Source organism: Dendrobates tinctorius, unplaced genomic scaffold (assembly GCF_039654945.1).
Source record: "Dendrobates tinctorius isolate UK_male_01 unplaced genomic scaffold, ASM3965494v1 ptg000203l, whole genome shotgun sequence".
Lineage (NCBI taxonomy): Eukaryota > Metazoa > Chordata > Amphibia > Anura > Dendrobatidae > Dendrobates > Dendrobates tinctorius.
Genome location: NW_027361870.1, coordinates 24,077,854 through 24,654,569, shown reverse-complemented (window position 1 = coordinate 24,654,569; position 576,716 = coordinate 24,077,854). Strand labels below are relative to the sequence as shown.

General features: G+C 43.7%; 3 protein-coding genes across 12 annotated transcripts; 1 reads left to right on the top strand and 2 right to left on the bottom strand.

Moving 5' to 3' along the window:
• Positions 1-203,961: 203,961 nt before the first annotated feature.
• On the bottom strand, positions 203,962-232,572 carry GZF1 (GDNF inducible zinc finger protein 1). 3 transcript variants are annotated; one of them, XM_073553897.1, is made up of 6 exons: positions 232,518-232,572; positions 226,097-227,435; positions 213,890-213,984; positions 211,447-211,614; positions 209,555-209,712; positions 203,962-204,513 (listed from the first exon to the last, which is right to left on the bottom strand). In XM_073553897.1, exons 2-6 carry the CDS (start codon positions 227,416-227,418, stop codon positions 204,181-204,183), a joined length of 2,076 nt encoding a protein of 691 aa, XP_073409998.1. In that variant the 5' UTR covers positions 227,419-227,435; positions 232,518-232,572; the 3' UTR covers positions 203,962-204,180. The 3 variants fall into 3 exon arrangements, with proteins under 3 accessions (XP_073409998.1, XP_073409997.1, XP_073409999.1); XM_073553896.1 differs by having other exon boundaries at positions 232,445-232,570; XM_073553898.1 differs by lacking the exon at positions 232,518-232,572 and adding an exon at positions 229,313-229,366.
• Positions 232,573-238,189: 5,617 nt separating this feature from the next.
• On the top strand, positions 238,190-241,742 carry LOC141057330 (prolyl-tRNA synthetase associated domain-containing protein 1-like). The gene is made up of 2 exons (XM_073553895.1): positions 238,190-238,316; positions 241,175-241,742. Exons 1-2 carry the CDS (start codon positions 238,239-238,241, stop codon positions 241,604-241,606), a joined length of 510 nt encoding a protein of 169 aa, XP_073409996.1. The 5' UTR covers positions 238,190-238,238; the 3' UTR covers positions 241,607-241,742.
• Positions 241,743-268,637: 26,895 nt separating this feature from the next.
• CCDC88A (coiled-coil domain containing 88A) lies at positions 268,638-545,017 on the bottom strand. 8 transcript variants are annotated; one of them, XM_073553890.1, is made up of 33 exons: positions 543,822-544,326; positions 543,633-543,733; positions 457,914-458,022; positions 422,048-422,117; positions 409,161-409,219; positions 394,862-394,945; positions 380,441-380,581; positions 376,751-376,920; positions 364,108-364,189; positions 359,714-359,872; positions 357,054-357,200; positions 354,122-354,266; positions 350,845-351,029; positions 350,148-350,285; positions 347,438-348,508; positions 335,237-335,364; positions 323,359-323,500; positions 322,266-322,442; positions 321,094-321,255; positions 319,250-319,527; positions 313,100-313,243; positions 302,631-302,817; positions 301,813-301,958; positions 299,850-299,942; positions 298,240-298,454; positions 294,902-294,979; positions 291,047-291,250; positions 288,328-288,399; positions 285,862-285,942; positions 284,893-285,167; positions 283,095-283,530; positions 275,257-275,354; positions 268,638-270,513 (listed from the first exon to the last, which is right to left on the bottom strand). In XM_073553890.1, the coding sequence occupies exons 1-32, from the start codon at positions 543,882-543,884 to the stop codon at positions 275,290-275,292; spliced, it is 5,607 nt and encodes a 1,868-aa protein (XP_073409991.1). In that variant the 5' UTR covers positions 543,885-544,326; the 3' UTR covers positions 268,638-270,513; positions 275,257-275,289. The 8 variants fall into 8 exon arrangements, with proteins under 8 accessions (XP_073409991.1, XP_073409994.1, XP_073409988.1 ...); XM_073553893.1 differs by lacking the exon at positions 275,257-275,354 and having other exon boundaries at positions 543,822-544,327; XM_073553887.1 differs by lacking the exons at positions 268,638-270,513; positions 275,257-275,354 and adding an exon at positions 545,000-545,017 and having other exon boundaries at positions 282,495-283,530; positions 543,822-543,911.
• Positions 545,018-576,716: the final 31,699 nt, after the last annotated feature.

Below are 576,716 nucleotides of genomic sequence, written 5' to 3'. Positions count from 1 at the left end.
ATAATTCTAAACAATATGGCTTCCAGGCGTTCTGTACCCTGGGGAGAGCCTGAGGTTCGATTCTTGATCCAGGAAATCGACGCAAGGGACTATGATTGCACCACACATGTCCGGCCCATGCTTCATAAGAAGAGGGTGTTGAAAAAAATTAAAAGAGGCCTCATGCGCAGGTTTGGGGTCGAGCGCAGTACGACGCAGATACGAAAAAAACTCGCAGATCTGCGCTACCGCTCCAGCCAGCGCATAGCAAATATCAGGTCCGACAACCAAATTGAAGAGGGTGAGTGTTTTTGACAGAATATGAGAAAAATTTCTTTTAAGTTGTATGTTGTCTATTAACGTGTGCGTTAACGCTTCATATCTCAGATTGCACGTTCAGCATTCGCTAACTGTTCAGTTGTTAACAGTTTGCAAAATGCCATGTGGTTATGCTGGGACATAGCAATGTGTTGAAGTGAAAGTGAAAGTGAAATGAATTTTGAATAATATTTTCCTTTATTTTTACAAAATAAACATGAGCTTGCACTGTGGAGAATAACATAAATTATTGTTATTATTCAAGTGTTCTTATTCAAATAACGGCTGACGATGTAGCATCTCGCAGAACAATATCCTTTTTTTTTTTGGTTTCAATTAAAAACAGCATTTAACATGCAGATATCCATGGATTGTTTTCCATATCTGTAGAACCACCATTACCATCAAGCCCGCCATCGCAGGATGATCCAACAGCCCCAGCATCAACGATGGATCAAACAGAGTCACCACCTACCCCTTTGCCCGCTTCAAGCCCATCTCCGGCATCACTCCAGGATATAGATGTGGCCTCTCCATCCGGTAAGTAAAGACATTTATTTTTAAAAATGAAATAACAAAAAAAGGGGTTCTTAAACTTTTGTCTCTGGAAAGGAGGAAGTGTTGCCGTGTAAAATTTCTGTTTTTTTTTCTCATAGCCATTGGTGCAAGTGCTTTAGGGTGGGCTATTAGCCCCTCCCCAGAAAGAACTGTTCCGACCCAATACCGTAAGGATAAAAACAAAAGCCATGTACCTTTTATTTCTACTGTCTCTATAGTTGCCAGGTTTACATTTTACATTCTTTTCATCCACAGAAATACCCACAGCACAGGCACTGCTGGCTTCTCACCGGCGGATGAGAGCAGCTATGGCTGTCACTCTGGCAGCCATGGACGTTCACGGAGTGATGCTGGAGAGGTTCTTGGCGGGTGTACAAGAGGGTGGCAGTAGCCAGTAATTTTTTTATTTTTTTTTTAGGTTTATTTATGTTTTTTTGTTAAACACCCTTGTTTCTGATGTTGTAAAAGATGTTAAAAAAAAGAGTTTCTAAATATATCAGAAATAAAAATTTAAATATTTTCTGATTATATACGTGGCTGGATATTACTTTTAGTAAAAGATGTTCATGTGCACAGCCATCTTTTAAGTGTTGTTAACATCAATGTTCTAATACGAAACAAAGGCAAGTAAACGACACCACAATTCATGTAAAATATTACGTTTTTATTTAAAAAAAAAAATAAAACAATTTGAAAAATTAAAAATATGTAAAACTATATACAAAACAACATTTTCTAAAAAACAAATTGGCACAACTACAATTGTAAAAAATATGGATCTTTTTCATTTACACGGTGCCTAGGCGGAGTTAAATAATAAGGTGCAGGAACATGGCCTTGGTTTGGCGGATGCTCCCTCCACATTGTAGGCTCTGGAGTCTCAGGATTCTGCGGCCAAGTGTTTTGGGGGTACTGACGTCTGTCCATGAAAGCTATTGTGTCTGTAAGTTTCCCCATTGAGGCTTCACTCAAAACTTGTAGCATAAGCCTTTCTGCATGGAGACGCTGAACTGGGTCTAGTGTTGGCAGCTTTTCATTTGCATAGAACGCAAAGCCGGTCAGGTTCTGAGGTGTAGTTAAAACTTTTTTTGCCAGTTCAATAAATTGTGGTGTCTCCGAGGTGGGGGCCTTCCTTTTGCGCCCGGAAAATGTCAGTTGCCTCGGCACAGAGGCGGATGGTGCAGATGGAGATGGTGTCTCTGTTTCCTCCTCTTGTGTCGTAGATGCGAAGCTGTGTTGCTCTGGCGTGATTATGGGTGTAGAAATGCCAGTCTCTTCTGTGTCCTATGGGAACAGAAAATACATGTTACATCACAAGCAAAAGAAATATACCTTCACAACAGCCAAATACAGCTACAAGATGAATAAAGGGGGTTGTATCAATGGTTTTTAATTTGTCCTTCAACGGTATGTCAAATAGGTAGGCATCTAGCGTAAAGCTAGATCAATTATCATTACGTTACGGGATAATGTCTGCTATTGTGTCAATGTTTCCTTAATTATTCATAAATTCTATTCCTAATGGCCACGTACATTACTATGAGTTGTAAAATCAAGGTACTTACATCACTGACAGGGGAGTCATGCTGGATCAATGGGTCTGGGGCCAAGATAGATGCCATTTTTCTCGGAACTTCTTGGTCCCTTGTGAAAGAGAGAAGTTTGAAGTACCAAAGTTTCGGCACATAAACATCCTCCGACCCCGCTCCCGACTTGGTTGAATTCTCGACTTTGTTCACTTCTTTTCAGTACACTGTGCGTATGGCCTGAATCCTTTTTTTAACCGATGCTTCATCCGCTGGCTCACTGGGGTAATGTTGTTTTGTAAGCTCAACAAGTTTTTGGTAGGCCTCCTTCTTTTTAAGTCGGTTACTATAATCAGCCGACTTTATTCTCCATAAGCAAGGCATCGTGCGGTAAATCTCTATGAAGTCCCGCAGGAATTCGTGCTTATCAGCCATCTGTAATAATGAAAGGATAATGTTAAAATGGCACAATACTAATAGAAACATTTGTTTTATTAAAAAATAGGATAAATAAAAATGCGTACATTACCAACAACTTATAACACACCTAGGATCATAAAATGGCGGAGATGGGCACGGCTGAAACTAAAATGGCTGCCTGCCACCCAAAAAAAAAATTAGATGGACAACAACAGTTTACACAGCTGCAGAAAAAGGCAGTGGTGGGCGCAGCAGAAAAAAAATTTGCTGCACCAAAAAATCACAGAGATAGACGACAAGTAAAAAAGCTGACAAGAAATTGACGAGGCAGAAAAAACATGGCTGGCCCCAAAAAAAAATTACAGTGATAGCCAACAACACAGTAATGGTGGGCGCGGCAGAAAAAAAAAGGTCCGAGATAGATATGTGATAGCGGATTGCGGTGGAAGGAAAACTACCAAGGCTGCTAAACAAACATGTAATTCAAAAATGTTAATGACACGAAAAAATGTTAAAATAAAAAAATTATAAAAATAAGTGCCTACCTTACAAGACTGTATGGAGATCCTGATGGAATCAATGAATCGAGGGCGAACGCAGCAGCGCCACACAATGGATCTCAGGTCTTGAATCACAGAAGGCGGGCAGGACGCATTAAGGTAACCACAGTGCTCGAGAACAATGAAAGGGAGCGCTATTGCGGCGTCCTTTATTACTCTGTCGTCCAATCACAAAGCGAGAGCTGTGACAGCAACAGTCATGCCATACCGTGCCATATAGTGATGACCAATCTGGGTTGAGGGGAGTGGAAAATGATGCGCTCAATCATGCCTATCTAGGTCTGGGTCTTTAACAATACATGCTGTGTGACAGGTCCCAACGACCCCCGAGGTCGTTATACAGATCGCTGATCGCAGATGTGTCGTTTATGAGATCTTCCTGTTTGGAAGCTAACTAACGATCATATAGCGATGTTCTAACGATCTCTCCCAGGTCGTGTCGTTGTCGTGATCGCTGGTGCGATCATTTAGTGTGACAGTACCTTTAGACTCCAGAACGCAAGGCTGCACCTGTATAACACTGATTACCATAGACTTGGCTGGAGAGCCAGCAGTAACTCAACGTATACTATGTGCCTGAGCTAGATGCTGGGACCGATGACTTTGCTGCGCAGCAACTGCAGCGGCTAGGCCCGAATGGGGGAACATAGTACCCAATAACGCTTGGGATCTATCCCGCGCAGTGGTAGAATCCCGACGCCTAAACCGAGGAGGGCAAGTTAATACCTCTCTGTCCTAATTTTGTATTTGTGTTAAAGGGAACCTGTAACCCCTCCCAGGCGTTTTTAAGTAAAAGAGCCACCTTGTGCAGCACTAACGCTGCATTCTGTCAAGGTGGCTCTTTTATTTAGAGTCCCTTCCACCGCCGAAATAATCGTGTTTAAAATTGGTCAGACATACCTGATATTTGACAAGGGGGCAGGTCTTTCCCCCCCTGGACACAGACGCCTCACATATGTCAGTCATGTCCAGCTTTTGAATTTTTGGCACTCAACTTTTGCAATATGTGAAGAATTTTATTTGCAGTCACAAATATTAGGCGTTTTGGCTACATCAGTACACTGCAAATTTAACAAAAATATACATGCAAACAAATCAGACACTACTTGTAGTACAGAAATTCAAATTTTAACAATAGTAATCCAAAGAAAGAAACTATAATCAGTGCTCAAGTGATTAGGGAGGACGGGTTTAAGGTATTGGAAGGAGGAGTTTCAAAAATAAAGAAAAAGCAAAAAAGTAATAAGGGAAAATGCAGACCTACCAAGACTGCTCATGTTCAACAAATCTCAGAATATCTAGGATAAGATAAGAGTGTCCGAGTATAAGTTGCTGCTGTAGTCATGGTAAAAAAAATCGTAAATAGAATCAATCTGGACTAGATCCATATAACTCACTTTAATGAAGCACCACTGATAGGAAAAGTATGGGCCAAATTGTCCACAATACGTGAAAAAAGTCTGGAGATCTAAATATAAATAGTGTATCATTAGGTATACAAACTGATTTGATATATATTATCTGAGTTCAATAGGTGCTAAACTGACCTGGACAAGAATTAGGAGAAGGGACATAAGTATAGTATCCTCAGTAGAGTTGAGCGACTTTTGCTTTTTTAGGGTCGCGTTTCGTTTCGTGAAACCCAACTTTTCCAAAAGTCGGGTCGAGCAAGATTGTCCGATTATAGGGAAAAGTCGGGGTCGTCCCGAAACACGAAACCCAATGTAAGTCAATGGGGAATAAAAGTCGGCAGTGAGAGGAGGACAGGAAACACACCTACAGTGCCCATTTGAATGCCAAAAGCATCAATTCTTCTTACTTAAGCTTGTCAACCTTAATTAACTTCATCATACAAGTTACGCACTGAAAAATGGGGGTTATTTGGCTAAATTTGTGGGGGGGGAGGGCTGGCTGCAGGTTTTCATGTGCCCTGGGCGAAAGAGCGCCCCTTTAACACATACCACAACTCATCATGCTCCGATACGGCAGAGAAATAGCGGTATAGTACAATGAAAAATACCTCACTTTTTACATCTCATGACGAGGCCCATCTATTTCTCCATACAAAATCATTGGTCCCATATAATGTTTGAAACAGTATATGATGAGCTCCACATAATGCTACAGTATATGTTGGTCCCCATGGATGAAGCTCCACTGTCTTATGGGCCCAAATAATGCTCCAAACATAATGGGCCCCATTTCTACTGCTCTAGTGTATAATGGGCCCTGTAAATGCTGCTCCAGTGTCTGATGTCCACCTTTGGAATGTTCCAGTGTATGGTGGGCCCCATCTATCATTCTCCAGAGTATAGTGCTCCCCAAAAATTGCTGTCCCAACATAGAAAACAATCAAATAAGTCTCCTCGCTAGGGAATCCCTGTACTTGTCTGGACAGGTGCTGTAGCTTGCTTAACAGCTCGCCAGCCGTTCTCACGCCCAGTATGGATTGCACGTGATTGCACAAAGGTTAGAAAGGGTACCGTATCCCTGGATAACATGTATGGATAGCGTACACATTCAAAATATATGTCTATACAGCATGAGGCAGGCTCAGACGGTGTTAGGCCCAGTATGGATTGCACGTCATTGCACAAAGGTTAGAAGGGGTACCGTATCCCCGGATAACATGTATGGATAGCGTACACATTCAAAATATATGTCTATACAGCATGAGGCAGGCTCAGACGGTGTTAGGCCCAGTATGGATTGCACGTCATTGCACAAAGGTTAGAAGGGGTACCGCATCCCCGGATAACATGTATGGATAGTGTACACATTCAAAATATATGTCTATACAGCATGAGGCAGGCTCAGACGGTGTTAGGCCCAGTATGGATTGCACGTCATTGCACAAAGGTTAGAAGGGGTACCGTATCCCCGGATAACATGTATGGATAGTGTACACATTCAAAATATATGTCTATACAGCATGAGGCAGGCTCAGACGGTGTTAGGCCCAGTATGGATTGCACGTCATTGCACAAAGGTTAGAAAGGGTACCGTATCCCTGGATAACATGTATGGATAGCGTACACATTCAAAATATATGTCTATACAGCATGAGGCAGGCTCAGACGGTGTTAGGCCCAGTATGGATTGCACGTCATTGCACAAAGGTTAGAAGGGGTACCGTATCCCCGGATAACATGTATGGATAGCGTACACATTCAAAATATATGTCTATACAGCATGAGGCAGGCTCAGACGGTGTTAGGCCCAGTATGGATTGCACGTCATTGCACAAAGGTTAGAAGGGGTACCGTATCCCCGGATAACATGTATGGATAGTGTACACATTCAAAATATATGTCTATACAGCATGAGGCAGGCTCAGACGGTGTTAGGCCCAGTATGGATTGCACATCATTGCACAAAGGTTAGAAAGGGTACCGTATCCCTGGATAACATGTATGGATAGCGTACACATTCAAAATATATGTCTATACAGCATGAGGCAGGCTCAGACGGTGTTAGGCCCAGTATGGATTGCACGTCATTGCACAAAGGTTAGAAGGGGTACCGTATCCCCGGATAACATGTATGGATAGCGTACACATTCAAAATATATGTCTATACAGCATGAGGCAGGCTCAGACGGTGTTAGGCCCAGTATGGATTGCACGTCATTGCACAAAGGTTAGAAAGGGTACCGTATCCCCGGATAACATGTATGGATAGCGTACACATTCAAAATATATGTCTATACAGCATGAGGCAGGCTCAGACAGTGTTAGGCCCAGTATGGATTGCACGTGATTGCACAAAGGTTAGAAAGGGTACCGTATCCCTGGATAACATGTATGGATAGCGTACACATTCAAAATATATGTCTATACAGCATGAGGCAGGCTCAGACGGTGTTAGGCCCAGTATGGATTGCACGTCATTGCACAAAGGTTAGAAGGGGTACCGTATCCCCGGATAACATGTATGGATAGCGTACACATTCAAAATATATGTCTATACAGCATGAGGCAGGCTCAGACGGTGTTAGGCCCAGTATGGATTGCACGTCATTGCACAAAGGTTAGAAGGGGTACCGTATCCCCGGATAACATGTATGGATAGCGTACACATTCAAAATATATGTCTATACAGCATGAGGCAGGCTCAGACGGTGTTAGGCCCAGTATGGATTGCACGTCATTGCACAAAGGTTAGAAGGGGTACCGTATCCCCGGATAACATGTATGGATAGCGTACACATTCAAAATATATGTCTATACAGCATAAGGCAGGCTCAGACAGTGTTAGGCCCAGTATGGATTGCACGTCATTGCACAAAGGTTAGAAGGGGTACCGTATCCCCGGATAACATGTATGGATAGCGTACACATTCAAAATATATGTCTATACAGCATGAGGCAGGCTCAGACGGTGTTAGGCCCAGTATGGATTGCACGTCATTGCACAAAGGTTAGAAGGGGTACCGTATCCCCGGATAACATGTATGGATAGCGTACACATTCAAAATATATGTCTATACAGCATAAGGCAGGCTCAGACAGTGTTAGGCCCAGTATGGATTGCACGTCATTGCACAAAGGTTAGAAGGGGTACCGTATCCCCGGATAACATGTATGGATAGCGTACACATTCAAAATATATGTCTATACAGCATGAGGCAGGCTCAGACGGTGTTAGGCCCAGTATGGATTGCACGTCATTGCACAAAGGTTAGAAGGGGTACCGTATCCCCGGATAACATGTATGGATAGCGTACACATTCAAAATATATGTCTATACAGCATGAGGCAGGCTCAGACGGTGTTAGGCCCAGTATGGATTGCACGTGATTGCACAAAGGTTAGAAAGGGTACCGTATCCCTGGATAACATGTATGGATAGCGTACACATTCAAAATATATGTCTATACAGCATGAGGCAGGCTCAGACGGTGTTAGGCCCAGTATGGATTGCACGTCATTGCACAAAGGTTAGAAGGGGTACCGTATCCCCGGATAACATGTATGGATAGTGTACACATTCAAAATATATGTCTATACAGCATGAGGCAGGCTCAGACGGTGTTAGGCCCAGTATGGATTGCACGTCATTGCACAAAGGTTAGAAAGGGTACCGTATCCCTGGATAACATGTATGTATAGCGTACACATTCAAAATATATGTCTATACAGCATGAGGCAGGCTCAGACGGTGTTAGGCCCAGTATGGATTGCACGTCATTGCACAAAGGTTAGAAGGGGTACCGTATCCCCGGATAACATGTATGGATAGCGTACACATTCAAAATATATGTCTATACAGCATGAGGCAGGCTCAGACGGTGTTAGGCCCAGTATGGATTGCACGTCATTGCACAAAGGTTAGAAAGGGTACCGTATCCCCGGATAACATGTATGGATAGCGTACACATTCAAAATATATGTCTATACAGCATGAGGCAGGCTCAGACAGTGTTAGGCCCAGTATGGATTGCACGTGATTGCACAAAGGTTAGAAAGGGTACCGTATCCCTGGATAACATGTATGGATAGCGTACACATTCAAAATATATGTCTATACAGCATGAGGCAGGCTCAGACGGTGTTAGGCCCAGTATGGATTGCACGTCATTGCACAAAGGTTAGAAGGGGTACCGTATCCCCGGATAACATGTATGGATAGCGTACACATTCAAAATATATGTCTATACAGCATGAGGCAGGCTCAGACGGTGTTAGGCCCAGTATGGATTGCACGTCATTGCACAAAGGTTAGAAGGGGTACCGTATCCCCGGATAACATGTATGGATAGCGTACACATTCAAAATATATGTCTATACAGCATGAGGCAGGCTCAGACGGTGTTAGGCCCAGTATGGATTGCACGTCATTGCACAAAGGTTAGAAGGGGTACCGTATCCCCGGATAACATGTATGGATAGCGTACACATTCAAAATATATGTCTATACAGCATAAGGCAGGCTCAGACAGTGTTAGGCCCAGTATGGATTGCACGTCATTGCACAAAGGTTAGAAGGGGTACCGTATCCCCGGATAACATGTATGGATAGCGTACACATTCAAAATATATGTCTATACAGCATGAGGCAGGCTCAGACGGTGTTAGGCCCAGTATGGATTGCACGTCATTGCACAAAGGTTAGAAGGGGTACCGTATCCCCGGATAACATGTATGGATAGCGTACACATTCAAAATATATGTCTATACAGCATGAGGCAGGCTCAGACGGTGTTAGGCCCAGTATGGATTGCACGTCATTGCACAAAGGTTAGAAAGGGTACCGTATCCCTGGATAACATGTATGGATAGCGTACACATTCAAAATATATGTCTATACAGCATGAGGCAGGCTCAGACGGTGTTAGGCCCAGTATGGATTGCACGTCATTGCACAAAGGTTAGAAGGGGTACCGTATCCCCGGATAACATGTATGGATAGCGTACACATTCAAAATATATGTCTATACAGCATGAGGCAGGCTCAGACGGTGTTAGGCCCAGTATGGATTGCACGTCATTGCACAAAGGTTAGAAAGGGTACCGTATCCCCGGATAACATGTATGGATAGCGTACACATTCAAAATATATGTCTATACAGCATGAGGCAGGCTCAGACGGTGTTAGGCCCAGTATGGATTGCACGTCATTGCACAAAGGTTAGAAGGGGTACCGTATCCCCGGATAACATGTATGGATAGCGTACACATTCAAAATATATGTCTCAGGAGGCAGGCTCAGACGGTGTCAGGCACAGTATGGATTTGACGGCCCAGATTACACAGCGGAGGAGCAGGGAGAGGTAAAGATTGCAAATGCTGGGGCCCTGGCCAAGCAAGGGGGGCCCACTCGTGGGCGTCGGTACTGGCACTGGGCCCCTCATAGTACAGGTGTGTGTGTGACGGCGGGTGTGCACCACCGCCGTCAGAGACACTTGATTGCACTATGAGGGACCCTGTGCCAGTGCCCGCGCCCAAGAGTCGGCCTACCCACCTGTCCAGGGCAACGGCACTCGCACGGTGTCGTGCGCTGGGTGGTGACCCCGGCCATGGGGGGGGAGGCAGCACAGTTAGGGAGTTTTAGAAAGTGGCATATGTTGATGTTGGACATTCAACTGATGCAAAAGGCGAAATAGGTGAAGTACCAGGAAGAGGTGGACCAAAGCAAGCCATTTTTCTGTCACCCTATGTGTCATCAGGGGAAGGTGGGAAAAAATCCTTGGAAACCCATGCGTGGTTCATTTTAATGAAGGTTAGATCATCCACATTTTGGGTTGACAGACGGGTCCTTTTTTCTGTCAGGATTGATCCAGCTGCACTGAAGACTCTTTCCGATAGCACACTTGCAGCTGGGCAAGCGAGCTCCTGTAAGGCATATTGGGCCAATTCAGGCCAGGTGTCCAGTTTAGCGGCCCAATAGTCAAAGGGGAATGACCTGTGTGGGAGAACATCGATATGGGAGGAAAAGTAGTTTGTAACCATAGTTGACAACTGCTGTCTCCTGTCACTTTCCATCGATGCAGTATTACCAGTTGTGTGAGCGGTATTTGAAAAATCAGGCCACAACATTGTCATGAATCCCCTGTCTCCAACGCCACTTCTGCTGTGTGCACCACGAACACCTCTGCCAAGCTGCCCCCGGCCCGTACGGCTCGTGTGAGAACCATCACCACTGCTGTGTGCTGGGAATGCCTCAAGCAACCGATTTACCAGAGTTGCTTGTTTATTAGCCAATATTAGGTCAAGGTTCTCCTGTGGCATGATGTTTTGTAATTTGCCTTTATAGCGTGGATCCAGGATGCTGGCCAACCAGTAGTCGTCATCGTTCATCATTTTGGAAATGCGGGGGTCCCTTTTTAGGATCCGCAAGGCATAATCTGACATGTGGGCCAATGTTCCCGGTGTCAATGATACACTGCGAGTGCTGGGTGGAGGAGCACTTTCTGGCAAATCCACATCCCTCCAGTCACGCACAAACCCTGTACCAGACCTTGCCACGCCAACATTTTCACTTGCCCCACGAGATGCATCCTCCTCCCCTAAGTAATCATCCCCATCATCCTCCTCCTCCTCTTCTTCCTCCACCTCGTCCAGGAGAGGTCCCTGAGCAGACAATGGCTGAATGTCATCAAGGATTCCCTCCTCCTCTTCCTCCTCATCAACATTGGCTGCAGACGCCTGCTCCTTGAGGTGCGTCAAAGTTTGCATGAGCAGACGCATAAGTGGGATGCTCATGCTTAGGATGGCGTCGTCTGCGCTTACCAGCCGTGTGCATTCCTCAAAACACTGAAGGACTTTACAAAGGTCTTTCAGCTTCGACCACTGCACGCCTGTCAACTCCATGTCTGCTCTCAAAGTGCCTGGCCGTGTATCCTCCCACAAATGCATTATGGCCTGCCTCTGCTCGCACAGCCGCTCCACCATGTGCAGGGTGGAGTTCCACCTTGTTGCAATGTCGATAATGAGGCGGTGGTTGGGAAGGTGGAGCAATCGCTGCAGCTTCTGCATACGAACGGAGTGTACAGGCGACCGGCGGATGTGCGCGCACAGTCTTCGCACCTTCTGGAGCAGGGCTGTTAACTCCGGATAATTTTTGAGGAAGCACTGCACCACCAGGTTCAAGGTGTGAGCCAAGCAAGGTATGTGGCTGAGTTTTGAAAGGGCTATGGCTGCCACAAAATTACGGCTGTTATCACTAACTACCTTGCCTGCCTCAAGATGTACACTGCCCAGCCATGACTCAGTTTGTCGCTTCAAGTACTCGGCCAGCACCTCGGCGGTGTGTCTGTCGCCCAAACAGATCATCTGCAACACAGCCTGCTGACGCTTTCCACTAGCTGCTCGATAGGGGGACACATCGTGTGCAACAGTGGCAGCTGCAGATGGAGTGCTCGTACGACTGCGCTCTGTGGACGAGCTGTCGCTTCTGGAGGAGGAGGAGGAGGAGGAGGGTCGAACGCCTACAGCCAACTGTTTCCTATACCGTGGGCTAGGCAGCACTGTCCCACCACCGCTGTCCCCTGTGGACCCTGCATCCACCACATTAACCCAGTGCGCAGTGATGGACACGTAACGGCCCTGGCCATGCCGACTGGACCATGCATCAGTTGTGAGGTGCACCTTTCCGCTCACTGACTGCTTGAGTGCATGGACAATGCGGTCTTTCACATGATGGTGGAGGGCTGGGATGGCTTTGCGAGAGAAGAAGTGGCGACTGGGTAGGTCATAGCATGGTACTGCATAGGCCATGAGTTCGCGGAAAGCTGTGCTTTCCACCAACCGAAAGGGCATCATCTCAAATGAGATTAGTTTGGCAATGTGGGCGTTCAAACCCAGTGTACGCGGATGAGAGACTGAGTACTTTCTTGACCTACTCATAGTGTCTGGGAGGGTGAGCTGGACTTGAGAGCTGCATATGGTGGAAGTAGCGGTGGACAGGGCGGACTGAGAGAGGGTTGATGATGGTGATGGAGTTGGTGTTCTTTCTGATGGCCTAGAATCAGTCTTTCGTTGATATAACAGTGGGATTCCCTGACTGCTGTGGCCTTGCAACGGCACCTCAACATTTGCTGCTGTGCTAACCGGTGGGCTTACAGTGGGGGAAACAATGTAGCGTTGCTGACTACCTTCGTTGTGATCAGTTGCACATGTGGCACTTGAGGTTTGGTGTTGTGTCCACGCTTGCAAGTGCATGGTGGTTAAATGTCTAAGCATGCAACTGGTATTCAAATTTTTCAGATTTTTCCCTCGGCTAAAGGTCTTTGCGCACTTCTTACAGATAACCTTGGCCTGATCATGAGGATTTTGTTCAAAAAAGTGCCACACTGCACTCTTCCTACTTTGGCAGACATTTTGCGGCCTAGCACGCTGTGATCTTTTGACCCTCTGGACAAGCTGTCCAGCAACTCTTTTGATGTTTGAAACCTGTCTTTGGAGTGCTCCGGGCCTGCCAGATAACAGCTGTTGCGATGTCGATGTCTGCTGTGGATGCTCCTCATCTGAGCTATTGGAAGCAGCACCCTCTTCCCCCAATGGATGCCAATCTGGGTCAACAACTGGGTCATCCATCACCTCCTCTTCTATGTCATGTGCACCTTTCTCTGTGTCACCGTGTATGGTGGTATAGTGTGCGGGAAGGGGCACCTGAGTCTCATCAGGGTCAAAATCTGGCTCTGTACACTGCGAGGACAATGTAGTGCTCTGAGTGAATGTACCAGCAGAATCATCCATCAGCGGCTGTGCATCAGTGCACTCCATGTCAGATTCATCTTGGCCTGGGTAATTCACCATTTGACTTGATAATCCAGGCATGGTATGTGAAAACAGCTCCATGGAGTAATCAGTAGTATGGCCTGCGTCATCCTTCAATCTTGGTTGGGGTGAAGGACACAAGGAAAGGTGTGGTTCATGAACATGAGCCTCCAATGACGACTCAGTGCTTTTACTTTTTACAACTTCAGAAGAGGAGGCGATAGAGCTGGAGGCTGAGTCAGCAATGTAAGACAAAACTTTTTCCTGATGCTCTGCCTTTAAAAGCGGTTTGCCAACTCCTAGAAAACTAAGCGTTCGAGGCCTTATGTAGCCAGACGATGACGCAGGGTCAGCACCTCCTGCATTCGGTCCTATTTTGCTCTTGCCACTACCATCAGATCCACCACCAACACCATCATTACCAGCTGCCAACCCCCGCCCAATTCCACGGCCTCTTCCACCAGCCTTCCTCATTTTTGGTAGAAATGTAGACAAAATCCAACAAACTATATAGTAATGTAAAACAAGGTACAAGGTGTCTATAGGACAGGGGAGTTTTAGAATTTCTGCACACACTTGTGGACAGTGGACACTTGTGGATTGTGTGCGGCCCACTGATATCTGAGCGCTATGTGACACGCTCGATGGCACAGCTGCCTGTGACCAAAGTGACGAGAGGATAATGGAGATTTTGAATCTCTGCGTACACTTGTGGACAGTGGACACTTGTGGATTGTGTGCGGCCCACTGATATCTGAGCGCTATGTGACACGCTCGATGGCACAGCTGCCTGTGACCAAAGTGACGAGAGGATAATAGAGATTTTGAATCTCTGCGTACACTTGTGGACAGTGGACACTTGTGGATTGTGTGCGGCCCACTGATATCTGAGCGCTATGTGACACGCTCGATGGCACAGCTGCCTGTGACCAAAGTGACGAGAGGATAATGGAGATTTTTAATCTCTGCGTTCACTTTTGGACACTGGACACTTGTGGATTGTGTGCGGCCCACTGATATCTGAGCGCTATGTGACACGCTCGATGGCACAGCTGCCTGTGACCAAAGTGACGAGAGGATAATGGAGATTTTGAATCTCTGCGTACACTTTTGGACAGTGGACACTTGTGGATTGTGTGCGGCCCACTGATATCTGAGCGCTATGTGACACGCTCGATGGCACAGCTGCCTGTGACCAAAGTGACGAGAGGATAATGGAGATTTTGAATCTCTGCGTACACTTGTGGACAGTGGACACTTGTGGATTGTGTGCGGCCCACTGATATCTGAGCGCTATGTGACACGCTCGATGGCACAGCTGCCTGTGACCAAAGTGACGAGAGGATAATGGAGATTTTGAATCTCTGCGTACACTTGTGGACAGTGGACACTTGTGGATTGTGTGCGGCCCACTGATATCTGAGCGCTATGTGACACGCTCGATGGCACAGCTGCCTGTGACCAAAGTGACGAGAGGATAATGGAGATTTTGAATCTCTGCGTACACTTTTGGACACTGGACACTTGTGGATTGTGTGCGGCCCACTGATATGTGAGCGCTATGTGACACGCTCGATGGCACAGCTGCCTGTGACCAAAGTGACGAGAGGATAATGGAGATTTTGAATCTCTGCGTACACTTTTGGACACTGGACACTTGTGGATTGTGTGCGGCCCACTGATATCTGAGCGCTATGTGACACGCTCGATGGCACAGCTGCCTGTGACCAAAGTGACGAGAGGATAATGGAGATTTTGAATCTCTGCGTACACTTTTGGACACTGGACACTTGTGGATTGTGTGCGGCCCACTGATATCTGAGCGCTATGTGACACGCTCGATAGCACAGCTGCCTGTGACCAAAGTGAAGAGAGGATAATGGAGATTTTGAATCTCTGCGTACACTTTTGGACACTGGACACTTGTGGATTGTGTGCGGCCCACTGATATCTGAGCGCTATGTGACACGCTCGATGGCACAGCTGCCTGTGACCAAAGTGACGAGAGGATAATGGAGATTTTGAATCTCTGCGTACACTTTTGGACAGTGGACACTTGTGGATTGTGTGCGGCCCACTGATATCTGAGCGCTATGTGACACGCTCGATGGCACAGCTGCCTGTGACCAAAGTGACGAGAGGATAATGGAGATTTTGAATCTCTGCGTACACTTGTGGACAGTGGACACTTGTGGATTGTGTGCGGCCCACTGATATCTGAGCGCTATGTGACACGCTCGATGGCACAGCTGCCTGTGACCAAAGTGACGAGAGGATAATGGAGATTTTGAATCTCTGCGTACACTTTTGGACACTGGACACTTGTGGATTGTGTGCGGCCCACTGATATGTGAGCGCTATGTGACACGCTCGATGGCACAGCTGCCTGTGACCAAAGTGACGAGAGGATAATGGAGATTTTGAATCTCTGCGTACACTTTTGGACACTGGACACTTGTGGATTGTGTGCGGCCCACTGATATCTGAGCGCTATGTGACACGCTCGATGGCACAGCTGCCTGTGACCAAAGTGACGAGAGGATAATGGAGATTTTGAATCTCTGCGTACACTTGTGGACAGTGGACACTTGTGGATTGTGTGCGGCCCACTGATATCTGAGCGCTATGTGACACGCTCGATAGCACAGCTGCCTGTGACCAAAGTGACGAGAGGATAATGGAGATTTTGAATCTCTGCGTACACTTTTGGACACTGGACACTTGTGGATTGTGTGCGGCCCACTGATATCTGAGCGCTATGTGACACGCTCGATGGCACAGCTGCCTGTGACCAAAGTGACGAGAGGATAATGGAGATTTTGAATCTCTGCGTACACTTTTGGACAGTGGACACTTGTGGATTGTGTGCGGCCCACTGATATCTGAGCGCTATGTGACACGCTCGATGGCACAGCTGCCTGTGACCAAAGTGACGAGAGGATAATGGAGATTTTGAATCTCTGCGTACACTTGTGGACAGTGGACACTTGTGGATTGTGTGCGGCCCACTGATATCTGAGCGCTATGTGACACGCTCGATGGCACAGCTGCCTGTGACCAAAGTGATGAGAGGATAATGGAGATTTTGAATCTCTGCGTACACTTTTGGACACTGGACACTTGTGGATTGTGTGCGGCCCACTGATATCTGAGCGCTATGTGACACGCTCGATGGCACAGCTGCCTGTGACCAAAGTGACGAGAGGATAATGGAGATTTTGAATCTCTGCGTACACTTTTGGACACTGGACACTTGTGGATTGTGTGCGGCCCACTGATATCTGAGCGCTATGTGACACGCTCGATGGCACAGCTGCCTGTGACCAAAGTGACGAGAGGATAATGGAGATTTTGAATCTCTGCGTACACTTTTGGACACTGGTCACTTGTGGATTGTGTGCGGCCCACTGATATCTGAGCGCTATGTGACACGCTCGATGGCACAGCTGCCTGTGACCAAAGTGACGAGAGGATAAGGGAGATTGGATTGCTTTTAAAAAAGCAGTTTGCGGAGCAGTGGGTAAACAGCAATGCCAGCGTGTCAGGAAGCCTTAAAAGGCAGCCCAACAACCAACACCACTGATACACCACAATATAGCCTCCCCTTGCACTGCACACACAGTGACTTGTGTGTTGTGCAGGCCAAATCGCTAGCAGCAGAAGCAGTTTTTTTGTCTTCTTCCCTGCCTAACGCTCTCCCTACAGAATCAGCAGCAACCTCTCCCTATACTAAGATCGGCAGAAGTAAGATGGCGGTCGGCGTGCACGCCCTTTTATACCCCCTGTGACGCCCACCAAAGCAAGCCAATCACTTGCATGCCCTTCTGAAAGATGGTGGTGACCCGTGCCTATGTCATCACGTTGCCCACAGTGTCCGTGGATCCTGATTGGCTGAAAAAGAGCGCAAAACAAACTTTTGAAACGCGACTTTGGCGCGTAAGTCGCCGACCTCGTGGCCGACCTCATCCTAGGGTCGGGTTTCGTTTCATTTAACCCGACTTTGCCAAAAGTCGGCGACTTTTGAATTTTTTCGACCCGTTTCGCTCAACTCTAATCCTCAGTATATTAGTATCATAAGTAGGAATCCCTTGGAAGGTCTAGTGAAGCAAAAACATTAACACCTGCTGTACTAGCGGTGGATACCGCTTTCCTCCAGGCCACACAGCGCTACCACCCACCAACGGTAAGCTGGCTTATTTGTACCCTTATACAGGTCACAGCTTTATTAACCCCTTCGCTACTTTTACCCTTTAGACCGCTATCCATATACTCCTGAGGCCATCACCTTTCAATAGTTAATATAGATATATTAACCCCATATGTGAGATTGGTAAGTCTCATTATCATACACCTCATGGCAGACTATAGACCAATGTTTATAGTTCTTCTATTTTTGCTTCACTAGACCTTCCAAGGGATTCCTGCTTATGATTATAGTTTCTTTCTTTAGATTACTATTGTTAAAATTTGAATTTCTGTAGTACAAGTAGTGTCTGATTTGTTTGCATGTATATTTTTGTTAAATTTGCAGTGTACTGATGAAGGCTTACTGTTATAGCCGAAACATCTAATATTTGTGACTGCAAATAAAATTCTTCACATATAGCGAAAGTTGAGTGCCAAAAATTTTTTCAATTACTTATTCTGGTGTGGGAACCTTCTTTTTGTGCACCGACACAGTTGTGCCGCGATATATTAGAAACAGCTTTTGAATTTGGCTCCGCCTCCTCAGCGTTCATTTCTTCTTCTCACGCCTGCTCTGTAATATTCTTTCAGTGGTGCAGCAGGACCTGTGATGACGTCAGCACCATGTGACCAGTAGGGGTGGCACTCACCAGAGCAGTTGTGCAGCAGGACCTGTGATGATGTCAGCACCATGTGATGAGTAGGGGTGGGCTCACCAGAGCAGTGGTACAGCAGGACCTGTGATGACATCAGCACCATGTGACCCATAGGGGCGTTGCTGAGCAGGGCAGCGGTGCAGCAAGGCCTGTGGTGACGTCACAATACGCTGAGGAGGCGGCGCCAAATTCAAAAGCAGGACATGACTGACGAATGTGAGGCATCTGTGTCCAGGGGGGAAAGACCTGCCCCCCTGTCAAATATCAGGTATGTCTGACCAATTTTAAAAACGATTATTTCTGTGGTGGAAGGGACGCTAAATAAAAGAGCCACCTTGACAGAATGCAGCATTAGTGCTGCACAAGGTGGCTCTTTTACTTTAAAATGCCTGGGGGGGAGACAGCTTCCCTTTAAAGAGCTAAAAAGGGGTTAAATACAATTCTAGGAGTCCTACTGTAAGAGGCAATTGGAGGCTTTGTAATATTGAGATTTGAAGTGAATTTATTAACTGCAAATTAATTTTTTAGGAAAGTTTGACACAGCTGGAGAATTAACGCTTCAAAAGATCTGCTCATCTCTCATAATAAAAAAAATTAGGCTAAATTAAAAAGGCTGTCAACTATTTTTCCACAAGTTATTCATGTTTCCATGGTTGTTTAAAAGTAAAAAATAAACAAGATACTTCACTACTAAACCAATGCTCTTCTACCCTTCTGCTGTATCTTCTGCCTTGTGTGAACACTTTAGTTGCCATCTGAATTCCAGGTAAATTACTATTTTTCTATAACATACGCAGCGATTAGCTGTTGGTGGAGCACTTGATCAGCTGACAGCCATCTTCTGTGACTGTCCTTCACCTACTATGCATGTGTATTTAAATGGGGAGAGAGGAATAAGCCACTTACACACACATCCACCATGCCATGCCCTATCCTTCTTCTGTATATGATTAGATAACTCAAAATGGCTGAATAAAATATGAATGTATGTATGCAATTGCAAAAATTATTAATTCATGTAATTGTTCCACATAATGGCAAATAATTGTGACTGTTTATCTTGTACATTATGTATGATAGTTAGTATTTTCCGGTATCTGTGAATATCTACTGTATATACTCGCATATAAGCCGAGATTTCAGCCCATTTTTTTGGGCTGAAAGTCCCCCTCTCGGTTTATATGTGAGTCTTATACCAAGGGGTCGGTGGGAGAGGGTGGCCGGGGGTGTCCGATCATACTTACCCCCTCCTGGCGTGGTCTCTGCAGCCCCCCACTTCTCCTAAGTCTCAGGCTCCTTCCTGCAGCGGTCTCGTGGTACCGCACATAAAAGTCATGAATATGCGCATATTTATGACTTTAATGAGTGGTACCACGTGACTGCTGCAGGAAGGAGCCTGGGACCAGGAGAAGGGGCTGCACAGAGGCCATGCCAGGATGGGGTAAGTATATGTTATATTTACTGATCCCCGATCCATCGCTGTGTGCTGCTCTGCTGTCTTCCGTCCTCTGTCTGTGATGTTCAAGCAGAGGGCGCGATGACATAGTCACTGCGTGCCCTCTGCCTGAATGTCACTGACAGAGGGACCCAGCAGACACAGGGGAGCACAGCGATGGATGGAGGATCGGTAAGTATCACCAGTGCCAGTGTCCTGAGCCAGCGGTGACCCCAGCACATGGCCCCCCACAACGGGAAGGTAAGTATTTCTTTTTTTCTATTTGCTGTGGCAGCAGCAACATATGGGGGGTATACTATGGAACACCTTATGGGGCAGCATATGGGGGTATACTGTGGAGCACCTTATGCTGCAGCATATGGCGGTATACTATGGAGCACCTTATGGGGCAGCATATGGGGGTATACTATAGAGCACCTTATGGGGCAGCATATGGGGGTATACTATGGAGCATCTTATGGGGGCAGCATGTGGGGGGATTCTATGGAGCACCTTATGGGGCAGCATATGAGGGAATTCTATGGAGCACCTTATGGGGCAGGATATGGGGGTATACTATGGAGCACCGTATGGGGCAGCATATGGGGGTATACTATAGAGCACCTTTTGGGGCAGCATATGGGGGGTATACTATGGAGCACCTTATGGGGCAGCATATTGGGGAGGATTCTATGGAGGGTATACTATAGAGCACCTTATGGGGCAGCATATGGAGTCATAAACTATGGAGCAGCATATGGGGGCATAAACTTTGGGGCAGCATATGGGGCATAAACTATGGGTCATCTCATGGGGCAGCACATGGGGGCATAAACTATGGAGCAGCATATGGGGGCATATTCTATGGAGCAGCATATGGGGGCATAATCTATGGAGCATCTTATGGGGCCATAACCTTTATGGAGCAGCATATGGGGCATATTATTCTATGGAGCATCTTATGGGGCCATTATTAACCTTTGTGCAGCATTATATGGTGCGTATTTTGCATGGATCATCTTGTGGGGCCATAACCTTTATGGAGCATCTTATGGTGCCATAACCATTTATGGAGCATCTTATAGGGCATATTATTCTATGGATCATCTTATGGGGCCATAACCTTTATGGAGCAGCGTATGGGGCATGTTATTCTATGGAGCATCTTATGGAGCCATTATTAACCTTGGTGCAGTATTATATGGGGTGTATTTTGTACGGAGCATCTTATAAGCCCATTATGAACTGTATGAAGCATTATATGGGGCTCCTGATTCATATGGATATTCAAAAATAATTAACTTACTGATGTCTCAATTAATTTTACTTTTATTGCTATCTATTTTTATTTTTGAAATTTACCAGTAGCTGCTGCATTTTCCACCCTAGGCTTATATGCGAGTCAATTAGTTTTCCCAGTTTTTTTAGGCAAAATTAGAGGGGTCAGCTTATACACGGGTCGGCTTATACTTGAGTATATAAGGTACCTTTATTTTATTAAAAGTAAAAATTAATGTTGCTATATCTGGAAAAAAAATCTAAAATCTTCCCAGCAAGTGTTCACTTATTGGCAGCATTAGTGAGATGAAGGCATCCTTCTTGAGCTTCTAATATGTCCCACGGTTTCAAATCAGCTTGGCTACACTGATCGGATTTCCTTTAAAGACAAACGTCTCACTACTGCCCTTCTGTAAGCGCCCTCTCCTCAATGTGCACTTCACTTTCCTTTCTTTATGTGTCTGGAAAATGTACCGTACTTCCATTCCTATTAACAAACACTTTGAACGTTCAACACGTTCAACTTTTCCTACAAATTTCTTTACACTCTACATATTTTGATTGCATTTGCATTCTTTTTATAGTATAGCTACGAAAACATACAGTATGTTTATAGTGTATCTTCAGTTACACAGAAAAATAATTATATTACAGAAGTGTGCAGACAAGCATTTTCTTCTAAATTATGCAGTGAATAGCCTTGTTGTTGACAGATAGGCTTACTTACTTTTATCAAATGTGTGCAAGGAACCTCATATTTTACAGGAGTAGAAGTAGTAGAATTCATGTACAGATCATGTACAGTAAATAAAACACTTAACACCATCTTCTCCTGCCATACAACATAGGAGAATGTCTTGCAAATTACTGAGCCATCTGCTGTCTCTCTATTCTGCTACTAGTTGCCAGAGGTATCACACCTAATCCTGATTCACCTTGTACTGATAAATGTAATTCCACAGGCAGAAACTCTTATTATATTATTAACATTCTTTATATGTACATTCCTGTCTCCTTTAACTGTGCACTTTGGAACTCCCAGTCAGTGTGTAATAAACTCCTCTATGCTAACGACCTTTCAAATTCTCTAAACCTACTAGCTCTCACTGAAACCTGGATTCAACAATCGGACGGCATCTATGCTGCTGCTCTTTTTTATTCTGGGCAACACTTTTCTTATATATAAACCAAGGAACAGACAAGGTGGAGCTGTTGGAATTCTTTTATTTTCACAATGTTCTTTTCATGTCATACCCCAGAACCCCCACTTACTATATACGCTTTTGAGGACCACACAGTCACATTCTTCCACTTCTTCAACCCACGAGTGGTAGTTGTCTACTACCTTCCAAGCCAATCTAATAAGTTCTTGGATGAATATTTAACCGGTCTACCCCACTTTCTCTGCAGTTATATCCTCAACATGGGTGACTTAACATCCTCATTGATAATTCACTGTCATCATCTACCACTCATCTTTTATTTCTAACTTCTCATCTCGGCCTTTCACAGTTTACTAATTCTCCTACACATGAAGACAGGAATTGACTGAATATGGTATTCTGACAGCTCTGCTCAGTGTATGACTTTAGCAAGTCCCCTCTCCTGCTGTCTTAGCACAAACATATCTGATTTCCTGTTAAGATTTGTCGCCACTACACATCACACATAAATAAATTTAAATTCCATTTGCAGTCATTACAGTCTCCAGTCTCATTTCTCTCCTGTCCCAATTAAGCTCTGAAACATTACAACAAGACACTCAAAGTGCCCTGTCATGAACTCATTTTCTGCTCCACCAGTTGAGAGTTCCCCTTCCGTTCTCCCTCTGGTGGTGACAGGAGGTAGTGCGGTTGGTTTAAGTGGTAGTGATCTGCCACCTGATGAGGAAGATAACGATTGGATCTCTGGAGTATCAGACTGGATATAAGACAGCCAACGCCCTATCCGGGTGCTGGTGACTCAGTCTGCTTCTCAGGTCCTGGACTTCAGCTCTCTTCCAGTCTTCTCAAGTTAAGTTTGTTTTTTGCTATTGTTCACACTTGCACTTGTTGGTCAATTTAGTTTTTTGTGTAGTCAGCCTGCCCCTGCTGAGGCTATGCTGAAATTCCACTCCTATTAATCAGTATTTGCCAATCTGCTTTTTGTCCCTTACTAGATTGGCCTCTTTTTTGCTCTGTCTCAGAATATTTCAGAGTGCTGATATAGGTTTAGAAGTCTAGTGACTTCAGGGTTAATTTTGCTATCAGAAGTGTTGGACAATATTTTTGTAGGTTTTTTTGGCAGATTGCAGACAGTGTCTTTCCTTTTCTGTCCTTATTAGTTAGCCGGGCCCCATCGTTTGCTCAGCCTATTTTCCTGCCTTTGTTTGTATTTTCATCTTGTTTCACCGTCAATACATGTGGGGGGCTGTCTTTCCTTTGGGGTCTGCTCTGGAGCAGTTAGTTTTCCTCTTTTCCTGCTTTAGGCTTATGTAGTTCTCCGGTTGTGACGAGGCGTCTAGGACCAACGTAGGAACGCTCCACGACTGCTGCTAGTTGTGCGGTTAAGATCAGGGATCTGCAATCTGCATAGTTACCAACTTCTCTGGTTTTCTTAGACTTAGTTTGTTGTCTTTTTTTCCTCCTCGGTTTCCCATTCATAACAGAATCACCAGCCATACCGCAGATTCTAGGGTACTCAAAAGCAGGAAAGAATTGTTAGAGAAAGAAAAAAAAGTGTCAGAATTTTTTTTTTTTATTATGTATTTTTTCCTCTTTTTCTCTGGGGCTGTAGGAGGATTTTTTTTCCTAATGGAGAATACGCAACTGTCTGATCATGTGGAGCAGCTTGCTGCTGAAGTACATGGAATTTCCACCTACCTTATTCAGTCACATGCTGCTGAACCCAAGATTCCTACTACTGATGTGTTTTCTGGGGATCGGTCTAAATTTCTGAATTTTAAGAATAATTGTAAATTATTTCTTGCTTTGAAGCCTAACTCATTGGGGAGCTCTGTGCAGCAGGTTAAAATTGTCATCTCCTTGCTGCGCGGCGATCCCCAAGATTGGGCTGTTTCTCTGACACCTGAAAATCCTATTCTGACTAATGTGGATGCATTTTTTCAGGCCTTGGGGTTGTTGTATGATGAACCTAATGCCGTTGATCAAGCTGAGAGAACCCTGTTGGCATTAAACCAGGGTCAGGATCCTGCAGAGTTGTACTGTCAAAAATTCTGAAAGTGGGCGGTCCTTACTACAAGGAATGATAGTGCATTGGCAGCTCTCTTTCAGAAAGGATTGTCAGAGACCGTAAAAGATGTTATGGTGGGATTTGCTGTTCCCTCTGGTCTGGATGGTTCTATGTCATTAGCCATTCAAGTTGATCGGCGCTTATGTGAACGTAAAACTACACGGGAGGCGCTGCCATCTTTTGAACAAATGTCTGAACCTATGCAATGTGATGGGTTTTGTCTAAGGCGCAACGTCGGGAGTTTAGAAGGCATAATAAGCTGTGTTTTTTCTGTGGAGACGCCTCCCATACTATTTCTGTCTGACCTAAACGAGAGAAACATTTTGCACACACATTTGCTGTGGGCAGTATACAACCTAAGTTCCTTTTGGCAATTACTCTGATCTGCTCCTTGTCCACATTTTCCACTATGGCTTTTGTGGATTCAGGAGCAGCTCTGAATCTGATGGATTTGGACTTTGCTAAACGTTGTGGTTTGTCCATGACGCCTCTGCAGATGCCCATTCCTTTGAGGGGTATTAATGCCACTCCTTTGGCGGAGAGTAAACCTCAGTTTTGGACCCAGGTGATAATGCGAGTTGCCCCAGACCACCAAGAAAATTGTAAATTTTTGGTGCTGCATAATTTGCATGATACTATTGTCCTGGGGTTCCCCTGGTTGCAAACTCATAACCCAGTTTTGGATTGGAAATCTGTGTCTGTGGTGAGTTGGGGTTGTCAGTGTGTTCTTAGGGACGCTCCTGTTTTCTCCATCTCTCCTCAGTCTCATGATATTCCTGATTATCTGGCTGATTTCTCTGATGTTTTTAGTGAGAGTAAGTGTTGTGAGTTCATTTTCCCCTTCACTACTGAGGCCCGAGGAACTCCCTCTTCTGGTAAAGAAAGGTAGTGAGCCTGATTATCAAACACCTGAGCCTAATGATGATGACTGGCTGAGTGGAGTTATTGACTGGATATAAGGCTGCCAACGCCCTTCTTCCCTGTGGGTGATTTCTCTGTGGGATCTTTGGAGACCAGTCTGAATTCCTGCTCTTCTAAAGCTAAGTTTTCTGCTCGGCTTTTTGCATTTGTGCTTTGACTTTGTTTTGCTTTATTTTTCTGGATTTCTGCCATTCCCTGCTGGGGTGAGCTGAATTCCTTTAGCTCTGTCTTCTGAAAATACCTGAGTGCTGATTTAGTTTTTGAAGCCTAGCTGCTTCAGGGTCTTTTTCCATATCAGCTTGTTGGCTTATGTCTTTGATAGGGTTTTGGCAGATTGCAGACAGCAACCTTCCTTTCCTGTTCTGTTTAGTTAGCTTGGGCCCCATCGTTTGCTCAGCCTATCTTTCTATCTGTGTGAGCGTTTTTTCATCTTGCTTCACCGTCATTATATGTTGGGGGCTGCCTTTTACTTTGGGGTCTGCTCTGGGGCAGTTTAGATTTCCTTTTCTGTCTTTAGGCTATTTAGCTCTCCGGCTGTGATCGAGGGGTCTAGGGCACCGTAGGAACCCCCCACGGCTACTGCTAGTTGTGTTGATAGGTTCAGGGGTCTGCAATCTGATAGTTGCCAACTTCTCTGGTTTTCTGGACGTAGCTTCTATTTTTGTCTGCCTCCAACGGTGACTCAATCATAACAGAATCACCCGCCATACCGCAGATCCTAGGGTACTCAATAGCAGGAAAGAATTGTAAAAAAAAAAAAAAAAAAGTGTATATTTTTTCCTCTATATCTCTGAGGCCGTAGGGGGAATTTTTTTTTCTCTCAATGGAGATAAAGCAATTGTCTGATCGTGTGGAGCAGCTTGCTGTGGCAGTGCAGGGAATTTCCACCTACCTTGCTCATTCACATGCTGCTGAACCAAAGATCCCTACTCCTGATGTGTTTTTTGGGGATCGGTCTAAATTTTTGAATTTCAAAAATAATTGTAAATTATTTTTTGCCTTGAAGCCTAACTCGTCAGGGAGCTCCGCGCAGCAGGTTAAAATTGTCATCTCTTTGCTGCGTGGCGATCCCCAGGATTGGGCGTTTTCTTTGAAACCAGATGATCCTATTCTGTGAACGCATTTTTTCAGGCCTTGGGGTTGTTGTATGAAGAACCTAATGCCATAGATCAAGCTGAAAAGACCCTGCTGGCATTGAACCAGGGTCGAGATTCTGCAGAATTGTACTGTCAAAAATTCCAAAAGTGGGCAGTACTTACTACCTGGAATGATAATGCCTTGGCTGCTCTCTTTCGGAAGGGGTTGTCAGAAGCCATAAAAGATACTATGGTGGGATTTCCTGTTCCCTCTGGTCTTGACGATTCTATGTCATTAGCCATTCAGGTTGATCGGCGTTTGCGCGAATGCAAAGCTGCACGAGAGGTGTTGCCACCTGTTGAACAAATGTCTGAACCTATGCAATGTGATAGAGTTTCGTCCAGAGAGCAGCGTCAGGAGTTCAGAAGGCGTAATAAGTTGTGTTTTTTCTGTGGAGATGCCTCGCATATTATTTCTGTCTGTCCTAAACGAGAAAAATGCTTTGCACACACGTTTTCTGTTGGTGGTGTTCAACCTAAGCTTCTTCTGGCTATTATGCTGATCTGCTCCCTGTCCACATTTTCCGCCAAGGCTTTTGTGGATTCGGGAGCAGCCCTAAACCTAGTGGACTTGGATTTTGCTAAACGTTGTGAATTTCCGATGACACCTCTGCAGACGCCTATCCCTTTGAGGGGGATTGATGCTACTCCTTTGGCTAAAAATAAACCTCAGTTTTGGACCCAGGTGGTAATGCGGGTCGCCCCAGACCATCAAGAAAATTGCAGATTTTTGGTGTTGCATAATCTGCATGATACTATTGTTCTGGGGTTTCCCTGGTTACAAATTCATAATCCAGTTTTGGATTGGAAATCTGTGTCTGTGGTGAGTTGGGGTTGTCGGTGTGCCTTTAGTGAGGCTCCGGTGTTTTCCACCTCTCCTCAGTCGCATGATGTTCCTGATTATTTGGCGGACTTTTATGATGTATTTAGTGAGAATGAGTCTGCGTCTCTGCCTCCTCATAGGAGTTATGACTGTGCAATTGAACTGAGCCCGGGGTGTAAATTTCCCAAGGGTCGGCTCTTCAATTTATCTGTACCCGAGCACGAGGCTATGCGATCCTATATTAAGGAGGCGTTGGAGAAGGGTCATATTAGACCATCCTTGTCACCCTTAGGTGCCGGTTTTTTTTTTGTAGCCAAAAAGGATGGATCATTAAGACCTTGTATTGATTATCGTGCCCTCAACAAAATTACTGTTAAATATCAGTATCCGTTACCCCTGATTTCTGATCTATTCTCCAGAGTTAAAGGTGCTTGCTGGTTTACCAAGCTTGACCTCAGGGGGGCGTATAATCTTATTCGCATTAAGCATGGGGATGAATGGAAGACGGCGTTTAATACTCCGGAGGGACATTTTGAGGACCTGGTGATGCCTTTTGGGCTCACTAATGCCCCTTCTGTCTTCCAGTGCTTCATGAACGATATTTTCCGAGATTTCGTCGATAAATTTTTGATTATCTATCTGGATGATATTTTGATCTTCTCCAAGGATTGGGATTCTCATGTGGAACATATTCGGACTGTGTTCCGGATCTTGAGGGAGAATTCCCTGTATGTCAAAGGATCTAAATGCCTTTTTGGAGTACAGAGGATTTCTTTTTTGGGATTTATTTTGTCCCCGTCAACTATTGAAATGGACCCGGCCAAGGTACAGGCCATTTACGATTGGGTTCAGCCCACTTCTTTGAAGGCCCTGCAGAAGTTTTTGGGTTTTGCTAATTTTTATCGGAAATTTATAGCAAAATTTTCTAGTATTGCCAAGCCATTGACTGATTTGACTAAGAAGGGTGCTGATGTGTTAAATTGGTCTCCGGAGGCTGTTTCTTCCTTTCAGGAGCTGAAGCGAAGATTCACCTCCGCCCCGGTTTTGCGGCAACCTGATGTCTCACTTCCGTTCCAGGTAGAGGTGGATGCTTCTGAGATTGGTGCAGGAGCTGTTTTGCCCCAAAAGGATCCTGTAACATCTAAAATGAATCCCTGTGCTTTCTTTTCCCGAAAGTTCTCTCCATCTGAACGTAACTATGATGTGGGGAATCGGGAACTGTTGGCCATGAAATGGGCATTTGAGGAGTGGAGACATTGGTTGGAGGGAGCTAAGCATCAAGTCGTGGTCCTCACTGACCACAAGAATTTGATTTACCTAGAGTCGGCTAAGCGCTTGAACCCCAGACAGGCTAGGTGGGCCTTGTTTTTTACATGTTTTGATTTTGTGATTTCTTTTCTTCCTGGAACTAAGAATGTCAAAGCAGACGACCTCTCTAGGAGTTTCTTTGCTGATTCTCCTGTGGTGACCAAGCCTGCTACCATCTTAGGCGAAGGGGTAGTTCTTTCTGCCATCTCGCCCGATTTGAGACGTGCTCTGGAAGAGTTCCAGGAGGACAAACCTGAGCGTTGTCCCAGTGGAAAGTTGTATGTTCCTGACCAGTGGAAGAAGAGAGTGATGTCTGAAGTTCATTGCTCTGCTTTGGCTGGTCATCCAGGTATTTTTGGTACTAGAGATCTGGTGAGTCGGTCTTTTTGGTGGCCCTCCTTGTCTCGTGATGTCAGGAATTTTGTGCAGTCCTGTGGGACGTGCTCCCGGTCTAAATCGTGTTCTCGCTCTAGTGGGTTGTTGATGCCTTTGCCTGTCCCCAAGAGGCCATGGACCCATATTTCAATGGATTTCATCTCTGATATGCCTGTCTCTCAAAGGATGACTGTTATTTGGGTGATTTGTGATAGGTTCTCTAAGATGGTTCATCTTGTACCACTCCCTAAGTTGCCGTCTTCCTCTGAGTTGGTGCCCCTGTTTTTACAACAGGTGGTTCGCTTGCACGGGATTCCTGAGAACATTGTATCTGACAGAGGAGTTCAGTTTGTGTCTAGATTTTGGAGAACTTTCTGTTCCAAGCTGGGAATTCAGTTGTCCTTCTCCTCTGCTTTTCACCCTCAGACCAATGGGCAGACAGAGAGAACAAACCAGACCTTGGAGTCGTATTTGAGATGTTTTATTTCCGCTGATCAGGATGATTGGGTTTCATTTTTGCCCTTGGCCGAATTTGCTTTAAATAATAGAGCTAGTTCTGCCACTTTGATGTCACCTTTTTTTTGTAACTTTGGGTTTCATCCTCGATTTTCTTCAGGGCAGGTGGAGCCCTCTGCCTGCCCAGGTGTTGACACTGTGGTGGAGAGAATGCACCAGATCTGGGACCAAGTGGTGGATAAGTTATCTCTCTCCCAGGAAAAGGCCCAGTGGTTTTCCAACCGACATAGGACCATTGGTCCCCAGTTTAAGGTTGGTGATATGGTGTGGTTATCATCAAAAAATATTGCTATGAAGGTGGCTTCTCCTAAGTTTAAGCCTAGATTTATTGGACCTTACAAGATTTTGGAGATTATTAATCTCTTTTCGTTTGGCTCTTCCTGTCACATTTAAAATCCATAATGTGTTCCATAAATCTTTGTTGAAAAGGTTTGTTGAACCTGTTGTTCCGGGGGTGGCACCTCCAGACCCTGTATTGGTTGATGGTAACATGGAATATGAGGTAGAGAAAGTACTGGATTCCCGTCTGGCTAGATGGAGACTCCAGTATTTGGTTAAGTGGAAGGGTTATGGTCAGGAGGATAATTCCTGGGTCTCTGCCTCTGATATTCATGCCAAAAGATTGGTGCGTGCCTTTCATCGGGCTCACCCTGATCGCCCTGGTGGCGTGGTTGAGGGTTCGGTGACCCCTCCTCAAGGGGGAGGTACTGTTGTGACCTCTCCTCAGTCTCATGATATTCCTGATTATCTGGCTGATTTCTCTGATGTTTTTAGTTAGAGTAAGTGTTGTGAGTTCATTTTCCCCTTCACTACTGAGGCCCGAGGAACTCCCTCTTCTGGTAAAGAAAGGTAGTGAGCCTGATTATCAAACACCTGAGCCTAATGATGATGACTGGCTGAGTGGAGTTATTGACTGGATATAAGGCTGCCAACGCCCTTCTGCCCTGCGGGTGATTTCTCTGTGGGATCCTTGGAGACCAGTCTGAATTCCTGCTCTTCTAAAGCTAAGTTTTCTGCTCGGCTTTTTGCATTTGTGCTTTGACTTTGTTTTGCTTTGTTTTTCTGGATTTCTGCCATTCCCTGCTGGGGTGAGCTGAATTCCTTTAGCTCTGTCTTCTGAAAATACCTGAGTGCTGATTTAGTTTTTGAAGCCTAGCTGCTTCAGGGTCTTTTTCCATATCAGCTTGTTGGCTTATGTCTTTGATAGGGTTTTGGCAGATTGCAGACAGCAACCTTCCTTTCCTGTTCTGTTTAGTTAGCTTGGGCCCCATCGTTTGCTCAGCCTATCTTTCTATCTGTGTGAGCGTTTTTTCATCTTGCTTCACCGTCATTATATGTTGGGGGCTGCCTTTTACTTTGGGGTCTGCTCTGGGGCAGTTTAGATTTCCTTTTCTGTCTTTAGGCTATTTAGCTCTCCGGCTGTGATCGAGGGGTCTAGGGCACCGTAGGAACCCCCCACGGCTACTGCTAGTTGTGTTGATAGGTTCAGGGGTCTGCAATCTGATAGTTGCCAACTTCTCTGGTTTTCTGGACGTAGCTTCTATTTTTGTGTCTGCCTCCTACGGTGACTCAATCATAACAGTAAGTCTGCGTCTTTGCCTCCTCATAGGAGTTATGACTGTGCAATTGAGTTGATGCCTGGGTGTAAATTTCCCAAGGGTTGGCTTTTCAACTTATCTGTACCCGAACATGATGCTATGCGATCCTATATTAAGGAGTCATTGGAGAAGGGTCATATTAGACCATTCTCGTCACCGTTAGGCGCTGGTTTTTTTTGTGGCCAAGAAAGATGGTTCATTAAGACCGTGTATTGATTATCGTTCCCTTAACAAGATGACCGTTAAATATCAGTGCCCGTTACCTCTGATATCTGATTTATTCTCCAGAGTTAAGAGTGCCTGCTGGTTTACTAAGTTTGACCTCAGGGGGGCGTATAATCTTATTCGCATTAAGCATGGGGATGAATGGAAGACGGCGTTTAATTCTCCGGAGGGACATTTTGAGTACCTGGTGATGCCTTTTGGGCTCTCTAATGCCCCTTCTGTCTTCCAATCCTTTATGAATGATATTTTCCGAGACTTTATAGATAAGTTTTTGATCATCTATCTGGATGATATTTTGATCTTTTCTAGTGATTGGGATTCCCATTTGGAACATGTCCGGACTGTGTTCCGGATTTTGAGGGAGAAATCCCTGTTTGTTAAGGGATCGAAGTGCCTCTTTGGTGTACAGAGGATTTCATTTTTGGGATTTATCTTGTCTCCATCGTCTATTGAAATGGACCCGGCCAAGGTACAGGCCATTTATGATTGGGTTCAGCCTACTTCTTTTAAGGCTCTCCAGAAGTTTTGGGGTTTTTCTAATTTCTATCGTAAATTTATAGGTAATTTTTCTAGTATTGTCAAACCACTGACTGATCTGACCAAGAAGGGAGCTGATGTGCTGAATTGGTCTCCTGAGGCTGTCTCAGCATTTCAGGAGCTTAAGCGGAGATTTACTTCAGCTCCAGTTTTACGGCAACCTGATGTCTCACTTCCATTTCAAGTGGAGGTGGACACTTCTGAGATTGGTGCAGGAGCTGTGTTGTCCCAAAAAGACCCTGTGACTTCTAAGATGAATCCCTGTGCCTTCTTTTCTCGAAAGTTTTCCCCATCTGAACGCAACTATGACGTGGGGAATCGGGAATTGTTGGCCATGTAATGGGCATTTGAGGAGTGGAGACATTGGTTGGAGGGAGCTAGACATCAATTTGTGGTCCTCACCGATCACAAGAATCTGATTCATCTGGAGTTGGCCAAACGCTTGAATCCTAGATAGGCTAGATGGGCCTTGTTTTTCACGCGTTTTAATTTTGTGGTCTCTTTTCTTCTGGGCACTAAGAATGTTAAGGCAGATGCCCTTTCTAGGAGTTTCTTTGTTGATTCTCTTAATGTGACCGAGCCTACTACTATCCTAGATGAGGGGATAGTTCTTTCTGCCATTTCGCCCGATTTGAGACGCACCCTGGAGGAATTTCAGGAGGATAAACCCGAGCATTGCCCTTTCGGAAGATTGTATGTTCCTGACCAGTGGAAAAAGAGAGTGATGTCTGAAGTCCATTCCTCCGCATTGGCTGGTCATCCGGATATTTTTGGTACCAGAGATTTGGTGAGTCGGTTGTTTTGGTGGCCTCCCTTATCTCGTGATGTCAGGAATTTTGTACAGTCCTGGGGGACTTGTTCTCGGTCTAAACCCTGTTCTCGTTCTAGTGGGATGCTGATGCCCCTGCCGGTGCCCAAGAGGCCATGGACCCATATCTCAATGGATTTTATTTCTGATCTTCCTGTCTCTCAGAGAATGACTGACTGTTATCTGGGTGATTTGTGATAGATTTTCGAAGTTGGTTCATCTTGTACCACTCCCAAAGTTGCCATCTTCCGCTGAGTTGGTGCCCTTGTTTTAACAACAGGTGATTCGGTTACACGGTATTCCTGAGAACATTGTGTCCGATAGAGAGGTCCAGTTTGTTTCCTGTTTCTGGAAAGCCTATTGTTCCAATCTGGGAATTCAGTAATCCTTCTCCTCCGCGTTTCATCCCCAGACCAATGGACACACTGAGAGAACAAACCAGACCCTGGAGTCTTTTTTAAGATGTTTTATATCTGCTGATCAAGATGATTGGGTCTCATTTTTGCCCTTGGCCGAATTTGCGCTCAACAATAGAGCTAGTTCTGCCACTCTGATGTCACCCTTTTTCTGTAATTTTGGGTTTCATCCTCGATTCTCTTCAGGGCAAGTGAAATCTTCGTCCTGCTCAGGTGTGGACACTGTGGTTGTGAGAATGCAGCAGATATGGGACCAAGTGGTGGATAAGTTTTCACTCTCTCAGGAAAAGGCCCAGCGTTTTTCCAACTGGCATAGGACCATTGGTCCCCGGTTTAAAGTGGGTGATATAGTTTGGCTGTCGTCTAAGAATATTCCTTTGAAGGTTGCATCTCCAAAATTTAAGCTGTTGAAGAGGTTTGTTGAGCCAGTAGTTCCTGTGGCGGCACCTCCTGATCCTGTATTGGTTAAAGGCAATGTGGAATATGAGGTAGAGAAAATATTGGATTCTCATTTGGTTAGACGGAGACTCCAGTATTTGGTCAAATAGAAGGGTTATGGCCAGGAGGATAATTCTTTGGTCTCTGCCTCTGATTTTCATGCCAATAAATTGGTTTGTGCTTTTCACCGGGCCCATCCTGATCGGCCTGGTGGCATGGATGAGGGTTCGGTGACCCCTCCTCAAGGGGGGGTACTGTCATGAACTCATTTTCTGCTCCACCAGTTGAGAGTTCCCCTTCCGTTGTCCCTCTGGTGGTGACAGGAGGTAGTGCGGTTGGTTTAAGTGGTAGTGATCTGCCACCTGATGAGGAAGATAACGATTGGATCTCTGGAGTATCAGACTGGATATAAGACAGCCAACGCCCTATCCGGGTGCTGGTGACTCAGTCTGCTTCTCAGGTCCTGGACTTCAGCTCTCTTCCAGTCTTCTCAAGTTAAGTTTGTTTTTTGCTATTGTTCACACTTGCGCTTGTTGGTCAATTCAGTTTTTTGTGTAATCAGCCTGCCCCTGCTGGGGCTATGCTGAAATTCCACTCCTATTAATCAGTATTTGCCAATCTGCTTTTTGTCCCTTATTAGATTGGCCTCTTTTTTGCTCTGTCTCAGAATATTTGAGAGTGCTGATATAGGTTTAGAAGTCTAGTGACTTCAGGGTTAATTTTGCTATCAGAAGTGTTGGACAATATTTTTGTAGGTTTTTTTTTGGCAGATTACAGACAGTGTCTTTCCTTTTCTGTCCTTTTTAGTTAGCCGGGCCCCATCGTTTGCTCAGCCTATTTTCCTGCCTTTGTTTGTATTTTCATCTTGTTTCACCGTCAATACATGTGGGGGGCTGTCTTTCCTTTGGGGTCTGCTCTGGAGCAGTTAGTTTTCCTCTTTTCCTGCTTTACGCTTATGTAGTTCTCCGGTTGTGACGAGGCGTCTAGGACCAACGTAGGAATGCTCCACGACTGCTGCTAGTTGTGCGGTTAAGATCAGGGATCTGCAATCTGCATAGTTACCAACTTCTCTGGTTTTCTGAGACTTAGCTTGTTGTCTTTTTTTCCTCCTCGGTTTCCCATTCATAATAGTGCCCTGTATGAAGGACCAACCACTACAAGAAGAATACACCAACACAAATTATGACATGCATTACAAACATATTTTTTTTATTGGTGTTCTAGGAGTAAGGAAATTTGGCAGAAGTGTTGTGAGTTCATTCTCACCAGTTGTGAGTTCCCCTTCTTGACTCCCTCTGGTGGTGATGGGAGGTGGTGCGGCTGGTTTGATCGGTGGAGATCTGCCACCTGAGAATGAGGATGATGATTGGATCTCAGGATTCTCAGATTGGATTTAAGACAACCGACGCCCTATTCAGTTGCTGGTGATTCCTTCTGGCTTGTCAGCTCTTGGTTTTCAGCTCTGTTCCAGTCATCTAAAGCTAAGTTTTTCTGCTAATGTTCACACTTGATTTTGTTGGTCTATTCAGTTTTTTGTGTGGTCTGCCAGCCCCGGCTGGGGGCTGAGCTGAATTTCCACTCTTATTTATCAGTATTTTGCCAATTGGCTTTTTGTCTCTTACTAGTTCGGTCTCTTTTTGCTCTGTCTCAGAATATTCCAGAGTGCTGATATAGTGGGAGAAGTCTAGTGACTTCAGGGTTAATTTTGCTATCAGAAGTGTTGGACATTATTTTTGTGGGGCTTTTTGCAGGTTACAGACAGTGACTTGCCTTTCCTTTCCTGTCTAGTTAGTTTGGGCCCCATCATTTGCTCAGCCTATTTTCCTGCCTGTGTTTGTGCTTTCATCTTGCTTCACCATCAATACATGTGTGGGGGCTATGTATTCCTTTGGGGTCTGCTCTGGGGCAGTTAGTTTTCCCTTTTCTTGCTTTAAGCTTATGTAGTCCTCCGGCCATGACGAGGCATCTAGGAACATCGTAGGCACGCTCCACGGCTACTGCTAGTTGTGTGGTAAGATCAGGGATCTGCAATCTGCATAGTTACCAACTTCTCTGGTTTTCTGTGGCTTAGCTTGTTTTGTTTTTTTTCTCCTCGGTGACCCATTCATAACACAGAAGATTCCATCCACTATACTCTTCTGCTTAAAACATATAACTCTGCTGTTCACCTTACCTAACAAGCTTACTTCACCACCCTTATCACTTCACTACTTCACTATCCACTATCCTCCTTAGTCCTAAAAGTGCAGGGTCCTATGATCAACATCAGTGCTGACAATCTAGAAGCTTGTTTAAAAAAAAATGATAATATCTAATAGAAAATTATCTCCCAAACCCTAATTAGCATCAAACCCTTCCCTCCAGCACTTCTAATTCACTTTCCACCTTTAAACCAGTCACAGAATAAATAAGTACCTGTATCTGCTCTTCTTCCTGCTCTACTACCTGCCCCAGTGACCCTATTCCCATTCACTTCCTCCAGTCCTTCTCCCCGACTATCATTACTCACCTAAATATTTAACCTGAAATACTTGGCCAACTCTCCTCTAATTCACTATCAGTCAGAAAACTATCTTCTTGACCCTTTTACAATCCAGTTTCCATACTTTACATTCTGCAGAAACTACCCTTAGCCTAGTCCCTAATCACCTACTACCAGCTAATCATAATGGTATTACTATATTCCATTCTATCACCCTTAAAAATACTGCTCTCTTTTGGTTTTCCTCCCATATCACTGATTGATCCTTCAGTTTGTCATTTGCTGATACTTCTCCATTCTCTGTTTCCCTGAATGTCAAGATTTCATCTATTTTCTCACTACCTGTTGGACCAACTATCAGTAGATTTGTTTTCAGTACTATCTCTATGCGATGACACCCAATTATACACATCTCCTGACATCACCCCCACATTACTGCAAAATACAAGTCTCTGCTGCCGCTACCATTCTGCATTCCCGTATCTGAAACTGACTCTTTCCAAAGCTGAACTCATGTTTCCTCTCTCTACTAACCTACCTAAATCTTATGTTTCCATTTCCATATATGGTACTGCCATAACTCACAGACAGTACACAACTTTCCTGGGGTTATATTTAACTTAGATCTTTCCTTGACTTCCAATATACAATCACTCATTCATTTGCTCATGTCACCTGTCATATCTTTGAAACTTCAAAAACTCTTACTGCTGCTCTGATTCAATCTCGTCTAGATGACTGCAACTTTCTACTAATCAGTCTTCCTTTCAATATACTCTCCGATCTGTCCTGAATTCAGCAGACAGGCTCATATTATTGTCCAGCTGCTATACAGATGTCTCCACCCTGTGCCAGTTTTTGCACTGGTTGTCCATCCATTACAGAATACAGTATAAACTTATCACACACTACCCAATTCTGCACCATACTACATCTACTCTCTGATTTATGTTTACCACCGAACCTATTCTCTCCAGTATTTTAATAATCTAAGACTCACATCTAAAATACAAACCTCTCTCATTTGTCTCCAAGATTTTTCTTGTGTTGCCCCAGTCCCTCTGTAATGCACTGCCTCAGACTATCCAGACAATTTCGAATATTTCCAGTTTTAAAAATAAACAACGTTTTTACACAGACATATCACATCACTTCACTATTCTAACTGTTCTCAGTTCTTCCATCCTACATTTTTGCCCAGGATTCGGAATAGCAACGTTTTGGATGTGTATTGTAAGGGTTCCAATGGATTGTGATGAATAAGAAAATGCTCACACAAGAATTGAATTTACTAAATTGATTTACTATATAAAGTGATAAGATCAAATAATAAACAATATAAAACTATAAATACATATGCATTAATCAGAAACAGGCATTATTCATACATTACATTATTCAGATAGGGTCATCTCTGGTCTGTCACATCTCTTTCTCTGTCTCTCTCTCTCTACTCTGCTAATCAGTACCCTCCTTTTATATGTAAAAACTTCTCTAAAGCCTTTGATGTCCCAAAGTAAATGTGAGACTTAAACAGTATCTATCCTTGGATGCCAGTGAGACGACCCCCTGAGGCCAAATAGATGAGATTTCACCAGTTGACAATCCATGGGCAAAGTTAACACACCCAATCTAATTATGGCAACGAAGGTCCTTTGTTGGTAGATAAGTGTAAGCCAGTTATTTGTTCTGCTTGGACAATTTGACCATCTGGTTGAAACAAGTTTCAATGACCTTCTAGGAAGGTTCAAAGAGCTGAATATAGTATAACTGATTGAAACTATATCAATAGTTGGTATTAATTAATTGGAGTGTTGAAACCATTAAAAATAACTCATAGTATACATTCCACCCCTTGGTTTCAATCACTTTAATTAATTAACCTGCCACTAAACTATACCATTTTTTCATTATTTGGATTGCTCATTTATATATATATATTTTATTTATTTGCTACCAATAGAAAACCGCTTTGGTAAAAAATAACATCCTGGGCTTAAAACGGAAAAAATCAAAACAAAAACAACATTGGACCAACAGGTACTGAAATATCAAATGTCTGTAGAAATCTTCTTTCTTCGGATCTTCTTGACCGCAATTTTTAAATGGGTCTCTGTTGCAGGGAAAGCACGGGGATTATTATGCCCTCATCACTTTGGGGTGACTTCACTACTTTCCCTGGTTAGCAAAAGAACAGACTGGAAAGAGCAATCTGTCCCTGCCCTTCATGACATTAACCCCTTGTTTCTCCAAAGCAATGGGTGAGGGAAATGCAGATGTCCATGGCTGAGCATAAGAGTACCTTTCATCTTCTATTGCTGCAGCTGTTCAGGGCCTCACTTTATATGCCATTTGCATCAGCTGGCAGTCATGAGGATTCACCCTGGTTGACGGTTCAGCATCATCTGGGCTCAGTCTCAGCGCTCATTTGGACATCTTCAGTCTACACACAAGACACAGCCTGCACTGAGGGAAAGTGAAGTTCACAATCATACTTGAAAGTTCCAAAGTCTTGGCAGAGCTAACTCAGTCCAGAGCAACAGTCCAAAATAACTCAGTCCTGGTGGCTTGTTTTCCACCCCTTGATCAAATGAATCAAACAAAATTACCGTAGGTTTGTTGGTCCAAATTGTGCCCAGAATGACCTTTGAAATTTTCTACTGTAGCAAATATTTCTAATCTAGATAATAATACTACATAAAATATATATCATATGTGTATGGACTTATACACTGATCAAACACATCAAATTCATGTCAATCACATTTGCATAAGAACGATGATCATAATTACCAGTACAATCATGTTCATAGAGATCACAAAATAATGTTATTACTAATCAGAATCAGTACAATTACATGTTAAGGAAAACCGAACCCAAACCAATTTGCTATTAACCCAATTCTAGCAAATTATTATTTTTACATAATATACACATTACATCAACACACACTCTGGCTAAACCTATTGCACTCATTCAGTAAGCAGGAGAGATTCTCATTTATATATAGACAAACACACACTTTGGGTACCCACACATTTGCATTGCATGACTCAGGTGTAGGTGAACAAAGCTATATCAAGACATTAACAAACTAGCATTCATTGAAATCATTTAACATATATATATTCTTCAAAACCCAATTTGCACGGGAGCTCCCAAAAAATAAAAAATGTTAAAACTCAAAAATAAGTCATAAAATATAATCTTATATTAAATGGACTCCTTTTTCACTACTGCAGGAATGAACTATTTACTGTGCACTGTATTTACATGTTAATTAAATGACCAAGGTTTCTTCTTTCACTCCTGCAAACAAACAAAAGGTTAATTACACACCCAACCCCCCAATCCAACATGTAGTAGACTGAAAAGAGAAAAAACAATTCCTTTAAAAACCAAGAATGCTAAACACAGTACAATTAAAATTCAGAAAAGGAGCTCATAAAAATATACCAAATAAAAAATAAAAATTAAAAATTCCACGTGGATTTTTCTTTGGCTGTGAACCAATTTTATTCAAGGGATGTCCATGACAAATACACAAAGCACATACAGTGACAATACAACACTTAGTACAAATAAGTCATCTATTTATCTTGTCAACCCCCCAGTATATTATCAGTCATCTAACTTTAGGTCAGTCTTAAATTCATTGTCTGTACTGCCACTCCCTCTTTGCCTTGTATGTTCCTCTCACAATGGCTCCCACATACAGAATCATCTTATATCTGCTGTGGTCTTTTGCCTTTTAAAACATCAAGGTCTATTACAAACCCTCGGGTGAGGAATGCACATTTATGCATCACCAAGACCAAACCCAATTCATAGATCAGCCAGCGCATACTTCATAGTATGCTCACAGGAGTATTTCTCTAAGAAACTCTAGAATGAAAACAAACATCATTTGACATCAAAAAATGGCAAAACTGTTCAAACAACAATTTTCAGGGATATTCAATTACTTTTATAATTAGTCCAGGAGGGATCCTTGGCAGGGGGTGTAGTATGCCATGGTATTGGAAGAGTGCAAGGGGCGGTTACAGTGGGGGCTTTGCATGCCTCCATCAGGTGTCCCACCTCTATCTTTCCAACCCCCTATCTCATTTGTCGCCACCCTCTTGGGTCTGGCGAGTTGCAATTTACTTCTCCTCCTCAGATCTTGCCATCTCCTCAACAGGTCACTTGTAGAGATCCCATCTATCTCCTGGAAAGGAACTCCACTAGCTATCAGGTCACAAAACAACTCCGTCCTGCTCTTTCTAATTTGAGTATCATCCTCTTTTCTCCTTTCTTGATCTACTCTCTTTACTGTACTATTTTTTGATACTTTTGCTCTCTCTAGAGCAGATAGCTGGGAGATTAAATTGCATGCTGTGTAGACAGTAGTGGAATTTCCCATAAGTGCACTGAACATAGTGAATAATGGGGCTTTGTAAGCAGCTGGGGCACCTTCTATGAACTTATTCTTCATCAATACTGTCAATATTGCAGCATCTGGTCCCTTCCAATCCTCAACAACAGCAAAGTGATCATTCAGATCTGGGACAGGATTGCGAGTTATACCTCCTATGCATGCAATTTCTCTCAATCTCTGAACTCCATCTGCAAGAGACTCCCATCGTGTCTGTGGTATTAATTCCATGGGAGAGTCATACACTTGTGCCACAGAATCCCTTACCAAATGCAACAAAGAGAAAGTCTCTGTAGTGTCCCTTGCACGTCTCATTTTTAGACGTACCATAGGATCAGTACAAATACTACAAAGTCCTATTGCCTCAAGACGGTTCAAAATTATAGTATCGGCTCCCTGATCCCATAATCTGAGAATCCATGCTAACAAAGGTTCTCCTGCTTGCTGCCTGTACCTCGTAGCTAATTCTGTTAATTCTCCAGCTGTATAATTCCTAGTTACTTCGGTCATTGAAGCTTCTGCTCCTGTAGCTGTGTTTCCTGCATCCATCCTATCTCCACTACGCTGTGTGACTTCTCTCCTAGTTTTAGTAGTCACAATCGGTCTGGCTTGCTTTTCTTCCTCATCTGTCTCACTGTTACAGAAATCACATTCTAGCAAATCTGACCATTTCTCATGTGCAATCATGGTTCTAATCTGTGCAGTACAAATATCTGACACTGGCCGCTTTCTCCTCCTGCGCCTATTCTTATTCACATTTTTCATTACATAAGCTTCAAAATTCCTTTGCATATTGTCATGCTGTTTCAATTGGTCTCTCAAGGCTGATTGCAAGCTAATCCTTTGCTCTATAGCTGTATGCAGCTCTAAACGCAAATCATCTATCTCCATCTGTAAGCTTTGACACACTTGCACAAAAATCCATCCAACGGCTGCTGCAGCTTTCTGCTCTTTTGCATCATACCTTGAGAGATCAAATTTTGCAGCCACTTCCTGGGGATTTGATAACTGCTGTCCCTCCATATACTTGTTACATTCCTGTGCCATTGGGGTCCACTTTCCTGGTAACACCCATTCTGGCAAAGATCTGACACTACTCTCAACTGCTTTCCTACTCTTAACAAACTTATTCAATTCAAAACAATCCCACTGCTGCCACCAATTTGTATTGTAAGGGTTCCAATGGATTGTGATGAATAAGAAAATGCTCACACAAGAATTGAATTTACTAAATTGATTTACTACATAAAGTGATAAGATCAAATAATAAACAATATAAAACTATAAATACATATGCATTAATCAGAAACAGGCATTATTCATACATTACATTATTCAGTTAGGGTCATCTCTGGTCTGTCACATCTCGTTCTCTGTCTCTCTCTCTACTCTGCTAATCAGTACCCTCCTTTTATATGTAAAAACTTCTCTAAAGCCTTTTTAAGTCCCAAAGTAAATGTGAGACTTAAACAGTATCTATCCTTGGATGCCAGTGAGACGACCCCCTAAGGCCAAATAGATGAGATTTCACCAGTTGACAATCCATGGGCAAAGTTAGCACACCCAATCTAATTATGGCAACTAAGGTCCTTTGTTGGTAGATAAGTGTAAGCCAGTAATTTGTTCTGCTTGGACAATTTGACCATCTGGTTGAAACAAGTTTCAATGACCTTCTAGGAAGGTTCAAAGAGCTGAATATAGTATAACTGATTGAAACTATATCAATAGTTGGTATTAATTAATTGGAGTGTTGAAACCATTAAAAATAACTCATAGTATACATTATGCAACTCACATATGTTGCATCCAAAATGCTGCAATTTAGGTTGCAAGTGCAGTGGATGGGATTTCTGTAAATCCCATGCCCACTGTGTTTCTATTTGACGCTGCATAAATGCACCCGCAATGCGGGTTTATGAGCCGCAGCATGTCAACTGTTTGCAGTGGAGACACTAGTCTCAACCATGGTCCAATGAACACATGTGGATTTACCTTAGTGATTAGAATGCAGCATTTTGGATGTGGCAAAAATACAGTGCATCCAAAACGCTGCTATATTCTGAGTGCATAGCCTAATGCACTCTGTAGCACTTTGTATTTGGATATGTACAGATACTGTATGGTGCTTGGTTAATGTAGCTTTAAATTAATAGTCTTATTTATTAGAAAAATGACTGGGCCATGTACAACAAACGACTTTTCTTCTTTTAAGTCCCACCTATTTCTTAATAGATTGTAAGCTCTTATGGGCAGGGCCCTCAGTCTTCTTATTTGAATTGATAAATTATGTGTTATTTTTAAATGTCGGATATTGTTTGTATGTTTTCCCTCGGTATTGTAAAGTGCTACGGAATATGTTGCCCTTCATACATGTAATAATAGACATTATTTTTTTTTCAGAGTGCAAAATGGTGTTGTGTATAGTTGTACTGTAGTCACAGTATTTTGCTTATTCATTCAATATTAGAAGTAATGCTGACCAAGTTCTAATATATTTTGCAGTGTGAATTGGAGAAAGTGTCTACCGCCTAGGCCTTTTTACCCTATCTACTCATCTTCCAAGGCTGTTTCGCTCTTGCACTTTACAGATACTCCCAGCAAGGAGACATGCCACAGATGGGAAGCTAGAAGTAATCTGGCAAGACTTATCTTCTGGTTGAACAAGATTGAACATGTTAAAGAGGTAAGGGCCCCGTCACACACAGCGAGATCGCTAGCGAGATCGCTGATTTTGTGACGCATCAGTGATCTCTCCAGCGATATCTCTGTGTGTGACATCCATCAGCGACCCCCGCCCCCCGCCAGGTATCGCTGATCAAGCAGGATCATCCTGGGCCATTTTTTGATCGTTGGTCTCCCGCTGGCCAGCATGCATCGCTGCGTGCGGGAGCGGGAGACCAACGATCAGCGACGCTGCATGCTGGTATCTAGGATAAACAGCGGGTAACTAAGAGCCGCGTGGCTCTTGGATGTCTGCCTATGTGACAGCTCACCAGCGATCAGCCTATGTCCCAGCGATCCCATCCATGTCGGATCGTTGGTGGGATCGCTGGGACATCGTTGTGTGTAACGGGGCCTTGACCTTCCTTGAACAACTGCTTTTTGATAGAAAATTACACACTGATAAGGTATTCGTCCACTGTGAGGAGAACATGACAAACAGTGTTGTGGAGAGGGCACTTGCACCAATCTTTTTGCCTAGAGCCACCAATTTTGATTTGGCTCTGCTGATTTTAAAACTTAAAAACTTGCAAAGTAATATCATGTTTTATGATAAATGGTACAATGTTCAGCTTGGGCCATGGGATAGAGCAAGAGTTATTATGATATCAGCTGGAGGATAGATTACAGCTGCAGAGGACAATGGTCTCCAGAGAGTGATAAACCTTTATGGAGATTTGGGAACCAGTTACTTCCCATACAAACATCTGGCTTGAGGCAAAGGCTGGTTCGTTTTGACGAGATTTTTCAATGTGAGTCTAAAATATCCATTCAAGTAATTTCATCTTTGTCTTAAAATGCATATCCAAAAAAGCCAAACGTTATTCTGATTGCTATGAAGACTCTTACAGTTATTAGTTAACTCAATATTTTCACTACTTTTCCGCTCCAAATGACAGTAATCAATGAACATGTTTGAGTGGACAGAACATTGGTCTGTCAATGTGAAATGGCTTCTGGCAAAACTTGTATGCACTAATAAGCAATTAAACAAAAATGTAAATGCAGTATCAGAACACTGAAGTGTTACTGTACCATGGGAAAAAGTACCATAATAGCAAAGCAGAGATGTAAATGAAAATGCAAGTTCCGTTAATAACAGCAATATTTCAAACCAATTAGAGGCATTCAAATATGATTCAAAGCTGATTAAGACAAGTTTAATCTTTCCTTTTATCTGATGAAAGAATTAAACTTTACAAGCTCCAACAATATTGACAAAGAATATATACGTTATCAAATTACTTGAAAATTAAAAGGTGCAAGTTCTAAATATATTAATTAGAAAATGATAAAGTTTTGAAATTCTAATTCACCAGATTCAAAAATTTTACGATTTCCTGCAATACTGAAAATCCTTCACTTGCCTTTACAAGATGTTTGTAACACTCTGAGGTCTCCTAGGACTGTATTCAAGCCCTTTCAAGCTCTCTAACGAATAAACACAGTCCTAGTAATGTAATGTCACAGTGACCTCAGCATAGAAACTCATGGTAACCCTGTAGCATTCAACAGCCCATTCAATAACACAGTACACAGATTTTTCATGTGTTTAAAAATTTAAAAAAAAGTTCAAAAAGTATCCTTCTTAGTCATACTGTAAATGTCCAGGTAGACCATTCTGTGCAGACCAGTGACAGTGTCACTTTCAGAGGCATCATCCTGCTGTGACTGAGATGAGTGATGTACCATATATTCCATAATGTCCCCCACTTCCTACCCACTAGTATGCTTTCCGGAGGCTAATGAGGCCAACTGCAACTTACTTTTGGTAGTATTATAGCCCAGGCTGCTGATGCCAGTGGTGGTGATAGTTATTCTGTTGGTGCTAGCTGCTCCAAATTTCTTAGCCTTAGCGTGTTTTTTCTTTTACATTACCCCATCCATTGCTTCTTTATCTGTTTCATTTTGTACAACATTATAATTAACTTTTAACAGTTTTTTTTCAACCCCAATTATTCCACACTTGCCAAAAAATGTAATAAAAAATATCAGGTAGGTACATGTACAGGAACAAAATGTAGCAGCAGGCCATAATATAGGTGTGGTGTGTACAGTTATCAACTTTTGTTTAAAAAAAATTTTTGTAGCAAGTACATTTTGTGATGTAGACAGTTGCAGTTAAATGCCTGGATTTTGATGAATTTTCATTTGCATTAAAAAATATATATTTCCCCCTTTACAAAAAGTATGGGACCAGAAATGCAAAAGCTTAGTACAGTCACTTGTGACTAGCAAGTACACCACACCATCTGGTTTCTGACAATGATGTCCAATTTTTGTTTTTATATATAAAATATTGTGCTGGCTTGCTGCTTTTTAACCCCTTTCCTACAATGGATATACTATTCCGTCCATGTGACCTGGGACCTAAGTCCCAAGGACGGAATAGTATGTCTAGTGCGATCAGCTGCGCTCACGTGGTGAGCGCCGCTGATCGCGGCCGGGTGTCAGCTGATTATCACAGCTGACACCCGGCACAATGTGTCAGGGGCGGTCACGGACCGCCCCCGACACGTTAACCCCTTGCACACCGCGATCAAACACGATCGCGGTGTACCGGGGTTAAAGGGAAGCATCGGCAGGGAGGGGGCTCCCTCCGTGCTTCCCTGAGCCCCCCACAGCAGCGCAATGTGCAGCGCTGCTGCGGGGGGCTCTATCCCTGCAGGTCCCCGAATCCAAGATGGCAACGGGGACCTTCGGGAGCCTGCAGGGAGTTGACTTCCTCAGTGCCTGCAAAGCGCAGGCATGAGGAAGTCTGCGTCTATGCCTGTGACAGATCGCTGATATGTCACAGTGATCTGTGATGTGACAGATCAGCGATCTGTCACAGGACAGTGATGTCCCCCCTGGGACAACCTAACAAAGTTAAAAAAAATGTGTAAAAATAATTTTTAAAAAATCGCTAAATAAATTTTTTAAAAAAATATTCCCTAATAAATTCATTTTTTGGAAATAAAAAAAACAATAAAAGTGCACATATTTGGTATCGCCGCGTCCGTAACGACCCACCCTATAAAACTGTCACATTAGTTAACCCCTTTAGCAAACCCCTTAAAAAATAAAAATAAAAAACAAAGCAAAAAATAATGATTTATTATCATACTGCCGAACAAAAAGTGCAACAACGCACAATCAAAAAGACGCATATAAATATCCATGGTACCGCTGAAAACGTCATCTTGTCCCGCAAAAAACTAGCTGCTACACAGCATCATCAGCGAAAAAATAAAAAAGTTATAGCTTGCAGAATAAAGCGATGCAAAAATAATTATTTTTTATATAAAATTGTTTTCATTGCATAAAAGCGCTAAAACATAAAAAAAGACATACAATGCCTACAAGTAGTATTCAACCCCCTGCAGATTTAGCAGGTTTGATAAGATGCAAATAAGTTAGAGCCTTCAAACTTCACACAAGAGCAGGATTTATTAACAGATGCATAAATCTTACAAACCAAAAAGTTATGTTGCTCAGTTAAATTTTAATAAATTTTAAACATAAAAGTGTGGGTCAATTATTATTCAACCCCTAGGTTTAATATTTTGTGGAATAACCCTTGTTTGCAATTACAGCTAATAATCGTCTTTTATAAGACCTGATCAGGCCGGCACAGGTCTCTGGAGTTATCTTGGCCCACTCCTCCATGCAGAGCTTCTCCAAGTTATCTAGGTTCTTTGGGTGTCTCATGTGGACTTTAATCTTGAGCTCCTTCCACAAGTTTTCAATTGGGTTAAGGTCAGGAGACTGACTAGGCCACTGCAACATCTTGATTTTTTCCCTCTTGAACCAGCCCTTGGTTTTCTTGGCTGTGTGCTTTGGGTCGTTGTCTTGTTGGAAGAAGAAATGACGACCCATCTTAAGATCCTTAATGGAGGAGCGGAGGTTCTTGGCCAAAATCTCCAGGTAGGCCGTGCTATCCATCTTCCCATGGATGCGGACCAGATGGCCAGGCCCCTTGGCTGAGAAACAGCCCCACAGCATGATGCTGCCACCACCATGCTTGACTGTAGGGATGGTATTCTTGGGGTCGTATGCAGTGCCATCCAGTCTCCAAATGTCACGTGTGTGGTTGGCACCAAAGATCTCGATCTTTGTCTCATCAGACCAGAGAACCTTGAACCAGTCTGTCTCAGAGTCCTCCAAGTGATCATGAGCAAACTGTAGACGAGCCTTGACATGACGCTTTGAAAGTAAAGGTACATTACGGCTCGTCTGGAACGGAGACCATTGCGGTGGAGTACGTTACTTATGGTATTGACTGAAACCAATGTCCCCACTGCCATGAGATCTTCCAGGAGCTCCTTCCTTGTTGTCCTTGGGTTAGCCTTGACTCTTCGGACAAGCCTGGCCTCAGCACGGGAGGAAACTTTCAAAGGCTGTCCAGGCCGTGGAAGGCTAACAGTAAGCCTTCCACTTCCGGATGATGCTCCCAACAGACAGGTAGGCCCAACTCCTTAGAAAGGGTTTTGTACCCCTTGCCAGCCTTGTGACCCTCCACGATCTTGTCTCTGATGGCCTTGGAATGCTCCTTTGTCTATTCCATGTTGACCATGTATGAGTGCTGTTCACAAGTTTGGGGAGGGTCTTAAATAGTCAGAAAAGGCTGGAAAAAGAGATAATTAATCCAAACATGTGAAGCTCATTGTTCTTTGTGCCTGAAATACTTCTTAATACTTTAGGGGAACCAAACAGAATTCTGGTGGTTTGAGGGGTTGAATAATAAATGACCCTCTGAATAAACTTTTCACAATTTAAAAAAAAATTAAACAAAGAAATAACATTCTTTTTTGCTGCAGTGCATTTCACACTTCCAGGCTGATCTACAGTCCAAATGTCACAATGCCAAGTTAATTCCGAATGTGTAAACCTGCTAAATCTGCAGGGGGTTGAATACTACTTGTAGGCACTGTAAATGAGGTATCGCTGTAACCGTACTGACCCAAAGAATAAAACCGCTTTATCAATTTTACCGCACGCAGAACGGTGTAAACGCACCCCCCAAAAGAAATTCATGAAACGCTGGTTTTTGTTCATTCTGCGTCCCAAAAATTGGAATAAAAAGCGATAAAAAGACGTCACGTGCCCGAAAATGATACCAATAAAAACCTCAAATCGTCCTGCAAAAAATAAGACCTCACATGACTCTGTGGGTCAAAATATGGAAAAATTATAGCTCTCAATATGTGGTGATGCAAAAACTATTTTTACAATAAAAAGCGTCTTTTAGCGTGTGACAGCTGCCAAACATAAAAACCGCCATAAATAGTAAATCAAAAATTCCTGTGAAGCACCTGAAGGGTTAATAAACTTCTTGAATGTGGTTTTTAGCACCTTAAGGGGTGCAGTGTTTAGAATGGTGTCACTTTTGGGTATTTTCTATCATATAGACCCCTCAAAGAAGCTTCAAATGTGATGTGGTCCGTAAAAATAAAATGGTGTTGCAAAAATGAGAAATCGCTGGTCAACTTTTAACCCTTATAACTTCCTAACGAAAAAAAATTTTGTTCCAAAATTGTGCTGATGTAAAGTAAATATGTGGGAAATGTTACCTATTAAGTTTTTTCTGTGCCGTATCTCTGTGATTTAAGAGCATAAAAACTCAAAGTTTGAAAATTGCAAAATTTTCAAAATTTTCGCCAAATTTCTGTTTTTTCCACAAATAAACACGTTATTTGAATGAAATTTTACCACTAACATGAAGTACAATATGTCACGAGAAAACAATGTCAGAATCACCGAGATCCATGGAAGAGTTTCAGAGTTATTACCTCATAAAGGAACAGTGGTCAGAATTGTAAAAATTGGCCCGGGAGTTAACGTGCAAACCACCCTTGGTAGTGAAGGGGTTAAAGCATTGAGAGTGAAGAAAACAATGTGAAATTGTATTTCAAATGGAGCAGGACAAATGCCAGGTACGAAATATCAGTGATCAATCACACTAAGTCTTTGACTGCTGCCATCACTTCTCCTATCTTTTTCCATCTCTCAAGTGAATTTCTGTATTGTTAAAAGAGCACTGCACTCTTCTTTACTGCTGCAGTTGTGCAACATATTACTGTATGGAATATTTCTCCATAGTTTTTTGACTTTAGGCTGGAGTCACACACAACGAATAAAATATCGGTCCCATTTTAACGGTCCGAAATCGCACAAAAGTATCTTAACCAGTGATCCGTTTTTGATGCAATTTTTCTTCATTAATGCGATTTTAATAGCATGTAAGGATCCGTTTGACATCCGTCTGGCGAGATTTTCTCGCAGGATAGCTAAATGGACACATAATGGAGCCCAATGACAGGTTTCCGCACACAAAGATTTAATAGATCTAGACACATTAACCCCTTCCTGACATGAGACGTACTATCCCGTCCATGGGACCCGGGCCCCTATGCCCATGGACGGGATAGTACGTCTACCGCGATCAGCGGCGCCCACGTGGTGAGCGCCGCTGATCGCGGCCGGGTGTCAGCTGATTATCACAGCTGACACCCGGCACAATGTGTCAGGGGCGGTCACGGACCGCCCCCGACACGTTAACCCCTTGCACACCGCGATCAAACATGATCGCGGTGTACCAGGGGCTAAAGGGAAGCATCGGCAGGGAGGGGGCTCCCTCCGTGCTTCCCTGAGCCCCCCACGGCAGCGCAATGTGCAGCGCTGCTGCCGGGGGCTCCTTTCCTGCAGGCCCCCGAATCCAAGATGGCGACGGGGGCCTGCAGGAAGCTGGCTTCCTCAGTGCCTGCAAAGCGCAGGCATGAGGAAGCCTTCTGCAGTGCCTGTGACAGACTGCTGATCTGTCACAGTGATCTGTGATGTCCCACCTGGGACTATTCAATAAAGTAAAAAAAAAAATAAAAAAAGTGTTAAAATAAATTAGAAAAAATCGCCAAATAAATTAGAAAAAAAAAAAATATTCCCCCAAATAAATCCATTTTTTAGAAATAAAAAAAACAATAAAAGTACACATATTAGGTATCGCCGCGTCTGTAACGACCCGCCCTAAAAAACTGTCCCATTAGTTAACCCCTTTAGCGAACCCCTTAAAAAATAAAAATAAAAAACGAAGCAAAAAATAATGATTTATTATCATACCGCCAAACAAAAAGTGTAATAACGCGCAATCAAAAAGATGCATATAAATTTCCATGGTACTGCTGAAAACATCATCTTGTCCCGCAAAAAACGAGCCACTACACAGCATCATCCGCAAAAAAATAAAAAAGTTAGAGCTCACAGAATAAAGCGATGCAAAAATAATTATTTTTTATATAGAATAGCTTTCATTGCATAAAACCGACAAAACATAAAAAAACGACCTAAATGAGGCATCGCTGTAACCGTAATGACCCGAAGAATAAAACCGCTTTATCAATTTTATCGCACGCGGAACGGTGTAAACGCACCCCCCCAAAAGAAATTCATGAAACGCTGGTTTTTGTTCATTCTGCGTCCCAAAAATTGGAATAAAAAGCGATCAAAAAATGTCACGTGCCCGAAAATGGTACCAATAAAAACGTCAACTCGTCCTGCAAAAAATAAGACCTCACATGACTCGGTGGGTCAAAATACGGAAAAATTAGAGCTCTCAATATGTGGTGATGCAAAAACTATTTTTACAATACACGTCACACGTCTTTTAGCGTGTGACAGCCGCCAAACATAAAAACCGCCATAAATAGTAAATCAAACCCCCCGTTATCACCCCCTTAGTTAGGGAAAAATAATAAAATAAAAAAAATGTATTTATTTCCATTTTTCCATTAGGGTTAGGGCTAGGGTTAGGGTTAGGGTAGGGTTAGGGCTAGGGTTAGGGCTAGGGTTAGGGCTAGGGTTAGGGTTAGGGCTGAGATTAGGGTTAGGGGTGTGTTGGGGTTCGGGTTGGAGTTAGAATTGGGGGTTTCCACTGTTTGGGCACATAAGGGGCTCTCCAAATGCAACATGGCGTCTGATCTCAATTCCAGCCAATTCTGAGTTGAAAAAGTCAAATGGTGCTCCTTCCCTTCCAAGCTCTGCCATGCGCCCAAACAGTGTTTTACCCCCACATGTAGGGTATCAGCCTACGCAGGTCAAATTGCAAAACAATTTTTGGGGTCCAATTTCTCCTGTTACCCTTAGGAAAATAAAAAATTGGGGGCAAAAATATCATTTTTGTGGAAAAAAATGATTTTTTTATTTTCACGCCCGAGGGTTATAAACTTCTGTGAAGCACTTGGGGGTTCAAAGTGCTCACCACACATCTAGATAAGTTCCGTGGGGGGCCTAGTGTCCAAAATGGGGTCACTTGTGGGGAGTTTCAATAGTTTAGGTACATCAGGGGCTATCCAAACGCACATGATACCCGCAGACCATTCCATCAAAGTCTGCATTCCAAAATGTCACTGCTTCCCTTCCGAGCCCCGACGTGTGTACATACAGTAGTTTTCTCCCACATATGGGGTGTCAGTGTACTCATGACAAATTGGACAACAACTTTTGGGGTCCAATTTCTCCTGTTACCCTTGGGAAAATAAAAAAATTGGGGACTAATTGATCATGTTTGTGGAAAAAATACGAGTTTTTTATTTTCATGCCAGGGCATTATAAACTTCTGTGAAGCCCTTGGGGGTTCAAAGTGCTCACAACACATCTAGATAAGTTCCTTAGGGGGTCTCGTTTCCAAAATGGGGTCATTTGTGGGGGTTTCCACTGTTTAGGTACATTAGGGGATCTCCAAAGGCAACATGACACCCGCAGACCATTCCATCAAAGTCTGCATTCCAAAATGTCACTACTTCCCTTCCGAGCCCTGACGTGTGTCCATACAGTAGTTTTCTCCCACATATGGGGTGTCAGCGTACTCAGGACAAATTGGACAACAACTTTTGGGGTTCAATTTCTCATGTTACCCTTGGGAAAATAAAAAAATTGGGGACTAATTGATCATGTTTGTGGAAAAAATACGATTTTTTTTTGATTTTCATGCCCTGGCATTATAAACTTCTGTGAAGCCCTTGGGGGTTCAAAGTTCTCACCACACATCTAGATAAGTTCCTTAGGGGGTCTAGTTTCCAAAATGGTGTCATTTGTGGGGGGTTTCCACTGTTTTGGTACATCAGGGGTTTTCCAATCGCGACATGGTGTCCGATCTCAATTCCAGCCAAAAACGTCAAATGGCGCTGCTTCCCTTCCGAGCTCTGCCATGCGCCCAAATAGTGGTTTACCCCCACATGTGGGGTATCAGCGTACTCAGGACAAATTGCACAATAACTTTTAGGGTCCTGTTACCCTTGGAAAAATAAGAATTGAGGGTGAAAAGATCATTTTTGTGGAAAAAATATGATTTTTTAATTGTACGGCTGTATGTTATAAACTTCTGTGAAGCCCTTGGGGGTTCAAAGTTCTCACCACACATCTAGATAAGTTCCTTAGGGGGTCTAGTTTCCAAAATGGTGTCATTTGTGGGGGGTTTCCACTGTTTTGGTACATCAGGGGTTTTCCAATCGCGACATGATGTCCGATCTCAATTCCAGCCAAAAACGTCAAACGGCGCTGCTTCCCTTCCGAGCTCTGCCATGCGCCCAAATAGTGGTTTACCCCCACATGTGGGGTATCAGCGTACTCAGGACAAATTGCACAATAACTTTTAGGGTCCTGTTACCCTTGGGAAAATAAAAATTGGGGTGAAAAGATCATTTTTGTGGAAAAAATATGATTTTTTAATTGTACCGCTGTACGTTATAAACTTCTGTAAAGCCCTTGTGGTTCAAAGTTCTCACCACATATCTAGATAAGTTCCTTGGGGGGTCTAGTTTCCAAAATGGGGTCACTTGTAGGGGGTTTCCACTGTTTAGGTACATCAGGGACTCTCCAAACGTGACATGGCGTCCAATCTGAATTCCAGTCAATTTTGCATTGAAAAAGTCAAACGGCGCTCCTTCCATTCTGAACTCTGCCATGCGCCGAAACAGTCGTTCCCCCCCACATATCAGGTATCAGCGTACTCAGGACAAATTGCACAATAACTTTTGCAGTCCAATTTCTCCTGTTACCCTTGGTAAAATAAAAAAAATTGAACCTGAAGTATTTTTTTGTGAAAAAAAGTTAGATGTTCATTTTTTTTTAAATATTCAAAAAAATTCCTGTGACGCACCTAAAGGGTTAATAAACTTCTTGAATGTGGTTTTGAGCACCTTAAGGGGTGCAGTTTTTAGAATGGTGTCACTTTTGGGTATTTTCTATCATATAGACCCCTCAAAGTGACCTCAAATGTGATGTGGTCCTAAAAATAAAATGGTGTTGTAATAATGAGAAATCGCTGGTCAACTTTTAGCCCTTATAACTTCCTAACAAAAAAAAATTTTGGTTCCAAAATTGTGCTGATGTAAAGTAAACATGTGGGAAATGTTAGTTATCAAGTTTTTTGTGTGCTGTATCTCTGTGATTTAAGGGCATAAAAATTCAAAGTTGGAAAATTGCGAAATTTTCAAAATTTTCGCCAAATTTCCGCTTTTCTCACAAATAAACGCAAGTTATTTGAATGAAATTTTACCACTAACATGAATTACAATATGTCACGAGAAAACAGTGTCAGAATCACCGGGATCCATGGAAGCGTTTCAGAGTTATGACCTCATAAAGGTACAGTGGTCAGAATTGTAAAAATTGGCCCGGTCATGAACGTGCAAACCACCCTTGGGGGTGAAGGGGTTAAATACACACACACACATATATATATATATATATATATATATTTATTTTTTTTTATACATGTCATAGAGACACATTTATACATATATTTCTAATTCATACAGTTCTTCATTGCAGAATAGCCGCTGAAACATTAGCCGGCTTTTGTATAATCATTCTTCTGCCCGACATGAAATGACACATGGTTTACATATAGTTAACCATTTCATTTCAGGTTTTTTTTATGTCTATCACTATTAATTATATGAGGGTTTGTGGGTAAAATTTTGGAGTTGTAGGGGTTCATTTAAGGGGTTAATTCGTTGTATTAAATTGCTGGGACTCCCGCTGACGTCACTGAGGCTGCAGACAGCAGACAGCATTTATAGTGGAAGGATCCATGTTTTGAGCTTTAGCACTATGGCACTTTGCAACAAGTTAGTCCCCTGAAGATTTACTTGGATGAAACGCGTTGGGACGCTCTTCTAAGGGAAAGTGCAGGGCATGTGCAATATAGGGTGAGCTGTGGACTGCCCTTGTAAGGGCAGGAGTCTGGGGATCAGATGATGGTTAGTTTTTGAGGGATTTGACAGGGTATTGTCTTCCTATCGCTACCTCCCTGTGTGTACATAGACTCCTGGCCGTCTGCAAAAACCGGTGAGATCGTTCCTATTTTATATATCTCACCTTCTAGCATTTTGTGGCTATAAACCTCTTTTGGTTTAGCCAAACACAATAGACATATATGCATTTGGTTATGGCATTGTGTGCTAACTGTTAAATGCTGTATCCTGTTTATAAATTGTTGCCTGATATGATACATTAGCAACGTTTGATATCCTGATTGATGCGTTTGGGTGTTCCCATCTCTTCTTAGGGATTACCCATTTATTGGCATCCTTTTAATCACTATTGGTGACATTATCGTTTTGGAGCTTTTAAGTTACATATTAAAAGTTATTTTTTAACCTCACTTACTGCTGTATAGACATACATGTGAGGGGAAAACTTTTCAAGATGGGTGGTGACCATGGTGGCCATTTTGAAGTCGGCCCACCCAGATGTATCCATATAAATGGCCCACCCAGGTGTATCCCTATAAATGGCCCACACTGTATTGCTGAGCTGTGAGCTCTGACATGTTTTCGCTATTATAAATCTCCCTAAAATGACTGCTACATTCCCTGCATTGCCTTCTATACAGGCTTTGATAGATACCCTTGAATGGCTATGCTATGCCATATGAAATATTTTGCAATATGTGAAGTAGAGACAGGCAATTTGGGGTGGGGGGCAATTCGCATGAATTAAATTGAAAAATTGTTGGAATTCACTGTGACCTATGAATTTCATAAAATTCAATACAAATTCAATTTGCATCGACTCAGCTTCCTCATCTCTAATATTCATCAATTTTATCTTTAAAGGGAACCTGTCAGCAAGATTGTGCTGAATAACCTACAGACAGTGTCAGGTTGGTGCCGTTATACTGATTAAAAGGATACCTTGGTTGATGAAATCCATCTTGTGGTTGTTTAATCTTTATTTGTAGTTTTCAGTTAATGAGACTCTAGTACTCTGGGGCAAAAATGTGCAGGAAGGATGGGAAATCTTGAAAAATGAGATTCTCAAAGCACAATCGTTAGCAATTCCAAAAATAGGGAAGAACACGAAGCATTTAAGGAAACCAGGATGGATGAACACAGAACTTAAACACATGCTAATAAGGAAGAAAGAAATGTTTAGTAAATGGAAAGAGGGAGGCATATCTAAAGAAGAATATAATGTTGTCTGCATAACCTGCAGGGCATGAATCAGATTAACTAAAGCTGACAATGAATTAAGGCTTTCAAGAGACGTCAAAAGCAATAAAAAATGATTTTTGGATATGTCAAAAGTAAAAGAAAAGTCAAAGATGCTATTGGATTTTTGCAGGATGAAAATGATGAAATGTTAAGAAAGAATGTTGAGAAGGCCGTACTTTTAAATTCCTATTTTGCATCTGTTTTCTCTCAGAAAGGAAATGTAACATCAACTTATCTTCACTGTCCTATTAAAGGAATAGAAGAATGCAGGATATCTATGTACAGAAAGATAGTGAGGAAACACTTAGCTAACATAAATGAATTCAAGTCTCCAGGGCCAGTTGAATTACACCCCAGAGTACTGAAGGAGATTACAGAAGAAATTTTTGAACCACTCTCCATAATCTTTGAAAATTCTTGGAGAGCAGGAGAAGTTCCGGAAGACTGGAGAAGAGCAAATGTTTTTCCTATCTTCAAAAAGAGGAAGAAGGTGGACCCAGGGAACTATAGGCCGGAGAGTCTGACTTCTATTCCAGGAAAGATCTTTGAACAAATTTATTAAACAACATGTAAGTATCTGGATAAGAATGAAGTGATTAACCAGAGTCAGCATGGGTTTGTAACTAATAAGTCATATCAGACTAACTTAATTTCCTACTGTGACAGAATCACTGATTGGGTGTGGGTTGCCCCTCACACCCAGGGCAGCAGGGTACTTGGTACCGGGCCGGTGTCAAGGGGGGAATGTGTCACAGCAGCGGTGACCCGGTCCGTGGCCCTGGGCGCCCAATATCAATGGCGGTGATGTTAATGGTGTTAAAGTTTATTTGAATAGTTCGTGACGCCACCCGTGGTGTTTGGCAAGGGAGATGGTAAGCCAACGCTGCATACAGATCCACTGGGACTGATGGTGTGGTGCAGCAAAGATGGTGTAGCTCCCCACAGGTGGAGCTGTAGTCCCAGGGCAGTGTAGGTGCAATGGATGAGGAGAGGCGCAGAATGGTATAGATGCTGGTACCCAGATGTAGCGGTGCTGAAGGTGTTAGCAGCGAATGAATGAAGGACACCAGGGCTTGCAGTTTCAAAGCTTTCCTCACAGTTCGTGGTACCCACTGGTGCCTGCCTCCGTGCCGTGTCCTCCAGGGTAGAGACTCAATCAACCTCCTGGGCAAGTCAGAGTTCTCCTCTCCAACACTCCGCCAACATGTGCCTTTCCTGAACGACTCCTCTATTGCGCCTTTTAATGTGAAGAACTCCAGTACCGTAGTTCTCTGGAATTCCTACTGTCAGATGTTCCTAGAACCTCACTTGTATGGCAGATAGCTGTAGCCTCTATCGGGGACTCCTCTCAGAGTCCTGGCTCGCAAATCGGTTGCTGTTGTGTCCCAAGTCTTAGATGGGAGTAGTGCATTTACAGCCAACTACTCCACCGGTGTCTGCTGCAGAACCATAAGTGTCCATACAACCTTGGGGACCGGGCCCCGGCCTTGCGCTGAGAACCTATAGGCAGGGTTCCTCTTCCGACCCACAACTCCTCTCTGTTCTCTTACTCTTTTGTTCCGCGCTCTTCCTTCTCTCTCTTATGGAAGCTTAGGTTGCAGGTCTACGTCTTTCTCTTCTCTTTCCCGTGCCAGCTGGCTCAGATCACTGAGGCAGCTGCAGCACTCTCTTTCTAAACTGAACTCAAACTGAACTCAAAACTGAACTTCAGAACTGAACTTCTCTGGGACTCACCCCAGACTGACCTTCTGTCAGACTGACCTACTATCCTCTACTTTCCCCCTCTTTTATACTAACTCCACCCAACTCCCAGCACATCTCGTGTTATGAAGCAGGGTTCCACGAAGGGTGCTCTGCTACCCCCAGCCTGAAGCTGCTAGGTGGACCTACTGAACTATCCTGTGTGTGGGATGCAGGTGTTGGAGTGAGGAAAGGAGTTCCCAACGTACCCAGTTGGTGGGGCAGTACACCTTAGGAGAAGGTGCAGTACCTCTGTGGCGACTGAGCCTCAGGGGCGCCACAGGTGGATCAGGGAAATGCTGTAGATATAGTATATCTTGACTTCAGCAAAGCATTTGTCAAAGTATCTCACACCATCCTTATTGAAAAAATGACTAAGTATGGAATGGACAAGGCAACTGTTAGGTGGATTCATAACTGGCTTAGTGATCGGACCCAAAGAGTGGTCGTAAATGGCTGCACATCCAGTTGGAAGAATGTCTCAAGTGGGGTACCACAGGGTTCTGTCCTGGGCCCTGTCTTGTTCAACATCTTTATCAATGATTTAGATGAAAGAATTGAGGGTAAACTGATTAGCTATGCTAATGACACAAAGCTAGGAGGGATAGCTAATACTAGAGAACAGAGAGAGGATTCAAAAAGATATAAATAAACTGGAGCAGTGGGCAGCAACTAACAGAATGGTTTTTAAGAGGGAAAAATGCAACGTACTACATCTGGGCAATAAAAATGAAAAAGCATATACAGAATGGGAAGAATAGGGATAAGCAACAGCACATGTGAAAAAGACGGGTATACTAATAGATCATAAGCTGAACATGAGTTAACAGTGTGATGCAGCAGCAAAAAAGGCAAATGCAAGTCTGGGCTATATTAACAGAAGCATACAGTCTAGACCACATGACGTCATTATTGCCCTCTACTCCTCTTTGGTCAGACCTCATCTGGAGTACTGTGTTTTGGGTACCACATTTTAAAAAAGACAACAACAAACTGTAGCAAGTTCAGAGAAGAGCGACCAGAATGGTGACCGGTCCACAAGTCATGTCCTATGAGGAACGGTTACAGGATTTGGGAATGTCTAGCTTGCAAACAAGTAGACTGAGAGGAGACTTAATAGCTGTCTACAAATATCTCAAGAGCTGACACATTGTAGAAGGATCATCTTTATTCTCATTTGCACAAGGAAAGACTAGAAGCAATGGGATGAAACTGAATGGGAGATGACAGATTATATATTAAAACAAACTTGTTAACAGTTAGAGTGATCAATGAATGGAACAGGTTGCCACGAGAGGTGGCGAGTTCTCCTTCCATGCAAGTCTTCAGAGGCTGGACAGACATCTGTCTGAGATGATTTAGTGAATCCTGGTTTGAGTAGGGGGTTGGACCAGATGACCCTGGAGGTCCCTTCTGTCATGATCAAGGCTGGATCAGGACTGATAAAAAGCACAGGTAACCTTTTTTTCCTTAAACTGTGCTTAAATTTGGTTTTTGCCCCCAGTGGCTATTAGGATTATTGCACTTGGTGTCGTTTGTTCTAAGTTTGCCCCCGGTGGTGGTGAGCATCATTGCACTCTTGCTTCTTTAGTTAAGTGCATATGATTATAATGCAGGTGTGATTGCTGGCTCTGCTATAAAAGAGTCACAGGTGTTGCAATCAGTGTTGGTGTTAGTGTTCATTTCAATCATTCTTGGTGGAGGAAGGAGCTAGAGAGCGTTCCTTGCAGCACTGTCTTAGCCCTGGTGTGGAAGGAGTCTTAGGGATTTCCTTGTAGCTCTGACAGAGCTTGGTGGCAGCGATTCAGGAGGAGAGCTGCATTCTGGTGGTGGACTCTGTTGCCAGGAGCAAGAGCAACAGAGTAAAGCTAAGTGGTGTTTCCCTGTTTGTGTTTTTCCTTAGTGTGTATTAGTACAGCGGTGGGGCCAGTGCCTGTGCCACCCAGCTCCCTAGCAAGGGATAGTTGTAGGGTGTGCTAGGGCGACAGGTTCCTGATCGGCGCCCGGTGTGGAACCGGCATAGGGAGCGTTAGGAGCGTTAGGGACACTGACTCAGGGGAGTGCAGGAGGTCTCCACGTTCCCTTTCCCTATAGCAGGGCCCACCATTGTAACTGTTTCCCCTTTCCCCGTGTCTTGTTGTCTTAGTTACCGGCCTGCGGGCCGTGTCACACAGGACAGTATCAAGTGCCGCGTCTTGTTGTTTATATTTACCGGCCTGCGGGTCGCGTCACACAGGACGGGTCATCGTGACATTATCACCAACCAATAGCATTTTTTTCCCTGCTGAGCCATGGACCCAGGTCAGCCCTTTGCCCAAATGCTGCAGATCCTTACTAATGAGATTAGGGGGCTGCGCAGAGGGTTGGTGCGGCAGCTGCGGCTGTTGGTGGGCTCTGGGGGCTTGGTTCAGGAACAGGCTCAGCCAGAACCCAAGATATCCCTCCCTGATAGTTTTTCTGGAGGGAGAGATCAATTCTTGGTGTTTCAACAAGCCTGTAAATTGTATTTCAGGCTGCGCCCTCGTTCATCAGGGAGTGAAGAGCAACGGGTGGGAATCATTATGTCCCTTCTTAAAGGGGATCCCCAATCCTGGGCCTTCTCCCTACCGGACGATTCTCCATCATTGGTGTCCGTGGATGAGTTTTTAGCGGCTTTGGCGCTTGTGTATGGGGATCCTGATGGCGTTGCCCTGGCGGAATCTCGACTCCGTAGGTGTAAACAGGGAGCCCGGGTTGCTGAGGAGTACTGCTCAGAGTTTAGGAGGTGGGCCACTAACACTCAGTGGAATGACCCTGCACTTAGGAGTCAATTTGTACAGGGTTTGTCTCCAAAGTTGCAGGATACTCTGGTGCAGTACGCCGCCCCCAGGTCTCTGGAGGCCGCCATGTCCCTCGCCATCCGGGTGGATAGATGCCTTAGGGAAAGACATATACAAAAAGTGCCCCCTGATGTCCTTGCTAGGGAGGAGGACCCACCAGTGCGGACGGAGGAACCCAGACAGCTCGGTGTTGTTGATACAAAAAACGGGGTGTCTGCGGCTCGTCGTGGTGGGAGGGTATGCTTTTCCTGTGGGAAGCCTGGCCATTTTATGAGAGCCTGCCCACTTCATGCCAAGTCTCCTGACGAACCCATGCAAGTAGGAGAAGCTAGGATGTATTCGGAGCTGCCTACGGTTCGGGGAGTGGTGTCGGCATGTTTGTACTGTGGGCAGACTGGTCAAGTCCTGAAGGCTTGCCCATTGCGCACCAAATTATCTGTGCCATCTGAGAAGCTGCATTCCCCTGGTCGCTTGGAGGGAGGCGACCAGGGAGAATACATTTCCTCCATTTTGCACTCCCAAGATACCTTGTCAGCAGAGGTCTTGGCTGGCGGGGTACCGGAGGTGATACCGGTGCTTGTGGACAGCGGAGCAGGAGTCAGTCTGGTGGATGCTCGCTTTGTCCAGACTCATGGTCTGAGGTGTAGGACGCTAGCCCAGCCTATAAGCATCCAGGCCATAAACTCTGTTCCACTGAGCCAGGGGAGCTTGACCAAGGTCGTAGAGAATATCCATCTGCGTATAGGATATCATGAGGAGTCCTTGTCATGCTATGTCTTGGAGGGAATGCCAGTACCTATTGTTTTAGGCCTCCCTTGGCTGAAAAGAGACAACCCGGTAATAGATAGGCGGGCGAGGGAAGTGGTCAGCTGGGGGCACTCGTGTGAGGGCTGCTGCCTAGGAACTACTGTCTCTGCCGTCTCTCTTCAACGGACCCCTTCCTCTCCGGTGATATCAGCAGATGTGCTGCAGGAGAGTAGGGGCAAGTCTCAACCCTCGCCATTGGCCAACCCTGGAGGCGCAGACCTCGTGGTGGAAGAGGTTGGAGGGTGGTGTACCCCTTGGTGAAGTGCGGGGGTGTGAGTGTGGTGACACAGGGGGACGCCTCTGTTGTCAATCACAGAAAGAGTTCTCCAAGTGGTGTCAAACGAACGAGTGGTAATAAATGTTCAGGTCCGGACCTGTGTGTGAATGAGCGTGTATGAGTGGCCACCAAAAAACTTCCAGTGGAAGTGTGTTGTGGAGTGTACCAGCTCATACCAAACATATACATACACAACCCGTTCCCCAGGTCAGCGCTTCGGAGATGTGTGATGCCTCCAGAACATACGATGCCAATAGCAGTGGGCTCGTTTGTCATCACCCTGACATGCAGGTAGTTGCTGGGGTAAACTCTGGGTCTGGGCGTCCCCGCTGTAGGTGCTTCCCTGATGGGGAGCGGTCTTGAGGGTCCAGAGGCCCCTCATTAAGGGGAGGGTACTGTCATGATCAAGGCTGGATCAGGACTGATAAAAAGCACAGGTAACATTTTTTTTTTTCCTTAAGCTGTGCTTAAGTTTGGTTTTTGCTCCCGGTGGCCATTAGGATTATTGCACTGTGGTGTCGTTTGTTCTAAGTTTGCCCCGGTGGTGGTGAGCGTCATTGCACTCTTGTTTCTTTAGATAAGCGCACATGATTATAATGCAGGTGTGATTGCTGGCTCTGCTATAAAAGAGTCACAGGTGTTCCAATCAGTGTTGGTGATAGTGTTCATTTCAACCATCCTTGGTGGAGGAAGGAGCTGGAGAGCGTTCCTTGCAGCACTGTCTTAGCCCTGGTGTGGAAGGAGTCTTAGGGATTTCCTTGTAGCTCTGACAGAGCTTGGTGGCAGCGATTCAGGAGAGCTGCATTCTGGTGGTGGACTCTGTTGCCAGGAGCAAGTGCAACAGAGAAAAGCTAAGTGGTGTTTCCCTGTTTGTGTTTTTCCTTAGTGTGTATTAGTACAGCGGTGGGGCCAGTGCCTGCGCCACCCAGCTCCCTAGCAAGGCATAGTTGTAGGGTGTGCTAGGGCGACAGGTTCCTGATCGGCGCCCGGTGCAGAACCAGCATAGGGAGCGTTAGGGACACTGACTCAGGGGAGTGCAGGAGGTCTCCACGTCCCCTTTCCCTATTGCAGGGCCCACTGTTGTAACTGTTTCCCCTTTCCCCGTGTCTTGTTGTCTTAGTTACCGGCCTGCGGGCCGTGTCACACAGGACAGTATCACGTGCCGCGTCTTGTTGTTTATAGTTACCGGCCTGCTGGTCGCGTCACACAGGACGGGTCATCGTGACACCTTCCAATTCTACCATTCTATGATTCTATGATTAAGTGTTGCTCTGCTTACATATTCATCTGTATGGCTTATGACAGGTCACTGGTTATACTGTATGGAGCACTATATGGGGTCAATAATACTATATGTTGCCCATAATAATGTATGGAGGACTATGTGGTGCCCATAATACTTTATGGAGGATTATGTGGTGTCCATAATAGTGTATGTAAGACTATGTGGTACCCATGATACTGTATGGAGGATTTTGTGGTGCCCAGAATACTGTATGGAGCACTATATGGTACCTATAATACTGTATGGAGGACTATGTTGGTCCCCAATACAGTTCCTTTGACCTCATGATTTTCATTTGTTCTGACATGCTCTGTAAGCTGTGAGGTCTTATACTGACGTGTGTGCCTTTACAAATCAAGTCCTACCAGTTTAATTAAACACAGCTGGACTCCAATGAAGGAGTAGAACCATCTCAAGGAGGATCACAAGGAAATGGACATCATGTGACTTAAATATGAGTGTCTGAGGAAAAGGGTCTGAATACTTATGACCATGTGATATTTCAGTTTTTCCTTTTTAATAAATTTGCAAAAATTTCTACATTTCTGTTTTTTTTCAGTCAAGATGGGGTGAAAAGATCAGCCTCTGGCCCTCAATGCTTGTCCTACAAAGTCTGGTCTTTGGTGTATGACCTGCTAAGTCGGGACTTTGGTACATGACCTGCAAAGTCTGATCTTCGGTACTTGACCAACGATGTCTTGCCTGCTCTGGAGTCAAGTCACAATCGGGTAGTTCTGCTGCAGAGGTGGCCACAAGCTTGTCCCACTGTTCACATGTCTTCTCCTTCTCAAATCTGGCGCCATCTGATTACATTGGACAGATGCTGTTGAGTTCACCTGGAGGAACTATGATTGGATAGGTAAGTTCACTTCACAACATAATTATCTTGATAGGCTCTCTTGATAGGCAGTAATGAATCTTAAACCTACTGCTGAGAAAAAGTTCAACAACAATATATCAAATTAATAGATTATGAGAATATTGTCTACCAATATTACACTATAAAGTGGACATAACAAAAAACATCCAGCAGTTGTGGATCTTGAATCCTGGACTGTGGTGTACTAAAACAATTATGGATCCATAAAATGTTAAGCATTTGATCTCCCTCATTACTTCTCAAGACCAGTAGAAATCCATATAGTGACTAAACAAACCTTGTAGTTTTATAAATTCACTTATATTTAAATAAAAGTTAATTTTTAGTTACTCACAGATTCTTTAGTTCAGGTCTATTTGCCATTGACAGCTAACATCTGACCCACAGTTCCTTTCAAATTCTTCCCTCCAGGGAACATGCTCTCTCCATTCTTCAATTCCTACCTATCTAGTCCAACCACCAGATGGCGGCTTTATTTCCAGTTGCTGTGCGATGTTGACTGAATGCATCTTCTAATTGCCCCCCCACCCCACCCTTACACATGTAAAGGTGTAGGGGGTCGCCCTCCCAGGGCTGTGGGGTACTCAGTACCGGGCCCGATGAGCCTCAATGGGAGATGTCACGGCAGCTGGGACCTGGCCCGTGGCCCTGGGCGCCCATTGTTAAAAGGGGGAAATGTTCACTGTGCTTATGATGATTAGAATGAATGAGTCGTGACGCCACCTGTGGTGTTCGGCAATGAAGATGTTAAGCCGACGCTGCAGACAGATCCTCTGGGACAGATGGTGTGGTGTAGCAGTGATGTTATAGCCCTCCATGTTATAGCCTGTAGTCCCAGGGCAGAGTAGGTGAAGTGACACTTAGATGGTGTAGTGTCGGGCGCAGGGGATGTGGCAGTGCCGGGCAGGTTGACGCAGGAATAAGTGGAGGACACCAGGGCATGTAGTTCCAAAGCTTTACTCACAGTCTGTTGTGGCACAAGAGTCCGCATCCGTGCTGTGTCCTCCGGGTCAGGAGCTCAGCCAACTTCCAGGCAAGATGAAGTACTCCTTTCCAACACTCCGCCACCATATGTGCCCCCAAGTCTTGTGTGGGAATAAAGTGGTGACAACTTCTATTCCTCCGGTGTCTGTCGCAGGACCATTAGTATCCGTACAACCTCGGGGACCGGACCCCGGCATTGCGCTTAGAACTTGGAAAGGGTTCTCCTCTAACCCTAATCCTTAGTTCTCTTCTTCTCCTCACGTTCCGTACCAATCCTTTCCTTCTTATGGAGAGTCAGGCTTTCTATCGAAGTTCCTTTCCTGTGCCAGCGGACCCAGATCACTGAGGTCAGTGCAGCACTCCCTTCATCCATCCCGCTCCGGGGATCTTCTCTCACAGACTGACCTCGTCAGACTCCTGTGACAAACTGCCTGAATCCTAAACTCTTCCCGCTCTTTTGGTGCAAAACTAAACTCCACCCGCCTCCCAGCACGCTTCGTTTTCCAAGCAGGGAGCCACCAAAGGGTGCTTTGCTACACTACTATGTTGTGTGGGATGCAGGTGTTGGAGCATTGTCAGGTATCTCCACCTTACCTGGATGGTGGGGTACCACACCTCAGGAGGAGGTGCAGTACCTCTGTGGCGACTGAACCCTCAGGGGCGCCAAAGTAGCCATTCTTAAATTTACACACATGAAAGACATCACTGCCCAATAGCTCATTTTCAACTCTTACGACAGCAAAAGCCATTGAAATTGTATTGTTAGTTGTTGCGTTACACTTTTCTGCACCTGGACTTCTCTCTGGATCATGACATCTTTATCATTTTAATTTCAAAGAGTTCGAAACATCAAACAGACATTCGTTTAAAATAATATGTCTACAGTAAAAATTATTTCTTCCATATTGAGCTTTTTTTTTCAAGCCGGAATTACAATGGTAAAATACTGCTATTTTTATCATTTTAGCTGTATTTTAGCATTGTAATTCAGGCTTGAAAATATGGTCGAAACGTTGCCTTATCTTTTTATTGCTGTTATGCTATGTTAAAAGCTAAAATAAAATTTACATTTTCCATTTAAAAGTCTCTGCTGCCTCGGACTCTTGGAAATCTGCTGTTTTTGGACCTGATGGGAGGTCAAACCAAGTAAGTCCAAAATTCATCAATGGTGCATGAGATTCACTCACTGGACTATCATAATCATTGCAAGAATGAATCCATCTGTATATACACAAACATTCACACAAGCAGATAAACACATGGTCAAAATTGTTGGTACCCCTCGTTTAATGACAGAAAAATCCACAATGGTCACAGAAATAACTTGAATCTGGCAAAAGTATTAATAAATCAAAAATCTATGAAAATGAACAAATGAAAGTCAGACATTGCTTTTCAACCATGCTTCTACAGAATTTAAAAAAAATAAAACTCATGAAATAGGCCTGGACAGAAATGATGGTATCCTTAACTTAATATTTTGTTGCACAATCTTTTGAGGCAATCACTGCAATCAAACGATTCCTGTAACTGTCAATGAGACTTCTGCACCTCTCGACAGGTATTTTGGCCCACTCCTCAAGAGCAAACTGCCCTAGTTGTCTCATGTTTGAAGGTTGCCTTTTCCAGATTGCATGTTTCAGCTCTTTCCAAAGATGCTCAATAGGATTTAGGTCAGGAGCCAAGGACCAGTTCATGTGACCCTGACGGCGGAACCCATGGACTGCGGGTTTACTCGCCGGGTGTCAATGCATGCCCAGACTGTATGCACTGCAAATGCGTATACTGCACAAGGTCAACTCCAATTGTGCCAGGTACACGTCAAAGGGTACCAGATGGAGGCTCTCTTGGACTCAGGGAGCCTAGTGACACTTGTCCATGGATCACTGGTTTCCGGGGACAACCCCAATAATTGAAAAGTCTGGGTTTTCTGTATACATGGGGACCTCTGAGAATATCCGACAAAGAAGGTTACCTTTTCCACCCCTTGTGGGGAGGTTAAATATGTGGGGGGAGTGGTGAAGAACTTTACTTACAGGACTGTTTTGGGAAGAGACTTGGCCCTGTTCAGGTCCCTGTGGGAGAATAAAATGAACACTCCCAGGGTTAATGTGTATCTGGGTGCTAAACTCAGACAGAGTGTAAACCCGATAGGTCTCCCATAGAGGTATTGGTAGGAGAGATTGTAGAGACCTCATCAATCTCTGAGCTAGAAGTGTCCCGGGGAACAATTGGCTCCAGAATCCCACTCTGACCCAGGCACAGAAAAGGATGATAGAAATTAATGGGGTGGCTCAGCAACCGGTTGCAAAGGCAGATTTTTCAGCGCATGTAGGGTAGACAAAATCAGGGGAGAAGTAGTGGAACAGCTGGTAGTGCCCCAATCCTACCATCACAGCACTTTGGGGTCAAAAAGACGCAAGAACGTATTTTTCAACGGCCTGGAATTTACGCCAAGGTACATTATTACCTCAGCCTATTAAAGAGGTACATTTTGAGCAGATTCCTATGGATCTGGTGGGACCAATAGTAAAATCTGTCCATGACCACCAACACATATTGGTGGTCGTAGATTACACCAACCGTTACCCAGAGGTAATTCCGCTTCACCACACCTCGGCTAAACTTATAGCCCGGTAGCTGTTTGCCATGCTCTGCCACCTTGGACTACCTAAGGACAGTCTTCTGTCAAGTACTACTTAGTGCAGCCATGAGCATAATGCTGAAATACGCATTTAAGATGACCAGATGACCAGAGTGCTAGTTGGTGACCTCCCTCATTTAAGTGTTCTGTTGGTCATCTGAAACATCTGCCTTGAATCTCTGCCATATAACCCCATGCAGCTGGTTTTGAGAAGCTGGTGAGAGTCATTGGAGGATTTTAACATATGGATAAGTCATAATAACACAATCACTTATATAAAGCTTATTTGTTCGCATACAGGGCATAGCCAAATGACACAAAAAATAGCTTTATTTTTAACTTATTTCTCAAATGTTATTTCCTGTAGACCATTGAAGGAAGTGAAACCTTTAATTTAATAGATGCTCTTCATTGGAATTATGTGAATAATGCCCTTTAGCAACCAGACGCGGATTGATAATCTGGCGAACCGGGCAGATTCCCAGTGGGCCGGCGGCTCTGAACTACAAAATGAGCTGCCGGCCCTTTAAAACTTCTGACTAGGCCCTGTGTGTGCTCGCGCTCTGTTGGTGCACGTGCTGATAAGGGCCGCAGTGCCCGCGTCAGTATGTGAGCGCGGCCGCGGCCCTCATCAGTGCAGGCAAGCAAGGGAGTGCGCGCACACAGGGTCCAGGTCAGAAACTTGAAATGGCCGCTTGTGTGCGCACAGAACGCCTCTCTGCTCTCCTTCAGGGCCCAGGACGTCGCTAACGTGAAAGAACCGGGGCTCTTGCCATCAACGTTTTGACAGAGCCCTGGATGCCGCTGATTGGCCCTGGCTCCTGTTCTGTGCAGCTCGCTCTGAGGGAGCAATCAAGATGAAACATCAGCATAAGTTCAGCATAGGTGGCTGCTCCCAGGGAGAGATAAGCTCCTGTCAGCAGGTGACAGCTTCTCCCTGCTCTCATCTGCTAGCATCCCAGTAGAGAGGAGAGACTGGGGGATGTGCCGGACAGTGCTGCTGTGAGCAGGAGAAGCTGAAGAGCTGCAAGTGGACACCAGCCTCCCCTGCACCACAGAGGAGAGTGTGTGTGAGGCTGTGTGTATGTGTGTGTGAGGCTGTGTGTATGTGTGTGTGAGGCTGTGTATGTGTGTGCGAGGCTGTGTGTATGTGTGTGCGAGGCTGTGTGTATGTGTGTGTGAGGCTGTGTGTGAGATATGTGTGTGTGAGGCTGTGTGTGAGATGTGTGTGTGAGGCTGTGTGTGAGCTGTGTGATACGTGTGAGCGTGAGCTGTGTGTGAGCTGTGTGATACATGTGTGTGTGAGCTATGTGATACATTCGTGTGTGAGCTCTGTGTGCGTGAGCTGTGTGATACATGCATGTGTGATACGTGTGTGTGTGAGCTGTGTGAGCGTGAGTGAGCTGTGTGATACGTGTGAGCGTGAGCTGTGTGTGAGCTGTGTGATACGTGTGAGCTGTGTGATACATGTGTGTGTGAGCTCTGTGTGCGTAAGCTGTGTGATACATGCATGTGTGATACGTGTGTGTGTGAGCAACTTGTGTGTGAGCCGTTTGATACATGCGTGTGTGAGCTGCGTGTGTGAGCTGTGTGATACATGCTTGTGTGAGCTGCGTCTGTCAGTTGCGTGTGTGAGCATGAGCTGTGTGTGTGTGAACTGTGTGATACATGCGTGTGTGAGCGTGAGCTACTTGTGTGTGTGAGCTGTGTGTGTGAGCTACTTGTGTGTGTGAGCTGTGTGATACATGCATGTGTGTGTGAGCTGTGTGTGAGTGTGAGCTGTTTGCGTGTTAGTGTGAGCTACTTGTGTGTGAGCTGTGTGATACATGCGTGTGCTGTGTGTGAGCGTGAGCTGTGTGTGTGCGTGAGCTGTGTGTGTGCTGTGTGATACATGTGTGTGAGCTACTTGTGTGTGTGAGAGCTGTGTGATACGTGTGTGTGTGTTGTGTGTGTGTGCGAGCTGTGGGTGTGTGAGCTGTGTGTGTGAGCGTGAGCTGTTTGAAACATTTGTGTGTGTGAGCGTGAGCTACTTGTGTGTGTGATACATGCGTGTGGGAGCTGTGTGATAAGTGTGTGATACCTGTGTGATACGCGTGAGCTGTGTGTGTGAGCGTGAGCTGTGTGTGAGAGCTGTGTGATACATGCGTGTGTGTGAGCTGTGTGTGAACGTGAGCTGTGTGTGAGCGTGAGCTGTGTGATACATGCGTGTGTGAGCGTAAGCTGTGTGTGTGAGCTACTTTGTGTGATACATGCGTGTGAGCTGTGTGATACGTGTGTGTGAGCGTGAGCTGTGTGTGAGTGTGAGCTACTTGTGTGTCTATGAGCTGTGATACATGCGTGTGTGATACAGTGGGGAAAAAAAGTATTTAGTCAGTCAGCAATAGTGCAAGTTCCACCACTTAGAAAGATGAGAGGCGTCTGTAATTTACATCATTGGTAGACCTCAACTATGGAAGACAAACTGAGAAAAAAAAATCCAGAAAATCACATTGTCTGTTTTTTTTTCATTTTATTTGCATATTATGGTGGAAAATAAGTATTTGGTCAGAAACAAGCAATCAAGATTTCTGGCTCTCACAGACCTGTAACTTCTTCTTTAAGAGTCTCCTCTTTCCTCCACTCATTACCTGTAGTAATGGCACCTGTTTAAACTTGTTATCAGTATAAAAAGACACCTGTGCACACCCGCAAACAGTCTGACTCCAAACTCCACTATGGTGAAGACCAAAGAGCTGTCAAAGGACACCAGAAACAAAATTGTAGCCCTGCACCAGGCTGGGAAGACTGAATCTGCAATAGCCAACCAGCTTGGAGTGAAGAAATCAACTGTGGGAGCAATAATTAGAAAATGGAAGACATACAAGACCACTGATAATCTCCCTCGATCTGGTGCTCCACGCAAAATCCCACCCCGTGGGGTCAGAATGATCACAAGAACGGTGAGCAAAAATCCCAGAACCACGCGGGGGGACCTAGTGAATGAACTGCAGAGAGCTGGGACCAATGTAACAAGGCCTACCATAAGTAACACACTACGCCACCATGGACTCAGATCCTGCAGTGCCAGACGTGTCCCACTGCTTAAGCCTGTACATGTCCGGGCCCGTCTGAAGTTTGCTAGATAGCATTTGGATGATCCAGAGGAGTTTTGGGAGAATGTCCTATGGTCTGATGAAACCAAACTGGAACTGTTTGGTAGAAACACAACTTGTCGTGTTTGGAGGAAAAAGAATACTGAGTTGCATGCATCAAACACCATACCTACTGTAAAGCATGGTGGTGGAAACATCATGCTTTGGGGCTGTTTCTCTGCAAAGGGGCCAGGACGACTGATCCGGGTACATGAAAGAATGAATGGGGCCATGTATCGTGAGATTTTGAGTGCAAACCTCCTTCCATCAGCAAGGGCATTGAAGATGAAACGTGGCTGGGTCTTTCAACATGACAATGATCCAAAGCACACCGCCAGGGCAACGAAGGAGTGGCTTCGTAAGAAGCATTTCAAGGTCCTGGAGTGGCCTAGCCAGTCTCCAGATCTCAACCCTATAAAAAACCTTTGGAGGGAGTTGAAAGTCCGTGTTGCCAAGCGAAAAGCCAAAAACATCACTGCTCTAGAGGAGATCTGCATGGAGGAATGGGCCAACATACCAACAACAGTGTGTGGCAACCTTGTGAAGACTTACAGAAAACGTTTGACCTCTGTCATTGCCAACAAAGGATATATCACAAAGTATTGAGATGAAATTTTGTTTCTGACCAAATACTTATTTTCCTCCATAATATGCAAATAAAATGAAAAAAAAAACAGACAATGTGATTTTCTGGATTTTTTTTTCTCAGTTTGTCTCCCATAGTTGAGGTCTACCTATGATGTAAATTACAGACGCCTCTCATCTTTTTAAGTGGTAGAACTTGCACTATTGCTGACTGACTAAATACTTGTTTTCCCCACTGTATGTGTAAGCTGTGTGTGTGAGCGTGACTTGTGTGTGAGCTCCTTGTGTGTGAGCTGTGTGATACATGCGTGTGTGAGCTGTTTGTGTGTGAGCGTGAACTCTGTGTGAGCTGTGTGATACATACTTGTGTTAGTTGTGTGTGGTGTGTGTGTGAGCTGTGTGATACGCAGGGCCGGACTGGGACAAAAAAACAGCCCTGCCACACAGATCCCACCAGCCCACATACTATAACACTCCCCCCACACTCGATCAGTGGATTTTGCTATATTTTGTCGTGCCCTTCAACACTCCTTTTAAAGGCGTTATTTGAAGAGCCATGTGCGAATGCCGCTGCAGTGCACATGATCGACCTCTTCTTTAGAGCGCCGGTTCTCGGGATCATGGGGTCCCAGTGTTCGGACCCCAGAGACTATATAGGTCGCATGATAGGGGATTACTTGGCATAATCCATTTAAATGGGTTTTCCAATATATACACCATATTTTTTGGACTATAAGATGCACCTAGGTTTTAGAGGAGGAAATTAGGGGAAAAAAACTGAAGCAAGAAATGTGGTCAATTCTGTACTTAATATTCCCTATCCTGGTAAATATGGTCCCCTCATCCCCATCCTGATACACATAGCTCCCTCATCCCTGGCCTGGTATGCATGGCTTTTCATCCCTATCCTGGTAAATATGGTCCCCTCATCTCCATCCTGATACACATGGCCCCCTCATCCCTGGCCTGGTATGCATGGCTCCTCATCCCTATCCTGGTAAATATGGTCCCCTCATCCCCATCCTGATACACATGGCCCCCTCATCCCTGGCCTGGTATGCATGGCTCCTCAACCCTATCCTGGTAAATATGGTCCCCTCATCCCCATCCTGATACACATGGCCCCCTCATCCCTGGCCTGGTATGCATGCCTCCTCATCCCTATCCTGGCAGAAATGATTGCCCTCTCGTCCTAGTATGCATGGCTCCTCTTCCCTATCCTGGTAGGAATGGTCCACCTCATCCTTATCCTGGCAAGAGTTATCGCCCTCATCCCTATATTGGTATGCAGGGTCCCCATCTCGTCCAAGTATGCATGGCCCCATGCCTATCCTGGTATGCAGGGCTCCATCCTTTACCTGTTATGATTGACTCCCATCTTTATCCTGGTATGCCAGGGATGAGGAGGCATGAATACCATGATGGGGATGGGGCCATGCATACCAGGATAAGGAAAGGATCATATCAGGATAAGGATGGGGCCATGCATACCAAGAAGGGGGTGGGGGCCAATCATACCAGAATAAGGATGGGACCAATCATACCAGGAACGGGATGGGGGGCCAATCATACCGGGTTGCTAAAAATAAATGAATATTCATTGCAATCCAGGCCCATGGAGGTGGAATGCAGTGACAATGAATTTCTCTTTGGCAGCGGGCACAAGAGTTAGCCACAGCCGCTTGCTCCTGCCTCGGTAACCCACTGCTCCGCTGATGCCGCTCCCACACCTCCCCACCACAGCCGGTTCATCCGGACTATGACGCACCCCCATTTTCCTCCACATTTCAGGAGGAAAAAAGTGCGTCTTATAGTCTGAAAAATATGATATTTTTTATTTTCCCATAGTATTCCTGAAAATAATGAACCAAAATTAACCCTCCCAAAGACCAATGTCACCTCTCCAACAACAGGAAAGGAGTGGTACTGTGCAGTGTATATATACAGGACAGGAAAAGTGGTACTGAGCAGCAGAGCTGCCACTAGGAATTTTGGGGCCCCATACTGGCAAAATTTTGAGGCCTCCTTGAGACTCCGCCCAGGCTCTTCCCCAGCTCCACCTCCACCCTTCGAACCTTCCACAGTCCCACAGCTCACTCTTGGAAAAACTCAACTTCTCCACCACGTCCTCATCAATCAGATATTAACAGTTGTCATCAAACACCAGATCACACATATAGCCAGCAGATTTTGTTCTGGCCAAAAGATTTTTTAGGCCGCCACCACGACACGGTAGACTCTTTTGGCCGGACCCTACTCTATTCTAACTTATTAAATATAAATATATTTTTATGTATTTTTCTTAAAGGGAATGAGTCAAATACATTTTTTTTTAAATGACCATTAACACAACATACAAAGGACAAATACCATCACACCATGACCAGACCACGAAATACCACCACATAGTGACCTATAATACCACATACAAGGGACAAATGCCATCACACCAGGACCAGACCACATGGTGACCAAATAATACCACATACAAGGAACAAATATCACCACACTATGACCAGACCACATAGTACCACCACATAGTGACTGAATACTACAATACTGATCATTAATAAAACAAAAACACGATACTAAGTGACATTATACACAGGAATTCTGTATTTACTATCATTGTACAGGTAATACGGTGATCACCAGTGACATTATACACAGAAGCTCTGTACATAGTATACGGTGTCAGTGTACAGGTAATACAGTGATCACTGGTGACATTATACACAGGAGCTCTGTATATAGTGTACAGGTAATACAGTGATCACCAGTAACATTATACACAGGACCTCTGCATACAGTGTCAGTGTACAAATAATATAGTGATCACTGGTGACATTATACACAGGGGCTCTGTACAGAGTATACAGTGTATAGCGTTAGTGTACAGGTAACACACTGACTCACCAGTGACGTCTCTAGCTGAAGTCCTTCATCTTTGCTTTTCTTTTTCATGCAGCGCAGTCCGCCATCACTTGTTCCAGCCAGGACTCATCTCTGCATAAAATAATGCATAGTTACCTAGAGCACCGCTTCCAGAGCACATTCCCCACTTTTTTCCTTTTATCTACACTATACATCTGAAAACAGACATGCACCCACCAGTAATACATAATTGGTCATTATTCAACCCACCATTCCAAATATAAATTATAATATGCCACTGAGCCCCTTCTAGCTATACATAGCCACTTTCCCCACCTAATAAATATATTAATTAATTAGCATCTGTACTTTTTCCCCCAATTCATTACCAGTGACTGCATACTCAACGCCCACCACTATGTACCTCCTGCTCCGACTCATATTTACATGCCCCTTCCGCCCCAATTCATTGTCATTCTTCTCTCTCCCACCCCCACCATGTATTCATTATCAACAGCTCTACCCCCACATTCAATACATCATTTACTCCCTCACCCTCAAAATTCATTGTTATTTGCTCTCTCCCCAGATCATCATTTGCTCTCCCCACCCTCAATTCGATTGCTGTCCCTCTTCCCTCACTCTCAGTTCATCATTTGCAGTCTCCCATCCCCTCCCACCACATCATCATGTGCAGTCCACTTCCCCCACTTCATCATGTGCAGTCCCCTTTACCTCCACTTCATCATGTGCAGTCCCCTTTACCCCATACCATCCTTTGCAATTCCTTTCAACACCTTCCCCACATTAATATGTGCAGTCCCCCTTTAACCCCCTCTTCATCATGTGCAGTCCCCCTTTAACCCCCCACATCATCATGTGTAGTCCCCCTTTAACCCCTCTCCCCACATCATGTGCAGTCCCCTTTAATCCCCTCTCCACATCATCTTGTGCAATCCCCTTTACTCCCACTTCTTCATGTGCAGTCCCCTTTACCCCCACTTCATCATGTGCAGTCCCCTTTACCCCCACTTCATCATGTGCAGTCCCCTTTAACACCACTTCATCATGTGCAGTCCCCTTTACCCCATGTCATCCTTTGCAGTTCCTTTTAACACCTTCCCCACATTATCATGTGCAGTCCCCCTTTAACCCCACACTTCATCATGTGCTGTCCCCTTTAACCCCCCACATCATCATGTGCAGTCCTCCTTTAACCCCCTCTCCACATCATCTTGTGCAATCCCCTTTACCCACACATCATCATGTGCAGTCCCCTTTACCCCATGTCATCTTTTGCAGTTCCTTTTAACCCCCACATCATGTGCAGCCCCCCTTTAACTCCCCCTCCCCACATCAACATGTGCAGTTCCCCTTTAACCCCCCTCCCCACATCATCATGTGCAGTCCCCTGTATACACCTCATCACCCCAGCCATGCCCTGCCAGTCCCTGTATACATCTCATCACCCCAGCCCCCCCAGCCCCTGTATACACGTCATAACCCCAGTCATGCCCCCTCAACCCCTGTATACACCTCATTACCCCAGCCATGCCCCCCCAGCCCCTGTATATGCCATACACTTCATCACCCCAGCCATGCCCCCCCAGCCCCTGTATACACCTCATCACCCCAGCCATGCCCCCCAGCCCCTGTATACACCTCATCATCCCAGCCATGCCGCCCCAGCCCCTGTATACACCTTATCACCCCAGCCATGCCCTCCCAGCCCCTGTATACACCTCATCACCCCAGCCATGCTGCCCTAGCCCCTGTATACACCTCATCACCCCTGCCATGCCGCCCCAGCCCTTGTATACACCTCATCACCCCAGCCATGCCCCCCAGCCCCTGTATACACCTCATCACCCCAGCCATGCCCCCCAGCCCCTGTATACACCTCATCATCCCAGCCATGCCGCCCCAGCCCCTGTATACACCTTATCACCCCAGCCATGCCCTCCCAGCCCCTGTATACACCTCATCACCCCAGCCATGCTGCCCTAGCCCCTGTATACACCTCATCACCCCTGCCATGCCGCCCCAGCCCTTGTATACACCTCATCACCCCAGCCATGCCCCCCAGCCCCTGTATACACCTCATCACCCCAGTCATGCCGTCCCAGCCCGTGAATGGGCCTCATCACCCCAGCCATGCAACTCCAGCCCCTGTATACACCTCATCACCCCAGCCATGCCCCCAGCCCCTGTATACACCTCATCACCCCAGCCATGCCGCCCCGGCCCCTGTATACACCTCATCACCCCAGCCATGCCCCCCCAGCCCCTGTATACACCTCATCACCCCAGCCATGTCCCCCCAGCCCCTATATACACCTCATCACCCCAGCCATGCCCCCCAGCCGCTGTATACACCTCATCACCCCAGCCATGTCCCCCCAGCCCCTGTATACACCTCATCACCCCAGCCAAGCCCCTCCAGCCCCTGTATACACCTCATCACCCCAGCCATGTACCCCCAGCCCCTGTATACACATCATCACCCCAGCCATGCCCCTTCAGCCCCTGTATACACCTCATCACCCCAGCCATGTCCCCCCAGCCCCTCTATACTCCTCATCACCCCAGCCATGCCCCTCCAGCCCCTGTATACACCTCATCACCCCAGCTATGCCCCCCAGCCCCTGTATACACCTCATCACCCCAGCCATGTCCCCCCAGCCCCGGTATACACCTCATCACCCCAGCCATGCTTCCCCAGCCCCTGTATATACCTCATCACCCCAGCCATGCCCCCCAGGCCCTGTATAACTCAACCCCGGGCCCCAGCCACACCACCTTGGCATCACCGATTCTGAAATCTGAATGATTAGGAATGTACTAGTAGTACTGCTGTCTGCCGCGGTGCTGAGACAGTGCATTGAATTTGACCTTACTGGGCTGCCTGTCTCTTGTTTCAGCCTGGGCCTGTGCGCGCGTGTAGGAGAGCTCAGAGCTCCTCCACTGCCTCCAGATCTGCCTGGGTCCGTGGGTGTCGTCGTGATAGGTCAGTGACAGTGCTGCCTGCCTGCAGCCATGGACAGAAGAGCAGAGCGTGCCACGCTCTCTCCGGCTCTCCGACGATGTTCTTAACCCCTAGGGCGTCGTCCCCCCAGCACCTGTAAAACCGTCACCGTGCCCGCAGATTTAAAGGGCCGGCAGCAGGAAAAACAGGCCGCCGCTGCACCGCATCTGCTGGCAAGCAGCCAGACAGAGGAGCGGGCGCCGCCAGCCAGCGACCCACAACACAGCAGCCCAGAGGGAAAATGCCCGGTTGGGCAGGTTATCAGTCCGGGCCTGGTGATACGTGTGTGTGATACGTGTGAGCTGTGTGTGTGTGTGTGAGCATGAGCTGTGTGTGTGAGCTACTTGTGTGAGCTGTGTGATACATGTGTGTGTGATACGTGTGAACTGTGTGTGTGTGATAGGTGTGTGTGACACGTGTGTGATTTACTTGTGTGTGAGCTGTGTGATACATGCATGTGTGATACATGTGAGCGTGAGCTGTTTGTGTGAGCTACTTGTGTGAGCTGTGTGATATGTGTGTGTAAGCGTGAGCTGTGTGTGATACGTGTGAGCTGTGTATGTGTGTGAGCTGTGTGTGTGAGCTACTTGTTTGAGCTGTGTGATACGTGTGTGTGTGAGACACGAGTGTTTGAGCTAAAGGAAAAGTTGGCACAACCTGCCAGTGTTCTACGATTTGGGTGAGGACAGTCATTGTATGTGGGCTGGTGAATTTTTTTTGTCAGGGCTACTTTTTGGTCTCAGTCCGGCCCTGCCTCAAACTCCCAGGCCTCTGGTAGAGGATCAGATAATGAGGATGGAGAAAAAAAGACCACCCCCATTGGGGGGTGAGAAGGAAGATTATATATAATATTATATATGTATAATTTTAGTAGAAATGTAATTACTTGATGCTGTATAAATTTGCAATACATTTTGGTCTGTTTTTAGATGACTGTAAAGAAAACCTTATCTAATTTCCGGAGGACACACCGTGACAATTGGCAGGAGCACAAGCAGCAATTCACGGATGACCAGTTGGTGGTACTGACCGATCTCCTGGTCTCTCCGTGCTACTATGCATAACAGGTGACATATTCATTCAGTTTAGTTCCCAACCCCTCATCTTTGGGACTGCATTGACAAATAGAGGTAGATATATCCAAAGTGGGAGTTGGAAAAAGTGGAGCGTGCTTTTTAATCCCAAAGTTAAAAAAAGGACACTTGAATCTAATTCCAGTGATATTGGTTGCTGTGGGTGATTTGTTCAGAGCACATCAGTCGCTACAGCATTGTACAATATATTATGGATGTTGCTGTAGCGAATAAATATCTTTATACCTTATGACCATGCACCATATATGTGATGCCAACATACAGAGAATAATGCAACCTATGATATAATAGAAGGCTGCTCTGTGTGCGCAAATGATCCAGCTTTTTCTGCTTGTGAACAGTCTTTACTTATTTTTTTTTATTAGTACAAAGTAACAAGTAGAAATGTTTGCAAAAGAGCTAGATATAATACATTTATTTTCATAACAAAGGAAACTGGACAAAACACAATCCAGATACAGATGTGGCGAAGGTTCTCATATCTCACAAGGCCCCATCCTAATAACGTGTCACAGAAGGTTCTCGTCACACATAACGACGCTACAGCGATCCCGCTAACAATACGACCAGATAAGGATCGTTGCTGCATCGCTGTGTGATCGCTGGTGAGATGTCAAACTGACAGATCTTCCCAACGACGCAGCAACGATACAGCGACCCATAGCGATCTTTGTAACGATGTCGGCGGTCGTTGAAACCCTGTCGCACTACTTCTGTTCTGACGATGCAGATCACGATGTGGGCTGTACTCTGTGACGTTGTAGGCACCCAGGTGTGGTTTAGCGTTGCCTTTTCCACGCCCCCTTATCTCCGATTGGTGGTCACTACTGCGTTCTGATTGGCGTCGCTTCTGTTCTTTGTTCCTGACCCCGTGAACAAAGGCAACCTAGCAGCGCTTCTGTTATTTGTTCCTGCCTGCGTGTTGGTTTACAGATCGTAGTAGCGTTCTCCGGCTGCGACTCCAAACCGAATTCTATATTCTTCCACGTTATTGTTGGACACCTATACTTTGTGCATGGTAGGTATCTTTGGGGTCTCAAATGAGATGTAATTTAAAGAACAACTTCCAATTATCAGCTGTGATCGCTTGTGAGGGAGGGAGGGCGTGGCAGCTATCTGTGTCCATATGGTTTTGTATGGGCAGCCATTTTAGGTGGGCTTGTGTGCACATACCCGTGAAAGCCGAAAACTTGTGCGCTTCCAACTTTTTCTTTTTGGGGGGGTTCTAAGAGTACCGTTTGTGGCTCAAATGCATTTCCATTTCATCAATTTTATTGAACAACTACAAGTTCTTTGCTATCATTGTTCTTGAGGGAGGGGCATTTTGTCTACCTGTGGATGGGCAGCCATTTTAGGTGGACTCATGTGCACACACCCACGTTTTCACGACTACAGTAGTGCGCTTCAAACGTAATTTTTTTTTTTTTTTTTCATATTTTCCATGTATGTGTAGGGTCGGTGGCTGAGCTGGGGGGGGTCCCACTTCTTACCGTGCAGAGACAAGACAGAGACAAGATGGAGGCAAGTTCAGGGTGCAACGGGTCCAAGTTTATTCACGCTCGCCGTCCGCCTGACAGCCTCAAAAGCACACTGTACTTTCTTCAACTCACGGCCCTCCGTTTCCAGAGCCGCTTCTCACACCGTACTTTACCCTAGGGACGTGTCTGCACACACCGTCCCCTCCTCACTCGTCGATGCTCCTGACAGGTCCGTCACTGTGGCCGCCTTAGGCCCGTAAACCAACAGCGCTTCCACTGATCAGTCATCGTGTCAAATACGGTGTCTCACACCCAATGCCTCGTCCCTTCTGCGGTTCTTCCTGTCAGGACCACCCCCCTGACGTTCTCTCTCCTCAGTCCCCCTGGTTTATATTCTCCTCACAGCGCACAGACTGTCGCAGTCCTCCTGTCACTGGAGCTCCCCCTGGGGACTGGAACTTTCTGGAACCCTCCCTCAGTATTTATAGCTCTCCCGGTCCCCTGTCACTGTAACCCCGCCCCCCATGACCAACGGTTTCTAAAGCCCTAAGCTGTTGTCAAGTCCTTTACTCACACTCCTCCCTGCCATCTAATGGTCAACCCAAGGTACTGCACGTCCACTACACTTTCCTAGCTGTTTCCCCACTGTAATGACTGACACCTACCTACACTGTGCAAACCTTTCCTTCTTCACTCTGACTAGTCCGTCCGTCTGTCAGGTCACCTTCCCTACATATGCTCAGTGTATGCTTTTCTTTATTTCAAATGTCTTACAATACTGAGGAGTTTGTTCGTGAACTTATCGAACTGTATGGGTCCCTGCCCTGCCTTTGGCAAATTAAGTCAGCCGATTACAGTAATAGAATGAAAAAAAGGGAGGCAAACAAGAAAATGATTGCCCTCTTTAAGCGTTATAATCCATGCGAGAAGGTGGATGAAAGCCTTGTTCGCAAAAAAATCCAAGGTCTACGCACGGTGTATAAAAAGGAACTCAACAAGGTGGAGAAGTCAAGGAAGTCTGGTGCCGGCATGGATGAGGTTTGTGTGCCCTCGTTGTGGTACTATGACTTGCTTGGATTCACCCGTGACCAGGAGCTACCACGAGCAACGGTATCATCGGTGCGGCCGACCCTGGAAGAAGACCCAGCAATCCATAATGATCCAGACTCCCCTGTTGGAGATGTAAGCACCTTCTTTGCTTCCCAGAATATAGCAATTTACATTTGTATGTGCATTCCTATTGTTGAATTGAAAATAGTAACTAAGGTTTTACCTGTTTAATTCTGCAGTTTACAAACGTTTTCCCTTCCAGTTCAGATAAGTACACTACTATACTCTTTTTGCCTGACTCTGTTCTCATTACCTTGAGTTAACCCATGCTGGTCATGATAAATCCAGTGCCAACTAATTCTGTGTTGTGCTGCATGATGCTCAAAAATATTTAGTTGGGTTTTGCTTTAACTGTTATTTTCTTTTTCTGCAGCCCCATCAGCAAGAACTTGTGACTCCAACAACTGAGGACATCACAGGTAGTGAACACAGTATGGAGGACCCTTGTGAGGGGTATAGACAAGAGCCAGTGCCCTCCACTCTACCTTGTCGACAACAGCTTTCTCGAGAAAGAAAGGCCGCCACGCAGCCATCTCCTGATCTTCTGTGTTTGGCTAATCAAATTTTGGCTAATCAGGCCAAGACCAGCATGGACGCTTTTGCTAACTTTGCGGCTGATAGAATGGGTAAGCTGGATGCTAGACAAAGGAGCCATGCCGAAAGGGTGATATTTGAAACTTTAAGTAAAGCTGCAGCAGGTAAACTGGATTTGTCTTCAACAGTACGAAGTGTGCTCGACCGTGATCCTTCTGAGCAGTCATGGACACAAATGCCAGAGCTACTTCGGAACACGCCAGTGCGGAGGATTGGTCCTCAGCAAAACCTGATGATCCCCCCCCCCAGTATCCCGCGTTTCCACAATCTTTTTTGTCCCAAATTTCTTCTCCGCCCAGGCGAGGTTATTTGACTGAAGAAAACCAGTACCAGGACTTGTAGCACTGTTTTACTTTTTGTTTAGATTTGTATTGTAATATTGTACACTAATTGAACATTTAACAGTTTATTAACTTATGTTATTGTTGAAATAATTGTTGTATTTAAAAAAAAAATGTTTTTGTCTTATAACTTGCACTGGGCTTTGATGAATTAAGCATATGCTTTTTGCCATGACAACTTGGCGGGGTAATGGGCTTGGTGCATCTCTATTGATGCGTAGATGTTATGGATGTGAGTAGATATAATGGATGTGCTAGATCAGGGGTCTCAAACTCGGCAGAGTAAATGGGCCACACATAAAAAAAAAATTGACATGGAGGCCCCTGATCATGTGACCCCGATTCCTCCCCCTCCTGTGACGTCATCCCAGGTCTTGTGCAGAGTGTGCACACAGAACAGCCATCGCGGATCGCACGCTCCTGAATGCGCGCCTTCCTCCTGCCTCTGGGACTGAGACATGTGGTGCACCGCAGCCCACAGATGCCTGCCTCAGGGGCCGTGTTTGAGACCTCTGTGCTAGATGAAACGTAACATTTAAAAAAAAATAAAAAAAAACACAACACATCAGCAGATATGAACTATAATTCTTTTTTAATAATTGGGCTAAACAATGCACAGACATGGCAACATAAACAAAAAAGGAAAGCAAAAAAAAAAAACTTAGCTGGTGGTGCCGCCCTGTTCTTGGGCCACAATGAGCGTAGCAGCAGGGCTCTGTGTTGCTCTAAAGCTTCAATGGCTCTCCCCAGCGAAGCCACCAGGTCTTCATTAGTAGATATTTCTAAAAGGAAAGGGATTGTTAAATCTTAAATTCTATACAATGATCAAATTAACATGGAACGTGTTTGTTATTTCACACTTACGGTTTAGTGCTTCCTGGTGATCAAGACGGGATGCCGCGCCTGCTGTTGCTTCGGGTGGGGATGGGCTGACGGATTACCCCGATCTTCTGGCATCCTTGGGCTGTGGGTCGCCAGTTGAGTCCTGCTGGTGCTCTGGCTCATCATTTGCCTCCTCCTGGGGCTCTGGGTCTGCAGGTGCAGGAGGAAAGAATACCCCATTATATACAATACGATAGTAAACTAAAGGCCGAAGATTAATCTAAAGTTTAATTGATTAGATTTTTATTATTATTCATTTCTATTTAAGATGAGCGACTTTGACGTTATTAGGGTTGAATCGGGGTTTCATGAAACCCGACTTTCTCGAAATCGGCCGACTATGGGGAAAAGTCGGAGGCCCGACTGAAACACGAAACCCAATGCAAGTCAATGGGGAAGCAAAGTCGGCAGGGAGTAGAGGACAGTAAACACACCTACAGTGACCATTTCAATGCCAACAACATCAATTCTTATTACTTAAGCTTGTCAACCTTAATTTACTTTATAATAATAGTTGCGCATTGAAAAATGGGGGTTATTTGGCTAAAGTAGTGTGGGGGGTAGGGCTGGCTCCAGGTTTTCGTGTGCCCCGGGCCAAAGAGTGTCAGTGCACCCCTTAACACATACGACAATTCATGATGCTCCGATACGGCACAGAAATATAGGTATAGTACAATGAAAAATACTTAACTTCTTTCATGACATGACTGATATCTATTTTAAATTCTACAATACCTCAAAAAATGGACAGTATATAACTCCATACAGTATTATGGCCGCCACATAGTTTGCCATACAGAATAATGAGCCCCATATATTTCACCATACAGAATAATTTGTCCCATATAATGTTCCATAGATTATATGATGAGCTCCAAAGAATACTCCAGTATATGATGGGCCTCATGGATGATGCTCCAGTGTATGATGGCCCCAAATAATGCTCACTATACAATGGGCTCCATTTCTAATGCTCCAGTGTATAATGGGCCCCGTAAATGCTGCTCCAGTGTCTGATGTCCTCCATTTGGAATGTTCCAGTATATGATGGGCCTCATGGATGATGCTCCAGTGTATAATGCGCCCTGTAAATGCTGCTCCAGTGTCTGATGTCCCCCATTTGGAATGCTCCAGTATATAATGGGCCTCATGGATGATGCTCCAGTGTCTGATGGGCCAAAATAATGCTCCATAAATAATGGGCCCCATTTCTAATGCTCCAATGTATAATGCACCCCGTAAATGCTGCTCCAGTGGCTGATGTCCCCCATTTGGAATGCTCCAGTATATGATGGGCCTCATGGATGATGCTCCAGTGTACGATGGCCCCAAATAATGCTCCACATTTAATATGGCCCATTTTTAATGCTCCAGTATAGGAAGGGCCTCATGAATGATCCTCCAGTGTCTGATGGGCCCAAATAATGCTCCATATATCAGGTGGTGTGTTAAGGGGTTAACAAATGGGACAGTTTAATAGGGCGGGAAGTTATGAACGTGTCAATACTAATATGTTTTTCTGTTTTGTTTTTTTTTATTTTTCAAAGTATTATCTTATTAGGGAGGTTTTCTTTTCTTTTTTTTTATACTTGTTAAGCTTTTTTTATTTTTTACATTATTCCCATTTTTTTATTATTACATTGTCCAGGGGGGTATCGATGCCATGTATCAGATCGCCGATCTCGCACGTCACACAGCGATGTGTCAGATCAGTGATGTGACAGGTGCAGCACAAGGCCTCTGCCATTTATATCTCAGAAGTGCAGTGAGTGCTGCTGATGGAGGCGAATTTATGACGGCTATTTATAACAACACTCACCACAATGGGATGCGCTCTGTGAGCATATGCTGGCAAGGCAGTCACGCGATCTGTAACGCAGATCTGCCAGCTTTTTGCGTATCTGTGTGGTGGATCGCTGAATCCCGAATTGTGTTGCCAGGCCACGTTTAATCCTGCAAAGCACAGCCTGCTTGTGCAGAACAGGATGCTCATACTGTTCTGCACAGTGGTAATCTCGGGCATCCATTTCTTCGATGAGGTAACCCACCTCAGCCTCCCCCCACGGTGATGCACATCGCCTGGCCGCCATTTTAACGCCTCTGAAAACAGACTAGGACGCAATAGCGTTGTAAGAGACGCCCATGACGCATCAGCTCCGCCCTGTGTTAGTGACGTGCGGCGGCTCTTAGAGAACGCTAATGCGTTCCCTAAAGAATCGCCTGTGATTTCACTTTCATTTCTGCAACGCAATTGCGTCCTGAAATTGATGCTTCATCTACAGTATATACCTTCTGAGGTCATAAAATAACACTGGGATGCTGTATGAAGGTTGTCTACTGAAGAGAATGGATATATATCTTTTTCTAAATAGATATATATCCGTATGACTATATATGTATGCATACATGTATGTCTGTGAGTTTGAATGTGTATATGTGGGTGTGTGTATATGTGTGTTTGTATATCTTTATGTAGATGTGCATGTATAGGAATATGTATGTTTTTATGTATATATCGGTATACAATTGAGGATACGTTGGTTTAAGAGCAGCACGTCCACGCTGACCTTTCCTCCCATCTCTCATCTAACTTGCTCTTTGACAATCTACAATATGGTTTCCGCCCCCATCACTCCACTGAGACAGCCCTGACCAAATTGACCACTTTACAAAATTGACAGTTGACCACTGCCTCCTAATACAGATCCTCTCCTCCTTTGGCATTAAAAACCTCGCCCCTTCCAACCGCACATTCAGCGTCTCCCACTCCCACACTACCGTCTCATCCCACCCTCTCTCTCTTGGAGTCCCCCAAGGCTCTGTTCTAGGACCCCTAATATTCTCAATCTATACACTTGGCCTGGGGCGACACATAAAGTCCCACAGATTCCAGTGCCACGTTTATGCCAATGAAAATAATAATAACAAGGGCCCTTACAACAGAAACAATGAGAAACCAAGGTTTTGTTAAGTAAAAATCAAAGTTTATTAGACAAAGCATTAGAAAACTGTAAAAATACTGAAGAGAAATATAATTATCCAGAAGCAAAAAACACATTATATTATACAAATCTGTGTAAAAATGAAAGTACTGTTAACTATCTCAGTAGTATTCCACTATAAGTTCTGGTGCTGCCAATTAACAGCACCGGGACCATTAAAATAATAACAGTAATTGTCTCTGCAGGTCTTCGCATCCTGTGTGTTTCTTCCGGGTTCCAAAGGTCGAAGGCCAGCAATTGTGTGTTCATGTTCCCTCCATTCGTCGAGCTGAACTTCTCCGTTACTTTCGTTCACAGAGTCCACAAAGCCAGGAGGACAGTATGAAATAGAATTCAGCCAGTGAAGAAAATTGTGAAGCACACAACAGGTCAAAACAACAGAGTCAATAGACTCGAGTTTCATGTTAATGGGTGTGTGCAAAACCCGAAAGCGATTAGCCATGATTCCAAAGGCATTTTCGACAACACGTTGTGCCCTTGATAAACGGTAATTATGAATTCTCCTTTCCAGTGTGAGAGTTTTTTGAGGGAAAGGTTTTATAAGATTGGGATGAAGCGGGAAGGCCTCATCGCCAATAAAAACAAAGTTCAGGTTTCCTCTAGTCTCAGAGTTGGGATGCAAGTGGAGTTCTGAGTTATATAAATGCTCTCCAAAAAACGTATTCTCCAAAACTTCACCATCAGAAACCCTTCCGTTCATTCCAAGGTCGACATAAATGAATTTGTAGTTTGCATTTACAAGGGCCATCAGGATGATACTGAAATAGCCCTTGTAGTTGAAGAAATATGATCCGCTGTTAGGTGGTTGAGTTATACGGACATGTTTTCCATCCAAAGCCCCACCGCAGTTTGGGAACTGCCATAGCTGATCAAAATCGTTGGCGATCTTGCTTCATTCCGCCTCCGTGGTGGGAAACTCCATGTAGCTCCGAAAACAACTAAAAATCGCCTTACATGTTTCCAGAATGCTCAGCAGTGGCCTTGAAATGGCGGAAGAAAAGTGCAAGTCTTGCAAGGAGCGTCCGGTGGCCAGGAATCGCAGTGTGACTGCCAATCTTTCATTTGCTGGGATGGCAGCACGCATCACTGTGTCCTTGCGTTCGATTAGTGGAGTAATTTTTTCAAGTAAAAATGTGAAGGATTCCTCAGACATCCGCAGATAATTGCGGAAATCATGAGGATTTTTATCTTGAAGCTCTTTCACCAGCTGCATATGGGACAATTCGGACCTCTTCTGCAGCCATTCTCTTGTCCACTTACGACGCTTTCTTTAGGAATGCCTCTCCTGCATCCGTGACTCTTCCTGATGCCGAGCTTCCTCAACAAGCAATGCAGCAACCACTACAGCACACTCCGCATTGTTCATGATGGTGCAAACTGAAACAAAAAAAAAAGTTACAATAGTTGTTTTGTTGGGGGTTGGGTGCGTGCACACAAGACCACCTAAAATGGCTGACCAGGCATTAAACATACGCACAGGCAAAGAAACCACACCCTCCCTCCAACCAGTGAAAGCAGATAATTGGTAGCTGTCCTATAAATTTGTGAAAATGGAAATGCAGTTGAGATCCCAAATGATACCTACTGTGATCAGAACTGTTGATGAATAGAAAAATCAGTGTGGAGTCGCAGCTGGAGAATGCTACTTCGATCTGTAACCAGCAAGAAGGGACAAAGAACACAAACGCCGCTATGCTGCCTTCTTCACGGGGTCAGGAACAAAGAAGAAAAGCGCCACTGTGTTGCCTTCTTTAAGGGCAAGGACGCCCATCAGAACGCAGTAGCGACCACCAATCGGAGCTGAGGGGCGTGGAAAAGGCACCACTTAAACACGTCTATGTTTCTCGCTTCAAGTCGCTAGCGAGGTCGTTGGTTAGGTGTCAAACAGAATGATGTATGCTACCTAGTGGGGCCTCAACGACCAAAAAAATGTCCAGACTATTTCTAAACGACCAGCGATCTCACAGCGTGGGCCTGGTCGCCGCTACCTGTCACATGTAGCGGGATCGCTTGTAAGGTCGGTGTTGCGTCAAAAAACTTGTGACTCAGCAGCGATCTCGCTGTGCGTGACGGGGGCTTTAGGAGGTGTAAGATAACTGAGGTGGTTTGCTACCCTTAATCACTATTTTTGTCCTAAATTCTTAACAATAATGCCTCTAAAGATGTCCATAAGCCTTTTCTGCCAGTTTCTTTGCTTCCTGTGCGGTCACAACCATCACTTTATCTTAGGGATCCTCTGCCGCCTTATGACTGCTTCCCATCATCACTTGTGTTGGGCTGCAAGTCAGCAGTGAGCACAGAGCTGTAACTCTTCCCAAACCATTCACTCTCATCCCACAGTCACACACAACCCCAGCACCATCTCATGTACATGACATTGTTACAGGCAATAATAGCGGTAATGTACAGAGCACCAGCCCTGCCAATAAGTATTATCCCTTATGCCCCCTCACTGAAGGCTGGGGATAGAGATGTGAATGTACCTGTGTGTGTATATTATACCTGGTATAGAGCAGGCTGTGTGTACATATATACTCCATCTGTATACATGCAGATACAAGGAAAGCTCTGTAGAGAAAGTGTGGTAAGCAGCAGCATGCACATGCACAGGGACGCCATGTACTCTACTGAATGGAGTATCGCGCACCAACACAGTCAACCACAACCACCTGTCAGTTTCTAGAGCCCGGATCTCAGGGTCATGACTCCACAGGAAATCATTAGATTCTCAGCGAGAGATGCGACCAGGAGAGTAGCTCAGGTTACAGAAGGATTTGGGATAGATGTTGAGTAATGTGCTTATCTATGGCAGATAGTTCACATGAAAGGGTCTTTATAAAGAAGTGGCCAACCTCTTTACCATTGCTCAAGCTATTGACCGATGCCAAGCTAGGTGACAAACTTCACCTTATTGTGCCGGGATATCCCCATGCTGTGTTTTCTGAGTCCATGTAACCTGTGCTAGATCTGTCAATTGGTGCCCTGTGATGTCACCATGCAGTGAAATAGTTAACTTTTGTATTACTAGAACAGATTTTACTTTGAAATACATTAATTTTTTTTGTTTTTTTTTCCTCCCCCAGGGAAAAATCTGTGTGATGTGAGCGACCCAAGCCCAACGTAGAAGTTTTAATTTTGGGGCACCCAGTTGCCCATGCATGAAGCGTCGGGCGATTTTCCTGGATGGATGACACTTGTGCATGAAAAACGTTTGATTTATCAAAATACAGAAAGACATTAATAACTGGCTTTTTTTGCGACACACCACAAAGACCCAATAAGACTTAATATTATTTTTTAATTTCTTTTTTCCAGATGTGTTAAATAACTGTATAAGATGTAGAAACAGTAGTAAAACATTGTACAGGTTGCAACCTTTTACATGAAATGACAGGGTTGGCTTGTAAGGAGCTTTGCAGACAGAGATGCTAGGTTTCAGCTTTGTGTCCGGTGACATGCCATATGTTTGTGTTTTTAAATTATTTCCTTATTTTGCTCTTAGTTTAAAGCACTTGACTTTTATTAATGTATTATGTCTGTGTGTGTATATCATGTGAATATGTATTTACACACAGACATATATACAGAACACCTGCCTTTTTTTGCAGTTTTGTTTTTTTTTTGCGATATTCCTGCTGCTGATATGTTACTAGGTGACATTTTTAGCAAAGTACTTTATACGTGGAGATAATTCTCATTTTGGCAAACTCATCTTCCCTCTGTAAAGATGTGTACTGTGTTCCTTGAAGGAATGCTGTTATTTTTATTGCCTACCTGCTGAGAAAGTGACCCGGTGATACTATGAAGCACAGCAGAGACCCAGTGCCGGATTTACCAGCACTCAGCACACAGGTGTAACCACGGTATAGCGTAGTGCCAAATCCCTTCTCTCAATTGTACACTTAGTTTATTTTAAAACCCAATAAACTGATTGTTTCTAGCCTTTTGTGTTCTTTATTTGTGACTTTCCTGCATGCCGTTAAAAAGGGGACGTTTATTATTGCATTTGCTAGAAAATATTGCCACAAATTGGAACATTTCTTTGTTGTTTTCAGTGCCCAAACAAAATATATCAATAACCAGAAGAGAAAAAAGGGGTATACAGCTCCCAGCTTGTGTGTGTTGGAAGGTCTGCAGTTATAATCCCATTGTCCAGCACATGGATGCTCCTGGAACAAGGAATTAATCCAAAAAGCAGATAAAATTCCATCACCCAGTGTAAAAATGTCAATCACTTATTCAGCTGTGATTAAAATCCCATATATACATTTGCAGAGTCTACTTTTTTCGGGTATGTCTTCCCTAATTGCAGCTTTAGACAGGTTAATGCAGGGCACTAAATGACTGCCAATCTGCTTTTTACATGTCCTTTACTAGTCTATTTAGTGAATTCGCCGAGCATTCTCTGTGCACAGTACAATCGTTCTTTCGTTTGTTCTGTGCTCGTAGAACGTCATGTTGTTGGCAGCACATGTCCTATTTACACTTGGCGAAGTGCTGCTAATAACGAGACAGCTTATAAATTATTGTACTCACCATGATCATCACACTCATGCCTCGTGTCGGGCCTACAAATCGGAAGAGGCACCTGGGATGCCGGCAGAATTGGATGACAGGGTGCCTGTCCAGCGATCATAGAATACTGATATGGCCACTGGACCAGGGTCCTGTAAATAGATTCTCTTATTAGTACAACCTACTTTTTTTTTTCTGAACCACTGACCTGAATATCATGGATGGACAAAATTTTTAATGAATATATGCCATGCTTTTTTTTTTATATATATAAATGACATACCTTCATTCCAACACCATAAAAAATCCAAAAATAACAGATGTGCCAACCTTAGTGGCGCACACGCCTTGAATTCTCCACGGTGGGTACTCAAAAAGATTTGAGGAGTAAATTGTGTTGTTGAGATGTGTGGATGTGCAGGGCACAAATGCATTGTGGAGCTACTGGCAGACTGCATGCGCTCCCCTTTCTTGTGGCTGCTGTGCACGATGACAGTACATACATCGCAACTACTCTATACTCCTCAAAACTCGATGAGGCATGGAATAGTATTTGTGATATGTGACTGCAGTCTTGAGTAAAAAGTAGACAGCCATTGTGCCTACACACACCACCATATCACCGCCAACTAAGAAGCCGCTTGCACTGCTGCTCGTAAGACGTGTCCAAGTGACTTGCTGATGAAATTGTACCCTTGGAGGGAGAGTTGGCGGCTCGGAGCTGACTGCTGTATATGGTAGTGCAATAAACCCAGGAAAGTTGGGTTCATGTTTCTGCATTGATTGACTGAAGGTAATCACAGGGTTCCTCCTCCACCTAATCGATTCCTTCCTCGAGCGTGTGTCAGTGTGCTTGTACTGCATGTAGTCTCTGGCATATTGCTGTGTCAGTGTGCTTGTACTGCATGTAGTCTCTGGCATATTGCTGTGTCAGTGTGCTTGTACTGCATGTAGTCTCTGGCATATTGCTGTGTCAGTGTGCTTGTACTGCATGTAGTCTCTGGCATATTGCTGTGTCAGTGTGCTTGTACTGCATGTAGTCTCTGGCATATTGCTGTGTCAGTGTGCTTGTACTGTAGGGAAGGTGTAAAACAGCAAAAAGAGCAAAGAGGTTTACCCGTACAGGCCTCCAGACAAATGCACTATCAGGATGCAGTGGACCCATATAATTAAGATGACAACACAGGTGCAAGAATACCGATAATAACAACTGCTCGCAGCCTACCAATATATGGAGGGGGCGGTTGCCTGGTATGTTAATGCACAACAAAACACTTGTATGCGCCGCTGTTCACTCTATGGCCATGCACAGCATCCCGGCCAGCCTAGTAGTGACACCCTTCTATTAGTTCAGGCGGGCTGGCCCAGCGCTATCAAAATGCATGCCATGTGAACAGACACCGCAGTTTACAAGACTGGTGCATTTGTCTGGAGGCCTGTACGGGTAAACCTCTTTGCTCTTTTTGCTGTTTTATATTATTGGTGGACTTTCAAGTCCTCTTTCTGTGCTACTGTAGGGAAGGTGACCTGACGGACAGACTGACTGGTCAGGTTTCAAAGGGGTTTGCACTTGTCAGGCAGGATGTCAGTTATGACAGAAGGGAAACAGCTAGGAAAGTGTAGGTGACGTGCAGTACCTGGAATTGACATTAGAGGCAGGGAGGAGTGTGAGCATAGGACTTGACATCAGCTTAGGGCTAAGAAACCGTTGGTCATGGGGGGCGGAGTTACAGGGAACTGGGAAAGCTATAAATTTGACAGGAGGATTCCAGAAGATTCCAGTCCCCAGGGGGAGCTCAAGTGACGAGGAGACTGTGCCACTTGCTGCACTGTGAGGAGAAACCTAACCAGGGGACTGATGAGAAAGGAAGTCAGGGGGGTGGTCCTGACATGAAGTACCGCAGTACAGATGAGGCCCCGGGGAAACACATACCAAGTTGAAGACGATACCTGACCAGAAAAATTACTGTTGGTGTACGGGCCTAAGGCGGCCACAGTGACCGAGCTGACAGGAACATCGTTAAGCGAAAAGGGGCGGTACGTGTATTTACGTCCCTGGTGATAAGTACGGTGTGTGTGTAACGGGGCCTGGACACGGAGGGCCGTGAAAAGAATTTGCGGTGTATCGTGAGGGCCGTCAGTTGGACAGCGGGAAATAAACTTGGACCTGTTGCACCCGAAATCTGCCTCCATCTTTTGTCTGTGCGTCACTGTGTGGTATACAGAGGGACCACCCCCCCCAGCCCAGCCTACCGACCCTACAGTACTGCATGTAGTCTCTGGCATATTGCTGTGTCAGTGTGCTTGTACTGCACGTAGTCTCTGGCATATTGCTGTGTCAGTGTGCTTGTACTGCACGTAGTCTCTAGCATATTGCTGTGTCAGTGTGCTTGTACTGCACGTAGTCTCTGGCATATTGCTGTGTCAGTGTCCTTGTACTGCACGTAGTCTCTGGCATATTGCTGTGTCAGTGTGCTTGTACTGCACGTAGTCTCTGGCATATTGCTGTGTCAGTGTGCTTGTACTGCACGTAGTCTCTGGCATATTGCTGTGTCAGTGTGCTTGTACTGCACGTAGTCTCTGGCATATTGCTGTGTTAGTGTGCATGTACTGCACGTAGTCTCTGGCATATTGCTGTGTCAGTGTGCTTGTACTGCATATAGTCACTGGCATCTTTTTTTTCTTTAAAAAAATGACTTCATTGCTCACTGAAACATTGCATTGTCTATCACAGATGGCAGAAAAAGTGTTTAAGGGTTTCCTGTGAACTGTCTGTGAATTTAGAGATCATTGGCCACCCAGATCCCCAAAACAGATTCCATGTCAGCAAACTTTCATTTTACCAAATTGTTTGCAATATCTGTTTTGGTAACACTTGTTGCAAAAATTGCTTGTTATGTACAAACAGACCATTTTACTGTTAATTTGCTATATGAAAATTCATATGGTCGAATGTTTAAACACAACCAAGTTAACAGTTCTTTTATATAGTTTGGATATTTCCCGAAAACCTTGTAATTGCTTTAGGGGCTTTAAATGAGCCAATTTGCATCATTTGAGTTTATTGGGGGAGTACATGTGGCAATATATAAAGGCCTACCTTCAACACCTGCTTGACATGGGTGATTTGGCTTAATTTACCTAAGACATCAGGCAAAATTAATTGTAGACATCCACATGTCTGGTACGTTCTAGGGAGCAAATAATTGCCTGAAAGTGCCAGTGTCACGTGTTTAAAGGATTATCTGCAAGCATAAACACTGAAGGTACGTTCCAACGGTCAGTAATCAACAGCACTTTGGACGCGGTACATGTCCGCTGTGTCCAAAGCACTGCGGGCTTTTGAACACAGGTGATTACGCATGTGTTCATTGAACCGTGCGGATTCACCGATTCCAATACATTGCACGGGCAAAATTTATCTTGCGAAGACTTGCATCTCCACAAGATAGATTGACATGCTACAGTCTGGAAATCCCATCAACTATGCTGAAACATCTGGCCGCTTCGGGTTGTACGCTGTGGATGTACGCAGCGTCCAATCCGCAGCGTTTACTGACTGTGGGTACATTCCCTGAGAGCACATGGCCATCATACTGTTCACAAAGCAGACTCGTTCTGTCTCCTGCAATGTGTTTTGGTGCAAAAAAAATACAAATCCAATAACAGAAACCAATTTTGTGAAATGAACAATGACCCAAAGTATAATCCCAAGGTTGAAGCAAAATTACTTAAACAAACATATAAAGATAACAGAGTGGCGATCGTAAGAAAATTAATGGGCAGTAATGAAAAAGGGGTATACAAGCCAGGACACCTACAAACCTGACTATTACACCAGAAATTGCAGCAACTTATTGTGAGACGCTAGTGGAAGGTCACCCGAAATGAGTGACCCAAGTTAGACCATTTAAAGGCAATGCTACCACATAGTAACTGTATGTGTGTAAACTTCTGAGCCACTGGGAATGTGGTGAAAGAAACGAAAGATGAAATAAATAATTGTCTCCAGGGTTTTTCTTATAAATCACATTCTAGTAATATCATACGGACTCTAAATGAGAAGAGAGGGATGTGTACTAGGTTTAAATGTCAGAAATTAAAAAAAAAAAACTAAGGTCCCAATTAATCAAGACCGGCGCTGTTCATGCCATTCTTCAGGTGTAGTCAGTGGCGCCTGATTCATTAAGAGGAATATGCCTCATATTCAAGTAGACACAACTTAAAAGTGATGTGTGCATAACCACAAATCTTACTCTAGTTGGAGACTGCAGTAAGATTTGTGGACTGAGGAACACCATATGTCACCATGAATTACATGAGCTGTGATGTTACACCTCCGTCCTGTCCACGCTGGCTGAAACTGGCATCGAAGTGCCTAAAGTCATAATATCGTTGCACAACCTCGTGGTTTGCAAAAATTGACTTTTCAAACAACAGGGTTTTTTGGCGTAAAAGCTTTCATGAATCTCTGCCTTTATTTTAGTATATGTGGCTAAGATGTATACAAACTTTTGACTTCAACTGTAAATATACACTGTGTGTGTATGTGTGTATACAAGAGGTGTGTGATTACATGCACATTGCACACCCCTATTGTTATGGTAAAACTCCCACTTGGGTCTGAAATATTAATCATCTTTATTTTTTAACACAACACAAATGTACACCAATTTACATTTTTGCAAGAAAATATGCTTATAAGCAGCCATGTGTGCAATGACTACACAAAATAATCCCTCTTCACAATGCTATGTATATTCTGCTGTGTTATAAAGATCCATAGAGGCTCAGATACACTGCTACATATTATTCACTGACTTCATTAACTTTATTCAAGGTGTTTTATGTAAAAGTTCTCATAGAAGTAATAAAATATACTTAAAATGTGGCCCTGATGATGAAGACATGGGGCACTTGACTCACGAAGAGTCAACCTTCAGCACTCAGGAAAGGAAAAACCTCAATGGAGGAAACCTCTAGGGAACCATGGATGAAGGACCGCCTTTCCCTTAGGCTTTGGGCGTTCATTGATGAGAACAGAGACCGAGCCCGGAATCTGCCTCATTGTGCGGTAGGAAACTCAGTTATTCAGTGAGTGCGTCTAGCTGTAGAAATGTCCAGTAATGTCGTATTCAGTGTTGGAGAACAGAGACCCAGCCCGGAATCTGCCTCATTCTGCAGTAGGAAACTTACTTGTTCAGTGAGTGCATCTAGCTGCAGAAATGTCCAGTAATGTCATATCCAGTGGGGGAGAACAGAAACCGAGCCCAGAATCTGCCTCTTTTTGCTGACGTCAAGTCGTCTCCAGCTGGATCCCATGTTCATTTTGGGTTCACAGCAACACCCCGCTCTACCTGCAATATAAATGTCACAACATTAGCAAAACATTAAAGATGACTATATGGATGTGGAGACAGATTATATTGAGCAAGGCAGCTGGAAAAGTTTATATGTCATTCATTATTTCCAGATTATAATGTTTGTGGAGAACAACAAGCATAGGGAGACAGGCTAGCTTCACACTTGCGGTGTGTAGCGCTGCAAATGGCAGCCTAGTTCCTTCTTTCTTCCTCCATTAAGCCCGCCCACTGCCGCATCTCTTCCTTCAGCTCTGCCTATGTCTGAATGCGTCCTGCATACCCTATCTTTAACGTTGGGTACGCAGGCCATGCGATGTATGCTGATGCATCTGCATGCATCGTTTTGACGCTGCACCAAACGCAACAAGTTGCTTTTAGTTGTGGTCGGTGGACGCATCAAAGCGACACATATGATGCATGAGAGATGTGTGAGATTTGAGGATATAAAAAAGATGGACCAAACCACTAGTTACATCAATGTCTGGGGTTTATTCACTGACATTTTCCTTTAAGAGACGTCTTTTATAAGGATGTTTTTCCATTAAATATATGTTATAAAAGCCCTGAGTACTTACTGTCGGAGTCGTTGATCACTTTCTGACGTGCCTCGAATTTGGCGATTTTGTCCCTGATCCATTGCTTATTGATTTTGGTGTTTTTGAGGTTGTCACTTTTTTCAGCCATGGGTCCGCGAGCAGCCTCACCATTTCCAATAATTAGTTTAATCTCATGTTTTCCTGTAAAGCTGGAGTCACACATAGCGACTTACCAGCTATACCGACACCGATATCAAGGTGTCAGGATCGCTAGTAAGTCGCTATGTGATCGCTGGTGAGCTGTCACACAGACAGCTTCACCAGCGATCAGCACAGCAATGCCGAGCGCCCGGCATCGCTTGCCATCCCTGTAAAAAATAGAATTAAAATAAAAAATATTGTTATTCTCACCTTCCGACGTCCCGCGCAGCATTCCTCTCTCCACGCTCCGGTCCCAGTGATCCTTTGCGAGAATGACCGCGAGAGTCACGGTCTCGCGGGAGCGCGAAGTCTCGCGGTCATTCGTGCAAAGGATCACTGGGACCGGAGCGTGGAGAGAGGAATGCTGCGCGGGACGTCGGAAGGTGAGAATAACAATATTTTTTATTTTAATTCTATTTTTTACAGCTGATCGCTGGTCTCCCGCCTGTCACACGCAGCGATGCGTGCTGGCCAGCAGGAGACCAGCGACCAAAAAAATGTCCAGAGGTTTCTTACAGCGATCAGCGATACCGGCAGGGGGGGCCGCTCACTGATCGCTGTCACACACAGCGATCTCGCTAGTGAGATCGCTGTTACGTCACAAAAGTTGTGACTCAGCAGCGATATCGCTAGCGAGATTGCTGTGTGTGACTCCCGCTTTGCAGAAACCACAGAAATCAGTATTTTGATAATAAACACTTCTCTCTGTTTCCCATAGATTATAACTTCTATGTCTACGGATCTTTTACCGACAAGATCCTTTAAGAGACGATTTTTACAAGGTTGTTTTTCTTTTCATTGCATTTCTAATATACTTTCAGAAGGGGAGAAAATCAAACACAAAAACGGAAAACCCCAATGTCATGAAGGGATTAAAAAATGGGTTTTATTGAATCTTTCCTCACAAAATTATATACCGTATATACTCGAGTATAAGCCAACCAGAGTATAAGCCGAGGCACCTAATTTTGCCACGGAAAACTGGGACAGCTTATTGACTCAAGTATAAGCCGGGTATGCTTTGCCCCGTCCCTGTCATGCTGTGCATGGCTCCCCAGTCCCTTGTCCTGCTCTGCATGGCTCCCTGATACCTGTCCTGCTGTGCATGGCTCACCCCCCATCCTGGCGTTGTATGCATGGATCACCCTCCACTTGTCTTACCCTTCTCGCGCCGTCGTTGCATCTCCGTTGTCCCGGCGCGGCAGCTCTCCTGTGTTGAGTGGTCACGTGGTGCCACTCATTAAGGTAATTTATATGCGCTCCACGCTAATGTGAGTGTAGACATGTGCATATTCATTATCTTAATGAGCGGTACCACGCTCAGCACAGAAAGAGCTGCCAGCGCCGGAACCAAGGGAGATGCAGGGACGGAGATGTAGCAATGGCGCGAGGAGGGTGAGTATGATGTCTTCTGAAAGCCAGCGACTGCAGCTGTCACTGTGCCACAGCCGTCTGCTCCGCCACTCCCCCTCCCCCGCCGCCAATGACTCGTGTATAAGTCGGGGGGGGGTGTTTTCAGCATTAAAAAATGTGCTGAAAATCTCGGCTTATACACAAGTATATACGGTATCAATCTACTCCGCTTCATCTGCTCTATAATATGGAACCTGCATTTTAAACTATATTTTCTTGGTGACAGAATCTCTTTAAAGAAGACTATTCACCAAAAATGTTTCATGTTGAACAGGACACATATTGTAATGTTGACTGTAAAGTGGAATAAAACTTTTTTTAAAAATTTGCCTCTCAGTTAAGTAGATGTTAGTAATCAAAATACTTGTCGCTACTGAAGTAACTTTTGTGAAATCAGAGTGGGAATTGCCAGAGAGTTTTCACTAGAGGGGGGTGTACTTCTTTTCCCTCTATGATGCTGGCCACATCTAGAATATAGGATCCAGTTTTAGGCTGCACATTTAAAAAAAAGAATATTCAGAAATTAGTCAGTTCAAATGTGGGAAACTAGATTATTACATGGGATGGAAGGCCTCTCATATGATGAGAGGTCGGAAAAGTTGAGATTCTTACATGAGTGATCTCATTAACATCTATAAATGTATGTGGGGTTAATACAAAGGTCTAGCACATGACTTATTCCTTGCAAGCACCATACTTAGGACTAGTGGGCACTCATTACGGGTGGAAGAAAGGCAATTCTGGCAGCTAAATAGGAAAGAGTTCTTACAGTTAGAGCAGTCAGACTGTTGAATGGCATAAGAGCTAGTAATAACAGTAACATAGTTTTGAAGGCTGAAGGAAGACCTTATATCCATCTAGTTCAGCCTATTTTTAGTGCTGCTGTTCTGCATTGTTGATCCTGGGGAAGGCAAAAAACCCACAGATTAGAAGCCAATTTTCTCCATAGGGAAAAAAATTCCTTCCCCTAAGCTGGGTCAACCATCTACCTATAATATTATGTTATTCGTAACCTTCTATACTGTTACTCACGAGAAAAGCATCCATTCCTTTCTTAAATTCATTCAGTGAGTTGGCCATCACCATTTCCTCAGGAAGAGAATTCCAGAGCCTCACTGCTCTTACCGTGAAGAACCCTCTTCTATGCTGGTGCAGAAATTGTCTTTCCTCCAAACGAAGAGAATGCCCCCTTGTTCTTGCCACAGTCCTTGGTACAAACAGTTCATTGGAGAGATCTCTGTATTGCCCTCTGATATACTTGTACATATATATGTCTCCCCTAAGTCTTCTCTTTTCTAGAGTAAATAGACCTAATTTTGATAACCTTTCTGGGTATTGTAGTGAACCAACTCCATTTATCATTTTAGTAGCCCGCCTTTGAACCCTTTCAAGTTCAGTAATGTCTTTCTTGAGCACCAGCGTCCAAAATTGCACACAATACTCCAAGTGTGGTCTGACGAGTGATTTGTACAGAGGGAGAATTATGTATTCATCTCATGTCCCCAGACCTCTTCTAATGCATCCCATGACCCTATGGCAGACACTATAACCACTTTTAAAAAAGAGTTGAATGATTTCCTCAATACATACAACTTTGTGGGTAACAGTTAATATAGTGACAAATGCACAAATAGTGGAGAAAGGTTGAAGTTGATGGAACTAGGTCTTTTTTCAACCTATGAAAAAAAAGCAATAAGAAACATAGCAGGTAAAGAACATGACCCACAATAGCTTAGAACAGGTTTCTCAATGTGTGAGATGTGAGGTTACAGCCCTGGTCTCCTGGTCTACCCTAGTGCATGAGTCAATGTGGAGGCAGAGGCAGCAAAACTGAGCTTATCTGTGTCACATTACAAACCCTTCTATCAGCTTTCATCCTTCTTTGATAGCACAGTCACCATTTATGCTGTCCTGCCTCTTCCCCACACTGTCAGTCTAGAGATGCATCAGTCATCACACTAATGTCTGATTCAAAAATAAAAAAATTACAAAATCATTTTATTTCCCTATGCAGTGTCACATTACAAACCCTTCTATCAGCTTTCATCCTTCTTTGATAGCACAGTCACCATTTATGCTGTCCTGCCTCTTCCCCACACTGTCAGCCTAGAGATGCATCAGTCATCACACTAATGTCTGATTCATAAATAAAAAAAATTACTAAATCATTTTATTTCACTCTGCAGTTACATCATGTGACCAGCTCAACCAGAAAACTTTGGTGAAAAGTCCTCTTTAAACTGCAAATCAATGGCATATTGTTATATAAAAACCTAGTTATGAACCCGTTCAACGCCCGGGTGGCGAGCATTTTTATTGGTATATGGTCTCCCATCCTGGTATGTGCTGTCCCCCTCCTATCCTGGTGTTCATGGCCCCCCTCATCCCTATCCTTGTATGCATGGTACCCTATTCCTCATCCTGGTATCCATGGACCCCCCCAATCCTGGTAAGCATGGCACCCTATTCCTCATCCTGGTACGCATGGTCCCCTCACCCCCCAATCCTGGTATGCATGGTCCTCTCACCCCCCTATCCTGGTATGCATGGTCCTCTCACCCCCCTATCCTGGTATGCATGGTCCTCTCACCCACCTATCCTGGTATGCATGGTCCTCTCACTCCCGTATCCTGGTATGCATGGTCCTCTCACCCCCCTATCCTGGTATGCATGGTCCTCTCACCCCCCTATCCTGGTATGCATGGTCCTCTCACCCCCCAATCCTTGCATGCATGGTCCCCTCACCCCTAATCCTGGTATGCATGGTCCCCTCACCCCCCTTTTCGTGGTATGCATGGTCCCCTCACCCCCCTTTTTGTGGCAAGCATGGTCCCCTCACCCCCCTTTCGTGGTATGCATGGTCCCCTCACCCCGCCTTTCGTGGTATGCATGGTCCCCTCACCCCCCTTTCGTGGTATGCATGGTCCCCTCACCCCCCTTTCGTGGTATGCATGGTCCTCTCACCCCCCTATCCTGGTATGTATGGTCCTCTCACCCCCCCTATCCTGGTATGCATGGTCCCCTCACCCCTAATCCTGGTATGCATGGTCCCCTCACCCCCCTTTTCATGGTATACATGGTCCCCTCACCCCAATTAAACTGCACACATACAAAAAAAAATATTTCTACTCACCCTCCTTTCCTGTGCTCCAGCGTTGTCACATTCTGCTGGAGGCAAATGTGTCTTCAGTAAAATGGTGCCGGATCGCACTATGCGCATACGCGATTTCGGCCGCACTCCTGCCCCGGTCTCTGGCCGAAGAGAAGCGCCGCGGCAATGCTCCTCCCGGTCAGGTAAGTATGTAAGTATGGCGCCGAAAATAGCGGTATGCAGTGTGTACGCGTACCGCCATCTCCGACGCCATACACACTCCTCACCGCTGGATGCCTCATTCTGTCTGAAGCCAGACTGCGCAGGCGCGTCGTGCTTGCGCAGTCTATAAAGGCTTCAGACAGAGTGACGCTTAGCCCGTTATATTATAGATTTATTTTATGCAAGCAAAGAAAGTTAAAATAACAGCTCTTTTGGGGGTTTTTGGGCGGGTGATGTCAGCAATCTTTTATCAGGGTCAAGACAAAATCAACTTACTGTCAGAGGTGGTAACCATGTCCTCATCTGGGCCCATATTGATAACTTCATCAGGCATAGGGATCATGGTGCTTTTGAGGTTATCTCTCTTTTCCACCATGGGTCCGTGAGGAGCATCATCAGTCACAATTTTTGTTTTGTCCTCATGCTTTCCTGTAATGTAAACTATTGACATTAGTGTTAAAACCTTCCCAAACAAAAACTTCCATATGTTTATTGAAAAAAACATTGCAACATTAGTTCAGTGGTTAGCACTACAGACTTGCAGTACTGAGGTCCTTGGTTAAAATCCCACCAACAACATTTGCAAGGAGTTTGTGTGGATTTCCTACGGGTTCCTCCCACACTCCAAAAACATACTGATAGGGAATCTTGATTGTGAGCCCCAATGAAGACAGTGATAGCAATGTAAGTAAAGCCTTAATACTGTTTTTATCAAGCTCTTTTTTATATTAAAAGTATGTCATAAAAGCCCTGAGAACTTACTGTCAGAGGAGATGAACACATCCTTATCTGGTTCAATATTGCTGACAGCATAATCTCGGTCGGGAGTAGAGATGTTGGTGTTCTCAATGACATCTCTCTTTTTGACCATTGGTGCATCCTCATGTTTTCCTGTTAAAGAGATCAAAGAAATCATAATTTTTTTAAATAAAATATTCTCTATGTTTCTTATAGATTATTAAGTCTACTGCTCCTTTACTGACAAGATACTTTAACAGCTTCGCGACCGCCCATTGTAGATAAACGTCGATGCTTGCTGGGCTTTGTGCAGCGTCACCGTTTGTCATGACGTGGTCGGTAGTCCCGCAACACTTACGGTCCCCAGGGTCCTGCAATCACTACGATTCCATTGCAGAACGATAGCTCTGACAGGTGTCATCATCGTGACCTGATTGGATCAGGTTCCCATGATGTTAACCCTTAGTTATCTTCTAGATGCCACAATCAATAGCGATAGCGGCATTTAGAAGACTCTGAAAGGGAGAGCGATCCTTCACTTACCTCTCTGGCGCTCCCACGATGTGATCATGGGGAAGCCGAGGATTGTCATGGCATCATGTGACCGCCGGGTCTGCCGGCTCCGGTGGCCTGTTGAACTCAGTCACCAGCTGAGTCTAACAGGTGATCTGCCAGAGTAAAACTAGCAGGTCTTAGGCTATGTGCACACGCTGCGGATTCACCTGCAGGTTTTTCCGCGCGGATCCGCAGGTAAAACCGCAGGTAAAGTGTCCTGCGGTTTTCCTGCGGTTTTGCCCTGCGGTTTCACACCTCTACTATGTTAAAGGTAAGAAACCGCTGCGGAATCCGCCCAAACAATTGACATGCTGCGGTTTGTAAACCGCAGCAAAACCTCGCGGAAAAAACCGCATCGTAAGCACAGCGGTTTTGAAATGCCATAGGATATCATGGTACTGTACCATGTCTGTGGAACTGCTGCGTTTCCGCAGGGCCAAAACCGCTGTGGAAACGCAGCAGAATCCGCAATGTGTGCACATAGCCTTATGCTTTGCAATACATGTATATTGCAATGCATGAGACAAATGATCAAAAAAATAAAAATTGAAGTCCCATTTATATTTTAAACTATTAAAAAAGTCACAAAATAAATTTAAAAAATCAAAAATATTAAACCAACAAATGCGTATATTTATGTAAAAATTTAAAAAGTAAACATATTTGGCATCGCCATGGCCGAAATGGCCTGACCTATGAAATAGTCACATTAGCTAACCCCTTCAGTGCACACCGTAAAAAAAAAACACAGGGCAAAACAACTATTCTATTTCTTAATACCGCCAAACTGAAAGTGGAATAAAACAGCAACTGAAAGGTCTCTGCTCATGTAAGTCCAAGCCAAGAGTCAACACTGGGCCGGAGTTGCTGGCAGAGAGCAGTGGGGGCTTCTGGAAAGGGGCTTGGTGATGTATGAACTTTATTTTCTTTTTACATCCTCCATTTATTATGATCTGGGACTGGGAAGACCCCAGAGGATAATAGGGAACAATCAATTTGTGAAGAATAATTTTGCTGTGAATCGAATCTCTAAATAAAATCACCATGATTTGGCATTTGGGACTTCCGACCGCTGTTCCCGAATCTCATAAGGCACCGTGGCAGTGTCACTTGCACAGGCGCAGTTCGTGGCAGTATTCCCACACATGCGCAGTAACAGCCACAACTGCGCACTCTACCCGCGCATGCACGGTAACTTCGCGGCTGTTACTGCACCTGCGTGGGTAAATAGTGGTGACGTGTATGTTTCACCGCACTCCCGATGCGATAGCATCAGGTCTATTTCTAGTTAGATCAATAATAAACAGCTTGAGATTCACCACACTGGAGTCCAGACCTCGCAGGAAGGAATCCTTGCGCTAGACCGGAAATGGAAACGGTACTGGAAGGACGCATGTGCAGAAATACCCCTATCAGGAAATGAGGCAAGCTTTGTCTCAAGAGCATGCTCGCAAGATGGTACCTCAAATCTCAAACTGCGCATCCTCAAAATCAGTAGCACTATCGATGCACCACTCCAACAACAAGGAGACATCCATACACATGAAACAATCGCGCCTGCGGAGACCAAGTAAATACCTGCATAGTCTGCACCGATCTATGGGCCAAGTAGGCGCGTTCACAGTGTATTATGCGTGCACATCCCTACATGATAAAATGTTAGTGTCGACTTTGGGGAAGGGTGCAAATGTGAATCTGATGGCATTTAAAACACACTTGGATCCAATACTGCACTAGTATCGCAAGTCAATGCAGCCAGCGTGTTCGTCAATCATTTCGCGCATGCAACATAGGTCAATATCAATTAAACGGTAAAGAGATCTCTGCTTACATTGTTCTATGTATGCATAATACAAATGCCAACAAAGTATACATTGTCCATCAGATACAGTTGTGCTCAAAAGTTTACATACCCTGGCAGAATTTTTGCTTTCTTGGCCTTTGTTTAAAGAATATGAATTATAACCCCAAAACTTTTTCCCCAGTCATGGTTAGTGGTTGGGTGAAGCCATTTATTGTCAAACTACTGTTTTTTTAAATCATAATAACAGCCCAAAGCATTCATATGACCCTGATCCAAAGTTCACATACCCTGGTGATTTTGGCCTGATAAGTGATAACATGTACAGAAGTTGACACAAACGGGGTTGAAAGGCTACTAAAAGTAATCCTCACCTATGACCTGCTTGCTTGTAATCAGTGGGTGTGCATAAAAGCTGAGTGAGTTTCTGGGATCCAGAGAGGCTCTTGCATCTTTCATCCAGCCACTGACATTTCTGGATTGTGAGTCAAAATAATTGTCAACGGATCTATGGGAAAAGGTAGTTGAACTGTATAAAACAGGAAAGGGATACAAAAAAGACATCCAAGGAATTGATAATGGCAGTCAGCAAAAATTCTGCCGGGGTATGTAAACTTTTGAGCACAACTGTATATCTATGTAGATATGCTCAAGTCATATCTACTAATCCGACATTACGTATGGATGAAGTGCATAAAGAAACGCATTCACACATTGCGACCGCATGATGGAGGCTTACTACACAATAGATACTTGTTAGTTTTATATATTCAGTATATACAGTGTGGTGTATGAATGAACAAAATTAAATATAAAATTAAACCAGTTAATAATATACATCTCCTATAGTGGAGATTTAACGGAAGGTTTTAGATACTGGAAAACAGTTTCCTCTAGAGACGTCTTCACTATTCAAAGTCCCAAATCCGAAAAATGGAGGGAAAAAAAAGCTAATATAAAAAAATACACAAATTACAACTGTTTGTTATACCCAGTAAACAATAGCTCCTTATTAAGACCATGTGGGACCACTGACTATGTAGATTATGAATCCATTTAGACTCATATCGTAAAATGTTACTCGTAATACTTTCTCTCCTGATGTTAGTTTGTGTCCCTCCAGACCCATTACCTTGAATCCAGCTGTATTGCTTTTGTTTACATCTAGAAAATGCGAGATGCGAGGCAACAGATGATAAAGTTTTGTCCTTTTCTTGTTCTTTTCTGGCATTAGAGATATTTGGGGTTGGTTGCCCTGGGCCCACGCTCTGAGGGGCCTACCCAGAGCTAAGCTACTGTAACTGTATCGGCGTGCACAGCGCTCCCATACAATCACACTCTGTGGTAGAGCAATGACACTTGATCTGACTGCCCTGCCACTTGGCCGCTATGGGGCCTTTGAGCAGGAGGGGAGCAATGAGGTCAGTACATGGCACCCACTGTGCTGAGATGAGCGGGTGCTCGGAGCAGCAGGAAATGAGGAGGAGAGGTGAGTACTGTATTTTTTATGGGGCGTGCATTATACTATATGGAGGACTATGGGGAGTGTATTATACCATATGGAGGTTATTTAGGGGGCCATCATACAGTATGGTGATTATAGTGAGGGGGCCATCATACAATGTGGGAGCTAATGTGGGGTCTTTGTACAGTGTGTGGGAATCATACAGTTTTGAAGCCATCAAACACTTTGGGGACCTCTAAGGGATCAGTATACTGTGTTGGGGCATTATAGTGTGTAAGGGGAGCATCATACTGTGTATAGGGGAGCTGTAAATGGGGAAGACTTGGAACGTCATTAAATGTTAAGTGGGCACTTATTGTTATAAGGCCACTCTGGTTATTGTGACTGTCAAAATGGTACACAGAGGGTATTATTACTTTCTAGGGGGCAAAATATGGGCTCTGTTTTCTAGGGCACTTGTACAGGGCATTAATATATTCTAGAGGTTTGCTTTACCATCTAGAGGGCACACAGCGCCACACAGCAGGAGCAGTAATAGAGACTCAGCAGCAGCTGTAGCACTATCTATAACTGTGCTGCAGTACTGGTATCTACTACTACACTGCTCAAAAAAATAAAGGGAACACTTAAACAACAGAATATACTGTAACTCCAAGTAAATCAAACTTCTGTGAAATCAAACTGTCCACTTAGAAAGCAACCGTTTGACAATCAATTTCACATACTGTTGTGCAAATGGAATAGACAACAGATGGAAATTATTGGCAATTATCAAGACACCCTCAATAAAGGAGTGGTTCTGCAGGTGGGGACCACAGACCACATCTCAGTACCAATGCTTTCTGGCTGATGTTTTGGTCACTTTTGAATGAATGTTGGTTGTGATTTCACACTCGTGGTAGCATGAGACGGACTCTACAACCCACACAAGTGGCTCAGGTAGTGCATCTCATTCAGGATGGCACATCAATACGAGCTGTGGCAAGGAGGTTTGCTGTGTCTGTCAGCGTAGTGTCCAGAGGCTGGAGGCACTACCAGGAGACAGGCCAGTACACCAGGAGACGTGTAGGGTGCCGTAGGAGGGCACAAACCCAGCAGCAGGACCGCTACCTCAGCCTTTGTGCAAGGAAGAATAGGAGGAGCACTGCCAGAGCCCCCAAAATGACCTCCAGCACAGTGGCGTAACTACCGGGGTAGCAGTCGAAGCGGTTGCTTTGGGGCCCGGCCCATATAGGGGCCCGGGGCCCCGGCTCCGATCGGCGCTACCCGGTAGTGCAATGAAGTACAGCGGTGCTCCGGCGGGTGCTGTGGCCAACGGTGTCTTGGGGGCCCGCCGGCCCCCAACGCCGACTCCCCCCTCCGCCTGCCCCCCCAGCGCCGCCTGCCACCGCCGTCGCAATGATGGAGGAGAGAGCATCAGCTGACGCTCCCTCTCCCATCATTCCCCACTCTGCCTGTGACACAGCGGGTGCGCGATGACGTCATCGCGCTCTCACTGAGTGCCAGCCAGGCAGAGGAGCAGGAGACAGGAGCTGGGAGCAGCGCAGGCACGAGAAGGAGGTGAGGATAATGTTTGTTTTTTTTAATTAATATATTGTGTGTGTGCTAGACTGTGGGGCCATTCTCTGCGGGGGGGGCTATATACCATGTGCTGGGCGCTATATACCATGTGGTGCTGGGTGCTATATATATCATGTGGTACTGGGCGCTATATATACTATGTGGTGCTGGGCGCTATATATGCCAGGTGGTGCTGGGTGCTATATATACCATGTGGTGCTGGGCGCTATATACCATGTGGTGCTGGGCGCTATATACCATGTGGTGCTGGGTGCTATGTATACCAGGTGGTGCTGGGCGCTATATACCATGTGGTGCTGGGTGCTATATATATATCATATGGTGCTGGATGCTATATATATCATGTGGTGCTGGGCGCTATATACCATGTGGTGCTGGGTGCTATATACCATGTGGTGCTGGGTGCTATATACCATGTGGTGCTGGGTGCTATATACCATGTGGTGCTGGGCGCTATATACCAGGTGGTGCAGGGCACTATATATATCATGTGGTGCTGGGCACTATATATACCAGGTGGTTCTGGGCACTATATACCATGTGGTGCTGGGTGCTATATATATCATATGGTGCTGGGTGCTATATATACCATGTGGTGCTGGGTGCTATATACCATGTGGTGCTGGGTGCTATATACCATGTGGTGCTGGGCGCTATATATATCATGTGGTGCTGGGCGCTATATAACATGTGGTACTGGGCGCTATATATACCAGGTGGTGCTGGGCGCTATATACCATGTGGTGCTGGGCGCTATATATATCATGTGGTGCTGGGTGCTATATACCAGGTGGTGCTGGGCGCTATATACCATGTGGTGCTGGGCGCTATATATACCAGGTGGTGCTGGGTGCTATATATACCAGGTGGTGCTGGGCGCTATATACCATGTGGTGCTAGGTGCTATATATATCATGTGGTGCTGGGCGCTATATATGTCATGTGGTGCTGGGTACTATATATATCATGTGGTGCTGCACGCTATATATACCATGTGGTGCTGCACGCTATATATACCATGTGGTGCTGCGAGCTATATATACCATGTGGTGCTGGGTGCTATATATACCATGTGGTGCTGGGTGCTATATATACCATGTGGTGCTGGGTGCTATATACCAGGTGGTGCTGGGCACTATATACCATGTGGTGCTGGGCGCTATATAGCATGTGGTGCTGGGCGCTATATATATCATGTGGTGCTGGGTGCTATATATACCATGTGGTGCTGGGTGCTATATATATCAGGTGGTGCTGGACGCTATATACCATGTGGTGCTGGGTGCTATATACCATGTGGTGCTGGGTGCTGTATACCATGTGTGGCTGGGTTACATACTATGTGGTGCTGGGTGCTATATACCATGTGGTGCTGGGTGCTGTATACCATGTGGTGCTGGGCGCTATATACCATGTGGTGCTGGGTGCTGTATACCATGTGTGGCTGGGCTATATACCATGTGATGCTGAGTGCTGTATACCATGTGGTGCTGGGAGCTGTATACCATGTGGTGCTGGGTGCTGTATACCAGGTGGTGCTGGGTGCTGTATACCATGTGGTGCTGGGCGCTATATATACCATGTGGTGCTGGGTGCTGTATACCATGTGTGGCTGGGTCAACAACTTTAAATATAAAATTATCAATGCTTAACTAATTTGATTGTATTGACTGAGTTACAGGATTAGGAATAATTGTGTTACATTATTTCTAATTCTGTTACTTAATGTGACTCTAGTATGCATTATCGGTAAGGGAGTGTGTCTGGAAGGGGGCGTGTCTTTGAGGGGGCCCCGTTTAAAAGTTTGCTATGGGGCCCAATCAGTTCTAGTTACGCCCCTGCTCCAGCAGTTCACAAATGTGCATGTGTCTGTACAAACGGTTAGAAACCGACTCCATGAGGATGGTCTGAGTGCCCAACATCCATAGATGGGGGTTGTGCTCACAGCCCAACACCGTGCGGCCCTCCAAAGAAATGCCACCCCACACCATTACTGACCCACTGCCAAATCGGTCATGCTGAAGGATGTTGCAGGTAGCAGATCACTCTCCACGGCGTCACCAGACTCTTTCATGTCTGTCACATGTGCTCAGTATAAACATGCTTTCATCTGTAAACAGCACAGGGCACCAGTGACGAATTTGCCAATCCTGGTGTTCTGTGGCAAATGCCAAGCGTCCTGCACGGTATTGAAATTGATTGTCAATCAGTGTTGCTTCCTAAGTGGACAGTTTGATTTCACAGAAGTTTGATTTACTTGGAGTTATATTCTGTTGTTTAAGTGTTCCCTTTATTTTTTTGAGCATTGTATATCAGCCCCAGCACCTGTATATACCCAGCCCCAGCACCGGTATATACACCAGTCCTCAGCACTTGCATATACCCAGCCTCAGCACCCATATATACATCAGCCCCAGCACGTGTATATACACCAGCCCCAGCACCGTATATATCCCACAACCCTGTATATACCCCCAGCACCCATATATACATCAGCCCCCAGCACCCGTATATACACCAGCCCCAGCACCCATATATACACCAGCCCCAGCACGTGGATATACACCAGCCCCCAGCACCTGTATATACACCAGCCTCCAGCACCTGTGTATACACTATCCCCCAGCACCTTTGTATACACCAGCCCCAGCACCTGGTGTATACCACCTCCAGCACCGTATATACACCAGCTCCCAGCATCGTGCATACACCAGCCCCAGCACTTGTAAATACACCAGTCCCCAGGACCTGTGTACACCATCCCCCAGTACCGTGCATACACCAGCCCCAGCACCTGTATATACCCAGCCACCCCCCAATGATCTCTGTCAGAGGCGTATCTAGGCTTCCTGGCACCCGGGGCAAGAATTTGGTTCGGCGCCCCCCCCCATACCAAGTACATATGCGACTTGCACACTTAGCCATGTACCCACGAGCTGCTCTCCCTAATGCTCTCAATGTTCAGTAAAAAACTCAAAGCAGGAAGAGAAGCTCGTTGTCAAGTATGAAAATCGCATATGAGTGAAGTGTCCGTGTGATGACTACTGGAACCTGCAGAGCTGAATCCTGACATTACAGGCTTCTGAATTCTCACAACTAATGCACTGCACACTTTTAGGATTCTCCCTTGCCGATGTACAGTCATGTCAGCACAAGTATGTGATTTATATACTTCTGACCACATTCCGACTAGACGTGCCCGGCCTCGCTCCGTTCATTTTCATTGAGTGAGGCCACACATCTCTAGTCAGCATGTGACCGCATGTATGTAAATTACCAGCATGAGAGAATCCTGACAGCGTTCAGTGTGCACTGTGAGAATTCAGACGTCTGCAGTCACATAGAATGTCTGCAGACTCCGTACAAACCTGGACAACCCCTTTAATGTTCCTAACAAATAAAAACATGAGAATAAGTCAGTAGCACAAATAACATTTACATCCAAGTACCTTATAGATGACGTCGTCTCTGGAGTTGTTCTCCTTTTCTTCTTCTTGTCCAAACCCCATGATGAGTTTTCTCACCCACAGCCGTCTCTGCAGACTTCCATATTCTCCGGTCTTCTGCAGCAAATCTCCACATGATGCCCTTAAAGATAGAAGTGTCATTATAATGCTCCTAAATAAAAATATCTGCAATATACTGTCGCCTCAAACTATTCCCCTCCCTCCTCTAACATCCCTTTGTTCACCATACTGTCTCATCATATATTTACCCCCTCACTCTCTATACTGTCTGCTCACACATACCCCTGACTCTCTATACTGTGTCCACATACATTAACCCGTTCGCTCCCCATACTGTCTGCCCCCAACCCCCATACTGTTTCCTCACACATACTCTGTGTCCTCAAATCTCCCCACACACCTTAAATCCCCCATCCCCACTCCAAATCCCTCACACACATTAATTAACCCCCCATCCACACTCCAAATCCCTCAGACACATTAAGTACCCCCCATCCACACTCCAAATCCCTCACACACATTAAGTAACCCCCCATCCACACTCCAAATCCCCCACACTTTAAATAACCCCCACCCCCACTCCCAAATCCCCCACACACATTATGTACCTCCCACTCCAAATCCCCCACACATTAACCCCATCCCCACTCATTAACCCCATCCCCACTCCAAATCCCCCACACATTAAATAACCCCCATCCCCACTCCCAAATCCCCCCACACATTATGCACCCCCCACTCCAAATCCCCCACACATTAACCCCCATCCCCACTCATTAATTCCATCCCCACTCATTAACCCCCGTCCCTACTCCCAAATCCCCCAACACATTATGTACCCCCCACTCCAAATCCCCCCACACATTAACCCCCATCCCCACTCATTAACCCCCACACATTAATTCCATCCCCACTCATTAGCCCTCCACACATTAATTCCATCCCCACTCAATAACCCCCATCCCCACTCATTAACCCCCATCTCCACTCATTAACCCCCCACACATTAACCCCATCCCCACTCATTAACCCCCTACACATTAACCCCATCCCCACTCATTAACCCCCCACACATTAACCCCCATCCCCACTCTTTAACCCCCCCACACAGTAACCCCCATCCCCACTCATTAACCCCACTACACATTAACCTAATCCCCACTCATTAACCCCCATCCCCACACATTAACCCCATCCCCACTCATTAACCCCCTACACATTAACCCCATCCCCACTCATTAACCCCCCACACATTAACCCCATCCCCACTCTTTAACCCCCCCACACAGTAACCCCCATCCCCACTCATTAACCCCACTACACATTAACCCAATCCCCACTCATTAACCCCCATCCCCACACATTAACCCCCCCACACATTAACCCCTATCCCCACTCATTAACCCCCCACACATTAACCCCCATCCCCACTCTTTAACCCCCCCACACAGCAACCCCCATCCCCACTCATTAACCCCACTACACATTAACCCCATCCCCACTCATTAACCCCCATCCCCACACATTAACCCCCCACACATTAACCCCCATCCCCACTCATTAAGCCCCCACACATTAACCCCATCCCCACTCATTAACCCCCTGCACATTAACCCCATCCCCTTATTAACTCCCCACACATTGACCCCCATCCTCACTCTTTAACCCCCCCACACAGTAACCCCCATCCCCACTCATTAACCCCACTACACATTAACCCAATCCCCACTCATTAACCCCCATCCCCACACATTAACCCCCTATACATTAACCCCTATACCCACTCATTAATCCCCCACACATTAACCCCATCCCCACTCTTTAACCCCCCACACATTAACCCCATCCCCACTCTTTAACCCCCCCACACATTGACCTCATCCCCACTCATTAACCCCACTACACATTAACCCCATCCCCACTCATTAACCCCACTACTCATTAACCCCATCCCCACTCTTTAACCCCCCGCACATTAACCCCCATCCACACTCATTAACCCCACTACACATTAACCACATCCCCACTCTTTAACCCCCCACACATTAACCCCATCCCCACTCATTAACCCCCCACTCATTAACCCCCGTCGCCACACATTAACACCACCCCATCTCCCATCTTCAGTGGTTTCTTCAGCTCCACATTGGAGCACACTTACCACCAGCGCTGAGCGTTCGCTCTGGGTGCCGGGGAGCGACGTCAGCAGCGTGATCACATGACATGTCACACTGCTGACGTCGTTCTGGCCCGGCGGTCAGAGCTGCAATTGTACTGGCGTCTATACAGATGCCAGTACAATTGTTCCCTGGGAGTCGGCACACGCAACTTCTCTGCGCCAGTTGTCAGCTTGACAGCTGACAGAGAACCACCGACTCTCAGGCCGGAGGGGGCGGCAGAACGCAGCCGCCAGGGAGGACAATGTGGACCGCTGCATTAGGTGCGGCCTGGACTGCTCCCCCTGCTGGCTGCGCCCGGGGCAACTGCCCCGGCTGCCCCCCCTGGATACGCCCCTGATCTCTGTGTCCCCCAGCTATGTGCCCGTGTGATCTTTCTGTTACCCCCCAGTGATCTATGAGCCCCACCCGGTGATCTATGTGCCTCCCCGGCGATGCTCATCCCCCCAGTGCTGTATATCACCCTTATTTTGTTTCCTGCTCTACTCACCGTCCGAGTCAGGGACCCACTCCTGTGCACGCGCGATGATGGACGCACCTCAGCTGTTCATCGTCCCCCCATTTCAGTGACCTGGGTGAGTCCCAATATGGAACCTTTGTTTTGTGTATGTACAGCACTTGCACTATGACCTGTATGCTGTATATAGATAGCCAGGGGAGGACACTGACAGCTTGGGGCCCCTGTGCAAGAAATGTGTCTGGGCCCCCTTCCTTATAGCCACACACATGCATGTATATATATTACATAGTCTCCTTTACTATGTATATTGCTGTCCCTTATTATAATGTGCCCTCTCTTGCTATGTACAGCACCATCCCCTACATATTCGATTATATAGAGCCCTGTTTTTTATTACATACCATCCTGTCTTGTTAGCTGTATAATGCAATGATGGCTGATGGAGCATGGGAAAGCTTCTTATCTGCTGGAGGAGCTGATGGACTGGTCGTCTGATCACCGGCTCCTCCATCAGCAGTCATTTTATATCTAAAAAAAGAGGGAACTATGTAATAAAAGAGGACACTGTTAATAACAAAATTAACAAGAATACACTATTTAAGAGACAGCACTATACATAACAGGAGAGAAAGCTATATAATAAGGCAGGGGCGTATCTAGGGGGGGGCAACCGGGGCAGTTGCCCCGGGCACAGCCAGCAGGGGGCGCAGTCCGGGCCGCCTAATGCAGCGGTCTGCAGTGTCCTCCCTGGCGGCTGCGTTCTGCCGCCCCCCCGGCCTGAGAGTCGGCGGTTCTCTCTGTCAGCTGTCAAGCTGACAGCTGGCGCAGAGAAGGTGCGCGTGCCGGCTCCCAGGGAACAATTGTACTGGCATCTGTATAGACGCCAGTACAATTGCAGCTCTGACCGCCGGGCCAGAGCGACATCAGCAGCGTGATCAGGTCATGTGATCACGCTGCTGACGTCACTCCCCGGCGCCCAGAGTGAACGCTCAGCGCTGGTGGTAAGTGTGCTCTAATGTGGAGCTGAAGAAACCACCGAAGATGGGGGGTGTTAATGTGTGGGGGGGTTAATGAGTGGAGATGAGGTTAATGTGGGGATGGGGATTAATGTGTGGGGGGTTAAAGAGTGGGGATGGGGTTAAAGGATGGAGGTTAATGTGTGGGGATGGGGGTTAATGAGTGGGGGGTTAAAGAGTGGGGATGGGGGTTAATGAGTGGGGGGATTACTGTGTGGGGGGGTTAAAGAGTGGGGATGGGGGTTACTGTGTAGGGGTAAAGAGTGGGGATGGGGTTAATGTGTGGGGGGTTAATGAGTGGGGATGGGGGTTAATGTGTGGGGGGTAAATAGTGGGGATGGGGTTAATGTGTGGGGGGTTAATGAGTGGGGATGGGGGTTAATGTGTGGGGGTAAAGAGTGGGGGTGGGGTTAATGTTTGGGGGGTTAATGAGTGGGGATGGGGGTTAATGTGTGGGGGGTTAATGAGTGGAGATCGGGGTTAATGTGTGGGGGGTTAATGAGTGGGGATGGGGTTATTGAGTGGGGATGGAATTAATGTCTGGGGGGTTAATGAGTGGGGATGGGGGTTAATGTGTGGGGGGTTAATGAGTGGGGATGGGGGGTTTTGAATGGGGGATGGAATTAATTTGTGGAGGGTTAATGAGTGGGGATGGAATTGATGTCTGGGGGGTTAATCAGTGGGGATGGGGGTTAATATGTGGGAGATTTGGAGTGGGGGGTACATAATGTGTTGGGGGATTTGGGAGAATGGATGGGGGGTTAATGAGTGGGGATGGAATTAATGAGTGGGGATGGGGGTTATTGTTTGGGGGGTTAATGAGTAGGGATGGGGTTAATATGTGTGGGATTTGGAGAGGGGGGTGCATAATGTGTGGGGGGTTTGGGAGTGGGGATGGGGGTTATTTAATGTGTGGGGGATTTGGAATGGGGATGGGGTTAATGTGTGGGGGATTTGGAGTGGGGGGTACATAATGTGTGGGGGGGATTTGGGAGTGGGGATGGGTGGTTATTTAATGTGTGTGAGGGATTTGGAGTGTGGATGGGGGTTATTTAATGTGTGTGAGGGATTTGGAGTGTGGATGGGGGGTTATTTAATGTGTGAGGGATTTGGAGTGGGGATGGGGGGATTTAATGTGTGTGGGGAGATTTGAGGACACAGAGTATGTATGAGGAAACAGTATGGGGGTTGGGTGCAGACAGTATGGGGAGCGAACGGGTTAATGTATGTGGACACAGTATAGGGAGTCAGGGGTATGTGTGAGCAGACAGTATAGAGAGTGAGGGGGTAAATATATGATGAGACAGTATGGTGAACAGAGGGATGTTAGAGGAGGGAGGGGAATAGTGTGAGGCGACAGTATATTGCAGATATTTTTATTTAGGAGCATTATAATGACACTTCTATCTTTAAGGGCATCGTGTGGAGATTTGCTGCAGAAGACCGGAGAATATGGAAGTCTGCAGAGACGGCTGTGGGTGAGAAAACTCATCATGGGGTTTGGACAAGAAGAAGAAAAGGAGAACAACTCCAGAGACGACGTCATCTATAAGGTACTTGGATGTAAATGTTATTTGTGCTACTGACTTATTCTCATGTTTTTATTTGTTAGGAACATTAAAGGGGTTGTCCAGGTTTGTACGGAGTCTGCAGACATTCTATGTGACTGCAGACGTCTGAATTCTCACAGTGCACACTGAACGCTGTCAGGATTCTCTCATGCTGGTAATTTACATACATGCGGTCACATGCTGACTAGAGATGTGTGGCCTCACTCAATGAAAATGAACGGAGCGAGGCCGGCCACGTCTAGCCGGAGTGTGGCCAGAAGTAAATAACTCACATACTTGTGCTGACATGACTGTACATTGGCAAGGGAGAATCCTAAATGTGTGCAGTGCATTCATTGTGAGAATTCAGAAGCTGCAATGTCAGGATTCAGCTCTGCAGGTTCCAGTAGTCATCACACGGACACTTCACTCATATGCGATTTTCATACTTGACAACGAGCTTCTCTTCCTGCTTACAGTTTTTTACTGAACATTGAGAGCATTAGGGAGAGCAGCTCGTGGGTACATGGCTAAGAGTGCAAGTAGCATATGTACTTGGAGGGGGGCGCCAAACCAAATTCTTGCCCCGGGTGCCAGGAAGCCTAGATACGCCTCTGTAATAAGGGACGGCACCATATATAACTAGAGAGGATGGTACGTAATAAGTGTTGAATGGTGTTGTACATAATAAAAGAGGAAACTATGTAACTAAGGATGGTGTTATACAAAATTAGTGAGTACACTATATACTAAGGGATTGTGTTAGACATAATAAGTGAGTACATTATATACTAAGGGACCGTGTTAGACATAATAAGCAATAATAATGTCTTCCTCCACCTCCCCCTATTCCTAAGTCCATTATAAGTCCCCCTTCCTCCCATCGCAATCCCCCACACCCCATTGTCCTCTTCCCCCTGCATCCCATTATTGTCCTCTCCCCCATCCCATAATTTCCCTCTTTATCACCTCCATCATTGCCTTCTCCCCCAGTACTATCATTGCTTTCTCCCCTGCCACCCCATCATTACCCTTTCCACCACCTCTGTTGTGAGTTCATTTTCCCCTTCACCATTAAGGTCTGATGAACTCACTCTTCTGGTGAAGGAAGGTAGTGAGGCTGATTACAAAGCACCTGAGCAGAATGATGATGACTGGGTGACTGGAATTGCTGACTGGATATAAGGCAGCCGACACCCTTTTGCCTTGCGGGTGATTTCTCTGAGGGATTCTAGACCAGTCTGATTCCTGCTCCTCAAAAGCTAAGTTTTCTGCTCTGTTTTTTGCATTTGTGTTTTGGTTTTCTTTTGCCTTGTTTTTCTGGATTTCTGCCCTCCCCTGCTGGGTGAGCTGAATTCCTTTTTGCTCTGTCTTCAGAAAATACCTGAGTACTGATATAGTCTTTTTGAAGCCTAGCTTCTTCAGGGCTTTTTTCCCTATCAGTCTGTTGGCTCTTGTTTTTGAGAGGGTTTTGGCGGATTGCAGACAGCAGCTTTTCTATTCTGTCCTATTTAGTTAGCTTGGGCCCCATCATTTGCTCAGCCTATCTTTCTATCTGTGTGTTTTTTCATCTTGCTTCACCGTCATTATATGTTGGGGCTGCCTATTGCTTTGGGGTCTGCTCTGGGGCAGTTTAGATTTCCCTTTCTGACTTTAGGCTATGTAGTTCTCCGGCTGTGATCGAGGGGTCTAGGGCACCGTAGGAACCCCCGGGCACAGCCGGCAGGGGGCGCAGTCCGGGCCGCCTAATGCAGCGATCCGCAGTGTCCTCCCTGGCGGCTGTGTTCTGCCGCCCCCCCAGCCTGAGAGTCGGCGGTTCTCTCTGTCAGCTGTCAAGCTGACAGCTGGCGCAGAGAAGGTGCGCGTGCCGGCTCCCAGGGAACAATTGTACTGGCATCTGTATAGACGCCAGTACAATTGCAGCTCTGACCGCCGGGCCAGAGCGATGTCAGCAGCGTGATCAGGTCATGTGATCACGCTGCTGACGTCACTCCCCGGCGCCCAGAGTGAACGCTCAGCGCTGGTGGTAAGTGTGCTCTAATGTGGAGCTGAAGAAACCACCGAAGATGGGGGGTGTTAATGTGTGGGGGGGTTAATGAGTGGAGATGAGGTTAATGTGGGGATGGGGATTAATGTGTGGGGGGTTAAAGAGTGGGGATGGGGTTAATGGATGGGGGTTAATGTGTGGGGATGGGGGTTAATGAGTGGGGGGGTTAAAGAGTGGGGATGGGGGTTAATGAGGTGGGGGGATTACTGTGTGGGGGGTTAAAGAGTGGGGATGGGGGTTACTGTGTGGGGGTAAAGAGTGGGGATGGGGTTAATGTGTGGGGGGTTAATGAGTGGGGATGGGGGTTAATGTGTGGGGGGTAAAGAGTGGGGATGGGGTTAATGTGTGGGGGGTTAATGAGTGGGGATGGGGGTTTATGTGTGGGGGGTTAATGAGTGGGGATGGGGGTTAATGTGTGGGGGTAAAGAGTGGGGATGGGGTTAATGTGTGGGGGGTTAATGAGTGGGGATGGGGGTTGTGTGGGGGGTTAATGAGTGGAGAAGGGGGTTAATGTGTGGGGGGTTAATGAGTGGGGATGGGGTTATTGAGTGGGGATGGAATTAATGTCTGGGGGGTTAATGAGTGGGGATGGGGGTTAATGTGTGGGGGTTAATGAGTGGGGATGGGGGGTTTTGAATGGGGGATGGAAATAGTTTGTGGAGGGTTAATGAGTGGGGATGGAATTAATGTCTGGGGGGTTAATCAGTGGGGATGGGGGTTAATATGTGGGGGATTTGGAGTGGGGGGTACATAATGTGTTGGGGGATTTGGGAGAATGGACGGGAGTATTATTGAGTGGGGATGGAATTAATGAGTGGGGATGGGGGTTATTGTTTGGGGGGGTTAATGAGTAGGGATGGGGTTAATATGTGGGGGATTTGGAGTGGGGGGTGCATAATGTGTGGGGGGTTTGGGAGTGGGGATGGGGGTTATTTAATGTGTGGGGGATTTGGAATGGGGATGGGGTTAATGTGTGGGGGATTTGGAGTGGGGGGTACATAATGTGTGGGGGGATTTGGGAGTGGGGATGGGTGGTTATTTAATGTGTGTGAGGGATTTGGAGTGTGGATGGGGGTTATTTAATGTGTGTGAGGGATTTGGAGTGTGGATGGGGGGTTATTTAATGTGTGTGAGGGATTTGGAGTGGGGATGGGGGGATTTATTGTGTGTGGGGAGATTGAGGACACAGAGTATGTATGAGGAAACAGTATGGGGGTTGGGTGCAGACAGTATGGGGAGCGAACGGGTTAATGTATGTGGACACAGTATAGAGAGTCAGGGGTATGTGTGAGCAGACAGTATAGAGAGTGAGGGGGTAAATATATGATGAGACAGTATGGTGAACAAAGGGATGTTAGAGGAGGGAGGGGAATAGTTTGAGGCGACAGTATATTGCAGATATTTTTATTTAGGAGCATTATAATGACACTTCTATCTTTAAGGGCATCATGTGGAGATTTGCTGCAGAAGACCGGAGAATATGGAAGTCTGCAGAGACGGCTGTGGGTGAGAAAACTCATCATGGGGTTTGGACAAGAAGAAGAAAAGGAGAACAACTCCAGAGACGACGTCATCTATAAGGTACTTGGATGTAAATGTTATTTGTGCTACTGACTTATTCTCATGTTTTTATTTGTTAGGAACATTAAAGGGGTTGTCCAGGTTTGTACGGAGTCTGCAGACATTCTATGTGACTGCAGACGTCTGAATTCTCACAGTGCACACTGAACGCTGTCAGGATTCTCTCATGCTGGTAATTTACATACATGCGGTCACATGCTGACTAGAGATGTGTGGCCTCACTCAATGAAAATGAACGGAGCGAGGCCGGCCACGTCTAGTCGGAGTGTGGCCAGAAGTAAATAAATCACATACTTGTGCTGACATGACTGTACATTGGCAAGGGAGAATCCTAAATGTGTGCAGTGCATTCATTGTGAGAATTCAGAAGCTGCAATGTCAGGATTCAGCTCTGCAGGTTCCAGTAGTCATCACACGGACACTTCACTCATATGCGATTTTCATACTTGACAACGAGCTTCTCTTCCTGCTTACAGTTTTTTACTGAACATTGAGAGCATTAGGGAGAGCAGCTCGTTGGTACATGGCTAAGAGTGCAAGTAGCATATGTACTTGGAGGGGGGCGCCAAACCAAATTCTTGCCCCGGGTGCCAGGAAGCCTAGATACGCCTCTGTAATAAGGGACGGCACCATATATAACTAGAGGATGGTACGTAATAAGTGTTGAATGGTGTTGTACATAATAAAAGAGGAAACTATGTAACTAAGGATGGTGTTATACAAAATTAGTGAGTACACTATATACTAAGGGATTGTGTTAGACATAATAAGTGAGTACATTATATACTAAGGGACCGTGTTAGACATAATAAGCGATAATAATGTCTTCCTCCACCTCCCTCTATTCCTAAGTCCATTATAAGTCCCCCTTCCTCCCATCGCAATCCCCCACACCCCTCATTGTCCTCTTCCCCCTGCATCCCATTATTGTCCTCTCCCCCATCCCATCATTTCCCTCTTTACCACCTCCATCATTGCCTTCTCCCCAGTACTATCATTGCTTTCTCCCCTGCCACCCCATCATTACCCTTTCCACCACCTCTGTTGTGAGTTCATTTTCCCCTTCACCATTAAGGTCTGATGAACTCCCTCTTCTGGTGAAGGAAGGTAGTGAGGCTGATTACAAAGCACCTGAGCAGAATGATGATGACTGGGTGACTGGAATTGCTGACTGGATATAAGGCAGCCGACACCCTTTTGCCTTGCGGGTGATTTCTCTGAGGGATTCTAGGAGACCAGTCTGATTCCTGCTCCTCAAAAGCTAAGTTTTCTGCTCTGTTTTTTGCATTTGTGTTTTGGTTTTCTTTTGCCTTGTTTTTCTGGATTTCTGCCCTCCCCTGCTGGGTGAGCTGAATTCCTTTTTGCTCTGTCTTCAGAAAATACCTGAGTACTGATATAGTCTTTTTGAAGCCTAGCGTCTTCAGGGCTTTTTTCCCTATCAGTCTGTTTGCTCTTGTTTTTGAGAGGGTTTTGGCGGATTGCAGACAGCAGCTTTTCTATTCTGTCCTATTTAGTTAGCTTGGGCCCCATCATTTGCTCAGCCTATCTTTCTATCTGTGTGAGTGTTTTTTCATCTTGCTTCACCGTAATTATATGTTGGGGGCTGCCTATTGCTTTGGGGTCTGCTCTGGGGCAGTTTAGATTTCCCTTTCTGTCTTTAGGCTATGTAGTTCTCCGGCTGTGATCGAGGGGTCTAGGGCACCGTAGGAACCCCCCACGGCTACTGCTAGTTGTTGTTGTTAGGTTCAGGGGTCTGCAATCCGATAGCTGCCAACTTCTCTGGTTTTCTGGACTTAGCTAGTATTTCTGTTTTTGCATCCTACGGTGACTCATTCATAACACACCTCCATCATTGCCTTCTCCTCAACCACCCCCATCATTGCCTCCTTCCCCATCACTCCCATCATTGTCTTTTCCACTACCATTATGATTGCCTTCTCCCCCACCCCATCATTGCCCTTACCCCCACTTCCATCATTTCCTCCTCCACCAGCATCCCCATCATTGTCCTCTCTATCACCCCATCATTGCCTTCTCCCCATCACCCCCATCATTGCCTTCTCCCTATAATTGCCTTTTCCCAATCACCCTCATCATTGCCCTTTCCATCACCCCATCATGGCCTTCTCCCCATCACCCACATCATTGCCCTCTCCATCACCCCCATCATTGCCTTCTCCCCATCACCCCCATCATTGCCCTCTCCTCCACCTACATACACACAGACACACACAGCAACATTCATCTGTCTGCACATTCCCCCACAGCGCTACGTATGCATGCACACCCACAGACCACCACCCATCTCTGCAAACACAAGCCAAAACACCAACACACACACAGCACCTCTCACCTGTCTACACCGCAGGCACTCCCGCAGTATCACCGGCACGCTTCCTCTCTCTGCCACAGCCGGCAGCTGAATAATTATGACATCCATAATTATGGATTATCCTTTCTCTGTCTGTCAGAGAAAGGAAGCGCGGGCGCCGGGCAGCAAGCAGGACTGATCCTTGCAGCTCCGCTCCTGCAATTTTCTCTTGCAGGCAGTGGAGCTGCTGGGATCGCTCCCTGCCTGCCGCACATGAGGGCAATCTGGCCAGGGGCCCCCCCGGAGTCCTGGGGCCGGATACACAGGCCAGATTGCCCTCATTATTAGCCGCCCTGCATGGGCCCCCTGGAGCCACTGGACCCCGATGAAGCCGCATCGGTTGAATCGGCGGTATATCTGCCCATGTAGATAGCTGTATATACAATATATAGGTGATACTGGCTGCCAAATCTGTGTGTAATCACAGTATCACCTGTATAATGTATATACAGCAGTCCACTATATGATGTATGCAACATAATATACACTGCTCAAAAAAAATAAAGGGAACACTTAAACAACAGAATATGACTCCAAGTAAATCAAACTTCTGTGAAATCAAACTGTCCACTTAGGAAGCAACACCGATTGACAATCAATTTCACATGCTGTTGTGCAAATGGAATAGACAACAGATGGAAATTATTGGCAGTTATCAAGACACACTCATTAAAGGAGTGGTTCTGCAGGTGGGGACCACAGACCACATCTCAGCACCAATGCTTTCTGGCTGATGTTTTGATCACTTTTGAATGTTGGTTGTGCTTTCACACTCATGGTAGCATGAGACGGACTCTACAACCCACACAAGTGGCTCAGGTAGTGCAGCTCATCCAGGATGGCACATCAATGCGAGCTGTGGCAAGAAGGTTTGCTGTGTCTGTCAGTGTGGTGTCCAGAGGCTGGAGGTGCTACCAGGAGACAGGCCAATACACCATGCGATGTTGAGGGGTTCCTTAGGAGGGCAACAACCCAGAAGCAGGACCGCTACCTCTGCCTTTGTACAAGGAGGAACAGGAGGAGCACTGCCAGAGCCCTGCAAAATGACCTCCAGCAGGCCACAAATGTGCATGTGTCTGCACAAACGGTTGGAAACCGACTCCATGAGGATGGTCTGAGTGCCCGACGTCCACAAATGGGGGTTGTGCTCACAGCCCAACATCGTGCAGGACTCTTGGCATTTGCCACAGAACACCAAGATTGGCAAATTCACCACTGGTGCCCTGTGCTCTTCACAGATGAAAGCAGGTTCACACTGAGCACATGTGACAGATGTGACAGAGTCTGGAGACGCCGTGGAGAGCGATCTGCTGCCTGCAAAATCCTTCAGCATGACCGGTTTGGCAGTGGGTCAGTAATGGTGTGGGGTGGCATTTCTTTGGAGGGCCGCACAGCCCTCCATGTGCTCTCCAGAGGTAGCCTGACTGCCATTAGGTACCGAGATCAGATCCTCAGACCTCTTGTGAGACCAAATGCTGGTGCGGTTGGCCCTGGGTTCCTCCAAATGCAGGACAATGCCAGACCTCATATGGCTGGAGTGTGTCAGCAGTTCCTGCAAGATGAAGGCATTGAAGCTATGGACTGGCGTGCCCATTCCCCAGACCTGAATCCAATTGAGCACATCTGGGACATCATGTCTCGCTCCATCCACCATCATCACATTGCATCACAGACTGTCCAGGAGTTGGCGGATGCTTTAGTTAGGAGCATGCCCAGGTGTTGTAGGGAGATCATACAGGCACAGGGAGGTCATACAGGCACATGGAGGCCACACACACTGCTGAGCATCATTTTGACTTGTTTTAAGGACAGTACATTTCACTTCAATTTTGTGTGTGACTCCAAATCCAGGCCTCCATTGGTTAATAAATTTGATTTCCATTGATGATTTTTGTATGATTTTGTTGTCAGCACATTCAACTTTGTACAGAACAAAGTATTCAATGAGAATATGTCATTCATTCAGATCTAGGATTATTTTTTTGAGCAGTGTAGTATAATGCTGTCTTAATATAGTGTATAATGTAGAGTTGTGCGCATGTGTGTGTATATATATATATATATACAGTATATACACTTACAGCATATATATATAATGTACAGAAGTTCATATAGTATGTTGCTGTGTATATGGTATATAGTATGGAACCCACACTCTATACACTGGCCCATCTCTACACTATATACTTTATACACAGCTCCACTCTATATTCCTTACTACAGTATATATTGTGGAGCTGTGTATACTCCTCCTGTCCTGTAGACATGGTGTAATTTTCAGTATCTGCTCTTATTATGTGTATGTGTGTGTATGCATGTATATATATATATATATAATAATTACTCCGATGAGTTGTGGAAAAAGTGGCAGACTCTTTATTAGCCCATGTGGCAATGTTTAAGACCCATAACATAACCTTTCTCTGCTGTGGAACTGAAATGTTGCCACATGGGCTAATAAAGAGTCCACAGCACCCCCACTTGCTCAGGGCCCCAACACTTGCAATACTTACCTCTTCCCGCTCCTCCGCTGCAACGTCTTCTTACTGTGATGTCTCAGGCCAGAGGGTGCAGTGACGTCATGTCTGTGCGCCCTCTGCCTGAACAGTCACAGTGCAGAGAGCTGGAAGACACCGATGCTGAGGCGTCCAGAACAGAGCAGTGGCCAGCAAGGAGAGGTGAGGATTTGTTTTGTTTTTTTAATGTTTTGAGCAATATATGGGGCCCATTATATACTGGAGCATCATATGGGGCCAATTGTATATGGAGCATTATATGGGCCCATTCTGTTTGGAGTTTGGAGCAATATATGGGGCCCATCATATACTGTATGGAGCATTATATGGGGCCCATTCTGTTTGGAGTTTGGAGAATTATATGGGGACCATCATATTCTGTATGGAGCATTATATGGGGCCCATTCTGTATAGAGTAAGGTATGGGGTTCATTATACTGTATGGAGTATTATATGGAGCACATAATACTGTTGTGAGCATTATATGGGGTTAATTATACTGTTTGTAGCATTATATGGGGTTCATTATACTGTATGGAGCAATATATGGGGCTCATTATACTGTATGGAGCAATATATGGGGCCTATTATACAGTATATGGAGCATTATATGGGACCCATCATATACTGGAGCATTATATGGGGCCCATTCTGTATAGAGCAATATATGGGGCTCATTATTCAGTATGGAGCAATATATGGGGCATGTTATTCTGTATGGAGCGCTATGTGGTGCCCATAATACTGTATGGAGGACTATACTGTCTGATTTATGACCTATTGCAGAATGTACAATAGTTATCACTCATGTAATGTAAGGAGTGAAATCTTTGGCATTGTACTAGCCCTATATTTCTCTGCTGTATCTGTGCATTATGAATTGTGGTACGTTTTAAAGGGGCCAACTGAGACTTTCACCCTGGGCCCACAAAAACCTGGAGCTGGCCCTGTATGCACTGCACAGTATCACTTCTCCTGTCCTGTTGTCAAAGAAGCGACATTGGACTTTGAAAGTGTCAATATTGGTTTATTATTTTCAATATTACTATGGCCAAATAAAAATAAAATATTGGAAAAGCTGTTAAATGGATTATCCCAAGTAATCTTGTCTCCTCTGGATAGGGGATAACTTTCCAATTGCTGGAGATCCGACTACTGGGACCCCAATGATCCTGAAAATCAGAGCTCTGTAGAGCACCATGTAAATGCAGCTGTGGTCGATCATACGTACTGTGGCGGCATTCACATGTGGGTCTTCAAATATCTCCTTTTAGGAGAGTGTGGGGCACCACAAAGTACAGCAAATTTCACTGATCGGGGTGAGAAGTGTTATAGTATGTGAGCTGGTGGGGTTTGTGTGGCAGGGCTTCTTTTTAGTCCCAGTCCAGCCCTGTTAGCAGCCCTTGCTGCTTAGTTACATTACATGTAGTTTGTGACTTTTTGATTTAGAAATACAAATTACACCATAGCGCCAGTGTCATTTCACAGGTCAATAAGGTGAAGGATAACAACAAAGATATAATACATCATACTTAAAATGATTATTACCCTCTAAGCAGTTGTACTATACTTCTTAAAATGGGAATAAAACATGGTGATTTGATGAAAAAGCATTTAATATTCAAGTTATTAAACTAAACATAAAAAATCTGAGCTGGACTATAAGCTGATATACATGCAAAGTGTAAGAACACGTTCACACTATGGCCATTTCATAGATGAAACCCAAGAAAAAAAAAATGAGCATATATCCTGCACCAAGTAACTCAGTAAATAACAATAATACATGTAAATAACATAGGGTACTTACTTAACGTTATTTTGATCTAAGAGGCATAAAAGCCATCCCACCATATCAAGGTGTACCCATCAGGATGGGCTTAATCTGTTTCTAGCATTGAAAACTCAAAAATGGGAAAAACAAATATGGTAATCTGATGAAAATGTATTCAATATTCTAGTTATAAAACTAAACTATAGCCTTAAAGGCATTGTTTTAAAGATGTATTATATTGTATTATATTATATTATCTTATACTATGTTATATTATATTATATTAAAAAAAAATTGGCATAGTGTATTGGACCTAACAACATGTTTATCATCCAATTTAAAACTAATTGTTAATTGTTGGGTTATATTTAAATACGAGTCAGTGCCTGCATTAATAGTCTCAAATACAACCAATACATTCCCTAAGCTTTATACTGCAGCACTGCTTGATCAGATTGGATACGAATCAAATGCAAGACAGTAAGGAGCTGATCAACACTACAGTGAATTAATTATGTTAAAAACTGCATATGGCTAAATACCAGTTATAAATAAATATGATCTGGAAACTGGGGCACATATAATGAGGCAAATGAGAGTCAATAGTAGGAATCCTGGAGCCTCTTTAAATTAAACTGCATTGTGTGACAGATTCAGCTTAATCCACTCTCCGATGTACAATAACTGCTGTGCCTGAAATTTATTCTGAAATGTTCAACATCATCCTGGATAACTTGGTCCATTATGCAAAATGTTTTATTGATCCCTAGATATATAAATAAGTGCATAAATTAAATAACAGAAGGAATTGTCTAAAATACTAAATTTCAGGAAGGGGTGGGCTCCTTCAAGCAAAAAAAATGTTTATTTTTTAAGTTAAAAAAAAACACAATGAGATGTCTGTAGGTCAGTTTACTTTCTGCAAACCATGAGGGTGCGTGCACACGTTGTGGATTCTGCTGAGGATCCGCACGGATTTGGCCCTGCGGATCCGCAGCAGTTTCTGCTGCGTTGTACAGTACCATTATATTCAATGCAAAACAAAAACGCTGTGCACATGCTGCAGATTTTTCCGCGGTCTTAAATCCGCAGCATGTCAATTCTTTGTGTGGATTCTGCAGTGGTTTGACACCTGCTCTATGATCAGGTGTCAAACTGCAGGGGAAAACTGCAGGCTAATCCGCAGGTAAAACGCAGGTCTTTTTACCTGCGGATTTAGGCAAATCCGCGCAGAAAAATCCGCAGCAGATTCTGCAACGTGTGCACACATCCTGAGAGTCTTAGGGTCTGTGCACACGGTGCGGTTTCTACTGCGGATCCGCAGCGGATTTGCCGTTTCGGATCTGCAGCAGAACTGCAGGTGATGTACAGTACCATTATAGCCTATGTAAAAAAAAAAACGCTGTGCACATGCTGTGGATTTTTCCGTGCGGTTTTTATGAGGAAAAAAAAGCAGCATGTCACTTCTTTTGTGCGGTTTTGCTGCAGTTTTCCACCTGCTCCATTCTACTAATCCGCAGGTGGAAAACCGCACAAAAACGGCAGTAAAACCGCAAAAAAAAAAGGAAGACATCCGCAGGAAAAATGCAGGTCATTTGACCTGCGGATTTAATAAAATCTGCGCGGAAAAATCCGCGGGAGGATCCGTACCGTGTGCACATAGCCTAAGAGGAATCTTTAAATCATATAATTTAAGAATCAAATTATTACGTGAAAAACAGGTGATAAAAGAATAACAACAAAAATTAAATGTGATTCTAGTAAAGTTGTATCTGTCTACAGACCATGTTAGAATGAGCATAAATGATTTTTTAAGGCTTTCCCTCTTACTAAAAAGCTTATTTTAATTAGCCATTCTGACAGGGAGGTTGAAAGTAAACACATTAGACTCATTAGAACAAACCTGTTTAACCGCTTATTGCAATATTACTTACATGTACAGTTGTGGCCAAAAGTATTGACACCCCTGCAATTTTGTCAGATAATACTCAGTTTCTTCCTGAAAATGATTGCAAACACAAATTCCATAGAAGAAACTTGAGTATTATCTGACAGAATTGCAGGGGTGTCAATACTTTTGGCCACAACTGTAAGAGATTGCAGGGGAAATTTGGCCCGTGACACCGGTACTGCACTTTCAACTGATGCCGATGTAGTTGAAAACCATACGGATGGAGGAAGTGTCAGCTTATTCTCCCTACGTCATCATTCTTCCTCTGTGTCTGACATCTCAGCTCAGCAGGCAAGATAATGCCACTATTTTGCGCCCATTATGCTGAACAGTGCAGAGCTGTATGGAAGGCAATATGGGGCCATTATACTGTATGGAGGATTACGCAGGAACATTGTTCTGTATGGAAGGCAATGCGGGGTCATTATACTATATGGAGGACTATGTTGGGCCATTATATGATATGGAGGACTATGTGTGTTCATTGTGCCATATGGAAGGCAACGTGGGGATATTATACTGTATGGAGGATTATGTGGGCCATTATACTGTATGGAGAACTGTATGTGGGGCCAATATAATGTGTGAAGGTCAATGTTGGTCCCATTTCTGTATATAAGACTATGTGGAACCATTATTCTGTATGGAGGACTATGTGGTCTCATTATATTGTATGGAGGACTATGTGGGGCCATTATACTGTAGGGAAAGCAATGTGGGGCCCATTATGCTGTATAGAGGACTATTTTGGGCCCATTATACTGTGTGGAGGGCTGTGTCGGGATCACATTTTGGATCACCATAGTTTACTGGAGGGGGTACATTAGGGTCATCATACCATACTGTGTTTGGAGGCACTTTTGTGGGCACTATACTTTATTATCTGTATTATTTATTAACTCAAGGTTTTTTTATTCTTTGACATTACATATTTAAATCAGGCCATTGTGCCATATGCTTGTTACTGCTCTTACATAACAGATTATCTTATGCCAGTATGCCCCAATTGTGACTATGTGTTTATTTTGTTCTAAGATATATTAATTAAAATGTACTTTATTCAAGGGACAACCCCTTTAAGTTTGTTTCCATATAAAAAGGTTTATTGTTATATTTGATTATAGGAAAAAACTTCCTCACTTCTAGACATATTTTTAATAAATATCAAGGTTGACCCTGCAATGACGTCCAAGTTTTTAATTTTGACCCTGTGTGTATTTGAATTTGACATCCCTGCTCTAACAGCGGTAGCTGGAGATGAGCTCCAAAGCTGTTAACTATTTAAACACTGCTGTCAATCTCTAACAGCAATGTTTAAATGTATTGCAAGTCACTGTTCATGCTTACCTGCTTACATTGGCGCCCCAGGATGCAATCCTAATAGGCTACTATGTAAAGATAGAAAGTGGCACATCCAAGAATTAAGATAACAGAATTTTTTGTTTTAAATCACAAAAACGAATAAAAAACATTTGCAGTAGAAAAGGTTCACATGATAACCATGAAAGACTGATGAATTTGAAGTGCAACAATATCTCCCATAGTGCCTAGGTCAATTTTTGGCAAACATTTTTTGTTAAAAGCATACCACATCTGTCTGCAAGCATCTGTAGTGTGCTTATGCCAGGAGCTAAGGCCAAATATGAGATATGATAGCTAAAAAAGGAAGAAATAAATTGTAGAACTGGTATCTCGAGTCACGCTAGGTAGTGTGGGTGTTAGACATCAGGTTCCTTCAGCTGCACAGCGGGGATCCAGAGCCTCACATCCTGCAGTCTCCCATTCTCCATCGACCGCAGAGGAGCTTGCTCAGCAGCCCCATTGCTCTCGACGCTCTGCTCAGACCAGCTCTGTGGGTCTGGCTGTTGCTGCCACCTCTGGGCCAGCAATAGCAGCGCAGGCTGATCAGCAGCAAGTCACTTCAGAGGATAAGTCCTTCCGTCGCTCCACTGAGCATGCTCACGAGACCATCTCCCATTGGAGATCGGGAGTCACATGCCCAGGTCCTTCTCCAGATCTGATTGGTCCACCTCAGGGATCTGGAAGCTTCCAGAAGGTCCCGGCTATAAAAGGTTTGCATGGCCGCTCGGCCATGCGCTAGTATAGACTCTACTTGCTACCTGTGTGAATGATGACGGATGTATGTATCTGCGAATGACTCATTAAGATCCCCCTTCCTCTGATATTACGTGTGTGGATAGGGACTTAGTCATAGAGTCAGCGACAGTCAGTGGCACGCTACAGGCCACAGTGCATATGTCCACAGAACTAGCATCCGACAGTGCGCCCCCTCCTGGGCGTTGTCGTATAGCGGCTGTGTCAGTCGCCGCGCTGCAGTCAGCAGCACTTGTCGGCGTCCGCGGTAGCGACGCCGTACGCACAGTAGGTCTAGACGGACACTGACCCTGTGTCTTGGGCCCCAGTCCTGTGACCATATACCGTGCGTACTTTCCGCTGAGACCTGTGAGTCCAACAGGCTCGGTATTTATGTTTATTGCTTTGGCGCCTCTGTGAATCAACAGAGTACGCCCAGCGCACACCAGCTGACATTCAACACGGGTGCGATATACCGCCATATTGAGAGTCCGCCATTACCTAGCAGCAGTGTAACACCTTCTGCACAGTGGACCCCCAGGCGGCGAACGCTCTTTCTAATATTTATTATTTAGTGCGTTCCGCCGTCCCTAACATTGGGTAAGGCAGGGGAGATGGGCGGTAGGTGTGACAGACAAAAATGGCTAAGGCCTAGAGATGAGCGAGCACTAAAATGCTTAGACCCTTGTTGCTCGAACCAAGTGATTCCTAGTGCTCCTTTAAAGTAACGAGTATAATGGGAGTCAATGGGAAATCTGAACATTTTTCCGACAGGTTCGACAAGGAGGTCTGGGAATCAGATGTAGAAATGGATGGAAAAAGTGCTGAATGGAAGGGGAGAACAGGATGTGAAAGATCCATGGAAGCATCTCTGACTCCCAGATTGCTGCTAAGAGCAATGGTGTCACACTTTCACTCTACTTTAAGGACTGGTGAAAAAAACATTCAAAATTGACAAGAAATTAGAGTTTACAGGAAAAAAAATATAAAGAAACATTCTTTCCGGTATAATGACTTTTGTATAAGGCAAAATTTAAAAGGATTTTTTTTAAAAATTATAATTGAATTAAACCAAAATTGATTTTTTAGCAAAAAATTGGAAATGTCAGTGTAATTTGTGAATGAAGCAAGAACTGCCAAAAATGTGATGCAAGAAATATTAAAATACACCCTGTATTAGACATAAAGGAGAGCCTCATACACTCTCTGTTCAAATTGTCATAAAGTGGTACTCCTAAACTCATAAAGGCCATGCACTAAGTGCAATGCCTGCCAAAAATTACAAGCAGGGTTATACATACACGAAGGCACCAACTGTAGTGCCCTACTCAAATATTGTGAACTATGTATAGTTGTGATACTCCTACAGTCATAAAAGTTCTGCATAGTGCAAAGCCTGCCAATAATTACAAGCAGTGTCATTCATACAATCTTGAATGCATCAACTTTAGTACTTCATTCAAATATTGTGAACAAAGTATAGTTGTGGTACTTCTACAGTCATAAAAATTCTGCACAGAGCAAAGCCTTCCAAAAATTTCAAGCAGGGTCATCTATAAAACCTTGAAGGCATTAACTGGATGGCCTCATTAAAATATTAACAGTTTAAATGTAGCAGGCAAATTTTGTTTTTTATTTGAAACCAATGAAATTTTTACCAAAAATATTTTGTGAACTGTACCAGGCCAAGCAGTTTTTACAAATTTTAATCCACCGTAGTTTTACTCAAAGCATGTTAAACTGTATGCATGAATCAATGAATCCTTAAAAAATGTTGGAAGGCTTTCTTAAGTTTAATATATCAGCGAAATGTAGCAAGAACCGCATTACAGTGTATGAATGAATCATTGAATCCATAAACATTTTGTCAAAGTTTTTTTTTTAATTTTTATATAACACCAAAATGTAACAGAAAGCACATAATGCTGTATGGATCAGTAATTGAATCAATAAAAAAGTGTTAAATGCTGGTGTTTTATATATCATCGAAATGTAACAGAAAGCGCGGAAAACTGTATGGATGAGTTATAGATTCTCTACAATTTTCTCACTGATTTTCCTGTAGTGTTATATATATAGCACCAAATGGACCCAAGAATATGTAATACTGTATAGATGAGCAATATAACACAAAAAAAATTAAATATTTTTTTGAGTGTTAGATAGAGCCAGGTAAAGTGTCAGAATTGGCACATCTAATAGATGTGCCTTTTCTGGGCATCTGTGAGCTACTATTTTTAGGCTGGGGGGTCAATATCCATTGCCCCTTACAAACCTGAGAATACCAGCCCACAGCTGTCTGCTTTTTTTAATTTATTTATTTAAATAATGATAAAAAACAGCATGGGGACCTCTCTATTCTTGAGAACCATACTTGCTAAAGCTGACACTGAGGGTTACAGCCTCCAGCTGTCAGTTTTGCCTGACTGGTTATCAAAAATATAGGGGAACCCACGCCAGTTTTTTTTTATAATTTATTTAGAGCGTAGATGCCGCCTGATGAATAATCCATTCAGCTGCAGCCTGCGCTTGTTGTTATTAGTGGCAGCAGGCGTAGGCTGAAGGGAGTAGTGGTCCTATCAGCCTGCGTCAGTGACCAGGGGTAAACTTTTTACCTCTGATCATAGCTGTAGGCTCACGCTGTCATTTGACAGTGTGGGAACTGCAGCTCTCTGACCGATCAGATTTTAACGCCGATCAGAAGCAGTGCTTACCACTCTGTCATGCACATGACAGTGTGGCACACACTGGATGTTCAGGCCCCCCATAAAATACAATAACAGGAGATCAAAACATCATATTCATCCCAAAATGGTATAAATGAAAACGTCAGTTCAGTGCACAAAAAAAAAAGCCCTCAACCAGCCCCAGATCTCGAAAAATGGAGACACTATGGCTATGGGTCTTGTAAAATGGCAACATTTTTTTCTTACAAACTTTGGAATTTTTTTTACCAATTAAATTAAAAAAACTATATATGTTTGGTATCTGAATACTGATTCTGTATTGGAGAATTATATTGGCAGGTCAGTTTTTGCATTTAGCAGGTTTACCATAGTGAAACAATGGGGCCCTCAGTTGTGGCATGGCAAAGTAGCATATTGTTACATGATACAATGTGATGACTATTGGATAGCCATGCTTTTAGACCCACACTATTAAAGAAAAATGGGGGAATTTTTTACAGCTTCCAAAGTGGCTTACTACCAGGAAAAGCTTTTACCTTCTCTGCAAAAAAAACCTAACATTTGTTAGAATGAATCAGGCATGGATCAGTGCAGACTTTCTTGCACCAGTAGCTAAATCCAATAATTAAATCAGCCATACCATCTGTCTGCTGCATGTCCATTGCCTGTCATCTACACCATCCTGCTTCCACCAGTGCCAATGGACCACAGTCTGCCAGGCATCTATTCCCTGTACATCATGTTGTCTATATGTTAATATTGCTGCTGCCAGGGCTGCCATTGTTGACACTAAACTGCCAAGCATCTCCTTTCATGCCCCGTCTTAATGGAGCACTTAATCAGTTTTTAACCTCTTAATATGCTGCAATCATCATATTTTATAGCACTATATACTTACAATTGCTCATCTTGCCTTCCTATCCAGTTAATTCTTCTCTTTTCCGTTACATCTTTCGCATAGTGTGATTAAAAATTGACTAGCTGAAGCTGTCTAAGCTCTATGTAGAAACAGGAGGTCAATTTTCCCTGCATGAGTCACAGCAAAAGTCCCTGGTGGTGGGGAGAAGAGTGAGCAGCTGGGTCACGAGTTGAAGAGGGGGATGATAAATGAAGGTAAAAGAGACTTCCTGTTTCTACATCGAGCAAAGAAAAGAGAAGAATTTGCTGGATAGAAAGGCAAAGTGAGCAATTATATGTGCGCTATATATTAAGAACAAAAAAACTTTGATGGGAGTGCTTCTAAAACTATCGTGCTGCTCCTGACACAACCATTGCACACTACGCCAGCCACACACCTCCTAGCTGCCTTGACTGTACCACTGATGCTGAGAAACGTACTCTCATGTTTTTGTATCATCAAGAAAAAACCCTGAAAACAAAGCTAATTTTTTTAAAGGATTGATTGCAACAAGCCAGAACTTCCTCACGTTCAAAACATTGCCTCTGTGTATTCTGCAGGAATGAAGGAATCATTTTTGATAGCTTGATAAAAAGCCTAATGATTTTCTGATTAGCAAACCAGTTGAGGACCAGTTGAGGATAATTCTTTCACTTCTGTTTGAGAGGTCATTACTTCTTCACATTCAAAACAATACAGCACGCCTAATTTGACTTCCTATTAAAGGCTTTATTTTTGGACGCCTTATAAAAAAGCAACCGCTTCTTCATTTTGCAGTGTGCAAAGCTCTTTATTGTACCCCAAATAAGGATAATTGCTGCCCCCAACTGTGTGAAAATGCAACGGTTTCTTCTGTTTGCACCTCCTTTCTATAAACAACAGCAATGCATACATCTACCCATCCTCCCCAAAAATGGATAATTTTTAGACCATTTATACAATTTAGGTAGCTTAAAATGTCAGATACTGTGTTGTGAAATATGAAGTTGGTTACATCTGGTTACTATCCATTTTTCCCTAGCCTTGGAATTCATTTGGATAATGAAAAGGCTGTCCTGCATTACAAAGATTAAAACATGATCACTTGACTCCAAGGGAAACTCTCAATGTTCTAAACATAACTTCCAGGCAATTAGAGGCTTTTTAAATTATGCAATTTGCACAAATTTAGGCACCACAAATCAAATACAGTATTTTGTGGTAATTTGGAAAAGTCAGTGAACTGGAATTTCAAAAGGATGACATCTCTACTCTTACCGTTAATGACCCCATGGTTGAAGGGGAAATTATTAAATTAGGGACCATAAATTAAGAAGCCAATATTTTCACAAAATAAAGGAGAAATAAAAATGAAATCTATATTTAATTTAGCTCCTTTAACATGTGGTAGCCAGTTTAACATGTAAAAAGTCACATAAGATCCTGTTTTAACTGGTTTCTCAAAAACATTATTGGAACTTTTTTTTTTTACAAAAGTTAAATATAGATCAGAATAGAAGTAAAACATATACCAGTAGTCAGCAAGTGCTGTTAAAAAGTTGATAACAAATACAGGGTATTTAGTCGATACGTTTTTTTGCAAAGAAATGTATACCAAGTTGCTCCACCGCGTCAAGGTAACCCCTATTGAAGCAGCCCCTATCTAATGTATTTAAAACCTGAACATGTGAACAGTGTCTAAATGAACAGGATGAAGACAGGCACTTCCTGGTATGGGCACGTGGTGTAAGCCAGCTCTTTATGTGCATGTCACACAAGAGATGGGTGGGGTCTCTCAAATCATGCATACGCACGGAAAAAACTGGATTAAAAACTGGATTACCAACTTATTCATATGTGTGCATGTCACATGTGTTTTTAATAAATGCCAGAGTGCTGCTTTAATGTCCATTAAAACCACAAACAGGCAAGAACATACTGTAGCTTGAAGCTAGAAGCACAGTGGATGGAGCCTAAACTCTTGATTTATATGACAGCACTGCGGTTATAAGGTGTGTAGAGATAGCAATCACAACTGTACTCTCATGCCTGAAGGGACTCCAAAGACTCCTCTGTCATATAAGAAAATATAAGTATTATACATGTCATATGGTAGATGGGGGCCATATCACAGAATTTGAATTGGAACTTGGGCCAGATTGGCCATCGGGCAAATCTGGTAAATGCCAGACGGCCTGGTGCAGGCATGAGCAGCATTGATTGCCACTGACTCCGTGCTCCGTCACTTACTTCAGCAGGATGCAGGCCATATCTGGCCTGCGTTCTGCTAAAGGCAGAGCCATGCATGGTACATCAGGTGGCATGATGAAATAACTCCATCGCGCTGCCCACGCCAACCACTGTAAGACAAGATAAAAGAGGAAACGGAGGCTGCGATGGACAGGGACCCTGGATTGCAGATGTGTTTTTGTTTTTTTTCTTATAGTATTGTAGTATTGAACTTGGAAGGTAGATGTGGGTATATCATACTGTATGGGGGCAATAGGGGATGTAGTACGGTATGCGGTGAGATAGGGGAACATCATACTGTGTGAGGGGTTATATTTGGACTGCGATAATAGGCAACTCCTTTGAGCATTTTTGGCCCGCAACAGCCTTTATACTGTGTGAAGCCCTTTATACTGTATGCAGCACTATGTGATGCCATTATTCTGTATGGAGCACTATGTGAGACAATGACACCATTATTCTGTATGCAGCACAATGTGATGCCATTAATTATACTGTATGGAGCACTATGTGAGGCCATTATACTGTATAAAGCACTATGTGAGGCCATTATGCTGTATGAAGCACTTTGTCAGTCCGTTATGCTATGTTGGACTATTATACTATATGGAGCATTATGTGGGCTATTATACTTCATGGAGTACGTGTGAGTATGTGGGGCTTTAACAATGTATGGAGCACTGTGTGAAGCCATTATACTGAATGTAGCACTATGTCAGGCCATTATATTGTATGGAGCGCTATGTGGGGCCATTATACTGTATGTAAGGCAATGGAGGACCCTGTCATTCTGTATGGAGGACTATGTTTGGCCCATTATACTGGATGGAGCACTTTTGTGGCCATTAAACTGTAGGAAGCACTTTGTGGGGCCATTATACTGTATGGAAGGCAATGGAGGGCCTCATTATTCTGTATGGAGAAATACATCTGGCAGATTATAATGTAAGGAGCACTTTTTATGGCCATTATACTGTGGAGAGCTGTGTGTCGATTACAGTTGGAGAAACATACTGTGATGGCCTCACCATTCTTTACTGGGGTATTGAGAGAGGGAGGTACAGTAGGGTCATCAGACCATGCGTGTGGAGTGTACTGTGGAGGAATTCACTGTGTGGGGTAACTTAATGTGTTTGGGGGCACTTTTGATGGCATCATACTTTATTATATGTAGTATTCAAGGTTTTTATCCTGTTATTATATATTTAAATTAGACCATTGACCCATATGCTTTTTAATTCTTTCACATAACAGATTATTTTATTCCAATATTTTACTCTAAAAACTATTACTTCAAATGTACTCTGTTCTTTAAACAACTACTTTAAGTTTGTTTCAACATAAAAAAGTTCATCATCCTATTTGATGATAAGTAAAAACTTCCTCAATTGCAGACATTTTTTAAAATAAAAATCAAGGTTGGCCCGCAACTTTGTGCAAGCTTTTAATGTTGTCGCTCTGTATATTTGAGATTGACTTCCCTGATCTACTGTTTTCAGCTTGACTTGTCTATATGCTATCATATATGCACCGCTGTCCTGCTCCTTGCTGATCCATGTGCTGTCCATCTCTGGTGCATCATTGCCGTTAGTCCGTGCTGCTTACATTGATCTACGGCTTCTAGAAATAGTTTACAAGGTGAGCTTGTAACAATTAGGCATCACGCAATGCCACGTTGTCTCACTGTTCCAACTGAAGAAGTTCTCACGGTCATGGTCCAATTGCCACAGATTATCAAGGTGGCCACAAAACCAGGGTCCTGCAAATCTTTTTGCTCAACTCTAATAAATGTATCCCATCAGCTTTTCAATTCTCGTATAATGTATTAAATCACAGTATCTCCACTGGATTATTATTACAGGATGGAGACATTATTACAGGAAAAGGGCCAAGACAGAGGACATTATTACAGGAAAGAGGCCTAAACGGAGGACATTGTTATAGAGTTGGGGACATTGTTACAGGATGTGGGTGATTGTTACTATTTAGGTGCCAGGGTGGAGGACATTATTACAGGATGGAGGCCAGAAGACAGAGGATGTTATTGAAAAATGGGGTCCAGACTGGTGGAAATTATTACTGTATGGGGGTCATGACATGGGACATTAATACAGGATGAGGGTCAGGTCAAGGAATATTATTACAGGATAGGGGCCAAAATGAGGAACATTCTGACAAGATGGGGGACGTTATTACAGGATGGACACCAGGACTGTTGACATTATTACAGGATAGAGAGCAAGACAGAGGGCATTATTACAGGATGAGGAACATTATTACAGGATGGAGGCCATGACGGGGGACATTATTACAGGATGGGGGCCAAATCAAAGAATATTATTACAGGATAGGGGCCACAAAGAGGGAGATTCTTACAGAATGTGGGACATGATTACAGGATGTGACCAAGGTCAGCGCAGCCGTCTACCAGGAAATTTTAGAGCACTTCATGCTTCCCTCTGCCGACAAGCTTTTTGGAGATGGAAATTTCATTCTCCAGCAGGGCTTGGCACCTGTCCACATTGCCAAAAGTCCCAATACCTGGTTTAAAAACAACAGTATCACTGTGCTTGATTGGCCAGCAAACTCACCTGACCTTAACTCCATAGAGAATCTATGGGGTATTGTCAAGAGGAAGATGAGAGACACCAGACCCAACAATGCAGATGAGCTGAAGGCTGCTATCAAAGCAACCTGGGCTTCCATAACACCTCAGAAGTGCCACAGGCTGATCGCCTCCATGCCACCCTGCATTGATGCAGTAATTGATGCAAAAGGCGCCCCGACCAAGTATTGAGGGCATTTAGGCTGTGTGCACACGTAGCGATTTTTAAGCGTTTTTGCCGCGATTTTCGGCGCGAAAACACTTAAAAATCATGTACAGAACGCCCCCCATGCATTCCTATCGCATTCCGCACATGCTGTGCTAATGCTGCGCTTTTTTCCGCGGCGGAATCGCATCGCGGTGAAATCATGCGGAAAAAAACGCGCGATTTCTGGGAAGGAGTCCGGTTTTTAGTAAGCGTTTTAAAACGCTACGTGTGCACATAGCCTTACAGAACATACATTTCAGTAGGCCAACATTTCGGATTTTAAAATCATTTTTCAAGTTGGTGTTATAAAGTATTCTAATTTATTGAGATATATTGGGTTTTCATTGGCTGTAAGCCATAATCATCAACATTAACAGAAATAAACACATGAAATAGATCACTCTGTAATGACTTTATATAATATATGAGTTTCTCTTTTTGTATTGAAGAACTGAAATAAATTAACTTTTTGATGATATTCTAATTTTGTGAGATGCACCTGTACATTTACTGTTATTGTCCACTGCACATGCCTGAAACGTTCAAATGGATGATGTGATTTTTTTTTTCTCATATTCTAAGACTTTTGAATAAAGTCTTATCAGTTATCCACAGGACTGTATTTCCTACAATTTCCAACTCCTTTTCACAGATGCAGAATATTAAAAATGCTGAAATCCAAGAATTCTCTCTACAGAGCATAAAGTTATTATTCTGTATTTCAGGATTTGTAGGGAATATGGTATCTGTTTCTGTAAGTCACACTGTAATAATAAAACAGATGGTAAGAACACCTATCGATTACACAGAACTGTTGTAAGGGTTGAATGTACGTGACCTGAATAGATAGCAATTTGTTGTTTGGTAATTTTTTTTACCTTTTAATTACAAAACAGCATTTAGATTTAAAGGGATAGTCCAGGACTTACATATTGATGAACTATCCAGCATCACCACCGAAGAGTTGATTTCATCTCCAGTGAGCACAGGATGTGACTAGTTAATCATATATGTCCCCGGAAGAAGCGTGAGCGAAACGGCGTTGTGATTGGGAGGCACGGCACTTCACTTTTGTTCCCTCTGATCCTTCACACCACTATCGAAGCAATGTACCAGCTATTAACAATAATATATATTCTTAGTATGCTGATATTATAATTTTACTGCTGTACATACCATTGTTTTTGGAAAGACATATATTTATTATGTGATTATTATGAGATTATTGTCACTTGTAGGAAGCAATTACTTTATACTGACCATTGCATTAAGCACTTTATTGAGATAATAGACTTTCAATTTGCTCCAATCTGGGCACTAGATTTATGGGGATGTCACTGATCACCATTAGAGATGATGATCTTTGTTACTTAATCATTGTAATAGGGAATCTCTATTTACATTTTGCACATGCACTTTATTATTGATGTCCCATACTAATATAGGATTACCTTAGGTAACTTGGTTTGATGGATCTAGATATCACCCTGTATCATACTATGTTCAGCATACAGATTTTGTATTCTAATGCCTTTTTTACCAGATGTAACTTTTCCTTATTATGTGCTTCCCTCTATTTGGGGGCTAATACTAGCATTGCTTTTTTTTCCTTTTCTTTTTTTTTTTCTATGTATAGTTTTATTGGTTTTGTATTAATAAACATTACATTTTAATACTTAGCTACAACTCCATTTTTTCTTTGGCAATATACGTATATTGGTTGCTAGGATTAATGTGTATAGGATGTGCACAGTGTACATAGATGAAACAGTGTGATTCTGTACATTGTTTAATGGCCTCTCCTAGTACTGTACCATATCTTCTATTTAAGTGAAATTTATTTATTATTATTTATTTTGCTCACTTACATAGCGCCATTAACTCAGCAGCGCTTTACAGATATCAACATCACTGTCACCATTGGAGCTCACATTCTAAATTCCCTATCACTATGTCTTTGTAGTTGGAGGAAACTGGAGAACCCAGAGGAAACTCACACAAACACAGAGAGAACATACAAACTCCTTGCATATGTTGTTCTTGGTGGGATTTAAACCCAGGACCCCAGTCCTGCAAGGCTACAGTCAGGGGCTGGCTGGCAAATTTTGGCCTGGGGAGAAAGCACAAAGCCGTGGCCTTCGAGTTGCAGAGGCCCATCTTTAGCCTGCAAATCTCTCATTAAAGCAGCAGTTGTAGCAGGCTTTAGACATAATGATGGCTGGTACATAGATTTGTGGACAGTATGGAGCTTACTATAAAGATGCAGGAACAGAAAGAAATTATAGCACAGATATGGTGACAGAAACAAGCTTACTGCATAAATACCATAAGTGAGATCACTACAAAACTACAGGAACAGAAAAGAGCTTAATGCATAGATAAGAGAGCAGAACCAAGTTTACCTCTTAGATATGGGAACAAAAGCAAACTTACTACACAGATATAAGAACAGAACCGAGCGTAGGACATCAATATAGAAACAAAACCGCACTTACTACATAGATACAGCAGCAGAACCAAGCTTACTACATAGATATGATAACAGACAAGCTTATTGCACAAATACGGGAATAGAACTGAGCTTAATACATACAGTCATATGTAAAAGTTTGGGCACCCCTATTAATGTTAACCTTTTTTCTTTATAACAATTTTGTTTTTTGCAACAGCTATTTCAGTTTCATATATCTAATAACTGATGGGCTCAGTTATATTTCTGGATTCAAATGAGGTTTATTGTACTAACAGAAAATGTGCAATCTGCATTTAAACAAAATTTGACCGGTGCAAAAGTATGGGCACCCTTATCATTTTCTTGATTTGAACACTCCTAACTACTTTTTACTGACTTCCTGAAGCACTAAATTGGTTTTGTAACCTCATTGAGCTTTGAACTTCATAGCCAGGTGTATCAAATCATGAGAAAAGGTATTTAAAGTGGCCACTTGCAAGTAGTTCTCCTATTTGATTCTCCTATGAAGAGTGGCATCATGGGCTCCTCAAAACAACTCTCAAATGATCTGAAAACAAAGATTATTCAACATAGCTTTTCAGGGGAAGGATACAAAAAGTTTTCGCAGAGATTTAACCTATCAGTTTCCACTGTGAGGAACATAGTAAGGAAATGGAAGAACACAGGTACAGTTCTTGTTAAGCCCAGAAGTGGCAGGCCAAGAAAAATATCAGAAAGGCAGAGAAGAAGAATGGTGAGAACAGTCAAGGACAATCCACAGACCACCTCCAAAGACCTGCAGCATCATCTTGCTGCAGATGGTGTCACTGTGCATTGGTCAACAATACAGCGCATGCATAACGCCTTTTTGTATGACCAAACAACTCAATCTTTGTTTCATCAGTCCACAGGACCTTCTTCCAAAATGTAACTGGCTTGTCCAAATGTGCTTTTGCATACCTCAGGCGACTGTTTGTGGCGTGCTTGCAGAAACGGCTTCTTTCACATCACTCTACCATACAGCTTCTCCTTGTGCAAAGTGCGCTGTATTGTTGACCGATGCACAGTGACACCATCTGCAGCAAGATGATGCTGCAGGTCTTTGGAGGTGGTCTGTGGATTGTCCTTGACTGTTCTCAGCATTCTTCTTCTCTGCCTTTCTGTTATTTTTCTTGGCCTGCCACTTCTGGGCTTAACAAGAACTGTACCTGTGTTCTTCCATTTCCTTACTATGTTCCTCACAGTGGAAACTGACAGGTTAAATCTCTGAGACAACTTTTTGTATCCTTCCCCTGAAAAGCTATGTTGAATAATCTTTGTTTTCAGATCATTTGAGAGTTGTTTTGAGGAGCCCATGATGCCACTCTTCATAGGAGAATCAAATAGGAGAACTACTTGCAAGTGGCCACTTTAAATACCTTTTCTCATGATTTGATACACCTGGCTATGAAGTTCAAAGCTCAATGAGGTTACAAAACCAATTTAGTGCTTCAGGAAGTCAGTAAAAAGTAGTTAGGAGTGTTCAAATCAAGAAAATGATAAGGGTGCCCATACTTTTGCACCGGTCAAATTTTGTTTAAATGCAGATTGCGCATTTTCTGTTAGTACAATAAACCTCAATTGAATCCAGAAATATAACTGAGTTCATCAGTTATTAGATATATGAAACTGAAATACCTGTTGCAAAAACCAAAATTGTTATAAAGAAAAAAGGTTAACATTAATAGGGGTGCCCAAACTTTTACATATGACTGTAGATACAGTACCAAAACTGAGCTTACTACATAGACACAGGAGAAAAACCAAGCTTACTTCAGAGATATACTCATGGCAAATTCGCAGACACACACACAATTAAAGGTTTAGTGACGGCCTAGCTAATTAAGACATAGGCAGCCTGGTGGCCCTGCACTTCTGACGGTGGAGCGGCTAAGGGGGCATATGAGACACAGTGCTGCACAGTTAAAGGACGCAGTCCCTGGGAGCAGCCACTCAACCTCAATGGCCCATATGCACTCTCACCACGCAAGACTCCATTGCTGAACAAAAGGTGTATTTAAAGTTTGCTCAACAGCATTTAGACCAGCCTGTGAAAAACTGGGAGAATATAGTCTGATCAGATGAGAACAAAATTGAACCTTTTGGATGGAAGGTGGGAACATCATGGTGCTGGAATATTTTTCAGCATAAGGCTCTAGCATACTATTCATAATTGAAAGAAGGATGAATGGACAAATGTACCCAGACATTCTTGATAAAAACATAGAACATTAGGCTACAATGCTAAACAGCCACATTTCCAGACCTCTTGCCCTTGACTTATGGATATGGGACGGACCCCCACTCCACGTTAAAACCACCATAACTACAGTAAACCTAGGCACTAGAATAAATACACAACACATTATTTTGGTTGTCAAAATGGCCACAGCTTTATTTAAATCACAGGATTAACACAATCACAGTAGGAGTCAGGTGAAGTGCTAGTACATTGGGATTGACAAGTACTGTGATATCCCAGCTGTCTGACATACAGAACCAGGACAGACAGCCATAAAGGGGCGGCACACACTGGCTTGCCATTCAAGCAGAGCCAGTAAACTTTCAGGGCACCAATGACCCTATTATCCTCACTCCTGTGCTTAACCACTGTGCCGCCCCTGATTGACGTTACCATTACAACGTCCTTGAGGCTGGCCACCAAAGCCGAGCCTGTTCACCACCATGAGGTTTTACATCCTCTATTAGTTAAAATGAGTCCACCTTAACTTGCCAGCAACTTCCACCTGACTCCTAAACCGCAAAGCCGTGACGGGTTATAAATTCACATTTGACACCTTTTTTTTTTTTTTTTTTTTTTTTAATAAATCACTTTAGTAAACTTATAAGCTAGAAGTCCCTGCAAAAGCATTAAGGGGACTAGCTTGGCAAACCTCCGACTCACAAAGAGTCATCCTACAGCACTCAGGAGAGGAAAAAACCCCTGTGGAGGAAACCTCTAGGGAACCATGGCTGAAGGATGGCCCTTCCCTTGGGCTTAGAAGGTTAATGCTGTTAACTCTTTATAGCCATGATAAAATTGAGCCAGGAACAAGATATACGTGGTAATTTCAAAAATACAATAAAGCATTCATCATACAAGCAATAATCAAAACGTTTTAGGACAATGATTGTAAACAGGGCGGGTGGGCGGGAAATGCTTCCTCCTGTTCATCCTGTCCAAGAAAGAGGGAAGAGACACAGATTTCCTGCTCCATATAATCCTCACCCTCCTCACAGTAACCCACCAGGCACAGACATACTGGGCTTCTTACTCTGAAAGCAACATCACTCTAGCTTAAAAATCTACACTATACCAAAAAGCTGCAGGAGTAAAGGTCCACCCATCCCCAAGTCATGTCCTCCTCCGCCTATGGCTCCAGTGGTTTCTTGACTTATGGATATGGGACGGACCCCCACTCCACGTTAAAACCACCATAACTACAGTAAACCTAGGCACTAGAATAAATACACAACACATTATTTTGGTTGTCAAAATGGCCACAGCTTTATTTAAATCACAGGATTAACACAATCACAGTAGGAGTCAGGTGAAGTACTAGTACATTGGGATTGACAAGTACTGTGATATCCCAGCTGTCTGACATACAGAACCAGGCCAGACAGCCATAAAGGGGCGGCACACACTGGCTTGCCATTCAAGCAGAGCCAGTAAACTTTCAGGGCACCAATGACCCTATTATCCTCACTCCTGTGCTTAACCACTGTGCCCGCCCCTGATTGACGTTACCATTACAACGTCCTTGAGGCTGGTCACCAAAGCCGAGCCTGTTCACCACCATGAGGTTTTACATCCTCTATTAGTTAAAATGAGTCCACCTTAACTTGCCAGCAACTTCCACCTGACTCCTAAACCACCACCAGAGAGGCCATTTGACACCTTAAATGGACTCGCCCCCACCAACCATGCCTAATAAAGCCATCAACCATTTCTACATGCTATGGAAAGTCTGTGCACACAAGTAATAAAATTAAAATTCCAGAGCTCCGACAGATTAATTTTATCGATGCCATGCTACCAAGTTATAATCGATAATACGGTAACTACAGCAGAAAAGCAGTTGCTAAACATCCTGCAATGAGGATCCCATAATGGGGAATGTGGAAAGTAAGCCATAATTAAGGTCATAGCCACAATCTGAATACCTGCATAATGACATCTGTCATGCCTCAAAAAACTATTATACCGCATGTATTGTAGCCAGCTCTAATAATTCACCAAATCACAGATTTTAGTTCTAGAAACCACCATTATTTACAGTAGCTGTGCAGTAAAATGTCTTAAACCCACTTACTATCACTACCCGAAAAGTGATGAACATATCAATAGAAAGATATTATAAATAGGGAGTAATTAAAACTATACACAATATAACATCAACATTATAACCGACCATAAAATAACATTCAGAATATCTGGAAGCAGCAATTTAAATAAACCTAAAGCAGAAAAAAGTCTACAAAGGCATTATTAATAACCCGGCCACGTCATTGTTAGGCTGGTTTCACATTAGCGCTTTTGTGCGCAGCGCATCGTGCGCACCCGTGCGCATGCGCACTGCGCACCTATACTTAACATGACGTGCGCATGGTCTTGCGCATACTTGCGTTTTCGTGCGCATGCGTTTTTTTGTCTTTTGCGCCAGGCGCGCCAGACGCAACATGTTGCATTTTTGGTTCCGCCCTGTCTCGTCAAAAAAACGCATGCGCACGCTTGCGCACGGAATGCGCAAAAACACCACATTGGAGCCTATGGGAACGCATGCGTGCGCATGGTCTTGCGCACGCTTGCGTTTTTTTGCGCATGCGTTTTTGAGTTAAACAAGTCTAGAATGTTCTCTAGACAATGGAAAAAACGTCACACTTAAAAACGCATGCGCATAAAAAACGCCAACGCATGCAAAAAACGCATGTAAAACGCAAACAACGCTGCATTTTTTTTACACATCAGCGTGCGCATGACGTTAAAAAAACGCGCGTTTGTTTTGCGTTTTTCTTTGCGTTTTTTATGCGCCCGATGCGCTGCGCAAAAAAACGCTAATGTGAAACTAGCCTTAATTGTTTTTTATGCACTTGATAACATTTACTGTTGACCTCTCCAACTGGGTCAAAGGCATTGGGAATAGGCATATTGCCCTTTTTGTTAATGCACTTGATTACTTTACCCTTAGCGGCTCCCACTGGCTCAAGGGCACCGGGAGTAGGCATACTGCCCTTTGTGTTAATGTACTTCATGATACCCTTAGCCGCTCACACCAGCTCAAGGGCATCGGGAATAGGCATATCGCCCTTCATGTTAATGCACTTGATTACTTTACCCTTAGTCACTCCCACTGACTCAAGGGCACACAGATCAGGTGCAGTGCTCTTCAGTTTTGTGCACTAGATAACTGCATTGTCCAGATGACAACCTTGTTCTCTTCACCCCTCCAGCCGCCGTCCCTGGCACAGAGGAGCCAATTTCTTCTGTAGGCATGCAAAATATGATTGCCCTGACCCCAGGGACATTACCCTAACAGGGTCCTATAAAATATAAATGCTTCTGGAGACCAGGAGGCCATACCTTGATGGTCACCCCTCCATACCAGGGGGCCATACCCGAGATGGTTACCCCCTCCACACCAGGAGGCCATACACGAGATGGTTACCCTCCACACCAGGGGGCCATACCTGAGATGATTACCCCTCAAAACCAGGGTGCCATACCTGAATTTGGTTACCCTTCCAAACCCAGGGGGGGTCCGCGGCCAGTTTATTAACAAATAACATAAACATTTACAATAAGTATTAAATACACAATCATATACGACATGAGGGGAGGGTTCTTGGAGCCCCAAAAATTCTGGCTAAATATTTTGGCAAACACACAAGAACTTAAAAAATCCACGTTACCCACAGCCGTAAACCACCAGCTCGAGGGCACCAAACATCCCATTCCGGGAAGTCCAACCACCAAAAGTTCCCGGGTAACACCCCGTCCAGAGTTACCCGTCCAGAGCCGTAACCAAAAGCCAGATCCAGAATTTTAACTTCCAATTCCTTTTTGCTGATTCAGCATCAACTCCAAGAACCCCACCAAGAGGTCCATACTTAATATGGTTACCCCTACTGACCAATTTATAAATAGCTTCAAGGACCCACTAAAAGGAAAACAAATGTTTTTTGTTTTTTTTTTAAATTCATGTTCTTATTAAAATAAACATAAAATAAACTTTAAAGCATAAATCACATTAATACGCTGGGGGGAGTCCTTGAAGCTCCCAAATCTGGTGATTACCAAACATCAAATGTACCAACAATTACACCCAGCCGTTACCCCCACTAGATCGGGAGCACATAGCCACAAGGGTTCCAACGTTCACTTGAATTTCCTCCACCTTTCACCAGGTCCAGAACCATATTACCGTATTTTCCGCTTTGTAAGACGCACTTTTTTTCCCCCGAAATTTTGGGGGAAAACAGGGGTGCGTCTTACAAAGCGGACATGCCTTACCTAGGCTGTGATCGGGGGCGTCCGGCGGTTGCTGGCCGCTGCTGCGGGTGTGTCCGGTGCTGCGTTGTGTGCCCGTCGATGCCCGGGGCTCTGCCAACATTGAGCGACAGGCCAGAGCCCTGGCATTTCCTCAGTTCCCTGTGTGCCGGTAAAAAGATGGCCGCCGGCGCGTGCGCAGATGGGATCTCAGGACCCAGTTCTCGAGAGATGAGATTTGAAATCTCATCTCTCGAGAGGTGGGTCCCGAGATCCCATCTGCGCACGCGCCGGCGGCCATTTTCCCTGGGTTCCCTGTGTGTGCGCGGTGGTGCCTGCAAAAAAATGGCCGCCGCGCGTGCGCAGATGGGATCTCGGGATCCAGCTCTCGAGAGATGAGATTTCAGATCTCATCTCGAGAACTGGTCCCGAGATCCCATCTGCGCATGCGCCGGCGGCCATTTTTTTTTTACCGGCACTTCAGCGCACATATACAGGGAACCGAGGAAATGCTGGGGCTCTGGTCTGTCGAACAATGTCGGCAGAGCCCCGGGCATCGATGGGCACACAACGCCGCACCGGAGCACCCGCAGCACCGGCTTCCAACCGCCGGACAAGTGGAGAAACCTGACACCAGCACAAGACTCTGCAGCAGCAACAGCACACATCGGAGCCCCCCCTCATCCCTGAATGCGGCCTGCAGCATCACTCCACGCCTGCCTCCTCCAGCAGCGAGCCTGGGACCCCTCTACACCGCAACCACCAACCCCGGTAAGCAATAAGATGCAAGGATTATAAGAGGCACCACCATTTTATTAAATAGAAATTATTTTTCTCCTCAAAAATTGTGGTGCGTCTTATAATCCGGAGCGTCTTATAAAGCGAAAAATACGGTAACTTCCAAAAAGAGGAATCCATATCCCAATGAATCCCCCAGACCAATTTCTAACCAACTTCAAGGTCCCCCCTAACCACCAGGCTCCAGGTAATCCACTCAGGCCTGTGCCATCTGCCATCTTAAGTAATATAAAATAAGCACTTGGTGAGTATACACTGATCCCCTTTTTTTTTTTTTTTTTTTTTTTAAGTTATTATTCACACCTTTATTAAAACAAACATACCATAAAACATCAAAACATAAATAATATTAACACGCTGGTAGGAGTCCTTGAAGCTCCCAAAATCCAGTGATTACCAAACATAAAGTGAACATAAAATGTACCAACAATTACTCCCAGCCGTTACTCCACCAGCTTGGGAGCACCATAACCACAAGGGTTCCGATGTTTACTTGAATTTCCTGGGGATCCGACAAACCCTTGCCGAAACTCCCCTCCACCTTTCACCAGATCCAGAACCATATTGAATTCCAAAAGGAGGAAACCATATCCCAATGGATCCCCCAGACCATATTTAACCAACTTCAAGGACCCCTCCAACCGCACAAATTGTGGGATAAGTGAGGGTGAAAAACTCACAGGTTTACAACCAAGGTATACAACAGGTTAATAATGGAAAATATCCCATCGTAAGGTCCAGAAATAGACAGAGATGGGCAATGCTGTGTTATATGAGAAGCCGCCTGCTCCTCTACAGAAGATACAGACTCTAATCACCAGCTGCGCATAAATGGTAAGAAATATGTAGGTCTAATATAAGCTGCCTGCAGCCATAGGTGTGTGAGCAGAAAACTGCAAGTTCTGTGTCCCAGTCATTCTACTACATACAATTACAATAGACAGGAGACAGGGCTGAAAAACGGGGCCCACGATGTGTCCTCCAGAGCAATGTGCAGCCTCACACTAGGAGTGCCCACTCACTGCCCGCCATGTGCTGAGTTATTAGTGCACACTCAAATGTGCCGAGTCACTCACCGATTATTTATTTTACACATGATAAAACATAAACCATTCAGGCCTGTTCCATCCACCATCTTAGGTAATATAAAATAAGCTCTTGGTGGGTATACTCTGATCATGCAACATACGAGGGGGAGGACTAAAGGCAGCAATCGCTACAGAAATCAAGCACTAAGCTGGAAGTCATGTCCAGATTATATGTACAGCCAGGAAAATGACCTGGAGACACAGGATGTCTATACCCAGCATGATCCGTATACAGCAGAGTGAGGAGTGATATCATGTATACAGACCTGTGGTACAGGTTAAGTATACAGCACAGGAATAGAGCCTTTACACATATACCACATATAGTGAGTAACCTGGTTACACTGGGTCTGCACACCCAGCATCACAGTATGTAACAGAGATGAGGTCACATACAGATCATCAGACTCCATAACTGGGATGGGGGGATAATCCGCACACAGCAGGGTCAGTATATAGCAGAGTGAGGAGTGATATCATGTATACAGACCTGTGGTACAGGTTAAGTATACAGCACAGGGATAGAGCCTTTACACATATACCACATATAGTGAGTAACCTGGTTACACTGGGTCTGCACACCCAGCATCACAGTATGTAACAGAGATGAGGTCACATACAGATCATCAGACTCCATAACTGGGATGGGGGGATAATCCGCACACAGCAGGGTCAGTATATAGCAGAGTGAGGAGTGATATCATGTATACAGACCTGTGGTACAGGTTAAGTATACAGCACAGGGATAGAGCCTTTACACATATACCACATATAGTGAGTAACCTGGTTACACTGGGTCTGCACACCCAGCATCACAGTATGTAACAGAGATGAGGTCACATACAGCTCATCAGACTCCATAACTGGGATGGGGGGATAATCCGCACACAGCAGGGTCAGTATATAGCAGAGTGAGGAGTGATATCATGTATACAGACCTGTGGTACAGGTTAAGTATACAGCACAGGAATAGAGCCTTTACACATACACCACATATAGTGAGTAACCTGGTTACACAGGATCTGCACACCCAACATCACAGTATGTAACAGAGATGAAGCCACATACAGATCATCAGACTCCATAACTGGGAAGGGGGGTAATCAGCACACAGCAGAGTCAGTGTACAGTGCACTAACATGAAGTGCAGCCTCTCACCATCATACATATACCATCCCCTGACTGCTCCTCTCACCAGTGTCTCTAATACATGTGACTGCCCAGCTCCACCATAGTAATGGCAGACACTGTATGTGTCCCTGCTCTGTCCTATCATACATAAACCCAGAACTCATGAAGACTCTGTATAATACAGCAGTAATGTGGTATATCAGAAATGTCTGCAGGGAGGTCACACAAACGCTGCCTCTGCAATAAGTGAGGGAACATGGCAGCTACATGAATTTCTGAGGTAATCTTGATCCCAGATATGATGTAGGAGCTGATACTACACTAGTACACACTACACAATGTCTGAGGTGAATGCAGAGTAGTATATCAAACATGTCTGCAGGGAGGTCACACAGAAGCTCACAGTCTGTGAGGAAAAATGCAGCATGCACATGAGGGACATGGCAGCTGCATGAATTGCTGAGGTAATATTAATCCCATACATAATGTAGGAGCTGATACTACACTGGTACATGATGTCTGAGGTGAATGCAGAGTAGTATATCAAACATGTCTGCAGGGAGGTCACCCAGAAGTTGTCTCACAGTCTGTGAGGAAAATGTAGCATGCACATGAGGGACATGGCAGCTACATGAATCGCTGAGGTAATATTGGTCCCATACATAATGTAGGAGCTGATACTACACTGGTACATGATGTCTGAGGTGAATGTGCTCCTATTATCTGTAATGTGAGGTGATAACCCCAGTATTATACTCCCTGACACTGCAGACATGCTTCCTCCTGTTCATCCTGTCCAAGAAAGAGGGAGAGACACAGATTTCCTGCTCTATATAAGCCCCACCCTCCTTACAGTAACCCACCAGGCACAGACATACTGGGCTTCTTACTCTGAAAGCAACATCACTCTAGCTTAAAAATCTACACTATACCAAAAAGCTGCAGGAATAAAGGTCCACCCATCCCCAAGTCATGTCCTCCTCCGCCTATGGCTCCAGTGGTTTCTGGAAATGTTGTAATTTAGGCTTGTGGAGACGGTACTCAGTCCCCAGCTGCCACAATTTTCCCGGTGTGCTAACCTCACCTTACACAAGCACTTGTCCCACAAAATCAGTCGTGCCCTGGGAAGGTCCACTTAACCACAGACACCTGGACAAATGCTTATGGTCAGGGATGCTATATTTCACTGACGACACACTGGGTGAACATTGTGGAATCCAGGACCCAGTCAAACCCTGGGATGGATCACGTGCTACCAGGGCCGGTTTTAGGCAAAGAGGGGCCCTAGGCAAAAGTTTAAAATGGGGCCCCAAATGCTAACATATTGCACATCACACAGAAGCATTTTGTATTTACGTGCGCTGTGTTCAGGCCGCTAAACGAGTGTGATCGACAATATTGAAGTCGTTCCACACTTGTTTCCTGGCCTCTTTACACCAACGGAGAAAGAATGATTGGAACAGAACAATCACTAATGGATCAATTTGTCCCCATACAGTATCATGTCATCAGCAGCACCTCTACAGTTTACACCTGTGATGTGCTGCTGAGAACAATGATTTTTGTTCCAGCATCAACAATCCAATCACTTGGTGCTTGTTTAGTACAATACACCCCATAGCCCTCCATATAGTATAATACACTCCCCATAGTCCTTCATATAGTATACATTCCCTATAGTCCTCCATATAGTATAATACACTCCTTATAGTCCCACATATAGCATAATACACTCCCCAGTCCTCCATATAGTATAATACACTCCCTATAGTCCCCCATATAGTATAATACACTCACTATAGTCCTCAGTCCTCCATATATTAAAATACACTTATCAGTCCTCTATAGTATTATACACTTCCCATATTCCTCCATATAGTATAATACACTCCTCATAGCCCTCCATATATTAAAATACACTCAGTCCTCTATATAGTATAATGCACTACTCAGTCCTCCATATAGTATAATACACTCCTCGTAGTGTTCCATATAATATAATGCACCACCATAGTCATCCATGTATTACAATTCACTTCCCATAGTATAATGCACCCCATAGTTCTTCATATAGTATATTGTATTCCCTATAGTTCTCAATACAGTATAATGCAGCCACCCCACAGAGCATAATGCAGCCACCCCACAGAATATAATGTAGCTCCCTCAGTGTATAATGCAGCCCCGCCATGCAATATAATGTAACCACCATAGAATATAATGCAGCCCCCATCAAAGTATAATGCAGCCCCTCTATAGAATATATGGTAGTCCCCTCATAGAGTATAATGCAGCCCCTCCATATAATATAATGCACCCCCTTATATAGTATAATGTAGCCCATCCACAGAATACAATGTAGCCCTCCTCATATAGTATAATGCAGCCCCCCATAGAATATAATGTAGCCCCCTCATAGAGTATAATGAAGCCCCCATACAATATAATCTAGCCCCCCTATAGAAATAATGCAGCCCCCATAGAATACAATGTAGCCCCCTCATAGGGTATGATGCATTTACCCCTCATAAAATATAATAAATATAATACAACCCCCATAGAATATAATGTAGCCCCCCATAGAATATAATACAGCCAACCTCCCCATAGTATATAATGTAGCCCCATGAATGAGTATGATACAATCCTCCCTCATAGAATATAATACAGCCCCTCATAGAATATAATGTAGCCCCATGAATGAGTATGATACAATCCTCCCTCATAGAATATAATACAGCCCCCCCATAGAATATACTGTAGCCCCTCCATAGAATATAATACAGCCCACCTCCCCATAGTATATAATGTAGCCCCATCAATGAGTATGATGCAATCCTCCCTCATAGATTATAATACAGCCCCCCATAGAATATAATGTAGCCCCCCCCCACCCCCCCACCCCCGAGAATGGGCCCACAGTCCACTACTCACTGATATATTTAAAAAAAAATAAAAATGAAATCCTCACCTCTCCTCCTCTTGCCCGCGCTGCTTCCGGCTCGGCTCCGGTCTCAGTGGCTGCAGTCTGCCCAGCACACAGTGGGTGCACGATGAAGTGACGTCATCGCGCACATGCAGTGTCAGAGGCAGAAGGGAATAATGGGAGAGGGAGCATCAGCTGACGCTCTCTCCTCCATCATTGCTTTGAACTGTACTTCTGCAGGTGACACATTATGATATATTTTATATAATGAATATTAGAGGGTGATGGAGTGGGCCGGGATATTACAGGGGCTGGATGTGTCCTGTTACTTGGGGCCACCAGCGGCCGCGTCGTCCTGCAGCAGTACAGCATCATTATGCCATGCATGGTGGCAGCAGCGGGGGGCTGGACACGCTCTGTGGTGCCCGGTCCTGCTGCCCCCATCCGCATTAACCCCTTGTGCACCCTGCTGATCATGTACAGCCGCAAGTTTAAAAAAAATACAAAATGCTCAGATCTAAAATCACTTGTTAAAAAAAAAAACTTCAGGCAAAATTAACGCAGACTTGGGGACTGCACATTCGTAACAACAAACATCGGCTTCATTCTTCATCTCTCGGCCACAAAGAAGAATAAAGCAAAGAATAAAACAAAGAAACAGAAAACAAATCTGCTGTTTATTCAGCCTGAATAACCAGAGATGGCTGAGACGGATTTTGAGGAGCAGCTGGTGACAGAGAGCAGCCTGCACCCAGAGGAGCCACTTCTGCACAGAAGGCAGAAGAGCGCAGCATGTGAATTATCCCACACTTCTCATTACCTCCCGGGGAAACACAGAGTTACTAATGAACAGCCCAGTAATGCAGGAGGCTGATACCAGAGAGTAGCAGCCCACACCATGGACCAGCAGTGCCGCGGGTATCACGGCAGAGACCTACTCCCCCCCAGGTGAGGACTACTCCCCCCAGCAGTGGCGCTCGCTCCTCACCTGCTCCAGTCTCTTCATTCAATCCACACTATACTTCCGGGAGTGACGTGTCCAGTGCATGCCGGGAGATGTAGTCCAGACACACCCCCTCCTCATTCACCCCTGCACTTCTGGAGAAAAGTCACCATACTCTCAATTGAATCCGGGGGGGGGGAGTCGGCACTGGCGGCCGGCGGGCCCCCTGACTCATGGGAGCCCCATAGCGGCTGCGTGATATGCCACTGTTAGCGGTATGCCACTGGCTGGGGGCCCCTGGGGGAGCGGGGGCCCTAGGCAGCTGCCTGGTCTGCCTGGTGCTAACGCCGGCCCTGCGTGCTACTGACACCTAGGATTGTGGGCCCTGGTTCAATCAGAGTTGCCCCCACCATTTACAGCAGTTCCTGAACCTTCTCCTCCTCACCCTTCATCTCACAAACATCTCTCGGAAGCTGGAAGCACCACACTGATCTGTAGCTGTCTCCCCTGAACCTACAACCAGGCATGGTCGTGTATGACAATGGCTGTAACCTGGTGGCAGCTCTGAAGCTTGGTAACCTCGCACATGTACCATGCCTGGCACATATGCTCAACTTAGTGGTTCAGCAGTTTTTCAAAACCTACCCAGATCTGCCTAAGCTACTTGTGAAAGTACGCCGCTTGTGTACCCATTTTCTACAAGATGGCTACAGCTGCCGCAGCCCTGGCCATGCTGCAGCAGCGTTTGCAACTTCCAGCTCACCGACTGATGTGTGATGTCACTACATGTTGGAATTGAATGTAACATATGTTGGCAAGGTTTTGTGAGTTGCAGAGAGCAGTAGTTGAGTACCAGCTACACCATGTACATTGGTACATAAGAGCTAATGAGTGGGCATGGATGTCTGACATCTGTGAGGATCTCCAAAACTTTGAGGACTCGACCAAGATGATGAGCGGCAATGATGCCATAATCAGCATCATAATCCGGCTTCTCTGTCTACTGAAAGGCTCGCTGCTCACAATTAAAGAGGAGGCTTTGCAGGCAGAGCAAGCTGAGATAGAGCGAGAAACTATACTGAGTGATACTATACAGGGCAGCCTCATCTGATCTCAACACGGATTGGGTAATAATGAGGAGGAGGAACAGGAGCTGGTTGCCTGTGCTACTTACGGTACGACCCACACCACCTTCATCCTGTCTGTTCAGTGTGGCTGTCCTGAAGTAGAGGGAGGACAAGGAGGAGGACAACATGGACAGTCGCCCTCTTGGAGAGGACAAGGAAGTCTTTGCTGTCGGCAGTCTGGCACACATGACTGAGTTTATGTTCCGCTGCCTTCCCATAAACCTCGTGTTGTACGCACTGTGTGTGAACTTAGCACACATGTAGAGGAGCATTTTTTTTCTTATTTATTTTGCCTTATATACAAGTCATTATTCTGGAAAGAATTTTTCTTAATATTTTTTCCAGTTAAACCACTTTAGCTGCAGTTTTGAATGTTCCATTGTCAGTCTGTAATAGTGGCGTAATGCTCTGACAACATTGTTCCCAGCAGCAACCTGGGAGTCAGAGATGCTTCCAGGGGTTTTCCCCATGCTGTTCCCATGTCATTTCAGTGCTGTTTACATGGTTTTCAGGAATTTTTAGACCCCCTCTAGACCTCCACGGAGTTCCGCTAGCAAAATGCTTGAGTTTCCCATTGACTGCCATTAGACTTGTTACTCAGGTCGTGCACCTGAGCATTACAATTTGCTTAACGCGAGAAACGAGTACCTGAGCATTTTAGTGCTCGCTCATCACTAATTATAACACATAACGTAATTTATGGACATCTGTGGTTTGTCTTCTTTGCCTGTGTGGACTGGTTGGGTTGTTACTGAAATCTGAGAATTTCATGTCAAGAACACCTTTAGAAATATATTTACTTAGAAAATTGGTGACGTGTTCCACACTTATTTCTCCTGCTGTAGATGTTATCTATCTATCTCAAAAATATCTGTCTAAGGCCTCTTTCACACATCCGTGTCTCTGGTACGTGTAGTGACAGTTTTCACACGTACTGGAGATTCGTACTCACATAGATCCATTCAAATGAATGGGTTTGTGCACATGTCAGTGTGTTTCCACAGACCATGTGTCCGTGGCCAAAACACGCTGACATGTCCGTTTTTTGCTGTCAGCATGGACGGCAAAACGTCCCGCACACGTGCACATGGAGAACACACATTGATGTCCTCTGTGTGACACTCATCGGCAAGGGGAAGAAGCGCTACAGTAAGCATTGTTCCCCGGCGGCAGGTGCTGAAGCGGCTATGATCATTCTAATATAACTCTCATCATTCTCCTCTGCTCGCGCCGATCGCTGGCAGAGCAGGGGAGAATGATGACAGCCGGCTTCAGCACCTGCCGCTGGGGAACAGTGCTTACTGTAGCGCTTCTTCCCTGGCGGCTGTCCGTGTGGTACTGATGTGGCACACAGGTGGCATACGATTGCCACGTGTGCCACATGTCGTACACAGACACATGGACACACAGACACCGATATCTCCGGTACTAGTTTTTCCGGTACCAGAAATAAACGGATGTGTGAGAGAGAGTCCTAAGTCAAATGAATCGTTTCCATACCTGAAGTGGATGGAAATCACATAGCTGCTATGGAGCTTGTGAACCATGGGGTTATGTGACCAAAATGGTCCTGTCCCGTTCAACCTCATCAATTGCATCTGGTGCGTACCAGCCATGCTTGTCTTTTCTCTGTCACAGACAGGCAGGAGTTTTTGCTATGTTTTAGTCAGTATTTTTGCACTTTATTTGTAATTTGCACAGTCACAAGATAACAAACAAAAGTTGGTTCTCCTCTTAAACCTTCATAGACTGATGACAAACCTTTACGTTGGCTTCAAGCCCAGATCTCATTGTTAGAGCTGAGCTGACCCCTGAAGCACTGTGATGGGAAAGTCCTCAGCTGGTAGGACTGCCAGTTTACAAATGTTTTCTGTGAACTTTCTACAATCGGGAAGTGAGCTGCACAATGCTCCTGTGAGAACGACAATGCAGCACAGCAGCTACGGCAAAACCAAACATAACACCTAATTACATCACATATGGTCGCTTGAATTGCCTTAGCAATTAGTGAAAAATTGTATTCTATTTGAGCAATCAGCAAGTGGACACTTCAGGAGAAAAGAAATACTGCAAAACAAATTAATTAAAAGGAGACTCAGTGGTGGTGGTGGGGAGGGGGCTTATCAATCTAAATTTTCAATCTAGCAGTTTACACTAAAAACTGTTATTTATGACCTGTACCATATTTATTAAGTGATATGGACATTTCCTGCTCTTTGTCTGGCAAGAGGGAGTGGCTGCGTTGAAGAGGTCTTTGGCTCACCTAAAAAAGAGGTTCGCTTGGTGTGTGACATTGCGCACCAAAGATGTATCAAAACGTTTCTGCAAATTTGTGGCACACAGTAAACCAGGTAATAGTTGGTGAAAACTTAGAATAAACAGGCTAAAAAATTGCCAGATTTAGGAGCTACTACGATGAAGTATTTCAAGATTGTCTGGTTTAAGTGTCTGCAATGTTGAAGAATTAGGCAGTAGTAATAAATCTGCCCCAGCGTGGGGAAAAAAAATCCTTCTTTGCACATTCATACAACCAGGATAGGCACTAAAATACTATAGAGCTAATGTCTGCGCCTGGACAAGCTTCTTATACCACGTCCTTTGGATTTTTATTGCGAATACCTCATCGGCAGTGCAGATCATCACTTCTATCCTCCTAGCACATGCTATGAATTGACAGGTTTTCCCAGTCCTGAGGGTTCAGCAGCAGCTGATTTTATCTTGTTTCCTCAGGTGTGGGTGGGTTACACAACCCCAAAATTTGAGCAGTTACTTGTTCCTTCACCTTTTATTTTTATACTTGATAAGTCCCAAATGTGCTGTTTTATGTCAAGGTCAATGATCAATATATGTGGGGTCATTATTTGTGAGCGTCTATAACACTACATGTATTTAGGTGGTCTGGCAGGGGCTCACATAGAGCTCGAGAGGTAAGGAGGGTCCACTTCCACCTCCAAAGCAAGTGGAATTGTGCATTATTATGAGCTATTGGACTGCAGGGCCCATATACTGTTCTTGCACAGAGACCCTCTGTTGTCTATGTCTGCCACTGTGGTCTGGAGTATTATCTGTATTTGTTTATGGGATGTGGTGAATGGGTCATATGTTCTACAAGTACAAGTATTTGTAATTCAAATTCCGTAAGTTGGAGGCCTATACAATATAAATGTTCCTTCTCTAAAGACAAATATGATCCATACAAACATGACATTTTCATCTTGGAATAAAAGTCATAATAACACAGGCCCCACTCTCATACAAAAGAAAAAAGGACACAGGACACCGAGTTCTAAGTTTGGCATAAAATGGCCGTGGTGTTTATTTTGAGTTACTCAACAACCAATTTTATTTCATCATAACCATTAAAACCATTAAATATCTCCATCACTGAATAAAATTATTACTCTCACGACCCAATTCTCCCTAAAAGAGGGAGATTGCCTCACAAATAAACAACACGACAATACAATGAAATACTTTTAACAGGGCGGGAGGGAGGGATCTTGAAATCTTCTTGAGGTAAACTGAGGTAACGGTCCCAAACAGCTGATTATATAACAAGTTCTTCCTGCTCATACTCTGTCAAACAATCAAAACAGGTTAAAAAAAAGAGCGGGAAGCCCTGATGAAGGACTGACCCTCCGAAACGCGCGTCGGGGTGGGTGTCTGGACGTTGGTAGCTGCTGGCAATTGTCCTTAGGTACATTGTATTTACTTGGTTTTCATCATGACGCTTTTTGGTGGCCTTTTTGGTACCTTGTATAAAATGAGCACAGGGTAGTGATTATTACATTTCCCTGTGGATTCTCATGATGTCTACTCATTTTACATGATTATATTATGATTGTAATATTATTTGCCAGTTAGGCTGTCTTAATCCAGCCCCCTTTGTTGTTACCCATGTGGTTTTGGATGTGACAGTATCCCTGTCTCCTCATTCTTTTTGCTATGTGTCCCTGTATGTATTAAATTATTATATATACCAATAAATTTATATTTTTTATTACACCAATTTGTGGACCTGACCTGTAAAGTATATAACATTTAGATGCGGATAGAGATTTACATTTGTGTTTCAGTTAACTTCTCAGAGAAAGACAAGAAAGCAAGAACATTCCAAATTGAGAGAGACAACAAAATAATACAATCAGGAAGTGAAGTCAAGCCAAGGTTTCCATCTCCTATAATAGGTCATATAATAATTATTGGCTATTGCGTGATTCTTCTTGTATGAGTTATGTAAACTAATCTTATCAAAGATATCGCTTATAGTAGGAAACAAGTTTACAATGTTTTGTTCCTGATACGATTCCTTGTCATAACAATTGCTAATTGCCTTTGAGGCTGCAGTAGTAACTTACGGTCACAAGATGTCACTGTCTAGAGTGAAGTCTGCCAGCAACACAGCAGGCACAGGTACAGTGTGAGAGTTAAGGCCAGTCCACTGTGGGGAGGAGATTTGGGAATCTCTGGTTAGTGTGAGGAACAGAAAATAGTGTTCAGCTGTAGTGATGGGCAGTCTGGCTCTTTTTGGTGATCCGGCTCACTTGGTTCTGCTCACCAAAAAAAGCCAGTTCTTTTGGATCCCTATTAAATATGTGTTCACCACCGATGAGGAAAACCTGGAGCCATTGGAGGGCCGGAAGTAAGTGTGATGCACTCCACACACAGCAGCACACCGAGACGGGGACACGTGTTGTCTGTAGAGTGACAGAGCGAGTGAGAGCAGCAGTCACCCACGACTACCTCGCTTGGGCACTTTACATACATATATCTTTTAAACTCAAGTGAAACCTCTGAATTTTTCAAGGAGAAGATGCATCAGGAAACTCTAGTGTAGTGTTGTTTTCTCCAGAAGTGTCTTTTGTGTCGTTTATTCAGTCAGTTCTTGAGCATTTTTCCTACGCTTAGGTCACCAGCAGCTTTATGGAAAGTGCTTTTAGTCACATCTTATTTACTGTTGTTTCCTGTTGTTTTTTTATTTTTTTTTTCAATCTATTGAATAATGAAAGAAACCGCTTGCATTTTTTTTTAGCAAAAACAATGACAAAGCGCTTCAAAAGACATCTGGACATCTTCCAGGTACCTTTTGAGCTTATCTACTGACTTGTATTGTAAAGTACAGAGTAAATTTGAAGCAGAAAATGCTTGAATAATTTTCACGTCACTTCTTTTAACCACTGAAGCAGATATTCAACAGCAGGGGATCACGGTGGCTAAGTGGTCAGCACTGTAGTCTTGCAGCACTGAGGTCCTGCGCTCAAATCCCACCTAGGACAACAATTACATGGAATTTATCTGTTCTCCTTGTGTTTGTCTGGGTTTCCTCTGGATACTCCCATTTCCTGCCACACTCCAAAGACATGTTGATAGGGAATTTAGATTGTGAGCCCCTATAGGAACAGTAATGACAGTCTGTAAAGTGTTGCATATAACTCTATATAAATAAGTAAAATAAATCTAAACAGCAAGCTGTTTTTACATAGGATCGCATGTTTCAGTTTTTAAGGTTTTTTCTGCAGCAAAGTCCACCAAAAATAATTGTCACATTCACATACTTTTCTTACATGAAAACTACATTTAAAAATAGGATATTTCCCCTTTTTCTTAGTTTTTTTTGTTTTGCTTTGTTTTTTTGTGAATAAATCGCAAAAAAAGTAATTTAATGCAATAAGCTTGTGATCCATTCATGAAAATAATGAATAGCACACATGCCAAAAGACTGATGAGTGAAAGAGTCCTAAATGTATTTTAGCTATCATTTTAACAATATACAGTTGTGGCCAAAAGTATTGACACCCCTGCAATTCTGTCAGCTAATACTCAGTTTCTTCCTGAAAATGATCGCAAACACAAATTCTTTGGTATTATTATCTTCATTTAATTTGTCTTAAATGAAAAAACACAAAAAGAATTGCCCTAAAGTCAAATTGGATATAATTCCACCCCAAACATAAAAAAGAGGGTGGACAAAAGTATTGGCACTGTTCGAAAAATCATGTGATGCTTCTCTAATTTGTGTAATTAACAGCACCTGTAACTTACCTGTGGCACCTAACAGGTGTTGGCAATAACTAAATCACACTTGCAGCCAGTTGACATGGATTAAAGTCGACTCAACCTCTGTCCTGTGTCCTTGTGTGTACCACATGGAGCATGGAGAAAAGAAAGAAGACCAAAGAACTGTCTGAGGACATGAGAAACCAAATTGTGAGGAAGCATGAGCAATCTCAAGGCTACAAATCCATCTCCAAAGAACTGTAGTTTTGCAATGACTGCAAACAGCAAAATGGAAAAAAAAGAAAAACTACAATCAGCATTTGGAATGTTATCTTTACTTTTAGTAAACTGTCAAAATAAATACAACTTCATCAAATAATACTACCACCCTTCCTTGGGTGTTCCTCGGTTTTGAATTTTACCTTTTGTGCAAATTTTTCAGTGTTCCAAGTCAGCATTTTCAATGTTCCCTCAGCCCGTGTTATTTGAATATGTTTCCTGAAGAGCGTGCTTTCCCTGACCTTGCCTTCTTTGTAATCTTTCCTGATAGATTCTTCACTAGGGTCAGTTTTAATTTAATTTGAGCTGAAGGTTTTACTTTAAGCATCTATGTTATAAACCTCAATAAAGTAAAACTACATTTTCGAATAACACACTAACCCACGTATAAAAGAGCTGTAAGCTGTGTAAAATAATTGGAAGTATTGGTATTATATATTTTTTTAAATTTGGCTACAATTTTTTAATAGCTTCTGCAAGGCATTTTCATTATTTCCACATTACCCTTTAAGATGGCCTTCCGTGTTCCATTAAAATACTGCAATTGGCTACAAAGGTCAGATAAGATGGTTACCAAGACAACTATTTTCTCTTTTAGGCCTCTACCGCCGTTAAGGTTTATTAATAGCTGAAAGGCACTTCATTATTGCTCTTTATTAGTCCTATAAAATGTTTGAACACTTTTATGTTCCTTTTTTATACACAGATTTTTTTTATGTTGCCCTCTTTGCACAACAACTCAAGAAAAAAATGTCTGATATTCAACATTTTTTCATTTTAGGGCTGCACTTTACGTGAATCTAGTAATTTGTCTTTTTTCCAACCATGCAATCACATGCAGCCCCTGGGTTATGTACTATATACGCTCTGTGGCTTTCTTCATAATGCAGAGTTATGTAAGTTGGAGCAAAGCAGGTAAAAAGTAAAAAAAACTACTACTCACCTCACTGCTGACTACTCCAGCCACCTTGCTGCTCCCTCCCGCCACCCGGTCCTCTTTGCGCCATCTTATGCTGTATCTCTGGGCTTTTCACTATAGGCCAGGACTTATGGCTGCATCCAGGCTTCAGAGGTTACAGCATATCATAAGCCCACAACATCAATGTCAGAAGTCTTGGAGATGTGGCATGCGACATTGGAAAGATGAAGACCGGACATCAAGCAGTGGGGTGGCCAGAGAGATGAGTATTATTTTTTGAACCAAGACTCATCTCTCCGGCCACCCAGCTGCTTGCCATCCAGTCTTCTTTTCATTGCTGGGCCAGCCTCTTTCCTGTAGGGCAAGACTTCTGGCAACATCTTGGGCAGAGCTCACAGTACGTCATAAGGTGGCGTTCACAAGCAGTGAGCTCAGGCATGAATGTGGATGGAAGGCCTCGTCTATGGTAAAGAGGCGGGAGAAAATGATCACAGAAAGAAGAGGATCAGATGGCAACCAGAGAGGTCAGTGGTCATGTGAATATTAGTTTTCTTTAACAGCCGACACTCGTAGCTAGGGGGTCTTACGTAAGTCGGATGTTGGTAAATCACAGACTATACATTATATTTTGCAGTGACTTTCTTCAAATGGACATACTGGTATGTCATGCAGGAGAATGAACACCATGTCAAAAGACACGGTGATCTGGTAAAGATTGCGACTGTCCTCGACAGCAGACCATCTTCCCTCATCATTGCCCACCCATTGGTGATCGCTGCGATTGGTCGGTGAATTATGCCTGGCCAATCGTAGCAATTATATAGATGTCCTGTCCCGATAATTCACTGGTCATCACAAAAAAATGATCAGCAAAGGTAATATGTCTGTTTTGTGGAGTTTGATATGCTGATTCCAAAAATATGCTTAGTTTCACTCTATCACTTAAAGTTTCTGACAACCGAAGTAGTTTTGTTATTATGTTATGTAACGATAATGTAAAATATGATGTAAGATTTCCCTGATGATCACATTTTCTGGAACAGTCAAGACTCTTCTATTCACACACTGAACTCTGCTATGCCAGTGGTGAGGGCTTGACCCCCCTTCCTTTCCTTAGCCTGCCAGCAGCTACAAATTTCTGCTCACTCACAGCCTGTGACACTGTCCAAACCCCTCCCCCTCAGCCTGAACACACACTCAGTGTAACCTGAAATACCAGTGAATGATTTCTCGCCTCACAGCAGGGGGCTTCTTTGTTTTCTCATGTGCCCTGACTTCCCATAGACAATAATGAGAATCTAGTAATTAGGTCAAAAACGGTGTGAGGTTGTGATAGAAAAATAAAAACTACATATTTGGGACGTTCGTCGACTAAGCTTCATAGCCCATGTTTTTTCCGGTTCCAGCGCTAACAGAACCGAAGAAATGGATTTCTCCTGAACCGAGTGGAATAACTAGTCCGAGTTTGGAATCATTGGAAAGCTACTTTCAAATAAGACGAATGAGGGTTCTGCCGATATTCTGCTAGGTTCTCAAGCCAAGTTATGATTATTAGATGTTTTCAGAGCCAAGTCTGTACTCTGAGAGAAGGGGAGGGCGGCCATAACTCAACCCCTTTAGTGATGTCACAAGCCCAGACGTACAAGTCTGCAACTGAGACCCCCCCCCAAGTAGTTGCTGCCTGGACGCTGTTGTCTCAAGACCTCTACATGCATTGGGTTTTGCCTGAAATGACCTAAGCATCATGTGAATGTTCATTTTCTGTTTTCATCCACTTTATTTTGTAATTCACATTGTACATACTTTTAATTGTCTCATATTGTAAAATCCTTTTTTATACCTTCTGCAAACACTACTTTTTTTGAGTAAATATAAAATTTATTAGTTCGGTCTCCTTGCTCTGTGACGAATTCATACGTGCCTGAAGTGATTACGCTACTAATTTGGGTTGGCTTCGGACCCCTTTATTAATTATTATTAATTGAGTAATATAGAAATCAGAGCTGGTGGCAGTGAAGTGTGTTTTGGCTAGGTGGGTAGCACTGGCAGTGACAGAGCAGGTTTTATAAGCTGATTGTGTGGCTGCGGCTAAAGCATTTATAATTCCCTCACTGCAGCGGGCCTAACAGCCATTGCACAACAAGTAGCCCATCCGGCGACTAATTCTCCTAGGTTCAATTCTCTGACTGACCTGAGGGTAAGGGGGGGCGCTGGAGAGCTGCGCGTTCCAAAGTGGAACTGGAAAGTGGGATATACATAAATCCCGGTAGTTCGTGACATATTGTGGCAGCAGTGGGATACCTACAATAAGCCCCTGCGATAAATTGTTAGGGCAAGACTAGCTTGCTGTTTTCGTCACATTGTTAGCAGCGGTGGTGTCAGAGACACCGCACTACACTTGCTCATAGAGCCAGTGCGCGTGTCCTGAGTACAGAAGCAGTGTTAAGAGTTACCTGGGGAGCAGGGCAGCAGAGGTGACCAGGCGTGCTTCAACTATTAGTGTCAGGGTCCAGTCAGCGCTGGAAAGTAAAGAGGCACGGGACCTGCGGACACTGAAAATGAACAAGCTTGCACAGGACCTATGGTCATGTGACTGCAAGGGGGCGTGGCTTAGCGTCCTGCTTTCAGATTTCACAGGACACCATACAACAACTCAGAGTCAGGCAAAACGGAGGTCACAACAGTACGGGCAAACGAGGCACAGGAGGGATAAACAGATGGGAGGTCAGACAAAGCCAAAGGTCATACACAGGATCACAGTACAGTACCAGGGATGAGACAGAGCGGATAATCAGGGCCAAGCAGAGATCAAAACCAAACAGACATATAAGGTACCAGGCAGAATCCAAAGCGATATCCAGGGAACAGACCGAGTCATACACAGAGAATCAAGTAACCAGAACATAGCACAATCACACTCAGGGGTCACCACACAATGCCAAGGGCGAAAGTATAACTGACAGGGATGGGAGTGTCCTGAGGCTATAAGAAGCCTCCCCCAGAACCAGGGAGAGGCCACAATCATAGCCCCAGGTGTGCAGGTAAGCCTGCATCGGGATCACAACCTTTAACCCCAGAAATGCCAGTCATCAGCACTGGTTCCAGACATTAACCCCATGTGAGCGAGTCAAACCCGCACTGAGATCATGACAGTTGGGATAACTAAGATAAGCCCCCCTGCACATGTGATAGCCGTGTGCGGCCAAAGGTCATACAACCCCTTTTCCTGACACGTTATTTCTGCATTTTCAATGTATGTGGTTTTTCCTATGTTATTCCCATTTATTTGCTTGTCTTACTTGTGAATTTTCTTACAGGGAAAACAGTAAAGGTTTTAGTGAGTTTTATGGGAAGGAGTATTGACAGTGCAGTCAACCAATGACTGCTCCTCGGAAAGTCACATGTTATGGGGAGGAGCTAACTGTTATGAGTAAGATTTGAGTCAGTGAGAAAAGGATGGTGATGGCAGCAAGGACTGGTATGTGAGACTCTGACACGAGACCGGCCTCTACAGGGATCTGAGCCGTGCCACAGGGAGACAGAAGGGAAGGCATTGTGAGACGATTTTCCCTGCATTTCGGGGAGGGCAAGTCGCCTCAGAGGGAAGAAAACAGCTCAGCCACTGAGGTGTAACTAAGTGAGGGTCTCCACCGAGAGAGAACCTGCAAGCAGCCAATATCACACTGAGAAACTGCCTGTCTGCCAATGTTCATCTGTAAGGAATTGGCTGACCCGTTTACCTCACAACTGTATAACGTTATCTACCAGATTACCTCTAGTAAAATCAGTTCTAAATACAAGCTGCCTCTGTCATCTCTGGGGAAATATCTTCATATAGTCGGTCGACTCATCGCATTTTTTTTTTAGTTTTTCACCACCATTGAACTGAATTTATTCTACTGTTTGATCTAACTTAAAGGAGAAAAATGCCCCGACAGTGTATCAATCATTCAAACAGATTCTGCTATGTGTGTGGTTCTTTTACACCAAAAGGTCAAGTACATTCAATCATTCAAGATATTAAAAAGATGTACCAGATGTACTTTAAGTGTCCACTTGGTGATCAAGACAAAAGCTGGGCCCCTCATGTGATATGCTCAAGTTGTTCAAATGGTCTTTGTGACTGGTTGAATATGAGGAAAGTGGCTATGTATTTGATGTTCCCATGATTTGGACAGAACCCAAAAATCATAGTGATGACTGCTACTTTTATTTTGTCAAACTGAAGGACTTTTCTGCAAAGAACCAACATAACATTAATTACCCTGAACTTGAATCTGCGATTAGGCCGGTTCCACATGATGGTACCTTTCCAGCTCCTGTACCACCGTTGTCTGGATTGGATGGAAATGAAGTAGAATATGAAAACTATGGAGCTAAAGCTACTGGCGAAGACATGGAGACCTCAAGTCAAGATGAGTTTGTACCTGATGGAGCAGCCAAGCAGCCAGAACGCTTTACTCAACATGAAATAAATGATCTATCAGAGACCTATCAATGTCAAAAGATAAAGCTGAACTTCTTGATGTAGGTTGAAACAGAAGACTCCTGTTCATGATGATGTCAAAGTATGTTATTACTGAAACAGAAGTAACACTTTAACACAGTTGATGGACCAATCGTGTACTGTAACAATGTGAATAGCCTCTTTGAAGAACTTAATCAAAAGTATTTTGTTGCCGATTGGCAATTGTTTATTGACTTATCCCAGAGAAGTTTGAAAGCAGTGTTGCTTCACAATCAGGCTCGGACTGGCCCACCGAGGTACCGTTGGATCACTCGGTGGGCCCCGCCCCCGAATGTCACTGTCACTCACTGGTCGCTCGTACCCAGGGGCAGGGCCGGCATCAGCACCCGGGCAAGTCCTGGGGCCCTGGCGAGATGGGAGGGCCCACTCACGCTGTCTGGGATACCCGCCGGCCGCTGCCACGCCCCCCATGTACTGACCCCATCCTGCGCCCTCCGCGAGGGACCCACGCAGTGACGCAGCCCCTTACAGCCAGCAATGATCATCGCTTCCTTCCGCTGTAATCTTGTGTGCGGTGCCAGCACAGGACCTGTGATGAGGTCACAGGAGGGGAGGAGTCGGGTCACATGACCAGGGTGGCTGCAGGACTCTGCTGTGCTGGCCGCTTTTCATTATGGTGCTGGTCTGGATGGATGAGGTAACGTTTATGTGTGGGACATTGGGGTCAGGGAGGGGTTTAACAAGGTGGATGTAGCAGAGCCGTGTGTGTACTTGTGTGGGGTCAGGAGGGGTTTACAAGGTGGATGTAGCAGAGCCGTGTGTGTACTTGTGTGGGGTCAGGGAGGGGTTTAACAAGGTGGATGTAGCAGAGCCGTGTGTGTACTTGTGTGGGGTCAGGGAGGGGTTTAACAAGGTGGATGTAGCAGAGCCGTTTGTGTACTTGTGTGGGGTCAGGAGGGGTTTACAAGGTGGATGTAGCAGAGCCGTGTGTGTACTTGTGTGGGGTCAGGGAGGGGTTTACAAGGTGGATGTAGCAGAGCCGTGTGTGTACTTGTGTGGGGTCAGGGAGGGGTTTAACAAGGTGGATGTAGCAGAGCCGTGTGTACTTGTGTGGGGTCAGGGAGGGGTTTTACAAGGTGGATGTAGCAGAGCCGTGTGTGTACTTGTGTGGGGTCAGGGAGGGGTTTTACAAGGTGGATGTAGCAGAGCCGTGTGTGCACTTGTGTGGGGTCAGGGAGGGGTTTAACAAGGTGGATGTAGCAGAGCCGTTTGTGTACTTGTGTGGTCAGGAGGGGTTTACAAGGTGGATGTAGCAGAGCCGTGTGTGCACTTGTGTGAGGTCAGGGAGGGGTTTTACAAGGTGGATGTAGCAGAGCCGTGTGTGTACTTGTGTGGGGTCAGGAGGGTTTTTACAAGGTGGATGTAGCAGAGCCGTGTGTGTACTTGTGTGGGGTCAGGAGGGGTTGTATAAGGTAGATGTAGCAGAGCCATGTGTGTACTTGTGTGGGGTCAGGAGGGGTTTACAAGGTGGATGTAGCAGAGCCTTGTGTGTACTTGTGTGAGGTCAGGGAGGGGTTTTACAAGGTGGATGTAGCAGAGCAGTGTGTGTACTTGTGTGGGGTCAGGGAGGGGTTTAACAAGGTGGATGTAGCAGAGCCGTGTGTGTACTTGTGTGGGGTCAGGGAGGGGTTTAACAAGGTGGATGTAGCAGAGCCATGTGTGTACTTGTGTGGGGTCAGGGAGGAGTTTTACAAGGTGAATGTAGCAGAGCTGTGTGTGTACTTGTGTGGGGTCAGGAGGGGTTGTACAAGGTAGATGTAGCAGAGCCGTTTGTGTACTTGTGTGGGGTCAGGGAGGGGTTTAACAATGTGGATGTAGCAGAGCCGTGTGTGTACTTGTGTGGGGTCAGGGAGGGGTTTTACAAGGTGGATGTAGCAGAGCCGTGTGTGCACTTGTGTGGGGTCAGGAGGGGTTTACAAGGTGGATGTAGCAGAGCCGAGTGTGTACTTGTGTGGGGTCAGGAGGGGTTTACAAGGTGGATGTAGCAGAGCCGTGTGTGTACTTGTGTGGGGTCAGGGAGGGGTTTTACAAGGTGGATGTAGCAGAGCCGTGTGTGTACTTGTGTGGGGTCAGGGAGGGGTTTAACAAGGTGGATGTAGCAGAGCCGTGTGTGTACTAGTGTGGGGTCAGGAGGGGTTTAAGGTGGATGTAGCAAAGCCGTGTGTGTACTTGTGTGAGGTCAGGGAGGGGTTTAACAAGGTGGATGTAGCAGAGCCGTGTGTGTTCTTGGGTGGGGTCACGAGGGGTTTACAAGTTGTATGGAGCAGAGCCGTGTGTGTACGAGGTGTACGAAGCAGAGCCGTGTGTGTACGAGGTGTACGGAGCGAAGCCGTGTGTGTACGAGGTGTATGGAGCAGAGCCGTGTGTGTACGAGATGTACGGAACGGAGCCGTGTGTGTACGGAGCTGAGCCGTGTGTTTATGGAGCAGAGCAGAGCCGGGGGTGTACGAAGTGAAGCTGCGTGTGTACAAGGTGTACGGAGCGGAGCCGTGTGTGTACGAGGCATACAAAGCGGAGCCATGCGTGTATGGTGGGGAGCATTTATACCTCCCGAGTCCCAACTGTCCCGGATCCAGCGAGACAGTCCCGATTTTGAGAGAGACTGTCCCAGTCGGGAGCATACTTTCCCCGCGGGACACAGGAGTACACAGCGGACCCCCAAGGAGCAATTTAAAACTTGCACGTAACGTTCTGCCGGAAGTGACGTGCTGGAAGCTGACCAGAAATTAGGTAATTTCAGTAGGAGATTGTGACGGAACCATGGAGGCACTTCAGGGAATGCTTCAGATCCATCACCGTGTCCTCCTCTGACAGTGGACAGCGAGATTGCCTTGGAATCGGGGATGTCGGCCATGTGAGCGGATCATGATATGTCCTGCACCAGGAGGCTCAGGTAGGAACTACAATGGGAGCTGGGCTGCTATAGTATATTTATAGAATTTTTCTTTCACTGTTTCTTTCTCTCTCTGTTCTTTCTCTCTAATCTTTTTTTTCTCTCTCTCTGTTCTTTCGCTCTCTGTTCTCTTTCTTTCTGTCTCTGTTCTTTCTCTCTGTCTGTTCTCTCTTTCTTTCTCTTTCTCTGTTCTTTCTTTCCCCTCTTTCTTTTTCTCTCTACCTCTCTGTTCTTTCTTTCCCCTCCTTTTTCTCTCTCCCTGTTCTTTTTTTCTGTCAACTCTTTTTCTCTCTCCGTTCTCTTTCTTTCTTTCTCTCTCTGTTCTTTTTTTCTGTCCACTCTTTCTTTCTCTTTGTTCTTTTTCTTTCTTTCTTCTTTCTCTCTGTTCTTTCTTTCCCCTCTTTCTTTCTCTATCTGTTCTTTCTTTCTTTACCCCCTCTCTTTCTCTTTCTCTGTTCTTTTCTTTCTCTGTGTTCTTCCTTTCTTTCTCTCTGTTCTTTATTTTCTCTTTCTTTCTTTCTTTCTTTCTATGTTCTTTCTTTCTCTCTGTATCTTTCTCTGTTCTTCCTTCCATTCTTTCTCTTTCTTTCTCTGTTCTTTATTTCCCCTCTCTTCTTTCTTTCATGCGTACACTACTAATCAGTAGCCTCCATCACATGAACGTGTTTTGCCACAGAGCGAGTGTCCGTGTGGATCACATGCGTGTCCGTGTGATCCACATGGAGACAAGTCCGTTTTTGGCCGTCACCACGGATGTCACATGGCATGAGTCGTGGTATGTGTTAAGGGGGGGCCAACTGAGACTTTTTCGCCCGGGGCCCTCAAAAACCTGGAGCCGGCCCTGCCCAGAGGTGGGATTCAGCGGGTTCTCCCTGGTATCTGGTACACAGGCCAACGCCGGGTCAGTGAGTTACTGTCTGTATGTGCTGCGTATTGGGGACCTGTGCTGCCTACTAGGGACCTGTGCCTGCCTTTTGGGGACCTGTGCTGCCTATTGGGGACCTGTGCTGCCTACTGGGGACCTGTGCCTGCCTACTGGGGCGCTGTGCTGCCTACTAGGGACCTGTGCTGTCTATTGGGGACCTGTGCTGCCTATTGGGGACCTGTGCTGCCTATTGGGGACCTGTGCTGCCTATTGGGACCTGTGCTGCCTATTGGGGACCTGTGCTGCCTATTGGGGAACAATGCTGCCTATTGGGGAACAATGCTGCCTATTGGGAACAATGCTGCCTATTGGGAACAATGCTGCCTATTGGGAACAATGCTGCCTATTGGGGACCTGTGCTGCCTACTAGGGACCTGTGCTGTCTATTGGGGACCTGTGCTGCCTATTGGGGACCAATGCTGCCTATAGGGAACAATGCTGCCTATTGGGGACCTGTGCTGCCTATTGGGGACCAATGCTGCCTATAGGGAACAATGCTGCCTATTGGGGACCTGTGCTGCCTATTGGGACCTGTGCTGCCTATTGGGGACCTGTGCTGCCTATTGGGTACAATGCTACCTATTGGGGACCTGTGCTGCCTATTGGGACCTGTGCTGCCTATTGGGGACCTGTGCTCCCTATTTGGGACCAATGCTGCCTATTGGGGACCAATGCTGCCTATTGGGAACAATGCTGCCTATTGGGGACCTGTGCTGCCTATTGGGGACCAATGCTGCCTATTGGGGACCAATGCTGCCTATTGGGAACAATGCTGCCTATTGAGGACCTGTGCTGCCTATTGGGGACCTGTGCTGCCTATTGGGGACCTGTGCTGCCTATTGGGGACCAATGCTGCCTATTGGGGACCTGTGCTGCCTATTGGGGACGTGCTACCTATTGGGGACCTGTGCTGCCTTTTGGGGACCTGTGCTGCCTATTGGGGAGTTGTGCTGCCTATTGGGAACCTGTGCTGCCTATAGGGACCAATGCTGCCTATTGGGGACCTGTGCTGCCTATTGGGGCAGCTAATCGCACGGGTACCGGGAGGCTTTCGCCACTAAGACCGGCAGGCAGCAACACTGCCTGGCTGGTCCGGGCGAATTTTAGCCCCCCCTGCAGATACGAACGCTTCGATTGGCTGGGCTGTGTAACATCTACCATGGAACTCTTGTTGGGACAAAGTGATCACTATACCCCCTACGTCAATCCTTGGGGGTGTAGATTCCAAAATGGGGTCACTTTTAAACTTCAAAGTAACACAGGTCAGATTTGCAAAAAATGGCCTGGGCATTAAGGTGAAAACAGGCCTGCGGCCCTAAAGGATTAAATGAATCGTAGTGCGGAAAGATCTGCAGCATATGAACAATGGTGCAGCTTTTAGTAGAATTAGGATGCTGAAATGATGCAGATTTGGCGTGGGATATACGGCAAAAGAACCCATGGTGTAATTCTGCGGTCTCAAAGCCTAAATGTTGAGTTGTACATTACTGTAGGTGGGCCCCTAAAATTAATTCCCTTGGTGGGCCCTAGACACCCCAGTCCGACCCTGTTCACAATGTAAATATGAACTCATCAAACCCTATTGCTCACTCATGTCATCTAAAGGAAAGTTATGAAAATCTGTCAGTTGTTTTGGATGGTAAACAATATAAGCATCATTAATGGAATATCTGTGGAGATTTGAAAGTGATTGGTCTGCTAATAGGAATCCAAGGAGGTTTCACAAAATATTCACAAGGGTTCCAGTACATTTCACAGAAATTCTCCAGCATTTCACCAGCAAAACTGAAGTAAGGGGGATTTGTTGGTCCTCAGATCAGAGAGCTTATGGGAGATTATGTGTTTGAAGGAACTCTAAAGGATAAGAAACTGAGATCTTGAAACAGCTTCAAGTGGATCTGTGAAAACTTCTTAGGAAAAAAATCTCCAGAATAGGTTAAAGGTGTTGATGAACTGCTAAATGCATACCAGTGTCTTAGATGTCGCATGTCTCTGAAAATGTACTTCTTGCATTCCCATTTACCGTATATTCTTATCTCAAAATCTTGGAGATGTACAGTGGGTACGGAAAGTATTCATATTCCTTTAAATTTTTCAGTCTTTGTTTCATTGCAGCCAGGGGCTGGCTGGCAACTTTTAGCCTGGGGGGCAAGCACAATGCAGTGGTCCACTGTGACGCGGGCCGCAGCCCATCTTAAGGTTTGGGTCTCCTGTAGTAGCACTGCAGATCCGCTAAAAGAATTGACATGCTGCAGAAAATAAAACGCTGCAAATCTGCACGTTTTTTTTCCGCAGCATGTCGACATCAGTTCTCAATTTCCCATAGACTAATATTGCTTGTACACTACACTACAACGCATCTAAATAGGCAACATGTGCACACAGCCTTACTGTGCCGTTGTCTGGACTTTGCAGCCTCCTGCCCCCCGCGTCGGGGCAAGAGGTTGCAAATTCCAGACAATGGCACTATAACACACTACAGTGGCACTCAGTTATTTAATTACACTCCATGTGGACATCAGATCACATTCTTTGCATGAGAGAATAGAGAATTCATTATCACATGAGCACTGCACTGCTGCAGACTAAGATGGCCACTAACAGCACTCTGCAGCAGTATGTACAGTATGAATAAAAAACCCCAAAAAAGGAGTTCTATACAATTATGTACAAAAACAATACTTTAATAATAATTACAAATAGAGTTAATATAGATAAAAAAGGACAATTGACCCTGGTAAAAAAGCATGGGTCTCCAGGCATAAATGTCATTACAATACAGTCACAATATCACGATCCATTATGTGTGCATTATGGCACCAAAATGCAGTTTAACGCAAGTGCATGTGCAAGTCTAATATAGCCACGCTGCCAAAGTGCACACAGCACCAGGGATTAAACATCTACCATCAACTCAAGGAAGTTCCCCAAACATCAGTATGTATATTACAGGTAGAAAATAATGAATCTGTCAAATATGCTCACCCATTTAACAAATAGGGATAATATTGGACAAGGACACCACTTACCACAGCGCGCAGGCACTGTGCAGCAGGGACTGGAGTAGGAGTGGGACAGAGACTGGCCTGTGGGTCTGTGGTACACTGTAACCTAGAGGGTCACATCCACATTACAGACGTTCAAATCCACATTACAGACGGTCACATCCACATTATAGAGTAGACCTGGGCAAAGTGCGGCCCGGGGGCCACATCCGGGAACGAGACAGCCATGGGGCTGGAAATCAGAGGTCCACGGGCCGCACGATGCCCGCCTGGCCACTCGCTGTTTCCATGTGCGCCGCGGCGCTGATGACTTCTTTGGTGGAGGAGGGGCCTCAAGCCACTTCCTCCACCAGTGTGTGAAACAGCTGACACGATGAAATGACATCATCATGTCAGCTGTTTACTCCGGAGAGTCCACGCACTGGAGGCAGGGAGTGAAGCACACTGCCAGGGAATGGGACGAGGTGAGTATGTGGTGTTTTTTCCTTATGTGTATGGGCCATTTGGGTGGGCAAGGGGAGGCTATGGGGGGTGACGACATGGTGCCGAACACCTGGGGTGATATGGTGCTGCTGCTGCACATGGTATTGCATATGGGGGTGACATGCTGCACATGGGGAGGCTATGGGGGCAACATGCAGTGTATATAGGGAGGCTGTGTGGGGCTCATGCCATATATGGGGAGGCTGTGTGAGGCTCATGCCGTATATTGGGAGGCTGTGTGAGGCTCATGCCGTATATTGGGAGGCTGTGTAAGGCTCATGCCGTATATAGGGTGGCTGTGTGGGGCTCATGCCATATATAGGGAGGCTGGGTGGGGCTCATGCTGTATATAGGGAGGCTGTGTGGGGCTCATGCAGTGTATATAGGGAGGCTGTGTGGGGCTCATGCAGTGTATATAGGGAGGCTGTGTGAGGCTCATGCACTGTATATAGGGAGGCTGTGTGGGGCTCATGTTGTATATGGGAAGGCTGTGTGAGGCTCATGCTGTAAATAGAGGGAGGATGTGTGGGGCTCTTGCAGTGTATATAGGGAGGCTGTGTGGGGCTCATGCCGCATATAAGAGGCTGTTGGGGGGGCTCATACAGTATACAGAAGGGACTGTGCTTGGGTTCAAATGATATATAGGGGGGTGTCAGCATACTTAATTCTGCTCAATATATAAAATTCTAATACAATTAATATTAATAAAATTGTCAATAATATAATAAAATATCAATATTAATATTGAGAATTAATTTTGGCCTATTGGTTCGGCCTTTCACGACAGTCAGTCTCTCATGTGGCCCCTCAGGAAAATTTAGTTGCCCACCCCTGTTATAGAGGGTCACATCCACATTACAGAGGGTCACATCCACAATACAGAGGGTCACATGATGTGACTTTCTAAAATGTGGATGTGACTCTCTACAATGGGGATGTGGCCCTCTTTAATGTGGATGTGGCCCTTTAAAATGTGGATAATGTCACCCACATCCACATTTTAGAGGGCCACATCCACATTTTAGAGGGTCACATGACTCACATCCACATTTTAGAGGGCCACATTGCATCCACATTTTAGAGGGCCACATCCACATTGCAGAGTCTGTAATGTGGATGTGGCCCTCTAAAATGTGGATGTGGCCCTCTAAAATGTGGATGTGACCCTCTAAAATGTGGATGATGGCACCCACATCCACATTCTCGAGAGTCACATCAACAGTTTGGAGGGGCACAGCACATCTACATTTTAGAGGGCCACATCCACATTACAGAGTCAGACTCTGTAATGTGGTTGATGTGGCCCTCTAAAATGTGGATGTGAAGTTGTCACAGACAAGGTCATTACAAAGGGTCACAGTACACATTCCACATTGTTAACTTTTTCCCATACTTGTCCTTTCTGGAGGAGCCTGCCTGGGCTGGAGGACACACGGGACCCCTGGTCACGGCCTGAGGTGAGCAGCAGGCAGCAGCACTCAGTGTGGCCTGTCTCTGCACTGTCTGGGAGCAATGGCGGCTGCTCCCTTCCCTCAGATCTGGCTGGGGTTCAGAGGCGTGCTTACGTAGCACGCCGTACACATGCCTCTCTGAACCACGGCTCCAATCACAGCATGCCGCTGGCTGCCGTGGCAATGCAGTCTCAGCCTGCAGTCAGTGCAGTGACTGAGAACCGCCCCTCCCCCCTGTGTATGCTATTGCTGTGAGGCGGCCGGGCCCGCCCACCCCTGTGTCTGCTATATTGGCATTGCTATGTGAGGCGGCCCGCCCACCCGTGTCTGCTATTGCTATGCGGCCCGCCCACTCGCCCACCCACTCCTGTGTCTGCTATTGCTATGACTATGAGTGGCCCAACGGAAGCCTCTCCTTAGTGCAAGACATATGAAAGCTCACATAAAGTTTGCTAAAAACCACATGAAGGACTCCCAGACTATGAGAAATAAGATTTTCTGGCCTGATGAGACGAAGATAGAACTTTTTTGGTGACAATTCTAAGCGGTATGTGTGGAGAAAACCAGGCACTGCTCATCACCTGCCCAATACAATCCTAACAGTGAAAAATGGTGGTGGCAGCATCATGCTATGGGGGCATTTTCAGCTGCAGGGACAGGAAGACTGGAGTGCTCTGGACCTCAGACTTGGCAAAAGGTTCACCTTCCAACAAGACAATGACCCTAAGCTCACAGCTAAAATAGCAAAGGAGTGGCTTCAGAACAACTCTGTGACCATTCTTGACCTGCGCAGCCAGAGCCCTGACCTAAACCCAATTTAGCATCTCTGGAGAGACCTGAAAATGGCTGTCCTCCAACGTTCACCATCCAACCTGACGGGACTGGAAAGGATCTGCAAGGAAGAATGGCCGAGGATCCCCAAAGGGGTGAAAAGCTTGTTGCATCATTCCTAAGAAGACTCATGGCTGTACTAGCTCAAAAGGGTGCTTCTACTCAACACTGAGCAAAGGGTCTGAATACTTATGACCATGTGATATTTCAGGGGGTTTTTTAGTAAATTTGCAAAAATTTCTACATTTCTGTCTTTTTTTTCAGTCAAGATGGGGTGCAGAGTGTACATTAATGAGAAAAAAATGTTGTTTTTTTTAATTTACCAAATGGCTGCAATGAAACAAAGAGTGAAAAATATAAAGGGGTCTGAATACTTTCCGTACCCACTGTAAGCGATGAACAAGGCGAGCGGTTTCACCAGGACATTAAAGTAATGGAACACCGCTACCAGGGTTTTTGAATGACTAAATGATGGCAGGTTACTGTTGAATGTTACATAGGGACAAACCTGAAAAATGGTATCAACAACAGTCTAATGTCAAGCACTTTTAATTTCTGCTCATATTTTGGTTTCTATTTTGCGTGTGAAATTATTTTGGTTCAATAAAAACTTTTGTAAGGTGAAGCATTTTTTTCTGATATGTAGATTACTGTTTTCTTAATGTCGCCAGTATATTTCCTATACCTTATAATAATGATGCTGCTCCATGAAAAGTATACGTGCTACAGAAAAGCTATATACATTTTTCAAATCAGGGCAAAAAGATGATTCAGAAAAGTACAAAGTCACCTGCGATGATTACAAAAAAATTTTTGTTGTAGACCTGTGGATTACAGCTGCTTGTGACCACCATCGTGTTCTAGACACCCACCCCACCCACTGTACATGCAACCATCTGAATTAAATGAAAGGGTAGGGTCATCTGCCGGTCATCATTCTGCCTCCATTTTATTGAGGTATGTGCTGCAGAGGGATGCTGTGCAATTGTGTAATATGCCTGCTGAGACTTGTGGTCCTACCACATGAATAATCTCCAGATCTTTGCTGTTTTTGCTGCCGGTGCTGTGTTGTTTCACAGCTGAAGACCGAAGATACCCAACTTGATCTCTCATCTTTGCTCCAGACCCTGATCCCTAATTCCCCCCTCCCCATCCATAATTCCCCCAATATCCCACCCAACCTTTCACCATGTGCATCCTTCTGCTGCTGCGTACAGGTCAGCGATGCAAGTCGCTGATCATCACTTGCTCATAATTTTCATCACAGACCAATTTTTCTTTGAAAAAAAGAGAAAAAAAGGGGAGGGCACTCACCAATCTGTAAAATCTAAAAGGTAGATTTATAAAAAATCCAAAGCCACAGTATACATCATGAATCACAAATGATAGAAAAAAAATCACATATATAGCAGAAACATGATATGCAGGTCTTGGGTCCCCATGGACCTGCATTGTTATTACAACCATTAGGGTACATTGCGCCTTCTACTGGGTAATTTTCAGTTTTTTGTTTTTATGTGTATTTAATAAATATGGTATTATTTTGTCTGGATCTCTTTACCTTATTTTGGCAAGGGTTCACATGTAAGTCCAGAATATCGTTGTGTTTATATACCCTGATAACATGCACAGAAGTTGACACAACTGAGTTTGAATGGCTACTAAAGATAGCATCCTCACCTGTGTCCTGTTTGCTTGTAATCAGTGTGCGTGCATAAAAGCTGAGTGAGTTTCTGGGGCCCAGACAGACTCTTGCATCTTTCATCCAGCCACTGACTTTTCTGGATTGTGAGTCATGGGGAAAGTAAAAGAATTGTCAATGGATCTATGGGAAAAGGTAGTTGAACTGTATAAAACAGGAAATGGAGACAAAAAGATACCCAAGGAATTGACAATGCCAGTCAGCAGCGTTCAAACCATGATTAACTAATGGAAAATCAGGGGCTCTGTAAAAACAAAACGACAGTCAGGCAGACCAACACAAATTTCATCTACAACTTCCAGGAAAATTGTTCAGAATGCAAAGAAAAACCCACAAATAAGCATCAGCTGAAATACTGGACTCTCTGAAAATGACTGGTGTGGCTGTTTCAAGATGCATGATAACGAGGCACTTGACTAATCTAGTATATTGAGTATTCACTGCTTTCCTTCCTTAGTCTAGGCACTGAAAACTATCCTATGGAGTACACCGATGTTCTTCCAGAGCAATAGTTGCAAAATGTTCACAATTTATTTTTCTCTTACAAAATCTCCTCCTGTGAGGCCAATCCGTCACTTAAATCGTTCTTTTATTCTTTGGTCAAAAGCAATGACCTTGTCTTTGGAAGTGTAAGGGAAATTTTAAAAAGTCTAAGACATTTTCTAATGAATGTCATCACTGATGGCTCCAGTCACCAGGTTAGGTTTCCTTGGTGCTATGAGCAATATCTTCCCTTTGGCATAACACCCAGAGCAACTCAACTGAATCTAACTATAAAGGAAGAGAGCAAAGGACTATAGTGAAATACACCAGAAGAAATTGTTATAAAGAAAGCAAATAAAATCCTTAACTGAAAGAACAATCTTATAGCCATTTTTTCTTTCACAAATTAGAGGATTTGTGGCACTAAAATATTGATGTATTTTCCATAAGACAGACCATTAATATCAGATCAGTGGGAGATTAACTCTTGCACCAAAACAAAACCACAACTGGCTGAAGGAGCTCCAGTGAGAGACATGTTCCCTTCTTTGTCTACCAAGCAATGCTCTGTGCTTTTGGCCATGATTATACTTGATATTGTAGCCTAATCCCATTCACTTAAAGCGATAGGTCTATTTTCTGTCATTATGAGCGCACCCTCCCCTGCCACTTGTCTTCCTGTTTGCCAGTGGCAAGGCACTGCTGATCGTTGACAGGTCAGACCGCTTGTATGGTTGCACTACTATCCCAAACTGTGATCTTTATGATGTTTTAAGCAGAAGCAGTTTTGTAATTATCATTCAGTGATTCTGCCATCATCAGAGCAGCATTTGTTAGCTCTATAGCAAAGAACTTGCAAGTGCTGAGCTCCTTGTCTAGGACATCAGTCCCTGCTGATAGGATGCAGAGGTGGCTGATAACTTAATCAAAAAGCAGTTAACAATAAAATAAAAAGATGTTTATTCTTGGTAAAGCGGTACAGTTGAAACCAGAAGTTTACATTCACTATATAAAAAGACACATGCTTGTTATTCTCAATGTGACATGAAATCAGAATAAACCTTTCACATTTTAGGCCAATTAGATTACCATAATTATTAATATTTACCAAATGCCGGAATAATGAGAGAGTATGTTTTAAGGTATGTTTATTACTTACTGAAAAGTCAAAAGTTTACATACATTTCATTAGTATTTGGTACTATTGCCCTTAAACTGAATGACTTGGGTCAAACATCTGGGATATCCTTCCACAAGCTTCTCCCAATTGTTCGTCAGAAATTTGGGCCCATTTCTTCTGACAAGACTGGTGTAACTCACCCAGGTTTGTAGGCCGCCTTGCTCTCACCTGCGTTTTCAGCTTTGCCCATAAATATTCAATAGGATTGAGATCAGGGCTTTGTGATGGCCACTCCAAAACATTGACTTTGTTATCATTAAGCCACTTTGTTACCATTTTGGCAGTATGCTTAGGGTCATTGTCCATTTGGAAGACCCATATCCACCCAAACTTTTACTTCCTGGCTGATGTCTTGAGATGTTGCTTCAGTATAGCCACATAATCTTCTTTTCTCATCATGCCATCTTTTTTGCAAAGTGCACCAGTCCCTCCTGCAGCAAAACAACCCCATAACATGAAGCTACCAACCCTCTATTTCACAGCTGGGATGGTGTTCTTAGGCTTCCAAGCTTCTCCCTTTTATCTCCAAACGTAATGATGGTCATTATGCCCCAAAAGTTCAATTTTAGTTTCATGAGAACACAGGACTTGTCTACAAAAATGAAGGTCTGTGCTCTTGTGTGTATTTGCAGACATTAATCTGGCTTCTTTATGTTTCTTTTGGCGTAATGGCTTCTTCCTGGCAGAGTGTCCTTTCAGCCCATGTTGATACAGTAATTCTTTCACTGTAGATATTGACACAATCTTACCAGCTTCCGCCACCTTCTTCACAAGGCCTTTTGCTTTTGTCCTTGGGTTGATATGCACATGTCAGACCAGAGCACAATCATCCCTGGGACACAAAACCCATCTGCTTCCTGAGCGGTATGATTGCTGGACTTTCCCATCTTGTTTGTACTTGTGTATAATTGTTTGTACAGATGAACGAGGCACTTTCAGGTATCTTGAAATTGTACTCAAGGATGAGCCAGACTTGTGCACAATTCTCTTCCTGATATCTTGGCTGATTTCTTTAGACTTTCCCATGATGCTACACAAAGAAGCGGTGGGTTTCAGGTGTGCATTAAAATACATCCACAGGTGTGTCTCTAATTAGCTCAGAAGCTTCCAAACACATGATATCATCATATGGGCAGTCCAGAATTGTTTAAAGGCATAGTAATCTTAGTGCATGTAAACTTTTGACTTTGCAGTAAGTAATAAAAATGCCTTAAAACATTCTCTCTCTCATTATTCTGGCATTTGGCAAATATTAATTATTGTGGTAATCCTAATTGACCTAAAACAGGAAAGGTTTATTCTGATTTCATGTCAGATATTGAGGAAAAACATGCATATGTGTCTTTTTATATAGTATATGTAAACTTCTGGTTTCAAATGTAAATAGCAAAGTTGCTGTTTTTTACAAGTAATTTGCAATTTTACCCATTTAAGATGAGAAAGCCCTTATAAATTTGAGTAGACAGCAGTGAGCTGCATTGCAAAGCCCAACTACTACCAAATTGATAAAGGTTACATGTCACTTTCTAGAGAGCTGTGGTCTCAACAGTCAGCCACTTGGGGTCACAGCAAATTCTGAGCAGGTTCCTTATTTGAAGAAAATTGCAACAAAAAAGCCACATCTCAAAATCATGGTGTGAACATATAATCTCGATATCTCACCTACCCTCCCTGCTGTATCTAATGTAGTCTATTTTATGTTGCTGGTAATAAGTTGAAATCTTGTTTCCACTCAGCTCCACAATTTGTTGGAACATATAACTTGTTCTTCTTTTGATCATTATTTGATAATGTTGGCAGCGGATTATTCAGGATACTCTCCATGTGTGTGACAACAGAGCTTCTTTATTCAGGAACAAACAGGAACAATATATGATAAGCTTAATAGATCAGGAATAAATCATTTCTGTGTCTATCTGTGTAGCATCTGCAGCAGGCTGCTTCTCTCATACACAGACACAGTAAAACAGGAAATACAGTCACATGCTATCCCTGCGTGAGCCTCTGGGAGGTTTTTGGTTCTAACTTTATAAATAGTATACAAATCTAGCAACTAAACATAGACAGGAATGGAATTGTTGCACCAAACATATTCCAACAGATAAAGATACATTTTTTATAATAAAGCAACATATATGTGCAGTATTATAAATGTCTTTCTACAAAGCAATAAAAATAGACCAATGCGGCCATACAGTGGCTGCTTCATGTGAACCCAACCTAAAAGACTATTTATATGTTTGTTGGCCCCACAAAACGCTTTTCCTCTTTTATACACACCTGACCCATGTCTGTCTGCTATCTCAGCCTTCGTCTCTGCTCGCTTTCTCAAACTGAACATGGACAAAACAGAATTCATCATCTTTCCCCCATCTCACGCTACCCCTCCACCAGACCTATCCATCAATGTCTGCTTTCTTTGCCCAGTCCCGCATGCTCGGTGCCTTGGGGTGATCCTCGACTCTCTGCTCTCTTTCAAACCACATATCCAAGCCCTCGCCTCCTCCTGCCGCCTCAAACTCAAAAATATTTCCTGGATCCGCTCATTCCTCAACCACGAAACCACAAAAACACTAGTACACGCTCTTATCATCTCCTGCCTCAACTACTCCAACCTCCTACTCTCTGGCCTCCCCTCTAGCACTCTAGCTCCGCTCCAGTCCATCCTACACTCTGCTGCCCGACTAATCCACCTGTCTCCCCACTATTCCCAGGCCTCCCCCCTATGCCAGGCCCTTCACTGGCTTTCTATTGCCCAGAGGCTCCAATTCAAAACCCTAACCATGACATACAAAGTCATCCACAACCTGTCTCCTCCATACATCTGTGACATAGTCTCTAGGTACCTACCCGCACGCAACCTTCGATCATCTCAAGATCTCTTCTCTACTCCCCCTTATCTCATCTTCTCACAACCGCATACAAGACTTCTCCCGTGCTTCCCCCATACTCTGGAACTCTCTGCCGCAACACATCAGACTCTCACCATCAACGGAAACCTTCAAGAAGAACCTGAAGACCCACCTGTTCCGACAAGCCTACAGCCTGCAATAATCCTCGGTCTACTGAACCACCGCACGACCTGCTCTACCCTCTCCTACTGTATCCTCACCCATCCCTGTAGACTGTGAGCCCTTGCGGGCAGGGTCCCCTCTCCTTATGTACTTGTGTGTCCCTTGTCTTGCGCATGTTTATTATACTTGTCTATATTTCCCCTTTTCACATGTAAAGCGCCATGGAATAAATGGCGCTATATAAATGCATAATAATAATAATAATAATAATAATAATAATAATAATAATTGCCCCTAATGATGACCCCCCACAATGCTATATATCTTTTGTTGCCCTTAAAGCCATCCTTCTGTGTTTCCAAAGGCTTTGATAGATCATGCACAATGTAGAAATCTTGTCTTCTATTGCTACATGCTCACAGCAGAGCACCTCATCAGTAATTCAAAGAACCATGCGTGGTTCCTCGAGCAGTTTCTGAGCCAGCTACAACCTTAGCTCAACTGTACTGCGGTTAGTTCCTAGTGCTTTACACAGGAAACCATGCATGCACAGTTTTAGACCTGATATTCCAAGAAGATTGCTGGTGTTGACATTCGCAACATTGACATCAGCTGTGCTCAGTGCCAATTCAAGTTTTTTGTTGCCTCAGGCTAAAATTGAAATGACACCCCTCGCTCTATTGCAGTTGAAACCTGTAGTGAACAAAAGCAAATCCCTCATTGATTTTTGGGTTTTACTTTTATAGTATTCATTCATTATTTATTCCCTATAGGGTACTTAAACCATCAATAGTCTGACAGCTTATACTGTATAATGCAATACATCTATATAATACAAATCATGGTCTCATATAAAGGAATAAAGCACTAGAGTTACCATCAGTACATGAACACAGCACAACAACCACCATCATTATATGAAAACATCACCAGAACCAACATCATACCAACGTCATCAGTACATGAATACAGCACCTAATAAACCATCAGCACATAAATACAGCACATAACCACCAACAGTACATAAATGCATTGCCAAAAGCACCATCAGTACATGAATACAGCACCAGAACCACCATCAGTGTATGGAAATATCACTGTAACCATCATCAGTATATGAATAGAACACCAGAACAACCATCCATGCAGCAAAACATCAACAGAAACCACATAATTATATGAAAACATCACCAGAATCATCATCAGTACATGAATACATCACCAGAATCACAATCAGTACATGAATATATCACCAGAACTACCATCAGTAAATTAATACAGAGCCAGATCAACCATCAGAATATGAATGCATCACCAGATCCACCATCAGTACATGAATAAAGGACCAGTACCACCATCATTCTAGCAATACACCACCAGCACCAACATTAGTACATGAATATATTACAAACCTTTGCACAGCAATCAACCACAGTAATGATGAGGTGAAGGCAGTATTACAAATAAACCTTTACACCCAGATACCTTACAGGAGAAATCTTCTCTGATTGTAATAATTCTCATCTCTTTTGTCTCCATCTTGTCCAGATGTCACGATGACTTTGGACACCCACAGCTTGCTGTGCACCTGAATAACAATTGTCTCTCACTTTGCCCCTGCACAAAATATGACCCTCACATTGTCCTGCCTATTGTTCATAGCCTTTACACTGTTCTCATGTATAAAATATTGCTTCTACTCAAAAATACATTTCTGACATTCTGAATAGAATGTAATTGACCCTTCTTTTCAATAACAGTCATAAGCCTTCCGTCCATGGAGTGTCAGTTTCTTAATCTGCTGACGATCAACTTTTTGGCCAGCACCAAGTAGAGCATCCCAGACACTGATCAGAGTGGTGTGCTATTTTCCTTTGCTGTTAATCTCCCATTTAAGAAGGACGCACAGGTTTTGAATAGGGCTTAGGTCAGGTGAGGAAAGGGTCATGTCATTTTTTCTTTCATTTTTAAAACCTTTACTGGCAGCTGAGCAGTGAGAGACTTCAATGTATATGGTGGAGCATTATCCTGCATAAAAATTATGGTTCCTAAAAGATGCAGAATTTTTCTGTGCCACTGCTCGAAGAAGGTGTCTTCCAAAAATTGCAGTAGGGTTAAAAGTTGATTTCGAGTCCATCTTCAACCTGAAAAGGTCCAACTAGCTCATCTTTCATAGTACCAGCTCCCTAGCAGTACCCCACCTCTAACTGCTGACGTCTGTGTCAAAGAGGAGGTATGCGCCCCTTACTGATCCAGACACGGGCACATTCAACTGGTACGTCAAGAGTCACTATCATCTTATCAATCCATAAAACCTTTGAAAATGTTGTTTTCAGTTATTTCTTGGCCCAGTCTTGAGGATTCCCCTGCTGTGTCTTGTTCAGTGGTGATTTCAGCCTCCATATTTTGGCCATGTCTGAGCACTGAACACCTTGTACTTCTGGGCCTCCAGGGATTATAGTTCTGGAATGACAGCACTGGAGCATGATGGCTTCCTGGTCGCTTCACATTTGATTCTTCTCAAACACTGAAACACTTTTTTGTTACCTTGTTGACTACTTACAACAAAACTTTTGATGTTTCTGTGATCACGCTCCAATATTAACTATTTCAAGAGTGCAGCATCTCTCTGTAAGATTTTTAACTATTTTGGACTTTTCAGCGTCAGTTAAATCTCTTTTTTTAGCCCAGTTTGCACGAGGAACACAAGCCTAGTAATTCTGCACATCTTGATAAAGGGTGTTGAACCCTCCGATGGCACCTCCCTCATTACACAACTACTTATCACCTGATCTGATCAAAATACCAAATTGCCTTTTAGTTGTGCATAATAATTTTATAGACATACAGCACACTCCGCAACATTGAAGTTACAACACCAAGAAGGAAAAGTCATTGCGTTCTGGAAATCACACAATGGATAGACATGCTAATGATATGTAAATAATGAAAAATATGGAAACAAAATATTTAAACCATGTCAAATTATTCAGAATCAAGTATAAACACCACATGCAGAAATTCCAGCTTTTACATGCCTTGGCTTGTAATCAATGTTATCAATGAGGTTATTAACAGATGTCTGAGGAATGTTCTGCCACACTGAGTGCACTTGGGCAAATCATCAAGATCCTCTGCCGGCAGCTACCTTTATAATTGCGGACCATTGATGTCCCAGATGTACTCGATGGGAGTCTAGAAACACTTCATGTATCACCATGGTAGCAAGTTTTGGTTGCACAGACTGAACACAGTAGCATGAGTAATATGTGCCTGAGGTTGTGTTAAAAATGGCTCCTGGGACAACCTTGGACTTCTGACTCTACACTGCTAATGCTGATGGTGGAAAGTTAGTTGTGCTTTTGGATGTAACCAGTTCTAAAAAATGAACACTGCAGCACCTCCTTCGGAAAATGGGCAATATTCTGCATCCCAACAGAGACCCTTCTTTTATGCACAGTCCTCAGCACAACTACCTTTCCCAAATCCTTGGTATTTGAGTCAACTGTACAATCCATACTGCATTCCTGGACCAGGCTTCAGAGGGAATCCTTATTTCCCATACTACTCTGTTGAACTTCATGAGTACCCTGGATTTTATGTTCCCCAGCATCAAATGAACATGAGAATGAGAAGACCTCATTTTAATGCCCATCCTCCTTCCCCCATGTTTTACCATGCCACATGGTAATGCTGAGATCAGGGCTCTGTGGGGCCAGATCATCACTTCCAGAACTCCTTGTTCTTCTTTTCACTATAGTTTCTAATGATATTGGCATGTAGCAGAATAAATGTGGAGACAATCATACACCTCCCTGATGGCATTGCATGACAGATAAGTATCTGCCTGTATTTCTCACCATTAATTCTGATTAAATCCACAACAGTATTTGCTGAAATGCAGCCCCAAACAAGGCATGAACCTCCACCATGCTTCACTGTTGCCTGCAGTCACTCATCACCGTACCGCTCTCCAGCTCTTCTGTTACAGACAAATATTTCAAGTTTCAGCAGAGAAGAGGTCAGCCATTTCAGCTGTGTGCAGTTGAAAGCACAGAGGGGCAAAAGTAGATTAAAAGAAGTCACAAAGGTTCAGGTTAGAAGCCTAATAATAAGCATAGCCGATATATTAAAGGGATTGTCCAGTTTTAGACTTCTCATCTCCAATGTTCCCCCTCCATGCCTCTCTTCAGCTTTGTGTAAATGTCTTCTCGATCTTCTGGAGTGCTGTCTTGTGATCTCATCTCTCCTGTTGTGATACGGCTGTGGTTGCATCACATCAACCAGTCACATGAGTCTCTGGACTTTCTCAAGCTTACAGCCCGGCTCCATTGACCGGACATAATCAATTTCAGGGAGAGTGTACAGCCCATTTCTATATCGCATACACAGGCCAAGGAGGAGCTGCTACATGTAGACCTGATGAGCAGGAAAGGTGATGGGAGGATGTCTCAATACTTTAGTCAGTACATCCCCACCTGCACCTTGTATCTAATAGGGAATCTTACTGCAGCCAAAAGGGTTTTCTCCAATTGTAGATGAGCTGTGTGCTGTGTCTGGTGTAGCAAAGCTGACTGTGTGTTGTGTCTGGTGTAGCAGAGCTGACTGTGTGTTGTGTCTGGTGTAGCAGTGCTGACTGTGTGTTGTGTCTGGTGTAGCAGTGCTGACTGTGTGTTGTGTCTGGTGTAGCAGTGCTGACTGTGTGTTGTGTCTGGTGTAGCAGTGCTGACTGTGTGTTGTGTCTGGTGTAGCAGTGCTGACTGTGTGTTGTGTCTGGTGTAGCAGTGCTGACTGTGTGTTGTGTCTGGTGTAGCAGTGCTGACTGTGTGTTGTGTCTGGTGTGGCAGAGCTGACTGTGTGTTGTGTTTTCTGTAACACCTTTAAAATCTAACTTGGGTGAAGGGGTGGTTCGGAATAATTAAAAAAGGGGCAGAGTACAAATTAGTTTTTACCCTTTTTTAAGATGAAACAACACAGGCAAGAGGGAGGTAGCGCCTGCAAAAAATGAGGACCCAGGACGTAAGGCTGGGGTGGGGGAAGATAGTGGACTGAGGGGTAGGAGGCGGTAGATACTTGGTGCAGCCTGCTAAACTAATGACAAGTGCCGTCCATTCTGCATTAGGATGTAAACAAGCAGAGCCGCGGGATGAAGGGCACTACATAGAAACGAAAAAAAATCAGTTTATGGTATGTGGGCACTAAGGCCTCTTTCGTCTGTAAACATACATGAAAAATTGGTATAGATGTGATCAATGATCTGGATCAATTTGTCATCAATGTTTGGTCTGCGTCCGTTTCTACCATCAGTCATCGGTGTTTTTCACGGATTGATAAATAAATTACAAAGCTTTTCCTATAATTTGCATGCCATCCGTGTGCTGTGTGTGTGTTTTACATACCCATAGACTTGTATCAGCACTTTTCATGCATAACATCGCAAAATAACACAGGGAAGTGGACGCCCCATAGACTATAATGGGAACCTGATCTATCAATGAAAAATATGCACAGAACACGTATGTGCAACACGGGCGTCTGAATGAGGCCTAACAACACGGGTAATAGACTAGTTAATTTACTTTATTTTTAGACATTTTTACCAATTTGAAATACGATTTTAAGAATACAGTCATATGTAAAAGTTTGGGCACCCCTATTAATGTTAACCTTTTTTCTTTATAACAATTTTGGTTTTTGCAACAGCTATTTTAGTTTCATATATCTAATAACTGATGGACTCAGTTATATTTCTGGATTCAAATGAGGTTTATTGTACTAACAGAAAATGGGCAATCTGCATATTTAATAAAATTTGACCGATGCAAAAGTATGGGCACCTCAACATAAAAGTGACATTAATATTTCGTAGATCCTCTTTTTGCAAAAATAACAGCCTCTAGTCGCTTCATGTAGCTATTAATGAGTTCCTGGATCCTGGATGAAGGTATTTGTGACCATTCCTGTTTACAAAACAATTCCAGTTCAGTTAAGTTTGATGTTCGCCGAGCATGGACAGCCCGCTTCAAATCATCCCACAGATGTTCAATGATATTCAGGTCTGGGGACTGGGATGGCCATTCCAGAACATTGTAATTGTTCCTCTGCATGAATGCCTGAGATTTGGAGCGGTGTTTTGGATCATTGTCTTGCTGAATTATCCATCCCCTGCGTAACTTCAACTTCATCACTGATTCTTGCACATTATTGTCAAGAATCTGCTGATACTGAGTTGAATCCATACGACCCTCAACTTTAACAAGATTCCCGGTGCCGGCATTGGCCACACAGCCCCAAAGCATGATGGAACCTCCACCAAATTTTACTGTGGATAGCAAGTGTTTTTCTTGGAATGCTGTGTTTTTTAGCCTCCATGCATAACGCCTTTTTGTATGACCAAACAACTCAATCTTTGTTTCATCAGTCCACAGGACCTTCTTCCAAAATGTAACTGGCTTGTCCAAATGTGCTTTTGCATACCTCAGGCGACTCTGTTTGCGGCGTGCTTCTCCTTGTGCAGACTGCGCTGTATTGTTGACCGATGCACAGTGACACCATCTGCAGCAAGATGATGCTGCAGGTCTTTGGAGGTGGTCTGTGGATTGTCCTTGACTGTTCTCACCATTATTCTTCTCTGCCTTTCTGATATTTTTCTTGGCCTGCCACTTCTGGGCTTAACAAGAACTGTACCTGTGTTCTTCCATTTCCTTACTATGTTCCTCACAGTGGAAACTGACAGGTTAAATCTCTGAGACAACTTTTTGTATCCTTCCCCTGAAAAGCTATGTTGAATAATCTTTGTTTTCAGATCATTTGAGAGTTGTTTTGAGGAGCCCATGATGCCACTCTTCATAGGAGAATCAAATAGGAGAACTACTTGCAAGTGGCCACCTTAAATACCTTTTCTCAGGATTTGATACACCTGGCTTGAAAGTTCAAAGCTCAATGAGGTTACAAAACCAATTTAGTGCTTCAGGAATTCAGTAAAAAGTAGTTAGGAGTGTTCAAATCAAGAAAATGATAAGGGTGCCCATACTTTTGCACCGGTCAAATTTTGTTTAAATGCAGATTGCACATTTTCTGTTAGTACAATAAACCTCATTTGAATCCAGAAATATAACTGAGTCCATCAGTTATTAGATATGTGAAACTGAAATAGCTGTTGCAAAAACCAAAATTTTTATAAAGAAAAAAGGTTAACATTAATAGGGGTGCCCAAACTTTTACATATGACACTAGTTCTAGCGATACTGGGCTTTGTGAGAAGTAATGCGACAGCTGGAATAACCCTGGAAACCTTTCCCGCACAGACATCAGCATAGCGAAGACCCACAGGCCCATGCCTGCTATCTGCGTCCAGATCACTTCATGCTGGTAAGCAAAAAGCACAAATATCCTGAAGTAAAAAATAAACTGCAAATAATGCATAAAGGTAATAAGAACAATGTTGTTTTCTCTGGTTAATGGTCATGTGTTAATATGCACTTACATTGTGCATACACATTCATTTATTTTCTCAGTTCAGACTCCAGTTTTTTTATGCTGGTAATCAAATCAGGATCTCAGGGATCAGTCCCAGCAATCACACAATGATCCCATTAATATAGGATTTAATTTTTCTTTTTCACAGGAAACTATTTCTAAAAAGTTTGACATAAATATTACAAATTAAAAAACAACACAAAGTAACCACACAATTCAATAATTAAAATAAATATATACAAGGATCCAACTTGACATCTTTTATATGTTAATGGTTGCCGCCATCTACTGGTAAAATAGAGAACTACATTAACTTCTTGCAGCCTAGTTTGGTACTTTCAGATGAATGTGTTTTCCGTTCTTGAGCCGTCCATGTAGACAATGGATCACACACAAATTCTATGTGCCAGCATAGGCTCATTTTCACACGGATCTCAGGTTTACGTGAAAAGACAATTGCAGCATATTTTAGTCCAGTCCAAACTAGATCATGAAAATAAATAGCTTGTATGTCATATATGGGGCCATATTGTACCTCTCGTGGGTTCCGGGAATTTTTTACAACAGGATAATTCGTTCATGCTCCACTACATGGACGTATTCACTCCAAGAACTGTTGATTATACAGACATGGCCAAAAATTTCGAGATTCACAAATTTTATTTTTCACAAAGTCGAAAAAGTGCTTTTAGATGTCTCCTAACCCGAGGGTGAAATGATTCATAAAAATATACAGTATATCACAAAAGTGAGTACACCCCCTCACATTTATGTATCTATTTTATTATATCCTTTCACGGGACAACACTGAAGATCTGACACTTAGATATAATGTAAAATAGCCGGTGTACAGCTTGGTTAACAATATAAATTTGGTGTGTCCTCTAAATAGCTCAACACTGGAGGGAGGGCATCGTGCCCTGCTTCAGTATGTCACAGTACATGTTGGCATTCATTGTTCCCTCAGTGAACTGTAGCTCCTCACAGCTGACAGCACTCATGCAGCCCCTAACCATGACACTCTCTCCACCATGCTTGACTGTAGGCAAGTCACATTTGTCTTTGTACTTCTCACCTCAAGTTTTATTAACAAATATATGAAGTTTATACAAAGACTCAGTATTTAGTGTTGTCTCTTACTTTTGAAAACTTCTGCCCTTGGCCCTGACTGCTGGATATCAGCTTCTGAGTTAAATCCTGGCTGATCACTACCCAATCACAATTTCTGTGGTTTTGTTTGTCCACCTATTTTTGAGACTTGACCACAATTCGATTGAGCTCTTGGAATCTTCCTGGCCATGGACCAAAAATTTCAATGACTTATTCACCGAGCCACTTAGTTATCAATTTTGCCTTGTGACATGTTACTTCATCATGCTGGAAAAAGCATTGTTTATCATCAAATTGCTCCTGGATTTTTGGGAAAAATTGCTCTTGGAAGATGTATAGATCAGAGTCTTTACTCATGGCAGTGTTCTTAGGAACAATTGTGAGTGAGCCCCCTTCACGGATGAAAAGTCCCTACACATGAATGGTCTCAGGATGCCTCACTGTTGGCAGACACAGGACTCATGATAGCAAGTACGTTATCAGGTCCGGGACAAGATATTTTGGTGCCCTAGGCAAATGAAGATGATGGCGCCCACCACGATGAACCCTCAGCACCCAAGTAAAGGAATGAGTCAGGGACTAAGGTAATAGAACCACTAAAGTATCTCTTAAAAAAAAAAAAAAAAAAAAAAACAAACAAATGTAAAAAAGGAGATTTTTGTGTACTCACCGTAAAATCTCTTTCTCTTAGCCTTTAATTGGGGGACACAGAACCGTGGGTGTTATGCTGCTGTCCACTAGGAGGCGACACTATGCATAATCTGAAAAAGATTAACTTTGGCTCCTCCTCTGCAGTATACACCCCTGGACGGCGTCAGCCTTCTCCAGTTTTGTGCAAAAGCATTAGGAGGAATATACCAGAAACATAACCATGCCTGTAAGAAGGCTACCATAAATGAGCTCAAACAATATGAGAACCCAGCTCAAACAATATGAGAACCCAAACGTAACAACGGCCCGCAAGGGCAACAGGGTGGGAGCTGTGTCCCCCAATTAAAGGCTAAGAGAAAGAGATTTTACGGTGAGTACACAAAAATCTCCTTTACTCTGTCGCCTTATTGGGGGACACAGAACCGTGGGACGTCCCAAAGCAGTCCCTGGGTGGGAAGCAGTGGACGAATATTGTACTGACAGTTCCCTAAATTTGGGGTAGTGCCGCCAGCAGGACCCGTCTACCCAGGCTCGCATACCCTGAGGACTGGGTATGCACTCTGTAGTGTTTTGTAAATGTGTGCAGGCTAGTCCAAGTGGCTGTCTTACACACTTGATGTGCCGAGGCCTGATGCTGAATGGCCCAAGAGGCCCCTACCGCCCGCGTAGAGTGAGCCGTGATACCGGCCGGAAGAGCAGAATTGTTAAGGCGGTAAGCTTCTTGAATGGTGGACTTGATCCACCTAGCAAGGGTGGCGTTGAAAGCCGGTAGGCCCTTGCGAACGCCTTCTGGAAGAAGGAAAAGTGAATTAGACTTCCGGAAGGGAGCAGTCCTAGACATACGCAATGCCCTGACAAAGTCTAGCGTATGCAGAGCCTTCTCCACTCTATGAACGGGAACCGGGCAAAGAGATGGTAATGAGATTTTCTCATTGAGGTGGAAGGTGGACACAACCTTCGGAAGGAAGGATGGCACTGTACGGAGAACCACCTTGTCCTGATGAAAAACCAGGAAGGGTTGTCTACAGGAAAGAGCTGAAAGTTCGGACACCCTGCGTAGCGAGGTGATTGCCACCAGGAAAAACCACTTCCTGTGATAGAAAGCGGAGTGAGACCTCCTTTAGGGGTTCAAAAGGAGGTGACTGTAGTGCTGTCAAGACCAGGTTGAGGTCCCACGTCTCAGACGGATGTTTGTAGGGGGGAACCAATCGAGAAACCCTTGGAGAAAAGTCTTCACTTGTGGATTGTTAGCAAAATGCCTCTGAAAGAGCACTGAAAGCGCTGACACCTGGCTCTTAAGCGAGCCCAGGGATAGCCCGGCGTCCAGGCCTGACTGAAGGAAACCGAGGACCTTTGGAAGAGAATAGGGGAGTGGGATGTGCCCATGAAATTCGCACCATGTGAAGAAAGCCTTCCAGGTACGATAGTAAGTTTTGGCTGAAGTTGGCTTTCATGGTTTGAACAACGTCCGATGAAAAAACCTGCTTGGGTCAAAAACCAGGTCTCAATGGCCACGCCGTCAGATTGAGAGCCCCTGATTTCTGGTGGAAGAACAGGCCTTGTGACAGAAGTTCGGGACGTGTGGGGAGACACCAGGGAGCGTCTGCTGTGAGTTGCACTACGTCGGCGTACCATGTACGCCTGGGCCAGTCTGGAGTGAATAGGATGGAGGGGAACACCCTCTTGTTTGATCTTCCTCAAGACTCTGGAAATCAGGGGAAGGGGTGGAAAAATGTACAGAAGCTGGAACTGGGTCCAGTCCTGAACCAGGGCATCTGCTCCGAGCGACTGCGGATCGCGCGTCCTGGCCATGAAATTGGGAACTTTGGCATTGAGATGGGATGCCATCAGAACCACGTCCGGGGTCCCCCAACGATGGCAGATCTGATGGAAAACTTCGGGATGGAGAGACCACTCCCCCGAGTCCATTCCTTGACGGCTGAGATAGTCGGCTTCCCAGTTGTCCACACCCAGAATGTGGACCGCAGAGAGTACCGACCTCGCATCCTCCGCCCAGTGTAGGATACGTGTTACTTCGTTCATCGCCTGGATGCTGCGGGTGCCGCCTTGATGGTTCACGTATGCCACCGCCGTGGCATTGTCCGACTGCACTCTGATATGAGAGTCTGCTAGCAAGTGATGGAAGGCTTTCAATGCCAGGAAGATGGCCCGAATTTCCAAGATGTTGATGGGCATGGTCATTTCCATTGGTGACCACTTGCCTTGCGCTCTGTGATGTAGGTGTACCGCGCTCCAACCTGAAAGGCTTGCGCCGGTGGTCAAAACCTTTCAGTGACCGGAGAGAAAAGGATTTTCCCATTGCAAGCGAGGTTGGCTGGAGCCACCAGTGCAGGAACCTCCTGGTTTTCGCTGATAACCGGAACTCTCTCTTGAGGGAGAACAGATTCCTGTCCCAGGACTTGAGGATGGGGTCTGAGGTGAATCTGGGCAAATGGTACCGCCTCCATTGCCGCTGCCATCCTGCCCAGTCCGCTCATGGCATACCGGAGAGATCGGGGGAAACCGCGGAGGAGAGTGTGAACTCCCAAACGGAGGGCCAGTGCTTTGTCCCTGGGGAGGATCACCAGACCCCTAGAGATGTCAAATAGCATCCCCAGGAAGGTCAGAGACTGACTTGGGGTAGTCGAGGACTTCTGTAAATTGACTAACCATCCCAGGCGACTCAGAGTGTCGATCGTGATTGAGACTTTGACCTCGCAGTCCTTGAAGGTGGGGGCCTTGATGAGGAGGTCGTCCAGGTATGGAACGACTACTATGCCTCTGGAGTGCAGAACGTCCATGGTAGCTGCAATGTCCTTTGTAAATGTTCTGGGAGCCGTGGCGAGACCAAACGGGAGGGCCACAAACTGGAAATGGTCTTGGTTGATTGCGAGTTTGAGAAATCTCTGATGGGCGAAGCAATCGGTATATGCAGGTATGCGTCCTGTATGTCTATGGAGGCGAGATATTCTCCTTCCTCCATGGACGCAACGATTGACCGGAGGGATTCCATGCGAAGGTGACGAACTCGAACATACTTATTCAGTTGCTTGAAGTCTAGTATGGGTCGGACGCTGCCTCCCTTTTTGGGCACCACGAACAGGTTGGAGTAGAACCCTCGTAAGCGCTCGTCTGCTGGAACCGGTATTATGACTCCTGCTTGCAGGAGGGATGAAACCGCTTGATGGAAGGCTCGAGCTTTGAGTGGAGGTTTTGGAGGAACAGAGAAAAAACCTGTGCGGTGGGCTGGTAGTAAACTCGATTTTGTATCCTGAAGACACTATTTCCTTGACCCACCTGTCTTCTGTAATAGGCAGCCAGACCTGCTGAAAGAGTAGCAGTCGTCCGCCTACAAGTGGGGTGTTTTCCGGAGGCGATGAGTAATGATTAATGAAAAATCTGAGCTTTCCCTTCCTTGGATTTTGCCTGGCTTTCCTTTGACTGCCAGTTTCTGTCCGGCCTCTGTGCCGCCCGTGTGTTGTCCCTGAGAGGGGAACTGTTATGACTAGCCTGAAGAATTCCGAAAGGAACGGAAACGAGATTGATTACGTCTTTTAAACGTGCGTTTTGGTTTCAGCTGAGGGAGGGAAGTACTTTTACCCCCGGTAGCATTGGATATCATTGTATCCAGCTTTCCACCGAAAGGACGGCCCCTGAAGTACGTGAGATTTGTTTGGGACTTTTTTAAGGCCGCATCCGCCTTCCATTGTCTTAGCCAGAGAATATGCCGGATTGTGATGGCATTTGATGCTATTTCCGCTACCCCTCTTGCAGAATCCAACGCTGCATGGACCATGTAATCGGTCACTACTGCAATTTGCACCGCCTGGTCCGCCAGCTGAGGATTTGAAGCTTGGAGGCCCTGTTGTAATAGATCAGCCCAGGCCATAATGGCCTTGGCTGCCCAAACTGAAGCAAATGCAGGAGCTAAAGAGGCACCTGCCGCCTCGAAGATTGAACGAGCCATGCGTTCTACCTGTCTGTCTGCTGCGTCCTTGAGGGTTGAGCTGTCAGGCAGCGAGAGAAGCGTTTGTGCTGTCAGCCTAGAGACTGGAGGATCCACTTTAGGCGGATCTGTCCAATCCTTAGTGTCCTTCTGTGGGAAGGGGTACTTTGCTTTCAAGTATTTGCGATTGGCGTTTTCTCAGGCTGCGAAAAATGCTTAGAAAGTATTTTTTTTTTTTTTTTTTTTTTGAAATTCCGGGTGATCAAGAAAGACCTCAGATGGTTTCTGAACACTTTCAAAGGAAATCTTGTGTTCTGGTACTTCAGGGGTTGGATCAGAAAAGTCTAGCACCCGAAGGATGGAAGAGATTATATCCTCAACTAGCGCAGCATTGTTAGGGGGACAAGGGAGCAGAGCGTTCCTTGTTTCGTTATCTGAGTTGGAGTCAAATATGCCCTCTGAGTCTTGTGTGGTCTGAGATCGTTGGAGATCCACATTGTCTCTCTGTATCAGGGGACGGTCTCGGTGACCTGTAGCCACTGTCTCTCCCTGGAGGGGGACGACCTAGTGCTATGTGAGGACGCAGATGAATGCGACCTGTGGGTCTGCTTACGTCTCGAACTGTCGTAAGCGGCCTGTTCCTGATACCGGACGTCCCTTTGCTGGGTAACGTTCATAGTCGAGACATGACCCTGCAGAGCCTGCAGTAGTGAGGAGGTCAGGTTATCTATAGACTTTGTTATAGACTGCGACATCTGAGTCGCCCATTCTGGCGCAGTAGCGGCCGCAGAAGCGTTGCTTTTGTTTGGGTAGTCCCAGCAGTGCGGGTACGTGCTGCCGCTGGGGAGAGTGGCCTTGCAGGCTGTGCAGACTGCGCAAAAGCAGTCTTGCCTGGTCCTTTTTTGAGCCCGACATAGTAACTATTCGCAGAGGCCCTACAGGTGTATCTACGCAGAGGAAAGGATGGGTAGGGGAGCGTTATAGGTTACAGGAACTCACAGCTGAGTACAAAGGACCCAGCTGTGATCTTACCCCACCGGTGCTCCCCCTAGGTCCAGCGCTGGTAAATCCTCTTGTGCCCCCCAGAGACTGCTGTGCTGCCTTCAGTTTCTTCAGGTGCAGCAAGATGGCCACCGGATTCTGAGGTGGAGGGGGAAGGGGGCGGAGAGCTGAAAAGGGCGCGCAGAGCTATGTAAAAGCGCGCCCTACCTGTCTCGATCCGCCCCTTCTATGACACTGTAGTGTCATTTTTCGTCATCCGGGGGCGGGCATAAGGCGGCGACTTCGGCTAGGCCGAAGCCGCGGCCTAAATTTGATAGCTCATGCCCAGAAGGTCTCCAGGACGGCGCGGTTGTCCGGGGGAGGGTCGGATTCCAACCAGACCCCCCCGGATTGAACGGTAGGCTAGCGGTGGGGACATGAGCGCCACCTGGGCCCTGTGGGGGGTCCCTTTGAGGTGCTATGCAGCTGGTGCTGCCGCAGAGACAGGGGTGCCGGGAGCCCTGTCTCTGACAAGTGCCATGCCTGCCTGCACCTCCCCCGGTCCAAACAGGAGCCCGCAGCTGGGCTGGGGTCCCTGGACATGTAAGTGGCCGAATGGTGCCTGGTACAGGCCCTACCTGCGGTGTCTCGACCTAATGCCCCCAGAGGGGGATTAGGGAGGGTGCTGCTGTCACCGTCAGGGGGCTTCGTCCTACCCTCGACCTCAACCCAGAGCCCAAGGAAACTGGGGAAGGAGGGGGGGGTTCTCGACTTCGAACCAGTACCCGAGGGACTGGGGAAGGAGCGACATGGGGAAGAACCATCTCGACCTCAACCGGGTACCCCTTAATAGGGGACCGAGGAGGGAGCCATGCCGGGGGTCTCACTGGAGACCCGCTTTTCTTCATCTGTAATCCGTTGAAAAAAATTAAGGAAAAAAACGGAAGAGAGAAAAAAAATCTTAGGTGTGCCTCCTTGCAACACTAAGCAAAAACTGGAGAAGGCTGACGCCATCCAGGGGTGTATACTGCAGAGGAGGAGCCAAAGTTAATCTTTTTCAGATTATGCATAGTGTCGCCTCCTAGTGGACAGCAGCATAACACCCACGGTTCTGTGTCCCCCAATAAGGCGACAGAGTAAAAAAAAAAAAAAAAAAATAATGATGTTCTTTAGGGGTGAAGCTCAACTGAGAGTGCATTTTCAAAAGTTAGATACGGAATCAGTCATTGTATGTACATCATTTACACAATAAGAGGGATAAATAGCGATATTCATCCCTAACATCCTATATTTCATGTCAGACCCAAGGATCGTCACGGAAACTAATATGACTTAACTATAATGGGGGCTGTTTGGTTTCCAGCATTTGGCACATGCCCTAATGGAAACTAAACAGATCCCATTATAGATGAAAAGAGTCCGATGTGTATGGTTGTTTTATCCTTGTAAAGGCCACGTTCACATGTTCAGTATTTTGCATCAATATTTGAAAGCCAAAACTTGTAGTGGGTGAAAAATGCAGCAATGGTGACGGGTTTCTATTATACATTTCCTCCGATTGTTCCATTCCTGGTTTTGGCTTACAAATACTAATGTAAAATACTGAACATGTGAACGTAGCCTAAAGGGAATATCAAGGATTTTTTGAAAAACAAAAAATGTACCCAAGTACTAACAGGAAGGTAGTTGATACCTACCTGTTGTGCCCAACGCTGTTCTTTCCCAGCACAGAGCAGACACAGATCACTCCTGCCGGGGATTCGGCAGCCTTTGCTGACGTCACATCCAAAAAGTATTGGGATTCTTTTCCGCTCCACTCTGTTAACAAGGCGGGACAGTTAGGCAGCAGGAACACACCTGGCAATCAGAAAGACTTCAAAAGTCCCACCCCATTAACTAACATGCCTGTTAGTGCTTCGGCACATTTTTTTGCTTTTCAGAATGTCCCGGATGTACCCTTTAATATATTACAATCATATTATATGGCACTGTAAACTTAAGCCCCCGTCACACACACACTGCTGAGGCACAAGTTTTGTGACGCAACAGCGATCTCACCAGCGAGATCGCTGTGTGTGACACTGACCAGCGACCGCCCCTCTCCTGCCGGGTATCGCTGATCGTGCTCGAATGGCCTGGACATTTTTTTGATAATTGGTCTCCCACTGGCCAGCACACATCGCTGCGTGTGGCAGGCGGGAGACCAGCAATCAGCAAGCTGGAAACCAAGGTAAACATCGGGTTTCTAAGCGCCGCACGGCGCATAGAAACCCGATGTGTACGTTAGATACCAGGGAGCTGTTAACCAAGGTAAACAGCGGGTTTCTAAGCGCGGCGTGGCACTTAGAATCCCAATGTTTACCTTGGTTACCAGCTCCCTGCACCAGCGCGCTGGTATCTTAACGTACACTGCGGGTAACTAAGCGGCATGCATCACTTGTTACCCGCGTGTCGCTGTCTTGATCGCTGGTGAAGCTGCCTGTTTGGCAGCTCACCAGCGATCATGTAGCGACTCACCAGCGATCCTGACAAGTTCATATTGTTGTCAGGATCGCTGGTGAGTCGCTATGTGTGACGGGGCCCTTTCAGTTGCTAATTGTCCAGCTAATTCTTCCCTTTCCCATTAGGTCTACGACATCACGTGTTTAATAACTAACAAGCTGACTCCTAAGCTAGGCCCATATAGATTTGTATCTCATGAGCCTACATCTACCAGTATGTCCTCAACAATGGTAAGGAGATACTGGGCGTTTTCAGCCTTTATCAGACTGCAGGCCGAACAGGAACCGCAGTACTAATGAGACATGGTCAGTAAACATTTACATCCAGGAACCTTTGAACAAAAATTCAAAACACGAGAATTACTTTTTTTTGGTGGCCGCTACATTGCAATAAAATGCAATAACGAGCGATCAAAAGTTCGTATCTGCTCCAAAATGGTATCAATAAAAACGTCATCTTGGCGCGCAAAAAATAAGCCATCACACGGCCCCAAATCACAAAAACGGAGATACTACAGGTCTTGGAAAATGGCGCCTTTTTTTCACCAAAGTTTGTATTTTGTTTTCACCACGTAAATAAAAAAAAAAAAACTACACATGTTTGGTGTCTATGAACTCCTAATAACCTGGAGAATCATAATGGCAGGTCACTTTTAGCATTTAGTGAGCATGGTAAAAAAAAAAAAAAAAAAAAAAAAAAAAAAAAAACACAACTGTGGAATTGCACTTTTTTGTTGCAAGGTCACCGCACTTGGAATCTTTTTTCCATTTTCCAGTACACAATGTTAAAGGCAATGGTGTCATTCAAAAGTACAACTCCTCACATGGCCATACTGACAGAAAAATAATGCAATAGCAATAGTGGGCACACGAGTTAGCCGCAACAGCCAGCTCCTGCCTTCAATGTGTGTTATCCTCAGGGAGGCAAGAGGTAGCGCTGTAGGCAGGTGCCTACCCTGCGTACGTGCTCACCCCAGCCCTGATCTTATCTTCTCTGGACAGTCATTCTTCCAGATGTTTCAGTCTGAACGGGCTTCATCAGAGAAAATAACTTTACCCCAGTCCTCTACAGTCCAATCTCTCTACTTCAAGTGATTTTCTCTAATAAAACCCCTTAAGAACTGTTGAAGTCTCGAAAACTTAAGGCCCGTCACACACAGCGATATCGCCGATTTTGTGACGCCACAGCGATATCGCTGTGTGTGACCCTGCCGGGTATCGCTGATCGCGCTGGAACGTCCTGGGCCATTTTTTGATCGTTGGTCTCCCGCTGGACAGCGCGCATCGCTGCGTGTGGCAGCAAGAGACCAGCAATCAGCGACGCTGGGAGCTGGTTTCCAAGGTAAACAGCGGGTATCTAAGAACCGCACGGCTCTTAGATACCCGCTGTTTACATTGGAAACCAGCGTGCTCGCTGGTCCTGATCGCTGGAGGGGCTGTCTATGTGACAGCTCACCAGCGATCAGCTAACGATGTCCCAGCGATCCCAACCATGTCAGATCGTTGGTGGGATCACTAGGACATTAATATGTGTAACGGGGCCTTAAGGCTGAATACTGCAAATATGAAGTGTTTGCACAAACTTGATGCATTCTCTCAATAGAAGTTTAGAAACCTATGAAATGCTGATAATTGTTCTTCAGTAAACGTCGAAACATCCGACTAAAAGATTTAAAAACATTTACATCAGTAAACTTTGTGAAAATGTAAAGTTGTGCAGGTCTCAAAACTTTTGGTCATGACAGTAGAAGAGAATACGCCGCCTGGTGGAGACGCCATATGGCAGCACTCGGAGTGCCAATGGCTTTGCCAGGATTAGATGTGCCAAGCAACAAGATCTGTCCATAAACTGCAACAAGTGGTCCTGTGTGAACGTAGCCTGAGAATAAATAGGAATCAGTCCGAAGTATAGGAACTTGCAGTAAAACATAACCAAAAGGCTATTTCCTATAACTGTTGTCAGAACCATAAACCCTGCTACAAAATCATGTAGCAACCATATAAAAATACTGATGTTGTTACTTTTTCCAACGTATTGAGAATTTGTCATCCTGAAAGCTATAACCTAATGTAAAACATCCCACTTAGGGTCAGGACACAGAACGCCCGGCATGTGGTACTAATGATAGCTTTCATTTGAAGTGTCAGGTCTGGTCCTTCAAGTCCTGTGATGGAATGATTGTATCCAGACGGTGGATGTTGTTAATGATCAAGAACAATTTTAGTGTTCATATATTAGTACTAAGGGGCGAGTAAAAAAAAAAAAAAAAAGTTTTAAAAACTATTTATTGCACCTCATTTACCACTGACAGAGAAATATGCATGTATGCATAACACGTTATGTGCGAAATATGAGCCAATATGAGCTCAACACCTAATATTACCTAATACACAAGATTTCAGTCAGGGGGTTACATATAATGAGTGATAACATACCACCTTGCCTACATTCTCAAATTTCACGCTTGTAACGTATGCGCTCGTATTACTCTGCCTGTATGGGACGTGCAGTTGACTATTCAGATCTCTTTCCTTGTCCTGAGAGTCATTAGCTGAGGCATAGCCCGACACTCATGGGCTCCAATGCTAAATCTGAGCCGTCTCAGATCTTTAATAGCATTAGTCTTCTTATTTGGGTCAAAAGATCGTATCTGCACCAAAATGGAATCATTAAAAAGGTCAGCTCGGCACACAAAAATAAGCCCTCACCCAACCCCAGATCATGAAAAATGGAGACGCTACAGGTCTCAGAAAATGGCGCCTTTTTTTGTTTTAACCAAGCTTTTTTATATGTTCTGAAAAAAAAAAAAAATACAAAGAGCCTAGACATGTTTGGGGTCTATGAACTCGAAATGACCTGGAGAATCATAATGGCAGGTCAGTTTTAGCATTTAGTGAACACTGTAAATAAAAAAAATGAAAAAAAAAAAACTGGAATTGCACTTTTTTTTACAATTTCACCACACTTTGAATTTTTTCCTCGTCTTTCAGTACATGTAAAAAAAAAAAAAAAAATTATGGCTCTGGGAAGAAGGGGAGCGAAAAACGAAAATCCAAAAACAAAATACCTCCAGGAGTCAAACTGTTTTTTTTTTTTTTTTTTCCCACTTTTTACTAATTTTATCTTCCTCCTTGAAGATGTGATCGTCCAATCACTTGAGGTATATGCAGTGATGCTTCAAGCAGGGTTTCAAAGGATTTCCGTAATGACAAGCACGGGGGTCATCAGTTGACCCCCCTGCTGCCATGACAACCCATTGGCGACCTGCAATCACATTCACCGAGCGGAAGTACTGACACTCACGTGATTGACAGTAGCATTTAACAGGTTAATCACAGGTTGAGCTCCACTCCACCCGGCATTGTTTGAGGCAGGTCCTGGCTGCAGTACACAGAGATCACCTGCCAGGTATGGGGTGGCTTGCTGCGTGAGCCCACGCCATACACCTATTTCCGACATGCGCCGTATACATTATATACATGGCGCATGTCGTGAAGGGATGAACATTGCAGTCTGCGGAAAACAGATCCACTAATTAGCCATTCGTTGTTCTCCCATTTGAAACTTGATCTGTTTTTTGCTTTCTGGAGGTGGAAAAATATTTTACATATTCTACTGGACATGTGAGCGTCCAAGTAATCATTCATTTGACACTGAACCACTACGCAAACAAAGGATCCTTTTCAAATTGGAGAACAATGGATGACTATTACATGGATCTGTTTTTCATAGACTGCAAGGTTAGAAGAACAGATCCAGCTAAAATCAGTTCTTTAGATCGGGACAAAAAAGTTGTCTCTGCACAACATTTTTGCTAACGGATTGCCGCTGGATCCGTTCTAAGTGATGATTACTGGACATGTGAACATAACTCCTGTCTACAGGTTTAAGAACTTTCTCACATGAAGCTCCGCATCAGAAGTAGAAACTGAATAAAGTTTAGTTTTGGAATGACTTTGAGATACACAAGTCCATACGCAATCTGCATTCACCTCTTCGCTTGACATCAAGGACTATTCCTGGAAGAGAGGTATTAAATATTGGTAATTGAGGGTCTGAGTCAAACTTTAAGATGTTTCTTTAACTTCCATAAACTTTGTATGGAGGACTTGGAGGTACCTTGAATAAGTAATTGAACACAATGAATCTGGCTTAGAACCATAAAAAACACTGCTCCAGGTCAGCAGCATATCCCCTGTACGAGCAGTTTGACATCAGAAGCTCTGTGCTGTATAAGGACACAATCCAAATAAAAGAAGATCCGCTCCCTTGTGGATTTCTCCTAGAGAGCAGTGGATCATCTTTGATTTGGATAGTGATTGTTCTGTGGAGATGGACATTATACAGATTTGCAAAACTGAAAAAAAAAAAAAAAAAAAAACAATCACCGGTTGGAATGTAAATTTATAGCAGATGGAGACGACATTTAGGATAAAGAACTAACAACAACTAAAATAGTCTGTACACAAAAATAACAGAGCCTTCCCTTGGTAACAAACCGTTCATGTATCCTACACAGGTAAAATGGTAAGACTGGTGTTGGGACTCTTCTTGTCCATGTCACAGTCACCACATCCTCATCTACGTGCAGCATTCGTGAGTGGCTTACTCCAGGTTGACCACTGCCTGTATGGATTCAGACTGCGTATGGAGGACAGTCAGGTGGCTCAGTGTTGTGGCTATATACACTTCTTGAGGTATTACAGTGCAGTCTGTCTTACAGCCTAGAATAGAGGTAGTATTGTTTTCTTGTAATAAACCCACAGTTCCTGGCACCACAGTCAGGTTCTGGTAGTGACCATTTTCTGGATAAGTCAGCTTCTCTGCAGGCTTCGAGGACTCATCTCCATCTTCAGTCACATCGGATTTTTGCCCTTCTTCTGCTTTAGGATCCAGAACAACAAGGAACGATTTCCAGGGTGTATTTTTATCATGGATCTGTAATAAAGAATATGTGAGAAAAAAGAGCTCATAGAAGGGATCACATAATCGGTGAGATGTTCATAATCTGCGAGAACAGGAATTGTTCGTTTTGGGATTGGACTACATGGTGACTGTGGCCGTACCGGTAGCATGACCAAAGCACACGCTGTCCTGCTTCTACATCACAGGTTCATATGAGGGGATTTAGAAAAAAAAAAAAAAAAAAGGGTCAGATTTTTATCCAAAAAATGTGCAATCTGTTTTTTACGGTAGCAGCTATTAATCATTTACAAACCCATTTACAGATACACTTTCCTATGTTACGAGATTGGAATTTATCCACAAAATTCAGATACTGTTGATCTATATGGCAACCAGTTTTTATTTTTTTTACTCACCCATACACTTAAATGGACGAGTCTGATCTGATTTACAGAAGAAACAAGGGCATGCTGCGATTTTTTGTCACATGCAGATTCGGTCAGTGACAAACAAAAATAAATAAAAACGCTCATCTTCAGTGCCCTATTAAATTACATCGGTCTGAGTGCGATCCATTTTTCTTCACAGACAGCACTCAGACCAAAAAATAAGGTCATGTGAACGAGCCCTAATGCAGGTGAAGGAGGTCACGTTGCAGCCTACAAAGTACTACAAAACAAAAGTCCAGCTTATTCTGCCTTTTTGTGTCTTGCTTGTCACACTTCATCACCTTCCACAAGGTAATCTACATGGGGGCCAGAGCCACTGCATAGCATCAGCCTTACAAACGAGATTCTGCTGATTTGTCCCCATAAAAAAAGGCTACAGTACACAAATGGATCTGATAATAAAGCTCTTCCCATTCATTGAAATAAGGCCGAGCTGCAATACCAGACAGACTGTAGAGAAGAATGGTGGGGTAAAAAAGGAACAGAACCCTTTTTCTACATTGTAGAGAAACGTTTAAAGGGAATCTGTCACCCATTTTTAGTGATATCATGTAAAGATATCATTCAATTGTGTGTCACATAAGGATCTATTAGGAATTTTGATCCCCCCAACCCCGCACCTTTGATGCATAAAATACCTTTTTTTATGTTGGATGAGATGTATGTAAATCACCGCGGTCCGGTCCGATGGGAGGGGCTTATTTGCCTTCTCCCCCCCTCGGCTTGCTGAACGCAACTTCATTTGTGAATATCAAGATATTCAAAATGGGTGACAGATTCTCTTTAACCCCTTTCTGCCATGTGACGTACTATCCCGTCCATGTGCCCTGGGACTTAATTCCCAGGGACGGAATAGTACGTCACAGCGATCAGCGGCGCCCACGTGGTGAGCGCCGCTGATCGCGGCCAGGTGTCAGCTGATTATCACAGCTGACACCCGGCACAATGTGTCAGGGGCCGTCACGGACCACCCCCGACACGTTAACCCCTTGCACACCGCGATCAAACACGATCGCGGTGTATCGGGGGCTAAAGGGAAGCATCGGCAGGGAGGGGGCTCCCTCCGTGCTTCCCTGAGCCCCCCCAGCAGCACAAATGCAGCGCTGCTGCAGGGGGCTCCACCCCTGCAGGTCCCCGAATCCAAGATGGCGACGGGGACCTTCGGGGGCCTGCAGGGAGCTGGCTTCCTCAGTGCCTGCAAAGTGAAGGCACGAGGAAGCCTTGTGCAGTGCCTGTGACAGATCGCTGATCTGTCACAGTGATCTGTGATGTGACAGATCAGCGGTCACATGACAGTTATGTCCCCCCCTGGGACAATGTAGTAAAGTTTAAAAAAAAAAATAAAAAAAAAAAAAAAAAAAAAAAAAAAAAATCGCTAATTAAAAAAAAATAAAAAAATATTCCCTAATAAATTCATTTTTTGGAAATAAACAAAAATAATAAAAGTACACATATTTGGTATCGCCGCGTCCGTAACGACCCACCCTATAAAACTGTCCCATTAGTTAACCCCTTTAGCGAACCCCTTAAAAAATAAAATTAAAAAACGAAGGAAAAAATAATGATTTATTATTATACTGCCGAACAAAAAGTGCAATAACGCGCGATCAAAAAGACGCATATAAATATCCATGGTACCGCTGAAAACGTCATCTTGTCCCGCAAAAAACGAGCCGCCATACAGCATCATCAGCAAAAAAATTAAAAAGTTATAGCTCGCAGACTAAAGCGATGCAAAATAATTATTTTTTATGTAAAATTGTTTTCATTGCATAAAAGCGCCAAAACATAAAAAAAAGACATAAATGAGGTATCGCTGTAACCCTACTCACCCGAAGAATAAAACCGCTTTATCAATTTTACCGCACGCGGAACGGTGTAAACGCACCCCCCAAAAGAAATTCATGAAACGCTGGTTTTTCTTCCCAAAAATCGGAATAAAAAGCGATCAAAAGATGTCACGTGCCCGAAAATGGTACCAGTAAAAACGTCAACTCGTCCCGCAAAAAATAAGACCTCACATGACTCGGTGGGTCAAAATATGGAAAAATTATAGCTCTCAATATGTGGTGATGCAAAAACTATTTTTACAATAAAAAGCGTCTTTTAGCGTGCGACAGCTGCCAAATATAAAAACCGCCATAAATAGTAAATCAAACCCCCCGTTATCACCCACTTAGTTAGGGAAAAATAAAAAAATTAAAAGAAAATGTATTTATTTCCATTTTCCCATTAGGGTTAGGGCTGAGATTAGGGTTAGGGGTGTATTGGGGTTAGGGTTGGAGTTAGAATTGAGGGGTTTCCACTGTTTGGGCACATCAGGGGCTCTCCAAATGCAACATGGCGTCTGATCTCAATTCCAGACAATTCTGCGTTGAAAAAGTCAAATGGCGCTCCTTCCCTTCCAAGCTCTGCCATGCGCCCAAACAGTGTTTTACCCCCACATATGGGGTATCAGCCTACTCCGGACAAATTGCAAAACAACTTTTGGGGTCCAATTTCTCCTGTTACCCTTAGGAAAATAAAAAATTGGGGGCAAAAATATCATTTTTATGGACAAAAATGATTTTTTTATTTTCACGCCCGGGCGTTATAAACTTCTGTGAAGCCCTTGGGGGTTCAAAGTGCTCACCACACATCTAGATAAGTTCCTTAGGGGGTCTAGTTTCCAAAATGGGGCCACTTGTGGGGGGTTTCCACTGTTTAGGTACATTAGGGGCTCTCCAAAGGCAACATGACACCCACAGAGCATTCCATCAAAGTCTGCATTCCAAAACGTCACTACTTCCCTTCCGAGCCCCGACGTGTGCCCATACAGTAGTTTTCTCCCACATATGGGGTATAAGCGTACTCAGGACAAATTGGACAACAACTTTTGGGGCCCAATTTCTCCTGTTACCCTTGGGAAAATAAAAAAATGGGGACTAAAAGATCATGTTTGTTGAAAAAAAAATATGATTTTTTTTATTTTCACGCCCGGGCGTTATAAACTTCTGTGAAGCACTGAGGGGGGGGGGGTTCAAAGTGCTCACCACACATCTAGATAAGTTCCTTGGGGGGTCTAGTTTCCAAAATGGTGTCATTTGTGGGGGGTTTCCACTGTTTTGGTACATCAGGGGTTTTCCAATCGCAACATGGTGTCCGATCTCAATTCTAGCCAAAAAAGTCAAATGGCGCTGCTTCCCTTCTGAGCTCTGCCATGCGCCCAAATAGTGGTTTACCCCCACATGGGGTATCAGCGTACTCAGGACAAATTGCACAATAACTTTTAGGGTCCTGTTACCCTTGGGAAAATAAAAATTGGGGGGTGAAAAGATCATTTTTGTGGAAAAAATATGATTTTTTTAATTGTACCGCTGTACGTTATAAACTTCTGTGAAGTCCTTGTGGGTTCAAAGTTCTCACCACATATCTAGATAAGTTCCTTGGGGGGTCTAGTTTCCAAAATGGGGTCACTTGTGGGGGGTTTCCACTGTTTAGGTACATCAGGGGCTCTCCAAACGTGACATGGCGTCCGATCTGAATTCCAGCCAATTTTGCATTGAAAAAGTCTAACGGCGCTCCTTCACTTCTGAGCTCTGCCATGCGCCGAAACAGTGGTTTCCCCCCCACATATCAGGTATCAGCGTACTCAGGACAAACTGCACAATAACTTTTGCAGTCCAATTTCTCCTTTTACCCTTGGTAAAATAAAAAAATTGAACCTGAAGTATTTTTTTTGTGAAAAAAGTTAAGTCAATTTTTTATTTTTTTTTTTAAATATTCAAAAAAATTCCTGTGACGCACCTGAAGGGTTAATAAACTTCTTGAATGTGGTTTTGAGCACCTTAAGGGGTGCAGTTTTTAGAATGGTGTCACTTTTGGGTATTTTCTATCATATAGACCCCTCAAAGTGGCTTCAAATGTGATGTGGTCCGTAAAAATAAAATGGTATTGCAAAAATGAGAAATCGCTGGTCAACTTTTACCCCTTATAACTTCCTAACAGAAAAAAAATTTGGTTCCAAAATTGTGCTGATGTAAAGTAAACATGTGGGAAATGTTACTTAAGTTTTTTGTGTGCCGTATCTCTGTGATTTAAGGGCATAAAAATTCAAAGTTGGAAAATTGCAAAATTTTAAAAATGTTCGCCAAATTTCCATTTTTTTCACAAATAAACGCAAGTTATTTAAATTAAATTTTACCACTAACATGAAGTACAATATGTCACGAGAAAACAATGTCAGAATCACCAGGATTCATGGAAGCGTTTCAGAGTTATTACCTCATAAAGGGACAGTGGTCAGAATTGTAAAAATTGGCCCGGTCATGAACGTGCAAACCACCCTTGGGGGTTAAGGGGTTAAAGAACGCAGCCAATTTTGGAGAGAACGTCCGATCTACAATGTAAAATGGACCCGTCCCGATACTATGCTGCCCTAATTGAAAATCAAACGTGAAACTTAAACAGAAAGGAAAACAAAAGAAAGTTATAAACTTTACTTTCTTGGAATCAATATTAGTTTTGGCTACTGAAGGAAGGAAAAAAAAAACCTGCAAAACTGCACTGTGCAACAAAGAGCCACAGGCTATCAAAGGCCCCTATATACTGTTATGCTGGTCTACACAAAAGAACAAAGGTCTTACGGAGGTGTGCCTGCGGAGGGTGGACTTGTCAGTAAAGGTCCGCTGACAAGCAATGCACATGAATGGCTTCTCTCCTGTGTGGATCCGTTCGTGCCGTTGCAGCGCGTTCAGCTGAGTAAACTGCTTTCCACATTGTTTACAACAATATGGACGCTCTCCTAATAAGAAGATCAGACAGAATTAACCAAAATGACACATTGCTGTAAATAAGTCTCCTTTAATCTTACTTCGCTTTTCAAATGACTTTTACGGATAACCTGTTATACATATGTACATTTTACCAGTTTTTCCCTAGGCAGGCTCCATGTCAAATTTTCAAGGGCTTTTGATCTAATGTTGGACATGGGAACGACCTGCTATGTCTTCAATAAAAAGCAGAGAAGAAGAGATCCTGCTCCAGTGTGTCTATACCACAGGCTTAGCAGCAGCATGGAGGATATTATAGAGATGCACTGAGCAACTGTGTAGCTGTGAATGCAGCTCTGAAGTAAAACACTTACTAGAAAGCAGCATCACAGTTTCTCTCCCCCTGGCTTTCCCCTGCCCAACACTCTGCTCCTCTTTCCATGGATTTCTAGAGGCAGAATGTAATTTGACTCCTCAGTGACCTGGGTACCTGTCTTACCCTATTCCTATATATTTGACAAAACTAAGCATCTCACACTTTGTGAAAAAGCTTTTTGGAAGAATGGTCTTAATATTCATGTTTCTGACTCAAAAAGCCTGTCCAAGCAGAACCTGGGGTGCATAACTCCTAAAGATAAAACTGCAGCATGAAAAAAGGGAAACAAATAACAGGCCAAAAATCTCTAAAATCCAAATGTGGGTAACATCTTGTTCATGGAGTTGACAAACATACGGATCAAGCACAAAGTGTCTTACATAGAACACGTAAATATAATATAGGGAACCGAGAGCTAGCCACCGCAGAAGCAGCAGATTTACACTCCCTGCTTTGTGTAGAGAGAGGAAAGGAGCGGCCTCTATGAGACATTACTTTTCAAGAGGTTTTCCAGTTTCAGAAAACCTGTGTCCCCCGGTTGCAGTTTGTTTTAAAAAATAAATTGCTTAACTCACCCGCCCTGGATCCGGCTCAGCGTCGCCATGTAACAGTTATTTTTACTGTCGGGTTTTGTAGAGTCAAAGGCGCCCAAAAAAGAGAAAAGTGGCACATGCTCCTCTGATGACACTTTGCAGAAAAGCCTATGCTCCCCCTATTCATCATTGAGAGCTCATGGCAAACACAAAGTTTAACCCCTTCTCGACAACCACCGTACATGTACGGCGCAAGTCGGAAGTGGGTGTATGGAGCGGGCTCAAAGGGTGCCCATCGACATGATTGCGGAACACCAATGGGTTGCTATGACAGCCGGGGGGCTCTGTTGAAGGAGGCTTCTAAAAGGAGAGCGCCATTTTTGCTGCTGCTTCTTGAAGTCTTTATTCACTGTAGAATACAGCTAAAAGTCAAGGGATCTGGTTGCATGCTGCCCGCAGAATAAGAAGGAAAGAAAAGAAACTGTAGAGAGACACAAAAACAGAGCTGTAGCTTTACGTGAGCGTTGGATGTCATGACAGTGGGGCTTCACAGTTACACTGCTGGTTATTGTCCTCCACACTGCTGCTGATCCTGTGCCTGCTACAAAGATCGGGGAGCAGATCTCCTCTTTTCTGTGTACTGTACATTGGAGACATCACAGAATCTAGTCTTCCCCCCTGAAAATTAGAGAAAACCTGCAGAGGGGAAAACTGGGGGAAAATGCAGATACAAGTCATATAATGACCTGAAACAATGTAAATCCTCATAGACAGATTATTCTGAAAGTCATCTGAAACTATAGAGACACTATTGTCACAACCAGGTTCCTCCCAGACAGACGATAGGTTTGTGTTACCGGTGTGCACTTTATTATGCTGGTAGAGGGAATTCCTCTGCGCGAACGTCCTGAAGCAGATATCACACCTAAACGGCTTGGCTCCGGTATGGATGCGATTGTGATGCTTTAGATATTCTTTGGAGGCAAAGCTTTTCCCACAGGTCTCACACATGAAAGGCCTCTCTCCTATGTCAGTACCAGCGGGAGAGAAGACATCCAGATCACTATTACATAAATACATTAATAGAACACTATAAACACAGAGCCAACATAGTCTATTAAAAAACAAATGTTTCTTTATTAAATCATAATGTAGGGAATCACATCTAATACATCTAACAGACAAGAAAATTAATAAAAAGACTCAGATATTAGGTGTAGAGGGTCAATATATACATATAGGGGTAGGGGGAGTCGGTCATCAGAAAGTACTACGTGAAAAATATATATATATTTGTATATGGCTATTTGTAATTATACTGCTTCCTGATACAAATGCTTCCAGACCAATGCCCAAAACCCATAACCTCCTTATCTAACATCACTGAAGGGGAGCTTGCTCATATTCTCTCCAAATCACACCTCACCACTTGTGCACTTGACCCCATCCCAACTCCTCCCCAAATCACCGCCACACTTATCCCATCCCTAACCCACCTCTTCAACCTATCACTAACTTCCGGTACCTTCCCTTCTGCTTTCAAACATTCCACAATCACACCTATCCTCAAAAAGCCAATCCTCGATCTAACAGCCACGTCCAGCCATCGCCCAATATCGCTGCTCCCAATCGCTTCTAAACTCCTGGAGAAGCACGTCCACGCTGAACTTTCCTCCCACCTCTCATCTAACTTGCTCTTTGACAATCTACAATCTGGCTTCCGCCCCCATCATTCCACTGAGACAGCCCTGACCAAAATTACCAACGACCTACATACAGCCAAAGCGAACGGACAATACTCTATACTCCTCCTTCTAGACCTGTCCTCTGCTTTCGACACAGTTGACCACTGCCTCCTACTACAGATCCTCTCCTCCTTTGGCATCAAATACCTCGCCCTATCCTGGATCTCCTCATACCTTTCCAACCGCACATTCAGCGTCTACCACTCCCACACTACCTCCTCATCCCACCCTCTCTCTGTTGGAGTCCCCCAAGGCTCTGTTCTAGGACCCCTACTCTTCTCAATCTACACACTTGGCCTGGGGAAACTCAAAGTTCCATGGATTCCAGCACCACCTTTATGCCGATGATACTCAGATCTACCTCTCTGGCCCAGACATCACCTCTCTGCTCTCCAGAATCCCAGAGTGTCTATCAGCCATATCATATCCTCCTTCTCCTCTCACTTCCTCAAACTCAATATGGATAAATCTGAACTGATCATCTTTCCCCCCCCATCTCACAGATCTTCCTTACCCGACCTTTCTATAACAACTTACAACATCACGCTTTCCCCCGAACCAGAGGTCCGCTGCCTCGGAGTAACCCTTGACTCTGCCCTGTCCTTCAAACCACACATCCAAGCTCTCTCCACCTCCTGCTGCCTCCAGCTCAAAAATATTTCCAGAATCCGTCCCTTCCTCAACCCTCAATCTACTAAAATGCTTGTGCATGCCCTCATCGACTATTGCAACATCCTTTTCTGTGGCCTCCCTGCTAACACCCTTGCACCTCTCCAGTCCATCCTTAAAGGGGTTGTCCGGGCTTTTCACATAATCTCAGTGCATATCTGGGCTGCAGAATGCTGACAAGTAGTAATTTACCTTCTGTGGACAGTTTGCAGGGTTTGCTAGATATCATCTCTTGCTTGTAAGAAAAACGTCCAGGGGTGTGTGTTCTGGCATTGAAATGAGAACTGGTCGTTTCCTCCTACTCTACTAAAAACATGCCCTCTATAGCAACAACCCCACCCTCCATACCAACAGGCCCTCCCCTACCACATGAACAAGCCCTCCTCACACAGTAACAAATCCTCCCCCTCTAGCAGCCTCAGTGCAGAGAGCAGCTGCTCCTCCCCCAGACTCGTGCGAGTCTCTCACATGAAAACCTGGCACTGCTGCCGGCACTCTGACTGGAGCGTGCGGCTACATGTATTTCTATATAGCCGCACGCTCCAGTCCCAGTGCCAGGTTTTTGTGCGAGTCTCTCGCAAGCGAGTATGAGCCCATACAGAGAAAACGCACTGCGGCAGTACATGGCAGCTTGAACCGGGAGGAAGAGGAACAGTGCACTCCTGAAGATGGGAACATGAGACAACCCCTTTAATCAACTGAATATTTGTGAGTATGCAGTGTGTGTCTACAGGAGACACAGATTAGACCCTATATTATCTGCGTCCAGTTTAATAATAGATGTGCTGCAATCATTGTTCATTTTACTTGTTTCCAGTTGTACATCGCTGAGGAATTTGTTGGCACCATATAAAGATTATCATTAATAGTGGATGACATTTGTTACCTGTGTGACACCTTTTATGATAAATAAGCATATGATTCTGTGTGAATTTAGCTTCGCACTCCTCACAGGCAAAGGGTTTCTCTCCAGTGTGGATTCTGTGTGGTAAGGAAAATAAATACAAAATCAAGATTATATATAGATATATAAAATATTACACATCAAGAAAAACTCTGGGGGCTTGTATATAAGGGGCACACAGGTTACAGTAGCCCAAAATACTCACCCAAACTTGGGATCTATTCCCGCTGCGTGCAGCTATCAGTTCTGCATGGACTGAGATTTTCCTCTCCAGCACTTGGGCAAAAAAACCAAAACCCTAATTTTTTAATTAAAAGAGCCATTAAGAACATGGTACAACCATACTGTGCCTGGAAGAGTGTGATACGCGCTGAAAGAAGCCAAACACTCCAGTTTTTACTCAAGGCATAGTGTAATGAATAAGTCCCAGAATGTTTAAAAGTACGCCATGAGTAAAAACCTGACTGTGTGAAACACGCTGGAAAGGAAGGAACCCTCACTCTTTAAAGTCACAGTAGGTTTACATTATGTTTTTAATACATCTAGAATAAAAATATGATTTTTTTTTACCCTAAATGATGGAGTGCACTACATGTATTTCTCTGTATGGACAGCTTACACCTTTAAGCCAACAAAATCCCTGAACTTGGAGTTCAGGTGGATTAGAATGTGGACATGAAGTCAAGATGGACTTCTTATGTCAGACCAGATGTTATAGTACATGCCCTTACGAATATGTCTCACCGCAATACAGGTCATCCAAAGATCTTTGTACACTTATTGATCCACACCTTCCACATTATCGTCAGAATCGCCTATATGTCAGCCCCATGTCTCGAGTGACATAGATGACACCTTGACGTCATCCACAGGCCGTTCCAGAAGAGAACTAGCGCATGAGCAATACATTATCCCATTTCTGGACAAACCATTATTACCATTCTGCACTTGCATCAATCTATAGAATGCACAGACCCACAATGATTTCTCTACCCACAAAAAGGAACGCCCAGTGCACATGTGCCAGCTCACAGCAGCCTATGGAGAAGTCATAGGCGCCATCCACGTTAACTAAGAACTAAGAGAAAAAGGACTTAACGATAATTCTGCCAAACACTTGGAAGGTCCAGACTCGCCCAACGACACTTCACTGCTAACTAAACGAGTAGTCCACTACTAGGACAACCCATTCTCATTCCCCACACTTGGCCCGATAAAATAAAAAGGCTCACTTCCCGTGTCGGCACTTGCGGGGCTCTCGTGAGGTTGGACGCCGGGCAACATGTGTCATGCAATCGGCACTGGTGTCACTGTCCCCACCTTCTGTCAAATTGAACATAAAGAGGAAGTGAGATCAGCTGCAGCCCGGACTTCCTCTTCATGTTGAATTTGTCCGAAGGTGGAGACAGTGACACCAACACTTATTGGACGCCGGGCATCACATGTCATTCCACCGCATCACAGGCCCGGGAACCGCGAGTGCCGACACAAGAGGAACTGCACCGGTGCGGAACGTGAGCATAGTCTTATTTTATCGGGGCCAAGGGTGAGGAATTAGAAGGGGGTTGTCCTAGTAGAGGAAAACTGCTTTAACAAACGACAAATATACTTTACATACTTCATTTTCTAAGGTACAGTTAAAGAGTTATCCCACCAACAACACTTATTTTTCCCAACCAATGGGACCACTGTTCTCATTATTGGTGGGGGTAACATTGGCTGGGGATAAATAAGGGTTTTTGGTAAAACCCCCTTGTGAATGGAGCAGTATCTCTATATATAACCACTAGTGATGAGCAATCGTGCTTGGATAACGTGTTAACCGAGCATGTTCGGGTGTCATCCGAGTATCTTGGGCATGTTCAGATAATATGTGAAATTTCCTGTTGCTGCATGTCTCGAGACTGTTAAACCAGCCGCAACACATGCAGGGATTGCCCGTTTGTTAGGCAATATCCACGTCTTGCAGCCGTCTAACAGCCGCGGGAACTCGACCATATTATCCGAACACACCCAATATACCCGAATAACATGTTATCCGAGCACATTCGCTCATCACAAATAACCACCGCTCCATTCACTATGTATGGAATTAGTGGTCACACACAAAGCTACCACTCTTCCATAGCCCTACAGTAGTATGTGGAGAGGTGGACATGCATGTGCACTTCTGCTCCATTCACATGGGACCCCAATTCTCTGAATTAATGGGATATCCAGAAGTCAGACCCCGCCATCATACAATCCCCAAGCCTTTAGATAGGTGCTAAATATTTGTTGTTGTTCCAAAGTTGCAAGGTGGCCCCAATGATTCTAAATTGTCAGGTGTGAACATGGGAGGTAGGGGGACATAATAGGTTGTTGTAATTTGAATGAAAACTATTCTTTCAAAACACAAAGGTTAAAAAGGATTTTTTTTTTTTACTATTTTTTTAATATTGGCCTGAATTAACAGGCAGGTAGTTGCTACCTGCCTGTCTGTGGTATTTAACACCAATCTCTGTCAGGACAGAGCAGTAACAGCCCGCTTCTGCTGGCAATCCTGTGGCTTCCGCTGATGTCACGATCGATAGAGCAACAGCTTCTCTTCCGCGATACTCAGTTGATAGGGTGTGACTAGCAATGTCATGCTATTGACAGCCAGCTCCCTGCTGTCTAACTGCGGGGAGACAGATTTTGGTCTGCATGACGTTACCAGTCGACAGAGCCGCCCGGAAGAGGAAGAGCTGTTGTTTTGAAATGGAGCAGCTGAATCACCAGCAAGAGCAGTCGATGACCACACAGCCGAAGCGGGGCAGAACTGACAGTTAATTAGCAAGTATCTGCCATTTAGTTTTTATGGCCATAGTAAAAAAAAAAAAGAAAATAAACTTGCTCTAGATAACCCCTTTAAAGTGGATGAGACAAAATTATCCATCCTGACAGCACCATGGAGGACGTCCTTCTAAGCCCTGTTTCACACATCCGTTTTTTGGCATCCGCATGCATCCGTCAGAGTGTGAAAAAACGGATCCGTTTCCGTTTTGCCGCAAACGGATCCGTTTTTTTGACGGATCCGCGGTAGCCGCTAATGGAAGTCTATGGGACAAAAAAACGGATCCTCAAAAAAAAAATAAAAAAATGGCGGATCCGTTTTTTTAACGGAAAACGACAGATTTAGGCGAATTTTAAAAAACGGAAGTGTGATCCAGGCCTTACCCTCAGTGGGACAGGAAACAACGAGTTTAAAAGGACCCTCCCCCACCACCCTTCAGTGATTTTTCAAAGTAACACCTCTGGATGGATGCAAAAAGAAAAATTTCCACATAATTGTCATACAAATGTTACATCACATTATCATGGAGAGTATAACAAAGGAGGGAATTACCCGTGCTGTCAGGATGGATTTCTGGAAACACAATTACCGGTAGGTCTAATTACTGTTTTCCAGGTCATCCACCTGACAGCACCATGGAGAAGTACCAAAGGATGAAGGTTTTAGGGAGGGACTACCGCATGAAGCACTTTTCTACCGAATGCTAACTGCGCTGATACCACATCCAACTTACAATGTTTAGAAAAGGTGCTAGGACTGGACCAGGATGCCGCTCTGCAGATCTGATCTGCTGAAGCCCCCCCTTTTTACACCCAAGAGATGGCCATCGCCCTAGTTGAATGGGCCCTGAGACCTCCCAGGAGGGCTCTTTCCCTGTGCCCTATAGGCTAGACCTATCATTGTTTTTATCCATCTAACAATTGTGGATTTGGAAGCTTTCTTCCCCTTATTTGGCCCTCTATACTGGATAAACAAATTGTTATCCACTCTAGGTATTTAAGAACCGATTCCCTAACGTCTAAGTTATGGTAGACGCTCTCTTTCTGGTTTTTAGGGAGTTGGCAAAGTGAGGGCAGGACCACTTCCTGATTCATGTTTGCTTCTGAAATAACCTTTGGTAGGAAAGCTGGGTCAAGTCTTAAAACTATCCTGTCGTCAAAAGACCTGCATGTATGGGTTCTGAATAGACAGGGCCTGTAGCTCTCCCAGCCTCTTCGCTGATGTAATGGCCACTAGGAACGCAGTCTTGAGAAAGAGCTTACTGACCTCCATCTCATCCGTTAACTCATATGGGTCACTACATAATGTGTTCAGAACTAGATTGAGCTCCCATGGCGGGATTGACCTGCGTATTAGTGGCTTTTGTCTCTGAACGGCCCTGGAGAACCTAGCTACCCAGGGATGGGAAGAGAGAGAGGAATCATAGAATACGCTGAGGGCTGCGATCTGCACTCTCAGTGTACTAGGTCTAAGGGCCCCGTCACACATAGCGACTCACCAGCGATCCCGACAACGATATCACCTTGTCAGGATCGCTGGTGAGCTGTCAAACAGGCAGCTTCACCAGCGATCAGGACCAGCGACATGCGGGTAACAAGCGACGCACGTCGCTTAGTTACCCACAGTGTATCTTAGTTACCAGCGCGCTGATGCAGGGAGCTGGTAACCAAGGTACACATCGGGTTTCTAAGGGGTGCGCAGCACTTAGAAACCTGATGTGTACCTTGGTTACCAGCTCCCTTCATCAGCGCGCTGATAACTAAAATACACATCGGGGTTTCTAGGAGCAGCGCGCCCCCTTAGAAACCCGATGTGTACCTTAGTTGCCAGTTCCTGCTCGCTGGTCTCCCGCCTGTCACACGCAGCGATGCGTGCTGACCAGAGGGAGACCAGCGACCCCAAAAATGTCCAGACATTTAAACAGCGATCAGCGATACCTGGCAGGGAGGCCGGTCGCTGATAGCTGTCACACACAGCGATCTTGCTGCCGAGATCGCTGTTGCGTCACAAATCTTGTGACTCAGCAGCGATCTCGCTAGCAAGATCTGTTGTGAGCTCATTTTCTCCTTCACCTTTGATGTCCGATGAACTCCCTCTGCTGGTGAAAGGAGGTAGTGAAATTGATTTGGATGGGAAAAACCTGTCATCTGAACAGGTGGAGTGTGACTGGACATCCGGAATCTCTGAGTGGATATAAGGCTGCCGACGCCCTGCTGGGTTGCTGGTGATCCTCTCTGCTCTGAGCTCTGGCCTCCAGTTTAGTCCTGTCTACTAAAGCTAAGTTTTTGCTCTGCTATTGTTCCATGAGATTTTGTCTGTTTACTTAGTGTTTGTGTTCAGCCAGCCCTGGTTGGGACTGGCTGAACTCCATTTTTGTCTCTGATCAGTTGATCTCTTTGCTCTGTCTTCACAATATACCTGAGTGCTGATATAGTGATTTTGAAGTCTAGTGACTTCAGGGCCTTTTCTATCAGACGTGTAGGACATTATTTTAGGCAGGGTTTTTGCGTGATTGCAGACAGTTGCTTTTCTTTCCTGTCCTATCTAGTTAGTGAGAGCCCCATCGTTTGCTCAGCCTGTCTTTCTGTCTGTGTTTGTGTTTTCACCATCAATACATGTTGGGGGCTGTCTATTGCTTTGTGGTTTGCTCTGGAGCAGTTTAGATTTCCCCTTTCTTTAGGTTTATTTAGTTCTCCAGCTATGAACGAGGTGTCTAGGACCACCGTAGGAACACCCCACGGTTACTGTTAGTTGCTGTGAATAGGATCAGGGGGTCTGCAATCCGCTAGCAACCAACCTCTCCGGTTTCCTGGACTTAGCTTGTATTTTTGTGTTTTCCTCCCCCGGTGACTCATTCATAACAGAGATCGCTGTGTGTGACGGGAGCTTAAGCCCTCTTTTGAATCCTGACTGAAGGAAGTCAAGGATTCTGGGAATATTTGGATGATCAGTATCCACTGTCATCTCTACACAGAAGCTGCAGATTCTCTTGCAGTAAATAGCGGATGTCACCGGCTTCCTGCTTGCTTGGAGTATTGAGATAACCTCGTCCGACAATCCCCTGGATCTCAGGACCGGCCCATCAGGATCCATGCTGCTATCTTGAGGGATTCTGGCCTCTGAAGAAAAATCAGCCCTTGATGTAGGAGGTCCTTCCTTCTTGGTAGTAGAAAGGGATCGTCTTCTGCTATTTTCTTCAGCAGTGGAAACCAGCTTCTTCCTGGCCAGAATGGTACCACTAATATCACTGTCGCTCCCTCGTCGCATATTTTCCTGAGGATTCTTGGGATCAGGGGGAGGGGTGGAAAACGCGTACAGAAGACCCCTGGTCCATGGTTGGGACAGGGCGTCTACTCCTGCTGGACTCTCCCGAGGGTTCAGAGAGTAGAAGGATTCCACTTTTGCGTTCTGTCGGGTCGCGAACAGATCCACGTCCGGTCTTCCCCAGCGAAGGCATAACATGTTGAATACCTCGTTGTTGAACTCCCACTCTGTCGCAACGATTTCCTTCCTGCTGAGGAAGTCTGCGACCTGATTCTTGGTACCCTCCAGATGCACCGCCGAGATGGACTGGACCCATACTTCTGCCCATGTGAAGATCCGTTCTGCTAGCCGCTGTAATGCTGGATGCCTTGGGTCACCCTGATGACGGAGGAAGGACACTGCTGTTACGTTGTCTGATAAGATCTTCACGTGCTTGTTCTTCAGCCTGGACTAGAACCTTCCATACTGCGTGCAGCTCCCTGAAGTTTGAGGATTGTCTGCCTTCCTCCAGAGCCCCTGAAAGTAGCTTCCTTGCACATGTCCGCCCCATCCTTGTTGGCTTGCGTCTGTGGTGATGGTGACACAGGGGGACTGGATCCATGATACGCCCGATCGGAGATTTCTGGGAATGGTCCACCCGCGTAGGGATCTCCTTACTTGAGGGGACAGCCGTATCTTTCTTTCTAGTGAACACTGTTCTCTGTTCTAAGCTGCTAGGACCGCCAGCTGTAGGTCCCAAGTATGGAACTGGCTCCATTTTACGCAGAATGTCATCAGCCCCAGAATTTTCATTGCATCCCTGATGGAGGTTCGGTTTCTTGAAAATAGACGAATCCTCTCTCTTATGTTTGTCAATTTTACTTCTGGTAGGTAGGACATTCTTGCGCTGGAATCTAGCATGACCCCCCAAGAACTTTATCCTTGGTTTGGGAACTAAGTCTGACTTTTCCTAGTTTACAATCCATCCGAGCTTCTGCAGCGTGGAGACTACGGACTGACAGTCGATTCTGAGTTGCTCTATTGAATCTGCTACTACCAAGAAGTCGTCTAGATAGGGGATCACCGTGATATATCTTTCCCTTAGGTAGGCTACTACCTCTATCATAAGCTTGGTAAAGATCCTGGCTGCTGATGCCAGGCCGAAGGGGAGGCAACGGAATTGATAATGATGTAACCTGCCTTCCCTTTTTACCGCAAACCTTAGTTATTTTTGATGGTCTGGATGAATCGGAACGTGGTAATATGCACTCTAAGTCTAAAGTGAACATTACCAAGTCTTTTCCTAAGAGATGTATTGTGGATCTTATGGACTCCAGTTTGAATTTTTTGTACCTCAACCAAGGGCTTGAGATTTATTATCGTCCTTGATTCCCTTGATGTTTTTTTTTTTTTGTTTTTTTTTAAATCGAAAAGAGGCTTGAGTAATGACCCCTGCCCTCTTCTTGAATAGGAACTGGACTGATTGCTGCCATCTTTAGGAGGTCCTGAATGTCTGACCATATGAGGGAGGCTGAAGATATAGGGGAACTGGTTACAAGGAATCTTTCTGGTGGGCGGTCCTCGAACTCTATCCTGTACCCTGGGCAGTAACCTGAAGAATCCACAGACTCGTGTAAATCTTTTGCCAACTCTCCAGGAACATGGTCAGCCGTCCCCCCACCCTGATGGTGTCATTTCCCCCCCCCCCCCAGAGCCTGATCCTGAGAAGATAGACTCTATTCCTTCCTCTGCCTTCTCCGCCCTTGGGACAGCTCCATCGTCCAGACTTCCCTTTCCCCCTATAGTCTGATATCTGGTTATAACGGGGCCTCCGAAAGGGCTGGTATTTTTTACGCTTTTCCTCAGGAAACCCTTTTTCTCATCAGAGGCCTTCTCTAGAATGTAGTCTAGGACAGGCCCGAATACCTTTTCCCCTGAGAAAGGGATGGAACAGAACTTGTTCTTTGTGTGTCACCCGACCAGCTCATTAGCCAAATGGCTCTTCGAGGTGCGTTGGACAGAGATTGATTTCTGGCTGCGAACCGCACTGACTCCGCAGATGCATCAGCCAAGAATCCCGTAGCTAATTTTAACAGGGGAAGGGATTTTAAATGCTCCTCTAAGTCATCTACCCACAGGTGCATGGAACGTGCTACCGATGTCGCTGCAATATTTGCGTGTATTATGGCTGCCGAGGCTTACCATGTCTTTTTCAGGAGCCCCTCGGCTTTTCCGTCCATAGGCTCCTTCAGGTTAGAGGAGTACTCGAAAGGGATAGCCGTTCTTAGAGACATTCGCCACCGGGATGTCTATCTTGGGGACTTCTTCCCATATCTTGACCTCCTCCGTGTCAAATGGCAGTCGTAGTCTAAAGTCTCGAGGGATAGTGAGTCTTTTTTCTACCTCCTCCCATTCTTCTAGAACCATGAACCAAATATGAGGTTTTACAGGAAAAACCATAGATGTCTGTGAACGCAGCCCCCCAAACATCTCATCCTGTGCGGAGAGGGTTTTAAAAGGCTCCTCTATCTGCATGGTGTGCCATATTTCCCCCGAGAAGCTCCTCAGTGTCAGCTGAGGAAAACAAATATCTTTTACCCCTCTCTGGAGGATCCATATTTGACCCTCCTTCCTCCGGGTCAAATACGGAGAGGTTCTCTTCAGAAGATGTATCCGACTCTCTCGGTGTCACGCTCACACCTTGGCTGATGGGCACGAGCCGGAGGGGGTTGTGGCTCCACTGTGCCTCAGACCAGACTACCCTGTAAGGGGCGTGACTACGACAGCTACCTCAGTCTTCACTGGAGCCTCTGATGGTGAGGTCAGGCTGTGCGGCAGGTAGCTGCCGGGTGCCACTCCAGGGTGGCGTCTGGCTGTGGCTGCTGATCCCACTCACTCGAGGACAGGACACCTGGTCAGGTGCAAGTGACAGGTTGGCTGAGACACAGGGCAAGCGGGCACAGCTTGGAGACACAGGGCAGGCGGGCGTGGTATGAGAAGAAAAAGGTGCAGAGCACAGACAGGGAGGACACAAGGAAAGACACAGCAGGGAAGGAAGGCCATAGACAAGGAGACAGTACAAGACAAGGTACAGGGACAAAGACTCAAGGACCAGGATATTCTGCCTCCTGGCAGGCGGAAGGACAAATAAACACAAAGCTAGGACTAAGACACAGAGACCAGGATATGAAGCCTCCTGGAGGGCAGACAAAGAATACAAAGCAAGGCTAGGAGTATTCCTCCAGAGAAGGAGATACACAGAACATGGCCTGGCTTCCTCAGCAGCAAAACACTAACTGAGTTTTAGACATTGCACAGGCAATGTTCAGTGGGTGTGGAGGATCTAAATAGTCGAGGGCTCTAGATAATTGGTCAAGGACAGATTGAACAGGTGCACCCTGACTGCATAAGAACCAGAGAGTTCTGGCGTCACCCCCTATACACACATAGCCAGGAAGCATACAGGAGAGCAGAAACACAAGGCACAGAGCATAGGACTGGCAGCAAACAGAATTCACAGCATGACCCGGAGCAGTGAGTAAGTTGGTGTGTGGGGGATGGGAGGCCATGCAGTGATGCCAGCAGGGTTGATACACTCGGTCTCTTCTGGGATCCCTGGGTGTCTGCCGGGATGGCCTGGGGGTATATGAGATCTGCCACTGAAGCCTGCACCTCCTGCCTTATGATGGATCTCATGTTTGTAATAAGGGCAGCTTGTTCTTCCTCTATGATCCGGCCAGTGCATGCTTTACAGAGGGGTTTCTGCCAAGCGTTTGATAGTTTCTTACTGCAGACTGGGCACTTTTTACTTTTCCCCGGCTTCTTTTCATCCTTTTTTTTACAGCTGTTGCGGTGGATGCTCCTCCCTAAAAGACACAGCGTATATGCCCTGTGGTTTCTAACATGTGTCATGGCCAAAGGCTCCTTCCCTCTGTGAGGAACTGCGGCCCGGTACTCACATGACCCTGGCTCTCTGAGTTCATCTCTGTTCTGCCCGCCTCATCCATGCTGGAACCAGGGAGAACCTGTATCTGAGCCGGCCGACAATACCTTGGATCCCCGTTACCTCTTATATCCTGGCGATGTCTCCTTCCATGCAAACGCTGTGTTGCCAGCCTCGCTCCGGAAGTTCACCCTCACCCGGGGGGAGTGACGCTGCCTCTGACCCGGAAGTGAAGCGTGAGGCGGCCAGGAGCTAGTGCTTGTCACGCCGAGACACCCCCGGTAACACTGTTTCTTCCGGAACCCGCTTGATGGACCCTGCTGCTGGTGCTCATAGAGGCGGACCCGGAGGCGTCTGAGGCAAGCGTGCTAGGTTGAGAGCCCCAGTCAGAGGGAAGCGAATCCTTCCTCAGGAGTAGCGTGGCACTGAGGTATGTTGAGGGACCCCTCTGGTTGAGTGTCAGCTGCAGACTCGACGGGGTGGGAAGGGTAAAGCTGGGCCCCCCCGATCCTCACAGTCTGCCCATGGAGCGGCCGGAGATTCTATCATCGATACTATCAACAGTGGGACAGGAAAAAAAACACTGAAGGGTGGTGGGGGAGGGTCCTTTTAAACTCTCGTTGTTTCCTGTCCCACTGAGGGTAAGAAGAACGTCTTCCATGGTGCTGTCAGGTGGATGACCTGGAAAATAGCCTTAAGCGGACATTTTCCCCAGAGACCCACCGCAAGGAAATTAGTGGGAAAGAGAACTCCGCTCACCAGCATGTTATGTGAGATCCGAGGGCCTGTAGCCTCACATCGCCTGTACACCCCCTCCTCTCAGCCCAAGGCCCGCAGAATCGCCTCATTCCTGCCGCTGGCCTCCTAAAACAGCGACATTGCTCCACCGCTGACCCCCCCTGTAAGCTAATGTTAAAATGGACTATAAAGACGCACCATTTTATTTAGGGGTGCGTCTTCTGGTCCTCAAAATAAGATGCCTACCAGTGGCTGTCTTCTACTGTTTCCGTTGCCGCTCCGGTCACTCTCTGCCATGTTGTGACCGTACCTCTGACTGGTCAGAAATCACAGCTGTTACTATCTCTCTTAGGGTGCGTGCAGATGAGCATATAAACCAGACCTGTGGTATCCGATTTTCAATCGAATAGCACACTGATTCATGTTACTCAATAGGGCAGTTCAGATGAATGAAATGTCCGTGAGGAAAAAAAAAAAAAAAAAAAAAAACACAGCACGCACTACTTTAATCCAAATCTCAGATGAGATTCAGCTGTTCAACTCTATGGGCGCGAGAAAATAAACAAAAAAAAAACAAAAAAAGATCAAATTTGGGCAACAGCGTGGCATCCAATTTTTACAGGAAGAATGCTATTCTAAATATATGTCATCATGTACGACTTAATGTACTTGTTTGCAAATAGATCGTACACGGACGTCACGTGGACGTAAAAAACGGACATATGAATGGCGCTTGGATTAAAATCTGATTAAGATTAGAAAAAAAAAAAAAAAAAAAAAATCATCCGAGTTTACTGGATGAACTCGGAAGATTTTTCATATGATCATCAGCAGGCGCCCTTAATGTCATTCTATTAGAGCCTTGCTTGGAGTCTTGGAGACTTACATTCAGGCATGACTTCCAGTGCTCCCAGCAAATACCCAGCGAGTGATCTGGCCAGTCACTACTATGGTCACAGAGTGCAGGAGAGGACCGGCGTGGCACTGGAAACAGAAGTCGGCCACCAGTAAGTATTTTACTACACACAAGCAACATGCATTGGTGAAATAAAGTACCACTCTGATTTTCGTGTTTTTTTTTCTAAGTTAATGTGAAGAGCGGAGCACTCGGATTCCTCACTTGGGAGTCCCAGTGGTCAGATATTGAAAAACGTTTGACAAATAAACCCCGTTAAGGTTTAGTGGGTTGTTCCCATAATCACAACCTGTCTCAGTAAGTCATATGTGTCTGATCGCAGAAGGTCTCACCAGTCAACACATGATAAGATGCTGCTGTGATTATGGAAGAGCCCACTTATGAAGCAAAGGTGACAAAAAAGGATGAAATAAAGATGGCAGGGCATGTACTTCCAGCACTTGGGAGGAGCATGGAGAAGAAGTGACAACATTCGGCAAAGACTTTCTTTGTATTTACTAGTATAGCTACCACTGCTGCAGGGCCAGCTCCTACCTTACGTGCGTTTTCAGTGCAGACGTCTGGGAAAACTTGGCGTCACACTGGTTACATTCGAACGGTTTGTCCCCTGTATGCGTTCTCTCATGGAGCCTCAGAGCAGTCTTGGAACTCAATCCCTTCCCACACAGATGACAGAAATGTCTTTCTCCGCCGCCCTCGTGGACCTGCAGAATGTGCCTCTTGATGTCCTTTTTCCTTTTAAACTTTTTACCACAAAGTTCACATGGAAACTGACGATCGTTGCTGTGCACGTGACGTTGGTGGCTTCTCAAATTACACCTATTTGCAAATGTCTGATTGCAAATCTCACAGAGATGGCTCTCTTCGGAGCTGCCATGATTCTCTTTAGAGTGCTTCAAGTAAGTATTTTCATCTGTGAAGTTCTCCCCACAGATGGCGCACGTAAAGCAGTCACCAGTTTTGTGCCTGTCATCATTAGATTTTTTATCAGCCTCATCTAATTCGCACGGACTGTCCTCATCATCTTCTGCCTTTATACTACAGTCCGTCTGCTCATCCATGGGCTCTTCATTACACGAGTTTTCTTCATTACCTAGGCCATTCAACAAGGAAGTGACTTCTTCACTATCCTGCTGTTCTCGCAGGCGACGAGTGTACTTTTTCTTTGGAATTTCGACAACCGCTTTTTTGCCAGCAAGGCGGCCACTTGACCTTCTTGATTTGGAGTTCGGAAACTTTGAGGGATCTTGTGTTTCCTCATCATTATTTCCATCATCTGTGGTAGACCTTGGACACAATTCCCTTCCAATTTTTTCCTCAAGATTAGGAAAGCTGGTGGTATTATTGGTTACTAGGACCTCTTCCTTGTTTTGGATCTCCTGGACAGAGTTTTCCAGCTCTTGCATGTCTTCATCAGTTTCTTGTGATTCAACAATATTTTGCAAGTCCAACCAAACCGAATCGTCCAGCTGCTTTTTATGCTGCATGCAAGTTTCTGCAAGGTCAGCACATTTCAGTTTGTTGGCAATATCAATCATCCGTTGCACGTGATCTTCAAACACTTCTATCCTCGCTGTATACACAAACTCCAGGAATGAGGAGAAGTCATTAGCGGAGATCTCATTTAGCACAATGGTGCCACCACCATCAGTCTCATTCATAAATATCTCCTTGAAGTACTTGCTGGAGGCGGCGAGGACAGATTTGTGGCCAGTGAACTCTACTCTGGACCCCTGATGTTCTATTATCACGGTCACATCACATAAATGACCGTGGATACGAAGTTGATGCATTTCGTTCATAAGGCGGACAGGCAAGGATTTGGACTCAAGCAACACAACCGTGCTTTCCATCATAGTAGACTTGTCCTAACCTGGTAGAAAAAGAACCATAATCAATAACAAACAATGTACACAGGGACAATCGGGAGACATATGAACTGTCATAGTCTAGATCAGGGTTCCTCAACTAGTGGCTTGGGAGCCACATGGGGCTCACAGGTCCATGGTGTGGCTTGCACTTGCATGACAGCTTGATGCATTAGCACCAGGTCGAGCAAACAGCTATGAAGAGAAGGTCTATACATGGTAACTTTGTGAGTAGCCCTGCACTTACCAGCAGACCAGGGTGTGCACATACTGATGGGACAGGGGGTGATAAATAGGGTAACCTGGAGAGAGGATGTTACTGCCATTTAGAAGACTTTTAAAGCTGGACACAATAGTGTGGAGGGAGTGCTTGATGTACGAATATCGAATGGGTGTAATGTGATAACCCCATGGATATACTGCCTATAAGGGAAGAAGATCTCGGTGCGCTTTCTGTGGGGAACATTAGGTTGTCATTAAACTGCTTATGACAGTCCTGGGTACCACTACGGTGTGTGTATTGGAGGCTTGCAAGGTAATAAAGGTTGTGGACCACTGGTCTAGTTAGATCTAGATATTGGCCATACTTTGTTTATGATGCTGAACTATCAAAACTGGACCATAGTTAGGCATGTTCATAGCAATCAGAAGGCTGAGAGGCCAAAATTACTTCCACAGTGTTCATAAAGGAGGAGGACAATGATGGTGAATACCATTTACAAGCAAGAAACACAAGATTATATCTGGTTATTGTCTGTCCTCCTATAAAGCCTCCAGCCCCCCATACACATTAGACCAATGTTGACTGAACCCGCTAATGCCAACGGCTTTAGCCTATAGTCTAGCAGTGTTCCCCAACTGCAGTCCTAAAGAGCCACTGGCACCAATGGTTCATGTTTTTAGGATTTCCTTAGTATGGCCCAGGTGATCATTGCAGTACCTGCACAGGCAATAATTCCATCACCTGGGCAATACTAATGAAATCCTGAAAATATGACCTGCTGGTGGCTCTTGAGGACTGGAGTTGGGGAACACTGGTCTAATGTGTACGGGGGACACACGTCTTCCGGTGATGGAGAGACGAACAGGGAAGTTGCTACATGTCATCACCCCCTCTTACAGATTCCAGGGTAGATACACTCTCCGATTGTCAGATTTAGGAAGGGGGTTCTTTTTTCCACTAAAGGAGGGAGATAATGATCAGTTGTAGATCTAATCCACCTACCAATACGTAATACAATGGTTGACTTTGTGCTTGTGGAGGTTTCCATTATTAATTTATTTAATTACAGAACATTTATAGGTTTGGAGGTATCAGTCTTTAATGTTGTTTATCAAAAGTACAAAAACTGACATAACAGAACCTGTCTGCAAAAAGAACACAGAAAAAAAACAAACAAAAAAAAAATATTTAGTTGCAGCCACAGTGATAATCTGCAGGTAAATCTGCAGATGTCGATGGTTACCATGATACCCTGAGGTCATATGACGACCCCAGGGTACGGTGGCCTGTGAGATCCAGTTATAAGCTGGGTCTCACAGGCTGTGTCTGTGACTCACCGACTGCTCTCATACACTGCAGTAACCGAGTATTGCAGTGCAAGAAACCAGTGATCAAAGTAAAAATTATACATGTCCCACAGTGGAATAAGAAAAAAAAAAAAAAAGTTAAAAAAGTTAAATTAAATATGTTTAAAAAAAAAATAAAAAAAACACACAAAACAAAAATAAAACAAAATACGTAAACATAATTGGTATCGGCGTGTCCAAAAAGTCATTCTATAAAATGACATGTTGTATCTGATCGCCTTGAAGAAAAAAAAAAAAAAAATGCCAAAAATTATGCTTTTTTTCATCATACTGTGACAAAATAAAAAATCACCTTCTCTACATGTCCGACAGCCATTCCATTCCAGTGTCAGTTGAATTCCCGCCAGAGTACACCTCATTCTACTTAATGTGCTTCTGATTAGGTGATCACCTAAACCAAATCTTATTTAACGAAGGAAAGTATAAAAAACCCTGCTGTGGTGTTCACAATCCTCTTGCAATAGGACAAGCTGGATGGCAAAACAAGTGTTAGAAATATCCCAAGAGTAATAGGAATGAAAAAATAACTTTTAGGGTGTGTGCACACGCTGCGGAATGCTCTGCGGATTTTTCCGCGCGGATTTAGTAAAATCCACAGGTAAATCCACAGGTAAGAAGACCTGCAGTTCATCTGTGGATAAGCCTGCGGTTTATCATCTCTACAATGGAGCAGATGGCAAACCGTAGCGGAATCCGCAGAAAGAATTGACATGTCAATTCTTTCTGCGGATTTGAAACAGCAGCAAATCCGCGCAGAAAATTTTGCAGCATCTGCACTGCAGTTTCGATTTTGCATAGAAAATAAAGGTTCTGTACAACGCAGCAGAAACTGCTGCGAATCCGCAGGGCCAAATCCGCTGCAGATCCGCAGTGTGCACACACCCTTAACCATGCCAAAGGAGATGAAAAGAAAAGTCTTGAGTGAGGAAAAGAAGGGCTCAGAGGGATACCGTGAGAGTCATATTGCCTCCATCCTTAAAATTTCCAAGATGGAAGTCCATTACAGCAAGGTCAAGCAGCAGACATTGGGGACAACAAGGGTGAAGACAACTCTCCACTGACCGGGATGACCGTCATCTTATTCGAATGTCATTCAGCAACCGCAGGATGACATCAAGTGACCTACAAAAGGAATGGCAAATGGCAGCTGGGGTGAAATGCACGGCAAGAACAGTTCGTAGCAGGCTCCTAGAGGCAGGGCTCAAGTCATGTAAAGGTAGAAAAAAGCCTTTCATCAATGAGAAGCAAAGGAGAGCCAGGCTGAAGTTTGCCAAAGACCATAAGGATTGAAGCATAGAGGACTAGAGTAAGGTAATCTTCTCTAATGAGTCTAGTTTTCAGCTTTTCCGAACACCTGGTCGTCTAATGGTTAGATGGAGACCTGGAGAGGCGTACAAGCCACAGTGTCTTGCACCACTGTGAAATTTGGTGGAGGATCGGTGATAATCTGGGGATGCTTCAGCAAGGCTGGAATTGGGCAGGTTAATCTTTGCGAAGGCCATATGAATCAAGCCGCATACAAGGTTAACCCGGAAAAACAGTTGATTCCTTCTGCTCAATGTTCCCCAACTCTGAGGACTGTATTTTCCAACAGGACAATGCACCATGCCACACAGCTAGGTCAATCAATGTGTGGATGAAGGACCACCACATCAAATCCCAGTCATGGGCAGCCCACTCTCCAGACCTGAACCCATTGAAAACCTCTGGAATGTAATCTAGAGGAAGATGGATAGTCACAAGCCATCAAACAAAGAAGAACTGCTTAAATGTTTGTACCAGGAGTGGCATAAGGTCACCCAAAAGCAGTGTGAAAGAGTGGTGGAAAGCATACCAAGAGGCATGAAAGCTGTGATTAAAAATCATGATTTCTGAACTCTTCCTGAGTTAACCCCTTTCTGAAAGCTGACATACTATCCCATCCATGTGACCTGGGACTTACTGCTCATGGACGGGATAGTACGTCATGGGCAATCAGCCGCACACACGGGGGGAGCGTGGCAAATCGCGACCGGGTGTCAGATGATTCTCACAGCTGACACCCGGCACTAAGTGCCAGGAGCAGTCACAGACCACTCCTGGCACTTTAGCCGCCGCTACACTGCGATCACAAAAGATCGCAGCGTTCCGGAGCCGGACCAGGGGCTGAGAGCCCCTCTGCCTTTCGACCGGAGACGCCGTGGCGTGACACGGGGTCCCAATCGCTGCAATGGAGTACTTTGCTCTGCCCTGCTGAGAGAAGAGCAAATTCCTGCAGTTTGCAGGCGCTGAGACTTTTGTGACCTTTCCCGGCGTCTGCGCACTGCAGGACTTTGCTCTGCCCTCAACAGGACAGATAAGTACGCCTGCGCAGGAGCATGATGCTGGGGAGCCATGAAGGAAGCAGGAGGGTGGCATCGCAACAAGATGGGAGGTGCCGACAAAAGAAGAGCGACACCCCTCGGAGCGGACCGCCCCGCAGGTGAGTATAATAAGTTATTTTTCTACAGGTCGGTTGGGGGCAGATATACAGCATTATAGAATACTGTATATCAGCCCTGAAAGGCGATGGCCGTAACTTATATCGGCCAAACCTGGTGACAGGTTCCCTTTAAATAAACTTCTTGAATGTGGTTTTGAGCACCTTGAGGGGTGCAGGTTTTAGAATGGTGTCACTTTTGGGTATTTTCTGTCATATAGACCCCTCAAAGTGACTTCAGATGTGATGTGGTCCCTAAAAATAGTGATTTTGTAGGAAAAATGAGAAATCGCTGATCAACTTTTAACCCTTAACTTCCTAACCAAAAAAAAGTTTTTAATAAAAAATTGTCACTATAAAGTAGACATATGGAAAACTGTTAACTACCGGTATTTTGTGCAATATGACTCTATGGTTTAAGGGCATAAAAATTAAAAGTTTGAAAATTGTGAAATTTTTGCTAAACTTCCAATATGTTCACAAATAAACGCAAGTCATATAGAAGAAATTTTACCACTAACATGAAGTACAATATGTCACAGAAAAATAACTTCAGAATCACCGGGATCCATGGAAGCGTTCCAGTTATTAACCATGTAAAGGGACAGTGGTCAGATTGAAAAACTTTGGCTTGGTCATTAAGGTTAAAATTGTCTGTCTGTAAGAGGTTAAATGGAATCTGTCGGCAGGTTTTTTGCTACCTAATCTGAAAGCACCATAATATACGGACAGAGACCCTGATTCCAGCGATCTTTCGCTTACTGGGTTGGGTTTTGCTATTGCAACACACTAAGGGTTTTATCAGCAAGAGATTATCACTGACAGACAAGTGGTCTGCAGGAGCCAGGCTTTGTGCTGTCATGTGTAGACTGAGGCTACAGGCACTAGGCCCGGGTGTAGCACGGCTCCCGGACCCCCGCAGTGCGCGCACTGACGCCCGGAGGTGACAGCTGTGTGACCACATACCTCGCGGCTGTACCGTGTAATCCGGTACAGCGCCGCACTGTGTCGCTCCCTCACAGATGATTACGGTGCGTACCGGAAGTGAAGGAGATATACGGTAACCCAGAAGAACTCCTTCCTGCATGTTGGCCACACCCACTTTTAAGCCATCCACCAATCATCATGTGATATGCAAATAGCACTGTTTGATGAGCTGATGACGTCACTTGCTAGGGGGTAAAACTTGGGCTTCCACTGTCTGCAGTAGTGCATAGTAGTAGTATGTGCGCACTGCGCGGCTCCGACATGATGGCGGCGCGCCTGTGCTGTATTGCTGGCAATAAGATCACGATGGAGCTTCATGTCCGAGCTAGTGAGCTGTCATTAGTGGTGCAGAGCTTGACGTGTATACCTCAGGGAGAGCCGCTCTGTCACCTGTGTGGGGGCTAACTGATACAAGTGGTCTGGTCTAACCCCCTGTGCATTAGGCCAGGCCCTTGTGTCTGGTTGTTGCCATTCACAGACCCATTAGGGTACGCACAGCCTCCTGGTTGTTCCAGCAGACAATGCCCCTTCAGGAGAGTGCGGCAATGGTTTTGGTGAAGGGCCTTGTATTCTTTTTTACTTTTATGTATTAGTGACGTCATGTTAGGCCAGTTTCACATGTCCGTTTATTTCCGGTACCGGAGATATCCATGTCCGTTTGTGTAATACTTGCGGCATATGTGTGCAGCATCAGTACCACACGGACGGCCACCGGGGAAGAAACACTACAGTAAGCGCTGTTCCCCGGCGGCGGGTGCTGAAGACGGCTCTCATCATTGTCTCCGGCTCGAGCAGAGGAGAATGATGAGAGTTATATTAATATCCGAACCATGACAGCAGGTGGAGGCTTTTGGGACAATTACTCCCATCATCCGACACTTGCTGCCGCTACTAACAATGACAGCAGGAGCTGATGATGGGGTTGTTCCTTACCCGCCACAAGCAATATAACTAAATTAATGAAAAAGCTGGTGTGGGTTCCCCCCTATTTTCCATAACCAACCAGGCAAAACTGGGGGCTGCAACCCTCAGCTGTCAGCTTTAGCAAGGCTGGTTGTCAAAATTTGGGGGGGACCCTACACCGTTTTTTTTAATGATTTATTTAAATAATTTAAAAAAAAAACAGCATGGGGACCTCTCTATTCTTGATAATCAACCTTGCTGAAGCTGACAGCTGAAGGTTGCAACACCAGATATGAGTTTTACCTGGCTGGTTATAGAAAATAGGAGGCAACCCATGCCCGGTTTTCATTTATTTATATCGCAGGTAGCGGGTGAGGAACACCCCCATCATCCGCTCCTGCTGTCACTATTATTAGCAGCAGCAGGTGTCGAATGATGGGGGTAATAGTCCAAAAAGCCCCCACCTGCTGTCATTCTGACTTTAATATAACTCTCATCATTCTCTTCTGCTCGCGTCGATCGCTGGCAGAGCAGGAGACAATGATGAGAGCCGTCTTCAGCACCTGCCGCCGGGGAAGAGCGTTTACTGTAGCGCTTCTACCCCGGCGCCGATGCATGTCACACAAATGACATCAATGTTCTCCCTGTGCAGGATATTTTGTGGCCCGTGCTGACGGAAAAAAAAACATGTCAGTGCGTTTTGCCCACGGACACAGGGTCCCTGGAAACACACTGACATGTGCACAGACCCACTCATTTGAATGGTTTTATGTGTGTCATTGTCTCCGGTATGTGTGAAAACTGTCACCAAACTTTCCGGAGACACTGATGAGTGAATGAGGCCTAGTCTGAAGCGGATAAAAGACGCTTACGCGACTGCACACACACAGCAAGTCTTTATAGACAGATGCATGCTCATTTCCTTTCAGCCTTTTCTGGGCTCTTTTTCAGGTGGCGGTTTTGGGTGGGCCAGCTTTAAAAATACCTGGTGTCCACATACCCTTAAGTTTGTCAAGTCAAAAGGCTGCAAAACACTGTAGCTCCAATTTATTGAGACTGGCCATCTTAAACGGTCTCTGTCAGCAGGTTTTTGCTGCCTCGTCTAAGAGCAGCCCATTGTAGAGAAAGAGACCCTGACTCCAGTGCTGTATCACAGATTACTGAGTGCAGCCGTTCGCACTCAATCACAGCTTTTAGATTTAGAATTGAGCAGAGAAAGCTAATCCCGCCCAAACCAGGCTCTTAGTGTACAGAGTCCATAGGCAATGAGCTGCTTATCACAAGAGGGGGGTGTCAGACCAGGAGGTGCAGGACCAACTAGTCACAGGTGCTGGAGTGTGAGGCTCCTGATTCATTAAGAGGCGAAGGACGAGTGGCTTGCGCCTTTCTAACAGGAAACATGTATATCTTTGTACCGTGTTAGCCAGTAGATAGAAAAATATTCAGGATTTAAGAAGCATCATTGTCAGAAGCTCCCTGTCCTCTCCAAGAGCTACAGGAACCTTTCCTTGCAACCAGAAAAAATGTAAAACCTGTCCATTTATAATGACCACGGACAAGATAAAGATCCCCAACTCACAACAGGACTACAAGATCCCAGGTACTTTCACCTGCATTACATCTAATGTGGTGTACTTAATTATTTGTGCTAAATGTCCAACTGGGGGTCTGTATGTGGGGGAGACCGGGCAAAAGCTTAGAACAAGGATGAATGCTCATCGTCACACAATGAGAAAAAAGAATGGATCTACCTGTGGCAAAACATTTCTGTATCCCTGATCACAGCAACATGGATATGAAATTACTGGTATTGAAAGGTAACTTCAATTCTAAGAGAGAGAGACGAGTTTGGGAGTACAAATTTATGACGGCCTTTGACACTCTCAGTGCTGGAATGAATGTGTCACATGGATTTATGTCTTTTTACATCAACTAAGGAATTTCCTTTTAAAACCTTGTGGGGGCATCACAACACAGAACTAGACCCCAATCAGAGGACCATAAAACATCCGGACTCCTTATCTATGAACTGGTCCAATGTTTATATTTATGTTTCTCCCTCTCCCATATTGATAGTTCTGCTTCACGTCACTTGTCTTATCTAATGCATTTTTTCTAGGCTGTATTGTGCATAAATATGTGACTTCAGATTTTGTATTGGTCTAGCCTGATGAAGAGACCTGAGTAGTCTCGAAAGCTTGCAATGTGTTACCATCTTTTCAGTTAGCCATTAAAAGGTATCAACTACTGAGGACTCTCAATCCTGAATATTTTGCGCCTTTCTAGAAATCTTACTCTAGTCTCTGCTGGGGTAAGATTTGTGAAGGAAAGGCTGTGGGGACAGTCAGTTGGTTGTTATCCAGACAACAGTATGGTGAGTAATGCGGCACTGCACACCTGACGCCATTGTGTGAGGCACAACACCAGTAGAGAATGAGAATATGATATTCAGCGGAGGTATTAGTAGATGCCGGTATCCTGCGCTGCTGGTTGTATAATCAAAGAAATCCAATACACTGCGTTCTGTTGACTTCAAAGCTCTCTGGTGCTCCTGAAGAAGTCAGAGAACTTCGAAACGCATGGAGATTAAGCCGTGCTGTTCCTCACACGCCGTGTCTTGGATTCCTTGATGCTACAGCCAGCAGCGCAGGATACCGGCATGTTCTGTTACCTTGGAGTAAGATTTGTGCTGAAGCGAATAAATTTGACTAGCGGCTGTCCGCACACCCCAGCACCACCCCCTTTGTTGAAGCTGGGTAAAAATGGCGCAAGACAGTCAAAAGTCACAACATTTTAGCACAGAGTTACGACTTTTCACACCTGGATTATGCTGTAAAAGTTGTGATGAATTTGACCCTGTGTGTAGGAAAAATAGCTAAAAGGAAAGGCAGCGAAACAGATTCCTCTTGAAGACCTCCAAAACTCAATGTGAATCTATCCGTAGATACTTGTTGGAAGTCTTGTGGTTACCTTTGCAATTGCAACATTCGAAGGACATTTCAAAGACAGATGGAAAGAAAACTAAGTAGAAGCGCACAGCTGGCTCCGTGATGACATGACGCATTGTGATTATCGTAGTGTCTCCGATCTCGGCAGATCATGTCACTAGGGTAAAAGAGGCCACAAGGGGGCAGCTTGCTCTGTATTATCTATGAGCACCGCCTCCTTGCAAAGGCCAGAAATGGTGACCCAAAATAAGAAGGCCCAAATCTCCACAACCGTATGGCGGATTTAACAAAAAGCCAGAATACTAAGGGATTTTCCATGTATGGTTAATTTCTGCCATTGGGCTTCCTCTAGGTGAAAATTAGGCTCCAGTAAAGTGCCTCTGCCGTAGCTCTGGTCGATGTTGACAGGCTGCAGCAGCGATGTCTCAGCTATAGTGCACATAACCGCTGCAGCCAATTACTGGGATCACCGGTGATGATGAGTTAGTCTGCATTAGTCCGATGATCGGGGCTCAGCTTAACGTGGGGCCATTTGTCTCTCGCTTGTCATACGCATACAATGCGTTTTTTACAGCAGCAGCTATTAACCATTTACCGTTTCCAATGTTGCAGAATTGCAATGTCTCTATAATAATCAGATCCTATACTGCGGCTCCATACGGCAGCTCATTTGTTTTGCACACCTTGGACTTGACTGGGCGAGACTCATCCGATTTTACAGTGGGATTTGTGATCCCTGTGATTTATTTCACACGAAGATTCGGTCAATGACAATGAATCACGTATCAGTGCTGCCCGATTGAATAACATCGGTCTATGGACGGCTCATTTTTATTCACAGACCACACTCGTACTGAAAATCCGTTCGTGTGAACGAGCCCTAAGTGCAATGTGTAAATGTACATTGCTGCGGCAGTACGCTACTGGTTGACAGTTCGGAGCAGCAGTACGGCAGGGCTGTTGCGTTCCCGGCCTGTGCTGTGCCCTCGCTCATCCGGCAAGCAGCAGAAGCTTTGCCTCTGGAGCATCAGAGGAGAGATACAGCGATCCAGCCAGCTTCAAAGCAGCATTTGCAAGCTGTATTTTTTTTAAAAAAAGAGCTTGTAAGTGCTCCACTCATTGCCTAGAAGGCCTGGCCACCACTGTAGTGTATTGGAGGTGGCCAGTCTCTTAGGCAATGAGCGCAGTGCTTACAAACTCTCTTTTTTATATGCAACTTGGAAGCGCTGCCCTGACGCTGGTAAATTGCAAAGTTGCTTGTTTTTATAAGGACTTTGCATCTTTGCTCATTTAATATAATGGAAATAGCTGTTTAATTTAGAGATCTTCAGGGGCGCAGGATACTGAAGTGTGCCCTTATTCTTGTAGTCTGGGGCTACTCAGTGATTTTTGCCCACAATATGTCACAAAACATCATCATGCTCTGCCGCTGCTCCATCCCAGCGAATGGGGACACGGTGCAAATTGCTTCAAAAAACTTGGATAACTTGGATAATTTGCGCCTCACAGTTCCTCGCGGCTCGTCCATGGCCTCCTTGACTTCCGATAAGCTGTGATTGAGCCTGCGGCCACTTACACTATAGCCCCTACCAACCTTGCTGCTATTGTTAGGGGTTTACCTCACAGACCCGCCCTGAGATATGAACTGCGAGCGCGTTTCCATGATACAGCAGTACATAAACGAGACGCAGCGCGCGTCCTAACCGTATATATACGTGATGCTCATAGGTCAACGCCAGAGTTTCGTTTTTACTTTGGATACAATCGATGTGAATACTTTCCCGCCCAATGATCTAACACAGTCCCACAATATCATTTATTATTATTGTACATCACTTTGGATATAATAAAGTTTTAATAAAAAAAAAAAAAAGAGAGTCCAGCAGCCATGACTGATCAGCAGGGGGCAGCAGAGCAACAACATGTCTTCTCTAAGGGATGAGCTGCAGCAGTATCTCCAGGAGCTGGGGATCGAGCCAGTGTGTGTGGAGCACCCGGAGGTAGGTCAGGGCTGCACGGGGTCACCTCACATAATGCAGGCATGGCTGCGACCGGCTTACACACCGGCACCGGCGTACACGTGGAGTGTCAGTTCTTCCGTCTGTGCCACGTTGTGCTATACATGTCGCCACCAGAGGGCACTGTATCTCTGTTTTCCTTTGTATAAAGTTTACTCTGTGTACAGCGCCCTCTGCTGGTCTTAATGGCTGATGTCACCTCTCCCAACAAAATGATTGCAAGTCTTTTCTCTCTGTTTTTCCTACGGGAATTTTGTTTTTAATAAATTGGATTATTAGCTGTTATTAGTTAGGAGTGTGTCTAGGAACTGCCTGAGTCTGAGCAAGCTCATACATTTGACAAAGGGATGGGGAACACCCAGTTATCAATTTATTGTGTTTTCCTGGATAATGGCAGAGGAATGACACATCACACAGGTCGAGTCGCTGAGCCGATGCTTCAGGGACTAAAATGGATGATCCTCTGCGGTATAACAGAATTTGACTTTCTCGGATGAGGGGAAGATGGAAAAATACATTTCCCCACCTTCTCCATTTTGGCAGTCCATGAATATGGGATCCATTGACTGGCATGGCCGATGGCTCTCTATCGGATGCAGATCGGGCATGCTGCCGTTCTTGGACAGGCTCGGTCTGAGGAATAAGGCTTTGTGCACACGCTGCGGATTTGTATCTGTGGAACCGCAGGTAAAATGACCTGTGGATTATCGCCTCTACAGTGGAGGAGAAGGGAAACCGCAGCAGAATCCGCAGAAAGAAGTGACATGTCATTTCTTTCTGCGGATTCAAAACCGCAGCTTTTCCGCAGTTAAAAATCCGCAGCATGTGCACAGCAGATTGTAAATCCCATAGGATAACATGTTACTGTACACTGTCTGCAGATCCGCAGCAGAACCGCAGCGTGTGCACACAGCCTTAATCTGATTGTGCACAGAGTAACATTGGGCCGATGTTTTGTCAGATCACACCGGGAGCGAAGATGCGCTCGTCTGCACCTGCGCTCACACCGAGGAATGTTTTTCAGGGTATTGTGTTCCCTAAAAACCATCTATAGAAATCTTGGGAAAAAACATGTAGAGTTTTTTAGTGCCGATTCTCAGTGAAGAAAAAAAAAAAAAAAAAAAGGCGACAGCACTTGGAACATTGTTATTTAATGGGGCGGTGCAGATGATTCATAGAATCGCAGAGTTGGAAGGGACCTCCTGGGCCATCTGGTCCAACCCCCTGCTCAAAGCAGGATTCGCTAAATCATCCCAGTCCGATGTCTGTCCAGCCTCTGTTTGAAGACTTCCATTGAAGGAGAACTCACCACTTCTTGTGGCAGCCTGTTCCACTCATTGATCACTCTAACTGTCAAAAAGTTTTTTCTAATATCTAATCTGTGTCTCCTCCCATTCAGTTTCATCCCATTGCTTCTAGTCTTTCCTTGTGCAAATGAGAATAAAGATGATCCTTCTACAATGTGACAGCCCTTTAGATATTTGTAGACAGCTATTAAGTCTCCTCTCAGTCTTCTCTTTTGCAAACTAAACATTCCCAAATCCTGCAACCTTTCCTCATAAGACAGGGTTTGCAGACCGGTCACCATTCTGGTCGCTCTTTTCTGAACTTGCTCCAGTTTGTTGATGTCTTTTTTAAAATGTGGTGCCCAAAACTGGACACAATATTCCAGGTGAGGTCTGACCAAAGAGGAGTAGAGGGAAATAATGACTTCACGTGATCTAGACTGTATGCTTCTGTTAATACATCCTAGAATTGCATTTGCCTTTTTTTGCTGCTGCATCACACTGTTGACTCATATTCAGTCTGTGATCTATTAGTATACTCAAGTCTTTTTCACATGTGCTGTCACTTAGCCCTATTCCTCCCATTCTATATATGCTTTTTTCATTTTTATTGCCCAGATGTAGTACTTTGCATTTCTCCCTGTTAAAAACCATTCTGTTAGTTGCTGCCCACTTCTCCAGTTTATTTCAATCTTTTTGAATCCTCTCTCTCTCTTCTCTAGTATTAGCTATCCCTCCTAGCTTTGTGTCATCAGCAAATTTAATCAGTTTACCCTCAATTCCTTCATCTAAATCGTTGATAAAGATGTTGAACAATACAGGGCCCAGGACAGAGCCCTGTGGTACCCCACTTGAGACATTCTTCCAACTGGATGTGCAGCCATTTACGACCACTCTTTGGGTCCGATCACTAAGCCAGTTATGAATCCACCTAACAGTTGCCTTGTCCATTCCATACTTAGTCATTTTTTCAATAAGGATTGTATGAGAGACTTTGTCAAATGCTTTGCTGAAGTCAAGATATACTATATCTACAGCATTTCCTTGATCCACCCAATCAGTGATACCGTCATAGAAGGAAATTAAGTTAGTCTGACATGACTTGTTAGTCTGACATGACTTGTATTACTGACAATCTGCGTTTAAAAAATATCGTAGTGTGCACCGGTTTCTTCCGTACAGTGGATGACTCTCGGCCATTCAAGTCTATGAGTGCGAGAAAAAAATCAGATGTCGCAGTCTAACATCTGGTTATTACGGATACATTGCAGTTCTGTAACATGGGAAAGATGACAAATGAGAACAAATCGTGCCACTTTACTTCCGGACACATTCCAAATAGACGTGCGCAGCCTTGCTCAGTTCACTTGTGTTACGCTAGGCCGTGCATGTCTAGTCGGAATGTGTCAGGGAGTATGCCTATCCCTTACTAGAGGTCACATGACCGCCCCCCGGAGGATCCGGAGTCACGAGTCTGCAGCCACATAGAGTCACTGCAGACTTTTGTGCCAAACCTGGTCAACCCCGGTGTTTATATTGAATTGTGTCTTCCAGGTCTTCACAGTGGAAGAAATGTTGCCACACGTCCAGCATCTACACGGGGCACATAGTAAAAACCTGTTCTTGAAAGATAAGAAGAAGAAAGGGCTGTGGCTGGTCACTGTGCTCCACGACCGCCAAGTAAACCTGAACGATCTAGCCAAAAAGTTGAACATCGGAAGCGGAAACCTCAGGTTTGCAGATGAAGCTTCCATGATTGAAAAACTGAAAGTGGGTCAGGGCTGTGCCACCCCGCTCGCCCTCTTCTGTGATGACAAAGGAGACGTCAAGTTTGTCCTGGATTCTAAGTTTTTAGAAGGCGGCCATGAGAGGGTCTATTTCCATCCCATGACCAATTCTGCAACAATGGGGATGACTCCAGATGAATTTGTCACCTTTTTGAAAAAGACTGGTCATGATCCTATAATGATAAACTTTGATGATTAACGCTAGACATGATCTATTCTCCACAATGCATAATATTCATGGGGGTGTAAATGAAGAATGCTTTTTTTTTGGTGTTTCTGTGTTGACATTGAATTTTATGCTGTTATTACATTATTCATGTATGATTTTAAACAAAGCAGCACTGCTTGTTATCTTCTGTCACCTACTCGTTGCTAAAATACGTTCCATAAACTACAAGGTAGGAGGGAGGCTGTAGGGTCAGACTACAGGCGCCTAGATAGGGCACAAATTAGGATTTTCTGTTTTCAGGCTTTAGCTTTGCTTTTGGGTCATTGGAACCCCTTTGTCTCAGGCATCACCAGACAAGGCTGCACTGTAGATTTCTTGTTTATAGGGGACAAAGATGACTATGAAGGATGTGAGGACCTGGATCCTTGTCTGTAAAAATAAAGTGACCAAGAAAAGAGAAATGCTTGGTGCCATTATCCACAAAGCAAACATTTTCATTTTCCGAGAACCAATTATATCATGTATTCACATGCAGGCAGGTAATACAGTGGGTACGGAAAGTATTCAGACTCCTTTACATTTTTCACTCTTTGTTTCATTGTAGCCATTTGGTAAACTCAAAGTTCATTTTTTTCTCATTAATGTACACTCTGCACCCCATCTTGACTGAAAAAAAACAAATGTAGAAATGTTTGCAAATGTATTAAAAAGGAAACACTGAAATATCACATAGTCATAAGTATTGAGACCCTTTGCTCAGTATTGAATAGAAGCACCCTTTTGCCCTAGTACAGCCATGAGTCTTCTTAGGAATGATGCAACAAGCTTTTCACACCTGGATTTGGGGATCCTCTGCCATTCTTCCTTGCAGATCCTCTCTAGTTCCGTCAGGTTGGATGGTGAATTTTCAGGTCTCTTCAGAGATGCCCAATTGGGTTTAGGTCAGGGCTCTGGCTGGGCAGGTCAAGAAGGGCCACAGAGTTGTTCTGAAGCCACTCCTTTGCTATTTTAGCTGTGTGCTTAGGGTCATTGTCTTGTTGGAAGGTGAACCTTCGGCCAAGTCTGAGGTCCAGAGCACTCTGGAAGAGGTTTTCATCCAGGATATCTCTGTACTTGGCCACAATCATGTTTCCTTCAATTGCAACCAGTTGTCCTGTCCCTGCAGCTGAAACCTCCCCCCCCCCAATAGCATGATGCTGCCACCACCATGTTTCACTGTTGGGATTGTATTGGGCAGGTGATGAGCAGTGCCTGGTTTTCTCCACACATACCACTTAGAATTATCACCAAAAATTTCTATCTTCATCTCATCAGACCAGAGAATCTTATTTCTCATAGTCTGGTAGTCCTTCATGTGTTTTTAGCAAACTCTATGCTGGCTTTCATATGTCTGGCACTGAGGAGAGGCTTCTGTCGGGCCACTCTGCCATAAAGGTCTGACTGGTGGAGGGCTGCAGTGATAGTTGACTTTGTGGAACTTTCTCCCATCTCACTACTGCATCTGTGGAGCTCAGCCACAGTGATCTTGGGGTGGTTCTTTACCTCTCTCTCCAAGGCTCTTCTCCCACGATTGCTCAGTTTGGCTGGACGGCCAGGTCCAGGAAGACCCAAAGGTCCCAAACTTCTTCCATTTAAAGGGAAGGTGCCGTCCAAAAAAAACTTTTTCAGCAAATGAAAAAATGTAAAGAATTAATGTTTACATTTTCTTTAAAAATATTATCATTTGTTTTTAATTTTGTAAAATATGAAAAATAATTTTAAAAAGTTTGGCATTTCCACTTGTTAACACTAGGGGGAGCAGCTACTGAAATTTGACACAAAAACCTAGTGTACAACTAGCTCACATTACTGCCCTGCAGTAATTATGGGCGGAATCTGCTGACATGGGTGTGGTGTCACTCCTCTCCTCCCCTTCTGGGTGTTTGCTAAGGCCTGTTTTACACATCAGTTTTTTCTGTCAGTTAAAATCCGCTAAAATGGCAGACAACGGATCCGTTCCTGTACTGACCACAACGTTTGGCACCGGACCGTTGTTTTAACGGATCCGGCGAAGGAAGAATTTTAACCCCTTCATGACCAAGCCTATTTTGACCTTAATGACCAGGCCATTTTTTGCAATTTTGACCAGTGTCCCTTTATGAGGTAATAACTCAGGAACGCTTCAACGGATCATAGCGATTCTGAGACTGTTTTTTCGTGACATATTGGGCTTCATGTTAGTGGTAAATTTAGGTTGATAATTTTTGCGTTTATTTGTGAAAAAATCAGAAATTTGGCAAAAAGTTAGAAAATTTCGCAATTTTCAAATTTTGAATTTTTATTCTGTTAAACTAGAGAGTTATGTGACACAAAATAGTTACTAAATAACATTTCCCACATGTGTACTTTTACATCAGCACAATTTTGGAAGCAAAATATTTTTTTGTTAGGAAGTTATAAGGGTTAAAAGTTGACCAGCGATTTCTCATTTTTACAACAAAATTTACAAAACCATTTTTTTAGGGACCACCTGACATTTGAAGTCACTTTGAGGGGTCTATATGGCAGAAAATACCCAAAAGTGACATCATTCCAAAAACTGCACCCATCAAGCTACTCAAAACTACATTCAAGAAGATTATTAACCCTTCAGGTGTTTCACATGAACTAAAGCAACGTGGAAAGATAAAATGGACATTATAATTTTTCCAACAAAAATTTTCTTTTAGCATCAATTTTTTCAATTTCACATGGGCAACAGGATAAAATGGATCCTAATATTTGTTGGGCAGTTTCTCCTGAGTACAACGATACCTCATATGTGGTCATAAACCACTGTTTGGGTGCACGGAAGGGCTCAGAAGGGAAGGAGCGCCATTTGACTTTTTGAATGGAAAATATGCTGGAATATTTAGCGGTTGCCATGTCATGTTTGGAGAGCCCCTGTGTGCCTAAACATTGGAGCTCCCCCACAAGTGACCCCATTTTGGAAACTAGACCCCCCAAGGAACTTATCTAGATGCATAATGATCACTTTGAACCCCCAGGTGCTTCACAAATTGATCTGTAAAAAAAAAAAGTACTTTTTTTTCACAAAAATTTTCTTTTAGCCTCAGTTTTTCCATTTTCACATGGGCAACAGGATAAAATGGATCCTAAAATTTGTTGAACAATTACTCCTGAGTACACCGATACCTCATATGTGGTCATAAACCACTGTTTGGGCGTACGGCAGGGTCCGTAAGGGAAGGAGCACCATTTGACTTTTTGAACGGAAAATTAGCTCCCATCGTTATCGGACACCATGTCACGTTTGGAGAGCCCCTGTGTGCCTAAACATTGGAGCTCCCCCACAAGTGAACCCATTTTGGAAACTAGACCCCTTATGGAACTTATCTAGATGTGTAGTGAGCACTTTGAACCCCCAAGTGCTTCACAAAAGTTTATAACACAGAGCAGTGAAAATAAAAAATAATTTTTTTTCCTCAAAAATGATTTTTTAGCACGCTATTTTTAATTTTCACAAGGCTAACAGGAGAAATTTGACCACAAAGTTGTTGTCCAGTTTGTCCTGAGTACGCTAGTACCCCATATGTGGGGGGGAACCACTGTTTTGGGCGCACGGCAGGGCTCAGAAGGGAAGGAGCGCCATTTGACTTTTTGAAATTCAAATTACTTCTAATCGTTAGCGGACACCATGTCGTGTTTGGAGAGCCCCTGTGTACCTAAACATTGGAGCTCCCCCACAAATGATCCCATTTTGGAAACTAGACCCCCTAAGGAACTTATCTATATGCATAGTGAGCACTTTCAACCCCCAAGTGCTTCACAAAAGTTTATAATGCAGAGCCGTGAAAATAAAAAATTAATTTTCTTCAAAAAAATGATTTTTAGCCAGCAATTTCTTTTTTCACAAGGGTAACAGGAGAAATTGGACCACAAAAGTTGTTGTCCAGTTTGTCCTGAGTACGCTGGTACCCCATATGTGGGTGGGGACCACTGTTTGGGTACACGTCGGGGCTTGGAAGGGAAGTAGTGACATTATGAAATGCCGACTTTGATGGAATGGTCTGCGGGCATCATGATACATTTGCAGAGACCCTGATGTACCTAAACTGTGGAACCCCCCCATAAGTGACCCCATTTTGGAAACTAGACCCCCCAAGGAACTTATTTAGATGTGTGGTGAGCACCTTCAACCCCCAAGCGCTTCACAGAAGTTTATAACGCAGAGCTGTGAAAATAAAAAATAATTTTTTTTCCTCAAAAAAAATGATTTTTAGCCAGCAATTTTTTTTCACAAGGGTAGCAGGATAAATTGGACCCCAAAAGTTGTTGTCCAGTTAGTCCTGAGTACGCTGGTACCCCATATATGGGGGGGAACCATTGTTTGGGCACACGTAAGGGCTCGGAATGGAAGTAGTGACGTTTTGAAATGCAGACTTTGATGGAATGGTCTGCGGTCGTCGTTACGTTTGCAGAGCCCCTGATGTGCCTAAACAATAGAAACCCCCCACAAGTGACCCCATTTTGGAAACTAGACCCCCCAAGGAACTTATCTAGATGCCTGATGAGCACTTTGAACCCCGAAGTGCTTCACAGAAGTTTATAATGGAGAGACGTGAAAATAAAAAAAATAAAAATTTCCACAAAAATAATTTTTTAGCCCCCAATTTTTTATTTTCCCAAGGGTACCAGGAGAAATTAGACCCACAAAGTTGTGCAATTTTTCCTGAGTACACTGATACCCAATATGTTGGGGTAAACCACTGTTTGTTTGGGCACATGTCGGGGCTTGGAAGGGAGGGAGCACTGTTTGACTTTTTGAACGCAAAATTGGCTGGATTCAATGGTTGCACCATGTCGCATTTGGAGACCCGCTGATGTGCCTAAACAGTGGAAACCCCTCAATTCTAACTTCAACCCTAACCCCAACACAACACTAATCCCAACCCTAACCCTAATTCTAACTCTAATTCCAACCCTAACCCTATTTCCAATCCTAACCCTAACCCTCGTTCCAACCCTAACCCTCGTTCCAACCCTAACCCTAATGGAAAGATAAAAATAATTTATTTTATTAGTTGTTCCTGCCTATGGGGGTGATAAACGGGGGGTTTATTTACTTTTCATTCGATTTTGATCACTGTGAGAGTTTATCACAGTGATCAAAATGAATGAAAGGAAATTGCAGCCGGCGGGCGCATGTGCAGTGCGCCCGCCATTTTCCAATATGGCGGCGCCCATGGTCCGGGACCGCGGGACACCGGGAGCTATAGCGGCACTCGGTGAGTACCGAGGGGTGGGAGGGGGGTGATCGGAAGGCGGGGGAGCGGAGGGAAGGCGGGTGGGAGATGATGACAGCGGCGGCACATCGCCGCTGTCATTCAGTGGCGGGGCAGATCGCCCCCATTAACCGTGGGGGGTCGGATCGGTGGCACCAGCCATGTCCAATGCTACAGCAGCATCGGACATGGCTGGATTGTAATATTTCATCAATTTTCATTGATGAAATATTACCATCGCTCTGATTGGCTGTTTCACTTTTAACAGCAAATCAGAGCGATCGTAGCCATTAGCCATGTGGGATGAAGCCATGCCCCCCGTGGTGAAGTACAAAGCCCCCTGTATCTGAAGGGTCGGGTGACCTTTCAGTGACCCCGGTCACCCGACCCGCAGGGGGGCTTTAAAGTCATGACGCCACATAGGCTTCACTGGTCAGATTGGTACCAGTTTTCATGACGCCTATGTGGCGTCATTGGTCGTGAAGGGGTTAAATGAACCGCTGCCCGGTGAGGAGAGAGAATTTTTTTCAGACGCCAGAACTGAGTTTAGGGTTAAATAACCGACACAACCATTTCTCCCGGGAATGCGCAATAGAAAATGCGGATCTGTCCGGGGGAAAAAACGTTTCATTGTCCGTCCTGTCCGCTCAGCGGACAGCAAAATCTTGGCGGATCCGTAAAAAAACGGATCGAAATGTTTCCTGGATTTCTGTGGAGCAGACAAGCAGACGGTCCATCCATGTGTATAAAACACAGCGCTCTATGTACAATCCCTGGCACCGAACAGGGTGCCTCCCCCATAGACCAGCACACTGCTCTCCTGAAATACTCTGTGCTGCTGTCACCCTGCTCCTTCCACCATATCTCAGGCCCCTGTCGCCTCGCTTTCACATATTGCCAGGACAGGATCTGAGGAGAGGAATAAGGTCTTCTGTCACCGAGGATGGCAGGCAGCAAGGATTCTGGGAGCAGGGTGACAGCAGCACAGAGTATTTCAGGAGAGCAGTCGCTGGTCTATGGGGGTCACAGAGGGAGATATATGGGAGAGGAGCAGGGTGACAGCAGCACAGAGTATTTCAGGAGAGCAGTGTGCTGGTCTATGGGGGAGGTCACAGAGGGAGATGTATTGGGGAGGAGCAGGGTGAAAGCACCACAGAAATCCAGGAAACATTTCTGCTGATTGATGGCCTGTTCTGATCCAGACTTTGCATGCAAAGACCCCATTCCCCTCCTCAGATCCTGTCCTGGCGATGTGTGAAAGCGAGGCAACAGGCCCAGTCCGGGGTGACGCTGGGAAGCAGGATGGGGGGAAATGTAGCCATACAGTAACAATAAAAATGAGACCCCTCTCTTCAGCTGCCTCACCAGCCCTCCCCTGACTGCACCTATTACCCCTGACCCGTGTGCAGGTGCTCATCCCGAACCACCCTAGAATGGGTCCCTTTTTAGCAGATAATACTGCCATAGTGTTCTCACATAATACCGCCATATAGATCACACATAATACTGTGGGAGAAGGGGCCCCCATCGAGTGTCCGGGCCGGAACCAAGGGGACCTGTTATGAGTTCATTTTCCCCTTCACCATTGAGGTCTGATGAACTCCCTCTTCTGGTGAAGGAAGGTAGTGAGGCTGAATACCGAGCACCTGAGCTGGGAGAGGATGACTGGGCGACGGGGATCTCTGACTGGATATAAGGCAGCCGACGCCCTTCTGCCTCGCTAGTGAGTTCTCTGTGGAATTCTAGGAGACCAGTCTGATTCCTGCTCCTCAAAAGCTAAGTTTTCTGCTTTGCCTTTTTGCATTTGTGTTTTGGTTTTGGTTTGCCTTGCTTTTCTGGATTCTGCCATTCCCTGCTGGGGTAAGCTGAATTCCTTTTTGTCGGTTTGCTCTGTCTTCAGAAAATACCTGAGTACTGACATTGTCTTTTTGAAGCCTAGCGTCTTCAGGGCCTTTTTCCCTGTCAGTCTGTTGGCTCTTATTTTGATAGGGTTTTTCGCGGATTGCAGACAGCAGCCTTCCTATCCTGTCCTATCTAGTTAGCTTGGGCCCCATCATTTGCTCAGTCTATCTTTCTATCTGTGTTAGTGTTTTTTCTTCTTGCTTCACCGTCATTATATGTTGGGGGCTGCCTATTGCTTTGGGGTATGCTCTGGGGCAGTTTAGTTTTTCCCCTTTCTGTCTTTAGGCTAGGCAGTTCTCCGGCTGTGATCGAGGGGTCTAGGGCATCGTAGGAACCCCCCACGGCTACTGCTAGTTGTTGTTGATAGGTTCAGGGGTCTGCAATCCGATAGCTGCCAACTTCTCTGGTTTTCTAGACTTAGCTAGCATTTCTGTTTTTGCCTCCCACGGTGACTCATTCATAACAGGGACCGTCATTTAGGTTCCGGGGCAGGTTGTTTGCGGGGGACAGAGTTCCGGGCCGGACCGTTGAGACTGACAGATGGGCTGGGGGAGGAGCCGATATAAAAGGGGAGGAGAACGCGAGTCACAGTGAGTCAGCAGAACGGGAGGACAGAAGCAAGAGGGACACTTACACTGGACAGCAGAAGGACAGCGCCAAGTCGGCCGTCCGAGAACCGCTGCTCCGCATCAACCCGCGGCCTGCCCGCGGACACCTGCAGCTGTTGCCGCCACACTCCAGCCCGCAGCTGCGGCCTGCCCGTGGTCATCTGCGGCCGTTGCCGCCACACTCCAGCCTGTGGCTGCGGCCTGACCGCCGTCATCTGCAGCTGTTGGCCGCCACACTCCAGCCCATGGCTGCGGCTTGCCCTCGCTCACCCATGGCCGTTGCCGCCTCACTCCAGCCCGCAGCTGCGGCCTACACCTCGCCGCCCCGCTCCCGACCGCGGCTGCGGCCAGTTCTTTGCAGACGGCAGCCACTAGTTCCCCGCTCCAGTCCGTGGCAAGAGTCAGGCCGTCGTCCGCCGCCGCAGACTCCCTGTTACAGCCACTGGCTGCGCCGGTGGCTTGCAAACCACAACCCCGCTTCGCGGCCACTGACCCCCGACGGGGATTGCAGCCCATCTGTCCAAGAACACTTCGGGGCCTGTTGTGCCCCTGATTCGCCTGGGCATCGGAACGCTCGAAGACTACGCCAGATCTTCAGCAGCTGGGCCCAGCGGCTGCTAAGCCGAAGAACCATCGTCCAGGACGCCAAGGACATCAGCACGGATAAGTGACATTATAAACCTAAGGGCCCGTAGTCGGCCATACCGCGGCCCTATAGTGACCGGCCTTTGCCGGGGTAGTCGCTTGTGTTGAGTCCCTGTGAGGACAATTCATGTTACCTGTTTGGTTGCTTAGACTAGTCCACCTGATCTATACCTATAAAAACTTATTACCAAAAGTACAAATTCGTCTCGCGTCTCGTCACTGCATCCCGCGTACCTGCCGGTACCACATTTTGGCGTAGTCGGCAGGATGCAGTCGCCGAGCGCAGACAGCGGCACCCCCCCAACCAAGGTGGGGCCGTAGGTGCCGCAGATAACGGGGGCCCCCGGTCCAACATTTCTTTGGGGTCTATGCTAAGTAACCTGCCATTGTTTTCTGGCTCCAATACCATGCTGTGGAGTTGGACGGAGTGCATGCGAGGGCTCTTCCGCCTGCATCCGATGACCCCTGACTTAGAAGCTGAGGTAGCCCTCATGGCATTAGATGGGGAGGCCCGGAATTCAGTAATGTTGAGGCCCCCGGGACACCGCAACACCTTTGCTAGGGTCTTGCGGATTCTGGAAGAGACCCATGGGGATTCAACAAACGTGGGAGAGTTAAGGACCCAGTTGTTCAGTCGAATGCAGGGAGAGGGGGAGACCATCACCCAGTACATGAATGTCCTCCAGGAACTATACACAGCCATCGAACGGAAGTTCGGTGTAGGGGTAGGACCCATCGACATTACCCTACGTGACCTGTTAGTGACTGGACTCCGGGACCCGTTAATAAAGCAGGCATTACGGGAGCAGGTCCATGTGAACCCACGTATGGCCTTCGCCGAGGTGGGGGGTTAGGCACGAGTACGTGAGCAGGGAATGACGGTCCCCGTGGGAAAGGTCCGGAGCATGGAGGCCTCCGTAAACGCTGTTGGAGAGCCCCGGTGGATTGAAGAGATAAAACAAGAGCTGAAGAACATCAGGGGCAAGTTGGCCAAAGTGAAAAGGAGAACCGAGCCCACGGCTGGGTGGCCTGGTTTCAATCCCGGGCCCTGGGGCCTCGCAATGCCAGGAGTGGCCGGGCCTCGCAGCCCCGGTGTTATGAGTGCGGAGAACTGGGCCGCTTCGCACGAGAGTGTCCGCGGCGTGGGAGATACCCACCCCGACGGCCATTAAAACCAGAGGGCTCTGGGCAAGGGAGACGCCGCTCGGAGCCAGAAGCCACACCGAGGGGTGGTGGAAGTCCCGAACATCTGGTTGCGAAATGTCCAGTGGTATGGGCAGAGGTCGAGGGCCGTGCCGTACAGTGCCTAGTGGACACGGGGTCGCAAGTGACGACCATGCCTGCAGCTTACTTTCGGCAGCATTTCCCTGAAGCAGCAAGGCCCCAGTGGGGATCCATGATAAGACTGGTAGCCACTAACCAACTTCCAGTACCTGTCGCCGGAGTGGTATGGTTGCAAATGACGCTGTGTGGTAAATCTCTCGGCCGCCGAGGAGTGGTCCTGACCCAAGGAGGAACTAACCACCATCATCCAGTTATCCTGGGCATGAACGTACTGCGCGAGTTTGGCAATCTACTTCTCAATGACGCCACCCAAGAGACCCTGAACCAGGGGGTTCCCGTACGGCCCAAGGGCAGGTCTTCCCGCAGCTGGTGCGGGAGGCGCGAGTACTCCAGGACTGCCAGGAGGGCGAGGCACTGGGCAAAGTCATCGCGCCTGCGGCTCCCCCGCTTGTGCTTCCCCCCCGGGCAGACAGTGGAGGCCCTGCCGATCCGCACCCCGATACTATTGAAGGGCGTGGAGATGCAGGTAGAGCCATGCAGTCTCAGAATGACTGCACCCTGGCAACTCACTCCCTGGCCACGGTGCGAGGAGGGACCGTCCTGGTGCGCTGTGTTAACCTGGAAGACCAAGATATCGTCTTGAAGCCCCGGGCTGAAGTGGTCAAGCTAGTAAGGCCTTTGGAGGAGGTGCTGCCAGCCCCAGCGGTCCAGTTAAAGGTGCAACCCGAGGGTCCGTGGGCAGTAACGATACGAACCATACAGACTGCCGAATCCTCGACCCAGGAGAAAGGTCGTACCATCCTGGAAAGAATGCGGGCCGAACTCTCCGGCCTGACATCAGCCCGGCTTCTCCAGGTAGAAACCCTTCTTGGACAGTATTACGAAGTATTCGCTAGCCACGAGGATGATTTTGGGTGTACCATGGCCATCACACATGGAATCCCCATGGCAGGAACGGCCCCAATCCGGGAACGATATCGGCAAATCCCTCCACAGCTATATCAGGAGGTGAAAACTCTACTAGCGCAAATGCTCCGGAAAGGGGTCATACGAGAAAGCCAGAGCCCCTGGGCGGCTCCCATCGTGCTGGTCCGCAAAAAGGATGGTACCCTCCGGTTCTGTGTGGACTATCAGAAGCTAAACGCCTGCACCATTAAGGACTCGTACCCGCTGCCCTGCATAGAAGAGTCTCTGTCCGCATTGGGGAAAGCAACGTACTTCTCTACTCTAGACCTGGCCAGTGGGTACTGGCAGGTGCCAATGTCGGAGGAAGACAGAGCCAAGACGGCATTTATTCTCCCTATGGGACTGTTTGAATTCAACCGAATGCCGTTTGGGCTGGCCAACGCCCCGGGAACTTTCCAGCGGTTGATGGAGCGGTGTCTGGGAGATCTAATCTTCGATGCCACTCTGATATACCTGGATGATATCATCATCTATTCCGCCACGTTTGAGGACCACCTGTGGCGGTTGGGGCAGGTGCTTGGCCGGCTGCAGAAGTACGGGTTGAAGGTAAAGCCATCAGAAATGCCACCTGTTTCGCACTCAGATCGAATATCTGCCGCCATCCAGGGGTGGCCTACCCCCGAGACGGTGAAAGATGTGCGGGCCTTCCTGGGGTTGGCCGGCTATTACCATCAGTTCGTGAAGAATTTTGCACGCCGAGCCCTGCAGGACCTGCTAAAGGGGGCTCCTGCCGGGGCGAATGGACGGAAAATTCAATGGCAGCAACCGCAAGAAGACGCTTTTCAAGATCTTAAGGCTGCACTCTCAGGTGCTTCGGTGTTAGCGTATGCGGATTTCTCGCAACCGTTCATACTGCACACTGACAGGAGCCTCCAGGGACTAGGGGCTGTGTTGTCACAGGTTCAGGATGGTCGGGAGAAAGTGATCGCCTATGGTAGCTGATCGCTGCATGACTCCCGAGCGTAACCCTGACAATTACAGCTCCTTTAAGCTCGAGCTCCTCGCGGTAGTGTGGGCCATGACGGAACGGTTCGCAGAGTACCTGGCGGGCTCCGAGGTAGTAGTGCGGACCGACAACAACCCGCTGGCCCATCTGGAAAATGCCAAATTGGGAGCCCTGGAGCAACTGTGGGTGGCTCGAATGGCCAAGTTCAATTATAAGATCATCTATAAAAGAGGGGCCGAAAATGTACATGCTGACGCCCTCTCCAGAATTCGGCATACAACTCCAGGGAAAAGTCGGGACGACGAATTGGAAGGGGAAGAGACACCTTTCGCCCTCACCCACGCCGTGATTACAGCGGACACGCAGGAGGCATCCCATTCAGGACCCTCACAGGGGATGCTGGAACAGCCACGGGACAAATGGATCCAACAGCAGCAGGAAGATGGAGAAATTGGGCTCCTGCGCTGATGGGTGACCACCGGCAAACTGCCCACTGATTCACAGAGACAGACTCTGACTCAGGACATGTTGTTGATGTTGCGCCAATGGGAAAAATTTGTCATCAAGAAAGGGCTATTGTACCATAAAGCAGTGTCACGGACAACGTCTGCTACAACTTGGCAGATGGTCGTGCCCGGAGCCCTACTAGCAGAACTGGCTAGGAAAGCCCATGAAAAGGGGGCTCACTTTGGTGCTCAAAAGGCTTTGCAATGGTTGCAGCAGATCGTTTACCATCCGCGCTTGCACGCTGCCGTGGAAGAAGTTTACCGGACCTGCCTCCCATGTGAGCTCGCCAAACCAACAGCACAACGAGCCCCGATACAAACAATAGTGACTTCAGCTCCCCTTGAGCTCCTAACGGTGGACTATTTAACCATAGGTCCCACATACCAGGGGTATGAACATTGTCTCGTGATGGTGGATTATTTCACTAAGTTCGCCGTGGTAACCCCCACCCAAGACCAAACTGCGGAGTCGGCCGCCTATGCAATTTGTAAAAATTTCATCCAAGTATACGGCTGCCCGCAACGAATACACTCAGACCAGGGAGCGTGCTTCTTAGGAAAAGTCATGGAATAATTGCATCGACTATGGTATCGACAAGTCAAGAACTACGCCTTATCAACCGCAGGGAAACGGAGCCTGCGAGCGATTTAATCGGACATTAATCCAAATGTTGCGCACCCTGGAGAGTGACTGAAAGGCCTGCTGGCCTGAGTATGTCCCTGAGGTGGTGTGGGTTTATAACAATCGGGTGACCGGGTACACCCCCTACTCGCTGCTATTTGGACGAGAAGGCAAAGGAATCACGGAAGTGGAATTAAACCCGGAAGAACCCCAACCTTGGACCGGAGTATCATCATGGGTCCGAAACCACCGGCACCGGTCCAGACAAAACTTCAGGACCTGGAGCACCCGGAGGTAGCGCTGCCTCCACCCACTGACTTCCGAACTGGAGATCGAGTACTCGTCCTAGATCAGCGACCCCAAAACAAGTTAGACCCACGGTGGGAGGAAAACCCTTACCGAGTCTTTCGCCGAGTAAGCCCCGATGGACCTGTGTATGAAATACAATCTGAGAAGGACGGCGTACCTCTCACTCGTACCGTGCACCGTAATATGTTACGTCAATGTGCATCCACCGACCCCACGCGACCCGAGCCTATCCCTCAGGTCCCCGACCCTCTGCCAACGGTCTGTGACCTAGATAACGAAGAGGACTGCCCAGCCATATCAGCGGGCCCTCCAAGTAGGGACATGGCAGTAGACTCAGTCAGCCCACCAGAGTCGACCAGCCCACCACCCTCCACCACCCCAGAAGGTTCCACCACAGTTGAACTCAGACGCTCCGAGCGGTTAACAGCGAGCAAACCTCCCAAATGTTACAAACAGGACCAGTTCATATGGCGACAAGAACGGTCGTCTCCAAAGACCACTTCAAACCGACTAAGGCCCTCGCCAGAGGACTGGTGAGCATACAGGATGGGGGGAGTGTGGGAGAAGGGGCCCCCGTCGAGTGTCCGGGCCAGAACCAAGGGGACCGTCATTTAGGTTCCGGGGCAGGTTGTTTCCGGGGGACAGAGTTCAGGGCTGGACCGTTGAGACTGACAGATGGGCTGGGGGAGGAGCCGATATAAAGGGGGAGGAGAGCGCGAGTCACAGTGAGTCAGCAGAATGGGGGAAGGAGCAGAAGACCGTGGGAGTGTGTGAGAGCCAGAGTGACGTACAGAGGCCAGAGAGGAGGACAGAAGCAAGAGGGACGGCGCCGAGTCGGCCGTCCGAGAACCGCTGCTCCGCTTCAACCCGCGGCCTGCCCGCGGACACCTGCGGCTGTTGCCGCCACACTCCAGCCCGCGGCTGCGGCCTGCCCACGGTCATCTGCGGCTCTTGCCGCCACACTCCAGCCCATGGCTGCGGTCGCCCGCGGTCACACCTGGCCGTTGCCACCTCATTCCAGCCAGCGGCTGCTACCCGCAGCCACCCCGCTCCCGACCGCGGCTGAGGCCAGTTCATTGCAGACGGCAACCACTAGTTCCCCGCTCCAGTCAGTGGCAAGAGTCAGGCCGTCGTCCGCCGCCGCAGACTCCCTGTTACAGCCGGTGGCTTGCCAACCACCACCCCGCTTCGCGGCCTCTAACCCCGTCCGGGGATTGCAGCCCATCTGTCCAAGAACACTTCGGGGCCTGTTGTGCCCCTGATTCGCCTGGGCGTCAGAACGCTCGAAGACTACACGAGATCTTCAGCAGCTGGGCCCAGCGGCTGCTACACCGAAGAACCTTCGTCCAGGACTCCGAGGACATCAGGACGGATAAGTGACATTATATAACTAAGGACCCGTAGTCGGCCATACCGCGGCCCTATAATGACCGGCCTTTGCCGGGGTAGTCGTGTTCTTATATATCAGTGTTTGCTTATGTTGAGTCCCTGTGAGGACAATTCCTGTTACCTGTTTGGTTGCTTATACTAGTCCACCTGATCTATACCTATAAAAAGTTATTACCAAAAGAACAAATTTGTCTCGCATCTCGTGTACCTGCCGGTACCACAATACCGCCATATAGTTCACACAATACTGCCATATACTTCACACATAATACCGCCATATAGTTCACGCACAATACCGCCATATAGATTACACACAAAACCAGCAGGGAGATAGCAGCACAGAGTATTTCAGGAGAGCAGTATCACATGGCAGAGGATTAGATACACGGCTCAGCAGTCAGTATCACACAGGATAGGATTAGATACACAGCTCAGCAGACTGTATCACACAGGATAGGATTAGATACACAGATCAGCAGACTATCACACAGGATAGGATTAGATACACGGATCAGCAGACTATCACACAGGATAGGATTAGATACACGGCTCAGCAGACAGTATCACACAGGATAGGATTAGATACACAGCTCAGCAGACTATCACACAGGATAGGATTAGATACACAGCTCAGCAGACTATCACACAGGATATGATTAGATACACGGCTCATCAGACAGTATCACACAGGATTGGATTAGATACACGGCTCATCAGACAGTATCACACAGGAGAGGATTAGACACATGGCTCAGCAGACAGTACCACACAGGATAGGATTAGATACACGGCTCAGCAGTCAGTATCACACAGGATAGGATTAGATACACGGCTCAGCAGACAGTATCACACAGGAGAGGATTAGATATACAAAAATTGAGCTTGGTTTGAGTTGGTACACATGGAAATTGTATTTAAAGTCTTCCCCTGACTCATGTCCAGTGTTTGGGTCCCAGTCCTTGTCTGCCCTTATTCACACAGACGTCAACTTTGACACATGATAAGGTTATTAATACTAGACAGTGTAGGACCGCCCCGACCACAGAGTCACCTTGTCGATGGTGGGACGGCTGTTATGCTATGTTTGATCAAATACAGTATTACTAAGAACTCTGTATGATTTAAATGCACTTTTGCTTTTTGCTTAATTATAGCAGGGTTTTTTTCATTTTGTCTTTTGTAGGTTTTGACGGCTCAGCAGACAGTACCACACAGGAGAGGATTAGATACACAGCTCAGCAGTCAGTATCACACAGGATAGGATTAGATGTCCAGCAGATGGCCAGGTGTTTTGCAAGAGCAGGGGCAGCAGCTGGTCGGGTGTTTTGGAAAGAGCAACTCGGTCTCCAGGAGCTTGTGCTGTATCCTTTCTTGCAGCTGGTATGTGCAGAGTCAACATCCAAGCCCTGCATCCGGCATAACAGGGCTTGCAATAGAGTGTAAATGGAGCTAAAAGGAAAGCACTGGGCTCTAATAAAATGGCGCCTGGCCACACCTACAGCTGTGAATTGAGCTGCCCACAGAGGCGTGCCCAGTTCACAGCTGATGCTGCTGCAATGATACAGATAACAGTCGGCTCCCGACCCTATGTCTTACGCCCAGGGACTGCCGTAAAGGAGCATGGAAAGTGTTGTTCAGCAGCCAGAAAGGTAAGATGGCAGCCCCCAGTGGCTGCATTAATACAGTAAAAAAAAAAACAAACATACACACCACTGAGTCAAGCTTAGGGGACAATATCTTTTTATACTATTTTCTTTTTTACGTTAAATTATGAAAAAACACGGCACCTTCCCTTTAAGGATTATGGAGGCCACTTTGCTCTTAGGAACCTTGAGTAATACAGAAATTATTTTGTAACCTTGGCCAAATCTGTGCCTTGCCACAATTCTGTCTATTAGCTCCTTGGCCAGTTCTTTTGACCTCATGATTAGTGATGAGCGAGTATACTCGTTGCTCGGGTGTCCTCCGAGTATTTTGGCGTGCTCGGAGATTTAGTTTCCATCGCCTCTGCTGCATGATTTGCAGCTGCTGGACAGCCTGAATACATGTGGGAATTCCCTAACCATGAGGCATTCCTCACGTATTCAAGCTGTCCAGCAGCCGCAAATTATGCAGCTGAGGCGATGGAAACTAAATCTCCGAGCACGCCAAAATACTCGGAGGACACCCGAGGAACGAGTATACTCACTCATCACTACTAGTGATTCTCATTTGGTCTGACATACACTGTGAGGTCTTATATAGACAGGACTTAATTTGGAAAGGCACACACCTATCAGTTTAATGAAACAGCTGGACTCCAATGAAGGAGTAGAATCATCTCAAGGAGGATCACAAGGAAATGGACAGCATGTGACTTAAATATGAGTGTCTGAGCAAAGGGTCTGAATACATATGACCATGTGATATTTCAATTTTTCTTTTTTAATAAATTTGCAAACATTTCTACATTTCTGATTTTTTCAATCAAGATGGGGTGCAGAGTGTACATTAATGAGAAAAAAATGAACTTTTTGGAATTTACCAAATGGCTGCAATGAAACAAAGCGTGAAATATTTAAAGGGGTCTGAATACTTTCCATACTCACTGTATATCATATCTGTCAAGCTTTGAGTGGTCGTCCTTGCTTTTATAACCAATACGGGCAAAACGGCTATAACTAATTTAGGCTCAATTCACGCTTCTGTTCACTGCAAAATATCTGCAGATTCATAGGCAGCTGAAGAGCCCAAAATCAGAAACATTCAACTGCATGTCACAAACCTCTCCTTTTGGTATACAAGTGGCCATTATGTCTTGGGAGTCCCACAGCTCCAACTTTACTGAAAAGTGGTTTTAATATTATAGGCTCTAATGGCATGGATATTTTATGGAGCAGTGCATATAATCTAGGTATATTATATTTACTGCTTCGTAATATACAGTTGAACCCAGAAGTTTCCATACACTATATAAAAAGACACATATGCATGTTTTTCTCAATATATCTGACATGAAATCAGAATACACCTTTCCCGTGTTAGGTCAATTAGGATTACCATAATTATTAATATTTGAGAATGTTTTAAGGCATTTTTTATATACACTTTTTATCTTTCATGTGGTGGTGCCCAACCTTATCCTGCTTTTTCATCCTGTCACCATTGGAGTGCAAATTAGCGGTTTTCCAAGAGAAAAAAAAAATAGCTCTCTGGTGCCACACTATTGGAGGTAGCCACCCTATAGATGCTGCCTAGCGCCCACACGCAGCCGAATGCAGTGGGGAGAAAATGATCTTTATTCCCCCCGCCAGCATTCGGTATTCAGTCATGGGGGCGGTTCAGTCACACTCTGAGCATACAGAGCGGCCACTGTAACAGCGCCCCCGGCCCTGACTGACACTGGCTCTACATTGGGCCTCAGCTGTCAATCAGGGCCAGGGGTGCAGCCTGAACTCTGTTCTCTGCAGTGAGGAATCAAGCTTCTTTATGTGGCCGTCTGATTAATGAGTGTGGGTTTCATAAATGTCAGGAGAACGTTACCTGCCTGATTGCTATGGGGATGTTTTTCAGGGGTTGACCTAGGCCCTTAGTTCCAAGGAAATCTTACTTCAGCATAGCTAGACATTTTGGACAATTGTAGTTTCCAAATTTATAGTAAAAGTTTGTTTCTGCATGATTATGCCCAAATGGACAAAGCAAGATCAATAAAGGCATGGTTGGGAGAGTTTAATGTGGAAGAATAGGGCCAAATCCAGGTTTTCGTGGGCCTCTTTAACACATACCATGATAGTACAATGCCAAAGATTTAATTTACTTCTTAGATTACATGAGTGATATATATATAGCTCAGAAACCAGACAGTATAGCCCTCCTTACAGAATAATGAACCCCATATATTGCTACATCTGATAGGCCCCATATTACAGTATACTCCATATAATGGGCCCCCATATGATACTCCATATATAGTCGGCCCCATATATAATGGGCCCCATACGATGCTCCAGTGTATTATGGGCCCCATATAATGCTCCATATATAATGTGCCTCATATGATGCTCCAGTGTATGATGGGCCCAATATATTGCTTCAAACATTTGAAAAAAATAAATACTCCCCTCTCCTTGGAGGTCGCTTCTCTTCTCCAGACTTCTCAGCGTCGCCATCTTCTGGCTCTCTGCATTGTGACTATTAAGGCAGAGGGTGCACACAAGTGACATCTTCGTGCCATCTGACCTGAACATCACAGTCAGAGGACGCAGAAGACGCCACAGCAGAGGAGCGGGGAGAGGTAAGTATCGCAAGTAACAGGGTCCTGAGCAGACGGGGGGCCCATTCGTAGGTGCTGGCAACGGGCTCCCATAGCGCGCCGGTGTCTCTGTCGGCAGGTGGAGTGCTCAGGGCCCTGGCCCTTGCCCTGGTGCTGACGCCAGTGAGACCATGACTGTCCCTGACAAAGATCTGACCTTAATCACACATAACACGTGGAGTGAACTAAAATGGAGATTGTGAGCTTGGCCCTCAAATGTTCTTCTGGATGAAAGGGCAAAAAGAAATCCCACATGTACACTCCTAAATCTTATGAAAGCCTTTACAGAAGATTGTAGGGAGGACACTAGCTCTAGACCAATGGCTATGGATTTAGAATGGGAGGTTATAAAAGCCCCTAGAGGTGGTAAGCATTTTTTTTCTGCTGCATTTTTGGTGCAGAAAATCTGCATTTAAGAGTTCAAGCAAATTGAATTTAAAGACGCTGTTGAGCTGTGTGTTTTTTCCCAAAAGGCTTTAACCCCTTAATGACTGTCAATACGTCTTTTAACTGACCTGAGATATAAGAGAATAGCATCCCCATACAGGTGACCATCCAGCAGCTGTCAGCTGTGCACCATAGCTGACAACTTGCTGCATCAGCTACGGTCAGTGTTGTCACCGTCCATATCTGTTTAGCCCCTTAGATGCTGCTGTCAATAGTGACTATATCATATAAATGTTTAAAAGAGTGTGGGGGCTCCCTCTTTATCCCCATCGGCTCCCTGAGATCATGATTGTGTGGTCCTGATGTTTGCCATGGCAATTCAGGAGCAAATGGCGGCCTTAGGGTATGTGCACACGCTGCGTTTCCGCAGCGTTTTTGGCCGCTGCGGGGTACAGTACCATTCAAATGAATGGAAAAAAAAAACGCTGTGTAGACGTTGCGGAAAAATCTGCGCGGATTTGCTGCGGTTTTCAAACCGCAGAAAGAAGTGACATGTCAATTCTTTCTGCGGAATCCGCTGCGGGTTCCTATCTCCACCATTGTGGAGATGGTGAATCCGCAGGACCAAACCGCAGGCAAAACCGCAGATAATCCGCAGGTCTTTTGACCTGCGGTTTATCTGCGGTTTTTGCAAAATCCGTGCGGATTAATCCGCAGCGGATTCCGCAACGTCTGCACACACCCTTAGAGTCTGCCGGCTATAGCGGTCAGTTCAGAAGTTAGCAACATTTAGGTGGTAAAAATCAACTTTTTCATTCCTATCATGCCACTCTGTATTAAATCACCTGAAGGGTTAATAAACTACCGGACAGCAGTTTTCAGTATGTCAGGGGGTACTGTTTTTAAAATGGTATCACTTTTGGGGGGTTTCCAATATACATGACCCTAAAAGTCACTTCAAACCTGGATAGATTCCTAAAAAAAAAAATTTTGTAAATTTCCATGATAAAATGAAAACTTACTGCTGCATTTTTAAACCTCCTAAAATGCTAACACAATGAAATAACATTTTACAAATGGTGCTGATGTAAAGCAGACATGTGGGAAATATTATTTATTAATTTTTTTTGTGGCAGGACTCTCTGAATTAAAGGGATAACCATTCAAGGTTTTGAAATTGCTAATTTTTATACTTTTTTGTAAACTTTGTTATTTTTTATAAATAAAACACAAAACATATCAACCTAAATTTACTATTATCATAAAGTATAATGTGTCATGAAAAAAACACTCAAAATCATTGAAATTTGTTGAAGCGTTCCAGAGTTCTTACCATATAAATTGACACTGGTTAGATTTTTAAAATTTGGCCCCGTCACTAAGGGGTTAATTGGAGACCTGAAAACACAATTACATTTTTAAATGAAGAATTCTGGTATATCTGTACAAAAAAAAAAAATATTAAATCTGCACCAAAAAGGAAAAATGCAGCAAAAGCAGGGCTGAAAATGATTGCGTTTTTTTTGTGCGGACAGCTGAAAAAAAAATGCGCCCGAAAAAAAATCTATTTTCACACCCGTGAGCATGGCATAGGAGTCTCAATATTTTTGTTCACATAGTGTATGACAACCAGCCTTTGGTTCTAAAGATTTTTCTGAGTAACATCTAATGAGCACTTAATGGGCGCAAAGCCTCCGAATAGTGTGAAAATCTGATCTTGTGATTTACACCTGACAATGACTAGTGTGTCACAAAATAATATATTTTTTCAAGCGTTGCCTCCACCTGTCGATGGGAGAACAATGAACCTTCATATCTGCAGCTTGTATATCTGGCGAGCTCTACGGACAGCTGCACAGCCCATGAAATGTAACACGGGCTCAGCCTTAGCTGGCAGAACATTTGCTTATATATATATAGTAGTTTTAATTCCCCGCTCTACAGTGAGGAATAATACTGGAGGATCAGACATACCCAGTAATAAACCTGCCGCACTGCACAGGAACCTCCATTGTGTGAGCGCAAAAGGGTCCAGGACATTACCATATGAAAGTCCTCTTCTATTGTATGGGCACTCAATGTCTTTATATTCCGTATGACATGCTCCAGATGTCTCAGCTCATTTCTATACCATAGACCGTTGAGACCTTTCTAGCTCTTACTTTTTGTTGCCAGCCATTAGTTACCACAGGTGGGTAAGTACATACGGGGGGGAAATAAGTATTTGATCCCTTGCTGATTTTGTTTGCCCACTGACAAAGACTTGAACAGTCTATAATTTTAAGGGTAGGTTCATTTTAACATTGAGAGATAGAATATAAAAAAATCCAGAAAATCACAATGTATAAATTATATAAATTTATTTGCATTTTGCAGTGAGAAATAAGTATTTGATCCCCCACCAGCCATTAAGAGTTCTGGCTGGTACAGCCCAGTTAGACGTTCCTAATCAACTCGTTACCTGCATTAAAGACAGCTGTCTTACATCGTCACCTTTTATAAAAGACTCCTGTTCACAGACTCAATTAATCAGTCAGACTCTAACCTGTACAACATGGGCAAGACCAAAGAGCTTTATAAGGATGTCAGGGACAAGATCATAGACCTGCACAAAGCTGGAATGGGCTAAAAAAACATAAGTAAGACGCTGGGTGAGAAGGAGACAACTGTTGGTGCAATAGTAAGAAAATGGAAGAAATACAAAATGACTGTCAATCGACATTGATCTGGGGCACTATGCAAAATCTCACCTCGTGGGGTATCCTCGATCACGAGGAAGGTGAGAGATCAGCCTAAAACTACATGGGGGAACTTGTTCATAGAGAGAACACACACATTATAGTCTATGGGACAGTTCGTAGATATGGATATTTTATGTCCAATGAAAAAAAGAGGAGTCACCGATCAAAACTCACCCAATTCAAATCAACGGATCGGTGAAAAATCAGCACACATAAGCCATCTAGGTGTTAACCGTGTGCTGTACGATTTTTACAGTTTAATGTGTCGAAAAATCTTAGATTTTTTTTCTTTTGCATATGAGAAAAACGGATGCTACATTCATGGTAAAAATAGACTAACAGACCAAAAATGGATGAAAGTTGGATTCAACCACCTGATAAAAAAATATTTTTATTAGCAGAAGATAAAGACTAAGTAGAGGAGGAAGCATTAGGGGCTGTCAGGGACTGTACTGCTCGGGGAAGCTATGCGTTATTGCAGGGATTATTTTTCTTACTCCGCTATCTAGCAAGCATCCAAAGAGCTTTACTACCTATTTTATTTTTTATTTTCTAGGAAAATCTGATTGAACACTAAACCTAAACTAACATCACAGACTGCTGGGTTTTTTTTTTTGAAAGTTTTTCAAACAAAGGCAAGCTTGTATAAATTCTGCCAAAAACATGGATTTCCTTCTGATCACTTCAATTTTCTGCATGTAAATGGATGACTGGACGCTGCCCAAAGGAAACCTGACAGCAGATATACAGTGCCTGGGATCCAAAGGCAACGTGTTTCAGACACTATGATTTCAGCCATGTATGAAACATATACTTTATAAAAATGACAGGGACAAAACCACACAGGTGACCAGACAAAAAGGTGGGTTCCCGGGAGCCTCTCCCCACCTGCCACCAATGACTGATAGTGGCAGCATTGTGGCACAATTTTATGATCTTTGTGTCATAGGATTGAGAGGAGACGGGCCTGGTTGATCCTCTTTGGACACCCTGTTCGGTTTATTTTTCTCTGTTTAGCCGGTAGTAGGACTAAAAGGTTCAAAGCAAAGGAGGAGATTGAAAAGGACAGGAGTTGTTCTGCATTATTCGAGAGCGGCCACTAAAAAGCGTGACAGCACTGTATTGTTCCAGTCCATACGTCGTTTGCAGCTGGAGCCAATCGCAAATTATTGGTGTTTCTGAGTGTTAGACCCCCAACCGTCTGATACTGATGACCTATCCAATGGATGAAACAAATATTACAGTAGTGTAAAGCAATTTTAAGGGAAGATTCGTTGGATTTTTTGTGTGCATTTTCTATGTCTAATATTCCTATGCAAGATGAGGTGGTAATTGACCTGATATAACTGCAGCATCTGTGGAAGAAGGTGATACAAGCAGTCTGGAGAAGGCACCTTCACACCTCAGACAGCTGGAACAGTTTCCTCTGAAGGAGCTGGCAAAAATGTCTGCGGACAGGTGCAGAAGTCTCAATGAGAGTTAAAGAAATTGTTTGTTTGCACCGATTGCCTCAAAAGGTTGTGCAACAAAATATTAAGTTAAAAGGGAATCATCATTTTTGTCCAGGCCATTTTCATTAGTTTTCTTTCTCTGTTGAACCACAATTTAAAATCAATGTCTGATTTTCATTAGTTGATAGTAGGTAAATTTAAATGGAAAATTACTTTAATCAGTTTCAAGTCATTTCAGTAACCAGTATGGGTTTTTGACAATCTCTATATAATGCACAAGGGTCTAAAGTATAATCATAAAGAATATCCCCTAAAAAGATACTTTATTAAATTTAAAAATAACCTAAAAAATTGGTTATGCACCAAAAACAAAAAAGTGACAGAAATCAAACCAAAAAGTGTTCAAACAAAAACCCCAATAAGGGAACAACTAGGAATCCCCATTAGATATCCTGAGCTTTTGCCTGCCTAGATTCCTAGTTGTTCCCTTATTGGGGTTTTTGTTTGAACACTTTTTGCTTTGATTTCTGTCACTTTTTTGTTTTTGGCGCATAACCAATTTTTTTGGTTATTTTTAAATTTAATAAAGTATCTTTTTAGGGGATATTCTTTATGATTATACAGTATGGGTTTTTCTTACTTAAACAGAAGCGTACCAACAATTTTGTCCATGTGTGTAAAATACAAGTGCCAATGAAATGTGCCCAAGATCACTCCTCATAGTGGTCACACAGGTGTACACTGTATTTTCATAGTCTTGATTTCTGTATATCTGTGATGAACGTTTCTATTGCATCTACTGTATGTGCAAGTGCTTCTCACTAAATTAGATCATCAAAAAGTTAATTCATTTCAGTTATTCAATAGAAAAAGTGAAACTCATATTATATAGAGTCATTACAGAGTGATCTATTTCAAGTGTTTATTTCTGTTAAAGATTATGATTGTGGCTTACAGCCAATGAAAACCCAAAAGTCATTATCTCTGTAACTTAGAATACTTTACAACACCAGCTTAAAAAAAATATTTTAAAATCTGAAATGTTGGCCTACTGAAATGTATGTTCAGTAAATGCACTCAATACTTGGTCGGGGCTCCTTTGGCATCAATTACTGCATCAATGCAGCGTGGCATGAAGGCGATCAGCCTGTGGCACTGCTGAGGTGTTATGGAAGCCCAGGTTGCTTTGATAGCATCTCATCTGCATTGTTGGGTCTGGTGCCTCTCATCTTCATCTTGACAATACCCCATAGATTCTCTATGGGGTTAAGGTCAGGCGAGTTTGCTGGCCAATCAAGCACAGTGATACTGTTGTTTTTAAACCAGGTATTGGTACTTCTGGCAGTGTGGACAGGAGCCAAGTCCTGCTGGAGAATGAAATCTCCATCTCCAAAAAGCTTGTCGGCAGAGGGAAGCATGAAGTGCTCTAAAATTTCCTGGTAGATGGCTGCGCTGACTTTGGTCTTGATAAAACACAGTGTACCTACATCAGCAGATGACATGGCTCCCCAAACCATCACGGACTGGAAACTTCACACTAGACCTCCAGCAGCTTGGATTGTGGCCTCTCCACTCTTCCTCTAGACTCTGGGACCTTGATTTCCAAATGAAATGCAAAATTTACTTTCATCTGAAAACAACACCTTGGACCACTGAGCAACAGTCCAGTACTTTTTCTCCTTGGCCCAGGTAAGACGCTTCTGGCATTGTCTATTGGTCATGAGTGGCTTGATACAATGAATGCGACACTTGTAGCCCATGTCCTGGATACGTCTGTGTGTGGTGGCTCTTGAAGCAATGACTTCAGCAGCAATCCACTACTTGTGAATCTCCCCCAAATTTTGAATGGCCTTTTCTTAATCCTTTGAAGGCTGCGGTTATCCCAGTTGCTTGTGCACCTTTTTCTACCACACTTTTTCCTTCCACTCAACTTTCCACTAATATACTTGGATACACACTTTTGTGGCTTACCCTCCTTGTGGAGTGTGTCAATGACTGCCTTCTGGACATCTGTCATGTCAGCAGTCTTCCCCATGATTGTGGAGCCTACTGAAACAAGAATAAGGGACATTTTTAAAAGCTTGGCAAGCCTTTGCAGGTGTTTTTGTTAATTATTCTAATTTACTGAGATAATGACTTTTGGGTTTTCATTGGCTATAAGCCATAATCATCAACATAAACAGAAATAAACACTTGAAATAGATCACTGTTTGTAATGACTCTATATGAGTTTCACTATTTGTATTTTGTGAGAAGCACCTGTACATACACATAGATGCAATAGAGACGTGCATCACAGACATATACAGAAACCAAGACTATGAAAATACAGTGTACACCGATGTAACAACCATGGTGAGTGGTGTTGGGTACATTTCATTAAAGTCCTAATTTCTGTGTAGAAAGTAGAAAGGTCAACATTGGTAAAATTAACATATTGGTGTCACTTTACATGCCACTCAACACTATTAATTATTTTAGGTAATTGGCAGCATTAGCAGTAACTACTGCTACAGTTTTTAGGCTTTACAGCAGTAATTGCCTGTCTGACACCCTTTCCCCCAACATCACTCATTTCTTTGCAGCTATTGGGTAGAGTGGCAACACATTGCCCAACATCAGCGTATAATTGCAGTCAATGAACGGTGGCAGCCTCCACTATTCAGTCACTGCGAACGTCTGATCTAACAGAATACCGAAAGGCTGCAGCCAATCTGCGGCCGTGTGACCTCTAGGAATCACAGCCCCGGTCTGGAAGTTGAGTATATGGTTTTTTTTTTATGTGGGACAGATAAGAAGTAGTAACCACTACTAGACGACCCATTTAAATCAGCAGAATTAAGGGAACTCCACCAAACACTGAAGCCTCCTAGTTGCTTATCCAGGTACAGTGACATCTATACAAGGACTGTCCCTGGTACTGGAGCTAAGCTCATTCGGGTGAACAGGGCTAAGCTGTAGTACCAGGCAATACTTCACAGATACCAATGCCATTGTACCCGTGTAAACAATAAAGGGGCTTCTGGGCCTCAGAAAGTGTTTCCCTTCATTTTTTTTATCGGTGGGTCAGATCCATACCTATCATAAATTGATTATTTATAATCCTAAAAGAATAGATAATTACAGAGTCTGGACTACGCCATTAAGCAAACTTTCAAACATAATAAAAAAGCCTAAGACATGAAATAAATGTTACACATGGGATAAAATGTTTTATTTTATTTTTTTTGCATGTCCACAGAGCTCTTCTTATCTTCTTGCTGTGTTCTTTGTCTGTGCTTGGATGTATTCAGAAGTTACCAATAGTTCATTAGGACAACTTACTGGTCAAACATGTACTGGCCAGTTAACATCTTAAAGGGGTTGTCCAGGATATGAAGTACATGGATGGAGCGGAGCTTCAATACCCAACTGGTGGCACTATATTTTTTCTAATCCTAGACAGGGGTAGACATATCATTGGTGCAACCTTTGAAGCCGCACAGGGGCCCAGGAGGTAAAGGGGCCAATGTCCACCTCCAAAACTGATGGAATGGTGCATTGTGATGAGCTATTGGGCTGCAGAGGGCCCATAGAATGTTCCTGGAAAGAGGGCCCTTGTCTGTCTGTGGCCACCAGTGATCCGAGACAACCTTTTTTCGTCAAGTTCAGTTACACTTCGATCTTATAGAAAAGCTTTAGCTCCATCGCTTTACATGTAGAGCACTGTGCATATATCTAATACAGGGCAAGATGTTGCGAGAAGGTACATAACTGAGCACATTTTTTTATTTTCAATTAAAGAAAAAAACCAAAAACTTCCCCCAATATACCAGGTCCCATAAACTTATTTCCCAAAAATTACGAATTCTACAAGTTCCTTTTGGTACAACCCAGGTTTTATAAAAGGTGCATTCATAATGGCTGTACATTCCTTCTTCATGATGACCAACAGATAGCGGACAAACAAGCCTACGCACATTTTTACCAATACACAGTATAAAATCTAGTGCTATTAATTAACTAATTAACCTAATTTAACTTTTTGACTATTTCTTTTATTCATTTTGGAGATGTTCAGCCATTCCGTCTTCATAATGAGTGATAATACAATTCTGTTCATGCATACCAAACACTTTATTTCATCTGGATGGCAAATATGGAAAAATGATACCTCTGATGGTCTTGTAGACTGATTTTATGTTGAACATTCATTTAGAGCAAAGGGAATAATAAGTAGTCAAGTTTCTTCTGTAATATTACCGCTCATCTTAACAAAAAAAAACTCAAGTAACCTGAGTTTTATAGTCCTACATTCCCTGGAGAATTACAGGTGATCATTTTGACATGGAACATAAAACATCATAAAAACGGTCATAATCCAACAAAACTACATACGAATAAAATATACCGCATATATAAAAAAAATGGTTTAATAACACAGAACAAGAAAACGGAAACATCCCATGTGTGTTAAGCGTCAAGTTGCATAAAAGAATAATAGTTAAATGCAAGTGAAAATAATTATATCAAAACAAAAGTTTAAATAACGATGGGGGAAGGGCACCGAAACAAAAAAATTAATGAAAAGTTGCACACATATCCAAAATTACAATCACGCTTACCTTTAACCCATTCACTGTCAAGGGTCCGCCTAACACCAAGACCCTTACAGCAAAAAGCAATCAGATTAAAATGTGGCACTGCCAATATTTTTATATAAAAAAAGACCCGAAAAATTGAAGTTTTATAAGACTATTCAGTATCGGATGATGATGTGATTTGGAAATGGGACTGTCAGACGAACATACATTATTATAATCCATTTGATCATCCTCCGTATTCAGTGCAGTAATATTGTCCACTAGCTACGTCCAAAGAACTACAGGAATAAAAAATAAAAAAACACAATACTATCTCGTAACGCAGTATTTAAAGCGCTTTACTACCAGGCAATGTGTGCCAGATCCATGGCACTGTATGGCAGCCCTCATTTAGGGTGGTCAAAACATTAATGTTCCGCAATAATATCAGCATTGTTCCCAAATATACAGTAGGTGGGTGTGCTGGAGCTTTAAAAAATAAAAAAAAATGGAAAAATAAGCGTGGATGGCACACAAACTTGTGTACTGGGCATATCAACCACACCGTAGGATGCTCGGAGGATGCATTACCATGCAATAAATGGGGATCACGTGAGGCAGTGATTATGGGGGAAGCTTGGAATTTACAAGAATAAAAAAAACCCTCCATCTTCTTCCCTCCATAAGACAGGAATAGGTGCAATGTTTGTGATTTAGCGTGACTCGAGGCGCAGAAGACATTGAGTTCATTCACAAGTACAGTTTACTTCCATGAGTGCTTGCAGCTCCATCCTGAGCAGGACAGTAGGATGTGACCACAGTGCAAAGTGCAGAAATGTTCTTATTACTCCTCTAGGAATTGTGGATTTTTTATTTATTTTTATTTTTTTTTTCATGTCGTTCCAACAAAACTCCTTGATTCAAGGAAGGGACGTGTCAGTCATCTCCAGCTCTACCGCTGAACGCTTGCAACTAAGTTCTCTGATAGATTTTCCATGATGAATGGTCTCGTTAACTTCAGAAATGAAAACTTCGCAATGACAAACTGAAGGACACTTTTCGCTCTGTTTATAGTTAAAAGCACAGAGAAAAAGAGAAAATTAAGAAGAACAAAAGGATTGATACAGACAAGATAGATCATAGAAAGCAGGAGAAAGAAAGCAAAAGAACACAGGAGTTAATTACCACATCAGAGGCACAGCTATGGGTTCAGCGCGGGCAAGAAGAATTTTCACCCAACCCGTGCAAATGGAGGTGCATCCTAACTAGGACTCGTGCACAGGGCTGTATTATCAGTTCAAGTGCAATCCAATAAAACATCGGATCACACTCGGACCAATGTTATTCTATGCGGCAGTGCAATTTTTTTTCTCTCGACAGAGCAAATACGGTTGAAAAAAAAAAATCGCAGCATGCCCGAGTTTGATCCGATATCCAGATCACACTTGGCCATTGCAAGTCAATGAGTGGGTGGAAAACATTGGACATCTGAGTGTGGCCCGATTTCCATGGTCTGACTCCATCCTCTCCTCATCTAAGAGAATCGGATCTCACTCTGATCAGAGTGTGGATTGCCCAATCGTCCCGGATGAGAGAATGTGTGTGACCCCACGATTATTATGGTTTATTTGTTGGGTCACAATTATGGTGATGCCCAATTTATATTTTTTTTATGGTGTATTAATTTCACAACTAAAATATAAAGTTGCTAATAAACCAAGTATTCAGATTTAGGCACCTAGATTATGACTCCTCAAAGTGTTTTCATCCTAAATGTGAGAGAAGGATAAAATGGAGGATGGATATTCTTCTGCGCAGTTGAAGACAGCAATATTGGTTTTCAAAAATGATAAAGAAAGGAATCCAAAAGGCAATGTTTAGAGAATGGCGGATTTTAACTGTCATCGCGTTTCAAAGTTCACAGACTTTTTCATCAGGACAAACCGCATTGTAAAGAGGAGTGTTTAAGACAATGCAATAAAAAATGGAATAGAGTTGGGAGACACCAATGCAATGGAGCACAGAAACGGGAGTATTTCATGAGCGCTTCAAGAGTAGAATTGGTTTAATTTTTATACAAACAGCCCTGTTTTTTGTTTTGTTTTTTTTTTAAGAAAAAATCTATTTTTTATCTTTTTACTAATAAAATAAGCGATTTTTCAACTAAAGTTTTTATTTTTGTCCACACGTACATAAACACAATTTTAGATTTTTCTACCTAGCATGTGAGGTCTCTTTTCTTTCGACAATCTTTTTTCAAATGGACAAATGATGAGTCAGTTTGGCGCCTTTATTTGAAGATATTATCTTATTCTTGTATGCACTCCTCTTTGCAATGTGTTTTGTCCTGATTATGAAGAAATCTGTAAACCTTGAAACGCGTTGTCAATTAAAAAAACAATTCTCTAAACATCACCTCCTGGATTCCTTACTTCATCATTTTTGGGAGAAAGGTTGAAGTCTTTTTTAACCTATGTAACTATGTAAATATTGGTGTCATCAGCACAACAGAAAATCCATCCTCCATTGTATCCTTCTATCTGAATGCTTCCTTGGATCTGTAGCAGCCGGTTTTCTGAGCTTTTTATGGTGTTGTGGTCCCACAGCCCTGCCATGTGAGCACATCTCCGCACCCACTGTTCTCCCAACCTTTATCTGGATAAGACCCTATTTTGCACTATTTTCAGCTTTCCCTTTGGATTCATCAGAAATCTGGCATAAACACTTTGATAAGTCTCAACATTTTTTGCGCATCCCCAGGTTGCATAAAAGTCTTGTGACTTTTGGCCATTTCAAGCTAGTTTCGGCCAGCTTCACCCATTTTGGACTGAGCTGCAGAGCGCTAAGGGCATGAAAAGGGATAAGGGCATGAAAAACTATGGTATACCTTGCGCCACAAATTGTTGTGGCAAGATACACTCCTCTTTTCAGACAGAACGGATTCTTTTTAATTAAGCAGGTGCGCCTCTTAATGAATAAGGAGTGTCTGACTCCTGCATGCCCCCTCAAGACAGACATTGTTTTTCAAGGCCTTAATTCGCAGATATCCAAACCTTCTCGGTTTCTTGCCAATCAACACAATCACATTCACGTTTGTTTTGTTATGATGTAGAATAGAGATTCTGAAAGATAAGGTCCCCATGTCTCTACATGCTCTTAAAGGGGTTGTCAACATTTTTTAATTTTAAAAACAGGCCATGCTTGTTGTAAAACTAAAAGAAGCAAAATGCTCACCTATCCAATTTCCTGCTTCTCTTCTGTACTGAATCCCTCGTCAATCCCTTTGCTCACTCATCTGATGGAGACTGAGCATGACCGCTGCAGATAATCACTGGTCACAAATTTGATGCAATGGTCAATTCTGATTCTGTAGCCATTGTTTAGCTGTAGCGATCAGGCACCGTATTTGCCAAAGAGAAGGTGAGGAAACTGACATGGGACCCAGACAGCTGTAGAAAGGGGAAGCGGGTGATCAGTAAATTTATTTTATTTATATTTTCATACTATAGTGGAGTTTTTTGTAAATTAAAAACCATGTTCTCACATAGGGTCACTCAACAAGAAGCTAAAATATAATAGATTACTCTTAAGGCCCCGTCACACATAGCGATCTCGCTAGCCAGATCGCTGCTGAGTCACAATTTTTGTGACACAACAGTGATCTCACCAGCGAGATCGCTATGTGTGACAGCGATCAGCGACCGGCCCCCCTGCCGGTATCACTGATCGCTGCAGGAAAGGCCAGGACTTTTTTTTGGTCGCTGGTCTCCCGCATCGCTGAGTGTGACAGGCGGGAGACCAGCGATCTGCTGGTAACTAATGTACACATCGGGTATCCAAGGGACGTGCGTCCTTAGATACCCGATGTGTACATTAGTTAACAGCCTCCTGCATCAGCGCGCTGGTTACTACCGTGCACAGCGGCGCCGGGCGTCGCTGTGCTGATCGCTGGTGAAGCTGTCTGTTTGACAGCTCACCAGCCATCACATAGCGGTTCACCAGCGTTCCTGACACATTGATATCGTTGTCAGGATCGCTGGTGAGTTGCTATGTGTGACTCCAGCCTTAGCCATGACACAAATGAAGCATGGCCCTTTACCTGTGACACAGAGGAGACAGGCCTGTAGGCCATGACACAGAGGAGACAGGCCTGTAGGCCATGACACAGAGGAGACAGGCCTGTAGGCCATGACACAGAGGAGACAGGCCCCTAGGCCTTGACACAAAGGAAGCTCTACCCCTTAGCCGTGAAATAGAAGAGACAGGCCTAAAGGCCATGACACAAAGGAAGCTGGACCCCCTAGCCGTAACACAATCGAAGCAGGGCCCCTTAGCCATGACTCAAAGGAAAAATAGAGCCCATTAGAAATGACATCAACAAGATGAGACCCCTTAGCTGTTACACAGAGGAAGTGGGGTCCCTTAGCTGTCACACTGAGAAGGCGGTGTCCACTTTCATGTGACTGCTGCATGTGGAAACTGGACAGGAGTCAGTAAGTCTGTCATCTGCACTCACACTTCTTTATACTCATTTTTATCACTGCATGTACATAGTAATACAGTGAAATATTAGTGAACATGAAGAGTGTGGAGTGCTCTGATTGCCAGTGAAGAAGTTTACCAATTTGTTAGTGGCCCCTCCACGTCTCCGAGCTTGTGGCTGCCTCCCCCACCTGCTCCCCTACCAGCTGTGCTTCTGTACTAAATCAGCTAAACTACGGTAAGTATACTAATAATGTCTATGGGCCTCATTTATCAATACCATGTAACAATAAGACTGTCATTGTTGCCCGTAGCAACCAGAGATCATCCTTCATTTTCTTGAATGTTCTGGAAAAATAAAAGTTGAGCTTTGATTGGTTGCTATGGGCAACAAGGTCAGTCTTAATGTGAGATAGTTTGGATAAATGAGGTCCACTTGTACGGTATGTACGGATTGTAATAGAACTGTATCTGGACTAGACTAAGAATTATAGTCATATCTGTGTGTGTTTTACTAATTTTGACATGTTCTAGACTGAGTAGTTAAAGGGGTTCCCCAGTTTTATTTTTTTTTTCTCATGTGTTACTTAGACATGTCCAATCCAACTATGATAAGCGTAATACATAACATTAGCTCTAATGGACATCTCTGACTGCAAAAAGAAAGGAGCGGTAAGTCAAAGCTAGCGAGAAACAGCTGTCTGCCAAGGACTAGGACTTCTCCATGCAGGTCACTGGTAAGGTTTTAGCTACTAATAATTGACATATTAAAAAAATATTAAAATGTGAGAACCCGTTTTTGACTCATGCTTTCATATTTGCTGCCAAAGTAGTTAAGAAATCAAAAAAGTTGAAAAAAAATTCCTTTAGGGTTAAGTGGCGTCAGTTTCTGTTTGGCAAAAAATATGAAATTCCAAAATGAATGGGAGATCGCTTCTACAATGTCGGCCGATATGTCAGAGTGTTAAACTGCATAGGAAAAAATAAATAAGATTATAAGAATACAATTAGATCTTCACAATAACCGGAAATCAGATTGCCCAGAAAATAAAGCTTCCTCCCGGGTTTCTTATAGTGAATACATTTACAATACATCCCCCCCCAATAAAATCATATTCTTTATATTTATGAAGGAAACAATTTGGAATTTATTTTTAGTGGAAACTCAGGTGTAAATATTAGATTTGGAAAAATGGAGGCATAAAAAGGCATGCAAGCAAGCAGATGATGAAAGGTAAAGCAGTTAGCCACAGCTCATGGTAGTCGGAAGCCATTTGTAAATGAGGTTCTAAGGGCCTCATTTACAATGTGGGGAATGAACTCACCACTTGGGATATCACTTGAACAGGGTCACTAAATTAGGGGATTGGTTGCTCCCTAGACCTGCTTTTTGAAAGTCTGATTTCTGGTGCTGCCTCCACATCTGTAGGAGAAAGGGAAGTTTAGTATATGGACGTCTATTAACAGCATACAAGCTTGCAGTAAAAGATGACCTTCGGCCTGCCATATGTAATAGGTGTAGTTTGCTGTCCAGTGGCTGACACTGCTTGCTGTGACTTGTAGTTCAAAAGGAATCTGTCACCAGATTTTTGCCACCTAATCTGACAGCAGCATGATGTAGAGAAGGAGACCCGGATTCCAGTGATGCATCACTTACAGGACTGCTTGTTGCAGGTTCGATAAAATCATTGTTTTATCAGCAGGAGATTATGACTAGAGGACTAGTAAACCTGCTAGTCCTCCATATTCATGAACTCTATATAGCTCCATCCCTCACCACTGATTGGCAGTTTTCTGCCTATGCACGGTGTACACAGAAAGCGGCCAATCAGTGGTGTGGGTGGGGTTACACTGAGCTCAGCATTCAGAGAACTGCTAGATGTGCAGCAGATAAAGCATATTTTATCTAAACTGCAGCAAACAGCTCAGTAAGTGAAATAATGCTGTAATCAGGGTTTCTGTCCTTACATTATGCTGCTCTCCCTGACTCATGGTATTTGTTCTAATAAAGAAAGACCTTATAAATAAATGGTAGAAGAAAACAAGGTTTTGTAATTTAGGGCCCCCGTACACATTAGATAATTGTTGGGTGAGTGATCGCTGGTTGAGCTGATTCCCCCACACACACAGGAACAGAGAACATTCCTGGTGTCTTTATGAGAGAGCCGCTGCCAGGCTCCTCTGGCAATGGCTTTTTTTCCCCCAGACATTTTTCTCTCCCCCAACATCATCTGATGGGTGAGCGTTGGGAGACCCCATACACATCTGACTGTTTGCTGATACCGCCGATACCAGTGGTTTCAGCCGACTTTAGTCTTGTGTATGGATGGCTTATCATTTGGAAATTAGGCAGAAAAACACATTTTGTATAGCTGCTACTCAATATTGCTTTTGGGATCCTCCAACATGTTGGGAGATCTATTTTCAGCAACTAGATCCATTTCACTAATCATCGGCATCAATGAGGCAACATCTAGTATAGACGTGTTGGGCCTCCTATAAGGGATGCTGGATATAGGTGCTGCATAGGTTGCACCAGCTCAGGAATGAAGGTCTCAAATGAGACTCACAATTGAAAAATGTCAATGTTTTGTTTTGGTTTTATTTTTAATCACTAGATTAAGTTGCATTAAGCACTAGATTAAGTTGGGAGTTTTTTATGCCTAAACTGGTCCCACGATGGTCAAAGTCATGTAAAGCTCTTATGATATTTGCTCAAAGTAGAAAATCCTACACAAAGAGGTTATTAAATGTTCCATAACATTAATAAGCATTTCCGCCGCGTTTTAGCCGCAGTGGAAACGCGTAAAAAATGCTTAAAAAACGCATTCCCATGCAATCCTATGGGATTCCGCAATTGCCCATGCTGCGGATATTTCCGCTGCGGAATCGCATCACAGTAAAATCCGCAGCATGTCCATTAAATCTGCGGAAACGCGGCAATTCTGCTGCCATAGGATTGCATTGAAACGCTCACTTTCTTATTCTCACCTTCTGACAGCCCCTGATGTCCTTAGCGGCACTCCCGGTACGTTCCGTTCCTAGGGATGCATTGTGCGAATCACCTGAGATGACGTTGCGGTCTCGTGACCGTGACGTCACAAAGGTCCTTCGCGCAAACCATCCATGGGAACGGAACGTACCGGGAGCACCGCTAAGGACATCAGGGGCCGTCAGAAGGTGAGAATAACCATATTTTTTTTTTAATTATTTTTAGCAATCAATCTTCTACTATTGATGCTGCATAGGCAGCATCAATAGTAAAAAGTTGGTCACACTTGTCAAGCACTATGCTTGATAATTGTGACCAACCTGTTAATCACTTTTCCAACCGATGCTTCAAATCGCTTGGAAAAGCGCTAGCATTCCGCAAGCTAAAAACGCTTGCAAAACACTAGTGATTTGCGGGAAAATGCATGCGAATTCCGCATGCGTTTTACCCATGGCGGGGAGTTGCGGAAATGCTGCGGAAAATTCAGCAGCATTTCTGCAACGTGGGCACTTAGCCTAAGGATTCTCTGGGACCGCAAGCATGCGATATCCATACTCCCAGCAACATTGCGACTAGACTGTGTCCGGCCTCGCTCAATACACTTGCACTAAGTGAGGCTGCCCATGTCTAGCCAGTACGTGACGGTATTTATGCAAAGTACATATTCACAAGTCTGCAGTCACAGAGTGACGGCAGACTTGTAGCTTAAACTGGACAAGCTCTTTACACGACCTAGATCATAGTGAAACCAATTTCAGGGAATGAAAATTCATGACAGCTTCCCTGTAAAGTGAATATTCACTTTTATTTTTTGTTGTTTTTTTTTTTTTTTTAATCTACCGTAAATTGGTTGTAGTCGTCAGAGGTCCTTTTTCCTGATGCAGAGCTCCAAATGCCCTGTGCAGGCAAACAGAAGCCACCACTTGTCAGGAAGCGTTGTTAGGGTACGTGCACACGCTGCGGATTGGTCTGCGGATTCATCCGCGCGGATTTTGCAAAATCCGCAGATAAATCCGCAGGTCAAAAGACCTGCAGTTTATCTGTGTATTATTCTGCGGTTTGGCTCTGCGGTTTCACCATCTCCACAATGGAGGAGATAGGAAACCGGTGCGGAATCCGCAGAAAGAATTGACATGTCAATTCTTTCTGCGGTTTAGAAACCGCAGATAATCCGCGCGGAAAATTCCGCAGCGTCTGCACAGCGGTTTCCATTTCCCATAGAGAATAATGGTGCTGTACACCGCAGCAAAAACTGCTGCGGATCCGCAGCGGCCAAATCCGCTGCAGATCCGCAGCGTGTGCACACACCCTTAAGAGGCTCACACAGCCAGGGAGAAGGCAGGGAGCTCCATCGTGCCATGGAGTTGTCCATTTAGGAGGACGTGGAGCTCCATGGAGCTATCACCAAAGCTCCGACCATTACAAAAGGGTCTTAAATGTATCGGAGCGGAATATGGGATCTAAAAAAGACATGACGAGAAAAAGACCTGCAATGAGTTTTTGAACTCCGCAGCATGTCAGTCTCTTTTGTTGTAAATTGTGCAGAAATTCTGCAACATCAAAGACTGACCAAATACTCATCGTGGAAACATAGCAAAATCAGTTCATCTGTGTGTTCTATACTGCAGAAATAGAAATTATGGGCCCGTTGCATCGAGACTGATGTTGGAGAAGGTATGTACTGAGGTCAAACGCTCCCGCTCAGGAAGAGGCATGCGCCTCAAGACTTTTTACACCCCAAAACTGGCATGAAAGCTTTGATGGCGAGGCCGTCGAGTTGGATTCATCAAGGTTATGCTAGTTTAATAAGGTGTAAAAACAGGAAAAAAAAGACAATTTTAGATCATCCTACAAGTGGGCAGATTTTCATACTATTCGAATTGTTTATTTGCTTTTTCTGCATTTTTTTCTTAAGTGAAAAGCTTTAGAAAAACATCACATTTTGGATATTATCCGTTAGATCTGCTTCCCTTAATTTTACAGTGCCTTGTTCAATGAACAGGAGACGTCTTACAAACAGTAGATTTTAGTCCGCTGTTTTACGGATTGCTGGATGGATTTTGGAGAATGGTTTAATTACATGATGAAGCAGCGGGGCACTGCATGCAGAGAGAGAAGCAGCTTTACAATGGATCGATGGGTCTGATGGCTGAAGATTCAAGGGATTCAAGCTGATTTCATGAATAGCCCGATAATCTAAAGACTTCTAGTGTCAAGCCATGAGTCTATTTGCCTCTTGAACTGCAAGTCCCAGCATTACATTACAGCCTGAAATTTAGCAATGTTAAATATGCTGTTGCAAGAACATCATAGAAAACACACACACGTTCATTATATTGTATACACTTATAGGGAATCTGTCATCCAGTTTTTGCCACCTAATCTGAGAGCAGCATGTTCCAGGGACAGAGGTCCTGATTCCACCTGATTCCAGAGATGTGTCACTTACTGGGCTGCTTACTGTAGGTGCGATAAAATCACTGTTTTATCAGCAGGAGGTAGGACTAGTAAACCTGCTGCCGTATGTATCCATATTCATGAGCTCTGTATAACCCCACCCCCACCACTGATTGGCAGTTTTCTGTCTATGCAGAATTTACACAGAAAGCTGCCAATCAGTGATGTGGGCGTGGTTATACAGAGTTTAGCAACCAGATTAGATAACTGCTAGTTCTGCAGCAGATAAAATAGGGATTTTATCAGAACAGGAGCAAGCAGCCTAATAAGTGATACATCGCTGGAATAAGCATCTCTGCTCCCACATCATGCTACTCTCAGGATAGCAAAACCCGATGACAAATTCCCTTTAGAAGCTAGATCTTAAAGGGAGTTTGTCAGCAGTTTTGACCCCTTATATATAGGTGATGGGTAAAGCAGTTTAAACATACCCAGGTATGACTGAGGAGTCAACGTTTTAATCATTCTTAGGCAGTAATCACAAATGTCCTGTGATCGGTGTCATCATGTGCAGTACCCTGGGCTCTCTGCACTGAACATTTTTCGTAACCCCTTCCCACTGGTTTGAGTGATGGCTGTAACAGACGTAACAAAGTCTTCATCGGCAGTAAACACTGTCTCTCTAGAGAGGGCGGTTTGGGGGATCGGTTTGTACAGGGGACGCTCGGGATCACAGTACAGGAGGCTTAAAACTTAAAGGGTTAATTCCTTACTTTGCAAGTTACTACTTTCTTTTTGCCATTCTTGAGATGTTAACCGTTTTCCCATGTTTAGAGCTCTTCGCCTTGGAGACCGACCATCGCTGTTCAACAGCAGAACATGCGCAGTTCTTACAAACTCTTTTCTATTGAGCTAGTAAGTGCTGTTTTGATGCTGGCCAGGACTGCTGCAGTGCACTGCTATCTTCTATTCCCAGCCACTTCAGCGCAGTGCTTTCAAGCTAGGCAGCAGTGGTCGGTCTCCAAGGTAATAAGTGGTAAACAAAAGTGTTAATATCTCAAGAATGACTGCCAATTTGAATTGGCAGTAAATTGCAAAATTGCTCATTTTTACATGAACTTTCTGACAATATCAGTCTATGAAAATGGGAACAACCCTTTAGGGGCCTAATATATATTAGATGGCTGTCAGACAAGTGATTGTTGATCTGACCGCTCTCTCCCCTGACTCTTCCGTACATTCAGCTCGGCAGAGCATTACTGTGTTCTCCATGAGAAACCTGGCGTCAGAGTCATTGGCAACGATTTATCTAACAGAAAACCAAAGGTTCGAAATGTAGCCAACCGGATCCTTCTCTTTCCTGGCATTATTTGCCGGTAAGCCATCAATTTACACTAGACTGTCGGCAAATCGCACCAATATGGGAGGATTTGGCCAACTTTAGTGTAATATATAGAGGGAGGTTTTAGATTCCCCAGTCAATATTCCCCATTACCTATACAGCTCTGTCAGCAGTTTTGAGGGGTCCATACTGCGGACAGACTCCCTTATGTCCATGGTATGAATAGTGGTAATTAGGCTAATGGCAGCGGGTCATACGAATGGCCTTTGATTTAATACAGCTCTTATGTTATCCATAGTACACAAACAGCAGTATACAGATATTGTGGACAGGATTCACATGCATGCTCCCTTATGGCTAGACCTTCTCTAATAATATCAATCACATGTCCGATTTCGGCAACTGGGGCGTTAGAATGGATTCTTCTCTCCTACGCATGGATGGGTCAAAATGTTACAAAGAATGATTCCATACTCATAATCACAAGGCCTCCAAGTGCAATAGCAAGAACATATAGACTACTCGATATAAGGATTTCTGTAGCGTTTGACTTTTTTTTTTCTTGCATATCCAGGCACTTGGATGGCTACAGAAGAAAATCTGGCACTTTACAATTGGGAAACTGAGACAATGTATGAAAAATAGCTCCAAATAATAGAAAAAAAAACCTTTTTGGGGCCATTAAAAAGAGTCGGGGCTCTTCAATCAGTGGACTGTGGTGGTCTTAGCAGTCAGAGCTTCACCAATTAGCAAGTGATGCTTGCTTCCCATACGAGGAAAGCTCCATTAGAAAGCTCTATAGAGGATCTATTTTGAAGGCTTTGGAGCAAAAGTCGAAAAAAAAATCTCCATTATATAACATCTAATGAGGATAATAATTAGTGATGAGCGAGTATACTTGTTGCTCGGGTTACCCCAAGCATGCTCGGGTGATCTCCGAGTAGTTTGGCGTGCTTGGAGATTTAGTGTTTATCGACACGCAGCTGCATGATTTGCGACTGCTTGACAGGGCTGAATACATGTGGGGATTGCCTTTTTGCTAGGAATTCCACACATGTATTCAGGCTGTCTAGCAGTCGTAAATCATGCAGCTGTTTCGACAAACACTAAATCTCCGAGCACGCCAAAATACTTGGAAACCACCAGAGCATGCTCGGAAAAACCTGAGCAACGAGTATACTCGCTCATCACTAATAATAACATATTAGAGAGGTATCAGATTTTGGTGATAATTGAGGGTGTAAAGGCCAAGAAATTGCACTTGCAATCAATATAGGATCTGAAAAACGTCATGAGGCAGATGAAATATGACATGTGTCTATATAGTAAAAGAGGGTGCATTTATTTTAGTCTTTTGTACTTGAGCTAATGTAGACAGTTGTTTTTCCCTTTTAGTATACCTTTGTGGCCGTGTATGACACTATTCCAGTAGCCTTATACATCAGGCTTTATGGAGCTGAAATCATGAGAATTGCCTTCTGCTTGTTGCCCAGGGCCAATTGGCTTCTGCTTGTTGCCCAGGGCCTATTGGCTTCTGCTTGTTGCCCAGGGTCTCACTTTCTATAAAACCATCCCTAAAATTGGATCTACATGGGATTTTGGCATGCACTGACCCTAACATGCATTTACTTACTATACACAACACAATGGACAGATAAGTGGTACTCAACATGTCATTGTAGCCCCCCACTATGGATTTTTTTTATGTTCATTTTTTTATATATAGATTCTAATAAACTGAAATAAAATTGATGAACTGTTAATATCGACCTCAGACACTGTAAAAGAACGATCGGTCTTAATATTTGCACTATACCATACAATAAATACCATTTTTTCAAAAAAAATCTCAAAATTAATTTATTTTACATACAAATCACCCTGATAAAATGACAAAACTGAGGTAGATTGTGCATACCTAGTATTATCACTGTGCTCTATGATACTAGCTATGAATACATGGAGGTTGAGTATCACCATCTGTCGCACACGTACACGGATGACAGAGACACTTAACATGGCGGTCCATGCATCATGGTTTTTGGACTCCTCTTATGCCTACTGATGATCAGGTCCTCTTCACACGCAGCCATACTCATACCAAATACTTTGATTATCTTCAGAAACAAGTGAGGATGTCTCTGCACCATTACTATCTATATTGTGACTATTAGTCTTGCAGTAATGTAGTCTCTCAGCGGAAAATGCACTGGTTCTGTCTCCTGGGGGTCCACTTATGCTACTTACCAAATCTGGGTTCAGGGACAGGTATGGGAACTGCATGCATGGTGATGTGTAACACTTACTAACTGTGTTATCAATATTTTTACTATAATGAACTAAATCACACCCAGAGCAACAATGAGGATCATCTATACGAGGAGGTGGTCTGTGAGTGGGAATAGGGCACTGCTCGTCTGCAGGGTACTCACTCAATAACGATGGGGCATCTTCGCTTGTAGGTGATGGATCAACTGATACAGGTGACCTATTGTCTTTGGATAAAAAATCATGAATACTTGTCCTTCGATTGGTACCCTCAGCAGTAGAAATGACACTGCTTGCACGAGGTAAGGTGGCATATTGCTTGGAATCTTTTGTCGCCTGCTGTGGGCACACAGTCCCGTCACCCGTAGCAGAGTCGCCATCTGGAGACTGTGCACTGACCACCATTGGGAACTGAAATCTTGTATTCTCAGCTTTGTGAGAGTTGGATCGGACAATCTGCTCCGGTTTTGCAGCTTTTTTGTCACCCAGTGATAGGGCGGGAGACAGCTGAGTCGGGGATCGTAATCCTACTAATTCAGCAGAGCTAGATAAGCTTTTCATCACTTCATCCAATAGATCTTCTTGGCTTCCAGACCGAATCTATAAAAAAATACATGTTATGCCTTCATTAGAAAAGTGTATTGGTTTATGGAAAATTATACATGTACATTAGAGGTGGTATCAAAGAAGATATAATGACCCTGAATATTGATCAGCTAAATGTCATCTGTGCAGGGAGGGTGGAGGAGGAGAGCTGTGACCTCACCCGTTGTGTAGCCTGTGTTACCTATATATAGGTGTAACCTGTCATTATAATCCTGCCTGTGATGATAATGAGATGAATCCTAAGACTTGATCTCTACTGAACAGGAAGCGCTAGCCGATTAGTAGATTTGGGATGTATTAGGGTTATCCTATCTAGGAAGACTACAGACTGCCAAATTGTAAAAGTGTGCAATGCACACACTATCATGATTCTCCAGCATTCCCTATGTTTGTGGGCGACACATGACTTTACATACTTGCGGTCACGTGCCGATTAGCCTCGTCCCTCTTCTTTAATTAGAAGAGAACTGAGAGAAGCTGGATGAGACTAGTTAGCATGTGACCGCAAGTACACTAGCACAAGGAACAAAGGGGAATTGTGACAGTGTGCTCATCACACACTATGACGATTCAGCAATCACAGAGTAACTGCAGAATTTTCTTCTTAGACTGTATATATTATATTTCTGATGACATATTCTCTGTAATGTATCTTTAGAAATTGGTGACCAATGAGACATAAATGGACCGTAACGTGGCTTGATTGTCATATGCTCTTTCTTTCCTTCTCCTTTAAAAAGATTCTGCCAGCAGGCTTTTCCTAGGTAAAACACTGAATTCAAAAGACGTGTCACATGTCCGGCTGTGTGCTGTTGTTTACTTACACTGAAGGTTTTATCTCTTGGTGATTATCATTATCTGGAATACAGCATCATGCATGGTAGTCCACCTCCGCCCCATTCTGTGATAAGCAGCTCACTGTCTATAGACAATGTAAATACAGAGCCTGGTGTAGGCGGAGCAGCTTTCTCAGCTCAGGGCATTGCTGAATTGCTAAATCTAAAAACTCTGCTTGTGTCAGAACAGCTGCCCTCAGTAAATCAACTGATACGTCACTGGCATCAGGGCCTGTGCCTACAATATGCTCAGTTAATACAGACTTTGAAATTGGGTTCCCAGGAAGCTCTTCATTCACAACAGCAAGGTCCCAGTTTAGTAAGGTCTTAATCTCAATTTTGAACTGGTTCTTAGCTTATGGAAGATGGTGTCTTAATCTGTAAGTTAATCAGATTTATAAAAAACAAATTGGATTGGAATATCTCCGCTTGTATGAACATGTCTGTTATGTAGGGTCTTGATATTTTCAAAGGCTTAATGGACCAAGGAGCAAACTGACAGTAAAGTTCACCAACTTACTTGGCTCACAGTCAGCTTGTTGCTTTCTTCTAAAAATTGCTTGAGAGATACCATCTCACTTCCCGGTGATCCAAGTCTCTTCTTGGACTGGGCTAAGCTTTCCATCCCATCACAGGATTTGAGTCTAAGCATCGGACTGGATACTGCACACTTTTTCAAGCGACTACCATAATACTGAACTGGACTACTATTGTTGGACCATACTTCATTATCATGGTGTTGGTTGAAGTCTCCACTGTAGTGACTTTGAGATCTACTTTGACCGGACACTGGACCTACCGTGGAGAAACGAGCGGACATTACCACAGAGCAAGTAATCATATACTTGAAAATCTACATTGTGTGGCAAATTTATGTTACGGAAGTAAAATGGGAGTCCGCCATACGACGATTACCGAGTATATTAAGGACAAATGTTCAAGAAGTGCTTTACTATTACATAACACATTGGCATAAGGGTTTTACCAACAGGGCCGAATAAAGATCTAAAACTCTCTGCAGTCCGATTCTGCAATCACATTTCAATCCACCAATCCCCTACTTTTTACTAAAACCTAAGGTAGGTAGGGATGCAAAATAGTAGGACTGCAGAATCCGACTACATATAGTTATTTGTAGTCTGGTACATGGAGACACTTAGTTCTGCATAGGAGTTGGAGACACAATATGCTTTTCCATAAAGACTACTTGCAAAGTTGTTTCATTTTTCATTTTGTATTCATTATGCTTTTTTAGCATGTCAGTAGTCAGTCAGTATTTTCCAACTGTATTTTTAAGCCTAAACCAGGAATGGATAGACTCACTCCTGATCTGGAGCCACTCCTGATTCTAGCTTACAACTCTGATCAAAAACACAGACATGTGAATAAGGGCCCTAAAGCGATAAAAATCGTTATAAAAAGGGAACATACTTTTTAAAATGCCTTAGACTTAACAGTAATAAACAAAAATAAAATCAGCAGAGCATACCTGTCACTTCATGAAGTGAAGCATTATTATTACTATTACTATAGGATGTCCTGCCACTATCAAGACTGGCTGGCCTGGGAGCTGGATGAAAGATTGAGACAATGGTGACAAACATTTAGCAGGTGACATACAATCTCAGCATTCTAACTACAGAATGCAATGGAGCCATGCACTATTTCTCAGGCTCAGCATGCCCGCTGCCAGCAGCGCAAGGACAAAAAGCCAGAATTCATTAAATAAAGCCTTGGAAAGCGCTTTTAAAGGGAAACCGGAAGGAGAAAAAGTGAATGGGTTTAATGTATTACGAGACGGTGAAGACAGAAGGGACAATACGGAAAAAACTATTAGACAAAAAAACACAACGTAATACAAAATATTCACAATTATGCATTCTCCATAACTATACCTATTTATCATTTAGAGCAAACGGGGGAGAAAATGATCTCGGAATTGACATTTAAATGCCCAATTTATTTGCATTCAGAGGAAATAAGCCACTGCCAGATGTGTCGGGCAGGGTCTCTCTCTCTTCTGCCTGATAAAACATGAATGCTCTGAAAGCTGAACGTTCATGTGTTCGAGACAGTCATGAGAGATAACGGTTGGTCAAACAAGCATCTGGTCAACTGCCATCTCATGTGTATGAGCATCTTAAAGAGTTATCGTCATTTTTATTTTTTTCTAATAAATCAATACTACAGTTGGTAATAAGCAACTTTGCAATAAATCTTATAAAAAAATCTGCTACTTTCTGCTCCTGGACTGATCTTTTACTCTCAATTGATGGGTCAAATCTATATTTAAATAACTAAAGACTTTCCTACTACTGAGATAGGAGATGACAGTTGGTGCTTAGCAGATTGTATGGAGAGGGGAGGAGGAGGAGCTACAGGCAGATACAAACATTCTGCTACAAATTCTCCTGACAGTTACACTTTAAAAACCTTGAGCCATTCCCTGCCTCTGTTAGGCTAGGTTCACATTGCGTTAGGGGCATAAGTTTAACGTATCCGTTAAACGGATGCGCTAACGCTGATGTCATTTTTATATCTTTTGTGCCCAAGCGCTAACGGTATGCGCTAGCATTTCGCTACCATGCGTTAGCCATACAGGTCTATGCTCAGCGAACGCGTCCGTTCGCTGTGCGCTAGACCCGACGTACCGGAAAACGCTGCAGACCGCGTTTGGGGGTACATCATAAAATAACGCATCATCACTAACGCATGCCGATATCGGCATGCGTTACTGTAATTGCAGCCAATGGATGCATTAACGTACCTATTACATAGCGTTAGTGACGCTATGTAACGGATGCGCTCAACGCATGGCCCCTACCGCAATGTGAACCTACCTTTAGACATGTGGGTGGGAACCATTCACCTTGTCAAACGGGATTGTCCCTAGTCAGTCTGACGCTAAGAAATCTATGTTAACAGTTTTGAGGGAATATGGTGAAACTCTGACAAAATGAAAATTGACACAAAGACCAAACGCTGATCTTTTTTTGTGTATGAGAAAAATCACCAACGTTTGAATGAGCCCTTAGCTGTCAATTTATTCATACATTTCAAGCTAAATAAAAGAGAAACAGAGTTAAGGCCCCGGGGCTGTCACACATAAAGATGCACCAGTGATCCCGACTTGATACGACCTTGTCAGGATCGCTGGTGCATCGCTACATGATCGCGAGGATGCTGGTATCTAAGGTAAATATCGGGTTACTAAGAGGTGCGTGTCACTTAGTTACCCAATGTGGAAACCTGCGTGCTCGCGCCGGGAGCTGCCAGCACGCAGGTTTCTAGAGTACACATTGGGTAACTAAGTGACGTGCGCTGCTTAGCAACCCGATATTTACCTTAGATACCAGCTCCCATTGCCTGCTTAGAGCCTCGCTGATCGTTGGCTCCCGCTGCCACACGCAGCGATGCGCGCTGGCCAGCGGGAGAGCAACGATGAAAAAGTGGCCCAGGACGATGCTGCATGATCAGCGATACCCGGCGGGGTGGGGGGGGGGGGGTCGGTCGCTGATCCCCGTCACACACAGTGATCACAAAATCAGCCATCTTCGCTAGCGAGATCGCTGTGTGTGACGGGGCCTTTAGAGTTCTAAAAAATATGGTCCCAAATTGTTATTTTATTGGGAATACCATTATCTATTAATACACATACGCTAATCTTTACATGCAATGTCCTTCTGTTCTGCAATGTGATGGGGGCACACTTAGCACTCTCTGGCTTTACTACTTCTAGACTTCTTTCAGTTATATGTGCATATATGCAATATAAAATGTGTAAATTAATTAAAAGTACAATTTACTGTAACATGCTTGCACGCTGAAAACAAGATGAATAATAAGATGTTAGCTGGTTAACCAGAGAAAATAGAACTCTTTCGTTAATCACACAGATTTATATGTCCCACTAGTCAAAATGACATGCAGAAAAGTTTACAAAAAGAATAATTACCCAGAGCCGCAGTTGTCACATAAGAATCATCGCTGACTCCATGACCGCTGACGTCCTCATAGGATGCACCATCTAGAAAACAGAAATCAGACAGAACAGGTTTGGCAAAAGGGAAAAAAGGAAAGTTAAAGGGCCGGCCCACAACTGAATATAAAAGGACTGTTTTTCACCCTAGAAATAATTGGATTCATGTAAAAACAATGCCTCAGTGTGTAGATATTTATGTTCCATACATGTTATGGCGCCCACTGGTTCTTTTGATTCTTTCTTAGAACATTCACTTAATGTGTCCAGTGCTTTAGAGTGAAAGATACTTTCGGTGCACTGATTATTATTGAGGTATAAGGGGTATTGTTTTCTCCTTTTGGAGAGTGACATACCAGCTATGGCATGCCAAGGTAAGGAGGCTTGTTCGCCGTGTAATGCTTCTCTGGGAAATTTAATATACAAATGACCTCTTCAGAGAGGAAGAGGACTTGAACTCTATACTGCCACCTGTTGGAAGCAGCAATCCTACACGTCTTGATATGTGACTTATCGGCATGCCTACACAACGGTAGAAATCACTTTGCCAACTAAAGAGTTGTGACTTGCTGCAGCGATCCGGAAGCCACAGCTCAATGTAATTCTATGAGAGCCAGGACAAGGGTCTTGTAGCCTTACATTGAGCGCCTGCGACCATTACCTCTGACTTTCAGTCAGTCGGTCAGAAATTGCAGTCACAAGATGGCGGTGCAGCACAAGAGTGGCACTGGGAAGAGCTGAAGATAGTAACTGGTAAGTATAAGAGTAGGGTCAGGGACCTTAGATTAGTAGCACCACTCCAGAGCTGAAATAAAAATAACGCTGGAGTGGTGCATTCAAGGCTATCGACTCCTGTGTCATGTTAAATATTTTACATACCTTTTATAAGTTACCCTCAGCTAAAAAGTCATAATAAGTTTCAGGTTGCAATCTTTATTTCTTCATTCATTTTCTGAGACTTTAATATGCAGAAATAAATGCTGAGGTCCTATAATAGCTCTCATGCATCTACACAAATTTCTATACCAATTTTCCTTCTACAGCATATAAGAGATCTCTTATCCTATTTGCCTCTGTATCTAAACTCATACACAACCTGTGTCATCTCTGCCCTTTCCGCATGCAGACTACTTTGTGTTTTCTTTTCCACCTACTACACTCTGATAGAGTACAGTCTTTGTGATCCGCCCTCCCTGAAGACTTGGATGGTTCTAACCCTTGCCACCCTCTGCCGAACTACTGTATGTGCATAACCACCTCCCCTCCAATCTCTAAAAAAAGTAAGGAGAGCTGGTGCAACGACAGCCAAATCAGCCATGAGTAGTATGCTGTTGGATCTGTTTCAGAAGCAACAGGACAATCAACTATGTTTAGGAGTTGTACTGACTCTACAGTACAGCAAAAACAATTATAGGGAATTCTTCATGAGGGCTTATAAAGTTGCTTAAAGAAGCACTCTTATTAAAGTTTTTATCCTCTTAATATATTGCAATCGCCATATTATATCCTGTAGCACCCTGTACTTACAATTGCTAATTTTGCCTTTCTTCGCAACCAATTCTTCTCTTTTCTCTGCTCTGTGTATAAACAGGAAGTCTATTTTATGTGTATTCAATCATTCCCCTCTTTAACTCCTGATCCAACAGCTCCCTCTACCCGCTGCCATTGACTTTTGCAGTGACATGATTCAGACAGGGAAAACTGACCTCCTGTTTCTACATAGTTCTTAAAAGGATTCAGTTAATCAGTTTTTAATCACATGGTGCAATTTACCTAATGGAAAACAGAAGAATTAGCTGGGTAGAAAGGCAAAATGAGAAATTGTAAATATACAGTGCTATATAACATGATGATTGCAATATATTAAAAGAATAAAAATTTTGAAGGGAGTGCTTTTTTAATTTTTGTATTTAGAAAGCAAATGAACAAAAAAAAAATAACAGTCCAAATGTGTCTATGTTCTTAAAGGATTATTGTTTTAGCTTGTCTGTCCTAGTCATGTTATAACACACGTGTACACTGCTTTTGTGTAAACCCTGGTCTGATAAATGTTAAAAAGTACAGTAGCATTTCATTTTTTTGCTGAAATTGTATTAATGTTAATACTCTAAATTATATAGGGTAGTAGAAAATGCATATATGGAACCTCAATAAAGAAACTGCATCTTTGTTTGCAAAATTAGAGAACCAACATAAAAACTAGAGAGACTTTCGACTATACGTCTTAAAATGTTTTAATATGGGCTCCCACCAAGTGTTGATTATGATATTCATGTCTTATTATGAGGTGTAGGGATTGTTGGATCCTCTTATTTACCAGGGCATGGAGGCACAACGCCTTCTCTTGCACCCTACATAATAACACCTTTTTGTGGATATTTGAGTTGCAATCAGTAAAAAAGTGCTAAGAAGTAATTATTGGCATTATAGCTGTTACCGATAGAGATGAGCGAATTTGATCGGGTCCCTGCTTATTCGGCAAGCAATAGCACTTACCGAATAAGCTGCAGAGGGCACCCGGAAACATGGAGCGCTCCGGCTGATCAACTGTTCGGCGCTGCAGTTGCATGTGTCGCGGCTGTGTCACAGTCACAGCACATGATTGGAGAACCCAACACAAAGGTGATCACAATATTTTGTTAACTTAATTTTTACAAACTAGTAATTATACCAAAAGAAAAAACACAGCCTATACCTTTACTCTTAAGTATCTGCTTGGTTCTCATGCCCGCTGACTGGTTGGCTGTTGAGAAGTCGATTGCTGTTGTGGAGAAGGCCATAGTTCCCAAATCTTTCCTCCTTTTGCCGGTAGGAATTTCATCAGGGCCATCCAGATTCTCAGCACTACCTGTCCACTGTCCACCTGCCAGGACCATGGACTGGACCAGGTCATTCATGGCTGGGATGCAAATGAAAGCAAATGAATCAGCGTGATATTGCTCATGCCATCTTTCGCTAGCTTTGTTAAGACAGCCATCCAAGCATTAAAAGCGTATTGCAGGTCAAAACAGCTACGAGTTCACAAATAGCCAGTTTGGTTATGACATGCATTTTGTGGAGGATGATAAATGTAAGCGGATGTTTCCAGTAAATGTGGCATGTTTAGATTAGCCTGTTGTGTATTCCTTGCCATGCTACTGCAGCAGTGACGAGCAGCATAGCTTGCTGGCAAGTTATGTTGCTTAAAAATGAAAAAATGATATGACGCGGTGAAATAAACAGAACACAAAGTTGGTTACACTTCCCTTCACACAGTGGAGGCAGTCATTTCATTGGAAAGATTCTTGATTTGCCAATAAGTTACCAAGGAACTAGCTATGAGAACAGGCTGAAGCTCCTCAGGGGCGGGGCTGAACCCACAGGCATTAGTTACCACCACTGTGTATAGGTGACTTATAAAATGTGCCTTGTGCTACCAAAAGAGAGACAAGCACATCAGAACAAGGAGCTAAAGATCTTTTTGGAAGCACAAAGGGTTGCTTTAAGCAATGATTAAGGGTCCATGGCCAGTGCAGGTTTTTTCGTCTTGTAAATCATTCTTGTTTTTAAAAGATGGCACATCATAAAATGCATCTTTTTAGTAAGATTTTTGGTACAAACTTAGCATGGACTTGCCAGCTTCACACCCCTGAGGAGCAAGCTATTTTGTGGGCTGAACCATTGTACAAAAAGAAGAATTACATCTCTGAATCACGAGAATTAAGGCATGAGAGGAACATTTGATTTAGCTGCAAATCGAAGACCAAGCATTGGTTCAACTTACAAAACGGATGCCTCAGCTGCATGCAGGCAACGGATTCATCCAATGTAACTCTTTTATGCCAAATATTTCACACTCACTTACAACAAATAAAAGAACACAGGCATATTTGTCTGTCCCTGGTGGTGCATTGTAATCCAGGTCATTCATTGATTTAGAAAACGGGGGCAGATTATATTATCGCACCTCACTTATGTTGCACACTTCATCTCTAATTTCACACATTTTTGTACACGGGGTCTTGACAAATTATATAAACCACTAATCTAGCCATGATAAATTAATTGTAAGAAACCCAACTAGCTTGTAAATGACACTTAGGCTACATTAACTCTACTATATTTCCAGTCCGAATGCGGTCAGTGGACAAAACTGACCTCACAGGGACAGCACTAGGACCAATTTCATAGGGCGGTTCAGATGACCACACGGACCAAATGTCCATGTGAAAAAAAATGTCAGCATACACTATTCTTTCTGTATTTCGGATGACATTTGCTTATTCAAGTCTATGGGTACGCAATAAAAAAAAAAAAAAAAAAAAAAGACGACCAGATCTCATAAGGATCAACCATATAGTAACCGATTTTTACCGATTCATAGCAAATATTACCATAGGAATCTGTTTTTCGTCTTATAAATTTAATTCACTGCATATACAGATTGCCTACGGATGATAATACAGATGAAAAATCTTCCGCCTTTCTGGATGAAAATTAGACAATTTTATATATCCTCATGTGAACTGAGCCTTATATAGAAAAGTCATTACAAATACTTTATTATTTTTTTATGTATATAATATGTATAATTTATGTACGGGAATCATTTATTTGACTATGAAAGAATTTGCCTATATTGACCACAGATTTGTGCAGATATTTTTTTACTAACCATCATGTATATGGTTATACAGGGGGGGAAATAAGTATTTGATCCCTTGCTGATTTTGTATGTTTGCCCACTGATAAAGACATGAAGAGTCTATAATTTTAACTGTAGGTTAATTTTAGCATTGAGAGATAGAATATCAAAAATAAAATCCAGAAAATCTCATTGTATAAATTATATAAATTTATTTGCATTTTGCAGTGAGAAATAAGTATCTGATCCCTCTGGTAAACTAGACTTAATACTTGGTGGCAAAACCCTTGTTGGCAAGCACAGCAGTCAGATGGTTTTTGTAGTTGATGATGAGGTTTGCACATGTCAGGAGGAATTTTGGTCCACTCCTCTTTGCAGATCATCTCTAAATCATTAAGATTTTGAGGCTGTCGCTTGGCAACTCGGAGCTTCAACTCCCTCCGTAAATTTTCTATGGGATTAAAGTCTGAAGACTGGCTAGGCACTTAATGTGCTTCTTTTTGAGCCACTCCTTTGTTGCCTTGGCTATAGGTTTTGGGTCATTGTCTTGCTGGAAGACCCAGCCACGACACATTTTTAATGTCCTGGAGAAGGGAAGGCGGTTGCCACTTGGGATTTTACAGTACATTGCTCCATCCGTTCTCCCATTGATACGATGAAGTAGTCCTGAGCCCTTAGCAGAGAAACACTCCCAAAACATAATGTTTCCACCTCCATGCTTGACAGTGAGGACATTGTTCTTTGTGTTATAGGCAGCATTTCTCTTCCTCCAAACCCGGCGAGTTGAGTTAATGCCAAAGAGCTCAATTTTTGTCTCATCTAACCACAGCACCTTCTCCCAATCACTCACAGAATCATCCATATATTAATTGGCAAACTTCAGACAGGACTGCACATGTGCCTTCTTCAGCAGGGGGACCTTGCAGGCACTGCAGAATTTTAAACATTTACGGCGTAATGTGTTACCAATAGTTATCTTGATGATTGTGGTCCCAGCTGCCTTGAGATCATTAACAAGTTCTCCCCATGTAGTTTTAGGCTGATCTCTCACTTTCCTTATGATCAAGGATACCCCACGATGTGAGATTTTGCATGGTGCCTCAGATCGATGTTGATTGACAGTCATTTTGTATTTCTTCAATTTTCATACTATTGCACCAATAGTTGTCTCCTTCTAACCCAGCGTCTTACTTATGGTTTTGTAGCCCATTCCAGCTTTGTGCAGGTCTATGATCTTGTCCCTGACATCCTTAGAAAGCTCTTTGGTCTTGCCCATGTTGTAGAGGTTAGAGTGTGATTGATTAATTGAGTCTGTGGATAGGAGTCTTTTATAAAGGTGACTATGTAAGACAGCTGTCTTTAATGCAGGTAATGAGTTGATTAGGAGCGTCCAACTGGTCTGTAGGAGCCAAAACTCTTAGTGGTTGGTAGGGGATCAAATAGGTACTTATTTCTCACTGCAAAATGCAAATAAATTTATATAATTTATACAATGTGATTTTCTGGATTTTATTTTTGATATTCTATCTCTCAATGTTAAAGTTAACCTACAGTTAAAATTATAGACTGTTCATGTCTTTGTCATTGGGCAAACTTACAAAATCAGCAAGGGATCAAATACTTATTCCCCTCACTGTATGTACATATACAAGGACATGTACTACAACTTTCACTATTTCCTGGCACCCAGCCATTGCATAGAGTAGGATTGCACTATTGATCATGTACTTAGATGAGATACAAAGTCTAAATGACAGATCCCTACTTATTGATCACTCAATACAAATTCAGGCAGTTTCCCCTTTTGTTTGGCATCGAGACTTGCAGTTGGCATGTTAGGAAAGACAGCGCAGGTTGGGACAAGCTTATTGAAGGTATTAGTGATGGAAGCCAAGTACAGCTAGCTGAACCATTTTAATGTCTTACACACAGAGCGACGGTAGAGGGCCTTCATTTTGTCCTTATCCTTCGGTCTGTTCCTCATAAAGGGCAGTCTTTTCAGTGCTTATGTCACAGCATGGGAAGAAAGAAAAAAATCAAAAACAAGGAAACAGGGGCAAAAAAGAAAAATCAAAAGGGGAGGAAAGGAGAAGAACACATGGAAGAAGTTAAATGCTGAAACAAAAGACAGAAATGAGCATGTCTGATTCTCAGCTAAGCATGCACAACGAGACACAAGAGACTTACACCGGCGTGTGATGGGTATGGTATGCAACACAGACACAAACTATACAAAGAGTCTCATTAAAAAATGTTTTAGAGAACAAAACATTTTTCCCCATTTTTTACAGAAGGCAAAGCTTTCCATAGTAAAAAAAAAAACAAAAAAAAAAACAAAAAAGACATTACACAAGACAGTATACAGATGTTGATGTAGAAGGATCACTGACATCCTCATGTTTCAGTAAATACTGAGCCATTGGGCATTGAATTAAATGCTGAATGTAAGACTTTAGTCACATGTCAGTTAAGGCATACGCAGGGAGTCTTACCAGAAGTTACCTCTAATGTTTGCCACGTATAGCCATATAGTAACGTAGAACAACCATTGACCAGATTGGTAAGTTCTGTATAGTGTGTGTGTGCGCTCTGTGTATACATATGTTTGTATGTATGTGCTCTGTGTATGCATGGATCTGATCTGTGTCTATATGCATATATTTGTATACATGAGTCTGTAGATATGTGCTCTGTGCATTCATTTCTCTGTATGTATGTTTCCTGTGTATGCTTGTCTGTGTGCTCTATGTATACATATATGTCTGCAACTATGCACTCTGTGTATTCATATCGGTCTGTATGTATGTGCTCTGGGTTTGCATATCTCTGATCTGTGTACACGTGTCTGTATGTATGTGTTCTGTGTATACATGTGTATACGCATGTCTGTGCTCTATGTATTCATATACGTCTGTATATATATGCTCTGTGTATACACCTGTGTCTGATTGTATGTACTCTGTGTATGCATATATTTCTGTATTTATGTGCTTTTTGTATACATGTGTCTGTATGTGCTCTGTGTATACATATATTTCTGTATGTGCTCTGTGTATACGTATATTTCTGTATTTATGTGCTCTGTGTATACATATATTTCTGTATGTGCTCTGTGTATACATATATTTCTGTATGTGCTCTGTGTATACGTATATTTCTGTATTTATGTGCTCTGTGTATACATGTGTCTAGTTGTATGTACTCTGTGTATACATATATGTCAGTATGTATGAGCTTTGTGTATACATGTCTGTGTGTTTGTGTTCTGTGTATATTAGTAATGAGTGAGTGTGATTGGATAAGGTGTTATTGAAGCATCTGGATTTAGGTAGAAAAGGTCCAGCTACGGCAATATAAAATCATGAAGTTTTTATTTAAGCCATTTAAAACAAGGCAGTTGTGACACAATGATGAATGTAGTCGGGGTGTGGAAGGTTCCAGGGATGGAAAACTGGACAACCAGCATGCTCGGGTGCTAACCGACTGTCTCCGGTGTGCTTAAAAAATATATTCGAGTCCCTGCGTCTTCATGTCTCGCGGCTGTTCAATGCGCGCTTCGCTTATCACTAGAGTATATTTGTGTGTGTGTATAACATGCATTATGTCTATATGTGTGGTAACATACAATGTTTGTGCATCATATTGTGTGTGTATGCAGAATTCACATTTATACATACCGGCAGCGCACACTACAGTACTTATGTGTAAACATGTCAGCAATCGCCCAACATACGAGCAAAATGCTGCTCATTAATCGGGTGACTGGATTGTTCATGCCTGAACAAAAATCATTATTTTCGGCAGCACATCGCCCGGTGTAAACTGCTGGTAACATGACACTGTATGGGGACAGATATATCTACTAGTGATCGTTCTGTTCCCATCATTCTTCGTAAGCCTGTGTAAACAGGGGCCAAACCACATTAATATTGTCAATCGCGCTCATTTAACGGCCTGAACTCAGCTCATATGAATGCAACCTAAATGTTTCTGTGCGATGGTGTGATATGTGAGCATTTAGGACCCCATTTTAACTTTTACCCAGGGCCACACTATGTCTGAAATCAGCCCCGATTGCACCAGATTTACTGTTATATTTTAACACAATGTTTTATGATCAATTTATCAGTATTGCGGTATATTATATACATTATGTATTCACAATCAAAGTAATTCAGAACATTTCATAATCGGACTCATTCTGTGGTGGGCCGACCTCTCATAAGAAATATCGGCATAGTGAAGCTAAATGGACATGTAGATATATTACACTAGTATGTTGTGTAGGATGTGCAGAGATAAAGACTGGACAGAGGTGAATGTTACATATCAAACACGATGAAAATAAAACCATGCAGAAGAGGACAGATGGAAATTCAAGACATTCTGATTGTGTTTATTAAGGGTTTAAAAAAGTCACATGCCTGAGATGTACTATTCCGATACATATTATGGACACTGATGTGACTTCTCCCATGTTATTCCTCCTAGAAATGTATGAATAAATAGACATCGGGGTGTTACCATTATCCTTATTAACAGAATGTGTTCCTGCCAACGCTCACTTTACAAGCTCTGATTGGACAATGTTAGATGGTATTTGACACGCCCCCAATTGGTAACACCCAGTAGTCAATTTATTCATACATTTCTAGAAGTAATAACAGAGGAACTGTACAACATAAAGTTATAAGAAAAGATGCCCCAGAAATTTTTTCACGGTAACTACAATTATTAGACGTGTCAGAAGAACCCACAGTTCCGGTATAAGTAGGTAAATTATTTTGCTCAGTATATTTTCAGCATCTATTATACCACACCCTTAGTGTCACTATATGATAATTTTGTGAGTAGATCTAAACCCCCCAAAAATATTGTGGCAAAAATAACAGACCACAAACAAATTTCAAAGATTTTCTTTTTACAAATAAATATTTCCATAGTATAACCCGAGTGAAGGAACATTAATACGGTAGATAGAGATCGAGTGAATGATGATGGTCACTGAAAACAAGTTATAGTTAAGTCAAGATTTGCCACAAACACAATTTCTATGAAAATATTAAAAACATCATCAAAACATATGATTTGTCTACCTATACAGAGAACACTCAAACGACAATGTGAGGGAACAGGCAGAAACATTTCCAGGGCAGAAATAAAGTACAATGTCAACACTGTCCTTCATAGTTCAATAGAATAATAGAATAATAGAATACACAGTATATAACACAATATATAACAGTATATAACACAGTACTCACTGCTGCTCTTTTTGGCCCCAAGTGGGTGCCCGTCTTCAAGGGAATTGGAGCCTACAGAAGAGCTGTCCTGGCTATCCAGTGGAGGTAGTTGTAAAAATCCTTCACCAGACTCCGATCGAGAAGGCGGGAGAGTGAGAGATCTCAGCTGTTCACGACTTACATCCTTCTTAGACTTGATTAGCTTCCTCATCTTTAAGGTTATCCAATTACCTCTCCTTTGGGGGTAGAGAACAGAGCTATTTACAAGATACTAATTTCCTGAGTGTAAAATATGCTAAGATTTACTCAATAAATCTTTATATAACTTGCTCTTAAAAAAACTGAAGTTGGTAAATTAACTCACCAAGTACTGTGCCCCTATACAACATTTTGTAACCTAGCCTGCCCCTATACAACATTATATAAATGTGCCCTGCACCAAACAACATTATGTAACCTGCATTGCCCCTATACAATATTATGTAACCTAGCCTGCCCCTATACAACATTATGTAACCTGCATTGCCCCTATACAACATTATGTAACCTAGCCTGCCCCTATACAACATTATGTAACCTAGCCTGCCCCTATACAACATTATGTAACCTAGCCTGCCCCTATACAACATTATGTAACCTACATTGCCCCTATACAACATTATGTAACCTAGCCTGCCCCTATACAACATTATGTAACCTAGCCTGCCCCTATACAACATTATGTAACCTAGCCTGCCCCTATACAACATTATGTAACCTAGCCTGCCCCTATACAACTTTATGTAACCTGCATTGCCCCTATACAACATTATGTAACCTAGCCTGCCCCTATACAACATTATGTAACCTAGCCTGCCCCTATACAACATTATGTAACCTAGCCTGCCCCTATACAACATTATGTAACCTGCATTGGCCCTATACAACATTATGTAACCTAGCCTGCCCCTATACAACATTATGTAACCTAGCCTGCCCCTATACAACATTATGTAACCTAGCCTGCCCCTATACAACATTTTGCACCCTAGCCTGCCCCTATACATTATGCAACTTTGCCTGCTTTTATACAACATTTTATAAACAGTATATAATTTAGCCTGCCCCTATACAACAGTATATAATTTAGCCTGCCCCTATACAACAGTATATAATTTAGCCTGCCCCTATACAACATTTTGTAACCTAGCCTGCCCCTATAAAACATTTTGTAACCTAGCCTGCCCCTATACAACATTTTTTAACCTAGTCTGCCCCATACAACATTTTGTACCCTAGCCTGCCCCTATACATTATGCAACTTTGCCTGCTTTATACAACATTTTATAAACTAGCCTGCCCCTATACAATATTATACAACTTTGCCTGCCCCTATACAACATTATATAACCTAGCATGCCCCATACAACATTGTGCAACTTGCCTTGCCCCTATACAACATTATATAATGTGCCCTGCACCAAACAACATTATGTAACCTGCACTGCCCCTATACAACATTATGTAACCTAACCTGCCCCTATACAACACTATGTAACCTAGCCTGCCCCGAACAACATTATGTAACCTAGTCTTCCCTTATACAACATCATGTAACCTGACCTGCCCCTATACAACATTATGTAACTTACCGTCTTGGAGGAGAAGGCTCATAGAATTTATACTGATCCATGATCTTTTCTTCCAGTTTCTCTTTTTGCCGTCTCAGCTCATTAATTTTATCCCTGAAAATAAATAGGAATATATTAACAATAATAAATGCAATCATTATTAAACTAGAGGGGTTCTGTCTGTTAAGTTACTTTCAGATAGGTGTAATGGTATTGTAACTTTCATATTAAGAGCACATTGCCCAGACAGCTATCGCCATAAGATCTTTCGCAATCTGATCCCGATTGTGTAGATCTCTGGGTGGTCTTTGTATTGTAGCTGTACTGTCCATTTTACAGCGATGGCAGCATTATTTAATTTCAATAAGTTTTGCAGGAAGAAAAAAACTTTTTATGTTGGCTCTCATTGGATGCAAAGCAATATGCTGCAGATAGGCTTCTGGATAACCCGTCTATAACAGGGGTGCACAACCTGAGGCCCCTGAGGGCCACATGTGGCCTCCTATGCCAATCTGTGCGGCCCCTAACCAAATGCACACAAGAATTCTTGACTGACAGCTTAACTATAGTGAGCATCCACACGCAGAGGAGAAGTGGCATTAGCTGAGGAGCAAGCACCGGCAAGTAGTAATGGTGCCCTGCGTAAACATCTCTGGATGCCTCATGAGGTCTCTTAACCCCTTTGGCACCCCAGAAAGTTGTATTTACATCAGCCTTCTGTGTCTGTGCTCGCTTCACTGTAATTTACGGGAGGTTTGAAACATTAGGCGGTACAAAAACCCCAAAAACAGTCTATTGTAGAGAGCCATGTGCAAGCATGACCTCTTTCTCTTATTCACACAGTTCTTTTACAAGGATTTAAAAGAAATGGTTATTGCAAATCCACATAAAAATGCTTAAAATACACTTTGAGTAATTTCCTGTTAGTTTTACTGGGAAATGTTCAAAATTACGTGAAATAAGAAACAACACTGTGTGCACTAAAGGCTCTATCCAATTCAATTCAGTAGTAAACTTATTTAAAGAATAAGTTTTTGATGTGGATTTAGGAGCAGAATCTATTTCTAAGTCCTGGTCAAAATGCTTTGTGTGAACATACCGTGAGACTCTGCATTCCCTCGATGCGTGTTTGGTGAGGTTTTGATGTTGCAGATTTTGCTTGTGTTTTTATCATTGCGTTTTTGAGGGCTTTTTTTTACGTGCGTTTTTCATTTTTTTTACGTTTTTGACGTTGCGTTTTTTGTCTCTTTTTGGTATGTCATGGTCTAAATAAAGCTGCTTTGTTTTTGTTACTTCCTAGTATTTGGCTTTGACAAAACTTTATTGATAAAGTCATAAGCAGATTACATGTGTTTTTTTCACCTGCAGATTTTCAACATCTAATTCAATTCTATGGAGAAAATCTTCAAATAAAACTCAGAGTACTTGAGAGAAATTGACATCTTGCAGATTGGAAACACGAAACCGCAGGTCAGTTTACGCTGCACAAAAGAAAACGCAGCGGGCAGGAGATTCTATAAATCCCATCCACTTTGCTGGAACTGTAATAGGCTGCAATTTTGATGCAGCGAAAATATGGAGAGTCAAAAGCTGACCGAAAACGCATTGTGGGCACACACAGCCTTAAAAGAAGTGTTGATTGCTGGAGGTAAGAGTCCTGTGAGTAGATTTTGTACCTATCATACATTTATGGTATATACCTTTGATACACCATAAATGTCACAGAGGTTAATACCCCTTTAATTTTTAGTGTGACACCCGGATTGGTTCAGTATGGCAATGTGGCCATTGAACAAAAAAAAGTTGTGCACCCCTGGTCTATACAATAACAGTGAATCCCACTCCAGCTGCAGACTAGTGCTAGCTCTATATACAAATAGGATGAAGCAGGTGGAAAAAAAAGAAAAATCCAATTAATCTTAAAGTGTGGGAACATATGTTGAAGCGTAACATGAAATGAATGTGTCTCAGTTATTCAACCTACATATACTGTCTTTGCTCAACTTGATAAAAATCTTTGCTTTCCATATTCTGATCCAGTAAGGTCTTGTTTTGTAAAGCTAATATTTGGTTCTGGCCCATCAAATGTCTGTTCTCCTCTTCCAAGTTTCCTTTAACTTGACGTAAAAGCTGAAAAAAAAAAACAAACACACACAAAAAGTAACGTAAAATAAAAAGTTACGACTGGTCATGAATCATCTGCACATTTCCTTCTTTCATACAAGCAAGATAAAGAAAAATAGAAAAAGAGATAAAACATAGATAACATCGATCCACAGTGGGAAATATTTTCAAAAAGCTTTATAAGCCATTGTGTCTTCCTTTTTAGATGTGAAATTCCTCTTAGGTTGACATAAGTGATTATTCATCTTCAGGTAATGATGAGATTGACGATTGAACCATGTGGGCAACTGTGGGGCAGTTCTATATCAAACAGCTGCAACATAGGAAAAGTTTTTCATCTTGGTGAAAAATGTCATAACAATGACCCCCAGCCTTCACTTTTTGGGCCTCTGCTGTGTTGTCAGTACTGCAGAGAAGATACAAGGGCAGGAAGTCTTACAGATTTTAGGTAGGGTCAACAGCTCCTCAAAGGTTATCTGTCCCATTTTTTAGCTGATCACGGTGACTCCGACTGTGAGTGGACATTTATTTTCCATGTAGAATTACACAAGGACAATCCAACGTGTGGACCACTCCATCGATAGCTGCTTCTGTGTAGCCATATGCTCTATCAGGGTACATGGACAGCAATCCTCCAGTTGAGATACACCCAACAGAAGAGGGACACCCAATTCTCACCTCACATTGGTTGGTCAGATTTGTGACTGTGATATCCGACTTCTGATATTTCTCTTTCAGTTTTGAGAAGTCAGCTTCTAGTCTGGTCTGCTCCAGTTTTCCATTGTTTAATGAGGTTTTCAGGTTTTTATGGTCACTTTGCAGACTTTCATTTTCACGTAATAACTGTCTATATGTGTGATTAAGCCTGAAGGAGTTAAGAAGGAAAAAAATAGGGATTACAATATTTATGATACAATCTTTATCACAGTGTTGTAAATGTGAACATTATTTAATTAAAATAATGAGTCCCAGTAATTTGTTACAGACCGATGCAAATGCACAAAGGTAAATGCTAACTATACTATATACAGAACCCTAAAGCCAACACTTATCATCAAAGCAAGCAGAAAGAGAATCTAGCTTGGCCTATTTAGCAGGTTGTCTGGTCAGAATATACTGATGACCTACACATAGGCTATGTCAGCAATATCAGATCAGTTGGGATTGGACACCGGGCAACTCCACCGATTAGCTGTTACAAGCTCTAGTGGCAGTGGCCACCATACACTGAGTGGATCTGAGAAGTGGATCTCTGTTCCATGTGTTCACATCTGGCCTCCGCCGCAGCCTGCAACAGCTGATCCGTGGGGTGCTTGGTGTCAATATATTCTGACCGGACAACCCCTTTATCTGGTCTCTACACAGTTCATGTATCAGATACAATTCACTCTAGTTCATCTACTACAGAAACAAGGAAATTTTAGGAAAGAATAACTAAATGTAGAATAAAAGTCAGTTCATTATTGATCAAAGTAGGGTGAAAAGCTGCTCAGATGCACAACCTGACTTTCTTGGGGCAGTACTGAAAAAGTGAAACCTCTTTAAAGAAGACCTCTCTTGTCTAATGTTTGTTGACCCTGAACAACATAAAAGGACTATAGCTAGATAATTCCTGACTGAGCTCATATTTATATCCCAAAAACATGTGGCCAGACGTAGCATGTCATCAAGAATACCAACCATCTCACGATGGAGATTGCAATAAAACCTCTCCCTCATTTATGCAAAAAAAAAAAACAAAAAAACGCTGGAGCTACTCCCACCAAAATTTCAGGTAGATGGATTGAATACCCCCTGAGGGGCATGAGCAAAGGTGGAGTGGTAGCCAGTTGGAGGGGGAAGATAGGGAGGAGGGCTTCTACAGTCATACTTCCTTCTTTGTGGTCTTCAAACCCACCATTTATCAACATATCTAATTAAACAGAAGTAGACAAACAGCAAAGAGTGTTGTTTATTTTTTATGGTATTCCATTTCCGGAGAAAACCCCGAAGATACTTTTTGAAATATTCTATATAAGTTCTCTCTAGTTGCTCTCCAATATCTTTAATATTATTAATATTATGTGCTAAATATGTTTACATTTGTTCCTGGTGATGATTTATTGGACATCAAAACTTGTTAATTTGCTGTATTTCTAATGTATCTTATCCTTCAGTAAACTTTACTTAGTTTTAAAAAATGAGGACCTCCCACTTGCCATTAATATGTGAATTTGTTTTATTTGGGTTGCTGTGAATGCCACTGTTCCCCTAAATCTGGCCCTTTTTTTATGCCCTGACCCTGTCCACTGCTGAGATAGTATTCTCGCGTTTTTTGCACTCAGTATGTAAATATGGTCTTATTAGCCAAAAAGGTGTGATCCTTAACTCTATTATTTTGAGGTCCACACCCAGTTGGATTACAAGACTCATTTGTATACAAGGAAAATGGAACCATGTCATAGGAACAAGGATCCATAGGAAACTAAAAACAGCATTTACAGCAGGCAAAAAGATGACATATTTATAGCAAGTGACAGGTCCTTTATATAAGGGTTTTTTCAATCTACATAAATTATTATTATTATTATTATTTATTGTTATAGCGCCATTTATTCCATGGCGCTTTACATGTGAGGGGGGTATACATAAAAACAAGTACAATAATCTTAAACAATACAAGTCATAACTGGTACAGGAGGAGAGAGGACCCTGCCCGCGAGGGCTCACAATCTTCAAGGGATGGTTGATAATACAGTAGGCGAGGGTAGAGCTGGTCGTGCAGCGGTTTGGTCGATCGGTGGTTACTGCAGGTTATAGGCTTGTCGGAAGAGGTGGGTCTTCAGGCTCTTTTTGAAGGTTTCGATGGTAGGTGAGAGTCTGATATGTTGTGGTAGAGAGTTCCAGAGTAGGGGTGATGCGCGAGAGAAATCTTGTATGCGATTGTGGGAAGAGGAGATAAGAGGGGAGTAGAGAAGGAGATCTTGTGAGGATCGGAGGTTGCGTGCAGGAAAGTACCGGGAGACGAGGTCACAGATGTATGGAGGAGACAAGTTGTGGATGGCTTTGTATGTCATGGTTAGGGTTTTGTAATGGAGTCTCTGGGCAATTGGGAGCCAGTGAAGGGATTGACAGAGGGGAGAAGCTGGGGAATAGCGGGGGGACAGGTGGATTAGCCGGGCAGCAGAGTTTAGAATAGATTGGAGGGGTGCGAGAGTGTTTGAGGGGAGGCCGCAGAGCATGAGGTTGCAGTAGTCAAGGCGAGAGATGATGAGGGCATGGACTAGGGTTTTTGCAGATTCTTGGGTGAGGAATGAACGGATGCGTGAAATATTTTTGAGTTGAAGTCGGCAGGAAGTGGAAAGGGTTTGGATATGTGGTTTGAAGGAGAGATCAGCATCAAGGATTACTCCGAGGCAGCGAGCTTGTGGGACTGGGGAGAGTGGGCAGTCATTTACTGTAATTGATAGGTTCGTAGGGGGGGTCACGTGAGATGGGGGAAAGATGATGAATTCTGTTTTGTCCATGTTGAGTTTCAGATATCTAGTGGAGAAGAAGGATGAAATAGTGGACAGACATTGAGGGATTCTGGTTAGTAGGGAGGTGATATCTGGTCCAGAGATGTAGATCTGTGTGTCATCAGCATAAAGATGATACTGAAAGCCATGAGATTCTATGAGCTGTCCCAGGCCAAAGGTGTAAATAGAGAACAGCAGGGGCCCTAGGACTGAACCTTGTGGGACTCCGACAGATAGGGGGCGAGGTGAGGAGGTGGTGTGTGAGTGGGAGACGCTGAATGTCCGGTCTGTTAGGTATGATGAGATCCAGGAGAGGGCCAAGTCTGTGATGCCGAGGGATGAGAGGGTCTGTAATAATAGGGAATGGTCCACTGTGTCAAAGGCAGCCGACAGGTCCAGGAGGAGGAGGACAGAGTAGTGTCGCTTGCTCTTGGCAGTTAAGAGGTCATTGGTGACCTTAGTAAGGGCAGTTTCAGTGGAGTGGTGTGACCGGAAGCCAGATTGTAAGCGGTCGAAGAGGGAGCAAGAAGAGAGATGGGAGGACAGTTCAAGGTAGACGTGTTGTTCCAGTAGCTTGGAGGCGTATGGGAGAAGTGATATAGGGCGATAGCTAGATGCAGAGGATGGGTCAAGAGAGGGCTTTTTGAGGATAGGTGTGATGGAGGCATGTTTAAAGCTTGAGGGGAAAACACCAGTTGTTAGTGATAGGTTGAAGAGATGGGTTAGGGTTGGGATGAAGACTGTGGTGAGGTTTGGGATGAAGTGGGATGGGATCGGGTCGAGTGCACAGGTGGTGAGATGTGATCTTGAGAGTAGAGTGGAGAGTCGATCTTCTGTAATGGTGGAGAAGTTGGTTTTGAAGGTGGAGGGCTGGGAAGTCAGGAGGAAGGGCTCTGGGGGTTGTTGACCAAAACTGTCCCTGATGTTATCAATTTTCTGCTTGAAAAATGAGGCAAAGTCTTCAGCTGAGATGAGTGGGGAGGGAGGAGGTGCTGGGGGGCGGAGGAGAGAATTGAAGGTGTTGAATAACTGTTTAGGGTTGTGAGACAGGGAGGATATGAGAGATGAGAAGTAGGTTTGTTTAGCTGTGGCGAGTGTGGTCTTGAAAGTAGTGAGGGACTGTTTGAATGCGATGAAATGCTCGTTGGAGTGGGATCTTTTCCATCTGCGCTCAGCAGCCCTGGAAGCTCGCCTCAGCTCTTTGGTCAGGCTGGTGTGCCAGGGCTGTCTGTTGATTTTGCGAGTTTTGGTATGTGTAAGTGGGGCAGCGGATTCCAAAGCTACAGCTATTGTGGTGTTATATAGAGCGGCAGCGTCATCCGCATTGTGTAAGGAACTTATATCTGTAAAAGGGAGGAGGGATTCGGAGAATGAGTGTAGGTCAAGGTGTTTAAGATTCCTGCGAGGGTGTGAAAGTTTGTGGGGTGGGGATTGTAGACATGGAGTGAAGAGGGAAGAGAATGTGAGCAGGTTGTGGTCAGAGAGAGGAAGAGGTGAGTTAGAGAGGTTAGATAGGGAGCAGAGGCGGGTGAAGATGAGGTCCAGTGTGTGGCCATCTTTGTGGGTGGCTGTAGAAGACCATTGAGTGAGGCCGAAGGAGGAAGTGAGAGATAGAAGTTTAGTGGCAGCTGAGAGGGAAGTGTCAATGGGGATGTTGAAGTCGCCCATGATGATAGTAGGGATGTCCGCGGAAAGGAAATGAAGTAACCAGGTGGTGAAGTGGTCAAAGAAGGTGGTGGCTGGCCCTGGGGGGCGGTAGATGACAGCCAGTTGGAGGTTGGAGGGGGAGTAGATGCGCACAGAGTGCACCTCAAAGGAAGGGAGGGTAACAGAGGGTGGCAGTGGGATTGGGGTGAAGGAGCAGGTATCTGACAGGAGAAAACCAACTCCTCCACCATGTTTGCTGCTGGGGCGGGGGGTGTGAGAAAGGTGGAAGCCGCCATACGAAAGTGCAGCAGGAGAGGCTGTGTCAGAAGGGGTGAGCCAGGTTTCGGTGATGGCGAGGAAGGAGAGTTTGGTAGTAACAAAAAGATCATGGATGTAGGAAAGCTTGTTGCAGACAGAGCGAGCGTTCCACAGAGCTCCTGCTAGTGGGACTGGGGAAGCGGGGGCTGGGTGAATGGGTATAAGGTTGGAGAGGTTACGGAAGGTTGTGATAGAGCGTGGATGGGAGGTAGAAATGACTGTGGGAATGTGGTGAGGAGGACCAGGATTTGGAGAGATATCACCAGCAGTGAGAAGGAGCAGAGAAAGTGTTAGCAGGTGGGAGCAGGAGAGGGCATGAGGGGGCTGTCTGTGTTTGGAGACAGAGGATTGTATGTTAAGGAACAGTTTTGAGGCGGAGGTGAGGTGGATGGGGAGGATTGAAGAAGAGATGAACAGTTCCTTACTAGGAGTAGGGATTAGGGGAATTAGCAGAAAGTGAAGGATTATTGGGGTGAAAGTGAAAACAAACAGAAACATTGTTTACAGTGACTGTGTCCAGTTACCTTCAGTTCCAATTCTGGTTTTAATTCTTAAATTAATCTTCACACTTCTAGCACACACTTATAGCAATCACAATGCAGACTGAAGTCTATGCAGACTTGTACTCTGCAATATATGTACAACTAAGTGCAGTCAGGTGTGAAGCAGAGAGGAGTGGTCTCTGCTCATCTTGGCCAGACAATTAAGAGTGGACCAGATGTATATGATCAAGCCAGAGTAAACAAGGTCATAAATAACACTGGGGTAAGCTGGGGTTAGCTGAAAGACATACCATGTGAATGCTAGGTGCAGAGGCAAGTCTATGTGCAAAGCTGGGTGACGCACTGTGTGTCCTTCATAGACAGACAGCAGGAGAGCAGGAGAGCTGGGTGGATGGACATACCATGTGAATGCTAGGTGCAGAGGCAAGTCTATGTGCAAAGCTGGGTGACGCACTGTGTGTCCTTCATAGACAGACAGCAGGAGAGCAGGAGAGCTGGGTGGATGGACATACCATGTGAATGCTAGGTGCAGAGGCAAGTCTATGTGCAAAGCTGGGTGACGCACTGTGTGTCCTTCATAGACAGACAGCAGGAGAGCAGGAGAGCTGGGTGGATGGACATACCATGTGAATGCTAGGTGCAGAGGCAAGTCTATGTGCAAAGCTGGGTGACGCACTGTGTGTCCTTCATAGACAGACAGCAGGAGAGCAGGAGAGCTGGGTGGATGGACATACCATGTGAATGCTAGGTGCAGAGGCAAGTCTATGTGCAAAGCTGGGTGACGCACTGTGTGTCCTTCATAGACAGACAGCAGGAGAGCAGGAGAGCTGGGTGGATGGACATACCATGTGAATGCTAGGTGCAGAGGCAAGTCTATGTGCAAAGCTGGGTGACGCACTGTGTGTCCTTCATAGACAGACAGCAGGAGAGCAGGAGAGCTGGGTGGATGGACATACCATGTGAATGCTAGGTGCAGAGGCAAGTCTATGTGCAAAGCTGGGTGACGCACTGTGTGTCCTTCATAGACAGACAGCAGGAGAGCAGGAGAAATTATCACCTATTCACTGGAAAAGTGAAAATTAATAAATCTGTCTGGGGCCCGCCGCTAGGATCACCTACCCATCACTAGGCCAGGTGACTTGTGAGCCCCGTTCTCCCCTGGGTGCAAGACCATGGCTGGGTCACATATGCACCCTTGTTCTCCATTCTATGTGTGGACACAAGTCCCTGTACCAGAGATCTAAAAATGATCCCCTATGCAATGTATACTGTAGGTGATCATGTATGTAGATAGCTGCATCATATCTTCATGCTGATCTGGGCTAGATGAAAAATGAAGCCAAGGAGAACAACTGCAAACAGAAAAGTCAAAACTCTGATTCCATGGGTTTAATTGCTATTGATGTGCGCTCTGATGGGCCGCTACGGTATTCACCTGTGCGGTATATGGCGGTAATATTTATTTGCATCATTTACAGTATATTTAAAGTTTTGCTATATATAGTTATAAGGTTGCAAATTATTTTCTGGAGACATGCCTATGGGCAAATGATTTTGTCTGGTGCTACATTGTGTTTCCCATTACGCAGCATGCGTCTGCAGCCCCCGGAAGGTAAAACAGTGACCCTTGAAAATCAAATTAGAGATCAGCTAGTTTATTCATTGTGAGAATTGATAAGATGTACACCATGAACATCCTTCAGACCCCAGGAATAAAATGCATATACCGCGTTATGCTCATTCTATGATGTATTACGGTATTTTTTTATTACAGATGAGGATTTTTTTTTTGAGACTGTAAATTGAAAATTGCAAGTCTTTTGTATGATTGTCGCTAGCTGTTACACAATCCTATTGAAGCGAATCCTCATGGGGAATATGTCACAGAATGAGCTGTGCGAGCCGACGTGATGCGGCAATTATTACAGCCAGCGTTGCTATGGACACAAGTGGAATCCGGTCCCTGGTGAGAAGTCGGATGGAAACAGGTGTTAAAAATACAAAACACTGACAAATACAGAAATAAAGATAGAAAAATAGAACCGCACTAATGACATCCAATAGTCTGTGAATTTGAAATAGTGTGATAAATTATGTATATTTCAATATAAATATTTAACTGCTCTACCATACTGCACCAACGGTTTTCATTTCTGATACAATGACATTGCTAAGGTTGCAAAAATGCTGCACATGTGAAATCAGCAATGCAACTTAAACCCATATGCGTTCTCCTTTCCGCCTGATCCATAATAACGACACTATCTCATTCTCCACGGTGTCCACTTAGGAAGCATTCAGTAGCTGGCTCCTGTAGGGGATAATCCGCTGATCGGAGCACTTTCCAGCCTGCTGACTAGCTATGATTGCATATCTATTTATTGTATTCAGCAAGAAAACAGCTGGAGAAATGAGCCTCACCAGCAATTTACCGCCACCAGAGTTCTCACGTTGAATTCTTCTTTAATCTCTGGTAAAATATTTTATTTTAAAAGGACAAGGTTTTTCCATCACCTAAATAAACAGGTTGTCCAAGAATATAAAAAGACTATGCCCCCCCTCTCCCTCCCAGCACCACTCAAATCCATAGTTGTCTCTGATATAGCAGTCATTTACACTTAAAGAAGCATCAAAGATTTCATCCTCTTAATATATTGCAGTCATATTATATAGCATTGTGTACTTACAATTGTTCATTTTGCCTTTCTACCCAGCCAATTCTTCTGTTTTCCATTAGGTCTATGACATCACTGATTAAAAACTGACTAGCTGAGCCCTTTTAAGCTCTATGTAGAAACAGGAGGTCAATTTCCCTTGTATGAGTCATAAGTCACTGCAAAAGTCCCTGGCGGGGATCGGGCAGTTGGGTCAGGAGTTGAAAAGGGGAATGGGGGAATGATTTCTACAGGGAAAAGAGACTTCCTGTGTCTACATAGAGCCATGAAAGGAGAACAATTAGCTGAGTAAAAAGGCAAAATGAGCAATTGTAAGTACACAGCACTATATAATATGATGACTGCAACATATTAAGAGGATAAACACTCTGACGGGAGGAGGAGGGCTTCTTTAATAGAGCAGAGCTGTAATAGCAGACACAGCCAATAGGTAAACTTGGTGCTCTTTCCACAAACAAAGCAGACCCCTAATTTCTCTTTCTTTTTACCATCCCTACAACACTTATTAGGCCAATGTACAACAGGGCACACATCATGTTTTTGATTTTTGCTTAGGCTGATCTTTTCATTGGTGGAAAAACTCCTGATGAACCTTCCACTACTTATCGCAGGGTTCTATGAGCTTGACAGAGGCCAAAAGGAGAAGTTCTGGCCTCTGTTAGGTTTATAGATCCCAATGACAATTAGCAGAATGCACATCGGTGACTTTATACATCAATATACAACAGAGGTATAGACTGGAATAGTAGACTATGCTATTCCATACAGTAGAATCCACAGGGTATTTAGATCTTTAGGGCGGCACGGTGGCTCAGTGGTTAGCCACCAAGGACAACATCTGCAAGGAGTTTGTATGTTCTTCCCGTGTTTGCGTGGGTTTCCTCCCACATTCCAAAGACATACTGATAGGGAATTTAGATTGTGAGCCCCATTGGGGACAGTGATGATAATGTGTGCAAACTGTAAAGCGCTGCGGAATATGTTAGCGCTATATAAAAATAAAGATTATTATTATTATTTAAGCCTATGGGTGACAGATGCTTCTGTGGTGGAGGCCACCAAAGGGATACTGGAATTTAAATTTTGTCAAACAGACGCTATCAACGTGATGAGAACAGGGACTTGTCATGCACAGTGTAGGAAAGACTAAGTGCAACACGAAGGGATGAGAGAAAGGGAGCCCAACAATAGGGAAGGGGAAAGTGGGGACCCTTAGGCAGATCTAAAGTCACCCTGTCTGCCCTAAACGTCCCTATATAGGTTCTGCACCTATCACTGAACAAGAACTTAATCCCGGCCTGACCCTGGTAATAAGCTGTGCTAAGAGAAGGATGGTCAATACCCACTACAACTAAATACAGCTGGGATAGACAAACAAGGGGAATACTTATCTTGAGAAGATGCTGAGAGGTAACACATACATCCTCCCCCAGCACCAAAGAGGAAGATAGCTGACTGCTATAGCTCCAAGCTCAACAGGGGAAAATGGAAATATCACCGGCGATTCCCAGAAGTAGACAGGAAGTCTATAAACACACAGTCCAGGTGTGTCAATTAGAGCTGGGGGAAGGTTGCCACTGGGTCCAAGAGTCACAACTAGGAACTAGGAAGGCATCTGCAGAGCCAACCGCAGAGACCTTCTGCAGCTAGATGCTGTGCGACTGTCTGCAGTCTCTGAAACACCCGTGACAGGACTACTCTGTCTACAGACTTATTCTGCAGTCTATTACAGGAAACAGATTTAAGTAAACCTTATGGCAACTATTCTTGCCGTCACTAAGAAATAAACAAGAATTTAAGTGCTTCACATGTAGACATATATATACACATGTACACACACACTACACACATCAGAAGTGAAATCAATGTTATATATATTTTGCCTTTGTGATAATGATAATTTTATATGTGGCAATTGGATCGTTCTCATACGTCTCATCATTTGCATCCCCACTTTTAGGATACTTATAAGCCTCGTCTCTAGTGATGAGCGAGTATACTCGTTGCTCGGGTTTTTCCGAGCATGCTGGGGGGGGTCTCCGAGTATTTTGGCGTGCTCAGACATTTAGTTTTCGTTGTCTCAGCTGCATGATTTGCGGCTGCTGGACAGGCTGAATACATATGAGGAATGCCTGTTTGTTAGGGAATTCCCACATGTATTCAGGCTGTCTAGCAGCCGCCAATCATGCAGCTGAGACGACAAAAACTAAATCGCCGAGCACGCCAAAATACTTGTCTCCAATCTGCCTGGAATTTCCACAAAGCAATCCATGAACGCCAACTTTGATGAAAATTGGTATAATCCCAGCCTACTCTGGTCCCTGCTTCATAGGTCATTTGCAAAGAAAATGTGACAGTGGGAGGGTATGGTCCTACACTCTCTATAGCAATGTGCCCGGAGAACACAGCTAATGGGACCATGTATTAATCTTCAGGTATTTCTCTATAATTATTATTGTACCTTGTGTAGAATTTTTATCCAACAAATAGTTTATAGATGCTATTACCTCTCATGCTCTTCAGTGAGTCGCTGATAATCTGACGATAGCATTTCACGCTCCTTGTTCTCCTGGAACATTTTTCCCTGCTCCTCTTTTAAAGCTTTTTCCAGGTCTTCTAAATGAACTTTTTGTTTTAGCAACTGATTGTATCTGGAAGACAGTGACATATTACACGTTACATGCTCGGATTGGTGTGTGCAATATTTTGTGACACTGAACACTTAACTGTAGTCATATGAGGTTTCTCTAAGGTAGAAAGAAAACCTCTCGGGATGGTTACTGCTTGTTCAGCTTCATTTCCAAGCAAATACAGTAGTTCCAGTTCACCTTCTGGAAATCTCACAATGCAATACTTGACTGCAACTTCATGCTCAGTCCCATCAGACTAGCATTTAACCAAATCACGGAGTATATACTAAAGAATGAGCTAATGCTCAGAAGCGAAGGTCATACTATATGCTTAGATAGTAGTTCGGATAAGGTGTTATCTGAGCATGCTCAGGTGTTAAACGGGTGACTTCAGCGGGCTCGAATAATATGTTCGAGACCCCACGGCTGCATGTCTCAAGACTGTTTGACAGCCGCAACACATGTAGCCGTTACCCGTTTGTTAGACAATCCCTGCATGTGTTACAGCTGTCGAACAGTCTCGAGACATGCAGCAGCGGGGTCTCGAACATATTATTCGAGCATGCTGAAGTCACCCCTTTAGCACCAGAGTATGCTCAGATAACACCTTAGCCGAGCATGTTCACTCTTCACTATTAGTCAAAAGTTTTGTTTTTATATAACTCCTTGATGATGTCAATGATAAGAAATAACAGTATGATCATAGATATAGTGTGACCAAACTGCTGGGGAACTATATACTAGATACACAATCTTAATAGAAAATATATAATTACTGTATAAAAAAATTTTTTTTTAAACTGAATGTCCCTTTTTTTTTTTACCATATGTCATATTAGAAGGTGCAAAATTCCCACTAAGATCCTAATCTTACTGCATACAAGTGTTGTATTCAATGTATACATAGTATGCAAGAGGCTCCCTCTAGTGGTGGTTAAAGGAAGTCAGAATTACATATCGTAACCTAGTATTTGAGATTTGATTGTTATAATGAAATACATAATATAAAAGGATAATCAATGCAGAACTTTCAATTTAAATCTTTAAAAAATGATGTTTGGGGGTGGAGATTCACTAGAAACTTGTAAAGCAGAAATTGAATATACTATTTTATTAACCCCTTAACCCCCAAGGGTGGTTTGCACGTTCATGACCGGGCCAATTTTTGCAATTCTGACCACTGTCCCTTTATGAGGTAATAACTCTGAAACGCTTCCATGGATCCCGGTGATTCTGACACTGTTTTCTCGTGGCATCTTGTACTTCATGTTAGCGGTAAAATTTCATTCAAATACCTTGCGTTTATTTGTGAAAAAAACGGAAATTTGGTGAAATTTTTGAAAATTTCGCAATTTTCCAACTTTGAATTTTTATGCCATTAAATCTCAGAGATATGGCACACAAAAAACTTAATAAATAACATTTCCCACATATGTTTACTTTACATCAGCACAATTTTGGAACAAACATTTTTTTTGTTAGTAAGTTGTAAGGGTTAAAAGTTGACCAGCGATTTCTCATTTTTGCAACACCATTTTATTTTTACTGACCACATCACATTTGAAGTCACTTTGAGGGGTCTATATGATAGAAAATACCCAAAAGTGACACCATTCTAAAAACTGCACCCCTCAAGGTGCTCAAAACCATTTTTGAATGTTTATAAAAAAATGAACATTTAACTTTTTTTCACAAAAAAATTACTTCAGGTCCAATTTTTTTTATTTTACCAAGGGTAACAGGAGAAATTGGACTGCAAAAGTTATTGTGCAATTTCTCCTGAGTACGACGATACCTGATATGTGGGGGGGGGACCACTGTTTCGGCGCATGGCAGAGCTCAGAAGGGAAAGAGCACCATTTGACTTTTTCAATGCAAAATTGGCTGGAATTCAGATCGGATGCCATGTCACGATTGGAGAACCCCTGATGTACCTATACAGTGGAAACCCCCCACAAGTAGCCCCATTTTGGAAACTTGACCCACCAAGGAACTTATCTAGATATGTGGTGAGAACTTTGAACCCACAAGGGCTTCACAGAAGTTTATAACGTACAGCCGTACAATTAAAAAATCATATTTTTTCCACAAAAATGATCTTTTCACCCCCAATTTTTATTTTCTCAAGGGTAACAGGACCCTAAAATTATTGTGCAATTTGTTCTGAGTATGCTGATACCCCATATGTGGGTGTAAACGACTATTTGGGCGCATGGCAGAGCTCGGAAGGGAAGCAGCGCCATTTACATTTTTGGCTGGAATTGAGATCGGACACCATGTCGCGATTGGAAAACCCCTGATGTACCAAAACAGTGGAAACCCCCCACAAATGACACCATTTTGGAAACTAGACCCCCCAAGGAACTTATCTAGAAGTGTGGTGAGCACTTTGAACCCCCAAGGGCTTCACAGAAGTTTATAATGCCTGGGCGTGGTTTTTCCACAAACATGATCTTTTAGTCCCCAATTTTTTTTATTTTCCCAATGGTAACAGGAGAAATTGGACCCCAAAAGTTGTTGTCCAATTTGTCCTAAGTACGCTGATACTCCATATGTGGGAGAAAACTATTGTATGGGCACATGTCAGGGCTCGGAAGGGAAGTAGTGACGATTTGGAATGCAGACTTTGATGGAATGGTCTGCGGGTGTCATGTTGCCTTTGGATAGCCCCTGAAGTACCTAAACAGTGGAAACCCCCCCACAAGGGACCCCATTTTGGAAACTAGACCCTCTAAGGAACTTATCTAGATGTGTGGTGAGCACTTTGAACCCTCCAGTGCTTCACAGAAGTTTATAACGCCCGGGCATGAAAATAAAAAAATCATATTTTTTTTCCACAAAAATATATTTTTGCCCCCAATTTTTTATTTTACCAAGGGTAACATGAGAAATTAGACCCCAAAAGTTGTTTTGCAATTTGTCCTGAGTAGGCTGATACACCATATGTGGGGGTAAAACACGGTTTGGGCACATGGCAGAGCTTGGAAGGGAAGGAGCACCATTTGACTTTTTCAACGCAGAATTGGCTGGAATTGAGATCAGACGCCATGTTGCGTTTGGAGAGCACCTGATGTGCCCAAACAGTGGAAACCCCCCAATTCTAACTCCAACCCTAACTCTAATCTCAGCCCTATCCCTAACCCTAGCCCTAACCCTAATGGGAAAATGGAAATAAATACATTTTCTTTTAATTTTATTATTTTTCCCTAACTAAGGGGGTGATAATGGGGGGTTTGTTTTACTATTTATGGTGGGTTTTTATTTTTGGCAGCTGTCATACGCTAAAAGACGCTTTTTATTGTAAAAATAGTTTTTGCATCACCATGTTTTGAGAGCTATAATTTTTCCATATTTTGACCCACAGAGTCATGTGAGGTCTTATTTTTTGCGGGACGAGTTGACATTTTTATTGGCACCATGTTCGGGCACGTGACATTTTTGATCGCTTTTTATTCCGATTTTTTTTGGACGCAGAATGAACAAAAACCAGCATTTGAAGAATTTCTTTTGGGGGGTGCGTTTACACCATTCCGCGTGCGGTAAAATTGATAAAGCGGTTTTATTCTTCGGGTCAGTACGATTACAGCGATACCTCATTTATGTCTTTTTTTATGTTTTGGCGCTTTTATGCACTGAAAACAATTTTATATAGAAAATAATTATTTTTGCATCGCTTTATTGTGCGAGCTATAACTTTTTTATTATTTCCCTGATGATGCTGTGTGGCGGCTCGTTTTTTGTGGGACAAGTTGACGTTTTCAGCGGTACCATGGATATTTATAGCCGTCTTTTTGATCACACGTTATTGCACTTTTTGTTCGGCGGTATGATAATAAAGCATTATTTTTTGCTTTGTTCTTTATTTTTATTTTTTAAGGGGTTCACTAAAGGGGTTAACTAATGGGACAGTTTTATAGGACAGGTCTTACGGACACGGCGATAACAAATGTGTACTTTTATTGCTTTTGTTTTTTTTATTTCCAAAAAATGAATTTATTAGGGAATATTTTTTTTTTTTAAATTTATTTAGCGATTTTTTAAAAATTATTTTTACATTTTTTTTTTTCTTTAACTTTATTACATTGTCCCAGGGGGACATCACTGTCATGTGACAGATCGCTGATCTTTCACATCACAGATCGCTGTGACAGATCAGCGATCTGTCACAGGCAGTGCAGAAGGCTTCCTCGTGCCTGCGCTTTACAGGCATGAGGAAGCCGGCTCCCTGCAGGCCCTCGAAGGTCCCCGCTGCCATTTTGGATGCAGGGAAGGAGGCCTCTGGAGCAACGCTGCTCTGGGGGGCTCAGGGAAGCACGGAGGGAGCCCCCTCCCTGCCGATGCTTCCCTAAACCCTCGGTACACTGTGATCGTGTTTGATCGCAGTGTGCCAAGGGTTAACTGACACATAGTGCCGGGTGTCAGCTGTGATAATCAGCTGACACCCGGCCGCGATCAGCGCCGCTGATCGCTATGACGTACTATCCCATCCCTGGCAATTAAGTCCCAGGGCACATGGACGGGATAGTACGTCATATGGCAGAAAGGGGTTAAAAGGGTTCCAGGCTTAGAAATTTTAAAATTACAACAAATGTAATAAGATCAAAAACACACCATACTGACCACTTCTGTCCCCCAGCTAACCAGCAGAAACTTCCATAGTGTTCCCAACCTTAGTGTTCAGCACTTAATCACCGCAATAAATCAGTGGTGTCCGTGTTCACATGCTGTGCAACTGGAATCACAGCTCCCCTTGCCAAGTGGTGAAGCCAGTGATACAGCAAGTGAACCTGGGGCCATTGATTTGCTGCACGCAATGTAAATGCAATGCAGAGTACGCGCAGATGCACTTTGTAATCAATTATGGGGAGCACCGCTGGAACTTCTGAGCTGTATTGCCGAGGAGGAGAGTTTACGGTAGTTTAGTATGTTATTTTATCACATCTGTTTTGCTTTTTCTCGTTTTTTTTTTTTCTAAGTCTGGATAATCCCTTTAAGGAAATTAATCCAAAAATATTATAGGTCATCAGCGACAGACTGCTTTTGCAAAACGTAGATAAAAATTGTATACAGGATTTTGCCAAGAGATAGAAAATGTAATGATCTGTTTACCTTAGGGTACCTTTACACTGCATTTAGGGACACGCTCGATGGCCCCCGTCAGAATACGTCAGAATCCCCCGCAAAACGGGAACTGGGTGCATGAACTAACGGGGTCATAAACTGTAATGGTGACAGCAGCGTGAACGTGAGCTCTGACATGCATTATTTTCGTGAGTGCACGCCCACTGGAGCCGGACACTCAGACATGGTAGACTGCGCCTCTAGTAGGCATACATTCCTGTAGGCATACACCCCCAAAAATGATGCACGGTACAGCGCACATTCACTCTGCTGGCAACATTATAGTCTAAGGCTATGTCGGCGCACATGTCCAAATCCCATTTTGCAGGGGGAAAGGGGGTGTATGGGGAGTTCGAACGCATGCCCGACGAGGGCCACCGAGGTTTTCCCCAAACACAATGTGAAAGCAGCCTTGGACAATGTTACGGTGTTAAACAATCGCTGACCTGTAAGTATTTAATAATCAGCCAGTCATTTAAAAGCCTGTAATAGATGGCTCAGTGCACATAGGCTGCCATTGTTCTCGGCAGCACAGTGCAGGCAGGCTGCCATTGTTCTCGGCAGCTCAGTGCACATAGGCTGCCATTGTTCTCGGCAGCTCAGTGCACATAGGCTGCCATTGTTCTCGGCAGCTCAGTGCACATAGGCTGCCATTGTTCTCGGCAGCTCAGTGCACATAGGCTGCCATTGTTCTCGGCAGCTCAGTGCACATAGGCTGCCATTGTTCTCGGCAGCTCAGGTTCTATTTACAAAAGACGATGCACCGCTGAGAATGATATTTTTTTTTTTTGCAAAATCTTTTAGTCGGGCGATCTGCTGCTTGTTTAGACTGCACAATTAATGTAAAAAGGAGTCTTCCTAAGAAAGATCATTTATGACTATCTTGCAGTGTAAATGGGCCATTACCTATCTTCGAGATCCTTGTGTTCCACCTCAAGGTTTTTATGAGCCGACTTCAGGTTTCCATGCTTAGAAATAAGAGATTCATATTCCGCTGCTTGGCGCTCATGAACCTGTGCCAGTTTCTCATGATCCTTCACTAATAACTCATACATGGATTTCAGTTCTTCCCGTTCTTTCACTAGAGATTCATTCTCACTTTCGAGGCTTGACTGCTGGAGAAGGAGCTGGGAGTTTTGGTTCATAAGTGAGGTGCTCTGTGAGTTCAATGTAGAATTTTCAACCTGGAAATACATTTTAAAACAATTAATTACATAGGTAACATCCAAGTTAAAGGGGTTGTCCGATGATGACATCAGTTGGCACTGGATGGGCTACTGGATATTGGTGACTGGGAGCATACACCGCAGGAACTGTAAAAAGTAAAGTACCGTATTTTTCGGATTATAAGACACACCCCAAATTTTGAGGAGAAAAATAGGAATTTTTTTTTTAATAAAATGGTGGTGCTTCTTATAATCCATGTGTCTTATTGCTTATCGGAGGTGGTGGCTGGGGTGAAGCGGGGTCCCAGGGTCGCTGCTGGAGGAGGCAGGAGTGGGGTGAAGGCGTGTTGCAATGTGCGGCACGCCGCTGCGGGTATCTGGCGCTGTGGGGGCTCTGCCAACATTTTGTGAAAGGCCAGAGCCCCCCGCAGTTCCATGGTTTCGTGTGCGATGGACTCTGGGAAAATGGCCGCCACAGGTGGCGAATGCGCAGATGGAGATCCGGCACCAAGATCTCAGGAGATGAGTTCTCAGCAAAAAAAAAAGTGAAAGGAAAAAAAGTGCGTCTTATAATCAGAAAAATACGGGTATCTGTTGTAGTCTACTTAGAAGACATTGTCACGGATTCATGATATGTGTGGTAAATGCTGGGAAAACCCAAATTTCCCTGTCTGAGAAGAGCAATGTTTAAGAAGTGCAAATGCTTGACCACCATTCCATTGAAATTACTGGACGGGGGCGTACAAGGGCTTGGACCCCACCTAATTTACTATTGTTTGTCTACCCTGTGGATAGATGATAATTAACTATAACTGGAATAGCCACTTAGGCTGACCTTCAACATTTTTTTAAAGTTTGGACAACACCTGTAACTTTGAGATTGCTAAATAATTTATACAAAGTCACAAGAAGGTAAAAATAACATGAGTGAATATTTGGGAATGACACCCATGGCAATATCACATGCACTAGGATTTTCTGGAAGGACCAATGGGCACAACGCTCGAGCGTGGTTTTGTACTTTTATTCTTGTGATTGCTGAGCATTAGGACACATCAGACGCTTAGTAAAGGGATCTCAAAGATCCTGCTGAATCAAAATTGACATATAAAGACATTAAATACATGAATTATGAATGTCCATATGGTAATTAGGCCCTTGTAGTGATGTTGGTGTGAGAGGGGTACACACAGGAAGAGACAAGGAATAACCTGTAGGGGGCAGAAGTGTATCATAATGCTCTACTTTATTTTGTTAGAAGAAATAATCAATTTTAAATATGCAAGTATTCTCTTAAGAGAAAGAGAGCCGGAACTCTAATGTCACCTATTGGGAGTAGCAATTCCAAAAGTCAAAATTGACTGCCAACAGGTGGCACTAGAGCTGCAGTCTTTTTTTTTCTCTTGCGAGAATACTTGCATATTTAATTTCTCAGCATTGTATTGTATGGCTCCTTATGGCGACTCTGAGCTTTCCAGAAGGAGAAACTCCACTCTGTACTGTAGACATCCATTTTAAAGGTATAGGCAAGAAAGCGGAGATTAAGACACCTGAGGATCCAAGAAGTACATTTTTATCAGATACCTGGAGCTTGGCGTTCTGAGTCTGCAGAGTTGTGTTCTGCTCTTGCAGAGAAATGGTTTGTTTCTGAAGAGCCATGATTTGTGCTTGTAAATTATCATTCTGTGTTTCCAGTTGTTTCAGTTGAGTTTTTAGGGCTTGCTTCTCTGCCTGCAAGGTGGCATTCTGAGAAAGAAAGCAAAATGCAAAAATTGGGTAAAGCAAAGTATTCAAGCTATAAAAAGTTCTCACTTAACCTTGTGCATAGGTGACCACTGCAAGGTCTCTGGTGTCCAAAGGCGGAGACTCCCTCTGATAGCCAGATTGGGCACCTTGTCCTTTGCCTGAATAGTGCGCATCTGCTCCATGCAACCTCTGCAGGACTGATATAGTAAGAAGAGCAACGTACTCCTCTTTCTCCAGTAGTCCAAAGGAAAATGAAGGAAGCGTGTTCAGTGCCACTCCATTCAGAGAGGAGACAAAAGTGATATTGGGGCAGGTCATACATTTCAGACCCCACAAATCTATAAGAGGTCGCCCATCCTGTGGATCCTGCGGATAGGTGATCACTCCTTGTAACCGGAAAACCTCTTGAGATTAAAATGATCAGAGATCTAACGAGAAGGAGTAACAAAAATGTCTGACTTCAGTTGTAGACATTGGGAAAATAAAGGGGTATTAAATAGGAATAATGTAATCTGAGTCTCTTCTGGTTTCCAACTATGACTGAAACCACAAGTTAGGGGCGCGTCACACAAGGAACCACAGTGGTGCCAGACAGACTAAATCAACTTATAATTCTGGCTGTCAAATTCCTTCACGGTGTCTGTCATTTCTTGTTCTTGTCAATCAAATGTTTCAGAATCTGATACAAAGGCTCCTAAATGGAACCCCATAATGCAGATGTGAGCATAGCCTTAGGGTACTTATCTCCCCCAGATAGGCATGGTTACACACCATGGTACACCTGTCTAGAAGAGCTCGCCTTGTATTTAGTGCTAACCATTTTCGGTTAATGTGTGGTTTATCATATCCCTGACTGCCAATCTAAGCCAAGCCATGATGGAAGCGCCAATTAGAACACAGCACACATTCATCCACCATGACAGATGCCCCATGAACCACACATAATAATTATCCTATATAATCAATAACACAGTTTATCTATTATATTCAAACCCAGAAATATGTCCTACATTTCTCTCAATTTCTATCAAGCGATCCTTGATCTTCAGCAACTCCTTGGTGGTCTCCTGGCTCTCCCTCTCCCATTTATTCACAGGTCCAGTGTCATCGCCAGGCCGAGGAGGGGAGCTCTGTGCCAACCGCTCTTCTTCCTGCCTCTGTTTCAGCGCTTCATAATTTTTCTTCACCTGATGAAAAATAACATTTAGCCAAAATCTATACACGCAGATGAGGTGCCATATATCAATCTAGGTGGTGGTTTGAGTGTATGAATTATAGTTAGCTAGGATTTGTAAGACTGAAAAATAATCTGAAAACTGACTCCAATCATCCAACAGACGTATATGTAGTAGATGTGGGGAGCTGTGTGCCTAAGAGCATATTCTTTATAAATAAAATAATAACTTAAGGTATCATTCCTTAATGGGGTGATCCAGCTTTAGATAAGCCCCTATATTTATATTAAACCGTTTGTCTAGGACTTGAACTTTGATAGTCAATCCTGAGGATAGTCCATCAAAGGTGGAAGCTCCAGCATTGGCATGCCTCCAATGGAGGCAGACAACAAAACTCTGATGGCGCGTGCGAGTTTGGGGGCCAGGGACCCGCCCTCTGATTGGCATCCAACTACTTCTGTAGGCCTGGTTAGAACTGTCATCAGATCCAGCTGGCCTATTAGAGAGAGAAGCTCTGCTCATTGGCTAGTTACATCGTCTGACCTTTCTAGACCACCTATTCCGTGACCATGAGGGTAAAGGAGTTAATTTGGACGTTTGCTAAGGGTCCCCATAATTTCTATGAATGTTCTGACCTCCAGGACCCCACTAATTATTAGAACAATGAAAAATGCCATGGTTGTAACACCTATGAGCTACACTACATATGTACATGCAATTTATGATATGCTGCAGTAAAATAATGCTGGGAATGAAATCTACAATCATGTGTATCATTGCCAAATTGTGCTACAATTTCAGTCCTTCACGATCCCAGAAACACCCCTAAAATGACCCAGCAAGCCCTATGTAACACAAACTGGCCTCTTTCATTGGACATTCCCACATAAACCAGGAATGTTACCAATTGTCCAAATGTTATACTCACAGTTTTCAGTTCCTGGCGAAGCTGTTGATTAAAATTAGCCGACTCTCCTAACCGAGCCTCGAGAGAAGCAATTTTTTCTTCCTTAATTTCTAGTGACTTCTTTAAGGTTGATTCTATTTTTGATTCCAGGAGCTTGTACCTGCTGCTTAACAACATGGATGTTTGTTAATTTCGTCTAGTGATGATGATGATGCAATTACCTGACTGTACAAAACCCAGACAGAAAGTCACATACAAAAAACATTCTTCACATAAAAAAACCAAAAATTGTACAAGTTGGAGAAATAAACATGAGCTGAAAGTAATAATGAAAAATCTACGGGAAACATGTTTATAATTAATACAGATAGTCGCAGATCTTAGTTTTTTTTTTATCTTTTGCATTTTTTCAAAGAAAGGTCAATTTCACAGCCAGCCAAGCACAGCAGCCTCATTTATACACAACATCTCCACCTTCTTAAGTATTCCTCGCTCGGCGCCCCTGTAGCGTTGGGCCTGTGTACACTATAGCTCTACTTGTTTTGGCACAAGTGGCCAGAAGCACATGAAAGCCTCCATTCTCCTGTCTGTCCACATGCAAAAGAAGGCTGAAGTACAGCCGACATGGAAACATATTGGGTAACGTACAAAATAAAGTTACACTGGAGTGAGGATCAAAAACAACAGGCTATATTAATACACAAGCGCTCTCTACTATCACTATCTGAGCTATATAGTGGGTGCAAAAGTAGCAGTGACACATGGCCCTTGGTGCCTGCCAGGACCTATAGACCCCTCTAAAAAAAAAAAAATCACCAATATTATAAATGCCTCATGGATGCTTGGTCATGCTCTTATCATACATATTGTGCATCGGTGCTTATTAACAGGAATAACTTATGCTATACTATAATTCCATGTAAAAAACTGTGTACTCAAAAGCCTTACCACCAAAACTTCTCTTTCTTAAAGGGACTGTGTGACCAGTTTTTTGCTACCACATGTGAGAGCAGTATAATGTTGGGGCAGAGTCACCGGATTCCAGTGATGTATCACTTACTGGGTTGCATCCTACAGTTTTGATTAAAACCGTTTTGTCTGCAGCAGACTTGCCAGTATTCTGAATGCCGAGCTCTGTATAACCTTACCCACACCAATGATTGGCAGCTTTCTGTGTACACTGTGCATAGGCAGAAAGCTGCCAATCAGTGGTGGGGGCAGGGGTTATACAGAGCTCAGGAATATGGAGGCATGGCAGCATATTTTCTAGTCTTCTAGGGATAATTTCCTGCTAATAAAAGTTATCTTATCAAGAAAGCAGCCACGTAAGTGACAAACCTGGCAGCACGGTGGCTCAGGGGCTAGCACTGCAGCCTTGCAGCGATGGGGTTATGGGTTCAAATCCCAACAAGGACAATAATCTGCAAGGAGTTTGTATGTTCTCCCCGTGTTTGTGTGGGTTTCCTACGGGTTCTCCGATTTCCTCCCACTCTCCAAAGACATACTGATAGGGAATTGTGAGCCCCAATGGGGACAGTGATCATAATGTCTGTAAAGCGCTGTGGAATTAATGGTGCTATATAAGTGAGTAAAATAAATAAATATAATCGCTAGAATCAGAATCTCTGTCTGCTGCTCTCAGAATAAGTGAAAAAACCTAAAATGGGTTGCCTACAACTAATCGATCACCTCAGTGCCCAATGTAAAATAAGCACAATTGATGCTCACTTCCTGCAGTAGCGCAGATACTGTGTTGTTGACTCTTTTATGCTTGGCTGGTCAAGTGGTTGTAGCAGTCAGGTGACACAGCAATCAATGGCCACTGATTGGCTGCAGACTCTCATTACACCGTCAGAGTGCCTCACCCCTCTGATGGAATAGTGAAGCCTTCAGCCAATCAGCAGCCTCTTCCTGTAGTAGAGAACCCCTTTAAATATTTAGACATAGGTTGATACTCATTGGATGCAGTGTATCTTATGATTATTATGTGCAAAAATGTAAGCGGCAAATGAGTTGCACCAGTTCAAGAGCAGCTACTTTTCTCCTGTTCGTTTGTACATATGGTTTTAAAGAGCTGTAACGTTTTCTTGCATTCACTTACTGGAATAATATTTGCCTCTATTTCAATGATACTCAATTATTCATGTAATTTGTCATTTTTTTATATTAATTTTTTTTATTATTATTATATACACTTTCTTTCACACATTGTGCCCCTAGAAACATGGATTTTTGTGAGTACTCACCGTAAAATCCTTTTCTCTGAGATGCTCATTGGGGGACACAGAGACTGTGGGTGTGTGCTACTGCCGTCTGGAGGCTGACACTAAGTATACAAAAAACAAGTTAGCTCCTCCTCCGCCGCATACACCCTCACCCCGATAGCGGGCGGAAACCAGTTTAGTGCAAAAGCAGTAGGAGAACATAACAATAAATTAGCCTTAACGCAGAAAATCATATGTCTGAAAAAGGACCACCCTACATTAAACAAGGAATTATACTATTCAAATAAACAAGAGCCAACTGGCTATCAGGGTGGGTGCTGTGTCCCCCAATGAGCGTCTCGGAGAAAAGGATTTTACGGTGAGTACTCACAAAAATCCATGTTTCTCCTTCGTCTCATTGGGGGACACAGAGACTGTGGGACGTCCTAAAGCAGTCCCTGGGTGGGAGCAACTCACCGATCCAAACCGCATGCCCACCTGTTTAAAGGTGTGCCACTGCTGCCTGGAGAATTTTCCTACCCAGGCTCGCATCTGACAAAGCCTGAGTATGCACATTGTAATGCTTAGAGAACGTGTGCAGGCTTGACCAGGTTGCCGCCTTGCATACCTGTTCTGCCGAAGTGCCCAAGAGGCGCCCACTGCCTGAGTCGAGTGCGCCCCTATTCCAGTTGGAATCGGCGTGCCTCTGATACGGTAAGCCTCTTGAATAGTTAGGCGAATCCATCTGGCTATGGTCGACCGTGAGGCTGCGAGCCCTTTCCTGCGCCCTTCGGGGATCACAAACAACGAGTCTGTTTGGTGAAAAGGTGCTGTCCTTGACACATACCTCCTGAGGGCCCTTACTAGGTCCAGCATGTGGAGCGCCTTCTCCACTCTGTGTACCGGAGCTGGACAAAAAGAAGGCAAAACAATGTCCTCATTAATATGGAAAGAGGACACAACCTTCGGCAGAAATGGCGGCGGTGGTCTAAGGACTACCTTATCCTTAAAAAAGGTCAGAAACGGAGCTCTACAGGATAGGGCTGCCAATTCCGAGACCCACCTAATGGAAGTTATGGCTACCAAAAACACGACCTTCCTGGAAAGGTATGACAATGCGACTTCCTGCAACGGCTCAAAAGGAGCTTCCTGCAGGACACCCAGAACCAGATTAAGGTCCCAGGCGTCTATGGGCGCTCTAAAGGGGGGCACCAAGTGAGAGACCCCCTGAATGAATGTCTTGACCTGCATATTGGTAGCGATCTTTCCCTGGAAAAGGACAGACAAAGCCGATATCTGTCTCCTCAGGGAACTCGGGGCCAAACCTGCGTCTAGCCCTGATTGCAGAAAAGCCAGGATGTTGGGAACCGAGAAGGACAAAGGCGCAACCCCGTGCTCTCGACACCAGAGAAAGAAAACCTTCCAAGTGTTATGATAAACCCTCGCCGAGGCCGGCTTCCGGGCGCTTACCATTGTAGCCACCACTTCACGCTGAAACCCCGCCTGGGTCAGAATCCAGGATTCAATGGCCATGCTGTCAAACACAGGGCACCTAAGTTCGGGTGGTAGATCGGCCCCTGGGACAATAAGTCTGGCCGTTCTGGTAGACGCCATGGCACGTCTGCGAGGAGCTGTAATAGATCCGCGTACCAAGCTCGACGGGGCCAGTCTGGAGCCAGCAGAATTGCCGGGACCCTCTCTATCTTGATCTTTCTGATGACCCTCGGTAGAAGAGGCAGAGGGGGAAACAGGTATGGGAGCCGAAACTGGCTCCATGGAAGGACCAACGCATCCACTGCGATTGCTCGCGGATCCTGGGACCGGGCGACAAACATGCACACCTTGGCGTTCTCCCTGGAGGCCATCAGGTCCACGTCCAGAGTCCCCCACCATTGGCAAATCTGCTGGAAGACCTCGGGATGCAGGGACCATTCCCCGGCCATGACACCCTGCCGACTCAGGAAATCTGCTGCCCAATTTTCCACGCCTGGAATGTGAACTGCTGAGATTACTGAGTGGTGCCTCTCGGCCCACCGGAGTACATGCTCTATCTCGCGCATGGCTGCCTTGCTGCGCGTGCCTCCCTGGTGATTCACGTACGCCACTGCCGTGGCGTTGTCTGACTGGACCCGGACTGGGCGACCTGCTAGCCAGTGCTGAAAATGCTGCAACGCCAACCGCACCACTCGAATCTCCAACAAGTTGATCGGAAGATGAGCCTCCTGGGGTGACCACTGCCCCTGTGCCGTGTGATGACGAAATAGTGCTCTCCAACCGAGAAGACTCGCGTCGGTTGTGATCACCAACCATTGGTCTGGAGGAAATGGTTTCCCCTGAAGGAGAGAGGAGTTGCGCGTCCACCATTGAAGTGCTCGTCGGACCTGAAAGTACAACCTGCACTGATGATCTAGGGAGAACGGACTCCTGTCCCACGCTGCCAAGAGAGCATGCTGCAGGGGCCGAAGATGAAATTGAGCAAACGGAATTGCCTCTATTGCCGCTACCATTCTCCCTAGAACCCTCATCCCAAATCGAATCGTGTGAGGGCCTGGTTGCTGAAGACTCCGAACTCCCTGCCGGAGCGCCCGAGCCTTGTCCTGAGGGAGAATTACCAACCCTCGGGAAGTATCGAAAATCATCCCTAGGAATGGAATCCTCTGAGCTGGGATAAGAGATGACTTTTTTCCATTGACCAACCATCCTAGGCGAGATAGGGTATCCAGCGTGATGCTGACATTCTCCTCGCATGCTTGAAAGGACGGCCCCTTTACCAAGAGGTCATCTAAGTACAGCAAAACCACAATGCCCCGAGCATGAAGAATGGCCATAACGACCGCCATTACCTTCGTGAATACCCTGGGAGCTGTGGCTAACTCGAATGGCAGAGCCACAAATTGAAAATGCCGGCCATCGATTGCAAACCGAAGGAACTTTTGATGCGGGGGAAAAATAGGGATGTGCAGGTAGGCATCCTGAACATCGATTGAGGCTAAATATTCTCCCTGCTCCATGGCCGATATCACTGACCGGAGGGAATCCATCCGAAAGTGCCTGACTCTGATGAACCTGTTTAGGAGCTTTAGGTCCAGAACCGGCCTTACTGTTCCGTCCTTCTTGGGGACCGCGAACAGGTTGGAATAAAATCCTTGAGCCTTTTCGCCCTCTGGTACCGGGACAATGACCCTGTTGTACTGAAGAATCCTGATGGCTCCTAGCAACGCCTATGCCCGGGACTCCGATTTGGGAAGCCGGGAAAGAAAAAAATCGCCTTGGCGGATGTCCGATAAACTCTATTTTGTACCCGGATGACACTAATTCCGCCACCCATGCATCGTGTGCCACCTTGACCCAGACGTGGCGGAACCTGAGCAGACGACCGCCTACTCTGCTGTCTTCGGGTACCTGAAGCCTCGAGTCATTTTTCTGAGGGCCTCTGGGACCTGGCCCCCTTGACCTGGTGGACGGCCCCGCATCCTCCCAAGCGGATTGGCTTTATACGTGACCTGGCGCTGTCTTGGTTGTAGCGAGTTGGGGCGGTAGAACTGGCCGCTGTTGCCCATCCGGGGGTCGCAAAATGCTCGAAAGCGCGCCTGTGGTTGACGAAAGGGCGGTCTACTCTTCTGCTGTGGGAGAAAGCTGCTCTTTCCCCCTGTGGCATCCGAAATGAGCTTGTCTAATTTCTCTCCAAAAAGTCGGTTACCCTGATATGGGAGGGACGTTAACGATTTCTTAGAAATTGAATCAGCCCGCCATAGCCTTAGCCACAAGGCTCTCCTAATGGCGATAGCGTTTGCCGCCGCTAGTGCCGCGCAATTAGCCGCATCCAAGGATGCATTAATTAGATAGTCACCCGCCATCGCGATCTGATTTGCTATCTCAGACACCTCTATCGGCAAATCTCTCTCTTGCAGGACTCTATTCAAAGACTCTGACCATGACATCATGGCCATGGCCACCCATGTTGCCGCAAATGAAGGCAAAAGTGCTGATCCCGATGCCTCATACACCGAGCGGGCTAAACCTTCTATGAGCCGATCCGTGGGATACATAATGGAAGAACCTCTAGGCACTGACAACAATGATCTTGAGGCCAGGCGTGACACTGGGGGATCCACAATCGGAGATTCCACCCATGTTTTACAGAGCTCTGGTGCAAACGGGTAACTCGTCTCTAGCGTCTTCTGTCCCGAAAAGCGCTTGTCTGGATGTTCCCTGTGCCGTTGTACCATGTCCTCGAATTCTGGATGAGTGCTAAACACCCTATGAGGTCGCCTGGTCTTTTTAAAAGATATCTTATGCCCTGCGGTTAGGGAGACATCCTCCTCAATACCTAGAGTCTGATTGACAGCCTCAATGAGACTGTCTACCGTCTCCCGACACCCCGGGGTATCCAGGTCCAGGGATTCCTGCATGTCCTCATCCGAACTCTGCTCGCTCCCAGACAATGGTGACGGTGAGCGAGACACCGCACTCATGGATGCTGAAGCACCGGAGGGGCCCGGAGACGCCATATGGGATCTCTCCCTGTACGTCTGTTTAGAGAGAGTGCGGCCCCTGCAGGCCGGCGGCTCTTGTTAGGTGGATGAACCTTCCCAAACAGGCGAGCCGTCGTCTCTACCCCTATCCGGGGACTGAAGGGTCCCAATCGCCTTCGTAAGCGAAACCATAGACCGAGAAAGTGATAACGCCCATTCCGGGGGGTCCGAACCCCTGGGCTCCATTGGAGGGGAGGGCTCCTGGGCGCGTTCGGAACTACAGGCTTCACATAACTTAATAGTCCGCGCTCGCGTGAACACCACCCCGCAGGAAAAGCATGCGGTATAAAGGAACGTGTGCTTTTTCCCTTTTCCAGACATACTGCAGAAAAGGCCAACTTTCTCTCTCTCTCTTTTTCCCCTTTTTTTCTTTTTTTTTTTTTTTTAAACATAAGGGGGAATGAGGAGAAGGAGGAACACTTGCCCTAGTGTGGCTCCGGGACGGGGTCGCACTTACCCGGCTCCTGCTGTCTCCCCGCGCTCCTGATCCTGCTGTCGCTTCTTCTCTGGGTAGGCTGCGATGCTCTGCTGACCGCGGCCTACCCTGTTCTGAAGCCAGGGCCTCAATTTTATCCAGCGCCCGCCCTGGACATGGGGGCGGCGCCGGATCTGACATCACGTCGGGGGGCGGGCCTTCCCCCCACGGCCTCCCGTGGAGGGAGGAGAAAGGGAGGCAGGAGGGAGGAAGCGGAGAGGGGAGAGGAAGGAGGGAGCTGCTGCTGATCACCGCACTTTGGTTACTCTGCAGCTCCAGCCCTGAGTTGCTGGGGCATACAAAATGTATTAGTGTTTGTCGCTCTTCCTAAGCCTGGAGCCTCTCGCTGCCCAGGGGCCCTCCCAGCCCAACCATACCTCCTTGAGGCCATGAGGTAATCCATCTTCGGACGGTGCAGGCACCCTAGCTCCGTCCGCCTTGTCTGGGCGAGGAGAGGGACTGTCCGCCGCCATGCAGCACCGCCGTCATGCGTTGGTGGAGCAGTGGGGGCGCACAGACTAGTCTTCTGCCTCTGTGCAAGCCCATGGTTTCACTACCTAGGGGTGGACAGGGCTAAGTCTGGCATAATGTCCCACGTCGCAGGAGAGGAAACGTGGAGAGACACTCGCACGTGGTCGCCCGTTGTTGGTTTGGGGAAATCGGATCCTTTCAATAGGATGCGTTGCCCCTGTCTTATCTTCTCAGAAAATAAAAAATAAAAATAGATGTCTGGGGAAAAGTCCCAGAGATGTCCCTCGGTGCGGGAAAGGATACGCGGAGGCGATACTCCCGCGTGCTCGCCCGTTGATGTTTTGGGGAGATCGGACCCTTTCAATAGGGTCCGTCGCCCCTGTCTCCTCTTCATAGCGAGAAAGATATAAAAAAAAAAAAAAATAGTCTGGAGAGACCCAGACTGCATGTGCCTCCATCAGACACTAAGCAAAAACTGGTTTCCGCCCGCTATCGGGGTGAGGGTGTATGCGGCGGAGGAGCTAACTTGTTTTTTGTATACTTAGTGTCAGCCTCCAGATGGCAGTAGCACACACCCACAGTCTCTGCGTCCCCCAATGAGACGAAGGAGAAATGTAATGAAAAAAAAAAAAAAAACTTTAGGGGGGGGAATTCAATAAGATTGATATATTTTGTTTATTACCGATTTTCACAGTATTATCAACCCCAGCTACAGGGCAAATTCAGCATCCTGCCTGTTTTATACAGCTGGGATGGATTTGATAAGACTCGGTAACTCCTTCAACCTTGGGGCAATCATGTGATCACTAGGATGAGAAATGGGGGAAATGTTACTGCCTGCTAAACTGGAGGGCAGAGATGGTAATAAATCATCTCTGCCTTCTCTATGAGGACATTTTAAATGTCTTTACAGAGTTGTAAGCGAACCACCCTGACATAATTAAAATGCTGGACAGTCGGGAAGTAGTTAAGTAATCAGGCAGTCATGAGAACAGTCATGTGACATTTTAATTTAAAGAAAAAATAGAAAAAAAAACAAAATATACACCAATTCCATACCCCGCCTCTCGACCCCTCATTGTGTATCACATCCATTTCATAGATCCGAAAAAAAATATCCAGTTTAACATTGACATTTTCTTATGTGATAAGCGCCACCTGCTGTTCATGGTTTATAGCAAAGTGCAGGTGCACCAGACTATCTGAGCGCTGCTGGTAACAAAGGCACATGCCCAGTCACTCTCCACACAGCCAGTTCTCTTTTGCACAGCAGCAGCCAATAGAAATTGCCGGCTTGCCAGAAACCTATTTCTATTGGCTGCTCTGCAGTGAACAGTGACTCACTATGTATATAACTGGCTGTACAGAGAGTGACTGAGCATGTATGACCAGCATAAGAATGCTCATTAGATGGACCTGGTAGCGCAATACTATGTAAGAACATCATAACTCACTGGATCTTTTCTTAACAGTTGTAACTTGCAAATATTTTCTATGATCTACCTCTCTGGCCCAGATGTCACCTCTCTGCTGTCCAGAATCCCAGAGTGTCTATCAGCCGTATCCTCCTTCTCCTCTCGCTTCCTCAAGCTCAATGTGGACAAATCTGAACTCATCATCTTTCCTCCATCTCACAGATCTTCCTTACCCGACCTAGCTATAACACTTAATGACATCACGCTTTCCCCAGTACAGGAAGTCTGCTGCCTCGGAGTTACCTTTGACTCTGCCCTGTCCTTCAAACCGCACATCCAAGCTCTTTCCACCTCCTGTCACCTCCAGCTCAAAAACATTTCCAGAATCCGTCCTTTCCTCAACCCTCAATCTACTAAAATGCTTATGCATGCCCTCATCATCTCCCGCCTCGACTACTGCAACATCCTTTTCTGTGGTCTCCCTGCTAACACCCTCGCACCTCTCCAGTCCATCCTTATCTCTGCTGCCCGACTAATTAATCTCTCTCCTCGCTACTCCTCTGCTTCTCCCCTCTGCAAATCTCTTCACTGGCTCCCATTCCCTCAGCGTATCCAGTTCAAATTACTAACACTGACCTACAAGGCCATCTATAACCTGTCTCCTCCATATGTCTCTGAACTAATCTCCAGGATACCTTCCCTCACGTAATCTCCGGTCCTCCCAAGACCTCCTTCTCTCCTCCACACTTATTCGCTCCTCATCCAACCGCCTCCAAGACTTCTCACAAATTGCCCCTGTCCTCTGGAATTCTTTGCCCCAACAAGTCCGACTATCAACCACATTTGGATCCTTCAGACGGAACCTGAAAACCCACCTCTTCAAGAAAGCCTACAGCCTGCAATGACCCCGCTACCTCCTTCTCTCTCACCACTACTGGAGATATCACCTCAACCAACACCAGAACTGCTGCAACCCACCAACCTACTGTCTCCTTCCCCACCATCCTGTAGCATGTAAGCCCGAAAGGGCAGGGTCCTCTCTCCCCTCTGTATCAGTCTGTGATTGTTAGTTTGTTTACTGTAAGTGATATCTGTAATTTGTATGTAACCCCTTCTCATGTACAGCACCATGGAATCAATGGTGCTATATAAATAAATAATAATGATCTATACGGCAGATGTAATGTAACGGTGGGACAACCAATGTAAGTATTGTACTGCATTAAATAGCAATAATTCTAGAAAAAAAAAAATACTATGTGAATGTGTCGGGTTATTAAGGGTATTATTATTATCATCATTATTATTATAAAACTTCTATTCTCTTATTCATGCAAATAATCTATCAGTACGGAACAATCTGTACTTTCACCTGCCACCACTGGAATGACTGGAATGGCTACATGAAAGGAGAAGGGATTACATGTAATTATTGAGTCCGCTTTTATTATTAAGCTAACTTTTCATTAAGTAACCCTATGACCTTGTTACTACATAGAAGGCTGAAAGCTTGGAGCTCTGAGAATGAGAAATGGTGATCCCCAAATAACAGATGTTCTTACATATTTATCTGACATTGTGTGATTTAACGTGGGTTAAATACTACCTCAACCCAAATATCGCCAGGGGACATGTCTGACTAAATGCCATAAGACCCCTTCCGAAATACCATTACTTTTCTTTATACACTTAACATTTGAGATCTAGTAGCTCGGTATGAAACCTACCATGTATATGGAGTATTAGAAGGTTGTTGTTAAACTGTGTTGTATAGAGAAAAAAAGCTGAATACTGCTTCTTGGAAACCATAAGTAGGTTGGGGGACTATTACAGCCCGACAGAATATTGTCATTATCAAAAGAGCATTCAGTTAGATCTTGTTGAAGTGGTTGGCCATCTTAAAACCATACTTTGATGACATTTCTTCTTAAAAGGATGGGTGACATCACGCCTGCCTATATCAAGAGGTTTGATCCTACTGACAGTTTCCCTTTAAACAACATCATGCCTATTCCTGTCCTGCCCTCATTATCCATATGTCAGGGAGCAGAACTGCACAGGTATTAGTATGTAAGGGCTCATGGCCATGGCAATGCCTCCTGTATGGACCTTTGTTATCGCACACAGTACTTATGGGTCAATATCACAAATCCGTAATCACTCTGTGTGCCGTATGTTTCACCAGATTGACACTACATTCCCACTAGAAGCAGTGATTAGAAGGGGAGTACCTCCATAATGCAGCATCCACTGAATTCTCGAGATCTCCAAGGATCAAGAGGAAGAAAATGGATCTAACAGACCCTGTTCCTATCCCGATCTATACTATTGTCAAAATACATGCAGACATACAAATGATTTTTATCGAGGTTTGGAATAATGCAATAATAGCTGGCAAAGCCAAACGGATGGTGACCTGCATGCAAATATTACACTTCCCTCGTTCACAAATTTACCTCTATCTCTATATAATAATACACTGGGTAGTTTGGTTAATGAATGATGAGATGCTGATTTTTTTCTGTACAGAGTGAATCAAGTGAATTATGCCAAGTACTGCCCATACAGTGGTGTTGGGGGCCCAGATCTGTACAGGAGCCCATCGGGGGATTCCCCTGTTACCCTGTGGGCCAGTCCGACAGTCCGTGCCTGTCTGGACTACAACTACTTTCAGTAAATATATTTAATCCCCTTTTTTGCTTCCTTATCTGGTTGATTGTGGCTCTGTAGATAAGACTTAAAACTTTAAACATAAAATACGATCTTTTATAAAAATAAAACAAATTTTTTTGTGCTTACCTGTCGTCACTTGTCTGCTCATCGTGTAAGAGTCGATCCTTATTCAGACCAATCTTTTCCAGCTCATGGGTGAGTTTTTCCAGTTCATTATTCGTTTGTTGTGTCTTTAACTTCTCATTCACCAAATCCTAATAATTTAATGAAGACCTAAGTTATATAATTATATATTCTAAATGTACTGACTAGAAGATAAAAAATCTCTAAACCAATTATCTTATCTCCAAAATTACTTTTTCTACCTTAGGGTCCCGTTTCACATAGCGACGCACCAGCGATCCCGACGATATGACCTGGTAAGGATCGCTGGTACGTCGCTACATGGTCGCTAGTAAGATCTCAAACAGGCAGATCTCTTTAACGACACAGCAACAATGCGGCGATCCGTACAACGACCTCGGCAGTCGTTGGGACCTTGTCACACAGCAGGTATTCTGAACGATTCCAGCCTGCGTCCCTGAGTTCTGCGTCGCCAACGAGGTCACTCGTCGACGTCAAACACAACAATGCATGCAGACCAGCGGGACGCCGATGATGAAAAAATGGCCCAGGACATTCGAGCATGATTAGCGATATCCAGAGGGGGGGCCGTCACCGCTATGTGTCTCATGTAGCGAGATCGCTGTTGTGTCACAAAATCGGTGACGCATTAGCGATCTCGCTATGTGAGACGGGGCCTTTAGTGGAGAATTACTGCCTTTCATTACATTGTCTCATTTAGAAGGCCAATTTCGCAATATGCAATTAGACATCAAAGAACATTTCTCAAAGAAGACCTCCCCTTAATTTTTTGTATTCCCTAAATGTGTGTAAACGTTAATGATGTGTAATGTCGGCGTGTTAATCCAGTTATATGTGAGCCGGAAGTTTCCCTAACAAAGTAAGTCTATGGAGACGCCTTCTGACGCTCCATAAGTTTACATTGTAAAATCCAATTTTGGGTCACAGAGCGCAGCGTGATCCTGAGAGTCTGAATTGCTGTCACGTGACTCAGAAAAGGACTGGAATGGCGCTGGATACCAGAGAAGACGGCAATCGGGGGAGTATATTAACATTCGCACAAAGGCCCGCCGCTTCCCCTCTACATAGGGTCTTATCAGTGGTAAATGTCATCTCCTGTCTCAGTAATGTAAAATCTGTATTCATTGACTACAGACTGAATGAAGGAGAAAGAACAGATTTCTATGATGAAAAAATGACAAAGCTGATGACAAAGCTGCATATTTTCACATGTGCTGCCGATTTATTCATCAACAATTAAAATTATGGTAACCCTTTAAGGTAAATAGAAAAACTAGTTCCAGAATGCTGATAAAAGGTGATTATTAACCCCTTCATGACCAAGCCTATTTTGACCTTAATGACCAGGCCATTTTTTGCAATTCTGACCAGTGTCCCTTTATGAGGTAATAACTCTGGAACGCTTCAACGCATCCTAGCGATTCTGAGATTGTTTTTTCGTTATATATTGGGCTTCATGTTAGTGGTAAATTTAGGTCGATAATTTTTGCATTTATTTGTGAAAAAAATCAGAAATTTGGCGAAACTTTAGAAAATTTCGCAATTTTCAAATTTTGAACTTTTATTCTGTTAAACCAGAGAGTTATGTGACACAATATAGTTAATAAATAACATTTCCCACATTTCTAATTTACATCAGCACAATTTTGGAAACAAATTTTTTTTGTTAGGAAGTTATAAGGGTTAAAAGTTGACCAGCGATTTCTCACTTTTACAACAAAATTTACAAAACCATTTTTTTTTTTTAGAGACCACCTCACATTTGAAGTCATTTTGAAGGGTCTATATGGCAGAAAATACCCAAAAGTGACACCATTCTAAAAACTTCACCCCTCAAGGTACTCAAAACCACATTCAAGAAGTTTATTAACCCTTCAGGTGCTTCACAGGAACTAAAGCAACGTGGAAAAAATGGACATTTTAATTTTTCCAACAAAAATTTTCTTTTAGCATCAATTTTTTCATTTTCACATGGGTAACAGGATAAAATGGATCCTAAAATTTGTTGGACAATTTCTCCTGAGTACACCAATTCCTCATATGTCATAAACCACTGTTTGAGTGCACGGCAGGGCTCAGAAGGGAAGGAGCGCCATTTGACTTTTTGAATGGAAAATATGCTGGAATATTTAGCAGTTGCCATGTCGCCTTTAGAGAGTCCTTGTGTGCCTAAACATTGGAGCTCCCCCACAAGTGACCCCATTTTGGATACTAGACCCTCCATAAACCACTTTTTGAGCGCACGGCAGGGCTCAGAAGGGAAGGAGCACCATTTGACTTTTTGAATGGAAAATTGGCTCCAATTGTTAGCGGACACCATGTCTTGTTTGGAGAGCCCCTGTGTGCCTAAACTTTGGAGCTCCCCCACAAATGATCCCATTTTGGAAACTAGACCACCCAAGGAACTTATCTAGATGCACAGTGAGCACTTTGAACCCCCAGGTACTTCACAGAAGTTTATAATGCAGAGCCGCGACAATAAAAATATTTTTTTTCCTTAAAAAATGATTTTTTCAGCCCTATTTTTTATTTTCACAATGGTAACAGGAGAAATTGGACCCCAAAAAGTGTTGTCCAGTTTGTCCTGAGTACGCTGGTACCCCATATGTGGGGGGGTACCACTGTTCGGGCACACGTCGGGGCTCGGAATGGAAGTAGGGACGTTTTGAAATGCCGACTTGATGGAATGGTCTGCGGGCGTCATGTTAAGTTTGCAGAGCCCCTGATGTACCTAAACAGTGGAAACCCCCCACAAGTGACCCTGTTTTGGAAACTAGACCACCTAAGGATCTTATCTAGATGTGTGGTGAGCACTTTGAACCCCCAAGTGCTTTACAGAAGTTTATAACGCAGAGTCGTGAAAATTAAAAATCATTTTTTTCCACAAAAAAAATTTTAGCCCCCAGTTTTTTATTTTCAAAAGGATAACAGGAGAAATTAGACCCCCAAACTTTTTGTGCAATTTTTACTGAGTATGCTGATACCCCATATGTGGGGGTAAACCACTGTTTGGGCACACGTAGGGGTTTGGAATGGAGGGAGCACTGTTTGACTTTTTGAACACAAAATTGGCTGGAATAAATGGTGGCGCCATGTCGCGTTTGGAGACCCCGTGATGTGCCTAAACAGTGGAAACCCCTCAATTCTAACTCCAAACCTAACCCCAACACACCCCTAACCCTAATCCCAACCCTAACCACAACCCTAACCCCAACACACCCCTAACCCTAATCCCAACTCTAACTCAAGCCACAAGCCTAACCATAATCCCAACCCACCCCTAACCCTAATTCCAACCCTAATTCCAACCCTAACCCTAGTTACAACCCTAACTGCAACCCTAACCCTAACTCCAACCCTAACCCTAATTCCAACCCTAACCCTAACCCTAATGGAAAAATAAAAGTAATTTCTTTATTTTGTTATATGTGCCTGCATATGGAGGTGATAAAGGGGGGGTTATTTACTATTTTTTTCATTTGATCACTGTGAAAGAATATCATAGTGATCAAAATGAATGAATGAGTATTTGCAGCATTTGCAGAATCAGGCGGGCGCACTGTGCATGCGCCTGCCATTTTCCAAGATGGAGGCGCCCATGAAGCAGGACGGCGAGACACCGGGAGACAGAGTGGGACATCGAAGGTACCGGGGGGGTGAGGGGGGGCTCAGAAGGTGGGGGGAGCAGAGAGAAGGGGCAGGGGAGCTGATGACGGCGGCGGCACATTGCCGCAGTCAGTCGGTATCGGGGGCCAATCGGCCCCGTGAGTCGGTGTGGGGGGGTCTGATCTGGGTCTCCAGCTAAGTCTGATGCTACTGCAGCATCGGCCTTGGCTGGATTATATTATTTCATCAATTTTCATTGATGAAATATTACTATCACTCTGATTGGCTGTTTCACTTTTAACAGCCAATCAGAGCGATCGTAGTCACGGGGGGGCGAAGCCACCCCCCCGGGGTGAAGTACAAAGCCCCCTGTATCTGCGGGTGGGGTGACCTTTCATTGACCCCGGTCACCCGACCCGCAGGGGGGCTTTGAAGTCATGACACAGGGTATGCGTCATTGGTCGGAATGGCACCGACTTTCATGACGCATACGCTGCGTCACTGGTCGTGAAGGGGTTAAAGGAGGAATTCCGATGATTTTTTATATTTAAACTCTTCAAGACGTATGATGTGACTTTGCTGCAGCCTCGCAAGTTGAGCCAGCCTTTTTTCCCGGCTGAAGATGGCTGATTTAATCAGCCATCATGTGCCTTTAACAGTCAGGCTTTTAACCTGTTAAATACCGCTGCCAATCTCTGACCACGGCATTCAATGTGTGCTGGTAGGGGGGGATTCGTAATTCTACGTACCCATCGGCTCTCCCGTGACGTGTTCACAGGGTACCGATGGGTGGCCATGACAGCCAGAGGTCTGCTGAAGACCCCCATGATTGACATGACGATTCTCTTGTGAAAGGCAGTGTTTAATCAAATATTAAGTTGTGGGTGACAATTTTGCCTGGCCCATTTTTGGGGTTTTGTATGAAATTATGTCCAATTTGTCTTTTTTTCTTTGTTTCTGTTGTCCCAATATACAAAGGAAATAAACAAGTGTATAACAAATATGTGCAATTGCAATAATCTGGGAGAAATACTTCATTTTCTGAAACAAGATCAAGGGTGTCAACACTTTCGGCTATGTATGCATGCAAAAAAAAAACAAAAAACTTCCTCAACCCCCACTGGAGGTGGTCTTTGTTGTCCTTTCTCATTCTTGGGTCCTCTATCAGAGGCCAGGGAGGGGTCTGCGCGGGATCTTAGTTGTTCCCAGCATTGTGCTTTTTTAGACAGAGCTCAGAAGTTGCCCCTGGGATCTGTTGTAGCCATTCTCCCAATCTAGGGGTCACTGCTGCAAGTGCTCCTATCACCACTGGAATCACTGTTGCCTTCATTTTACACATCTTCTCCAGTTCTCCTTTGAGGCCCTGGTATTTTTCCAACTTCTCATATTCCTTCTTTCTGATGTTGCCGTCACTTGGCACTGCCACATCTATTATCATTGCTGTCTTCTGTTCCTTGTCTACTATGACAATGTCTGCTTGGTTAGCCAACACCTGCTTATCCGTCTGGATCTTGAAGTCCCACAGGATTTTAGCCCTTTCATTGTCCACCACCTTATCTGGGGTCTCCCACCTGGACTTAGGGTACCGTTACACCTAGCGACTCACCAGCGATCCCGACCAGCGATATGACGCGGTCAGGATCGCTGGTGAATCGCTGGGTGGTCGCTAGTGAGCTGCCACTCAGGCAGATCTCACCAGCAACATCGCAGGGGACGGGGATCGCTACTTACCTGTCAGACGCGGCGATCCTGCGTCCTCCCGCCCGGCTCCACGCGTCACTCGTCGTCACAGCAGGAAGCACCGCAGGAAGTGGACGACGAGGAATGATCCAGCAGTTTCTCGCACGATCAGCGATAACCAGCGGGGGAGCCGGTCGGAGGTAAGTATCACATGCAGCGATATCGCTAGCAATATCGCTGTAACGTCACAAAATCGGTGACTTTACAGCGATATTGCTAGCGATATCGCAGTGTGTAACGGGGGCTTTAGCCCATATGCTGTGCAGATGTTCCCGTACACAATTCCCGCTACTTGGTTGTGGTGATCAGTATACGCTGTTCCTGCTTGCATTTTGCATCCTGCCACTATGTTTTGGACGGTTTCTGAGGTTTCTTTGTATAGTCTGCATCTTGGGTCTTGTCTTGTGTGGTACATCCCTGCTTCTACGGATCTGGTACATAGTGCTTGCTCTTGTGCTGCTATGATTAGTGCCGTTGTGCTGTCTCGGAGTCCAGCTCTCTCCAGCCATTGGTAGGATTTCTCCATGTCAGCCACCTCCAATATCTGTCGATGGTACATCCCATGCAGTGGCTTGTCTTGCCATGGCACTTCATGGTCCTGTTCTTCCTTCCTGATCTGTTCTTGTAGTTGCCTTAGGCTTTCTCTCAGCATCTCATCTTTTGATGTCATTTTTCTGATGTTTTCCAGGATACTCCTTGTTTCATCTGTGATGGTGGCTTGGATGCTTATCAAGCCTTGACCACCCTCCTTTCTGTTGTTATACAATCTTTGGGTGTTAGACTTAGGGTGGAGACCTCCATGCATTGTGAGGAGCTTTCGTGTCTTCACATCTGCAGCTTCCATCTCATCTTTTGGCCAGCACACTCTGCCAGCAGGGTATCTGATAACTCAGGGCATATGCATTGATGGCACGGATTTAATTCTTCCCATTGAGCTGGCTCTTACCCTTTGATGGTATATGGACGTTGCTGCTCTCCTTGCCTCCTCATCATGCTTATCGTATCAAGATTCTCAGACCATTTTTTTGGACTGAAAGTTCCCCCCCCCCCTTGGCTTATACATGAGTCATATACCGGAGGGTGAGCGGCGGTGTCAGAGACCATACTCACCCCTCCTGGCACGGCTCTGCAGCCCCTGCTTCTCCCTTGATCGTCTTATTCCTGCATTCAGTGGTCACATGGTACCGCTCATTAAACTCATGAATATGCCCATATTCATGAGTTTAATGAGCGGTACCACGTGACTGCTGAATGCAGGAAGACGACCGAGGAACAGCAGGGGCTGCAGAGAAGACCGTGTGCCAGGAGGGGGTGAGTATGACAGGGGAAGAGCAATATTCACCTGTCCCCGTTCCATCGCCTTGCACTGCTGTGTCTCCGGGTCCTCCTGCTGTGATGTTCAGCAGAGGGCGTGATGACGTAGTCAGTGGGTGCCCTCTGCTGAACGTCACTACAGTGACCCAGGAGACAGATTGGTGGACGGCGATGGAACGAGGACCGGTAAATATCGCCAGTGCCGGGTCTCAGGACACCGGCACCTGGCCCCCAGCGATGGAGAGGTGAGTATGCCATTTTTTTTTTTTTTAATTGCAGCAGCAGCGGCAGCAGCAAATAAGGGGTATTTATGGAGCATCTTATGGGGCAGCAATAACCCTTGTGCAGCAGCATATTATGGGGGGTATTTATGGAGCATCTTATGGGGCAGCATTAACCCTTGTGCAGCAGCATATGGGGGGTATTTACTGAGCATCTTATGAGGCAGCATTAACCCTTGTGCAGCAGCATATTATGAGGGGTATTTATGGAGCATCTTATGGGGCAGCATTAACCCATGTGCAGCAGCATAACATGGGGGTATTTATGGAACATCTTACAGGGCAGCATTAACCCTCGTGCAGCAGCATATGGGGGTGTTTACTGAGCATCTTATGGGGCAGCATTAACCCTTGTGCAGCAGCATATTATGGGGGGGTATTTATGGAGCATCTTACGGGGCAGCATTAACCCTTGTGCAGCAGCATATGGGAGGTATTTATGGAGCATCTTCTTGGGCCAGCATTAACCCTTGTGCAGCAGCATATTATGGGGGTATTTATGGAGCATGTTAAGGGGCAGCATTAACCCTTGTGCAGCAGCATAATATGGGGGGTATTTATGGAGCATCTTACAGGGCAGCATTAACCCCTGTGCAGCAGCTTATGGGGGGGTATTTACTGAGCATCTTATGGGGCAGCATTATCCCTTGTGCAGCAGCATACGGGGGCTTTTTATCTATGGAGCATCTTCTTGGACCACCATTAACCCTCGGCTTATACATGAGTCAATAAGTTTTCCCAGTTTTTTGCGGCAAAATTAGGGGGGTCGGCTTATATGCGGGTCGGCTTATAAAAGAGTATATACGGTGTGTATATATATATACATACATACACAATGCAGAGATTGGAGCAGTGGGGGAACAATGAGAAAAGGTGAGTGTTGTTTGAGTCAGTAAGTACATTGTGGTGGCCATAATACTGTGTGGAGGATTGTGGGTTGCATTATACTATATGGAGGACTATGGAGTGTAATATACTATATGGAGGACTATGGAGTGAATTATACTATATGGAGGACTATGGAGTGAATTATACTATATGGAAAACTATGAGGTGAATTATGCAATATGGAGGACTATGGAGTGAATTATACTATATGGAGGACTATGGGATGCATTATGAAAGGGGAATCCAGGGCTTCAGTAGGAGGAAAATTACTTTGTAAAGGCTTCTGTGACTCGTCAATTATTTTTTTTGTGGGGGTTGGGGGGAGCAATTAGACCTTCTACTATGGGGCCCTATGATTTCTATGTATACCCCTGACAATAGCTGTTTGTTTTGATCTAGCCATGGCTAGCTCAGCTGTGTATGAGTAGCCAGTGTTAGTTATTTAAAGTTAACGCCTGGAAAAGGCTAGGGATTTATGTTTCTGACTTTGTTTAGGGGCTGTGCAATCTATGAAAAACAATAAAAACGCACATTTTTGGACCAAAACTGCATTGCTTGTGTGAATGCTACCCAAGTTCTTATGTCTATCAGAGAGGGGGAATCCTTACAATATAATTTGATATATCATATATATCTGTGTACACTTACACATTCTTATTATATATAATCTACAATATAATTTAATACACACACACACATATATATATATATATATATATACTGAAAAAAATAAAGGGAACACTAAAATACCACATCCTAGATATCTCTGAATGAAATATTCCTGTTGCAAATTTTTATCCATTGCATAGTGGAATGTGTTCAGAACAATAAAACATAATTATCAATGTAAATCAAAATGAATATCCCATGGAGGTCTGGATTTGGAATGATACTCAAAATCAAAGTGGAAAATCAAATTACAGGCTGATACAACTTCAGTGGAAATGCCTCATGACAAGGAAAAGATGCTCAGTATTGTGTGTGGCCTCCCCGTGCCTGTATGACCTCCCTACTGTACAATGCCTGAGCATGCTCCTGAAGAGGCGGCAGATGGTCTCCTGAGGGATCTCCTCCCATACCTGGACAGTCTGTGGTGCAACGTGACATTGGTGGATGGAGCAAGACATGATGTCCCAGATGTGCTCACTTGGATTCAGGTATAGGGAACGGGCGGGCCAGTCCATAGGTTTAATGCCTTCATCTTGCAGGAACTGCAGACTCACTCCAGCCACATGAGGTCTGGCATTGTCCTGCATTAGGAGGAACCCAGGGCCAACAGCACCAGCATATGGTCTCACAAGGGGTCTGAGGATCTTATCTCGGTACCTAATGGCAGTCAGGCTACCTCTGGCGAGCACATGGAGGGCTGTGCGGCCCTCCAAAGAAATGTCACCCCACACCAAACCACCAAACCGTTCACGTTGAAGGATGTTGCCGGCAGCAGACCCTCTCCACGGCGTCTCCAGACTCTGTCACGTCTGTCACATGTGCTCAGTGTGAATCTGCTTTCATCTGTGAAGAGCACAGGGCGCCAGTGGCAAATTTGCCAATCCTGGTGTTCTGTGGCAAATGCCAAGCGTCTTGCACGGTGTTGGGCTGTGAGCACAACCCTCATCTGTGGACGTCGGGCACTCAGACCATCCTCATGGAGTCGGTTTCTAACCATTTGTGCAGACACATGCACATTTGTGGCCTGCTGGAGGTCATTTTGAAGGGCTCTGGCAGTGCGCCTTCTATCCCTCCTTGCACAAAGGTGGAGGTAACGGTCCTGCTGCTGGGTTGTTGCCCTCCTACGGCCCCCTCCACGTCTCCTTGTGTACTGGCCTGTCTTTTGGTAGCGCCTCCAGCCTCTGGACACTACGCTGACAGACACAGCAAACCTTCTTGCCACAGCTCGCATTGACGTGCCATCCTGGATGAGCTGCACTACCTGAGCCACTTGTGTGGGTTGTAGAGTCCGTCTCATGCTACTATGAGTGTGAAAGCACAACCAACATTCAAAAGTGACCAAAATATCAGCCAGAAAGCATTGGTACTGAGATGTGGTTGGTCTGTGATCCCCACCTGCAGAACCACTCCTTTATTGAGGGTGTCTTGATAATTGCCAATAATTTCCATCTGTTGTCTATTCCATTTGCACAACAGCATGTGAAATTGATTGTCAATCAGTGTTGCTTCCTAAGTGGACAGTTTGATTTCACAGAAGTTTGAGTTATATTCTGTTGTTTAAGTGTTCCCTTTATTTTTTGAGTATATATATATACTCAAAACACACACACACATATATATATACACACACACAGTATATATTTATTTATATTAATATTTTGCATTTTCTTATTTTCTCCACAATAAATATTACTACTAATTATCTCTTTGGATGAAGAATGCAGAATAAATAGGAGCAGATAGCTGTGTCTCAAACAGATGAAGAACGGGAAAACAAAAACTGACAACAGTTGTCTTCCTTCCTTCCATGAGTAATATCCTCTGGATAACCATGAAATCTCACCCTCCCATCATCCATCAAGCTAGTGCTTCCTTTTAAATCTGGAACATTCGCCTACAAATTTATAACAACATCTCTCCATCCAGGGCATGAAAAGTCACTAAACACTTCTGATGTATAGTTGCCCCCTGTTTGCGTCCTGCGCTCGGATTGACATTTTGTTCTTCCTGCGTTCATGATGGGCCCTGCAGTGGCATGGGGAGTGCAGTGATAAGTGTTCATGAGATGTGGGATATGAAAGGCAGGGAAGTCGTGCTTTAGACCTACCAATTCACTACCCATATCATTGTGGTAGTCATCTTGAAGCAAAATATAATACAAGTAAGAACAAAACACCAATCTGAGAGGATGAGGCTGCAGTAGGAAAACAGGGCTCCCAACTGTCCCGATCCAGCAGGACAGTCCCGATTTTGACACTCTGTCCAGCTGTCCCGGCCGGGACTTTAGTTTTCCTGTACTGCGAATCAGCCGCCACGCCCACCTGTCATTTCAGAAGGGGCTGTGTACTGATCGCCATACAATTCCCTCTATGCACAGCACACTCCAGAACAGAAGCCCTCCCCGGTTCAAGTGACCGGTCACATGACCGTGACATTATCACAGGTCCTGAAGCTTAAGTCACTCCTCTCCTGCATCTACTTGGGTTGCTCATATATGGCTGTTCTGTGCGCACAGGACCTGTGATGAGGTCACAGGAGGGGAGGAGTCAAGGGTCAGCACAGGACCTGTGATGAGGTCACAGGAGGGGAGGAGTCAAGGGTCACATGATCAGGGGCCTCAGTTTTTGCAGGACTCTGCTGTGCTGATTGTCATGGTGCTGGATGAGGGGAAGTTTATGTGTGGGGTCAGGAGGGGTTTACAGGTTTCATGTGAACCAAGTATTGTCTCTTCTGCATTTCCCTGCTTGTCCGCATCTGCGGTCCCGTTTGTCTGCATCTGTGGTTTCTTGTCTGTTCAGTCTGAACTGGGTCCTACCTGTTCTTGTATTCCCGTCCGCTACCAGAGACCCAGCTATTCCTGAAGCTGTTCCTGTTTATCCAGGCTGAACTGGGTCCTACCTGTCAGCTGTGCTCGCCTGCCTACCAGTGTATCAGCAGTGTCCCAGCTGTCTGATCCTGCTTGACTTGACAGCTCATTTACTGGAAATCATGCAGCATAAAGGCTGTCAGACAAGCAAGTAGCAGCGGCACTGGGCGGAGAAAAGAGCCGGAGTGACAAAGGCTTTGGAAGTGATTCCATGCAATGAAAGCATTTCATCATCATTAGTATATTGCCTCAAATGCAGATTTTTTTAAAACGAAAGAATGGATTGGCTAGCTAAAGGTATTTCTGAACTTCTCTTTGAAAGAGCTACATGTGCATATACATAGATTTGGAGGTGAAATCCTGCTGACAGATTCTGAAAATACATCTATTCAGCGACATTGGTTTATCATTAACACAAATCTTTGGAAAAAAAAAAGCTGTGTGTCTGGCCTTATAATTTCTTTTTTTCCCCCAATAGCTTTACAGTGATTCACTGTGGGGAGATAGAAAAATAAAAGCTATGAAGTTCTTAGTATATTGAAAAATATCTCTGATTTAGACAGAAGAAAAAAATCTCTTCTAGTGCCCGCAATAAACAACTACCTAGAAGTTAGTGTCCAATGTTTTAATGAGACTTGAATCACAACTCGGGTTAGTGGCCAAAGCAGAGACATCCATCGATAGAGTTGCTTTTTGTACTGAGTAGGGTTCCAATTGTGCTGAGGAAGACTAACCATTGTACCACCTTATGGAAAAAAAACAATTTTTCTTGTATAGAATCACTGAACAGCACAGAAATGTTATTAGACATTAGATTACCTCTCTTAGTGTAATTAGCGTTTTCTTGTCAATGGTCGCTCTTTTCACAAGCTCCTTATTGTCTATCTCCAGTTCTTTCAGTCTGGCACATGACTCTTTAAATGCACTTGTTTCCTTGGAAAGTAACTTATTTTCCCTTTCGAGATTTGAGATCCTTACAGTATTCTCCTCCAATGTGATGTCTTTAACCTCAGCTTGTTGTCGTAACCTTTTATTCTCTTTCTCTAGTTGTTTTTTGTCCTTTTCTAGCTGACAGGTCTCTTGCTCCAGGAGCTTATTCTCTTTTTCCAGCTGTTCTAATCTCTTACTTGATATCTTTAGTTCTTCTAAGTTCTTCTGCAATGCTTGGTTCTCCATCTCTACATCCTGCAGCTCGCTTTCAAGTTGTTGGATTTTTTTATTGCTATTTTCCAAAGCCTTCTGTAACCTTTGGTTTTCAGTGTCTAGTCCTTGGTAGCTGACTTCTAAATGTTCAATCTTCTTGCAAGATGCTTTCATAAGGTCCATCCCTTTCCTCAATTGTTCCTTCTCATTTTCAAGTTCCTTGTTTTCAAGCTCCAGCTGAGCCACCTTAATATTTGTGCTTTTGAGTGACTCCACAATTCTCCTCAAGTCCAAGTTCTCCTCCTCAAGTTGGTTGTTTTCCTTCTCCAGCGACTCCATCTGATATTTGAGGTTTTTGAGGCTATCTAAAGTTTTCTTAAGCTTTCTGTTTTCAATTTCTAAGCTCACGTTCTCGTGTTCTAAGGATTCTGTCTTTTCACACACAATGTTTAAACTGGTTATTTTCTTCTGTAAGTGTTCATTTTCTTTCTCTACTCTGTTCAGCTCCTTCTCCAGTTCCTCTGCTCTCTCACCTTTCTCTTTGTAGTGTTCCAGTTCCTTTTTTAACTTCTTCTTTTCAAATTCCATTTTGTTTAATTTACTACTTGTTTCTTTGATGGACTCGTGAAGAATCTTATTTTCCTTTTCAATGTCCTTCATTCTTGCTTCAGCCCCAATCTGTGAGCGTTGTCGCAATGAGGCAATGGTTTGGTTTAAATGTTCATTTTCTTGCTCAAGCCCTTTGATCTGAAACACAAAAACAGAATGCGGATCGGTGTTCAGTTCCAGTATGCAATAAAATCGGGGAGTAATAATGAACATAAAAATAAGTATGTTATGCAGTGCCCATATAGAGATGTAGGGAGTTTCTATTATTTCATATTACAGAAATATAGGCACGCTGTCATCCATTGGATCCTCTATGGGGGTTTATTTGAGATCCATGGAAAAAGCTTCTGGAGCAACAGTGTGGACTAGAGATGAGTGAATAAATTCACATACCCCTAGTCCAGCATACAAATCAATATTCAATGGTTACAATAAGGAAGCCCTGCAACCTGCCTCGTGACAGCATCCCCGGCTCCTCTTTGATTACATGCCCTTGTACAAAGTATGGTGTGTGTCCTAGCACAATAATGATGTTGCTCCAGCAAAAGAGGAGCTGGAGATGCCAGCAGGTAAAAGGTGGCTTGCAGGGCTCCTTTTAGTGGCCATAGAATAGTGAGTTGGCCACTGGACCACGATCCTGCAAGTTATTTAACTCATCTTTATAGATAGATACATACAATGCATTATAGATATTGGTGAGTAGTAAAGGTAAGAAACAGGCGAGTCTATTAGTCTAGTAGGGTATCATCTGATGTGATTACCTTGTTATTGAGAGATGGGCTTGTACAATTTGATCAAGATGTGCACTAAGAACTAAGAAAGTATCGCATGATTTCAAGCACGCAGTGTGATGCTGGAATTGTTTTAGTTTTCTCTCGTATTTCATCCACAGCAGTCGGCACCATCATATTTACTTTATGTTCTGGATAGTTCTTAATAGATTTGCTGTCCTATGAAATCATGCGAATGGAGCGACAGTATGGACCATTAAACATCAATAAACTCTGCCCTATATATCCACAATGCGGCAAAATGGAACAAATGTGTACCACGGCTACCATAATGAGATAGTAAGAGCAAATATCAAGGACTACAATCACTATTGATCAATAGATTAGTAAAAGGTAAGATCTTTTGGGAAATTACAAAATACTAGAAAGTAAAAATATAAAATAAGAGTCATCATTGTCCTATTCATTTTAATAGCATATTGAAAAATGTAATGACGAATAGCAAGCTTTCGGTAACCATTCCTGATCAAGACACCCAAGTAGTCCTGTAAGCTTGTTCTTTGTCTTATCTTTTTCAGCTAACCATTAAACTGTATCAACCGGTAAGGACTCAAATTTTATTTTTTCTATAAAAGCAAAAGAATTGTGTATCCTGTAGAAAAAAAAAAGTTGGGAAATTACAAAAATTCAGAAATGTAAAAGGAAGTCTCCCCGTCATTGTAGTAACTCTTCAGTTCTAGTGATGAAGGTTTGATACTCATCTAATATTGATTTTTTATTTTTTTTTAAATGTCCTTCTTTGTTATTGAAAAACTTGATCATTTCCTGTGATTTTTATAGCTTGAAGAAAAGCCACATGGCAGTCATTAATTGTGATAAGGACAAATGCATCATTAAAAGGTTTAAAGGAAGTTCTAGTAATGGTTATTGTTAGCAGTCATTAATTATCTTTTGGGACAAGATAAGTTGATTTTTTTTCTCACTAATTACATTTATTAGACATCTGTAAGTCAGATTATCCGGTCTTGTGTGGCCTGTCTCTATACCTGTCTCTCCGAGTTCTCACGCAGTGTCTCAATGATTTTCTCCAGCTGTGACTTCTCCTTCATAAGGTCATTGCTTAGATGTTGGCTGCTTTCAATGGATTGTCGCTCGTGATTTAATTCAGCTTCTATTTTCTCAAGCTGAAAAAAAAAAAGTGAAAAGGTCACTGCAATTTTTAAATACATTCATAAAATTAACACAAATGTGATCATGATATCATAAATTCCATTGTGATTTCTAAAAATACACTAAGAATAATTAAGGCTATAGGGCCAGATTCATCAAGTCTTGGGTAGCGCACGCTCCTACTACGCCAGTCTTGATGGAGTACAAGAGGTGCATGCCAATTAATGAACTGTTCTGAGTGGTGTGTGCAGCACCAAAAATGCTACTCCAATCAATGATTGGAGTAACATTTCTAGCATAAAAAATGGCAAGACTTTTCACGAATCACACGTAGAAGTGACCACACCTTGCTTGGCTCCTCCCCAGCTATGCCTATTTTGTTAGAGCTGATCCAATTGCGCGTTGCACAACATTTTTGCAACTTTTCAAAGCTTCTACGCCACTTTTATGGTGTAAAAGCTTTGATGAATCAGGCCCTTCATTTTTGTTTGCTATAGGCAACAAGGACACTTTTGACCCATTTGATGCATGAGGCTGAATGAGGCTGATTGTCTGAGTTCATACACAACACACCTTTTTACATAGTCTTTGGTTTTCTTTTTCCATTTTCAGTATTTTGGCACTAGCACCTTCTGCAGAGCCCATAGCATTTTTTAGCTCTTCTACAGTAGTCAGCAAGGTTTGGTTTTCCATCTCTAGCTTTAGCAGGCGACTGGAGGTCAGCTCATTTACTTCATGTCCCAGAGACTTCTGTGGAGCTAAAAAACAGTTGAATGGCACTTTGGTACATATATCCCATCATCCTAAATGCACAGTTAATAGAGTACTTCAACTTCACAATTGAAAAAAAATAAACAAATAAATTAAACCATAATCACAATTTCCAAAAACATTTTAAACTTCATTCAATTTAACAAAAATATGAAAAAAAGTTGTAAAACTAAATCTAATGTAAAATAAATATATTGCAATGTAATTCCTACTTATACATTATTTTGCAGCATAATAGTAAATGTATTATTGAACTATATTATTGTGAAAACTTTTGAAGTTTCATCTCGGTTGAATAACTTCTGTCCATATGCAATAGGGTGTAATATGGACACCATAGAGGGTGATACTCCTTTGGAGGTCTGACTCCATCAAATGATTATTCCCCCCCCCCTCAAAAAAATAAATCAATGGATAGGAGATTACTTTTTTTGAGGGGGAGAATAACACTTTAAAGGGGTTATCAGGACAATTTTATTTTTTCTCATGGGGTTAAGACCTTACAGGCAAGTAGTTGCTACCTACCTACCTGTGGTGCCCGGTGCCAATCTCTGCCAGCTCAGAGCGATCACAGACTGCTCCTGCCGGCGATTTTGCTGCTTCACATTAACAGAGAAGCTCTTCCTCTTCAAGGCTGCTCTGTTGACGGGGCATGATTCCTGACGTCATGTCAATTGACATCTGGCTCCCTGCAATTATGACTGCTCGGAGCCAGCAGAGATCGACGCTGGATACAACAGACAGGTAGTTAGCAACTACCTGCCTGGAAATTTTTAAGCTTATAAAAGAAAAATAAAATACTCATGGATAACTCCTTTAAGCATACAGGTTTGGTGGTTAAATGCACACATGCATGCTGGATAAAAGGTGGACGAACCAGCTGATTATCTAATGTATGTATGTATGTATGTATATGGGGGTTTTCCCATCTCTGTCATGAAAAATGATGTTGGAGGAGTGCTGCCAGAATCGCTGCCGAGCTGCCTGGCAGTGTCTTTCTCCACACTCCCTCCTAAAACAACAATGACACTCATCTGAGCCAATCATTCATGTGCATATGGGAAGCAGGAGAGATTGCGGTCAGATGAACACAGCTATGGCAAGTGTATGGCCAGCTTAAGTGCAACCATTTTTACTCTAATGATAGATAACATTCCATAAGGAACACTGAGTACGAGACATTTGGGTCGCCCTCACACCCAGGGCGGCGGGGTACTCGGTACCGGGCCCGCGGATCTCGACGAGTGGGGTTGTTGTCACGGCAGCTATGACCCGGTCCGTGGCCCTGGGCGCCCATTGTAAATAGCAGGAATGTTCATTGAATGATTCGTGACGCCACCTGTGGTGTTCGGCAGGAAAGGTGTTAAGCCGACGCTGCAGACATCCTCTGGGACAGATGGTGTAGTGCAGCAATGATGTTGTGGCCCTCCACAGGTAGGGCAGTAGTCCCAGGGCCGTGTAGGTGAAGAGATGGGGAGAGACGTAGATGGTGCAGTGTCAGGCACAGAGATGTAGCAGTGCTGAGAGTGCTGGCGCGGGAATAAGTGGAGGACACCAGGGCATGTAATTCCAAAGCTTTACTCACAGTCTGTTGTGCATACAGGTGCCCGCATCCGTGCCGTGTCCTCCGGGTCAGGAGCTCAGCCAACTTCCAGGCAAGATGAAGTACTCCATTCCAACACTCCGCCAACATATGTGCCTTTTCTGAACGTCTCCCTTTTGCGCCTATAGTGAAGTACTCTCAGTACTGAGTTACACTGGAGTTCCTCCTGTCAGATGTTCCTATGAACTCTACTTGTACGGCAGACAGCTGTAGCCTGCTTCGGGGACTCCTTGCTACTAAGTCCCGGCTCACTCACGTTGCTGTTGTGCCCACAAGTCTTGTGTGGGAATAAAGTGGTGACAACTTCTATTCCTCCGGTGTCTGCTGCAGGACCATTTGTATCCATACAACCTCTGGGACCGGACCCCGGCCTTGCGCTGTGAACTTGGGAAGGGTTCTGCTCTAACCCTAATCCTCAGTCCTCCTCTTCTCCTTACGTTCCGTTCAAATCTATCTTTCTTATAAAGAGTCAGGCTTTCCATCAATGTCTCTTTCCTGTGCCAGCAGACCAAGGTCACTGAGGTCTGCTGCAGCACTTCCCTCGTCCATCTTCTCTCTCCTTCTGACCCCGTCAGACTGACTAAATCCTAAACTCTTCCCAATCTTTTGGTGCAGACTAAGCTCCACCCACCTCCCAGCACTCTTCGTGTTCCAAGCAGGGAGCCACCAAAGGTGCTTTGCTACACTACTATGTTGTGTGGGATGCAGGTGTTGGAGTGTGGTCAGGTGTCTCCACCTTACCTGAATGGTAGGGCACCACACCTCAGGAGGAGGTGCAGTACCTCTGTGGCGACTGAACCCTCAGGGGCGCCACACATTCTCTAACCATCAAAATAGATTGTATATAATGTGGTGTCCAAACACCTTAGGTAGCTGGTGCCTAAATGCTCGGCCAGCAGTCATCTCTTCCGACTCCCTTATAAACATGACTGGCTTAGTCAAGATCACATGTGTCTTCAACTGGCAAAGTGTAGTAAGCCTTCTCTGGTGATGTCTTATGTATCGTAAGCACAAAAGAGTCATGCATTAGAATACAACAAGTTGGATAATCTTTTCTCCCCTGGTTGCGAGAAAATCAGCATCTTTGGAAAATGGGTCTCTAATGTGTATAGCGGACCTAAGGGTGTTTACTTTATCAAGTGTGGCTGACATATATATATATATATATATATATATATATATATATATATATATATATATATATACACACACACACACACATAATCAATCCTCTAGCCCTAGGTTATGAAAATATTCCACTGCAGAAATGAATGACAGCTGGCCAATCCATAATATTTTATTCACTAGAGATAAGAAGTTCAGTTCTAGTGGAACCTGTCCTCGTAAGCGCCAACCATCAAATATCTCTACAAATATCATGACCCTGCAATACATGAGAAGAGAGTGCTGGAAGAAGCTGATGGACCCTATGAACATTGGTGGAATAATGCAATATTATGGAGACTGGCCTCTTACTTTCTGGGATATCGCTGGTTTTGGACAGCTGTTCCAGTTCCCAGCCAAGATGTAGGGATTCATCCATGCTTTGTTTTTGAGCCATTTCCAAAGACATGTTTTCCTCCATAAGCTCCTCAATCCTCTTTCTATCCAAGTCTCGTTCCTAAAAACACATAAAATTGTTTTTACACAAGAGAAAATATGTACAATGTTTTTGTGTCACTATGGATAAAATGTTTATACTATCATTTTTACATATTCTTCTACAGGATAAAAAAAGAAAGAGTTACATCCTTTATTATTTACCCAATGATACAAAATGTATTTAGGCAAAACTGACAAAGCATAATATAACATGGGGGTGACAGGGCGCACAGTGCATAACCACAATACAATAAGAGTGATGATGACCTGTGAACTAATCTAATCCACTTTTTGAATACAAAATATTTCCTGTAAATTGACTGGCGCTGCAGAAATTAAAACCACAGCACATCAATTTTTGCTGTGGATTTTCACTGTGGATTTCACCATTAGTAATTCTAAGCATTTGCTCATCAATCCACAGCAATAAACACCAGTTTTCATGTACCCAAAATGTTATGTATGCATTTAGTGAATATTCACATTGTCATTCTTCATATATCACAGTCACCACTTGATAATAACTTCTGCATTTTGAGCAGTTGTGGCACATTTAATGCTGTTGATGAAAACATCAAAACTATAAAAAAAGACTATGAGCATTAAAAAAATAAAATATTACATACAGTAATTTACTATTCAACAAATATAGATGAGGCTCAAACATATTCAGGAGACACATTACTTACCATATATAGCCAAAATTAACACAGCATGTGATCAAGGTGGTAAATTTTATAATTTTATACATATCATGACCTCATTCTATAGCATTCAGCAAAAAGATCTGCCCTAAAAGCAGAATGATCTCTCTCTAAGGCCGGGATCACACATGTGAGGAATACGGCTGAGTCTCGCATGTTAATACCCGGCACTGCCACCGGCACTCAGGAGTGGAACGTGCGGCTCCATGTATTGCTATGCGGCCGCACACTCTGATCCAAGTGTCGGTGGCAGAGCCGGGTATTAACATGCGAGACTCAGCCGTATTCCTCACATGTGTGATCCCGGCCTTAATCAGATACAAAATGGGAAGGGCAAAAAGAATCTGATGAACCCTTCCTAGAAAAAAAATTGAAAAACTGCATCAAGCTCATCAACCCCACGGCTTGAAAATCTTTTTTTGTTGACCACACAGATTTATACTTTTTGTCCCCCAAGCTTCTATTCACATGTCCAGCTGTTGTCTGTGTGTAATGGACTCAATACTTAAAAAAAGAAAAAAAAACTGTATCCAATACAAAAGGAGCAAAAAAACTATGCAAAATATGGTTTCCATTTGCCATCCGTTTATGTTCTGTTTGTAACAGGTCTGATTTTACTAAAGGTTGCTCTGAACACCTATAGTGTTTTGGGCATCTATAGTGCTAAAAACACGATTCATTAACAGAAGAACAGTTAAGATTCATTTCCCATAGACTTCAAAATTTAAAAAAAAAACCAAACCAGATCCAGTTGCTATTCACTTTTCTAGTTGGTTAATAAAGTCGTGCAGACTATATTTTTGCTCTGGCTAAGAAAAATTAAATAAAAAAATGTAAAACTCGGATTCAGTTCTGGATCATTTTGTTTACGTTTTTGTCATCCCAAAAAGGAACCAGAAATGGAAATCTCTGCTATAAATGAGAAGAATCTAAATAAATGTTAAAATAATAATTGACAAACTGGCGCTAGTACACTTAAAATGTAAATGATCCCAGATGCGGCAGGTGAAAAACAGGCTCTGTGCCGGTGCCTGTTAAAAGGGAGCTGAATCAGTAAATTAAAGGATTCTAAACAGTGTGGAACATCCTTGACATCGGGAGACACTTCTGACCTCAAGATTTTCCTCACACCATTAAGTGAGTATCCGGGTAACCGGATTCCCCCATATCTCAGTATTGTGCGGGGAATCCTTTTACTTTCTAAATAAAGGTTACTTAGGTCTCTTGTTTGCTGGTCATTGATACAGTAGAATCATACTAACCAACTCTCTACTGTTTCCACATTTATTTACATTGCTTAGGCTAGTTTCACACTAGCATATAGAGGAGCTGCAGAGGGATGCAGACTTCCTACGTGAAGGTCAGCCCATTGCAGTACCTCCTCCGGTCAGCTCTGCCTCCGTCGGCATGCGGCCTGCGTGCCTATCTTTAATATTGGGTACGCAGGCCGTGCGGACGTATGCAGATGGCTCCGCATGCATCGTTTTGACGATGCAGAGAAAAAAACAAATTCCAACACGCTGCGTTCAACGCAAGTAGCCGCATCGCCAGAACGACGCATGCAGAGGCATCTGCATACATCCGCACGACCTGCATACCAAATGCTAAAGATAGGGTATGCAGGCCAAATGTGGAAATAGGCAGAGCTGACCGGAGGAAGTCCGCATCCCTCCGCAGCTCCTCGATCCGCAAATGTGAAACCAGCCTTACATTGCACCAATGGCATGACAATATTCACTCTGGTGTGTTTAGCCAGTGGGGATACCAAATTCATTGCGTATCACAGCACATACTAGAACCAATTTCCTCCCGAATACGTTTTTAGTGTGCTGAGTTTTGGGGAAAATATGTAATCGAAGGAAACCCACATAAACATGAGAAGAAAATGCAAACTCCATGTGGATGTTGTCCTTGGCATCTCGGCCCCGATACTGCAAGGTAACAGTGTAGATAACAGAGCCGCATTTATATATTATATATAAGTCACCTGCTATAAATCCAGCTCGATGCTCTTAATGTATCGTTTCTACATCAAGAAATGATTGTGAAAAATCTATCCAAGAGTCACATCTCTAATCAATAGTAATAATCTGGCTTCTTACCATTTCCAAATCATGGAATCTGGCTTTCATTTGTATATTCTCTTTCTCCAGCTCGTGTAGTTTATCTGAGCGTCCTCGAGCTCCTTCCAACTGGTCTTCTAACATGTTCTTTGTTTCCAGAAGTACTTGATTGTCTTCTTTTAGTTCCTAAAATGTCCCCAAAAGATACATTTCTTCTAGTGACACAATGGCAATAATACACGAATCATATGAAGGGTTGTCTTATGAGGTCTACCCTTTTAGTAATTAAGCCATTCCAGAACACTTGGGGTCTGGTTTCTGGAACCCATTTGGTGGCAGGGAAATATGTGGCAATTCTCTGCTGTACTATTAGTGAAGTAACATGTGGCAGCCTTTCAAATTAATAGCCACCGATATAATCTTCCATCTTATGTGTATGGGGGTATCTTGACTCCCCCTCCAATTGCAGATGATGGAAGAAAGATAAGGAAGATGTTGGCAAAATAAGATTCTGTAAGGTATATGGCCATCATTCATGAAAAATCCCCTAATGTAATCAAGAGTGAAACATTTCCAGATCTATCCAGCCAATCATCACTGATCCATGGAGACAGACATGGAATTACTTTAACAAAATATGAACATGTCTAACATTGTCACGTGACTGGCATATGACAAAGCTTTTTAAAAATTATGTCATATTTAGAGAAAGCAATCATAAGAAAAAAAAATCTATTGTTTAAATGTTTTTTGATACATGTATTTAAGAAAACAAAAAATATTGGCAATGTCTTATTTTTTTTTTACCGTACTTATCACAATCTGAATCAAAAATACTAAATTAGCAATATTGCAAGTCCCACACGGGCCACCTGGAACTTTTTTAGATTGAAACTTCCTGTTCTTTCGGGAAGAGTTTTCAGCAAGGCTTCATATTATCAGAGGCAAGATTACAATGACAGGTAACACCACTATACACAGCTCATTAAGTCACAGAAGACCCTGCTCCTAATCCCTTCACAATGACATTTGCACACAATCATTAAACATTTCAATACAAATGATAGTGTTGGGAGTCTGACCATTGTGACTATGTGCATGTGTTGTTTCCTTAAACAATAGTATTTATGAATCTCATAAACCCCCAGTGGCCAATGTGAAAATTGCAAGATTTTTCTTTTTAATACAAATTGCAATATGTAAAGAAAAAGAAACACATTGCCAAAAATAATAAAATACATTTATCACAAAAAATGTTTTTCTAATGATAGCTTCCGTTTAAACTACTAACCGGACGCAAGGCAAGGCATGCTATGTAGCAAAATTCCTAAAACCAATATGTTTGAAAGAGAATTTGCTTTTGGCAATGGAACAGAGTCGCTAATTTCTTAAGTTTGTGACTTTCAATTTTTATATTTGTAATTCAATACTGTAACTACAGCTATATCATTCAAAGTAACTAGCATGGGTCCCACCAGTCTTTACAAGACAACCCCCATTCCATATGCCTGGTCAGAGTATATGCACGTTATTGTCTCATTCTACGAGTCAAAGCTTCTCACAAAAAGAAGCCCTTGCCGAAAAACCCCATCCATCCATCCATGTGGTGAATGGTTGGCTATTCATTTGAATGGCTAGCGTGTAATACTTACTGCAGGGAAATATTTGTCCACATGTGGTTTAACCTAGTGATTACAGTTGCTCACCTATCAGTGAGTCTGACCTGCAGAGATCAGTGGATTGCTGGGATGGTTTTTGTTTACAAATGAGTAATTTTGTAATAAAAATCAACAAAGCAAAATACATTTTAACTAATAATCCACACATATATTTTAGTCCAGCCATTAAAGAAGTATTCCTCCTCCTCCTCCGATCAAAGTTTTATCCTCTTAATATATTGTAATTATCATATTATACAGCGATGTGTACATACAATTGCTCATTATACCTTTCTACTCAGCTAATTCTTCTGTTTTCCATTAGGTCTATAAACCTTTCTACTCAGCTAATTCTTCTGTTTTCCATTAGGTCTATAACATCACATGATTAAAAACTGACTGGCTGAATCTTCCTAAGCTCTATGTAGAAACAAGAGGTCAATTTTCCCTGCATGATTCATGAGTCAACCCTGGCAGGGTGAGGCGGGAGCAGCTGGGTGAGGAGTTGAAGAGGGGAATGATACATGCAGGGACAAGAGACTTCCTATTTATTCGTAGAGTGGAGAAAACAGAAAAATTAGTCGGGTAGAAAAGCAAAATGAGCAGTTGTAAGTACACCGTGATATATAATCTGATGATTGCAATATAGTAATAGGATGAAAACTTTGATGGGAGGAGGAGCGTTTCTAAGTTCCTGAACCCGAATACAATGGAATCAGGACTTAATTCATCTGTATTTGTCACATTGAGAACAGATAGTATTAGTAAACCAGTTTTGGGATTAAACAGATATTGGCAATACTTTACAAGTAAAGGAGCAGTGGATTTCTTTGTAATACTGCAATAGTGACCAGTATTTGCTAGTCTAAACTTTGCTATTTTTTATATATTGCAGATATATGGTGTTCTTCATTTTTGCCAGATCAAATCTAGAATTATAAACCTTTTTTTCTCTACAATGAGTGAATATTTAATTGTGAGGTTTACTAACCAAGGGGTAGAAAATGGACCAAGAATTGATTGAATTTATGACACACTTACCTCCACCCTGGCCTTGTAAAACTCAATGTCATGTAGCCGCTCTTTGAATCGGCTCACTTCACTTTCAAGCTTGTCAACTCGGATTGCCTTTTCCCTGAGTGCATCCAGCTCATCTCTGTACAGTCGAGCGGATCTAGCATCAGTCAGAAGTTTCATGTTCTATTGAATGAGATATAAATATCAAGATCTAATTTCCTTACTGTTTAACCCCTTTATACATTACGGACAAAAAAACAGGAAAATCCTTAAAAGGGTTATCCGGCCTTAGGCTACATGTCTGCAGTCACTCTATGTGACTGCAGACTTGTGAATCCTCACATTTTGCTGCACGCGATGAAAATTCTGCAATGCCGGCACTGGAAGAGTGAATGAACGTATGTGATTTGCATTCATGCAGTCATGTGCCGACTAGATGGGCGCAGTCTCACTCAATGCTAGTGTACTAAGTGAGGCCAGACACAGTCTAGTCAGAATAGGACCGCAGGTGTGCAAATCGCAAACTTGTGTTCAACATGGCCGCCTGCCCCCAGCACCTGTAAAGGGGAATCCTCACAGTGTGCAGGAGGGCTCACAAGTTCTGTTCACCTAGAGGGACTACAGATTTGTAGCCTAAAGCCTTTAATATAATACAAATATAGATTAACAGTTTGTGTGCAATATCGCAGGCCAAAATTTTAGTAACCTCACTTTCTTTTAAGAAGCACTTCAGTAAATTTTTTTGTCAATAGACTGCAGGATAGGCTATTAGAACATAATATAGTCCCTTGTGCATGTTTTGTCTCTTTCTGTCTTAAACTGCAAAATAATGTTGAACAAGTGTTGCGAAGCCACTCGTTTCATGATAATTTTGTAGTTTAAAAGGACTGCCATGCAATGACCCAATCAATGAGCAAAATGCTCTTTCACCCGGTGAAATGATCTTTTGAGTGGTGCAAAAGATCATCCTTCTTGATGGTGCATCGTCCTGTATAAGCAGGACTTGGGCTGCTGAGAACCAAAGAAGCCTAGTATAGATCGCTCACTGCCCATTATTTACTTTATCTGCTTGTGTAAACAGTCATTTACCGATCGGTGGTTGTATCGTGCCGCCAGTCAGTCCATAGTTTCTGGATTGTCTGCCACAATTTCTTCTTCAACTCTGATATGGCTCCCCCTAATGTATATTACATTTCCAGTATTGTACTTGGCTTTGCAGTAGACAAGAGTGTCATGGTCACTTACTCTGTTCAGACACCTATTTAATGGCAGCAGTGATAGATCAGTGATATAGAACTGCTGTTTCCCGACTCACATTGCAGAAACTAAAGTGTATCCTATGTGACACACTACAGAATTTCCATGTATCCCATATGACGCAGCTTCAGTCCATCTCTCTTGTCTCTTTCTTTTGATAGTTTTTTTCCTGGCAGCTTTTACAAGCAGGAGGCAGGGGAGAAATCCTAGAGCTGTATCTCATAAGTAACACTGGGGATTCTGCACACTACACTCACTGATAGTATACTATAGACAGTGAATGAAGGGAGTGTTACAACAACTGCGGCTAATCATTGTACAGCATCAACAATTGGATCACTGCTCTCTTATATGAAATGATAGCTTCAGCTTCTTGGGGGACATACAGAGTGAAAAGGAGGGTGGAGTTTGGCGGTAAGGCAAGGGGTCGTAAAGCTGCTGGAGAATTGTGATAGGTGATTATGTCACCCTGTAGTTGCACACATGAGAGCATATACTGTTAGGCAGGCTGGGAATCATATGACACAGCTATCTGTAATAAGAGGTTGGTGGGCTAGCATTGCATGTGCAAAACATATTGCTAGAGTACTACTTTATGAGAAGAGAAAAACTGAAAATGTATTATTTTTTTTTTCTGAAACAACCATATTCACAAGTGTAACTTGTGGAATATCTGATACAGGGTTTTCCATTTCGTTATGTAGCATTATACTCACAATATACAGTACTGTGCTAAAGTTTTAGGCAAGTGTGGAAAAAATACTGAAAAGTAAAAATGCTTTCAAAAATAGAAGTTTTATTAGTTGAAAGTGAATGAGCAAAATTTAAAAACTAAATCAATATTTGATGTGACCGCCCTTTGCCTTCGCCCATTGCCAAGCATACAAGCAATGTCATTAACCACTATCTTCAGCATTTAGAAAGCCCTGGCAATGATGATGTGGCCCAAACAGAGCCATGATCTCAACATCATCCAGTCTGTGTGGGATTACATGAAGAGACAGAATAATTTGTACAAGACTACATTATCCACAGAAGATTTGTGGTGAGTTCTCCAAAATGTTTGGAACAACTTCCCTGACGAGCTCTTTCCAAAACTGTGTGCAAGTGTATCTAGAAGAACTGATGCTTTGTTACTGTTTTGAAGACAAAGGGTTATCACACCAAATATTAATTTGAAGTAGATTTCTCTTTTGTTCATTAACTTTGCATTTGGTTAATTGATAAAAATAAACTATTGAAACTTCTATTTTCTTTTTAAAGCATTCTTACTGGCAGCAGTTTTTCCTCTAAGTCCTAAAAGTTTTGCACAGTGCTATAATTCCCTATAGGATAATTTAATTCTAATTAAGAGCCCAGGTAACGTAACAAAGTGATTTTCAGTTGCAGCCTCAGGTTTTTGCTCTATTTCTTTCATCTTGTGGCCTTGCCAACTAATGACTTAAAGAAAGCGGGTAACCATTACTATGTTCTCAACCTCACAGCAGTGTCCTCATTACCTAATAGGAGGGAGATTTTATCAAATTAGGATTTGTTTTCATTTTTTCCTACACTATTGTTTCTTTTTACATCATTATATAATCTTTGTCTTCATTTTGTAACCCTCAGTAGCAAAATAGTCAGTGCTCCGATTACCTGTTACGGTCGATCCCCTTATATATATACTGTAATCTGCTCTGGTCTTCAAAAATAATTAAACACGTTCAGATTTTCTTCTTAGGGCACAGATTTTACAGGCTGATTTTAGGATGTTTGCCTCAGATTTGCACATGGATTACCCAATTCAATAAGGCTAATCTGTGTGTAAATCCCCACGGACCTTGGTCTCCACATAGTTTCTCCACAGAGTCTGCAATTATTTTTTTTTACAACGCACATTTCAAATCCATTTATGGAACAAAATCAACTTTCATATTGCACAGATTTCCACTGAAAACAATGGGGCACGTATTTTACTCGGATTTTAGTACAGAATATTTGCTGAAATCCGTATAAAAATGTCAGTCACTTAAGAGTCATACATAAGCTCTATATCACCCTGAGCAAAAAAAAGGGGTTGTCTCATGAGTCTTTTTTTTAGACATATTCTTGGAATAATGCACACATTTTTGATAGATGTAGTTCCCACTTCTGGTAACCTCAGCCATCTCTGAAACTGGGGTTCCTTGATCCCAGGTTCCAACTGGCATCAAACAAGCAGTGAATGTAAAGGTGCTGAGCATGTGCCAGGTCTCTACATTCATTGTTCTGGGAGTTCCAAATAGAGCTGAGCAAAGGTCCTTGGCTCTATTCAGAACGGTGCAGCCACGTCTCCATTCACCTTCTAATCGGACTTCTACCAGAACTCTCATGAGACAACCTCTCTAAGATCACTTCTGTCACGATCCATTTTTGGATTCGTGGTAGCTTTGGTTCCACTCAGTTTTTTTCCTTTCAGGACCATCGGGGGTTGATGTCAGTTTTTCCCCGCTGGCAATCTGGTGTAACTACAGTGCTGCTGGGTCAGCTGATGTGGGTGGTGACCACTCCCACCATCCTTTAAAAGGTCACTTGATGCATCAGCAGCAGTGGCAGCTTTCTGGTGTCTGCTGTTTCTGGAGTTTGGAGTCCACCTTCGGTGTCATCCGTGGTGTGGAGCTTGGCAGCGGTGTCTGGCAGCTAAGTGTTGTGTTTTTTCCTTGTCCTCTTTCGTGTTTGTCACTGTCCCCTGTGGTTACTACAGTATCTGCAGTGGTGAGGCTAGTGCTCCTTGCCGACTAGTGCACTATCCAGGGCAATGTGAGGTGACAGTGAGGGACGAGGTATCCTGACAGCAGTGAAGGGGGGGGGGAAGGACCCACTTAGGGCGTTAGAGGAGTGCAGGGACAGGCTCAGGTTTGAGCTCAGGTTGTGACCATCCCTAATTTCCCTATCAGTAGGCCCTTCCTCTCCCCAATACCATCCCGTTGTGTGTGCTGCGCCGTCCGCTGACCAACCACCCGTTTGGGTACTGTCACATCGTGACATTTTCCCTTCTATCCATACATTTATATCAGAGTGGCTTGCTGGCACAACCCTGCCATCCACACGCAGCATGAGGGGCATAGTGATTGAACAGTTTAGATAAATTTGACCCCCCATTATATTAATGAATAGATTTACAAATGCATCCAAATCCTGACCTCTTGCTGCAGTCTTTTGACCTCGGCTTCCAGTTGTGCAACCTCTTGCTTACTATCCAGGAATTGTTCAGTCTTTTCTTCCCTTTAAATAAATTAGGCAAAACAAACAAATTTAGATTTTCGTTCATCATATTTACTTGATATAGTTCACACTGTGTCAGGGCTGTACGCTCACAGACTTAAAAGGGAACTTGGCGGGAGATTCATGCTGCCCGAACCACAGGAAGCATAAATCAGACTGGCTGTGGTTTTTTAGAGAAAACATACTCTGAAAAGAAAATCGAGGACTATGAACCTGGGATAACTAGTCCAAAGCTGATTTGCAGATGCTTCTGCCCACCACGCTCCCCTAGATTGACAGGTATTTCTCTCTACACACATATAGGGAGAGACCTATCAGTTTAGAAGAGCACGGTGGGGCCTCCAGGACCCTGCTAAGGACCAGATATCCAAGATGTACAGTTGTTGGTCGCCAATTTCAAATTATGTTTTCTCTGAAACGCAGGGTAAAACAGAGAACGGCACACATGGCTGTAATACCGAGAACACATACTGAAAGTATCAAATAATATACATCAACTAAGAGAAATGCATTAGATAAACCCTGATATGGAATAAGTGATATATATTTGCTAGGTGGGTGAATGGTGAACAGCGTCGGACTGGCCCACCGGGGAACCGGAGAATCCTCCGGTGGGCCCTGGCATCTGGTGGGCCCTGGCACCTGCAGGCATACAGGGCCAGCAGTTGCCTAGGGCCCCCGCTGCTCCAGGGGCCCCCAGCCAGTGGTGTGTCGCACACCATGCAGCTGCTATGGGGGCCCCTGCCAGCGGAGCAGCAGCGGGTGTCAGGAGGCAGGAGCCCCTGTCCCCGCTGCTAAAGAGAAATGAATATTCACTGCGAAGCAGTGAGTATCATTTCAGGTCTCCACCCCCAGAGGCCCCGCCCCCAGCCCAGTAAGCTGCTCTGCATCAGGGCCGGCGCCGCCCTCAGTCCTCTCTGCTCCTGACTCACAGCCGGTGCGCGATGACGTCACTACATCGCGCACCCGCTGTGTGTCTGGCAGAGGGGGCAGCTCCAGACACAGAAGCCGGGATCAGCGTGGGAGCGAGGAGGAGAGGTGAGTATTGTGTTTTGGTTTTTTTTTTATATCTCTCTCGCTCTCTCTATCTGTCTCTCTCTATCTATCGATCTATCTCTATTTCTCAATATATCTCTCTCTCTATCTCTCTTATATCTATCTTTCTATCTCTATCTATTATCTATATCTATCTCTATATCTATCTCTATCTATTATCTATATCTATCTCTATCGCTCTATCTTTATATCTATCTTTCTATCTCTACATCTATCTCTATATCTATCTCTATATCTTTCTATATATATCTCTATATCTATCTATTATGTCTATCTATCTATCTCTATATCTATCTTTATCTATCTCTATATCTATTATCTCTATATTTATTATCTATCTAGCTACCATCTATATCTATCTATCTTTATCTATATATATCTCTATCTAATATCTATATCTATCTATCTCTATACCTATCTATCTATTTATCTATCCGTTATCTATCTCTATATCTTTTCTCTGTATCTATCTATCTCTATATCTATATCTCTCGCTATCTATCGCTCTATCTCTATATCTATCTTTATATCTATATATCTATCTCTATCTATCTCTATATCTATCTCTATTTCTCTCTATATCTATCTCTATATCTCTATAGCTATCTATCTATATATCTCTATCTATCTCTATATCTATCTCTCTATATCTATCTATCTTTATCTATTTATCTCTATATCTTTTCTCTGTATCTATCTCTCTATATCTATATCTATCTATCTCTATATATATCTATTATCTCTATATCTATATCTATTTCTCTCTATATCTATCTATCTATTTATCTCTATCTCTATATCGATCTCTCTGTATATCTATCTATCTTTCTATCTCTATATCTATCTATCTATTTATCTCTATCTATTATCTATATCTATGTCTATCTATCGCTCTATCTCTATATCTATCTTTCTATCTCTACATCTATCTCTATATCTATCTTTCTATCTATATCTATCTATATCTATCTATTATGTCTATCTAGCTATCTCTATTATCTATATCTACCTATCTCTATATCTTTCTATCTTACTCTATCTCTATATCTATCTGTTATCTCTATATTTATTATCTATCTTTATCTATCTATCTCTATCTATATCTATCTCTCTATTTATCGATCTCTGTATCTATCTCTCTCTCTCTATCTACCGCTCTCTCTATCTCTATCTATCTTTATATCTATATCTATCTATCTCTATATCTATTATCTCTATATCTATCTATCTCTATATCTATCTCTATATATCTGTTTCTCTCTATATCTATCTCTATATCTCTCTCTCTATAGCTATCTATATATTATCTCTATATCTATCTATATATTATCTCTATATCTATCTATCTCTATATCTATCTATCTATCTCTATATCTGTTATCTCTATATCCATATCTATCTCTATATCTATCTATCTCTATATCTTTCTATCTAACACTATATCTCTATATCTATCTCTATATCTCATTATCTATCAATCTCTATCTCTCTCTTTATCTATCTATCTATTGATCTATCCATCTATCTCTATATCTATCTCTATATCTATCTATCTATTATCTCTATTATCTATATCTATCTATCCATCTATCTAGCTATCTCTATCTATCTCTATATCTCTCTATATCTATCTTTCTAACTCTATATCTATCTATCTCTATACATATCTCTATATTTAGCTATTATCTCTATATCTATCTTTCTATATCTATCTGTCTCTATATCTATCTATCTCTATATCTATTATCTCTATATCTATCTCTATATATCTCTATATCTATTTTTATTTATAGCCATCTATATATATTTATCTCTATATCTATCTATATATGTCTATATTATTATTATTATTATTATTATTATAATTATTATATCTGTATATCTCTATCTATTATCTATCTCTATCTATTATCTTTCTCTATCTATATATCTATCTATCTCTATATCTTTCTATCTATAGCTATCTATCTCTATATCTATCTATCTATCCATTATCTATTTTCTATCTATCTCTATATCTATCTACCTATCGATCTATCTATCTATATTTCTTTCTATATCTATCTTTATATCTATCTCTATGAATCTTTCTATCTATATCTATCCATTATCTACTTTCTATCCATTATCTACTATCTATCTCTATATCTATCTATTTCTACATCTATCTTTCTATCTATTTCTATCTAACTCTATATCTATATATCTATATAGCATTATTCCCTATGAGGGGGCAGCATTATACCCTATGAGGAGGCAGCATTATACCCTATGAGGAGGCAGCATTATACCCTATGAGGAGGGCAGCATTATTCCCTATGAGGGGGGGCAGTATTATACCCTATGAGGGGGGGCAGTATTATACCCTATGAGGGGGGCAGCATTATACCCTATGAGGGGGGCAGCATTATTCCCTATGAGGGGGCAGTATTATACCCTATGAGGGGGTGCATTATTCCCTATGAGGGGGAGCATTATTATACCCTATGAGGAGGCAGCATTATACCCTATGAGGGGGTGCATTATACCCTATGAGGGGGGCAGTATTATACCCTATGAGGAGGCAGCATTATACCCTATGAGGGGGCAGCATTATACCCTATGAGGAGGGCAGTATTATACCCTATGAGGGGGCAGCATTATACCCTATGAGGAGGCAGCATTATTCCCTATGAGGGGGGCAGTATTATACCCTATGAGGAGGCAGCATTATACCCTATGAGGGGGTGCATTATTCCCTATGAGGGGGGCAGTATTATACCCTATGAGGGGGGCAGTATTATACCCTATGAGGGGGTGCATTATACCCTATGAGGGGATGCATTATTCCCTATGAGGGGGGCAGTATTATACCCTATGAGGAGGCAGTATTATACCCTATGAGGGGGGCAGCATTATTCCCTATGAGGGGGGCAGTATTATACCCTATGAGGGGGCAGCATTATACCCTATGAGGGGGCAGCGTTATACCCTATGAGGGGGGCAGTATTATACCCTATGAGGTGGCAGCATTATACCCTATGAGGGGGTGCATTATTCCCTATGAGGGGGGCATTATTATACCCTATGAGGAGGCAGCATTATACCCTATGAGGAGGGCAGCATTATTCCCTATGAGGGGGTGCATTATACCCTATGAGGGGGTGCATTATACCCTATGAGGGGGGCAGTATTATACCCTATGAGGGGGCAGCATTATTCCCTATGAGGGGATGCATTATTCCCTATGAGGGGGGCAGTATTATACCCTATGAGGAGGCAGCATTATACCCTATGAGGGGGTGCATTATTCCCTATGAGGGGGGCAGTATTATACCCTATGAGGGGGGCAGTATTATACCCTATGAGGGGGCAGCATTATACCCTATGAGGGGGTGCATTATTCCCTATGAGGGGGTGCATTATTCCCTATGAGGGGGGCAGTATTATACCCTATGAGGGGGGCAGCATTATACCATATGAGGGGGTGCATTATACCCTATGAGGGGGTGCATTATACCCTATGAGGGGGTGCATTATTCCCTATGAGGGGGGCAGTATTATACCCTATGAGGGGGGCAGTATTATATTCTATGAGATGGCTGCATTATATTCTATGAGATGGCTGCATTATACTATGTGAGGGGGCTGCTTTATATTCTATGAGGGGGCTACCCCAACTCCTGCTACATAATTAAGACATGTACAACCTTATATTATACCCGGATATTAGCGTGTTTTACCGCATAATTGGTGGTCTGGTATTTAACTCTATGCAGCTACATAGTGGGCCCCAAGAATGATTTTCTCTGGTGGGCCCAAGGTGTTCCAGTCCGACGCTGATGGTGAGCCATTTGGGAAAACACTGAGAACCAAAAGAGGATGTACCGAACCTGCAGTCCAAAAGAAGATATGGGAAGAATAGTGCAAGGATATCACTATCTCTATTAAAGCATGGTAAATGGTAGCACTACATGCAAAGAAGTGCCCGCACTTAAATAAAAAAACAATGATTATTATACAACTAGCTTGGCCCGTGCAAAATTTTCGCACATTGGTCGTCGGGGGCGCAGGCAATTTCAGAAAAAGCAAGCTGGTCAAATGTAAATGTATTTCATGAGCTGATGAACACAGACAGGTATTTATATATGTAGATTGGTATTACAATAAATTGTTTTGATAAGTAGAGGCCAAAAAATGTTTTCCTGTTGAGGTGCCACCTGCATGTCATTGTGTCTTTTTGCAGGTTAATGAAAATGAATGTTTAAACTGTATTTAGTGATAAAATCGTGAATGTGTGGTTTGTTTGGCTGTTTTTTTGCTGAAGGGAGCAAGTTTACCTTTCAAGTGGTGTATCATGTGTGTGTGGGGCAAAGTAATCAGCGAAAAAGCAGTGCGTGTATACAAATGTGTTGGTAGTGTGCTTTGGGGTACTGTGGTGCCACCTGCAGGTCATTTTTCCTTACTGCAGGTTTATGAAAATTAATGTTTAAACTGTATTTTGTGATCAAATCGTGGATGTGTGGTTTGTTTGGATATTTTCTTGCTGAAGGGGGAAAGTTTACCTTTCAAATGGTGTATCATTTGTATGTGTGGGTGCAGTATGAACGGGGATACAAAGGAATCACCGAAAAACAGTGTGTAGAAATAATAGAATAGAAAGGTTAAGAAATAAATATACGTATATAGTTGATCAAAAATCTAAACCCAGACAACTAGATGAGAGAGATATTCCATATAAGTAGTAAGCTATATATTCACATTAGATAGATATCACAATAGATAGTAGGTGGTGTGAGAATCATGTGGGAATAGTGGATGAGGGCAGGTATATCTCGCCCAGATTCCTTTCCTATGTGGCCTAGTCTGGTCAGTATCGCACCTGCTTACTAATGGATAATGGGAGGTGGATATAAAAGGATGCAAGGTGGTTGTGTGAGTGTCTCAGCCTGGGAACACAGAGAGCCTGTCTGTGTGAGAGACACACGTGAGTGGAAGCAGTGCCCACTGCAACTGTGGTTTGGCTGGACGGGAGAAGCCCGCCAGTTGGTAGTTAGGTTCTACCTTGTTTAGTTAGTGCCGGACAGGCAAGGATTTGTTTTATGTTTTATTTCTTTTATGCATTGCTTTCACCATTAATAAACCTGACCCAGAGTCAGTTATACCCGAATCCCAGCTCTGCGCCTGAGTTTTATGCTGAACGCACGTGACCTTTGACCCCAGCAAAGGCGATCCCGGAGTGTTTTATCACAGTGGTAATAAACTAAGATAGAAAGTCATAGGTATACATTGCCTGAATCAAAAGGGGAACAAGAAATGTGTCCAATGAAGGTGTGCCTCATGAGACATGATCAGTATCAATCGAGTGAGTGCATGGATAGTACTGAGGTGGCCAAAAAAAGGGCAAAAATGTAAAAAGTGGAGCAGCGCTGTGGACGATAGGGTAGAGAAATGGGGCGATCTGCTAGTGTGACGGAAGCGACGTGTCAAAAAGAGGCACGTCAGTATAAGGCCAGAAAGAATGGAGACACCTGTATTGTGAAAGCATCCCTGAAACAAGCATTAGTTAAAATCGGCAATATAAGAGACTCCGGTGTATGGCATATATATTGTATATTAATCATTATTTTTTATTTAAGTATGGGCACATCTTTGCATGTAGTGTGCTACCATTTACCATACTTGCTAAATAAAGATATTTTTATCCTTACACTATTCATCCCGGTCCCATATCTTCTTCTTTTGGACAGCAGATTCGGTACATTCTCTCATGGCTTTAATAGCGCAGTTGGTCTCAGATTCATGCTGCTCATGTTTTGGACAGGATGAATCTCCCATTACGTTGCCTTTACTATACTTTTGGTTTATAATTAGATAATTTCATGATAACTATTCCAAAATACACCAACAATTAGAAAAAGTCTCAATTCAGCTCCCCACTCCCCACTATTCTAATGCAAAAAAGAAATATGAATATGGATCTTGTTATAACTATTTTAATAATAAACTGTTGAACCCATGAAATGAAAATGAGACAATGAATGCTTTAGCCGGCCATATTCTTTCTATCATACAAAGCCGTAGCTGGCAATCAATACCTTCTAAAGCAGCGGCAGACAATCACCGGCCTCCCGGGACACTAGCCAAGCACATTTTATAGGTAGTAATAAATCACTAGAAAATAATTTTCATGTTGGTGTTAATTGCAAGTCTATCACTTAGCAGAAAGTGAATTAATCATGTCTGTACTACGCAGCTTCGTAATACATATTCTTAATACTAAATTTGGTTCTACCTATACATTGGGCCTATTTCACATAAATGATAGCAGTGGGTTTTTCTGCTGTTTTAACCTGTTTTTCATGAAAATTCATATTAATATTCAGCCTACTCCATCTGCAGTCTAACTACAGTGCTCAGCTTTTAGAACTTTACAGTAATTTTCTTCTTAAAAGAAGCCCTCCTCCTCCTCCTCAGAAAATTTGCATCCTCTTAATATATTGCAGTCATCATATTATGTAGCACTGTGTACTTACAATTGCTCATTTTGTCTTTCCACCCTGTTAATTCTTCTCTCTTCCATTAGGTCTATGACATCATGTAATTAAAAACAGACTAGCTGAATCCTTCGAAGCTCTATGTAGAAACAGGAGGTCATAGGTCACTGCAAAATTCCCTTGCGGGTGGGTGGGGGCTTTGGGGGGTCGGGAGCAGCTGGGTCAGGAGTTGACGAGGGGAATGATTTTTGCAGGGACAAGATATTTCCTATTTCTACATAGAGCAGAGAAAGAGAAGAATCAGCTGGGTAAAAAGGCAAAAGGAGCAATTGTAAGTGCAGAGTGCTATATAATATGATGACTGCAATATATTAAGAGATGAAAATTTTGATGGGAGGAGTAGGAGGGCTTCTTTAATCTGAATTTACAATACTTTTCTGATAACTTATTAACTTTAGCACGGCCACCAACTGGAAGACAAGGGAGGAATTTACATACATCTGTACTGCAATCCCTGGATATAAGGAGGTTAAGAGCCGTCATGATGCCGGCTCACATAGCAGTAGGCATCAGTCTGATGTTGTGCAGGAAGCTGAAATAAGTCACCATCCCCCATTCTAGTGCACGGGGCCATTTCCTGTATATGCCTGATATTGTTTATGGACTAAAATTAACTTATTCCATCAGTTGCCATATATACAGAGGAATTCGGCCATAAAACATTTCTTCTAGGTCATAACAGCTTTGAATATATTGCATATGTTGGCGCTTCTGTGGCATCATATGGAGGATGTGCAGCTCTGTACTAGGTAGCCACGCGGCCTCCATGACCAGCAATTTGCCAAGTATATGAGACATATAGAAACTGGGGCTGGTAAAGAACCTGCCTACATATCATTCAGTTTCCACAATAACCAGCATTGCTATATGGCTGGCATTTGTTATGGACACTGTACAGTACCTGTAATACGACTGGTGGGTAGTAGTATATGGCAGGTATTACCGCACTGACTATACTTCTATCTGGAATATATTCCACTATGCGCTCTGGCGTTTCTTTAATGCCAATATACTTCTTTACTTCACTCCAGTTGAGAAATTCACATACGCATTTTGAACTATGGCGTTCTTATTCATGGCATAACATTAGCGTACCAAGCACGTGCCTTTACAATCAAGTATTACCGTAACAACCCTCCTCCTAATTAACATTAATGTTACGCGATCATTTATTCTCTAAGGACATTAATAAAGGTTATGCCCTATATACACAGACCATGTGTACAATATACTGTACTGCAGAATAGTCAAGAAATGCTATCGAGCATTTAATAAATATACATCAGTTCATTGTTCTAGTTCAGACCGGAAGGTTTTCTCGTCACAAGCTGAAAGATGCAAAACTCTTCTCTGCATAGAGGCTGTCTAATCCAATTACTACATCTAATTGGCTTCTTCTCTTGTGCAATGGCACATAAAAAAGAAAAAATATATATTTCAGATCATCACTAGGACTCCAATTAATCAAGCGAGAATTCTGCCATAAATAGCGTTGAACGGCATAACACAGTCGACATCTGCCTGATATGGAGCAGACTCAGCTCCGGAACCCGCTCTATACACCTTGATATTCAACCTATGATGAAAATACACATCACAGGTCATTAAGGCCTTTAGTCAAACAAAAAAGGGAGCACACTGTAGCGCCATAGCATGCAAACATGAAATATGAAAAATGAATTGCATTACTGCATTAGAAATATGAAAAATTGAGACAGCTTAGTGCATAAAATGGCCAGTTTAGGTGTACCTGGAAGCCACGGTGAGGCATTTCTCGTTTTCCAGGACCCTAACCTAATGCCAATCCTCCCCTTTTGAAATTTTTTGAAATTTTAAATTAAGGCCTTTAGTATCCATTTTATTTATATTAATGTAATCAGGAATTCCACATGAAAGATATCACAGTGGGTGCATTGAGTTATGTGGCTGACATAATGACTGTCACAAATACAAACATTTTTTATTTCAAATAATACTAGAGATAAAAAACCCACAAGAGCATGTTACATTTGCAACAACCGCATTTGAAAAATCCTTTATACAATGACGGAGCATTATACTATATTGCTGGCTAACTCTTATGCTTCTATTTGGCTTTCTCTATTTCGTGGGCACAACTGAAAAACCCTAGGTAGCTGGCAGCTCGTGTAAACTCAGTGTGACTCTGCCATGGAAGCAGTGTGATACGTCTGGGCACAGTCAGGTCTGCGGTACAGTATTGTCTTTTTGCTTAGGTATGAAAAGAATTAGTTATCCTGTTACCAGACAGTATTAGAAATGCTGTTTGTTCTATGTTGTTGGCTTGTTCTGTTGTATAATCTTCAATAAAGCGAGAATCAGAAAAAAAGGTCAAAAAAGGTGGAAAGCTTTTACTCTTATTTTATTCCCGCTGCTCCCGAGTATTTATTTATTTTAATACACCAAATGATTCCAGAGATATGGACCTTTTTATTTAGTGCTAAATTATGGTCTTTACAAGGAGGCGTGGTTCACAGGGTAGTTATGCAGAGCAGCCTAAGGACCCGCCCTAAAGGAGTCCGGTGAGCCACGCCTTCTTGAGAAAAAAAAAACACTAAAAATTAGCATAACATAAAACCCATATCTCTGAAATCGTATGGCAGGCTTGAGGAAAAAAAGTAAAAACAACAAAAAAGTAAAAAAAACAATACTCAGAAATAAAATAAAGCAGGAAGAAAAAATAAAAGCAATAACTGGCCACTTTTGACCTGGTGACAGGTTCTCTTCAAGCACGTAGGAGCCATACTTGAACGAGATGCTGTAATCCCAGATTGGGGGATGTCTTGGTTTTACATTGGATTAGCACTGTATAGCCGGCTATAGAGGGCAAAAGAAATCAACTAAAATGTAACTAATAACTGAAAAGAAAACAAAATCTTGGACCCGTCAAGGTCAGCCTGAGGAAGCGTGCGGTAAACTGAATACATTTTTGACTTCTAGGAGAACAAACAAGGCCATTAGATTTAATATTCCCTTCTCAGAATAACAGTAGGGGGCTGATTACAAGAATGTAACTCCTTCGCTGCATAAGAAGAAAGCTGCAAAGACGAAAACCACGAGTTAGCGCAGAACTCAGACCCGAAAGGGTGAGGCTTCAAAGCAGTGGAAAAATCCAGCGTTCGTTTACATGTCTAATTGCAGGTTTTTATCTCCAGACTATGAAGGCCTGCATCAAATTACGAAGAGCACACTGGCGTTAAATGTTTAGGCTATCTATTAAGTGTCAATCAACATAATAACTGCAATCTTCGGGCTAATTTCCCAAGTGCAGCTGTGTGCAAAATTTGCAGGGAGGGCGGTGAACAGCAACATAAGAGAAAGGACCTCAGACATACTTATTCAGCTCTTTTCAGTCATTCCTGTTCAGTTCTACTCACGAGGATTTGTGCTATGTTTTCAATAAGTAATATCACTGGGGAGGTTAATTTGTATATACAGCCTCATGCTCACAGCCGTATCATTCCACTGTTTTGTATACAGCCGCAATAGTGATCCCATAGACGGTTTTTCTATATGGTTATTTTGTATGTACCGTATATACTTGTGTATAAGCCGACCCGAGTATACGCTGAGGCACCTGATTTTGCCTCGAAAAACTGGGAAAACTTATTGAATCTAGTATAAGCCAGGTATGCTTTGTCCCCTAATCCCTATTCTGGTATGCATGGCTCCTTATCCCCATCCTTGTCTGCATGGTTCTTTATTCCCATCCTTGTCTGCATGGCTTCTTATTCCCATCCTTGTTGTATGGTTCCTCATCTCCATCCTTGTATGTATAGCCCCCATGAGAAAAGCATTAAAAAAAACATTACAAAAAAACACCCTACTCACCTTCCCTGCGCGCCCTTGCAGCATCTCGTTCCGGAGTCGGCAGCTCCTGCGGCCGAGTGATCACGTGTCCTCCCTCATTAAGGGAACGAATATTCACTTCTCTCTACGCCAACAGGAGTGGAGAGAGATGAATATTCATTATCCTAATGAATGGGCACTAATGATGAGCGAGTATATTCGTTGCTTGGGTTTTCCCGAGCATGCTTGGGTGATCTCTGAGTATTTTGGTGTGCGCAGAGATTTAGTGCATGATTTGCGACTGCTATACAGCCTGAATACATGTGTGGAATTCCTAACAAACAGGCAATCCCCACATATATTCAGCCTGTCTATCAGCCGCATATCATGCAGCTGCGTCGACAAACACAATCTCCGAGCATGCCAAAATACTCGGAGATCACCCGAGCAATAAGTATACTCACTCATCACTAGTGGGCACCCGTGATAGCCCGGTAGCTGCTTTGAAGTCGGCGACTGCTGCTGACACTGTGCGCTATAAGAGAAATTAATGTTCACTGCAAGCGCAGTGATTATTCATTTCCTTTTAGCAGCGGGCACAGGCTTTAGCCGCAGCAGCCGGCTTCTGCCTCATGTCACCAGCTGCTCCACTGATCCCCCTCTCCCGCCGTCTTCTGGGACAATGACTCATGTATAAGCCGGGGCATTTTCAACACAAAAAAAGTGCTGAAAAACTCAGCCTATACATGAGTATATATGGCATATAACAAGGCATAGGTAAGTTCTTTATCTACTAATCTGTTGGAATATGTACGGATATATATATTTTATATATTATTTATATAACATTTATTATTGGAGATCAATCTTCAAGCCATATCTTCATTTTACTGTAAAGGAGACGAACAAGTCATGTGAAGAAAGGAGCGATTGAGCACCATTATGGGGTTCTAGCTATCAAATCCTACAGATAAGACATTTAGATTTATCTTAAAATCTATAAAAAGTAAATAACTGTATATAAAAGTATTAATAAGGTTGGGACCACCAAGGATCCAGGTCATATATATTACTCTTTCCGAAAACGTTGATAATGCTATATGATAGATAAAAACAATATATTACTAAATTAATTCCCCCTTGCCATCTCAGGGATACTCACAGCTCCTGCCTCAGCCCCCTTATTTTCGCCTTGGCTTCTGCCAGCTCAACTGACAAGTGCTGTCGGCTTTCAGTCCGCCTCATGCCGGGGGATCCAGAGGGAGACTGTGCTGATGGCTGCAGAGGTGTGAAGTGGAGAGAGTCTCTTTCTTCTGTCAGCTCGATAATTGTCTGAAAGAAAGTGTGAAAAAAGTCCCATAAAATAGGTTCATCCACAGTATGATTTATGACTGTCCGGAATTGTCAAGGTCTCACATACAGATTTTATTCTAATTCATATATATATCATGTCGACATATATAATGGCAGGTGGTATACAATCTACAAGGAATAAGTGGGGTGAGACTCAAGATTAGTGAGTAGCTGGATTCTTGTGGAGAGGAGATGGAATTTGGAACAGTTCAGACCATTCGCATGTTGGATAAGGTGCATTTTCAGAGCAGAATCAAAGAATGTTGTAGGGTCTGTGGTCTACATATGTTCTGGAAATGAGAGTATGACGAGGTGATTACATTGTTGGGGAGAAAGGATTATTTAATAGAAGTTTGTAGTTTATGCTAATAAAGCCAAAAAGGATTTTTTAACTTCAGAAAACTCCTCTCCTCCAACTGTAGTTTGTTTTCAAACACAAGCTGAGCTTTACTCATCTTCCCCGGGTCCAGCGCTCAATTTCCGCCACTTCTCCGGTTTCTGTTATTGCCTGCAGCACTACCATCACATCGACAGCTCTACAGCCAATAACTGAGCTCAGCGCCTCTGGGCATGTTGTGCCATCAACTCGGCCAGAACCTCTAAGCTCAGATATAGCCTGCAATGATGTCAACACTGCTGACAATAGGAGACACCGGGAGCAGCAGCGGAGACTCAGCGCTGGAACCGAGAAGGATGAGTAAAGCTTAGTTTTTTTTGTTTTGTTTTTAAAAACAAACTACAACTGTGGGACAGAGATTTTCTTAAACAAGGAAACCACTTTAAGGCTGTTGTGCTAATTGTGCGTTGTTTCCGCTGCGGAAACACACGCATTTCCGCATACATTCAATTGTATTGCAAAAACGCATAGGAAAACGCATGCGAAAACGCTTAAAAAAAGCATCAAAAATGCTTACAAAAGCGCTTCATAAAACGCATGCGTTTTCCCGGGAAGAGGGTGTGCATTTCCGCTCAGAAATATTCTGCATGAAAAATGCTACGTGGACACATAGCCTAAAGGGTAAGTTCACACATGGCGTTTTTGCTGCTTTTTTTTTTTTTTTCAGCAAAACCTGATTTCTTGGCAGGAAAGAAGCTGTGGCAAAAACGCAGGTTTAGGTGCATTTTTGGTGCATCTTTTTTGGTGCGTTTTTGTGTCTCTTTATTTTCTGCAGAAAAAACGCTGCAAATAATGATACCTGCGTTCTTGCAGCGTTTTTTCAACACCCATTCAAGCCAATGGGTGAAAAACGCTGCAAAAATGCTGAAAAAACGCTGAAAGAAGTGACATGCACTATGTCCAAAAAAAGCAGCAAAGCACAAAATCCTGATGATACAAAAAAACAATGTGTATGCCTGAGATTTCGGAAAGCTCATAGGCTTTGCTGGAACTGTAAAAAGCAGGTGAAAATGAGCATAAAAAACGCAGCAACAACACCCAGTGTGAACATACCCTAGTGCAATCCTTTTTTTTTTCATGCTGGACGTAAAGGGGTTATCCAATCTGACACACAGCACACCTAACAATCGACTGCTCCAACAATCGACTGCTATTTGCTTCGGCGGCCACCAGATGAAAGTCATAGCGCCATTCAATATGTAGCAGGTGCTGCTGGGTCCGGCACACTATTAGTCATGTTCCTGAGCCCAGGCATCTGGCATACATACCCTTTTCTGCATTCTTGCGCTGCAGGTGTCCGAGTAGCTAACGCCACAGTCAATACAATATCATTATTGAAATATAGTTAGTGCCTCTAATCAATTAAGTAAAATAAAATAGTCGTACAAAAGGTAGAGACAAGACTGGATTTCTTCCTCCTGACTTGTGCTCCTGGGAGCCTAAAGTTGGTTGGGATTTTAGTAATGCTGAAACTTAAATCTACCATGTGCCACTTATAGTACTGGTGTCTTCCCACATGACTGAAAGGCCTTTGGACTCCCTAAGCAGCAACTGCTACCTCGTCAGCCTCTATAGCATCACCTCTGAACTTGTATCACACATCGCCAACCATCAGTACATTAAAGGAGTTGTCCGGGCTTTTCATGAAGATCTGCAGTCACTATATATGCCTTGTTAATCTCACACTGCGCGCAGCGTGTGCTATGAGGATTCTCCAGTGTTGGCGGTAAGTCCAAGTAGTCATATGATATACATACTTCTGCTACATTCTGACTAGACATGCGCAGCCTCGCTCAGTACAAGTAAGGTGAGCAAGGCCACACACATCTAGTAGGAATGTAGCAGGGAGTATGCATAGCCCTTTCTTGCGGTCACATGACTGCTCGGTCTTACCATCGGTTCCAGAGAATCCTACACATGATGTGAGGATTCACAAGTCTGCAGCCACATGGCCTAAATGTAGACTTTTGTGATGGGCCCAAACAACCCCTTTAATTAAAGGAATTGTCCAGGACTTATATTTTCATAAACTAACCTTAGCATAGTTCATTAATATTGGATATGTAAGAGTCCAACACCCGACACCATCACTGATCAACTGTTTGCAGCAGCTGTGGTTGGATATACACAGTGGCCGTTCCCGGATACTGCATGTGAACTCCCAATAAAGCTGGATGGGTGGAAGCGGCAGCTGGTGGACCCCCACCAATCTGATATTGATGACTTATTCATCAATATATCAGTCCTGGACAACTACATTAATGCATCATGTTGTATTGCTTAATATACGGCTGCAATAACCTGGTAAATATTCATATTATTAACCCCCGAAGGGGGAGCAGAGCAGATCTCAGTTTATTGCTGTGTAATGATGGCATCTCCAGTGAGAGCTCTTCTCCCCACACCGGTATGCCATGAATCACTGGACTAAAGAGGACAAAGCTCCACAAAGCCATGAGTCAGAATAGCAGCTGTTATATGACAGCCCCCCTATTGACAAGTCATCGGATCGGTGTTAACCATTTCTAAACCATAGTCTTGTATCATCAACTATCAACTGTTTATAGGTTTCTGACAAAAAATAAAGTTGTATGCTATTAGTAATGTTATTAATAATGTTCTATACAGTAAGCAGGTTTATTATCAGAACAGACACCTTTACTTTTATTACATTGCTAAGGTGACAGACTAGTGTACAGATGGGTAATAATAATAGACAGGAAATGTCCACATCCATCGCGTTATACACTGGAATGCCTAAATAACAATGGTCCTCACCACAACTCCCAGAATGTCCTGACAGCCAGCCCTCCCCAGTGTTGTACAACTCCAACTACTACAATAGGAAGAGCCATTTACACTATGCTAGATAATAACCTATATGGCAATAAATCATGGCCGTGGCTCTCCGGCCATTGGAAAACTTCAATTCCTGCATGCTCAGACAGCATAACCTGTCCAGATTTTCTGAAACTACAATTCACAGCATGCCCACCCAGCCAAACACAGCAGGGCATGGTGAGAGTTGTAGTTATGGACAACCTGGAGAGTCATAGGTTGGGGATCACTTATATAAAGTAACTTGTATATTGTGAGTCTTACCTCGGACTGATCATCTCGTTCATCCACTAGCCTCTTTAAGTGGAATGCGGTGTTCTTTAACAGAGATTCCAGGTCATCGGGGGAAAGATCAACCGGCTCTAATAACTGCAGATCAAATACATTGTCTGGATTGTGAGTTACCTTTTGGGAGACAAAAAAGAAGAATTTAAATATCCAATGAGTACAAAAATGTAGCCACCAAAATGCCAGATCTCGGACATATGTACTTCGTCGTTTTCAGGATCTGCCTCTTATGGATCCCAAATACAACTTCTATAGGACTCTATAAACCTAACTCGTAAATCTCTTATTTTATGTGTAAATATGCTGAGGATCATAGCATTCTTCAAAACCCAGTGGGCTTTTGGAGCGCCACATGGAGTCCAGTATGGATGGCAGTGCCGCCTCTGCCACTCCTTATGCAAATGACATCAATAAGTATTTGATACACTGACGATTTTGCAAGTTTTCCCACCTACAAAGAACGGAGAAGCCTGTAATTTTTAATCGTAGGTATACTTCACCTATCTATCTAAAAATAAAAGCCAGAAAATCACATTGTATGATTTTTAAACAATTAAATTGCATTTTAATGCATGAAATAAGTATTTGATTAGCTACCAACCAGCAAAAGTTTTGGCTCTCACAGACCAGTTAGTTTTTCTTTAAGAAATCTCCTACTCTACACATTACCTGTATAAATTGCCCCTGTTTGAACTTGTTACCTGTAGAAAATACACCTGTCCATACTTCAACCTCTCCACCATGGCCAAGAACAACTGTTGGCGCAGTTATTAGAAAATGGAGGAAACACAAGATGACTATCAATCTTCCCTGGTCTGGGGCTCCATGCAAGATCTCGTCTCTTGGGGGAAGGTTGATTCCAAGAAAAGTAAGGAATCAGCCCAGAGCTACATGGGAGGACATGGTCAATGACATGAAGAGATCGGGGACCACAGTCTCATTCATTACCATTAGCAACACATTACACCGTCATGGATTAAAATCCTGCAGGACACAGAAGGTTGCCCTTCTTACGCCAGCATATGTTCATGCCCATTTGAAATTTGCTAATAACCATCTGGATGATCCAGAGGAGGCATGGGAGAAGGTCATGTGGTCAGATGAGACCAAAATAAAACTTTTTGGTATCATAGAATCATAGAATCGTAGAGTTGGAAGGGACCTCCTGGGCCATCTGGTCCAACCCCCTGCTAAAAGCAGGATTCGCTAAATCATCCCAGTCAGATGTCTGTCCAGCCTCTGTTTGAAGACTACCATTGAAGGAGAACTCACCACTTCTCGTGGCAGCCTGTTCCACTCATTGATCACTCTAACTGTCAAAAAGTTTTTTCTAATATCTAATCTGTGTCTCCTCCCATTCAGTTTCATCCCATTGCTCCTAGTCTTTCCTTGTGCAAATGAGAATAAAGTTGAGCCTTCTACAATGTGACAGCCCTTTAGATATTTGTAGACAGCTATTAAGTCTCCTCTCAGTCTTCTCTTTTGCAAACTAAACATTCCCAAATCCTGCAACCTTTCCTCATAAGACAGGGTTTGCAGACCGGTCACCATTCTGGTCGCTCTTTTCTGAACTTGCTCCAGTTTGATGATGTCTTTTTTAAAATGTGGTGCCCAAAACTGGACACAATATTCCAGATGAGGTCTGACCAAAGAGGAGTAGAGGGAAATAATGACTTCACGTGATCTAGACTGTATGCTTCTGTTAATACATCCTAGAATTGCATTTGCCTTTTTTGCTGCTGCATCACACTGTTGACTCATATTCAGTCTGTGATCTATTAGTATACCCAAGTCTTTTTCACATGTGCTGTCACTTAGCTCTATTCCTCCCATTCTATATATGCTTTTTTCATTTTTATTGCCCAGATGTAGTACTTTGCATTTCTCCCTATTAAAAACCATTCTGTTAATTGCTGCCCACTTCTCCAGTTTATTTAAATCTTTTTGAATCCTCTCTCTCTCTTCTCTATTATTAGCTATCCCTCCTAGCTTTGTGTCATCAGCAAATTTAATCAGTTTACCCTCAATTCCTTCATCTAAATCGTTGATAAAGATGTTGAACAATACAGGGCCCAGGACAGAGCCCTGTGGTACCCCACTTGAGACATTCTTCCAACTGGATGTGCAGCCATTTACGGCCACCCTTTGGGTCCGATCACTAAGCCAGTTATGAATCCACCTAACAGTTGCCTTGTCCATTCCATACTTAGTCATTTTTTCAATAAGGATTGTATGAGAGACTTTGTCAAATGCTTTGCTGAAGTCAAGATATACTATATCTACAGCATTTCCTTGATCCACCCAATCAGTGATACCGTCATAGAAGGAAATTAAGTTAGTCTGACAAGACTTATTAGTTACAAACCCATGCTGACTCTGTTTAATCACTTCATTCTTATCCAGGTATTGACATACATGTTGTTTAATAATTTGTTCAAAGATCTTTCCTGGTATAGAAGTCAGACTCACCGGCCTATAGTTGCCTGGGTCCACCTTCTTCCCCTTTTTGAAGATAGGAACAACATTTGCTCTTCTCCAGTCTTCTGGCACTTCTCCTGTTCTCCAAGAATTTTCAAAGATTATGGAGAGGGGTTCAAAAATTTCTTCTGCTATCTCCTTCAGTACTCTGGGGTGTAATTCATCTGGTCCTGGAGACTTGAATTCATTTAGGTTAGCTAAGTGTTTCCTCACTATCTTTCTGTTTATAGATATCCTGGATTCTTCTATTCCCTTAATAGGACAGTGAATAACAGTTGATGTTACATTTCCTTTCTGAGAGAAAACAGATGCAAAATAGGAATTTAAAAGTTCAACCTTCTCAACATCCTGTCTTACCATTTCATCATTTTCATCCTGTAAAAATCCTATAGTATCTTTGACTTTTCTTTTACTTTTGACATATCCCCCAAATCCTTTATTATTGCATTTGACATCTCTTGCAAGCCTCAATTCATTTTCAGCTTTAGATAATCTGATTTGTGCCCTGCAGGTTCTGCAGACAGCATTATATTCTTCTTTAGATATGCCTCTTTCCATTTTATAAACATTTTTTTCTTCCTTTTTAGCATGTGCTTAAGTTCTGTGTTCATCCATCCTGGTTTCCTTAAATGCTTCCTATTCTTCCCTCTTTTCGGAATTGTTAACAACTGTGCTTTGAGAATTTCATTTTTCAAGATTTCCCATCCTTCATGGACATTTTTGTCTTTAAGGATATCCAGCCATTGGATCCCTCCAATTCTCTTTCTGAATCCCTTAAAATCTGCCTTTCTGAAATCTAACCTTGACGTCTGAGTCTTCACAGGTCTTCCGCCTCTAGTTATCCAAAATTCTAAAATAGCATGGTCGCTACCTCCTAGGGTCCCAGCCACTTTTACCTCCTCAACCATTTCCTCCCTGTTTATAAGGATTAGATCCAAGGTAGCAGTTCCCCTTGTTTTCTCCCTTACCTTTTGGAAGATAAAGTTGTCAGCAAGAGAGGATAAGAATTTCCTTGACCTGTTAGTTTTGCCTGAGAGAGATTCCCAACAAATGTCTGGATAGTTGAAATCTCCCATGACAACTATGTCATATTTTTTGGAGAACTTGGCCATTTGATGCATAAAGAGTTCATCCATATCTTCAGCTTGCACAGGCGGTCTGTAGTAAATGCCTACAATGGTGTCCTTTCCATTGTTCTGACCTTGTATTCTTACCCAAACAGTTTCCACAGAACTCCCAGTCTCTGAAGCTTCAATCTCTGTGCAGATATACGCGTTTCTAACATACAATGCGACACCTCCTCCTCGTTTATCAAGTCTGTTTCTTGCAAATAAGTTGTATCCTTCTAGTCTTGCATTCCAATCATGTGTATTGTCCCACCAAGTTTCAGTGATTCCAATGACATCATATTTCTTTTCCTGTGTTAGTAGTTCCAATTCTCCTTGTTTGTTGCCCATGCTTTGTGCATTAGTATAGAAACATTTTATTTTGTGATTGGTTTCTCTTTCTCCAATATTTTTATTAATTAGAATCTTTCGTCTTTGTTCTTCCTTTCCACTTCTGATAGCAGAGTTCTCAATAGCATTTGTCAGGTGTAAGGCTTTTTCTGGTCTTTTGCTTCCCTTCCCATGTTGTTCTAGTTTAAAGCTCTCCTTACAAGTGTAGCAAGGCGACTTCCAAATACATGCTTTCCAGTCTTCGTAAGGTGCACCCCATCTCTAGCAAGTAGTCCATCGTATAAGTAGTTCACTCCGTGATCCAGAAATCCAAATTGTTGCTGACGGCACCATCGACGTAACCAGTTGTTCACTTGAAGAATCTTATTCCACCTCCTTGTTCCATGGCCATCCACTGGGAGGATGGAAGAGAAGACCACCTGTGCTCCCAGTTCTTTCACTTTCTTGCCTAAGTCTTCAAAGTCTCTGCAGATGGTTTCCAGGTCGTTTCTTGCGGTGTCATTTGTCCCCACATGTAGTAGCAGGAATGGGTAGTCATCTGTAGGTCTGAAGAGTCCTGATATCCTGTCAGACACATCTTTAATTTTTGCACCTGGAAGACAGCACATTTCTCTTGAAGTTATATCCGGTCTGCAGATAGCGGCCTCTGTTCCTCTCAACAGGGAATCCCCCATGACCACCACTCTCCGTTTCTTCTTCACAACATTTTTCTTTCTCCATCCAGGAGGACTCTGAAGGCGTACAAGGTTGCTGTTTGTTGGCAAAGTCTTATCCTGATGTATTTCTTCATCGTTTTCCTGCGTGAGAGCCTGGTACAGGTTTCTGACCAGTATGGGTGCTGACTGCCTCCTGGTCCTCCTGCTTCTCTGGGTCACATGTCTCCATTCCTCTGTTTCTTCAGGTGCACTTCGAATCTCTTCTCTTTCTGTAACATGAAGAGATAATTCTGCTCTATCCAAGAACTCTTCACCTTCCTTAATGATCTTCAACGTAGCTAACCTCTCTTCGAGATTTTGCAACTTTTCCTCCAACAGGGACACAAGCTTGCATTTGTGGCATGTGAAGTTTGGCTTTTCCACTGGTAAATCTGTGAACATGTAGCAAGAAATGCAGCTCACCAAATGGCTCCTGGCCAACTCCACTCAACGTGTTTGAAGGAAGAAGAAGGATAAGTAAACCCCAAGAACAAGAACACTGTCCCAACCGTAAAGAATGGTGGGGGAAACATCATACTTTGGGGGTGCTTTTCAGCACAGGGGACAGGATGATTGCACCTTATTGAAGGGAGGATGGATGGGGTCATGTATTGCAAGATTTTGGCCAACAACCTCCTTCCCTCAGTAAGAGCATTGAAGATGGGTCGTGGCTGAGTTTTCCAGCATAACAATGACCTGAAATAAACAGCCAGGACAACAAAGGAGTGGCTCTGTAAGAAGCATTTAAAGATCCTGGAGTGGCCTGGCCAGTCTCTAGACCTGAACCCAAAAGAAAATTTTTGCAGGGAGCTTAAATACAATGTTGCCCAGCGACAGCCCCAAAACCTGAAATATCTGGAAAACATCTGTACGGAGGAGTGGGCCAAAATCCCTACTGCAGTGTGTGCAAGTTTGGTCAAGAACTACAGGAAGCAGGGGCTGACATGCAGCCGGTGCAACTGCACCAGGGCCCGAAGCTGGGGGGGACCCCTGAAGCAGGAGCATACTGCCCATAGCGGCACAGCTGAGTCAAGATTACGGGCAGGAGAGGGACCCGGTGTCATGCAGCATCGGGCCCCTCTCACTCCCTCCCGTCACCATGTCAATATCCAGAGCCTGTAAGAGAACGGTGCGCAGAGTGCAGGAGTTTAAAAAGGGGGGGTCATGCAGGGAGAAACGCTGGCCAATGAATGCTTTCCTCATCACACTGATGAGCAAGCTCACTGGCTGCTATCTCCATCCTCCTGCATGGCACGTCCCTGGGGCCTGGGTCGCACAGCGCACAGGGGACAACAATGGAGGAAGAGCAGGACCTACAAGAGGTCTTCTGCTCCCTCCACTTTTCTATTCCCAGCAGCATCTCCTCACAGAGAAGAGGTCGGGGGAGGAGGACCACTGCATGGGACAGGACGACAGCAGCAGGGGGCTAATATCAGTCCTCCCAGATGAAGGCAAACTGCCAAAACGTGCGTCGGGTCTGATGGTGTGTGCTGTATCCTACACTACAGGTATTGCTTCATGTGTAATACATTTGTATACTGCTGTTGAAGTGGAATGGGTCCTTTTGTTTCACATTAGGTGTGGGTTTGTCAGTGGCAAGTAATGTTTGGCCATGTAGGGCCCTTGGTTAACATCTAATATAGGTTCTTACTCCCTTATTCGTATGTATATCCCCACCATAGGTATCTGTTTATTTGCCCTATTTTCACTCACAACTCAACAATGATTCTAAAAGCTTCTTGTATGGAGGTTTTTAGTAATTTTGCACCACCTTGTGGTTTCTCACTTTTTAATATGCTTAGTCTACATATGTAAAATAAATTTCCAGTATTTAATAAAAATGTATATGTTTGTAATTGTTGATTCTGGTGTACATTTTTGCTAATTATATGACATCTCTTCATTATCTATAGAGCTGCTGAGCGCTGCTCTCAGCTATTTCCATCAGTTCCGTAGACAATGAATAGAGCAGATACCAGATGTTACAACTACCAGATATATAATGTAATATAATATATACATGGACGGGCTCTGCCGGTTCCAGCAGTTATCATATATCCACGAGGATGCGCTTTGCACACTTGCTGTCAGGTGCCAACTGGAGATTGAGCCGCATCTCTGCAGTTTTTATTCACTGACAGTGGACACTAGTTGTCACCTGACTTCAAGTATGACTGCATAGGAACCAGCAGAATCCCATACTAACGGATGTGTGTGTATTTATGTGTATATAATTTTATATATATATATATATATATATATATATATATATACACATACATACACACACTGTATATGTATAAATTTGCATTTTGCAGTGAGAAATAAGTATTTGATCTCTCTGGCAAGCAGACTTAATACTTGGTGTCATAGCAGTCAGACGTTGTTGTAGTTGATGATGAAGTTTGCGCACGTGTCAGGAGGAATGTTGGTCCACTCCTCTTTGCAGATCATCTTTAAATCATTAAGATTTTGAGGCTGTCGCTTAGCAACTAGGAGCTTCAACATCCTCCATAAGTTTTCTTTGGGATTAAGGTCTGGAGACTGGCTAGGCTACTCCATGACCTTAATGTGCTTCTTTTTGAGCCACTCCTTTGTTGCCTTGGCTGTATGTTTTTGGTCATTGTCTTGCTGGAAGACCCAGCCACAACCCTTTTTTAATGTCCTGGTGGAGGTAAGGAGGTTGTCACTCAGGATTTTACAGTACATGGCTCCATCCATTCTCCCATTGATGCGGTGAAGTAGTCCTGTGCCCTTAGCAGAGAAACACCCCCAAAACATAAGGTTTTCCACCTCCATGCTTGACAGTGGTGATGGTGTCCTTTGTTCATAGGCAGCATTTCTCTTACTCCAAACACAGTGAGTTGAGTTAATGCCAAAGAGCTCAATTTTTGTCTCATCTGACCACAGCACCTTCTCCCAATCACTCACAGAATCATCCAGGTGTTCATTGGCAAACTTCAGACAGGCCTGCACATTTGCTTTCTTGAGAAGGGGGAACTTTCCGGCACTGCAGGATTTTAAACCTTTACGGCGTAATGTGTTACCAATGGTTTTCTTGATGAATGTGGTCCCAGCTGTCTTGAGATCATTAACAAGTTCCCCCCGTGTAGTTTTAGGCTGATCTCTCACCTTCCTCATGATCAAGGATACCCCACAAGGTGAGATTTTGCATGGTGTCCCCAGATCGATGTTGATTGACAGTCATTTTGTATTTCCTCCATTTTTTTTTTACTATTGCACCAACAGTTGTCTCCTTCTCAGCCAGCGTCTTACTTATGGTTTTGTAGTCCATTCCAGCTTTGTGCAGGTCTATGATCTTGTCCATAACATGCTTAGAAAGCTCTTTGGTCTTGCCCATGTTGTAGAGGTTAGCGTGTGATTGATTAATTGAGTCTTTGGACAGGAGTTTTTTTATAAAGTTATAAGACAGCTGTCTTTAAAGCAGGTGATGAGTTGATTAGGAGCATCTAACTGGTCTGTAGGAGCCAGAACTCTTAATGGTGGTCAAATACTTATTTCTCACTGCAAAATAAAGTAAATTTATATAATTTATACAATGTGATTTTATGGATTTTATTTTTGATATTCCAACTCTCAATGTAAAAATTAACCTACCCTTAAAATTACAGACTGTTCATGTCCTTGTCAGTGGGCAAACTTACAAAATCAGCAAGGGATCAAATTATTTCCTTCACTGTGTATATATATATATATATATATATATATTAACCATACTTATATGCAGCCGCATGGTGCTTCCAACAAAGAAATCCTTTCCTCGCTAAGGGGGAAAGGGGAAAGAATCCTCACTGGGATCTCAGATTTCACAGAGCTGTGGGTGAGGAAGGGGAGTTTGCAGCTATGTGACAGGCAAAGTCTCAGAGAATGGAAGATTCTGGAAGGTTCCAGAAGTCATATCTTATCATTACAGATGGACATATATATATTGTATATTTGAGTGTAACAATTTTATATATATATATATATATATAAAATTGTTACACTCAAATATACAATATATATATGTCCATCTGTAATGATAAGATATGACTTCTGGAACCTTCCAGAATCTTCCATTCTCTGAGACTTTGCCTGTCACATAGCTGCAAACTCCCCTTCCTCACCCACAGCTCTGTGAAATCTGAGATCCCAGTGAGGATTCTTTCCCCTTTCCCCCTTAGCCAGGAAAGGATTTCTTTGTTGGAAGCACCATGCGGCTGCATATAAGTATGGTTAATATTCAAAAGGCTGAATCTCGAAAACCATACGCGGCAGAGACATGAAAATTACATTGCTGCAAAATGCATCAACCCAGCGTTCTGGCCCATAATTTTCGTGGTTCCAGCACCCACAGAAACCGAGAACTGGATTTCTCCTAAACGGTGTGACATAATTACTGCATGTTTGGTCTTTATCTATTGTCTGCAACAGGCTAAAGAGAATGATACCATGTGCATGTTTATACGAGGTACCCTCTGCGAGATATAGTCATTATAAGTTTTGTAGTCAGAATTGTAACTCCTAGAGCAGGGGGTGGAACATACCAGACGGCCCCTTTTATGATGTCACAAACCCAAAGCTATAAAAGGTATTCCCTCCCAAAAATCAGTCATTCGAGCTGGAGGTTTGATGCCAAAAGGAACCCAGATGCAGGGCAACGTGTAGCCCCACATCCCCACATGGTTAGCCTACAGACCATTTAAGCAACTGTAAGTGTTGATCTCTATGTTAATCCCATTTTATTTTATATTTGCATTGTACTTACCTAATGTCTCAACTTTGTAACATCTTTTATCTGTGTAATCACTGCCCCACCTTTTGGGGAATAAATTATAACTTTATTAGTCTGTCTTCATGCTCTAAAAATGAACACATGCCTTTAAGATAATTGCTACTGAATTGGGTTGGCTTCAAACCCCTCTATTAAGTTTTTAACTTAATTAGAGAAACTCTGGAGATGGTGGCGGCAAAGTGTGATCTGGGACCTGGGTACTGCTGAGAGTGACGGAAGGGATTTTATAAGCTAATTGGTGGCTGCAGACAGAGCATTTTATGATTCCCTCACTGCAGCGTGCCGGGAGGCCAGATTGAAGCACTGAAGCAGCCGGCCGGTGACCAATTATCCCAGGTGTAGGTCCCTGACTGACCTGAGGGTAAGGGGGCACAGGAGAGCTGCGAGTTCCAAAGTGGAACTGGAAGTTTCGTGAAGTATTGTGGGCAGTGGTGGGACAACCAAAATAACCCCCCTGTAATAAATTGTAAGGGCAAGACTAGCTTGCTGTTTTTTTATCACATGGTGCCAGCAGTGGGATAACTAAGATAAGCCCCCCGTGCCTGTGATAGCCGTGTGTCAGCTGTGCATCACATTCCTCCGTCCGTGACATACCGGTGTCAGTGGCGGGTCTGTGACATATTGGTGGCAGCGGCGGGATCGTGACACCATCTTAGTGAAAAAAATATAAATAAATATATATTTTTTTTATAGGTGTGGGGAAGCCCAAATAGAACTTTTGCTGTGGGGCCCTGTTATTGCTAATAGTGCAAAAAGTGCTTTGTGCTTATTACAATTCTTATGCTTTGTAGTAGACTTTATCTTAATAGTGCTTTTGTGATTGCACATTAGTCATACAGTACACGCTCTTCTATTGGCTGGCTGAACATGACAGAGCTGATGACTCATAGCACATGCGCAGTAGAGCTGCAGGAACGCCAGATACAGCATTTTCAGCGTTCATGGCGTCATCCATGTGGTGGTATGTAAACCAAAGGGATTATGAGACACTGTAGTACTGTATGACTAATGTGCAATCACAAAAACACTATTAAGATGAAGTCTACTACAAAGCATAAGAATTGTAATAAGCACAAAGCACTTATTTGACTTTTTGCTAGTTAAAAACCCTTGTACTCCTGTACTATATACAATTCCAAAAATCCATAAAACTTTAATACATCCCCCGGGTCGACCGATAGTATCAGAGGTTGACTCATTGTTCAGTAAAATGGGGGTATTTTTGGATAAAATATTAAATCCAATTGCAAGGAGTTGTAAATCGTATATATTAGGTACGACGGATTTTTTGAAAAAATTGCAAACAATTAAATTATAAGGTGAAGTGATATTGGCGTCTTTTGACGTCATGTCGCTTTATACTTCAATAGACCACAAGCATGGTCTTAGTTCAATTGATGAGATGTTGAAACAGGCCGGGTATACTGAAGAAGGGAATAATTTTTTGCTGAAAATGTTAGAAATAATTTTGACCCGAAATTATTTTTTATTTGGTGATGTTTTTTACAATCTAAAACGTGGTACAGCAATGGGGGCCAATATGGCCCCTGCCTATGCAAATATAGTTATGCGGGTCCTAGAGGAGAGCTTCGTCTATGTGTCTCCCCACTTTCAACATGCGTTGGTGTGGTGGAGATATATAGATGATGTTTTTCTCCTCTGGACTGGCACAGAGGATGCATTGGATGAGTTTCATCAGTTTTTGAACACAATAGATGAGACAATCAAATTTACTCTAGTTTCCTCAAAAACAGTGTTACAATTTTTGGATGTCTTAGTCAAACAAGTGGGAGGTGAACTGATTACTACATTGTTTGTTAAAGGAACAGATAAAAATAATTTATTGGTATATGACAGTCAACACCCACGGAGTATGATAAGAACTATACCACTCAGCCAACTATTGAGGGTGAGGAGGATTGCCAAAATGGATAATGAGGTTGATACAGTTACGGATAATATGATTAAAAAATTTAATAATAGGGGTTATCCTCAATGTATGTTGGAGAAGGTGAAAAGGAAAACTTTGGAAAAGGATAGGAAAGAGTTAATCGGTGGTAAGTCAGATATTAGCAAGAGAAGAGGTTTTTTAAAAAGAATCCCAATTATAACTACATATAATGAGGTTGCTATCTATGTTTGTCATATGTGAATTGTTCACTTATGTTAAAGGATTCAACTTTTCAAAATCATTAAACCTCTAAAATCTATAAAATAAATCAATTTCTAACATGTAACTCTGATCATGTAATATACCTCTTGGAATGTCCCTGTAAATTGTGGTATGTTGAGGAAACCACATGGGATTTTAAGACCAGACTAAACCAACATCGGTATACTATTAGAAAGAAAAAACTTGATTTGCCGGTCCCGAAACACTTTGTTGAGTGTAACCATACTGAGAGGGACTTGAGATTTAGAATAATTGATGTGGTCCCTATGTAGAGAAGAGGTGGGGATAGAGAACTCATACTTAAGAAAAAGGAACTGAAGTGGATCTATGAGCTGAATACACTAAAACCAAAAGGGTTAAATGCTGAATTTAAAATACATACTGTTATGTGAAATAGTTCCTCTGTATGTGCTGTATTGAAGTCCTATGGATATTTAGGGAATAATATTGTTTGTAATTATCGTTGGTTTTAATTCTCTTTTTTTATTCCTTTTTTAGATTTATCACTATTTTTAACAGTGTTGAAATTACCCTGGTTAAGATATTAAGAACATGGAGGACGAATGGACTTTAGTAAAAAAAAATTTTGTACAGAAAATAATTTCTGGGAAGTGACTTTTTTTTACTAAGGTTTTGAATAGTTTTTTTTATAAGGGTTCGGTCATGTGGCCAATCAATAATATATCAATTTGATGATGAGTGGATTTCTATGGCTGCGGAGATAACTGACATACTGCCCTTTAGCTACTGGGGTGCATCAGGTGGCCTGATGAAGGTCATGCGGTGCACGTGAGTGGCTATCTGGATAAACCGGAGGCAACCTGATGAGGGTGTTGTCCGGGGCTCCAGGGCAATTAGTACAATTTAAATCCCTATATATCAAGTAAAAGATATCAGCAGCTGTATAGATTTCCTTATATATATATATACAAAAAAAGTTTTTTAGGAAATAACAGCTTTTTCTTAAAAAAAAGTTGCAGCGATATAGTGACAGATGGTGTCATAAGACTTATATAATAATAGTTCTACATGATTTAAGTAAAAACGCTGGACTTAAAATATAAAATTGATGTGGATGAAAGCTTAGTAGCGTTATTTGACCTTCTGCCACACACAATATGGCGTCTATGAGGTGATGAATACACCCAGGCGCCTGTGCAGAGAGAGAAAATGCCACACATGCTCTTCTATTGGCTGGCTGAACATGACAGAGCTGATGACTCATAGCACATGCGCAGTAGAGCTACAGGAACGCCAGATACAGCGTTTTCAGCGTTCATGGCGTCCTCCATGTGGTGGTATGTAAACCAAAGGGACTATATGAGACACTGTAGTACTGTATGACTAATGTGCAATCACAAAAGCACTATTAAGATGAAGTCTACTACAAAGCATAAGAATTGTAATAAGCACAAAGCACGTTTTGCACTATTTTGCACATTGACTATAATGAAAGAAACTGTATGCACTTAAATGTATTTTTGTCATGTAAAATGATTGACAAGTGAGAGATTGTTATATGGTCTATAAAAAGACACTTTTTTGTAACACTCAATGCTTGAGAAAGGCTTAGTTGAGCCAAAACGTTGCCTTGATATGTGGGCTGAATAAAACTCACTACCACTTGAAAACAATTACCATGGAGTGCTGCCTTTATTTGGAGTGAATATATATATATATATATATATATAGATATATATATATATATATATATATACACACACATACACATATATAGTCACATATATATTTATTTTTTTTTTTACTTTTTTTGCAGGTATCTTTTTATCCTGGTGTTTTATCCCAGTCATTTACATCTTTTGAGATGGTGCAAAGTTTTTCTTCGATTGTACTCCAGTATCCTAAGTAGACTACAAAACACAAGTTTTTTTGTTTTCTTAGTGCACTTGATGCCCAATGTCTGAAATTTTAAAGCTTAAAGCATATTGATAGGAATGTGCGACTTTGTAATCTAAAAACATGCAAAAAAAATTAAAGAAAGTGAACGAAAAAAAATCATCTATTCAATTCATCAAATTTCACGTGTCCATTTTAATGAATTTATTCCAAAATCTGCCAGCTCAAAAAGAAACACAAGTAGAAAAATGCTAAAAAAAACCCTCAAATGATGAATCGACCCCATTTCCCCAGTGATGACGGTGTCAGACAGGGACAGTACTTTGCAGAGTTCTAATGAAATCTTGCACAGAGTGGTCATTCCATTTACTAAAACAGATGTGTCACAGGGTAAAGCAGCTGACAATAGGGGTTGTATTCACACTTTGCAATGTCATACACTGATACGCTGCAAGGAGTCTGATTGCAGATTGAGCTACTAAGTAAAAACTTCTTGCCTTGTCTTTTTCCTTTTCTGTAATGAAGATAAATGCTATAAAAGGCACAATGGCGCAGTGTTCTCAATTAGTTCTAGAGTAAATTTCCACTTTTTTTTTTTTTTAGATTGTGATTACACTGTTGGCACAAGTAATAGCAATAATAAGCCAGCGCCGAGCCGTAACCTCAGGATGTTGTGGAATTATTCATAGCAGCTGTCCTGTAACTAACTGAAATCCTCGTGCTTGAAGATCTGAGCTACACTGACCATTTGTATTAAGATTACTGGTTAGGGTTGCAGGATACAGCTGTTTGTCTCCATATATCATTCATGTGATCTTCATACCCCGCCACCTAACGGATAGTGACGCCCGACGCCCTAACTTCTATCAGACGCTTCAGAATAAAAGTCTGCAGAAGAACATGAAAACAACATAAGAAGCGTGAAAGGGCGAGATGTGATACCTCCTGGATATGAGCCGCCACAGCTGCTTTAGTGTCAAAATCCAAATCTTGAATTTTATCAATAAATTCCTCTTTTCTTTCGCACTGCAACAGAAATGATTGATATTAGCATATAGTTATCGATTCCTCAAGTTAAAACGTGTGCTATTCAATATCCGGCTCGGCTGGAGGAAGAAATGGGAAGTATTGTTAATACTGGTATAATGTCCGTTGTGGTGGGCAGTGGGCCTTCAACCTTAGCGGCAAAGGGTATGTATGCTGCTATATACACTGCTCAAAAAAAAATAAGGAACATTTAAAGCAAACCTGTCAGCAAGTTTTTACTATCTAATCTGAGACCAGTATAATTTAGGGCAAGAGAGCCTGATTCCAGTGATGTGTCTCTCATTGGACTGCTTGGTGCAGTTTTGATAGAATCCCTGCTTTTTCTGATGTAGATGCAGCAGAGAGAAAACTTCTGGACTGTGTATACCCTCACCGACACCCCTGATTGGCAGCTTCCTGTGTACATTGTCCGTAAGCTGCTAATTAGTACTGGGGGTGGAACTACACAAATAAGCCTGACTTGCCTGCACGCGAGATGCAATTCTCTAATTATAATAAACTGCCGATAAAATGCTAATTGTATTGAAACTACAACACAGTCTAGTAAGTGACACATCCCTGGAATCAGGCTCTCTCTATATTATGCTGCTCATAAAAACCTTCAGGCAGATTCCCTTTAAAGCGAACCTGTCAGGAAGAATGTGTCTAGGAAACTTACGGTACTGCAGGATAGGGCAGGGAAACACCTTTCCAGTTATACCCATTTTATCATTATTTGGGGTACTATTGTATCAAAATTTATATTTTATTCATATGCATATTAGGCTCACAAGTGCCCTGGCAATCCTCAGCTCCTTTTTCTTTTTCTCCGCCAACGCTACCCTGGATTCTTGATTTACATTGGAGAGCAGAGGCGACGCCGTGCAACAAAGCCTCTGTCTTCACTGTCAATGAAGGAAAGCCAAGAGAAGCCAAGATCTGCAAGTGCACTAATGTGGACACAAGTGTATTAGGGAGCCTAATTTACAGATCAATAAAATATTAATTTCGGCACAATGGAGCTCTGGATAGTAACAGAAACGGTGGAAATTTGTTTTTCCTGTCCCATCCTGTACCACCAAGGGTATCTTAGGCACATTTAATCATAAAACAGTTTATCGATGAGTGAAAGATTCAAGATGAAAATCTTGACTGATCTACTGATAAATTATATGACTGGTTAACAACAAAATGTTGTATTAGCAGTGAATGGAGAACACCATTATCAACCAATTGAGGCCTGAATTCCAGATCACCCCAAAAATCTAAGTAAACAATTTAAATCAAAAGCATCTCCAACTTGTGTGAAAGTTTCATCATGGCAACTACAACTCATGATATGACTTTGAAGTGTGTATAGCTCTCCATATGCTTGTATACACTCCTAACACTGTCTGGTTATACTCCGGATGAGGTGGCAGATGGTATGCCGAGTGATCTCCTCTCAAGCCTGGATCTGAGCATTAGTGAGCTCCTCTACTGATGGTGGGGTTGCTATGTGTTGTCTGATGCATAATGCCCCAGAGGTTCTCAATTGAATTCCGATATGGTGAATGAGAGGCTCAGTCAAAGGCATTAATGCCTTCGTCATGTGGGAACTGCCTACATGCTCTGGCCACTTGAGGCCAGGCATTGTCCTGCATTAGGAGGAACTCGGGGCCCAATGCACCAGAGTAAGGTCTCAGGATTTCACTCCAGTATCTATCAGCCATTCAGTGAGGATGTCTTCGGAGATTGGAGATTTGTGCAATTTTCAAAGGATGTGGCTCCAAAAAAAGTTACCGTCCATCAAACCGGTCATGGCAGATGATGTTTCAGGCGGCATAACATTCACCTCGGCACCTTTAGAATATTTTATGTCTGTCACATGTGTTCAATGTGAATCTGCTCTAATTTTTTAAAGGAACTGAGCCCTAAGATGAACCTACCAATTCTGGCGTTCTCCTGTGAATGGCAATCTAGTTGAATGGTGCTGCATTGGGATCACAGATCACACTACAGGATGTTTGGGCCTCATGCCACCCTGAATCAGTTGCCAGGGCAGTGGTAGTGCTCCTCCTGTTCATCCTCACACAAAGAAGCAGATACCAGTCCTAATGCTGAGTTAAACCCATTAAAGCCATATCTGGCACTTTTCATGTAATGGCCCATGTCTTGGGATCTGTTCCATACCGTTACAACTGTTCTGGGTAACAACACAAACCTTGCAACACCATGTATAGATTTGCCATCCTAGAGGAGCTGGACTAAATGTGCAGCCTGAATGGGCCTGCAGATACCACCTCATGCTACCAGGGCACTACCTAATGCAAAACCCAAGAAAAATAGGAAGGATAACGAGAGAGTAGAAGTCCATGGCCACCACCTGCAAAGCATTCCGCTTTGGGTGGTTGTCTTGCTATTTCCCCTTCCACCACTCCTGTTGTCATTTTCATTTGCACCAAAGCAGGTGAAATGGATTCACAATTGCTTATTCTTCCTAACTGGCACACTGACATCCCTGAAGTTGAATCGATTCGGTGTGAGGTGTAGTGTTCCCTTCATTTTTGGAGCAGTTGATTTATATAAAATGGTATGCCAAACTTCTGGGGCCATCATCAATCCTGAGGTTGAAGAGCTGATTTAGTGTAGTTTCCCTTTCTATGTTTTCTGTGCACAGAAGCATTTTTGGCCATATGGCTCTACATTAGCTCCATTTATTTGGGAGAGTGTGCATGAAAATCAGTGAAGGATAAGTTTATAAGAAGGAAATACTTATTAAACCTTGTACTGTAATCTAGTTATGTATTCAGTTGTTCTGCAGACAATAAATGTGATTGAGGCAAGTTTAATTCTGTAGTCTCAAGACGGTAATTTCTATTTCTATAATGAGGGCGGACACTGAGTATGGTAGTACTACATCATACCTTTAAGGTTCGCCAGGCCAAGTACACCCAGACGCGTGTTTCGGAATGAATTCCTTCATCAGGTCTGCCATCATTCTCGTTTGGAACCTTTTGACATGTTTTTAATTATATTTTTTTTTTCTATTAATGATTTTATATTTTGAGTATGGGCACTTTTTTTGATGTAGTACTACCGTTTACCATTCTTGTTTAATAAACGTAATTTTAGTCAAATATTTGTCAGTCCTGGTATTTCCTTTTATACCATAAGTTCAGAGTTTTCTGGTTCGATGTCCTTTAATTTTTGAATGGTCTACCATTCATGACCAGAGCACCTATATGTCATTTACTATATAAATATTGTTAGGCGTCGGGTTCCTGTCGCTGCACAGCGGGAATCCCGAGCTTTGCTTCCGGCGGTCTCCCATTCCTCTCCAGCCGCAGAGGAGGTTGCTCAGCAAACTTGTCGGTCCCGGCACTCTGCCCAGACCAGCTCCGTGGGTTTGCTTGCTGCTGCCACCTCTGGCACAGCTACGGCAATACATGCTGCTTAGCAGCGAGATTCTCCAGGGACTAAGTCCCCATGTCGGGCCACTGAGAATGCCCGTGGAGTGATCTCCCATTGGAGATCGAAGGTCACGTGCTCAGGTCCTGCTCCTGTTCGGATTGGTCCATCCGAGAAGCCAGGAAGGTCCCGGACGCCCGCGGCTATAAAAGGTTCACATGGCCACTCTGCCATGTGCTAGGATAGACTGTATTTTCAGGCTATAAGGAGTGAGTGATGTATGCACGTATGAATGTCTCTGGTGACTGACTCATTATGAAACCCCTACCCTTGGTACGCATGTGTTGTGCAGCCTAGCCTGCTAGCGCCTAGGCTTAGGCGTAGGTAGGTCAGAGTCTGAGTCAGGCATTAGTTGTCACCAGTGACTCGGCACGCCTCAGTGCAAATGCTCCACACTCCATAGCCAGCGTCTATAGTGGCGTTCACGGTAGCGACGCCGCGCACTCAGTGGGCCTAGAGGGACTCTAACCCCGTGTCCTTGGGGTAGAGTTCTGTGGCCGTTTGATGTGCGTTCTTTGGCCGGGCTCTGTGAGCTTAACAGGCTCCGGCATCCACGTTCAGCGGTTGTGCGGCTCTGTGAATTAACAGAGTCCGCTCCTGTTCACACTGGGTGATGTAACCCACTTGACTGTTTTCACGCCGCTCTATTCTTCCGCCATTGTCTAGCAGCAGTGTACCACCTCTGCACGGTGGACCCCGGCTGCGAACGCACCTACTACTATTTTATAATTTGGTGCGTTCCGCCAGCCCTAACATTATCCTAGCGCCAGGGTCTGGTTAGTAATGGCGGATGAACAGCGACTGCATAGGTACATCCAGCAGCTGGAGGGTAGGTTGTCAGCACTAGAGCGTTCCACCTCAGCTGCGGATGTTACCTCGGTCGCCGTCCAAGCAGCTACAGAGGCTGTCGCCCGTGTCTCCACGGCCAGTCCTGCCCCGACCTTGTCCCGCCTCCCGCTGCCCGAAAAGTTCTTGGGTGATAGTGCTTCATGCAGGGGTTTCGTGAGTCAGTGCTCCATTCACCTGGAGTTGCTGGCCACACGATTTCCCTCCGAGCGGGCCAAGGTGGGGTTTATCATCTCCCTCCTGTCGGGCAGGGCCCTGGAGTGGGCCACTCCGCTGTGGGAGCGCGGGGATCTCCTGGTACAGAATGCCACCCATTTCCTGGTCACTCTGAAGCAGGTGTTCCTGGGTCCTCGGGTCACGCACGATACCGCAGTTCAGTTGCTGACTCTAACCCAGGGTGCGCCTCTGGTCAGCCAGTATGCCATCCTCTTCAGAACTCTGGCCTCGGAGCTGGAGTGGCCAGATAAGGTTCTCATACCTGTGATCTGGAGAGGCCTGGCTAATCATGTCAAAGACGCCCTGGCCACCAGGGAGGTGCCCACCACTTTAGAGGAGCTCATTACGGTCCCTACCCGAATTGACATTCGCTTCACGGAGCGAGGGCTGGAGCGCTCCAAGTCCCGCCAACGATATAAGTTGGCTCCAAATTTTGCCAGACCACTGGAACCTCCCGGTCAGCCCCCGAGCCTCCAAAGGCCATGGAGGTGTCCCGCACGGGGTCCAGGGCCCGGTTCGCGCGGGTATCTCCAGTCTGCTTCCGCTGTCGGCAGACTGGGCACCTTGCTAACCAGTGCCCACAGCACTCGGGAAACGCTCCCGTCTAGTGGTTATCGGAGGGGGCCTACTAGACACAGCGACTTTAACGCCCCTTTAAACAGGAGCTTGGAGGAGAGAGTTTAATTCTTCCACTCTGATTGTGGAGGTTTGCGTGGACTCTGGAGCGGAGGGCAATTTCATGTCATCTGCCTTCGCTCAACAACACGCAATCCCCCTGGTCTTACTACCTCAACCAGTCACCATCAGAGTGGTGAATGGGGCGACACTCCCGTCCCAAATCACTCACCAGACGGCTCCACTGAGACTCTCTTTGTCTCCTTCTCATCAGGAGATGCTGTCTCTCCTTGTGATGCCCGAAGGGATCGACCAGGTCCTCCAAGGGGTTCCCTTGCTACCATCTCATTCCCCGCACATAGAGTGGTCTTTGGGAAAAATCCTCAGTTGGAGCAAGTCCTGCGAGGGTAGGTGTCTGAGGGACTGCGTGCAGGTCGCTACTTCTGAGGTTCCTGCAGATCTCTTCTCGCTTCTCAAGCCATATCAGCAGTATGCAGACGTTTTCTCCAAGAAGGCGGCAGAGACCCTTCCCCCGCACCGCCCTTACGACTGTCCTATTGACCTCTTGCCCGGTGCTGAGCCTCCCCGGGGTCGTGTATATCCCCTATCTCTCCCAGAGACAGAGGCCATGTCTCCGTATATCAGGGAGAATCTGTCAAGAGGATTCATTAGGAAGTCGGTGTCTCCGCCGGGAGCGGGATTCTTCTTTGTCCAAAAGAAGAATGGAGAATTGCGTCCATGCATCGATTACAGGGGTCTTAACACCATAACCGTTAAGAACAAGTATCCTCTGCCCATGATATCGGAACTGTTTGATAGGCTACGGGGAGCGAGAGTGTTTACTAAGCTCGATCTGCGGGGAGCCTATAACCTGATTCGCATCCATAAGGGGGACGAATGGAAGATGGCTTTTAACACCAGAGACGGGCACTATGAATACCCGGTGATGCCCTTCGGGCTATGTAACGCTCCAGCTGTCTTCTAAGACTTTGTGAACGATATCTTCCAGGATATGCTTACCACCTTGGTAGTAGTCTATCTGGACGATATTCTCATTTACTCTCCAGACATTGACTCCTACCGGAGAGATGTTCGCAGAGTTTTTGATCTCCTGCGGGTCCAACTCTCTTTATGCCAAGTTGGAGAAATGTGTGTTTGAGCAGGAGTCTTTGCCTTTCCTGGGCTACATCATCTCAGCCCAGGGTTTGGCCATGGATCCTGCCAAGCTACAGGCAGTGATGGATTGGCAGGAACCCCATTCTCTCAAAGTGGTGCAGCGCTTTATGGGGTTCATAAATTACTATCGCCAATTCATCCCCCACTTCTCAACTTTGGTAGCGCCCTTGGTAGCCCTCACCAAGAAGGGTGCAAATCCCAAACTGTGGTCGGAGACTGTCTCCAAGGCCTTCGCCTCCATTAAGTCCCACTTCGCTAGCGCTCCCATTCTACATCGCCCTGATGTAGATAAGTCCTTCATCCTGGAGGTGGAGCGGTCCTTTTTCAGAAGGACTCGCAAGGTCGGAAGCACCCATGCTTCTTCTCCAAGACCTTCACACCGGCGGAGAGGAATTATTCCATCGGGGACAGGGAGTTGCTAGCAATGAAGCTGGCCTTCACAGAGTGGAGACACATCCTGGAGGGGGCTCGCCACCCATTCCAGGTGTTTACCGACCACAAAAATTTGGTCTATTTACAGACAGCCCAGCGGCTGAATTCTCGCCAGGCCAGATGGTCCTTGTTCTTCTCTCGATTACATTTCACACTGCATTTTCTCTCCGGGGAGAAGAATGTCCAGGCCGATGCTCTTTCTCGCTCCGTGGTGTCATCGCAGGAGGAGGAGCCTCGGCTGATAGTCCCATCTGAGAGCCTGAGGACCGTGGCTCTGGTTTCTCTCGAGTCTGTACCTCCGGGCAAGACTTTGGTCCCTGCCCATCTGCGACCGGAGGTCCTCTCTTGGGCTCATTCGTCCATTTCGGGATCAAACGGACCTCTGAAATCCTGGCGAGGATGTACTGGTGGCCGCACATGGCCCATGACGTCAGGGACTATATTCGGGCGTGCGTCTCTTGCACCCAGAATCAGCCCTCTCGGCAGCGGCCTGCTGGGTTACTCTATCCTCTGCTGCTTACGGACAGGCCCTGGGAGATGGTCGGTATGGACTTTGTGGTGGGTCTGCCCAAGTCCAGCGGCAGTACCGTCATTTGGGTGGTCACCGATCATTTCTCCAAGATGGTGCATCTGGTACCACTCTCTCGGCTACCTTCCGCACGGGGCCTGGCAGCATTGTTTATTAAACATGTTTTCCGCCTGCACGGCATGCCGGATAAGATTGTCAGCGACTGGGATCCTCAGTTTGCGTCTCGATTCTGGAGAGAGCTCTGTTCTCTGCTCAGCATTGAGCTAAATCTCTCCTCAGCCCCTATCATCCCGAGATGAACGGCTTGGTTGAGAGAGCCAACCAGATCCTGGTGACATATCTGCGACATTTTGTCTCGGCCAGGCAGGATGACTGGGCACCCTTGCTGCCGTGGGCGGAGTTCGCTTTGAACAACGCTGTTGCCGACTCCACCGGTCAGACCCCATTCCTTTTAAATTACGGCCAGCATCCGCGCGTCCCCGTGCCCATGCCTGTGTCGTCCACCGACTCTAGGGTGGCAGACTGGGCGGTGGAGGCACGTGACACTTGGGATCACATGCAGGATGCTATCCGGGTCTCCAAGGAAAGAATGAGGTCCTCCGCTGACACTCATCGGCGCCCCTCTCTGACCTTCGCCCCTGGTGACTTGGTGTGGCTCTCCGCTCAAAACATCAGGCTGCGGGTGGAATCCGCTAAGTTCGCATCGCGCTATATTGGTCCTTTCGAGGTCCTTGAGCAGATTAACCCTGTGGTCTATCGCCTGGCTCTTCCTCCACACTTTGCCATCTAGGACACGTTTCATGTGTCTCTCCTTAAGCTGGTTCACATGTCCCGGTTTTCTGAGCCATCTGCCGGGACATCAGACCTGTCATCTGACGAGTTTGAGGTCAATGCCATCGTGGGATGCAAGATGATGCGAGGCAAAAAATTTTATTTGGTGGACTGGAAGGGTCATGGCCCAGAGGCTCGGACCTGGGAGCCGGTGGAGAACATCCACGCTCCTCTTCTCATTGTGGAATTTGAGCGGAGCGAGGCTCAGAGAGGAGGGGGCCCTAAGAGGGGGGGTAATGATAGGCGTCTGGTTCCTGTCGCTGCACAGCGGGAATCCCGAGCTTTGCTTCTGGCGTTCTCCCATTCCTCTCCAGCCGCAGAAGAGGTTGCTCAGCAAACTCGTCGGTCCCGGCACTCTGCCCAGACCAGCTCCGTGGGTTTGCTTGCTGCTGCCACCTCTGGCACAGCTACGGCAATACATGCTGCTTAGCAGCGAGATTCTCCAGGGACTAAGTCCCCATGTCGGGCCACTGAGAATGCCCGTGGAGTGATCTCCCATTGGAGATCGAAGGTCACGTGCTCAGGTCCTGCTCCTGTTCGGATTGGTCCATCCGAGAAGCCAGGAAGGTCCCGGATGCCCGCGGCTATAAAAGGTTCACATGGCCACTCTGCCATGCGCTAGGATAGACTGTATTTTCAGACTCTAAGGAGTGAGTGATGTATGCACGTATGAATGTCTCTGGTGACTGACTCATTATGAAACCCCTACCCTTGGTATGCATGTGTTGTGCAGCCTAGCCTGCTAGCACCCAGGCTTAGGCGTAGGTAGGTCAGAGTCTGAGTCAGGCATTAGTCCTCACCAGTGACTCGGCACGCCTCAGTGCAAGTGCTCCACACTCCATAGCCAGCGTCTATAGCGGCGTTCGCGGCAGCGACGCCGCACGCTCAGTGGGCCTAGAGGGACTCTAACCCCGTGTCCTTGGGATAGAGTTCTGTGGCCGTTTGCTGTGCGCTCTTTGCCGGGCTCTGTGAGCTTAACAGGCTCCGGCATCCATGTTCAGCGGTTGTGCGGCTCTGTGAATTAACAGAGTCCGCTCCTGTTCACACTGGGTGACGTAACTCACGTGTGACTGTTTTCATGCCACTCAATTCTTAATAATAATAATAAATTTTATATCTATAGCGCCGACATATTCTGCAGCACTTTACATTTCAGAGGGGACTTGTACAGACAATAGACATTACAGCATAACAATAATCACATAGATCATAACAGATACCAAGAGGAATGAGGGCCCTGCTCGCAAGCTTACAGACTATGAGGAAAAAAGGGAGACACGAAAGGTGGGTGGTAACAGTTGCCCTGATTGTATTGACCAGCCGTAATGTTAAATGTGTAACAGTACAGATGCAGAGGGCTAATGGATGCATACAGCATGTGGGAACATGATGCGGGGAACCTGATTATGGTAAAAGTTTTTGGCTGTGCCACATAGGGATAGATTAGGTTAATGTGTTGAGGTGGTAGGCCAGTCTGAATAAATGAATTTTCAGGGCACGCTTAAAATTGTGGGGATTGGGGACTAATCGTATTGACCTGGGAAGTGCATTCCAAAGAATTGGCGCAGCACGTGTATAGTCTTGGAGACGGGAGTGGGAGGTTCTGATTATTGAGGATGCTAACCTCCGGTCATCAGCAGAACGGAGGGCGCGGGTAGGATGGTTTACTGAAACAAGGGAGGAGACATAGGGTGGTGCTGAGCCATGAAGAGCTTTGTGGTGAGGGTAATAAGTTTATACTGGATTCTGGAGTGGATGGGTAGCCAGTGTAATGACTGGCACAAGGTAGAGGCATCGGTGTAACGATTGGCGAGGAATATGATCCTGGCAGCAGCATTCAAGACAGATTGGAGGGGGGAGAGTTTGGTAAGAGGAAGACCGATTAGAAGAGAATTACAATAGTTGAGACGAGAATGAATAAGAGAAACAGTAAGAGTTTTTGCGGAGTCAAAAGTAAGAAAAGGTCAAATTCTAGAAATGTTTTTGAGGTGCAGATAACAAGAGCGAGCCAGTGATCGTATGTGGGGGACAAAGGAAAGCTTGGAGTCAAGCATGACCCCAAGACAGCGGGCATGTTGCTGGGGAGTAATAGTGGAACCACACACGGAAATGGCAATGTCGGGTATAGGTACATTAGTAGCGGGAGGAAACACAAGGAGTTCAGTCTTTGACAGGTTCAGTTTCAGATATAGTGAAGACATGATGTTAGACACAGCGTTTAGACAATCGCCGGTGTTTTCTAGAAAGGCTGGCGTGATGTCAGGAGAAGAAGCGTATAATTTGGTGTCGTCAGCATAGAGATGGTACTGGAAACCAAATCTGCTGATTGTTTGACCAATAGGGGCAGTATACAAAGAGAAGAGAAGGGGGCCTAGGACTGATCCTTGAGGAACCCCAACAGTAAGGGGAAGATGAGAGGAGGAGGAGGAGCCAGCAAAAGATACAGTAAAGGAGCGGTCAGAGAGATAGGAGGAGAACCAGGAGAGAACGGTGTCCTTGAGGCCAATGGAATAGAGCATAGTGAGAAGGAGCTGATGATCCACAGTGTCGAATGCTGCAGAGAGATCCAAGAGAATTAGCATGGAGTAATGACCATTTGATTTAGCTGTTAGTAGATCATTAGAGACTTTAGTGAGGGCTGTTTCAGTAGAGTGTAAAGAGCGGAAACCGGATTGGAGAGGGGCGAGAAGAGAGTTATCAAAGAGATAGTGGATAAGACGGGAGTGGACCAGGCGTTCCAGGAGTTTAGAGATGAAGGGAGGATTAGAGACAGGTCTATAGTTAGCGGCACAGTTTTGGTCGAGGGATGGTTTTTTAAGTAGTGGATGTATGACGGCATGCTTAAATCAGGAGGGAAAGATACCAGAAGAGAGAGAGAGGTTAAATATTTTAGTTAGGTGAGGGGTGACAGCAGGGGAAAGGGGCTGGAGTAGATGTGACGGAAATGGGTCACTGGTGCAAGTGGTTGGGCGAGAAGATGCAAGGAGCCTGCTTACTTCTTCTTCTGTGACTGGTTCAAAGTCAGAGAGTGAGCTAGATGCAGTGGGGGAGGGAGGACAGTGCATGATTTGAGGTGATTGGGAGATAACTTCCTGTCGGATCTGGTCAATTTTTTCTTTCAAGTAATTGGCCAGATCGTCAGCTCGAAGCTCCATGGTTGGAGCCTGTACTCTTGGGTTGAGTAGAGAATGAAAAGTGTCAAAGAGACGTTTAGGGTTATTGGATAGTGAGGTGATGAGGGTGTTGAAATAGGTTTGTTTTGAGAGGTGAAGGGCAGTGTTTTATTTTAGAAGCATAAACTTATAATGGATGAAATCTTTGGGTAGGTTGGATTTTCTCCACAGACGTTCGGCACACCTGGAGCACCGCTGCAGGAAACAAGTTTGCAGGGTGTGCCAGGGTTGTCGCCGTCTGTGTTGTGGTGTTCTATGTATAGGAGGTGCAAATTCATCCAGGGCACTTTGAAGTGTTTCATTGTAATGCTTCAATGCAGAATCAGGACATGAGAGGGAGGAGATAGGGGTCAATGAAGACTGCAAGTTCTTCAAAAGTTTCTGGGTGTTAATGGCTTGTATGTTTCTATAAATATGGACAGTGGGGGTGACCTGAGCAGCCTGGCAGTTCTTGATAGAGAATAAAAGAAGGTTGTGGTCAGAGAGCGTGAGAGGGGAGTTTGCAAAATCATCCACTGCACAAAGCCGAGAGAAGGCCAAGTCGAGGGAGTTTCCGTCTTCATGCGTTGGAGAATTAGTAAGCTGCAAAAGGCCAAACGAGGAGGTTAGAGATAAAAGGTGAGTAGCAGATGGGGAGAGGGAAAGAGCAATGGGGATGTTAAAACAGCCCATAATGAGGGTAGGGATGTCAACAGGAGAGAAAATGTGGAAGCAAAGTTCCAAAATGATCCAGGAACTGATGGGAGGGGCTGGGAGGACGATATACCACCGCCACTCGCATGGAGAAGGGGGTGTAGAGTCTGACGGCATGGACCTCAAAAGAAGGGAAGACAAGTGAGGGTACTTGAGGGATAACCTGAAAGGTACATTTTGGTGATAGGAGCAGACCAACACCTCCACCTGCTGTATTGTCTAATCTTGGGGTATGAGAGAAGTGTAGTCCACCATATGAAAGAGCAGCAGCAGCGGTAGTGTCTGACTGCTGGATCCAGGTTTTAGTAAGAAGGTTAAGAGAATTAGAAAGGAAAAAGTCATGAATGAAGGAGAGTTTGTTACACACTGAGCGAGAATTCCAAAGGGCACAATTAAGAGAGACAGATGGCAGGCAGGGAATATTAATAAGATTAGAGGGGTTTCTGAGTGTAGCAGTTGGGGGGTTTGACTTTCTATAACATGGGGGACCAGGGTTGGGAGCAATGTCTCCTGCGACTAGGAGGATAGAAAGAGTGAGCAGATAGTTAAGTGATTTGTGAGAGCGTCTCTGATGTTGAATGGTGGGACTTAATGGATCTGTGCTGTGTAGCAATGTGAAAAGAGCGTGAGTGCTATACATAGGAGAGGAAAGGAGTGAGGGGCCAATATGGACGGAGTGTAGAGAGTTAATACCAGGGCGGTGGATGTGTGTAAATGCAGCGGACAGGATATAAATTATGCATATGGTAAATATGTTGTTATATATTATGTTGCCTCTTTGCCACAAAGAATTCCTTGTATATATGTAATATGTACTTGGCGATAATAAATTTGATTGATTGATTGATATTTGCGGTAGCCCAAATGTACAGGGAATAGATTTGTTTATTTGTCTTACCTGTCTCCTGCCCTGTCTAACTGCCATGTTATAACTGCCAGCGTACTTTGATACATGTACTTCGATTACATGTACATAAATGCCCCCCTGCATAAATGCCTTCCCCAGGCTAGCTCTGAATTTATAGAAGGCCAGTTCTAAGATCATCCTTTTTTTTTTTTTCTCTCCTTACTCGTTAGCAATCAAACTAAGTTAGGACAGCAGGACACAATAAATGTATTTAGCAGATAAACAAGTGTCCAGGCCTACATGGATCATAAACCACTTTGAATAGTTACTTGACAATAGCATAAGGGGACAAGTAGGGTGAGTTGAAATAACTATATACCATTATATATGCTGCAAAGATGAATGATAGAGGTTGGACACATGCAGGATTCAGTGAAGTTGCTGGAAATAGTTAAATACCATTATATATGCTGCTTCCGCCATTGTCTAGCAGCAGTGTACCACCTCTGCACGGTGGACCCCGGCTGCGAACGCACCTACTACTATTTTATAATTTGGTGCGTTCCGCCAGCCCTAACAAATACGAGTATATAAAAATATATATTGACTGAAGTGTTCTTTTACTTTATGATATATAGGTATTGCTGTACTAAGTCTGTTTTTATTTTACCAAATATAACATGACATAAATTTCTGGTGTAAGTAACAATGAATATGTCATGTGGCAGTTGCTTAAACCCCTTTGGTAAACCATGTTAACTTTTAACAAAAGTGTTATGGTCGACACTAGAGATGAGCGACTTTGCCTTTTTTAGGGTCGAGTCGGGTTTCATGAAACCCGACTTTCTCAAAAGTCGAGTCGAACGAAATCAGCCGACTATTGGGAAAAGTCGAAGGTCCGACTGAAACACGAAACCCAATGCAAGTCAATGGGGAAGCAAAGTTGGCAGGGAGTGGAGGACAGTAAACATACCTACATGCCGGACCGCTTTTTTAAAGTGCACGAAAACTCTCTCTCTCCCCGGACGCTGCACATGTCATCTCGTTGCCCACAGTGTACGTCCTTGCTCAGTGGCTGAAAAAAGTCACATGCAAGCATTCTGGGAAATCTGACTTTGGCGCTGGTTTTGCTGACCGCATAACCGACTTCACGCTGTGGTCGGGTTTCGGTCGGCGAAACCCGACATTCCCATAAGTCGGCGACTTATGAATCTGGCTGACCTGTTTCGCTCAACTCTAGTCGACACCAATGAGCAAAAAGTCTTGACCCAAATCTTGTGAATTATTGATGCCAAGTCACAGCTGGTGTAGAATGAAGAATGTACTGTATATTCTTTAGATTAACCACAATTTTTATTGTAATTTTGTGTGCAGCACTTCACAATATGATGAATAGAGAAGTTTTACCTGAACGGCACATCCAAGCAAAAGGAGAAGCATCTTTTTCATTTCTTCAGTACCTTTCTCTGCAAAAAAAATAAGTTGTTAATATTTTATTAGGGGGTATTTCAAATGATGACATTTATGTCTGATATACGTCTACCATTAATGTCTCAGGTGGGGGTTACCTGACCTTCTCCTATATACAGCTGATGCTGGCTGCTTTGGATTGCAAGACAAGGATTGGGACCTTAAATCTCCCAATAGATATGCCATAAATCTTGATAGTCGAAATACCTCTGTGAGGTGGCATTCGCCAAAACTTGAGGATGCTAGCACAGAATATACAATGGACATGTTACTAAATCATTGGACAATTGGTGAAGTCTGTAATCTTGGACCACCATTGATCACGGATATCCAGAATGATGAGCTCTGTGGCGTATGCCAATTCCTTTAAGGCAAAATTAAACTTTCTTATCAAAGTGTCAATCACACCAACGCTAGTGTGCTTAAGGCACCCTAGACATTAGACTAAGGCCAAACCCGTCAATTATCATCCAATAGTTTAATGTTCAGAGGGGACTATCCCCCGAATTACAATAGCTGATCCATTTGTCCTCCAGGTTATGAGTCGCTCCCATAGAAACTTGACAGTGACTCTCTCGTAGAGAACACAGAAACTCTCGGCTTGGCTGTATGGGGTGTCAGGGAGATACTGTTGTCAAACGGTCATTCGTTCTGCACCTGTCTAATGTGTTTGGGGGTCTATAAAAATGCTCTTCAACAGGACCTCTTCAGTAGGAGACTGCACTTTAGAGCTAAATTAAATTGAGTGAATTCTCTATTTTAGGCCTTATTCATACATATGTGAAAAAAAATTGTACCAGTGTCATCAGTGTTTAGGAACAGTGTGTTTTCAGTGTACGGTCCGTGTGTCGGTTTTTGTCATCAGTGTTTTTCACAGTTAGGAGAAGCTTTGCAGTTTATTTCTTTATCTATGTATTGTCATGTTAAATCCATTATATATATATATATCAGCAAAACCATATGTCAGATGTAAGACCTGACCTTCAGCATCTTCCTAGACAAAGCAATTCGAATCAGCAGGATAGGCAATTATAACTAAAACATAACTTTTAGTGAGATCCCATAAAAAGGCTCCTGGCCCCAATGTCATTACAAATATCCAACCTAAAGTGCATGTACTCAAATACAACTGTGCTCAAGATAAAAACTGATGTGGTGTTGTGGCACCCCAGAGTCCGGTAGCCACAATGACATTGCCTCCCTCTAAGGGGTGATGTCATGCCTGGAGGCAGGAGGGGGGTCCCCGTGCCAGGTAACACAGTGTACATGACAATTCCTGCTGCAGGTCTGAAAGGGGAGCTTCCTTATAAATTCTGGCCAGCAGATGGGAATAGTGAGTCAGTAAGAAGACAGCTGAGAGAGCAAACAAGAGAGTTGTCATGGAAATGGGAGCAATTGGGGCTCATGACAAGACAGATGGAGTTGGTCTGTGGAGAGGGAAGGGACAGGAGCAGAGACAAGGGGCTCTGGGGAACTAAAATTGCGTATAGCTGACCCAGAGAGAAGCTCTGAAAAAAGGGACACCTGAGTCCTTGGCTGGGCAGAAGCTTATGGCCTGACAGCCAAATCTGGAGTGCAGGGGACTGCAAGTTCCTTGGCCACACTGAACACCTGAAGGCAGGGCAGCAGACCAAGAGCCCGGAGCCGACAGTGAATAAGACATTGTCCGTGATATAGGCTCACGCTGTCAGCCATACAGGTTAGCAATCATCACGCAGGAGAGGGCTGCAGCTTAGCTACAAGCACCAGGGACCCGAAAACAGAGTGCAGAAGGAAGGTCCCCAACCACCCCTGATCCCCTGATCAACCCTGATCCCCTGAATGCCTCCAGGCGACCCGGACTCAATCCATCATCTGTATGTGGTACCCCAGATCGCAACTACTTTCAAGTAAAAGGTGAAGAAAACTGCACCTCTCTGTGTCCTTCACTTTTCTTCCGCACCCCAATGTTCACCACCATCTAAACAATCAATTATATTTGCCCTGGGGCCTCGCTCTACCTGTGGAGAGCTGAACCATCTTTGCTGCGTCACCATCAGCTGCAGCAGACCAAAACCGCAGCGTCGGCCACCCATTGCCGAACACCACGGGTGGCGTCACGACCAAACATCACATAATTATCCTCTATTTTTACTGGACACCCAGGGCCACGGACCAGGTCACTGCCAGCGTGATATCACCTTTAAAGAACCTGACCGGCCCAGTACCGAGTAACCTAAGGCCCTGTGGGGCGCTCCAGTCTCACCCATAAAGAGATTCCTTTATCTCCGTTTCAACAATGTCACTTCACCAAGGAATGAATGCGTCCCTTTTTCTTTCGGGGGAGGGGGGAGTATTTGTTACAAATTACCACTCCGTGTCGTGCACCTACACTGCTGCCGCCTGAACAAGGGCAGTACCCTAGTGTGGGCCTAATCATAAATTACCCATAGGGTTATAATGCCTTCCCTATAAGTTGTGTAGCCTTCCCAATGCATTTCCCTCTCTGTACAGACTGTTCATCAGAGGGTTTGAGCAAAAATTGGGAGCTATGTATGTATGGGTCCCTTGCAGTGGCAAATAAAACCTAGACTGCTGGCCAATCAGGTCAGCATTCCTTGTCTCGGAGAAAAAAGTCTAGCCGGCCGGGACAGGGCTGCTGTGAGCAGGAGGAGCTGAGGAGCTGCACATATACATCAGCCTCCCCTGTATGAATGTGAGGTATCTGTAGTGTGTGTGTGTGTGTGTGTGTGTGTACACTAGCTTGCATGTATGTGCTGTGTATATGATTTGTACCTGCTGAGAATTTGTTACATAGCATGTGTGTACTAAGTACATGTATGATGTGTATGTAATAATTATTTGTTGTCCAGCATATGTGTGCCCTGTACTTGTATATAATGTACATCTAAGTGTGTATGTTTATATTTTTTATACATTATGCAGTATTCTAAAATTATGTGAAATTTAAAGGGAAGCTGTCACATGGAAAAAGGCTGTTAACCTGCAGATATGGGGTTAATTTGCAGGTTAATAGCGTTCTGACACCATGCTGTGCCAGCACTGAGAGCATCGTTGATGGGAGGAAATGAACTTTATTCCTTCTGGTAGTGTCCAGATTTTAGTCACCACTCTGTGTATAGAGAGCAGCGGCTGTAACCGCACACCCGGCCCTGACTGACAGCCGGCTCTAAAGGTGATCCTGCTGTTAGTCAGTGCCAGAGGTGCACTTACAGCCACTGCTCACTATACACAGAGCGGTGACTGAACCCACGCATGCGCCACCCCCCATGACTGAAAGCCGAATGCTGCCGCAATGAATAAAGATAATGTCATCCCGCGATCGGGGGTCTAAGTGCTGGCGTCGCACGGTGTCAGAAAATTATTAACCTGCAAATTAACCCATATCTGCAACAGCATTTTTCATGAGACAGGTTCCCTTTAACGATACAGTATATGGAGATGTTACGGTATAGAGACACATGGGCCATGATTCATCAAAGTGTTTTCAGCCACAAACTGGGAGTAAAACACTTTGAGAAGTTGCAAAAAATTTTAACATCTTGAGGTTGTGAAAAAATATTGCTGCTTTTGGCATTTTCATGCCAGTTTCATCCACACTCTTCCTTGCATCATCTGAATTCAAGGAAGAATGTGATCTTGTGCTAATTGTGCAGTAACTCTCTGTCATCTCTGCTCTGTCTTCTAGCACAGGGTTAAAGACACATCGACTTCATATCTTTCTTCATGGCTTGACCATAGATGTTGGATTCTGATTCCCAAGAAAATCCCACCAACCCAAGATTGTGAAAGAAAACACAAAACACTTTTATTGTTGGTTAATTAGATCAAATTTTATTACAAAATCACATTATTATTTTACTCAGTGTCTGAAATGTATAATTAGCCAATTACTATGAAAAAGACACTGAACACTGGTAAACCTCCGACTCAAGAAGAATCATCCTTCAGCACTCAGGAGAGGAAAAACCCCCTGTGGAGAAAACCTCTAGGGAACCATGGCTGGAGGACGGCCCTTCCCTTGGGCTTAGGAGGTTAATGCCGGCTCATAACAGCAAATTGTATCAGAATTCATACAAATATTCAGGTTTTTTCCAGTTCCTGTAACTCTTCATAATATGAGCTACTTAAATCCTATGTTTAATAGATTTTCCACTACATCAGCTATGTAATCTGCTATATTCATAAGTAGAGACAGAGTTTGTGAATTATGTCTGTAGTTTTTGTTTTGTTACATCGGTTGGATTCAGCGCCTAAGTAATCTTGGCAGATACGCCATCATTAGCTTTCAGACTCGTGACCTCAATCTGGCAGACATTTTCTCATTTAATAAAATATGCTTCCTCATTAAAACATCCCTCTATTAATGCTGCCAATTTGGCCATGTGTTATTGTAGGTTTTATCCAGCTTCGGATTCATTCAGCAAAATTCAGATACTTATCAAGTCCTCTATTATGACTTGTGGTGCAGTGACCGCTGTAACAGCTAGGGGGCACTGTATGGGCCATGCACACAGGCATATCCATTGTGGTAATGGAGATAGGATGAACGCCAGGATGGTAAATGATCGTTATGTATCCCAGAGTGGGTGGCCCTGGGATGGAAGCTTGAACGTGTGTTAATCAGCAGAGGTACTGCTGAGGTTTTTGTTACAGTTTATCAGCGAAAGCTTCCAGGTGGCTTGGTGAGACAGGTTACCTACAAACCCACCCAGGGGCGTGTGACTAAATGCCCATAGTAAGCCTGTATATATGTGTGTATGACTGGGTGTCTGAACTAGGACCTGCGATGAGGTCATAGCCATGTGATCCTCATCTCACCGGTGGGCATGGCTACGGACCATATAAGGTGACCAGGGTAGGTCACAGAGAGAGTGCCTGGATCTGATTGGTCCGTGTGGAAGATCACGGAAGGCCGACGTGCTGGAAGGCGTGTTGCCTTCCTGAAGCGCACATGCGGATGCCGCTGACCGTGTGAGGCCTGTGTGTAATGGTCTGTGGGTCTCGGACAGTCCTCGGGAGGGAAAGGACGTCCGGAGTGAGAAGCAGCTAAGAGGTAACCCCGGACAGGGGGGAATTAACTGTGAGACTATAAAGCCTGATTGCTGGACATAGCACAGCCTGTGTGACCACAGGGCTGAGAGAGCGAAGCCCTTTGATGAACATTGACCTGTCTGATATAACTCTGCTGCTGTTTATGGTTTATGCCATCTAATAATAAACCACATGGACTGATTTATAAGAAAAACCTGTGCCGGACCTTGTTAATCTGCTGCCAAGTGAGTGTCCCCAATACACTCAGTGTGCGCTACCTTACAGACTGTACATACTGCATATATGAGGCAGGTTTATCAAAACTGCCTTAAAAAATAAAGTACCGTATATACTCGAGTATAAGCCGACCCCCCTAATTTTGCCACAAAAAACTGGGAAAACTTATTGACCAGAGTATAAGCCTAGGGTGGAAAATGCAGCATCTACTGGTAAATTTAAAAAATAAAAATAGATACCAATAAAAGTAAAATTAAATGAGACATCAGTAGGTTAAATGTTTTTGAATATCCATATTGAATCAGGAGCCCCATATAATGCTCCATACAGTTCATGGTGGCCCTATAAGATTGCTCCATACAAAATACACCCAATATAATGCTGCACAAAAGGTTAATAATGGCCCCATAAGATGCTCCCTAGAATATGCCACATATGCTGCTCCATAAAGGTTATGGCCCCATAAGATGCTCCATAGAATAGGCCCCATATGCTGCCCCCATAAGATGCCCCATAGATTATGCCCCCATAAGATGCTCCATACATTATGCCCCCATATGCTGCCCCCATAAGATGCTCCATAGATTATGCCCCCATGTGCTGCCCCATATGATACTCCATACATTATGCCCCCATAAGATGCTCCATACATTATGCCCCCATATGCTGCCCCCATAAGATGCTCCATAGATTATGCCCCCATAAGATGCTCCATACATTATGCCCCCATATGCTGCCCCCATAAGATGCTCCATAGATTATGCCCCATGTGCTGCCCCCATATGATGCTCCATACATTATGCCCCCATGTGCTGCCCCCATAAGATGCTCCATACATTATGCCCCCATGTGCTGCCGCTGCTGCATTTAAAAATAAAAAAATCTCCGTCGCTGAGGCCAGGTGCCGCTGCTTGCTGCTGTCTGGCACGTCATCTGTCAGTGACGTTCAGACTGCAGGGGGCGCGGCGCGCACTAACACGTCACTGCGCCCTCTGCTGTCTGAACGTCACTGACAGATGACGTGCCAGAGAGCAGCAAGCAGCGATGGACCCGGACAGGTTGGACCCAGACAGGCGAGTATCGCTATACTTACCGGTCCTGGCACGGTCTCTGCAGCCCCCATCTTCTCCGCGATCTCCCTCCTTGCCTTCAGCGGTCACGTGGTACCGCTTATTACACCTTGTGAATATGCGCATATTCATAAGTGTAATGAGCCATACCATGTGACCGCTGAAGGAAGGAAGGGAGAGCACAGAGAAGCTGAGGGCTGCAGAGACCATGCCAGAACCGGTAAGTATGACCTGACACCCCCGCCCCCCTCCCCCTCCGACCCCCTGGTGTATATGACTCGAATATAAGCCGAGAGGGGGACTTTCAGCCCAAAAAATGGGCTGAAAATCTCGGCTTATATTCTAGTATATATGGTATGTGTTGCCCATAGCCCATAATATTTTTTGTGTTTATTTATGAAAATATAAAAAATTAGACAAAATATGAACATTTTGCAATTTTCAAACTTTGATTTTGTATGCCTTTAAAGCAGAGCGTTACATCACACAGAATAGTTAAGAAATAACAGTTTACCACATGTCCCTTTACATCAGCATCATTTTTGAAGCATAATTTATTGTTAGGAAGTTAGAAAGATTAAAAGTTGATCAGCAATTTCTCATTTTTCCAACAAAACTAATTTTTTAGGGACCACATTACGTTTGAAGTGACTTTGAGGGGCCTATGTTACTCAAAATACCCAAAGTGACACCATTTTAAAAACTGCACCCCTCAAAGTGTTCAAAACTACATTCACCCTTTTGGGGCTTCACCAGAATAAAAGCAATGTGGCAAGAGAAAATTAAAATTTTACTTTTCCCCACAAAATTGTTCCATTTTCAAAAGGGTAACAGGAGAAAATTTCTTTTGTAGTTTGTCCTGAGTACGCCGATACCCCATATGTGGTGGAAAACTACTGTTTGAGTGCATGGCAGGGCTTGGAAGGCAAGGAGCAACAATTGAATTCTGGAACAATAGATTGTGGGTGTCTTGTCACATTTGAAGAGCCCCTGAAGTTTTAGAAAAGCAGAACCCACCCATAGGTGACCCCATTTTACAAACTACACCTCTCAATGAATTAATCTAAGTGTGCAGTGATCGTATTGACACTATGGCACAGTGACACCATCTGCAGGTCTTCGGAGGTGGTCTGTGGATTGTCCTTGACTGTTCTCACCATTCTTCTTCTCTGCCTTTCTGATATTTTTCTTGGCCTGCCACTTCTGGGCTTAACAAGAACTGTACCTGTGTTCTTCCATTTCCTTACTATGTTCCTCACAGTGGAAACTGACAGGTTAAATCTCTGAGACAACTTTTTGTATCCTTCCCCTGAAAAGCTATGTTGAATAATCTTTGTTTTCAGATCATTTGAGAGTTGTTTTGAGGAGCCCATGATGCCACTCTTCATAGGAGAATCTAATAGGAGAACTACTTGCAAGTGGCCACTTTAAATACCTTTTCTCATGATTTGATACACCTGGCTATGAAGTTCAAAGGTCAATGAGGTTACAAAACCAATTTAGTGCTTCAGGAAGTCAGTAAAAAGTAGTTAGGAGTGTTCAAATCAAGAAAATGATAAGGGTGCCCATACTTTTGCACCGGTCAAATTTTGTTTAAATGCAGATTGCACATTTTCTGTTAGTACAATAAACCTCATTTGAATCCAGAAATATAACTGAGTCCATCAGTTATTAGATATATGAAACTGAAATAGCTGTTGCAAAAACCAAAATTGTTATAAAGAAAAAAGGTTAACATTAATAGGGGTGCCCAAACTTTTACATATGACTGTATATGGGCATGTAGGGCCTAGGAGGCAGAACAGAATCAGGGCATGACATCTGTTATCTGACTACTTATTTCAGAGAAATCCTTGTTTTTCTTATATATAAATGAGCTGTTCTAGGACTATGGGCCAGACATAGATCTGCACGAGAATCTGCCTCCAGAGATTATTATACATTAAAGGGAATTTGTCACCCCATTTTAGCCCTATAAGCTGTGGCCACCGTCATCAGGGGCTTATCTAGAGCATTCTGTAATGCTGTAGATAAGCCCCCAATGTAACTGAAAGAGAAGAAAAACACGTTAGATTATACTCACCCGGGGGAGTCGGGTGCGGTGGGTGTCGCGGTCCGGTCCGGGTCCTTCCATCTTCTAGTGATGATGTCCTCCTTGCTTCTCCATCGGCTCCTGCGCAGGCGTCCTTTATCTGCCCTGTTGAGGGCAGAGTAGAGTACTGCAGTGTGCAGGCGCCGGGAAAGGTCAGAGTGGTCCGGCGCCTGCGCACTGCAGTACTTTACTCTGCCCTCAACAGGGCAGCTAAAGTATGCCTGCGCAGGAGCCGAGGGAAAAGCAAGGAGGAGGACATCATCGTATGAAGATGGGAGGCGCCGGACAGGACCGTGACACCCATAGGACCGGACCGAACGCCAGGGTGAGTATTATCTAACTCTTTTTTTCTTATCTTTCAGGTTACATCGGGGGAAAAAACAGATTAAAAAAACGTAAGCAAAAATACTTTTTTTATGCTGTGTTTTTCCTGCCAGGAGTCACAATTTTGATGAGGAAATGTCTGCGACAAATACTTAACGTGTGAACGCACCCATATGGTGCAAGGTTTAACATTCCTTATCACCTATTGCACCTAATTTCCTTTACATTCGGAGAGAACATTGTAATTTGGTGGGAGCTGATCTACTGATACACACACAGAAGAATTTCTAGAAGACTTCTAAGAAAATGGATATCTGTAAATAAAGCACATGTCACTATCCTCAGGACTGTACATCCCGCAGTTCTCAGGGGCAGAGGGACAATCGGACTCATTTGACAAAACTGTTCTAAAGAAAAACTGGTCTTTGTTGCCCAAAGCAAAAAATCACAGCTCAACCTTAAATTCGTGAATAGCTCATGTGAAAAAAAAGCTGTCCTGCAATTGGTAGCTGAGGGCAAAATAAGCCCGTTTTTCTTAGAAAACCTTCATCAATTTTGTGCCACAGCATGGTGGCTCAGTGGTTATCAATGCTGCTTTGCAGGTTTGGGGATTGTCCCCACCTCAGGAGAGTTGTGCATATTGATGTTGCAGAGCGGTGTGTGTTGATGTAGCAGTGCTGTGTGTGTTGATGTAGCAGTGCTGTGTGTGTTGATGTAGCAGAGCTGTGTATGTTGAGGTAGCAGAGCTGTGTATGTTGAGGTAGCAGAGCTGTGTGTGTTGAGGTAGCAGAGCTGTGTGTTGATGTTGCAGGGCTGTGTATGTTGAGGTTGCAGAGCTGTGTGTGTTGATGTAGCAGTGCTGTGTGTGTTGTTGTAGCAGAGCTGTGTGTTGATGTAGCAGTGCTGTGCATGTTGAGGTAGCAGAGCTGTGTATGTTGAGGTAGCAGAGCTGTGTATGTTGAGGTAGCAGAGCTGTGTATGTTGATGTTGCAGAGCTGTGTATGTTGATGTTGCAGAGCTGTGTGTGTTGAGGTTGCAGAGCTGTGTGTGTTGAGGTAGCAGAGCTGTGTGTGTTGAGGTTGCAGAGCTGTGTGTGTTGAGGTTGCAGAGCCGTGTGTGTTGAGGTTGCAGAGCTGTGTGTGTTGAGGTTGCAGAGCTGTGTATGTTGAGGTTGCAGAGCTGTGTGTGTTGAGGTTGCAGTGCTGTGTGTGTTGATGTTGCAGAGCTGTGTGTTGATGTTGCAGAGGTGTGTGTGTTGATGTTGCAGAGCTGTGTGTGTTGCGGTTGTAGAGCTGTGTGTTGAGGTTGCAGAGCTGTGTGTGTTGATGTAGCAGTGCTGTGTGTGTTGTTGTAGCAGAGCTGTGTGTTGATGTAGCAGTGCTGTGCATGTTGAGGTAGCAGAGCTGTGTATGTTGAGGTAGCAGAGCTGTGTATGTTGAGGTAGCAGAGCTGTGTATGTTGATGTTGCAGAGCTGTGTATGTTGATGTTGCAGAGCTGTGTGTGTTGAGGTTGCAGAGCTGTGTGTGTTGAGGTTGCAGAGCTGTGTATGTTGAGGTTGCAGAGCTGTGTGTGTTGATGTAGCAGTGCTGTGTGTGTTGTTGTAGCAGAGCTGTGTGTTGATGTAGCAGTGCTGTGCATGTTGAGGTAGCAGAGCTGTGTATGTTGAGGTAGCAGAGCTGTGTATGTTGAGGTAGCAGAGCTGTGTATGTTGATGTTGCAGAGCTGTGTATGTTGATGTTGCAGAGCTGTGTATGTTGATGTTGCAGAGCTGTGTGTGTTGAGGTTGCAGAGCTGTGTGTGTTGAGGTTGCAGAGCTGTGTATGTTGAGGTTGCAGAGCTGTGTGTGTTGAGGTTGCAGAGCTGTGTGTGTTGAGGTTGCAGAGCTGTGTGTGTTGATGTTGCAGGGCTGTGTGTGTTGATGTTGCAGAGCTGTGTGTGTTGCGGTTGTAGAGCTGTGTGTTGAGGTTGCAGAGCTGTGTGTGTTGAGGTTGCAGAGCTGTGTTGAGGTTGCAGAGCTGTGTGTGTTGAGGTTGCAGAGCTGTGTGTGTTGAGGTTGCAGAGCTGTGTGTGTTGAGGTTGCAGAGCTGTGTATGTTGAGGTTGCAGAGCTGTGTGTGTTGAGGTTGCAGAGCTGTGTGTGTTGAGGTTGCAGAGCTGTGTGTGTTGATGTTGCAGGGCTGTGTGTGTTGATGTTGCAGAGCTGTGTGTGTTCATGTTGCAGAGCTGTGTGTGTTCATGTTGCAGAGCTGTGTGTGTTCATGTTGCAGAGCTGTGTGTGTTCATGTTGCAGAGCTGTGTGTGTTCATGTTGCAGAGCTGTGTGTGTTCATGTTGCAGAGCTGTGTGTGTTCATGTTGCAGAGCTGTGTGTGTTCATGTTGCAGAGCTGTGTGTGTTCATGTTGCAGAGCTGTGTGTGTTCATGTTGCAGAGCTGTGTGTGTTCATGTTGCAGAGCTGTGTCTGTTCATGTTGCAGAGCTGTGTGTGTTCATGTTGCAGAGCTGTGTGTGGGGAGATGTATAGTGGGGGCATTATACTGTGTGTGTTGAGGTTGCAGTGCTGTGTGTGTTGATGTTGCAGAGCTGTGTGAGTTCATGTTGCAGAGCTATGTGTGGGGAGATGTATAGTGGGGGCATTATACTGTGTGTGTTGAGGTTGCAGTGCTGTGTGTGTTGAGGTTGCAGTGCTGTGTGTGTTGATGTTGCAGTGCTGTGTGTGTTGATGTTGCAGTGCTGTGTGTGTTGATGTTGCAGTGCTGTGTGTGTTGATGTTGCAGAGCTGTGTGTGTTGATGTTGCAGAGCTGTGTGTGTTCATGTTGCAGAGCTGTGTGTGTTGAGGTTGCAGTGCTGTGTGTGTTGATGTTGCAGAGCTGTGTGTTGAGGTTGCAGTGCTGTGTGTTCATGTTGCAGAGCTGTGTGTGTTGAGGTTGCAGTGCTGTGTGTGTTGAGGTTGCAGTGCTGTGTGTGTTGAGGTTGCAGTGCTGTGTGTGTTGAGGTTGCAGTGCTGTGTGTGTTGAGGTTGCAGAGCTGTGTGTGTTGAGGTTGCAGAGCTGTGTGTGTTGAGGTTGCAGTGCTGTGTGTGTTGAGGTTGCAGTGCTGTGTGTGTTGAGGTTGCAGTGCTGTGTGTGTTGAGGTTGCAGAGCTGTGTGTGTTGAGGTTGCAGAGCTGTGTGTGTTGAGGTTGCAGAGCTGTGTGTGTTCACGTTGCAGAGCTGTGTATTTGGAGATGTATAGTGGGGGCATTATACTGTATGTGGTGGACACTGAAAAGGTATCATCCATACAGTGTGGCCTCACTAGGAGAATATTTCTGTGTTGGTGCATATAAAGAACTGGTTGTGGTTAGGATACTGGTTTAGTGTAACATAAAAATTGGGAGTTATACACTAAGGAAAAAGTAAAAATATAAATATTATCTTTCTATACACCACAGGAGGTTTATCTCCTTATATAAACAGAAATGTATCTATTCTTTATTCTACGCATGAGGTGAATGGCGGTCGACCGTCTGATGTGTATGGCGGCTTCTAGACAGACAATATCAGAAGAGGGAAGTATGGGGCAGCTGGAATTTCAGCTGGAAGATTATCTTGAATGAGTGTAAACAGGAAAGCTTGTTTCAGTATAAACTTGCAGTCTAAACAGGCTGCCGATCACTTGAGGAAGGAGCACGATGCTCGTTTGTCGGGTGAAACGATCTTTTGTTCTGTACAATAGATGATCGTTCTCAGCAGCGCTTCTTGTGTAAACAGGACTTTCGACGTCAAGAACAATGGCAGCCTTTGCACACTGACTGATCTATCTAGATTGTTCCCTGCACATCGCCAATAGTGATTTGCCTGTGTAAACAGCCTGTTGGTTGACAATTGAGGCTGAGCAACCGATGCGCAGTAGTGTAATGCTACCAGTCAGTCCGTGTAAACGAACCTTTAGTTAACTATCCAATAGACAAGCAGAGTAGGAGTCAGGATCTGCTTCTGCTGTTTAGATCACAGTCCCTAGTTGCAACTTTTATTTACTATCAAACACCCCTTTCGATATAATTTGTTGCAAAACTTTTTTATACTCACCAGAAATTGGATTTTTTCCAATAACCAGAACATTTGGCAAAGTCATCATAACTAACTGTTGTAATGATTCCTGTGGAAGAGAGGAAGAGGTTACACATATGTAATAAAAACTCTGGTCTAATATCTGCAAACAGATATTATTTCAAAATACGGTACATTAACAGCCGGATGGAAATCAAGTGCAGAATTTTTTATTACCTATGAAAAAAAATAAATTGGAATATGTGCACATATAGGGGCAGGTACTGTCTAATTCTTAGTGCAAACTTGGACTAGATAATCTTAAATTGTGCCAGATGTATTATAGTGGTTCATGCTGCTTGATAAATCTGTCAAACTTTAAGACTATGGTCCAACTAACCAAAGTATTTACAATAAATTTCCAGTAGCTGAATTCATTAAAAGTTACGCCATAACAGATCAGAAATGCTACTCCAGTTTTTGACTGGAGCAACATTTCTTGCAAAGCACACTGAGAAACACAACACTGAGGATGTGCCGAATTCTTTAAGTGGCGTGCACACAGCACACACCTTAATGAAATTGGCGGCATCCTACTTCACCAAGTCCCTTCTTCAAGAATGGCTTTGAATCAGCCCCTAAGCTTTCAATACTTTTTAGTTGGCCAACCTTGTACCAGTAGTGCGCACCATTATTCTGGCCATTTTATGGTGCATGGTTTTGCATGGGATGCCTTAGCCCTTTCTCATTAGGCCATGTCCCTTTTGCAAAGCCACACCACCTTATCAAGCAAGGAACAAAGTGTCTAAAACACACACACACTGTAATTCATATGGTGTAGGTCATGAAAGACAGTTTGGCACAAATTATGCTACATGTCTGGCACATACAATATAATGGCCACAAAAAGTGCTCCATACAGTATAATGGGCTCTGCATTGCCCTACATACAGTATAATGTCTCCACATAATGGTCCATGCAGTAAAACAGCCCCATACAGTATAATGGGCCCCACTTATTGATCTATACAGTATAATGGCCCCACATAGTGCTCCATACAATGTAATGCCCCACATAGTGCTCCATACAGTACAATGGGCCCCACATAGTGCTCCATACAGTATAATGTCTCCACATATTGATCTATACAGTATAATGGCCCCACATAGTTCTCCATACAATGTAATGCCCCACATAGTGGTCCATACAGTATAATAGCCCCACATAGTGCTCCATACAGTATAATGGCCCCACATAGTGCTCCATACAATGTAATGCCCCACATAGTGGTCCATACAGTATAATAGCCCCACATAGTGCTCCATACAGTATAATGGCCCCACATAGTGCTCCATACAATGTAATGCCCCACATAGTGGTCCATACAGTATAATAGCCCCACATAGTGCTCCATACAGTATGACTCTACATAGTATTCCAAACTGTACAATGGCTTCACATAGTGCCTCATGCAGTATATTGACCCCACATAGTGCTCCATACAATATAATGGCCCCGCATAGTGCTCCACACAGTGTAATGGGCCCCACACAGCATAATGACGCCACACAGTATTCCATAAAGTATAATGGTCCCACATAGTGTTCATACAGTATAATTCACCCACATAGTGTTCCATACAATGCAATGGGCCTCGCATAGTGCTCCATACAGTATAATGCATCTCACATAGTGCTCCATACAGTATAATGCATCTCACATAGTGCTCCATACAGTATAATGCATCTCACATAGTGCTCCATACAGTGTAATGCACCCTATTTTCTGATACTCATGGCGCTTTCATTTTTCTATTGCTGGAGCTATGCGGGGCTTGTTTTTGCGGAGTGAGCTGATGATTTTATTAATACAAATGTGGTGTACCTTTAATATGTTAATCACCTTTATTCTATTTTTAGGGAGGTGTAGGGAGGTGTAAAGAACCAAAATTCTTGCAAGATTTTTTTCCATATATTGCATTTGCCAAATAGATTAATTCAATTTATATTTTGATAAAATTTTAGGGACACTAGGATAAAATATGTACGGTATATTTTATAATTCCTTATGTTTAATTGGAGAAGGGGTTGATTTGAATTGTGTTATACCTTTTTTTTTACTTTATATTTAGGCTTTCAGTAGGACCCGGCTGCCATGATGACCCATCTGTGCTTGTGATCACGTTGCAGGGGGCTGATGCAAGAGGCGTCTAAATAGTTAACAGCTCAGCTCTGGTCGCTGCTGTTAGAGACATATCTGTCATCCACCATATGTGGAGAGAGCTCAGGTCCTGAGCCCCCAACGCATACGGTGAGCCAAACGCTAATGTACATTTACGTTATTTTCCGCTAGTGGACAACCCGTTTAATCTTTTAGCCAAAGAATATTGCACACTTTTTGAAACAACACATTCTCATGATTTTATGTATCAGGACATAATAAAAAAAATCTGTTTCTTTGAAAATTTTAAAATTAGATAAATACAACCTCAGATAAACCACACATTGCAAATTACACCGTGATTATTTATTTTACCAAAAACTAGGACAAAATTAAAAAGCAATGTGCACAAAATTAAGCACACCTTTCCTACTTCCATAGAATTAAAGAAGGTACGCAGTAACTAGATACTGGTAATCAAATGCCCTTGATTAATTGATGTTTATAAATGCAGATTTGGTAGTTTGCTGTTTTGGAGCATCCAGGCATATGTTAACATCAGCAATTATCTTTGTGAAGCAATTGTTGCTGCCCATCCATCAAGGAAGGGTAGAAAGCCGTTTTCCAAAAAAAATTGGAGCCCCATTATTCTACAGTGAAAAAATTTACAATTGGAAAACATTCAAGACAGCTGACAATGTTTCCAGGAGTGGTTGCCCCAGAAAATTCACTTCAATGTCACAACATGCAATGCTCAGAAAAATTGCAAAAAAACAACAAGGGCTACAGCTCAGAGTCTAAAGGCCCCAGCATGTTAAATGTTCAAGTTCATGACAGTACAATTAAAAGTAGACTGAACTAGTATGGATTCTTTGGAATGGTGGTGATGAAAGGTCTATACTTTGTAAAAAGAACTTAACAGGATTACTAAACCTTGAATAGTTAGAACTGAATATTAAGTCTTCTGAAACAATGTCAATTTGGTTCCCTAATGGCCCCGTCACACTAAAGGCCCCGTCACACTAAGCGACTTACCAGCGATCCTGACACCGATATCAAGGTGTCAGGATCGCTAGTAAGTCGCTATGTGATCGCTGGTGAGCTGTCACACAGACAGCTTCACCAGCGATCAGCACAGTGATGCCGAGCGCCCGGCATCGCTGGCCATCCCTGTAAAAAATAGAATCAAAATAAAAAATATAGTTATTCTCACCTTCCGACGTCCCGTTCAGCCATCCTGCCTCTCTCCGCGCTCCGGTCCCAGTGATCCTTTGCGAGCGAGATGTCACGGTCTCGAGGGATAACAAAGTCTCGCGGTCATTCGTGCAAAGGATCACTGGGACCGGAGTGTGGAGAGAGGCAGGATGGCTGAATGGGACATCGGAAGGTGAGAATAACTATATTTTTTATCTTTTTAATTATTTTTTACACCTGATCGCTGGTCTCCCGCCTGTCACACACAGCGATGCCTGCTGGCCAGCGGGAGACCAGCGACCAAAGAAATGTCCAGAGGTTTCTTCCAGCGATCAGGGATACCGGCAGGGGGGCCACTCGCTGATCGCTGTCACACACAGCAATCTCGCTGGTGAGATCGCTGTTACGTCACAAAAGTTGTGACTCAGCAGTGATCTCGCTACCGAGATCGCTTATGGCACGAATGACCGCGAGAATTTGTTATCACCAGCGATCACATAGCGACTTACTAGCGATCCTGACACCTTCTTATCGGTGTCGGGATCACTGGTAAGTCGCTTAGTGTGACGGGGCCTTAAGATTACACTGTAGGACAACCGATGGGCTACTGAACTGACGTCTGGGACAGATCACTGGAAACTGGTCACTGATTGACAACAGCATTTAATAGGTTAACAGTAGCAAGCGGAGAGTGCAGATCACTGTTCATTGAGGCAGATACCAGTTATATACTATAGCGGACATCTGTCCTATGCAGAGCCGGCTCTGCTTCTGTGCCAGCTCCAGAGTCTCTGACACGCTCTATGACCTGTATATCCATCATAGTGTGTGAAGAGGCTAAGAGAGTTTGGGATGAACTAGTGCCGACAAACCTCAATGAACTTGTAAAGAAGACTGGGCCAAAGTTACACTAAAATGATGCGAGAGAGAAGACTGGGCCAAAGTTACACCAAAATGATGCGAGAGAGTGATAAAGTTATACGGAAAATGATTGTATCAAGTTATTGCTGCAAGTGGTTTCTCCAGCTATTGATTCATGGGGTGTACTTACTTTCTATCACAATGCTCCTGAGCCTTGGCCTAGTCTTTGATAAATAAATAATAACATGGTATAATTTGCCATGTATTGTCGTTCATCTGAGGTCAGATTTACCAAATTTTAGGACCTTCTGAGGACCACATGAAATTTTCTTTTAAATATGTGATGTGTAAAGCCATAGGATACTTTTTTTTTTCCTCAGGACTGTATCCTCTGAGGAAAACTGTGACATTGCATTATTGTGCGATTACTAGGATGTTCTTCATAGATCAAAAGTCTCTAGAAGTATTCTAAGTGAGATGAGTAATATCCGAAAACTGGGAAGATTCCTGGCACAATGTGTGCGGTTCTATGCCACGTGCTGGGGCTACAAGAGTGATTCACGACACGAGGACACAAACTACACCATAGAGAATCCTTGGATCATGCTCTCCTTCAGGCCATGCACTAGACAGAACACATCATCAGTTTTGCTCGGGGTGTTGCTTTAGGCATCTTTAGCGCACTACTGTATGAGAGCCGCAATCCTGAGAACACAGTTGTGTGCAGCGTGCTCTATGGCTATGTTCACACTTGCGGATAGATGGTGTTTTGCTAATGTTACACAGCATTTCTTGGTAAAGCTAGTCATTGTTTTTTTCATCACATGAAATAACTGTCTCATAAATGTTACATCTCCATTGACTGAATCATCACAGCTCCATGCAGCGAGTCAGATCCTCCTCTTGGAAATGGCTCTGGACATGACCAATACAACTGGGTTGGGTAGTTTCGAGCATATACACTCAGTAATTAGTGACCTTTAGTCTATGTTTGAAAAAATTAACAACCAATCACATTTGTATTAAAAGAGTTTTCTTGACTTAATAAACTGCTGACCTATCCTGACCTATGTGACTCCCCCGCACTATTCAGCTGTTTTCAGTACTTGTGGTGGATAGATAGATACTTGAACCCAACAGCACAGCTCTATACCATCTGTAGTGGCCCCTTCTTGGTACTGCAGACCACTTCAATAAGAGCTGAGCCGTAGTACCTGGAAACGGCCACTACACCGTGTGTGGAGCTGTGCTATTTTGCCATGTTCACTGTTAATATTTGGCTGCCGACTCAGCTAAAACAATCTCTCCAATGAGCTGTTTGTACCAAGGACTGTGACAAGAACAAGGGGGCATTCTCTTCGTTTGGAGGAAAGACAATTTCTGCACCAGCATAGAAGAGGGTTCTTCACGGTAAGAGCAGTGAGGCTCTGGAATTCTCTTCCTGAGGAAGTGGTGATGGCCAACTCACTGAATGAATTTAAGAAAGGAATGGATGCTTTTCTTGTGAGTAACAGTATAGAAGGTTACGAATAACAGAATATTATAGGTAGATGGTTGACCCTGCTTAGGGGAAGGAATTTTTTTCCCTATGGAGAAGATTGGCTTCTACTCTGTGGGTTTTTTGCCTTCCCCAGGATCAACAATGCAGAACAGCTGCACTAGAAACAGGCTGAACTAGATGGACATAAGGTCTTCCTTCAGCCGTCAAAACTATGTTACTATGTATGTAACTGATCGGTGGGGTTTCCCAGGTCAGACTCTCACCAATCTGATATTAGTCAGAAACTTTAGGGATTGGTCATCAACATTGTAAGCCTGGAAAAGCCTTTAATATCCACATCTAACAACTGTACATAAGGATATATATGTATACATATGCGCACAGTAACAGTACAAATGTCACTAAGATGTGTTTGTGACATCAGCCTCTAGTATAGGATCATATGACTGGTTACTTAGATGGGTGGCATGGGCAGATCTACAAGTACCTAACTTCAGAATAATCCTGTAGGGTCAAAGATAGTGACACAAGTAGAGGCCTCATACTACTTGTGAAAACCTTTGAACCCACCACAAACTATACATGAAACTTAGAGTGTCACACATTGTAGAAGTGACCATCATCAGTAAAAATCGACACACTTGCATCAAAATATACCAATGATCATGCGCTACTACAACCCACGCATTGATAGTGAATGTGGTTTTGTTGAAAACTTCCATGGCCATGATCAGATAGTCTGCAGAAGTCTAAGCTTGCTGGATGTCTGCAGGGCAATATTGACAATCATTTCTTATGAGCACAGGATTTGAAATCTAAGGCTGGAGTAACTCCAGTGTATAGAATTAATTAATTTTTCTATCTCCTCTGCTGCCAGTGTCAGCGGAAATCGCACTGGTATTGATATCCGAGTGCAGTGCGATGTTTCACTCACACCCATAGACTTGTATGTGTAAGAGTGAGCTGAGTCTCGCTGCCAGTCGCAGAATGCTGAGATTGTTCCCTCATGCCGAATCGGTATGAGAAAATAATCGCACATTTGAGCTGCCCCATAGAGAAATATTGGGGCGAGTGCTAGGCGATGTTTTATTGCATAGTACTCGGCCATGTTATGCGGTAGTGTGACTCTGGCATTAAAAGGGCTGTCCACTACTAGGACAATCCCTATGTTTCCCCCAGTAAAATAATAACAGCACACATCCAGTGCCGGTGCCATTTCAGTGGTGTCAGCACTGGCGGCTCTCATGGGACTCGTGGCATTATGTAACGTGATTCATGTGGCTAATCAGGGCTGACTTCCCTTTCCTCTCCCTCATACTTAATTGACATCTGGAGGATTTGAGAGAGCAACTGCAGCATTGGCTTCTTCCAGATGCCTAATTTATCAACGCCATGCAAGCCCTGGGACAGCCAGTGCCAACACCACTAGAATGGTGAGTATAGATGTTATTATTTCACTGGGGGGAAACATAGTGATTGAGAACGGGTTGTCCGAGTAGTGGACAACCACTTTAATGTTGAGAGGGCACAATTCGTTGAGTAGCCCTAGTCTAAGGCCGGGGTCACACTGGCGAGGAATACGGACGAGTGAGAGGCGTTAAAAGCACGCATTACACACGGACCAATGATTCTCTATGGGGTCCCTCGCACCAGCCGTATATTTCTCATCCGTATTCTACGGTCCGTGCCAATCGCAGCATGCTGCGATTGTCAGCGTACTACGCCCGTAGTACGACAATGCAAGTCTATGGGTGCGCAAAAAATATGGATTACACACGGACCACACATGTGACTTGCGAGAAATACGCACCAGGTGTCTTTTAGCAAAGCCGGCAATTCAGTGCGCTATACAGTAAACTCACACTGACAGTTTTAATAAAGAAACAAAATAGATATATACACATAGAATACACACATATATATATATATATATATATATATATATATATATATATATATATATATATATATATATATATATGCATTCTATGTGTCTATATCTATTCTTTGGTTTCTATTAGAAACCCTGTCATAGGGCTCCATTATATGTCCATTTTGCAAGCCGGCGAGAAAATCTCAGCATGTGGATGGCATACGGATTACATACGGATGCTGACATGCGCAAAATACGCGACCACACCTTGCTTACGGATGACATACGGAGCACTATTTAGGGGTCATTCATCCTTATTACGCATGTAAAATACTGACCGTATTTTGCGTCGGTTAGTGTGACCCCGGCCTAAGGCCACATTCCCACGTTCAGTATTTGGTCAGTATTTTACATCAGTATTTAGAAGCCAAAGTCAGGAGTGGGTGATAAATACAGAAGTGGTGACGGGTGTCTCTATTATGCTTTTCCTCTGATTGTTCCATTCCTGATTTTGGCTTACAAATACTGATTTAAAATAGTGACTACATACCGAATGTGTGAATATGGCTTTCATTCAACTTCAGTGAATGGTTTCATATGCAAAAAATAGATCAATTTTCATCAGTACTGTATTTTGGGTAAGATTTTGATCAGCGTTTAGTCAATTTATAATTTTTTTTTGTTTTGCAATACAAAAACTAATGAAGCATTAAACTGATGGAGATTTCACAAACATGAAAACGAGACAGCATTCGGATGCAATCCGTGAGCTGTCTGGGTTTTTCAAGGACCCATATACTGTAGTACAGTGGTAGCACACTTATGCAGTGAGGAGGCAGTGACCCAACAGAGTTCCAAATCAAAGTCTCTTTAATGCGTTTACTTCACAGCATCAATGTCCAAATCACACAAGTATACACCATTAACGTCCAATTCACAGTACTACATAGTACCCGGTGTCCTCCGGATCGCAACCGGGAACGATACCCTCCCAGTTTGCAGCCGATAAACATGCTAGTCCACTTCTTTTGGGCACAGGACAGTCTACCTCCAGTTCACCATCGGGCACAAGACAGTCCACCTCTGAGAGCTTTTGCGGTGGGCGACTGCACCGCAGTGTACGCTGTGGGTGCCAGGCCCCTAAGCTGCCTTGGCTGCTTAGCTATGCTTGTCTGTGTTACCTCGCACAGATGGAGCACTGCAGAGCTGAATGCTCTGCCCTCTAACACACACCAGACTGACACTCAACCTGACATACACAAACCCTTTACTGCAGGGATTTTAACTGGGATCGGTGGCCTTCAGCCACATGGAAAACCCAGGCCTGAAATAAAACTGACTGCAGGACTACCATCCTGCAGTCTGTTTCCAAACACAAAAACCCCAGAGCAGATTTTCACAACTCTGCCCGGGACACTAGCATGCCCAAGACTAGAGATGAGCAAATTTGCTCGGGTTCCCTCTTATTTGGAAAGCTATAGCGCTTGACGAGAAAGCTGCAGAGGGAACCCGGCTTCCTGGATTGCACCGGCCGATCAGATGTCACAGTCAAGACACATGCATGGAGAGCCCAACAAACAGGAGGGAACCCGAGCAAATTCTCTCATCTCTACCCAAGACTAACACTTATTTTAATTCCACATTGCAATCACAGCTACGTCGCTGACTACAATGCACTCTCATAGCCTCAATAAGCCTCCATGCGTATCCTGGGGGGGAACACTGCCTCACCATACTTATATGGAGGAATTTGATCCATGACTAGGATGAAAAAATGAATAGGCCACTCAGTCTGCAAAAAAGCACAGCCACATTGATGAACATAGATCCGTGTTTTATCCATGAATAACTTATGTCTGAACGAAGCCTAATAGATAAACAATAAATGACTCAACCACCTGGCCATAGATTTATAGATCATCTTCATTCAACAAATGATTTAGCCTCCTTTAATTCCACCTTGATATTCAATATACCCAACACCCACCATATCCCATCTGTAGAAGTTATACAAGGAGCTAGATGGTCAAATAGTACAATTACAGATGTGAAGAAATGACACACATCCAGAACACAGCTGGATACAGGTTGCGTAAAGCAACTAAAAAGGGTTGCCTAAATTCTATAGGTGCTTTGATGCAAAGGGGAAATATCACATGTATTAAAGAGTTTTCCACTACAATATTGAGGATCCGTCTAATCTTGATGACCAAGTAGGATCCTTAAAAAAGGTCCTCAATGTCAGATAGAGGTCCAACGCCTGGCACCCCTACTGGTCAGCTGATGCCAGTTACAGGTATGAATAGGAGCTGATCTGCAGTACCTGTGAACAGCCACTACACAGTGCAATGGAGTGGTGGTGTTCCACTCTGAACAATGTTTACATCTGGCTGTTGCTAGAGGCTGATCGGTTGGGACCCCCCTGATCTGATATTGAAGACCTACCCTAAGGAAAGGTCATCCATATTATTGTAGTATAAAACTCCTTTAATGCTTGCAGTCTCCTTTCATGTTTACTGTAACAAATACTTGTTTTTCCTATAAAACATTTTAGTGCATCTTTTTTGCTGTTACTTGTGATTTTACTCAGTTAATCTTCTGGAAAATGTATATATAAATTGACAACTGGATGATACCATTCCCCTTGTCCAATTAGCGCTGATAGCGTTTTCCAATTCAGATCCACAGTAAAATTTTTCTTGGTTCAGGCATATTCCTGCAGATCAATATTAAATTGGTGAAGTCATTAAGCAGAATTTATTTCACATGTGAAACATGGGGGAACTGATCTCTCTTAGAAGCCACATACAAGAGAGGAAGACATGTCACTTGGACATAGTCAGGGAACTGCGATAACCTTACTGACGTCACCGCTCAGCACAGCTCTGCTACATCTACACTGTAAACCCCTCCTTACCTTACCCCACACATAAACTTACCTCATCCAGCACCATGACAACCAGCACAGCAGAGTACTGCATACACGAGGCTCCTGATCATGTGACCCCTGACTCCACCCCTCCTGTGACCCCATCTCAGGTCCTGTGTCACAGAAGAGAACACAGCCTAGCAACATTATTGCAGGCTGTAAGGGGCTGCCGTGGGTCTATCTGGGAGGGCGAGGATGGGGTGCATGGGGGGAGCATGGTGGCTGAGTGCAGTGCAGGAAGAATAGAGTCCCAGGCGGGACGCGTGGGGGGGTCAAAAACGGGACTGTCCCATGAGAACGGTTGGGAGGGACATATGGTGTGACCTGCCAGGCCCCTGACTTCCCCCGGGCCCGGTCGTAGTGGTGACTGCTAAGACCATGGTAGTTACGCCCCTGGTCAGGGCTCGTCGTGGAACATCCATATTAATCAGTAAAGGCTACGCAGACAGCTGTGAGCTGTCAATAGGCTGGGAAGCTCCATGGATATTGCCCCATTCCCTGTCTACTTTCCTTCAGCTCGTAATTAAAAATAAGGGGGCCCCACACCATTCTGTTCACTTAATTATTACCTAAATATAAGTACAAAAAGCTACATATGCAAAACCGATTATAGGTATTTGCCATGTGATATCTCTCACCCATTGACTTGCATTGGCGAGTCTTGTCCAAAATACGGTACGTTGCCACACAAAGCATGTTGCGATTTTTTTCTCAGTCTTATCAAAGCTGAGTAGAAAACTGCAATGAGCGGGGAATCATTGAATAACATCAGAGTACAATCTGATTTTTATTGGATTGCACTTGTCCAATTTATACGCCGTAAAACCGGACAATTCTCTTTAAAATTAGGCAAAATTATTTAACTTTAGCTCCAATAGATTAAAGAAAGTGAAGGGGAATTTTGGATGAAGAATCAAATGTACTGTCTGTTTCTCACTATTCTCAGCCCTTGAACAGATAATTCAGTAGTAATTTAACCAGTGTGATCCAGGACGTACCAGCTAATGCATACAGTCATAGATGAATAACCATATTCCCGTTGATAAAGGATGTAATGCTGCAAAAATAAAAACAGGGCCAGCTTTGTTCTTTGGGACTAACGGAAGCTTCGTCATCTGTACTTGTGTGATGCTCATCCAGAAAGAGGACAAAGCAGAGGATATAGTTCAGCTGGAAAATTGCTGATGCAAATCAATTATTGGAAAGTCTCCTCCTCTGAAGGGGGCAGAGGAGTCAATATAGGTTCAAAAAACACATCTGATCATTGTGCAGTAACACAGTGTAATTTACAGGAGTATAGAAGGAGAATGAAGGTGAACTGAGGGCCGAACACAATCCAGAGGGACAAGCATGTCCTGATTACGATAACGACTGTCTTTCCCAATCACTGAACCTGCAAAACTATTGGGTAGTGAAGCTGTTTATTTTTATTGTATTGTGAAAAAAACACTTACGGAATTGCAGAAAAAAATAATTTATTTCCTTCATTGTAAAACGTATATGTCATCATGACCTGGTGGGGGATGGAAGTCATGGAGCACAAACCTCGGGGGACCCCACAGCAACCCATGTCACTCTAACCAGATATTTGTCTATTGTGTTGTTTCCTGGAACATTATGCAGGAAGAAATCAGTAGTAAAAGCAGCGTGTCTACTCACACATCACTACAAGATAGGAGGGGTATAGGAAATCTACATTTTAGATATGAGCTAGAAAGCTCACAGGAACTGCCCCCTGAAAAATCATTTTGATGTTGGATTTCCTTGTGAATATTTGCTGCTGAATACTAACAAGTAATCACTTGAAGGCTAGATGAAACCTAAGAGTGGTTGTAGATTAAAAAGCTTTTTTTATTTCCACTAAATCAGTGCCACTCTTGTCAATAGGTTATGCCTGGTAATGCAACGCAGTCTCCTTCAATTTTTTATTAACTTCTCTTCTATAGTTTGAAGCTGAACTATAAACTAATGTCTTCATGATCCAAAACAAAACAACGGAATATAGCTGTTTATAAGTCAATGTCTGACCCTTTATCAAGCTTTGTAACATGGCCAAAGAGAAATGCCAAGACATAACCTATCTTGCAAGTAGCTATCTCTTCTGGCAGAATTTATGAATCCAAAGGGAGTTTGTAGCTATATTCCGCGCTGCCGCTTTAGACAAATTCCAGGAGAATGCTGTATGATTGCAGTGGTTTTATTCTACGCGTTTCAGGGGTCTCATGCCCCCTTCATCAGGAAATACCACAAATACATACAGGTATCACAGACATAAATAGGTTTGTAAGGATGCTGGATTTCAAAAAAATGAGCGCCAACAAGTCAGATGATGCAGTGTCAAAGTTCAATGACACCACATGGTTAACAGTTAACCTAAGATATATTACAAAAGAATACGTATTTTAAAAGATTTTTTGATTAAATTTTCGTTTACAAAACAGATAATAAAGTCAAATTTACGATTTAAACAAAAAAAAAAAAAAAAAAAAAAAAAGGGGAAAGGGGGAGTTTATTCCTGTTTAGAGGTGGATACCTTACAAGTGGACTATCGTATGGAAACAGCAAACCGCTTTTTTTTCATTGAAAGCATTGCAATCTTAATACAAAAAGGGGAAAAAAGTAAAAACATAATTTTAATTCATTACCAATAAAAAATATATAATTTTAGTTAAATTCTAAAAAATTAAATATAAAATTATTTTTTAGTATAGAGGAAATGGGTTAAAAAATAATAAAGGATGCTAAAAGCAGCAACACACGAGAAGCTGCACAGCAGTCAGCGCTGCTCAGAATGAGAACGCAGACAGCATGGATTCATTACTTCACTAATACAAAGATCATGGGCAAATTTTAGATATAACATGAAGCACATAAAAAAGGGGGTTAATATCAGATGCAGCAACACACAGGACGCTGTGCAGGAGCCAACTACTGCTCAAAGAAAAAACGCAGGATAAAGCAGCAGAGTGAATGGGTGGCTTCATTAATAGATAAGATCACAGGCAGCTTTAGTGTTCACCCCCTGACACATAAGTCTTTTTACTGTGAAGGAGTGGCAGTAACATTCTTGCACTGTTCACTAATCTCTATGACTAGGCAATATATGCATGGGAGCTGAGTTAAAGGAGAAATAAGATACTATTATCAGCCGGGGTCATTCTTTCATGTCAGACTAGTAGAATTAGTAGCGCTTACCCGGGCTTAATTAAAGAAAAAAAAAAAAAAAAAACTCTTCAAAAAATTCTTCAAAAAATGCAACTAACAGAGATAATGTTTAAGACAGAGGTATGAAAGTGATTGCTCCCAAGGGCAAAAGGAGCTAAACCTGATAGGAGGCTATACAGGATTTTCATATATATAACACTCTTTTAGAGCTAACGCACAAGCAATATTTAAGCAAATACATAAATAATTTTTTTTTTTTTTTTTTTTTTTTTTTTCCCTCCTCTTCCTTTTTCATTAGACCAAGGAGGCACAGTATTGTAAAATTAATTATAAATATAAATATAAAATTGCAATTAGGTATTGCATTAAGTGCAAACAAATCTATAAAAAAATATATTAAAAACCACAAGGCGGGGACTGCATAACTAGGTTGACATTATAAACAAGGGAAACTGACACAAATAGTACAAATAAAATTTTAAATTTAAATAGAACAAAGAGAAATTATCGCAAAAGAACTCAGAAGCCATCTATACACATGAGGGTTTTTTTTTTTATTTTTTTTTTCCCTTTAAGGTTGCAGAGCATGTGAATATAGATATAAACAAAAATTCCACTGTCTAGGTAAAAACCTCAGTTATTTCATTTAGACCCTGTGGTTTCAGACTCCCTAATTTGTAGATCCAATAGGCTTCCTTTCTATTTAGTTTCGTAGATCTGTTCGGTGCACATTTAGGTATATGATCGATAGGGCTAATTTTTAATAGTTTCGAATTCTTATAATGTCAACCTAGTTATGCAGTCCCCGCCTTGTGGTTTTTAATATATTTTTTTATAGATTTGTTTGCACTTAATGCAATACCTAATTGCAATTTTATATTTATATTTATAATTAATTTTACAATACTGTGCCTCCTTGGTCTAATGAAAAAGGAAGAGGAGGGAAAAAAAAAAAAAAAAAAAAAAAAAAAAAATTATTTATGTATTTGCTTAAATATTGCTTGTGCGTTAGCTCTAAAAGAGTGTTATATATATGAAAATCCTGTATAGCCTCCTATCAGGTTTAGCTCCTTTTGCCCTTGGGAGCAATCACTTTCATACCTCTGTCTTAAACATTATCTCTGTTAGTTGCATTTTTTGAAGAATTTTTTGAAGAGTTTTTTTTTTTTTTTTTTTTTCTTTAATTAAGCCCGGGTAAGCGCTACTAATTCTACTAGTCTGACATGAAAGAATGACCCCGGCTGATAATAGTATCTTATTTCTCCTTTAACTCAGCTCCCATGCATATATTGCCTAGTCATAGAGATTAGTGAACAGTGCAAGAATGTTACTGCCACTCCTTCACAGTAAAAAGACTTATGTGTCAGGGGGTGAACACTAAAGCTGCCTGTGATCTTATCTATTAATGAAGCCACCCATTCACTCTGCCGCTTTATCCTGCGTTTTTTCTTTGAGCAGTAGTTGGCTCCTGCACAGCGTCCTGTGTGTTGCTGCATCTGATATTAACCCCCTTTTTTATGTGCTTCATGTTATATCTAAAATTTGCCCATGATCTTTGTATTAGTGAAGTAATGAATCCATGCTGTCTGCGTTCTCATTCTGAGCAGCGCTGGCTGCTGTGCAGCTTCTCGTGTGTTGCTACTTTTAGCATCCTTTATTATTTTTTAACCAATTTCCTCTATACTAAAAAATAATTTTATATTTAATTTTCTAGAATTTAACTAAAATTATATATTTTTTATTGGTAATGAATTAAAATTATGTTTTTACTTTTTTCCCCTTTTTGTATTAAGATTGCAATGCTTTCAATGAAAAAAAAGCGGTTTGCTGTTTCCATACGATAGTCCACTTGTAAGGTATCCACCTCTAAACAGGAATAAACTCCCCCTTTCCCCTTTTTTTTTTTTTTTTTTTTTTTTTTTTGTTTAAATCGTAAATTTGACTTTATTATCTGTTTTGTAAACGAAAATTTAATCAAAAAATCTTTTAAAATACGTATTCTTTTGTAATATATCTTAGGTTAACTGTTAACCATGTGGTGTCATTGAACTTTGACACTGCATCATCTGACTTGTTGGCGCTCATTTTTTTGAAATCCAGCATCCTTACAAACCTATTTATGTCTGTGATACCTGTATGTATTTGTGGTATTTCCTGATGAAGGGGGCATGAGACCCCTGAAACGCGTAGAATAAAACCACTGCAATCATACAGCATTCTCCTGGAATTTGTCTAAAGCGGCAGCGCGGAATATAGCTACAAACTCCCTTTGGATTCATCATTTCTTTGGTCACTGAAGACCTGTGGATCTGCAGCAGCCGCTACCTACACGCTCTTATCTCATCCTAACCAGGTGAGCATATTTCATGATATACTGTCTTTTGTAACGTGGATAAGACCCTATTGCGCTTTTTTGTCTCCCCCTTTTTCTGGCAGAATTTGTGAGACAACTCACTCAAAGAACAAAAAACTGATCTGCATACTCTTTTTCCAAGGAGCACTGCCTAGAAAGCTTCATACTTTGCTTGTTTTTTTTAAAGAGAACCAGGACAAGTTTCATCAATGGCATCATACTTGACCATACCAACTCTGCACTGCACCGATTAGGAACAAATACCCCAAAATGGGTTTTCTGTGGGTAAGTTTTTTGATCTACTTAACTTTGCCCGGCAGGTCCCATTTAAGTGATTTCTTGATTGAGAACATGTGTGGCAGTAATCAGACTTAAAACAGGATGCAAATCCAGCTCACCAGACATGACACTCCAACATCGGAGCACGAGACCGCTGTGTCCAGGCGCTCAATCCAAAGTAATGAAGATAAATGTCCAGCTCCACGATATAGTGAAATATGATTCTTTATTCACTTAGTCCATACAAGTGATAACATAATATCATGATTAAGAGTGCCCAGTCACTTGAAACGCGTAGATCGCAAGCCTTGTAATTCATGCTGGCTTTTAACCTCACTTGTATGGACTAAGTGAATAAAGAATCATATTTCACTATATCGTGGAGCTGGACATTTATCTTCATTACTTTAGTAATCAGACTTGCATGTTGCTAGTGAATTTAAATCACAGTTAATTTATGTTTTAAAGAAGGAAAGGCAATCACTTTTTCACACAGGGACCTGTAGGTTTAGATTTCTTTTTCTCTTAATAATAATAAAGAGCGTCATTTAAAAACTGCATTTTGTGATTACTTGTGTTTTCTTTGTCTAATATTTAAATTTGTTTGGTGATCTGTAACATTTAAGTGTGACAAACATGGGAAAGGATAGGAAATCAGGAAGGGGCAAACACTTTTTCACACAACTGTGTTATACATAATACCACAGAAAAACAGTGAAACAATGTCTTAAATAAACATCATCATTAATTAACCCCTTTCCTTCATTGGATGTAATATTCCGTCCATGTGCCCTGGGTCCTAATTACCATGGACGGAATATTACGTCTAATGCGATCGGCGGCGCCCACGTGGATCAGTGGCGCCCACGGACCGCCCCCGACACGTTAACCCCTTGTACACCGCGATCAAACATGATCGCGGTGTACCGGGGGTTAAAGGGAAGCATCGGCAGGGAGGGGGCTCCCTCCGTGCTTCCCTGAGCCCCCCACGGCAGCGCAATGTGCAGCGCTGCTGCGGGGGTCTCCTTTCCTGCAGGTCCCCGGATCCAATATGGCGGCGGGGACCTCCGGGGGCCTGCAGGAAGCTGGCTTCCTCAGTGCCTGCAAAGCGCAGGCAAGAATGAAACCTGCACACTGCCTGTGACAGATTGCTGATCTGTCACAGTGATCTGTGATGTGACAGATCAGCGATCTGTCACAGGACAGTTATGTCCCCTCTGGGACATTGTATTAAAGTAAAAAAAAAAAAAGTGTAAAAATAATTAAAAAAAAAAATTGCTAAATAAATTCAAGAACAAAAAAAAATTTTCCCCAATAAATTCATTTTTTGGAAATAAAAAAAAAAAAACAATAAAAGTACACATATTTGGTATCGCCGCGTCTGTAACAACCCACCCTATAAAACTGTCCCATTAGTTAACCCCTTAAGTGAACCCCTTAAAAAATAAAAATAAAAAACAAAGCAAAAAATAATGATTTATTATCAAACCGCCGAACAAAAAGTGCAATAACGCGCGATCAAAAAGACGCATATAAATATCCATGGTACCACTGAAAACGTCATCTTGTCCCGCAAAAAACGAGCCACCACACAGCATCATCAGCGAAAAAATAGAATAAAGCGATGCAGAATAAAACGATGCAAAAATAATTATTTTTTACATAAAATTGTTTTCATTGCATAAAAGCGCCAAAACATAAAAAAAGACATAAATGAGGTATCGCTGTAACCGTACTGACCCAAAGAAGAAAACCGCTTTATCAATTTTATCGCACGCGGAACAGTGTAAACGCACCACCCTAAAGAAATTCATGAAACGCTGGTTTTTGTAAATTCTGCGTCCCAAAAAACAAAATAAAAAGCGATCAAAAAATGTCACGTGCCCGAAAATGGTACCAATAAAAACGACAACTCGTCCTGCAAAAAATAAGACCTCACATGACTCGGTGGGTCAAAATATGGACAAATTATAGCTCTCAATATGTGGTGATGCAAAAACTATTTTTACAATAAAAAGCGTCTTTTAGCGTGTGACAGCTGCCAAATATAAAAACCGCCATAAATAGTAAATCAAACCCCCCGTTATCTCCCCCTTAGTTAGGGAAAAATAATAAAATTTAAAAAATGTATTTATTTCCATTTTCCCATTAGGGTTAGGGCTAGGGCTAGGGTTAGGGGTGTGTTGGGGTTAGGGTTGGAGTTAGAATTGGGGGTTTCCACTATTTGCGCACATCAGGTGCTCTCCAAACGCAACATGGCGTCTGATCTCAATTCCAGACAATTCTGCATTGGAAAAGTCAAATGGTGCTCCTTCCCTTCTGAGCTCTGCCATGCGCCCAAACAGTGTTTTACCCCCACATATGGGGTATCAGCCTACTCAGGACAATTTGCAAAACAACTTTTGCAGTCCAATTTCTCCTGTTACCCTTGGTAAAATAAAAAAAATTGAACCTGAAGATTTTTTTTGTGAAAAAAAGTTAAATGTTAATTTTTTTTAAATACTCAAAAAATTCCTGTGAAGCACTTGAAGGGTTAATAAACTCCTTGAATGTGGTTTTGAGCACCTTAAGGGGTGCAGTGTTTAGAATGGTGTCACTTTTGGGTATTTTCTATTATATAGACCCCTCAAAGTGGCTTCAAATGTGATGTGGTCCGTAAAAATAAAATTGTGTTGCAAAAATGAGAAATCGCTGGTCAACTTTTAACCCTTATAACTTCCTAACAAAAAAAAATTTTGGTTCCAAAATTGTGCTGATGTAAAGTAAATATGTGGGAAATCTTACTTATTAAGTTTTTTGTGTGCCGTATCTCTGTGATTTAAGGGCATAAAAATTCAAAGGTGGAAAATTGCAAAGTTTTCAAAATTTTTGCCAAATTTCCATTTTTTTCACAAATAAACGCAAGTTATATGAATGAAATTTTACCACTAACATGAAGTACAATATGTCACGAGAAAACAATGTCAGAATCACCGGGATCCATGGAAGCGTTCCAGAGTTATGGCCTCATAAAAGAACAGTGGTCAGAATTGTAAAAATTGGCCCGGGAGTTAACGTGCAAACCACCCTTGGTAGTGAAGGGGTTAATTAAAATCATAAGATGACAAGGTAGACTCTACAATGGGGACACAGATACAACCATAAAAAAAGTGTGCAAAGTTAGGACAAAAAGCATAAAACAGTGATATCAGTAAACAGAGTTAATACTAAAGTGATACTGTCTAATATAATATAATGCCTAATAGTCCATGCACAAGCTTCTAATACAGACTTAATGGCTTTAGTGCCGGCCGCATATCCCGGCCCCAACGTGCGTTTCACAAATGTTTGTCAACAAGCCGCTGCACTAAAAAAAAATAAGGGACACTTCATTCTCATAATTATGGTTTCATTATTATATTGTTATGGCTCTGGGGTACTTGGACTAATCAGATTTACAGACTTCGATGCCAGTGGAATTTCTGCAACCCCCTATTGAATCACTACTGTCTAGTGCGAAGATGCAATGTAGCAGTAGTAATCATGTAGTATGCAACTTTATTGCAAAGATAAATTAGTGCCTGCTCTATGCTAACAGCATTGTCACATCAAGCTGTTGTTCCTGCTGTCATTCTTCTACAGGAAGCATTTTTACCATATGTGTCACCCAGGTCCAAAACTCCAGTAATCTGGTATTTAGGCTGTGAGCACGTTACATTTTTTGGGCATTTTTCATTGAAGATTTGTCACAAATTCTGAAGGGTTTCCTGATGCCAGCAAAGTGAATGGAGATTCCGGAAGTGATTTGCAGATTTAAATCTGCAGTATATCAATTCTTTCAGCATTTTACTGCAGATTTCACCAATACTAATGAAAGGAAAAAATCCACACCAAAAAAGCAAGTAAAAAAAGAGTCCAAAATGATCATTTTTCTCATTGCATTTTTCTAGCCAACAGATTCAGAAATGATAGGCCGGGATCACACAAGTGAGAAACTCGGACGAGTCTCACATCTTAATACCCGGCACTGCTGCCGGCACTCGGTAGCAGAGTGTGCGGCTGCATGTCTTTCTATGCAGCCGCACGCTCCGCTCCCGAGTGCCGGCAGCAGTGCCAGGTATTAAGATGCGAGACTCGTCCGAGTTTCTCACATGTATGATCCCGGCCATACAGACATTTCTGTAGCAAATACTTAACGTGGGCGAATCCCCTAAGGCTGTGTGCACACGCTGCGGATTGCCCTGCGGATTTTGGCCGCCCGGTTTTGAAGAAAACCGCAGGTCAAAACACCTGTGTTTTTTCTGCGGTTTTCCTGCAGTTTGTGCTGCGGTTTTCCCCTGTGGTTTGACACCTGCCATGGAGCAGATGCCAAACCGCTGCGGAATCCGCAAAAAGAAGTGACATGCTGCAGTTTTGAAACCGCAGCAAAACAACGAACCGTCGGCACTGCATGTTTTTTTTACATTGAATTTAATGGTACTGTACACCACAGGTAAAACTGCTGCGCAGGGCCAAAACCGCCGCGAACCGCAGCATCTGCACACACCCTAATTGTCCAGCTAAAAATTCTAAATAGTCTTTCATTTACCCAGCTGACCCCACAAAACTGTTGGTACATGGCCATGCTAAATACAGCAGAATAGAAGTACTTTTAGGCAAATTTCTATTTATAAAAGACTAAGTTTTTAGGAACTGTCAAGCGGCATATAGTAACACACAAGTCAAAAACAGCACGCCCAAGTCAGGAGTAAATCACATATTTCTATATAATATGGATCCAAGTCATCATTTGAGGAAAGTTAGTCACTTTCCTTTTATTGTCTTTTATTGTCTTGCGATAGTCATGGTTGCTTTTTTTTTGTGTGCCAGATTCTTCAAAATGGTGCGTGTAAATCAAGAATTTCGTGCAATGCTAAACAAGTGTTTGTTTGTTTTTTTGGTCTATGACCTGTTTTGCAGCTTTGAAGCTCAAAAAGTTATAGATTTAGTAAGATGTCACAAAATTTTCACTAAAACAAGTGACATACATAGAATCACTCAGGGAGGGAATGCGATACGTAAACAATAGTGATGAGCGAGTATACTCGTTGCTCGGGTATCCTCCGAGTATTTAGTTTTCGTCGTCTCAGCTGCATGATTTGCGACTGCTAGACAGGCTGAATACATGTGGGAATTCCCTAACAAACAGACATTCCACACATGTATTCAAGCTGTCTAGCAGGCGCAAATCATGCAGATAGGACGAGGAAAACATTAATCTCCGAGCACGCCAAAATACTCGTAGGACACCCGAGCAACGAGTATACTCGCTCATCACTAGTAAACAACACAATTAATACGTTTTTTAAAAGTTGCAATTGAAGAATCAACCGAAAACATCTGAGAACCCCAAACTTCACCCATTGTGTCAAACATAAAGAAAAAAAGTACACAGGCAAACACAGATAAAATAGACTTCAGACACAGCGGCGCAGATTAAAAAAAAAAAAAAAAGTGTTAGGTGGAAATGAAAAACAAAGTATAGTATAAAAAAAAGGCACAAATGCAATTATGAATCGGGCCTGATGTTTGAAGAAATGCATGAAAAACATTGATTAGATACAATTACTGAATAATATATTATGGGGCTGTTGTTCATCCGGAATATGGAGGATTGCGGTAAATATTACAGTGCGGTTTAGAAGCAGCAGTAATCATAAACAGTGTCCGGTAGTTTAAAGCGCCAACCATCAGCGATAAATGGCATGATTCATGCAGCTTTCCACATTTGCCAGGAAAGGAAGCTGTGCTTTAATGGAAACACACAGCGACCATTACAGAGTTTGTCATCATTCTCTTCCTGTGTAAAGTCTATGATGTTCTGTTGTTATATATTTTGCTGATCAGACAGAATTTTTTAAAATCTTTAATATAGAAAATTACCATAAATTGGTTAAATAAATTATGTTTTTTATTGGGCTGATTTTGATGCATTTCGACCATATTTAATCGCAGAGAATCTATAATTGATGCAGGACTGATACAAAAAAACAATGGTCAGGGTCCTGACCCTGGTAGCAGTGACATATAATGCTTTGCTAATATGCCCTGAAGGTCAGGAGCAAGAGCAGCTCCGTTGGTCCCCCTGGTAGTGATTTTAAAATGCGCTCACAACCCTCGGTCCATGAAGGTCTTATTTTTACATTACATAATTTTTTAGTAAAAGCCAGAAAATGCCTGATTTGTAATCCATAATGTGCACTCTACCAACTCATTGGTGACCATCTACTTTGCCTACCCTGCTGGACATAGATATCAGGTAATCTGCATGTCATTGAGTTTGTACATCACACTGACTGCTACAGTCATATGTCCATGTCCAAATGTCATCACAGGAAGCCAGGATGCAGAGACTATCGGGAGGGAGACGACACTCCTGTGCTGCTGCTGATGAATCCACAATGATTTCCAACAGATAAAAATGTATTGATTAAACAAGTTTACAGGGTCAACGCGTTTCAAGGTCGAGCAGGATTTCTTCATTCTGTCCTGATGAAGAGGTCCTGCGTGACCTCGAAACGCGTTAACCCTGTAACCCTGTTAATACATTTTTATCCTGTTGGAAACCATTGTGGATTCACCAACAGCAGTACAGGAGTGACATCTCCCTGACGATCGTTTCGCACTGTTTGGTCCTTCTGTTGACCGATGTCCTTGCAGAAGCTGATATCTATTTCATGCCAGTTTCATATTGCTCTGTAGCAACTATGTAAGGTGAGTGGATCCTTTTCGTTGCCAACTTTTTGTTACCAGGTAAGACCCTATTGCGCTTTCTTTCCCAGTTTCATTGTTTGCAAGATGCAGAGACTAACACAAAAAGACATTGCCACTTTTGCCTTTTTAATTAAAAAATACATGTAACACAAAAACTTGATTTAAATAGGTCATTTTCTAATGACACCGATCCTTTAAGTCTGTTTTTTCATTTACTAATTGACAAAGTTTGATTATCTGCAGGTGCTTCTAACTAAATTAGAATATCATCAAAAAGTTAATTCATTTCAGTTCTTCAATACAAAAAGTGAAACTCATTAAATAGAGTCATTACATACAAAGTTATCTATTTCAAGTGTTTATTTCTGCCAATATTGATGATTATGGCTTACAGCAAGTGAAAACCCAAAAGTCATTATCTCAGTAAATTAGAATACTTTATAACACCAGCTTGAAAACTGATTTTAAAATACGAAACGTTGGCCTAATGAAATGCATGTTCAGTAAATGCCCTCAATACATGTCCAGGGCTCCTTTTGTATCATTACTGCATCAATGTGGCGTGGCATGGAGGCGATCAGCCTGTGGCACTGCTGAGGTGTTATGGAAGCCCAGGTTGCTTTGATAGCAGCCTTCAGCTCGTCTGTATTGTTGGGTCTGTTGTCTCTCATCTTACCCTTGACAATACCCTATAGATTCTATATGGAGTTAAGGTTAGGCGAGTTTGCTGGCCAATCAAGCACAGTGACACTGTTGATTTTAAACCAGGTATTGGTACTTTTGGCAGTGTGGACAGGTTCCAAGTCCTGCTGGAGAATGAAATTTCCATCTCCAAAAAGCTTGTCGACAGAGGGAAGCATGAAGTGCTCTAAATTTCCTCGTAGACGGCTGCACTGACTTTGGTCTTGATAAAACACAGTGGACCTACACCAGCAGAAGACATGACTCCCCAAATCATCACTGATTGTGGAAACTTAACATTAGACCTTAAGCAGCTTGGATTTTGTGCCTCTCCATTTTTCCTCCAGACTCTGAGACCTTGATTTCCAAATGAAATGCAAAATTTACTTTCATCTAAAAACAACACCTTGGACCACTGAGCAACAGTCCAGTTCTTTTTTCTCCTTGGTCCAGGTAAGCCGCTTCTGGCGTTGTCTATTGGTCATGAGTGGCATGACACAAGGAATGTGACACTTGTAGCCCATGTCCTGGATACGTTTGTTTGTGGTGGCTCTTGAAGCAATGACTCCAGCAGCAATCCACTCCTTGTGAATCTCCCCCAAATTTTTCAATGGCCTATTCTAAACAGTCCTTTTAAGGCTGCGGTTATCCCGGTTGCTTGTGCACCTTTTTCTACCACACTTTTTCCTTCCACTCAACTTTCCATTAATATGCTTGGATACAGCACTCTGAACAGCCAGCTTCTTTAGCAATGTCCTTTTGTGGCTTACCCTCCTTGTGCAGTGTGTCATTGACTGCCTTCTGGACATCTTTCAAGTCAGCAGTCTTCCCCGTGATTGTGTAGCCTACTGAAACAGACTAGGAGACCTTTTCAAACGCTTAGGAAGCCTTTACAGGTGTTTTTTGTTAATTATTCTAATTTACTGAGATAATGACTTTGGGGTTTTCATTGGCTGTAAGCCATAATCATCAACATAAACAGAAATAAACACTTGAAATAGATCACTCTGTGTGTAATGACTCTATATAATATATGAGATTCATTTTTTGTATTGAAGAACTGAAATGAATTAACTTTTTGATGATATTTTAATTTAGTGAGAAGCACTTGTACTTTTAAGGTGGTGTTGGTCGGAGTCTTATGGACGTCATAGAGGGTGAATCCAATTTATTCAATCCTCTATAATACTGCTTTTCCCCTGCAGCCACCACTGCATCTAATTTATGACCAATTTATAACACTAAAATTGGTGGAACAAACCCAACTGAAAACACAGGCTTCAGAAGCAAAACAGATTTACACTTGAAAGAAAAAGTATATTAAATTACCAGTAATATCCGTTCCCAGACTATAGAAAATGTACCAGTGAGACTGGATAGGTATGTAATTTAATAGATTGTACTATTCCCCGCAGCAGGCTGGTATCCAGATTTTTTCTCACTTCCCCACATTTATTATACAGATATGCCTTTGCCATGTAACAATACAGAAAACACATTACTTTATTTACAAGGAACATGTGGTCACTTCAGATTCTGGGTCACAGATGTTAAATCTTAGAGAATGACTCATGTTTAAGGGTCATATACAATTCACTTGTGCAAAATCTATTTTTATAGGTGTCATTTTTAACACTTTTAGATTTATTTATAAGTAAACAGTTTAAGCTTTGCCACCAAGCTAAATAGGACCTGTCACCAGATTAAAACAGGCCAGTTTTGCTCTTCTTTTATTTCCACTGCACCTTTAAATTATTTTTTGTTTTGTTTTTTTAAATCCAACATATAGCTAGATAGATATAGGCATTTTTATCTAGTGCTAATTTTTATAGTCTCTACCAATATGGCTCAAAGGTTAATTATGAAAAGCAGCATAATTACATCCAGGCCCCAGAGGATCCTGTGACACACGCCCCCTTACTGGAGACCATAAAAGGGGGAATGGCCCACAGGGTAATTGTGCTAAAGACAAGTTTTCAGAAGATCCTTAAGACCAATAATCAAGGAATCAATGGGAGTAAATCCAGGATAAAAAGTGGCCACTTTTGACCTGGTGACAGGTCCTCTTTATATGTAGTGTATATGAATTGAACAAAAAGCCACTTTGCGGATTGTTTTGCATTAAAAGCGTTGTCCAGTCTTCGAGTCCAGACTTGTAGCCTATGTGACTGCAGACTTGTGAATCCTCACATCACGCACACTGCATGCTGTGAGGATTCTACGATATAGGGATCATCAGGCACGTGATTGCAAGTATTTGATTTGCATACATGCATACATTTTCGTGATCTCAGATTGGTTGAGGGCTTATTTTGTGTGTGCCGAGCTGATGTTTTTAATGTTATCATTTTGGTTGGAGATACGATCTTTTGATCGCCCGTTATTGCATTTTAATGCAATATTGCGGCGAACAAAAATCTTAATTATGTCGTTTAGATTTTTTTCTGGTTACACCGTTTAGCGATCCTGTTAATTATTTTTTTACATTGACAGATCGGGCGATTTTGAACATGGCGATACCAAATATGTGTATGTTTGATTTCTTAATTGTTTTATTTTGAATGGGGCGAAAAGGGGGGTGATTTAAACTTTTTAAAAAAAAATTTTTTCAAAACTTTTTTTTTTTTTTTTGCATGCTTCAACAGCCTCGATGAGAGGCTAGAAGCTGCCATAACCTGATCGGCTCTGCTACATACAGACGATGATCAGATTACCTATATGTAGCAGAAATGCTGACTTGCTATGAGCACCGACCACCGGGCGGCGCTCATAGCAATCCGGCATTGACAAACATAGAGGTCTGCAAAAGACCTCTGGTTGTCACGCCGACCCTTCGGTGACCCACGATCACGTGACCGGGGTAATTTAATGGGCGGATTTCCAATGCCATTGCCGGAAGCGCGTGTTAAATGCCGCTGTCAGAGTTTGACAGTGGCATTTAACGGGTTAACCACTGCGGGTGGATCGCGATTCCACCCGTGGCTGTTCCAGGCACATATAGGCTGTTGAAAACAGCTGACAAGTCCCGGAAAAGATGTGGGCTCACCGCAGGAGCCCAAATCAAAAGGGGAAGACACGGCATGTGCAGTACTAGTAGAGCGGATGTCGTGAAGGGGTTAAAGTGTCCTATCATTTTCTGCACAGATCCTATACAGAGCTATGTGTCTCCCTTTCTTTACAAAAGAAGCTGATTTGCATTCTGGTCACTAAACAGTATATGGAGTTAAACTGTTTGTACATTCTTCCAATCACCAGAAGTGAAAACAGATGATAGGTGGAATTGTCTGGTGTCGGACCTCCACCATCTTATTTTGATGATCTATGCTAATGATAGGTGATCAATATAAAAATATTGGAAATACCTCTTTAAATTTTTCTTATTCAAATCAATTTTTTCTTGAAAAATAAAAACTACAATACAGTCGTCCATTTTCACCTTAAGGAGCAGTTTTATTATTCAAATTATAAGCAAAAACATTTACATTGTTTATGAAAATTTTCGCTCAAGGATTTCTGAGAAGTCGACTTGACATAATTTTTAGTATCTTATAAAATAAGTTGAATTTCTCTTCCATCAAAATGTATGCATAATAGCAAGCAAAAATGAAGTGTATACTAATAGTAAAACTGCAAATAGTAGTATGTAGGACATTATAGGGGAAATCTTATCACATCTCTTATCCAACAAGTTCCTCTTACTCTGGTGGACCGAGTCCACCCAGGTTCCCAAGGGTTCTTAAAAGGGAACCTGTCAGCAGGATTGTGCACAGTAACCTACAGACAGTATCAGGTCGGCGCCGTTATACTGATTGAAATGATACCTGGGTTGATGAAATCCGTCTTGTGGTTGTTGTTTAATCTGCATTTGCAATTTTCAGTTATGAGATTCTCGTGCTTCGGGGCGGCCTGTGGGGGGTGTTTCAGGTGGTGCTCTGCTTAGCTATTCATCTGGCTGATGACAGGTCAGTGATCCCTCAGTGACCTGCCCCCTATTTTACTTACTGAATATAATATGGTTTAAAAAAAAAATTCACATTCAACAGGTAGGCACCGGCGATGTAACATGATGCGATGGATAATATGTATATTTTTGTTTTATTTAGACATATAGTGTTTAAAAAAAAAAGGAAAAAATATCTTAATCAAAATGGCGCCAGCGGCCACGCCTGCACAGTATCATCTGTCTTGTTCCAATAGATGCTACTCTGTAGACATCGGCATCATTTTGGCAGAGAAAAAAAAATTAGGCTTCATCAAGATGGTGCCTGCACAGTAACATTGTTCCAATAGATGCTGGCGCCATGTTGATGGATCTTTTTTTTTTTCTGATAAATGCTACTGTCCAGGCACCGCCCATGACATCTTGATGAAGCCTCATTTTTTTTCTCTGCCAAAATGGTGGTGGCGCCTGCACAGTAGCAACTATCGGAATGTGATAGATGCTACTGTGCAGACGTGGCCGCCGACGCCATTCTGACTAAGATCATTTTGAAGGATCACTGACCTAACATAAGCCATACAGATTAATATTTAAGCAGAGCACCACAAAAAGACCCCCCCAGGCCGCCCCGAAGCACGAGAATCTCATTAAATGAAAACTACAACTAAAGATCAACAGCACACTGACCTGTTCAGCGCTGTAAACCCACGCATGCATCATGCATGCTCACGGTTATGCGAACACTGTCCACCCTTTTATGGGCAGTGTCTGCATTGATCTTCTGCACAGGCACTGGCAATTCTCTGATACTGCGCAGGGACTCATTATCCCTGCGCAGAAGATCAATGCAGACACTGCTCATAGGAGGGCGAACAAGGTTCGCGTAACCGTGCACATGCGCGGGATTACAATGACGAACAGGTCAGTGTGTCATGCATGGGAGGGGGTACCATTATAATGAAGCCAAGAGGCAGGGATTTTTTCCAGGTACCGCATGCCCCAGAACCTGGAAGAAATCATAAGTATAAAGCATGATTAATTTAATTTAATTTCTCAACATCTACACTGCAGCTATGAGGCATACAAGTAAGACTGGTTTAACCATTTTATTACCTGTATGCCCATAGTAATAGATCAAAATCATCCAGGGGGTGTGGGTCGCCCTCCCAGGGCTGTGGGGTACTCGGTATCGGGCCGGTATCTCAGAGGGAAGTGTAACAGTAGCAGTGACCCGGTCCGTGGCCCTGGGCGCCCATGTAAAAGGGAATGATTTAAGTGCTGGAATAAAGTTTATTAGGAAATGATTTGTGACGCCACCTGTGGTGTTCGGCAATGGAGATGTTAAGCCAACGCTGCAAGCAGATCCTCTGGGACAGATGGTGTAGTGCAGCAATGATGGCGTGGCCCTCCACAGGTAGGGCTGTAGTCCCAGGGCAGAGTAGATGAAGTGATGGCGAGGGGAGAGAGACATGGATGGTGTAGTGTTAGGCACAAAGATGTAGCAGTGCTGAGTGGGTTGGCGCAGGAATAAGCGGAGGACACCAGGGCATGTAGTTCCAAAGCTTTACTCACAGTCTGTTGTGCATACAGGTGCCTGCATCCGTGCTGTGTCCTCCAGGTCCAGGGCCCAGCCAACTTCCAGGCAAGATGAAGTACTCCCTTCCAACACTCCGCCAACATATGTGCCTTTTCTGAACGTCTCCCTTTTGCGCCTATAGTGAAGTACTCTCCGTACTGAATTACACTGGAGTTCCTCCTGTCAGATGCTCCTATGAACTCTACTTGTACGGCAAGTTGCCTGCTTTGGGGACTCCTTGCTCACTCTCGTTGCTGTTGTGCCCCCAAATTCTGGTGTGGGAATAAAGTGGTGACAACTTCTATTCCTCCGGTGTCTGCTGCAGGACCATTAGTGTTGTGAGTTCATTTTCCCCTTCGTCACTGAGGTCTGGTGAACGCCCTATTCTGGTAAAGGAAGGTAATGAGCCTGATTATCAGGCACCTGAGTCTAATGATGATTACTGGCTGAGTGGAGTCACGGACTGGATATAAGGCTGCCGACGCCCTTCTGCCCTGCGGGTGATTTCTCTGTGGACTTCTAGGAAACCAGTCTGATTCCTGCTCCTCTAAAGCTAATTTTTCTGCTTTGCCTTTTAGCATTTGTGTTTTGTTTTTGTTTGCCTTGCTTTTCTGGATTCTGCCGTTCCCTGCTGGGGTGAGCTGATTCTTCTTTTGCCTGTTGCTCTGTCTTCAGAATATTCCTGAGTACTGACATAGTCTTTTTGAAGCCTAGCGTCTTCAGGGCCTTTTTCACTGTCAGTCTGTTGGCTCTTATTTTTCATAGGGTTTTTCACAGATTGCAGACAGCAGCCTTCCTGTCCTTTCCTATCTAGTTAGCTTGGGTCCCGTCTTTGCTCAGTCTATCTTTCTGTCTGTGTTGTGTTCTTTCTTCTTGCTTCACCGTCATTATATGTGGGGGGCTGCCTTTTGCTTTGGGGTCTGCTCTGGGGCAGTTTAGAATTCCCTTTCTGTCTTTAGGCTATTTAATTCTCCGGCTGTGTTCGAGGGGTCTAGGGCATCGTAGGAACCCCCACGGCTACTGCTAGTTGTGTTGATAGGTTCAGGGGTCTGCAATCCGATAGCTGCCAACCTCTCTGGTTTTCTGGACTTAGCTAGCATTTCTGTTTTTGCCTCCTACGGTGACTCAATCATAACAGAATCACCCGCCATACCGCAGATCCTAGGGTACTCAATAGCAGGAAAGAATTGTGTTTAAAAAAAAAAAAAAAGTGTGTATATTCTTTCCTCTATATCTCTGAGGCCGTTGGGGGAATTTTTTTTTTTTCTCTCAATGGAAATAAAGCAATTGTCTGATCGTGTGGAGCAGCTCGCTGCGTTAGTGTGGGGAATTTCTGCCTACCTTGCTCGTTCGCATGCTGTTGAACCAAAGATCCCTACACCTGATGTATTTTTTGGGGATCGATCTAAATTTTTGAGTTTCAAAAATAATTGTAAATTATTTTTTGCCTTGAAGCCTAACTCGTCAGGGAGCTCCGCGCAGCAGGTTAAAATTGTCATCTCTTTGCTGCGTGGCGATCCCCAGGATTGGGCATTTTCTTTGAAACCAGATGATCCTATTCTGACTAATGTGAACGCATTCTTTCAAGCCTTGAGGTTGTTGTATGACAAACCTAATGCTATTGATCAGGCTGAAAAGACACTGTTGGCATTGAACCAGGGTCGAGATTCTGCAGAGTTGTACTGTCAAAAGTTCCAACAGTGGGCGGTCCTTACTACCTGGAATGATAATGCCTTGGCTGCTCTCTTTCGGAAGGGTTTGTCAGAAGCCGTAAAAGATACTATGGTGGGATTTCCTGTTCCCTCTGGTCTGGACGATTCTATGTCATTAGCCATTCAGGTTGATCGGCGTTTACGTAAACGCAGGATTGCACGAGAGGTGTTGCCACCGGTAGAACAGACGTCTGAACCTATGCAATGTGATAGAGTTTTGTCTAAGGCGCAATGTCAGGAGTTCAGAAGGCGTAATAAGCTGTGTTTTTTCTGTGGAGATGCCTCGCATATTATTTCTGTTTGTCCTAAATGAGAGAAACGCTTTGCACACACGTTTTCTGTTGGTGGTGTTCAACCTAAGTTTCTTCTGGCAATTACTCTGATCTGCTCCCTGTCCACATTTTCCGCCAAGGCTTTTGTGGATTCGGGAGCAGCGCTAAACCTAATGGACTTAGATTTTGCTAAACGTTGTGGATTTCCGATGACACCTCTGCAGACGCCTATCCCTTTGAGGGGGATTGATGCTACTCCTTTGGCAAAAAATAAACCTCAGTTTTGGACCCAGGTGGTCATGCGGGTCGCCCCAGACCATCAAGAAAATTGCAGATTTTTGGTGTTACATGGTCTGCATGATGCCGTTGTTCTGGGGTTTGCAAATTCATAATCCAGTCTTGGATTGGAAATCTGTGTCTGTGGTGAGTTGGGGTTGTCGGTGTGCCTGTAGTGAGGCTCCGTTTTTTTCCACCTCTCCTCAGTCGCATGATGTTCCTGACTATTTGGCGGACTTTTATGATGTATTTAGTGAGAATGAGTCTGCGTCCTTGCCTCCTCATAGGAGTTATGACTGTGCAATTGAACTGAGCCCGGGGTGTAAATTTCCCAAGGGTCGGCTCTTCAATTTATCTGTACCCGAGCACGAGGCTATGCGGTCCTATATTAAGGAGGCGTTGGAGAAGGGTCATATTAGACCATCCTCTTCACCCTTACGTGCCGGTTTTTTTTTTTGTGGCCAAAAAGGATGGTTCTTTAAGGCCTTGTATTGATTATCGTGCCCTCAACAAAATTACTATTAAATATCAGTATCCGTTACCCCTGATTTCGGATCTATTCTCTAGAGTTAGAGGTGCTTGTTGGTTTACCAAGCTTGACCTCAGGGGGCGTATAATCTTATCCGCATTAAGCAGGGGGATGAATGGAAGACGGCATTTAATACTCCGGAGGGACATTTTGAGTACCTGGTGATGCCTTTTGGGCTCACTAATGCCCCTTCTGTCTTCCAGTGCTTCATGAACGATATTTTCCGAGACTTTGTCGATAAATTTTTGATTATCTATCTGGATGATATTTTGATCTTCTCCAAGGATTGGGATTCTCATGTGGAACATATTCGGACTGTGTTCCAGATCTTGAGGGAGAATTCCCTGTATGTCAAAGGATCGAAATGCCTTTTTGGAGTACAGAGGATTTCATTTTTGGGATTTATTTTGTCTCCATTAACTATTGAAATGGACCCGGCCAAGGTACAGGCCATTTATGATTGGGTTCAGCCCACTTCTTTGAAGGCCCTCCAGAAGTTTTTGGGTTTTGCTAATTTTTATCGGAAATTTATAGCAAAATTTTCTAGTATTGCCAAGCCATTGACTGATCTGACTAAGAAGGGTGCTGATGTGTTGAATTGGTCTCCAGAGGCTGTTGCTTCCTTTCAGGAGCTGAAGCGAAGATTTACCTCCGCCCCGGTTTTGCGGCAACCTGATGTCTCACTCCCGTTCCAAGTAGAGGTGGATGCTTCTGAGATTGGTGGAGGAGCTGTTTTGTCCCAAAAGGATCCTGTAACATCTAAAATGAATCCCTGTGCTTTCTTTTCCCGAAAGTTCTCTCCATCTGAACGTAACTATGATGTGGGGAATCGGGAACTGTTGGCCATGAAATGGGCATTTGAGGAGTGGAGACATTGGTTGGAGGGAGCTAAACATCAAGTTGTGGTCCTCACTGACCACAAGAATTTGATTTACCTAGAGTCGGCTAAACGCTTGAACCCTAGACAGGCTAGGTGGGCCTTGTTTTTTACACGTTTTGATTTTGTGGTCTCTTTTCTTCCTGGAACTAAGAATGTCAAGGCAGACGCCCTCTCTAGGAGCTTCTTTGCTGATTCTCCTGTGGTGACCAAGCCTGCTACCATCTTAGGCGAAGGGGTAGTTCTTTCTGCCATCTCGCCTGATTTGAGACTTGCTCTGCAAGAGTTCCAGGAGGACAAACCTGAGCGTTGTCCCAGTGGAAAGTTGTATGTTCCTGACCAGTGGAAGAAGAGAGTGATGTCTGAAGTTCATTGCTCTGCATTGGCTGGTCATCCAGGTATTTTTGGTACTAGAGATCTGGTGAGTCGCTCTTTTTGGTGGCCCACCTTGTCTCATGATGTCAGGAATTTTGTGCAGTCTTGTGGGACTTGCTCCCGGTCTAAATCTTGTTCTCGCTCTAGTGGGTTGTTGATGCCTTTGCCGGTCCCCAGGAGGCCATGGACCCATATGTCAATGGATTTCATCTCTGATATGCCGGTCTCTCAAAGAATGACTGTTATTTGGGTGATTTGTGATAGGTTCTCTAAGATGGTTCATCTTGTACCACTCCCTAAGTTGCCGTCTTCCTCGGAGTTGGTGCCCCTGTTTTTGCAACAGGTGGTTCGCTTGCACGGGATTCCTGAGAACATTGTGTCTGACAGAGGAGTTCAGTTTGTGTCTAGATTTTGGAGGACTTTCTGTTCCAAGCTGGGAATTCAGTTGTCCTTCTCCTCTGCTTTTCACCCTCAGACCAATGGGCAGACAGAGAGAACAAACCAGACCTTGGAGTCGTATTTGAGATGTTTTATTTCCGCTGATCAGGATGATTGGGTTTCATTTTTGCCCTTGGCCGAATTTGCTTTAAATAATAGAGCTAGTTCTGCCACTTTGATGTCACCTTTTTTTTGTAACTTTGGGTTTCATCCTCGATTTTCTTCAGGGCAGGTGGAGCCTTCTGCCTGCCCAGGTGTTGACACTGTGGTGGAGAGAATGCACCAAATCTGGGACCAAGTGGTGGATAAGTTATCTCTCTCCCAGGAAAAGGCCCAGCGGTTTTCCAATCGACATAGGACCATTGGTCCCCAGTTTAAGATTGGTGATATGGTGTGGTTATCATCAAAAAATATTGCTATGAAGGTGGCTTCTCCTAAGTTTAAGCCTACACTTATTGGACCTTACAAGATTTTGGAGATTATTAATCCGGTCTCTTTTCGTTTGGCTCTCCCTGTCACATTTAAAATCCATAATGTGTTCCATAAGTCCTTGTTGAAGAGGTTTGTTTGAACCAGTTGTTCCTGAGGTGGCACCTCCGGACCCTGTATTGGTTGAAGGTAACATGGAATATGAGGTAGAGAAAATACTGGATTCCCGTCTGGCTAGACGGAGACTCCAGTATTTGGTTAAGTGGAAGGGTTATGGTCAGGAGGATAATTCCTGGGTCTCTGCCTCTGATATTCATGCCAAAAGAATGGTGCGTGCCTTTCATCGGGCTCACCCTGATCGCCCTGGTGGCGTGGTTGAGGGTTCGGTGACCCCTCCTCAAGGGGGAGGTACTGTTGTGAGTTCATTTTCCCCTTCGTCACTGAGGTCTGGTGAACTCCCAATTCTGGTAAAGGAAGGTAATGAGCCTGATTATCAGGCACCTGAGTCTAATGATGATGACTGGCTGAGTGGAGTCACGGACTGGATATAAGGCTGCCGACGCCCTTATGCCCTGCGGGTGATTTCTCTGTGGACTTCTAGGAAACCAGTCTGATTCCTGCTCCTCTAAAGCTAATTTTTCTGCTTTGCCTTTTAGCATTTGTGTTTTGTTTTTGTTTGCCTTGCTTTTCTGGATTCTGCTATTCCCTGCTGGGGTGAGCTGATTCTTCTTTTGCCTGTTGCTCTGTCTTCAGAATATTCCTGAGTACTGACATAGTCTTTTTGAAGCCTAGCGTCTTCAGGGCCTTTTTCACTGTCAGTCTGTTGGCTCTTATTTTCATAGGGTTTTTCACGGATTGCAGACAGCAGCCTTCCTGTCCTTTCCTATCTAGTTAGCTTGGGCCCCGTCTTTGCTCAGTCTATCTTTCTGTCTGTGTTGTGTTCTTTCTTCTTGCTTCACCGTCATTATATGTGGGGGGCTGCCTTTTGCTTTGGGGTCTGCTCTGGGGCAGTTTAGATTTCCCTTTCTGCCTTTAGGCTATTTAATTCTCCGGCTGTGATCGAGGGGTCTAGGGCATCGTAGGAACCCCCCACGGCTACTGCTAGTTGTGTTAATAGGTTCAGGGGTCTGCAATCCGATAGCTGCCAACCTCTCTGGTTTTCTGGACTTAGCTAGCATTTCTGTTTTTGCCTCCTACAGTGACTCAATCATAACACATTAGTATCCATACAACCTCGGGGACCGGACCCCGGCCTTGCACTGTGAACTTGGGAAGGGTTGTGCTCTTACACTATACCTTAGTTCTCCTCGCCTTACATTCCATACTAATCCTTCCTTCTTATGGAGAGAGTCAGGCTTTCCATCAATGTTCCTCTCCTGTGCCAGCGGACCCAGGTCACTGAGGTCGGCTGCAGCACTTCCTTCATCCATCCCACTCAGGGGATCTTCACTCCTCCACTGACTCTGTCAGACTGCCCAAATCCTAAACTCCTCCGGCTCTTTTGGTGCCAACTAACTCCACCCGCCTCCCAGCACGATTCGTGTTACAAGCAGGGAGCCACCAAAGGGTGCTTTGCTACACTACTGTGTTGTGTGGGATGCAGGTGTTGGAGTGTGGTCAGGTGTCATCACCGTACCTCTGTGGCGACTGAACCCTCAGTGGCGCCACAGGTGGGTTACAGATTCCATTTCATTATAAATGATAAGGATAGCTGCCAGTAAAATAATGTAAAGAAGAAGAAAAAATAATTACCTGATAAAAAGACTTGATTTGTTTCACCAGGACGGATAAGTTTTGTATTCTGAGGGAAGAATCATTATTGATCTTTTTGTAAATTTTTTGATTATCTGCTTTGGGGTTTCTGAAAAATAAAGTAAAATAATGGCATTAACTTCATTTTATTAGGATTTGTATTCGTAAATTGCATACAATACAAAAAATGAGATACATATGGTGTAAAATATAATAAATCAGTCAACACATTCTAATAACCTCTTAAAAGTGGTGCTCAACTAGGGTGCAAATACCCAGTAGTCAACAGTAAGAGCTGTCACTTTTTCCTTAGATACATTAAGTGAAATAAGTATTGAATATAATCAGTGAGCCTTCTCAAAACCTTCGCAACCTTATTGTTGCAAAACATACTGATGGCATTGGCTACAGACAAATTTCTAAAGTACTGAAAATTCCAGCGAGCACTGTTTAGGCATAATCCGAAAGTAGAAAGAGCATTATTTCAGCACCGGCCACAACCAGCTGCTTCCCTGCAAGATCTCAGACAGAGACATTAAAAGAATTATCAGAAGAGTTGTTCAAGGGCCAAGGACCATCTATGGAGAGCTACAGAAAGACCTGGAAACAGCAGGTACAATTGTTTCAAAGAAAACAATAAGTAATGCACTCAACCTCCATGACATGTATCACGCTCACCACACTGCAAGACTGGAAAAAAAGTATGTTCAAGCAAGTCTAACCCCTTCACGACCTTGGGATTTTCAGTTTTTGCATTTTCATGTTTTGCTCCCCTTCTTCCAAAAGCCAAGACTTTATTTTTCCGCCAACATGGCCGTGTGAGGGCTTGTCTTTTGCAGGACAAGTTTTACTTTTGAATGACATCTATTTTACCACATAGTGTACTGGAAAACAGGAAAAGAAGTTCCAAGTGTGGTGAAATTGCAAAAAATGCAATTCCACAATTGTTTTTTGTTTTCTGACCTGCCATTATGATGAGCCAGGTCAATACGAGTTCACCGATGCCAAACATGTATAGGTTCTTTTTTTTGGTGCAAAAAATTCTAAAATTTGTAAACAATAAAATAATATAATGGCGCCATATTCCATGACCCGTAGTGTCTCCATTTCTCTGGATCTGGGTGAGGGCTTATTTTTTGTGCACTAAACTGACAATTTTATTGATACCAATTTGGGTTAGATATGATTTGATCGCCTGTTATTATGTGTTATTGCAAAGTAATTCTGGTGTTCTGATTTTTTTTCTCCATACGCCATTTACTGAACAGATTACCGTAATTAATTTTATATTTCAGACACAAAATGTGTATTTTTTATTCTTTTATTTTGAATATAGCAAAAGGGGGATGATTTGGACGTTTATTTTTTATAGATTTTTAAAAAAGTTTTTAATACTTTTTACTTGCTTCAATAGTCTCCTTAGAAGACTTGAAGCTGCGATTGTCTGATCACTTGTGCTACACACAGCAGTGCTTCAGCCCTGCTACATGTAACAAAAATCACCATCTGCTACGACAAGCACAAAGGTCTTCTGCAGACCCCCCTTTTTCATGTTAACCAATCGACGCTCCACGATCATGTGACAGGGGCGCGGTTTGTGACTTGCTTTCGGCGCGATGATAATTGCCGCTGTCAGAGACTGACAGCGGCATTTAACATGTTAACAGCAGCAGGTGGATTGCGATTCCACCTGCAGCTGTTAGGAGTACATGACAGCTGATCAAATTATAGGTCTTTAAGAGGTTAAAGTTTGCTCAACATCAAGCCTGTGAGATACTGAGAGAATATAGTCTATTCATGTGAAATGAAAAAAATGAACTCTTTGGAAGTCAAAAGGCACTGCATATTACCAACCTGCATATGGCACTGGCAAACTTTATGTCATTGAAGGAAGGATGAATGGACAAATATACTGAGACATTCTTGATAAAAATCTCCTGCCATCTACCAAGATGATGAAGATGAAACCAGGGTGAACATTTCAGCAAGAAAATGATCCCAAACACAACATACAGCCAAGGAAACACTCAATTGGTTTAAGAGAAAGAAAATAAAGCTGCTAGAATGACCTAGCCAATCACCTGAGCTGAATACAATAGAAAATTTGTGGAAGGAAATAAAGCTTAGTTGATAGAAGGAGCACACGGAACCTTCAGGATTTGAAAAGAGTTTGTGTGGACGAATGAGCCAAAATCACACCTGAGCAATGCATGAGACTAATTTCTCCATACAGGAGGCGTCTTGAAGCTGTCATCACCAACAAATGCTGTCGTATGAAGTATTGAATAAATTTCAGTAAATGTGTTCAATACTTTTTCCCTCTGTCATTTTTCATTATTACACATAACTTAATTTTTGGACATTATGATTTAATTTCTTTGCCTGAGTGGACTGTATCAGTTGTTCCCAACATCTGGTGAAAATTTCATGTCAATAGCATTCTTTAAAAAAATATTTTCTTATGAAATTGGTGACATGTCCAATATTTATTTCACCTGCTATAAGGTGAACAGATTTCAAAAAATAATTTTGTGGAATTTTTCCTCTATTCTCTTACAAGGCTGCTCGGGGCTCCCTGATGATATCTACTCTAAATCTTGCATCAAGTCAAAGGGGTTGGCCCGCCATAACAATTTACGGTCCACAGGATAGATTAGGCTGCTCATCACTGATCAATCGAGGTCTCAACAGTCAACAGGTGATTAGTATGCTATTGTGGGCCAGCCCCCTTGAGACGCTAACCTCGTAACTCAAACTGGATAAAGAAATATCTTTGCCTTGTTTCATAGTTTTTAAAGGAGTTGTTGAGTCTAGAATGACAAGTCTGCAGTCACTCTATGCGCGTATAGGCAGAGACTTATCAGTCACTGTCAATGGGTGGGGAGAAGCCGCTGGAGACCCGCCTGTACAACTAGTCAATAGTGCCGATCGGTCGCCAGCGGCTATTAAACATATACATGGCTGTGATCGCTCAGCCAGTGACTGATACATGCTGCCCAAGATTTGGGCAGCATGTATCAGCTGACGAAGGTATTCTTTGCTGTGGTTTAAATCAAATTCTTAAAAATATCAGGCATATGCTCTTTATTTTTGTATTTAACCTATTTTGCAACTTCTTTTTGCAAAAAAATGCATGCTCCCCTAAAATGTCACCTAATTTCTCTAAAAACTTTAAGCAACTTTAAGCATATATATAATCCCTCTGGGTGGGGCTGGAGTAAATTTTTGCAATAGTTTGCAACTTTTTGAAAAGTTACAATTGGTGAAATAAATAACATCTAAAAAGCCCAAACCCTGTACTCTGCCCTTTTTGACAAACATGAAAAGAAATCTGTGTCACGGCACTGCAGGATATCTGGGGTCTAGGGGCTCCTTCCCTATCCCTAAAGTTAGGGGCACCTTAACTATCCCTATTCCTCTGATTTCTTCTGATGGTGAAGATGCCGGGGCCATGTGCTTTGCTGAGCTCCTAAATCAGCCCTTATCTGTCCCCTCCCCCACCTAGAGAAGTGGGGAGTTGTATTGTATAAGAATGCACAAACCCAACTAACGGAAGACGTAAAGGGATACATGAAAATACCAATCATACAAATATGCACTCACAAACAACAGGGTGAAACACTGGGTAGTAAAAGAAGGAAAAAAAATAGAAGAGGATGAGGATATACACTCAGACAAATCACCAAGCAACAGTCTTCTCAACAACACCCCAAATGTCTCCTCAAATAACCAACAACTCTAACTCCAGAACCAGGCAGTATGAAAGTAACACTGGCAATCCCTGATTGCCAGAGGTGAGTATATATAGCAGTGGGGAATCGCCAACACTGAAAAGCTGAGATCATAAAAACAGGAAAGCTCCATGAGCTCTCAACTGAACAGATTAACCGCTGCACTGCTATCAGAAACCTGCATTATTAAATATGATGGTGAAGTACTTCTAATCAGTGAAGGGGTACGTGAAATCAGACACCACAGTCTTCCAGCCCCTCTCTGTCGTGGTAAACCCATGGCAATCCGAACTCATAAAACAGACTTTAAAAAGGAACATATTTCAAGAACAATAAGGCGCAAATGAAAAACAGGTGAAAACCAGTAAAAATGAGACAAAATAAGTCCATTGCAATTGCCAAGTCAACGTAGTCTGACGTGGAGTGTCTGTTTTAACTTTTTATCCTATCATATGGCAAGGCTTGTTAAAGTATGGATATGGTCTTTTAGGGCTGCTCATAGGTGGGATTAGTGTTCTAGACATTTTCCTCTCGGAAGAGAATATTTGAATATAGTCTGAGGCTCATTTGTAAACCTCAGGGTGTGAGACTGGCCTAAAAACATCTTATCTTCTCTTCTCTCCACTCCAATATCCTTTGAAGATTTGGCTGGGGACCATAGCTAGAGACAAGGCTGGATCGACTCTGCCCCCAGCTGGCTCTTCCTAGCGCACCTGAAAGTGACTGACAGGTCTCTTCCAATGTACATGCAAGGGAGAGACATGTCAATTAGGCCTGTTTAACACATCCGTTTGTGTCCATCAGTCAAAATCCGCCGTTTTGCAAAAAAAATGGATCTGCCATTTTTCTTGGTGGATCCATTTTTTTTCCCATTGAGTTGCATTACCGGCGGATCTTGATGGATGGCCATCCGTTGGATCCGTTTTTTTGCGGATCCGCCAAAATTTTGACGTCCACCGACATGCCCCAACGGACCATGCAACGTTTTTTTGGGCTGCCGGATCCGCATTTCTCACGGCGCATGCCAGAAAGACTTCACTCAGCCGCAAATTTAACCCTAAACTCTGTTCTGGCGGCTGAAAAATTCTCTCTCGGCAGCAGTTCCTTTAAAATTCTTCCTTTGGCGGATCCGTTAAAATAACGGTCCGGTGCCAAACGTTGTGGTCAGTAGAGGAACGGATCCGTTATCCGCCATTTTAGCGGATTTTGACTGACCAAAAAAACTGATGTGTGAAACAGGCCTTATCTGCTGCAGTGCTGATAAGATTTGGTCAGGGACGGATCTTTAAAGTATATTTTCTCTGAAACACTGGAGAAGTTCAGAGAATAATATATCTGGCTGCAATCGTGTATCCAGGCTATGAATAATGCGCACACGTTTTGGGCAGCATGAGCATGAATCACTTGACAGGTTCCCTTTACATCTCAAAACATGTATCAAAAGCTACAAGCAAAACAACAAATTTTTATCTTTGTACTTATTGTGGGATGTTTGCCAATGCCCAGCGAGCCTGGTATTATAATCCAATAAAATGTCACAGATGTACAAATCAACAGATACACAATCTTAAATTAATATCACTGACCAAAGTGAATTAGAATGAAAAAAAATCACATATATTATCAAATTAAAAAAAGCGATTACAATTCCTCAGTGCTTACTAGAATCCAATAAACCCAGAATAAATATTTTTCAGTAACTAGAATAGAAATATATATATATATATATATACATACATACACACTAAATATTTCTCTTATATGGTGCATTAAATTGCTCAAAAATATGAGAACAATCATCAATACAGTCTTGGTGACATCTAGAAATATTAGTTTATTTGGCCTTTTTCAAAGGACGGGATCCTACCGGCAATAATGCAGGGATCCGAGATCATTTATATGTAATTAAAGGCCCGTAGCCACACAGACTTTCTATTGTGTAAGAAGGTGGGAAAGATCCAACTGGGTTTTGTCAGCATGAGGCATAGTCACACAGTCTGGTGGTCGCCTGACAGCAGCAAATCAAAAGGACAACAAGAGCAGCACACAAAGACAGAAGAAGCCAAATTGGCAAGACGGAGCAAAAGGAGGTTACAATCATTAATACTCTCAATGCGAAACAAACCTGCTGATGTATGGAGGGAGATTTATAGCAAATCATTAACTACTTTAAATTTTACAGCTCCCAGTAAATTAACTTTGAAAACATAAGTCACATTAGTTCCTGACAAGTTCATACTATATGTAAATACATACTCCCTCTCTACAATGCTATTCTCAACCTCGGCCAATTAGATTAATTCCCAACATCATTATTAAAGTATGTCCTATTATTAAGGTATGTCTTTCTAGCAGGGATCCAGTTTGGGTTATTTTAATAATTGAATTGTAAAGTGCTGTAGAATATGTTGGCACTATATAAAAGGTTAATATATGTATTTTTATAAGGATATGAACGCAAAATTCTCCTCTTTGACCTTCCACCTCACCCCTCCAGTCAATTCTTAACTAAATTGCCCAAATATTCCACCTTTCCGCTGGTTGCATTTCTGCACCGGCCTTCTGCCAATATTTCCAATGGCTCCCCACTGCCCAAAAAGTCTATTTCAAAATACCAACAATGACTTCCAAGGCCCTACCACACATCTCTGACCTAATCTCCAGACATCTTCCCATACGTAATCTTCCATTCTCACAAGATCTACTTATCTGCTCACCTAATTTGTCCACCTCAGATAACAGTCTCCTGTGCCACCATGTTCCCACTACCCCAACCCATCAGACTTTCCTTAAACTATTAAGCCTTGAAACACAACCTGAAAAGATACCTCTTAAGGCCCCGTCTCACTAAGCGATCTCGGTAGCGAGATCGTTGCTGAGTCACAACTTTTGTGACGTAACAGCGATCTCACCAGCGAGATCGCTGTGTGTGACAGCAATCAGCGAGCGGCCCCCCTGCCGGTATCGCTGATCGCTGGAAGAAACCTCTGGACATTTCTTTGGTCGCTGGTCTCCCGCTGGCCAGCACGCATCGCTGTGTGTGACAGGCGGGAGACCAGCGATCAGCTGTAAAAAATAATAAAAAAAATAAAAAATATAGTTATTCTCACCTTCCGACGTCCTGTTCAATCATCTTGCCTCTCTCCACGCTCCGGCCCCAGTGATCCTTTGCATGAATGACCGTGAGATGTCACGGTCTCGAGGGATAACAAAGTCTCGCGGTCATTCATGCAAAGGATCACTGGGACCGGAGCGTGGAGAGAAGCAGGATGGCTGAACAGGACGTCGGAAGGTGAGAATAACTATATTTTTTATTTTTTTTATTATTTTTTACAGCGATGGCCAGCGATGCCGCATGCTCGGCGTCGCTGTGCTGATCGCTGGTGAAGCTGTCTGTGTGACAGCTCACCAGCGATCACATAGCGACTTACCAGCGATCCTGACACCTTGATATCGGTGTCGGGATCGCTGGTAAGTCGCTTAGTGTGACAGGGCCTTTAAAGAAAGTCTACAAACATCAATGATGCTGCTGCCACCACACTGCCATATCTGCAACCTTTTACCCTCATCTTCAATCCCGTTGTACCAGTCTGTCACTTAGCCATGTTTAGCTAAACTCATTTTTACCCTGCTGTGTATTTCCAGAAGATTGCTAAATAGTATATTTTTTTTTGCATGCACAGAGCACTGGAATTAAGGTGCTACAAAATAAATCAAAATTATAGAGGAATTTTTCACTGGGAAAAGATCGGGAACAAATTTTTTAGCAAAGTTTGGTGTCATCGCCTTTTGTAACAGGGTCTGTGAATTTGATTTTACTTCCTTTGATCATAGCTACAAATGCCAAAGGCTGCTGTCATTGCTATATCTCTATCATCTCGTTCTCTGATAGATTGCATAGTTTAGTTGTAATCTGGCACAAACAGAACAGCAAAAGTACGAATTCTCAAAAAGAAAACTCACAATTTCCACTATAATGTATTTGCCAAGACTAATCAGTCTTCTTAAACATCCCATCAGATTTTGCTATTAGAAATGGTCTTGCATCCAACTAGTCAAGAAGGCAAAGCATCAAGCTACCTCACTGACTTAAGTTAACTAAAAGATCATCAGTAAGCAAATAGTAACGATTTATGAGTGCTCGTGAATCATAGTTTTTGCACTGTCTTCCTTGTCAAAATAGCAGTTTCTGCTTCTGAGCCGCACCTTACTGTAATTGGGGATAGGTATTTGCAACTACATTCAGTCATTCTGGTGTGGAGTCTCTATTCACCCCCTGCTCACAAATATAAAGATATATTCTCTCAATCATCTTTGTCTATATACTCATGTTCCCGCTTGGAATATTATATACAGTTGTGGCCAAAAGTATTGACACCCCTGCAATTCTGTCAGATACTCAGTTTCTTCCTGAAAATGATTGCAAACAAATTCTTTGGTATTATTATCTTCATTTAATTTGTCTTAAATGAAAAAACACAAAAAGAATTGTCCTAAAGCCAAATTGGATATAATTCCACACCAAACATAAAAAAAGAGGGTGGACAAAAGTATTGGCACTGTTCGAAAAATCATGTGATGCTTCTCTAATTTGTGTAATTAACAGCACCTGTAACTTACCTGTGGCACCTAACAGGTGTTGGCAATAACTAAATCACACTTGCAGCCAGTTGACATGGATTAAAGTTGACTCAGCCTCTGTCCTGTGTCCTTGTGTGTACCACATTGAGCATGGAGAAAAGAAAGAAGACCAAAGAACTGTCTGAGGACTTGAGAAACCAAATTGTGAGGAAGCATGAGCAATCTCAAGGCTACAAGTCCATCTCCAAAGACCTGAATGTTCTTGTGTCTACCATGCGCAGTGTCATCAAGAAGTGTAAAGCCCATGGCACTGTGGCTAACCTCCCTAGATGTGGACGGAAAAGAAAAATTGACAAGAGATTTTAAAGCAAGATTGTGCGGATGTTGGATAAAGAACCTCAACTAACATCCAAACAAGTTCAAGCTGCCCTGCAGTCCGAGGGTACAACAGTGTCAACCCGTACTATCCGTCTGAATGAAAAGGGACCGTATGGTAGGAGACCCAGGAAGACCCCACTTCTTACCCCGAGAAATAAAAAAAGCCAGGCTAGAGTTTGCCGAAACTTACCTGAAAAAGCCTAAAACGTTTTGGAAGAATGTTCTCTAGTCAGATGAGACAAAAGTAGAGCTTTTTGGGCAAAGGCATCAACATAGAGTTTACAGGAGTAAAAAAGAGGCATTCAAGGAAAAAAACACGGTCCCTACAGTCAAACATGGCGGAGGTTCCCTGATGTTTTGGGGTTGCTTTGCTGCCTCTGGCACTGGACTGCTTGACCGTGTGCATGGCATTATGAAGTCAGAAGACTACCAACAAATTTTGCAGCATAATGTAGGGCCCAGTGTGAGAAAGCTGGGTCTCCCTCAGAGGTCATGGGTCTTCCAGCAGGACAATGACCCAAAACACACTTCAAAAAGCACTAGAAAATGGTTTGATAGAAAGCACTGGAGACTTCTAAGGTGGCCAGCAATGAGTCCAGACCTGCATCCCATAGAACACCTGTGGAGAGATCTATAAATGGCAGTTTGGAGAAGGCACCCTTCAAATATCAGGGACCTGGAGAAGTTTGCCAAGGAAGAATGGTCTAAAATTCCAGCAGAGCATTGTAAGAAACTCATTGATGGTTACCGGAAGCGGTTGGTCGCATTTATTTTGGCTAAAGGTTGTGCAACCAAGTATTAGGCTGAGGGTGCCAATACTTTTCTCTGGCCCATTTTAGGAGTTTTGTGTGAAATGATCAATGTTTTGCTTTTTGCTTCATTCTCTTTTGTGTTTTTTCATTTAAGACAAATTAAATGAAGATAATAATACCAAAGAATTTGTGTTTGTAATCATTTTCAGGAAGAAACTGAGTATTATCTGACAGAATTGCAGGGGTGTCAATACTTTTGGCCACAACTGTAGGAATTTACAATGATCACTCATGAAAAAAAAAAAAATCTATTAACATTATAATTTAGAAAACATATTAAATATACACTGCTCAAAAAAATAAAGGGAACACTAAAATATCACATCCTAAATATCTCTGAATTAAATATTCAAGTTGCAAATATTAATTAATTGCATAGTGGAACGTGTTCAGAACAATAAAACATAACAATTATCAATGTAAATCAAAATGACTATGCCATGGAGGTCTAGATTTGTAATGATACTCAAAATCAAAGTGGAAAATCAAATTACAGGAATATCCAACTTCAGTGGAAATGCCTCATGACAAGGAAAAGATGCTCAGTAGTGTGTGTGGCCTCCACGTGCCTGTATGACCTCTCTACAATGCCTGGGCATGCTCCTGATGAGGCAGTGGATTGTCTCCTGAGGGATCTCCTCCCAGACCTGGACTAAAGCATCCGCCAACTACTGGACAGTCTGTGGTGCAACGTGACGTTGGTGGATTGAGCATGACATGATGTCCCAGATGTGCTCACTCGGATTCAAGTCTGGGGAACAGGCGGGCCAGTCCATAGCTTCAATGCCTTCATCTTGCAGTAACTGCTGACACACTCCAGCCACATGAGGTCTGGCATTGTCCTGCATTAGGAGGAACAAAGGGCCAACCGCACCAGCATATGGTCTCACAAGGGGTCTGAGGATCTTATCTCTGTACCTAATGGCAGTCAGGCTACCTCTGGCGAGCACACGGAGGGCTGTGCGGACCTCCAAAGAAATGCCACCCCACACAACTGCTGACCAACTGCCAAATCGGTCATGATGAAAGATGTTGCAGGCAGCAGATCACTTGCCATGGCGTCTCCAGACTCTGTCACGTCTGTCACATGTGCTCAGAGTGAACCTGCTTTAATCTGTGAAGAGCACAGGGTGCCAGTGGCAAATTTGCTAAACCTGGTGTTCTGTGGCAAATGCCAAGCGTCTTGCATGGTGTTGGACTTTGAGCACAACCCCCATCTGTGGACGTCAGGCACTCAGACCATCCCCATGGAGTTGGTTTCTAACCGTTTGTGCAGACACATGCACATTTGTGGCCTGCTGGAGGTCATTTTGCAGGGCTCTGGCAGTGCTTCTCCTGTTCCTCCTTGCACAAAGGTGGAGGTAGGGGTCCTGCTGCTGGGCTGTTGCCCTCCTACGGCCCCCTCCACATCTCCTGGTGTACTGGCCTGTCTCCTGGTAGCGCCTCCAGCCTCTGGACACTATGCTGACCGATACAGCAAACTTTCTTGCCACAGCTCGCATTGTTGTGCCATCCTTGATGAGCTGCACTACCTGAGCCACTTGTGTGGGATGTAGAGTCCGTCTCATACTACCACGAGTGTGAAAGCACAACCAACATTCAAAAGTGACCAAAACATCAGCCAGAAAGCATTGGTACTGAGATGTGGTCTGTGGTCCCCACCTGCAGAACCACTCCTTTATTGAGTGTGTGTGGAAAATTGCCAATAATTTCCATCTGTTGTCTATTCCATTTGCATAACAGCATGTGAAATTGATTGTCAATCAATGTTGCTTCCTAAGTGGACAGTTTGATTTCACAGAAGTCTGATTCACTTGGAGTTATATTCTGTTGTTTAAGTGTTCCCTTTATTGTTTTGAGCAGTGTATTTTTTTAAGGATCTGTGAACCCAACACAGTCATTTCCACAATGGTAATATTTTTACAAAGCATCATATCTGCATGATTATGTTCTAGTGTAGCAACTCACTCGGCAAAATAGGTAACACACCAAAAACTAACTGTCCCTGCCGGTTCCGGTACAGACTAGAGATCCTGACCCCACAGTCCCTAGTGATGTCAGAGAGAAAAGATAGCTCTAACCACAAACTAGACTATGGTATCTTGGACCTAAGCTGCCTGAAAGGCTGTCAAGCACTTCACGTTCCTCCTAAAGAACCAGAGGGTAGAACAGAGTACAAATTACCCACAGTAGAGAAAGTGTGCTGGAATAGAAAGAGATCGCAGAGTGAATAAAATAAATTGTGAAATATAAAATAAAGGATTAAGTACATAATGATAGAGGATATGCAGGGAAAAGAACCTAAACAGCAAAGAGATAAACTCAAGCTGGTCTTTCACTGACTGGCTTAAACTAAAGCAGTATGACTGGAAAGACAAATGAGACTATCACCAGCAGGAAATATAAGCAGGGGAAAGTATATAAAGCTGCATTCGAAAGGTGATAGTGTAGACAAATAAGTGAAAAAGTAAATAAAAACACGTTATCCTTGCTTCAGTCTTTTTAGGGTAACAGAAACTAAACACCCGGAGAAAAGGTGTATCTGCTGTAACTCGGCAGACAGAGAAGCCGACCACAAAACAACGGCTATTATTAATATAAAGTGCAAGCCCAACATTAAGTTTTGTACCATTGTGTTTTTTTTCCATCTTACACTGCCCATCTGTGCATCCAGCTCCATACAACTGAATGGGCAATCCTATTCTTAATTCTAAAACTACATTTCCTAGCTGCAGACTGCTTCCCTTTAGTGTTGCTGGGTCCTCCCTCTGAGATAGAGTTAAGAGATATAGAGAAAGAAAAACAGGGAATTAGTGATAGAAATTAGTGATTTGAGAGAAAGACAAAAAATACACAAAAGCTAGGAAAAGAGAAGGGGAGGAAAAGAAGGGTTTAGACAAGTAATGTAATAGACTATTCATTGTACTCAGTTATCGTTATTAGTGGAAATAGGATTATGAAAGCATTTTGTAAGGTTACTTTTTAAAAAATATATATCTACATCAAAAACTCAATGTGATCGTTAATCAGACTGATTAATGTGTAAAACATTTTTGCACTTATAATACGCCTTGTATATTCCAGTGTCTTCTAGTACACATGATCATGCCCTCTCCTGCATGCGTAGCAGAGCTGAGCTACGACCCAGCTGTCAGAGCAATAAGAATACAGTGAAAGTGTTCCTTTATACAGAGCTATTAGTTTTTTGTGAGCGGTACAGTGACTGAAAAAGGGCTATTCAGGCTTTTTAAATAGTTTTCTTTTTACTGTTTATTGTATGGGTAAATTCATTTTATATTTTCATAGATCAGCCTTTTAAGGATGCGTTTTTACATTTTTTCTTTATTCTTAGTCCCTTTATTATAGAAGTATATACTGCAATATACATTATTGCTATAAATAATAAAAGTGACGTTCTATTATAAAGCCCAGTTAGTGGCAGGGCTTCATAGGAGTACAAAATGGCAGCGGCATGAGCTTTCAGTAGGACCACAGCATTTACAGCAACCTGCGACCCCTGAGATTGACAGAACATGAAGCCCTCCTCCCAGCAAAATTTGTATCCCCTTAGTATATCGCAGTCATCACATTATATATCACGGTTTACATACAATCGCTCATTTTGCCTTTCTACCCAGCTAATTCTTCTCTTTTCTCTGCTCTATGTAGAAACAGGAAGTCTCTTTTGCCTGCAGAAATCATTCCCCTTTTCAACTCCTGACCCAGCTGCTGCTTCCTCCCCAGCCATGGACGATGAGAGTGAACGGTCAGAGGAGCGCTAGGAACACAAGGACAAAACAATTGTTTCTTCTTTAGCCCACAACGCGTTTCGACGGTAACCCTGTCTTCATCAGGTGGCACCGCTGACCATTCACTCTCATCGTCCAAGTTCACTATCCTCCATTGGAGGTATATGGCTGGAGCTGCAGTGGATCATTGACTCCTATTCACTTCATTTACTGCTCTCCTGGCGCTCCCCGGTGACCACTACCCCTATTGACTTTGTCCCCAGCCAGACACTTTTGCAGCGACTCATGACTTATGCAAAAAAAATTGACCTCCTGTTTCTACATAGAGTTTAGAAAGATTCAGCTAGTCAGTTTTTAATCACGTGATTAAGGGTAGGAAAAATGTGGTCAGACATTCCGCGCTGCGAATCACTAAAACTCGGATTATTAATACAGTGGTCTTTATTCTACGCGTTTCAGAGTCTCAAAGAACTCCTTCCTCAGGAAAAAACTTTTAATGACGTGATGTCATAGACCTAATGGAAAATAGAAGAATTAGCTGGGTAGAAAGGCAAAATGAGCAATTGTATGTACACAGTGCTATACAATATGATGATTACAATATATTAAGAGGATAAACATTTTGATGGGAGCGGGAGGAGTACTTCTTTAAGTGGTAGCTCAAGGAGTTGTTAGAGCCAACTGTATAATACAGTCGGAATCTTCCTTTATGGAGCGGACTCCGAAGCCTACACTATAAAACTCCAGCTGACGTGTGACGTTCATGTACATCATAAGTCGAGAAGAGGTCAAAAGCAGCTTTTCAATGTGCAGTGGGTTTCAAACTAAGGTGGTGGATGGACTGGTCTGGACATCTGCTCCTCTATCCACGGCAATGTTGAGAACAGGAGCGCTGTGTTCATGTGCACTAACGAGCGGGCGGCACTTAGAGGAGGAGACCTTGTAATACTTTTATATTAAGTTCCACAAAATACAGAACACATTTGACAAAATGGAAAACCCCTTTCAGTGAAGAGCTATTTGACCCTTGGTCTAAGCGTAGCTATATGGCTTATTTTGGTAAAACCACACGTATATTCATAACATTTGGATAAATTAGAGGATTTGGACTTTGAAGAGGGAGTGTCAGCACTTGTATGTGTTCATTCATTGTGAGGAAGGAAGCTGTACTATAATGGAGTACTGGCAGAACGCCCATTGTGGCCTACAACATAAAATACAAAACAGATGTCTTTCTCATTCAAAGAGGAAATAAGGATATGAGAAAATGACACTTCTAATTATGGAAATATAACAGAAAGCGCTGTACTTCTCAGGAAGATCGTTCTACTTTATTGTTTTTAGGATCCACGTGACATTGAATAGGAAGCCATGGACAATGGACATGTCTCAGTAGTCGCTCCTCTAACCCCACAGTTCTACCTGAGTTTGCAGAATGTTCAATGTTTTACCACATATAATAATCTCCAGGTGCCAATGCAATGGATAAATCAGTTTACAGATTGTTTATAGTCTTCTTCAATTTCAGATTTGCGTCTCTTCTTGCAAACGTCAACAATGATCTTTGTGATTACTATCAGATAACAAGCACTGCAAGAAGACATGTTCTGTAACTTGCCATCCAGTCTTTTAGAGTGGGTGGTTACGCTACATAAGCATTCTGCCAGTACTATATGTGCTAGAACTTCCACCCCCCCTTCACTTCTTTGCATGTAATATTCCTGTCATTATCTAATACCTGCTTTTCTTCTCAAAATTAAAAGCTTGCCTCTCTCTTACACCTTGACAGACAGGATAGGAATACAAAAAAAAAAAAAAAAAAAGACCTGTCCCCACTTGCTGTAATCATCTTGGTGTCTCAGCTGCTAGAGATTACTTACAATTATCAGGCAGTGTAAAGAAAGTTAAGGCCCCGTCTCACTAAGCGACTTACCAGCGATCCCGACACCGATATCAAGGTGTCAGGATCGCTAGTAAGTCGCTATGTGATCGCTGGTGAGCTGTCACACAGACAGCTTCACCAGCGATCAGCACAGCGATGCCGAGCGCCCGGCATCGCTGGCTATCGCTGTAGAAAATAGAATAAAAATAAAAAATATAGTTATTCTCACCTTCCGACGTCCCGTTCAGCCATCCTGCCTCTCTCCACGCTCCGGTCCCAGTGATCCTTTGCACGAATGACTGCGAGATGTCACGGTCTCGCGGGATAACAAAGTCTCGTGGTTATTCATGCAAAGGATCACTGGGACTGGAGCGTGGAGAGAGGCAGGATGGCTGAACGGGACATCGGAAGGTGAGAATAACTATATTTTTTATTTTTTTTATTATTTTTTACACCTGATCGCTGGTCTCCCGCCTGTCACACACAGCGATGTGTGCTGGCCAGCGGGAGACCAGCGACCAAAGAAATGTCCAGAGATTTCTTGCAGCGATCAGCGATACCGGCAGGGGGGCCGCTCGCTGATCGCTGTCACACACAGCGATCTCGCTGGTGAGATCGCTGTTACGTCACAAAAGTTGTGACTCAGCAGCGATCTCGCTACCGAGATTGCTTAGTGAGACAGGGCCTTTAGAAGTGAGTCAACTGGTGAGTGGTGATCTGGAGTAACTTTTCAAGGGTAAGGGTACCGTTACACTTAGCGATGCACCAGCGATCCCGACAACGATATGGATCCCTGGTGCATCGCTAAGTGGTTGCTAGTGAGCTGCCAAACAGGCAGATCTCACCAGCGACATAGCAGGGGTCGCTACTTACCTGTCAGACGCGGCGATCCTGACGTCCTCCCGCCCGCATCCTTGCGTCGCTCGTTGGCGCCACAGGAAGCGCAGCAGGAAGTGGCCGACAAGGAATGGTCCAGGGAGTTCTCGCGCGACCAACGATGAACAGCGGGGGATCCGGTCGGAGGTATCACATGCAGCAATATCGCTACTACGTCACAAAATCGGTGACTTTACAGCGATATTGCTAGCGATATCGCAGTGTGTAACGGGGGCTTAAGACAACATAATTGAATAAGATCAAGTTGTATAAACGTACATTGACCATTTATCATAGAATCAGAGGTTAGAGTTGGAAGGGACCTCCACGGTTGTCGTGTCCAACCCCCTGCTCCATGCAGGATCCACTAAACCATCTCAGACACATGTCTGTCCAGCCTCTGTTTGAAGGAGAACTCGCCACCTCTCGTGGCAGTCTGTTCCACTCATTGATCACCCTCACTGTCAAAAAGTTTTTTCTAATCTGTATCTTCTCCTTTTCAGTTTCATTCCATTGCTTTTATCTATAGGCCTTTGCAACAGATGTGAAGCTCTACACCAGAAAAATTTACTGGCTGCTAGAAAGTCACATTGAATAATAAACATTATAGAATTTTGCACAAAAAAATAAAAAGACGTATAAAGGTGATGTCAATTGAAGGAACATAAATTCTCTTCTGTATGTGACCACACGACACACATTGCAAATGTATAACGTGGGCTAAAATAAAACAATAGCTACGAAGCACCAAGAAGACAAACATTGTGCTTGGCTTGTAGATGAATCTGTAGCACGACTCGCTTACCATGCAGAGGTTCAGGAAATGACTGCCAAGAACAGCATTGCTGTGTAGACAAGATACGCTTGATGTAGAAGAAACGAATGCCAATATGCTGCTCAGACTTGCCGTCTAAGAGCCGAGCAGATGGCACGCTGACACTGGGCCATCGTCTGATGACATTTTCACCAAATATAGAAGACTAGTGAGCTAATGAAGCAGAGACCTTGTTGGGTAGTGAAGCATGAGCATGTATGAACCGATAGCCACAGTGCTGTATAATCAAGTGTATTGTACTGTATGCACCAATCCATCATAAGTGCCATACTCCGCCATATGTGAGCGAGCCATTGTCTGCTGTTAAAGAAACACTAATGAAAGCTAGGAAAAGAGGTTTTGTTAGAGATACTTTACAAAAATGTCTTTGTTTTCCGGAAAGAGTACAGCTTTTATCTTTCCACAACAGTTTAAAAAGGATTCTTAGGCAATATGCCGACTACAAAAATGTCCCCCCCCCCCCCGATGGAACATGGGGCAATCAGATGTAATCGGTGTCCTGTTTCCCTAGAGAGCCACCACAGGGACAATTAAGGGCGGTCTGGTCTTAAGATATTGATCACCTATCTTTAAAAACGCTTCTGTCGTACCCTGCAGTACACCTCCGTTCAATGTATTTACATCTGGAGTTGCTGGAGCTTACAGCAGCTGATCGATGGGGGTGCTGATGTCGGACCTCCATGGTTCTGATATTGATGACCTATACAATGGATAAGTCATCAATATCATGAAACCGAACAACACCTTCAAGCATTACATAATTACCATTCCAATCAATAGGTTGCCTAATGCTGAGCAGTACAAATCCTCTAAAGCAAGAGACCCTCTTTGCATTTATTTGACCTCAATTATGACTATGTGATTCCCAGAATTATTAATGAAAATAGGTTTTCTAAACCAGACAATTCCTTTAAGAAATAAAGCTAAGCTATGATTGGTATAAGGAATAGAGATGAGCGAATTTGTTCGGATTTTGGCCCCAGACTTATTCGGGCCATGTTCAGACACTATTCGTGCCGAATACATGTCTTATGTTCAGTTCCGAATATATTCGGTAATTTCTACTCCCATTGACTCTAATGACGTTTGGCTGTGTTCGACGAATATTGCAAAAACAATATTTGCTGCAGATCGCATTCGGAACCGAATCCGAACAAATTCGCTCATGTCTAATAAGGGCTAAGGACAGATTTTCTTTTTGACATTTTGATAAATGAGGCCCAATGTATTTTCTCTAAAGGCTGCAAACGCTGCATTGTTTTCAGTAAAATATGGCAGATAATGATTATTGTTATCAAATTATGAACAAATTAAAGAATACTGGCAGGCACTAATTACACCAGCTAGCCCTGCTCCTCCCTACCATGGGAAGAAAAGACCTCCCTGCTCCCAGCAGTAGGGACTGGTGACCACTGACCAGCTCTTCTTGCCTTATGGAAGTGCAGGTTCAGCAATATGTTTCGCAAGTGTTTCCGCAGCACAGAAAGTCACATGGTGGTCTCCACAAGAGTCTGCTGATCAAGGGTGGTCACCTCTGGCTGTATGGATGAGATCAGTTGAGCATTTGAAAAATGAAAGATTTTTCATCCATATTGGTTCCATTTTTCACATCCATATTACATTCAATTTTTACATCCACCATCTACATATAAAATTGAATGCATGTGTGTGTGTGTGTGTGTGTGTGTGTGTGTGTGTGTGTGTATATCACCAACCAATCATGAAGCATCTTTCATTTCACCAGAGCTGTTTAAAACAAGCTGAGCTGTGCTTGGTTGCTATGAGCAACAGTTTTCCCACTCGACAACACCTCAGCAGACACTGACATGGTGGGAGAAATCTAGCATCCCCGGGAACACAAGCTCCCAGCCCTTGTCTGCCCCCTAGAAAGGAGCAGAGAGCACATCACAGAAATGAATCACCCCCTTCCGTGCCTATACACCCATCACACATCCTTCATCCCATAGGCACATCTTCCCTCTTAAAGGGATCTCCGGTATGGAAGATAGGGTAAATCCCTCAGCGCTCTGATACTGACCCCAGGCCTCTCTCAAAGGGATCATTGGTATGGAAGTTAGGAAAAATCCATCCAGAGCTTTGGTTTTGACCCCAGGCTTCTCTTAAAGGGATCCCCGGTATGGAAGTTAGGGCAATTCCACTCAGCGTTCTGCTTCTGACCCCAGGCTCTCTTAAAGGGATCCCCAATATGGAAGTCAGGGCAATTGCCTTCAAATGCCCTGGTACTGACCCCAGGCTCTCTTAAAAGGATCCCCGGTATGGAAGTTAGGACTGTTCCACTCAGCGCTGTGGTTCTGACCCCAGGATTCTATTAAAGGGATCATTGGTATGCAAATCAGGTCAAATCCAATCAGTGCTCTGGTTCTGACCCCAGTCTCTCTTAAAGGGATAATTGGTTTGGAAGTTACAGCAAATCCAGTCTGCGCTTTGGTACTGACCCCAGGCCTCTCTTAAAGGGATCTCCGGTATGGAAGCTAGGGTAAATCCCTCAGCGCTCTGATTCTCACCCCAGGCTTCTATTACAGGGATCATTGGTATGAAATTCAGGGCAAATCCACTCAGCGCTCTGGTTCTGATGCCAGGCCTCTATTAAAAAGGGATCCCCGGAATGGAAGTTAGGACCGTTCCACTCAGCGCTCTGGTTCTGAGCCCAGGCTGATGAGATAATGTGAGATATTAGGGGTAGTAGTCCGGTGGCTCTGGCGGATGGGATGATGTGGGATATTAGGGGTAGAAGTCCGGTGGCTCTGGCTGACGGGATGATGTGGGATATTAGGGGTTGTAGTCCGGTGGCTCTGACGGGATGATGTGGGATATTATGAGTAGTAGTCCGGTGGCTCTGGCTGACGGGATGATGTGGGATATTAGGGGTTGTAGTCCGGTGGCTCTGACGGGATGATGTGGGATATTATGAGTAGTAGTCCGGTGGCTCTGGCTGACGGGATGATGTGGGATATTAGGGGTAGTAGTCCAGTGGCTCTGGCTGATGGGATGATATGGAATATTAGGTGTAGTAGTCCGGTAGCTCTGGCTGACGGCATGATATGGGATATTATAGAGAATGTGGCTATGCGGAGTGGGCGGGGCTCTACACTCAGATATATATATATAGATAGATAGAGAGAGAGAGAGACATTATAATTTGTTATAACTAACTGCAGTTAGTTACTATGCCCGGGTAGCGCCGGGCTCTAGTTAAAAATTAAAACCATAATACAGTTTCCTGTGTAATCTTGGCAATCAATCCATTAGCCGATAAAGATATCACTCTTAGAATACTTTGGTCTTTTTTGGACAAAAAAGTATTTATATCGATTTTTCCATTAAAAACAGATGCCATACAGATTACTTACGTACCCACTGCGTTCTCTGGGAGAGTATCACCGTAAAATAAAGAACAATCATCTGAATTATCCCATTCATTTATATTGGTCGCAGTGCTACCTGTTTTGCAGGGAAGAATGAGCTAAACAGATACATTTTGGTGCTGGCTAATGTAATGGATGAAAAATTTTGCGTTTTCGTGCGGTTGCCGCACACGTCAAATCACCGCATGCGGACGCATCCGCGTACAACGCATGTCCCTGCTTACCCAATGTTAAAGATAGGTACGCAGGGAAACGCAGGATGCATAAAGAAGTAGGCGGAGAGTAGGTGGAGCTTCAGGGAGGAAGAAGGGCGGAAGTAGGCAGCCATCAGCGGCCCACCTGAATGCAAATGTGAACCTAGCCTTAGTGTCTTGATAATCTACATTTTCATTATTAATGATCCTTAACTTTTAACCCTTTACTGGTGTCATACTATGATCATGTATCTAAACTTCTAAACTATTACTAAAAATTTCTTTATAAAGCAAAACCCCGTTAGCTATAGCTCACAATGCACAATATTTCTTACTGCAATTGCAGCACATAAAGCAGCAACCATAGCTTCCATACACTGTAATAGCAATTAAAGTAGAGGATGTATTTCCCAAGCCCTGAATCCCAGACACAATGAATCTCAGGTACCATATAAGGTCAGGTCTGGAGCCGGAGAGCGCGGATCCAGCAGTCTTGGCATCGTCATTGTCAATTCATGAATTACCATAGCCAAAGATAGCTATAACAGATTACATTGATTACAGTGCAGCTTTTTGTACATTTTTACTCTTTCAATCACTTATTATACATAAGAGAATTATTTATTGCATATAGCTGGCTCTGCTCACACTAGTAAAGAACAGAAGCCCGCACACTAACTACGACGTTAAATTTAAAATGTTAAAGGGAATCTATCACTAAGATCAACCCTCCTAAGCTTTGTATATGGACATGTAGGTCATAGGAAGCTGAATAAAATGATACCTTGATATTTGCAATCTAGTCTTAGTCCAGAAAAATCCACATTTTTCTTATATGTAAATGAGCTGATAAGATCTATGGGCCAGACATAGATCTACCTGAGAATCTGTTTCCAGAGCTTGAAGTTGCCCACTTCTTGGAAAACCTTCTTTTACCCCACACTTGGCCCTGATGAAATAAAAAAAACTATACTCACCTCCCGGGTCAGTGCCGTTCCCACGAGGTTGGCAATCGTTCTTCGCGATGCTCCCGTGCTGTTGTTGTGTATCGTGACCCCAGCACCCAATCAGAACCAGCATCACTGTCCCCGCCTCGTGTCGAATTGAACATGATCAGAGAGTCGGGGATCAACTGCAGCCTGGACTTTCTCTTCATGTTCGATTTGTCTAATGGCAGAGACAGTGACGCCAGTGCGGACTGGGCACAGGGGTCACGTGTCACAACAACATAGGAGGGGAGTATGCATCTTTTAATTTTATCGGCCCCAAACATTTAGATCAAGAAGGGGTTGACCTAGTATTGGACAACCCCTTTAATTTAAATAAAAGGAGACTTTACCAGTGTGAGACATGTAATGACTGACACTTTACACTCATAATCACACCTTGCTCTGCAGTGAGATCAGACCTACCACAGTGCAGCAGAGTTAATAAAGTAGAGCAGAAGTGATTTTTGTCTCTTTACAAACACATTTGCAGTTGTCTTCTCACAGGGCTGTCAGCTCTATAGTGCTGCCCCTCACCCCACACTGACTGCTTGGGAGATGGAAGTTGAAACACTGTGAGGACAATGCAAATGTGTTTGTAAAGAGAAAGTTCCCTTCTGCTGCACTGTGCTATTTTGCATCTCACTGCAGAGCTGTGTGTGATTATGACTGTCAGTCATTACATGTCTCACATTGGTAACTCTCTTGTTCATTGACAATAAGCTCTACAGGCAGTTTCTCGGGGAGATCTATGTCCAGTCCATGGTGCTTAACAGCTCTTTTACACATAAAAAGGGGGATTTCTCTGGAATAAGACATTGGATTACAGATCTCGAGCCATCACTTTATTCAACTTCCTAAGACATACAAACCCATAGTAGGGTAGATTCTATTGACAGATACCCTTTATATATGCATAAACAACCCAACCAATAAAGGACAAGTTTGAGCCCATACAGGACCTAATCAAACACTGCTGCTGTGATGAAAAGAAAGAAAGGTGTAGCAACAGAAAGAGTATCATAGGCATGGATAGAATAGTAAACTGTTCAATTCAAAAAGGGACTACAATTATTTCTAAAGCATTGCCACCATTTTCCATGGGTCGTGTTTGGAATTGCCGATTAACCCTGTTGAAGTAAACTAAAATACTACGCAAACCCCATGGAGAATAGCAAGCTATTTTTCGAATCATGGACGGTTTAAGGATAAGGTTAAAAAATCAATTTTAAGACTGCTTTAAATGTGTACGGGACTTTTTTTCTGATTTTGTTCACCTAACACCTCGAGAATTGGTGTATTGTTCTTTTTTCCATAGTGAAAAAACACTTGCCAAAAACAGCACTATAAATGTCTATTCCCATTGAAATAAATAGGAAGAGTATTTGAAGCTGCTTTTGATGTGAATTCTGGAGCAGATTCCTCTCCAGATTTCACATGAAAAAACTGTGTGAGCTTTCTATGAGTCAATCCGTTTTATTCTGGGGGGTTTTTTTAGTACAACTTTTCTTGTAATACAAAGTGGCATTTGGAATCCCATGGGTACATGAGCAAAATAAATTAACATTTTTGGTAGTCTTTCATTATAAAATATTAATAGCATTTTCCTGTTGTAGAGTCTGCATAACTCCTTCACAACTGGCTGTGCTGATTCTGATACAGATCCAACAGAACACTATTGCTAGGTGAGGTTGTCTCCCAATTACATCCCTCAGTGGTGGCTGAAGCATATACACAGCAGATCAGACTGGAGAGAAGGATGCAAGTATGTGCATGAGTGTAGATGGTGGAGGAACAGGATAGTATAGTATCTTGTATTAGGAAGGGATGAAGTGAGCTAGCGGTTTATCTATGCAGAGAGAGAAAAAAAGCACTCTTGACAGATTTGGCATGGGGAAGGCAAAAATCACAAACTTTCCAGCATCAATGACTGTTAGTACAAGGTGGAAGAGATTTATTTTGGGCAACAGAGGGATAATTCAGTACAGGAGTGATACTGTACTAATACATGAGAACTAGTGAAGGTAGCAGTATCCTAAACACACACCTCATATCATGAATATATTATGTGGCCTGTAGACCGCATGTGAAATGCCTGAAACTAGGAGCAGGTTGTACACTACATAGGGTCATGGCCATAAAGAGAAAGGAATATCTAACCATAAAATCGCAACACGTATTATGATAAACTATATCTAATAGGGCAGATTCAGGACTAAGACACTGTTTACACTGCATTTCTGTAGCACAGTCGAGGGTTCCACCTGAATCCCCTTAAAAACAGGATTCAGATGGAACCCCCAGTGGACTGCAAAGACATGGAGTTCAAAGAAACTCAGTTTTTATTTTTTTCTGAAACCGTCTCTTGACATACACGTGTTCTGCTACATTTCTGTGTCCTTCTAAAAAAGTAGAGCTCATTTCAACTCCATTTGTGTCACTGCAGTCTATGGCCCCTTCTGGGGTTCACGCGAATTCTGTTTTTAGGTGGTTGAAATGCAGCGTGAACAGTGCCTAACTTCTATGAATATTGTGCTAATTATGTTCCCATTTCTTTTGTACTTGTTATGGATTGTTCTACATGGGAGATTGTTAATAAATATGTTGTTGATTTGACGATGCGTTATCACGTTTAGAGTATTCGAGAAATATCTCCTATGGACTGGAACATTACACCAGTGTGGATTGCTTTGACACATTAAATCTCATTGATCCAAGTGTCGGTCTGTATTCAGTGTTCTATATTTACATTGGATTTGGCCGCTGCGGATCCGCAGCAGTTTTTGCTGCTGTGTATAGTAGCATTCTAAGCTATGGAAAAAAAAAACGCTGTGCAGACGCTGCGGAATTTTCCGTGCGGATTTGCTGCAGTTTCAAAACTGCAGAAAGAATTGACATGTCAATTCTTTCTGCGCATTCTGCTGCGGTTTGCCATCTCCTCCATTGTGGAGATGAAAAACCGCAGGGCAAAACCGCAGGTCTTTTGACCTGCAGATTTACCTGCAGATTTTACAAAATTTGCTCTGCCAAATCCGCAGAGCATTCCGCAGCGTGTGCACATACCTTAAGGCTATGTGCACACGCTGCAGATTCTGCTGCGGATCCGCAGTTTCTGCTGCGTTGTACAGTACCCTTATTTTCTATGGAAAATGAAAACCGCTGTGCACATGCTGCGGATTTTTCAGCGCAGATTTGCTGCGGTTTCAAATCCACAGCATGTCACTTCTTTGTGCGGAATCCGCAGCGGTTTTACATCTGTTCCATTGTACAGGTGTCAAACCGCAGGGGGAAACCCTGCCTGTGGATTTACCTGCGGATTTTGCCAAATCCGCGCGGGAAAATCCGCAGCACAATCCGCAATGTGTGCACTTACCCTAACAGTGTGTGCACACATTGCGGATTACCCTGTGGATTTTTCCACGTGGATTTGGCTAAATCGGCAGGTAAATCCACAGGTCAAATGACCTGCGTTTTACCTGCGGATTTAGTGCGAATTTTGTGCGGATTTCCCCTCTGTTTTGACACCTGCGGATTCCTATAAAGGGGCAGGTCTCAAAATGCTGCGAATCCGCACAAATAATTGACATGCTGCGGATTTAAATCCGCAGAAAATCCGCGCACAAAAATCTGCAGCATGTGCACAGCGTTTTTGGTTTTACGTAGAGTTTAATGGTACTGTACAATGCAGCAGAATCCGCAAGGTGTGCACATACCCTAGAGGTCTGAGTGCCGCTCACTCACATGCTTGCTGTCGAACGTGGATAGTCAGACGTTTGCAAGAAAACTCGATCAAATGCAAAGCTATAGCAGGGAAAACACAGTGTCATACTATGAAAAAAAAAAAAAAAGATTGGCATCCTTCAGCAAAATAACAGGAGAATAACGTTTCGCAAAACGAGCTATGCAAATTATGACACACAGGCACATTTTGTTGTAGTGAATCAAGGCGGTCATTCACACACACACAACACCCAGTGACTCACACTGATAAATTGTGAATTGCAGCCATTGCAGATTGAACTGAATAAATCATTACAAAGGATTTCTCAAAGAAAAGTGCCTGTTCCTCAAAATAACAGGTATCTCAGTCCTGCTCACAAGTCACACTCCGCAATGAATAGTTCCTTTTGTGGATGCAAAATTAAATGCCTCACTGGCAAATAGCCTAGTAAAATAGGGCAAATCTGTCTAGCAGTCAGTAGGCTGCACAGCAGCAAAGCCGTAGCCTTCAGCTATTTTACATTTAGGAGCAACCTACTTATGGCAAGTTACATCAATTTCAAATGAGACAAAGCAACACATTGTATCCAATACACAGGAGCACATACACTTACAAAATGCAAACAAAACACAGCCTATAAATATGGCAAATTCTGTTACTACAAATCTATGTAATCCTACAGACTCATTTGGCTTTGGGCTAATGTATATTTAGTAGCCTATTGACCAACATCTCCCAGATAGAAATTTGATAACTTAATGGCTTCATCTTTGAGCTCAACCAGACTGGACACCAGTTGTGTCTCACTTCTAGCCATCTGTCCACAGATAAGATTTAGCTTGCAGACATTTAAGCCTAAAACCACATTAACCCTGTGCTACATAAGTGCACTGATAGTAATGTGGATGCCTGGTCTATTGCTGACACGCTTTATTTGGATATTTTATAGTTTATACTTGTAGCTGTGCTTAAAAAGGACCTATCACGCTGAGTTTTACTTGCAAAAAATAAATTAAAAATATATATATTTAATTATATTTGTAACCTGTGTTTTTAAGAGCATACCATTAAAAATAATGTTTTCATTGATATATAATATTTTCTGTGGGAAAGGATGTCCTTTTTCTACAATTACCATTACTAGCCTGGATACTCCTTTGGATCTGGTGCGCTAATGTGAACATTTCTATTTTTGTTCATGCCACAGTTGCAATAAACCTGCCATTTTCTGATTCATGTTGCCCTTGGTTCGGACAGCATGAATCGTATGACAGGTTCACTTTAAATTGGTATTGATATGAATGGCCAATCATGAAACACATGGACAGGCTGTGCTCACCAAAATTAGTATGTTAAAGTCTCTCCACTCTGGCTCATAAGCAGGATTCAAAACAGAAGGATCCCTAGTCCATACATGATGTCAGGACAGAGTGGGGTCAGATGATCATGGCGTCTGATGACTCATACACCTGCAGTTATCAGAATGGTTTCACCATCCTATTAGCAGTTCTGTTTTTCTTGGCTTTGTTTCTGCAAGGAATAAACTGCTTAATGGGACTCGGAAGTTCTCCGTCTTATTGTGTCAGATGTTCCCAGTTTATAACTCCTTGTAGGTTTAACACTAGAAATACTGCATGTTTCATAATACCTATAACTACCATTAGGGGTCATTTTGACCCCCATTCAAAAGTACTGATTCTGGAGTAAAAATAACTTTTTTCTTGCCAACAAATTAAAGAACATTTATTTTAACTTAGTAGGAACAGTGTTAGGCCGGGGTCACACTAACCGACGCAAAATACGGTCAGTATTTTACGTGCGTAATACGGATGAATGGCCCCTAAACAGTGCTCCGTATGTCATCCGTAATCAAGGTGTGGTCGCGTATTTTGCGCATGTAAGCATCCGTATGTAATCCATATGGCATCCGTATGGCAAGATTTTCTCGCAGGCTTTCAAAATGGACATATAATGGAGCCCAATGACAGGGTTTCTAACAGAAACAAAAGAATAGATATAGACACATAGAATGCATATATATATATATATATATATATATATATATATTCTATGTGTCTATATCTATTCTTTCGTTTCTTTATTAAACCTGTCAGTATGAGTTTACTATATCGTGTACTGAATTGCCGGCTTTGCTAAAAGACACCGGGTGCGTATTTCTCGCAAGTCACATGTGTGGTCCGTGTGTAATCCGTATTTTTTGCACACCCATAGACTTGCATTGGCGTACTACGGCCGTAGTACGCTGACAATCGCAGCATGCTGCGATTGGCACGGACCGTAGAATACGGATGAGAAATATACGCCTTGTGCGAGTGACCCCATAGAGAATGCGTGCTTTTAGCGCCTCTCACTCGGCCATATTCCTCGCCAGTGTGACCCCGGCCTTAAGATCAAGTACAGCACGCATTTTCCTTTTACATGGTCATAGCATGCTGTGTCCAACAGTTAACACAAACAATACTTTCTTCCACTTTCCCAGTGCATTTTCCACAAACTGGTTTGTTACAGCTTGCGCAAGATTTTGTTGTTTTGTTTTCGTTGCATCTTCCAACTCCACATTTTCGACCCTTGCGGATTTCTTGCCCTTTTGTTTGTGGCTCAGACATTGCGGATGATGGGCCACGTCTTCGGACTCATTTTCAGATAAATTCTGAAGACATTTCAAAATTTCATCACTTGTCAGACCCCTCTGCTTACTCATGCTTCAAATATACGTCGCAAAAAGGGACTTGTAAGATCGCAGAAGTAATAAAACGACACTGTACAAACATGCAGAGTTGTAGCTTCAGCTGTAATGTTTGCTACTGAAGTGCAGACAGAAATCGCTGCAAGAGACATGGATCAAACATGTTTAGACAAAACAAAATGCTGAATCATCCCTGATATGCAAAGATACAATTACACTCTACAACTAGGGAGAAGCACTGTGATTTTCTGTACTCTGTAATATTAGGTGACTTGCCTACTACTACTTTTATGTATGGGGTCAAATTGACCCCTACAGTACTTATAGGTATGAATTGTAAAATCTGGGCCCCTGAAAAAGTTACAATTCATTTTTGTGTCCTAAAATATACACTACCATGAATAAATAAAAGTCACAAAAAGTCAGAACTCATTTGTTAAAATTTTAGAAATTATTGGAAAAAGAAATAGCAAAAGGGTCAAAATGACCCCTCCGGTAGTTCTAGTGTTAAGAACCCTCATTCTTGCTTCTTTCCTTGCCACTTGCCATAGCTTACCACTTCCTTGTTTGGAGTTGAAGGAGAGTTCAAAGTTAAGAGCAGTTGGTTGGAGTTGTTTTCAGAAGATTTCTGTGTGAATTTGGCTTGAGTGTATTTCCCCTTATCCTCCTTGCCATTTGGTTTTTCCCACCTTTTCCTCTCTTGATTCCCACTCGGTCATTTTGTGTGCGTATTTGTACAATTTTGGTTTTCTTTTATCTCTGTCTGCTAGATTTGTGTTATTCAATACATTTCTGTCCCATTCCTCTCTGGGTGGGGGAGGAAACATAAGCATGCATATAGGAGCATAGTGAGGTACGAGACCCCAGCATCTCCACCATCAGGGGTAATCTGGGGGACAGGGATAGTCTTGCTTGAGGGACAGGGTAGGAGCTCTTTGTCCCTGGAAATCCTACTGCAATCGTGTGACACTGAAGAGGGTAACTCATATCCATAATGTAAGGGAATAGGAGACAAGATGCTACATTTCCTTAACCCCTTACCTACAATTGACGTAATATTCCGTCCATGTGACCATGGACCTAATTACCATGGACGGAATATTACGTCATCGCGATCAGCGGCGCCCACGTGGTGAGCGCCGCTGATCGCGGCCGAGTGTCAGCTAATTATCATAGCTGACACCCGTCACAATGTGTCAGGGGCGGTCACGGACCGCCCCCGACACGTTAACCCCTTGCACACCACGATCAAACGCGATCGTGGTGTACCGGGGGTTAAAGGGAAGCATCGGCAGGGAGGGGGCTCCCTCCGTGCTTCCCTGAGCCCCCCACGGCAGCGCAATGTGCAGCGCTGCTGCGGGGGGCTCTTTCCCTACAGGCCCCCGGATCCGAGATGGCGACGGGGGCCTGCAGGGAACTGACTTCCTCACTGCCTGCAAAGCGCAGGCATGAGGAAGTCTGCAGTAGTGCCTGTGACAGATCGCTGATCTGTCACAGTGATCTGTGATGTGACAGATCAGCGATCTGTCACAGGACAGTGATGTCCCACCTGGGACAAGGTAATAAAGTAAAAAAAAAAAAAAGTGTTAAAAATAATTAAAAAAAAAAAAAAAATCGCTAATTAGTAAAAAAAAAAAAAAAATATTCCCCAATAAATCCATTTTTTCAAAATAAAAAAAAACAAAAACAATAAAAGTACACATATTTGGTATCGCCGCATCCATAATGACCTGCCCTATAAAACTGTCCCATTAGTTAACCCCTTTAGCGAACCCCTTAAAAAATAAAAATAAAAAACGAAGCAAAAAATAATGATTTATTATCATACCACCGAACAAAAAGTGCAATAACGCGCGATCAAAAAGACGCATATAAATATCCATGGTACCGCTGAAAACGTCATCTTGTCCCGCAAAAAACGAGCCACCATACAGCATCATCTGCAAAAAAATAAAAAAGTTATAGCTCGCAGAATAAAGCGATACAAAAATAATTATTTTTTATATAAAATTGTTTTCATTGCAAAAAACCGACAAAACATAAAAAAACGACCTAAATGAGGTATTGCTGTAACCGTACTGACCCGAAGAATAAAAACGCGTTATCAATTTTACCGCACGCGGAACGTTGTAAACGCACCCCCCAAAAGAAATTCATGAAACGCTGGTTTTTGTTCATTCTGCGTCCCAAAAATCGGAATAAAAAGCGATCAAAAAATGTCACGTGCCCGAAAATGGTACCAATAAAAATGTCCACTCGTCCCGCAAAAAATAAGACCTCACATGACTCGGTGGGTCAAAATACGGAAAAATTATAGCTCACAATATGTGGTGATGCAAAAACTATTTTTACAATAAAAAGCGTCTTTTAGCGTGCGACAGCCGCCAAACATAAAAACCGCCATAAATCGTAAATGAAACCCCCCGTTATCACCCCCTTAGTTAGGGAAAAATAATAAAACTAAAAGAAAATGTATTTATTTCCATTTTCCCGCTAGGGTTAGGGTTAGGGTTAGGGCTTGGGTTAGGGCTAGGGTTAGGGTTAGGGGTGTGTTGAGGTTAGGGTTGGAGTTATAATTGGGGGTTTCCACTGTTTGGGCACATCAGGGGCTCTCCAAAGGCAACATGGCGTCTGATCTCAATTCCAGCCAATTCTGCGTTGAAAAAGTCAAATGGTGCTCCTTCCCTTCCAAGCTCTGCCATGTGCCCAAACAGTGTTTTACCCCCACATGTAGGGTATCAGCCTACTCAGGACAAATTACAAAACAACTTTTGGGGTCCAATTTCTCCTGTTACCCTTAGGAAAATAAAAAATTGGGGGCAAAAATATAATTTTGCGGAAAAAAATGTTTTTTTTATTTTCACGCCCAGGCGTTATAAACTTCTGTGAAGCACTTGGGGGTTCAAAGTGCTCTCCACACATCTAGATAAGCTCCGTGGGGGGTCTAGTTTCCAAAATGGGGTCACTTGTGGGGAGTTTCAATAGTTTAGGTACATCAGGGGCTCTCCAAACGCACATGACACCCGCATACCAATCCATCAAAGTCTGCATTCCAAAACGTCACTACTTCCCTTCCGAGCCCTGACGTGTGCCCATACAGTAGTTTTCTCCCACATATGAGGTATCAGCGTACTCAGGACAAATTGGACAACAACTATTGGGGTCCAATTTCTCCTGTTACCCTTGGGAAAATAAAAAAAATGGGGACTAAAAGATGATGTTTGTTGAAAAAATACGATATTTTTATTTTCACGCCCGGTCATTATAAACTTCTGTGAAGCACTGGGGGGTTCAAAGTGCTCACCACACATCTAGATAAGTTCATTAGGGGGTCTAGTTTCCAAAATGGGGTCACTTGTGGGGGGTTTCCACTGTTTAGGTACATCAGGGGCTCTCCAAACGCACATGACACCCGCAGACCAATCCATCAAAGTCTGAATTCCAAAACGTCACTACTTCCCTTCCGAGCCCCGACGTGTGCCCATACAGTAGTTTTCTCCCACATATGAGGTATCAGCGTACTCAGGACAAATTGGACAACAACTTTTGGGGTCCAATTTCTCCTGTTACCCTTGGGAAAATAAAAAAATGGGGACTAAAAGATCATGTTTGTGGAAAAAATACGATTTTTTTATTTTCACGCCCGGACGTTATAAACTTCAGTGAAGCACTGGGGGGTTCAAAGTGCTCACCACACATCTAAATAAGTTCCTTGGGGGGTCTAGTTTCCAAAATGGTGTCATTTGTGGGGGGTTTCTACTGTTTTGGTACATCAGGGGCTTTCCTAATGCGACATGGTGTCCGATCTCAATTCCAGCCAAAAACGTCAAATGGCGCTGCTTCCCTTCCGAGCTCTGCCATGCGCCCAAATAGTGGTTTACACCCACATGTGGGGTATCAGCGTACTCAGGATAAATTGCACAATATCTTTTAGGGTCCTGTTACTTTTGGAAAAATAAGAATTGAGGGTGAAAAGATCATTTTTGTGGAAAAAATATGATTTTTTAATTGTACTGCTGTACGTTATAAACTTCTGTGAAGCCCTTGGGGGTTCAAAGTTCTCACCACACATCTAGATAAGTTCCTTGGGGGGTCTAGATTCCAAAATGGTGTCATTTGTGGGGGGTTTCCACTGTTTTGGTACATCAGGGGTTTTCCAATTGCGACATGGTGTCCGATCTCAATTCTAGCCAAATACGTCAAATGGCGCTGCTTCCCTTCCGAGCTCTGCTATGCGCCCAAATAGTCATTTACACCCACATATGGGGTATCAGCGTACTCAGAACAAATTGCACAATAACTTTTAGGGTCCTGTTACCCTTGGAAAAATAAAAATTGGGGGTGAAAAGATCATTTTTGTGGAAAAAATATGATTTTTTAATTGTACCGCTGTACGTTATAAACTTCTGTGAAGCCCTTGTGGGTTCAAAGTTCTCACCACATATCTAGATAAGTTCCTTGGGGGGTCTAGTTTCCAAAATGGGGTCACTTGGGGGGTTTCCACTGTTTAGGTACATCAGGGGCTCTCCAAACGCGACATGGCGTCCGATCTGAATTCCAGCCAATTTTGCATTGAAAAAGTCAAACGGCGCTCCTTCCCTACTGAGGTCTGCCATGCGCCGAAACAGTGGTTCCCCCCCACATATCAGGTATCAGCGTACTCAGGACAAATTGCACAATAACTTTTGCAGTCCAATTTCTCCTGTTACCCTTGGTAAAATAAAGAACATTGAACCTGAAGTATTTTTTTTGTGAAAAAAAGTTAAATGTTCATTTTTTTTTAATATTCAAAAAATTCCTGTGACGCACCTAAAGGGTTAATAAACTTCATGAATGTGGTTTTAAGCACCTTAAGGGGTGCAGTTTTTAGAATGGTGTCACTTTTGGGTATTTTCTATCATATAGACCCCTCAAAGTGGCTTCAAATGTGAAGTGGTCCCTAAAAATAAAATGGTGTTGCAAAAATGAGAAATCGCTGGTGAATTTTTAACCCTTATAACTTCCTAACAAAAAAAAATTTTGGTTCCAAAATTGTGCTGATGTAAAGTAAACATGTGGGAAATGTTATGTATTAAGTTTTTTGTGTGCCGTATCGCTGTGATTTAAGGGCATAAAAATTCAAAGTTGGAAAATTGCGAAATTTTCAAAACTTTCGCCAAATTTCCTTTTTTTTCACAAATAAACGCAAGTTATTTGAATGCAATTTTACCACTAACATGAAGTACAATATGTCACGAGAAAACAATGTCAGAATCACCAGGATCCATGAAAGCGTTCCAGAGTTATGACCTCATAAAGGTACAGTGGTCAGAATTGTAAAAATTGGCCTGGGAGTTAACGTGCAAACCACCCTTGGTAGTGAAGGGGTTAAATAAAAAACTGGAGTCTGAATTGAAAAAGTAAATTAATGTGTCTGCACAATGTAAGTGCATATTAACACATGACCATTAACCAGAGAAAACAAAACGAAAAACACAAATATCCTTTTGTTTTCTCTGGTTAATGGTCATGTGTTAATATGCACTTACATTGTGCAGACACATTAATTTACTTTTTCAGTTCAGACTCCAGTTTTATATTCATTTCATTGTGCATTCTGTGCATATAAGGGTGTGACCGCCCTCTTTCTGAGCTGGGAAAACCATCCTGTCTGGCCTAAGCTTTTACTAGTAGTTCAGTCGCTTGATCCTTGTTCACATTTATGTCACTTGGCAAGTGAAAAGGTTTTAAAATACTAGAGTAAAGGCCCCATCTCACTAAGCGATCTCGGTAGCGAGATCGCTGCTGAGTCACAACTTTTGTGACACAACAGCGATCTCACCAGCGAGATCGCTGTGTGTGACAGCGATCAGCAAGCGGCCCCCCTGCCGGTATCGCTGAAAGAAACCTCTGGACATTTCTTTGGTCGCTGGTCTCCCGCTGGCCAGCACGCATCGCTGTGTGTGACAGGCGGGAGACCAGCGATCAGGTGTAAAAAATAATACAAAAAATAAAATATATAGTTATTCTCACCTTCTGACGTCCCGTTCAGCCATCCTGCCTCTCTCCACGCTCCGGTCCCAGTGATCCTTTGCACGAATGACCGCGAGACTTTGTTATCCCTCAAGACCGTGACATCTCGCGGTCATTCTCGCAAAGGATCACTGGGACCGGAGCGTGGAGAGAGGAATGCTGCGCGGGACGTCGGAAGGTGAGAATAACTATATTTTTTATTTTGATTCTATTTTTTACAGGGATGGCCAGCGATGCCGGGCGCTCGGCATCGCTGTGCTGATTGCCGGTGAAGCCGTCTGTGTGACAGCTAACCAGCGATCACATAGCGACTTAGTAGCGATCCTGATACCTTGATATCGGTGTCGGGATCGCTGGTAAGTCGCTTAGTGTGACGGGACCTTAAGACTGTCCCACAAGGGTTTGCCGTGACGTGTTGGAATGGCTTGTACATTATTTTGATCAAAATTATGGTTACTAAATACCATTATTATTATTATTATTATTATTACCTTTATGCATTATTTGCAGTTTATTTTTTACTTTTTAGTTTAGGATATTTGTTTTTTGTTTTTTATTTCCTCAAATAAAACCATTTGCAATATGACATAACAATGTTAAGTAAAAAAAATATAATATCCTGAGGCATCTGAGTAATACGTTCCAGTTCTAAGATAGAAAATATCAGAGTTCATATCAGAACACAGTGGCTGTACACTGGCACAGTAGCTGACACTTGTCCTCATCTGCTCCTTTCTAGGCACGCATTGCCATTGCATACAATATTATGAAGAATGTTTCCTAAGATTGGGACGTTTGGATTTCTGCAGATCATAACATTTACTTATATCAAAAATGGTAATTATACCATTTATAAATGATACTTACCACTTAGCAGCTCTATAACCTACCGTAACCTTTAGCTCATCTTTATTTTTTAGGTTATGGAGTTTCAGCAACTTTTAATTTTTAGTTCCATCACTATAAAGTGAGCTTACGTTTCAATTACTGTAGATAGTCATAATATGAATTGTGCTAGGCAGTCACTTCTCTCTAGCACTCACTGTCATGCTGGCTGCTCATCGGGAGTCTCAGCTAAGTGGCTTACCTCCATGAAATATTTATATACTGTACTATGAATGCTCTACATTGTCAGATAGATGAAATCTCTTATACTGTATGCATTACTTGTCTTGATGGAAACATTTTCTCTATAGAGATTTATATAAGTGCAAATCTTTCTTAAAGGCAACCCATCATCAGAAACACAGACTCTAAACCACTGCTGTAACCAGTAGCGTAACTACAAAGGTATGGGCCCCGGTGTAAACTTTCAAATGGGGCCCCCCATGCCAAAATACACGCACATCTCCGCTCTGTACACCTTGTACACGTGTGGCTCCACTCCGTACACCTCGTACACACACGGCTCCGCTCCGTACACCTCGTAAACACACAGCCCCGCTCCGTACACCTCGTACACACACACGGCTGCGCTCCGTACACCTCATACACACACGGCTGCGCTCCTTACACCTTGTACACACACAGCCCCGCTCCATACACCTCGTACACACACGGGTCCGCTCCGTACACCTTGTAAACACACAGCCCCGCTCCATACACCTCATACACACACGGGTCCGCTCCGTACACCTCGTAAACACACAGCCCCGCTCCATACACCTCATACACACATGGCTCCACTCCATACACCTCGTACACACACGGTTCCTTTCCGTACACATTGTATACACACGGCTCTGCACACCTCATACACACACGGTTCTGCTACATCCACCCTGTAAACCCCTCCTGACCCCACACAAACTTAACTCATCCAGCACCATGACAACCAGCACAGCAGAGTCCTGCAGACACAGAGGCCCCTGATCATGTGACCCCTGACTCCTCCCCTCCTGTGACCTCATCACAGGTCCTGTGCGCAAAGAACAGCCGCCTCCCCCCTGCACTCTGCGGATGTACGTAGCTTCGAACCCGCAGTGTTTTCTGACTGTGGGAACATACCCTGAAGGATTTCTTGATGCCGGCAAAGAATGATATTCCTGAAGTCTCATGCACATGGGTCGCCCACCAGGGCCGTGGGGTACTCGGAGCCGTGCCCGTTGATTTCAATGGGAGATGTCACAGTGACTGTGACCCGGTCCGTGGCCTTGGGCGTCCATGTAAAAGAAATAGCGTGGCTGATGATTAAAGTTTATAAGTGGATGATTCGTGACGCCACCTGTGGTGTTCGGCAATGAAGAGGTTAAGCCGACGTTGCAGACAGATCCTCTGGAACACATGGTGTGGTGCAGCAATGATGTTGTGGCCCTCCACAGATAGGGCTGTAATCCCAGGGCAGTGTAGATGGAGAGGTAGTGAGGAGAGCGTAATGGTGTAGTGTTAAGCACAGAGATGTAGCACTGCTGAGTGGGTTGGCGCAGGAATAAGCGGAGGACACCAGGGCATGTAGTTCCAAAGCTTTGTTCCAAAACTTTACTCACAGTCTGTTGTGCATACAGGTGCCTGCCTCGGTGCTGTGTCCTCCAGGTCAGGGGCCCAGCCAACTTCCAGGCAAGATGAAGTACTCCGTTCCAACACTCCACCAACATATGCCTTCTCTGAACGTCTCCTTTCTAGCGCTTGTAATGAAGTACTTGTGGTTGTGTGTTAAACCCAAGTTCCTCCTTTAAGATGTTCCTTTGAACTCTACTTGTACGGCAGACAGCTGTAGCCTGCTTCGGGGACTCCTTACTACCAAGTCCCGGCTCACTCACGTTGCTGTTGTGCCCCCAAGTCTTGTGTGGGAATAAAGTGGTGACAACTTCTATTCCTACGGTGTCTGCTGCAGGACCATTAGTATCCATACAACCTCGGGGACCGGACCTCGGCCATGCGCTTAGAACTTGAGGAAGGGCTCTGCTCTGACCCTAGTCCTTAGTTCTCTTCTTCTCCTTACGTTCCGTACAAATCTTTCTTCCTTGTGGAGCATCAGGCTTTCTATATCTCTTTCCAGTGCCAGCAGCTCCAGGTCACAGGAGACTGCTGCAGCACCTCCCTCCATCCATCCCACTCAGGGGATCTTCTCTCCCAGACTGACCTAGTCCTAACAATCTCCCGCTCTCTTGTGCAACTAAGCTCCACCCACCTCCCAGCACTCTTCGTGTTCCAAGCAGGGAGCCACCAAAGGTGCTTTGCTACACTACTATGTTGTGTGGGATGCAGGTGTTGGGAGTGTGGTCAGGTGTCTCCACCTTACCTGGATGGTGGGGCACCACACCTCAGGAGGAGGTGCAGTACCTCTGTGGCGACTGAACCCTCAGGGGCGCCACACACACGTTTACTTTTGAATAGCAAACTTGGTGCAGATCTAAATCTGTATAATGTAAATTTTTTCAGAGTTTTTGTTGCAGATTTCACCCATACTAATGAGGGGAAAAATCTGCACCAAAAACTCAAGTAAAAAAACATGCATTTAACAGAGTGCTCATAGAGTACTGACAACATCATACACATTGCCCAGTAGACCACAATTCCAGTATACATTGCTTCACTTTGCATGTGTTAATGCCTTCCATATAGTGAATCATTTTTAAAATGAGACATGGATCCTCAAAGCATGCTTTTCTCATTTCTTAATGCTTTGCTATGAAATCTGAATACTGACTACATAGTTATAGCTAAACAAATAATAAAAAAACAGACCTATAGTAATGCTGATGGCACATATGGAAAAATGAAGGCTTACAAAGGACAGTACAGTTTATCCCTGGACCTGCAACAGTGACCAGAGAGCATCCTATACATGTAGAGGAAAGCAGATTAATCATCATCATAGATGGCAAGTATTTACAGTAGGGGCAGTGAGACTCTGGAACGCTCTACCACAGGATGTTGTAATGGTGGATTGACTAAATAAGTGCTGAAGGGCCTGGATACCTTACATGAAAAATATACATAATGAAAAATCACAGGTAGTAGTTACTAGATTTTGTGATGGGATGTTAATCCAGGGTATTAAGGCCCTGTTACACACATCAATGTCCCAGCGATCCCACCAACGATCCGACGTGGATGGGATCGCTGGGACATAGTTAGCTGATCGCTAGTGAGCTGTCACATAGACAGGCCCAGATCAGGACCAGCGAGCAAGCTGGTATCCAATGTAAACAGTGGGTATCTAAGAGCCGCGCGGCTCTTAGTTACCCGCTGTTTACGTTGGTTACCAGCTACCAGACTCGCTGATCGTTGCTCTCCCGCTGCCACACGCAGCGATGCGTACTGGCCAGAGGGAGACCAACGATCAAAAAACGGTCCAGGACGATCCTGCACGATCAGCGATACCCGGCGGGGGGGCAGTCGCTGATGCGTGCCACACACAGTGAGATCGCTAGCGAGATCGTTGTGGCATCACAAAATCAGCGATCTCGCTAGCGATCTCGCTGTGTGTGACGGGGCCCTTAGTCCGATTGCTATTAGTGGAGTTGGGATGGAATTTTTTCCCTAAGGGCACAGACAGCTGTATAAATCGAACCAAGATCGCAGCGCAGTGCACGGACTGACCTGTCGGCTCTCCCAACCCAAGTGTGACGGCTTCATGTACTTCTATACAGCTGTCTTGCTGGGTTCTGATCTCTGACCGATATGTACGGCCATCTGACTGCACTCAACTAGGGGGGCAATTAGTATTTGCCTCAAAGTTTCGGCCTTCTTCTAGATCAACATTTTAATTTACAGGTTGAATTTGATGGACTTAGGTCTACCTTCAGTCTTAAAACTATGAAGCATAAGTGGAAACTAAAGAGAATATGTCATGAGGATTTTATACCCCAAACTAATGCCATGTATGTGAATGTGCTACAATGCTCACAAAATCCTCACCTTTCTTGTAAAAAGCAGGTCTGATGTTTTACAGAACTCCAAAGTTGAAATTGTATGGTAATAACCCGCAAGTGTAGCTGGGAAGGAGGATGCACTTGCAGCTCTTCTGCTTTTCTCCCTATTCCTTGCCCGCCACCTGTCTCTTGTATCTAACAGATAGGCCATTCTTATTTCAGTGAATTGCTTTTCATATCGGAATCTCACACCAGCGATTAAACCACATGGGGCGATGCAAGAGCCTCATGACATCACAAGATCCAGGGAGACGATCTGTCTGGGTGCCAGTGCCACCACAGGTATGGATTCCTCTAAGGTTTTGAAACAGTTTTCTACATACAAGGTAATCAGCATTACATAAATGGCATTATTTTGGGGTACAAAATCTTGATGACAGGTTCCTTTTAAAGGCATTGCCTGAACATAGCATTTCAGCGGTGGCATGCCCAAAGAGTGTCCTCACACCGTCTGGAAGCAGATGGAGCTTTCCCTCTGAAGTACCAGAGAAGCTCAGGGGCACTGGATCTGGCCGAATCTGACGGTCCAGAAAATTTCAGAGCAGTACTGGCAAACCTATAAGCAAAGATCTTGAAACACTGCTCTCCTCCCTAGGACATTGGTCACATCTGATAGGAAAGAGCTGCCAACAATAGAGTTAAAATTCCCTCTATTCTTGAGAAAGCAGAGGATTTTCAATAACTGTAAACCGCAAAGTTGCTTGGTTTTATAAGCACTTTTAAATTCTATCCATTTACAATGTTGAGAAACCCTTTTAACTGCAGTATTTTGGCGTAGATGATGATCACTTACACAACTGAAATAATCCAATATAGTAACTGAAATAATTATCACATTTATAGAGGAAATATCAGGATTAATACTGTACTTCAGATCTTTACAAAACAAAAACACAACATATGGTCCCGTAGTATGCATAGTGAGGCCCCATATGTAACCAAAATGGATAGAACGCTAATTATGGTCTCACACAAGAGCATAAAACCATCTGGAAGACATTCCTATCATCCAGTGTACCACCAAGATGATCCAAGTAGTTAAGGAATCACCAAAGAAATAATAATAGAAGCCAGATTGTTAAAATTCATATAATCATACTGAAATTGGGCATTGCTACATCCATATTAGTTTTCAAAATTGTTAATTATTATGTTTACTGCTATTGATCTATTCAATCGCAAGTGAACTCGACTGACAACATTTTATTTTAGTTTCACATTTTGTAGAATATTTACAGTATTTTAATTTTAGCAATTCCTCATGTGTTTGGGTGTTCTCTACAAGTTTTTGAGTAAAATTTATGCATGACCGTACTCAGAGTCACAAGACCTGGCGAGTCTCCATTCCACAGCCACTTCATTATATTAGCTCCTTCAGATGAGTCTATAAGTTGTACATGGACTAATACAAGTATATGGGGTAGTTCAGATGAACCTATAGTCTGCATTTAAAATAAATCACAGCATGTTCTTCTCTAATCAAATTTTTCAAATAAGACTCGCACATTAAACTCAATGGATACATAAAAATTTGAAAGCCATAGAGACACCACCCTTCTGGTGTTAGTAATTACAATGGATCTATTATAGACTAACATTGGAAATTTTACTTGGTCTTGCATAATTTTTAATTAATAAGAATGGATGCCAAACGGATGTCAAAAATGGACTTTTGGATGACATATTGATGGCATACAGATGGGAATATAGATGAAAAATGGAAGAATAAAGCTTATTACACAAAGAAATACAGCTATTTAATGTGCTTAACTAGAAACTGGACTAATGATCAGCCGATTGCTGTGGGTTCAGCTTCTTTAACCCCTAGTAATTAGTTCTATGTGGGCTTGGCTATAAATTTATCCTACATGTCAAATAAATAATAACTACCGTATATACTCGAGTATAAGACGAGTTTTTCAGCCCCCTTTTGGGGCTGAAAAAGACCCCCCCTCAATTTATATTCGGGTCACGGTGCCAACTTACCTGGTCCCCGTCATCTCCGCGGTCCCCGGTGTTCGTCTGCGGTCCCCTGCAGCGTCCTGGCGGCGGGTGATGATAGGGTCGCGGCGGCGTTCAAAATCTCTGCGCACCGCTCTCTCCTGTCCTCCAGCAGTGACGTGCAGGGGGCGCGATGACGTGGAAAGCACGCGCCCTCTGCCTGAGTCACTGAAGAGCCGGTGACGCTCAGGAGCAGCTGTCATCAACGTAGGTGAGTATATAGTGTTTTTGTTTTTTGTTTTTTTTTAAATTCCAGCAGGGGCAGCGGCAGCAACATGATAGGATTACCAGTAATCCTATCACTTTGGGGGCAGCATTACGGTATTTGGGCCACCATTCACTGTGCAGCATTTATGGGGGCATATGTTGTGCAGCGTTATTTGGGCCACCATTCACTGTGCAGCATTTTGGTGGCATACTGTATGTTGTGCAGCATTAATTGGGCCAGCATTCACTGTGCAGCATTTTGGGGGCATGCTGTATGTTGTGCAGCATTATTTGGGCCAGCATTCACTGTGCAGCATTTTGGGGGCATACTGTATGTTGTGCAGCATTAAATTTACCAGTATCTTCGGCAATTCCCACCCTAGACTTATACTCGAGTCAATAAGTTTTCCCAGGTTTTTTAGGGGGGGTCGACTTATACTCGGATCGACTTATACTCGAGTTTATACAGTATTACATGGATTGTGCAGGTTTGTCCAAATGGACCAAGAACTGCATAGTGGCATTCTATTATATCTTATAGAGGTCATATTGTTCTGAGATAATCCCTTTAAGGTTGACTTTTAATGTTTTGACAAGTGTGGATTCTAAGTAATCAGTCTTATGTACACTATAAACAGTTGTCAAATTTATCCAACAGATTAAGATTGTTCAGCTTCCTTAACATATTGGATCAGTGGGTGAAAGGGAAAAAGCGTAGTAGTGTAAAAATAGGCTCAAACAAAGAGAGTGCTATGGAGGAGGTGCCAAGATTTGGACCCCCAATGATCTAATAATGTTGTAAAGACCATAAATCATAAATAAAAAAATAAAAATCTTATTGACCCATTCAATGTCTAGAGTGTAGGGTAACCACTGAAAACCTAAAGTCATATAGTGTAAAATATATCATTATCTAATGTAAGAAAGAAGGAGGTAGGGCCCTGAATGGCAGATATGTATTACTGAGGTGGTTGGCTACGATAATGTAAAGTCTGTATTAGTAACACTAGGTTACTGAGAGAGTGTTAATTTGACTGGATTTGGGGTCCAGGATTTAGGAGCAACTAAAAGTCTGGCTGGGAAAGGTTGTTCCCATAAACCAACCCGGGGCTGACAGGCGTAAGGACGGCACTTGGGTTACCTCAGCAGTTGTGGAGTTGTGCTGGAGCTGTACACTGCTGGAGCTGCTACGACCTGGAATACAGGGTTTGTGGAGGCTTCTTAAATGTATTTGTTTAATTGCACCTGATAAAGGACGGTTTATGTTATTCATTTATACTGGAGAAAAACTGATTTCATTTGCGAGCTGTAAAGTTTATGAAGGAATAACATTTATTCTGTTTTGATCTAAAAACCCTGTGCTTATCCAAGTGGCTACCAGAAAGCTTGAACCCCTATACTAGCATTAGGAACCTTAAATTATGTGCCTAAAAAATTTCAAAAAAATAATCAATGTAAAGCACAACTTTCCCTTTCTATAGTAGACCTCTCAGTGGAAGATATGCCACCAATACCGGTGTAAAAGGATGAAAACGTTTTTGGCGATATGAAGTAAGTCAAAATGGAATATATTTAGTGTTATTTTGTACTCCATCATGGCCAGCCATCCTGCTTAACCAGACAAAGGCCGAAAGCTCATTAAGCTGGTGGAGTCAAGTAGATTAATATATAGTTTTACAGTGAAAGACTCAGTAAAACTTGTGCTCACTCCTGTTTTATTCCATACTCAGACACATGCAGATGGCAGCTAAAATTAATTTCCTCCAAGGGAGGTAATAAAGCTTGGTGGTTACAGTTCATCTCCGTAGGCATGGAATATATGGTCACCACAACCTTGATATCAAAAGGTTGTAGTCACGGGTGGGGGACATTCCCCTCTCACACTTAACTCCAGCTGCTGTGTCTCTTTATTCATGCAGTACGTCTCATGCTGACACACGTCCACAGCAATATTTGCTCTTCACCACAGCCTACCCTTCTCAGCAGCCACAGTAACTTCCTCAAACCTAGGGGGTTCTTCTCATGGACATCTCTGTAATGGCAATCTTTTTCACATCCAGGACTCCACCCTTAGGTTATGTGCACATGACGTCTTTTTCATGTGAGTTTTTCCAGATGAAGACGCTTTGGGAAACCTCGTCGTAATTTTCTTGTAGCGTCTTTTTTAGCGTTTATTTGGTAATTTCCAGAGAGCTTAGTCTACATTTTTGACCACCTGTGTTTTTTGGAGCATTTTTGTGTCGTCTTTTATTACTTACATTTTTCAGCCTTTTTTTTTTTTTCTTAATTCCATTCAACAGTGAAGAAACTGATAGCAGTTTTCAACCATAAAACTGGCAATACGCTCGAAAAAACATCTGGGTGTTTTCCGAGTATCTTATGAACTATCCTATTGCCTTGTATTTTAAAGTCTAAAGTGTCTTCAGTGCAGAAACCTACTGAAGAATAGTCTGCTCGCTTCTTTTAACAGCTTGGCCTCTTTGGCACTTGATGCAGTTAAAATACACTAAAAAGAGTAAAAATATGAACAGCAAGTCATTTTTACATAGAAGTGCACATGTTCATTCTTCAGGGTTTGTGTACACGTTGTGGATTAGCCTGCGGATTTTTCTGCAGAGAATCCGCATCTTTTGGCAGAAAACGCAGGGTAAAACGCTTGCGGTTTTCCTGCGGATTTGATGCGAATTCTACTGCGTTTTTGCTGTACGGATTTGTTGTGAACTTTCTTCATAGTGCTTCTGGAGGAGGGAGAGGAGAGAGGAGAGAGCGAGAATTTTTTTTATGTGCAGAATGGAAACCGCAGCTGCGGATCCGCAAAAACAATTGACATGCTGCGGAAAAAAAATGCATTTCCCATTCATTAACAATGTGTGCACTCTGCACTGCGGATTTGAGGCAATTCCGCGCGTCCAAAAACGCTGCAGAAACGCATCAAAATCCGCAACGTGTGCACATACCCTTAGAGCGTTTTCTGGGACCTTTTCAGGTGGGTTTTGGAGCAGACTGACCTGAAAAAGAGGTGTGCACATTCCCAAGGATACCTCTGGTATGGATGCAGTTTATGATCTGGGCAGGATTATCTCCTCATATACACACTTGGCATAACTCTTGTCACGGTCACGTGTGTCTGGACGCAGCTAGTACCGCAAGGTGAACCCATGACACGCATGACCCTGGATACACCGCCTCCAGTAGGGCAAATTTAAATAATAAAACGTGCAGCTGGATACACCGCCTCCAACTGGCGAATTTAGGTAATACACGTTATATATACAGTAGTCTGGAAACCCCGCCTCCAGTAAGGCGAATTTAAATAATAAAAGGGAAACCTGGGTAACAATAACAATGGTGGGCCCTTCGATAGGGAATAGGGACGTGGAGACCTCCTGTACTCCCCTGAGCCAGTGTCCCTGCACTCCTAACGTTCCCTATGCCGGTTCCGCACCGGGCGACGCACGCGTACCTCAAACTCTGACACGCCCTGCACCTAAACCCTCACTAGGGATTTGGTTGGTGCGGAAACTAATCCCACCACTGCACTAAACACACATAAGGGAAAATGACAATACAGGGGGACCACCACTTAGCTTTGCTCTGTTGCCTATGCTCCCCGCAACAGAGCCCACCACCTGCGTGCATCTTCTCCTTCAACCGGATCCATCACCATAACCGGATCCATCACCATAGTGCAGCCTTGGAGCAGAGTCCACCACCAGTTGCAGCTGCCCAGTAAACAGAGTCCCAAAGATGAGTCCAGCTTCTGCCAAAAAGTCCAGCATGCTTGAGCCCAACTTTTCTGCCAATAAGTCCAGAATGCTTGAGTCCAGTTTTCAGCAACCAAGTCCAGCATGCTGAGTGCAACTCTCACCATAGTCGCCACTCCACCAAGCCATGCAAGCACTTCCTGCTGACACCATAAACTGCGACTCCACCACGCCATGCCAGCCCTTCCTGCAGACCCCATCGTTGGACTCCACCAATCCATGCCAGCACTCCATGCTGACTCCATAGCTGCCACTCGTCCCCTCTGGCTGGGCTGCCCAGGACTCCTGCTCAGCTCCATCTTTCACCCCGGCTTGCTTCCCAAATGATGAACTATCAATATCACCAACGATCATCAAACACACCTGAAACTCTTTAATAGAGCCTCACACCTGATTTGTAATACGTGCACATTAAAACTAAAGTGTAATACCACTCACCACCACTGGGGCAACTTAGAACAAACGACACCACATGTAATAATTCTAATGGCCACCGGGGGCAATCAACCCACTTTGGCATCAAGCCAAAAGGAAAAAAAGTTCACTTTGTCCATTTACTTGTCAGATCCACCTTGGATCATGACAACTCTCATCCCTAAAGAGTGGCACTTCCGACCTTCCTGCCACCCTTATCAAAGCATAATGACCTGGGCAAATTCACCCATGCAGAACCCTACTTTGTCATAGCCCTCTTCGCACAGTACACTCAGCACCCCCATACCCATATGGACAGTCATGACGAGAAACAGTATAGATCTGCTAGTTCTAAAAGCTGTGGTGGAGCATCATAAGGTATACATTCTACCCCACCAAAAGAAGCTCTGCACTGATAGCAGCTGATTATTAATTTTTGTCCTCCATATCAAAGGTTCAGCAGACCGCCACTGCTACAAATAAATACCACTGCAATGTTGATTAAAAGAGAACGCCAGACATGGTGGTGCTCAATTGTACAGCAATTCAATCTTCAAAAATTATGTGAAGAGAAGATAAATAAGTGGCACTCACCACTAGCACATAATTTTGAGCTTTTTTATTCCAGGATCACATGGGAATACAGAGTGAAGACACACAAACCGGGCTACAACTGTTTTGCATCTAATGACACTTCATCTGGCCCCCATGAATTTTTGTTCAGATTACTCAAAGTCTGCAAATTGTAGTACAAGACCCCTGAACACAGGCGAGAAACCCAGACATTTATCTGCTTCTTCAACAATCAAAAAAAGAAGAAGCCGAGAAACAGTTGTCGGTCTGGTGATACAAAACACAGTGTACACCAGTCCTGTTGTTTCAGTGATTTTACTTGGAATGATAATGCCACTTCTTTGCAAATGTGTATTAATAACCTGTGACTATAATCTATGACAACTGGGCTCTAAGAGGATTTGTTACATTACTCAACTACCTCCAAGTAAATCCTTGCAAATTCATTTCTACTTTTAATTGCTCCACCAAATGTTCCATAATAAAAATAAATAACAGCACCCGCAGATAATACAATTTCACACACACATTGGAGCTTCCTGTGCAGAGCAGGGCACTGACGCCACATGCCACCAGCGTACAGAGCCACACATCGATCAAGTGTACCAGAAAAGAGGCATACATGTATCTGTAGATACAGTTGTGGCCAAAAGTATTGACACCCCTGCAATTTTGTCAGATAATACTCAGTTTCTTCCTGAAAATTATTGCAAACACAAATTCTTTGTTATTATCTTCATTTAATTTGTCTTAAATGAAAAAACACAAAAAGAATTGTCCTAAAGCCAAATTGGATATAATTCCACACCAAACATAAAAAAAGAGGGTGGACAGAAGTATTGGCACTGTTCGAAAAATCATGTGATGCTTCTCTAATTTGTGTAATTAACGGCACCTGTAACATACCTGTGGCACCTAACAGGTGTTGGCAATAACTAAATCACACTTGCAGCCAGTTGACATGGATTAAAGTTGACTCAACCTCTGTCCTGTGTCCTTGTGTGTACCACATTGAGCATGGAGAAAAGAAAGAAGACCAAAGAACTGTCTGAGGACTTGAGAAACCAAATTGTGAGGAAGCATGAGCAATCTCAAGGCTACAAGTCCATCTCCAAAGACCTGAATGTTCCTGTGTCTACCGTGTGCAGTGTCATCAATAAGTTTAAAGCCCATGGCACTGTGGCTAACCTCCCTAGATGTGGACGGAAAAGAAAAATTGACAAGAGATTTCAGCGCAAGATTGTGCGGATGTTGGATAAAGAACCTCGACTAACATCCAAACAAGTTCAAGCTGCCCTGCATTCCGAGGGTACAACAGTGTCAACCCGTACTATCCATCGGCGTCTGAATGAAAAGGGACTGTATGGTAGGAGACCCAGGAAGACCCCACTTACTATCCTGAGACATAAAAAAGCCAGGCTGGAGTTTGCCAAAACTTACCTGAAAAAGCCTAAAACGTTTTGGAAGAATGTTCTCTGGTCAGATGAGACAAAAGTAGAGCTTTTTGGGCAAAGACATCAAAATAGAGTTTACAGGAGAAAAAAAAGAGGCATTCAAAGTAAAAAACACGGTCCCTACAGTCAAACATGGCGGAGGTTCCCTGATGTTTTGGGGTTGCTTTGCTGCCTCTGACACTGGACTGCTTGACCGTGTGCATGGCATTATGAAGTCTGAAAACTACCAACAAATTTTGCAGCATAATGTAGGGCCCAGTGTGAGAAAGCTAGGTCTCCCTCAGAGGTCATGGGTCTTCCAGCAGGACAATGACCCAAAACACACTTCAAAAAGCACTAGAAAATGGTTTGAGAGAAGGCACTGGAGACTTCTAAGGTGGCCAGCAATGAGTCCAGACCTGAATCCCATAGAACACCTGTGGAGAGATCTAAAAATGGCAGTTTGGAGAAGGCACCATTCAAATATCAGGGACCTGGAGCAATTTGCCAAAGAAGAATGGTCTAAAATTCCAGCAGAGCATTGTAGGAAACTGATTGATGGTTACCGGAAGCGGTTGGTCGCAGTTATTTTGGCTAAACGTTGTGCAACCAAGTATTAGGCTGAGGGTGCCAATACTTTTGTCTGGCCCATTTTTGGAGTTTTGTGTGAAATGATCAATGTTTTGCTTTTTGCTTCATTCTCTTTTGTGTTTTTTCATTTAAGACAAATTAAATGAAGATATAATACCAAAGAATTTGTGATTGCAATCATTTTCAGGAAGAAACTGAGTATTATCTGACAAAATTGCAGGGGTATCAATACTTTTGGCCACAACTGTATATATTTTATAGCAATCAAAAGGCAATAACACAAATAGAAGAAAACATTTAAAAATTCACCAAAAAATTACGTAGTCCCAGATGGTTTAACAAGTTGTCCAAAATAATGAAAAAGCCACACTTAAGCCCCCGTCACAAGTTTTGTGACGCAACAGCGATCTCACCAGCGAGATTGCTGTGTGTGATACTTCTCAGCTACCGGCCCCCCTGCCGGGTATCGCTGAAAGTCCTGGAATGGCCAGGACATTTTTTTTTATCGCTGCTCTCCCGCTGGCCAGCACGCATCGCTGCGTGTGACAGGCGGGAGACCAGCGATCAGCCGCTGGTAACTAAGGTAAACATCGGGTTTCTAAGTGCCGCGCCCAGCTTAGAAACCCGATGTGTACCTTGGTTACCAGCTCCCTGCACCACCGCGCTGGTAACTAAGGTACACGGCGGGTAACTAGGCGACGTGCATCGCTTGTTACCCCTGTGTCGCTGGTGAAGCTGCCTGTTTGGCAGCTCACCAGCAATCATGTAGCGACACACCAGCGATCCTGACAAGGTAATATCGTTGTCGGGATCGCTGGTGCATCGCTATGTGTGACGGGGCCCTAAGTCTCAGGCCATATACCACTGAGCCCAGCACTTGGCAGCATTTATCACACAGAGTATCCAGGTTGTGACATCAGCACCCAATAAAAATAAAAGCATTGAGGATGCAACACTGAATTGGCCAGGAGAAAGAAGAGAGTATATATTATTTCAATATTTTTAGGTCAAATATTTTTTCCCTTATTTTGGAAAGCCCCTTTAAGATGAGGGTTCTTCCTAAATGTGATGGAGTTGTGCAAAGTAGGAATAGGACAATCAATGCATAACAATATAGTGACAGAAGATAACATCAATAAGAAATTTAAACATTTTATTTCCAGAGGAAAATATTTCATATGTATTGAATGAATATGCAAATATGGATGGTGGATTCATGCTCCACACTTCTTATACCCTTATCCCCAAAACCAAAATAACACTGCAAAAATAAAATAGTCCACAATATAGTCCAAAAAATGGCCGCACTGCAGACTAACTGGTCCAGTAAAAAGCGTGACTGTTTATTTAGCCCAGAGATGAGAAGTTTCGGCCCAAGATTTGGCCTTTTTCAAGGCTTATATATGGGTCTGGTGCCTGAGCCCCAAAATGCATCAGCAACTATTCACAACATTGTTCCAAATATTCAAACACTTTATTTCATTCTCCTTGGACAGCGGATCACTTGACAACCAGGAAAACCTCTAAAAATTAATTTTTTACATCGAGATTTTTATTTTAAAAACTCAAATAAAAAAGGTTTTCTGAACTGACAAACATTACAACAGCGAAGCAAATGGAACTTTGTAATATCTTCTGAAATACAAAAACTTTGTTCCGGATGGACATTCCTGGGGGAACCATTCATTTATTTGTTCCCTGTGGCATTCATCATCCTATTACTTCTTCTTTGAAATTATCTGTACAACAGATGTAATATTAGTGCCAAAGGCATGAAAGTCAGGCAAAATTGTATTCAAATTAGGGATTGAGTTATAGCAGCAAAGAACTCAATGCAGTCTGCAAGATACATGGAGCCCAGCTGTGAACAGTTCCAATTATTTCCTGTGATGGCAAAATTTACTGACGATTTAGAAATGCTCTTCATAATTTAAGATGTTCATTTATGTACCTTGTTAGTACATTTCAAACTAACACCTCTTCATACTCCAACTGATACACAAATGAGCATTTATTTAGGGAAGCATGACACCTTTTAAACATCCAAAGATTGAAAAATTTAGGGGCACACAATTATTGGGGGGGGAGATTTGTGACTTTTTGCTGTTTTTCAGTTCTCAAGTCTTCAAAGCTAATGAGAAAAGTTTGAGGGGTTTAGTAGGAGAGGTTAAGCCCTTTTGAGGCCTGACAGTTTTATCAGAATTAATGTCAGAAGTTGGTGTAAGTTCTAGCGCAGGTCTACTGGCGGCTCATGGTTGGCAGATATTCTATTTTCTGGCCTAAACATGCACTAAATTTATAGAGGCGCCAAATGAAAACTGGGGCTATCTGAAGTGACAGACCAATTTAATTTTCACTTTGTTATGTATAATTTAAGTTTTTGTTCTTATTAATGTACGGACGTTTTGGTATCATCAGATTATGCATATGAAGATGTGGTAAAACTATTGGCTATCTATTGGTCATGTGTAATCACATTTTGTGCATATGTTATATGGTTACTTTTATTTTATTCAAATTAATTATGCTTCTCTTTAAGAGGAACCGGTCACCAATCTGAAAGAGGGGCAGAGTAGATTGATATATAGTTTTGTTAGAAAAGATTTAGTATAATCTGCGTTTTACTCATACAAACCTTAAGGCTGAGTTCACACGTTGCATTTTTTTCGCGTTTCCGCGGCGGTTTTAACCGTGCGATTTTGCCGCGAAAAATAAGCATTCCATGCATTCCTATGGGATTCCGCAATGCTGTACTAATGCTGCGGATTTTACCGCGGCGGAATCGCTTCTCGGTAAAAACCGCAGCATGCTCACTAATTTTGCGGAATCGCGGCGATCCCGCACCCATAGGAATGCATTGTTCTGCTTATTTTCCGCATGTGGCTGTGCACACCATGCGAAAAGTAAGCAGAACAATTGCGGATGGTACCCACAGTCCAGAGGAGAGGAGACTGTCCTCCGGGCTTTGGGTACCATATCGCTGTAAAAAATAGAGTTTAAAATAAAAAATATTGTTATTCTCACCTTCCGACGTCCCGCGCAGCCTTCCCGCCTCTCTCCACGCTCTCGTTCCCAGTAATCCTTTGCGAAAATGCCCGCGATGGCGTCCATTCTCACGGGATCGCGAAGTCTCGCGGTCATTCGCGCGACGTCATCGTGAATTACCGCGAGACGTCACGATCCCGTGAGAATGGGAACGGCTGCGCGGGACGTCGGAAGGTAAGAATAACACCATTTTTATTTTTTTTCACATTTTATCTTTTACTACTGATGCTGCATAGGTGGCCTCAGTAGTAAAAAGTTGGTCACACTTGTCAAACACTGTGTTTGCCGAGTGTGACCAGCCTGTCAATCAGTTCTCCAAGCGATGCTACAGATCGCTTGGAAAACGCTAGCATTTTGCAAGCTAATTACGCTTGCAAAATGCTAGTTTTTCCACGGGAAAATCGCGGGAATTTAAAATGCGATTTTCCCGCGGAATGGAATTCCGGAATTCTCGCGGTAATTTCCGCGAGAGTTCCGATACGTGTGAACTTAGCCTTACTCTTTCTGGGACTTTCAATTCAGTGGCCGGTCCTATCAATGATTGACACTAGTCTCTGTATGCACATTTACTCATGAAAAGCCACCGATAGGACCGTCCAATGGACACTGAAAGGACCACCTACTGGAGTGAAAATCCCCGAAGGAGCAGAGATTTGAATTATTGAAATATGTGTCATACTGAATCTTCTCACAAACTATACTATGTACTCCGCTCGCCCTGCTCTATATTATGAAGCCTGCAGATTGGACAGCATTTTCATGGTGACAGGTTTCCTTTAACACTTTGAGAGCCTGCATTCATTTTCTTTGGTGCATAATTTTTATTTTTGTGATTGAGTGTCATGTGGCGCCAGTGCTCCCATTGTTGAGATTATTGACTGCAGACATGTCTCCCAGATGTCATTATTATTAACATGTTCTTCTTAAAATCGGAACATTTTACTCCATCGCATTGTAATTTAAAATTGCTATTGATTCACCCTTTTTAAGGCGGACCTTTCACCAAATGTTTCATGTTGATCTGAACACAAGGTGTAATAATGGCAGCAGAGCAGAATAAAACTTTTTTTTTAATTTTCGCTTCTCCATTGCGGAGATATTAATCCAAGTATTTGGTACCTAAATGAGCTGTTATGTCCAAATGGGTGCTATCAGGTAGTTTTCACAGGGGTTGTGAACTTCTCTGTATGAATTGCTATCTAATAGCACCCAGTTGGACTTAACCAAAGCTAACTCATTATATGTGCCAATATGAATAATAGAGATGAAATTAAAAAAATAAAAAACTTTTTATACCTCTCTGTAACCATTATTTTCAGGTGTCCAGATCAACATGAAAAATTTGATGAAAGGTCCTCTTTAATTATAATGGGGGTGGTCACATTTGAGCATATGGAGGGAGGAGAATAAGTGGAGCTATGAACATATTGGTATTTTTTAATCTTATTAACTAGCATGAAAAACCTATTCATGTTCTTCCATTTAAAAACAAAGGCAAATGGAGGAATGGTCGGATTTCTTTGGGCCCTGGATTACAGTCACTAAGTCTTTAGGTATGGCTATTTTACAATTTAAAAGGGATGTCCATTTTAAATGATTTGATTTCATATATCCTTAAGCAATTTCAAATTAATAGATCTGGCTCTCTTATTTAGGATCCTGGTCTCCTAAACTGAGGGTAGAGCAATTACAAAATGTACGTCTGCCCTGCACCACACAGACAGCCCATTGATCTAAACGAGCATTGTGTAATGCTTATTTTCCCCACAGGTAACAGTTACGGTATGTACTTGGGTCGCCGTTTATTGTCGAAGGTCTCTTGTAATAAATAAGAATTCTCCAAAGGGGACAACCCGGTTAATGTCCAATAAAAATAGCATTCAACAAAAAACATGGCACAGCTTTTTGTAATATATATTTTGCCAGAAAAAGCTAAGCTTGTGAATTTAAAATCTCACCAAAAGTCTACAAAGCTAACCAATAGACTGAACTGGAAAATACTTGTAGGCAGACTACTGGCATGACGCCTCAACAGAATAATTGTTGAGCTGTGCTCTCCAATGTAGGAAAAAGTTACATCACATTTTTATTTGAACTACACCTGTTTTTAGAAAATGTGGAACGTTTAAAAAGTGTACTTTCCTCTAAAGCAGGGGACTTTTTTCTTTTTTTTTTACAAATTTACAACAGGACAAATGGTGTTGATATGCACTATGGAAAAAGATAAGAAATAGTCTGCCAAAAATATTGCTGAAAACACAGAAATAAATATGCTGTTAACCTATGACATTCTATGGAATAAATGGTCACATGCTAAAGCTGGCAATGAGACACATTAAGAGACCAAGTAGTTTCTATAAAATACATAGCAGCTATCTCAAGTTTTTCGTATCAAGGTGAACCACATTCTTTGGTACCCTGTTTAATGGCAGCAGACATCAGTGTTCATCTGTCTTCCAGTATTTGCATGTAATCCACCAACGCTGAAACACTCAGAAGAAGTCTAATGTGTCCATTGTAGATTTGTTGTTGGAATATTGTCAAAATTCTGTGAATAATTTTCTCTACTCTTTGGTGCATTCTGTATGTGTGTTCAACTTTTGTCTCATCTGTCCACAGAAAAGTCTTGCGGATCATTGAGATGTTTTCTGGCAAAACTGAGATGAGCTTTTATGTTCTTAGTGCTCAGCAGTGGTTTTCGTCTTGGAACTCTGCCATGCAAGCCATTTTTGCCCAGTCTCTTTCTTAGGCCGGGATCACACTACCATGTGTGATGCAAGAAACTCGCACGAGTCTCTCGCATCAACACCCAGCGCTGCCGCCGGCACTCAGGACCAGAACTGTGGCTGCATGTATTTCTATGGAGCCGCAGCCTTGGTCCTGAATGCCGGCAGCAGCGCCGGGTGTTGATGCAAGAGACTCATACGAGATTCCCGCATCACACACACTAGTGTGTTCCCGGCCTTATGGTGGAGTCATGAACACTGACTTTAACTGAGGCAAGTGAGACCTGCAGTTCTTTGGATGTTGTGGGGTCTTTTATGACCTCTTGGATGAGTTGTCGCTGCGCTCTTGGGGTAATTTTGGTCAGCCGGCCACTCCTGGGAAGGTTCACCACTGTTCCATGTTTTTGCCATTTGTGGATAATGACCCTCACGGTGGTTTGCTGGAGTCCCAATGCTTTCGAAATGGCTTTATAACCATTTCCAGACTGATAGCTCTCAATTACTTTGCTTCTCTTTTGTTCCAGAATTTCTTTGGATTGCGACATGATGTCCAGCTTTTGAGGATTTCTTGGTCTACTTCACTTTGTCAGGCAGGTCCTATTTAATTGATTTATTGATTGAGGACAGTTGTGGCAGTAATCAGGCCTGGATATGGCTAGAGAATTTGAACTAAGTTTCCAAAAGGTGTGATAAACCACAATTATTGTTTTAAGGGGAGGGGGGCAACCACTTTCATACAGAGCCCTGTAGGTTTGGATTTCTTCATCCCTTAACCTTAATAATAAAGATCTTCATATAAAAACTGATATTTTGTGTTTAGCTACGTTATCTTTGACTAATATTTAATTTGTTTGGTGATCTGAAACACTTAAGTGAGACAAACATGCAAAATAGGAAATCAGGAAGAGGACAAACACGTTTTCCCACAATTGTATATGGCCCCTGCCCCCTGGCATGTTGTGTCCAAGAATGAAGAAAAGTTTGAAATGCGTTATTCTTAAGTGTTTTATCTCAAGTGGAGATTCCATTTGACATTATTTAAACAAAGAGCTGATTTTTTTTTTTTTTTTTTTTTATTCCTGGCAACTTCTTAAATATGCTTAAGGACTAGACAAGTTTGAAATTGCCATAATCATACTGACCTGGAGAATCAAATTAACAGTTAGTTTTTTCTTTTACTGTAGAATGTTTTTTTCAGTTTCACCACACTTGCATTTCTTTTCCAAATTCTTTAAAAAAACAAGCCCTTATATGGCTAAGTCACAAAAAAAAAAGCTATGCCTTTGAAACAAAGGGAGGAAAAACAAGAAATTCCCAGCTAATTAAAGGATTAGTGGTATTGCTCTTTTCCAGAATTGAGTAAAACGACATGCATGGCCCTGGTCTAGTGGCCACATCAGTACTCCATGGCAATTGAACCAGATCACTATGAACTTCCTACCTGCTGGTATCCTGCGTCTTTCTGATTAGTAGACATGGCAATGTTATAAATATGGCGAGACGTCATGATGTTGTGGGGCCTACAAATCAGAAGAAAAGCCCAAGTTGCTGGCAGGTAATCAGAAGCTAGAAATGTTTTGGGTCCATTGAACCAGGGTCCTGCAAAGCTTTTTGTTCAACTCTAGTCTTTTAATAATGGGTCAAAAGAACCTTTAGGGCCAATCTAATTTCCAGGACCCAGGGGAAACTGCACCCCTTACATCCACCATAGTTATGCCCCTTCGCCATGGCTAACTAAAAACGTCTGTGCAGTCATCTAAAGTTTATGGTAAGGTTTAAAGTCAACTGCACGATATTTCGATTTCCTGTAACCACTAAGCTAGATTGCATTTAGATTATTCCTGCTATTTGCAGAATCAATGTACCTAAGAGAAAACTAGGAAATCACTAAGGCTACTTTCACACATCAGGTTTTCGGCGTCAGGCGCGATCCGGCGTCGTGCCGGAATGCCGGATCCGGCAAATGTTTTGTAAAACCTGATGTGCCGGATCCGGTTTTCTGCCGGATCCGTCTTGTTCTTGACAGACAAAACCGGATCCGTCTCATCCGGTTCATCCGTTTTTCTATCCGTTTTTCGACGGATTACGCCGGATCCGGTTTTTAAAATTGACCCTTGTGGCCTTCCGAACGGGATTGGCTACTGGAAAACTATATATAGCATGTTCCTACAGCCCTTCTTTGACAGGTTGTAGTGGGCAGAGCTACTGAGCATGCTCAGACCAAAAAAAACGGATCTGGCCACCGGATCCGGCTTTCGCCGGATCAGGCGCATTGCGGCGCTCATAGGCTTTCATTGTGTGAAAAAGCCGGACGCGCCGGATCCGGCGTGTCCGGCTTTTTCGCCGGAGACAAAAAACGTTACAGTAGCCGTTTTTTCCAGACGCCGGATCGCGACACATTGCCGGATCCAGCGAAAACCGGATGAAACGCATGGCCATCCGGCGCGATCCGGCGCAAATGCAAGTCAATGGGGGGAAACCGGATCCGGCATTGCATTTCGCTGGATCCGGTTTCTGTCAAAAGCGCCGGACCGCGCCTGACGGCGAAAACCTGATGTGTGAAAGAGGCCTAATAGTGCAAATCTTCAGTATTAAAGCCCAACTAAAAATTAAGGATTCACTATCAGGAAAGAACATTTCTGATGCACTTATTTCATCTTCAGAGCTCATTCCTAAGTATAACTACTTAAAACTTTTAAATACCTATTATCCATTAGGAAGCAAATACGGTATATTTTTAATGCAACTACCATTGACAGCAGAAAATCATATGCAAATCAAAAGTTATTCCACACACGGTTCGGGTTAAATAACTGCCCTTTAAAGTGCTGACTAAATTCATATGACTTCTCCACAGATAATATAAAATCATTAATATATACCAGGGAGAACTGTGGGGATTAAGAAAACACATAATCCTTCATTTCTTTGCATACATTACTCCGGTTACAGAAAGAAGATATCATGCTGCTATTTCTTGACATGTGTTAAAGGTCTCTTTGATCATAACAACATTTCCAGGATGAGTAGACGGCTTGAGCTCTAATGCCATTACAATTAATGAGCATTTCTCCTTGAAAAATCACCTGCAAATAAAAGTCCTTGAGTCAGCTTTTGTCATGTTAATAAAAGTTCTATTCACAGGTTCTAAGAAAGCGTGAGGATGGTCGATACTTCAGCTCATAGCCAGGGAGGGTGCAGCACTGGTGGGGAATGCAAATTGGGATAAAGGTGATAACAAGCCCCTCTGTACCACTCAAGCCAATTAGATCCATAGATATGTTTGCTATAACAAAGGGAACATTAGCTATTAGTCTGACCATCATAGGTAGGCCCCTGGAGTTTTCACTCATCTTTCCTAAATTATAATTTTTTGGGCAGATCTTTATATTTAAGCACGGTCATTGCTCCTGCGAGAAAAAGAGTGTGTGCACAAGCTGTGGATTCTGGATTTGGTCTTTTTGGTACCATTATAATCAATGGAAAATGAAATCTACAGTGCACACGGTGCAGAATTTTCCACTCGGATTTGCTCTGGTTTCAAATCCGCAGCATGTCAATTTCTTTGTGCGGATTTCGCTGCGGTTTGGCACCTGCTCCATGGCAGGTGTCAAACCACAGGGGAAACCCGCAGAAAATCTGCAGATAAACCGCAGGTCTTTTGACCTGCGGATTTACACAAATCCGCGCGGAAAATTCAGCAGCACAATCCGCAGCGTGTGCACACACCCTAATGATTACTATATTTATTGTTTCCCCTGAATTTCTAGAAAATGAGGATTCTTCAACCAATCACTGGCACTAGGGTACACCCTTGTGTGGTGGCCAACCAATTCAGATTAACTTATCACCTACTTGTTTTACATCTACTGTATCTACGCCCACACTTCCTTGATTTAAGTAGTGGAGAAGAGTGGATAATTCTGCATTGCTGGTTCTGTGTTCACAATAAAGGTCTCAATCGGTTTCAGCTGCTGTGGTCTCCAGATGAAGAAGTATGACAACTTCGAAACATGTTGAGAATAAAACCGCATAGACGTTCTGAAACCATCTTGAGACCTTTATTGTGAACACAGAACCAGCAGCGCAAAATTACCCACTCTTCTCCATTACCTGATTGGATTTTCCAACCTGTTGGGGTTGCAGCAGCTGGTATTATTACTTCCTAAAGCACTAAGTTTTGATTTAGGTCACACAACCTCACAAGGTGAGTAGTTATCGCATCCGTCTATCCTTCACTGATATATCAGATGAAACCCTATTGCGCATCTATTGACCCCTCATTTTTCTCTAGCATTCTTCCTTGATTGACAGATGTGGCTTTACAAGAACCAGAGGTCAGTAAAAGATGGAAAACAAGTACGGTACTTAGGAAGGTTGCACTAAACTGTTTGGTCATGCCACGGGGCACCAAATGCTTGAGCTTGGTATGAACTGTCATTTTGTGAAGACAGACACTCTATAAATAAATTATATTTGGTACAAATTAATACTAATCAATAATTTAAAGATATAGGTGTATGAACAATTATGGTCAGGCTATGGGTGATGAAATTTCACTTTCATCTCAATTTCACGAGTTCATCCAAGCAATAAAGTTATTCGTATGGTGATGCAGCATCTGGGTGTGACCATGCATCTATCATTATTAATTGACCTCTTTGTCTCTGCATATTTGCACTTTTTTAATACACTTTTTTTGTGCTGTATCACTCATTTTTGTAGTGTAACGGGTAATAGAGTGTCCAGGGATACCGACGTGAAGCGGGAGCGCCGTATCGCACGGCTTAGGGTGTCAACCTCCACTGTCAGGTAGGGTTTTTTACAGGAACTTCCTAGGGTACGGATAGTCACCAAAACCATATTTACATGTGTATACTTAATTGTGTTCCGGACTGAATCTTGGATGACATTGATTATTTCTCTACTATTTTTTTTAGAAGTCTTTGGAGTAGTCTACTTTCTTTTAGTACCTTTATAGAGTTTGATTTGTGGTTTACATTTGTTTTGAAGACTAAAATAAAATAATTTCCATTCAAAGCCACTCTGAACCCTATAATTACAGTTCTCTATAGGAATAAGACACTGCATTTCTATTCAACAGGAGTTTTCATAAGAATTTCTAGTAGAAAATAACCATACTTTATGACTATATAGCAGTATATTAAACTGCATACATTAATCAACAAGTCACATCTAGACAGGGCAAGTGTTATGATGGATGATACTTTTTGGGGCACCTTCTGTCAGAGACCTTCTCCATATGCTGTTGTCTTATAGTGTACAAATAACCATATCATATAGCAGGGATTCTCCTGTGCGACTCGGGGGATGTCAGGTACTACAGATTTAGATTGCAACATTTGCAGTGGTTGTAATCTAAATTTGACCTTGCAGGGAAAGCGAAGGCTAACGTAAAATGAGCGGGAGAAGATGTGAAACTGTTATGGCACTGCTGCGTGTCGACTACTCTTCCAGAGTGAAACTATATATGTTTAGGAGGCCTCACATCCAGGACTTGAACTAGAAAGAGCAAGATATATGACATACTATTATTCCTGGAACCAGTTCTTGTTCTGTATATATGGACATGGTAAGTTTGAGAAGCTGAGACCCCAATGCAAATTTGGTAGAGTACACTCGCCTCCCTTAAAATTGTCATATATTTTATGTAACGCTAGTGGGTGTGGACCCACTGCACCATGGGCCGGGAATATCATAGGAGGAGCATAACTATATTACTGGGGTTTCGCTAGAGCCTTTGATGGGGAGGATATGCTTGACTGCCGGTAATCACCAGGTACCACTCCAAGGCTGTCCCCGGGACTGTAGCAGCTGACCAGGAGGTCAGAGGCATGGTACGAGGTACAGGAGGGGCAAAATAGAGGAGTACTCAGTGGGTCCATGGTCGGAGCACGGGACCAGTAAACATATCCGGGGTCAGGAGCAGAGATGTCAAGCAGGACGGGAACGGAAGCAGAATAGAGAGACAAGCATAATCATGAACTAACAGAGTAGGAACCAACGTTTGGGCGAGGAGTGCAGAAAGGAGTCGCCTAATAAAGGTCCTGCTGACACAGGATAGGCTGAGGAACCTGACCTCTGCAGGACACAGCAGGAATAAATTCTTGCAAAGACCAGCCACACCTGCCTAAGGCTAGATGAATCCCACATGTAGGTGCAGCAGTGCTGAGGAATGCAGGAGGAAACAAACGCAGAGGAGCGGCCTGCCATGATGAGAAAACGCACAGTGAGTGGGGCAGCGCTGAGGAGGCTTGCGACATTGTACAAGTCCTACTATTGTCCATGCACTCTCTTTAGTGCCCATATTGTAGAACCAGGTAGGGCACCCATATATTATCATAGAAACACAGTGCACATGTAATCATTAAGTTTACATTTCCTCCAAGAGAGGGAAAACCATAGTGCCCCCTTAATATACAAATTATTTATATATTATGTTGAAGTTCGCATCCATCTCTCACGTACAAAATGTGAAAGATGAGACCCACTGTAAAATAATGCTTCTATACAGGCATCTAAAAAACAATGCTATACAGTGCTGCCACTACCATATACTGCAATAATAAAGTACTGTACCAATAACCGTGCATCACAAGTAGTGCCACCATGTAGTGCTCAAAATGACATGAATACCCAAGCTACTGCAATTTCCTGCACATGTGGCAAGCAAAACAGCTTATCAGAAGAACTATACTACATTTCTAGTTGGAGGTAATATTATAATTACTCCTAATTTATATCGGGATAGGATATTGGAGATGGGAACACCCCGCTAATGCTGCAGAGCTAGACGCTCTACTGTAACATCTTTAGAAGTTTAGGTGAAGAAAAAGAAAATAGAAAGACTAGATATGACAGACCACTTCATTTTTAACATGGAGGTTAGGTTAGAGAGACGAACACATAGGCCCTGATTTGTAATTTGCCAGGGTTTTTAAAGTCACTTTTCTGTGCTATAATATTAGTTGTCATTTTTGGCACCATATTCATCGTAATGGCGTACGCGATTCGCGAATTTGGCAAAATGTCAAAAATGGACTTTGTGCACTTTTGCACATTGCTAACAAAAGTCACAACAATTGTGCCAAAATTTTAAACAAAAAAACACCGTAAGGAGGACTGGCGTAAAACTGCACTAAACTTAGCAGCTTTTTAAAAAGTTGCAATTGATGAATCAGGCTAAAACATCTGGAACTGCTGGACTTTGCCCACAAAGTAGAAAACAAAAAAAAGCGACAAGCGAGCACAAATAAAATAGACTTAAAATAAAGGTGCAAATAAAATAATGGATGGATGCAAATTAAAAAAGAAGGCACAAAACTAGACAGGAAAAACACGCGCAAAGACATTGATGAATTGGGGGCATAGACTTCTAAAGTGATCAGACGTCTGCAGAATCCATTGCAACTGGAAGTGAATGTTTGTGCCACCCCCACAGTAAGAGTTAATTAACACAATGCTCAGATGCAATGTGAAGGTCAGCCATCCAATTAATCAGAGAGTCAGTTCAAGGATGAGAACCAAGGACTGTATTAAAAAAAAAAAGCTTTACAGATTTGATGGAATGAATTAATTGGTTTCTTCACCACTTTTCTCCATAGATATCAACAGTTACCAATCATAGCCTTCTCCCACATTATTGATCTACACAGGATATACCCATCATAAGTTATAACAAGAGAGACTTGTTCTACAGGATTCAACCATATCTGGTGACATCATCACTTAACCATCAATTATTACAGGAAACTGTCAGAGCCACAAGCCGCATAAAATCCGGACAGGAACACTCGTTACAGAAAGACAAATTTTACAGAAAGCCTACTGTAATTTTATTCTGCAGCATTTTAGAAAAAAAAAAAAACAAAATAAGAAAAATAAAACAGTCTGGCAGAGAAGATTCTGAAAACGGGGAGAGTCTTTCCAATTTTTCCTCAGACAGCTTGGCATGACTGGACAGGTGTCATCTGAATACAAATAGGGACAGACCTGTCAGTCAAAATCAACCAGGTGGAGAGAAGTTGGAGGGAGCCTCCTCTCCCAGTGCCACCTTGGTTTTCAAGCTAAACCTCTTCAATTAAACGCTGCAACATTTCAAGGTTTCAGCTTTTTGTATTGTTGATGTGTTTCATCAGATAGTGATGAGGAAACATCAAATAAGCCAAGTTATGCTAGATACATATTGCGTCTGCGCCCGCTCTCAGGCCCATATACTCCGTGGCCACAGTCAGGTTGGATGCCTATGCGCATGTCCACCATAGGGACCCATTGTGAAAAAATAAAACGAAAACCCCCATGAGATGCATTTCTTTTCCGTGGCTTTCTGTATATGAAAGCGTAGATTTCTATAAAAGTAAAACAAACAGTATGCAGACAAATACCTTTCAAAGCTTGAAAGAAGACACTTTTGGCCTCCATCAGGTGAATGAAGGCCTGTAGGAACGTTACAGCATACGCTGCTTTGGACTTAAGCTCCTGACGTATACTGTAGTTTAGTTGCACAGACACAGTGTGCAATTAGCTTTAAACACAATGCCAGCAGTCATGCAGTGAGCATAAAATAGAAAAGGCCAACTAGCATCAATCTAAAAATTAACACCAATTTGCCAAGTTCAAGTACAATTCAGTTGGTGCTGAATCTTGCAGGTCCAAAAAAGCTTTGACAGGTAATCTGTTCTTGCCTCCACTTTAGACATGCACAACTAGTTGGACAAATAGTCAAAGATATAAAATAAACACTAATCACAAAATAATCATTGTCTCTCCTTTAGAGGTATATGGATGGTGGACCATGTGCTTTCTCGGCCAGTGCCCCATACAGTGCCGTGACAAGCATTCATGGTGCCTCAAGCTCTAGTTTTAGAAAATATCCTTCCACTGTCTACATTTTAAGCTCTAAAGGATAATTGTTGGATAGACAGCCATTATTTTAATTATCTCCTGATGCACCGTTCCCTACCAATCCCTAGCATATATGGTCAGTCGTATCTATAGAAAGCCATTAATCTTGGCTTGGACAAAACATAAACGAAGCCTAAGCCCAAGCACATTTCATGGTTTGTATATATACACAATGCCTGGTCTGGTGGCGGCTTTCCAGCATCATATGTGCCTATTAGAGTGAGTTTGAATCAGGTAATTCCAGCCATTGCGGTTTGTATACGAACCGTGATATAAATTCATGTGACCCCAGCCTAAAAGTGTTGATTCATGCATAGGTGGAGACACAGATATAAATACACATAATAGGCATAAAAGACAAAGACAACAATACAGTAAAGATACGTTATAAATGTAGGACAGTGAACAAGCACAATTTTTCAGAAATTTGTGATAACGGAACTTCCGTAACCACAAACTAATCCAATAACAGTTGATATGAAGACATGCAGTACAAGCAATTACGCCATTATATTTTATTATACCAGTATCTGAATCCCGACTATTCCTCCAATCTGGTAAATTCAATGTTTTTTCTGCTTCCATTTCCTAAATAAACTAATTTAAGACCTTGGTAATTGTGCATCTCCGTGGAAACTAGACGTCTGAGTGCTATCCCACTGGGACAAGCGTGCACACCATAAATGAAAATCAGATCCAGACAGACATAAGGTTATCCCGAGCTCCGCAATAAACTTGGAATTTTAGGACAGGAGGTGAAATAGGTAAAACCGAACACAAAGCGAATTGAGCGCAGACCTCTGTGATCTGAATATATACAGGATGCTTCAAAATGTACGGTATAAAATTACTGTATAGCCTTGGTATTCATAACTAACAGCACATAAATGTATTAACATGAAAAGTTAATCTTTCCAAGTTTATCTATACATTATAAATGTGCAAGGTGGTTTCCATTAGTGACACGGCAGATTTTTAGGCTGTAGTCCAGTTCTCTCCAGACAGTTGCCAGCATATTCTCAGATATGGACTCCGCTGTTTCAATGATGCAAAGTCCATGTCATTCACATCCTCCGGCTAGTTGAAGGCAAGAACAGTCCTTGATGTATCAACACAAAGAAGTTGCATGGATTTAAATCTGGTGATCGTGGAGGCCAGCGCAATGTTGGTGAATTGATCTGGGACAAGGCATCACTGAAACATCTGTTTATAGTGGAGACTATGCATGGTCGCGTCTCGACAGAAATGTACTACCGCCTAGACATCTTCTGTGTCACCAAAGGAAATCACTTGTGGTATGGTTCAATGGTGAAAATTTAGGTGAATCCTCTTCCTGATTCAGAACAAGGGTTGGGCGAATTGTCTGAGAGTTACATCAGCATTATTTCCTGCATCAATGGGAAGGATGGACTCTCACAAGCATGAGGTGGTGTAAAGAATACGGTTACCTTCCAGGGTATTTGGGTTTTCAACTGGGTCACATTAAAAACTTTGCACCATTAGGGTCCCGTTTCACATAGCGATCCCGACAACGATACGACCTAGTAAAAAACACTGGTGCGTTGTCACACAGCAGCTATTCTGAACGATTCCAGCCTGCGTCCCTGAGTTCTGCGTCGCCAACAAGGTCGCTCGTCGGCGTCAAACACAGAGATGCATGCTTGCCAGCGGGATGCCGATGAAAAAATGGCCCAGGACATTCAAGCACGATCAGCGATAACCAGCGGGGGGGGCCGGTCACCACTATGTGTCACATGTAGCGAGATCGCTGGCGAGATCGCTGTTGCGTCACAAAATCAGTGAAGCATCAGCGATCTCGCTATGTGAGAAGGGGCCTTTAGTCTCTATAGCCTCTGTTTTGCAATGTTTATTGCTGGCAGAATGAGTTATCTGAGAATCCGTCAGTTATCTCATTCTGATAGGAAGGTTATAACTGTTGTGCCTTCTTCTGAGTTCTTCTTAGCTAATTTATGACTACAGACACATGAAAGGAAGACAGATAAAGGTGTTAAAAACGGTCAGAATAAGCTGACTGATGGATCCTCATCTAACTCATTCAGTATCCATTGAGGGGAAAGGAAACAAAGCCTGAAAAAAACAAAACAAAACAAAAAAAGTCGCAAAATTTTTCATGCAACCCAATTGCAAAAATTATTTTAAATGGAGAATACATTCATTTACACAACAAAGTGCCCCCCAAAGTTGTAGATGTCCAATAAATGGTAGCCAGAAAGAATAACCAATTTTAGTTTTTGTTTCTCGTTCTGCTCCATTTAAGCAACCCCTATGAAACTGGGCACTTAGGAACTCAAACAATAGAATTATATTCCTTTATAAAAAAAATGCCCACATGGGATCATTTTCTTGGGCACATTTTAGACCCATATTGATGTAAACTTACGTCTTGCTGATACAGAAACGAATCCTAGCACAGGGAACCGGGAAAATGTTTGCTTTCCCCATATATGAAGATATAAGCATGCATTACAACACCAATCATTCAGGGATCATTTATGGACATAAAGAACAGGATTAAATGTGATCATGACAAGACACAGATTATTATGATATGATCGTCTATCATGATCTGTGCACTCAATCTTCAGCAATGCTTCACACTCCCCATCACGTGAGGATTATTGTCCCGGAACCTAATCATGATTATTCAGAGGTTCTTCAAAAGGAAAGAGATCAATTGATCTTTGTAGCGGCTGCAGGGATTAATAAATGGAACACTGTGTCTTGACAAATCAATTCCCTACTGCACACTATTGAACAGTGAGCCTTTTAGGAATAGCAGACAAAGCCTGTGTACAAAAGAGAGGATGCCAAGAGATGCCCTTTCCTGGCTGAGAGCCATAAAGTAAAAATTAACCTTCTTGATAGTGAATGCCAAGACTTCTTATCAAAGCATGGTGTAAGGCGCCAGGTACCTTCAGGGGAAATACCTGACATACTTGGAATAGCTCCCTACTGTACTGGATAAGAGGAAGAAAAGATAAAAAGTTCTAGAAGATACACAACATCCACTGTAGATTTCCTCTTACAAGGTGCCCTGTGCCCAACATTGATAAAGTGGCTTTCACAATAAAATATATGAAAGTCAGACACGAAAATTATCAGTATTGTCATTCATATTCACTATTCATATAAGCCATACATTACAATGGAATTGTAATTATTCATGCACTGCATTATGTTAGATTTGACGCTTCATGATGTATATTAAATATATTGATATTCTTTTTATGGTGGCTCAGTGGTTAGCACTGCTGCCTGGCAGCACTGGAGGTCCTAGGTTCTAATCCGACAAAAGACAACATCGGTAAGGAGTTTGTTTGGGTTTCATACTGATTGGGAATTTAGATTATTAGCCCCAATGGGGACAGAGAATGATGTCTGTAAAGAGTTGCGGAATATGATGGTGTTATATAACCAAGCATCTCTATATATAAATCTCAATGTGTGTGTGTGTATCACCAACCAATCACGAAGCAGCAGAGTGGGACACCAACCAATCATGAAGCAGCAGAGTGGAATGCGGATGGAGAGCGGGGCTGAGGACGGATACAGCAGGACATTGCACGGAGAGCGGGGCTGTGGAGGAAGATAGTCTTCAGGACAGGGGCCGAATAGTGCTGGCACCCTCCCAGCCCTGTCCCGACTCAGTCGGCGCTCCCCATCGCCAACTGCTCTATCCCCCCCTCTCCCCTGCAGCTTCCCGGCCAAAATTTAGTCTCCGGTTTCTACTGCGGCCTACTACAGTGCTAGGCCACGCCCCCCGCAGGCCGCCCAATCACACGCACTGCAGCTCTGCTCTAGATCCACCCACTCTGGCCAGCTCCGCCCACTCCGGGGAAGCCTAAATTTACTCCCCGGCTTCTACTGCGGCCTACTACTGCACTAGGCCACGCCCCAACAGGCCGCCCAATCACATGCGCTGCAGCTCCGCTCTAGTTCCGCCCAGCTTTGCCCACTCTGGCTGAATGAAAAATCTGCGCACCCCTCTCTCCTGGTCCCGGCGTCACCGCGTGTGGTACATGGAGAGCGGGGCTGTGGAGGAAGGAAGACAGCGGGGCTGTAGAGGGAGAGAGCGGGAGAGCAGGGCTGTGAAGGAAGAAAACGGGGATGTGGACGGAGAGAGTGGGAGAGCAGGGCTGTAAAGGAAGAGAACGGGGCTGTGGACGGGGAGAGCAGGGCTGTGAAGGAAGAGAACGGGGCTGTGGAGGGAGAGAGCGGGAGAGCAGGGCTGTGGAGGGAGAGAGCGGGACAGCAGGGCTGTGGAAGAAAAGAGCGGGGCTGTGGAGACACACCGGGACACGGATGTAGAGCGCGGCTGCGGAGGGATAGAAAAGGACGGCGGGTGGAGAGCGGGGCTGCGGAAGGAGAGAGCGTGATGGCGGGTGGAGAGCAGGGCTGCGGAAGGAGAGAGCATGGTGGTGTGGTAAGGGCCGGGATTGGGGGGTGGACCACTGCTTACCATACGAGGCACAGACGAGACGGAGACGGAATCCAGTTGTAACAGTTCCAGGTTTATTTCGTCGTCCTCCTGACGACCACCAAACATGCACCGCAGCTTCTTCACACTGTCTCCAGGCCCGGGTACCTGTACCTCCGTTCCAGTCGCAGTAACGCACCTTGCGGATCTTTCACTGGGGGCTGTCCTAGACCAATCTACCCCCAGCGCTTCACCTGTCAGAGGTCGTCCTCCAGTCGGTACCCCCGGGGCCTCACTTGTCCTGCGGTACGTCACCTCGCCTGTCCTGCGGTCCGTCGGGTCAGGGCCACCCCCCTGACTGTCTCTTCTCTGTCCGTCCCCCTGGCCGAGCTCTTCTCTCTTCTCTGTCTTCCTCTGAGCTCCTCCTGGGACTAGACTCCTCTCGAGCCCCGCCTTCTTCTATTTATCCCCTCTCTCACAGAGGAATTTCCCACCCGGACTCCTATCTCCCCGCCCCCCATGACTAAGCGTATCTGAGCCATAAGCTGTTGTTCAGTCCTACACTACTCTCCCCTGCCATCTTGTCGTCACTTTCCAACACTACACCCTTCTATCCTACCTTTCCTAGCTGTCGCCCTTCTATCCTGTCAATCTCTGTCTCTGGTGTACAACTCGTCCCCTCCTACTGCCAGTCACGTCTGTCCGTCAAGTCACCTTCCCCACACTGGCGGGTGGAGAGCGGAGCTGTTAAGGAAGACAGCGGGACCCACAGTTAGGTACTATGCCCAGGCAACGCCGGGCTCTTCAGCTAGTAATAAATAATAAATTTAATTTTTAATCAGAGGCTATAAACCAAAAAAATAAGACCAGTCCTTACCATTATTACCAATACAGAGACACTTCCATCAACAAATTAGCCTTTAAAGGGGTTTTCCTGGGAATAAAAAATACTTAAAAGGACTTAGACTCTTTGAAAAATAAAAATAAAAAATGAAAGCTGTAATCCTCATCCTTCTCCCCACAGCTGGCATTTTTACAGCATGTATGAACAGGTTTCTATACATCAAAAATTACCAGAAATGCATGACCAGCTAATCATTGACCAAGGAGGATCACTTGTGACATATGGGAATAGTGAACATTATTATCCTCCCCACCTCCAATTATATTATTCACTTTTCCTCCATGCTGTGATCAGGTCTCTCAGGGACACAAATTTGCATCTTCATGTTCACAAGCTGTAGCTCTATCTAGGTGCCACAGCCCACCATGATGTAGAGAGGAGATTAGATATCCCATTGCAGGGAAAAACTTAAGCCCCCGTCACACAGAGATCTCGCTAGCGAGATCGCTGCTGAGTCACAATTTTTGTGACGTAACAGCGATCTCACCAGCGAGATCGCTGTGTGTCACACTGACCAGCGACCGGCCCCCCTGTCGGTATCGCTGATAGTTGTTGGAATGCCCTGGACATTTCTTTGATCGCTGGTCTCCCGCTGGCCAGCACGCATCGCTGCTTGTGACAGGTGGGAGACCAGCGATCAGCGCGCTGGTAACTAAGGTAAACATCAGGTTTTTAAGCATCGCGCGTCACTTAGAAACCCGATGTGTACCTTAGTTACCAGCGCGCTGATGCAGGGAGCTGGTAACCAAGGTACACGTCGGGTTTCTAAGTGACGCACGCTGCTTAGAAACCCAATGTGTACCTTAGTTACCAGCTCCCTGCATCAGGCGCTGGTAACTAACGTGCACAGCGACGCCGGGAGCTTGGCGTCGCTGGTGCTGATCGCTGGTGAAGCTGTCTGATTGACAGCTCACCAGCGATCATGTAGCGACTCACCAACAATCCTGACAAGTTGATATCGTTGTCGGGATCGCTGCTGAGTCGCTATGTGTGACGGGGCCCTTAAGAGAATGTCTGTACCAAGCCAACTGTTATTGATGACCTTACCATAGGGCAGGTCACCAATATCTTGTTGGTGGGGTCCGCCACCAGGTATTCCAACCCATCAGGTATTTGCAGCTTCCATGGAGGACAGATATACACAGTGTACGGGCCAGATGGCACAGTTCTGTATACTGTGTAGTGGTTGTTCTTGGAAGCTAAAGCTCAACTTGAAGTGACTGGTAGCTGAACTGCAGTACCTTAGAACAGTCACTACACTGTTAGAGGTCTGCACAAGGTGTACATCTAGAAGCATGGGAGCTGCAAACAGGTGAGATTGGTGAAGGTGCCAGGAGTCAGACCACCACTGATCAGACATTGATAACATATGTGAAGGTTTGGTCATCAACACCGGACAAGCCAAGATTACATACATAACATGCAGTGGTGTAATTTGAAGGTCATGGACATTAATGCAAAAGCTCCAACGAAGCTGCCAATTATTGCAAGTCTTTCATAGCATTCATTGGTCTTTTTAGGGGACTATTGGGGCCGCCTAGGGTCCACAGCCAAGGTGCAATTGCCCCTGTTGTAGTTACACCTCTGAAAAAATGTACTTGTATTATGGGGATGTGCATATATAGCAATTATCTGAAATATTTCTATGATCGGGTGTGTAATCCATCAATCACAGGCTATTTTAGAAGTTAGATAACTGTACATCCTATACCTCAAGACATAAGCATAGGCTCACCATCACCAAAGAACCTACAATGCACAACTACTGAAAAAGGCAAACTCAGCCCGGCTTGCCTCATCACATATCACAACCACTGAGGACTCTCAATTCTGAATATTTTTCTCACATATTAATGTACAATTATGAAGAACAGGCTGGTGTGCTATTAAGCAATGCTGGAATAGTATCATGTAATAAGGTTATTATAAACCCATAGAAGTATGTATCCTGAATCGTGCACAAAACAAATTCCAGCCTGTAGACACTGACCATTTGTTTTTCAGATTCCAACAGGAATGCACCATTATTTCTAAAGTTTCTTCACAGAATTTATGGCCCCATAAAAGCAGCATCCTCTAGGCATAAGGACAGTGTGACCCATGAACATGGTCCCCTGCTACCTGGCAACATTCCTGTCAATGCATGACTGCATACAGACCTTCCCTGTGAATTATAGACTCAATGAATAGTTTATCAAGGCGTTTTTCACACACGGCCCATTCTTACATTACACATATTGGTAAGGGTTCTTTTACACGTGCCATGCTTTTGCGGGCCGTTTTTGCAGCCCCAATAGATTTCTATGAGGCAGCAGAAACGGCCCGCAAAAATTCATTGGAGAGCTGTGCTCCGTATGGCCGTGAGGGCTGTATATACAGCCGTGAAAAAATATCGGTGGCTTGTTTTTGCGGTACACCGTATTTGCAGAACACAGCATTTTTTCACACAAATTTGTTAAAACTGGGAAAAACGGCGATCCGAGAAGGGTTTTTGCGGGAGACTGTGAAAATCACGGCAATAAGACCTGCAAAAACGGGCGGCAAAAATCATGGTAAGTGTTAAAGAACCTTTAAATTGTAGCGTTATCAGATTTTTTTTGAACAATAATGGAAAAATAATCCATATCTGAGACTTTCTCATATGCATGGCCAAAGTCTATACATAGTCTTATTTCATCTTATTTTGCTTTAATTATTGTATTGTTAACGTTGTTACTTATGACTTGTGTTTTGAAACTGTTAAATTGTAAAGCGCTGCAGAATATGTTGGCGCTATATAAAGATTATTATTATTATAGTAGAGTCCGAGCATCTTTGTGAGAAGTCATTCATCTTACAATCACTGGCAATCAGTATTCTCAGTAGTATGCCCAGGGTCATAGATAGAGATATGGATGGTGCAGTGATAGCAGCCGCATCCAGACAGTCTCATGTGAGGGCTGTAAAGGAACGTCTGCCACATAACAAGAGACCAGCATTATATACTTATTATAAGGCAAGTGGTAGCTGGGGGGCTTCTGTTATAGATTTTACATTGTAGCCCAGGACTTTCCAAGTTATGCTTGTGGGTATTTTCACAGTTTCCAAGCACAGCCTAGGAAGAGACATCCTAGTCAATGTGGATGAAGAATCGTCTATTGACAGTAAACTCGACTGAGCATAAGAAATACAAGTAGAATCATCGAGAATAGATACCGTTTATTTGGTTTTCCAGTGTATCTCTAAGAAAAGAAAAGAAAAAAAGTAGACTTTCCATGATTTTTGGAGAAGTTGAAAGAAAAAATAAGAACTGAGGTTGAGAACCTTGGTTCAAATGTTGGAGAAAGAGCAGTAATGTCGTAAACAGGCTTAGGTTCACATTAATAAAGTGATCTCCGCTGAGGACTGTATTGGGGTTTCTGTGGGAATCCTGTATAAAGATGTTTTTGTGCATGTCTGAAAAAGATGAATACTGCCAGGATGGAGGCCAGACAATGTTCACAGTGATTCCGTTGGCTTCATTGATGTGAATGGCTCAGTTAGGAATCTATTGGGGTACCTGTTGGAATACAGTTTTCAGCGTGTTCCGACAGAAACCCCAATGTAGCGCTCGTCAGAGAGCACTGTAGCAATGTGAACCTAGCCTTAGAGAGCTTCTGATGATCTTTTAGCTCGTGTTTTCCATTTAGTTTCAATATAAGTGGCATTTCTGTAATTAAAAAATAACTACGGTACACATAGACCTTGTACAGCTGGAAGAGAATAAAGATACTTTATGTTAAGTCTACTGCAAAGTACTTCAGTCACAATTATCAGTGCATGATGTTCAGGGAAAATCCTCTTACTTATGTTTTCATGAATTTCCTTTGAGACCCCAGTTTCTACTCGCATGCCAGAAACAAACAAGTAGGATAATTGTCTGCAGCATATATGGTCCCGGGTGTATACGTGTCTGTCTAAAGGAAAATTAGTTTGTAAAGTCAACTTATGTGAATCATTAATCATTGCTTTACTGTAAATAAATGTCTACCTCATGGTGTAAATTGGAAAGAAAAAAGAAAATTCTAAGTCTAATACATGAAAGATGCTGACTATTTACAGCAAAAACATGATTTATCAAAACGAGTACAAAGGAAAGTAGAGGAACCAGTTATGATGAGGTCACTGATTTATCAAAACTTGTAAGAAGGAAAAGTAGACTTGTCAGTCGGATTCCAGCCATCATTGTCTTAGGTGCTTTTGATTTTTAAAAATAAATAAATATGTGACGTGAGAGGTTTGGTTGAGCCACCGCTCTACTTTTTCTTTACACCAATTCTGTTACTGACACTGGTATTGGTGCATTCTCTCCGGGATAACCTCCCACACCTAGCGAAACCCCTTAAATAAAACCATTGACACCGAACTTCTTTTGGAATAATTATGGCCACAGCAGCCTTTTATTTAAATAACATAACAAAACAAAACTTTCAGAATAAATAACATTTTTAGACCCCCTGGGAGGAGTCCTTGAAGCTACGAAAGATCTGGTGAGTACCAAATAGTAAGTGAACAACCACCAAATTATTCATTTACCCTCAGCCGTTACCCCACTGGCTCGGGAGCACCACAACCACGAATATACCAATGTTCACTCCAAACCTTGGGAAATCGACCCCTTAGCCGACTTCCCCACTCCATTTCACCAGATCCAATTAAATTGAATTCCAGACTGAGGAAACCATAATGCCCATGGATTCCTGTACCAAATTTAAACCAACTCCAAGGACTCCCCCCAAACCGCATAAGGCCATCACGACCCGCATCAGTAAACCAGATAGAACATAGGGCGGGCGGGCCAGGATCCAGGCCAGGAGAGCGGGAAATGGTAAGTCCCACCCATAACCCATGCCTTATAACTGCCTCCTAACCCTTCCCCTTAATGAATATCCCTATACCTCCCCACCCATTGTCATGCCGGCCTCCGCCCACGCCTGGGAAGGGGGGTGGGCGGCTTTGCTCCGGCCTTCACTTTTTCTCCAATGCAAAGTCTGGTTTCATATGAGAGATGGATGTCAGAATTCTTCTGCATACTGACCAACTGATCCAGAAATAAGTTAGTTGAAGGGAACCTGTCACCAGGTTTTCTCCATATAAAGTACGACCACCACCATTAGGGTCTCTTTCATACTACTTTAGAATGCTGCAAAAATGTCCTCAATTCGCTCTGCAGATCCCAAAAAAGACCTTTTACTATACTCACAGATGGCATAATCCGGTCCAATGGACGTTTCTTGTCTTGATCAGGCGCCTCCTCTCTTCTTATGATCGGTGTCCTCTTTCTCTGCTTCATGTGGATGATGTGTCCTACATAATCCACACAGTGTCCCCATCATGCTCTTGCGCAGGAACCCTTCTCCTTGCCCTGTTGAGGGAAGCGCAAAGTACTGTAGTGCATATATGTTCCGGCTTCATCGAACCGCTTTGGCCTTTCCCAGCGCATGCACATTACAGTACTTAGCTCTGCCCTCAGCTGGGCAGTGAGAAGTGCGCCTGCGCAAGAGCATAATGGGGACACTGTGTGGATGAAGTAGGACATGTTATCCACACAACGCATGGAAGCAGGACAGAAATTGTAGGAAGAGATGAGGTGCTGGATCAAGACGAAAGACTCCCATCAGACAGGACAGTTCTGTATTGGAGTATAACAAAAGGTCTTTTTTTGGATCTGTAGAGTGGATTGGGACTTTTTACAGCATTCTAGAATGCTGTGAAAAATGCTAATGGTGGTGGCCATACTTTATAAGGGGAAAACCTGGTTACAGGTTCCCTGTAAAATTTACCCTAATAAAATTCTTAGCGAGGAGAAAGTGGTTTAAAATATAGCATGGAAAAAAATAGTGTAGACCTTAAAAGCGAGTGTGAAGTCAATAGCTCAAAGCTTTAATCAGTGCTGATATCAACCACTAATTTACTCCACATTATTTGTGCCTTGGCTGCTTTTTAGCTGTGCAGTAATACAGCAGAGCCATAATTCAGGGCCACATTTTAAAGGGAATCTGTCAGCAGGCATTTTCAACCTCACCTGAAAGCAGCATGATGTAGAGAAGCCGCTGAATCCAATTATGTATCACTTAGTTTACTGGATGCAGCAGTTCTGACACAATTAGAGTTTTTAGATTTAGCAATGCAGCAGAGCTGAGAAAAGCTGCCACCGCCCACAGCAGGTTCTCTATGTATATAGTCTATAGACAGTGAGCTGCTCATCAAAAGGAGAGGGCAGAGTCGGGTGAGTGCCCGCGAGTAAGCTAGTCACAGCAATAATAATGTCCTGATGATAAAATCTGTAGTGTAAGTAAACAACAGCACACGGACTGACATGTGACACATCGTTGCATTCAGTGTTTTAAACCCTACCTTATGCTGTAATCAGATTACATAGCAAAAACTTGCTAACAGATTAACTCTAATTTCAGTTTCTACAGGGGGTGTAAGGTAGTTAAAAGTGTCTCACGTCACATCATTGGTTTAGGCTGCTGTTACCTTCCCATCTGCTGTTCTGATTATTTTTTTTTTTCATATTGGCTGTTGTAAATCTCACCAAGAAATCAGAGAGCAGTTTCCTGTTACAAAAGAGACAGACTATTATAAAGCACAAACAAGAGTAAACCATCTGTGAAATAAAGAAGATTACCCGATAACTGGAAGACACATACAAAGAATCCTATTACACATGCTAATAATCTGCTCGAAGCAAGTTCCAAACACCGATCAACATCCTAAATCAGCATTCATTACCTAGAATCAAATAATCATTACTCTTCCCCATACAGTTTACATATTCTCAGGAGCACATCCTTTGCTTACATGGGAAGATGTGCTGCAAACAAGGGGCGGACACAGACAGAAGAGGGCCCGGCCCCCATACAAGTACCATGTTTGGGCCCTTTCCCAATAATACACAATTCCCCCTGATTTGCATGTGGTACTGGGCCACCTTATCTATTGGGCCCTGGTGCGGTTGCACCAATGGTATTGTGGTACTAGCAGGTACGCAGGACGCAGTGACGAGGCGCGAGATGGTTTAGTGCTTTTAGTAATAACGTTTATAGGCTTAGAGGTAACTGTCCTCAGTCGTATCCTGACCAACCAAAGGGGTAGCAAGAGTTGCCCTCGCAGGGGCTCAATACAAGTAAACACGAACAGAGTAGAACACGACTACGTCCGGCGAAAGCTGGTCACTATAGGGCCGCGGTATGGCCGACTACGGGTCTTTAACTATATAAGCACCTTAGCCGTCCTGACATCCCTCAGCGTTCTGGATGGTGGTTCGTCAGCGTAGCAGTCGCTGGGCCCAGCTGCTGAAAAGTTGACTTATTCTTTGAGCGTTCCGACGCTCCGGAGACACCGGGGCACCACAGGCCCCAGAGGAGTCCTTGGACGGATGGGCCGCAGCCCCCGGACTGGGGCAAGTGGCAGCGATGCGGGGTGGCGATTGGCAGGCCACCTGTGCAGCTAACAGCTGCAAAGGGGAATCTGCGGCGAGCAACAGCCCAGCCCTTGCCGCGGACCGGAGCGGGACAGTGGTGGCCGCCGATGACACTGGACTTGCCGCGGCCACGGGTGAGAGCAGGGTAGCTGCAGGTGGCGGGAGACGGGCTGCAGCCATGGGCTGGAGCAAGGCGGCAACGGCCGAGAGCGACCGCGGATAGGCCGCAGCCGCGGGCTGGAGCGAGGTGGCAACGGCCGCGAGCGTCCGCGGGCAGGGATGAGGCGGCAGCGGCCGCGGGTTGAAGCGGGGCAGCGGCTCTGATGGTCGTCTGGGCACCGTCCCTCTGATGTCCTAGGTGGATGTCTCTCCTGGCTCTGGTAAGTCGCTTTGGCTCTCAGTCGCTCCCACGGTCTCCTGCTGCTTCTGTCCCGGTCTGCTGACTTATTGTGACTAGCGTTCCCCACCCCTTTTATACTGGCTCCTCCCCAGCCCATCTGTCCATCTCAACGGTCTGTCCCTGAACTCTGTCCCCCGGGAACAGTTTCCCCCGGAACCTAGGTGACTGTCCCCTTGGTTCCGGCTCGGACACTTGGCGAGGGCCCTTCTTCCCACAGTATGTCCAGTCCTGCTGCTAACCAACATTGATTATTAGGGTGCAAAAAAAATACGATCAGCCAACTCTGAATACAGGATGATTCAGTGCATGTTTACATGGGGCACCAAATGGGAAGAAGTATTCGTATATAAAAGGGCCTTCATGCAAATGACAATTATTGGCACACCTAATTTTCATGGTAAAAGACAGATGAGAGTGCAGATTTAAATGAACACTAAAGTCATACATGGAATCTTTAAGGGTTATTCCCAAAATAGTAAAAAACCCCTATTGCATGGATAGGGGTTAACTTATTTATTGCTAGGGTCTGACTGCTGGGACCACCAGCAATCTCGAGAACAGAGCTCTGCAACCTGGGATTTGGGCTTTTGCAGAACCCCGTCATTAAAGAAACGGAGGGGTGCATGTTTGACTGACTCTAAATGAATGGTCCATGGTATTGTTGGAGAAAGAAAAGTATAGCATTGGGCTATTTCTGGCAGTCTCTTGACAATTAATTGAGCAGAGGTCCACCTCTGCTCCATTCAAGAATGGGGGTTCCCAGGTTCTAGCGCCCAGTTTTCAGGATTGCTCTGTATAAGCTTCCAATTTATTTGAATGTTAGATATCCAAAAAACATATTTGGGGGGGGGGGGACAATGTGGACTCTAGTAGCGTTGGCCTATTGAAATCAATAGGAATCTATTCGTATAGTATTTTAAGCAGCTTTCTACGTGGATTTTAGCGTATAATCCATTTCAAAATCCATATAAAGAAAGTCTGTGCAATGTAAATCGGATCATTCAGCTGTGCACGGAGGTAGACACGGGAACACTGTCTCTTTAAGATCTCCACTGGTTTATTTTATATGTGGCATAAACCATGGTGAACTAAAAATAAATACGGCCCTTTAGGCAAAAATCAGGAAAACAAAACAAAGTGGTAACACAAAGTACAGTCCTTGTGATAGCGGGGATCCGTCTGCTCAGGGTTAGCAAAAACACAAGGTTCAGGTTAGCACAAACACGATCTCTTCTCTGGCGTTAGCTTCTCCAGACACACTAAACACCAAATGCCTCAGGAGGCCAACTATTTAAACCCCAGATCACACCGTGGGGTGGAGAGAAGGTGGACAACCTCCAAACCGCTCTATGGTTGTCCATAAAAACCCAGTCCTTAAAATGGTCGATTAACCCCACTCAACACATAGTGTGCTAGAGCAAGCTTCTATATTTCAAATCACTGAAGCTAATAGCCTCAGTGAAACGAATCTCCCCCTCCAGCACTTTGCCAGTGACTTAACAGATTCTAGCCATCATCAATTTAAAAGGGTAATACAAAATGACAAAAACATAGCTATTGTCCTCTAAAAAAAGAAGTACAAATCTACAAGGTTTTGTCAGGTATTGCAAATCATGCTCAATAAAATAAATAGGGTTGTGCTTCAATACCACTCAGCACCTGTAGACAAGTATGGCGCTATTGTACAACCCTTCTGGAGCCAATAACATTTTAGGAAATTAACCATTACTTGTAGAATATCTGCTATGTCACATAGTTCACATTAGGCAGCTACAGACACCCTTCATCAGCAAAAATATTGTCTAGAGGAGTTAAACTAGAAACAGTGTAGCTAATGACATTATAAAATACCAAGGATGTCCCTGAATATATAAACACACAAGGACAGAAATCTAGAGGCTGAACCTGTATGACCGTGACTGTGTGCATGGAAAGTCTCCATGTACATGTAAACAAGACAGTTTCATTCGCAATTAACTACATTTATCAAGTAGTTTATGCAAAAAAAATTTTTATTTTTGCACCATACTTCTCAAAAGTTGAAAAAGTGGACTTGGAGGACCCAGAAGTGGTGTGGTGAAGTTTGGCGCAAGAAAATGTTGCAAGAAAAAAATTGCTAAGTTTCTCTTACCTATAGCAATGTTAAACACGAATTGCACATGTCAATGATTTTTCACAGGCCCATAGACTTTTATGGGTAATTTTGATGCATGACTCAGATCAAAAATGGACATGTCTCCTTGATTTTTTGTGATAATACAATCCTCAAAAAAATATGGATACGTAAACAGCTCTATAGATTTTAATGGGTATATGTTTTATCAGTAAAAAACACAGAAAATGTTTGTGATAAACCTAAATCTGAATGAAACCTTAAGGGTATGTGTCCACGGTCCGGATGTGCAGCGCTTTGGACGCAACGGAAACCCCGCTCCGGCCAAAGCACCGCCCCCCTGTTGTACATGCGGTGATACCGCATCCTACCCATAGACTGTGTTATTTATCTTGCGGAGACAGAGCGTCTCCGCAAGATAAATAGACATGCTGCGGCCTATAAAGACGCAACACATGTCCGGTTACGCAGGTCTGCCACCTGCGTGTTTGCACGCATAGTGGAGACGGGATTTCAAAAAATCCCCTCTACTATGCTGTAACGGCTGGACGCAGCATCCAATACGCAGCAAATACTGAAGGAATACGCCCCATGGAAATATACCCTAAGAACAATCTAAAGCCCCATCCAATCATCTGTGAATCACGTACGTGTTCTATCCATATTTTTCACAGATAGTACATACAGTCATATGTAAAAGTTTGGGCACCCCTATTAATGTTAACCTTTTTTCATTATAACAATTTTGGTTTTTGAAACAGCTATTTGAGTTTCATATATCTAATAACTGATGGACTCAGTTATATTTCTGGATTCAAATGAGGTTTATTGTACTAACAGAAAATGTGCAATCTGCGTTTAAACAAAATTTGACCGGTGCAAAAGTATGGGCACCCTTATCATTTTCTTGATTTGAACACTCCTAACTACTTTTTACTGACTTCCTGAAGCACTAAATTGGTTTTGTAACCTCATTGAGCTTTGAACTTCATAGCCAGGTGTATCAAATCATGAGAAAAGGTATTTAAAGTGGCCACTTGCAAGTAGTTCTCCTATTTGATTCTCCTATGAAGAGTGGCATCATGGGCTCCTCAAAACAACTCTCAAATAATCTGAAAACAAAGATTATTCAACATAGCTTTTCAGGGGAAGGATACAAAAAGTTGTCTCAGAGATTTAACCTGTCAGTTTCCACTGTGAGGAACATAGTAAGGAAATGGAAGAACACAGGTACAGTTCTTGTTAAGCCCAGAAGTGGCAGGCCAAGAAAAATATCAGAAAGGCAGAGAAGAATAATGGTGAGAACAGTCAAGGACAATCCACAGACCACCTCCAAAGACCTGCAGCATCATCTTGCTGCAGATGGTGTCACTGTGCATCGGTCAACAATACAGCGCACTTTGCACAAGGAGAAGCTGTATGGGAGAGTGATGCGAAAGAAGCCGTTTCTGCAAGCACGCCACAAACAGAGTCGCCTGAGGTATGCAAAAGCACATTTGGACAAGCCAGTTACATTTTGGAAGAAGGTCCTGTGAACTGATGAAACAAAGATTGAGTTGTTTGGTCATACAAAAAGGCATTATGCATGCGCTGTATTGTTGACCGATGCACAGTGACACCATCTGCAGCAAAATGATGCTGCAGGTCTTTGGAGGTGGTCTGTGGATTGTCCTTGACTGTTCTCACCATTCTTCTTCTCTGCCTTTCTGATATTTTTCTTGGCCTGCCACTTCTGGGCTTAACAAGAACTGTACCTGTGTTCTTCCATTTCCTTACTATGTTCCTCACAGTGGAAACTGACAGGTTAAATCTCTGAGACAACTTTTTGTATCCTTCCCCTGAAAAGCTATGTTGAATAATCTTTGTTTTCAGATCATTTGAGAGTTGTTTTGAGGAGCCCATGATGCCACTCTTCATAGGAGAATCAAATAGGAGAACTACTTGCAAGTGGCCACTTTAAATACCTTTTCTCATGATTTGATACACCTGGCTATGAAGTTCAAAGCTCAATGAGGTTACAAAACCAATTTAGTGCTTCAGGAAGTCAGTAAAAAGTAGTTAGGAGTGTTCAAATCAAGAAAATGATAAGGGTGCCCATACTTTTGCACCGGTCAAATTTTGTTTAAATGCAGATTGCACATTTTCTGTTAGTACAATAAACCTCATTTGAATCCAGAAATATAACTGAGTCCATCAGTTATTAGATATATGAAACTGAAATAGCTGTTGCAAAAACCAAAATTGTTATAAAGAAAAAAGGTAAACATTAATAGGGGTGCCCAAACTTTTACATATGACTGTATATACAGTATATGTAACTATTCACATATCTGTGCTTTTTCGTGGACTGAGTGATCCACAAAAAGAAAAACAGAAACATATCCATTTTTTTTCCGAGTCACGGTTCAAAACAAACCATACAAGTGTATGGGTTTGTAAAAAAATCACTGACAACACACATGGTCATCCATGCCTTGTCCGTAATTCACATTTCAATAGGTAGGAGAAGCTTTGAATTTTTTTTTTTGTACGAGAAAACCACTTATGAAACATTGATAGGAAAAATGTACAAAATTACCAAACACTGATGAAAAATCGAAGCCTAAATGCTGATGAAACAGTGACCATTATTTGCCTACCAGTAAAATCTTTGACATCTGAATTACGCCTAAAACGTACAAAATATATTACGTGTCATGCCTGTTTTAATAAATCAAACCCAATTTTCCCCAATGTATGTTTGTTTTAAATCTGCCACAGTATTTTTAGAAAAACACCGCTTCAGTTTTTAGAAATGTTTTTTAATCAACAAATTCATAAGTAATAGAAAATAAAAAAAGGAAAAAATAATACTTCTTGCTCTATTCACTTCTGCCTTTCAGCGAGTTACACATTGGGTGTTTGGTGCAGATTTCTAAACTAAAATCTGCTGCATTTCTGCTTCTAAAATCAGCACTTATTCAAGTGCTTTTATGTGGAAACGAGCCAAAACGTGCCAGGTGAGCAATTTAACCTGTGGATTTTAGCTAATGAGTAATATGAGAACCAAAATGGTAAGTTTCCACAACAGAAATCTACCGTACGTGCCACTGATTTATAAAACACAATAAAAAGCCAATCTGAGTGTAAATGTTATACTAAACAAACATGCAGTATGATGAGATTACATTTAGGCTGTGTGCACACGCTGCGGATTTTGCTGCGGTTCCGCAGCGGTTTTGGCCGCTGCGGACCCGCAGCAAAAACTGTACAGTAGCATGATTCCCTATGGGAATCAAAAACCGCAGTGCAGATGGTGCGGAATTTTCCGCGCGGATTATCTGCGGTTTTCAATCCGCAGAAAGAATTGACATGTCAATTCTTTCTGCGGATTCCCCTGCGGTTTCCCATCTCCTCCATTGAGGAGATGAAAAACCGCAGGGCAAAACTGTAGAACAATCCGCAGGTAAAACCGCAGGTATTTTGACCTGCGGATTTTACAAAATCCGCGTGGATGAATCCGCACCTAATCCGCAGCATGTGCACACAGCCTTAGGCTATGTGTCCACGTTAGCGTTTTAAACCTGACACAAAACCGGATTCCTTCCCAGAAAACGCGCGTTTTATTTCTGAGCGTTTTCAGCAACAAAAAAAAAGGCCATTTTTGACCCGTTTTTTTCCTTGCGTCTTCTGGGCCCATAGGAAATAGCTAAAAACGCGGACTACTCTGCAAAATTAATGAACATGCTGCGTTTTTAGCCGCTAAGTGTTTCCTTAGCGGAAAAAATGCATCCATTGGCACAAAAAGGCCAAAATGCATTAAAATGAATGGGAAGCTTATTTTAAGCGTTTCTGAAGCGTCTGATCCGGAACAAACGCTTCAAAAACGCTAACGTGAGCACACAGCCCAAAACCTATCACCTTTCCTAGCATTTGTAAACTGCTGCAGATTTTATTTGGAAAAAAAAAAATCTGCAACCAATATATAACGTGTGACACCAGCCTTAGGCTAAAAGAAAAGACACTAGGCCTCATATGTCAAAGCCTTTGCAAGCAATCAGAGCTCAGGTTTCATTTCCAAAACGGCTCTAGCAAAATGAAAGCTGTGCTGTGATTGGTTGTTATGGGCAACACAATCAGTTTTAATTCCTGTGTGAAATCCCAATTAAAACGGAAAATTAAAAAAGTCAAAAGGTGGCAACGACTTGTCAGTAATGGTTTGCCGTTAGCTGTGGATGACGTAAAGCCTCCAACAATACAGTCTGATTAATACCCTAGAAATAGGGTATTTATAGTGGACCTTACTGACAAATCAATGTCGGCATCTTTTTTGTTAATCGTGTCTGCTGCGGCGTCGTTCTAACAACATTGCCATGGGCCGATGGTCTGCCGGCTTTATTAATATATTATTTATTCACACTTATTACATTTTGGCGTTACTTCGACATCTACGGATCACAATAAAATGTAAGTTTTCTGTCTATACAATACCAAAATAACACTTAAATTGTCTTTATATGGTGTTTGCAATCAAACTTAGGTATTTCTTCTTAAACCAAATCCCAGACCCCATACAAGGAAGAAAAACAGTAAATGAGGCGGATAAATGCATTCCCATATACTAGTATATTGTGCCACATCAACTCATGGATGCATTCACTGCCCCGGGTTTCCAGTCACCATGGAAACGCCTATGAGAAAGTGCAAGCTTGTTGTGCACAGACTGGAGATCTCCATGTTTGTCATGTGGCCTTTACATCATGAGTTTTCACATGATTTCATCTACAGGCTGACACAACAACGCTGAATATTGATGTGGAAGATATTAATTTCACTTGCACCAAGAGGAGGCTTCATCTCTTAGAAAACAAAACCAGCAATTTCGTGGATAAGGTTAAATTCAGACACTGAGGTAAAAATTGCAGTTTTGGCGAAACTACTGAAAAACATCGTGGCAAAGATGCCTCTTGACTGCACTGTGTGAATACATTCAAAGACGTTTGAAACCATATGTAGGTGAAAAATGTGCGCGTTTTATAATCTGAAATGACAACATAGCAGACCCCTTATAACATAGTTAGGGCTCAGTGAGACGGACGTATAAATCGTAGGAAGGTCGGACCACAGTGCACGGACGGACTGGCCGGTGGCTCTCCTGACCCGAACGTGTCAGCTTCATATATTTCTATCTAGCTGTCACGCTGGGGTCAGGAGAGTCGTCGGCCAGCCCAGTCCAAGCACTGAGTTTGGGTCATTAAGCCCATGATCAAGCCTGGCCTTGTGGCTGGATGGACACAGACATTCATATGGATTGTGCTATTTAAAAGCAAGCCTTAGGCCTCATTCAACGTACCCATTAGAGTCCATAGGGCTGTTCACATATCTGTCTTATTTTGGACACCAAATATCCACAAGGAAATAAAAAAACATGGAAACAGGTCTGTTTTCTTGAGCTGTAGACCAAACAAGTCCATTCAAATTAACAAGTCCATGAAACAAAACTGACAACACATGGAAGCTACGCAGGTTGGGTTTTTTGTTTTTGTTTTGTTTTTTTTAAACTGTTTAATGGGTAGGAGAAGCTCGATTTTTTTTGCATACATGAAAAATGGATGAAAAAATATGACATTAGAAATCGGAATGAGGCCCGAGGGTGAGTCCACAAGTGGAAAGCAAGTTTTATTTCTACAGCAAATCTAGACAGTGGTTTGATTAATAAGGCCATGTGGTTTTCCAGGTAAAACAGTCATGGCAGCTTGTATGTGGACTCATCTAAAATGCTAAGTCTCAAGACCACATGAGAAAAAAAATATATTTCCTATCTGTACTACCTCTACAAATCACAGTCCAATGTTGGATCTTGTGACAAAAACTAATAAATATTCCTATGGGCACAGTCAGATGGTCATATAAATAGGACCTAAATTGGATCGCAATGCATGGACTGGCCATGACATCTCCATAAATTTCTATGCGCCTGTCACGCTCGGGTCGGGAGAGACGCTGGCCTGTCATTGCATTGCTGTCCAATTAATACAGGCATCTATGACTGTGCTATTAGATGTGTTTGGTTCAGATCGAGCGACCCTTGGTTTGGCCATTATATGTACAAGAAATAAATTTGATATATAGCCCTAATGAAGGAAAGGTTATTTATTGGTAGAGTTTCTGCACTACTTAAAGTCACCTGTATGGCCTTTAGCAGTACAAAAATTAACAAAAGGATTTGTCTGGAATGCCAAAAGTGCCCCAGGCAGCAGCTCAATACATAAATGGCCACTGAAATTCCTACCAGACCTTCATTAGAAAAAGGAAGCATATTTTTCAGAAGAGGTTAAGCACTATGAATAAACAAGCATGGTCCTACTCAGTGTCATATTTCCTCTTATTGTATGGCTTTTTAAGGAAAAAAGTGTCCATGTACTGGATATCCCCCCAACTGCTGACTGTGAATACAAAGACGAATTAACGGGCTTAATTTTTTTGATTTATGCTACATGCTTATGTTTTCGAGACTATAAAAGAGACCTGAAAACCAAATACAAACCTGATCCATTGATTATGGTGACACATCACACATCATTATAAGTCAGTAGAAAATTCAACATTTACCAGTAAGATATGACCCAAGGTCAGCTAGGTTGTTTGTCAGTGGAGCAGACAGTAAGGTTGGTCATTTATAGCTTTAGGTAAATATGACCTGATGGGTCTCATTTTCTTTGTGGGGTGGCAATATGGCCTGTGAGATGACGGTATGGCCTGTGGGATGGCAGTATGACCTGTGGGCTGACGGTATGACAGGGCCATTGTGTATGTCAGGCAATGGTTTTCTGCTCAACAGTTTAAGCTGGCCATACACAAGATCGCCATCAGCCGAACAATCATTTGGTAGCCCACTACCTCTCCCGAATCCCCTATACACATGGCCATGCGTACGTTCATAGGTTTTCAAATATATCGTGAAACTACAAGTACCAGACACCTAATGGATTTTCAAGAAGCAAACTTATTCTCAATGTGGTTGGGCCCTCAAATGGATTACGTTGCTTCTCCTCTCTTTCCAGAAATCTCAATTAATTAAATGGAAAGAGGAGCAAGTAAGAATACCGATTATGTGATATAGGCTATCGCTTGTCTTTGCTAGGAGATCTGAGATGGGGTGATTAGAGGCCAACTACTACAAATATACATCTCTCTCAGCTATATACAGAATATAGACACTTTCACCAGTTTCCTTTTGCTGTGGCCTATAAATCACGAAGAACAGACAACAGTGGTTATGAAATAAGACCCCCACATCCTCCTGACATGACTAGGCTTGAAGCACAGGACTTCCTTATCTTTCAGTGCAGGCCATCTCACCCTCCACATGTTTTCTGATTGTGCATTAGATAACGATTATCCTACCTTACTAATTCTTCCTCAAAATAACACAATCACGGTACATTCAACAATTTTCCACAATAGCATGGTCCTACGCGGCCAAGCCCTCAGTACTAACTCATTATTACCCATTTAATTCCTTCACTTGTAGGCTTAACTAGAAGGGGGGGTATTTAATTCAATCCTCTGCCATTGTATATGGGTGTCAAAGTCAATCAGGCAGTCACTGTCAGCAGTGGGAGATGACAGCATTCTTATCCTCACACTTAGTGGTACAGGCCCCCAGTGTTTTTTTTTTAATGCTGACAGTATGGCTCCCAGTAAAGTAACCTGCAAACACACCATCTGATTTTTTTTTTTTCATATGGATTCCAGACAGTGAAGCCCCGGAGGCATCAGATTTCTTAAATTTCCACTAGAGCTGGTTTGCATTAGTCCATTTGAACTTTCCCCACAAGGCAGAGAATGCTAGTAGAAGCTGCTGCAGAACCTCCTGAAAAAAAATACAGCTTACATTTGGAAACAGTCACAATCAAATCCTAGCTGTGACGCAAAAGAGGCTCTGCAGCAGGTATAACTATAAGGGACGGCTGCAGTTTTTCCCCATTGCCCCATCACCCATGCTCAAATCCCCTAATTTTTCACTTACATTTGAAACATGACCTCATTGAGGAAAATGCCATCCACGAGAGCAACATATTCATCCAGCAGAGTCCCATTTCCTTTGACCAAGGATCCAAAAGTCTTGATCTGGGTGGGGAGAAAAAAAAGACACGTTAATCGAGACATAGCAGCACATGGATCAGTGTGGAGGAAAAGACAGAAGACTGCTGCTTACCCAGCTCACTAGAGGACTGCTCATGAAATTTTCCAGGAGTGGAGTAAAAAGATCATTCTCCATTTTCTTGATAAAATATTTTTGATAATCCTGCAGATATTAAATAAACAATCCAGATGTTATTCCTAACACAACCGTGTAATCCAGTGTTCGTGATGTAGTAATGCCATTTGAGGGATGGCAAATAAAAAAGGGAAAATACAAAAAAAAGGAAAAATGAAAAGGTAAAAAAAATAAATAATGTTACACATCCAAAATAGGAAGCCCTTGCGGAAATCTTCTAGGTCCAAATCGGAGATCCTCTAATAAATAAAATACATTTCAATATAATAAAAGCCCTGCTTCCCCTCCCTCCCTTCTCTGCAGAGGTGCAGAACTAGGGTCTGCATGCAGCACAAGTGGGAGGCATCATCTGGAGACTGGGAAGGGGGAGGAATAGGAGGGTGGAGAAATGGGAAAAAGGACTCTAGTCTTCAGCAGCTCTGGAAGGAAAAAAAAAAGACAAAATCCAAGCAAGGGCTGAAAAGCTCCTTCTGCATCCACCCAAACCCTGTGTGCTGTGTATAGCTGGCAGCCTGTGACTCCTCCTCTATCACAGTGACTTATCATTCATGACTGTGACTAGCAACAGAATTGGTGACTTTGGGCCAAATATTTTATATTTATAGAAAACAAAGGATTTGATGCTAGCGAGTATTTTATTCCATGAGCTGCGCCCCCTACTGCACCCTTCCCCTTTTCCTGTCTGCTGCTACAAAGTAGCGGATTTTTACTAATTCACAAGGGTCAGTCTCTGTCCTGTGGAAATACAGATTAACACCCTGTAGAATGTCATTCCGCCACCAAAGCACCTCTTCCCTAATATTTTACTTTATCCTCTGCAGAGGGCAGATCCCTCTTCCAATATAACCGAATCATCACCTCCATTATTCGCATGTGCGGGCTGGATGCATCAATAAAAATGTATTATTTATAATTAGTTATTCTGTCTATATAGAAAAATGTTTCCTTTCTATTTGTAAATAACCGTCAATGACAAAATGACAAAATTCTGTGTTGGTGCATAATGCATGGATTCTGCTGCACCCCCCCTATGGGATATGACATCATCGCCGTCAATTGTCTATTATATAGGATTGCCTTTAGGTCATTTCTTTGTTTGTTTTCTTTTAATATACCTTTTCCAGAATCCCCTAAAAGTGAGAAAAAGAAAGTGCAATGTAATTTCCATCTAGACAACCCTACAGTCTCCCAGGACCATGTGCTGAAAAGGGAGGAGGGGAGTGGGAAATATGTGTGAGTGCAGAAAACCTCTTACATTAGTAGCCCAGAGCAGGAAAAGCCTTTTTATATACCCCTCCCCCCAAAGATGATCCAGATCTGCACCTCAGCCATACATTAACTCCTGACTGACCTTGTGTTGGCCCTGCAGTCATACAGCACTCCCTACATATTAATATACCAGTCATAGCCCATCATCTATATGCTGCATTATGTATCTATTCTAAGGGATTTTAGTAGAAAAGTGACATTTATTTATTCAGTTTTTTAGGAAACATTGTGTGCTATTGGTTCATATGTTTAATAAATTCTATGAAACTTAGAAAAGAAGGAGCACAGTAGCACTTCATTTTCCTCATCTTTTATAAGAAAAAGTACAATATGACCAAAACATGTTATGTACATTTCTAAAAGCATCCTCTGGTATCTGCCACTGAGACCATAGCAGTGAGCAGGGGCATACATAATAATCATGAAACCCCATAGTAAATGTCCTCCTCTACATGCTCACCAAATAGTTGGCAGAGTAGGTAAGGTCATACTGCCCAACATTTAAAATCAGGGAGAGAGACACGTATTATAGCAGGTACACAGTAATTACGCCAATACTGAAGCCCCTTTTCTCACCCACCACTATACCCCTTACATGGCCCTTATATAGAGTATAATAATAATACATTTTATTTCTATAGCGCCGACATATTTTACAGCGCTTTCCACAGGGGACTTGTACAGATGATAGACATAACAGCATAACAATAATCACATAGATCGTAACAGATACCAAGAGGAATGAGGGCCCTGCTCACAAGCTTACAATCTATGAGGGAAAAAGGGGAGACACGGAAGGTGGGTGGTAACAGTTGCCCTGATTGTATGGACCAGCCATAATGTTAAGTGTGTAACAGTACAGACATCAGAGGGCTAATGGATGTATAAAGCATGTGGGAACATGATGCGGGGAACCTGGTTATGGTAAAACTTTTGGCTGTGCCACACAGGGATAGATGTGTTGAGGAGATAGGCCAGTATGAATAAATGCGTTTTCAGGGCACGCTTAAAATTGTGGGGATTGGGGACTAATCGTATTGACCTGGGAAGTGCATTCCAAAGAATTGGCGCAGCACGTGTAAAGTCTTGGAGATGGGAGTTGGAGGTTCTGATTATCGAGGATGCTAACCTCAGGTCATCAGCAGAACGGAGGGCACGGGTAGGGTGGTAGACTGAAACAAGGGAGGAGATGTAGGGTGGTGCTGAGCGATGGAGGGCTTTGTGGTGAGGGTAATAAGTTTATACTGAATTCTGGAGTGAATGGGTAGCCAGTGTAATGACTGGCACAAGGTAGAGGCATCGGTGTAACGATTGGAGAGGAATATGATCCTGGCTGCAGCATTCAAGACAGATTGGAGGGGGGAAAGTTTGGTAAGAGGGAGACCGATTAGAAGAGAGTTACAATAGTCCAGACGAGAATGAATAAGAGAAACGGTAAGAGTTTTTGTGGAGTCAAAAGTAAGAAAAGGTCGAATTCTAGAAATGTTTTTGAGGTGCAGATAACAAGAGCGAGCCAGTGATCGGATGTGGGGGGCGAATGAAAGTTCGGAGTCAAGTATGACCCCAAGACAGCCGGCATGTTGCTGGGGAGTAATAGTATAATGCCCTAAAAATTGCACATCATACCCCCAACAGTGAATTTCCCCCAAAGTCCCTATTCACTCACATTATGAGGACAACATGGTACCTCTAGCAAAGTATGATGTCGCCACAGTAACCCCAACACAGAATGAGGCCCCTAAAGTGCTCCCCACACAGTATGATGACCCCACAGGTCCACTATATATAGCATGATGGCCCCACACACAATATGATAGTCCCCACAGCTTCCACACACAGTTTGAAGGCCCCACATACAATATGATATCCTAAACAGATCCCACAGTCAGAATAATGTCACCCACTGCCCACCACTAAGTAAGAGAGTCCCTACACTCAATATGATGTTTCCTACAACCTAAACATGCAGTACAATCATCTATATAGTATGAGGGCCTCCACGCACACTATAACGTCACCCAGGGCCCCCACAAAGTATGAGAGCCCACACATATGATGGCTCACAGCCCTCCACTCAATGTAAGGACTGTCACCACAGTGTGGGGACCTCCACACACAGTTTGACAGCCCTACAGCTCCCCTCCATCCCTCACTCACGCATAAACACACTAAGATGCTCCCACAAGGCATCATATCCCCACAAGCACTGACAATAAATCTTAAAAAAAAATAGCAACTTCCTACCTGTTAATTTTTAAGCTCATTATAAAAAAACAAAACAAAAGTAGTTCTGGATAAACCTTTTAACAGGTTACGGACCCATACAGTGCTGTCTCTGGTGCATTACAGTCCCATGTATTTGTATCATGTACAGAGCAATAATATAGTTGTGTACAGGAGCCATAAACATCATGTGTAATGTCTATGCAGGTCAACCTGAGAGTTAGAATGTAATAACCTTCCTAAGATGCATGCTTTCCTAAAATATAAGACAACAATATAAATATTTCCTTGAAGGAAGTGGCTGCAAAAGTGACTGCAATCATCTCTGTTGTGTGCTTTAGACAGTAAATGTACGTTAGTTAGTGTGCAAATAACGGTGGACACTTCCGCAAGTAATAATAATTCCCCAATATAGTGTTATTATTAGAATTCTTCTTCCCTCAAATAATAATAACAGGCAGGATTGTTGAAAATTAGAAATTGAATTTCTGAAAGCAGCCTTTCCCTTTTGATTTCACATGTCAATGGTGCGATTTATTTGTCCTGATCGGAAACACTGTTCCCTTTTTCACACAGAGCCATGAGCAGTGTGACAGCGGATGACACAAAAAGAGAGATATTTCTTTCATACATTTCGGTTTTCCATAGAGAACAAAATCTCACAGTGGTATTGTGGAGGCCATAGACTCTAAAAAACGATCATTCACCCAGGAGACAAGTGTGACCTGATGCAACATTTTTGGAAGACTAGTCCCTTTCTTATGATGATGTATCTCAAAAGAAGCAAAAATATCAAAGTGTATATTGTGATTCCTATAGTGTGAAAAGAGTGTCCTTCATATACTTTTTATGTACGTTTATGTAAATATCTCAAAGGGTTTTTTTTTTGTTGAAGTAAGAGCAAGGAAATAATAATAATAATAATCTTTATATTTATATAGCGCTAACATATTCCGCAGCGCTTAACAGTTTGCACACATTATCATTGCTGTCCCCGATGGGGCTCACAATCTAAATTCCCTATTAGTATGTCTTTGGAATGTGGGAGGAAACCCACGCAAACACAGGGAGAACAGGCAAATGTCCATATAGGGCGTGTGGGAAGTATCAGAAGGACAAGTCAATGAAAGACATAGAAAACATATTGTTAGAGTATTGGATGAAAACAGGTGGTGTACCATATACACATTTCATTGATATAGCTCAGACAGGTGCAGAATTTAAAAAAAAAGAAAAGGAAATGGCTTGTAGCCTTTGGCTTTCCTTCAACACCTAAGATGTCTGGAGTTTGAGCTAAGCTCAGACCTCAAAGCGGAGGAAAAATACATAAATACATTAGTTTATTTCAATCCAACTGAAATATTTCTGTCTTTATTAAAACAATATAATGATATTAAAGGGAACTTGTCAACAGGATTGAAACACAGTAACCTACAGACAGTGTCAGCTTGGCGCCGTTATTATGGTTGTTGTTAAATCTTTTATTTTCAGTTTTGAGTTATTGAGATCCTGGTGCATTGGGGTGGCCTGTGGGGGGGATGTGGTCGCATTTTTATGTGGTGCTCTGCTTACATATGCATCTGTAAGGCTTATGACAGTTAATTGATCCGTCAGTGACCTGACCCCTATTTTATATACTGAATATAATATGTTTTGAAGAAAAAAAATCACATTCAGCAGGCAGACACCGGCGGCGCCTGCGCTGTAGTATGATCGCTTCTAGAATGTCCATTTAATTATTTTATTTGGTGCTATAAATTTAATCAGGAAAAAAAATTCTCTCTCAAAATAGCGCCGGCTGCGTCTGCGCAATACTATCTATCGGCGATCCAACAGATGGTACTGTGCAAGCACCGCCATCGCCATCTTGGTGGACACTTTTTTTTTCATCTAGCAAAATGGCGCCAGCGACACCTGCACAGTAGCATCTATTGGATCGCTGAGAGTTGCTCCTGCGCAGGCGCAGTTGGCGCCATTTTGAAAGAGAATTTTTTTTCTGAATAAATTTATATCACTAAATTAAATAATTAAATGGACATTATAGATGCGATCATGCTACAGCGCTGGCGCCTGCCGACTGAATTTGATTTTTTATTTTCAAAACATATTATATTCAGTATGTAAAATAGGGGGCAGGTCACTCAGGGATCAGTTACCTATCATAAGCCATACTGATGAATACCTTATCAGAGCACCACATGAAGCACCCCCACAGGCCGCCCGGGAGCATGAGCATATCATTAACTCAAAACTGAAACTAAAGATTAAACAACAAACAAAAGATGGATTTAATCAACCAAGGTATCATTTTAATCAGTATAACACCACCAAACTGACACTTTCTGTGGGTTACTGAGCACAATCCTGCTGACAGGCTCCCTTTACATGGAAATTGTCTGTATGTTTTACATAATGAAGTAGTGGTATAGCTGCATACACACTTGACCCCCAGTAAACCTGTATACTAGTTTTGTAGAGATCCGATATGACAGTCATGAGATACAGGTGCTTCTCATAAAATTAGAATATCATAAAAAAGTTAATTTATTTCAGTTCTTCGATACAAAAAGTGAAACTCGTGTATTATATAGTCATTACAAACAGAGTGATCAATTTCAAGTGTTTATTTCTGTTAATGTTAATGATTATGGCTTACAGCCAATGAAAACCCAAAAGTCATTATCTCAGTAATATAGAATAATTAACAAAAAACACCTGCAAAGGCTTCCTAAGGGTTTAAAAAAGTCCATTAGTCTGTTTCAGTAGTCTCCATAATCATGGGGAAGACTGCTGTGATGAGCATCATTGGGAGATTTGGGGCTATGTCAGGACCGGAAATCATTTGGGAGAAATCCAATATTCTAGCTGTGGACGGTAGTGGTGAAGATCTTAGGATAGAGGGGGATGGTAGTAGGCTGGTGGTTGTGCAGCAGTTCAAGTACCTGGGCATTCAGATGTCGCTCCCGCTCTCGAGTTATACAGACTTAAATCTGATCCTGCTATTAGGTAAGTTCAGAAGCAAAGTGGGAGTGTGACGTAGATTACGTCTATCAGTGGTAGAAAGGAAAAATCTGATTAAAATGGTACTGATGCCCCCGGTGTTGTACTTGATGCACAATGCTCCCATATGGTTACCTAAGTGGTGGCTTCGTATAATCAATTCTATATTTAGGGATCTTGTGTGGGGGGAAAAAATAACCGAGGATTAGAATGGAAATATTACAGAGGCCCAAAGATGAGGGGGGGCTGGCACTCCCAAGCCTGTGGATTTATTTTCTAGCAGCTCAGGACCAACAGCTGAGGGGATGGAGAGAGACAGAGGGCAGGGGTTGGACATGGCGGATATTGACTCAGGTGTTGGGGACAGACTCATTGGTTCAAGGACTGGAGGCAGGTTGTTTTAGGAAACTGGGACTGTCATGCCCCACTTTGGCCCTGGTACACAAGGTGTGGGAGGAGATTAAAAGGATTAGGGGAGTGGAGGTCCTGACGAATTATTCCCCTATATAGCAAAATGAAAAACTGCTGGAGTTTGAAAAAATCGGGGAATTTAAAAACTGGACGAGGAAAGGAATTCAATACATGGCCCAATTACAGGACTCGCATAGACTTGTGACTTTTGAGAAACTACAGGAGGAATATGAGTTACATGAGATCTGTGGGTTCCAGTATAGACAGCTCTGTCACGCTTACATAGCGCAGAGTAAGGCTAGTTTCACACTAGCGTTCTCGGGCGCAGCACAGGGCCGCCACTTAGCTCTGCCCCGGCCACGCCCCCTCCGGTCAGCTCCTCCTAGGATCGCATGACTGTAGAATTGAGAGGGATACTGTGGTTTGTATATTGGGTTATGTGGAGGAGATTCAGATTCAAAATCAGTTCAAATTGGCGATAGCTAGGTTGTTATATATTGCGATCAGCGTACCGTATATTTAGAGTTGGGTATGCTGACCATGCGCTGGTCGTGCGCTGGTCTGATTTTGCTGGTGCTGCGCCCTTTCGGCGCTGCGCCCAGCGCACAAAGACGCGCTGTGTTGCAGCAAAATTAGACCCGCGCACGACCAGCGCAGGGTCAGCTTACCCAACGCTAAATATATGGTACGCTGATCGCATGCAGCGTCATGCGATCCTAGGAGGAGCTGACCGGACAGGGCGCAGCCGGGGGCAGAGCTAAGTGGCGGCCCTGCGCTGTGCCCGAGAACGCTAGTGTGAAACTAGCCTAAGACGCTTTCTATGAGGGTCCAAAAAGACATATTGGTGGACTATGTGTGTAGTGATGGGGGAACAAAAGGAGTTATGTCAGGTATTTATAAGAACTTAATGCATACCTTTTTAACTAATTACCCGATTAAGGCTAAAGAGAAGTGGGAAGACGAATTGGGGTCGATAGAAGAGGATAAGTGGGTGGTGATTATGGAATATATACGCCAATTGTCACTAAATGAGCCAGGTAGACTCTCACAAATATATCTGCTCCATAGAGTATATAGGACACCTGAAAGACTATTTAGGGCAGGACTGAGACAGACTTCTGGATGCCCTCATTGTCAGGCTGATGGGGCCGGGATCTTACACATGTTGTGGCAGTGCTCCAGACTGGACAGCGTTAATTAACACTATAGAGGGAGTGTATGACTGTAGAATTGAGAGGGATCCTGTGGTTTGTATTTTGGGTTATGTGGAGGAGATTCAGATTCAAAATCAGTTCAAATTGGCGATAGCTAGGTTGTTATATATTGCACGTAAATTAATAGCCAGGCACTGGATAAATGAAGAACCGCCGACGATACAAGAATTTATTAGACAATCAGACTTTATTATAAATATGGAACAAGGTATTTATGCCAAAAGAAAACGGGAAAAAATGTTCAATTCACTGTGGACACCGTGGGTGGAGATACGATGATGCTGTTTTTTCTATAAGGGGGGGAGGGAGGGCATGCACTGTAATTGAAAATACCGTATATGCTCGTGTATAAGCCAAGATTTTCAGCCCCATTTTTTGGGGCTGAAAGTCCCCCTCTTGGCTTATACACGAGTCATATACCTGGGGGTCGGCGGGGGAAGGAGAGCGCGGGAGTCAGAGGGCATAATCTACGGAGCATCTTATGGGGGCATAATCTATGGAGCATCTTATTGGGACATAATCTATGGAGCATCTTATGGGGGCATAATCTGTGGAGCATCTTATGGGGCATAATCTATGAAGCATCTTATGGGGGAATAATCTATGGAGCATCTTATGGGGCCATAACCTTTATGGAGCATTATATGGGGCATATTATTCTATGGAGCATCTTATGGGGGCATTATTAACCTTTGTGCAGCATTATATCCGGTGTATTTTGTATGGAGCATCTTATGGGGCCCATCATGAACTGTATGGAGCATTATATGGGGCTCTTGATTCAATATGGATATTCAAAAACATTTAACCAACTGATGTTTCAATTAATTTTACTTTTATTTTTATCTATTTTTATTTTTCAAATTTACCAGTAGCTGCTACATTTTCCACCCTAGGCTTATACGCAAGTCAACAAGTTTTCCCAGTTTTTTGTGGAAAAATTAGGGGGGGTCGGCTTATACACGGTATGTGACCTTGTTGGACATTGTAATGTCTGGACTTTGTTCTCAGTTTGAATTTCGCTAATAAAAATGTATCTGATTAAAAAAAAAATACCATTCTATTAGTTTCTGCCCATTGTTCAAACTTATCTAGATAATTGTAAATCCTTTCTCTGTCTTCTCTAGTTTTAAAAAAGCCAAGAAGCCAGCACTGCCTATGGTTAGTACGCAATACATAATGTGCATATGCACATATTTGTTTCTTACTGTACTTTAAACTGAGACATTTAGCAAACAATTTATCAATTCTTTGAGCCACCCCGCCACGTCACGGCATTCTCAGATAGGGCATCCTACTCTACGTTTTTTATGCTCAATGTGGCATTACGGCCTCCTAAATGTATTAAAAGCAAGACTATATTAAATGTAAATGTACCTGAAGCATCTCTGAAACACTCCCATGGCGCCAGAAGGGCGAGCGCAGGTAAAGGCCGACCAGGTCCGGACTGGACATTTCAGATCTGACCTTCACACTGACAAAACCAGCAACCATGGATAGAGGGTGAAACAGGCCAAGACACTAGAGTTGAGTGAAATGGGTCTGCCAAATTCAGAATTCGACGACATTGGCTAAAGTCGGGTTTTGCCGATCGAAACCCGACCATAGTGTGAGGTCGGCCATGAGGTCACCGACTTGAGCGCCAAAGTCGCATTTCCCACAATGCTTCCAGCGCCTTTTCTCAGCCAATCATCAAGGACACACACTGTGTGCAACACGATTACATAGGCAGCGGCCACCACCATCTTAGAGAAGGGCATTCAAGTGATTGGCTGGCTTTGTGTGGCGTCACAGTGGCTATAAAAGGCCGTGACCGCCGACTGCCGTCTTACTTATGCCGATCTTAGTGGGTCGCCCTCGCAAACCCAGGGCAGCGGGGTACTCAGTACCGGGCCGGTGTCAAGGTGGGTATGTGTCACAGCAGCGGCGACCCGGTCCGTGGCCCTGGGCGCCCAATATCAATGGCGGTGATGTTAATGGTGTTAAAGTTTATTAGAATAGTTCGTGACGCCACCCGTGGTGTTTGGCAAGTAAGATGTTGAGCCAACGCTGCATGCAGATCCCCTGGGACTGATGGTGTGGTGCAGCAAAGATGGTGTAGCTCCCCATAGGTGGAGCTGTAGTCCCAGGGCAGTGTAGGCGCAATGGATGAGGAGAGGCAGAATGGTATGGAGGCTGGTACCCAGTTGTAGTGGTGCAGGAATAACTGGAGGACACCCGAGTATGTGGTTCCAAAGCTTTACTCACTGTTTGCATTTCACTCAACTGCCTGCCTCCGTACCGTGTTCTCCAGGTCAGGGCTCCAGCCAACCTCCAGGCAGGATAGGATTCTCCTTTCCACACTCCGCCAACATGTTCCTTACTGAACGACTCCTCCAATGCGCCTTTAGGTGCGAAGCACTCCAGTACTTAGTTACCCTGGAATGCCTTTCTCTAGGTGTTCCTAGTCTTTACTTGTATGACAGACAGCTGTAGCCTGCTTCGGGGACTCCTCACTGCGTCCCGGCTCTCTATTCAGTTGCTGTTGTGTCCCAAGTCTACGATGGGAGCAAGACGTTAGCGGCTCACTACTCCTCCGGTGTCTGTTGCCAGACATAAAGATCCAATCAACCTCGGGGACCGGGCCCCGGCCTTTGCGCTCTCTGGACTGGAAGAGTTCTCTATCTTTCTTCAACCAGCTTCCCACCGTCCTTCTATTCTCCTTCGTTCCGATCTGTTCTATCTCTCTCATGGAAGGTTAGGTTATCAATCTTATCAGTCTCTTTCTCTGGTCTTTCTCGTGCCAGCAGCCCAGATCACTGGGAGCTGCTGCAGCACGTCCTTCAGACACCCATCTTCTCTCTTCTCTGTCCAACCCACCAACTGACCTCTAACTCTCACTCTTCCCACTCTTTTATATCATCTCACTCCACTCGCCTCCCAGCACATCTCGTGTTACGAAGCAGGGTTCCACGAGGGGTGCTCTGCTAACCCCCAGCCTGAAGCTGTTAGGTGGCCCCACTGAACTATCCTGTGTGTGGAATGCAGGTGTGGAGCGTGGTCAGGAGTTCCCACCTCACCTGGATGGTGGGGCACTACAACTTAGGAGAACGTGCAGTACCTCTGTGGCGACTGAAGCCTCAGGGGCGCCACATTAGCATAAGGAGAGGTTGCTGCTGCTCGTTCTCAATAGGGAGAGTGTTTAGGCAGGAAAAAAAAGTGCTTCTGCTGATAGCGATTTTCAGTGTGCAACACAACGGTATAGTGTGCAGTGACAGGGGAGGATATATTTGTGTGCAGCAGCTCTGTTGGAGATTAGGCTTCCTTATGAGGCTCCCTGATTGCTGCATTGCTGTTTGCACACTGCTGTGCAGAGTGCTTTTTTAAAAGCAAAAATACTTTTATTCCTTCTCTCTGCACAGTTACCAAGCGTTCATTTTTTCACACTTTTGTGTGCAGCAGCGCTGGTGGTTATTAGGATGCCTTATAAGGCTCCCTGATAGCTGCACTGCTGTGTGCACACTGCTGTGCAGACTGCTTTTTTCAAAGCAAAAATACTTGTATTCCTTTTTTTCTGCACAGTAGTTACTGAGCGTAAATTTTTGCACACACCGTAGTACGCTCCTCACACACTACCGTGTACCGGCTGGTTTCACAGACAAATACATGCTATATGTGTGTGACTCCGTAAAAAAATACACAGAGATTAACATTTTTCCAGTCATACACCGTATAGAGGTGTCCGATTCTCAAACAGTATCGGATATCTGCTGTTCTTTTTACGGTCACATCTACACAGAGTCAGCGTGTGTGTGTGACACTCCGTAAATACATATACGGACAATTCCATTTCTCCATACACCGTATTGAGCTGTCCAATTCTCAAACAGTATCGGATATCTGGTGTTCTGATTACGGTCACATCTACACAGAGTCAGCTTGTGTGTGTGACACTCCGTAAATACATATATGGACATTGCCATTTCTCCATACACCGTATTGAGCTGTCCGATTCTCAAACAGTATTGTATATCTGCTGTTCTTATTACGGTCACATCTACACAGAGTCAGCGTGTGTGTGCCTGACACTCTGTAAATACATATACAGACATTTCCATTTCTCCATACACCGTATTGAGCTGTCCGATTCTCAAACAGTATTGGATATCTGCTGTTCTGATTACGGTCACATCTACACAGAGTCAGCGTGTGTGTGTGAGACTTCGTAAATACATATACGGACATTTCCATTTCTCCATACACCGTATTGAGCTGTCCGATTCTCAAACAGTATCGAATATCTGGTGTTTTTATTATGGTCACATCTACACAGAGTCAGCGTGTGTGTGAGACACTCCGTAAATACATATACGGACATTGCCTTTTCTTCATACACCGTATTGAGCTGTCCGATTCTCAAACAGTATTGTATATCTGCTGTTCTTATTACAGTCACATCTATACAGAGTCAGCGTGTGTGTGTGACACTCCGTAAATACATATACGGAGATTGACAGTTTCACCAACAATGTATACAGCTGTACACTTCTGATACAGTACCGTATATCTGCTTGTTGGATTACGGTGAAATACATACTGGGTGAGCGTCTGTGACTCACAAAATATATACGGACATTTCACTTTTTACATACACCTTACACAGCTGTGCGCTCCTCATACAGTACCATTACTCTGCTGGTATTTTTGGTACATTTTCCCAAACATGAGGAAGTATGGTGGAAGAGGCCGTGGACGTGGGCGGGGAGGGCGCAGCTGGTACTGATGGTGGTGGTGGTGCATCGGCTGGTTCTGGCAAAAGCACAATAGCAGCTAAGGCAGGAGGTGTTGAGCCTGCATCATTGTCTGGCACAAGAAGGCCTTTAAGGTTCCCTTTTCTGGGAGTAGGTAAACCACTTTTAAAGCCAGAGCATCAGGAACAGGTTTTGGCTTACATTGCCGAAACAGCCTCCAGCTCTATTGCCTCCTCATCTGAAGTTACAAAAACTGCAAGCACAGAGTCGTCAGTGCAGGCTTCTGGTCAGGAACAACACCTTTCCTTGTGTCCTTCACCCACACCAAAAGTGAAGGATGCCGCAGCACACACCAGATTACTACATGGAGCTCTTTTCACATACCATTCCTGGGTTATCTAGTCAAATCCAGAATTCCCCACTCCAAGATAAATCTGACATGGAGTGCACTGATGCACAGCCACTGCTAGATGATTCCGCTGGTACATTCACCCACAGCACTACATTGCCCTCGCAGACTACTGAGCCCGAATCAGACCCTGATGAAACTCAGGTGCCGCTTCCCGTATACTATACCACCTTACACAGTGACACAGAGGAAGGTACAGAGGAAGGTGCAGATGACATTGAAGATGAGTTCATGTATGACCCAGTTGTTGACCCGGATGGGCATCCATTGGGGGAAGAGGGTGAGGGTGACAATAGGTCAGAACAGGAGAAGGATCCGCAGCAGGCATCGTCATCGCAGCAGCGGTTATCCGGCAGGCCCGTAGCTGTCAAAAAACTTGGTAAGAAAACTAAAAGAGTTGCAGGACAGCTTGGCCAGACGGTCAAATTAGCACAGCGTGCAAGCCCTGAAAATTTGTACCATAGTAGGAAGAGTGCAGTGTGGCACTTTTTTGAACAAAATCCTACTGATGACACAAAGGTTATCTGTAAGAAGTGCCGAAGGACCTTTAGCAGAGGGAAAAATCTGCGAAATTTGAATGCCAGTTGCATGCTTAGACATTTAACCAACATGCACTTGCAAGCGTGGATGGACTACAAAAGCTCAGGTAGCACATGTGCACTTGCTCCGCCTGAAGTTAGCCGGCAATGCTCCATCGCTTCCCCCACTGTAAGGCCACCGCTAAGCACACCACCATCAAGAAATGTTGAGGTGTCGCCGCTAGACCAAAGCAGTCAGGGAATCACAATATTTTCGCGAAGAATCACTGAATCTAGGCCATCAACACTCTCACCATCACCAACCCCTTCTCAGTCCGTCATGTCCAACGCTAGTTTAACCATATGCAGCTCTCAAGTCCATCTCACCCTAGCAGAGACTCTGAGTAGGACAAGAAAGTACTCATCCTCTCATCCGCGTACACTGGCTTTGAATGCCTACATTGCCAAACTGATCTCATTAGAGGTGATGCTCTTCCGTTTGTTTGAAAGCGAAGCTTTCCGAGAGCTCATGGCCTACACTGTCCCACGCTATGACCTACCCAGTCGGCGCTTCTTTTCTCGAAAAGCCATACCTGCCCTCCACCGGCATGTGAAAGACCGCATTGTCCATGCACTCAAGCAATCAGTGAGTGGAAAGGTGCACCTCACAACAGATGCATGGGCCAGTAGGCATGGCCAGGGCCGTTACGTGTCCATCACTGCACACTGGGTTAATGTGGTGGATGCAGGCTCCACAGGGGACAGCGGCGGTGGAACAGTGCTGCCTAGCCCACGGTTTAGGAAACAGTTGGCTGTAGACGTTCGACCCTCCTCCTCCTCCTCCAGAAGCGAAAGCTCATCGACAGAGCGCAGTCGCACGAGCACTCCATCCACATCTGTCAGTGTTGCACACGAGGTGTCCCACTATCGAACAGCTAGTGGTAAGCGGCAGCAGGCTGTTTTATAAATGATATCTTTGGGCGACAGCAGACACACCGCGGAGGTACTGGCCGACTACTTGCATCAACAAACTGAGTCATGGCTGGGCAGTCTACATCTTGAGCCAGGCAAGGTAGTCAGTGATAATGGGTGGAATTTTGTGGCAGCCATAGCCCTTGCAAAACTCTCACACATACCTTGCCTGGCTCACACCTTGAACCTGGTGGTGCAGTGCTTCCTAAATAATTATCCGGAGTTAACAGCCCTGCTCCATAAGGTGCGAAGACTGTGCTCGCACATCCGTCGCTCGCCCATACACTCCAGTCGCATGCAGAAGCTGCAGCGATCACTCCACCTCCCCGAGCACCGCCTAATCATAGACATTGCTACAAGATGGAACTCCACCATGCACATAGTTGAGAGGCTGTGTGAACAGAGGCAGGCTGTAATGAGTTTGTGGGAGGATACACGGGCAGGCAGTTTGAGGGCAGACATGGAGTTGTCGGGTGTGCAGTGGTCAAAGCTGAAAGACCTCTTTAAAGTCCTTCAGTGTTTTGAGGAATGCACATGGCTGGTAAGTGCAGACGACACCATCATAAGCATGAGCATACCACTTATGCATCTGCTCATGCAAACTTTGACACACATTAAGGATCAGGCGCCTGTAGCTGAGGAGCAACAGGAGGAGGAGGAGGGAAGCCTTGATGACAGTCAGCCATTGTCTGTTCAGTGAACTGTCGTGGACGAGGTGGAGGAAGAAGAAGAAGATGAGGAGGAGGATGAGGGGGATGATTATTTTGGGGAGGAGGATGCTTCTCAGGGGGGCAAGAGAAAATGTGGGTGTGCCAAGGTCAGGTACAGGGTTTGTGCGTGACTGGAGGGATGTGGAGTTGCCAGAAAGTGCTCCTCCACCCACCACTGGCAGTGCAGCATTGACACCTGGAACATTGGCCCACATGTGTGATTATGGCTTGCGGATCCTAAAAAGGGACCCCCGCATTGCCAAAATGATGAGGGATGACGACTACTGGTTGGCCAGCATCATCGATCCACGCTATAAAGGCAAATTACACAACATCATGCCACAGGAGAACCGAGACCTAATATTGGCGAACAATCAAGCAACTCTGGTAAACCGTTTGTTTGAGGCATTCTCAGCACACAGCAGCGGAGCTTGTTCTCCCACGAGCCGTAGTGGGCAAAATGGAAGAGGTGTTCGTGGTGCACACAGCCGAACTGGCATTGGAGACAGGGGTTTCCTGACCTGATTTCGCAAGTACCGCGCACACGACAGCTAATACAGAATCGATTGCAAGTGACAGGAGACAGCAGTTGTCAGCTATGGCTACAAACTACTTTTCCCATATCGAGGTTCTCCCTCACAGGTCATTCTCCTTTGATTATTGGGCCTCTAAACTGGACACATGGCCTAATATGCCTTACAGGAGCTCGCTTGCCCTGCTGGTAGTGTGCTATCTGAAAGAGTCTTCAGGGCTGCTGGATCAATCCTGACTGAAGAAAGGACCCGTCTGTCGACCCAAAATGTTGATGATCTAACCTTCATTAAAATGAACCATGCTTGGGTTTCAAAGGATTTTGTCCCACCTTCCCCTGATAGCACATATTTTGCCAGAAAAAAGGCTCGCTTTTGTCCTCCTCTTCATCGGACTTCTCCAATTCCTCCATTTGCATCTGCTGATAGTCCAGCCTACACATCAACATATGCCATTTTTGAAACCTCCCTAACTGGGCTGCCCCCCCCCAGAACCGGGGTCACCACCTGGCGCACCCGGGCAAGTGCTGTTGCCCTGAACAGGTGTGTGGCCCCATCCTTTGACAACGGCACTGGCACAGGGCCTCTCATAGTACAATAAAGTGTCTCTGATGGTGGGGGGGCCCAATCGCCGTCAGACACACTGGTGTACCATGAGGGGCCCTGTGCCAGTACCGGCACCCATGAGTGGGTCCCCCTGCTTGCTCAGGGACCCAGCACTTGCAATACTTACCTCTCCCTGCTCCACCGCTGTGTAGTCTGGTCAGTTAAACCCTTCACAGGGACAGCCACTACAAATTTTGTGTACTGATCGATGATGGTTAAGATGTAGCTATGTCCTGTCCTGCTGGTCTCTACCTTCAGATTACCAATGGCTACCATTTGTAATGGACGTCAACTCACAATCGGATGCAGTGGTGCTTTATGATCACCTTTCACAGTTTTCATAGTCACAGACGTGTGACATTCCTGCCACCATTTTTCAATGTCTCCTCTCATGGCAATCCAATAGAATCCCCTATGGCCTGTGGCTTCTGTGTTTTGCACTGCAAAGTGACCAGACAGATCATGATAGGCAGTGAGGACCATGTCTTCAGCTCTCCCTGTGATCACAATTTGATGTAAACGAGTAACGGTGATGGGATCGATGCTACTGCGATACCGCAACCCTTTCTTCACTGATTTCCGTTTTTGCTGTATCCACAGTAAAAGTAATTGAGGGTCAGCATCGCCTCTGCGAATTCTCCCGGGAGGTTTTCCTGTGATTAGTAATTCAAATATTTCTGAAATCACTCGACTTTCCGTCTGTACTTTTATCCATCTAGCTTCCTGTAGTGGAGAGTCTGGACTGGCTTACTGAAACTGAAATATATACGAAGATTTCAAAGTACCCCAACACTGTATACTGGTGTACGTTTCAAATACATTTCCCTTTTTCTCATTTTTATATTCTGGTGTAATCCATACTGAGCCTGTGACTGTCTGTGTCTGACTCATGAAATATATACGGAGATTTACAATTATCCCTAGACTGTATAGAGCTGTCCGCTTCTGAAACAGTACCATATATCTGCTGGTATTTTGAGTCCATTTTCACAAAAACTATTAAGTATGGTGGAAGAGGCCGCGGACGTGGGTGTGGGGGGCCAGCTGGTACTGATGGTGGTGGTGGTGCATCTGCTGGTAGTGCCAAAAGCACAATAGCAGCTAAGTCAGGAGGTGTTGAGCCTGCGTCATCGTCTGGTACAAGAAGGTCTTTAAGGCTCCCTTTTCTGGGAGTAGGTAAGCTGCTTTTAAAGCCGGAGCATCAGGAACTGGTTTTGCCTTACATTGCCGAAACAGCCTCCAGCTCTATCGCCTCCTATTCTGAAGTTTAAAAAAATGCAAGCACTGAGTCGTCAGTGCAGAATACTGGTCAGGAACCACCCCTTTCCTTGTCTCCTTCACCCCCACCAAAAGTGAAGGATGCGGCAGCCCACACTTCAGATTACTCCATGGAGCTCTTTTCACAAGCCATGCCTGTGTTATCAAGTGAAATCCTGAATTCCCCAGTCACACATGAATTGGATATGGAGTGCACTGATGCACAGCCACTGCTAGATGATTCTGCTGGTACATTCACCCACAGCACTACATTCCCCTCGCACTCTACAGAGCCAGAATGTGACACTGATGAAACTCAGGGGCCCCTTCCCGCTTACTATACAACCTTACATGGTGACACAGAGGAAGGTTCAGATGAAAGTGCTGGTTCCCTGGGCAGGTGGGGGGGGGGTCATACACGTGGGCGACGTCAGAGGCACAGGGCCCATCATAGTACGCAAAAGTGTCTCTGCCGGTGGGAGGGCCCACTCGCCATCAGACATACCGTCGTACTGTGAGGGGCCCTGTGCCAGTGCCGTCACCCATGAGTGGACCCCCCATGCTTGCTCAGGGCCACAGCACTTGCAATACTTACCTCTCCCTGCTCCACCGTTGTGACGTCTTCCGCCTTTCTTGACAGTGACATTCAGGTTAGAGAGCGCGATGACATCACGTCTGTATGCCCTCTACCGAAACAGTACAAGTGCAGAGAGCTTGAAGATGGCAATGCTGAGGAGTACAGAGTAGAGCAGTGCCCAGCGAGGAGAGGTATTTAATTTTTTTAAATGTTGGGAGCATTTTTTGGGAGCAATATACTCTGGAGAATGATATATGGGGCCCATGATACACTGGAGCATCATCCATTTGGCCCATCATATACTGGAGCATTCCAAATGGGGGACATCAGACACTGGAGCAGCATTTACGGGGCCCATTATACACTGGAGCATTAGAAATGGGGCCCATTGTATATGGAGCATTATTTGGGCCCATAAGACAGTGGAGCATCATCCATGGGGACCAACATGTACTGTAGCATTATGTGAAGCTCATCATATACTGTATGGAACATTGTATGGGACCAATTATTCTGTATGGAGAAATATATGGGGCCCATTATTCTGTATCGCGCACTAGGTGGTGACCATAATACTGTATGGAGTAATATACTGTCTGTTTTTTAAGCTATTGTAGAATTTAAAATAGATATCAGTCATGTCATGTAAGCAGTGAAGTATTTTTCATTGTACTATACCTATATTTCTGCGCCGTATCGGAGCATTATGAATTGTGGTATGTGTTAAAAGGGCGCACTGACACTCTTTGGACCAGGGCACACGAAAACCTGGCGCCAGCCCTACCCCCCCACAACTTTAGCCAAATAACCCCCAGTTTTCAATGTGTAACTATTATTATAAAGTAAATTAAGGTTGACAAGCTTAAGTAATAAGAATTGATGTCATTGGCATTGAAATGGGCACTGTAGGTTTGTTTACTGTCCTCCACTCCCTGCCGACTTTGCTTCCTCATTGACTTGCATTGGGTTTCGTGTTTCAGTCGGACCCCGACTTTTCCATATAGTCGGCCGATTTCGTTCGACCCGACTTTTAATAAAGTCGGGTTTCATGAAACCCGACTCGACCCGAAAAAAGGCAAAGTCGCTCATCTCTACAAGACACAGATGTATATGGAGAGCCCGCCAGGGCAGTGGGGTTTACTCGGTACCAGGCCACTTCTTAAAGGGGCAGTGTCACAGCAGCGGTGACCCGGTCCATGGCCCTGGGCGTCCAATAAAAGGGGAGTATTTGCAAGGGATGAAAAATAAAGAGTTTTTGTAATAAGTGTTCATGACGCCACCCGTGGTATCTGGTCAGAGGCGACCAGCACTGCAGTGCAGATCCTCTGGGACTGATGGTGTCATGCAGCAGATTTGGAATAGCTCTCCACAGGCAGAGCTGAGTCCCAGGGCAGATGTAATAGATGTTGAGAGATGTTAATGTTTGTAGATGTAGCAGTGCTGAGTAGATGACGCAGGAAGAAGGCAAAAGACACAGCGGAATGCAGTTCCAAAGCTTTTATCACAGTACAGATGCCCGCTTGGTGCCACATTCTCCAGATGAGGGATCCAGCCAACTTCCAGGCAGATAGAGAACACCTTTCCCAGAACTCCCTGTCAGTATGTGCCTTCCCTGGCCATTTCCACAGTGCTGATTTCCACTTTCCTTCCCTTCCAGCACCTCACAGTCAGTGTCCCAGGCCAGCTGCAGCAGATCCTATCAGATAACGTGACCCAGAGCTTTCCTTGATCCTATCTGGCTGCCTTTCCGGAGAAGATAACTGTGGTAGTTGGCGGTGGCCCCTAAAGTTGCCACAGCTGTCGGATTGCTAGCTGAGCCCTGTTGTACGCTCCTCTAGGCTAAGGGGCTGAGTCCCTTCTGCGACCTGGAGTTTTCCCCCACCTGACGTCTGTCAGGGTGGAATGAGCCCCACGGAGAGCACTCTCTCCACCCGTGCCTCTGGGAAATCCCTTTCCCCTTCAGGGAGCTTCCATCAGTCCTTCAATCCATACCAGCAGTCCCTCAGACCAGGGGTCTGCTGCACAATAGTATCCCTTCCCACCTTCCCCTATGGGGAAGGTTGCCTATGCACGTCCTTCTCCTTCTTCCCCTAAGGGAAGACTGATCCTAACTTCCCTTCTATTCTCCCGCTCTTGACCTAAGCTCCAACCACCTTCTAACACTCTTTCCTAGCCAGCAGTTAGGAGCACCTGCTGATACAGTGTGTGGTGGATGCAGTGATGTCAGAGCCAGGTCAGGTGTGTCCATTTTACCTGAAAGGTGGGATACTACACCTCTGGTTGAGGTGCAGTACCTCTGTGGCGACTGGACCTTCAGGGGCACCACACATAATCAAGTAGAGCCTATGGGGGAGGGGAGGGCTGCTGTAAGTGTGTACAACAGCCTAGATCAATCACATTAAAGACAGATAAAATGGCGTGCATTACCAAGCACGCATGGCAAAAAGTGGGGGTCAGCCACAAACCAATATCAAGTAAAAAAGCCAAGAAGCCAGAGCTGCCTATGGTTAGTACACAAAACATAAAGTGCATATGCACATATTGGTTCCTAACTGTACTTTAAACTGAGACATTTAGCAAACAATTGATCAATTCTTTGAGCCACCAAGCCGCGTCACGGCATTCTCTAGCTTTAGCTATGTCTCCTAGCTTTGCATCTTCTGCAAATTTGATTAGTTTACCTTCAGTTCTCTTATTTAGATCATTTATAAAAATGATAAACAACACTAGGGCCAGGACAGAGCCTTGTGGTACCCTACTTGAAACGCTCTTCCAACTGGATGTGCAGCTATTTATTACCACTTTCTGAGTATGATCACTGAGACAGTTATAAATTATCCGTATCCTTGTCAGTCCCATACTTGGTCATTTTTTCAATATGGATTCCATTAGTCAGTGATTCCATTATAGAAAGAAATTAAATTAGTTTGACATGACTTGTTTGCTACAAACCCATGCTGGCTCTGGTTAATTACTGTATTCTTCAAGTACTTACATACATGCTGTTTATTAATTTGTTCAAAGATCTTTCCTGGTATAGAAGTAAGGCTCACTGGCCTGTAATTTCCTAGCTCCATCTTCTTTCCTTTTTTAAACATAGAGACAATATTTGCTGTTCTACAATCCTGCTGCACTTGTGTGTTAACATCTTTGAAGCCAAACGGCTTATTGCACAAATGCGTTTTAAGGAAATGAAATGTCTTTGGCATTGCGCCTGTGCGTATATAGAACTATTCACTCAATTGTATTATGTGAGCACATTGTAACGCTCATTTTGAGAAAATGCATAAGCACAATATTACAAAAAATTGTTTTTATACTTGGATTGTCTACTAAAGTCTTTACTTAGGCAGAGTAATAACTTCTAGTCATCTATATCCAGTATATATAGTTCCCTGATCTCTGCATAAATTGTGATCATTACTCTTTATCTAATGTAGTATTAAAGATACACTTATAATACATTCCTTTTACCCCTGATGAAGCCACTGGAGGTGGTGAGCACATTAGGGGTGTTCCTTCTTGTTGGTCCCACTGTATCTGGTCCAGGTTATGAGCACAAAATTTTTCCTAACTATAATTCCTCATTGGTTCTCTTGTGGGTTTGCTTTATTTGCATTAAATGTTTTTATTTTTCTTGTGTGTTTTTCTATTGCTAAGATTCTATATTTATCAAAGAAACGTCACCATTTTGTACGCATCTGTTTTTCCCTTGTTGAATTGCCAGTATAGGTCAATGTTTCATAAACCAGAGAAATTTCAACCTACCCCCAAGGCTGTGATTGTTCCACTGTCATTACATTACATTTCACTGCTTCTATTATTTACTTGTGTTGTAGCCTAAGTTTATTGTTCAAATGCCCCTCATAACAGAGTAGACATAAAACAGTTCCCCGTAAGCAATGCAGCCTCAAACCAAACTTTACAGTGGGCGCAATGCAATCAGGCCGGTAACGTTCTCCTGACATTCTTTAGACCAAGACTCCTCCATCAGTCTGCCAGTTAGAGAAGCATAATTCACTACAAAACACGTTTCCACTTCTCTAAAGTCCGGTGACATCTCACTTTACACTACTCCATTTTAGGGTTGGAATTGTGCTTGCTAATGTAAGACTTACATGAAGCTTCTCGGCCATGGGAACCCAAGTCAGGGAATTCCCAGTGTATAGATTTTGTGCTTGTAGGGATATAGACTCTCTTACCCCATTCCTGCCCCTGAATTGCGCTATGTGTATAGTGTCGGGCGGATTTTCATGTAATGTGAATATTGATGTGCGTCTTATGTAATATGCTATGGTAATGCACAGCATGTAAATAATGTAAAGTGTTAATGCATAATGTGCGTAGTACAGATCACAGGATTAGATTAGAGATAAGATAAGTACTGTTTATATAGTAAGTGCTTTAGCAATGGAATAGAACATAGGATAAGAACAATAGGTTTAGGATAGGATATAGTTAATGAATTAGTGATATGATAGTTAATTATAGAAATATTGGTGTTAATAAAAGGTGCATACTTCTTGATAGCAAGGGAGAGATAGAGAATTGCAGTGACAAGTCCAAGTTCAAGTCCAGTGAGCGGCTAGGGTCAGCATGTGTCTATCATTTGAGGTAGTGGGATGCCATACTGGAAGCCAGAGCGTACTCTCCTGTCATGCCCGGAGCCCAAGGTCTGACATAGAGGCTGCTGGGCACATTGTGTTCTTTGGGGTACATGGGGAAAATGGACAGAGGTACGCCAAGACGGAAGGTAATTAGTGTTGAGCTTTCCGATACCGCAAGTATCGGGTATCGGCCGATATTTGCCGTATCGGAATTCCGATACCGAGTACCGATACTTTTTTCGTATCGGATACCGGAATCGGAAGTCCAAAATGCAATGAGCCACAAAAGTGGCTCTGATTGGCTGCCGAAATGACGTCATCATGATGCGCTGTCTGTGCGCATCATGATGCGCCGTCAGTTCGGGCCTTCGGGGGGGCTGTGCCGACTGTCCGGGGGTCTGTACCGGCCTGCCGGTGGTCTGTGCAGGCTCCGGGGGTCTGTGCCGGCCTGCCGGGGGGCTGTGCCGGCCTGCCGGTGGTCTGTGCAGGCTCCGGTGGTCTGTGCCGGCCTGCCGGGGGGCTGTGCCGGCCTGCCGGTGGTCTGTGCAGGCTCCGGGGGTCTGTGCAGGCATCGTCCGATGGGACTACAAGTCCCATCGGGCGATGCCTGCTACCATGACAGTGATTGACACATTAGCCAATGATGGGACAGTAGTAGTCCCATCATCCGGCTAATGTGTTGAATGTAAAAAAAAAAATAAAAAAATTACATGCTACATACATGCTACATACATACAACATGCATACTACATATATACTACATGTAACATACATACTACATATATACTACATGCAACATGCATACTACATACATGCTACATACTACATGCATGCTACATACATGCTACATACTACATACATGCTACATACATACTACATATATACTACATGCATGCAACATACATACTACACATATACTACATGCATGCAACATACATACTACATATATACTACATGCATGCAACATACATACAACATATATACTACATGCATGCAACATGCATACTACATATATACTACATGTAACATACATACTACATATATACTACATGCAACATGCATACTACATACATGCTACATACTACATGCATGCTACATACATGCTACATACTACATACATGCTACATACATACTACATATATACTACATGCATGCAACATACATACTACATATATACTACATGCATGCAACATGCATACTACATATATACTACATGTAACATACATACTACATATATACTACATGCAACATGCATACTACATACATGCTACATACTACATGCATGCTACATACATGCTACATACTACATACATGCTACATACATACTACATATATACTACATGCATGCAACATACATACTACATATATACTACATGCATGCAACATACATACTACATATATACTACATGCATGCAACATACATACTACATATATACTACATGCATGCAACATACATACTACATATATACTACATGTAACATACATACTACATATATACTACATGTAACATACATACTTCATACATGCTACATACTACATGCATGCTACATACTACATACATGCTACATACTACATACATGCTACATACATACTACATACATAATACATATATACTACATGCATGCAACATACATACAACATATATACTACATTCATGCAACATGCATACTACATATATACTATATATACTACATGTAACATACATACTACATATATACTACATGCTACATACATGCAACATACACACTACATGCTACATACATGCAACATACATACTACATACATGCTACATACATACACACTACATGCTACATACATGCAACATACATACTACATACATGCTACATACATGCAACATACATACTACATACATACTACATACATACCACATGCATGCAACATGCATACTACATATATACTGCATATATACTACATGCATGCAACATACATATATACTACATACAATACATACATATAGACATACAGTACATATAACATAGAGTACATACTTACCGTCACTTGTCACTTTGATCCCCGAAGCCATTGTCACCTGAGGGATAAATATCAAAATAAAAAAACACCAATATACTTACCCCGATCCGCAGAAGTCCACGAGGGTCCCACGTCCATCTTGCGTGGAGAACAGCAGCATCAGCTGATGCTACCGTTCTCTACCAGCTCCAGGAATACAATGACGGAAGGTAGGTATCCTTCCGCACTGTATTCCTCCACCACTTTAAAAAAAAAAAAGTCCCTAGTCTCACTTTATGCCATTGCTGCGTGGGAAATTCCCACGCAGCAATGGCATAAAGTGAGACTAGGGACTTTTTTTTTTTTTTTTTTTTTTTTAAAGTGGTGGAGGAATACAGTGCGGAAGGATACCTACCTTCCGTCATTGTATTCCTGGAGCTGGTAGAGAACGGTAGCATCAGCTGATGCTGCTGTTCTCCACGCAAGATGGACGTGGGACCCTCGTGGACTTCTGCGGATCGGGGTAAGTATATTGGTGTTTTTTTATTTTGATATTTATCCCTCAGGTGACAATGGCTTCGGGGATCAAAGTGACAAGTGACGGTAAGTATGTACTCTATGTTATATGTACTGTATGTCTATATGTATGTATTGTATGTAGTATATATGTATGTTGCATGCATGTAGTATATATGTAGTATGCATGTTGCATGCATGTGGTATGTATGTAGTATGTATGTAGCATGTATGTAGTATGTATGTTGCATGTATGTAGCATGTAGTGTGTATGTATGTAGCATGTATGTAGTATGTATGTAGCATGTAGTGTGTATGTTGCATGTATGTAGCATGTAGTATATATGTAGTATGTATGTTACATGTAGTATATATAGTATATATGTAGTATGCATGTTGCATGCATGTAGTATATATGTATTATGTATGTAGTATGTATGTAGCATGTATGTAGTATGTAGCATGTATGTAGTATGTAGCATGCATGTAGTATGTAGCATGTATGTAGTATGTATGTTACATGTAGTATATATGTAGTATGTATGTTGCATGCATGTAGTATATATGTAGTATGTATGCTGCATGCATGTAGTATATATGTAGTATGTATGTTGCATGCATGTAGTATATACAGTGGGGCAAAAAAGTATTTAGTCAGTCAGCAATAGTGCAAGTTCCACCACTTAAAAAGATGAGAGGCGTCTGTAATTTACATCATAGGTAGACCTCAACTATGGGAGACAAACTGAGAAAAAAAAAATCCAGAAAATCACATTGTCTGTTTTTTTTTTCATTTTATTTGCATATTATGGTGGAAAATAAGTATTTGGTCAGAAACAAAATTTCATCTCAATACTTTGTGATATATGCTTTGTTGGCAATGACAGAGGTCAAACGTTTTCTGTAAGTCTTCACAAGGTTGCCACACACTGTTGTTGGTATGTTGGCCCATTCCTCCATGCAGATCTCCTCTAGAGCAGTGATGTTTTTGGCTTTTCGCTTGGCAACACGGACTCTCAACTCCCTCCAAAGGTTTTCTATGGGGTTGAGATCTGGAGACTGGCTAGGCCACTCCAGGACCTTGAAATGCTTCTTACGAAGCCACTCCTTCGTTGCCCTGGCGGTGTGCTTTGGATCATTGTCATGTTGAAAGACCCAGCCACGTTTCATCTTCAATGCCCTTGCTGATGGAAGGAGGTTTGCACTCAAAATCTCACGATACATGGCCCCATTCATTCTTTCATGTACCTGGATCAGTCGTCCTGGCCCCTTTGCAGAGAAACAGCCCCAAAGCATGATGTTTCCACCACCATGCTTTACAGTAGGTATGGTGTTTGATGGATGCAACTCAGTATTCTTTTTCCTCCAAACACGACAAGTTGTGTTTCTACCAAACAGTTCCAGTTTGGTTTCATCAGACCATAGGACATTCTCCCAAAACTCCTCTGGATCATCCAAATGCTCTCTAGCAAACTTCAGATGGGCCCGGACATGTACAGGCTTAAGCAGTGGGACACGTCTGGCACTGCAGGATCTGAGTCCATGGTGGCGTAGTGTGTTACTTATGGTAGGCCTTGTTACATTGGTCCCAGCTCTCTGCAGTTCATTCACTAGGTCCCCCCGCGTGGTTCTGGGATTTTTGCTCACCGTTCTTGTGATCATTCTGACCCCACGGGGTGGGATTTTGCGTGGAGCACCAGATCGAGGGAGATTATCAGTGGTCTTGTATGTCTTCCATTTTCTAATTATTGCTCCCACAGTTGATTTCTTCACTCCAAGCTGGTTGGCTATTGCAGATTCAGTCTTCCCAGCCTGGTGCAGGGCTACAATTTTGTTTCTGGTGTCCTTTGACAGCTCTTTGGTCTTCACCATAGTGGAGTTTGGAGTCAGACTGTTTGAGGGTATGCACAGGTGTCTTTTTATACTGATAACAAGTTTAAACAGGTGCCATTACTACAGGTAATGAGTGGAGGAAAGAGGAGACTCTTAAAGAAGAAGTTACAGGTCTGTGAGAGCCAGAAATCTTGATTGCTTGTTTCTGACCAAATACTTATTTTCCACCATAATATGCAAATAAAATGAAAAAAAAACAGACAGTGTGATTTTCTGGATTTTTTTATCTCAGTTTGTCTCCCATAGTTGAGGTCTACCTATGATGTAAATTACAGACGCCTCTCATCTTTTTAAGTGGTGGAACTTGCACTATTGCTGACTGACTAAATACTTTTTTGCCCCACTGTATGTAGTATGTATGTAGCATGTATGTAGTATGTAGCATGTATGTAGCATGCATGTAGTATGTAGCATGTATGAAGTATGCATGTTGCATGTAGTATGTATGTTACATGTAGTATATATGTAGTATGCATGTTGCATGCATGTAGTATATATGTAGTATGTATGTTGCATGCATGTAGTATATATGTAGTATGTATGTTGCATGCATGTAGTATATATGTAGTATGTATGTTGCATGCATGTAGTATATATGTAGTATGTATGTAGCATGTATGTAGTATGTAGCATGTATGTAGCATGCATGTAGTATGTAGCATGTATGTAGTATGCATGTTGCATGTAGTATATATGTAGTATGTATGTTACATGTAGTATATATGCAGTATGCATGTTGCATGCATGTAGTATATATGTAGTATGTATGTTGCATGCATGTAGTATATATGTAGTATGTATGTTGCATGCATGTAGTATATATGTAGTATGTATGTTGCATGCATGTAGCATATATGTAGTATGTATGTAGCATGTATGTAGTATGTAGCATGTATGTAGCATGCATGTAGTATGTAGCATGTATGTAGTATGCATGTTGCATGTAGTATATATGCAGTATGTATGTTACATGTAGTATATATGTAGTATGCATGTTGCATGCATGTAGTATATATGTAGTATGTATGTTGCATGCATGTAGTATATATGTAGTATGTATGTAGCATGTATGTAGTATGTAGCATGTATGTAGCATGCATGTAGTATGTAGCATGTATGTAGTATGCATGTTGCATGTAGTATATATGTAGTATGTATGTTACATGTAGTATATATGTAGTATGCATGTTGTATGTATGTAGCATGTATGTAGCATGTAATTTTTTTTAATTTTTTTTTTTACATTCAACACATTAGCTGGATGATGGGACTACTACTGTCCCATCATTGGCTAATGTGTCAATCACTGTCATGGTAGCAGGCATCGCCAGATGGGACTTGTAGTCCCATCGGACGATGCCTGCACAGACCCCCGAAGCCTGCACAGCCCCCCGGCAGGCCGGAACAGCCCCCCGGCAGGCCGGCACAGACCACCGGCAGGCCGGCACAGCTCCCCGGCAGGCCGGCACAGACCACCGGAGCCTGCACAGACCACCGGCAGGCCGGCACAGCCCCCCGGCAGGCCGGCACAGACCACCGGAGCCTGCACAGACCACCGGCAGGCCGGCACAGCCCCCCGGCAGGCCGGCACAGACCACCAGAGCCTGCACAGACCACCGGCAGGCCGTCACAGCCCCCCGGCAGGCCGGCACAGACCACCGGAGCCTGCACAGACCCTCTGGCAGGCCGGCACAGCCCCCCGAAAGGCCCATACAGACCCCAGAGAGGCTGTACAAGGCAAAAATAGGGTTTTTCTTATTCCGATACCGGAAGTCCCATAGACTTGAATGGGACTTCCGGTATCGGAATCGGCGATACCGATACTTTTTTTTAAGATCGGCCGATCCATTCCGATCCGATATATTCAAGTATCGGCTGGTATCGCTCAACTCTAAAGGTAATGGATCCTAAGTGCACTGCCGAATGGGAAGAGAGATTCCTGGGGGTAACAGGGCCAGTGGGCAAAGGGATTCTCAAGCAGGATCGAATGGTAGGGCTGGAGATGTGTTGTGCTAAGAAAGTAAGGAATATGAAATGCTGTGCCCTATCCCACGTGTTACTGGATCACCCCTAGGGCTGTGGGATCACTTGGTACCGGGCCGGTGTCTTAAAGGGATGTGCCACGGTGGCAGTGACCCAGTCCGTGGCCCTGGGTGTCCATGTAAAATAGGTGGAATGAAGCTGAATAAAGTTTATAGGTAGATAATTCGTGACGCCACCTGTGGTACTCGGCAATGAAGGTGTTAAGCCGACACTGCGGTGCAGATCCTCTGGGACAGATGGTATAAGGCAGCAAAGATGGAATAGCTCTCCACAGATAGAGCTGTAGTCCCAGCCAGTAGTAGTTGTTGAGGTAGATGGTGTAGTGTTAGGCACAGAGATGTAGCAGTGCTGAGTGGGTTGGCGCAGGAAGAAGGCAATGACACAGCTGAATGCAGTTCCAATGCTTTTACTCATGTTTCTGGCATAGACAGGTGCCCACTTCAGTGCCGCGGTCTCCAGATCAGGGGCCCAGCCAACTCCCAGGCAAATGTAATTAACCCTTCCAGCACTCCCTTTCGTGTGCCTGTTCTGAACGTCTCCTTGCTAGCGCTAATCTGAAGTACTTGTAGTTCTGAATTACACTCAAGTTCCTCCTTCTTGATGTTAATCATAACTCCACTCGTATGACAGGCAGCTGTAGCCTGCTTCGGGGACTCCATACAATCATGTCCCGGCTCACACACGTTGCTGCTGTGTCTTCGAGTCTTAGGTGGGAATAAAGTGGTCACAACTTCTATTCCTCCGGTTTCTGCTGTAGGATCATTAATATCACACACAGCCTCGGATACCGGCGCCTGGCCTTGGCGCATTAAACTTAGGAAAGTGGCTCTGCACTAGCCCTAATCCCCAGTCTCTCTCCTCCTCACGTTCCGTTTTTATCTATCTTCCTTCTGAACAACTGATCCTTCTTTCTTCCTCTTTCTTTGCTATCAGCTCCAGCTCACAGGAGGCTGCTGCAACGACATCCTTTCCCTCCTTCTCCCAGTGGGGAAACTGTCTTTTTCCCCTTCTATGGGGATTCCGACTGCAGAGAGGTCCTCTCTCCGCTTCCCCCTGCAGGGAACTTCTGACCTAACTTCCTGTCAGCTTTCCCCTCTAGTGTAATCTAAGCTCCACCCAGCACCCTTCATGAGCTAAAGCAGCTGCCATAAAGGGTGCTCTGCTGTTCTAAGGTGTCTATGCTGGATGTAGGTGCTGGAGTCTGGGCAGGTGTTACCATCTTACCTGGGGAGTGGGATACTACACCTCAGGAGGAGGTGCAGTACCTCTGTGGTGACTGAACCCTCAGGGGCGCCACATTACCACTTGATGAACTTGGACTGACTAGTAAACATTTGTTGTTGCAATGAACTTGGTGTTCCCTGAATTGTGTGCGGCTGTTCCTGAGGGAGGCCTGGAGATAGCAGAAGCCCCTGCAGCCTACAAGTGAGTGTGATGCCCCCCACACATGACAGCACACTGGTACTGGGACACTGTTTCCCTGTAACATGCCAGAGCACAATCGGACAGCTGCTTGGTCATGATTACCACTCTCACGCACTTTACATTTGGCGTAGTCAACAGGATCGGTCCATGCATCAAGAAAACTTGACAGATGCGGGGAAGGATCCAGCGAAAACAAAGATGGCTCCGAACACCGACTGCAAAATGCCAGTGAGTGGCACGAAATGGCAAGACAGATAAGCCATTGTGGGCGTAAGAAGTGTGAAAGAATGTGAAAATCCGTCCATCCTGGGAAGTGGCTTGTCCAGAGACAATATATAAGGAGATATTAGAGAGTCATCATCATGAATTATTAAAGTATTTTGGAGCAGTTGATTTTAAATTGAAAAAAAAACACAGTATCCAGCTGTTAAATATGTTAGGGAAAATGTATTTCACACCAAAGTGAAACTGTCACTACTACTGTATTGTAGATGAAAACCCAAATATTCTGTATGTCATAAATATCCTAATTCCCAACCAAACGGCATTTTTTTATACAATGGTGCCCTCTACTGGCTGCATGGCAGATCTTCTTATAACCCTGCAAGATAAAGATGCCCACTTCACATCAGGACTACAAGATCCCAGGTACTTTCAGCTGCATCACATCTAATGTGATGTACTTAATTATTTGTACTAAATGTCCAACTGGGGGTCTGTATGTGGGGGAGACCGGGCAAAAACTGAGAAAGAGGATGAATTCTGTTCGCCACACAATAAGAGAAAAAAGAATGGATCTACCTGTGGCAAAACATATTTGTATGCCTGATCACAACACCATGGATATGAAATTACTGGTGTTGAAAAGTAACTAAGAGTCTGTGAGTACAAGCTCATGATGACCTTTGAGACTCTCAATGCTGGAATAAATGTGTCGCATGGATTTATGTCTTTTTACATCAATTAAGGAATTTGCTCCTAAGACCTTGTGGGGGCATCACAACACAGAACTAGACCCCAATCAGAGGACAAAAAAACATCCAGACTCCTTATCTATGAACTGGTCCAATATTTATGTTTCTCCCTCTCCCACAATGATAGTTCTGCTTCGCATCACTTGTCTTATCTATTGCATTTTTTTCTGTGCTGTGTTGTGTATAAATATGTGATTCTTCAGATTTTGTATTAGTCAATGCCTGATGAAGAGACCTGTCTCGAAAGCTTGCAATGTGTTACCATCTTTTCAGTTAGCCATTACAAGGTATCAACCACTGAGGACTCTCAATTCTGAATATTTTTCTATCTACTGGCTATCATGGTACAAAGATATACATCTTTCCTATAACCCTGCAACAATTCTTGCTGTGGTACTTTTCAGTGGGTCTTGAACCAGAAATCTCAAAGTTTAAGGCATTACTCCAGTGTTTTTCTTTTTATTGCAATGCTGTAATGGTGAAATGAATCTAAGTTTCCTGCCCCCAGTATTTTACTCATTGGCTGCTGTCTCCTGTTATCAATGCTGATCCACTTTTCTTCTGAGGTTGTGACCTGCAGGATGGCTCCAGTTTTGCTGGAGAGATCCGGATGTCACTACTCAATGTAAACCTATGAGAGCCAGAACGAGACCAATGAGGCTAATAGAAGTACATTAACAGCTTGCGACTGTTACCTCTGACTTCCGATCAGTCAGAAGTTGCGGTCACAAAATGGTGGCACGGGATCAGAGCAGCATCAGGATGATCTGGAGATGGAGGCTGGTAAGTATAATACTACAGGCAGGGAACTTAGCTTTGTTGTACCATTCCACCATTCCAGAGCTGAGTTTAAAAAAAACTGCTGGAGTGGTGCTTTACAGCATCTGAAGGTTCCAAACGAGCACAATTGCCTTCATCCTAGTAAGATCTGTGAAATGGCTTAAGAACTCTACAAAGCCCCCTAATAAATCTGGAGC

Excerpts from the sequence above, each read along its gene's own strand:
- LOC141057330 (XM_073553895.1), top strand. The coding sequence starts at position 238,239 with ATGTCTTCTCTAAGGGATGAGCTGCAGCAGTATCTCCAGGAGCTGGGG. Across the intron at positions 238,317-241,174 it reads TGTGTGTGGAGCACCCGGAG|GTCTTCACAGTGGAAGAAAT; the intron begins GTAGGTCAGGGC and ends TGTGTCTTCCAG.
- GZF1 (XM_073553897.1), bottom strand. The coding sequence starts at position 227,418 with ATGATGGAAAGCACGGTTGTGTTGCTTGAGTCCAAATCCTTGCCTGTC. Across the intron at positions 211,615-213,889 it reads TCATAAAAGGTGTCACACAG|GAGAGAGGCCTTTCATGTGT; the intron begins GTAACAAATGTC and ends GTACTGACATAG. Across the intron at positions 204,514-209,554 it reads CCCTCCGCAGGCACACCTCC|ATCCATGATAAAAATACACC; the intron begins GTAAGACCTTTG and ends TCTTTATTACAG.
- CCDC88A (XM_073553887.1), bottom strand. The coding sequence starts at position 543,884 with ATGGAGAATGATCTTTTTACTCCACTCCTGGAAAATTTCATGAGCAGT. Across the intron at positions 299,943-301,812 it reads GTTGAGCAAAGACAGTATAT|GGATAAAATTAATGAGCTGA; the intron begins GTAGGTTGAATA and ends ATTTATTTTCAG. Across the intron at positions 283,531-284,892 it reads ACAAGCTGACTGTGAGCCAA|ATTCGGTCTGGAAGCCAAGA; the intron begins GTAAGTTGGTGA and ends ATTTTTTTATAG.